General features: G+C 39.6%; 1 protein-coding gene across 6 annotated transcripts; it reads left to right on the top strand.

Annotated features, from left to right (window-relative positions):
• Positions 1-122370: 122370 nt before the first annotated feature.
• CNTNAP4 (contactin associated protein family member 4) lies at positions 122371-401011 on the top strand. 6 transcript variants are annotated; one of them, XM_047790391.1, is made up of 25 exons: positions 122780-122864; positions 158167-158277; positions 212297-212490; positions 271151-271298; positions 288658-288861; positions 289430-289614; positions 290339-290482; positions 293860-294121; positions 301423-301572; positions 307360-307531; positions 314366-314472; positions 317739-317858; positions 328677-328874; positions 334354-334510; positions 338711-338838; positions 363569-363739; positions 364524-364742; positions 377900-378139; positions 380476-380700; positions 382351-382484; positions 383301-383388; positions 393465-393500; positions 393606-393683; positions 394015-394086; positions 400265-400981. In XM_047790391.1, exons 1-25 carry the CDS (start codon positions 122780-122782, stop codon positions 400456-400458), a joined length of 3822 nt encoding a protein of 1273 aa, XP_047646347.1. In that variant the 3' UTR covers positions 400459-400981. The 6 variants fall into 6 exon arrangements, with proteins under 6 accessions (XP_047646346.1, XP_047646347.1, XP_047646348.1 ...); XM_047790390.1 differs by having other exon boundaries at positions 122371-122864; positions 393465-393683; positions 400265-401011; XM_047790392.1 differs by lacking the exon at positions 290339-290482 and having other exon boundaries at positions 393465-393683.
• Positions 401012-576716: the final 175705 nt, after the last annotated feature.

Raw genomic sequence — 576716 nt, 5'->3', positions numbered from 1 at the left:
GGGATCCGAGCCGCGTCTGCAACCTACACCACAGCTCACAGCAACGCCGGATCTTTAACCCACTGAGCAAGGGCAGGGACCGAACCCGCAACCTCATGGTTCCTAGTCAGATTCGTTAACCACTGCGCCACAACGGGAACTCCTGGTTCCGTTCTTGAATGTGATTCACATTGCTACATATTTGTATAAAGTGGCCTGAAACACAAGCACATTTACTAAAATTGTTGACGTAAATAGGATTACTTTGCCTAAATTTCCATGCTAGATTAATTTTTTTTTCATTTTTTTCAGTGATAAAACCAAACTCTGAAAATCACCCTTCTTTTTCTAAGAAGACCTAAACTGCCACTGCAGTCTATGTTGGTGGAATCTGTTATCTAGCTGAGTAGAAATTGATGTTGCCCTTAATTTGGATCCATTATTCCAGCCCCGATAATATTTTATAATGCTGCCTCTGAGAGCACGATGATTTATCAAACCCTCTCAGAGAAAGGATGTGTGACCTTGTTCACAGGCTCTTTCTTGAGATTCTGTGCATAAAATGACATGATGTGTGTGGTAAGCTATGCCATAAGAATATCAGTGTGTAAAGTTGATTCATTAGCAATAAAGGTGAAAACAGTAGTATACATGCATAAGAGCACGGTAAACAATTTGTGAAGTTCAAAAAAATGTATTTTGTGTTTACCAGACTTCATCTCATTGATGACACGTTTCAAGACAGTATCATCTGGATCTTTAAATTCAGTATGTGTTCATTTGTTCATCTATTTGATTCAGATATTTACTGAACATTTATTATATGTCAGATGTTCTGTTCAGTCCTATGGACACAAAGATACACAGGAGCCTGCAAACTGCTCTTAGGAGTTCACAACACTGGGACGAGGCAGTGTGAAATCTTTGGGTTTTAATACGTCTGGCCAAGCACACCTATAGAAATGCATATGGGGTATTAATATAGCATGAAGAAGACACATGAACCAACCTGGGGCTGGTCTGGGAAGTTTCGCAGAAGAAGCCACAGATAATCTGAAAATTACAAGCTCTGTAAGAGAGTCAGCAGAAAGGACAAGGAGACTTCTTAGCAAATTGGGGGTCACAGGGGAGAAATAACCTGGGGCTAGGATGAGCAAAGAGGAAAGCAGGTGAGCAGTCCAGCCGCCTGTGATAGGAGATGGGAGATGGGGAAGAAGATAGTGGTAGGGGAAGAGGAGCACGGACTTCCGAGCGTGAAATCCTCCTTTGAGCGTGTTACTGGTGCGTATAAAAATAACCTTGGTCCTGGGGAGTTCCTGTCATGGCGCAGTGGTTAACAAACCTGACTAGGAACCATGAGGTTGCAGGTTCGATCCCTGACCTTGCTCAGTGGGTTAAGGATCTGGCGTTGCTGTGAGCTGTGGTGTAGGCCTGCAGCTGCAGCACCGATGAGACCCCTAGCCTGGGAACCTCTCTATGCCACGGGTACGTCCCTAGAAAACAAAGATAAATAAATAAATAAATAAATATATAAATAAATAGAAAAAGAAAATAATAAACAACAACAAAAACAAAACTTGGTCCTAATAGGATATATTACTCTTGAGAAGTCCTCTTGGCTATACAAAATAATATTTTTGACACCGATATTCTCGTTATTTCTTTTTGAAAAATACTTCTTTTTCTGGAGAATCTTCAACCTGTTGAAGGTCTAAGCTCAGTTGATCCAGACTTCAGGTTCTCTGTCCTGCTCGGGACCACGACACTCCCACGGGGTTACTTAGTTATCGGGGAAGCACTAACAAGTAGCTTGAGCAAGCGACCTCCCAAGAATTGTAAAGAGGGTTTTGCGTGAGGGCCATTGTAAGAAGGGCAGTGGGTGAAAGAGGGTTGAGAAAGCGGGGAGCTGGGGATCCCAAGGGAGAAGCAGCCACCTACAATATGTTTCTGCTGGGGGGACACATAGAATGAAGGGGAAGAAGAGGAAGAGCGGGGGAGGGCACTGCTTTCTCTGAGCAAAATTGCCGCGGAAGGGCGAGAATCACACAGAGATCGGTAAACATTCACTTGGCAGGAATGTAGAGGAATCAGTGTTGGTAAAATAGAGATGTTGCATCCTATTGAGGGCATTTGATGTGGAAGTGAAGCACTGAGGTGGCTTGAGGCACGGTGATGGGGGTGTGTGTGTGTGGGGGGTCTATTTCTTTTTTGCTCTCCATAGGGCAGCATGTGTGATTCTCATTGTAGTTGAAAGGATTCTTTTGGGGGGGGGTTATTTTTTTCTGTTTAGGATCAGAGATAAATGCAAGCTCTAAGATACTGTTTGTACTTTGTACCCACAAAACATTCGTGTTCAGGGTTCTTCAGAGGGTTAACGTCCTCTGTGTACCTTGGTAAAGCTGTTCAGCTGCCTAGCTGGTGTTTTAAAGAGGAGCTAGCTAGCTAGTTCACGTCCCCTGGTTCTTGGTGGGGTGGTTTCCTGCAGGTACAAAGTCTCCCTCGCATGGGGCTCACCCATTTAGAAATAAACCTTAGGAAGGTGTTCTTGGATGTTTATAAAAGAATTCTGAAAATGTTCTATTGCAGACGTATTTAGGTAAGCACATGTCCAATTCTCTGATAGTCAATGTAAATATCCATTTTCTCCTCTTGTATAGGAGGGATAAGAAGTGGATAAAGTGGAAATAAAACTGGTCCACTTTTTGCTTTCGGTATATTAACTTTACTTCCCAGTCTTTTCTGGTAAAATCATGATCGCTTTATTACCTGTCCAACACAAAGATCACTGGGTAAATAAGATCTGAACATTCAAGTCACAGAAGAAAGCCTGAGGAAAAAAAATGACACAATTGTGTCTTCTTGTTCTTTGTGGCCGTGAAGATCCCACAATTTAATATCCCTCCAAGTGCATGTGGGCTTATTGTGTATCAAGCCAAATAAAATTGTCTGCCAATTATTACATTAAAAAGGAACTTTGTATTAACTTAGAAATGAAGTAATTTCTTTCTTTGAGTGAGGAGAATTAAGTTGGAGGTGATTTTGACATTATTGAGGAGGACTTAATCACACCGTCTAGCTAAGTTGTTTATCCAAACCTTTTCCTGAAACCGCCTAAGGGTTGTTCTCCCAACCCCCCCACTGCTACACAACTGGAAAGATATTCGATCTTAATAGCAAGCCAGACTGGTACATTTTCTACAAGGATCTTTTTAAAATCTGGGATTTAATTTAAGGATTTAATCTAATTTCCTCCTGAATCGTTCATTTCTTTTCACAGTGCTGAAGTGTGGGCTTTCATGTAAGGACTCTTAATGCTTCTGTACTGGGCGAATACCTAAGCCGACATTCAAATAAAAATTAAAAGGAAATTTCAGGTAACTGAGGATTTCTCTTCCCACATCACTTTTAGTGAAGATAAAATTTAAGCCTGCATATAGAAGAAAACATAGCGCCTTTGCAAAGCTGTTTAGAAAAGGTAATAAGGAAAGATAACAATAAGCGCTGGGACTAACTGAGCACATACCATCTGCCAGGCATTGTTCAATTGATTTGCATTCATTGTGTTTCTCCCAGGAATCAGATAAGATAGCTCCTGGTATTATTATCCACAGCACAGAGAGGTTAAGTAACTTAAATAAAGTCACATACCTGGCGAGCCTGGAATCTAGAATCTAGACTTAAGCGGTCTGACTTCAGGACTATAGATGATTTTCAAAACATACCCCTTGAGTAACATATTTCATTGCTCAACAGTTGTTAGTAATAAGAGCTGATCTTTAAATGTAATATAGAATTGTGTAAATCAACAAAAATAGAGAAATAGCTAATAGCCTACTAGTTATAATATTTTACATAAACTTATCTAAAAAACTTATTTTTTATTATTTTTATTTTATTTTTTGTCTTTTTGCCTTTTCTAGGGCCGCCCCTGTAGCATATGGAGGTTCCCAGGCTAGGGGTCTGATTGGAGCTGTAGCCGCCGGCTTCTGCCAGAGCCACAGCAACTTGGGATCCGAGCTGCATCTGCAACCTCCGCCACAGCTCACAGCAATGTCAGATCCTTAACCCATGGAGCAAGGCCAGGGTTCGAACCTGCAACCTCATGGTTCCTAGTCAGATTCGTTAACCACTGAGCCACGACGGGAACTCCCTAAAAAACTTATTTTAATAGGTTCAGTTCTCTAAGATTTTTTTCCCCTGTGTTTTCTTGAACACTTTAAGTATTTTTTTCTGTCTTCCATCTAATTCAAATCATTAATCCAAGTGCTGGTCATGTCAGCACTGGCCAGAGTCCCCTGTCATAAAACCTAAGTGTGCCTCATGGTGAAAACGATGCAGCAGCTTTGATAAATGGTAAAATTAAAATGCAAACTTTAAGAAGAGTACTGACTCCCCATTTCACTGTTTTGTCCGTCTGAATGAAAAGTTGAGTCCGATGGCTTGGTGAAATCGATATATCCACAGGTTTCAGGAGGTGAACCTTTAAAAGGGCCAAGGGCCATGTTGCCAGGCCACTATCATCTCTGATATCCCACTTTAGCCCCGAAAAAGATGTTTATAAGTGTAGAAAAAGGAAGGTGCACGAGAAGCCAGATTTTCTTGGGAGGTTATTTATTTTTTTTCCTTTGAGAGTAGGAGTCACCGTCCTTAAGACTTTGTGCTATGAACTGTAAAATCCTGAAGGAAATGTTCTCTTCTTATCAGTCAGGGACAAAGTGCACATGACCGAGCTTTCAAGAAGTATACAGACTGTACTGTGGATGCTATCAGAAAAAAAATGGTGAATTTTTTGGAGAGACCTCCACAAAGAAAACCAGTGGGTGCCTGCCGCATCCTTTACCCACGTGATTCACAATAGATTCTAGGAGCTGGGCAAAGAAGCAAAGCCATGGGACATCTGCAGGGGAGGAGGCAGCAGGTGTAGGAAAGGAGAGATGCAGAAAAGGGGCAGTTCCCAGTAGGGGGACACTACAGCACACACGCAAGTGTTTGTGACGATGGCAGATGGCATCGGCCAAGATGCCAGCAGAGGACGAATGTGGACCCAGCTAGCCGGAGTAAGGGGTGTGTCCAGCTCCTAAATGATTTCCCATCAGAATCATACGTCTGTACGTTGTTGGACTCTTCATTTAATTATTCCGTGCCCTTCTTTAGAAGTTTACCTAGAGGGTCATTAAGGAAGTCTTTAAAACAATGATCTTTGCTTAGAGGTCTGGCTGGATTATGTGGTGGAAGCAGAATTCCCTGCCTGGTAGAAAACTCTGTGGGCGATGTCTCCAGACCCTAAACTGATGTCTAACCCCAGAGGATTGTCAAGCACTGACTCCGAGCCCAAGCTCATGCTCGTGGTGGGGTTAAATAACGACAGGGCAGAAAATCTTGTGTTCATAAAAGAGATTGTCCTATGAGATGATTCCACTTTAAATTAGGAAAATTTCTCATACACATTTTCCTGTTCTTGAATCAACCTGGCGTCTCAGGTTGTAACCAGATTTTGTACACATAGGCCCACACACAGATACACGCACACACCCACATTTATTATTGCATTTTCAAAATAAGTATAATTTATTTTTATTATTTATTAGTTAATTAATTTAGCTTTTTAGGGTCACACCTGCGGCATATGGAGGTTCCCAGGCTAGGGGTTGAATTAGAGCTGTAGCCGCCGGCCTACGCCAGAGCCCCAGTGACGCCATATTCACACTGCTTCTGTGACCTACACCACAGCTCATGGCAATGCCAGATCCTTCACCCACTGAGTGAGGTCAGGGATCAAACCTGCATCCTCAGAGATGCTAGTCAGATTCGTTTCTGCTGAGCCACGACTGGGACTCCTCAAAATAAATATAATTTCAAAGGTAGGATTGCGAATATTTCACTGCCTGACGAAAATGTCATTAATATTTTGTAAAAAATATTTCCAGATGTCATTTAAAAGGTGATTTTTCAAATGACATGCTTTATTTCCTTTTGCTATCAACATAAATCTCTCACATCCACTAGGCGAGTGGTGGAAAGGCATGGAGCTTAATAATCTCATTCATGACTTCAGAGGTAAGCATTTAAATTGGAGGTGTCCATTTGGGGATATTTTAATGACTACAAATTTCAAAAGAGATTGAAGTCTGATAAATCCCAGAATCTGTCATGATAATAACAATCTTCATGCATTCTCTATCAATTTCTTTTTAAACATAACAATAATTGAATGTAGAAACTCTATGTTGGTACATTTCAGTAGCTCACCCTCTGAACTTTCAACATGGATTAAATGTGCATTTCCAAGGCTAACTCCAGCTGCATCTTGCCGCACTTCTGTCTCTAAGGTTGGTCTGATTTGATCGTTTGAATCTTGCAGATCAGGTGGGTGGGCCAACCAAATGCTATGAACAAACCATGAGTAGATGGGTCTCTGGAATTATGTGGGGTTTTTCCTTTTGGGAAATTCATATTCAACATCATTTTGAAATTTTTATTTTAAATTCATAGAGGTAAGGTGATATATAAGACTGAGGAAGACATTTGCCAATTTATAGCTTTCTTGTACATTTTTTGGTATATTTTGTGCTAAAATTACCTGTTAGATCACCTAAAGGGGTACATTGGTTTTAGCTCTTTCTTAAAACATCAACTCCATATTTTAACCTATTCTCGTGGCAGACAGTATTATAACCAGAGAGTGGTTCTTCCATCACACCTTGGGAGGAAGTGCTGTTTCTGTGGCAGGTACATTTCTGGGCACCTTGGTGGGCTCTGTGACCCTGCTCCAGGAAGATGTCTTGTTGAAGAGAAATGGGGTCTCCATCAGGGCTGTTTGACCACACAACGCTGCAGGAGCTCACCTAAACTGTCGAAATGGCATGGCATGGAAGAACACCTAACTTGAGAAGTATGAAATAAAATCAATCAGGAAATCATAAGGCATATATTCTGGGCTGTGAAGCAGAACGTTTTCCCTCAGTTGTAGAGAAATTGCCAGTAAAGAATAATTTCTTATTGCCACTGAAGAATAAGGTCCAGATGAAGAATAAGGCAAACAAGAGATAGCAGTTCACACACATGTTGTGAAAAATGGCTTGGAATTCCTTCTCAGTATTCAACCACTTTACAATGGATCTTGGAACTAATGTACTAAGGAGAAAAATAGGAAATGCACATTTATCGAGCACTTAGGAAGAGTTGGTTTTGTATAAGACACTTTATGTAAGCTCCACGGCTACTCTCTGAATGATAATTTTTACATGTCTTGTTAAAGTAAATGGGGCTTAGAGACATGGAGTTATTGTGATGGCGTCAGAGTCAGAGGCAGAATTCACAGCCAGGGCTCTTTAATTTACCGTTCTGTGCCCATCCCGAAACACTGTGGAATCCACGAATTCAACTGCATTATGGTAGAAGCTGCCCTTTTATTTAAAAAAAAAGTTCCTTGTTGTAAGTCTCCAGTATTTTGGACCTTGTCTCCTTTCTCAGCTCCTCCTCTTGATACATCTCTTTTGCGTGGTGTTCTTTGGTTTCCGTCCTAGCCCTTTTGAGCGTAGCCTCCCCGCTGTGCCCAGGTGCTCTTGTGCCCTTCCATGGACGCAATTATAGTAAATCTCTGAACCAGACTCTCCTTAATGGTGGCTTCACTGATGCCCACCATTCTCAGCGACATACGTCTGTTGGTCGTCATGGAGACGTTGAGCCCTTCTGCCTGGTAGACTGCCTTTGCCACTTCTCCTCCTCCCATTGGAGCTGGAGGCTGATCTCGGTCAGTGGTTTTTGTTCCCAAACGTGTTTAGGCAAATTGGACATTATATTATTTTGTGTATTTTAGTTGGCGATTGTGCCAGTTAAAAATAGATGCATACAAATAGAGAGTTTCTATTAAAATCACATTAAATGCCCTGGCAAGACTTGATACAGGAACCCATTTAAAGTTTTTTTTTTTTTTTCTGTTGATGTAAAGGTTAAAAAAGGTAAGAAAGAATAAAAAAAATCTAGAATTCTGTACTCAGCTATTTTTCACAAGGGAAGCTAAAGAGACTCTTTACAAAGGGTTCAGGGAAGTCAACAAAGAATAATTCAGTGCCTCAGACCTAAGACCGGTGAGGGGACTTTTTACCTCCTGATACTTGAGGAGACCCAGGGATAGTAGCCATTCTATGCGAATAAAATGGAGTTTGGCTTTTGGTGGAGGGTCAGCTGAAGATGATCCAGCAGGAAGGAAGCCACAGAAAAAAGCCGCCAACCTCTTCCCCTTCTGCTTCTGATACCCAGTTAGTGCCCACTATTGGAGAGATTAACAGAAGATAGGTAACATAGTCCATCCCTGTTGTCTTTTGCATCCACTCTTGACTTTTGTATGGTGGGAAATTCGTGAACTCAACACAAACTCACAAGCCTGATTCCATAATGTGACATCTTGAGGAAAGACCAGTTAGAACATAGTCCTTTCATTCAATCTAAAATGCTAGCCGTACCACTGTTCATATAAGATTGCAGGGGGAAAGGGGCGGGACGCAATTAACAATAGCAAAAACAGACAGGGTCAATACAGTTGTCATTAATGCAGCTTTTCACAAAGCCAAAGTCGAATATCACAGCTTCATTCCTCTACTATTCTCTCTGTGTTTCACTTAGTGTCCTGCACTGTCTTGATCTAATGTTCTTTTCCTGAAGGGGTGAGTCAAAACTTAGTTTCTAAAGAAACACCTAATAGTGGGTGTTCCTGTTTTTCAGGGAGTTACCTCAATTTCTCACTGACTGGGGTTCTTGGACTATGGGGTACTAAGTGGCACCCCATTGAGTCCCCTAGATTCCACATATGATTTTACTCGTACATACCCTTTCTCACCATTATGTAGCATCAGCTCAATGTGCTCCTAATAAAACCAGTCTTCTTGGCCCCATTCATCCTATTCGTCCGGCACATGAGGACCTCAAAATGGCCAGAGACTTGCCTCATCTTCAATTCCACCAATCTGTGATTGTATTCATTGGTGCAAAATTGCTCTCTTGGACACTAGGATTTTCAAACTCCTTCAGCCACAGTGTTGCCAGACAAAGAAATAAAGAATTCATCAAATATATTTCTTGGCTTGACAAAGACACTCCTACCTCCACCTCTTGGTTTTTGGATCCGTAGATTCCTGAACAGTCCTCGTCAGGAAACACCATGTTCTGTTGTAATGCACTTGACCTTGCAAGGCATGGTCTCTCAACTGGCTTCAGAGACCAGAAGGTGTGATTTATATGGAATGAGCCGATTGTTGAACTTCCTTTGCTATAAAAGGTGTCCTCCCAGTCTGAGGCAATGTTGTATCATGGATAAGTGATCATGGATAAGTGATTCCATAAGTCAGGGATGATGGGGGGTGGATGCCACTCTTTCACACTTAAAGTCATATCCTTGGCTGTTCTTGGTGTTCAACCATATCTAACCCAAGACTATAAGGAGTTCCTCCAAAACTGCCTTCAAGACTTTCTGATTTTCAGCTTGCTTTCTAAGTTGGTTTTCATTTTATATTTTTATCCATGTACATTCTTTACAGCTCTCAGAAGCAGCCAGGTGACCCTGTTTTCATTGTTGTTATAATCCCACGATAGCAGCTACATGGTCTCTCATGTCTTGCCTTTCACTTGCATCTCATTCCATGTCATCACCTAGAAACATCTGTGTCATCGTGCCATCTCGTCCTGTGGCCTAACATTGTACCACTGTCCCACAACAAAGTGGATTTCTGTGTATCCCTCAAAAATATGAGCAACACATTTCAGGGTCTCATTTGAAAGTTTGTTTCCCGGGCCATTTCTTATATCACTCACTGTATCTGCCAAGGTTCTCACAAGGAACAGAGGGCACGCAAATGGGCTGCTTGAGGAGGACTTGTTAAAGGGACAATTTGTAGGCATGTGGACTGGCTTTAATGACACCCAGAAAGGAGAGCCTATGTTATAAAGGCAAGAAGTCATAGGAATATTTTACTCTTTTTAGGTCTCTAGCCTTACTCTTTTTTTTTTTTTTTCCTCTTTTTCTTTTTGGCTATGTTACTGGCATGGGGAAGTTCCTGGGCTGGGATGGAATCTGCGCCATAGCAATGACCTGAATCACTGCAGTGACAGCAGCAGATCCCTAACCCACTGTGCCACAAGGGAACCCTTGCCATACTCTTTTAAAGGAACCAGCGAAGGAGCAAATTCCGACAGTGTAGTATAGAGAAAGAGCTACTTCCTTTCTTAGCTCCCAGCCTTCTGTGTGACAATGGGCTCTCTTTTTTAAAATTTTATTTTTATTAGAGTATAGTTGATTTTACAGTGTTGTGTCAAGTTCTACTCTACGGCATGGTGACCCAATCTTTTAATTGGAAGGGACATGAAGAGGGAGAATAATCATTCTCCTTTTATTCTTACTCATAGAAATAAACTCTGTGTATATTCATATGTACATCCATTTTCAAAAACTAGTATTTTCAGCTCAGTAAAAATTTATTTTTTAGTAAAAATACTGAAAAAGAAATAATGTGTGTTCTTCAAGATACATTGAGACATGGTGAAGAGGCTAAAATCACTGAAACTTTCATTCAGACATAGAAAATAATATGGGTTGATTATTGATATATGCTTAGAAATCTGTAAGAAAATATTTCATAGACTATCTGGACTACTATGAAGAATGTTATAATTTTCTCACAAATAGTTATAATCAATTCATAAATCCCTCTATATTTCTATAGAAAGACTTATATTTGGATTGCGTTCTATATGTACCCAGAAAAAAATCCTCTCTCTGTATTTCATAGTTTATAGTGATTTAACCGTAATATTTTAAGTAGACTAGCATGACTAATTTGTCATCAGCAAAAGCATGAGTTTCTGGGATATGAAGACTATTTCGCAATACAAATCGTGCTATGAGATGGCTTTAATGAGAATCAGTCTCATAAAGCCTTACACACATACGCACACACAGACATACACACACATAGGCTTACAAACATTTTTAAACTGTATGGATTACTTAAATCAAGTTGACTTTGAAGATTTAAACCGTGAGTTTGCTAACTGAAGACAGTGTTTGAAATAGCAAGCTCACTAAGTCATTGACTACAATTTGACCAAACCAGGCTGTTTCAAACTGTGAGATCAATCAGTTCCTTGGAAATCGTTGCTAAATCTGATGTATAGAATTGCATTTTTAATTGTACAGAATTTAATTTCTTGGTTTAATTACTCTGCATTGCTCAGGTTGTAAAAGCAACCTGATGAGTTATTTTTATTTATAGAGCTTCCATTCAAGGTGCTCCTAATTATATTTCAGTGCCATGGAAATATGCAATCATCTATTTCAGTGCCTTTAAGTTTTTTGAAATTAAACTTTTACGAGAGGTTAAAAAACTATTTTTAAAGATAAAATATTACTTGCTAAGATGATAAATAAGGACATTTGCACATACATGCATTGCAAAATCATTACAAATTGATAGAGTTATAATTTCTCTTTGGCAAAGCCATTGAGTTTCAGAATCATTAAACATTTATTGAGTGACTTCTGTGTGCCCTGCATTTTCACACGATGCCTTCATTTAGTTCTCAGAAATGTATAGCAAATCTACTCTTACTGAGTAGGCGCCTTGTGAGTATTGTCACCATCAGGCTACAAAAAGATCCATTTCAGCTTCTATGACTTGGCTTGGAGCACCTCTCATGGCCTCCCTCTCCAGCCCCACTCTAATCACTCCCCCAGGCACATCTCCCATGAGAACTGTCCTGAGCTGCTTTTGGTTCCTAAAATGCCTCGCCCTCTTTGGTTTCTGGTCTTCTCCCTTGCTTGTCCTCCTGCCTGTCTTGATTTCCATTCCTATTTTGTCACATTTCCACTGAACCAAGTCCAAAGCATCTTTCAGGCAGCAGCCTAAATTCATCTTAGTCATTGAATGATGCCCCCAGATATTTATCAAATGAATGATCTGTTCCCACTTGACTAGGTGAGGTGATGGTGCTACATATTCTTACAGACCTTTCAAATCCTATCACAGTACTTATCAACTGTTACCATGATTTCTTGTTTAATGTACCCGACTCCCTCGCAGGACTCTTAATTCAGTGACCAGGCAATGACTATGTTGTTTTCCCTTTAAATTCTGCCACCTGTCACCAGTTCATCTCTGTAATAAATGCACATAAACATTGGAGCAAATCAATCATTGAACACAGACTCTTCATGGGTCCCTAAATACTTTAATAAGTAGTATAGAAGAGGCACAGAATCCAGGTGGGGCAGAGTCCTCAACTTGTTGCAAATAACACAGTGTTCTGTCTTTCAAGCTGGAGGATCAGCTTGGGCTGTAGAGAGAGTCAGAGCTTGTGAAGGAGGTGTGTCTTTTATAATGGGAGCCTGGTGTGGCCATTGGGCTCTTCAGAGGGAAAGACCTTAGCATTCCACCCTTCTGCGTGAGCATATGCCACACTGCTTCAAAGCTGATGCATCAGATGGTTTTCATGTTGAAAGAGCTCCCAACAAAGCATTAGCGTCTGCACAGTCAGTTCATAGCATAGCAGCTCAGGGGCACCTGAAGATACTCTGCTTGGTTCCCACCGTTGCCCTTTCTGCCTGGAAGTCATGCCAGTCGATGCTCTGTGGGTGTATTTTTTTTTTTTTTTTTTACTGAAGAAATCAAGAATTGTAAAGAGCCCTCAGGTCAGAAGTGACCCATGCAATGATGGAAACACAGCAGTGGAAGATATATATGCCCGAGAAGAAAAATTGTGAATTTGGTGACTCTAATGTTCCACCTGGTTTATAGGAGATTTTCCTCATTGGTTGAATCAGCAGGTGAACCAGCACCCCAGTGGCAGGCACCCCTGGGTTGATCTGCGCTGTCTGCATTTTAAACATTCGTTTTCATTCCTGCCTTCCTCCCGCACCCGCATTCCCAAAACTTCATCTTTATATCCAGTTGTTTTTGTCAATATCCTACGACTGACAAATCAGATCCTGTAGGCTGTCACATTTATTGATTTACAACAGACGTTGCAAAAGGTCTCTCAAGTTGGGGGAGGAGCAGTAAAGGGAGAGACTGCTAACCACTTGTTGAGAATAGTCAGTCAAATTAAATTGCGTTTCGTAAGCCTTAATGTAGGAGTCCCATCAAGTGATGCTGAGCACGGCATCCCTTCCCAGCGGAGGTGGTGGGGGCCGTGACCATGTAATAAGGCTTGTCTACCTGTGAGGAGCGCAGGCAGAGAAGCCCACCTACATTTTCATTTTCTTATAAAAATCAAACTGCTGATACTGGGAGGGACAGAATACCAAGTAGGATGTTTGGGGCATGAAGGTAATTTAGTGGGTGAAGAAACAAAAATACCATCATCACTCTGTTGCTTACAGCAAATTAGCAGGTGGCCCAGAGAATGAGGGAGCTGGTGAACATTGTGCATTCACGAGCCCAGGTCCCCAAGGTGCAGCAAAAGAACACGTTCATCACGGAAAGCAGGTGTCGCTTCTGGACATGGCAGCCCTTATTTTTAAAAGTGTGGAAATAAGTTTTGCTTTAATATGAATCAGAGCTGAAGCTGGGTAATAATTTTCTTCTTCCCCCTTTGGGTTGCCTTCAACTCTCAACTCAAAACTGTATTGCCTTGACTAGAAACAGACAGACACCACACAATTATTCACACACATTTTATGATAAAAACACTTTATGCTTTACCTTTATGAATGGCAGTTCCAAGAGGCTTACAGGTGATTTGATCACTGTAGCTAATTTACATAAATGCAAGATGAGGAGGGATTAGTATCGTCAAATTGGACAACATATATATATATATACTTCTTTTTCAGCTGCACCTGTGGGACATGGAAGTTTCTGGGCCAGGGATCGAATCCCAGCTGGATTTGCAACCTATGCCATAGCTGCAGCAATGCTGCCAGATCCTTAACCCACTGCATGGGGCCAGGGATCTAACAGGCACCTCCACAGACACAAGCTGGATCATTAACCCACTGCTTCACAGCAGGAACTCCTGGACAAGGTATATTTTTGAGTTTGCATAACGTGTTGCGAAAATTATTCCATTTCCTTATTCTGCACCCTGGATTTCTCAACACAAGATCTCTATTGGATTTATAATCTCTGAGTGGGAAATGACTGATGGAACAGAATGAAGAAGTCTGTGTAAAAGATGAGCATCTTTGAGCTGACACAGGCTTCAAAGTGACTTTCCTTATCAGAATCCCCAAACGATTAATCTACGGTCATTAAAACAGTGTGATGCTGGCATAAATAGATCAATGCAATAATTTGCATTGCTTTTAGGGGACTCCGATGTGATGATACATGTCATAAAATGAAAAGGGTATGGGATTTGATTATATCGTGGAAGTACCCCTCCTACCATCTTGTTGTGGCTTCTTCGTTGTCTTTGGGTGTAGGAACATCTTTTTTGGTCCGTTCCGGTTGTGTTTTGTCAATGGCTGTTGAGCAGTTAGCTGTGATTTTGGTGTTTTGTGAGAGGAGGCGACGTAAGCCCTTCTGCTCCACCCACTTGTCTCCTCTCCCTCACCTGTCACTTTCTGTTTCGCAGGTTCCTCAGGTTTCTGACAACCACCCAGCCCTTGGCCCCTATAGAGAGGTGGCTGGCCTTTGTTGGTTGCCCTTAACATTTTCCCACATCTTTGTAAAGGGTTCCTCAATTACCCTACTGAGTTTGGCATCAGCTTACTGTTAGAGTATATCAAAATAAGTGAGAAAACACCTCTTTTGCAGTTATAAAATCTTGATATTATCTTAAGAAAATTATGTTTCAGTGCAAATTCCCATTTGAGTTCTTTCACAGGCTCTATGCACTTATCTAATAAAAATTTTAAATGGATATTAATTTCAACTTTAAATGATCAAAGACTTATTTCCTATTACATCAGTTTCTTTTGAATACAAACAAGAGAAAAGGAGCTTTTACTCTTCATTACTTACAGTTGGTATTAATTTACAGTCATTAAAATTATAATCGAATAGCCTTGCGAACTCAGAAGAAATATTTCAACTTTGGAGGGCATTGAAATGAAGTAAAACTGAGCATTATGAATATGTATTTTGGAAAGTAACTTTTTAATATAAGTTGTTAATTGTCTTCATTAAAACCACCAAACAAAGATAAATATCCACGAAGTAATTGGATGCTGCAAAGATGACAGAGCTCCATTAAGCTGGGAATTTTGTGTAAATACTTCAATAGAGCAAAAATAGCAAGAAAAATATGAAGTCAACTTACACTAATTGAGGAGAATTCTCCCTGAAAAAAATAATCAGAGATCACAGGTAAACTGTATAATAGCAGTTAAAATGGAATTAAATGTACTCATAAGAGCATTTAACAATGTTTAACGCCTTGATTCATAAATTCAGAAAATAAGAATAGAAATGAACAGTAACAAACAAACCCCAAAAGAATAAAAAGGAGATTTCAAAAAAGGAGTAAAAGGGAAAAATGGAAAGCAGTGGAATACGGGAAGAAAGGGATGACATTCATATCATTTCCATTCCTGAAGAATAAAACAAAACAATGGAATAGAAATAATATCTAAAACTCTAAGAAAATTTTCTGTGTTTTTACTCCCAATACGTGTGTACACTAATGTTTTATGTACATCTGTGTGTACACACTCTGTTTTACATGTGCATATAACGGGTTATATGTACATATGCATTTTGTGTGTAGATACACACGTACAGAGACATGCCTACCTTCTAAAGTCAATGTCATCTTATTTAATAAGGAACAGTAGGGATATTTCCAAAAAGAACAGGGCAAGTATGCCTACAATCTCTGCTGCTAAGCAGCACTGTGATGCAGATATTAACCAATGTCACTGGTCATGAGAAGTGACTTAGAGGTGTAAGGATAGATAAAACAGACAAAGAAAGAAAGTCAAACTGTAATTTTTTTAGTTTTTAATTTTTTTTTTGCTGCTGACCTGAATGTATACCTGGAAAACTCTAAACAATCTAAACAATCAGTTAGGAAAGTAACAAAAAATGTTTGTAATTTATGGGGATATGTAACATATGAAAATTAATAAAAGCGGGTAGAGAACCAGTTGAGAAAAAGTATGAAATATTTCTGAAGGACCACAAAGTAGACTCAAACAAATGGAAAAATATCACCTGTTCTTAGTAACTCAGAATTATAAAGACATGAGTGCTGTTTTAAGTTACTTTCTAAAGTTTAACTCACTACCTATCAAAAAGAAAAAATATCGGCAATCATTTTTTATGGGGTTAGACATGGGCACTAAACTTTATGAGAAAAGGGAAACTGTAAGAGTAGCAATGAAAATAATGAAAACCTATGAGGGGGATAAGCCCTACCAGATATTACTAAAACTTTGCTAAAACTTTAGTGGGGGTGGCCCTAAAAAAGACAAAAAAAAAAGTTATAATGATCTGGGTTCTTACATTTCTAATTCCTGTGAACTAATTTATATATGTTTCAGAGGATAAGGGAAAAAAATGAACTAGGCAACATTTTTAAGGCTTCCCTATAATAAGATATATCTGCATAGTTCCTTACCAATTAATCATATTATGTAATAATTGTTATATATGTTATCCTGAATTTCTCTAAGATATTACACCTTAGCGAGATCCTAATAGTATATTGCCAAAAGTAATCTTATCGATATAATAAATCAAATATAAAAGATATTTCCACGAGTTGATTTTCTCACCCATTCTTCCATCCATCAGTATAATCTACAATTATTAAAATCTTTTAATATTAGGAAGCATGTCAATTAATAATATTAAAGCCCTCCTTCAGTAAACAATTGAGTTTCTGAATCTGTAACTATAATAATTAAGAAACTTTTCCATCTAAATTCATTGGAGTAAGATTCATAAACTAGCAATTGCATAGAGATTAAGCAAAATTATCAAAGAAAAATTTTCAGAGGTACATCTCATCATGTTAGGTAATATTAAATAAAATTTTAATAAAATGGAATATGAAAAATTTATTTAAATAATCTAGATTTCTGTAGGAATTAATATGGATATCTTACTCTTTATATAATTATGTTAAATAATCATTTGGTTCTCAGAGACTATACTGCCTACTGCTTCAATCCCTAAATGCTCATTTGTAACTCTAAAAGTCAGACATTTGCCTGTGGTGAGAAACCCAATCTGCTAATTACTGCTATTAATTTGGATGGTGACTTTGCATCTGTAAATATGAAATATTAGCAGATGTGATAAACAATGCATTTGAAATCTTAAAAACACAACAAACACACAAGTGCTTTTTTACTTTTTTACTTAAATATGCCTATATATCAAAATCGCTATTTATATAAATTTGTGTGCAAGTAAAACTTTCTCCATGTCTCCTTTTTAATTATAGAGATATTCACTCTCCCACAGGGTAATTTAGTAACTTTCTTTCAAAATATCTTCAAAGGTTTAAAAATAGATATGTTTAGAGTTCCTGCTGTGGCACAGTGGGTTCAGAATCCTACTGCATGGGCTCCGGTTGCTGTGAGGGTATGGGTTTGATCCCCCGCCTGGTTCAGGGGGTTAAAGGATCCAGTGTTGCCACAGTTGTGGTTTATGTCACAGCTGCATCTCAGATTCAATCCCTGGCCCAGGAACTTCCATGTGCTGCGGGTGCAGCCATGAAAAAAATAAGCAGAAATAAAAATAGCTATCTTTACATTAATTTTCTTTTAAAAATGCAGTTACACGTCACATTTAAAAGTAAGAATTAACGGTTCTTAACTGGGGAAAGTCAGCCACCACGTGATGAAGTTCTGTGGGCAGTCTGAGACCTGGGGGTGCCTCAAGGACCTGGAGGCAGCTTCTAGGAGATGAGGGCAGGCTCTGGCTGACAGCCAGGAAGAAGTCCAAGCCTTCAGTTCTACGCACAGAAGGAGATTCCTTCTGCCTCTAACCCGAGTGAGGATGCACGTGGATTCTTGACCATTCCAGCTTCCGGGTGAGAATGCAGCCGGAGCTACACCTTGATTTCAGCCTCGTGAAACCCTAAACGGCAGAGTTCCTAGCTAAGCTTACCCACAGATACTGTGACGGGATAAATGTGAGTGTGTATGCAGGCACGTAACGACGGTATTTAACTACTGATTTTGTGGTAGTTTGTTACCTAGCAATAACTCGCTAATACGGATAACTTTCTTTCCTTTTCTGTACGGTGCCCCCGAGAGTTTTGAAATTAAAGAATATTGGTCTGGTTAAAAAAGCAGCAGCTTAGAGGAGTTCCCCTCGTGGTGCAGTGGAAACAAATCTGACTAGGAACCATGAGGTTGCGGGTTTGATCCCTGGCCTCGCTCAGTGGGTTAAGGGTCTGGTGTTGCCGTGAGCTGTGGTGTAGGTAGCTCGGATCCTGCGTGGCTGTGGTGTAGGCCAGCAGCTATAGCTCCGATTTGACCCCTAGCCTGGGAACCTCCATATGCTGCAGGTGTAAAAAGCCAAAAAAAAAAAAAAAAAAAAGCAGCTTTGAGCTATAAACTATTGATCTGAAAACTTCTTGGAGTTTAAAAATATTAAATACAATTAAAGAGGTTTTTGTTAATTAGGTTTCTGCTAAAGATTAGGCAAAACAAAGAAGAGATAAGTTGTTCTAAAATAAGTCCAAAGAAGTTTTAAACTCTTAATGATAATTTTGGGAAAATTGTAAAATTAATTTTCAAACACTTAATAGTATATCAGACAATCTCTGATATGATTTCATGTGGGAAGAACATGAATAAATGAACTGCAGATAGTGATAGATACTATTCGATATTATTCAAAAGTATAATGGTTATGTGTTAGTAAGAAATATGTATATCTCAACTTCCCACTAAAATAATGAGAAAACGCCTCAGGATCTTAATTCTTAAAATATTTTTTTAGTCCGATTCTTTACAATATTAAATAAAGGTTTAATTTAACTACTCTTGAAAAAATTAAGAAGAGGAAGAGAAGTTAAAATTTAGAGGAAACTTACCTGATACATTTGCAATGATGTCTTTGTAAAATAATTTCCTGTTCTACTTTGGAAAATAAGAATTTGAACTGGGTCTGTTTATGAGATGGCAGGCTCATCTGAACCAATACAGTTCTTAAATATTCTGTCTTACTCTGTCTATAGAATAGCAACTATTCGAAAAAATTCAAATTCTTTGGACATTAGTCACTTAAAAAATAATGTTTACAAGTATCGTAATAAATTGCCCAAATGAATGAAAATATAAACTACATATTCTTTCATTCATCAGTTCATTTGTTAAAAACACATATTGAGTTTCTAGGAATTCATCAGATTGTGTACAACATTTAGGAGTCATATCATACTTCCTTTGTCCAATTCTGAGGTTAGGCCACTAAAACATGAGTTTTTCCATTTTATTTATTTTTTAATTTATTATTTATTTATTTATTTTTGTCTTTTTGCCATTTTTTGGGCTGCTCCCATGGCATATGGGAGGTTCCCAGGCTAGGGGTCTAATTGGAGCTGCAGCTGCCAGCCTACGCCAGAGCCACAGCAACGCGGGATCCGAGCCGCGTCTGTGACCTACACCACAGCTCACAGCAACGCAGCTCACAGCAACGCCGGATCGTTAACCCACTGAGCAAGGGCAGGGACCGAACCCGCAACCTCATGGCTCCTAGTCGGATTCGTTAACCACTGCGCCACGACGGGAACGCCTAGTTTTTCCATTTTAAACCCCCTCTAGCCAGACCAATGAAAACCTCGTTTGCAAATGTATTTCATTTGTGTTCAGTCTCATTCACTAGCTGGCCTTCCTACTGGCTTCTTGGCATTTTAATTCTTTTTCTACTCTTTCCTCAGCTAAGGTCAGTTTCAAATTTCTAAAAGTATTTTATTGTAATTAAAAAAAATAAATATTTGAATACTCTACAGAAAGCATATGCTTCCAGGCAATGGTTGGTTCTACGAAACCAAGTAATCAGTGGATATTTAGCTCAGACCAACAGACAATCTTCCTGGCTCTGAAGTTCCGTTTAGCATTTTTCCTGGGTACTCTTTCTGTGTACAGAACCCATCAACATCATCGTCGCCATCATGTCTCTGTACATGTCCATTCTTGCGTCTTGAGCGATATTCAAGCTGCACTTTGATAGAAGAATGAGTTTCCCATTTTCCCTGCTCTGTCAACCCCACGAGGGTCCCCAGTTAGAGCCCGGATGATGGAGATCACATTTCTCAGATGTGCTCCTGATATTTCAGGAGATCGTTCTTGGAGTAATGCGATGTTTGCAGCGACAGGAATCCTTATACGTGGTCTGTTTAGATAACACTTACCATAACAGCTCTCCTGTGCCACCTGTGCCCACCAACTTCCTGTGCACAGTGGGGCAGGCCGAAAGTGAGAAGTCACAGATGTCGTAGAAGTCAGCTCTGTGTACAAAGGTGAACTTTTCTCATCTACACAAGCTTCTCCAAATCAATGGCTCTATTCTGTTCTCACACTTTATGCTAAATACACACATTTATTTATAATTTTGCCTCATGAAACTTGTATAAAGACATATTCATTGCCAAATGGAAATCATTTTGAAACCCAAAACACTTGGAGAAACAGAAGTTTCTCCTTCTGCCCTATGTTGCCCTCCCCCCTTTATGTTTTCCATTAATATTCTATATTATAGTACATAAACATTAGTATGGATCAGAATTTCTCAGTTAACATACATTTCAAAGCCATTAGAAAAAGCACAGACTGTGGTTTCTCTTTTTATGAGAATGGAGATGGAAGGCAGCTGTTTTCAAAAGCACTAATGTACTTCAAACCGTGATGTAATATCTAATGTACATAACCTTTTTAAGCCTGGTAATATAGAAGACATTTAGATTTACTGTGGAAATATGTCTCAATTTTATGTCCTGCAAAAAAAAAAAAAATACAGAGAGGCATGTGGAGTTTTGTTTTTCCATTTGGTATCTAAATGCCACGGCCCGTAAATAAACCTGCATAGTACCCAGAATTGGGATAAATTTGGCCATTATTTCAGCCTAACAAAAAGTGTAAGAAACTCTCGAGGATCATAAATCTTGTCCCTCTAGTCTGATCGAATTGACGATAAATATCCTGCTCAAGTGGGAACTGATGAAATTGTTTGTTTTGCTCGGAAAGCGTCATCCCTTCTATGAATATTAATTGAGCATCTAATTATTTTCAAAGAAGTCCTTAGGAAACAAAACAGACTCAGCCGCAGTCTGTCATGGGGGGGGGGGTGGTTTGCATGCGGAGGGGAAGACTTTAATCGCATCAGTACAAGATGTATCAGTTTCCTGTTTCTGCTGTAACAAATTGCCACAAACGTAGCCATTTACAGATGCCCAAATTTATTGTCTTAAAGTTCTAGAACTTGGAGGTACAAAGTGGGTTGGTAGGGCTGCGTTCCCTCCTGAGGCTCTAGGGGAAGATGGCTGCCTGGCCATTTCTAGATTTTAGAGTTCTCTTGTCCTCCCTGGCCTCTGGTCCCTCTCTCCAGCGTCAAAGTCAGCAGCATCACGTCGTCACCTCTTCTGTCTCTGTGTCATCACATCTCATTCTCTGATTCGGACCCTCTGCCTCCCTCTTACAATTAGCCTTACGATTACATCAAGCCCCCAGATAGTCCAGGATGATCTCCCATCTCAAGATTCCTAATGTAATGATATCCGGAAAGTCCTGTTTGCTCTGCAAGGTGATACATTCACAGAGGGGTGTATTTGGGGGAGTGGGGGAAGGAGGCATCTTCTGCCAGTGACACGGGGTAAGCTCTGTAAAGTGCAGGAGCCCTGATAGAAAATGATAAAGAAAAATCTAAAGGTGGGAGATGGTTTGGAACAGGGGATGAGAGAAACAAGTGCGAAAGAGGTGGTACTCTGGGTGTTGCTTGAATGTTTAGAATTGATCAGATTATGCCTCTTGTCAGAGTGTATTTGTGAAGATGTCGAGCAGGAGAACAAGTTCATCAGATCCCTCTCGGGGTAATTAATGTTGGCAGAACTATATAGTTTTGTATTATGTGCTTATCTTGGTGGGTCATAGGGGATGCTAGACAATCAACTGGAGTTAAAGGAAGAAATTTATTAATTTTAATTTTTATTCATTGTTACAGTCATTTTAGTGTCAAATTATGTTTTATCTATAAGGTACAAAGAGTTAAGTACAAGCAAAACATGAATAACATTATAAATACTTAATATACATATATTTAGAGGGCATGTAATTTTTTTTTAATCTTAAACTTCCTTCTCAATGGCTCAAACCCAACAACAACAACAACAATAATAGTAGTGATACTCAGCCCTAATGAGGTTGGAGACGACTGGTTCCGGATACACCTCAGATTGGAGAGAAATTGACTCCAACTTCAGTCAGAAACTTCAGCAGCAGAAGGGCCAGAAGTTAGCCTGTTATTTCATACCTTCCACCTTGTAGAGGTAAAAGCTATAGAATTTTGTGAATCATTGTATGTGATTTTTACAATTATAAATCTGGGGAATGTGGACCCTGAGACAATGTCAGTAGCCTACACTTCAACGAGTGTTGGTATAAACTGAATTAAGGCACAGAATACGAATTAAGAGAAATCAGGTGAGAAAATAATGAACCATAAAGTCAGAACCTCAAAGAATAAAAGTGCTCAGTGCCATCCATGAAGTTTTAATGAATAAAAGGATGAATTAGCTCTAAGTTTCTTTTCTTTTTTTTTTTTTTTGTCCTTTTTATGGCAACACTGGATCTGAGCCACATCTACAACCTGCTGGATCCTCAACCCACTGAGCAAGGCCAGGCATCCAACTTGCATCCTCATGGACACTATATCAGTTTCTTAACCCATTGAGCCACAGTGGGAGCTCCTGTACTAAGTTTATTTAGTCAAGAGATGAAGGTGATTGAAGATTGGTAATTCTCAGGGCAGGTTGCATGTTCCAAAGCTTTGACATTTACTTTGTGACTGGGGTCACTAAACGGAGTTTATTGGTAGTAGTTAACTCTTTCCCATTCTTTATTGCTGTTTTTAGAAACCAATGAATTAATAATCATACATAATATTTAATTAGTACTCAATAAATACTAGCCATTATAAAAGAACACTCTATAAAATGTTAACAAATAACTCACACAGATATGTCACATGTAAACATTTATTCTATTAGAAAAAAACACCCAATTTTAAAACTGTTTAAAAAAATTCATCCAAGACATAATGCATATGTCAACACAGAAACAAAATTTGTTGACATAAGATCACCAGTAATAGTACAAAACTGATTTCATGTCCTGCAAGGCCACACAACGTTAAGTTTGGGGACTAAACAAAAATCATGCACCACTTTAATAGACAAAAGTGTACAAGTTAACGTGAAACTCCCTAGAATCTGGACTCAAATACTAAATACATAGTAAAACAGAAGCAGATTCCCCTTGAGAATTAATAGTCATTGTTTTGCGGAGATCCAGTCAACAGTGCTCCAGGATGGCAATACAGTGACACAAAGTCATCCTTTTGCCTTATTTCCACGTTTTCAGTAATAATACTTTTATGTCCATCGTGCAGTACAGAACTGAGCTTTAGAAAAAAGTCAGTGTATCCAAGATAAAAAAAATATTATGAATGGAGAAAGCAGGATTTCAACATATGTAGGTTGGATGTAAATAATGAGTGATAACAGTTGCTCATCTGTATGGATTCTTAATGATATTTTATTCTGTGGGTTCATGTGGGTTTTACATGAATAACATTTAATTCTCACAGTAAACTTGGGATAGGTTCTGATTCCATCGCCATTTCTGTAGTGACAGAAAACAGCTGTTTGCCAGCCGTCTGTACTAACTGGAAAGAGGAAACATTAAAGCCATTGGCAGTACATGTTGCGCTGAGAATCATCTATCTTCATCCAGCTGTGTTGCTTGAGAAGATGAACCTGAGCCTTGGATACAAAATAATACTGGTCACAGAGCTAATTAAATGTGGTGTGTTCTGCAAATCTCATGATGAAGAAACTGAAGAATTTATAGATTATTTGTTTTTTTGAGAGTCTGGGTGTAGTGACTCCTATTTTCTCCCTCGATTTCCTTTCTTTTTTGAATTTTGTTTATTGATTCATTTCATACCAGTTTGATTCATGTTGAAGCCTCGAAGTCATCTCAGGGACTCTAGTTCTCCACCTATTTAATTATATATAGTTATCGACCGTAGCTTATAGTTCCACGTCTCCAAAGCAGTGAAAGCTCAAGATTAATAGTAGCATTTCTCTAATTCAGCCTGATCCGTCTATCCCTTCCAAGCTGTCTCCTACATCAATTATCTCTGATCTCAACGAAGGCAAAGACAGGGCTGTTGTCAGTCCTGGTCATGTTAATATTATTTTTAGTTTAAGGATTGAGGTGTTTGGGGGAAATCAAAGAGTCAAAGGAAGGTGTAGATGCCATACAAAACCATACATGTTTATAATTCATGGCCATGTTCTACTATACTGAAACAGTGCGTGCCTCATAACACTGAAACACATTTGAAATCACAGATAGGAAGTAAAAATAAATCAATGCTATTTGATTGTCTTGCACTTTCGCCCTCTTCATCCAGAGTGTACATGTTTCACTTAGGAGATCATAACTCCCAATCGATGCCAACTTTACCTTTCCAAAAGAGGTAGCTGTTGGTCCCACTTTCCTACCTAACCTCATTAAACACATGCCAGGAATCAAAATCCCCTGCCCCTAATTCTGCCCTACTTGTTATAACATAGTTCTCTCTGTTTCCAATGTCTTTTTTTTCTTACTCACCATTTTCCGTAGCCGTCTATCAACACTAATTAAGTACTCCCAAGGTAGCACATGTTTCTTTATGGTCTTTTTCCATCCTTCCGGTCTATGGCTCGCTCGTCCCTATTTCTATACAAAGGACTACTTCTGTCATGACAGTATGCAGTTGACACTGTGGCGTCCCTATCAAAGTCTGTCTCACCAAGAGAAACTCAAAGACCGAAGCTAAGTCTTTGTTTTCTCAGGAGTCCTTTGCAAACAGTGGCCACCTAATAATGGGATGTCAAATAATTACTTTCTTGGAAAGCAAGAGTCAGACTTGAATTAGTTCTCACTTGAACAGGTATTTTTATATTCACTTCTGATTAAATCCCAGAGATCACCTTTTCTGTGTATTTGATGATCCTGATTGCTTTGTCGTATTTTTGCTCGAGTGAGATGGTGACTTGCAGAGAGATTTCTACCGTTCTCTCAGTCAGGTGTCTCTAAATGGGTCAAGATATTCTTGAAGGAAAAGTTCACATAGCTCTCAATTATTTTCTTCAGGAGGCAGAATTGAAACATGGTTTCAGGAGTTCCCGTCGTGGCGCAGTGGTTAACGAATCCAACTAGGAACCATGAGGTTGCGGGTTCGGTCCCTGCCCTTGCTCAGTGGGTTGATGGTCCGGCGTTGCCGTGAGCTGTGGTGTAGGTTGCAGACGCGGCTCGGATCCCGCGTTGCTGTGGCTCTGGCGTAGGCCGGTGGCTACAGCTCCGATTAGACCCCTAGCCTGGGAACCTCCATATGCTGCGGAAGTGGCCCAAAGAAATAGCAAAAAGACAAAAAAAAAAGAAACATGGTTTCATACAACTCTATCACTGCATTTGAAAACATGATGTTTGAAGCAGTTTAGTAATTTCTAAAGAGCTTTCTTCTGCCTCTGCTTACATAAAAAGAGCAACCACAACCTTTTTGCTTTTTGTAATGGTTTTAAAATTTAGCTTAGACGTTCTAATACACTGCCATGTTTTCATATCATGATAAATATTTAATGTTAATGGAAAAGAGGCATATATTTTGAACATAAATGGGGGAGAAATCTTTAAAAAATAGAGAAAGGAGAAATTTAAGTTTCTAAAGGTATTTTATTTCTCAAAACGCTTTCCTACTGCCAATGAATCTGCTTTTAAAAACCTTTATGTTATAAAATTACTAATGAATGTGTGTTTAGCATAGAAAGTAAGGAGAAAGTACCTGCTTTAGAGAGATATCTTGGCAGGTCTAGAGGCAAACAATTTTCAGTTCCATCTGTGTCTGGAACTGATCTGCTACCTTAAGAATTCACAGATGCGATGGCTCTAGTGCACAGAGAATGAACATAGGGGACGTGGGTCTTCCATTATAGGGTTACTTAAATATATTGGGATGTAAGGACTCATAGGATGTCAACACAAACTTTCCCCTGACAGCACTTCCCCAAAAGAATGAGCACGCATCTGTTCTTTGAACAGTGTAATGCCATGGTTCTCACAGAACTGAAAAATAATGAGGAAGCCCAGCATTCACCTGGTCTACATAATAGAAGGTATTATTAGACATCACTCAAGATATAAGATTGGATAAATCATTGGGAATTGGGGATTAAGATATACTCATTACTATATAGAAAATAGCTAACCAACAAAGACCTACTGTATAGCACAGGAAACTCTACTCAGTATTTTATAATAACCTATAAGAATCTGGAAAAGAAACTCTCTCTCTCTCTCCATATATATATATATATATACACACACACATACATATATCACAAAGTGATATCTATCTATCTATCTATCTATCTATCTATCTATCTATCTATCTATCTATCCATCCATATATAACTTTGCTATACACCTGAAACTAAACATGGCATTGTAGATCAACTATACTTCAATGAAAAAATAAATTTAAAACAAATTATCAAAATGTAGAATGTAAACTCATTTTCAAAAAATTTCAACTCCTCCTCAAAGACATAAGGATCAAAAGAAATTGGAAAGTTTTTGTCTTTTTTATATAATTTTGCTCACTTAGGGAGAAAAAAAAATACGGAAGAAAAACAGTCCACTTGAAATGAAAGTTTGAACTGGCAAAGTGTAAGACATGGTGTCATAATCTGCGAGAAAATGAAAACTGACATTCTCTAGCTTGTATTACATGTGTCTGCATCAGAAGGTAAGGAGCGTTTTGTCTGTGCATGTGCCTCTCCTAAATTATCGAGGGGAAGAGAGATACAGGTGAACTGGTGAGCTTCATGACTAGGGATGGGGCTGCATTCTGCTCCCAGGTACCGATGCTGCAATAAATTGGGGTAATTAAATGCACAGTATTAGGGAGCTTTGAAAGCCTTTCTTGGTCCTTCCTCCTCGTGCAGATCCGAGCATCATTACGTCAGTGTCAGCGTGACCATCAAAAACTGGCCCCGTCTCTCCCTCTGCTCCCCGCACCAGGCACTGACTTCCTGAACTTCACCGTGCACTCCTTGTTCGGGTCCTGACAAATTTATAGCGTGCCTTGGGGTATAAATTTAATGGACTATCCTTTCAGGCTTTGTCATCAGAAAGGTCACTAGAGAAAAATACATAGGGAAATTCTGAAGTATGAAAATTGTCAGTTAATCTGAGCTTTTCATTTAACTAACACTTTATTTTTAGGCTCAATTTCGCTGCGCTGCGCCAAAGGCCACTGTAAAACTTGATGAAGCAATAATTTTCCTTTAAAAGCGATATCATGTTTAATTGTAATTCTAATTATATTCAACTTAATGGTAATATGTAGGTATATTTTGAATGGAGGCTGAGTTCTCTGCTTTACTCCTTGGCAACGGTGGAATTGTGAAGCTAGTGAAGTTGAATGGCTTTTAGAATTACCTGCCGACTGCTTACTATGCATTGGATGCTAAATTCACTTCCCTGGCTGATGTGACAAAATGTTCAAATATATGTATATGTATTTTAAAGATTGCTTGCATTTCAAATCATAGGAAAGAAAGATACACAATTGGAAATGTGGCTATCTTGGATTTCCTTTTTATTTTTACTCGTGTATCGTTTCCGTTTAGTCTATGGATGGCATTTTACTTCATAATCATTTCCTAAAACATATGCAGAATTGTTGTCTGTATTTATTCTTCCTCTTTCCTGCTATAATTGCTTTACTTACATTCTTCAAAAATTCTTCTTTCCTGGGTGACTAAATAGAAGTAAATATTAATTTGCTGTCTCCAAAGAAAAGTCAACATAACAGTCTCAACTTACATTGGCTCATTTGCATGTTCATTGTTTTCCATGCGTATTGAGTGCTTCTTGCATACATATAATTTACTGGTTGCAAGGAAGATTGAAAGTAAGATCTGTGGCACATACCATCTTTAAAGAATGTTGTAGGAATGTAAATATTCTGGGATCTTAGTACACACCAAATCGCTAGAACAGAAAAGAGGTAAATAGTGTTTTTTTAAAACCACTGGGGAAGACTTCGCCATAGACTAATGGAAAAGATTCATGAAAGACAGGAAACTGCTATAGAGGTGAAGAACAAGGAGAATTTGGATGAGTCAGAAATGAAATGGGAGGAATTACGGGGAATGAGATCAGCAAGAGCCGAGGCAGAGTTAGGAATAGAATGGGCAGCAGGTAAGTAGGGGCAAAAAAGAGGGTTTGTGTGAGAAGGAGGAGCAGTTACTCAAGGGGAAAAGTATGTCAGATGGGAGAAAAAATTATGTATATGTGTATGTATAACTGGGTCGCCATGCTGTACAGTGGGGAAAAAAAAAGTGTGTTGGGGGAAATAATAATCAAAAATAAATTAAAAAAAAATGTCAGAACTGATTTTACCAGGCTTTGATTTCCAACTCTTTCGTTTGTATGGGAAAGCGATACAATTATCCCTGGATTTCTGTGAGGGACTGGGTCTGGTAACCCCGAGGATGCCAACATCCTGTAAAGCCTGACTCCTGGGTGTGAAATGGGCCAGTACAGTTGGCTGTCAGTATCCCTGAATGTGAAACCCCCAGATGTAAAACCCCAGATGGGAAGCCTGTGGATACAGGGCCACTGTAGTGCTAAGGGTTGGCGGTTCCAGTCCCTAAAATTTGCTATTGTAGCAAAACCAACAACACCCTTGATACTTTTGTAGCAGATTAATGACCACTTGATAAATTTTGAGAAAGTATTCTGTTTTCTTAGCTCATTTAACACTGGAACTAATGGAGGATGAGGAGCCTCCTACTTGCTCAGATAAACTTTCCTATCAATGTTTTAACAGTTTTTAAAAAATTAGTAAGTGTTGCCTCAATCACAGACTTGATGGAGCAGGGTTATGTCACACCTAGCTGTTCTTCCCCCTCTCTTGTCTATTCTCATTTGATAACAATGATTTTAAAAACTTACTTTTTCATTGTAAAAATGAGTCATTTCATATTTCTCATCTTCACAAATGAAACTCAAACGTGTTATTCTGAGATGCTCTCGCTTCTGAAAAGAGTTAAAATAATACTTGCTTTCTAAAATTCAGCAAAGTTGATATTTATGGGCCCTGGATATTTTCCGAATTATGTTACCTCCTGCTGGCTGCCTTAAGTGATTGTTGCATCAGGCAGATATTAGAAGTTTACAAACACATGCGTTTTGCTTACAGTCTTCCAATCAGATATCGTCTGCCAATGGGCAGCCCAATTCTCTGATGTGTTTAAATCCTTCTGGTGCTTTCCATGTTTCTCTGATATATTTATTCATGGCCGTAATTTGGGTGTCAGCAACATAGTCCTCTGTCTTCAGTTATCCACTTTTGTCATTCAAATTATTAGTTTGTTCATTAAATGAGCTTTCATTTACATGCAACAGTGCTTTTGTTACTACTTTTAAATCTCTTTGAGAATTTGAGATCTATTTTTAGAACCTGACTGTGGATTATGATCCAAATGGCTGTTCATTTCTTCCTACAAAAAAGACATGTCATTGCTTCATATTTCTGAGACCAAGTAGTTGCACACCAGGAAGAGCAGCCAGGGGAATAAATACAAGCCAATGGCGAGAGATCATTTAAGTAGGATATTGCTAATGTAACTCAAGAGAATAATTTATGTGTACATGCAGACATAAAAACCAAACTTTAGGGAATTCAGGAAGGATTACGGGTTGAAGGAGTTAAAAACGACAAATAAAACCCACCCATTCTTAATGATCGGCAGTTATCTAAAATGAGAAATAGAAAGGAATTCTCCTTTTGCGCAGAGAGTTAAAGATCTAGCATGGTCCCTGCAGTGGCTTGCGTTGTGGCTGTGGCGTGGGTACGATCCTTGGCCCAGGAATGTATACATACCATGGGCATGGCCAAGAAAAAAAAAGATTAAAAAAATGTGTGTATAAAACAAGAAATAGGTGAGTAAATGAGATAGAAATAGGATCAAGTGAATGTCTCATTGACTTTTCAAGAAAGAGGAACATCTGTGTGCCTCTACTAGGATGAGGGAAAGAACCAATAAGGGTCCAAGAATGCAGAAAGAATGTCGTTATTATTATAGCGAAAGTCCATGGAATGGTGGACGGTGATTTTGAATCAATGGTGTAAGAAGAAAAGAATTACAGTTTATCGAGAAAGTGGAGGCTGATGGAGGGAAAGATTGCAGTGTATGTCTCTGCATTTTAAAGTAAAGAGTGCCGCCCTCTTGCTGACTGAAACTCTGTATCTGTTAAACAGCAGCTCCCCATTGTCTCCTCTCCTACCACATTATTCTCTGCTTCTAGGAGTCTGATTAATTCAGAGACCTTTTGTAAGTGGAATCATGCAGCATTTGTTTTCCTGTGACTGATTTATTTCACTTAGTATAAGGTCCCCCAGGCTCTTCCATGTTGGAGCATGAGATGGGATTTCCTTCTTTTTGTAGTGGCTGCATAATATTCCATTATTCGTAGACAGCACATTTTCTCTATCCAGTCATCGTTGACATTTAGGTTGTTTTGGCCTTTTGACTACAGTAGATAATGAGCATGAGAGTGGACATATCTCTTAGAGATCCTGATTTTAGGGAGTTCCCATTGTGGCACAGCAGAAATGTATCCCGCCAGTAACCATGAGGGCATGGGTTCAATCCCTGGCCTCTCTCAGTGGGTTAGGATCTGGTGTTGCTGTGAGCTGTGGTGTAGGTCTCAGATACGGCTTGGATCCCACATTGCTGTGGCTGTGGAGTAGGCCAGCAGTTGTAGCTCCAATTTGACCCCTGACCTGGGAACGTCCATATGCTGTAGGGATAGCCCTTTAAAAGCCCCTCCCCCCCCAAAAAAAAGGAAGATGCTGATTGTAATTCTTTTTTTTTTCTTTCTTTTTTGTCTTTTCATGGGTCACACCTGTGGCACATGGAGGTTTCCAGGCTAGGGGTCTAATCGGAGTTGTAGCTGCTGGCCTACACCACAACCACAACAATGCCAGATCCTTAACTGCTGAGCAAGGCCAGGGATCAAACCTTTAACCCTGTGGTTCCTAGTTAGATTCGTTTCTGCTGTGCCATAATGGGAACTCCTGATTGTAATTCTTTTGGATAATGTCAAATATGTGGCATCTGCTGCCTATTATCAGGAGTAGAAGTCTGAGCATCTCTGACCACTGTGTCCTGATATTGGGGTCACCAAAGAAAACAATGCCATCAAGCACTTGATGGAATAATGCTTTACTCACGTAGAGAAGAGACAGAGCAAGATCAGCTTCAGTAGTGGATGTCAGACCCCAGTGGCCAGCAGGTCCCTCCCCACAGCTGACGGAGGTCAGTTGTTCCGTGTGTTCACTCTTTCGATCCAGCAGAAGAACCCTTTCCCCTCCTCTTACAGAGGGCAGAGATAATCATGGGGTTGGCAAGGTACCATCTGAGGTACATGCTCATGCAGAATGATCTAAGGCGCACACAGTGAGTCTGAAATAGGAAAAGATTTTCCCACAGAAGGTGACAAGTCCAACACAGGCTCTGAAGACTCTGTCTCCTGGTAAAGGAGTGTGTTAGGCCCAAACACATTCTCTTTTTGCTTTTTAGGGCTGCACCTGTGGCATATGGAGGTTCCCAGGCTAGGGGTCAAATTGGAGCTACAGCTGCTGGCCTATGCCACAGTCACAGCAACAGCAACGTAGGATCCAAGCTGCGTCTGCAACCTACACCACAGCTCACGGCAACGCCAGATCCTTAACCCACTGAGCGAGGCCGGGGACCGAACCCACAACCTCATGGTTCCTAGTCGGATTTGTTTCTGCTGCACCACAACAGGAGCTCCCTCAAAAGTGTTCTTAGGTAGTTAAGTAGGGGTTGAAAAACTGATTCATGGGAGCACCCTTCCCAACAGATCGATGCCCAGCATTGAGGTTGTCGTATCACATAGTAGTTCTATTTTTGATTTTTTAAGGAAGCTCCATACTATTCTCCATAGTAGCCGCCCCATTTTACATTCCCATCAACACACACAGGGGTTTCCACTACTGTCTTCACATCCTCAGTGACACTTGTTTTTTCCTGTTTTTCTGATAAGGCTATTCTCACAGATTTGAGGTGATAGCTCATCGTGGTTTTGATTTGCATTTTTCCGGTGATGACTGATGCTAAACATTTTTTCATGTACCTGTTGCCCATTCGTTTGTCTTCTTTGGAGAAGTGTCTTTTCAAGCCCTTTGCCCCTTTTAATATTGAGTAGTTTATTTGTTTTGTTTTGTTTTGCCTTTGAGAAGGAGCTCCTTATTTACTTTGGAAATGATCCCTTATCAGATACATGGATTACAAATAATTTCTCCCATTCTGTACATTACTTTTTCACTGCATTCATTGTTTCCTTTGCTGGGGAGAAGCTGCGTGTTTTGATGGTGGTATAGCTTGTCTAATCCCTGTAGGTAACCTTTTCACTCCATTGATTGTTTCCTTTGCTATGGAGAAGCTGTTTGTTTTGATGTGGTATATAGCTTGTCTAATTTCAGGTCTTATGTTTCACTTTTTAATCCATTTTGAGTTGATCTTTTTGTATGGTGTAAGATAAGGTTCCTGTTTCATTCTTTTGCATGTGGATATCCAATTTTCCCAGTATAATTTGTTGAAGAGAATTTCCTGTCCCAACTGTGTGTTCCTGACAGCCTTGACAAAGAAGTTGACTGTATAGGTGTGAGTTTGTTTCTAGTATCTTTATTCTATACTGTTGGTCTATACACCTTTGTACCAGTACTATATTGTTTTGACTGTAGTTTTGTAATGTGTTTTGAAATCAGACAGTATGAAACCTTCAGTTTTTTTTTTTTCTTTTTTTCTCAAGATTGTTTTGGGTATTCAAGGTCCTTTGTGGTTCCATATGAATTTTAGGATTTTTTTTCTATTTATGTAAAAAATATGCCATTGAGGTTTTAAGATGCATTGCATTGAATCTGTAGATTGCTTTGGTTTTATGGACACTTTAACAATATTGTCTTCTAATCCATGAACACAGGATGTCTTTCCATTTTTATGTGTCTTCTTTCATCCCTTTAGGCAATGTTTTGTATTTTTCAGTGTAATAATGCTCCTCTTTTGTTAATTTTATTCTTAAGCATTTTATTCTTTTTTGATGGTATTGTAATTGAGATGGTTTTCTTAACTTCCTTTTCAGATTGGTCATTGTTAATGTATAGATACACAACTGACTTTTCTATGTCTATACATGTTCTCACTTTAAGCATGTTTTGAAACATAGACTATGGAGAAGAACACCAGAAAATTCTAAAGACCAGGTTGGGGAGGTGGGAGGAGATGAGTTATGACAGAAAATTAGTAGAGCTTTGGGAGTCAAACAGGGTAATATAAGCTCGAGTGTCATGGATAATGAGACTCAGGTTCTCAACAGTGGGTTCATCCATCTTCCCGGCATACCTGCCGTTACCTTGTGACAGGTTCAGTGATGTGCAGTGGAAACACAGTGGTAAGAGTCCAAGGGCAGGAAGTAAAACTGAATATCTGACTCTTTCAGAGACCGGAGAGAACTTCCATAGAGCTCAAATACAGAGTGTTAGGTCAAGGCAATAGAAGATTTCAAGAAGAGGGGGTCAACACTGCTGCATTCTGAAGAGATGTTGTTAACTTAAGGGAGCATGGCCCCTGCGTTAGTTACAAGGCAGGCAATGGTGAAATTGACAAAAGCAGTTTCAGTAGATTTATTTTGGGTTAGAAGCCTGTATGAAGGGATGTGACAGGTCAATGAAAGGAGAGGAAATGAGTGGAAAACTGAGCCCCAAACAGATTGAGACCCTTAGTGCCTGGAAGCATAAAGACAATACAGCCCACTGCCTTAAAGGTTATTTTCAAGACAATTATATTTTTAAACATGACCCAAATTTATATGAAATCTGGAGTTGCACAGACATCATCTAATTGCGTAGCTCTGCATGAATATGCTATACTGGACTCCTTGGTATTTTGTGCCTTTGCTTTGCTGATGCCACAGAGCTCAATGGTCAGCATGTATGTGCTGGTCCAGCACTGAAGGGGACTCATTTTAGGGAACCGGACTTTAAAGGAGAGGAATTAGATGGATTTAAAAATGAGTTGGAAAATCAGGGCTGAGGAGTTTGGGGGAAGGAAGGTATTATGGTGTTTTTCACTTGGGGACTGCACTAGAATATTTGAATGTTGAAGCAATGCAATCCATGAAAAGAAAACATTTGGATATGCATATGAGAAGGCGTGACTGATGAAGCAAGTTTGCTAAAAAGTTGGCACGTGTAAAGTAGTGAGAAGACATGAAAAGATGAGGTAGTGGTTTCAAGGCAAATCAACAGAATGCAGCAAAAAGTTGGCACGTGTAAAGTAGTGAGAAGAAATGAAAAGATGAGGTAGTGGTTTCAAGGCAAATCAACAGAAGGCAGCAGTGTAGAGCATCCAGTGGATTAACATGTACGTGTTCCTCTTCAGTTCACACAGGTGTGGTTCATGTAAACTGTGAAACATATGCTTGTGTATTCGTTTATTTTTCCTGAAGCGCATTATGTTTTGAGGATCTTAATCAGAGGAATCTGTTGAATTAGACCTTATGTAGTGTTACCTTAGAAAATTTTAAATAATAGCTAGCAATTTCTAAATGATTCCATGTACTAGGCATTCTGCCAAGTAGTTTACAAGCATGTAAATTTCATTTTCATCGCAGACCTATGGGTTAGCAATTACTATTATTATTGCCAGGGGTCGTGCAGACAGAATATAATCTAGGATTCGATTGTAAAGCTCCTGGTCTTATCCATAATGATGTACTGTTTTCGATCATTTACCCTGTTTGAAGTAAGATTGGACATGCAGAAGCAGTTTCTGTGACTGGTTGTGTTTATCATAGACCCCAGTGCAGCTAGATGGGGCCACAAAGGTAGAGGGTCAATTGGAATTCAAGAAAGGTTTGATCACACATCATCAAAACTCAGTAACTAAGCTGCAGCATTTACTTAAAGGGATGCTTTATAAGCAATGGCTATAGATCAGTTTAAAAGGTGAATTTTTCATGGTAAGTGACAGATATGTAAAATAACAAAGTGATGCCTACCACACACACACACACAAATCTACCGAAACTTGTGAAGAAGTTTCTTTGATATGGGATATGCAAAAAATTCAAAGGCATATATATTCTTTATTTTATTTTTATTGTAGTTGATTTACTGCGTTGGGTCAATTTCTGCTATACAGAATAGTGACCCAATCTCATATATATATATATATATTCTTTTTCTCATACTATCTTGCATCATGTTCTATCTGGAGAGGTTATATATAGTCCCACATGCTATATATAGTAAGACCTCATTAATGGTGTCATATACCTATGACTCAGTGAGTCCTGAGACTGTCTCTGCAGGACCAGTTCTTCTTCTCTTCTGCTTCCCTCTGGTCCACATATCTGATGCTCCCTGCTGTCTTCTCTGTCCACCCCAAAGCCATGTATTCTTGACTCGTATCCCATTGTCGCTTCCAGTCTGTCTGCCACAGGCCCCATACACTCTTCCACAGACATGCCTGCATTTCAATTCAACTTCCAGCCAGGAGGCCTACTCCATATGGTTTTATTTAGACACATAACACTTACGGGAAGGATGGCCTACTGTTTTCATTTTCCAGTTGAGAAAACTGAACCTAGGAGTGGTTTTTTTCCCCAAGGTCCAACTCAGAATAATTAGTGTCGAGGAGGCTTACATTCTTGCGTCCTAATGCCAAATATCATAGCCTTCTATAGTGTAGTATTATGTGGATATAGAATTCTCCCAAGACAATTTGGTAGCACAGTGTAAACTGCCTTGTGGATCTCACTCATTCAGATCATAATTCTTGGGTTTGACAGGTAAAGATGCTGAACTGTGAAGAGTGACAGAAACAGTGTGTGAATATAGGTAAGGGCACAGATGGTTGCTGAAAATTATAAAGTCAAGGTGTCAGGGGTTATGAAGAATCATATACAAGGTGTACACGTCCTGGGTGTTCTCAGGATGATAGAAGCTTATCATAAATATATGGACGTATGACATCCTTGATGTTATTTTTTCCTATCACATTATTATCAAATATTCTTAGTGCTGGTTTATCACTATAATACATGTAGAAAAGTACTACTAATGCAGAACTACTACGACACAATGAAAAATCACCACTATAATAGCAAATTTCTTTAAGAATGAAAAAGGGCCTATTAGAAGCATTTGATTATGTTTTTCTGTTGCTATGTTTTCTATTTCTTACTTTACTTTCTCTATAATTACAAAGAAGAAGCAACTACTCTTGCCGCTTATTTCAGAGGCTAGAAAGGAAAATAAGTGAGCATTTTTTCCTTCTTGCCTCCCATGATTTATTTCATTGTTGTTAAAAGTTTTTTCAAAATTATAGACAATGCAAAAAATGCCAGTTCAAAAGAAACTAACGCACTAATGTTATATAATCTACAAATTTCCTAGTTGATCTCTTTATATTTCTTTAACAAAATCAAATATTTTCTCCTCCCTTCTTATTAGGCATACTACTAATTAGTCACATAGCTCTGCAAAGGTTCAAAGAAAAATATCCCTTCCTGTTGAAGATGCACTCATTATATGGACTACTTGCCTTCTATCTGATGTAGCTATGTAGATAACAAATTTAGAGTCTAAGGCTTCATTTTAAATGTTCAATATTTAGGAATTCTCTTGTGGCACATAGGTTAAGGGGTCTGGCATTGTCAGTGCAGTGTGACCTGGGCTTGAGCTCTGGCCCAGGAATGTCCACATGCTGTGGGCATGACCAAAATTTTAAAACCACTTAAAAATGTTCAATAATTTAATATGTATTTTTTAAAGCAAATGTAAGGCAAGAGAGCCTATTAATATCTTTCTAAAAATGAAAGAGCATAAAATAACAACTCAGTTATTAATTTGTAAACCCTAAGGAAGTTAGTGAACTCTGTGAGATTCAATTTTCCAACAAGGATGGTATAATAATTTTTCCCCCATAAAGCCAAGCTTTTACATAATCTTTGTGATCTTGTTTTAGGCAAAGAGTTCTCAGACATGACACCCAAAGCACAATCCATAAAGAAATAAATGGCAAACTCTTGACTTCAAAATTAAAAGAGTTTGGTAATCCAAAAGACTTCTTTAAGAAATAAGAAAGATAAACAGTAGACTGTGATAAAATATTTGCAAATAATATATCTGACAAATGATTTATATCAGGAGTATCTAAAGAACTCTTACAATTCAACAACCAAAACCCCAAATAAATAACCCAATTTAAAAATTGGAAGAGGCGGGAAATGGGGAATTATTGTTAATGGGTACACGCTTACTTTTGGAGATAATGAAATGCTCTGAAATTAGCTTCTAGTGATGGTTGCACAGATCTATAAATATACTAAAAGCAGAGCTGTACGCTTTTGATGGATGAACTGTACCTCACGTACATAACGTTTCAGAACACCGTTAACAATGGGCAAAATATATGAACAGGCAGTCCCCCAAAGAAGACATGTGGATGACTAATACGCACATAAAAGGACGTTCACCATCAGCAGTCACGAGGACATCGCAGGCAGAAATCGTGGTGAAACAGCACGCCACGTTCACTAAAATGGTCGTCATAAGAAAGATAACACAAGCACTGGCAACCGTGTGGAGAGACTAGAACCCTCAAAGATGACTGGCGAAATGTACAACTGTTCAGCTACTTTGACAAACAGTAGGACATTTTGCAAGAAACTTAAGGATGAATATATCATACAGCCCAGCAACTCCTTTCTAGGTATCCTCCCAAGAGAAATGAAACTGTATGTTAAGATTTGTATGGGAATGCTCATAGCAGCGTTGCTCATAATAGACAGAAAGTGGGAAGACTCAAAATCTCCATGAACTGGTGAATGGATCCGCAGAATGGGTATATACCCATATAGGAGGATATTACCCTGTCATAAAAATGAATCATCACTGATACCTTCTAGAACATGAATGAAACTCCAAGTATTATGATAACTGATTAAGAAAATATGCATAAAAGACTATTTGTTGTATGATTCCATTTATATGAATTGTCTAGAAAAGGCAAATTTATATGAATAGATGATTAGTGGCTGCCTGGGGTTGGAGTGGAAAGAAAGGATGAAGGTAAATGGGCCTGAGGAACCTTTTTTGGGATGATAGAAATATTCAGTGATAGCTGCACAACTGTATAAATTTTGAAAAATAATTGAATTGTACACTGAACATGGGTGACATTTAATGGCATGTAAATGACAACTTCAAAAAGATTTCAAAAAAACAAACAAAGGTAAAAATAAACGAGTTATTTATAGCATTAAGATGTACCAAGAAAATTGCTGTTTCTCTTTCCATATATCCACATTGAATTACGAATCAGATATGTACGTGATAATGTATGTACATAATTATTTACACATAAGATTAAGAGTCTAATATATATATGCCATTACTCTTACATTTCTGTAGGGGTACTGCTGGTTAAGCAATGGGAAATCTCAAGAATAATTGTAAACGAGAGTAGGTTCTTTTTAAGGTAGTGAAATCAGGAGCTCTTGCGATGTAGTTGAGACTGCTTACCAACTTTGCCGTGACTTAATCACTGTTGGTGGAATGATCAATTAACTCCTGGGGGTCCCTTCAGGGTACGAGTTAAGTAGTTACTATGATGAAGAAAAGTCTGTTTATTGAAATGGTTTGGATTATGCTCATTTTTCTTTTATTGTTCATTGCTAATGGTAAGAGGCATACGACATTTGAAAGATATTGCTACTCACAACTGATTTCCTTTTCCTTGAGTTGTGTTTTACTTATGGAAGTAATTCCTGTGAGAGGTTGAGAACAATAGCTAACAGTTGATTTTCTGAGACCTAAGAGACAGTTTAGATCTTTGGGAAGCTTTAGAAGTTATTTGCAAGGTGGGGAAGAAGGATCTGATGATGGGAGAGCCCATCGCGGTAGTCACAGGGAAAATTCAGAGCTACGGGACATGTGCTTTGTGGGTTGGAAGACAGGAGAGGAGGCATATGGTTTAAGATCTCTCACATGAATCCAAAGATACACCGTGGAAGTTCATGGTCCATTGGCGTGCTTCCAGGGTTGAGTACTCCAGATGGTACAGCCCATGCCTCTGCGTATCAGTGCTTCCCTTGATGTCATTTTCCTGGGCTGATGAATTTGCATATCAAGTACATTTGCACTGGTGACTGCTAACATCAAAAATACATATTCCTCCCAAAAGTGGTGTAAAAAGGTGCCTTAACTTCTTAGTCAAAGGGTACTTCATCAAAATGAGGTAGGACATGTATTTTATGATGTTTGCTAGAATTCTGTGAGAATGGAAGAACATTTCCTGAGCTGAAACTATTTGGTATACACTTTTTTTGCCAATGTACGGACATGCTGTATAGTATAAGTAGGAATCGCAGATTCAGCTCAATTGCTGGGATCACCTAACAGGACCCATCAGTCACTATGCTTTAATTGCAGAAGGTAACAGCCACCTAAGGCAGGCATAAATTATGCCCAATTGTTAAGGACAATTATGTCCCTTATCAACTGGTCAGCAGCAAGAGACTGGAATATATGGACCATTAATCTGTGCGTGAGCATCTGTTCCATTGTCCCTTCCAGAGAGAAAGTAAGAGACCTTTTGACCTCCCTTGTCAATCATCAGCCAATTAAAAACAACTTAACTGGCATCTTCTACATTGCAGGTCATTTTTAAAAGGCGATTATTAGCCTAGATAATAGATTTGTATTACTTTTAAAACCAGTCAAGCTTTCAGAGCCTTTTCCCTTCATACATTCTCATATTCTTTAACTGAAGCATTTCAGGGAGAAAGAGGCTCAAAACCACGAGAGTCTTATGTCATCATGACCTTAATTCTTCATTGTCCTGTATTTGCTTCCTTACTTTTGTATTCTGGCCTTGATCATAAGAAAAGAAACTGATCAAATACACAACTAAACAAATCCGTATTTTAAAAATAAGGAACAGTGGAGCAATAGAAGTAGGGGGAAAAAAAAAGGATGAACCAAGGAGATTAATTCATCCTCTGAAGCTCTGTGTTTCTAAGTCTGGTTTTAAAAATTGCTTTTTAGAAAGTTTACCACAAACTTACCTGACTTTAGAGTAGCGAAGGCAAGGATAGAAATGATTCATACTGTCTTTCTGACAAAAACAATCAGATGATAAGAAAAACCACAATTCTTAGTACTGCCACTGGAAAGAAATTCATCATGAAAAGACTGTTGTGTAGGGACGTATGTCATCAGTAGCATTCTTATCCATGATTATGAGAGCAGTATGGTCTTCTTTTTCTTTCTTTTTTAATTTTATTTTTAGTGCTGCATTCATGGCATACGGAGGTTCCCAGGCTAGGGGTTGAATCAGAGGTACAGCTGCCAGCCTACGCCACAGCCATAGCAATGCCAGATCCGAGCCGTGTCTGCAACCTACATCACAGCCCATGGCAACGCCGGATCCTTAACCCACTGAGAGAGGCCAGGGATCGAGCCTGCAACCTCATGGTTCCTAGTTGGATTCATTTCTGCTGCGCCACGATGGGAGCTCCCATCTTTTCATTCCTTTTAACATTACCAGTCAGGGGATGGCATAGTACCAAAAAGGTGCTAGGTAAAATCATTGGTTCTGGGCAACCCTTGGAAGGCAGACTCTGTTTCTCATGAGCTCCAGGGGAAGGGATTGGCAAAAAGAACCTTAGTGTAATGCATGTTGGCTAAGTATTACAAGGAAAATATGAGCTCAGGGAGGGATTGGCTGTTTTATAAGCAGGAGAAGACTAGGTGTCACCTGGACGGGAGCTGAATCCGTGGACTGAATGGCCATTATGCTGACACCCTTGGCGAGAACATGAGTGTTTTTCACTGTTCGTGAGGAAGAGTCAAGTGAGTATTTGGCTAGGACAAATGCAGACTGTGGCAGAAACTGGCAAGACACTCTGCCATCACATTTCCCATTTCTAGACATGTGGAAAGAGTGGCCAATTCCAGTCCCATTGCTGGTAGGTGGGGGCCAGGGGACTAGATCTGGACAGTGGAATGTGACAGGGGGCGATGGACCCTTTTCCTAGGCCTTGGTCTTGAAGTCATTTGTGTGGTCCCATGCAAGCTCTCTTCTTCTCTCCTCTCTCTGGCCCAGGCCCTTAAAGGTGGGCACCCCGTGGAACTTCTGACCGGATATCTGGGAAACCATATGGGAGAGGGTGGCTAGCCAGCCACTGCAAGTCAAGTTGTGATGTGCTCTAGAGGGCATTACCCTGCACAATCCAGTTTCTTGAGAAAATAGCTGTATTATTCATGAAGAAATAAGTGAGGGTCAGAATTTCCCTATCATATTTTATTTTTATTACCAATATTTAGTCTAAGAGTATTTATCACACTTATGTCAGGATAGTGTCATTTCAGACTGACTGAAATTTTTCTTACTTCTATCATCAGAATTTTCTTTCCGTGTTTGAAAGACGGAGTTAAGTGACCTCTGTAAGTCAGAGTTCATGAACTTTTCTGTTGGAATTTTTGCCTTTTAATTTATTATTATTTTTTAATAATTTCTTTTTTTGGAGTTCCCGTCGTGGCGCAGTGGTTAACGAATCCGACTAGGAACCATGAGGTTGCGGGTTCGGTCCCTGCCCTTGCTCAGTGGGTTAACCATCCGGCATTGCCGTGAGCTGTTGTGTAGGTTGCAGACGCGGTTGGGATCTGGCGTTGCTGTGGCTCTGGCGTAGGCTGGCAGCTGTACCTCTGATTCAACCCCTAGCCTGGGAACCTCCATATGCCACAGGAGCAGCCCAAGAAATGGCAAAAAGACACACAAAAAAAAATTTTTTTGGCCATACCTATGTCATGGGAAAGTTCCAGGGCCAGGGATCCAACCTGCACCATAGCTGCGACCCAAGTCACAGCAGTGAAAATGCTGGATCCTTAACCCACTGCTCCCCAGGGAATGCCCTCTTTTATTTTTATTTTTTAGTAGGGAGTGCTTTGGTAGGTTTTTCCATTTATTGTTTGTTTATATGTTTCTGATGGGGTCAACTCTAGTTTTATTATATTATTAAATATTATATTTGTACTTATATTTTCCTAGATAACCCTCCATTGCATTAAAAATTTTAGGTTTATTGGGATTGAAAGTAAGTGTTATGTCATCATATGGCATAAGAATAAATACCTGGCCCTGACTGGGCCTATCTCTACCATTCAGTACTTGTCTCAAGTCGATAGGCTGATAGAAATGACGGAAAAGTTCCGTGTTCTTCATTTTCCTTACTTTTTGTCCAAAGGGCAAACGTATCTATTATGTGTTTGTTATGAGAATTAAGTACATCTACACAACTCAGTAGGAGCTCAATGTGTGTTAAGGAACTACTGTTTCTCAGCATCCCTGGCAGTTTATCTACGTGCAGGATACGTTGTATTCATTGTTCTTTCTCCACTAGACCATTAATAAACAGATGGACTAAAGTTTGAGTCATGTCCCTAGGCCCACATCCCCACCTGTCTCTTCGCTGCCTGTGGCAAGTCGTGGACAGGCGGGAGCGGGGTGTAGAGCACTGGGCTTGCCTGACAGTCCCTGCAAGGGAGTCTGTATTGGTCACCCCTGATCTTTTTATCCTTAAATGGGGAAGGAATGTTCTTTTTGTACAGCAGACCAAAAGAGAAACAGGAGAAGCAAAGATGAACTAAATGTAAGTTGTGAAATCTTTTTTTTTTTTTGCTTTTAGGGCTGCACCTGCGGCATGTGGAAGTTCCCAAGCTAGGGGTTGAATCAGAGCTACAGCTGCCTGCCTCCACCACAGCCAGAGCAACACCAGATCCGAGCCACATCTGTGACCTACCCAACAGCTCACGGCAACACTGGATCCTTAGCCCACTGAACAGAACCAGGGATTGAACCCACATCCTTACAGGTAACTAGCTGGATTCATTACTGCTGAGCCACGATGGGAATTCTAAATTTTGGAATCTTAATAACATAAATTTTTAAGGTACATTGTAGAGAATGGATTATTAGAAGGAAAAGAGCATAAATAGTAAGGTCTAGGGTGAAAGGTTTAGGTTATTTACATTAAAAAGTAGCATTTAGGAGTTCTTGCTATGGCGCAGTGGGTTAAGGGCCCCGCATTGCTGCAGCCGTGGTGTATGTCATGGCTGCAGCTTGGATTTGATCCCTGGCCTGGGAACTTCCATATGCCATGGGTATGGCTGAAAAAGAAAGAAAGAAAAAAAACACAAAAACAAACATAGTGCATTAACAGTCTTTGCTGTAAAACTTAAAAATGAAGATCACTGACTTGTCTTAGTTGGTCAGGATACACAAAACAAAGACAGGATTTTAAGAGGCAAGAGGTTTTTTTTATAAAGATTAGGAAAACCAACTCTCTGTATGGGTAAAACAAAAAAATAAGCATTAATTGAACATTTCCAGCCCTGCCATTTGTTAACTATATAACCTTAAGCAAATTCTCTCATACCTCTGAGCCTCCATCTCGTCGTTAGTAAAACTGGACAAATAATCACTTTTAATGGGATTTTGAGTCACTGTATAAAAAGTACTACAAGTAGCACTGAGATGAGTCTAGGAACTTAATACATGTCAGTCCTCTTTCTCTTTCTTTATTATTCCTATCGTTTATAGATAGACTCAAGGCGAGGGTAATAAAGAAATCTTAGCTGTGCTGTGTATTGTAGTAATGGGTAAGGAGTAATATAAATAGTAAGCTATTAATGGAATTTTGATGCAAACTGAAATGGAGGTCATGCCATAAACACTGAGCAGGAGATACTATAAAAAATTACTGTAGAGTTACAGGCAGGATTTTAGTTTACATTTTTTAGATTCAGAATATATGATTATGCACAAGACTATCAGTGTCTGAAAGTAAAAAAATATATATATATATCAGTTGAGGTATCTTTTCCATAAAGAAGCAAAATGTACTGATAGAATATATAGAATTTTTTCTTTAGGGAGCACTCTGTTCTTTTGTTGTTCTGTGAACAGAAAAAAAATTGTGTTATTTTGGAATGGAATCTTCCAAATCACAGCTCTTTTTAATATATAATTTCTAGAACTATGGTATAGAAAATATATGCATATTTATAAGATTACGAGTAAACATCTAAATGAAAGGAAAATAATTATCAAATCTATTTTATGACATCTCAGGAAGAGCCTATGTACTCATTCTCATGGTTGTTTTTTTTTTTTTGAGTGAAACTCTTTAAGCTTTTCCATTCATTAATAATAAATGGAACATCTTAGAATTAATTTTGTGTGACCACAACGTTCACCAACAAAACAGTACAAAAAAAGCACACATGTTAAGAGCTCTCTTATTTCAGATTGATGATTCTCCAGTAGTAATATTTTATCCATCAATTATTTAATTCCTCAGCAAAGAATTAAAACGAGACTTATGATCCATAGGGCAATATCATGTTTTGTGTGATGCACTAAAGGAGTGTTTACGGGTCTTACATATATAGTATGTACTTACATATATAGTAAGTCATTATATAATTATGATCGCTTAGATCCTTGTATGCCAAATCCAACATGTGGTTTGTCACAGGATCTATCTTCATTAAATGCCTTTCATCTTAAATATGGGTCCAGTTTCTTTGTGGGTGTAATAATTATAGTTTGTATCTTGTACCATGTGAATATTAAATTTTAGAGATTCTGGATTGTTTTATTCCTCTATAAATTGTAGCAGATTGTAATAAATATAAGAAATTGTTCATGTTAAGGGGGTATGTTAGGCATTTTCTTTTACTATGTCTTTGAAATCTAGCACGTATATTACACCTGCAGCACATATGAATTTGGACCAGCCACATTTCAAGTCCTCAGTAGCCACATGTGGCTACCATATTGATGCACAAAAGTATCTGTAGTGATCTCCGTTAAACTTGTCACAAGCAAGTAAATTTGAACTTTTTGCCAAAATTAAAGAGCAGATAAGACCGATTAACCTATGATTTTGAAGGATTTATCTTTGTCCATCAGACTTTGTGAACTGTTGCTTTTGCAATCAGATTTGCAGATTAATTTGTTAGCCTACAAAGAGAGGTAGGTTTTACAGGCTGGTGTTTCATTGGGATTGACCAGTAGGCAACTAAAAGAAAATTGGCAAAGTTAATGAGATAGGAACCTCAAACCACATGGAGGCAATTGTTGCTGCAGGTTAGAGCAATAGCAGTTCCAGTAGTTCCAATAGCAGTTTTAGCAACTGAAACAGAAAATAACTGGACAGAAAGAGTAGCTAGTGTTTCACCACAGCGTTGAGAATATTATCTAGAAGGATTCAGTATTGGTGAGCAAATCATACGTGTCTTTTCTTTTTTCATATGCCTAAATGCTCCTTTTCTCATTCTTTGGTTTTCAGAGGGAAAAAATATTTTAATTGGAGATAAACAGAAAATACAATTAAGTAGAGTCTTTAAAATGATGATCATTTAAACTGTCTTTTGGGATTAGAATTTTGAGTCTTACTCTTACATTTTTAATAGAACTATTTTCCTCTTAAGACTGTTGTCTATGCTATCTCTTGTTTGTCTCTTATTATTTGAGATGCGATCACAGTAAGTGCTATTAGCCATATTTCTATTCCCATGTACTAATCAAGGTATACAACTCAGGATAATTGACTTGGATTTTGTTCTATTCCTCCTCCTAGTTAATTAAATATATAGTTATCACAGCTAGGTAAAAGAAGTAAAATGCCCTCATTAAAGGAATTATTTTGAATATTAAGACTCGGTACTTGAGTTTCAGAATCAGGATTTGGAGAACTCAAAGTTATGATAAATTTCCTTAAAATCAACTTACATTCTTATAATTAAAATATGCTGGTTCCCTAGTCTCACAGTATTGAAGGTCAGTATGTGAGATAAATCATGGGCATAGAATGGCTTATCTCTCCCATGTTATTTTCTGAAAACACAGAAAAGTGCATGTTTCTAGGTAGTGTCAGGAGGGAACAGAGATAATTGCCTTGAGAATTTGAATGAAAGGTCAGTTTCATAGGGCAGAGAAAGACCAGCACTTTTCTATATGGCATTGTAAGTCCCAACAAGGATAATAGGTGAAAATAAATGCTATCATGATTCTCATGGTAAAATCATGAAAGTGATGTTATTTAACGCATTTCAAATAAAATAAAAACATGGAAGCAGTTTGGAGATCAGCGTTGTAGACTAGGTGAAAGGTTTTTAAAAATGCTAATCCTCTCTCTTTCAGAAGATTCATAAACATGTAAAATATACTATGCAACCGAAAAGGAGCTTTATCTACAAAACTGGAGGTACTGTTTCTTTCACTGTTGCAAATCTCTTACTATGGTTACAAAATTATACCTGATCATGGTATGGACTGGCCTGATGAGAAAAAAAATGTATGTTTAATTTTTCCTCCTTTTAATATCAACCTTTTTACTTTGAGGTAATTTTAGATTTGTATGTAGTTGCAAGAAAGAGATTAAGTAAACCAGCTATAATGGAAAAAAAAATCATTATAAAAAAAATAGCATTATGTGACCCTGTCTAGTCTTTGCCCTGTTTTGCCAGTGGCACTATCTTGCAAGATGGTAGTACAATATTATAACCAGAATAATTACATTGAGACAATCCACTGTTATTCAGATTTTCCCATTTTTACATGTTCAGTTGTCCTTGTCTGTAGGGTATTGGTTCCAGGGCGCACTATGGTTACCAAAATCTGGGATTTTTTCAAGTCCTATAGTCAGCCCTCTGTATCTGAGGAAGTTTTGCCTCTTCTGATTCAACCCATTGCTGATCGTGTAATACATACTGTATTTATTGAAAATAATCAAAGTATAAGTGGACCATGCAGTTCAAACCCATGTTGTTCACGGGTCAACAGTATTTCGGTATGTGTGTGTGTGTGTGTGTGTGTGTTTTAAGCAATTTTATCACATGTCCAGGTTGATGTATCCACCACTGCATTCACAATACAGAACAGTCTTGTTACCACAAAGATCGCTCGTATTACCTTTTGTTACTATGTCTGCTTGCCTTGCTCCCACCCCCTGCTCCCATCCCTAACCCCAGACAATCCCTAATCTCTTCTCCAGCTCTATGCTTTTGTTATTTCCAGATTATATAAATGGAATTACACAATATGTAACCTTTTGGACTGACTTCTTTTCACTCAGCTCATTTCCCTTGACAACATTTCCAAGTGGTTCTGAGTATCAAATGTTCGTTCTTTTTTGTGGCTGGGTGGTATTCCACAGTGTGACTGTGCAGACAATGTGTTTAACCATTCATCCGTCAAAATACAGGTGGTTTGTTTTCACTCTTTGTCTTTTGAAAACAAAGATGCCAAGAACATTCATCTACATGGCTTTATGTGTTCTTTATCTTTTCCAGAAATGTATGTGTGAATTCTATAGACTTTGCGATACAGACTTTCAAGAGTTTACTTTGTTTAAAATTGTCAATGAAACAAGATAGACAAACACGATAATTTTTTTTCAAAGATACTTTACAAAGCGTGTTTTGGAACTGTCATCTAAAAGTAGTTTTTAGACTTGTCTATAAAATGAATGCGAGCATATTTGAGATCAGAACTTTCTTGAAAGAGAAGAGGAGGGATTGTGGCACATCGTTCTCCTTGAATCAGCTTCAAGTGAAATTCCAGTGAGCTCTCACAGAGCACCCTGGGCGCTCTCTCTGAGCATCTGCACCCGGGAGGATGAAGGCAGCAGGGGTCGAGCCTCTGGCACCCTTACAGTGTTTAATCCTTCCTTTTTCCTAAGAGAAAGTGAAAGAAGACTTGGCGTAGGGCTGAATATTAAATGGATCCATGTCTCTCTACCTTCCCTGTGGCAGGAAACAGCAAGTGTTGGAGAGGATGGTCCCTACTTTTCGGTGATCTCATAACACCAGATATTTCAGTGCGGGATGAATGCCAGTTTGGATTCCTTTAGAATTGCTTCACAGTGGTCTTGAATCCTAGGCATCTTCTGAGGAGCCTGTTGCTGTTTGTTCAGCTGAGGGCAAAGACCTTGCCGAGGCAAAAGCTTTAGTGCTCTTTACCAGAGACTCACAGTAGCAGGGACCTTTTTAGAACTTGGAGTAAAAAGAGTGAGAGGTTTTCACAGTACACTTTGTCTCCTTAAGAAAGTGAGGGACTCTGCAAACTCCCTGTTTAAGATAAAAGTATATTGCTTTCCTCAAAAAAATAATACCCTGAAAACACAACAAAACAAAAGCCCAGAGGTGGGGCATGTTTTGAAAAGAGAGCAAAGTTTAAAAAACCCCCACAAATTCTGTACAATACCCACTTGCCTTCTAGTATAGCTCTCTTTCTACAGATCCGTCAAAGGTTTAAGTATCTCACTGAACTATAAAGCAGAACTCATGATAATAAATCTCATCGCCAACAGTGGGATTAGTCATCATCCTTGGCTCATTCAGTTTTTCAAGAGGAAGCAATTCCTTGGCTCATGACCCGTCTGTGTGTTCAGAGAGGAGGCTGCACGGCGCCCTTCAGAAGTAGGGACTGTTGGGTTTTTGTGTTAAGGTCATTTAAGTCACAAAAAACAGCTATTTCTCTCTTTCTGCAAATTAAACACACTCCCCGTCGTGTTGTAATGGATTTCAGTCCTTTGTAATTAAAGATCCAACTGTTCACCTCCTGAAACCACGAGCTTTTTACCACATTGTTGCTTCATTTATCTCTGGGGAAAGACACCGATCCACCCATTTGCTGCTGGAGTGACGCAGCATTCTCAGGACTGCTGGCAGTAACACAGCAATAAAAGGGAACAGTCGACATTTTGGAGGAGAACCATTACCTTAAGTCTCTAATGAGTTTTGTTTTTCAAGAGCTTTTCAGTAAAAAAAGATTTACAGCAGAGGAAATCTCAGAGTAAGATGACTGGCTTTTCAGAGTCTAAGCACTGCTCTGCGATTAAAATACTTCCTCTCAAGTTCTTCAGCTAGACTTTAGGTCTCATTTTCCTCATATTTCCTTTCATCTTTCAGAGCAGCATTTCATTTCTTGCTTATTTTCCTCTCTTTCACTTCTAACTCATTCCGTGTTTCCGCATCATCCATGACAAATTCTTCTTTGACGGAGTCCTATTCTGGGTTCCTCTGAAAGCCGAGCCTGGGGCAGAGGGTGGGTGAGCTCTTTCCCAGGGAAGCCTGGATGAGTGAGAGGGAGGGAGGCAAAAAGGAGAAGGATGTGTTTTCATACTGATGTTACTAAGTTTGTTGAGTGTGGCTGGTTGCCAGATCCCTGGGAACAAGCCTCCAAGAAGCTGAAGATATTGCCTTATAGTCAACTTTAAGCGGAAGGGACTGCATCCCGTTTCCATTGGAAGGTTCACCCTCCTCTGGGGTCCTGCATCTCTGGAGATGCATGTATGGACACCTGTATCCTCTTGCTTCTCCTGGAGAACAGGAGTAGAGGTGCTGTCAAGGGGGATGTTTGTGGGTCAGGGCACAGGCAGAGCTGGTAGTGACAGCAGCTGTTGGAACAGAAGACGATTGAAGCCTATCCTGCATGTCCTGCACATGGCTATTACTTCCTGTGGGTCCATTCAGAAGCACAGGTGAAACTAGTCCCTGGAATTGAGGGGGATTCAAAATCATCTTGGAATTATGTTCTTATTATTTCAAGGGTTGATTCATTCGGTCCTCTTGTAGCAACTAGAGAACAGGGATCATGCATGATTCATTCTGCATGTTCAAAATGAACCCTAACATTGGCCACAAAGCAGATGCTCAATACACTTTTTACTAATAATGAATATTTATGGATAAGTTGCATTTTGGAACCCTCTGATTTGCAAATTTCGTCATGAGAAGAATAACTTCAGTGTACTTTCACGGCACCGATGGATAAGATATGACCAATCAGACGTGGAAGTTCAGTCTCTGACACAGCAGGGTCATTGAAGAGATCTGCTCTTAATAATTGTCAGCACAGCTCAGGAGTCTCTGGAGACTCTCGTGTATCCATTTTCCTTTCTGTTAAAGTAGTTGATTTCCAATGTTGTACCAGTTTCTGCTGTACAGCGAAGTGACCCAGTCCATGTGTCCATTTTCATTTGACAGGTCTGGTCTTTTCAAGTCTCAAAGTCCTGGACACACAGAGATGTTAGTCAGTACACATGAGCCTGAGGGCATTTCTTATGGCTCAGGTAGTAGCCACTCATTTGTATTAATGCTAGCTCAGGAAATTTTAGCTAAATTGTTTTGTTGGGAACACTAAACTAGACAAACAGGTTAAAACATACCCAAATAAGTTTGTAAAAGCAATATTACATTGGATCGTGTTTATGTGGCTTTCTTTTGGTTTTTGCTGAGAACTTTTTTTAAGGTGAGGTGAACTAAGGATAGACTGAATCTTAGGACATATTAAGCCATTAGATTTTTAAGAATAATCAAAATGTTATTGTTACAGGAATATTAATTTACATTCTAGACTAAGGGGCAACCGAATGGTTTGCATCGTCTTTCAATAAAATTCAAGCAGCTGTTATTTTCAAAGCTGTTAATAGGCTCTTCAGTTAGATATTTTATGTCCCATAAAATTTTTCTTTTGCAAAACACATCTCACGCTCATCAAAAGAGATACAAGGATTTTGAAGTCATATTCTTTGAATAAGGTTTAAGATGGATGACTACTTGATTTGTCTAGTAGCAGATATGAAAACAAACAAAATTATACTCCCACATTTTTATTTAAAAACTTAATTGTCCATAAAATCTGCTGAATCCACTCAGTTTGATAGGAGGATTTCCTTCCTTCCTTCCTTCCTTCCTTCCTTCCTTCCTTCCTTCCTTCCTTCCTTCCTTCCTTCCTTCCTTCCCTTCTTTCTTTTCTTTGTTTCTCTCTTTCCCTTTCTTTCTTTGTTTCTTTGTTTCTTTCTTTCTCTCTCAATTTACTGTTTATAAAATAATGAAAGTGTGCCATGCATTTTGATGCAACATTAGCACCCAGAATGAGAAACGTTAGGAATTAAAGTGTCCATTTCCTTGTCCCAGTATCCACACATCCTTAGTCAAGAGATGGCAGTTTCTCTTGCATGCTCTATTGATCTATAGGTCTATAGATATACATTTTTCTTGACTTGGATTTTGCTGTGTACCTTTTAAATTTGCTTTCTCCTGGATTTTCTTCATGAACATGTCTTCCCCTGAAGTCAGCCTATTTCAATACCCAAGCAAATGTTCAGCTTACTGTAGAGTCTCAAAAATAATTTCCCATATAAATCATTCAATATCGTATTATTTATGGGTTACCCACATTTGATCATAGACAAGTCAATGTTCTGAAAGAAATCTTCCAGACCTCCAAGGTGAAAAACACATGTTATAAGAAACTGTGCCCAAATTCCAGAGAGTGAAATCAACACCCCTTATTTATATATTTATCACTGTTTCTTGCTATCAGAAGTGGCATCAGATAATTCCTCTAGAATCTTCCTGGTTTTTGTGTGATCTGCTGCTCTGCCTGGCACATTAGTTGGAACATGGACATAGGAAAACCTTTCTTCCTAAGTCTACCTAAATCACCTGGAGATAAAAGGAGCTCTCGATGTCTCAAGTCATGCTAGCAGTCTGATGCCATCTCTTGTATTACAGAAGTAGAGGAAAGTATAGATGTTGTTAAAAAAAAATCCAAATGGGTAAATTTGAAAATCAAATTCATTTTTCTCAGTGATTCACAAATCAGATGGCATCCCATCCAGCGAAGAGAAGGGTGCTCCGAGGAGTTGGTGGTTATAGGAAAAGGTTGGAGCAAGGAAGTTCCTAGCAAAAGAAAGGAAAGAATTGTTTCAGGCCAGGGAAAGTTAAGGGTCTCTCCACTGGATCACCTCGTGTGTGTGTGTGTGTGTGTGTGTGTGTGTGTGTGTAATGGTGTGTAATGGTTTGGGAGGCCCGTGACTCAGATTACCTCATTGGTGCTGACTAGAAGATTCCAGACTGGCTGGTTACGATTGCCGACTGGAGGAAGGTCAAACTGCAGTTGGGTCAGGTATTCAGTCTAGCTTTGGTACCACGGGCTTTGGCATGAGTGATGCTATTTGGGGCCTGTGGTTTCTCTATAACAAGGTTAAAATTTGGGGCTCCAGATATAGGTTGCCACCAGTCAGATCTGTCCTCCACCATTCACTAGCTGTGTGACCTCAGGCAGGTGACATAACACTCCATAACTCAGTTTTCTCACCTATATAATGGTCGTTAAAAAAAAAAATTCTAAGCCCATAGGCTGTCATGAGGCTTAAGTGATATAACACCTACAGGGTGCCCAGGACATTGTGGTGCATAAAGGCCTCAAGGGCAAGCTATGATATTTTCTCTTCGGCTCTGCCCTGCTTGGGGTTCCCAACATCTCCTTTCATGCTTGAGTTTCCTCCTTTGTAAAAATGCCCTGCTTTACAAAACCACCCTGTCTCCACGGCTTTGGGTGTGTACAGTAGTTCCTCCCTTACCTGGGATTTCACTTTTTACGGTTTCAGTTACCTGTGCTCAGCTACAGTCTGGAACTCTTAAATGGAAAATTCCAGGAGAATGGAAAATTCCAATTAAAAAACTTGTAATTTTTAAATTGTGAATATTCTGAGTCCTGTGATGCAATTTTGTGCCACCTGGGATGGGAATCCTCCTTTTGTCCAGCGCTTTCCTTAGCCTTAGTTACTACTTGGTTATCAGGTTGACTGTCAAGGTATCACAGTGCTTGTGTTTGAATAACTCGTATTCTACTTCGTAATGGCCCCACTGTGCAGGCAGAATGATCCTGGCTATCTGGATATGCCAGAGAAGAAGCTGTGAAGTGCTTCTTTGAGCGAAAAGTTGAAAGTTCTTGACTTAATAAGGAAAGAAAAAAGAAAAAAATCCTATGCTGAGGTTGATAAGATGTATGGTGAGAATATATCTATCTGTGAAATTGTCACAAAGGGAAAAGAAATTCATGCCAGTTTTGCTGTCACGCCTCAAACTGCAAAAGTTAAGCCACAGTCTGTGGTAAGTGCTTAGTTAAGACGGAAAAGGTATTACATCTGTACAATAAGATATTTTGAGAGAGCATGCTAGAGAGAGACCAATTTTTATGATTTTTATTATTGTGTGTGGTTATAACTATTCTGTTATTAGTTAATGTTGTTAATCTCTTGCTGTGCCTTATTTATAAATCAGACTGTATCTGAGATGTGTGTGGATAGGAAAAAATCTAGCATAAGTGGGAGTTGGTATTGTCTTTGGATTTAGGCATCCTACGAGGGTCTAGGAGCACTATTCTCTGCAGATAAGAGGGGCTGGCATATTTTCTTTTTGTTCTTCTCTATCAACTCTCCCTTTCATATGTTAACAGCCTACAGAGCACCTTTTTCTTGTGTAAAGGCTGATAGAAATGTAAATAGTTCAGCTTTCTGAGGCGGGAAGGAGGCCACAAATGGGAAGAGGAAATAGGTTGCCTTCTGTGCTCCTTCCCTGCAGATAACCTCACCATCTTGAACCCTCAGAGAGCTCAGCAAGAGAATCTATGGCCTGGGGAAGTGGCCAGAGCATTTTGTACCATTATGCAGCAGAGAGTCTTGGAAACAATGCACTATTTCTAGTAAATGCTGCCTTCTTCGTGTGTAGGGGGCAGGCTCTGTAGAGTCCTGTGAAAACAAAGCATCATTTGCCTGGATGCAGAATGCTTCAGTCTGTTCTTTCAACACATCCCCTTTGCAATTCCCTTTTCAGTTTATTACACCAGGGATAAAACACACTTGTGTGTTAGGGCGGCTCCAGTGCATAGGTTCTTGCTCCGCTGTCTTTGTTCCTGGGCCAGGGAACCTCTGTGTCAATGACAGGAGCACAGGGACTCATGAGAATCCTTCAGGGGGCAAATGGTAAAATTCCCAAGATCCACATCCTGAAAGCAATGAAACAGTGAATGGTTTTTGTGTCCTAGGTTGACACACACAATACATTCACAGCCCATGTCTGTTCTCGAATGGCGATGCTTTTCCCCTGAGAAATCCCCCCTTTCCTCTGAATCGCACATCAAGGATGGTGACAGGCGCAGACACTGAGGATGAGGGATGTATCCTATGGTGCTGTCACAGGTAGCATTCTGGTCCAAAATATGTTTTCTGGGTCAGTGTTGAGGCCGTGAGGACCTCAGTACTATCAGATTTTTAGCACAGGGCACACGAGAATCATATTTTCATGACCTTTCTGGATTTAATGCAATCATTTATTTTAGTCCCCCCAAAGGAAGCAACAAGCAATACATTATCATCTTCAGTTGGGATTCAAAAGATTAACTGTTTGAAATCCAGAAACCAGCACTTGCTGCTGCTAGTTGGAGGCATTATACCAGGTTGGTGGTCAGAGCATCTATTACCTTTTGTTACAGATCATAAAACGGGCCTGAGTGCCTTACATCCACAACATACAGTGGCTGGAATGCGTGGAGGAAATAAAAATAGCACCTGACAATTCCATACTTCAGCGATAACCTCTGATTTAAACGCTTGGCTCAGATGTTTGTCAGAACTAAGACGTGTGTTTTCTGATTGCTCAGTGTATGCATGGGAACACGTGAGGACACACACACACACACACACACACACATACACACTCTTTCTCTCCAAAATTTCTCTTTCATTTTATTATAGTTACTGCTTTGTTTTCATTGTATTGTCTTCCAATCAAAACTATGCAGAATAAATAAGACTAAAGAAGTATTGTGATAAATAAGGAAGCTAAGTGTTGATGTCATTTGCACAAATTCCTTTTTTTAATTAAAGTATAGTTGATTTACAATGTTGTGCCAATTTCTGCTATACAGCAGTGACCTGGTCATATATATATATGACTGATATAAAAATATACACACACACATTCTTTTTCTCGTGCTGTCATCTACAGTTTGTATCTACCAACCCCAAACTCCCCATCCATCCCACTCCCTCCCCCTCCCCCTCTGCAACCACTAGTCTGTTCTCCAAGTCTGTGAATCTGTTTCTGTTCTGTAGATAGATTCATTTTGCACAGTTTTTTTCTTTTTTTAAGTTTTACTGACGTTAATTTACAAGTTTGTGGTAATTTCTGCCATACAACCAAGTGACCCAGTCCTACATATACATCATATCCATTCTCTCGCAGATTCTTTTCCCACAGAGATTATCAGAGGATACTGGGTAGAGTTCTCTATGCTCTACAGCAGGTTCCCATTGGCCAATCATTCCACATACCTCGATGTGCATATGCCAATCCCAAACCCCCAGTTCATCCCTCCTACCATCCCACCTGACCCTTTGGTAACCATAGGTATTTCAAAGTCAGTGAGTCTGTTTCTTTTATGCAAATAAATTCATTTTTATCCTTTTTTTTTCTTTTAGATTCCACATGTATGTGAGATTGTATGATGTTTGTCTTTCACTCTCTTTCTAATTTCACTTGGTATGATGGTTTCTAGGTCCATCCATGTTGCTGCAAATGACAATATTTCATCCTTTTTTATGGCTCAGTAATATTCCATTGTATACATGGAATCTTCTTTATCCATTCTTCTGTTGATAGACATTTAGGTTGTTTCCACGTCTTGGCTATTGTAATTAGTGCTGCAGTGGACGTTGGAGTGCATGTATCTTTTCAAATTATGGTTTTCTCTGGATAGATGCCCAAGAGTGGGATTGCTGGATCGTATGGTAGTTCTATTTTTTAGGTTTTTGAGGCACCTCCATACTGTTTTCCATAGTGGCTGCACCAATGTACATTCCCACCAACAGTGTAAGAAGATTCCCTTTTCTCTACACTGTTTCCAGCATTTATTATTTGTAGGCTTTTTGATGATAGCCATTCCGGTGGATATAAGGTGGTACCTCATAGTAGTTTTAATTTGCATTTTGCTGATAATTAGTGATATTGAGGAGCTTTTCTTGTGTTTTTTGGCCAGCTGTATATCTTCTTTGGAGAAAAGTCTATTTAGATCTTCTGCCCATTTTTTTTTTTATTGGGTTGTTTGTTATTTTTGATATTGAGCTGTGGGCAGGTGGTGTTTGTATATTTTGAAGACTAATCCCTTGTCGGTTTCTTCATTTGTAAATATTTTCTTCCATTCTGTGGGTTGTCTTTTTGTTTTGTTTATGGTTTCCTTTGCTGCATAAAAACTTTTAAGTTTAATTAGGTCCCAGTTGTTTATGTTTTATTGTTATTACTCTAGGAGGTGGATCTGAGAAAATATGGCTGCAGTTTATGTTAGAGAGTGCTGGCCTATGCTTTCTTCTGAAAGTCTTACAGTATCTGGTCTTACATTTTGGCTTTGTATATGGTGTTAAAAGAATGGTCTAACTTCATTCTTCTGCATGTAGCTGTCCAGTTTTCCCAGCACCACTATTGAAGAGACTGTCTTTTCTCCATTATATATGCTTGCCTCCTTTGTCATAGATTAATTAACCATAGGTGTTTGGGTTTATTTTTAGGTTTTCTGTTGTGTTACATCGATCTATATTTCTGTTTTTTTGCCAGTGCCATATTGTTTTGATGACTGTAGCTTTGTAGTATAGTTTGAAGTCAGGGAGTCTGATTCCTCCAGCTCTGCTTTTCTTTCTCAGGATTGCTTTGGCTAGTCAGGTCTTTTGTGTTTCCATACAAATTTAAACATGTTTTTATCTAGTTCTGTGAAAAATGCCATTGGTAATTTGATAGGGATTGCACTGAATCTGTAGATTGTCTTGGGTAGGATACTCATTTTGATGAGATTGATTCTTCCAGTCCAAAAGCATGGTATATCTTTCCATCTGTTTGTATCATCTTTGATTTCTTTCATTAGCATCGTATAGTTTTCACAATATGGGTCTTTTGTCTCTTTAGGTAGGTTTATTCCTAGGTATTTTATTCTTTTTGATGCTACTGTAAATGAATTGTTTCCTTAATCTCTCTGTCTGATCTTTCATTGTTAGTATATAGAAATGCAATCGATTTTGTGTATTAATTCTGTATCCTGAAACTTTACCAAATTCATTGATGAGCTCTAACAGTTTTCTGGTAATGTCTTTAGGATTTTCTAGGTACAGTATTGTGTCATCTCTAAACAATGATAGTTTTACTTCTTCCTTTCCAATTTGGATTCCATTTATTTCTTTTCCTTCTCTGATTGCTGTGGCTAGGAATTCCAAAACTATGTTTAATAGAAGTGGAGAGAGTGGACATCCTTGTCTTGCTCCTGATTTTAGTGGAAGTGCTTTCAGCTTTTTACTGTTGAGAATGATGTTAGCTGTGGTTTTGTCATATATGGCCTTTATGGCCTTTATTATGTTGAGGTAGGTTTCCACCATGCCCACTTTCTGGGCTTTTCCTTTTTTTTCAGAAATGGATGTTGGATTTTGTCAAAACTTTTTCTGAATCTATTGAGAGGATCATATGGTTTTTATTCTTCAGTTTGTTAATGTGGTCTATTACACTGATTGATTTGCAGATATTGAAAAATCCTTGCATCCCTGGGATAAATCCCACTTGATCATAGTATATGATCCTTTTAATGTATTGCTGGATTTAGTTTGCTAGTGTTTTGTTGAGGATTTTTGCATCTATGTTCACCAGTGATATTGATCTGTGATTTTCTCGTTTTTTTTCGTGGTATCTTTATCTGGTTTTGGTTTCAGGGTAATGGTGGCCTCATAATAAGTTTGGGAGTGTTCCTTCCCCTGCAATTTTTTGGAATAGTTTCAGAAGGAGAGGTAACTCTTCTCTAAAATTTTGGTATAATTCACCTGTGAAGCCATCTGGTCCTGGACTTTGTCTGTTGAAAGTTTTTAAATCACAGTTTCAATTTCAGTACTTGTGATTGGTCCTTTCATCTTTTCTATTTCTTCCTGGTTTAGTCTTGGAAGATTGTATCTTTCTAAGAATTTGTCCATTTCTTCAAGATTGTCCATTTTATTAGCATAGAGTTGCTTTTAGTTGTCTCTTATGATCCTTTGTACTTCCATGATGTCTGTTGTAACTTCTCTGTTTTCCTTTCTAATTTTATTGATTTGAGTCCTTTCATTTTTTTCTTGATGAGTCTGGCTAAGGGTTTATCAATTTTGTTGATCTTTTCAAAGAACCAACTTTTAGTTTCATTGATCTTTTGTTTTCTTCATTTCTATTTCATTGATTTCTGCTCTGATCTTTATGATTTCTTTCCTTCTGCTAAATTTGGGTTTTGTTTATTCTTCTTTCTGTAGTTGCTTTAGGTGTAAAGTTAAGTTGTTTATTTGAGATTTTTTTTGTTTCCTGAGGTAGACTTGTATTGTATTCTTCCCTCTTAGAACTGCTTTTGCTGCATCCCATAGGTTTTGGATTGTTGTGCCTTTATTGTCATTTATTTCTAGGTATTTTTAAATTTCCTGTTTAATTTCTTCTGTGATCCATTGGTTGCTTAGTAGCATGTCATTTAAAAACATGTTCATTTCAAAAACACGTGTTTGTGTTTTTTGCAGTTTTTTTCCTTATTGTTGATTTCTAGTCTTATAGCATTGTGGTTGGAAAAGATGCTCGAAATGATTTGTCTTCTTAAATTTACTGCAGCTTGATTTGTGGCCCAGAATGTGATCTATCCTAGAGAATATTCCATGTGTACTTGAGAAGGATGTGTATTCTGCTACTTTTGGATGGAATTTTCTATAACTATCTATTAAGTCTATCTGATCTAATGCATCATTTAAAGCTTGTGTTTCCTTGTTGATTTTCTGTCTGGATGATCTGTCCATTGCTGTAAGTGGGATGTTAAAGTCTCCCATTATTATTGTATTATTGTCAGTTCTCCTTTTGAGGCTGTCAGCAGTTTCCTTATATATTGAGGTGCTCCTATATTGGGTGCATATATATTTATAATTGTCATATCTTCTTCTTGGATGGATCCTTTGATTATTTTGTAATGACTTTCTTTGTCACTCTCTTTTTTTTAATGATTTTTATTTTTCCAATTATAGTTGGTTTACAGTGTTCTGTCAGTTTTCTACCATACAGCAAAGTGACCCAGACACACACACTCTTTTTCTTGTATTATCTTCCATCATGTTTCATCACAAGTGACTAGAGGTAGTTCCCTGTGCTCTTTTGTCTCTTGTAACATTCTTTATTTCAGGATCTGTTTTGCTCTCTTTTGATTTTCATTTACATGGGATATTTTTTTTCTACCCTCTCATTTTCAGTTTCTATGTGGTCTTAGAACTGAAGTGGGTCTCTTGTAGACAGCATTTGTTTTGTATCCATTCAGCCAGTCTGTGTCTTTTGGCTGGAACATTTAATCCATATATATTTGAGGTTATTATTGATATGTAATTTCTAATTGCCATTTTGTTAATTGTTTTGGATTTGTTTTTGTTTGTCTTTTTTATTCCTTTCTTCTTGTGTTCTCTTCTTTTGTGGTTTGATGACTATCTTTAGAGTTGTGTATGGATTGCTTTTTCCTATGTGTGTGATATCTATTGCAGGTTTTTGGTTTGTGGTTACCATGAGGTTTTGATATGGGAGTCTATATATATACAATACTGTTTTAAGATTATGATCTCTTAATTGCAAATGCATCTCCAGCATCATGCATTTGTACCCACCTCTTCTCACAATTGCTGGTTTTGATATCATATCTGTGTGGATGATTTCCTGCCTTTACTCTATGTTTGCCTTTACTGGTGAGATTTCTCATTTGAATTTTCTTGCTTCTGGTTATGGCCTTTTCTTTTCCATTTAGAGAAGTTGCTTTAGTATTTGTTCTAAAGCTAGTCTAGTGGTGCTCAATTCTCTTAACTTTTGCTTGTCTATAAAGCTTTTGATTTCTCTTTCACATCTGAATTACAGCCTTGCTGGGTAGAGTATTCATGGTTGGAGGTTTTTTCCCTTCATCACTTTAAGTATGTCTTGCCACTCCCTTCTGGTCTTCAGGGTTTCTGCTGAAATATCAGCTAAGCCTTATTGGGGTTCCCTTATATATAATTTGTTGTTCTTCTCTAGCTGCTTTCACTAATTTCTTTGTCTTTGATTTTGGTCAATTTGATTAATATGTGTCTCAGGATGTTCCTCCTTTGGTTTATCTTATATGGTATTTTTTGTGTGTACTGGATTTGAATGAGTGATTCCTCTCCCATATTAGGGAAGTTTTCAGCTATTATCTCTTCAAATATTTTCTCTGGCCCTTTCTTTCTATATTCTCCTTCTGCACCTCTGTATTTTGAATGTTGGTGCATTTAAAGTTGTCTTAGAGTTCTCTTAGTCTCCCTCATTTATTTTCATTCTTTTTTCTTTATTATTTTCTGCATCAGTGATTTCCACCAGTATATCTTCCATCTTGCTTATTTGTTCTTTCACCTCCTGTAATCTGCTATTGGTTCCTTCTAGAGAATTTCTTATTTTGATTATTGAATATTGGAGATCTGCTTGTTTAATCTTTAAATCTTTGATTTCTTTGTTCAAGTTTCTTCTGATTAATCAATCCTTGCCCCAGTTTTTTGTTGTCATTGTTGTTTTTAACAAGATCTTGGATCATCTTTACTCACATTATTCTAAACTCTTTTTCATGGAGGCTGCTAATCTCCAGCTCACTTAGCTGTTTTTCTGGAGTTTTGTCTAGTTCTCTCACCTGGGTTTTATTCCTCTGGCTTTGCATTTTGTATAGCTTTTCATCTGATTTTCTTTTTGCAGGCTAGAGGGTTGTAGACTCCCTTCTTCTGGTGTCTGCCCCCTTGTGGAGAAAGTTGATACAGGAGCTTGTTACAGGCTTCCTGATGAGAGGGACTGATGCCTGCCCCCTGGTAGGTGGAGCTGAGATTTGCCCCTCTTGTTGGTGGTGTTTTGTCTCTGAGTGTGATTAGAGGCAGCTATGTGCCTAGGAGGACTTTAGGGAGCCTGTTTGCTGCTGGGTGGGGCTTTGTTCCCATTCCCTTTGTGGTTTGGCCTGGGGCTTCTCAGTGCTGATGGGTGGTGCCAGATTTTTCCAAAATGGCACTCTCTAGGGGGGCTAACCCCAATGAATATTCCCAAGACGTCTGCCTCCAATGTTCTACCCCCACAATGAGCCACAGCTGGCCCTTGCTTTCCCAGGATACCCTCCAAGTTCCGCAGATAGGTCTGATATGGTGTTCAGAACTCTCACTCCTGTGATTTATTTTCCAGTCCTTGGGTTTCCCACCTGGCATGTGTGGAATTGCTTATATTTGCAAAAGCACCCCTCCTACAATCTCAATGTGGCTTCTTCTTTGTCTTTGGGTATAGGAAATCTTTTATTGGTGGTTTCCAAGTCTATTTTATCAATGGTTCTTCCATGTTTAGTTGTAATTTTGTTTTTTTCGTGAGAGAAGGTGAGCTTAAGTCCTTCTACTCTGCCATCTTGTCCCAGTCTTTCTGCACAGATTCTTAATGACTACAAAATAATTTCATCTTCCTTTCTTTAAAGGATCTGTGGAGTTCCTGTTATGGCTCAGCAGAAATGAATCTGACTCATATCCATGAGGACACAGGTTCAATCCTTGGGCTCACTCAGTGGGTTAAGGATCGGGCAGTGCTGTGAGCTATGGTGTAGGTGGCAGATGTGGCTAGGATCCTGCATTGCTGTGGCTGTGGTGTAGGCTGACAGTTGCAGCTCTGATTTGACCCCTAGTCTGGGAATCTCCATATGCCTCGGGTGTGGCCCTAAAAAGACAAACAAACAAACAAAAAGATCTGGAATTGATCCCCACATATAATGCAAGAAAAAGAGAGATGAACCTAAACTAGAACAACCAAATGTGCAGTAACTCAAAGAAACCCCACCAATTTTAATGGAGTTTTGAGTTTTAAAATGTGAGCCTAACATAATCAATATAAATAGCATGTCTCTCTAACATTATAGAACTTGCCAGTCACCATGAAATTTTATTATAGTCACTTGCAGAAAATTTTAATATAAACAGCCAAATTAAGATAGATAAGATATTTAACTATATGTGCTGATATATGAAGAGCAAGTCCAAAATGTTAGGTCTGTTACAATTTATCTTATGAAGTTACCATCATTTGCCAGAACATTTTCTCATTTTTTTCCAAATATTTTTTAATGGATGGGCTCACTAGTATTGCTTGAAAGAGCAGAAAAAGCCCTTGTGAACTTATCCAGTTTCCTCTAAATAAGTTACCTTTTGTTATGCTCCATCCTGTCATACTTGCAAATTCTCCTAATAGATTCATCTTTGAAGTCATTTGATAAAAACAGACAGAAATAAGGTTGCTATGATGTTGGCTGCGAAGGAGCCGTGTGTGTGTGGTTATAAACATACCTATCTATCCTTAATGGCATTGCTTTATCACAGATCCAAGAAAGGGAAAAAAAATACCTATATTACAGCAGAGTAGTGGCTAGTAAAATTTGATGATCAGCCTGGGAATTGAATAGCAAGTTCTTATTATTATTTTTATGTAAATTAATAAGAGAAGGTAATATAGTTTTAGAAATGGTTTTAGTGTTTAATTCAGAGAACATGTGTAGAATTTGGTAATTTAATTTTTTTTTTTTCCAGAATCACATGCTCATTAGTGAGAACAAATTCAGGGGAGAGAAACTCACCTAATCAAAAGAAATAAGATTACACACGGCTCTTACCATAGGGCAAATTTTTAACAAAGCTGGATTCCCTGAGCTCCTCTGACATACCCCCTGATGTAGCCTCATTATCTGACAAGAGTAACAGTTGCATTTTGCAAAGGCCAGCTACTAGGTGCAACTTGCAGATAAGAGTGTCTGGCATCAAAACAGCCTATCATTCTGAGGTGCTAGGGAACAGGCACAGCTAAGAAAGAAAAACCTGTATCCAGATTCTAGGTTTTGGCTTACAGACCCGGGATATGAAGACTCAACTAAAGGAAATTTTATGATTTGAATAACTCAATTTGGGAAAATGGTGATCTGGGATTACTCTCATCCTTATGCTCTCCCCTGACTCTTGTGCTGTTTTAATAAGACGTTCAAGGCCAAAATGATGCAGCTCAGTTCCTCACATGTATGATCAGTTGGAACAAGGGCCAAAAGCCATCTTTCCTGCAAGCAGGGCCAGAGCAACACTGACTGTTGCATAGACGCACTGTCCCCAGAAGGTGTGATAAGCACTGCATCAGTTGGACACTTCGCAGTTTCCTTCTTGTTACAAATGTGTAACAAGTGCTTGTGGTGATTACCTAGTTATCTCATCAGGAGTGTGTATTAGACATGTTAGGGTTCAATAAGATGATCATTTGACCATAGGTAACCAAACAATGAAGAGCACTTCTGCATTGAAAGCAATGCACATGACCCAGAGATCCTGGACTGAGAGCTGGAGAGGTCAGCGGGCCAGACCTTGGCAGGATCTGCATAGTTTTAGAGGCATGTGGGAAAGTGACATGATTTTATTCAGGATTATTTTTTCCAAAATACTTACATGTGTGGATGCTAAGGAGGCAAGGAATAACATGCAGTTACATTTTTGTCTGCTTCATAATTATTTTCCTTTTGGGAAACTTTATGTGAGCTGGGGGCAGCTGTCCATCAGATGGGCGGGGCCTTATGGGTACCTGCTCTCAGGTGGGCAAATCAGGGCATGCCACCCTGGACACCTTGATTAATGTGTGGGTGGAAATAAGAAGAGTCATCAGTAGTTGCATGGAAACTGAAATGAGAATGTGGAAGCCTGAGGTGCCAGGAGCATCTCCCAGCTGCACAGAGATGGCCATAAGGAGGAGGTGAAATAGAGATTGGGTACCCAAGAAATCCAGCGATGCCCCAGGCCTTTTCTGGGCCCTGGGCTTTCCAGGAGTGTGAATATTTATGTTTTGTGTTAGTTTCCTATTTCTGATATGACAAATGATCACAAATATGGTTTAAAACAGTACACATTTATTATCTTATAGTTCTGGAGGTCAAAAACTGAAATTGGCCTAACATGACTAAAATTAACGGGTCAGCTGAGCTGCGTTCATTCTGGAGTCTAAGGAAGAATGTGTTTCCTTGCCTTTTCCAGCTTCTGCATGCTGCCTGCCTACCTGGCTTATGGCCCCTTCTTCCACATTTAGTGTTAGTTATTCTCTCTCTGCTTCCAGTGTCATGTCACCTTCTCTGACTCTAACCCTTCAGTGTGTTCTTATAAGGACACTTGTGATATTGTAGGATCACCCATGTCAAGATCCATAACCTGAGAGTTCCCATTGTGGCTCCGTGGGTTAAAAACCCAACATAGTCTCCGGGAAGATGTGGGTTCCATCCCTGCCTCTCTCACTGGGTTGAGGATCCAGCGTTGCTGCAAGCTGTGTGTCGTTTGCAGGTATGGCTTGGATCTGAGGTGGCTGTGGCATAGGCCAGCAGCTGCAGCTCCACTTCAACCCCTGGCCTGGGAACTTCCATTTGCCACAGGTGTGGCCGTAAAAGGAATAAAAAATACAGTAAAATGATCTTTAAAAAAAAAGATCTGGAGTGTTCTTGTTGTGGCCCGTGGGTTATGAAGCTGACTAGTATCCATGAAGATATGGGTTTGATCCCTGGCCTCACTCAGTGGGTTAAGGATCCAGCATTGCTGCCAGTTGCGGTGTAGGTTGCAGATGTGGCTCGGATCTGGTGTTGCTGTGGCTGTGATGTAGGTCGGCATTCAACCCCTAGCCTGGGAACTCCCATATGCCACAGGTGCACCCCCCCCCAAAAAAAATTCCCTAGCTTGATCACATTTTCAAAGTGCCTTTTGCCCTGTATGATAACATTCGGACAGGTTCTAGGATGTGGACACAGACATCTTGGGAGGGCGGTATTCAGTCCCCACACCTATTTTCAGCTGGCGTGAATTGGGATTTGTCCCTTTCATCCAGGAGAATCCTAATTAAGACACAATGATTCTGCTTTTGTATTTCCCTTGGACGTCGACTACCTGTTATTAATATATCCTCCTGCATTTAGTGCGTATTGTGAATTCTAAGAAGCAGAGATATTTAGAAGAAATGACAGTAGAATGTGAATTATTAGTATATTAATCCTCACTAGAGAAAATTACATATTTGCTTTCAGGCTTAGTTTATTCATTTATAGTATGCAGATAATAACTCCTGATTTGCCTGATTCACAAGGTTATTGTGAAAATCAAATGAGACTTAAAAAGATCCACTAAATCCGTGCTGCATGCCTATAGAAATGACTTCTGTTATTTTATCTCATGTATGTGTCCACTTTTAGGGTAAGTCATTCACTCAACAATATCAACTGTCCTTTTTGACCATGGATCTTGCTATAATTGCTTTTGCATATTCCTCCAACCTAATGGAAAAAAAAAAAGGATATACAGGTCCCCTCTAACTTAAGAAGGCAGCGAACAATCAGTTTTCTTTTTTCCTCTGCTTCAAAACCCCTGGGAGGAAAAAGAAAACAAGAGAAAAGGAAGGATACAGCAGAAATGACCATAATGCTGTCAATCAACTATACTTCAACAAAACTTTGAAAAATGAAAAAAAAAAAAGAAAGAAAGAAAAAGAAAAAAAAGGGAGGGGAAAACCTAACTTTTATGGATGCAGGGAAATATTCACATCCCAACACACCACAATGGGAAGAAGATGTGTTAAATATTGTGAATTAATGCTTAGAGACAAGTGAGGATAGGAGAAACCAAAACGTAGCTTTTCCCGTATCAGGGGTGTTAAGGATTCTCCTGACAGCCTGTGACTGAGTCCAAGATAACTCTTCTCTGGTTCAGAGAGACAGGATACAGGCATGAGAATAGGTAACACCTCAGAATGGCAGAGGAAATGCTAATGAAGGGAAAATGTGCTACAGCACATTTAAAAAAATCTGCAATTTAGCTTACAACCTAAGGGGGTGTCAATACTTAACCTAAAGAAGGTGAGAAGGTAAATAATGGTTGCCAGGTCAAAAATTAATATGCTCATGTTTGCTGTGGGCACACTGACATTGTGGATACTAGAACGGAAGGGCGAAGTACAGAAAGAGAAGAAATCACACCTTTGTTTGAAGTAGCATGCCCAGATCTGCTATGGATGCCTCTGTGAGGTTCACGGATGAATAATGCCTGTGGAGGACCCGTCAGAGAAGAACCAGTATGAGACCTGAGCACAGTCACCCACCACTCATCAAAAGGGAAAATGTGTTAAAATATGGGGGCACAAAGATTATAGATCATAAAGAAAAGTTGCCTAGAGGAGGAGAGGTCAGCAAGATAATTTATATAATCAAAATCTCCCTAAACATATTCCTTAAAAAAAGATGAAACTATTTTAAATTGCATGACACAAAAATAGAGTGAGGGGAAAGAAAAACAAGATATTGCAGAGGTGAAATCGTTATCTATGTATCTATCTAGCTGGTCAGAAAGAGGTAAACTGAGGCAAGCTGGAATTACCAGATACTGAGTTTATTCGGAAATAGCAGAGGAATTGCATGTTAGGAAATGCAAACTGTAGCATGCTACAGGCAATTCTGCTGAAGCTTCAGGGTGGACCTTATTGGGGTGGGTGTGGATTGCTAGGAGGGGGAAGCCCAGTCAGAGTCTAAGCAGTACGTTCATTGGCTTGAGGCTGGGGAGAGATCCTTGGTGGGTGTGTATTGGTCACGAGATAAGTTTTGGTCTTCTGTAAAGCAAGCATTTATGGGAAATCAGTTTCTCAGCTCTCCTATTTTGTTTTCCTAAGGGCCCCTGCATGAGATTTTCCATTTCATACCCCCCCAGTTCCTTTTTAAATTGAAATCCTTTTCCAGTAGTATATACACACAAAATGTATTCCAAGTTAATTTTAAAACATAAAATTGATCAGCGTTTTTTTTTTTTTTCTTTTCTTTTCTTTTTTTTTTTTCTTTTTTCTTTCCTTGAACTAAGATCTTAAATTTGTGTGGTGAAAAGCTACACTGTGTCTCAGGAAAAAAGTTAATGCCAACTGTCATTGGTATTTCTAAAAAATGTAGGTTTTATTATTATACAGGTAAGAAAGACGAGGCAAACAGATCAGGAGACAATTGGCATTAAGTGAGTAGTTCATTTCTCACAGTTCCCAAGAGGAGGGCACATCTTGCCAGGCAGGGCCACATGGGGAAGCGCCAGGGTCTATCAGGAGACAGAGGCAGTGAAGACAAAGTGTGGGCAAGAGCCTTGATTGTGGTTCTGTGGGAAGGAGTGGGTGAGGCAGGATAAGCCAGTTTAGGACTGGTTAGTTTGGGTAACTTCAGCAGGCTCTGGGGTGGAAGGCTGCCCCTAGTTGTCTGTACCTTGGAGTTGTCTATAACCCAGTCTTGGGGTAACTAGGGTAGGGAATACTGGCTTGAGTGTGATTGCCCTGTGATTGCCAGATAAAGGAGGAGGATGGGCTTTGGAATGGCCGGTTTGCATATGAAAGGCATACTTTAGTGAGGTGTTGCTGTCTCTAGCAATTACTTCATCCTGCAGAAAAGTCTCTGCCAGGGTCAGCAAAGCCTCACAGGTCATAGTATCAGGAAATACAGAAAATCAAACACATAATTTGCAATAGGAGGGCTCTTATTAGGCGGTGAATGGCAATTCTGAAGAACGGTTTGCCATCTTTATGCCAAACATTGCCATTTATTGTGCATGTGATGTAATGTTTATTTAATTAATTAAGGCCTAACAAACTTACATTATCTATTAGATCACTGAGTTACAGGGAGATATACTTTGGACAATTTCATGTGGTAGTGTTCAAAACGAAGTTTGTTTTTCTTTCATATTAGGTATTCTATGAATGCTTTACTGAAAATTTTATACTTTCAAGGCAGAAAGTTGGTAATGCCTCCTCTGAATTTGTATTTCATGCTATGTAAATTAACACCTGAACAAAGAAGTAAGACTAATACATTTTAATAACAAAAAGATACTCAAAGAATTGCATAGATGGATATATTTCATGCACATGCCCATAGAAACTCCAGGCTCATGAGAGTTTGCATGTAATTGAAAACTTGGATGTGTGAAAATCTGGGTCGAAAGGAATTTAGGATTCCAGGAAAAAAACAAAAAGGGACAAACACAAGTACTATTTATTAAATTAGTAGGAGAACTTTTCATCCAGACTCATCAGCATAACAATTAAGCTCACTCTGAAACAGGTTTTTTTCTTTTGTTAAAATAATTGCTGCCCTTGGTATCACTGATCATATGTGGTGGTGGAGAAGGAATGAGAAATAAAACAAATTTATTCTGCAGAAATGATTGGTCAGTGTATAGCACTTTGTAGGGCCTATAAGTATGAGGTAAATATTCAACAAGCTCTCATTCAGATGCTTGTCAACAGAGTAAAAAAAAAAAAAATTCCTGGGGCAGCAGGGGGCACGTATTATTTTAAAATAATAGGAAGGCATTGAGAATATGTCTCATTAAAATTACAAATGGCATCGTGTTGGATGCGAGGACCTACAGTCTGTAACACAGAAATAAGAAACAAAATTCCCTTTTTAAATTGGAGGATGAAATGAACTGTCAAAACAGAATGAAACTGAAGAGGGACATGGTTGGCTCATTGACTGTGCACGTCCGTCATGAAAGTTCCCATCTGAAAAACAGACATAAAAGCGGTAAACAGGCAAAGGACAAAATCCTGGTCACAACCTGGCTACTAGAAGCCTGCAAATTTTTGATATAACGTCTGTACATGCTTGGCTTACTTCTAAATGCCATGTGTATGAAATGCTTTTAAAACTTCTTAGAGTTAAGTTTCAATCATTTAATTTTTGTGGAGGGTTAAAAAGTATTTTCCACAACGTTACAAAACTTTTGGGATAATTTACACTTCTTCCTTCGGGGTCTGTGCATTTGTTTTGGAGAGGAAAAGAAAAAGATACTTCAAATGTCTAAAATAGCTGCTAGCAAACACTTGCTTTTCCATGTATCCTAGTGCACTCAGTATTTCCTTTGATGAGATCTCACTTCCAGCTCTAGGCAGACCTCGAAGATCTTGCAGGTTTGGTTCTAGACCACTGCAAGAAAGCAAGAAAGCAAGTCACATGAATTATTTTGGTTTCCCAGGGCCTATAGAATTTATATTTATACTACATTATAATCTATTAGGTGTATGGTTGCATTATGTCTAAAAATGTTCAGTGTTCATATCTTAATGAAAAAAATACTTTACTCCTAAAAACTGCTAACCATTATTTGAACCTGCAGAAAGTCCTAATCTTTTTGCAGGTGGAAGATCTCGCCTTGACGTTGATGGCTGCTGACTGACTAGGGTGATGACTACTGAAGGTTGGGGGTGGCCTTGGGAATTTCTTCAGTAAAACAGCAATGAAGTTTCCTGCCTTGGTTGATTCTTCCTTTAATGAATGATTTCTCTGCAGCACACAGTGTTGTTTGATAGCATTTTATCCACAGTAGAACCTTTTTTCAAAACTGGAGTCAGTCCTCTCAAACTCTGCTGCCGTTTTATCAACTATGTTCATGACATGTTCAAAATCCTTTGTGGTCATTTCAAAAATCTTCACAGCATCTTCATCAGCAGCAGATTCCATCTCAAGACACTGCTTTCGTTGCTCATCCTTGAGAAGCAACGCATCCTCTATTAAGGTTGTATCATGCGTTTGCAGCAATTTGGTTGATCTTCAGGCTCCACTTCTAATTCTAGTTCTCTTTTGTTACCACGCCTGCAGTTACTTCCTGTAGTGAAGTCTCATACACCTGAAAGTCGTCCTTGAGGGCTGGACTTCTTCCAAACTCTCGCTAATGTTGATGTTTTGATCCCTTCCTATGAATCACAAATGTTCTTAATGGCATCTAGAATGATGAATCTTTTTAAATTGACTTTGCCGAGATCCATTAGAGGAATCACTTTTCTGTGGCAGCTATAGCCTTGCAAAATGTGTTTCTTAAATAGTGAGACTTGAAAGTCAAAATTACCCTGTGATCCATGGGCTATAGAATGGATGTAGTGTTAGCAGCCAGGAAACTAACATTAATCTCATTGTCCATGTCCATGAGAGCTTTTGAGTGACCAGGTTCATTGTCAATGAGCAGTAATCTTTTTCCCTGAGTAGTGGGTCTCAACAGTGGGTTTAAGATAGTCAATTAAAAAAAAAATTTAGTAAACCATATTGTAAACAGATGTGTTGCCATCCAGGCTTTGTTTTTCCATTTACACAGCATAGAGTAGATTTAGCCTAAATCTTAAGGGCTTCAGGCTTGTTAGAAAGGTAAATGAGCCGTGGTTTCAACTTCAAGTCACTGGCTGCATTAGCCTCTAAGAAAGTCAGCCCTGTCCTTTGAAGCTTTGAAGACAAGCATTGACTTCTCTAGCCATGAAAATCCTAGATGGTGTCTTCTTCCAGTAGACAGCTGTTTCTCCTACATTGAAAATCTGTTGTCTAGTTTAGCCACCTTCATTGATGATTTTAGCCCGATCTTCTGGGTGACTTGCTGCAGCTTCTACATCAGCACTTGTTGCTTCACCTGGCCCATGGAAATGGCTTCTTTCCTTAAACCTCATGAACAGAACTATGCTAGCTTCAGATTTTTCTTCTTCAGCTTCCTCACCACTCTCAGACTTCATGAAACTGAAGAGCGTTAGGACCTACTTTGCTGTGGATTAGGCTTTGGCTTAAAATGTTATAGCTGGTTTGATTTTCTATCTGGACCACTGAAACTGTCTATGTATCAGCAATAAGGCTGTTTTGATTTCTTATCATTCATGTGTTCACAGGTGTAGCACTTTTAATTTCCTTCAGCAACATTTCCGTTGCATTCTTCACAAGTTGGTTACCTGTTCGGCACAGAGGCCCAACTTCTGGCCTGTATTGATTTTTGACATGTCTTCCTCACTAAGCTTATTCATTTATTCTTTTCTATGTGGTACTCGTTGCACTTCCTGGATTTGAGTGAGTGATTCCTTTCCCATGTTAGGGAAGTTTTCGGCTATTATCTCTTCGAATATTTTTTTCTGTCCCTTTCTCTCTCTCTTCTCCTTCTGGCGCCCCTATAATATGGATGTTGGTGCATTTAACGTTGTTCCAGAGTTCTCCGAGACTCTCTTCATTTCTTTTCAATCTTTTTTTCTCTTTTCTGTTCTGCATCAGTGATTTCCACTAGTCTGTCCTCCACCTCACTTATTCATTGTTCTGCCTCCTGTATTCTGCTGTTGGCTGCTTCTAATGAATTTTTATTTCAGTTATTATATTTTGCATCTCTCCTCGCTTAAGTTTTAAATCTTATATTTCTTTGTTCAGTGTTTGCTGTAAATTATCCAACTTTGCCTCCAGTTTATTTCCAGTGTCTTGCATCATCTTCAGCATCAATAGTCCAAAGCCTTTTCCTGGAGGCTGAGAATCTCCTGACCACTTAGCTCTTTTTCTGGGGTTTTTTCTTTCTCCCTCATCTGAGTTATAGTTCTCTGCTTTTTCATTTTTGTAGGTTTTTGGTGTGGTGACCTTTTTGCAGACAATAGAGTTGTAGCCTCTCTTACTTCTGGTATCTGCCCCCTCTATGGCTGAAGTTGGTGCAGCGTGTAGGCTTCCTGATGGGAGGACTGATGCCTGCCCACTGGTAGGTGGAGCTGATTCCTATTCCTCTGATGGGTGGGGCTTTGTCTCTGGATGAGATTAGAGGTGGCTGTGTGCCTGGGGGGTCTTTAGGCAGCCGGTTTACTGATGCGTGGGGCTGTGATCCCACCTGGATTGTTGTTTGGCCTGGGGTTTCTCAGCAGTGAGGGTGGGGCTGGATTTTCCCAAAATATTCACAAGAGCTTTGCCTCCAATGCCCTTCCCCCATGACAAGCCACATTTACCCCTTTTTTCCAGGAGATCCTTTAAGAAGTGCTGTCAGGTCTGACCCAGATTCCTCTGGAGCCTTTGCTTTGCCCTGGTACCCAGTGCACATGAAAGTCTGTGTGCCTTTCAAGAATGGGGTCTCCATTTCTCCCAGTCCCGTGCAGCTCCTGTACATAAGCCCCTTTGGCCTTCAATGCCAGATGCTCCAGGGGCTCTTTCTCCCAGTGCCAGATCTGCACGCATGGGGATTTGACGTGGGGACTAGAACTCTCACTCCTGCAGGTGATACAGTTATGTTCCAGTCTGTGGGGCTTCCCATCCAGGAGGTAGGGGGTTGCTTATATCATGAATCACCCCTCCTACCTCTTGATGTGGCTTCCTCTTTGTCTTCTGGAGTAGGATATTTTTTTGAATGTTTCCAGTCTGTTTGGTTGAAGGTTGTTCAGCATTTGGTTGTAATTTTTGTTGTTTTTATGAGAGAAGTTGAGCTCCAGTCCTTCTATTCTGCCATCTTAATCCTGTCTCCCACCTTATTCATTTCTAGATTTCGATTGAAAGTGAGATGCATGTGATTCTTCTTTTCACTTGGACACTTAGAGGAGCTTCCATAAGCCATGGACATGGCCAAAAAAGAAAAGAAAAAAAATATTTGTTGACCATGTATGATAATTCTGCTCGGTGTCATATTTGAAAAGGGGAAAACAGGTAATACATACGAGATTTGTCTTTGTAGATCTTGTACTCTATGGGGATACAAAATGGATCTATTCAAAATCCAATCCTCCCATATGCTACAACAGCTGCATTTTTTTTAATAAGGTAAACTCTCTGTTTCTGACACATCCCCCAGTCTCGTGATCTTATGTTTCCTTCCAACTTAAGCCTTACTTATTGACATTTGCTGCCTTTTATCTTACAGCTTTCAAAGCACTCATGTTTCATCATCCCATTGTCCTGTCTGCAAATCAATCATGCAGAAGCCCCTGTGTGCCTTTGTGTGTGATAGTCCCTTATTTAGAATTTTCTGGAAACAACACTGGCTCATCAATGCATATTCTTTAAGATTTGGCTCAAATTCCACCTTTTCTATGTAGCTTCCTCTGATCTATCCTCATCTTCCAACCTTGGGATGGTGTTATTTCTGAATCTGACACCTTGCAGTATATCCGTAGTTCTTAGTTGAGAGCCGTCTTTCTCCATATGGGCATTTGGCAATGTCTGGAAACATTTTAGTGGCCACAACTAGGGTGATGCTACTGGCATCCAGTGGGTACAGGCCAAGGATACTGATAAAAGTGCTATGATGCTCACAGCAGCTTCCCACAACAAAGAATTGTCTGGTCCCACATGTTAGGAGTAGTGAGGTTGGGGGAGCTAATGCTGGTGATTCTGCCCCAACCACTAGGTTATGACCTTCCCATGGCTAGTAGCTCTGTCTTATTTTTCTTTGTGTTCTCAACTCCATGTCCAAAACCTGCAACATATTGAATAGATATTTCCTGACTAGATGAAAGAAGGGAGTAAAGTGTGCATGACTATGTAAATAATTAGAAAGTGCCTGTTTAACAGTAAATACAGTGACAGTATTTTGGCCAAAAAAGAGTGCTTCCCAATATTAGTAATTAAACTTTTGAAATGGGGTGGGAAGTGGCAGAAGGAACAGGGATGTGAAACAGAGAAATCATAGGAATTTAGCTTTAAAGTTCTAATGACAGAAAAGGAAAATTAAGAGAAAATATCAGAGATTCATATGTACAGTGACTTTTCAACCGTTTAAACCTTTTATGAGATGGATAAGTGTTTGAATAATGTGTATTATTCAGCCAATCAAGATTAATGGTATGTGTAGTTTCCATAAACAAAGTTATTTATTGATTTATTAAAATAAGAGTTGATGTAATCTATCTGAATATTAACACAGCATTGATTATTTAAGATATGCTGTCTCAGTCTTTCTTGCTCTTTATTCCAGGGGTAAAATTCTGTGTAAGCAAATGCTTCCTTTTTATGATATTAGTTGATGGTAGGTGAAAGAATTCTTATAAAATAAGAGCTACTTTAAACTGTCAAACTGAAATCAAATGGAAACAGTTTTGAAGTTTAAAATAGTTCTTTAAATTTTTATGCTTTTTGGAATATATTATTTCAATCAGCCTCAGCCAAGAAAGCACTAAATTACTACCAAAACCAGTTTTGAATTACTTCCAAGTTGTGTAGGGAAAATCCTCCCAAACTGAACGGGCTGAAAATCTCATAAGAAACTAGTAGGAAACGATAGTTGGAAAAGAGGGTTAAAAAGTCATCAGAAAACAGAGAATCTGAGAGCCTGATATAAATGGTATAAACACAACTTTTAATAATACCATATTTTCTCAAAAGAGATTAACATACAGTGTAACTAGAATTCCCATTCCTGCCCATAGAAGAAAATATCATTTCCTAATGTATTTTCATGATATCCCATCCCAGAATTGAAGATATTTCTCCTCCCTGCCTTTCAGGTTCTTATAATGTACCTCCCCCCTCCCCCCCCCCCACATTCTTTTTTAACGTTAAATAATAATTTGCAACATTTTTTACATATGAATAGTCTCCACATAGATAGGTACAATGGACATATTAGTTTCAGGTGCACAATGTAATTCAATGTTTGCAAAATGACCATTGCAATGTCTCTTTAACACATATCACCATACATAATTACAATTTGTTTCCTGTGTTGAGAACTTTTAAGATCTACTTTCTTAGCATCTTTCAAAAATGTAATGTCAATAATTAACTCTAGTTACCAGGACTGATTTTATAACTGGAATTGTGTCGTTTGACCCTCTTTACCCATTTCTCCCTGTCCTGAGCCTCTGATGACCACTCATGTGTTCTCTGTATCTCACATAGATCCATTTTTTATGTCCTACCCTTTAAGAGTACTTTAACTAAAACTACCTGTCAATGGAGTGCTTTCCACAGAGGATGCCTGTAGTCTTTTTACTTATAAATTTTATTACATTTTAAATCACCATTTTCATCAGCACTAAAATTTTATAAGCAAAATATTTTCTACAAGTCTTTCTCCTCTGGTATAAAAGAACTTGAAAGAGCCTGACTCTTAATACCACCTATTGGTTATTACATAATTGCAGCTATACAGAAATTTCTGACCCGCTACATTAAGAGTCAGGAAATAATGGCTTACAGTAATCTTCTATATGCCTGAAGGAGACTGGTTAATGGCCCCCCAAAGATATCAAACTCTCCCCCCCAGAACCTATAACTGTTACTTTATAGGGGAAGGAGGTCTTTTCAGATGTAATTAAGTTAAGGATCTTGAAATGGGGTGATAATTCCGTGTTATCAATGCGGGCCCTAAATGCCATCCCAAGTGTTCCTACAAGAGAGAGACAGAAGGAGACTTGGTACAGAGAACAGAGCAAAAGACACACACAGGGGAGAAGGTGATGTGACCTCAGAGGCTGGGTTGGAGTGATGGCGCCATGAGCGAAGGAGTGCTGGCTGCCACCAGCAGCTGGAGGGAGCTGACAGCTCGATTTCAATCTAGTGACATTGATGTCAGACTTCTGGGATCCAGAACTCCAAGGAAATAAATTTCTGTGGTTTTAAATCCCTAAATTTGTGGCCATGTGTGACTATAGCCATGGGAAACAAATATATGCCACTTGGCACCAAAATATATCTTAAGAAAAAGACAGAGGAAAAAAGGTAAAAAATACACGTTCCATCCATGAGTCCATGTACGAGGGTGAATGAAGCCATGTAGAGAACCATAGAACAAGGTTTTGAGGTGTGTTAAGAAATCATTTTGTGTTCCATGTAGCTCAGTGTGTTAAGGATCTGGCATTGTCACTGTTGTGACTCTGGTTATTGCTGTGACACAGGTTTGATCCCTGGCCTGGGCACTTCCACATGGTATGGGCAGGGCCAAAATACAAAACAAAAAAAACCCTAAGAAATCCTTTGGGTGAGTTCTTGTTGTGGCTCAGTGGTAATGAACCTGACTGGTACCCATGAGGATGCAGGTTCAATACCTGGACTTGCTCAGTGGGTTAAGATCTGGCATTGCTGTGAGCCGTGGTATAGGTCGCAGGTGTGGCTTGGATCCTCTGTAGCTATGGCTGTGGTGTAGGCCGGCAGCTCTAGCTCTGATTCAACCCCTAGCCTGGGAACTTACATATGCCCCACGTGCGCGGACCTATAAAAGCCCAAAAAAAAGAAAAAATCATTTGGTCCACAATCTAAGACCTCTCTATAATAACCTCTCTCTTGGTTGATAATTAAGCATTTATTTACATGAGTCCCTTTAGAGACACGGAGCTCATCATTTCAAAGGCAGTACATTTAGTGACTGGCCGTCCATAATGCCTTGAAAAATGCATGTATCTTGATAAAAATTAAGATAGGACCTATTTGTATATGAAATGATCAGCCACTGGGGACCTGCTGTATAGCACAGGGAACACTACCCAATATTCTGTGATAATCTCTATGGGAAAAGAATCTGAAAGAGAATGGACATGGGTACATGTATTACTGAATCACTTTGTTGTACAGCAGAAATTATCACAACATTGTAAATCAACTATACTTCCATAAAACTTTAAAAAATGAGAAAAACAAGACAGGACCTATTTATACATTTGGCAAATATTAATTAGCATCTGTAAAACGTCAGGCGATTCCTTTCAGACATTGGGATACAGCACAAATAAAGAAGAAGGAAAAGGGAAGATCATTTCGTCATCCATCGTAGCAGCCACAGGAAACTAATACATGCTTGATGCAAATCGCGTGGAGATAAAGTAGTGCGTGGTGCCTGAAGTAAGAAATCAATAGTGAGAATAAAAGAATTCAAAAACAAAAAAGAAAAAAAAGAGGTTATTGATAACAAAATGATGAACTTTCTATGTATAACAAGCTGTTGGTGGAGAATAAGTTTTTCAAAAATGAAAAATTACTATTAAAGCAATTGCTTTGTCATTTATATTGTAAAGTCATTCATACCCTCTAGACAATGCAGACTAAATGGGTTTTCATGTAAGTACAGTTAGTTTTAAGTGAGGGAATACAAATAACTTATATTAATTAACTATATCATTTTGATTCTTCTAAGAAAAGAAAAAAATCCTGAATACTATTTAATAAATAATATAGTTCGCTTACCTGTTTAATGATGAACAGGTGTGTTATCTTTTTAGTTCAATGCAGTGCTGAATTAAGTTGCTTCTGAACATCATGTTTTGGCTTCTCTTAAAATAAGACAGTTCAATCCCATGAAGGGGAAGGCTGTTGGGGTATTAAGAGGAGAGGCATGACCAACAGAGGGAAGAATTGGATTATCTGTGCCTTCACGGCTGGATGAGGCAGATTATGGAGAGTCTGAATAAAGTTTTGAAAACTAGGAAATAAAACTTTAAAAGTTAAGGAAGCAGAAGGACATGGGAACAGGATCTTAACTGAAATAGCTTAAAGCAGACAAGCAGTAGGAGACAGAGAGATGAAATTAGGAAGGAGGGAATGAGGGTTAATGAGGCAATTACGAAGTGAGCACTAGAATTGTTTTGTCCAATGAGAAACATAAGGAGAGAGAAGTGGGACAATTCAGATGAAGAATCCACAGAACTTACTGACCTTATTGGATAAAGGGGAATGAAGAAAGATAAGCCACTGACCTTATTGGATAAAGGGGAATGAAGAAAGATAAGCCAAACATTTCTCCAGGATTTACATAGTAGGTGATTGCAGAAAACAAGAATGAGGAATAAAAATTACCAAGATAGGATTAAAAAAAAAGTGAATGTGAAGTTCCAAATAGAAATTTTCAACAGGTAGTTAGTCATGCAGAAATGGATTAAAACAAGAAGCCAGAATTCTGATTTTCCCAATAGGGGCACACCCGGGCCCATCAATCAATTCTATATTCTGATTTGCTTAACTGGTGGAAGTAACTCCTCTCTGGCTCCCTTTCTCTGATGCTGACTAATAGTATGAAAGATGAACGTGGAAGATGGAGCACACACTCAAAAGATGACGTGTGGCTTTGGTGGAGTGTTCTGTTGGCCTGTGGATGAGAAAGGATTCTGTCAAGATGAACCTGAGAAATACTATTTTTTTTTTTTAAGTGTATGATTGATGTGAGGAGATATTTGCAACGGGGACACTCATTAGCAGCAGTCTTGGGAAAGGATCTATTGGAATTGGGTTATCTGATCGTGGAAATACAATCCTGATGTCAGGGGTGACCTGGGATGACCGTAAGGCCATGGGGACTCATTGGAATTGGGATTCTAGGTCCTCTTTACAAGATGTGGTGGCTAGTGGGCAGGATACTCACCCTGTCTGGACTTCAGGTTCTTTGTCTGTAAAAATAATATTTTCTGTTGTTCCAGAATCCAACTGCACCCCCTTGGGTGGCTGTGGAGGCACAGATTTGACCCCTGGCCTGGCACAGTCGGTTAAAAGGATCAGGTGTTGCCACAGCTGGGGATTGGCTTCAATCCCTTGCTGAGGAACATCCATCTGCCAAGAATGTGACCATTACAAAAAAGAAAATTCTTGTCTTCACAGGGATGTTGTGAGGACACAGAATCCTTAATGGGAAAACCAATGAGATAATGTCAGTCACGGTGCCTGGCTCTTCGCAGGTACTCAATAGAAATTAATTCCAGTCTTTATACCCTACCCACTTCCCACCCACATAAAGAAAAGAGAATATCTGTTTTTAATCGCCTGGTTAAGGAAAATGATCATATTCGTATTATTTTGTGATCAAAGGCTCTGATCAGTGTATAGGTAGTAAAACTCTACCCTCAAGCTTATATTGTGTCTTTGAATCTTAAGTCATTAAATGAACATTTCTCAGGCTTTCGATTACATGGAAATAAGAAGAACTGGAAAAAAATGTAAATCGGAAGACTTTTATTGGGAAATGTTGAGCTTTGGTGTTCAAATGTTAGCCTTTGAGAATTTATTGGACTGTCAATTGATCAGAAGAGCTATTTTCTGCATGTATAGTTCTGTAAAAAGTTCAAAATCTTAAACTTTCTTAGTTTAAAAATTGAGCAAAAGTAACAATAAATGTCATGTATCAAATAATATGTCAATGATTTTGAATATGTTATTTGCTCTTAATCCTGTGAAAACAAACATTTCACCTTCCATTGATGAAACAGTCTGGCGTTTAGACACACAGTGTGGCATCATTCATATGTTTTGACACTTTAATAAAATAGTTTCACAACATCCACACTTATGCAAGCCTGGGAAGCATAGATGTATTTAAAATTGTTGTGTTGTGTTATGTAAGAGACACTCAAGGAAGCAGGCATATTAGCCCTTTTAGAGCCCAGAAGAGAACTGAGGACCAACATAATGCAGGGTAAATAAAAAGTGCTTAAAATTTGAATAGTTGGGTAGGAATCAATCCGTTGTCACTGTAATTTGTTTAATCCAGAATATCATCTAGCAGTTTACTCCAGGTAGATTTTCGAGCTTCAAAGGCACACTGGATTAGAATTTTTTCATGGTGTACAGCTATGACTAACATCGAGAAGAACGATGAAAACTTTTTTAAAAATGCTGAATGCTGGGTCCACTTAGAGTTCATTTCCATGAAAAATATTATGATCATTGAGAAACTAAGGCAAAGTGTTTTTGTTTGTCTTGTTTTTTGCTATTTTAGGGCTGCACCTGCGGCATGTGGAGGTTCCCAGGCCAGAGGTCAAATTGGAGTTACAGCTGCCGGCCTACACCACAGCCACAGCAACACTACTGGATCTGAGCTGCGTCTGCAACCTACACCACAGCTCAGGGCAATGCGGGATCCTTAACCCACTGAGCAAGGCCAGGGATCGAACCCGCATCCTTATGGGTCCTAGTTGGGTTCGTTAACTATTGAGCCATGAAAGGAACTCCTCGAGTGCAGCTTTAACCAGTACAACATGAGTCACATTTTTCAGTCATAGCTGGAAGTGAAAAATACAGCTGATATTTTTGTGAAACAAATTCTATGGTTTTTTTAAACCTGAGGAAGAGTAGACCACATTGCACCTTTCCTGGCCACCTCTATTTTTTTTATTTAAAGATCATAGAGTAAAAAACATTTTAGACCAGCTTCAAGTTGGGCTTGGAATAGTCCTCTGGGAGATGACAAACAACAGAGATTCAGATTACTCTATGACTTCAATGTTTGGAACATTTAAAGGAGAAAACAATGTGAAATTAGGTAAAACTAGCCGCATTTGTAAGGGAGATTGGTTTACACAGTTCATTAAGACAGACTATGGAGCCAAGAATGCAATGCCTCTCAGCTTTTGTTTGGGCCTCTCTCTAGCTTTTCATAAGCTGATCTCTGCTTTGCAATAATTTAACTATTTTTTTCCCCTACAAACCAATCCAGTAAATCAACAAATGTGCAGATAATGAAAAAATCCATGCGCTCTGTCAAGTGCTCCCACTTCTCTTCAGATAATTCTCACTTTGGAAAGAAAGTAAGGCACTAGGATATTAAATTCTTGAGAAAATAATAGGACAAATATTAGCAAAAACTCACCTAGGATTTGGGGTCAATTCAGAAAGTATATTTTTCTCAGAGCCCAAGTCATGTCTCCTCTCATAGTAAAGTTATTTTTTTTATAGTTCTGATTTGCATTTCTCTTCATAATCTATTTTTTCACATAGATTTATTCTCTACATTTAAAATGATGTAGCTTAAAACTCAAAGAAAGTTATTCATTAACATCATCCAGTTGTAAATACTGGCATGTACTTGTTTTTCTGTCCATTTTTTATGGTTTGCCTGATTTGATGGGTTATTTTAAAACGATAATTTTTTAAGACCATAATAGTTTACTAGGTGAATTATCAATCTGTATTATAACTTTTCATTTAAATCTAGAGGTTTAATCAAAAAAAGAACCTGTTTGGAATAGGAAAAATGGCCATAAGCACATGGAAATATTTTGTTGGGAGTAGTAAAATACAGACATAAAACTCATTTCAATAATATGTAGTATTTATTAAAAAAAAGACATAAAACTCATTTCAATAATATTTAGTATATATATCTCAGAGTTGATATATACTAAAGAAAAGAAAAATCCCATATTCTTTTCTCATCTGTTTCTTCTTTTGTTTTCCAAACAAAAATCTAATGCGTTCCAGAGAAGAAGCATTTGATTTACCACAAAGCTAGCAAATATAGCTCTCCTTTCATAAAAGGCCAGACTGTATCCACTACTCTTGCTACTCATAGAATTCTAGGATATATTTTTCAGACCTAAAAATTTATGACCTCATTTGATGAAAGAAGCTGGAAAGATCTGTAAAAACATTTTAAAGATTCCATCCCACCCATAATTTCTAGAATCCATTAATTACCAATTTGGAGATTCTTGACTCTACAAACTTTAGGGTCTCTTTTAATATGAGAGCATGTAAGAAGCAAGGATCAAACTTTCAGGAAAAGACAGTGAACACCCAGTTGCACCGTTTTCCTTATATATTTTTCAAAATATACATTTTGGGATTGTTGGTTCATAGCATAATCTTAGGTTTCTATGCGGAAGACTTAGAAGATTAGTTTCTAATGATATCCATTTATGCTGTTGCTAGTTCTGACGACTTCATTGTTTGGCTGGGCTAAATATCTTAATTTACATATCTTATATTTCACCTAACAGTGTTTTAAGATCTGTTGTTATATAAAACTCTGATGGCTTTGCTGAATTCATAACTGTGAGGAGCAACATATTTATGATTAATGATGGAAAATATGCTTCCAAGATGTTTTTATTTGCATTTATAGATATAATTTGCCAAAGGATTTATGTGAGCCCTACTCATAAATGTTCTGATCAGATGTTTGACTGTAAAACATTTCTAAATGCCACACTCCGCAGGCTAGTGATCTATTCTTCCAAAATAGTATTCCGACTCCTGTAAGTGGTATATATTTTAGATCTTTTAGAGAGACCCTTTGTATCCTCCTGTTTTAGCACCTACTTAGAACAAGAGCAAACTGCCTGGACTGGGAGGACAATTCAGCAGGTACAGCTGATGATGGGCCCTCCCCTAAGAATCGAGACTTAATGAAGGGCCCAGGAAAAGTCGAGTTTGACTTCAAAAGTCCAGGTGAGGATTCACATGTAGCCAGGAGAGCCAGGAACACACAGAGCATCACAGTAAAAAGGGGTATAATAGGAAGTCACTTACCAGATGACAGAGTGTTGGATATGATGAAGGATCCCCATGAGAAACTGAAAGGCGTCCTAGCTAGACAGATAAACAATGAGAGGTACCGCCTAGGCCATCTCGATTTCGAGGTAAGGTTGTTCTGTACGCATCAAGGGAATATTTGTAAATTCACCTCCCCCCACACAAATACGGTTGCCCCAGATCCACCTATTAAATCCTACCTCATCTTTTCCCCATGAATACCTGGTTGTTATCTTTTTCTCTGGGCCACCTCTTCTAGACATTCCAAGGCAAGTCGGCTTGGCTCTGTTCTAAATCCCCCTATCTTTCTTTTTTTCTCTTTATTCTACCTCTCTTGTTTGTTGTTTAGGTCTACTTTATTTCCTGCATTCTTTTTGAAGCTGGGAAAGTTATACATTGATAAATTGTGAAAGCAAAAATTGCACCAAAAGGAAGGTTTTGTTTAGACTATTGTAATAGAAGAGAGAGACTGAATTCAGCTCCCCTGGAACAAAAGGTGGGAGAGATGTTAAGTGCTGTGGTGAGGTGAGTTTTGGAAAAGTCCTGGAGGACTTCAGTGGGAGGTTGCTCAACAGGATGTGAGGAACACACCAAAATTATTCCTGAGTTTGTAAATGTTTTTCACTGTGATTAGGCTTTTGTGTCTGCTAATTAGTGTCCATCAAAGTTACTCCCTTACTCTTCCATAGAGACTGGGAGATCGGGTGCTGTCCCCTTAGTGTTTACTTTCAAATGTCCCCAGGTCCCTGAGAGAACATTTCCCAGGTTGTAAAACCAGCAAAAGCCTGAGAGAGGATCTACATACCTTCCAGAGGGACAAAGAAGTATGTGTGATTGCAAGTTTTCTAAGTAAACCCTTTAAGAATAAAGAAGTCAGAGCCTATAGACAGGAAGAAATCCGTCTAAAGTCTAATGAAATGGAAGAGGATGTTGGGGCTGTCTCGATCAAATGTTTATTAATTTTAAATATTAATGTTTTTATCTACTCTGCATCAGTTACATATCTTATATTTGAATATAAATCTGTAACACACAAGCAAATGCATGAATGTACATATTTCATCCCAGACGTTCATCTTCTGTGTTCTGAATTCCATTTCCTACTTGGAGATTTCCATCATCGCCTATTGAGACAAAATTTGCTAGCGTGCCTTTAGTGCCAGACACCAAGACAGCTGAGATGCCCTCCCTCCTCCCTGGGGACCTCTCTCCACTGGCTTGGAGGATGCTTAGGTCTTAATTGCCTCAGGGTAACTCCAGGCACAGAAGAGCAGGAGGGTGGAACAGTGTACTATCCAGCAGCCTTCGTGCAAGCTGAAACACTGGGCACATAGTCCGGAAGAATACACAAAGCCGTCGCGCGTCCCTTTGACCATGTGGTCCATTCCAGTGCAGAGAGTGTACCCAGTAGAGAAACACATGCTGTTCTACATTGCTCATAGCCTGGGGGCCTCCCCATAATCTTTGTTCTAAAGCTCCAGAGCTGTACTGTCCTGTATAGTAGCCGCTAGACACGTCATGACTCCTGAGCACTTGAAATGTGTCCAGTACAGTAAGAAGTGCTGCAACTTACACACATACCCTGAATTTCAGAACCTTAACCTAAAAGTAATGTAAAATATCTCTGATAGTTTTTGTATTATTGTTTGTTAAAATGATGCTATTTGGGATATAGTGGGCTAAATGTTAGGATGAGTTTTATCCGTCTTAGTTTTTAGGAATGATTACTAGGAAATAGAAAATTACATTCATGGCATGCATTAAATGTCTGTTGGTCATCAAGTCTCTGGAGAGTCAGACATCCCCCTTCCCAGTTCCTAAAGTATTCCTCTTCTTTGTATTAGTCCCTATTAAAAGGACTATTAGCTTCCTTTCTGCCTGCCTCTCTTGTTTAAATACCCGCTGAAATTGTACCTCTTCCCTATAGCACTGAGCTGCTTAACACTAATTTATCATTCATAATGGTTATATATGTATCATCTTAGACCTCACACCGAAACGTTCCTTTTGGTAGCTAATCCTCCCATGGAGTTTATAATTAAACACATGGTATAGCTCAATAAATACCCATTTAATGTTCTAAATTCTGATCAAACAGCTAGCTGAAACCCACTGTTTTCAATTTACTATCACATTCCTATAATTTCACTTGAGGGAGGAGGAAGATAGAAAATAAAGCCTTTATAAATAAGCTGCTTCTCTGAGTCCAGAGTTTGAGAAAACCCAAACTTCCCTCCTGCCCCAGCCTGATCATTAGGTCTCAGTCAAGTGGCTGGAGCCAGTTAACGGCTGGGCTCTGAATTCTTGCTTCTCTAAAGGAGCGTATGCTGAATTCAAGGATAAGTTGAGAAGAAAATTTTCTACTTGCATCAGAGCAAGGAAATGATGATGAAAAATATGCTTTTTATTGATGTGCCCTTTTTTTTCGTCATAAAAACCTTGCTCAATGTTGTGATTGTTCCTTTCTTGTACAAGTGGTGTTGAACGGCAGGATTCTCTCCACACAAACTGTCAATAAGCATCCTTGATAAACCAGTGAAAGAAATGGGAGGATTCCTTGGAAAGAAGTTCAACCCCATGCTGACTTCAAGCAAGAATAATTTAATGGAAACATCAATGACAAAATATTCCTATGGTCAGTGTGGAGTCCTATAAATTATTAAATTCTCCAAGGCTGTGAAGGAATGGTCAAATTCAGTTTTCGAAGTGTTTTAGGTAAATGTGTTTTAAAAGACTTGCCGCTTGAGGCACCCAGAGAACAGCTTACTTTGTTCCCTTGTAAAAGGCTAATCGAGTAGCTTAGAGCATCATAAAAATGATGGTCTCCCCCTGGGAATGGAAAACACCATTTTATCTTTCACGTTGTCCATTCCGGGCACACGAGGGAATTATACTTGCTGCTCAAGCAGATGAGTGAGCCCTTACATAAACACACTGAGAAGGAGGATTTATAGAGGCGGATTCTAGAGGCAACTTTGGGATGAGGCATTTATTCACATTTAGGGTCTTCCAGCAGCTGACCCTGCAGCTCTTGGCCCCAGGGTCACGCACGCCGTGGAGACCTGCGTGGAACTTAGCAAGATCCCAATGCGAAGCGCCTAGCTCAGTGAGACATGCTGTAAATATAAACTTCCTCCATTCTCCTCTACTTTCAAGGATGACCTTGAGACTCTACTGATGACAGCAGTTTGATGAAGCTAAACATTTCAGTTCCGACAAAAGGAACCAAGGCAGTACATGCTCCAAATAAGTACATGTATCATACATGTTAACTCAAAAAAAAAAAAAGCATTATGCTTTTTCTATATTTAAAATTTAAAGGTCGTGGTTTTTGACAGGATTTCTTAGTCTTGGCGCTGTTACGATTTTGGGCTGAATGGTTCTTTTTTGGGGGGACGATGCTGTCCTCTGCACTGGAGGATACTTAGCAACATTACTGGCTTCTCTACCCACCAGAAGCCTATAGGCTCTGCCCCTGGTTTGTGACAATCAAAAAATGTCTCCAGACACTGCCACATATCCCCCCCCAATTTAACGTAACATTTTTAGTTTATTTACCTTAACACTTTACAGAGTTCACTTACATATGTGTGCATTTGTGCAATTCGCATACTCACATACAATGGATCTTTATCAGCGTGCTTGCAGGGGCATGTGATTGCAGAAAACCCGTAACATATCTAAGTACTTTACAAAATCCATGAAATAAAACTGAGTGTAATCACTGTCAAGGGAAATCAAGAGGGACAATAACGGTCTTCTCAAATTGTATATTTAAGTGCCCTTTTTTTTTTGTCGAACATTTGCTTTGAATATTATTATGTTAATTATAAAAGCACCCATCATTATAATTAAACAAAATACAGTATTCTAAAAATATTTGCTGAGCAAATTCAGTGAGCCAGATGCGATTCCAAGGGTTTGGTCTGAAGTACAGAAGTGAAGCAAATGGATCCCTGCCCTCGTGAAGCTTACAGTAGGGAGAAGTCATGTAATAATTAAATCATCATGCAAGCAAAGAAGAAATTCACCATGGTGACATAAACTCTGAAGACTAGATTTACAGGACAGATACTCCTCCAAGGAAGTGAATTATAATACATATGCTCTGCTGCATAACCATCCATATGGCACGTGTCAACAGTGGTCTTTATCATTTAAACCAGCGGTGGTGCTCGTGGAATTCCAACCCAGTATTAGAATAGCTGGTTGGAATCAAGGGACAGGTGACTGCAGTTATCCATGAAGGCAGATAATCTTGGCTTCACATAAAATGAAAAAAGACTGGGATTCAGATTAACCTTTCTTCTCCATAGGCTGGAAGAAAGAAGGGACTGGGAAGATGAAGAAGAATGATATTATAGAGCAAAACAAAAAAGAAAAAGAATGCATTCTATGGAGTTTCTACTGTAGTGCAGTGGGTGAAGAATCTTGACTGCAGTGGCTTGGGTTGCTACGAAGGTACAGGTTCCATCCCTGGCCTGGTGCTGTGGATTAAAACTTCTACATTGCCTGTCCTGCCTGAGAACTTCCACATGCTATGAGTGCATCCATTATAAAAAAAAGAAAAAAGAAAAAAAAGAAAATCGAATGCATTCTAATAAGAACCACAGGTGAAACACACACACACACACACACACACACGCACGCACATATTTATATATACATAGACATATATAATACAGGATTTTAAATAGCAATTCTATTTGGTAAAAATCTTATAAAGGAAAAGACTTGGGGATTTTAAATTTCTGAGCATCAGTTTTCCTGGTCAGCAAGATAAGAGGAGATAATTTACATGGTGGCTCATAAACACAAGATGTAGGGGTACAGTTGTATTTATAGGCTGTCTACTGAGTGAATAACTAAATCCATGGCGCAAGAGCTGGGACAAAGATGACCACTTTTCTCCATAGCGAATAAGATATTTCTCACTCCTGTTCAGAGTCCGGTGCAGGATAGGATTGGGTGGTTGGGAGAAGATTCTGGTTCACGCGGCAGAGCAGGTAGAAATGCCACTATCTTGCAGCTGAATCTTCTGGCATGCCATGGCAAGGCAGGGGAAACCAGGAAGATCAAATGGTGGCCTTTCCCTGGCCATTTCACTGGCTATAACTGTCACATGGTTTTGCCCAACCATGGAGGGGAGAAAATTAACTGTGTGGAGACTATAAGCATGTCTGCCACAGGCATCAAGATAGGTATTTACAGAAGTTTTGTACACTTTACAACTGTGTTTGTGTTTGGTACTGCTGAGTCTATGACAGAAACAAAAAAGAAGGAACTAAATAATCATTGATGTAGATAAGTTAAATGCCACCACCGGGTGGAATAGGAGGGGGCAGAAAACGATGGCGGAAGTTCTCCTGGGCTTATCTGGAAAGAGCCACAAGAGGTATGGTTCAGGACGAAAAAGAAAATGTAGGGGAACTTTCATAGGGTTACCCTTCTGCTGGCACAATTGGGGGCTGGGGGTCCAAAGAGAGACTTCATTATTATTATTTTTTACTTGCTAGCCTTCCGTACTCTTTGCATTACTTTTTGAGTTTTTCATTTTTACATACGCATTCAATCAAGCGTTATTGAATTAATAGGCTAAGAGAATATAATGGTTGTATTTTGACTACTCAGATGAGAGACATATTATGACTGTAACAATATCACTGGAGCCCATTCAGAAATCACAGTGCATAAAGGAAAGAATCTTTAGACGGAATACAAGCTTAGAGCAATTTTAACGTGTTCTCTTTCTCGAGCCTAAAATTGTTCAATGAGCTCAAACTCCGGCTGGCATTTTGACCATCAATTATCACTGTGTATTTATAGATATGCTCTTTCCCAGCAATTTCAGAAGGTTAAAGCAAATCTATATAATCAGTCTATTATTTGCCAGAAGATAAAGTGCCATTGAGACTTGTGTAATCAAAGGAAAATGGTTCCAAAGATAACTTTAGCACTAGCTGATGTGAAAATGTTGAAAGAGCTTTTCAAATATAAGATAAATGTATATATTTACTTTCAAATATAGTTAGATCGGGGCTTAACACTACAGTCCTTTATGTATGAATATGTTTTTACTGCTGCACCATCACGGGAGTATATTCTTGGAATTAACGTTTAGTAGGAGTGATGGACGTGTCTCGAGTCCGGCTGAGGCAGCCTCGTGCACTCGAAGCTGCTCTAAGCCTTAAGAGGTGCTTCCTCTCGTCACAAGCTTTCCTCTTTCACCCAATCGATATTTACGGTTCAGGTAGAAATTCAGAGTCACTTCTTCAGGGACACCTCCGCTGACCCCAAGACTGGGTCAGGACCTCTGAGTGGATGATTTGAGCATGCTTCACTGTTTTCCTTGGCTCCGCTTCAAGTTTGTGTTTGACCTGACTTGTCTGCCTCACGTGACTGTGAGCTCCAAGCCTGCCTTGCTCGCTGTTGGAGACACATGTCTGATGGCAGGGGCCGAACCTTAGGAAGTTTGAAAAGATAGCCAATGAATGAGTGCCTGCTGGCGAAGCTATGTGTTCATGTTCACGTGCACCTGTGTGTGTCCTGTGCAGAGAAACTTACAAGAGGAGGCTGGGGTCCTTCAGGGAGAATAAAGAGTCAGGCCATCCGTCCCCTCTCCAGTGAGAGGAACTCAAAGAGAGTGATGTATTGTGTCGGAGTCTGCTCTGAACCATCCTGCAGGATGTGGAGAGTCAAGGCAAGCCCTGCATTGTCTGGCCCTAGTCCAGATGGCATGTGATTTTTGAAATCATATTCTGGGCTTTGGAAAACATCGTGACTCCTGGACTGTTAGGTCCCCCAGGCTGTCTTGGTTGGGGTTGGGGGGTGGGAATGGGGAGAGATACTGGGATTATATTGACCCCTGACAGTAGAAGTTGGATGTTCCCATAGAGAAGTGAAGATATAGACTATGGGGCTTGACTATGGCATAGCAGACCATTGAAGATGGAGACAGGACATGGGAACTTGCAGTGAAGGTTATTTCAAGGGATACCTTGAGGAGGGCTTGATCTTTTCTCCTGCTCCTTTAAACAGTCACCTTTCACTTGTGATATTGTAGTTTCTTCTAGATTCTCTAAACCATCAGCAAGTCTATTCCTCAGCACTTTCTCCCAGCAGCAGGCTGAGGCGTTAAGTCAAGATTAAGTGGGGGGGACTCCGCTCACCTAGGAAGGTGTGGGCTCCTGCAGCTCCAGGCTGGCATGTGTCAAGGTCATGAGAGAAGTCAGGCAGCGTGGTAAACAGATGATCTCAGGGCTGATGGTGATGATGGAGCTGATCCCTGGGTTGGACCAAGGAAATATGGGCAAGAGATCACATAGGAACTACAGGGACATGGGAGGATGAGAAAAGGCTCTGTGGAATTTTACAGTGAGAGTAGAGGCTGCCCTGAAAAGTTGCAAAAGGTTGTGTCTCGGCTAGGAGGCAGCCTGCACCCAAAGAGGGGGAGCATCTGTAGTTTCTGAGCAGCTGAAATTTCTCGTCTGTCTAGGTTTCAAAAAGGTAACTCACGTCCAGGTGGAGGGAGGGCAAGCCACGCCGAAGACATTCAAATATCGGCACAAGAAAGAATAGCTTCTCAAAAAGAGAGATTCCGGTTTCTTATTTTCCATTTTTGTAAGTATCAGTTGATTGTTTTCACTATGGACATTTAAAAAATTTATTAAAATTATGGGGAATTATCAAACTTGGAAGACATACTAGGGTTGGGGAAGGGTATCAAGATTTTTCTAAAGGACACCTGTTTCGTGACATTAGAAAACAGGAAAAGAGAAAATCTGTAAAAGCTTAGTATTGATTAAAAAAGATATAACCATGCATGTTATCGTTGGTCAGCTCTTCATGGCATAGTTGAGACAACTGGAATCATAAAAAGAGATATATTTGTATGGTTAAAGAACGAGGTTTGTTATGCCACTGGAGGATGTGTTTGTGTGTGTGTGCATTTGTGTATGTTGAATGCATACACAACACACACACACACACACACACACACACACACACATTTTGTCTGTCTCCATAAAATTTAACTTCTCACCCGAGATTTCTAAAATGTAAATACTGTAGCAGCGTTAATTTTATTTTCTGACAGAACTTTTCCCAATAATTGCTCTGCAAGAATTAAATGCTAAATCATCAAACTTCGAGAGTATTGAGTCGATCTGCTATTATGCAAGATTATGCAATTTCTGTTAAGTGGTTCCCAGAGGCTTCCTAAACAGGTTAACTCTGTCCTCAATGTAGATTAATTTCTTTACCATTTCCCAGCCTCGTTTAACCTCTTTACTGTGAAACATGATTAGTTCATCTCGTATTTTTATTTGATTTGAATATCAAGAAAATTAACTCTTGGAAAATGTTAATTCCTTTGATACATTTTTGGAAGTATAGCAATAGAGATCTTGCTACAGAATTGGATCGTACTTTTTTTTTGGCTCTTTCATCTCTAAATATGTTTTGCTATCTATATGTATATATGTATATTTGTATGCTATCTAATGACATTTAGGAAAGTTCAGTTGCTATAGGAGAGTTTCTCTGGTAAATAAAGGCTATTTGTTCAAGGACATAAACCTTGAACCTGCCAGAACCTTTGTTTCGTGTACCCTGTTAAGTAATATATGTGCTTTATTTGGCTTGTGCTTCCTTGGTATATAATTCCTTAAAAATATGAGAATATAGCAACCTCAGCTGGCCCAGAAGCAATGCTATTAACCTGTGTGATCAGGGCAGTTGGAGCCATGGGGGAGCAGTTAATCAGCTAATGGATGTTTCTGCAGGATTTCTGTAGGGAGAGGTTGTCCACTGCTGATGTATGAGTCACACAGCCTAAGCGGACGGAATCGTGAGTCCACAACCACTAAGCCCTTTCTCCACGTTGTTTTGCTGCCTGTCTATGTGAATCTTTTCTTCTGCTGGGCTGCTTCACCATCGCCCATCATTAATTTATGAAGTACTTGTTTACGAAGTCCCTGAATTGAATGATAGGATAAGGGACGTTTTGAATTCATAAAAGAAACAAGTTTAATTTTAAATTATGTTCGTCCTATGTGTAAGTTGTGCTGAAGTCAGGCTAGTTTTTAAAACATTACAGTGTATTTTTCTCTACATATGTAACATTTTATAGCTTTCTTTTAATATAAGAAACTACAATAATTATACAATAGAATATGATATAAAATGATATTATATAATATGATATAATAATAAGCTATAAACAATAGGTCCAATTATCACCACTAGATAAACCCTGGAATCAATCACCCTTTCATTCATTTCACTTTCAAATTCCACTGACAGCCTTTCTGAAAAGGGGAAAATGGTGTTTCATTGTTGTTTTTAGTTGTATCCAGTGAGTGATATTCTCTTTTCTTATGGGCCATGGCCAAAAGTGTTTATTGCATCTATGTTCAAATGTTTTAAAATATGCTTATTGAAGAGAGCCATATATCACATGCAACCCTTAGGCTTGGAGTCAATGTCAGTGATGTATATACATATAATAAACTTTAATAACTTACTCTTCTGAGTTCCCACTGTGGCACAGCAGAAATGAATCCAACTAGTATCCATGAGGATACGGGTTTGATCCCTGGCCTTGCTCAGTGGGTCAGGGATCTGACGTTGCCATGAGCTGTGGTGTAGGTTGCAGACATGGCTGGGATCCCGTGTTATTGCGGCTGTGGTGTAGGCCAGCAGCTGTAGCTCCAATTCGACCCCAGCCTGGGCGCTTCCATGTGCTGCAGGTGCAGTCCTAAAAGACAAAACAACAATGACAACAACAAAAACTTACTCTTCATGGTAATTGGTAAAATCTGAGAAAACATAAATAGTATCAATCATATATATTGTTCATCAAAACATGTTTTGGATTTTTTATCAAGCAGAAGGACAAAGCCATAGGCTGTCGATTTATTAAAAAGTAGACGGGTGGCTCTCAAAGTGAGTTCCCCAGAGCAGCTGCATTAGCATCACCTGGGGACTTGTTAGAAATGCAAAATTTGGGGCCCCACTAAAATATACTAATTGGAATCTTGGGGTAGGGTCCCCAGTATGTGTTTTAACAAGTCCTTCAGGTGATTATGATGAACCACGTTGAACTTTGAGAATAACTGGCCTAGATCAACAGTGCGGAGCCTCGTTGGAGATGCTGCTCGAAGTACTTTTCTCACCTCCTGCATCATGTCGCTATGCACATTTTCTGATAAAGCCCTGACCCTTCCCCCAAGACACACATGCACACGCATTGCATCTATTTTTATCTTTATTCTTGAATCTTTCCCACGTAACAGCTTTGTTAATGTATTGCTACATGTGGAGAATCTATTAGCTTTTCAGATAAAAAGTTCATTTGCTAAATTTTCCCCATATGTTCACACTCGTAATGTGTTTGCTCTGATTGCTATTTATAAACAAAAACCATATCACTCAATTTGGCATAGTGTTAAGAATACTTTTGTGGACTTGGTTAGAGGAGTTTTGAACATGCTGTATTAAAATCTAAAATCTTCCGTATTAGGGAGTTCCCACTGTGGCTCAGCAGGAATGAATCAGACTAGTATCTATGAGGACTTGGGTTTGATCCCTGGCCTTGCCCAGAGGGTTAAGGATCAGGCATTGCTGGAAGTTGCGGTGTAGGTTAAGATGTGACTAGGATCCAGCATTGCTGTGGCTTTAGCATAGGCTGGCAGTTAGAGCTTATATTGGACTCCTAGCCTGGGAACTTCCATATACCATAGGTGTAGCCCTAAAAAAATAAAATAAAATAAAATAAAATAAAATCTTCCATATTAGACGTCATTGTAGAAGCCATAATGTGTGTCAAGATTTTAGACTGAAAATTTCAAATTTTTTATTCCTAAAGGTAGTGAGTGGAATATAAGTATTATTACTACCACTATTACTATTTATTTCTGATTTAAAATGTGTTGAGGTGACATTGGTTTATAATATTCCATAACTTCATGTGTAAGACATTATATTTAAACTTCTGTATACCACGGTGTGCTCATCGCTGAAAGTCTGGCTTCTGTTGGTTACAATCCCCGTTACCCATTTCACCCCCTGAAAGTTCCCCTCTAATAACCACGACTCTGTTCTCTGTATCTACGTGTTTGCTTTTGTTTATCACTATTATTATTAAAACTATGTGTGTTACTATCTTTACATACCTATTTCCTTCAAACCTTATAAGAACTCTACTATTCTCATTGAATACATACATTTATGGAAATATACATTATAAAAACGAATTGGATAGGAACTCAAAATTTAAAATTTGTTTAATTGGGACTATTTAATTAAATTTCTACTCATCATAGCAAATTCTAAATAGACTTTAGATTAGCCTAGAGGCTTTCAGTGAAGTAAAATTTTATTGAACAGTTTTTATATTTAATATTTATACAATTCTCCTGTTATCTAATATTGTATCATTTCAAGTGGGGTTTAATAGGATTTTTAATGTTTAAAAAGTTTTGACATCCTGATTTTCCCTTCCTTCCTTCCTTCCCTCCCTCCCCCTCTCTCTCTCTCTCTCTCTCTCTCTTTCTTTCTTTTTTTCAGGGCCACACCTGGGGCATATGGAGGCTCCCAGGCTCAGGGTCGAATTGGGGCTGCAGCTGCCGGCTTACACCACGGCTCACGGCAACACCAGATCCTTAACCCACTGAGCGAGGCCTGGGACTGAACCTGCATCCTCATGGATACTAGTCAGATTCGTTTCCACTGAGCCACAACGGGAACTCCCTGATTTTCTTTCTGTTTACTCATTGGAAAGGTATCGTCCTAAGGAACTATAACAATGGTGTTGTGTTGTGAGTTTGGATATCTTCCAGGATGAGGAGTTTCTGGAGGATTCGTAAAAGTTTTTTACAGTGCGTTTCAGTCCAACTTGTCATTTTCTAAATGTTGAGAGTCTATAAATTCATGACTTCAAAGAATGCTACAGTATTGAAAATGCAGGAAAGAATAAGAAAATGGAACCCATTCTTCCATAAACAAATTCACTCTGCTCCCATTACAGCTAATCAGAATTTAAGAATAATGCAAGAGCATAGTGTCTATTTATTGTTACTTCATGAGCTACTCATTTGGAACAAACTTATGAAGAACTGTGTTTACTTTTGCTGTGGAATCTATTCAAAAGACAATGTGAAGAAAATTGGAAGCACTCATTTTCTCATTTGCAAAAAAGTAACAAAATGGATTTTTTACTAAATGACATATTTACCAAAATAGGAGGTGGTACTTTTATCAAATACTGCATTTTTTTGAATTAAACAATGAGATATTTTAAGCACTGATAAAGTAAGAAATCTACCTTCCTGTAGTTATCAAATAGAGAGGAACCCTAGGATATATGAATCACCCTTTATGAAAAATGTCATCACCTTGGGCACTTTGTAACTTTTTTTTTTTTGCTTTTTGCTTTTTTAGGGCCACACCTGTGGCATATGGAGGTTCCCAGGCTAGGGGTCGAATCAGAGCTGTAGCCGCTGGCCTACACCACAGCCGCAGCAATGCCGGATCCGAGCTGCATCTGCGACCTGTGCCACAGCGCATAGCATCATCGGATCCTTAACCTACCAGGTGAGGCCAGGGATTCAACCTGCATTCATGGATCCTAGTCAGATTCATTTCTGCTGCTCGACGACAGGGAACTCCCTTTAGTAGCATTTTAATGATAGAAAAATGGAGATTGCACTTAACACTTTTAGAGGAGAAGTGGACATGTCACAGTGATTCTGCACTGATGAGACTTTGCCTTCCTTGAAGGACAGATATGCACCGTTTGGGCTGTAAAAACTATATTCTATTACATTCAGAGAAACATTCTTGATTGGAAATGTAGTGTGGGATAAGGTATGTGTGAAGTAATTGGGCAGTCCAATTTATAATTTTTTGCCAACTCAAAATTTATCTCCAGACTGGTTTGGGGGAATTTCCCAGTGGGGTTGATTGGTGAGAAGCTGAGGGCTTCCTGCCAATATGGAAGCCATAGGGAGTCACACCTCCTTCTTGATTCAACTGGCAGCCAGTAGATGGGCGTGCATCTTGAGATTGGGCTGGTTACTTGCTTTTCACTCAGGCCAGGTGCAGGTGAGCCCAAGACCATGGCACAGCTGGTCCCTAGCTCTTAGCTCATAGGGCTGCTCTGGTTTCTATGCAATTTCTAACCAAAGTCCTTGAGAAGCATCCTGTGAATCTGCATTTTCTTTCTGCTGTATTTCCTTCTTGCTTATGATGACCAGTGCTAGTTTCTTTGGCTTGAGATCAAGATCTCTTATTTAAGAAATACTTTTGCACATATTTCTTTAGGCATTTTCTTTGCCTCAGTTTTAGTAATGTGCAGATGTAGCTGTTTTATTTACTAGGGAAAATCACGGCGTATGCCTCCCCAAAATTTACAACTTCAAGCAGGAGGTGAATCAGTATGGAAAGAGCTATCTATGTACAGAGTAATAAAATAATCTGAGTGTTAATGTGCATATTAAGAAACCAAAATTTTATACAAAATATGTTTTGAGGCAACTCAATAAAATGCCAAGGACTTTTCGTACATGGTAGCTCTACTTTCATTGGGAAAATTTGCAGAACAACTCATGTGTGTGTGTGTGTCTGTGTGTATTTGTGAGAATGTTTGGGGGAGTTTAAAAACGTATGCATGACTTTCTCAAAGCTACCCAACCCAGAAACTTTTTTTTTTTTTAACATTAACTGCTATCTCCTGGGAATAAATGTGATTTGAAAGGGAACTTTAAGATCCAATGACTGACTTTTCCAATAAAAATAAAATTAATTCGTCTTTTCTCTTACCTTCCTATAACTGAAAACAACTTCTCATTATAAATATGAATAATTCGAGTCTTTTGAAGCTGGTAAAATAATGAAAAGTTTATCTTCCAAATGTGCTGATGACCAAGTGTGTAGGTGATTCTACATAACCTACCTGCTAGCATAACCTCCTATTGGATGTAAAGAAATCTATTTAAGCCATTGCTCCCTTTATAAACTCTGCACTTAACACAGTTCCTCTGTAAAGATAAAAGGGAAACAAACTGTTTGTTTCTGTACACTTTCTTCTAAAATAGATCAAGTTGTACCTACGAACTTTGATTCCAGGTTCAATAGTGAAACCTGGCTATGTGTTTACCAATGTAAAGATTCCTGGCAGCCAAACTTTCATAGTAAAAAACCATTTCATATTCTTCCAGGGAGATAAGTAGGGGGAATGATGGAGGAACTTTTTGAATGTGATAATGTTTAATCTGCAGCTAAATCTGAATATATATATATATATATATATATATATATATATATATATAAATTTTCTTCCCTAGTTTATCATTACATTCCTTAATGGAAAAAAAGGCTTTGTCTTCAAAAATTGCCAAAAATAGACAATAGGCAAAATTATAAAACTGTTTTAGTAGTGCAACAAAATTGGAGATAGATAAAACCCAAATATAAATCTGTCAGCCACTGCAAATTACCTGGATTTAGTATCTGATTTACAACTGAATTTCACACTATATCCATGTAGAAACTTGTCACCAAGAAAGAAGAAAATGGGTATTTGAAATAGGAGGTGCCTGGTTTTAGATAGTGTTCGTGCATCCATTAGGGCAGCATTGGGTGTGGGTGGAAGTGGTGATCAGATGAGTATTAGAACATCCTATAATATTAAGTACCTGGACAGCAAAGAGAGTTTTGTGATGTCCAAAACACGTGGCCTCTCAGAGTCTTTGGTATAGAGGTTGGAGGACCATGCATTATCTCTAATAATAGCACATCCTTCCCCTGGATCTCCCCACTTTTATTACTCATCTTGTCAGCTTGAGTCCTTTTCAGATTCTACCCTAGACGTTTAGTTGAATGTGTTGCATTGACCACGCTCTTTCTTTTTTTCCTTTCTCAAATTCCACTGTGATGATAAGAATGTCTTTGAAAAAGGAATGAACACATGTGGAAAAGAAAGGAGTTATGAGAGTCCACCATTGACTAAAGATATCACTGGCTTTATTGGGAATCCCAGGTGACTGAGGCATGGGAACTAATTTAGGAAGCAATGTAGTTCTGAACCTGGAACCTTGTCTGGATGAAGTCAAAGTGCTAGTCCCAGAGGAGCCCCAAGAAGCTCAGGACTCAGTTTTCCAGCTACCCTGTAGTCAGGGTCAAGCCTTGAGCTGAAAAGAGAGAAAATTACCTGAAATTTTCTTGGCAGAACACAAAGGAAATCCTCCTTCCCTCTACACATACAGGAATTTATTTATTTATTTATTTATTTATTTAGTCTTTTTGCCATTTTCTAGGGCCGCTCCCGTGGCATATGGAGGTTCCCAGGCTAGGGGTCGAATCAGAGCTGTAGCCTCCAGCCTACACCAGAGCCACAGCAACACGGGATCCGAGCCGCGTCTGCAACCTACACCACAGCTCACGGCAACGCTGGATCCTCAACCCACTGAGCAAGGCCAGGAATCGAACCCGCAACCTCATGGTTCCTAGTCGGATTTGTTAACCACTGAGCCATGACAGGAACTCCGGAATTTAGTTTCTTGAGCTAGCTCAAGGTGGTTCTCTCACTTCACCCTGAGTTCTGACCACCTTCTTTCCCAGGATGTCCTATCTTTGTGAAGCAGGATCTTCACTGATTTCTGTGATACACAGAATGGACTGCATGGAAATTAACGTAGAATAGGACTGAGGGTGTTTAATCTGACTTAAAATTGGAGAAGTTGTACAGTGCCTTTATTAAAAACTTTTTTTTTTTTTGCAATTGATATATTGTATTTACTCAGATGGTACTAAGTTATTAGGGATTTAGCTACATAGTACATTGTTTGGTCCCAACAGCTTTAAAAAAGGGGATCATTTGCTCTTTCTTTTGCCTGGGGGCATTGTGAAAATAATCACAGATAAACCCACAGAGCCATGAGCTGAGAAAGTCTGGGACCCTTTGGTCGGAGCCAATTAAATCAATACCATTCTTTTGCGTAAGATACTAACGGCCCCAGTCTGCCTTGGAGTTAGGAATCACCTTAGGATTCAGTGTTGGTTAATGAGATGCAGGAGAAATTGTACTCATAACATTTTAGAAAGTTATTTCTCTTCCTAATAAGAGCAGTCCACAGGAGATGAAAGGTTTTTGCCATCCTGGCCCAACCCCGGCTTCTTGCTTTTGAAGGTGGTCCTGTTGCCTGGAGCTGAGTTAGCCATCAGGCGATGTGATTTGACAACTGTAAGAATACAAAGCAAAATCCTAGGACAGCAGGAAAGAACAGCAACCATCCACCTCCAGAGTTCTTGTGAAATAAAAATAGAACCTCGCTTGGTTTAAATCACTGTGGTCGGCGTTACTATTACTTGTGTCTGAAATTCCTGACTGATGTAATGAAAATGTAAACACGGATGAATCGAGTTAACCAAACGTATGAAACAGCAACTATGTGTGAGGAGTTTGAGAGGCTTTGGGGAATGGCGAGGATGCACAAATTTATTACTTATCAGGGTCAAAAGCAGACACATCATGTGCAAAAGTACATCACTTTTTAAAATGTGGAGATGAAGGGCTAGGGAAAAGATTGAGGGCGGCCGCCATGAGAATTATAACGAGGAAGGTGGGGGAAGGAATAATAACTAACATTTATTTTGCTCTGTGTTTCAGGAAATGTGCACATTGTTTCACACATCTGTGCACAACAATTCTATGAGGCAGAGAATTTTTAACAGCTCCATTTACCAGCTGAAGAAAGTAAAGCAGTGTAGCCAAGTGGAGGTCCATTGTGGCTTAGAGGAAATGAACCCAACCAGTATCCGTTAAGATGCAGGTTCCATCGCTGGCCTCACTCAGTGGGTTAAGGATCTGGTGTTGTTGTGGCTGTGGTGTAGGCCAGCAGCGGCAGCTCCCATTTGAGTCCTAGCCTGGGAACTTCCATATGCTGTGGGTAAGGCTCTAAAAAGCAAAAAAAAAAAAAAAAAAAAGAAAGAAAGAAATTTAGCAAGTAACTTAGCCTAGTGACACAGTTAATATATAGAGGGCATGGATAAAGTAGGAGATTGCTGATGTTTATTGTAAACTTTTGAGTGAACTTTTGCCTTTTCCCTAAATACCTTTATTAATTTAATGAATATAAAAATCATTTAAAGGATTTCTTTTTTTTTTTTTTGTCTTTTTGCTATTTCTTGGGCCGCTCCCTCGGCATATGGAGGTTCCCAGGCTAGGGGTCGAATCGGAGCTGTAGCCACCGGCCTCCGCCAGAGCCACAGCAACGTGGGATCCGAGCTGCGTCTGCAACCTACACCACAGCTCACGGCAACGCCGGATCATTAACCCACTGAGTGAGGCCAGGGATCGAACCCTCAACCTCATGATTCCTAGTCGGATTCGTTAACCACTGCGCCACGACGGGAACTCCCCTAAAGGATTTCAATGACTAAAGATTTATTCACTTTTTTTTTTGGAAGGAATTAAGTATCCCTGAGTTAATATCCCTGAATTGTTATGTAGTACTATTATATTCTTAAATTTTTTTCTTGTTATGGTTGCACCTGCAGCGTAACATCCTAGCCACCTCTGTGACCTACGCCACAGCTTGTGGCAACACCTAATCCTTAACCCACTGCACTGAGCAAGGCCAGGGATTGAACCCACATCCTCACCGACACTCTGTTGAGTTCTTAACCCGCTGAGTCACAACAGGAACTGTATAGTCTTAAAAGATAAGAGTGAGAATATTGGGTTTGAAGAGACCTCATAGTGCTTTAAATTGATGTCTGCTAACACTTCTGAAAGTGGACTCCTGATGAATACTATTCTGAGATGTCAAGCATCCTGAAAGAGACCGTGGGTTGAGTTTGGCAGAGCTTGCATTTACACATAACGTAGGTGATTTTTTTCTATTTCAGTGAGCAATGCACATCCAAATAGACTGAGGTAATTTTAAAGTAAGATCAAGATAAAACTAGGAACAACGTAAATAAATTCACTTCATTTTTGCTTTTATCCTAGAGAAACTACTACTACCTCCTTTAGGATAATTTCCCATCATTTTCTTGGATCTGAACAAGGCTTTAAGAAGTGTTTACTCTTAGATCAGGCATATAAACATCTCCAATAACTTTAAGGGAATGAATTACCAGTACCTGTTCAATAAATCCCATGACAAGGAAAGAAGACCTTTTGAGGTCCTCCACAAGCATTCCAGTTACGTGTGACAGGTTCTTATATTGGAATTACCTTTACGAAGGAATAATATTGATTAATTAAGGTTGAAATAACACATATTTATCAAAGTAATATACATAAATATATTTATATGAAAGGCAATATGGGAGTTTCTCAGATGCTTTCCTTTCCCATTAGAGTTTACCCAAATCAAAGTGGCTTCTAGGTAGAATTAGTTACAAAAGACTTCTCTCTTGGGGAGATGGGAAAAGGGTGCTAAGAATTATTTTCGTTGTTGCTGTTCATGCAGGAAATGAAGTAAATAATTTTGTCTTTATGAAAATCTAAACCTTGATAATTCATTTTATCTATGGCAACAAGTTTTATTTTCATCCATTTGCAAATTATGATCCTTAAGTCATCCTCTACATCCAATAGTATCTTCTCAATCAGCAGTACTTCTTACTCATACTTTCTGTCTGCGGGACCACATAATTCATGGTATTTTAAAATATATATAATATCTTGAAAAATGATAAAGCCATCACTTCGTGACTTTCATCCTTAAATATATTTGATTTAACTGCCAATATAGAACATGGTTACTTAGTTCACACTTCACTAGTCCAAAAGAAGGCAAAAGAAGGGAGAAAAGATGAATTTTATTATATTTATTTTTAATGTTTTTTTAAAGGATAATTGATTTACAATGTGTGCCAATTTCTGCTATACAGCAAAGTGACTCTGTTATACACACACACACACACACACTATATATATATCTATATATCTATATATATATATATGCACTCTTTTTTAAAATATTCTTTTCCATCATGGTCTATCCTAGGAGACTGATTATAGTTCTCTGTGCTATATAGTGGAAACTTGTTGTTTATAAATTCTAAATGTAATAGTTTGCATCTATTAACCCCAAACCTCTAGTCTACCCCACACTCCCTCCACCCTCCCCCTGGGCAACCAGTAGTCTGTTCTCTATGCGAGTCTGTTTCTGTTTTGTAGATAGGTTCATTTGTGACATATTTTTTATTTTATTTTATTTTATTTTTTTGCTTTTTTAGGTCCGCACCCATGGCACATGGAAGTTCCCAGGCGAGGGGTCAAATAGGAGCTCAGCCTACACCACAGCTCACGGCAATGCCTGATCCTTTAATCCATTGAGTGAGATCAGGGATCGAACCTCCATCCTCATGGATCCTAGTGTGACATATTTTAGATTCCACATGTAATTGATAGCATGGGGTATTTGTCTTTCGTTTTCTGACTTACTTCATTTGGTATGATAATCTGTAGTTGCATAGAGAAGATGGAATTTAAAAGTTGTCTGTGGTACAAAAACCACATCCTAAAGTTTTAAAAATAGATGTTTGTACATAGGAAAGTGTTGTCTTTTTATTGATTTTACATGGACATGGATTTTTAAAAAAATCATTGATTTTCATGGTTAGAAAGTTGAAGGAAAGACATTTGGATGTAAATATTGTTTTCTATTTTCACACTGTTTTTTCAAACACTAGATGATTCATACAAGCAGCTTAGCAAACAAAGCTGGATACAGGATCAATATACAAAAGTGAAGAGTTTTTAAATACACTATCAACAGGTAGAGACATACACATTGTGTATATGTATTTAAGATCTATTACTTACAACTAAAATTATAGTGGATGCAGAACAAATCAAACAGAAGAAAATCCCGTGCTTGGGTGTTATTAAAATTGTGTTGAAATAGATTAAATAAAAGTTTAATAAATGGAGGCACAGCCCATGCTCATGATGGAAACAATTATTTACTCTTCAAAATTTTATTAGAGTGTAGTCGACTTGCAGTGTTGTGTCAGCTTGAGGTGTATGGCAAAGTGAATCAGTTATATATATACACACACACATATAACCATTCTTTTTCAGATTATCTTCTCATATAGGTCACCACGGAGTACTGAGTAGATTTCCCTGTGCTATATAGTGGGTCCTTGTTACTTACTGATTTTATATGCCAATCTCAACCTCCCAACTTATCCCTCCCTCTATTTCCCCTTTAGTGAGCAAAAGCTTGGTTTTGAAATCTTCGAGTCCTTTTCTATTTTTTGAATAGGCTTTTTTGGTATCCTTTTTCATTAGATTCCACATATTAGTGATCTCATATGAAATTGTCTTTCTCTGTCTGGCTAATTTCACTTAGTACGATAATTTCTGGATCCGTCCATGTTGCTGCAAGTGGCATTGTTTCATTCTTTCTTAGGGCCAAGTAAGATTCCATTACATTTGTGTTCTTTATTCAGTCCTCTATTGATGGACATTTAGGTTGTTTCCAAGTCTTGGCTGTTGTAAATAGAGCTGCAGTGAACACTGGGGTGCATGTATCTCTTTGAATTAAGGTTTTCTCTGGATATATGCCCACGAGTGGGATTGCTGGATCATATGGTAGTTCTATATTTAGTCTATAAAGGAAACTCCTTACTGTTCTCCATAGCGGTTGCATCAATTTACATTCCACCAGCAGTGTAGGAAGGTTCCCTTTTCTCCACACCCTCTCCAGCATTTATACACTTTTTGATAATGGCCATTCTGACTGGTGTAAGGTGATGCTTCATTTTAGTTTTGATTTGTATTTCTCTAATAATTAGAAAACATTTATTATGTGAGGCTGTTTATTCTTCCTAAACTAATTTATAGACTTGAGACTTCTCCAATAAAAATTGCTAGACGTTTTCCATGAAATATGATAAAATGATTCTAAAGTTTATGCAGAAGTTCAGTGGTTCTAAAATACAAGGCATATATGAACAAGAAGATGGATAATGAGGGGAAATCTTTTCTTATTTAGAGATGAAGTTTTAAATACCATGGTAATTAACATAAGGTATCACTGATACAAGGGTATAGAAATTGATAATAACACACAAAGTCCATACATGATGCCAATAAAATTATGTCTAAAAATCTAAACTTGCATTTCCTAAGAAAGGAAGCCTGTGTGTTCAATAAGTAAACATTTGAGGAAAAATATAAATTCACCATAATCAGAAATATGCAGAATGGCCCACTATGTTGTGCTCACTCAGCTGGTAGAAACTAAGAAGAGGCAAAATACCCAGTATTTGAGAGGATTTAGAGCAATGGAATTTATTCTTCATTGCTGGTAGCAATTTAAATTGGCACAACCATGTTGAAAACTAGTTTTATATCAGCTTATAAATTTGAAAATTTATATACACAAAAATTCCATTCCTAGTGACATATCTAGTAGAAATTTTACACCTTGTACTTGGAGAAATAAAGTAGCTAATTCGGAGCACCAATGTTTGTCATTTAAAAATCCAGAGATGGCCTAATTACTTTTTTTTTAATTGGACTATATTCACACAATAGCTAGCAATGAAAATGAACCACATTATCCAAGGGCAACAGAACAAAATAGATTATTCTTGTAACATCCTATTAAATGAAAACTAAAAAGACCACATGCACAATGGCTCTTTTCATATTGTCAAAAATTAGCAAAACTAGGGTTAGTTCATAGGTATTTCTTTTATCGATTATTTTATATTTATTATTTTTTTCAAAATTAAGACATAGTCTAAATATTGAAATTAAAGAGAGAACTCATGGTGTGAACTCATCGTGATAGGGAATTGTAGACCAAAAATTATGGTTTATCCCATTCCACGTAGCTGGTTAAAAAAAAAATTAGAGGGAATTCCCGTCGTGGCGCAGTGGTTAACGAATCCAATTAGGAACCATGAGGTTGCGGGTTCGATCCCTGGCCTTGCTCAGTGGGTTAACGATTGGGCGTTGCCGTGAGCTGTGATGTAGGTTGCAGACGCGGCTCGGATCCCGAGTTGCTGTGGCTCTGGCGTAGGCCAGTGGCTACAGCTCTGATTGGACCCCTAGCCTGGGAACCTCCATATGCCGCGGGAGCGGCCCAAGAAATCAGGAAAAGACAAAAATAAATAAATAAATAATAAAATTAGAAATCAGTTTATTTGTCAAATGTTATACAAATACAGTGGTACAGAAACTTAAATCATTCAGTGGGATTTGAATCCAATACTTTCCACCATATCACACAGCCACAAAGAACAGGGGAATAGAAAAGAGTAGTTGTTTAAGATAACTTCGCACAAAATTGCAAAATAACAGGTGTACATTCCTGGCAACTCTTTAGCAACATGGTTCTCTAAGATCCCTAAGTGTAATTTATACCAAATTTGTCTCTCCTAATATTTTTCTTGCCTCCTTGGAAAATAATGAAATAAAAAATAGCTATACAAAAATGCAAGAATGGCACTAACTTTTAAAATATTTACATTGAAACCGAAAGCAAATTTTGCAATGCAGTCTCCCATGCACTTTGACTCAAACATCTTTTAAAACATTTTCATAACATTTTGCCTTATCAAAGCTGAAAGGAGCATTTGAGATCATCTATTCCAAATCTTATTCTAAAGATCCCAAAGTGAGAGGATTCACAGCCAAGCCTGGACTCAAGGTCACTTTTCCTAGTATCTAAATCCCATGGAAGTTTCAAGCCCTGATCTAGTGACCTGAGGGATTTCCATCATTCTGGACAGAATAATGCTTTTAGAAGCAATTTGAGAAAGAGAAAGTGAATGCCAAATATCACACAAGAGATGGCTCTACCACAGATTTATTATGCTTCCACAAAGTGCAGTCACAGTGGAATTTTGCAGCTGCTCTCGACCAAGCAAATCCCTCTGCTGCTTCAGGTAAACTTTCTTAAAAGTTAGTGAGGACAGAGAAATAAATTAGTTGACTACTTAAAACATAAAGGAACAAAACTGGTGTGACAACATGGGAAATGTCCTCAGTTATTCTCACCTATCCTTAAATAGGGAAAAGGCTTAAAATACTTCGTTCCTATATTTATGAAGAGATGCCACTTTTGAGGAGACTCAAACTAAATCGAACCTCAACCTCATGTCAAAGTATTTTTTCTGTATTAATAAAAAGTAAGCACTCTGAATGTCTTCCAATCCAAGACACAGCTGTCTTTCAAATTCATATTTTAGGCTCACCAAAAACAAAAAAATTCCCCAAATGCGGAGTTCCTGTCGCGGCTCAGTGGTTAACGAACCCGACTAGCATCCATGAGGATGTGGGTTCAATCCCTGGCCTCGCTCAGTGGGTTAAGGATCTGACACTGCGGTGAGCAGAGGTGTAGGTCACAGACGCAGCTCAGTTCCAGGATTGCTGTGGTGTAGGCTGGCAGATTCAGCTCCAATTTGACCCCCAGCCTGGGAACCTCCATATGCCCCAGGCGTGGCCCTAAAAAGACAACAAAACAAACAAACTCCCCAAATGTCATTGCCTCTGCCTGGAAATTCCCTCTCCTGCCTGGAGAGTGACTTAGATTCCTGTCTATCATTTCAAATACAGTTTATATTTTACCTCCTCTGAAGTCCCAGTGTATTAAGCTTTCGTTTTTATCTTACAGTATTCCTTACAATACGACTTACTTTAGAGTTTCTGACATGCATGTCCACCTCTGCACTGTGACCCTGTGCAGGTAGGTACTATGTCTTGCTGTGCTGGTCCCTTGCCATTTTGGCCCGAGCACCATTCTTGCCTCTCAGTGTTTTTTGCCCATGTTGCAGGAGGCTAGCAACTTGTGGGCTGCATTTCCCACACTCTTATTGTTTCTGAGTTCTCAGTTAGTAGGAGTCACAAAGAGGGGGGAAGCTGTTCCTTTCCTGGACCTTCTTATATGAGCCACAGGGCAGGCACGGTGCCAGGAGGAGCCTAGGCGGCAGCATCAGTGCAAATGCCAGGGAGCGCAGGCACAGTTCTGAACTGTGCCTGCGCTCTGGCAGGGTTCTGAGCATGCGCTCAGGCAGCTCTCCCCCAGCTGTGCAGCCCCAGGTGTCCTGGGTGACATTATCCCCTCCTTTGCTTCTCCAGCTCAGGAGTGGTGGTGTTTTCCTGCAGTTGTTTATCTTTGGGTAACCGTTCCTTCTGTTCTCATATTCCTTTCAATACCCATGTAAGAAAATTCTGTGTTAAACTCCCTGTCTTTGAAATTCATACTCATTCCGTTTATTCATATTTGGTGCTAGTGCAGCGTTTAATACAAAATAAGGAATGAAAGAAACAGTGTCGATAAAAGAAGGTCCTTACTAACTAAATGTGATTCCAGGGCTGCAATTAAAAAGCTTTGGAGGGACGCAAAACTCTTAATATCAAAGCAGTCATTTAAAAAATGATGATAAAGTCAGATACCTTTAAATTATTTTTTCCCTTTAACCCCAGCAGAGCCCCCCCCCCCAACCCCACTCACTGTGTTAGGTCATTTGTAGGTTAGGTCATTGTTGAGTATAAAATGTTGTCAACCTTGTATATACCCAGCAAATTAAATGCAAATTTATTTCAAACTTCAAAAGATGATGATTTGAATATCAAAAGCTGCAGAAAGGCCCTTGGAAAAATTCACTGAAGACCACAAATATTTTTGCAGAATTCACCTTTTGTGTTTATATTGTTGAAGTCAGCCAGATGCAACCGGTGTCTTTTCATGCTGTCACACAGTTTTGTCAGAAAAATAATGCAAAAATAAAGAAAAAGACGACTCAGCATGAATTAGGTTATTTCGTGGCTACAAATTCTAGGAGTTCCCTAGTGGTCTACGGGTGAAGGGTCTGATGTTATCACTGCTGTGGCACAGGCCTGGGAACTTTATGTGTCATGGGCATGGCCCAAAAAAAAAAAAAAAAATTCTTCCTGTCCCATGCACACCTGTTTTTGTCATATGACATGCCGCTTCCCCCCTTACTGAAGTGGAATCTCTGAGCTGGACTTGTGACTTGCTTTGATGAATAGAACATGTTGAAAGTGACATAGTGTGACCTCCAGACTTTAAGCAGTTTATTTCCTCATCCTCTTTGACCACTGCCTGAAACCTCCAAGTGAGGCAGCCGCGTTAGCCTGTGGAGAGCGGAAACGCTCCATTTGGCGTCCAGTAGCCACGCGTGAAAAGAGGCCATCTTGGATTTTCTGGCCCACCAGCCAGTAGAAATAGGAGAAATAATAAATCATTACTGTCTTCAGCCTCTGTGTTTTGGGGTGTTTTTTACACAGTAGAGTTTGTCTAAAAACACATTTGCTTCAGTTTTAGATTATTTTAATATTTAGCAAAGAATTGCAAGATTTTCATAATTGTTACTTTTTAAAAAGACAATGCCCTTATGCATACAAAACAATAAAGAATTCATTATTTTATGCATTGATTGTATTTTTATATCCAATTTTATATTTTCTTCAGGTAATGAGTGAATAAATCTGTATCACTGTCAGAAATCTCTATTTCTGAAAGAAGTTAAATGGACTAGAGGAATGGGCAGGCTTTTATGAGCGATTGACATATTCATCCTAGGAGTTCCTGTGGTGGCGCAGTGGTTAACGAATCTGACTAGGAACCATGAGGTTGAGGGTTCGATCCCTGGCCTTGCTCAGTGGGTTAAGGCTCCGGGGTTCCTATGAGCTGTGGTGTAGGTTGCAGACGTGGCTCGGATCCCCCGTTGCTGTGGCTCTGGCGTAGGCCGGTGGCTACAGCTCCGATTGGATCCCTAGCCTGGGAACCTCCATATGCCGAGGGAGCGGCCCAAGAAATGGCAAAAAGACCAAAAAAAAAAAAAAATTCATCCCAATACTGGCTCATATCTTCAAGAAAAAAAATGACATTTAATAAGCAGGTCTATGCTTTTGATGATGTATGATGTAATGAGGTGTTTTCAAAGGAATCCATGAATTTCTTAAATTTTCCGTTTGTGTTTTTAACAAAATAAGCAGGGTCATTGACTAAAGGTACAGTTTATTTGGGAATGTGCAGCTTTATAATTTGTGTAATTGTTATGTTGTTCAATTTTCTCGAAGTTGACCGTCACTTCACTGCAGCAGCAAAAAGGAGTGTACATTCTGATTGGCTAATAACGTATAAATCTCCCTCCTTTTGAGGGAGATCCTCTGACACTGAAATTTCCTTGAAAATGAGTCTAATGAAGAGATGAATAATGAGCCTAGTAATAATGCACCTTTAAAACTTTCAAAACTGATGTCATCGAAATATTGTGAGATGCTGAGCTGTATATAACTATACATATACACATATATTTATGAGAAACACAAGACAAAGCACAAACATTTTAAAAATTAAGAAGTATAATCTGACAGTGGATCTGTATCCAATGGCATGTAAATGGTGGTTCTCATGCAAGAAAATTCTGACATTCTTAATTCGATTAGCACATTCAATGAAGTAAAAGAATTTCACAAGGACTTTGTAACTTAAAAAGGCTCCTGTCACTTTGGAGGGTTTTTGTTTGTTTGTTGTTTTTTTGTTTTTTGTTTTGCAAATAAAGAGAACATAAATATAATGATTTCAATAATATGATTTTTTTTTTTTTAGTGCAAAATGGATCTGGAGTAGCATCATCTGTGTATACAAGATAGCTACAAGAATTCAAAGGGGTCAAAAGTAGCATCTCCCATACTGCCCCTAGTGAATGTTGTATCTATGATACATATGTTTTAAAATCTAAGAGTACATATGTTAAACCTTTGGTTTGGGCTAAACATGTAGTGACATCAAATACATTTATAATTATTAGGTGTTTTTTGAAAGTTTTATAAACACAGCTTCTTAGGTTTATTTTTTAAAAACTACTTTATTGGGGTATAATCAACATACAGAAAGCTGTATTATATTTAATGTATACAACTTAAACATTTTCTTGGGTTTATATTAATAATGATTTAACCAGATGTTAAACCTTCATTGTGTTATGGGACCTAGAAAATTTGCGTTGTTTTCATATCATGTCCACAACACGTCTAGAAGGCAAGTTCAATATGAAGTGTTAGAGAGATTTGGTGACGTGCTCTCCTGTGTACAAACCACCCTAAAACACAGGGGCTGAAGAAACGGAAATTCAAAACTCTTGTTTTGCTCAGCCCCTTCACCATTTCATTCAACTAAATGTTTACTGCAATCAACTTTATTCTATTTTCAGGTCTTTTAATTTAATTTTTTAGTGATTCTAATGTTTTCCATTATAGTTGGTTTATGATAGTCTATCAATTTTGTAGCGTACAGCAAAGTGACCCAGTCACACACACACACACACACACACACACACACACACACACACACACACACATTTTCTCACATTATCCTCCGTCACATTCCATCACAAGTGACTAGATAGTTCCCTGTACTGTAGAGCAGGATCTCGTTGCTTATCCACTCCAAATGCAATAGTGTGCATTTAAATGTGTTTCTTTTCTTTTCTTTTATCATGTTCAAGCTATGTTATCCTGTTTCTTAAAAATTGCTTATTTATTTATTTAAAAATGTGAACCAGAGTATCATAATTTATATTAGATGACTCTTTACTACTATTACACAGGACTACTGTCTATGAGCCGTCTGGGTGGTTATTTCAGGCAGCAAAGTTCACTTTGTATCCATAAAGAGCATAGAGCCGTTTTTCCCATTTTGAGACTTTACCATCTGAAATGTTAATGCACATAATTTCAGTAAGTTTGGAAGGAAAATTGCTTTTAAACGCTTTTATTGGAAAAATTAGGTACTGAAATATTGACCTGTTATACAAACTTTCCCAGCCTTTGCAAACATCTAGAGCAGCATGGTCTGGAGTAACTGCTTTGATGGGCATGTCCCATATCTGCATTGTCCAACATGGCAGCTGCTACTGAGCCCTTGAAATGCGGGTGGTACCACAGAGCAGCTGACTCTAAAGTTAACATGAGTGGTGGGTACCATGTTGAACAGCAGGTCAAAATGAAATGAATTCATGCATCCATTCACCTCCTAAGCCCAATCTTCCAGACTCTTCAGACACCACACGACACGAGCTAATCTTTTTATGAAACCAAGTGAACCCTGTAACACACTCTTCCTTTTTCTTGCTGCTGTAGAGATGGCACCCTTACCATCTTTGGAAAAGTGGCAGCCAGTTTTACTTGTAGGAGATAACCCTAGCTATCCTCACTCTTCTGTGACAATGGTTTTCTGCGTGAGAGTTGGAGAATTGCTCCCTTAAGGCACTTTAAGGCACATCTGCTGGTTGGCACAAAACTTGGCGTGTGTTGTGGATCTGAAGATCTAGGTGGTGGGTGGATTTGATTTTCTTGGACTTGCCCAAGGCCCAAATTGTTTCTGCTTCATTATTCTGAGAAATGGAAACTTTCCATGAAGCAGTCTAGTGTTCTAAAACATAAATACTAGTGGATATAAAAAATATTCAAAGTCTTTATCTCCAGATTTCTTTGTTTTCTGCAGTGACTGTGTTCCCTTATACTTAAATCAGTTCCCTATAAAGATATCACAAATCTAGGCATGACATTTCTTTACGCTCTGCATTCCTACTGGGATAAGCTTTTTCTATCAGAGAAGTAAAATTCTGAATGCTATAGTCACAAGGTTTTAGTGAGACAAAACTGTACAGGAGGTAAATCCATCTTTGGCATGTAATTATCTTTTTCTGCATCCTCCCTTCTCCCCACCATGTCTACCCTTTATTCTGTTTTTATTTTGATTTTTTCCTTTTCTTTTCTGTCCAGCCCTCTTGAATCTGGTGACCATTGCCCTCTCCTAAATCATGGTCAGTTCCTAGGAAAAGATCTGAAATGTAGATGAGGTTGATCAAAGACAAACTCACCTTTTCAGTATACTTGAATTTTAAGCACAGTGTTATATACGTTTAAGGAATTGAATACTTTGTCTCATGCTGAATATATTTAAAATAATTGGTTGGAATTGAGGATGTATTTTCTAGCTCCTGAAATCTCAAAAATCTAATTTTGTATACCTACTGTTCTTATGTGTAAAGCTAATCCTGATTTATGGTCATCCTAATATTTCTACATCAAAGACGATAAGTCAAGAAAGATCATATAAGGCAAGTCTGTCAGTGAATATTGGTGTTATGATGCCTTATGGTATTAAATCATACATGGGCACATCCACATAATACTCAGCTTAAAGAAAAATTCAAGAAAATTGTTTAGAAAAGAGGTTTTTTTTAAAAAAAGACTTTTTTCCCCCCCTTTCTTTAACCGCTCCATTCTTCATGAAAATTTAACAGACTTTTGGTCACGGACATCATTTACAAGGAAGATTTTTTTTTTTTTTTTTGTATAGCAGAGGTATTTAATGCCATTTTAAAAATACTTCCAAGCAACGTAGAGGAGCAGGGATCATTTATCCTCTTAATTGAAACAACCAAAATAACAGGCAAAATATGAAAAATAGTGTTGGTTTTAAGATACTAGATAGACGGTGACAAAGGACAATGATCGCTGAACGGTGAGAAACAGACACGACGAACTCACGCTTGCCTCAGCTTGTTGCCTCTAGAATGTTCAGGGAGGAGAAACTCAGACACCGAGTCTGGTGGATTCCTCGAGCTGAGGAGTTGGAACTACGGATTTGGGAGGACCAAAGCAGTTCACATTCACAGAGGAGGGTCCCACAGAGGAAAACGTTCACAGAGAGAGAACCTCAGACATCTGTGGAGGGTTCCTCTTGAGCTGAATGTTCAGCAGAATGCGAACCAGCACATGTGTGGGAAGAAATGATCTGAGACCAGGAAAAAACATCCAAACATATTCGAGGGAAGAGGTTTGGGCACTATCACAGCATACGAAAAAATGCCTATGCCTACCAGCCAGACAGGCAAACTTATAACTCATAGGGCATTGGATAGTATACTCAGCAAAGGCGTGCCTTAGTAGTGGGGAATAATTAGTCCTAAGGTAATAACTACTCCAGACCCACCTAAAAATCATAAAAGCAAGAACTGAGTGGATCAAATTATTTAAAAGCAATTTAACTGCATCTCAGAATAAAGCTAAGATGACTGAAAGGAATACAAAAATAACTTGTAATGAACAAGGTAAAATTCGCACAATGTCTGGCTTCCCATCAAAGTTACCATGCATGCAAAGAAGCAGGGAACACAACCCACAATGAGGAACATGATAAATAATAATCTAATAATAATGTTATAACAGATGCTATAATGAGCAGATAAGGATATTACAAGCACTTATTTTATATTTTATATGTTCGAAAGTTGTGTCATTGGAAGAAGAAAAAAGGATGCAATTTGAAGTACTTGACCTAAAAGTGACAGTGCATAAGATGAAAGGCACTCTGGGTGTAACAGCACATTAAATGTGGCAGAACAAGATATTAGTGAACTTGAAGACATAGAAATATGAGCTATCCAAAATAAAACACACAGGCAGTAATTAAAAGTGAAAAGAGATCCTGTGAGTTACCAGACAACTTAGAGTAGCCTAATATCATGTAATTAGAGTCCCTGAGGACAGTGAGGGCCAAAAAAAAAATTAATTAAAAAAAGGAGGAAATAATGGCCAAAGTTGTCCAAGTTTGATGAAAACTACAAAATGTAGTCCAAGATGCTCACATTCATGGATTGGAAGAGTTAATGCACTTAAGATGTCATGTCTTCCATCTTGATCTGTAGATGTAACACAACCCTAAATAAATCTCAGACAGGCTCTTTTGCAGATGTTGGCAAACCGATTCTAAAGTTTATACAGAAAGACAAAAGACCTAGGATCGTCAACACAATACTAAAGAAGAACAAAGTCAGAAACTGGCATTATCCAACTTTAAGACTTCCTGCAAAGCTGCAGCAGGAAGACAGCATGCTCTTGGGTGGAAGGATAGGATCCAGATTAACAGAAGAGGGAGCCCAGAAGTACACCCACACAAGTGGGGTCAACTAATCTTTGAAATGGAGCAAAGGCAATTCAATTGAAAAAGAGTTTCTTTCCCCCCAGACATTCAACTTTCACACAAATGGACTCAATATAGGTTATTAACCTATATGTTGGAAGCAAAACTATAAAACTGAAAAACTTTGGTGAGGAGGACCCATTGTGGCTCTTTGGTGACAAACCTGACTAGTATCCATGAGGACACAGGTGGCCTCGCTCAGTGGTTAAGGATGCAGCATTGCCGTGAGCTGTGATGTAGGCTGCAGGTGCAGCCCTACAAAGACAAAAACAAACAACAACAACAAAAAACCTTTGGTGAAAATCTATGAGCTCTTGATTTTGGTGATAAGTTCATAGATACAATATCAAAAACAAGATCCATATAAGGGAAAATGTATATTTTACTAAAATATAAAAAATCTACTTTGTGAAAGAACCCATTAGACAATGAATAGATAAGCCACAGGTGAGAAGATTTTTTTTTTTTGTCTTTTTGCTATTTCTTGGGCCGCTCCCGCGGCATATGGAGGTTCCCAGGCTAGGGGTCCAATCGGAGATGCAGCCACTGGCCTACGCCAGAGCCACAGCAACGCGGGATCCGAGCCGCGTCTGCAACCTACACCACAGCTCACGGCAACGCCGGACCGTCAACCCACTGAGCAAGGGCAGGGACCGAACCCGCAACCTCATGGTTCCTAGTCGGATTCGTTCACAACTGCGCCACGACGGGAACTCCAGAAGATATTTTTAAAACATAGATCTGATTAATATATTGTATCTGAAATATATAAAGCAAACTCAACAGTGAAGAACTAAAGATACCCAACCAGAAAATGGGCGGAAGAGCTGAACAAACATCTTACCAAAGAATATCTACCGATGGGAAATAGGCATATGAAAAGATGCTCAAGATCATTTGTCCTTAGAGGGTTGTAAACTAGAGCAGCAATGAAATATAGATGCCCACTAATTAGAATGGCTAAAATCCGGAACACTGACAATAAAATCACTGGCAAGGATACGGAGCAACAGGAACTTTTGTTCATTGCTGGTAGGAATGCAAAGTGGAACAGCCACTTTGGAAGACAATTTGGCAATTCCTTACAAAGTTAAGCCTAGTCTTCCTAATGATGTAGCAATCTCACTCTGAGATGTTTACAGATACGAGCTGGAAACTTGTGTCCACATGGAATACTGCACGTGATTGTTTATAGAAGCTTTATTAATAACTGCCCCAAACTGGAAGCAGCCAAGAAGTCCTTCAATCATGAATGGATAAACAAAAAATGGCATACTCAAACAATGGAGTGTTTTAAAGCAATAAAAAGAAAGGAGCTCTTAAGCTATGAAAAGCATAGGGTGAATCTTAAACATGCATTGCTAAGCAAAAGAAGCCAGACTGGAAAGGCTACATACTTTCATTCATGACATGACATGACATTTCTAAAAACGCAATGACATGACATTCTTAAAAAGGCAAGACTATGAGGATTGTAAAAAAGATAGTGGTTTCCATGGGGTTGGGGGAAGCGTAGGAAAGAGTTAAATAGGTAAAAGATAGGGGAATTTTTTTAAGGCCAAGGACCATTTTGTGTTCTACTGTAAGTATGGGTACATGACACTGTGTATTTGTCAGAAAGCACAGAACCCTCAGAACCTCACAGCTCAGAGTCCACCCTGATATGAGAAAATTAGAAAAAAAAATTGTTTAGGAGGGCAGAATTCCCTGGACGGAATGTAGAGTGTGACCAAATGCAACCTTATGCAACGGGATGGGGAAAAAGCTTCTGAACTAATTAACTTTGGAAATGAGTGGAGTCTGTAAGACTAAAGAAATGGTACCCGAGCGCTACACTCACTTGGTAAAGATATGTTCCATGAGAGTACAGATTATAAATTGTGGTACTCTTCTAAAGGCATATTGAATTGATCAGTTAAACAAATGGTGGTAGATAATGGGAGACAAATGTCTGACTGTTGGAATGGAAGTTCACTGATAAGAAAAAGAAGAAGGTGGAATAGTCCTGGTGGTAACAGGTTCGAGTTGAAGATGTCAGCATGAAGTCCTCTTTGGCTTAATATAGGTACCAAGAGATATACATACAAATATGTATAGATATCTGGCTATAAGCACATTAGTATGTATGCATATATTTCTTTGCTCTTTTAGCTGAGAGGACCTAGAATTAAGGATACAACAAGGACACCTAGCATCTAGATCTTGGTGTCTGATACCCTGCTCCAGGAAGAAGAACCAGGGCTCTTGAAAGAAATAACTGAATCTAGGACTGGGACAGGGAGTGTAAAAGATGAGCTAGAACAGTCAGTGCTTTCCAGGGGTTAGGTGGGGAGAAATGAGTAGGTAGAACACAGAGGATTTTTAAGGCAGTGAAAATGCTCTGTATACGGATAAAATGATGGGTCTGTGTCACTATACATTTGTCCAAACCACTGAATGTACAACACAACGAGTGAATTCTAAAGTAAACTATGGACTTCAGGAGTTCCCCGGTGGCCTAGCAGTTAGGGATCTGGTGTTGTCACACTGTGGCTGAAGTTGCTGCTGTGACACGGGTTTGATCCCTGCTCTGGGAACGTCTGCATGCTGCAGATGCAGCCAGAAAACAAACAAACACACCCAACTATGGACTTTAGATGATTAAGATGTGTCAGTGTAGGTTTGTCCTTGGTAATAAATGTACCACTGGTGACTGATGTTGACGAGGGGGGAGGCTTTGCACAGAAGGGGATAGAGAGGATGAGGGAACTCTCTGTGCCTTTCTCTCAACTTTGTCCTAAAAATGAAAAACTAAAAAAAAAAAAAAAAGAGCTTAAAGAATTTTGTGGTGCCAGAAAGTAAGGAAGTAAGCACGCTCAAGTGTGCTTGTATACGTGTGTGTGTGCGTCCTCAGACAGACACACACAATGATGGAGGGACATCAGAAGGATATCGAAAACGGGGTCCTATTGAAAACGTTGGTGATGGAAACCATTTGCTCTAAAGGTGGAACAATTTGAGCAAAAAATAAAGTAATATTGGATTATAAGCTAACATATATGAAAAGGATCCATGACTCCATTTAATTGGTTTAATAAGTAACTTGGAAGAACAGACAGATCTGTCATGTGGAAGAATTGCAAATGATTTATAGAGATACTCTGCCCTCAAGGAGGGGGAGTACGACTCCCCATCCTCACGTATGGCATACGATGGTGACTTGCTCCCAAAAAGGAAGGAAGAAAGGATGAAAAAAAAGAAAAGTAAGCTGACAGGAGGAAACACACACACACCTTCTCCTGCAAGTGATCTAGTCAATATCATCAATGAAAAGTCATGCTAATGATATGTATTCTTGATATGGCGGCTACCTTCGTAACCTCTTAAAAACTCATCATCCTCGTTTGATCATACAGAAAACAACAGACGAATTCCAATACAGGACGTTGTACAAAGTAGAGGACCAGTATGCCTCAAAACTGTTAAAATAATAAAGAATAGGGAAAGTCTGAGAGACAGTTATCTCCAGAAGCACCCTAAGGAGGCACAAATACTACATATAATGTAGTATATCCTGGATGGGATCCTAGAACACAAAAAGTACATTAGGCGAAATGGAGGGTATCTGAGTAAGATATAAACTTTTCATTCATAAAAACATATCAATGTTGATCCATTAATTATAACAAATGTACCAAACTAATATAAGATAATCAGTAATAGGGAAACTGTGCATGTGTTAGGGGGGTGGCAAGTAAGTGGGACATTTCTGTACTATCTTTGTAAATATCTAAAAATGTTTAAAATTAATTTTTTTAAGCAATACTTAATATTAAATATTTAAAATGTTCAAAATAACATTTAAAAATGAAGACTTTCAAAAGGCATTAAAGACATCACACTCACTGCACATTTTAATCAGAATAGCTAGAAAATCCTAAATACTCTCTATGAAAAACTGTATTTCATTTTAAATTTTGTTGAATTATGCAGACTATGTATAGAGATGCATATCTATAGTCTTCTGAACAGAGCACCTCGCATTGCCTGTAACTTTTAATTTGCAAATTGTCTTCATTATGTAAAGATTGTGTCAGGTAAGATGTTAATAGGAAAAGTGCCCTGCTAGAGAGGGGGGCGTTTGCAAAGCTGCAAAACTCAGTATTTATACTATTATCAAAGTCATCACTTAAACTACTTGTAACACAGTAATTAAAAGAGAAAGCAAAATAATAATACTTAGGGCAAAATAAAGATCATTTACAAAAGCGCCTCTACGTTACAGAGGTTTTTTTTTTTGGTTTTGGTTTTTGGGTTTTTTTTGCTGCATCTGCAGGATATGGAAGTTCCTGGGCCAGGGATTGAATCTGAGTTGCAGTTGCAACCTATGCCACAGCGACAGTAACGCCAGATCCTCAACCGACTACACTGGGTGAAGCGCCAACCTGAGCCACTACAGAGCCAATGCTGGATCCATTAATATTTTATTAATGGTATTTGCTTTTATTTTGTAGTACATTTTCAGGACCTGAAACTATTAACTCGATAAAATTTCAATCCTAACAATAACAACTAATGAATATTTTTGTATGTTGACTGTTATGGCAAAGAAAACATTCTTTATATGCAGGGTAAATATATTTGGGAAGGGGCTTTTGGCAAAAATGTTACTGCCTCATAAATATATTTCTGAGGCCAATTTCAATGTGTGTAGGGTGCTAAGTGACAAGCAATTCTCAGACACCAGCAGCGTGTCCAGAGATCATATCAGATTCCATAGGTTAAGGGTTCGGTCCTGGAAGACTGCCACCCTGCCCTCACTTCAGACTTCAGTCACAAGTCTCGTTGTTACCTGCGCTTCTGACTGACCCGCTATTCATCAGAGGTTCCCATGACTCGCTCCGTGGGTTAAATTAATTTGCTAGAGTGGCTCCCAGAACGCAGAGAAACGTTGTACCTACTAGGTGAGTGGTTTATTGTAAAAAGGTGTAACTCAGGTTCAGCCAGATGAAGAGGTGCATAGGACAAGGTCTGGGGAAGGGGCATGGAGCTGCCACACCTCCTCCGGGAGAATCGCTCTCCTCTCCACGTGTTCACCAACCTAGAAGCTCTCAGAATCCTGTCCTTTTGGATTTTTATGGAAGCATTAATTACCTAGGCATGATTGATTCAACTTCTAGCCCCTCTTCCCTCCGTGGAGCTCACGGGTGAGATTGAAAGCTCCAATTCTCAAATCACATGATTGGTTCTCCCAGCCCTCAGCCTCCAGCTTTAGCTGCTTCTGAAAGTCACCTCATTCACATAACACAAGACACTTTTATCACCGGCAACACATAGGAAATTCCAAGGCTTGTGGGGAGCTCTAGAGCCAGGACTCATGGAGGAAGACCAAATATATATATATGAATTCAGATGACCCAAATGTGTTTTTCATAAATCACGAAAAGAATCAATTTTGAGTAGTGCTATCAACAAAACTGTAGAATAGGATGCATAGCCTCTCTTTCCTCCAGGGAGACATCCACAGATCAATTGCCTCTGTAAGAAATCCAGAAACCAGTGAAGAGGTGCAGACACCAGATAAAATAATTCACATGAATCGGGGAAACCAAGGAGTCTCATTTTAAACTCCTTCTAGTCTTCCGATGTGACTTTGTTCCACTCTGACCTAATGGTCCTTTTCCAATCGGAAGCCCAGTCCGGGAGCCTCTGTGTACCCTGTGGTAGGACATCCAGTTCTCTGGCAAGTTGTACTAAGAGGAAATGGAAATCCCTATTTTGCAAATTCTAACATTTCAACTTGATTTATAATGCTTTCTCAGGCAGGGTCTGGCCCATAATATGCATATGCCAAACCTGAAGCACCAGCAGTTGTTTTTATCTTAATCAGTGGAAAATATAACCACAAATGCATACACGGGGAGAAATGATTTGTGACGTCTGAATCAGCAGTACGGTAATGGGCAAAATGAGGTCTCTATGCTTTTCTGATTTTTCCCATTCAGACTCGATTCCCCTCTCCCCCCCCCTCCCCCGCCGCCCCCGACATTAAGCACCGCTCTGGTAGGGATGGACAAAAGCAGCACAAGTCAGGTCTTGGTGGCCAGCTCTCTTCTGCCACCAATGAGTCATGTCCCTCTGGCAAGCCGTAATTCCTGTCCTCATCAGATTTCGAGTCTGTGCAAAGTGAGCTGTAAGATACAATGATTACAAGAACAACATGGATTGTTAACTCTCAGGGGCTTTCATTTTACTGGCATGGTCTCAGTCTTGAGGTGGGTATGCTTGGTTCACAGGTGAGGAAAATAAGAACCAGGGCTGATATGCAGCTTGTTCAGGGCAGGCTGGTTGGAGGAAGCCCTGGAGCAGCCCTTGAACCTGGGCCGCCAGACTCCGATTTTGCCCACCCAAACCATCGCTCACAATGCAGAGATTCAAAGCCAGGGAGTAATTGCAACCTCGCTAGGTGCTAGGCACTCAGTAGGGGGTTGTCACCCATTAGATCCCAATGGTTCTTTAACCATTATTCTCTTATATGTTTTTTTAAAAAAGGGGGAATCAAAGACCAGAATAATTGAGTCACTTAAGCAGAACCACAGTGAAAGCTGAACGCATCTCTAGGTCTCTCTGGTTTGTAATGTCCAGATGCTCTCCACTGTATCACGTGGTCCATGTGGCTCTCTCCCCTCTGTGGCCATCAGGCACAGTCCGGTGGTGGAGTGGCTTGAAATGCTCAGGAGTTCTATTCAGTGCCAGCCTCCAGCTCCTTCTGTTCCCATAGCTCACGGACATGGAAAAATCCATCATTAATAGCTGCTATGAAAACTGACACTTTCTCTTAAAGAAGTTATTATTGCTAGGGGAGGTTCATTTATTTTTCATTTTTGATATAATCCTTTAAAAGACATTCTCTAATTGGTTTTATGGGTTTTCATAGGAAGACACCTTTTCTTTCTTTTTTTTTCCTGTTGTTTTTTCAGGGCCGCACCCGTGGCACATGGAAGTTCACAGGCTAGGGGCCGAATTGGAGCTGTAGCCACCGGCCTACACCGCAGCTCACAGTAACACCAGATCTGAGCTGCATCATGGCAACGCCAGATCCTTAGCCCATGGAGCGAGGCCAGGGATCAAACCTGCATCCTCATGGGTGCTAGTCAGATTCATTCCCATGGAGCCACTATGGGAACTCCAAGACAACTTTTCAAGAAAGCCTGAGACTTCTTCCCTGCTGTAGGGTCATTGAAGGAAATTATTTTAGAGCTTTGCAGACTGAAATACAGACCCCAGTCACTGCGGCGCTGTGGACATCTTGCTTAACTTCACTGAGGTTCCATCTGTTTTTTAAATCGGCATGTTGATATGTCCCTCAAGGATTGCTATAATGATTTCATTAGATAACAAACAGCATATAATATGTGTTCAACAATATTTAATCCTCTTTAAGGGGGAAGAGGAGGGAGTGGGAGGGACTGGGAGCTTGGGGTAAATAGTGGCAGAATGTTGCCTTCGGGATGGCTTAGCAATGGGATCCTGCTGTGTAGCACTGGGAACCCTTGTCTAGTCACTTATGATGAAACATGTAATGTGAGAAAAAAGAATGTAGACATGTAAGTGTAACTGGGTCACCATGCCGTACAGTAGAAAAAATACATATATAAATGATGATTAAAAAAACCCCTCTTCACTAACCACTTAATCAGGAATTGTCAATTTGTATCTGCTTTTGCTTGACATGTTATGTTCAAAAATAACAAAATCAGAATGTAGTCCTAGAAATACAGAGTCAACCCTCAAGCAATGACCTTTCTTTTCCACTGCCTTTTTTTTTTTTTTTTTTTTCCCTTGCCAGGTTTTCACTGCCACAGACAGAGGTCAGGAAGGAGCTGTATTCTTATCTTGCGGCAGCAAGTCCCAGGGAGAGAGCAGTAAAATTGGAGTCAGAAAACCAAAGCTCAAGCCTCAGTGCTTTACTTAGTAACTCTGTGATCTCGAGTTGTTTAAATTCCCTGTTCTTGTTTTCTCATCTGCAAAACAGGCAAAGTAAAATGATCTCCTCTGCTGTGTTTGTAGGCAAGAGTTAGCTCTTACAGTTTTATGGGAAAACACTTCTGTCCGTTCCCTTTTATTTCATTCATTCCATAGCAAAGTTGTTGCTGCCGAAGGCTCGTTTCTTCTGATGTGTAATCATCAGGAAGTGCTTGAGAACCTCAGGATTCCTGGTCTATAAAATTTAGCAGAGCATCACTAAATATCTTGACATTTAATTTCAAGAGATTATTTATCATTCTGTGACATTCTGTGATTCAGTTATTATTATGTGGTATGAACTCCATTATTTTAGTATTCTGTTCGAGAACTGGCCGTATCCATGGATCAGCCATTAGAAGAGTGATTTTTCTGTAGTCTGTGGTCTTCTGAACTCAACTTGACACTTCTCTCCTTTAGACTATTTGAATTACATCTTTATATTGTTTAGGTTTGGGGTGTGTGTGTGGGTGTGTGGGTGTGTGTGTGTGTGTGTGAGCTCCCTTTCTTCAGTATCCTATCCATTTTATTTTTGGGCCTTTTGGGAATTGTTATTAAAGACTTTGATGGTAGAATGCCACTGTGAATTCACAGCCTGATGCATTCAAATAATCTATCCAAAGCATTCAGTTTGTGGATCTGTACTCCTGATGCACTAAAATAAGAAATTTTAATTTCTTGCAGACTATTACTAGATGATTTTAAATATCTGCCAAACAGGAATGTCTGTTTGCTTGTGAGGCATTTCCATAATAAAATCCTGGCACCAGAGCTGAAGAGGATAGTTTTATATAAACAGAGAAAAACAACAGCAAGAATTTTCCCCAAGGACGGTTTTAGCTACAATTTACCAGTGCGGCTTAGTTATTGCTGTCTCATTTGATGCTTTTGTTTTGCAACAAAACACAATTTTACCTGGATGCCCTCCCGGCTGATCAGGAATCAGCTCGGTCGGTTGACTGGCTCTGCCGAAGGCAAGACCTTCGGAAAATCAGGAGGCGCCACCGCCTGGCCCCTCCCCCCACCGACATCTCCGGAGGGGAGAAAAGGGTTAAGGATTATTGAAGAATCGAGCAGAGGGGAGGGAGCCCCGAGGAGGCCGGGGAGCTGCAGGCCGCGCCTCCAGGTCCGGCTTTCATCACAGAGCAGCGCGCTTGGAGCTCTGAGCGCGGCTGTGGATTAGGAGGACGGATGCGGCTGCCAATTTCTGGGACCACGGCTGAGAGGAGTGGGCGTGGCCTCGGCGGTGTGGATGCTCCTTAGAAAAGATGCTGGGCGCTTTTCAGGGAGCAGTCAGGGCTGTGGTGTGTGTGTGTTTGTGTGTGTGAGAGTGAGAGGGAGGGAAGGAGAGAGGGAGAGGGAGAGAGAGAGAGGAAGAGAGAGAGGGAGGGAGGGTTGGGGGGGGAGGAAAAGAGAGAGAGAGAGAGAGAAGCGAAGGAAGGAGAGAGGCTGAGAGACCCAGAGGTGCCGAAGACCCAGACAGAACTGGGAGAGGGACAGAGAACGCGACCCGATCCCTTGGAGAGCCACTCAAGATCTTTTGGGGAGGCCAGATAAATGTGAACATGGGGTCTGTCACCGGAGCTGTCCTCAAGATGCTACTTCTGCTATCTACTCCAAATTGGAACAGGGTTTTAGCTGGGAATTCCTGTAAGTATCCAGCAAATGATTTAAAACTTGCAGGGGGCCTCTCTGCAAAACTTTAATTCTCTTGTTTTTTATGATTATTATTTACAACTGGAATTGCCGCAAAGCATATTGCTATAAATGAAGCATCACTTAAAAATCTTGCACATATGATTGGGTCGACACATGTCATTCCTTTTGGTCTGGTCAGAATATGCAAAGTGTCATTTGTCTTTTTGTCTAGGCGCAGCATCTTATCCTCTGGTCTTTGTGTGTTCCCTGAGAAGGCTCAAGTTCTAGTAAAACACTAAATGAGCGTCTTGACCAGAGAATGGCCTGTGCATGGCTTCCTTTCTTTCCTTTTTTAGGTTTACTAGATTTTATTGGAATTGAGTCTAACAGGAAAACAACTGGCAGACTTTACACTATGCTGCATTAGCTTAGGTTTCTGAAGTTTGCTATTTGGCAGCCTGATGGCTGGCTGCATCTATAAAATGATGCCAGAATAATAGCTGAGATGTACTGCAGAATTCAGGGGCACAGTTGGTGGAGGTAAACTTCAATATTAAAAATTGCGCCCTCGCTGCTCTAAGAATGAGACTTGAACATTTCTGGGAGAAGGGGCTTGCTTCCTACATGCTGTGTCCTGAAAAAAACAAACAAACAAACAAACAAAAAACAAAAAAAAACCCAACAAAAAAATTCAGATGATTTCCTGAACATTCAGATGATTTCTTTGGTGGCCAAATTTTTAACTTTGTACATGTGTGTTTGAATATGCTGGTTCTGAATTAATGGACTCAGGGAAGATTTATTAAGATCGTATTTCTAATTTGAGTATCATCCAAAATAATGTGGCAGAGAGCCCTTCTTCCACTTTGTTTGAGAGATAAGAAAAAGTTGTCAAAGTTCTTTGGCTTAAAATCTCAAAAATGGGAGCATTTTCCCTCTCCTTTGATGAGTGATCAACAAGCTCAGCAAATACAACTTTTTCTCTCTTTCCTGGATTTTAAAGGAAAAGCTCATCTGCTTTTCAAGAAAGAGCTATGAGGCCTCTTCAGGAATTTATGTTACTGCTGTTCAGCCAGGTTTGGGTTTGGGGGACACGAATACGCCAGTGAGCAGGCATTTGTTATGACACATCCCTGGAGTGTACGAAAGTGCTCTGATGTGGGAAGAGCGTTGTAAAGGACCTCACTGGCACCAGTCAAATGATCATTTACCCTGTGTGGCCACGGGGATTTCGTGCTCCCCTTCAGTATCATCGCATGTCCTGGTGTCATCTGTCACTGTGAAAGAACTTCACTCAGGCCCTGCCCTGCGCTGCTGTTTAAATTTTGGGATGTCAGAATCCCGTGAGTCAGTGAACGGTGCATGTTTTCACCTAGTCAAAAATCTTGGCATGCTGGTAGCACTTGACAAACATTACAACAAACAATAACAACACAGAGCCACATGCACACACACTCACACACACACACACACACACAGTTTTGTAGAAAAGTAATTCATCGTACAACTATCGAAGTTCAACAAAAAAGGAAGGCACTAGAGGTCACTCTTACAATGTAAAGTGCATCACTTGAAGCTTCAGTCCCTTTAGAAAAGCAGAGCTTAAATCTGGCCTAGAGGCAGTCTTGTCTTTCCAATAGGCAGCCTGTTTGAGTTGATAATCAATGTGATGGACTGGGCTACTAGTTGTTTCCATTTCTTTGTTTTCTTTAAGGCCGGTCAAAGGCAGATCAGCATTAAATAGCTTTCTTTGTAATAATATCTTCTATAAAGGAAAGATGAGCTCTTCGAGAAGATCCGAGGGGAGCAGAATATTCATGGGTGCTCAGCTGTGGCTGGGCCTCTCCCAACGCTCAAAATTTCAATGCTTGTTCTACACTCTTTTTCAGTGTTGGTTTACTCTTCAGGAAGCAGTTTAATGCTTTTTAAAAACATTTCATAAACTTAGAGAACCTATAACATTTTAGATAATTAGGAGCATTTCAATATTAAAGTTGGAATTCTTGGCTACCGCTCTAAGAGTTGAGTATTCTTTAAATCATAATTGAAGTTGCAATTGAAAAATGCAATTAGATGACTTCAGATCCTTAAAGGTGTATTTAGTAATTTCTTGGTGGTATCACATTGACAGTATGATTTGTAGCAGTAGATGTAAAAGAAAAAATTCATTTCCCAATTTTTATTTCGCTGTTCAATATTTAGTAAGTATTTTTTTGGGGAAAGGAAGCAACATCTACTTACTAACAAGTCATGGTGCTTCATATGTGTATCTTTTTTTTGAAAAGCAAGTCTGTATGTTTACCAGCAAGGTAGGAATTCCCTGTATGGGTAAGTGACCTTCAACCAGAATAAGTATCTTTAAGTATTATAAGAACTCCAGTGGTTCTTTTGGACAAGCCTTTATATTAAAACACGAATCAGTCTTGATCACCAATATTAAAATCAGGGAGAACGGAATAAAAATAAAGGAAATTAAAGGTCTGTCTCTCAGATGAATACAAAGATAGTTTCCCTCTATTTACAGCTGATTCACCAGAAGCAAATCTACTAAGCACTGACTCATCTCAAGACTGCCCAAGGCTGCCACTGTGAAAGCTTTCATGGGACAGGATCTTGTACATTAGGGACAGCTCATGGATTAGCTGCATTTTCATATGAATGTTAGTTGTTCTAAGTAATCAATAAGGTACCTTTAGGAGGATTCTGTGCAAACAGATATACATGTTCATGTGTATGTATTTGTGTGTGTGTGAATATATCCATATATTTATATAAACATATATGAACCACTAGGCACATCTTTAGTGGCTATGATTCCTCCTCTTCTGCCTAAAGATGACATATGTTGAATGGACCACATTCTTTGACTCCTAGCGCCCAGCTTGACATTAAAAAAGCACTGAACCAGCTTCAGGTCTTTCCTCCTTGCTCTGGTCAAGGTGAGTTTGTTATTATGTTGAAGGGTTCCTTCCATGAAAGTTTAGAGTCCGATCCTTCTAGAAGACCTTCCTCTTTGTTAATTGCAGGGGCTGTTGGTTTCTTCACTTGCTCCTAAGAGAGATGCACTGAGAAGGGGGTCATCTCTTTCATCATTGCTCTTGTGAACCCACAGTTTCCTTCTGAGCATTAAGGCATTGCTGAAGGAGGGCTGACATGCTACAAAAGAAGAACAGGTGTAAGTCGTAAGGCAACTAAGAGGTTTGCTTTTGTTTTTGCTCTTGCAGATCATGTGATGGAAACTCTCTGACTTCAGGCATATTGAGAATACTTAATGCTCACCAGGTAGACTTATGAATGACATAATTAGAAGTTAATTTCTCATGGAGTTCTTTCTTTTCCCTAATTGGAATAAAGGCTATGTCTGATATCTACCCTGAAAGAAGCACTAAAGAATATGTTGAAATTAATAGGCGGAAGTAATGACTTGAGTAGATGATGACTCTTGTGGGTTCTGGGATGCCCCCTAAACGCTCCTGGACAGATTCTCTAAGTGTTAAAATTCAACTTTGTACTTCTTTCTAGAAACTTCCTTCTTCTTCTCCTCCTCACACCCGACTTCCTTTCCATAGCAAAAAATGACCAGATGACAGTAGTAGAGCACTGATAAAATACAATTATATGATGCAACACAAAGGGGTTGGCCTTTGGGTATAAAGGTGAATCTGAACTTTGTCTCTCTTGTTTTTAACAGCAATGCTGATGTGTTTCAATCAGTCTGGTGCATTCTCCCCTCTCCTGATTGTACACATCCCAAATCATTTCTGACTGGGAAGCCTCCAGCTATGGGGATAACACAGCTCGTAGCCAACACAGGGACTGAGCACATGACTTTCACATGACACCAAGTGCTTTACTTTAAGTAAAAAAAAAAAATTAATGTCGTCTAAAATTAAATTTCAGAATTTGTACCATATATAGACAATTCCTTTAGGGGAGCTCACCTCTATATCAAGATTGAATTAATTTACCTCTTCAATGAAAACAAATTAATAGAATTGTATAACATCAATTGTAACATAATGTAATATTTTGTTCAGAGGATGGTAAAATATGACCCATGGGCCACATCTGGCCCACTGCCTGTTATGTGTAGCCTGTGAGCTGAGAATGCTTTTTACATTTTTAAATGTTTGAAAAAATTAGACAAATAATTTTGGGGGGCACAAAAGAATTATATGCAACTGAAACTTCAGTTGTTCATTCTTCACATTAGTAGACCTGTATGGCAAAACTTTATACTCGATTATTATATTTTTAGTTTTATCAATAAAATTATCTTAAAATTGACTACCCTTTTGTTATACAGGGACCTATATAGTATTCTTTACTCTCTGGCTCTTTATAGAAAGAGTTCATTGACTTTAGATTTAAATAGTATGCAATGACAGAGTTCCCGTTGTGGCTCAGTGGTTGATGAATCCAACTAGGTACCATGAGGATGTGGGTTCGATCCCTGGCCTCACTCGGTGGGTTAAGGATCCGGTGTTGCCGTGAGCTGTGGTGTAGGTCACAGACGCATCTCAGATCCTGTGTTGCTGTGGCTCTGGTGTAGGCCAGAGGTTACAGCTCCGATTAGACCCCTAGCCTGGGAACCTCCACATGACATGGGTATGGCCCTAGAAAAGACAAAAAGACACACACACACAAAATAGTATGCAATGTAATATAATGATGAGACATGGATAGTGTATAAGTTATATGCCGCGATGATAAAATTTAGTCTTTATTATTCAGAACACAAATTGAGGAATTGTGGTGCTGGAGGTAATGCTTCTACTGCCAGAAACTATCACAGAAAAAGCCTTTGTTAGTATTTTCTTCATATGTGTCTTCCTAAAAACCGTATTCTTCAGAAATACTGCTATTTCCATATGTATGAATTATTTATAACTATTAGCAAAGTTTCAGCAGTTTTGGTTGCTAAAGAGGCACTTTCAATCTCAAGTAATCCCGTTAGTATAAGAAGTTCAATAAAGTGTATAAGTAATTACATCTTAGATATTTTGAATGAAAATTCTGTTGTTATTTTATACTTTCATGGGTGCAAAATATTCCACTTCATACTAATCAGGAACTTGCATTTGAAATTGCTGTTTGTATGAGGGAAACGATCTCACTGCAGAGTGTTCTTGTCCCTGTGACTTTTACAGTATCAGCTTCCTCAAAATTCTGAAATTGGCAAACTTTCTAGAATAAATTGAAAAATAGATTTTCATTTAAGCACTGCCCACTGAGAATTCATAATAATTAAGCAGGTGCCTTTCACCTCCTCATGCCAAGGTAATGAATTTTTATGTAAATGCCTTGTCCATTTGGAATTTATTTGATTTTCATTTCCAAGAACTGATGAGGGGCCTTCAGTGGCCATCAGTGTTTGTTAAAAGTTTAAGGAAGTTAAAAAATATGATAGGGTATATAGAATATTTACAAAGTTCTTTTCATTGAAATTTCACTGTAGCGCTTTTTCCCCAAACAAATGGCCATCTGTTGAAATTAATTTATTTTTCATAATACTGCTGCTGATGATTCAGCTCTGATGCAGATTTCCGTCTTATCAAAAGACCAATTTCCGGATCAAAGACAGCCTAGGACCGTCTCATAGAGCTCACTTCATGTCACTGACTCTGGGTGTCGACAAGAATGATGATGGGGTCCATGACTTTCCACAGCAAACAGATGATAAAGGATACTGACATTCACATTACATGGTTCTGGACTTTTTTACAAGAGAGTAGCAGTCTTGCTTTGCAAACACCTATTTTTCACCATTTGATGCTATATGTAGAGCCTGAATCCCCTTTCTTTAGAAAATCACGTATTGGGGCCTTAATAGTGTCAATGCATGAATCACATGACTGATGAGTTGGGTTATTTAAGATGTTCTTCTCTATCCTTTTAAAAAATCTTTTCCTTTCCTCCTTTGTGACCGACAATTTACAGAGTGGCTTCGCACCTGAAAACGGTAGGAAGAATAGTAAGAATGAATCCAGCATTGTTATATAAATCCCAGATATGCACATTCAGATTGGTAGGTGAATGTTTCTGGTGAAATATGAAATAATGCAGACTTTGACTTTTTCAATGGCCTGGTGTTTCCATTGATGCTTAGCTTAGTTCTTTTTTTCATTTTTATCGATTCAGTAATCTTGGCCTCAATAACTTATTTAGTATTTGCTTAGAATTATTGCAGTTTTTTCAAGTTAACACATATGATAAGGAAGGATTGACCCATCAGACAATATGTGCTTAAAATAGGGGATGTTTTGTGAGTTAACCATGATCATGAGATGAAGCGAGCTGTGTTCTTGGTGGTGGTGGTGGGGGGTGAATTTCCATAGAGTATATGGATCATTTTTTTAATGAGTGTTTCAGTTGACAGCTTTTAGAGGTACTTTTCAACAAACAGATCTTTAAAAATACATCTTGAATTGTAGCCTCAAATGCTAAGGTCAGTTTGATTTTGGTCTCTTCAAAAATAAAAATCGCAGAAAGAGAATTAAATGCCCCAAACTAAATGCAGATCAAAAATTATGGTGCTTTAGAAGGCCTTGTGGCTCTCACTGGAAGTCCTTCAGGGAAGAAGGAATGCATCAAAAATCTCAATTAACTGAATATCCTTAAATGAACAATTTACCCACAAGATTAATATTGTCATTTGAAGGCTTTGAGGGTTTTTTTTCTTTTTTCTTTTTTCTTTTTTTGTCTCTTTAGGGCCACACCCAGGGCACGTGGAGGTTCCCAGGCTGGGGGTCCCGTCGAAGTTGTAGCTGCCAGCCTACGGCCTACACCACAGCCACAGCAACACCAGATCCTAGCCGCGTCTGTGACCTACACCACAACGCATGGCAACGCAGGATCCTTCACCCACTGAGTGAGACCAGGGATCGCACCTACGTCCTCATGGATCCTAGTCAAATTTGTTTCCCCTAAGCCATGATGGAAACTTCAGAGGGTTTTTTCTTTGTTTGTTTGTTTGTTTGTTTGTTTAAAACTTCTTGAGAAATAATGGGTCGTTTACCCATAACACCAAGCTATAATAAATGGTTTTCTAAATAACCCAGATGTCATTGACCATTGGATTATCTTCTTAGTTCCCTTTGGGGAAGAAATGTCATGGCTGAGATTTTAACTTTTAAATTTCTTCAGTGAATTCTAAATCTGTCATTGTCTGGCTGTGTGCTTCAGTTAGGCATCTCTGTATATATGTGTTGATTTATGTGACGTTTATCATTCCCACTTTGTAATCTATGAATTTAGATCTTCCCTGGGATTGGTCACTCTAGGGTCTTCGTGACTCTGTTTTGGTGAAGACTGTGTCTGATGTGTTACTGTGCAAGTAAAGATAGTTTTGCTTCCCAGTTAACTTTGAGAGGATGAAGTTTTTGGCAGAATGTCTTTTGCCAGAGTATTCACATACATGGTACCTGAAATGACAGTATTACTTAATGCTAAAGAATATTACAAATTATCATTATTACTTCAGTTCTTCAGAGGAATTGGTATTTGGAAGAGGAAGAGTATGTGCTTCATTTTTTTTTTCTCCCCAGTGAATTTTCATCATGGTTCATGGGAAAGTGGTACTCTGGTCATAAAACCGGAGAAATAGCATAACAGGAGGTAAAAATGAGCCTGTTTATGTTACAGTTAATGAGTCATTCCAATGTAATAATTGGAAAAGTGAGTGAAGCCTGAAAACATTTGACATTTTAAGTAGTTTAAAATTAGTAACTATAAAATTTTTTATGCCATAAGTATTTAATAGAGCAGTGATGAAATTTACCTCTAAGATTTTTAAATCACAAAGGAAAAAAAATGGCGTGATATGTATCAGTCGGCCTATAGCTCTAACTACCTTTTGATTAAGTACCCCTTATTACTTGGCAGTGCTCTAGAATAAGATGTTATGTGCTTCTAAATTGTAAGAGACATATTTGTTTCTGTAACCATTTTTTCCCCCTCACTGGCAATTATGGTACTTAGACGTGAGGTCACAGGTTGATATTTAGTTTAGAAACGGCGGGTGAATATATAAATTCAACTGCTTTCCCAGAGTGCATTTATTGTATAGTTTTAAGACAAATGACAATCTGTAATATCGTTTTCTTCAGACGTACTCGGAAGTTGTAAGTTAGAGAGAGACCTTTTTTGAATGTCCGTGGAAGGGCATCAATGAACTGCCTTGGCAATTGGTTGCCAGCCTTGGAGCTGGTAGATGCCTGGATGACAATGAACAGACCTTTGCACCTGGCAACCCACGGCTGCTGCGAGCCGGGCAAATGCTCCTGTTACTATAAACCAATCACTCGCTTTCTCCTGTTACTATAAACCAATCCCTTTCGCATATCAGTGAGATTTTTGAGAACATTTGAGGAAGTTCAGTTTCTCTCTGGACTAATAGCTTTGTTCTAAAACATTGCCTAGGTGTTTAGGTCTTTAGTTTTCAGAGATATTGAGACGTGTTTGTCTTTTAAGATACGTTCATGTAGAGAACCAAACAGAAGGCAAGGAACTAAATGGCAAGTGGTCTGTGCGGAAATGCACTGCTGAGATGAAATTATCGTGTGTGTGTGTGCGCGCACACACATGCACATGTTGGAAGATGCTCTGGGTGCGAATTGGGAAAGAGGCCATGTTGGCAGAAAAATGGAAAAACTCCCCTAGGTGGCACATTTGTAATTAACTATTATTGGGATACCTAATACAACTTTTATTTTATTGCTACCATACCAGAATAGGCTCCAGTATAGTGTTAAAATGGCACGTGGGATTGAAGAATAGCAAGAGGTCTTTTTGGATCCAGTTTAAACTCTTCTCAAACAGAGGGACAGTGTTGCCCTTTTGTGAACCCCAAGTGCTTTATTTTCTAGGATATGCCAGGAAGACCCCCAGGGTCCCTAACACTTAGCTTATAGTCCCTCCCAGAGTGCTGGTCTTTGTGAACATGGCAATGAAAGGCAGAAAATGGCAGGAGAGATTTTGGACTTAAAAGATAAATGGACATAGAATTTAACGCTTGAAGACAACATGGTAAAGTGATACTGATACCAGGAGAAGGGCATTCTAAACGAAGTTTTGCATTTTTCGCATCATTCTCGTTTATCTCTCGTTTTGGCTGATTTTAAACAAAAAGAATCTAGCTTCAAGGTAGAAAGCTGCATGAATGCTTAGTGATCCTCATAATTAAGGATTTGTAGTACATATTTACATTTGTCATGTTTTAGATGCTTAGGACCTAATTAAAGGAACATTGCTAAAATAGAAGCTATTCTATCTAAAGTGGTGGTGAGGGAATTCTGAGCAAGGTTATAAAGCTGCTCAATTAAGCTCTTTTGTTCCATCGTGTGTATGATTTCTGTGCTTCTTTGAACTGTTGTACTTGAACATGGAGCCTATATTATAATCCTGTTAAGAAAACACCATATGCCTGTAAAATGACATAACACAACCTCTTAAGTATCATAAGATGTATAGCCCTTCCTAAAACACACGATAGGGACAGAGACTTTGGGAAAAGAACCAGGGTACATTTAAGAAAGCAAAGCACAAACACCGAAGAGAACGTTCGGTCTCTTAAACTCACAGCAACCTCTAGGATCTAATCATAAATGGCATGTGATAAAATACAATATTTCGTAGTTAGAGGTCTGCTAGAGAAATGGAAAAAGGAGGCTACCAAAAGTAAGATGCAGAATTTTAGGTACTAAGAATAAGATTAGAATCATAATAATTTGCTGTGCTTGATGCATAAAACTGAGTCATGTGCTGGTGTGGCGTTGTAAAATGATCTATTCATCTCTTGAAAGCCTGAATATGTACTTGTCTGTGGAATGTTTTTCTCTCTCTATGCGTGTGTGTATACATAGATATTTGTCAATATCGATCTATATACATAATTGAAACGTGAGTTGGATTAGAAGAAAAAGAATGTACGCAGTATCCCTAATCACCGCAACAGTCGCTGGAGAAGATGCCAGCAGTGCTCTTTCTCTGAGTGAGCGAAAGGGAGCCTTCCGTGGTCTTTTTCCTGGAGGTGAGGATGATCTGGCCGTGGCATCTGTCATCGTCGCGACTGCCAGGGCTGGTTTGGCTGCTAGGACTGGCGAGGCAGCTGTCCCCATCCTCCGTCCCCTCACTACTTCCTGTGACTCACGCAGTATTTTTAAATACTACACATACATCGTATTTTTAGGTCAGTCCACCGTAATGCATTGATATATTTAATCAATGTCTAAGGTTTTTCTCAAAAAAGAAAGTCTTGCCTTGTGGCTGTATTTCATTGCTAGCTGTTTTCAATATTAAGTTCAAACTTCTTAACATAGTAAACAAATGTCTTCCTCCTCGTATTTGCTTCGCTTTCCCCCTTTGTCTCTTTTAACTTCTTCTTCCCTCACAGTCCTGACTCTCCCCACCCCACCCATCCAGTGTCCTCTAGTGTCTGTCACCTGCACTTGACGTCTGCTTTTCCCTTTGCCTTCCATCACTTCCTCTCCATGCTCCTGGAAAAACCTGTCCTGAAAACAAGCCTCACCTCTGTCCACTGTGGGGCGTCTCACCTGATTAAACCACCTCAACTCGCTCCATTCTTTTGCAGCAGAATGGGTTCTATTCCTGATCATAGAGTAACCCATGTGATTTTTTTTTTTTTTTTTAGAAAATCTCTCTCTCTCTGCTTCCTTTTTTATTTAGAGCAAATGTCATTTGATAGCCCATGGTATCACCAGATCATTTTTGCATCATTGAGGATGTTCAATGGACAGGCAGACAAAAATTCCATCAAACATATCCAGCTAGAATAGGATCTTCTCTCCTGCACCCCAGGCCATCACTGTGCCTCTCCATCTCTGTGGCGCCTCCCAGGTCATTGCCTTTCATTTGGGAAGTTATGCTACAGAGTTCTCGCACATTTCGGGAAGAAATTTCAACTCCTTCCTCTTTCTTGCACTTCAGCTCCTTTATTTTACATGTTCCCATTTGGAGGCTTTCCTCCTTTATGAAGGGTAAAATAAAAATAAAATCAGTTTTGGAGCTCCCACGGTGACACAGGAAGATTGGCAGAGTCTCTGCAGTGCCAGGACACAGGTTCAATCCTTGGCCTGGTGCAGTGGGTTAAGGACCCAGTTGCCATAGCTATGGTGTAGGTTGCCGCTATGTATTGGTTCTGATCCCTGGCCCGGAAACTCCATATGCTGTGTGGTGCCTAAAAAAAGAAAAGAAAAAAGAAAATCAGTTTTATCTTCTTTCTTTTCATCATTAACTTTGTAAAGAGTGTACCTGGAACTTCTTTGCTCTTCTTTTGTCTGTAAACACATGCAAAACTTTTTTTACATTGCCTTTAGTAATTTTGACAAGTGTTAATGAGTTCTGAACTTTTAATTTTTTCCTTTTACTTGCATGCATTTTAAAAAATTATTTTCTTATAAAACGTCATCACTTTTTTAATGTGCCTCTCATGTTTCTTCCTGCTCGTGGTATTTCATTGCCAGAGTTTTATAGTTCATAGCTTTCCATGCATATCGATTATGTTATTAATATTGACAGATATTCCTTTTACACGGGGCTCTGTGGACTCGAAGGTGGTGGAGTGTACCTCTCAGACCTGGGAGGCAGATGTTATTACCACTATTTTACAAACTAGGGAACTGAAAATTTAGGAGGTAGGTCCAAGGCCCCTGAGTCAGACAGGATCAAGCCGGGACTTGGGCCCACTTTAATGGGTTCGGGAGCAAAGTCCTCTGCTCTTAGAAGTGGAATATCCTCATCTTCTCCGTGAACCTTTGAAGTCACCTCCCCTGAGTATGAGAACCCACACGTGCCTGTTCTCAGGGTTCCCTCCAGGCTGTGATAGGTTATAAGGTCATGTGCTTGTTTTCTTCCAAGGATTCTGTCACTTGCATGTTGCCTACAAACGTTTCTTTACTAGTTGGAGCAACGTGTCAAGCATTGCTCAGTGTCTATGGAAGTGTAGAATTTCCATATTTTAGACTAGAGAATTACCAGTCTCCCCCACCACCCTTGCTCTCTGGTACCCAAGGAGCTATCCACATTCTGTCTAAATTCCTTCTTTGAGTCAGAAGTTCCAAGAACAGGGTCTAAGGGGCTGGAACCGCTTAAATGACAAAGAAAAAGCAGCTCCTTTTTTTGAGATTGCAACACTGCCTGACCAAGGCGCTCCGCCATTTTTTCCCTTTCCTCTGTAAAACCCCTCCCTGTCCCCAGGGACCTGCTCCCTTTGGGTGCTGTGTTAGTCTGCCAGGGCTGTCCTAACAAAATATAGACTTGGTGATGAGGTGGCTTAAATGACAGAAATTTCTTTTCTCAAAATTCTAGATGCTGGAAATGAAAGATCAGGGCGCCAGGGGGAGGTTGTCTGGAGAGGCCTCGCTTCCTGGCTCATAGATGGTCACCTTCTCGCTGTGTCCTCACGTGGCCTTTCCTCTCTGTGTGCGGTCAGTCAGAGAGAGAGCTCGCTGGTGTCTCTTCCTCTTCTTCAAAGGCCACCAGGAGTTCCCGTTGTGGCTCAGTGGGTTCAGAACCGGACTAGTATCCACGAGGACGCAGGTTCGATCCCTGGCCTCACTTGGTGGGTTAACAATCAGGCATTGTCATGAGCTGTGGTGTAGGTCATAGACATGGCTCAAATCCTGGATGGCTGTAGCTGTGGTATAGGTGGGCAGCTGCATCTCCGATTGGACCCCTAGCCTGGGAACGTGCATGTGCTGCAGGTGCAGCCATAAAAAGAAAAAAGAGGAAAAAAAAAAAACCCACATAAGGCCACGGGTCCTATCCCATGAGAGCGCCACCCTTATGTGCTCACATAACCTTAATTATCTCCTTAAATAAAGGTCTTCTTTCCAGATCCAGTCACATGGAGGGTTAAGGGGGAAGGGACATTATTCCGTCCACAGTAAGTGCTCTCCCTGTCTCACCTGCCTGAATGAAATGTACTTTCTCCTGGTATTTGAGAGAGAGAGTGCCCTGACTTATTGAAACCTGTCAAGTCAGTGAGGTCATCTAACAGGTCTTTTTTTTTTTTTTTTTTTTTTTACTTAAGTCGTCTTCCACCTGAACCCCTCCTCAGTGGCGTTGCTGCGGTCACAGGCTGTGTACTTATCCACCAGCTCCCACCTGGTGGCCTCGGGCTGCTACCACCCCCTGCCTCTTCTCACTTTCCTTTCATCTGGACCTGGTGCTCTTTAACTGCCTCCACCCAAGAGTTTCTGATGCCCAGTATGGGAATGCACTGCAATGACGCTCCAAAAAATGCCTTCCAGTCACATGACACCCGTTTTGTACCTTTGAAGCCACACTGTGCCCTTGGAGGGTGTGCTTCTGTTCTAAATACTCCTTCGAGTCAGCCTTAGAGACAGATAAGATGATAATTTACTGCCCTTTGTAAAAGTCACCTCTCTTAGCACCGACCCTTGCACAAGTGTTTTCACCAATGTTCTTTTATCCCCTTCCAAATCTGACTTTCTCCTTTATGTTACTGGGTCCAGGTGTGCTGTGACTGGCTCCCTGTGTTTCTCTGGTCCCCTTCTGGAAAGCTGATTTTGCAGTTGGTTTCCTCTGGCACTTTTCCAGCTGTGATCTGTAAAACCCAGAGCACGCAGTCTCCCTTCTTTCCCTGTGATGCCGTCTGCGTTGGGCCGCACCCACACAAGCCAAAGTGAAACAAACGAACAATCATCATTCTAATAACTTCTTTAGATTCGATTTAAAATTTGCCTGATTTAAAATTTGTAGAATGCCCTCCTAGGACTGGGAACTGGGACAGATGTTTGCCGAACATGGCATCACTCAATCTTCACGCAGCATCTGTTCACACAAGTCTTTTCTCTTGCATATGTTTTTCCCTCCTCTCCAGTGCATTTCTCTTGTGACTAAATAATCTCTGTATTTATCTTTTTAAAAGGTTCTTAGGAACTTATCATGTGGATGCACTCTTTTTTAAACATGCTTCTCTTTTGACCCAACTGGTTGTTCCTTGATTTATTTTTAAACTTTCCCCGTCTACCAGTGTCTGCTTCTAGTAGTGTACAGCACTCTTCAGATTCCTGTAATTCTCTTAAGATCACAGGATCTTAAGCCATTTACAAATGTCACTGTCACGCAATGTTCAATGTCTCTGTCGCACTTGAGTGAAAATCTGAATTTATTTTGGAAGGAGAAATTTAAAGCGATAGCTGTCTTACACCCTTCCCTTTCCTGCTCAAGAATTTATAACACTTAAAGATCTTCCTGTGTCTCTTGCAGCCATATCATTTGTTCAGGCATGAATCAGAGGTGGTACATAGAGACGGCTGCATGTGATAGATCGCAGGGGCACATCTGTCACCCTCCAGGAAACCTGCTCACTCATCAATTGGTCGTGTCAGTTATACACACAGCCGTCTCATCTCCACAGCCCTCAGCGGCACCACCAATCATCCCTACATGTGTCCCTCTCAGAAGCCCAATGCCCATGGCCTTGGATGGGCTGCTGCAAACGCAGGGTGTCGGTTGTAACCAGGAGCCTCGTATCTTCTCCAGGAGGCACGAGTCACTTTATGGGAAGAACGTCTCAACAGCCTCCCACTCCTCCCTTGGTACTGACGTTGATTTCCTGCTGGTGTCTTCCACTTTAGTCTTCCTTTTAAAATAATATGTGATTTCTTCCGTCTTTTTGAGAAGAATTTGAACATCTCGAGAAACCGACTAGTGTTCTTCTGTATTTTTATTTCCTCCTTAACCTGGAAAAGCAGCATATATTTAATGAAGGCTGTAGCGAAAAGTTCTGATTTTTAGTTTTGAATGAGAACTCTGTTCCCCTGGCTAAGCCAGGACCGATACTCCCTGAGCCAGTCTCCCAGGGTGGCTATGAATCTTTGGAATAAATATCTGATATGCCTTTGAATGGCAGTCATTAACTGCAGTCTCTTTCCGAAAAAGGCAAATATCAGAGACATTCAGGCATTTTGCGTTTCCCTCTTTCTTTGACTGTGACCCCTATTCATCTAGTCTCACTCTCTTTGTATCCATGCCTGAGGCTCCTAATAGTTCCCCTTTCCTGTACCCAAGCAGTACAGGACACCTGTCGAACACAGCAATGAGATCATCATTTTGATATTGTCTTTGATATAACGACATAGATGAGCTTTCTCATTCTGGATACAACACTGAATGCTTCTCTTTCTATCTTCCCAGTCACACAAGTAGAAAATAGTAAGGGAAAACAACTTCAAAGGACATGAATTAATTAGTTCTAAAATGGATTTCATCTTAACTTGTACAATCCGTTTTTTAGGTGGACTTCTATGACTCTGGACTTATGGCAAAATCTGTCACAAAGTGTATCTTCATAGTTTTATGGCTTTGTTGCTTGGAACTAATTGGATATTGTTGAGAATAAATGTATTTGATCACATTTGCTTGTATTTCATCTGCTAGGCAAAATGCCAGCTGAAATACCACAAGCAAATGGCTAATCCAAGAGTTGAAATTTATTCCATCTTCTAGAATGAGCCCTTTAAAAAACAATTAAAAGATACAGGTGATGCTCAGAACTGTGGGCAGAGTGGTTTGTATTGAAAGTTGTGATCAGCTTTTATTCCTTATATTCAAAAAGAATTTCTTAAGCCTCACCTTCTTTGAAAAGCAAGAGATGTAAATGAGTAAGTCCCTATTTGGGTACCTGTTGTCATTTCGGGACTTCTGCTTCTTTTCTAAGCAAGCTTCCAGTGTGATGCACAGCAGAGCAAATATCAGAGTTACCCTGGAGTTTCTGGTGTGGCGAGAGTGAGTGGGGGAGGTAAAGAAATTATCCATTCATGCACTGCACCTCTAAAACTACATGTGAGTTTCTTATTCGAGTCAGGGGAGTGGGGTAAAATTATAAATCCCTACCAATCAGGGAACCAGAACTACGTGAGGCAGACAGAAGGATGTGTCTAAAAGTAACTCAAATGAAAGGCAGACTGCGATGCATGCTTCACTGTAATCTAGATTCCTGATGTATTGCCATCCTGATTTATTTAGTCACCTCTGTGTTTCCTCTCATTTCCTTTAAAAAGCAATATATGAACACTAATTTTACTAGAGTTGATATATGGTGAGGTTTTCTATTTTTCACTGACTCTGAATTTGGAAATTTATCCCTGCGAATTACATTCGGTGAATATGTTCCAAAATAAATGAACTCTGTAATTGCACTCTTTGGGACCTTGGCTATTTTTCAGTTGGCACTGACGATTTAGAGAATTACACCTAAGAAAGCAAGAAGTACTAGCTAAAAATACTACCCAAATTCGTAGTAAAATAGTGTTTACATTGCCTGGATGTATTTGGTTTCATACAAACCATTCCTTTTCCTTGGGTTGGGTGTTTGTTTCTTCCGTCAAAACCTTCTTTACCCTTGTAATTTCTGAGGCTTCTCAAGGTTTTTTCCTTACTCTGCTCATTTTATTCATTTATTCACTCAACAAATATTTAGTAAGCCTCCACAGCCGGCTCCCTATCGTTATACGTGTCTTCAGCACCGGTGGTTTTGAAATGTTGTAATAATCAGAATCAGTAATTTCTTGCTAACAACTGAGATGGAAGTTTTGACCCCCGGATACCTAAGGGTTTTGCAATCATATTTGGTGCCTAAGGTTTTGATTTTCTTACAAGCAAATGTGCGGTATTGTTCGGGGTGCTTGCAGGGTGGCCAGTTTTACTATGGGCGGTGTGCTCAGTTGGTGTTTGGCTCACTCTTAGTCAACCCATCCTGGGCTTAAAGCTCAGTGTGGTCACTTTCTGGTTCTGTAGAAAAGCACAGCAGAGAGTGACTGGCATGATCAGAGAGAAGACTACAAGGAATTTAGGCTGGTTATAGGCAGAGCATCAGAGAAAAAGCTATTTCTTAGACAAATAGAATAGCCAGGAGGGTGAAGTAGGGGGGAAGGCACTTTCCAATGAGAATGAGCCTCACAAAGCAGTGGAGCCTTTGAAGCCACCACATGTAATCCAGAAGGACTGGCTGCAAGGGAGAAGTGGCAGCAGATAAAGTTAGAGAGATAGGGAGTTCCCGTCGTGGCTGAGCAGATTAAGAACCCAACATAGTGTCTGTGAGGATGCGGGTTCGATCCCTGGCCTCGCTCAATGAGTTAAGGATCCGGCGTTGCTGTGAGCTGTGGTGTACATCGCAGATGCAGCTCAGATCCCGCGTTGGGGTGGCTGTGGTAGCTCTGATTTGACCCCTAGCCCAGGAACTTCCATATGCTGCTGCTGTGGAAGTAAATAACACAACACAAAACAAAACACACTGAAGAAAGAGTCACGAAGCATCCCTGGTCGTGTCTTGTATGTAAAACAAAGACTAAGTATTCTCCAGAGGAATCACCCTAATGTTAGAAGTGTTATATGTACGCACATGGGTGACCTTGATTAGACTTGCATTGTGTGACGTTAAAATCCTTGGCAATAAGAAGGAAGGACGATGAGGGAAAGGGCACGGGGTTTATCCTGGGAACACGGAAGTGGATCTTCAGCGGGTGAATTAATTCCTGTAAGATGTAATAGGAGCTTTAGGCAAACTGAGACAGTGACCATGGTGACAGACTTGTTCCATGTCCACCTGTAAGAGTGACAGAATGTCATGAGTGATTGAATTCGAGGCCCATGAGAGCGAGGAATGGTCACTTCCGGGTGGTGGTTTTACTTTTGCTTTATGCTGACTGTGTTTATAGCCCAAAAAGTGAAATATGCTTTTTGTATGTTGCTTTGTTTCTGAACAAGGCATTTTAATTCCTTTCTATCATGTTTCCTTTTTTCTTCATTCTCTTCCCCACTCTACCTATGAAGGATCATATTTGAATTTTGTGAGATGGTGAGTGGTCTGTATTTTACAAAGATCCAAGGCCTGGTGATACATTGCGTAACATCTTTCTGAAATAAGGCCCTTACAAAGTACTTTCTGGCATCACGTGTTGTTGCATTTTAGTGACATCTGGTATTTTGGGCAGGAATAGGAATATATCCTGAATTGAGGATTTCATGGATTATTCATTTTTCCCATCACTGAGAACTATGATTTTTTTTTTTTTTTGCCTCCCACTCAAATATCCACCCCTACACTATTAGAGATTCAACACTTGCTTCTTAGGACAAAAGTTTGAATTCCTATAGTCAGTTGTTTAAATGCTTTGGGACAAATACAGTCTGGGTTGAAGCATCTATCACCTGATATGTAAAAAGAGGACCTAGACAAAATGGAAAAGCAAGAGTTGATTCAATTTTACAACATACCCTCCAATTATGTTCAATTTAACTGAACAAACATTTACCAAGTGCCTTCCATGTTGAAACGTGTGCTAGAAAACAGATATATAAAGATGCATAGACTCTTCTCTCAAAACAGAAGAGAGAGAAAGAGAGAAATAGTACTGTTCATTGCAGTGGTCCTAATTGTACCTTTTTGGGAAATGTCCCATCATTTAAACTCCACTTCTTTTACTCTGTCTGAGGGTTTAGAAGTCATAGGTGAATGCTATTGAATTACTGAGGTAGCATCTTTGATACCCAAGGCATTGAGAAGAGCTGTGGTAATTGCCCCTCTAGAGAGCTTTAATTCTCCAGTGTGTTTTACAGGGTTACAGAATCTTGTGAGATTTAAAAATCTGTGGTAGGAGACATTTGAGGCTTACCATTGCTCTCCAATGGCAACTGTTACATTTTTAAAATATGCCCCTGGACATATCTAACTATGAAGAAAAATCCAGAAGGTTTTTACTCAACAAAGTTGTAAAGAAGTAACCTTTACTAATTTGTAAGTGAACTCAGAGAATTTATGAAAAATGAGAAAAACTCTATTTAAAATATTTTGGTATTTTGAACATCAGAATTTCAAGTACAGCAAAATCAGCTTGGTCTTTAACAAGCTGTATGAGTTGATGATAACCATTGCACTAACCCTTCTTGGACACTCAGAGCATCCATAACATACTATTACTTAGTTTAAATTTTGCTTAAAACCAGCAAACATACATTTAAAATTCTATTATATAGGAATGTGCACTACTCATATTAGTGCTCTACATTACAAAGAACTTGAAATATTGAATGAATTATAAAAGAGGATTATTTACATTTATTTTTATTCAACCATGGTGATATATTTCATTTATTATGGTGCAACTTTTGAAAATAAAAAAGGACCTGTTCTCCCAGATGTGCATGTTATGAGATATTTTACAATAGAGATTAAATCCTCAGGACTGAAGAAGGAGATACAGATTTTTATAGGAAAATCTTGCTTCCTTAAACTTCTCTCCAGCTAATTGAAATATATATTCTCAGACTATGAAATAATTGGTTGTTATCCTTTAAATTGTCAACATTTACTAAACAAAAAGAAGCTGAGAATTCATGAGATAGATAGGTAGATGGATGGATAGTTATATTTTCACTCTTCTGATTCTTCTGTGTCATCCTCCAGCATGCTGTCTTCAGTTCCCTTTACCCAAAGATTCCAAAGAACTTGCCCTTTCTGATTTTGTTTGGCATTTGCAACATATAAAAGCTTCTGCTTTAAATATTTCTTTTACAAATATTGTTCATACTGTAAGATCAGATAAATCAGAAACTAACCTAGAAGCCAGAGATCATGTCTGCTCTTATGTCCCCTCCTCTTTATATCAATTACCTTAGTTTTCCTGATAACCTATAGTCAGAAAAGTGACAAAATACTTTTATTTCTCTGCTACCTTCATTCATCTATTCGAGTGGTCACAAATGACTGGTTCTTCCTTCTTCAGTGTCTCTACGTCAACCCCTTTCCTTTCACTTTACTGTCACAGCCTTTTCATCTACACTGTGGAGCTAAGCATTAGGACGAGGACAAGAAATGTGCAAACACAGAATTTCAATATACTATTTTAATTACTGTGCGAGAGCCTTATACAGGACAGGGAGGACACTAGAGCCCAAGGAGGTCAGCCAGTGGCTCCGTGTATAGAGGCCATTTCAAGCTGACGGTCTCAGCAGTGGCATAAAGCAATGAACCTGAATAGAACTGCTACTTTAATCAAAATATAATAGTCGAGTTTAAGCAAAATGTAATCATCAAAATGTAATAGTCTTGGAGCATTCGTATGAAGGGTTGATGGGATGGGGGCAAGTAGAATTAAAAAATGAATTTAGAATGAATACCCCAGGTTTTGCACATGGCAGTTAGATGACTGAGATTACCCCCTTCATGTGTGTGGGGATAGAGGAGGAGCCATTGCTGGGGAGCAGCCAGAGCCTCTGTTCTAGGGTCCAACCAAGTACAGAAATTCATTAAAATCTGAAGTCAATGCAGAAAACCAGTAAGTGGAGTGACTCCATCCTGGAAGTAATGAGGAGGCTATAGTTTTTTGCTCCCTAAGGGCCCAACAGTCTGCAGGGATATTGGCCAACTGGCTTGTAAACCATCTCCAGAACCACACTCCTATCAGTGGGGGCATTTCAGGCTCTCTCTTACTGAGCAAGGAGTATGGGAGGTGGGGTTTTCGTGCTGATTATGGACTGGGGAGAAGTAGGCAGGGCAGAAATGATGTTCAAATGAAGTTTGCAGTGTACTGATTGGTCTTACCTGACTGTGACTCACTGTTCTCTAGAACCTGGGAGAGATTTTTAATTCCATTTTTACAGTGTTTTAGCTTCAAAAAATTAAATTAGTCAGTCCTTTGAAGGTGATGTCTATAATATCAAAGATGCAATTTTAAAAAGCTCACTAGGGAAAATAGGTTCCTTTGTCCTCTCCTATGTAGAACTTGGCCTGTCCACATCGTGTCCACTTAGGGGAATGTACTCAATGTACTTGCTCAGAGGACTCTTTAAAAGTTCAGGTAGTAAAGTGGGAGAGTTGTGCTAGTAGCATAATAGAGTCATTAAAAGTAAAGATGTTGAGTAGAAAAAAAAAATGCCCAAAGTCTTCAGCAAGAAATTAAAATTCTTTGACCTTCAGTTGCCCATCTAGAAAATGGAGATAATATCTCCCTCACAAGGTTGTTGTAAGGATTTAATGTGGCTGAGACAGAGCATGCAATACTAGTAGCTATTATTGTTATTAGCATTTTTCTCTAGAGGGCTCCAGTTAAGATACCATTGGTACTCTGGCATGGATCAGTTCATCCTGTTAATACCTTAGCTGCTACATGTAAAGTCACTTTGCAGTAGATTAGATGTTATGACATAGGGAAGTACCTGAGTGATGGGTCAAGGAGAATATGTCTTTTGTATTAGAGTAGCGATAATGTGAACAGGTAACAGATACTTGGTCAACTCAACAGCATTTTGTAGGAATTAACATGAGCATCATAACTCATACACATGAAAACGAAATAAAAACTGTATACCATTCTTTCTACTTCCAGAAAAGTGAGAGTAGAAATATACAAAAAATTAGCATAAAAAGAAAATTTTGAATGAGACTGTTGAGTTTTGTCTTTTATTATGGGAATAGTCATTTATAAAGCTTGGTAGTCTTGAGAAGAAACATTACCTATTATGGCCACTTGTAATACCGTCATCATATTAAAACCTCTAAAGCTTATTTTAAGGTAATTATGTTAAGTGTTAGAGTCAAATGACAAATATTCAAATCTTTAAAAAAAAAAAAAACCCTGTGTTTCTGAGGCCAAAAGTAAACCATAGTGGGATATGCAAAAATGGAAACATGTGTTTTCTATTTTTAAATCATCTATGATCTAAATCAAGACAGAGTACATAGATCTAAGATAATACTAACAATTTAAAAAGTGGTATTTGCAAATAATATGTGTAGTCATTTACATTAAAAGAGCAAAAAGTAAATGAGTTACCAATATTTGGCTTATTTATAAAGAAATATCATCAGGATGTTGGCAGGGTTACAATAATTTTAAAAAAAGGTGAAGGAGGAGTTCCCTGGTGGCTCAGTGGCTTAAGGATCCAACATTGTCACTATTGTGACACAGGTTTGATCCCTGGCCTGGGAACTTCTGCATGCCTTGGGTGTGGCTAAAAAAAGAAAAAAGAAAAAAGAGAGAGATGACGGACCTAGAAACATTAAAGGTGCCTTAAATGGAGGACTCCATCTAAGGCTTGGAAACAAAGTCTCCAAACTCCCAGGCTTATTGGCAGAGTTACTTTGCAGTTGAGGCCCTTATTGTCATGCTTGTCAGTCTGGAGCTGTTCTCAGCTCTATATAGTAACACATGACCATTTGCTCCTACAAGGACAGTGGGAACAGTTGTACTCACACTTCATGTCCTCTCTGACTTCATTATGTCTTTGACCTTTAAGACTTTTTGAAGGGCTCCCATGATTTTGTCAGGCCAATCCAGGTTAATCTCGCTTTTGAGCATCTTAAAGTTAACGAAATCAGGGATCTTAATTAATTAACCACGTCTGCAGGAGCTCATCTGCTCTATAACAGACCATAAGCACAGGGCATCACATCCACATGTTCTGCCCACAATCAGAGAAGGGGGATACACAACATCCTACAGTGGGGGGCTGGGATCCTGGGGCCGTCCTAACGCCCTGCCTACTGAGAGGCTCACACACTTGACTCTGGATGTCAGGATGGTACCTGTATTTAAGGTGATCTGGGGCTGGAACTGTCCAAATGTTCCTGAAACACTGGTGGTTCTCTGTTGGGAGTGTGGCCTTCTTGAAAATGGGGAGGTTCCAGAACTCAGAACTGGTATCAACCTGTTGTCCTGTTGAGGTAACTCACACTTGCTCAGCCAGCTTTTAACTATGCTGTCAAAACAGTGGAACCCGATCCCAGAGGCCAGCCTAGGCTCGTTCCCTGCTCAATTATGAAATCAAATGCAATAATCTTAGCCGACAAATGGAAATATCCTCCATCTCACTTCATGTTATTACTCAGAGAAGCTTATTGTTCCTAGTTAACTTGGTCCCCCTTCCATCCCTACCTGCTTCCCCTTAGTTAGAAGTAGCTGTTTATTAAAATAGCTTTGTGGACTCACCTATTAAAATGCATTTATCTGCAGAAAAACTTCTTATCACTATGGAAGACGTGCACATTCATCTCAAGTGTGATATTTTGAGATACAAATAACAACTCTCAAAATAATTTGGTAATAAATGGAATATTTGTTCAGCAGTGTCAAAATGTCATCTAATATGACTAGCACAGGAATTGAATTGAGGCTTACTCAATTTTCCCCCCAGGAATCAAAGTCTAAAACATGGCAATTTCAGGTTGAAAATATCAGTTAATGGAAATAGCACATGCTTAGAAGGTCATCATTGCTATGGCTTCACGCACAGGTGAAGTAGCCTGGCACAGCGTGAATGCTCCATACATTCTAATTGCATCATTGAAGGAAGCTAAGCAAAGAGATGCCTGTGTCCTCTGGATCCTCAGCACTTTCCTTATGAATCACGGCCGCTCGACTTCTGCATCACATGTGGTCTTAAATTCTGTTTTTTTCTGGAGCAAGTGAAACAACTCTATAATTCAAGAGCTCTAAAGAAAAATATGGCTTTTTGGAACATTAAAAATTTTTCCTTAATAGAAAAGCAATGCATCCCAAGGACATTTAGCTTCCTTTTTTAGGTTAATCATTCTGTGTCAATTTTTTTTAGAGGGGAGGTAACAATGTGATTAGGCATGTTAAATGCTGTCCCCCTCTCTCTTTCTCCTTCTAAGGGTTAATTCTTTTTTTTTTTTTCATTTTGGGGCCATACCTGCAGCACATGGATGTTTCCAGGCTAGGGGTCGAATAGAGCTACAGCTGCCAGCCCACACCACAGGCACAGCAACGTGGGATTCAAACTGTATCTGCAACCTACACCGCAGCTCATGGCAATGCTGGATCCTTAACCCACTGAGTGAGGCCAGGGATCGAACCCACATCCTCATGGATCCTAGTCGGACTTATTAACTCAGCAGAGCCACAAAGGAACTCCCAGGGTTAATTCTTATAATAAGATTTTTGTAAGAGATATCCAGTTAAATTTTATTCAATTCCAAGTCTTGAAATTTTTGAATTTGTAATAATAATTACTTAAGGTAGCAATCACTGACACTTACACAATACTTACTATACACCGGGTACCAGCACTCTTTATATGCTGCTTCATTTAATTCCCAGAAAGCCCTGCTTGCCTTAGTACTGTCATTATCCCCATTTTGAGATGGGGAAGGCAATTTAAATAAAGTGCCTAAGATCAGTCAGTAATTGGTAGAGGCAGGACTTAAGCCCCTGGAGGGTAGCTCTGAAGCTATATTCATAATCATTGCACTGTGCTATGTTCTGGCTTCTGTGCAAGGTATAGGGTGACTTACGATGCTGACTCTCCACTTTCATCCCAGCAGGTAAAGACCCAGTTTACCTGAGAGATGTTATAATAGAAGTCTGTTCAGGTTAAGGAGGGACCTTCTTGAGGGATGAAAAGGGTGGAGGATGTCAGGAGGGGTTTCATAAAGAATAGGAATTATGCCTGAGACTTGGAGAAGGAGCAGGTGATCAAAATGAAAAGAAGAATGTGTGTCAGCTTTATGCATTGAGAAGAGGATGGGGATAATCTTCTGAGTGACTTGGGGAATGATACAGTGTCGTCTAAAATTATAATCACACATATGGATCCCATTATTAACTGTAATGGCTTACTCACAATAGGAGGTCTCATTATTAAAGCAGTATATAGTCTCATGGTATCAGTCTTTTGAGACCTTTTAACCATCATTGGACAGTGTTTTGAATCTGAAAAAAAAAATTCATTTTTTGACCCTACACCTTCAGTTTGGTAACTGTGATAAGTAGAGTATTGCCTCCCATGGATATACACATGTCCACGTCTTAATCCCTGGAATCTTTGAATATGTTACCTTACAAGGAGACTGGCAAAGGAACTTCACACATGGGACTAGATTAAGGCTCTCGAGATTGGAGAGATTATCCTGGATTATCCAGTTGGGCCCCATGTAATCAAAAAGGCGAAAGAGGGTAGCAGGAGAGTCAGAAAGAAGCTATCATGGTGGGAACAGAAATCAGAGGGCCATGCATAATGCAGTTGGCCTCTATAAACTGGAAAAGGGAAGGAAAGAGATTTCCCCCTAGAGCTCCCAGAAGAAATGCCACTCTGCTGGCACCTTGTTTGAGCCCAGTGAAACTAATTTTAGATCTCTGACATCCAGAACTGTAAGTAATACATTTGTGTTGCTTTAAGACACTAAGTGTGTGGTCATTTGTTACAGCAGCAACAATAAACCAATACAGCAGCCATTCACCTCCGTTTCCATTTCTGGGTGGTGAAAGCAAGCAATTGCCTATAGTAATTCACTCAAGAGTTTTTACATAAACGTATTAAAAAGAAAGAAAACACCAGAAGAAAAATGCTTTATACTTATACATTTAAATCGTATTTACTTCTAAAGACATACCTTCATTACCATTTGACTTTAGTTCCATCAGAGATTTAAAGGCATGTTTATATTGCATGCAATAAATGGAGGAGGACTCACATAAACTCCTGTGCTGTATACATTTCGTTTATGCTGTATACATTCCAGAATCTGTGTCTGAGCACATGTTGGCAGAAATTCCTTGGATTCACTTATACCAGGTACTTTTTATGGCTTTCATATTTCTTCCTGCTTGACTGTATGTTGTGTGTTCAGACTGTAAATAGCATAGACCTCATGTTTGGTGAACATCACTTTTAATTGGATTAACTATCGTTTTTTGTAAATCCATTTTTTTGCGTATTTATTTATGTATGTATTTATTTTTGTCTTTTTTGTCTTTTTTTTTTTTTTTTTTCTGGGCTGCACCTGCAGCATATGGAGGTTCCCAGGCTAGGAGTCTAATCGGAGCTGCAGTTGCCGGCCTACGCCATAGCCACAGCAACACAGGATCCCAGCCACATCTGTGACCTACACCACAGCTCACGGCAACGCTGGATCCTTAACCTACTGAGCGAGGCCAGGGATCGAACCTGCAACCTCATGATTCCTAGTTGGACTTGTTTCCACTGTGCCAAGATAGGAACTCCTGTAACTCCGTTTTTAAATGTTGATGAGAATTTTCTTTAGACCAGGCTTCATCTTCATTAATTTGAAGCATGCTCTGTCTTATCCAAGTTACACACCTATTAATGTTCTAACTCTCTCCTCTCCTCCACTCCACAAAAATCCTAAATTTATGAGAGGGCCCTTTATATCTCTGTTTTAAACATCGTACATTCTACTGTCTATTATTTGAGTGATTTTGAGTTTTATATGTATTGCAGTTTCTCTCTTTAAGCGCTTTTCTAGTCAGAAATTTATATTTGGTCATAAAAGGAATGAATTCAAGATATGCTTAAAAGTCTCACAACTGGTCATCATGGTGTCACATGTGGCCATGTATCTGTCCGTAAAAGCCTGTGTTGTGTGCGGGTTCCTAGAACGTTGACATTCTCTTGACTTTTTAATTATTTCTTGCACCCCTTCTCCTTTGGTTGGTTTTGTTTGGTGAATTTGTAGGTCTCCTTGTCTTAATATCTGGACCTCAAATAGTTGCTATTAAACCTCTAAAATCCATCAGCCCCTGGCTATGTTGTCATTAAAAGTTAACTGCCTTCCCGTTCATCCATTAATTGTGAAGATTAATTGGAAAAGCTCTTCTACCCAAGGCTATCGCTTGGGGCATGGAAGCCAGAGTTGGCCTCCAAGTCGAAGCTTATCCCATTACCATCACAGAGTATTCACATCTGTGTTATCCAACACTGGCTTATGTAGGAGAAAATGCATAGAAACTTATAGGCTGCTGCCAAGATGAATTCTTGACAACTAGAAAAATCATCCTTGTCTTTGACTCAGCTCTAGAAAAAAATACTGATAAATATTTACTTGTTTTGAGTTGCGGCAATATGTCACTTTGTAGATTTAAGCCCCGATTGACAAAGTTAGAATTATGTTTGTCTTTATATCTAAAGCTAGTATTCTCAGTGAATGTTAATTTGCATGTCAAAGTCAAGTCACTGCTCAAGCTAAGAAATTGAGCAGTGATCTATACTCCGTGGTATCTAAGTGAGTTGAAATGTTATTTTAGGTAATGATGAGAGAGAAAAATCAGGATAGGCCCATATTTTGTCATCTCCTCTTCTGAAAAAAATACATTTTATTCAAGCCCAGTCGTATCATCACTATTCCTTAAAATGTATTCTCTTTCTCACCAGAATGTCACAGTGTGGTAGCTGCCTCCACACACTGTCAGTTGACATAGTTACATGGGGAGAAAGGCATGGGGTGTGATACCATAACCATTTCTTCAATCTTTAAATAGCCTCGTGAAACAGTATGAAGAGCAAAAAGAGATTAGCAAAAGGAACAAAACTCTCTATTGGATAGAGGGTAATTTGCAAGTCTATTTTAGTGGTTTCCAAATTAGCATGGTCCTGGCTAAACTACACCCCAGACAAAGTGAGTCAGAGTGACCTGGAATAGGGCACCAACATGGGCAAGTTTTAAACCTCCCTCGTGTGATTCTACTATCGAGCTAGGATACATTACTCAAAGTGCATGCTTTATAGAAGTGACAGCCTGCGGCCGGTCCACATATACATACTGAAAATCAGGAAATTGATGCTACTTTTCATACTTAATCGGGGTCTTCTACACATTCTTAGGATGGACGTTTATGGCTTTTCTTTGACGCGCTGAGTGAATGCTTGGGGTGGTTACAACTGCGAAGATGAGCCTGCAGAGCTGGGATGAAGTCATCGACTGACGTGGAAATCCGTGAAGACCACCCAAATTAGAACAAGCACAGGCTCTCTATTCAGAGTCTGCCGTAGCAAGGGAGTCTGCCACCATCACTTGTGTTCGGCAGAGACTCCAAGGCAGGCAGGGGGCAAGGGAAAGCTGTATGGTAAAAAAAACAGACAAGAGAAAAATCTTCTGGGATGCCCTGAATGAGAGTGATTGGCAGGGGGATGCTGGCGGCAGGCTAACCACAAGCAGGGCAGCCTATGTGATTATCAGGTGTGCATATTTGGCTTCTGTATTTAGCATATTTGGCTTCTGTATTTAGCAGAGATTTAGCCAGTCCTAAACTGAAAGCAGGGGCACAAGTTAGGATGGCTGTGAGATAGTTACCAAATCCTGGCTGGGCCAATTGCTATGGGGATTATTGTTAGGCTTCCTGAGCTGGCTACTGAGGAGGGTAGGTTGGTTCCTGGGGGGATTGCTGCAGATTATGGGTCCAAAGTTCTGTTTTTGTATGGAGTGTGGCCATTGTCCATTTGTGTATTCGGTGCCATTGGGCAGGAGTCTGATAAGTATCAGAGACTGCATTCTGTGTCGGCCAGGGCAGGAAGATGCGACTCTCCTGGAATCCTGAAACTCGGCCTGAATACTCTGTGGCACAAACTTGGCTTTGGCTAATGGTGAGCGAACAATATTGTTTTCTCACTTTGCAGATGAAATCTTGCCTTGTACACAATATTTCTGATGGATGTAGGCATAATTCCACACTTTTCCAAAATTAGTCCATGATTTCCAATTTCAGCTGGTTGGCAATGTCAGTAATATAGATGAGAATAAACCTTTTGTTTAAGGAAAGAGATTTCTTGAAAGGAAGGTCATTCCTTAATCCTGAACCTGTCAATGGAATATTTGGATTAGGTCTAACTAGTAACCACTTTTCTGAAAAGACTGAGATTCCAGCATTTTCCAAAGCTCCTTATCGAAGGTCCCACTCCTGCCCCTAGTGTATGGGCACTTTTGAAGATTTTAAGCATGTTTCCTATTTATCTTATCCTGTCCTCTCCTGTCCTTCTCCAAAGACTAGTCCCATGGGAAATATGATTCATTAGCAGGTATGGAACTCATTTTGGCAGGTCTTCCAAAAAACACAGAAGGTTGTTTTACTCAGTGGCAGCTAAGCTAACTGCAACTGAAAATCAGCCCTATTTTGGGGGGCAAATTTATTTTAGATTTCCAATACTTATTTTAACAATGTACTGACTGGGAATAGCAGCCCTGGGTCTCTGGGTAAATTCTGTAACGTTGTATCCCTCTCTCCTCAGTTGTAAAATGGAGTTAATAGTATCAAATAGTATAAGGTATTTGTCAGAAGTTAATACATGTAAAGCACTGAGCACATAAGCAGCCAATAATATACACCTATTATTTTAGTACAGGTAGTATTGCACAGAGATTAAGAAAATTGAATTACTTTTATTAAAAACTGAACAGCTTTTACTTACCTATGAGAATTATGCACTCAAGACCTTTGCAAAATAAAATCAAATTACTTTCGATCAAGCTATATTAAAATACTTTCAGTATAGCTTGCATCTTTATTTGTAAGATGCTATTGAGTTTTTTCATAAACACAGTTTGCCAGAGATCTAATTTATCATTGTCTTTTTAATGACAATGGTAAGTTCTTCTCTCGCAGTGAGGAATAAATGATGTCTTTTCTGAGAAATTGACTCGAAAGCTGTGGATGTGTGTTGCATGTGTGTGTGTGTGTGTGTGTGTGTGTGTGTGTGTTCACATACATGGACGTGTTTCAACAGAAACTAGGTAGTTTTTCCCCTTAGAATATATATTCTAATGATTCAGTAATACTCTCTACATGTAATCGATGCATGGAAAAGCTTTTTACAAAAAAAGATAAAACTGTAGTTTCACATTTCTGACTGTATTATCAGGTTTAATGTGAAAATTCTAATATGACTATGAAAAGTTGTATAAAAAGTAATATCATTTTGGAAGAGCACAGAGCAGAAACGTGATGTGATGTTCATTTCTTTCTCTGATAGAAAAACAACAACAAAAACAGAAACTAATTAACCAAACATGCCTTGCTACCATTTTGGATTGTGCAAGCCTTCCCCTTTGATGACTGTATTTTTATTTTTATTTTTTTTGGGGGGGAGTCTTTTGTCTTTTAAGGGCCACACCTGTGGCATATGGAGATTCCCAGGCTAGGAGTTGAATAGGAGCTGTAGCTGCTGGCCTGCACCACAGCCAGAGCAACTCGGGATCCAAGCCGGATCTGTGACCTACACCACAGCTCATGGCCACGCGAGATCCTCAACCCGCTGAGCGAGGCCAGGGATCCAGCCTGCGTTCTCATGGATGCCAGTCAGATTTGTTTCTGCTAAGCCACTGGGAAATCCAATGGCTGTATTTTAAAATTTCTCTGGTGTCTGGAGTCTGTCATGCTCTCCCTTGCAGCTTTTACCTAGAAGGTACTTTTATTTTCCTGGTTGAATTCCCATCTTTATTAAAGTTATCAAGCCAAACCTGGTCCTCAGGGACCTCAGCTGTGAGTTTGGCTGCAGAGAAGTTCACCCAAGGAGCCTGAACTGGGTGAGGAGTGGGGGTGAGGGTGGGAGCTGAATCCCAGCATGCAATGGGGCAGCCCAAGGCTGGGGAGAAGCTGTTTTTGCGCTCTTTACCCATCTAGGGGATGGTAGGATGCAGGCCAGAGCTCTCTTGCTGCAAGGTAGACAGCTCTGTACATCTCAGATGCAGCAGGTGGTGGGAGGTATCTGTGGTGGGGGGCCCAGGAAGGCCTCAGTCTCCCAGGGGCCCATCCTGAAAGTTGGAGAGAGCAACAAAGAATTTCCATCTCTCTTCTGCAATTGAGAAACTTGGCTTCTTCGAGTCAAAACATAGCAAGAGGGGAGCAGGGAGTTACAGGCTTCATGGCCAATGCAAAGTGAGAGCTGAACAGAACCAGAGCCAGTGGCACATACCTGCCACTGATGTGCAGAAAGCAAGAGAGGTGAGCAGACTTTAGTGCCAGGAGCGAACTGGGGGTGAGGTGAGGGCCACAGCCTGAGCTGCTCATCTATCTAGGGTGGGGCAAGGGGACTGCAGATATTGAGGGTCCAGGCCCAGATTCCCCACTCCACAGGTAGCCCAGGTTCTCTCTGCTTGGCAGCGTCTGTGGTGAGTGGTCCTCTGGAGGCTTGCAGGAGTGTATGCAAAGGTGCCAGAATTTGTACACCGTATTTTTACATATGTAAATATGTAAATTATATATACATCTAATGTATCTATAATATATGTGATATATTGCAATGGATGACATAATACATATGTACATATATGCAACATATATTGTGGGTATATGCATTTTAGGTGTTATTATACATAGTATGTTTACACATGTAAATACATGTGTATTACTGTATATAGCATGTAAATATGAAATATACACAAATACATATGTATGTGAAATACATTTGTATATGTATATATAACCATATGTGTTATTAATAATACATTTATATATATATAATATGTATATATATATAAAAATATGTTCAGACATATTTATATAAGGATACCAAGAGTGTGCTATCACTTCAATTTCTGATTTGATGGTCAACTTAGCATTACAGAGTTGGCTTATATGCATGCTATATGCATGTACATGCATGCATTATAATATACATGTGTATATTGTAATATATGTATGTTATAACAAACATACACATGCCTATACCTATGTGTATCATAACTTCTATGTAATTACATATGTCTATGTATAATATATGTATAATTGTACTATCTGTATTATACATATATGATTATACACATACATATACAAGTGCAAATATACATATAATGTGTATATATTATAATACATACATGCTACTATATAAACATATGTATAGTTGATATATATGCGTATGTATTATATGTATACCTGGTGAAGGGACCAGAATGGTATGATGACCTGATATAGTACTTAATTTAAAAAATACAGTTTGTTTTGAGCTGAAATAGTACATTATTTCAGATTTGAAAGGCTCCTTCCTTAAATGTCTATATATTTATACACTCTGAATGATGACTATATGCACTCTGAAAAGGTGTAAATTAGAACCAACAGCCACTGAAATTTGAGAGGAAGTTGAGAATTCTAGCTGAGAGGTTAGTCCAGGGGAAGACTAGTTCACTGGGTCGTTTTACCAGAATGTAGGATAAGGTTTCCCAGCCGCTGTGCTGTCGGCATTTGGGACTGGATCATTGTGTGTTGTGGAGGGCTGCCCTGGGCACTGTGAGGTGTTTAGTATCCCTGGCCTCCACCCACCAGATTCCAGGAGTTACTCCAAGTTTTGATGACCAGAGGGTCTCCAGATATTGCTAAATGTCCCCTTGGGGGTGGGGAAATCACTGCCACTTGTAGTTCTCAGCTCTGCAAGACCAAAACTGCATTTTACTGCTTTAACTGGTGCAGTCAGAGAACACTGGTTTTCAGGATACTGATACTTAATCCAAAATTCAATTTCATTCATGTCTAGAGGGAAACATCCCTTTTACTCACTCCAGATTCATTATTGCTCTCTTCCATCCCCTGCCCTGGTGTCAAGATGATTAAATAAAGATCAAGTTGTTAATAAATGAATACCTTGGCAAACTTGGAATTTGAGTGTGCACCTTTCTGAGAGATATTTTATTCATACCATGGTGTCTGATGAAATTCCGGTGCTCCAAATCTAAAAAATTGGTAATTATAGTTATGCTGTTCTTACATACTAGATTTTGGACCCCAGCTCTGCAAATATCAAATATCCCATCACTGTGAGATGAGCAAATTAACCAAACTCTGTGTCTCAATTTTACTTCATCTGTAAAATAGTATTAGTACCTCAAAGAGAGTGGTTAAGATTGGTAACTGTGTGAAATGGCTGTAAATTCTTAGCAGAGAATGCTCACTGAACATGTGTGTTCGTTATTATTAGTTCGATGTAAGAATAACTTTAGAATGTTTTATTGTTAAATATATGTATCATGTATGTACTTACATAAACATCAGTCTGGCTGACAACTGGAACTTTTCCAGACATTTGAAGCCCCCATCTGCACCTCTTCAATCCAGTTCCCATTTCAGATGCTCCACTCCCCACAAATGGATAAACATCCCTTCTCTTAAAGTAATCCTATTTTTAAGCTAAAAATAGAAGAGTATTGATTCTCAGTTTGTAGTGGCAAAAACAAATGCACAATAAATATATGCCCTCTAGAGGCATTACCCTAGAGAGGCATTTTATATATGAGACATTGATTTGAATCTGCATAATTGATTGTGAATTGCAGTTTAACAGCCTTTTTGGGTCATACTTATTCTGAATGCTGATAATGATTCAAAAATGATTGTAGTTTTGATAAGCACACACCCACACATGTCCCCCGCCCCCCCCACATACATAATGTGCTCATTTGTGTGTGCAAACACAAATGTAATAGTTTCTACAGCACTCTGAAGCATTCATTTGTTGCTTGTGGTTGGGTGTAATCAGAATTTCCTTCAACACTCCATGGATTGTTGTATCTTTTTATGTCTGCACTTTTTGAACACTTGAATTACAGCTAGATTGGCAGTGTCAGTATTTAAGCCAATCATTAGACAGGAACTGTGGGCAACAGTATCAAGTCTGTCTTAAGAGTTAGCTAAAGAATTTAAGGTGTGAAAGAAGAAAAAGTAGAGTTTAAATGATGAGCCAATCTAAAAACACCAAAATGCTATCTTTAGCAAATTCTCTTGAAAGGCTTGCAAATGTTAAGTTGGTAAATTTTTACTTACCACTTATGCTTTAAGCCTTTAAAGTGAAGTACATATTTCAAATAGCAGGACTGTAGAAAAATATCATAGTTTGAATATTTAAGCAGTAAAATGGCTATTGACTATTTTTTTTTTTAAAAACCTATCTTCAAGCAGAACAGGCTTCATAAAATTTCAGATGAATCTAGATAACTCCTAGATTTATTTAATTTATATTATTTATTGTTAATTTAAAAATTGGGACAATAACCCTGCATTATTTTTCATTACCAATATATGGGAAGTCCTAAATAAAGAGAAATATTTTCTGATTAGAAAATGGCAAAAACAATAATTGTACAGAGTGAAAAGCTAAAGATTGCATGAAACAAAGAATTAGCTGAATAAAATAAGCCTATGTAGATATCATGGTTAACACGAGACTGTTTTTATACTTTTTCTCACCCTTTGTGTCTTATTTTTTATTTGATATGTGATAATGTATTATATGATCTTCCATAACTTTTGTCATTAAAAATTTTGTTTCTATGATCCAACCTTTTTTTCTTCTTTTTGGTGTGTGTTGATACAGTTCTTTTCACTGCTGTATGTTATCCCATTGTGAAAATATTGTGATTTATTGATCTGTTTTTTGGATAAGTGGATTATAATTACTTTTTGCAATCATGAACATTGTTGCTAGAAAACCACCACGTCTCTGTGTGCAAATATAGGCGTTGCTCTAGGTCAGTGCTTCCCAATTCTCTTCTGAGGGTTCACAGAAATGCTAGTGTTTGTATAACCCCCAAAAGGCAAGGCCTCTTTAGACCAGCAGCTCATCATAGGGAGGCTTTGCCCAGGAGGACATACACATCAATGTAATCCATGGAACATGGCATAAAGAAGTTCAAATATGCAAGCCTATGACAAATTGTTTTTTTTTTTTTTTAAGTATATGCTTGTGTTTATGCTCCCACTAGCAGCAAGTTGGAGCTGTTCTGGGCCCACATTGCCACATTGTCTGGACCATCTGCTCTTGTCAGACATACTAAATCTTGCTGGTCTACTGTCTGTAAAATAGTATCTAATTGTAGTGTTAATTTACACTTGAAGCATCATTTTGTAGTTCTGTACCGCAAACTCTCTGGTCTAGCCTTGTGTCATTTTTTCCTAGTGTGTTTTCTGACGGATTTTCTCCTTATTTTTTTGTTGTGTTTCCCCCAGTTTGTAATACTAATTGTGAACTGTTTTGGGAGTACTTTCTCCATGTTGTGCTATTTCTCAACAAATGACATATTCAAACAGGGTTTAACATGCAAAATGTATAAAGGACTCATACAGCTCAATATCATAAAAATAAACAGTTCAGTTGAAAAATGGGCAGTGGACCTGAAAAGACATCTTTTCCAAGGGATACATATGTCTTTACTTTATATGTCTTTTGGCCGCCTCAGTTCTTAATTTTAATGTAGTTGCATGTATGATTCTTTCCTAACATACATTTATTTTTGTTAATTAGGGATACTGGTGAGGCTCTTCGTTTCTTGTTTAAACCTTTTCTCCCTCAAGATATTATTTTTATAATTTCTGGGAAGTTTTCCTTCTCTATTTCCATATTCTCCTGTCTTTAAATTCTTTTTTTTTTCTTGGTCTTCTCACACCTCCAAGAGAATACTACGTATAAACAGTGGGCATATTGTTAGAGAGTCTAGGTTTCTCATTTCGTTTCGTTTGTTTTTTCTGTATTGAATCCAAGTGAGCTGTCAGCACGTTACTAACCCGAAGTGGGATTTTTCCTTTGACAGATGATTGCGATGCCCCTTTGGTGTCTGCCTTGTCTCAGGCATCATTCAGCAGTTCATCTGAGCTTTCTAGCAGCCATGGTCCTGGATTTGCAAGACTAAACCGAAGAGATGGTAAGTCTGCTTTTTTCTGCTCTGATTGGTTCATGATGAATCTCATTAATTTCCCTGTCTCTTTTAGTAAAATCATTGCAAGTGATATATTGTAAAAGGAAGTATATTTCTACATAAGGAAATGGCAGAAACTCGTGGGAGGTACATGATATTTAGGATTGGTTCTGGAATGGCAAAGGGATGAATCCTGTTTCAAAATCCTGTATCATTGTTTTAGCACCCAAAGAATCGAATTCCCTCAATCTCGTGGGTTTTTTTTTAATGTCTTATAAAATAAACTTTCCTTTAAAATTTATTTTATATTTAAAAATTGAAATATAGTTCATGTACTATACTATTCTAGTTTCAGGCATACCCCATATTGGTTTGATATTTAAATACACTGTAAGTCATCCCCGTGTTAAGTCTAGTAACTGTACAAAGACGTTACAGTGTTATTGACCATATTCCTTATGTTGTATATTATATCCCATGACTTAAATTATTTTATAATTGGAAGTTTGTTTCCCCTAATTCCCTTCATCAATTTTACTCATCCTCTAAATCCCCCTTCTCTGTCAACCACCCCTTTGTTCTCTGTGTCTATGAGTCTGATTTCATTTTGTTTGTTTTTTAAATTTCAGATATAAGTGCGGTTACAGTTTTGTCTCTCTTTGACTTACTTCACTTAGTGTAATACTCTCTAGATCTATGTCGTCACAAATCTCAAGATTTCATTTTTAATGAAGAACAAATATTCCCTTGTATGTGTAGATACTACGTCTTCTTCATCCATTCGTCTACAAAGGACACTTATATTGCTTCCATATCTTGGCTATTGCAAAAAATGCTGCAGTGAACATAGGAGGGTATATATCTTTGTGAATCAGTGTTTTTATTTTCTTCAGGTAAATACCTAGAAGTGAAGTTGCTGGACTTTATGGTCATTGTATTTTTTATCTTTGGATGAACCTCCGTACTGTTTTCCGTAGCAACTGCACTAATCATTTGTCCCTCCAACAGTGCACCAGGGTTCCTTTTGCTGTACATCCTCACCAACACTTGTTTTTTCTTGTCTTTCGGATGACAGCCATTCTGACAGGTGTGAGGTATATCTCACTGTGGTTTTGATTTGCGTGTCCCTGATGCTGAGTGATGTTGCTGATGTTTTCAAGTGACTATTGGACATCTATATGTATCCCTTGGAAAAGATGTCTTTTCAGGTCCACTGCCCATTTTTTAATTGAACTGTTTATTTTTTATGATATTGAGCTGTATGAGTCCTTTATAAATTTCGGATGTTAAACCCTGTTTGAAGATGTCATTTGCAAATATCTTCTCCCATTTAGTAGACTGCCTCTTTATTTTGTTGATGGTTTTCTTCACTGTAGATTTTTAGTTCGATTACGTCTCATTTGTTTTTATTTTATTTTTTATTTTTATGTTTTTGTCTTTTAAGGGAGGCACGTGCAGCGTATGGAAGTTCCCAGGCTAGCAGTTTAATTGGAGCTGCAGCTGACAGCCTATACCACAGCCACAGCAACGCAGGATCCGATCCGTGTCTGCTACTTATACCTCATTTCACAGCAACCCTTGATCCTTAACCCACTGAATAGGGCCAGGGATTGAATCTGCATCCCCATGGGTTCATTACCCATCCCTCAGATGGGTTCATTACCAATGATCGCAATGGGAACTCCTCATTTGTTTATTTATTCTTGCCTGAGAAGATAGATCCAAAAATACATTGCTAAGATCAATGTCAAACATACTGCTCATGTTTTCTTCTAGAAGCTTTATAGTTTCAGATCTTACACTTAAGTCTTTAATCCATTTTGAGTTTATTTTTGCATATGGTATGAGAAGAAGTCCATTTTGATTATTTTGCATGTAGTGACCAGTTTTTCCAGCACCATTCATTGAATAAACTGTGTTTCCTCCCTTGTACATTCTTGTCTCCTTTTTTATAGGTTAATTGACCATGTAAGTGTGGGTTTATTTTTGGGCTCTCTATTCTGTTCCAGATCTCTGTGTCTGTTTTTGTGACAGTACCAAACTCTTTGAATTAGCTTCATAGTATAGTTTGAAACTGGGGAATGTGATACCTCCTGCTTTATTCTTCTTTCTCAGGATTGCTTTGGCTATTTGGGGTCTTTTGTGATTCTGTTCAAATTTTAGGATTATTTGCTCTAGTTCTGGGGAAAATGCCTTTGGTATTTTGATAGGGTTTGCACTGAATCTAGATTGCCTTAGGTAGTTTGGACATTTTAACAGTATTAACTTTTCTAATCCATGAGCATAGTATCCTTCCTTTTGTATCTGTCGTTTTCAGTTTCTTTCATCAACGTCTTATAGTTTTCAGAGTACAGGTCTTTCAACTCCTTGGTTAGATTTATTCCTAGCGGTTTTATTCTTTTTGATGTAATTGTAGAAGGGGTTTTCATAATTTCTCTTTCTGATAGGTCATTATTAGTGTATAGAAAAGCAACCAATTTCTGTTTATTAATTTTGTATCCTACAACTTTACCAAATTCATCTGTTAGCTCTAATAGATTTTTGGTGGACTGTTTAGGATTTTCTGTATAGAGTATCATGTCATCTGCAAACAGTGAGTTTTACCTCTTCCTTTTGAATTCGGATTCTTGTTATTTTTTCCTTATCTAACTATTGTGGCTAGGACTTCCAAAACTATGCTGAATAAAAGTGGGTGAGAGTGGGCATCCTTGATGCCTGATTTTCTGATCTCAGGAAATTCAGTTTTTTATTGTGGAGTATGATGTCAGCTTTGTCATCATGTCATTGTCATGGCTATGATGTCATTTATAGCCTTTATTATGTTGAGGTATGTTCCCTCTATACTCAATGTGTAAAAGTTTTTTTTTAAAATCATAAATGGATATTGAATTTTGTTAAGAGCTTTTTCTGTGTCTACTGAGATGATATGATTTTTATTCCTCATTTTGTTAATGTGGTTTCTCACATTGATCGATTTGCAGATATTGAGCTATCTTTGCATCCCTGGGATAAATCCCACTTGGTCATGATATATGATCCTTTTTAATGAGTTGTTGAATGCTTCCTGCTAATATATTGTGATTTTTACATCCATCTTATCTGATGCTATTAGCCTGCAATTTTGTGTGTGTGTGTGTGTGTGTGTGTGTGTGTGTGTGTGTGTGTGTGTGTGTGTGTGTGTGTGTGTGTGTGTGTGTGGTGTCCTGGTTTTGGTATCAGGGTAATATTAGCTTTTTGGAGTGAGTTTGAAAACATTCCTTCCTATTCAGTTTATTGGGGAATGGTTTGAAAAGGATAGGTGTTAACTCTCCTTAGGCTACACCCATAGCAGGCAGAAATTCCTAGGCCAAGGATTGAACCTGCACCAACCACAGCAGCAACCAGCAACCTGAGCTGCTGCAGTGACAATACCAGATACTTAACCTGCTGAGCCACATGGGAACTTTTGTTGGGGGTTTTTTGATTATTGATTCAATTTCATCACCAGTAATTGGTCTGTTTAGATTTTCTATTTCATCTTAATGCATTCTTAAAGATGGTGTGTTTCTAGAAATTAATCCATTTTTTTCTAGTTTATCCTCTTGTTGGTGTGTAATGGTTTGTGTTAATCTCTTATGATCCTTTGTATTTTTGTGGTGTTGGTTGTAACTTTTCCTCTTTCATTTCTGATTTTATTTGGATCCTCTTTCTTTTTTTCTTAATGAGTCTGGCAAGAGGTTTATCAATTTCGTTTATCTTTTCCAAAAAACAAGTTTTTTTGTTTCATAGATGTTTTCTTTTTGTTTCTTTCTTTTTGCTCTCTATTGTAAATTTTTGTTCTGCTCTTTATTATTTTCTTCTGCTGTCTTTGGGCTTTGGTTTTTCTGCTTCATTTATGTGTGAGTTTAGATTTTTTATTTGATATTTTTTCTTGCATCCTGAGGTAGGCCTATGGATTGCTATAGATTTTGGAATATTGTATTTCCATTTTTGTTTGTCTCAAGGTATTTTTTGATTTCCTCTTTGATTTCTTTAATGAGCCATTGGTTATTTGGTAGATATTATTTCAATTCTGTGTCTATGTTTTTTTCTAGTTTTTTTTTCCTTTTAGTTAATTTCTAGTCCCATACTGATATGATCAGTAAAGACGATTGATATTGCCATTTTTCATAAATTTACTGAGACCTTTTTTTGTGGCCTAACTTGTGAGCTATCAGGGAGAATGTTCTATGTGCACTTGAAAATTATGTGTATTCTGCTACTTTTGGATGAAATGTTCTCTATATATCTCTTAATCCATCTGGTCCAATATGTCATTTAAGGTCAATGTTTTCCTATTGATTTTTTAAAGATTTTTATTTTTTCTATTATAGTTGATTTAAAGTGTTCAATTTCTACTGTCCAGCAAAGTGACCCAGTCATACATACGTGCATATATATATATATGTAGTTTGTCTCCCATTATCCACCATCATGCTCCATCACAAGTGACTAGATATATAGTTCCCTGTGGTCTACAGCAGGATCTCACTGCTTATCCTCTCCAAATGCCATAGTTTGCATCTATTAACCCCAAACTCCCAGTCCATCCCATTCCCTCCCCCTCCCTCTTGGCAACCACACGTCTGTTCTCCAAGTCCATGAATTTCTTTTCTGTGGAAAGGTTAATTTGTGCCGTATTTTAGATTCCATATATAAATAATATCACATGGTATTTGTGTTTTCTCTTTCTGACTTACTTCACTTAGTATGAGAATCTGTAGTTCCATCCATGTTGCTTCAAATGGCATTATTTTGTTCTTTTTAATGGTGGAGTAGTATTCTATTGTGTCTGTATATCACATCTTCTTAATGCATTCATCTGTTGATGGACATTTAGGTTATTGCCATGTCTTGGCTATTGTGAATAGCACTGCAGTGAATATACAGGTGCGTGTATATTTTCAATGAGTTTTGCCTGGATATATGCCTGGGAGTGGGATTGCTGGTTCATTTGGTAGTTCTGTATTTAGTTTTCTGAGGTAACTTCTTATTGTTTTCCGTAGTGGTTTTACCAGTTGACATTCCTACCAACAGGGAGGGTAGGAGGGTTCCCTTTTCTCCACACCCTCTCCAGCACTTATTATTTGTTGACTTGTTAATGATGGCCATTCTGACTGGTGTGAGGTGGTACTTCATGGTAGTTTTGATTTACATTTCTCTAATAATTAGTGATTTTGAGGATTTTTTCATGTGTCTGTTGACCATCTGTATATCTTCTTTGGGGAAATATCTATTTAGGTCTTTTGCCCATTTTTCAATTGAGTTGTTGGTTTTTTTTGTTTTTTTTTTTTGTTTGTTTGTTTGTTTTTTGCTGTTGAGTTGTATAAGTTGTTTGTATATTTTAGAGATTAAATCCTTGTCAGTTGCATTGTTTGAAACTGTTTTCTCCCATTCTGTATGTTGTCTTTTTTTTTATGGTTTTCAACTTGGTTTATTTTTGCTTTTATTTCTGTTGCCTTGGGAGACTGACCTAAGAAAACATTTGTATGGATGATGTCAGAGAATATTTTGCCTGTGTTCTCTTCTCGGAGTTTATGGTGTCTTGTCTTATGTTTAAATCTTTAAGCCATTTTGAGTTTATTTTTGTGCATAGTGTGAGGGTGTGTTCCAGTTTCGTTGATTTACATGCAGCTGTTCAGTTTTCTCAGCACCACTTGCTAAAAAGACTTTTTCCCATTTTATATTCTTGTGTCCTTTGTTGAAGATTAATTGACCGTAGGTGTCTGGGTTTATTTCTGGGTTCTCTCTTCTGTTCCATTAGTCTGTACATCTGTTTTGGTACCAGTACCACACTGTCTTGATTACCATAGCTTTGTAATATTGCTTGAGGTCTGGGAGAGTTATGCCTCCTGCTTGGTTTTTGTTCCTCAGGATTGCTTTGGCAATTTTGGGTCTTTTATGGTTCCATATAAATGTTTGGGTTGTTTGTTCTAGTTCTGTGAAAAATGTCATGGGTAATTTGATAGGGATTGCATTGACTCTGTAGATTGCATAGGGTAGTATGGCTGTTTTTACAATATTAATTCTTCCAATCCAAGAGCATGGAATATCTTTCCATTTTTTTGAATCCTTTTTAATTTCCTTGATTAACGTATTATAGTTCTCAGCTTTTAAGTCTTTTACTTCCTTGCTCAGGTTTATTCCTAGGTATTCAGTTTTTGGGGGTGCAATTTTAAATGGTACTGTGCTTTTATATTCCTTTTCTAATATTTCATTGTTAGTATACAGAAATGCAACCAGTTTCTGAATGTTTGTCTTGTATCCTATTTTGCTGAATTTTTTGATCAGTTCAAGCAGTTTTTGTGTGGAGTCTTTAGAGTTTTCTATTTATAGCATCATGTCATCTGCACAGAATGACAATTTTACCTTTTCTTTTCAATTTGGATATCTTTTATTTCTTTTGTTTGTCTGATTGCTGTGGCTAGGACTTCCAATACTATGTTGAAGGAAAGCGGTGGGAAAGGGCATCCTTGTCTTATTCCAGGTTGTAGCAGGAAGGCTTTCAGTGCTAGCTTTTCTCCATTGAGTGTTATATTTGCTGTGGGTTTGTCATAAACACCTTTTATTATGTTAAGGTATGTTCCCTCTATGCCCTCTTCAGTAAGAGTCTTTTATCGTGAATGGATGTTGGACTTTGTCAGCTACTTTTTCTACATCTGTTGAGATGATTACATGGTTTTTGACTTTTGTTAATGTGGTATATGATGTTGATTGATTTGCATATGTTGAACCATTTTTATGAACTTGGAATGAATCCCACTTGGTCGTGGTGTATGATCTCTTTTATATGTTGTTGGATTCAATTGGCTAAAATTTTGTTGAGGATTTTTGCATCTATATTCATCAAAGATATTAGCCTATAATTTTCTTTTTTGGTAGTATCTTTGTCTGGTTTTGATATTAGGGTGATGGTTGCTTTATAGAATGCCTTTGGGAGTGTTCCTTCTTCAACCTTTTGGAAGAGTTTAGTAAGGATGGGTATAAGTTCTTCTTTGTATGTTTGGTATAATTTGCCTGTGAAGCCATATAATTTGCCTGTGAAGCCATCTGGTTCTGGACTTTTATTTGTAGGCAGTGATTTTATACATATTTTTGTTGGGTTGATCCTTTTACCATTATGTAATGTCCTTTGTCTCATTACAGTCTTTGTTTTAAAGTCTATTATGTCTGATATAATCACTGCTAACGTAGTTTTCTGTTTATTTTCACCTCCTCACTTTTAGTCTATGCATGTCTTTAGATTTGAAAGGAGTCTTTTGTAGGCAGCATATATTATATGGGTCTTTTAAAAAAATTCATTCAGCAATTGTATGTCTTTTGACTGGAATATTTAGTCCATTTACATTTAAATTAATTATTTATAGGAATGTACTTATTGTCATTTTTAAATTATTTTCTGGTTATGTTTGTAGTTCTTTGTTCTTTTCTTGTTCCCTTTCCTTATGATTTGGTGATTATCTTTAATCTTATATTTGGATTACTTTCTCTTTTGGTGTGTATTATAGGTTTTTAGTTTTTTGGTTCTCTGAGGTTCATATATAATGATTTATTATATATAGCTCTCTTTTAATTTGATTATCTCTTAAGCTTGAGCACGTTCTAACAGCCCTACATTTTTACTCCCCCACCACATTTTATGTTTTTGATATCATATTTTATTTTGTGTATCCCTGACCTACTTATTGTAGATATAGATGATTTTACTAGTTTTGTCTTTTAACTTTCCTACTAGCTATTTAAGTGGTTGATTCACTACCCTTACTATATGCTTACCTTTACCAGTGAATTTTTTTTTCTTTTATAATTTTCTTATTTCTAGCTGTGGCCCTTTCTTTTCTCCTGAGAGAAGTCCCTTTAATATTTCTTGTAAGGTCATTTTAGTGGGCTGAACTCTTTTCGCTTTTGCTTGTCTGTAAAACTCTACCTGTCCTTCAAGTCTGAATGATAGCCTTATATTCTTGGTTGTACATTTTTTCCCCTTTCATTTTCTGAATATATCACGCTCTCTCTTCTGGCCTGCAACATTTCTGCTGAAAAGTCAGCCGATAGTCTTACAGGACTTCCCTTCTACATAGTTGCTTTTCTCTTGCTGCTTTTAGGATTCTCATTTTAATTTTTAATTTCCCCATTTTCATTATAATGTGTCTTGGTGAGAACCTCTGGGTTCCTGTTATTTGGGACTCTGCTCTACCTGGGATGTCTATTTCCTTCCTCAGGTTAGGGAAGTTTTTGGCTCTTATTTTTTCAAAAAATTCTGTGTTATATTCTCTCTCTCTCTTCTTCATCTAGGGCCCCTGTAATGAGAATGTTTTTATGCTTGCTGTTGTCTCAGAGGTCCCTTAATTATCTTTGTTTAAGAAAGGTATTTTTCTTCCCATTCAGATTGGTTGATTTCCACTACTCTCTCTTCCAGATCACTGATCCGTTCTTCTGTATCATCTAATTTACTATCGATCCCCTCTAGTATATTTTTTATTTCAGTTATTTTATTCTTTAGCTCTGTTTTTTTAAAAAATTTTGTGGCTCTTTTTTGGTGTTCTTACTCTGTGCATATCCATTCTCCCAAAATTGATGCACATCTTTATGATCATTGTCTGGAATGTCTTTGTGTGCTATTTAGGGCTGCACCCATGGCATATGGAAGTTCCCAGGCTGAGGGTTGAACAGGAGCCACAGCTGCTGGCCACAGCCACAGCCACAGCAACACCAGATCTGAGCCATGTTTGTGACCTACACCGCAGGTCATGGCAATGCCAGATTTTAAACCACTGAGCAAGGCCAGGGATTGAACCTGCATCCTCATGGATATTAGTTGGGTTTGTTACCGCTGAGCCACAATGGGAACTCCATTATCTTGAATTCTTTATTGGTTAGATTACTTATCTCTGTTTCATTTCTTTTTCTGAGGATATTGTCTTGTTCTTTCATTTGGAACAGATTTCTCTCTCCTCATTTTGCCTAATTCTCTGCAATTATTCTTTTATACTACATGAGTGTGTTACATCTCTTGATCTTGTAGAAGTGGGCTTCCATAGGAGATGTCCTGTGGGGCCAATGGCACTCTCCCCTCTAGTATCAGAGCTAGATACTCCAGGGGTGTCCCCTGGGTGGGCTGCAGGCACCCTTCTGTAGTAGCAGGGCCCACTGCTCTGGGTGAGTTGACAGGTAGGGCTGGCCCCAGACCTGGCTACTGCTGTGGCCCCTGTGGTGGGTATTGTCGGCTCCTGATAGGCTAGAGGGAGGATTCCAGAATGGCACTTGACAGGGATGGTGACAGCTCAGTCAAAGGCAATTCCAGAAATGGCCGTGGCCAGTGTCTCAGTGTCCAAGGGAGTTTCAGCTGCCTCCTGCCTCTTCTCAGAGGCTCTCCAAGGGCATTAGGTAGGTCTGACTCAGGTGCCTTTCAAACTACTGCCTCTGCCCTAGGACTTGGAGTATGTGAGATTTTGTACACATCCTTTAAGAGTGGACTGTCTGTTTTCTGTTGCTCTCCAGCTCTTGCAAACATATGCTCTGCTGGTTTTCAAAGCTTGACCTTCTGGACCTCATCTTCCCTGTGCAGGGCCCCCAGTCTGGGACCCAATGTGGGACTTGGACACCTTGTCCTTTGGGAGAACCTGTTTGGCTGTGATTTCTCTCCTGTTTGTGGTCACTGATCCTGGGCCATGGGTCCTGACTAGACTGCATCTTTCTCCCTTCTACCTAACTGTGACTTTTTCTTTATATCTTTAGTTGTGGAAAATATTTTTGCTTGTCCTGAGGTCCTTCTCATAGATCGTTGCTCTGTGAGTCCTTGTAACTGTGGTGTTTGTATGGAAGGAAGTGAGGTCAGGGCCTTCCTACTCTCCCATCTTGATCCTAAAATACGCTTTTCTACAATGCTATCCAGTCGTTGTGTATAAAGTAGTCATGAAAATTTAATTGGCCCTCTATTTCAAGATAAGGGAGCTTGCAAGAAGTGATTTTAACAGTTGGTAGTTACTTAAAAATACTTATCCCTCGGTTTATTTAATTCTCAATGTGGATGTCATGATTTTCTCTCCTATCGAGGAGTGGAAAGTTCATATGCTTTCATGCTCCTTTAGGGATACTCAGTTCATGGTGTTGACTCTCTGTTAGGTAGGTTGTGTTTGATTGTTCGAGTATGTTTAAAGGAAAGTGCAGATAATTAAAGGGCAACTTGCTGTGGAAATAAGAGAATTTCAAAACTCTGTGCACTTGAAGACAGAGTTTTGTTGTTATCCCTTTCTATAATATGCTACAGCAAAACCCATCTGCTCTTGCATCCTATGGAAAGAGGATTGGTGATACGAACAAAGAAAACATTTTTAACAGCCATAAAAAAGGACACCGATGTCATACATTATTAAAACCATGACTCATTCTTTTATCATTCCCTTCTCACACGCCATATGTCAACCTCTTCTTCTAATTTTACTCACTGATCTTATCCTTGGTGCTGTTGTTTAATGTTTGAGTACACTGAGCTTTGGACATAACAGGTAAAGCGTGTGCGTGCGTGTGTGTGTGTGTGCATGTGTGTGCATGTGCGTGTGTTTTGCCCTTGGGCACATGCTGTAATATCTAACCCTGTAGCATGAGTTTAAGTTTATTTAAAATTTTCACCTGATATTATTTGATACCGTTATCTACATGTATTTCTTTTTTGAATTGGGTATAATTGCCATAACTTTGTGAGTTTCTTCGTGTGAGAGTATCACTGGAAAGTAGTAATTGAGATCCTTGTATCAAATGGGGAATTTGGAGGGCTTTGAATATATTTGTGTAGATAATGCTTGTCTGTTGCTTTTATTTGTCTTATAGTGAAAGTTATTGTCATATTGCACTATCTCTTCCTATTTTCAGTTCTGAATCCCTTACCACAGGCAAGTGGGCTTTCCTAGGCCCTTTTGGGGTCAAGTCCAGATCCTGCACCAGGGGTCCTCCCCATAGGAAAGCTGTCATCACAACACTGATCTTAGAAGGAAGTTTCTATCCTGTAGTTCTTTGTAAAGGAGAGCAGAATTCATGGAGTTCTCCTGTACAGCTTTGTCACCAAAGCAGCTTGAGTCACTGCTGTGGTACAGGTTCAGTACCTGGCCTGGAAACTTTTGCATGCCATGAATGTAGCCAAAAAAAAAAAGCAGAATTTAACATTTACCACCATTCCAATTGAGTAATAAAAGCTTTCATAGGATTTGGCCCATGAAAAGAGATACAAAATTTAATGTAACTATTTATCTTTATTTTATTTGTTGAAGTTCAATAAATCACAGACTATCTACATGAAAGTTATTAATTGGATCAAATCGTATTTTTCACTAATTTATATACTCATCAAGAGTCTCCATCAGTAGGATTCATTTTCATTCTTAATTCATTTCTTTGGCTCTTAGCGAAACACAGTATTAAACTTCATGAATCTCATTTGCATGTTAATGAAACAGAGAAACAAAACAGGATCATTTTAATTATCTTTTGCTGGTTGTCAACCTACTTGATTACATTTTTTTTCTTTTTTCTTTGTTTTTTCTTTTTTTTTCCTATTAATTACATGAAGTGTTCCCAAAAGAATGTCAGATTTTGAGTGATTTACCAGAAGCTATATATATTGTACTAGTATAGCAACATTCCTTGTGGTATTTAAATCACAAGGAAGGGTAGTCAGTTAAGTCCCCAGGTCGTGTATAAACTCAATCATCAATTAGAGATCCTAGTATCCTGGAAACATAGATAAGGTGACCTCTTTGCTGTGGAATCTGGAAAACTTAGAACCAAGAACAGACAAGCAAGAAATGAGGAATTAAATTCAACAACCACTGCTTTCCATCTATGATATAACATGCCTCAGGTAACACTGTGATAATGACTAGGCCCTGTACTGGGGAAAGACGATCAGGAAAAAGATGAGTGTTAACGTAATTATTCTATTTCTACCAGTCGGGGAGAAGAAAAATTTACTTTTTTGGTATAGTAAATACATTTTGCCACTTAATTCCACTGTGGGTTGAAATGTGTCCTCTAAAAGGATGTGTTCATGTCTTAACCCTAATACCTATGAATGTGGCCTTATTTAGACCTAAAGTCTGTGCAGATGTGATCATGTCACAATAAGGCCATGTTGGATTCAGGTGGGCTCCAAATAAGGCTGATAAGGAAAATGAGATTAGGAGACAGAGGGACAGAGAAGAGACAGAGCCAGGAAGGCCAGGTGAAGACAGAAGCAGGAATTCAAGTAAAGTAGCTACCATCCATGGACTTCCAAGTTTTGCTGGCAACTACCAGAAGCTGGGAAGAAACAAGGAAGGATTCTTATCCAGATCTTTTAGAGAATGTGCGACTGGTGACTCTTTGATTTTAGACTTTTGGGCTTCAGCATAGTGAGGGAATATGTTTCTGTTATTTTAAGCTACCTAGTGTGGGATACTTTGTTACAGCCAATAGGAAACTAAAACAGATTTTGGTATTAAAAGTGTAGTGCTACTGAAACAAATAGTTTAAAATATGGGAGTGGCTTTGGAATTGGGTAATGGCAGAAGCTGGAAGAATTTTCCTGTACATGATAGAAAATTCTAGATTGCCTTGAAGTGACTGTTGGTGGAAAGGTGCCAGATAAGGTGCCTCCGGAAAGGTCTCTGAAAGAGAAGATTTTTTTTTTTTTTTTTAGTTCAAGGGGGTTTTATTTTCCTATTTCATGTTATAGACTTTTTCCTTAATTGTTATTTCCCCAACACATTTTTTTTCCCTACTGTACAGCATGGTGACCCAGTTACACATCTATGTATACATTCTTTTTTCCCACATTATCAGGCTCCATCATAAGTGACCCTACATAGTTCCCAGTGCTACACAGCAAGATCTCATTCTTAATCCATTTCAAAAGCAATAGTTTGCATCCGTTAACCCCAAGCTCCCAATCCATCCCACTCCCTTCTCCTCACCCCGGGCAACCGCAAGTCTATTCTGCAAGTCCATGATTTTCTTTGCTGTGGAAAGGTTCCTTTGTGCCATATATTAGATTCCAGATATAAGTGATATCATATGGCATTTGTCTTTCTCTTTCTGACTTACTTCACTCCGTATGAGAGTCTCCAGTTCCATCCATGTTGTTGCAAATGGCATTATGTCATTCTTTTTTTGTGGCTTATATACCACATCTTCCTAATCCAGTCATCTGTCGATGGACATTTAGGTTATTTCCATGTCTTGGCTATTGTGAATAGTGCTGCAATGAACATGCGGGTGCATGTGTCTTTTTCAAGGAAAGCTTTGTCTGGATTTATGCCCAGGAGTGGGATTGCTGGGTCATATGGTAGTTCTATGTATAGATTTCTAAGGTACCTCCATACTGTTCTCCATAATGGTTGTACCAGCTTACATTTCTACGAACAGTGCAGGAGGGTTCCCTTTTCTCCACACCCCCTCCAGCATTTGTTATTTGTGGACTTATTAATGATGGCCATTCTGAGTGGTGTGAGGTGGTATCTTGTGGTAGTTTTGATTTGCATTTCTCTAATAATCAGGGATGCTGAACATTTTTTTAAGGAAATTTCCTTCTTTATTTTATTTATTTATTTATTTATTTATTTATTTATTTATTTATTTATTTATTTTTATTTTGCCACTGTACAGCAAGGGGGTCGGGTTATCCTTACATGTATACATTACAATTACATTTTTTCCCCCACCCTTTCTTCTGTTGCAACATGAGTATCTAGACAAAGTTCTCAATGCTATTCAGCAGGATCTCCTCGGGAACTTGGGCTTATCAGACACAACTTAGAATAGATTTACAAGGAGATCCTGAACATTTTTTCATGTGTTTTTTGGCCATCTGTATATCTTCCTTGGAGAAATGTCTATTCAGGTCTTTTGCCCATGTTTCAATTGGGATGTTGGTTATTTTGCTGTTGAGTTGTATGACTTCTTCGTATATTTTAGAGATTAAGCCCTTGTCAGCTGCATCATTTGAAAGTATTTTCTCCCATTCTGTAAGTTGTCTTTTTGTTTTCTTTTTGGTTTCCTTTGCTGTGCAAAAGCTTGTCAGTTTGATTAGGTGCAATTGGTTTATCCAATTTTTTAATTGATGTAAATAGTTAGGAATTTAAACCTTTGCCACATTCGCATTTTACAAATACGTTCTTCCTAACTTCTGTTCCTTTCCTTTGTTATTCATGATAAAAACTCTTACCAAAGTGAGTAGAGGGAACAAAACATACTAAAAGCCATTTATGACAAACCCACAGCAAATGTAATACTCAATGGAGAAAAGCTGAAAGCCTTCCCACTAAAATATGGAACAAGACAGGGATACCCACTCTCACCACTGCTATTCAACATAGTATTGGAAGTCCTAGCCACAGCAATCAGACAAACAAAAGAAATAAAAGACATCCAAATAGGAAGAGAAGAGATAAAACTGTCACTGTATGCAGATGACAGGATACTATACATAGAAAATCCCAAAGACTCAACTCACGAACTACTTGAACTGATCAACAAATTCAGCAAAGTAGCAGGATATAAGATTAACATTCAGAAATCAGTCACATTTCTGTGTACTAACAATGAAACTTTAGAAAAGAAATACAGGGAGTTCCCGTCGTGGCACAGTGGTTAACGAATCCGACTAGGAACCATGAGGTTGCGGGTTCGGTCCCTGCCCTTGCTCAGTGGGTTAACGATCCGGCATTGCCGTGAGCTGTGGTGTAGGTTGCAGACGCGGCTCGGATCCTGCGTTGCTGTGGCTCTGGCGTAGGCCGGTGGCTACAGCTCTGATTCGACCCCTGGCCTGGGAACCTCCATATGCCGTGGGAGCGGCCCAAGAAATAGCAAAAAGACAAAAAAAAAAAAAAAAGAAATAGCAACAACAACAACAACAAAAAAGAAAAAAAAAAGAAATACAAAAACAAAATACCTTTTAAAATTGCACCCCCAAAAAATCAAATATGTGAGAATACACCTGACCAAGGAGGCAAAGGACCTTATGCTAAGAAATATAAAACATTAATCAAGGAATTTAAAAATGTAAAGAAATGGGGGAGTTCCTGTCGTGGCGCAGTGGTTGATGAATCCGACTAGGAACCATGAGGTTGCGGGTTCGGTCCCTGCCCTTGCTCAGTGGGTTAACGATCCGGCGTTGCCGTGAGCTGTGGTGTAGGTCGCAGACGCGGCTCGGATCCTGCGTGGCTGTGGCTCTGGCGTAGGCCGGTGGCTCCAGCTCCGATTCGACCCCTAGCCTGGGAACCTCCATATGCCTCGGAAGCGGCCCAAAGAAATGGCAAAAAGACAAAAAAAAAAAAAAAAAGTAAAGAAATGGAAAGATATTCCATGCTCCTGGATTGGAAAAATTAATATTGTAAAAATGCCCATATTACCCAAAGCAATCTGCAGAGTCATTGCAATCCCTATCAAATTACCCAAGACATTTTTCCCAGAACTAGAGCAAACAATCCAAAAGTTTATATGGAACCACAAAAGACCCAAAATTGCCAAAGCAATCCTGAGGAACAAAAACCAAGCAGGAGGCATAACTCTCCCAGACCTCAAGCAATATTACAGAGCCACAGTCATCAAGACAGTGTGGTACTGGTACCAAAACAAACATACAGACCAAAGAAACAGAATAGAGAATGCAGAAATAACCCCAGACACCTATGGTCAATTAATCTTTGACAAAGGAGGCAAGAACATAACATGTGAAAAAGACAGTCTATTCAGCAAGAATTTCTGGGAAACCTGGACAGCTACATGCAGATCAATGAAACTAGAACACACCCTCACACCATGCACCAAAATAAACTCAAAATGGCTGAAAGACCTAAATATAAGAAGATGCCATCAAACTCCTGGAAAAGAACATGGGCAAACATTCTCTGACATCATCCTTAGGTCAGTATCCCAAAGCAGCAGAAATAAAAGCAAAAATAGACTTTTTTTATATATAATGATTTTTATTTTTTTCCATTATAGCTAGTTTATGGTGTTCTGTCAATTTTCTACTGAGGTACCTTTGAAAACTATACATAGAACTACCATATGACCCAGCAATCCCACTCTTGGGCATTGCAGCACTATTCACAATAGCCAAGACATGGAAACAACCCACATGTCCATGGACAGATGATTGGATTAGGAAGATGTTGTATATATACCCAATGGAATACTACTTAGTCATAAAAAAGAATGTAATAATGCCATTTGCAGCAACATGGATGGAACTAGAGACTCTCATACTGATTGAGGCAAGTCATAAAGAAAAAGAAGATAGTCATATTATGAGACACTAGAGGGAAAGCAATCCTGGTTTTAAAGTAGTGAGAGAGTTGGTGATTTGTATTTTGGTGTTGGGTAGAAAGTAGAATTTGTAGGTGGTGAACTTGATATTTACCTCAAAATGTTTCCAAGCAACATATGGAAGATGGGGCCCTGGTTTCTCCCTGAAGCTTTATCATAAAACACAAGAGCAAAGGAATAAATGGAAGAAGGAGCTGTTTGGTAAAAAAAGGAAACAGAATTTGATGAACTGGAAAATTTTCAGCCTATCCATAGTACAAAAAATGCTCCAGAGAGAACATCAAGGATATGGCTGGGCAAATTTTGCTGAAGAGAGGAGAAGTGTGACTCATGGATCCAGTCAGTCATCTCAGCTGAACCCTGGGATATGGATGGGGTTATCTAGAAAGATCTGCAGAGGGCATGCTTCTGTCAATTGCACAGGAGTTTTTGAGAATTTTATTCTAGCAGAAATGCTGCTCGCCTAGCCTGAAAAAGATGGAAGCTAGGGCCAGCAAGGTCTCCATGGGTCCAGATTCTGGGGCCACTGGGGCCTCTGCAGGCCCAGAGGGCAGAACATAAAGCCACAGAGGATTCTTTCTGGGCTGTGAAACCTAAAGGAATTTACCCTGCTGTGTTTCAGACTTACTTTGGACCCATAGCCCCTTTATTCCTTCCAATTTCTCCCTTTTGGAGCAGGAATGTCTATCCTAGGACTGTCTCATTCGTGTGTTTTGAAAGCAGATAATTTGTTTTCCATGGATGGAGGGGAATGTTTCCTCAGATCATGCACAGACTCTCACCTGTATCTAATTTGGGTGGTTGAGAAGATAAGATTTTTGACTGCTTGTGGGTTGACTGTATTTGGATGAGATTTGAACTTAGTGTTGATGCTAGAATGGGCTAAAACTTTGGGGAATATTGGGATGGGGCGAGTGTATTTTGCGGGTTGGTAAGACATGAATTTTGAGAGAGTAGAGGGTAGACTTCTGTGAGTTGTGTCTCCCTAAATGATATATTTGAGACCCCAAACACAGTACCTGAGACAGTGACCTTGTTTAGATCTAGGGTCTTTGTGGACATAATCAAGATAAAGTCACAACAGACTAAAGTGAGTCCTAAGAGGGGAAAGAGATGCATGAAGACACAGAGCCAGAGGAGCCAGAGGAAGTCCATGTGGAGATGAAGCAGAACTTGGAACAATGCAGCAACAAACCAAGTATTGCCAGCAAACCCCAGGGGAAGGATTCTTCTCTAAAGCCTACAGAGGGAGAATGGCCCTGGCAGCACCTCACTTTTGGACCTGTAACCTCCAAAACTGTGAGGGAGTAAATTCTGTTCTTTCAGGCTGTGCAGTTAGTGATACTTCGTGATAGCAGCCCTGGGAAGCTAGTGCAAGGGCCGTCCAGTCAGTGACTTCTCTTTGGTATTCCTTTTGCACTGGGAAGATGCATCTCAATTTGAACCTGATATTTCATAGCTCAGAGATGTGTGATCCAACTTTAACTGGACACCATGCACACAGGCAAAAACCAGTCGCTGCTAATACTGGCTCTGTAGTGGAATTAAACTTTTCTGCCCTCGTGTGATAGTCCCATTGTTGAGGTTTCAGTGTAGTTTGAATTATAATCGGCACCTTAAGTTTTTGCTGTTATTAATATAGGGATCAAACAGGCTCTGATGTGCCATTTGATGGTCCATGTGTGTTCTTAGGACAGACTGGAAAGAAGCAGGTATGTAGAGCTGTTCCCAAAGTTGCAGTATAGGCCAAATGAGTGTTTTTTTATTTTCATGTACTTGAGAAACCTTGGAAATGGGTTATTGCAAATGATAGGATTATATAAAGCATTAAATACAGTGATTATATGCAGCAAAAAATGAAACATTTGCAAGTATGAATGTAAACTTGTATATGTGCCTATGTTTAATTATGTAGCAGGTTGCTTCCATAAGTAACAAATACTGTTTCCTCTCATGAATTCCATAAGATCAAAAAAAGTGCTAAAAATAGAATATTTGGGGAGTTCCCGCTGTGGCACAGTGGAAATGAAAATAGCTACTATTCATGGGGATGCGGGTTCAATCACTGGCCTGGCTCAGTGGGTCGGGGATCCAGCATTGCCATGAGCTGTGGTGTAGATTGCAAACATGGCTCAGATCTGGCATTGCTGTGAGCTGTGGTGCAGGCTAATAGTTGTAGCTCCGATTCAACCCCTAGCCTGGAACCTCCATATGCCTCCATATGCTTCTCTAAAAAAGTAGAATATTTGTATTTTCCCATTGTCTATTTTATTTACCCACAGCTAAGTATTTCTACTCTGCATTCTTGTAAAGCAATGCTTTCCTCATGCCTATAGAGTTTGCTGTTAAAATCAAGCATCTGTCTGGAGAGATATTAGAATATTTAGTGAATATTTAGACCTCTAAATATTTAGAATATTTAGACCTCTCATTCCTGGACGTACTTCTAGCGAGAAGAGTTAAAATATTTTATGCAGAATTATTTGGCGACTCTTACAGCCCTAAATCATTGTGATTGTTTGCATACAACAATTATGCTTAAATTAAAATCCCAAAGGTAAATCCCTAAGGCGCCTGGTGTACATCAGTGCTTAAGAGGACAGATGAGGTATATGTTTCCTGCTGTTACGCATACTGCATAAAATCATTTATAATTATCCCATTTTAAAATAATAACATTAAGGAATTCCCTGGCAGCTCAGGGGGTTTAGGATCCTGCATTGTCACTGCTGTGGCTCAGGACACTGCTATAGTGTGGCTTTGATCCCTGGCCCAGGAACTTCTGCATGTCGCAGGCCTGGCCAAAAAGTTAAAAAATAAAAATAAAATGATAACATTAATATGTTCAATAACCAATGCTGTACAGCAGAAATTGATAGAACATTGTAAAATCAACTAGAATAATAATAATAATAAAAGTACCATACCTGCTTTATGAGGAAAAGAATAAGGGATGAATTTTGTCTTGAACTGAAACACCTCAAGCCTCAGGAAAGGAGAGCCTCATTGGCAAAGGGGGTGTGGGTCTCCACCGTGCCCCATGGCCCCCAGGGCCAGAAGTGGGGTGGGTGAGGCTCGCAGACTGCGGAGTATGTGGAATTTCCTGCCCTGGGGATGACCCGTTCTTATAGAGGTTGTTGGAGAAAAAAAGATGCTGGCAACTTATCTGCCTCTGTATCGGCTGCTTCCCCAACACACCCGGGATGTGATGTGCCTGCGTAAGCCCTCGACACCCAGGTAATTACCTGCATGACAAGGATCCCACACCCACGGGCTGAGTCAGGCTGTATGTACACGCTTCACATGAGCTCTGCCCGATTTTTCTGTCTTGCTCTAATTCATCTCCCTGATTCGGAGACGTACAGTTCCTAACGCGGGGAAGAGGCGCTCAGACCTGACAAAATCCTTGCGTGAACAAAGCCCTGAGGGATGCCCCTGCAGGCACAGGACGCCAGCCTCCTCAGCACACGTGAACCTCGGCTCACCTCTGCTTCTCCCCTTTCCACTCTCCCCAGAGAATCGTGACGTTTTAGGGGAAGAGCGAGCACTTGCTGTTAGACATATGCGGGACCGAGGCACACCATTCTCGGGTTGAAGATGCTGCAGCTTCTTATTCCATTCGAGACAAAGAGATATTTAACCTGCATGCTTTTATCTCTCGTTTTCTACTGGAAGACGAGGGTGAATACTGAAATGGTCTTGGCTTTATGGAAAAGGATCAAAGCACTGCAGTGTGGCCACAAGAAATACAAGAGCACAGTCCCAAGAGCATGTTACACAGTTTCCGAGTGTGTGCTGCCAATTAACCCCGCTTTAGCAAACCTCCCAGGACCAAATATATACATTCGTTTTTATGCGTAGGTAATCTCAGCAAATTCAGGCTCCCGCTTAACTCTGGTAGAAGAGTTGATTTAATCATGATTAATTATAGAGCAAAGCAGGGTCCAAGAATTATATTTCTTTTTTCTTTTCTTTCTTTCTTTTTTTTTTTTTTTTTTTTTTTTTAGGGCTGCACCTGTGGCATTTGGAGGTTCCCAGGCTACGGATCAAATCGGAGCTGTAGTTGCTGGCCTGTACCCCTGTACCACAGCCACAGCCACGCAGAATCTGAGCCCTTGTCTGCAGCCTACACCACAGCTCACGGCAACCCGGATCCTTAATGCCCTGAGCAAGGCCAGGGATGGAACCTGCGTCCTCATGGATGCTAGTCAGATTTGTTAACCCCTGAGCCATGACAGGAACTCCAAAGTATTATATTTCATATATTCATTACCAGCTTGAAGTAAAAATGAAATGTTTTCTCTCTTAATCAAAGTCTGTGTACTAGGATTATCTGGTGGTTTTACTTACAATATGTTTACGTTTTTAGCGATTTGAAATGGCCTTATGAAGTGAAAAAAAAAAACAAACCAATGTGTATTTTGATAAAGGTTTGGAAAATGCAGTTCCAGATCAGTTTAAGAGTCAGTGGTGTGTCCTGCATGCTTGGAGATTATATGTTGTGTCCTGGCCTTGAGAAGGTGAAATAAGGGGGAGTGAAGACTTGAGTCTTTTTATTAAAGCCTAGAGGAGTTTGCTGTCACTTCTGGGATAATAAAGAATCGCTTTGATTCTTCTGTCCATTCATTTGATTTGACACCAGAGATGACGGTCCATCTGACCGCTTGGAACTTTGGATGCAGCTCTTCCTTCCGGTTCCCCTTCCCAAGGACACGTCCCACCCTCTTCGGATCTCTCACCAGTGTCTTGGCACGCCCTCAATCTTACCCTCCATCTTCCTCATCTTGCTTCCTTCTGCACTAAATCAGTCTGCCGGTGCAATCCCAGTGCATGTGCCACGGAGCCAATCCTGAGTGGTTTAGAGTGATCAGAAATGCTGCTTTCAGAATCACAAAACCTAGCTTATAACACTCAGTTGTGGTGGCCTTGGGGAAATGACATTTCCCCTCCTTTCTGCCTTCCTTATAAAAGTGTGGGGTTGAATCTGAGAAACTCTTAAGTTCTATGACAATGCACTCTTTTGATTTGTAAGAGTCTATAGGCGCTGCCTCTTTTCCTTTTAACTCACGCTAAAAATGGAAATTTTCAAAGCGTGTGAGTGAGTGACGATGATGGCTTTTCAGTAAGAAGGTAAGGAGAGAATCTTGAGGCTGCCTGTCCTTCTAAATCCCCTCTAACGACAAGACACAGAATGCTCCTGTCTTAGCAAATGTCTTCATTTGTTATGAAATATAGGAATTCAGGTTATAAATATGATTCTGTGGGCATTGATCTAGGGACTCCCATGTGGTCATTTAACACATGTTCATAAAATTAAAAATTACATGGTTAATGCATTCATGCAAAAATTACATCATTAATGCAGAACTTTGCATTTCCTTGTGTATATCTGATTTTGTTCACTGTGTCGAGTTGGGCACTTCTGCACGTGGGTACGGTGAGGACAAACAGTGAGTGAGCCATCAGGTGGTGTCTTGGGTGGAGTTCTCCCAAAAGCATACCCTGCACCAGCGATTCAAGTGCCAGTGGTTTATTAGGGGACGACTCCCAGGAGCAAACCATGAGGGGCTGTAGGAAGCAGGATTCAGAAGGGGAGGAAAGCAGTTTCCATTGAAGGCCCCCACACAGCCTGGTCTCCCAGGAAACGCCGTCCCTCCTCATGGCAAAGGAACTCAGTCTGGCAAGGTGGCTGTATGATTAATTTAGAAAAGCTGGTGGCTTAGTCCAGCAGCTCGGGCTGCTCTCGTAAAATACAGCAAACTCAGTGGCTTGAACAACAGAACATTCGCATGGTTCTGGAGGCTGGAAAGTCTGAGATCCGGGTTGTCAGCAGATGTGGTTCCTGATGAAAGCGGGGCGAGCTCACAGCAGCTGCCTCCCCGCCGTGTGCTTGCATGGCCTTTGCTTGGTGCGGGCGTGCGGGGAGGGAAAGAAAACACTCTCTGCCTTCCTCTCAGGATAAGGGCACTAATCCTATCACAGGGTCTCACTCTCAAGATCTCAACTGAACCGCACTACCTCCTAAAGGTCCCAGATGCCATCACATTGGAGATTATGGCTTCGACAGGTAAATTTTGAGGGGCGGAGGGGCCACTCAGCCCATACCAGTTAACTCCATTTCTGTAAACTAGGAAACCAACTAGAAAGTGTTAACAGCTTGAAGATAGCTGAGATAAACCCAGAGAGGCAGGCCTTCAGGGGCGAAGATCCTGGAGAGAAAGGAAATACCATCTAGTGAGCCTGACATTTTCTGTGCCAAGTAACAGTGCTTCAAAATAGACAAAAAAGGACAGAAATCATAGGAGAAATCGACATGACAAAATGAAACACGGAAGAGTAGTGAGGGGTTTTTAATCTCTCTCTCTCTGTAGCTGATTGAAGAAGTAACGGGAAAGAAAAGGTTAGTGGAAATAAAGATTTTAAATAGCATAGTTAACACATTTGACAAAATATATATGTAATTTATATTTGCATGATGGGTAGCCTATATACAACTCTGCCTTTAACAACTGCAGGATATGCATTCTCGTCCAGGAAACCTACACTGTTTGCTTAAACTTAGGCTGGGCCATAAAAATTGTTGCATCGAATCTCAAAGGATTTAGACCTTGCAAAGTAAAGGCCCTGGGTACAGTTGAATTAAGCTAGAGATCAATAAAAAAATACTTGAAAACCCCAAAAAGGTGTGAATTTAATTAATATGCTTGTCAAAAAGGAATCTCAATGGAAATTAGGGGACATTTCACCTCGGTGATAACAAAATACTGTCGGTCAAAATTATGAGATGCAGCTTAGATCAAATTGATACCCTTAATTGAACATATGACAAAAGAAGGGAGGTTATATATTAATGACCCATCCACTGCCTACTCTTTCACTTTCTCAAGAAATTAGAACCCCAAATTCAGGAAAAGGAAAGGGAAGAGAAACCTGTTAATGAATGACATAGAAAACATGCAGTATAGACAGTCAGCAAGACAAAAACTTAAGAAAAGGATCTTTTCACAAACTTCCTGCTAATCATTGAAAAAATATTTGGAAAAAAATATTTGAAAAACACAACCTAAAACAAATGTACCCAAGAAATAAAACAGAAAATTTGACTATTCCTCTGTCAGGTAAAGACAGTGAATGAGTAATTCACAAACCCCAAACCACAGGCTAATGTGAATTCACATGTGAATTCTCCCAAATGCTTATAAGGAAGCTCTAACTCTAATTTCACACATTGTTTTTCAGAGGACAGAAAAAAGTCAAAATGCTCCCCAAATCATTCTATGAGGCCAGCATAACCTTGAAACCACATCCCGTCAAGGACAAACAAGGAAGGAAAATTAGAAACCAGTCTCTCTCCTGAATATAAATGTGCAATACTCTAAACAACGTATTAGCATGCATGTGCGAAGGGACTCAGGCTCGGCTGCAGCATGAAAAGGCGCCGCTCTTGGCTGGGGTGCACATGCGCTCTGAAAGCATGGAGGTTGCAGGACCAGAGAAACAGTGAAAGCAGATCTGGAGCTTTCTTGTCGGATCCATGCATATGTATCTTAAGCATCTTACCTGGGAGAGGATGGAACACAAGTGTGACGATAGCTAGCAACAGAAAACCCTCTGCTTTGTATTCACTCACGCTAGAGAGTGTGAGTGGATTTTTTATGGTATAGATGCGTTGTCCATTCCGTGCCTCCTAGGGGACTCTCACATCTTCTCAGCCCCACCTCTTTCTCCAGCTGAACTTCAAAGACCAAGTTCAACTCCCCACAGGTATAACAGGTCTCATTTGGGGCAGTATCACTTCCCTGTCGCCTCCTGTCCTGTGGTGGCTCCCCTGATGCTGGGGGATGAACTTCTCCCAGGGAATCCACTGGGGACCATATACTCTGATGCTGGGATAAAGGGGCTGTTGCCTGCCTGTGAGGCTAATCCTTGACGGACTGAGGTTGATAAGAAATTTTGCCCCTTTGTCCTCAGGGTGGAAAGTTCTGAGATGCCCAAGGCCGCTTAGAGATGTTAAACTTGTCATTTTATTCCTATGGTGTTTTCCTGGTTTTATCTGCGTTCTCCTGTATCTCCTTGAACTCCCTTGAGATGATTATTTTGAATTCTTTGTTAGGCCACTCATTTCTTTGGGGTCGGTTGGTGGAGGTTAATTGGTGTCCTTTGGTGGTTTCATGTCTGCCTGATCTGTCGTGATCTGTGTAGCCTTGCCTTGTCTGTGCAGTTGAAGGCACATCGTTGGGTAGGTCCCAGGGCAGACAGGATGGATCCCAGACCGTGTCTGTGTGTGTGTGGGGGGGGGGAGGGCGGGGTAGGGAGGGTGGGGACCGATTCCCAGGGCTGCATCAGGGTCCACACCCAGGACAAGGTCAGCTGGCCTGCCTTCAGGGGCTTGGTGGCGTGTGTCTCAGGTCTTGGGGGGAGGGGAGTGTGGACTGCTCAGGGAAGGGGTTGGGAGGGGCTGGAGCCAAGGCACAGGCCCCTTCAGGGTGGAGATGTCTCCTTCCTGTTTCCTGAGTGGGTTGGGCTGCCCCTGGGCCGCAGCAGAGAGGGTGTGGGGCTGGGTTCCAGGACCACTTCTCTAGCCACAGTCAGACTCAGCCTGGGGTTTGAGGGCTGACATCTACCCTGGCATGACTGCTCCCTGATGGCACCTGTGAGGGCCTGGGACTGGGTTGTGGGGCCACGTCAAGATGTTCAGGCACAAGGGCATGTCTCTGTATGACTGGGTCACTTTGCTGTACAGCAGAGATGGGCACCACGTTGCACTTTAATAAAAACTCAGTTAAAGAAACAAGATGTGCAATCACGCCAAGGTCGGCTGGCCTGCCATGGGGGGACCACAGGTGTCTCCTGTGCTGTCCCTGGACTGCAGCTGGGCGTGGGGGTGGGGCTGAGTCACAGGGCTGCTTCAGAATCTTCTTATGGGCCAAAATCATTGAGTGAGTCTACCTGTCTCCTGGTGGGTCCCTGGTGGGGCAGGACTGCTCCCGGCCTGCGACTGGATCCCAAAGCTTCCAGGAAGGCACTTTTGTCCGTGGACGGCTGCAAAATCATTGTTGCTCAGGAGGTATATGAATCGGAGACTTCCTGTTGTGCCATCTGGCTGGTGTCATTCATGTATTATCTGTCTGTCTGTCTCTCTGATAATTCTGTAATTCAAAATCTGTTCCCCTAAATTATCTCATTAGATTTTCGACTGTAGCTCTTTTGAGGGCTGCCTTGCAGATGTAATTCCATGAGAAAAGGCGTAGGAAAATTACATGATTTTAGAAGGATTTCTCTGTGTTTCTTCAAATAGGACTTTATATCAAAAGATTTTCTCCCCCGGTAGGAATTGTTAAGTCCTAAAAGGGTCTCAATTTAAGTAGCAAGCTAGCCTAAAATCACATTTCAGTAATTTGGTGGTTATTTGTTAATTTTCTCTCTGATTTCTCTTTTAAAAATTTTGACGTGTAATGAATATTAATAGTAGAAGTTTAAGTATAAATTGGCCCTCTCAAATATAACCGACTTGATAGACTATATAAAAATAATCTGACTGTATAGAAATGAAAACCAAGAACAGAGACTCTGTGTCAACGTGAACATGTTGCTGTGGGTTTTCCCAAAGTCTCATGTTTGATCTTGACCTTGTGTGTGCCCTCCCTGAATGAGCTGGTCCACGGTCAGGGCCTGGGAGGAGGCCTGGGCAGACACCTCCCACACTTGTGCTGGAGAAGAAACAAGTCTCACAGTCTCCTTTCTAGTATTTTCAACTGCCCGCTGGAATTTTCCAGCTGCCTGCAAGATGTCTTGCCTTCGCAAGAGAAGCTCGACATGTCTTAAGTAAACTATATCACCACTAAACCTGCTTTTGCTTGTAATTATTTTTCTTTTCTGGTTCCTGGTGGTTATCTTAATGGCCGTGGCTTAAATTCTTAGAATCACCTTTTATTTCTCCCTTGATCCCTCCTCTTGAAGATGAGAAAGTCTGTGTATTTGTGGTTTGCACTCTCTTGTACTCTTTTTTTTTTTTTTTTCCCGCTGGGGGATGGGGTGAATTCCATTGCTAGTGCCCTAAAGCAGTTTTTTTGATTTCTAACCAAGGTTATTTTAATAACCTTGCAATGTTGAAGTCATGCAATTTTGAGGCTTTCTTCAATAAAAAGGAATCTAACCATGCAGTTGCGACCTTGTTTTTTGGCCTGCTTTAGACTCTTGACCCCGCTTCCCTTGCATGTATAGGGGTTTCTGAATGTGCTTTCCAAGTCCAGCTAGTATTCTACAGTGATTGAACAGACAATTTGGTAGTTACAAGGAAAAAGGAATAAAAATATTCGTAAACTTTGCACAAACTCAACTGTAAAAATTTATGAATTGTCTACAATTCACCGACAGATTACAAGCATACCTTGCTTTATTGCCCTTTGCAGATATTGTGTGTTTTACAAGTGGAAGGTTTGTGGCAAGTCTGGGTTGAGCAAATCAATTGGCATTGCCAACTTTGTGCCACTTGTCTCACATTTTGGTAGTTCTCACAATATTTATAACATTTTCAGTACTGGAATATTTGTTATCTTGTGATCTGTGACCTTGAGGTGAGTGCTATGATCCACTGAAGGCTCAGATGATGATTAGCATTTTTAAGCAATAAAGCATTTTTTAATTAATGCATGTAAATTGGGTTGTTTTAAGATATAATGGTTTGCACACTTAGTAGACTAAAATATGGTGTTATATGCACTGGGAAACTGGGAAATTGTGAGATTCAGTTTATTGCAACATTGGCTTTATTGTAGTTGTCTTTATTCCATAGTATCTCTGAGGCAAGCCTGTATACTTTCTGTTAACTAACCTTTCTTTGCTTAATTTATGTACTATTACTTATAGTTCTACAAATCTAATAAATATGTAATATCATAAATGTAAGGATTGGCCTCAATTTTAGTACAAAGATGAAACTGTAAAATCTGAAATATGTGAATATTTGAATGTGGTGATTTCATATAAGCATCTAAATAAGAAAAAACTGGATGGACATCAAACTTACTGGACAAAGACTTTAGATTGTCTCTTAAATAGTCTCAGAGAGCCAAAGGAAACCAGGAGAGGATCTCAGCAAATAGAGACCATCAGTAAAGAGTTCCAGATGATAAAAACAGAACAAAACACACATCTTCTGATGTGAATGCTATGATGCTATGAAGTTTTTTGTAATGGAAAAGAATAGAACAAGATATGCATCAAACTTGGATTTCTAAAGCTAAAGAACCCATCTCATGACTAATATTATGCTTGGGGAGCAAAGCAGAATTGATTGCAAAATTCCTCTCCCCAAAGATGCTATACAAACCTATATTTTTTAGTGGTTCTGGATGCGGAGGAGTAAAAGATTCCAAGGAAATATTATTAGACCCCTGCTTTCTTCAGTGTAAGAACAACTTTAATTTCTGAGTTTTAATCCCACTTCTACCCCTGTCTGCACAAAGTACTCATCAGTCTTTAGCTGGCTCGCCTTGGTGACCCAAACTGTGGCAGACACATCTTTCCTTGTGTTTTGGATCACCTGGAGCATGTCTCAGAGTGGAAGGTGCCATGGCACTGGGCTGAGGCAGCACTGGATGGACCACAGAAGCCTCATTCACAGAGGAAAGTGGGCAGATGCCTGCAAGCCTCTGCGTGACAGTCTTAGCAAGCCGCGGTTGCTGTCAAGTGTGGGGTTGGGGGTTCTTTTTGTTGTGTTGTGCAAAGAAGTGGGCAATGGTTTCTGCTTTTTTGCACGAAAGTAAAGGTGAGTGTGCAAAAATTCCTGGAACGAAAGATGAAAGAAGAGCATGTTCAATGACACGGATTGCGTCACAGGCTACTTCCAAGCTTGGGAAGATGTGGGCAGTTGAAATGGACATGATCTCCCCACTGGTCTGTCATCCCCCCCTCCTCCCAGTTCAGAATGGCACTCACCACCCATTGCTTAAGGCAGAAGGGGAGTCATGGCTGGCTTGGGAACAAAGTTAAGTTGGGGTCATGCAGATCTTCAATATCAATGATTTGAAAGGGAAATGACCAGCCTAAAGGAATGCCCTTTGCCTGAACCCCACTGAGGGAAGAGAGAAGGAGAGTTTGAATAGGAAGGAAGGAGGATGGGGGGGGGCCAGGCTGAAGGATCATTTTCCCTGGAGTCCTGTCCTCAGACTACGTTCCTAGTAGGAAACTTGACAGGACCCTAATTCACACTCAGGTGTTTGTGAAAAGTGTGCTTCGTGTGGGTGCTTGGGGAGGAGACTGACCCTCCCGCCCTGAGAGGAGTCACTGAATCACCCTCCTGCAGGGGGACAGACGGTGGTGTGGCTGAATCCCCACTTCAGCCCCAGATGGCAGGCACATAAGGGGACCTGGGAGCTGCCTTGGGCACCAAGAATGGATGCGGAAGTTAGGGCATGAAGTGGTGCGTGTGGGCAAAGCACCACCCCTGGGGTGGGAGGAAGAACCTGAGAATGAGGCATGTCCCCAAACACCTGCCCAGGTCACCAGAGCAGTGTGGAAGCTGCCAAACTGCCTGTGTGAAAGACAGAGCTCCACTGCCCCCAGGGTCTGCAGGAAGGGAGGCTGATCTCTGGAGGTGAAAGCAATAGAAACCTGAATTGACTGAGAAGTCTGTGAACTGGACCAAGTGCCTCTGAAACGATAAGATTGATTTTCTACATTGGGCAGAATAGGAGCTCAGGAGAGAAAATTAGACTGAGTTAGGAAAAAAAAATACATTTTTCATACCTGAGGCTGTAACGGAGAAATTCATAACTTCAGTATGATTCCAGCTGCTTTGCCCACGTAGCTTATCTGCGCTATGGTCAGTCCGCTGCTGGCGTGTGAGAGCAGCTCTTCCCAACTCTGCCTTGCCAGGTGGGGAGCTTGAAATCTGCATGGAGGGAGCATTTACACCATAGGAATTGACAGATGCTATAAAGGAGTCTTTTCCCCTTAGAGAACAAGTTTTTAAACACTTGCTGGCAAACTACTTACCTGGACTTACCTGAGACAAGATGTACTGATGTTTGAGGAAAAGATATGAGAACTTCTTTTAAAAATTGGACTGGGGAGTTCCCGTCGTGGCGCAGTGGTTAACGAATCCGACTAGGAACCATGAGGTTGTGGATTCGGTCCCTGCCCTTGCTCAGTGGGTTAACGATCCGGCGTTGCCGTGAGCTGTGGTGTAGGTTGCAGATGCGGCTCAGATCCCGCGTTGCTGTGGCTCTGGCATAGGCTGGTGGCTACAGCTCCAATTCAACCCCTAGCCTGGGAACCTCCATATGCCGCGGGAGTGGCCCAAGAAATAGCAACAACAACAACAACAACAAAAAAAAAGACAAAAGACAAAAAAAAAAATTGGACTGGATGCCAAAGACAGGAACCAAAAGAGTTTGACATGTTCCCAGTGCTTGACTGTTGCTCCAGAACATAAATCCATAAATCTGTTAATTTGTATATTCACAACATGCATCTGCTTTTCTCAGTGACATTTAAATTAAGATTTTTTTTTTCTTTAGTAAATATCAAGAGCGAGAAGTTAAACCAACTAGCTATCCATCATCCGGCTGGGTATAGCTTGGTAAAAGATGAGCAATACCATCTTATAAAAGAGTATGATGAATCATGCGTATTATGAGTGCTCTTAAAATATTGTTTATTCTGTACACTTAAAATTGTGGATGGTCTTTCGTTATTACGTGAACTCAAGTTGGGGATCCACATGTATGAGAAACACAAAACAAACTCTAGGTAGTTCTCAGGTGCTGCGAGTTTGACAATCGCTTTCTTAGCTTCTAATGGAAGACCCTCTACTCTCTGGTTCCACTCAACTTTCTGGCCGTAATGACTGCTGCCCTCCCTATGCCCCCTCACTCCCTTCAGTCCAATTACTGCCATTCTGAAAAATGTGCCTTGTGTTTGTCTGCCCTCATGTCACTCCTCTGCTCAGAAGGCTTCAACCCTTCATTTTGACCCTTCAAAATCCCACCCTAGAGCCTAAATGAAATACTTCTGTTTCCCTCATTGCTCATCCAGCCCTCCCCCTATGCTCAGCTTCTTCAGTGTGTAGTCTGTTTCACTTCCTATGTAATGGACATCATCCACTGATGGGTCACCTTCTTTCATAAAAGATAAACTCCATGAAGGTAGAAGCCACATCATATGCGACAAAGAACAGGCTCCGAAGTCAGACCGTGTTTAGGATTTACTGCAGCCCTGTGATCTTTCACAAGTGACTTTACCTCCCCTTGCCTCAGTCTCTTTATGTCCAAAATGGGAAAAATAATAGTTCCTATCACTTAAGCTTATGATTAGAATCAAATGAGTTAGGACAGTGAAGAACTTGTACATCAGCGATTTTCAATCATAGTTAACAGATCCAGAGTCATTCCTAGCTTTTCTTTTCTTTTTTTTTTTTGGTCTTTTTTACAGGCGTACCTGTGGCACATGGAAGTGTCCAGACTAGGGGTTGAATAGGAGCTGTAGCCCCTGGCCTACACCACAGCCATGGCAACACCAGACCTGAGCCGTGTCTGCGACCAACACCACAGCTCACAGCAATACTGGATCCTTAACCCGCTGAGCAAGACCAGGGATTGAACCTGCATCCTCATGGATCCTAGTTGGGTTTGTTACTGCTGCACTACCATGGGAACTCTGCATTTCTTTTTTAAAACACTGAAGTTAGTTGATTTACAATATTGCGTTAGTTTCAGGTATATAGCAGAGTAATTCAGTTACATATATATGTGTGTGTGTATATATATATATATGTTGCAGATTCTTTTCCATTATAGATTATTGCAAGACGTTGAATATAATTCCCTGTGCTGTTCAGTAAATCCTTGTTGTTTATCTATTTTTTATGTAGTAGTGTGTATCTGTTAATCCTATACCCCAAATTTGTCCCTGCCTGGTCCCTCTCCTTTGGTAACCGTAAGTTTGTTTTCTCTGTGTCTATTTCTGTTTTTTCAATAAATTCATTTGTATGATTTTTAATTTTAATTTAAATTAAATTAATTAATTAATTTTTTTTGCTTTTTTAGGGCCGTACCCCAGTACGTGGACGTTCCCAGGCTAGGGATTGAATTGGAGCTACAGCTGTCAGCCTACACCACAACCTGGGATCCGAGCCCTGTCTGTGATCTACACCACAGCTCACGGCAGTGCCGGATCCTCAACCCACTGGAGTGAGGCCAGGGATTGAACCCACATCCTCATTGATACGAGTTGGATCCATTTCTGCTGCGCCACAATGGGAACTCCTGTATTATTTATTTAGATTCCACATAAAAGTGATATCTCATATTAGTCTGTCTCTCTCTGGCTTACGTCACTTAGCGTGATGGTCTTTAGGTGCATCTGTGTTGTTCTAAGTGCCCGTATTTCATTCTTTTTATGGCTGAGTGATGTTCCATTGTTTGTAGGCCGTATCATCTTTCTCCATTCGGCTGTGGATGGACACTTAGGTTGCTTCCATATCTTGGCTATTGTGAAGATTGCTGCTGTGAACATTGAGGTGTATGTATCTTTTCAAATTAGAGTTTTTGTCTTTTCCAGATAGATCTAGCATGTCTTTTGATTATGTATGCAGTGTTGGATATATGGATTACATTTTAGTTCAGGTTTTTAGGATGTAAATTGTGGGTATTGTTGATCGTGATTAGAATGATACTGATAATTCCTTGTGTACAATATTTTTCTCTATTTGAAAAGTTTTTGTGTGATCTAGTACTGAGAACTATAATTAGTCTCTGTGTCTTGGGAGATACATGCTATATTCTTTGTTACGAGGGGTGACATCTAGGAATTTTAAAGAATTTTATAACCTCGAATTTCTTGTGCTTAATAATTTTTATTAAGAATTAGAAATATCGGAGTGCCCGTCATGGCTCAGCGGTTAACGAATCCAGCTAGGTTCAGTCCTTGGCCTTGTTCAGTGGGTTATGGATCTGGTGTTGCTGTGAGCTGTGGTGTAGGCCGCAGGTGAGGCTCGGATCCCATGTGGCTGCAGCTGTGGCTGTGGTGTAGGCCGGCAGCTATATCTCCAGTTGGACCCCTAGCCTGGGAGCCTCCATATGCCTTGGTGTGGACCTAAAAATACATTAAAAAAAAAGAAAGAAAAAAAAGAATTAGAAATACTCTAAATTTCATAGCCTCTCCTAATTCAACCTGTAAAATCTCATGCCTTTCTTCTTCCTATGTCGAAAAGGTTTGAGGAGAGTTTGTTAAGTGTTTAGATTGTTTAAAAATATAAAATTTAACCACTTTGTAATCTACACACAAACCACAGTACTTTAAATTTTAAGATATTTAATTATGTTGACACTTTATTAAATTAATATTCAGCCAGTATTCATTTATTCATTGGAATTCAAGACACAATATCAGGTACTCCAAAAAAAAAAAAAAAGATTGGTGAGAATTAATCAGAACTGTGTCTGAGAAAAGAACTGGCATCAAGAGAGTTTAAGATCCTTTGAAACGTCATCTTTGCTCATTTAAAGAATCTGCCATTTTATTTTGTTACTAGAAAGCAAAACTGCCACAACCCTTTGACCTTTTGAAGTCATCTCAGAATCTCTGATTTATTTCATTCGCTCCGAATCTGGCCTTATTAGAACAGTAACAGTTCAGCTAACGGCAAGCCCCACTTTCTTGTCTGAGCAGCCCACAAATGTTTTTACCGAGCGGGTTTCAAATATGACAGTGATATTCTAATAGGGAACTTGATTCTTAGTTATTAATTTAATGGCATTATCTCAGGGTACAACGTTCTTAGAGCTAGACTGTGGGAGAGGTGGGATTTGAGCTGTGGCTGAAAGGTAGAAGAAACAGTCCTGGCGGAGCTGAGGCGTAGGAATAAGTACCACTCACATGATGTTGTGGGGAACGAGAACACATTTTAGAGAAAAATGGACTATTTTCTAAGGCTCCATTGTCAGGTCGAAGTTGCATTAAGCGCTGTGTGAAAAAGGATGCTTTTTGTAACTGGGAGAAAAAATTTTCAACCTGCTTTTACAAAAAACAAACAAACAAACAAACAAACAAAAACCCTCTGGGAATGATGGCAAAAACAGATCAGCTGTCTAAAAGGCATAGAGTGAAGATATTTTTAGGAAGGGTAGGCCCTTGGGCTTGGAACTCAATCTCCTGATTTCCAATCCAAACCCTGTAAACGCATGCACATCCCGCTACTTCTTCTTTTGTTTTCATCACCCTAGAAGACCTGCCCTTCTGTTCTAAAGGGGGTCACTCACTGTATCCTGCATCCTTGCGCTTCCTCGGGACTTCTGGCCCTTCAGTTTTACATCTTTCAGATTTGCCTTCTGCTGATGAGTCTTTATTCTCAGCATCACCATCCAGAAAGTTCGCCAAGCTATCATCCTTGACTCTGTCTGCTTTCTACTCCTTTCCCTCCAACCATCTCATATTAAAGGGTTATCCACAGGTTGTCAAGTCCTGCCAATCCTGCCCCACTAAGATCCCTCAAATGCTTTCATGTCTCTTCATTCTTTCATTTACTCACTTCGAAGTTGTCTCCCCAGTTGCTACAAATACATCCAGAAAATAAGTTTAAATGAGTGCTTGACATAGGGGCTTAAACTAAGGTAGGAATAACGAAAAGCCAAAGGGACGATGAAAATCACCTTGGAGGTAATATTAACCAGATTTGGCAATTTCTAGACCTAGAGAAATTTATATCATCGAAGGGGAATAATTAGAAATGATTTTTACATTTAAGTCTGAGTGACTTGAAGATGGGAATGATGTGGCCATCTGGTTTGGACAGGAGGTGAGGCATCTGTTTTTGGAATGTTGAGTTTGAGATATCTATAGGGCATCCATGAATAGATGTATATATAGGAAGCATTCGGGATTTGGGATACAGATTTCAAAGGAAAGTCAGAGCTAAAAATAAAGATTCAGACTTCATCATCCAAAAACAAAAAAATTAATCATTGCAGCCAGAGGCATGAGAAATGTAGTCCCCTGAGAATGCTAGGGAAAAGAGGAGAGCGGAGTTGTGCTCGCTTTTCAACAAAAGGAGAGAAAGGGAGCTCTGTGAAGGATGCTGAGAAGGGTTTTGCCAGAGGAGGGAGGGACAAAACTGAGAAGTCTCGGTCTCACCTGGAGCCACAGAGGAAGGGGCTTGCTCTAAGCGACAGAATTTTACTCTTGCAGCATTTCTGATGGTTCTATTTGCAGCTCATTTATTGACCTAGATAGAGATTCTAAAGATAGAGGATGTCCGCATAGCGAAAGCGAAAAGCTGCTTTTTGCTTTTTGTTTTTTTTTGAAAGCATCATCCCTTAAGAATCATGTAAATCATGACTTTCTTACTGCAACTTGACGCGGAGCTCATCCGGGTGGTCTTGTTAAACGCCATGCGATCATATTGTCCCTCCGTTTTTATGTAAAGGAGCCGAAAATCCTAGAAAGTTTATACCCAGGCTCGCCCACAGTTTTGACAGAAGAAATTATTTCATGGAGGACATGGTTAACACACAACAATACTCTTCTCTTCAATGACACATCTGTTGAGGGACGAATTAGAGCCTTTAAGTAAAAAGGTCAAATTCTCGCCATTTATGTTTGACAAGCTCCGCTGACTCCGGAAATACTACATTCATATTTCTTACAATTACAAATTGCTAATTTCTAAAACCCGTCTGCGGAGGGATGATTCATCTGCAAAAAGTGTCCACATTAAATGTATACCATTGGATAAGTTTGGAGCTACGTAAATACCTCTGACCCCTCACCACGATCAAGACTATGCACTTGGTCATCACCCCCGAAAGTTCCTTTCCACCCTATCTATGTATCTGTCTTAAAACTTTAAAAAAATTTTGGTGGTAATTAAAAAAATTAGGATGCAGCATTCTAAACTCTGGAGGTACATTCCAAGCAGTATCAACAAGTCGACATTTTTTTTTTTTCCGGGAAAAGAATACAGTAAAAGCAAGAAGAATTGCAACATAATAATCCATGTGGATCATTGACTTTTCCATTTTGCTTATCAAAAATACTTTTTAACAGACGCGATAGCTGTCGTCGTCGTGACCCTGCATTGAGCGGCCTCTGCTAGGATGCTGTTTTCCAGTTGTCACGTTCTCTCACGTGGCGAGAGAGTGTGCGGGAAGGCACAGTGTTTCCAGGAGCAATTTGAAATTGGTTAGGCAGAAGCATGACCTGCTTTTTCGGGGCAGGTGGTGGGGGGAAGTCCATCTTTTCTGATCTAGAAAGTGTGTGCGTGAACTCTCACTCCCAGCTGGAAGCACTACTTTATTGGGAATCGGTGGATCCCTATACCCTGGAGACCATGAACCATGATATGTGGCCCGACAATTGCGTGAAAGGCCTTATTGGTTTGAGTGGAAATGAAGGTGCTTTGTGCGACTCTTTTTTGATTAAAAAGAGCAATTGAGAACTTTCCATTGTGCATTACAAATAGAAATAAGATGGAGATAAACAGGGCAAAATGATGTGTTTTTTCGTCTTCTGCTGCTGCTTCCTCACCTTTTTACATCCTGAAGGACTCAATCATGCGCCCTCAAAATAAGATGATTTTTATCCTGGGGAAGCCAGGGCAATATGTGCCTGTCCTTTCTAACACAGAAATAATTGGTGGTGTATAATTTTAGAAGGTGTTTACCTCTTCATTTAGGTGATTCAGTGACCAAACGACAAGTTTGTAAAATCAGGTTAATTAATAAAAGAGCTTGATGGGAAAAAACCACCCAGCAGTGGGTTTGTTACATTTACCTCAATTTGGACTCTTCACTGTTTTGGCACAGTAAACCATCCCCAAATCAAATATGTTGAAACTCGGTTTGTTTTGTACAAGGAGGTAGAGAAACCATTTGAAACACATGTTATAAGTGAGGATAATTTAAAAAATCTAAATATATAGCAGTCGCTGGCAAAGTAATGGTCATGGATCACCATTTTGACATAAATCTCCTAAGAGCATATTTTTTCTCTTTATTTTTATAAAACTGTAACCCTTGTGTGTTCCTCTATTTATTTGTACGTAGGCCAGGAGCCAGATGGAACTGGCTGGGGTGCTCGGATGTTAGAGGAAGCTATTCATTTGTATAGCAAGAGCATCTGCAATCCAAAGCATTTCTAGAATTGAATCTGGGCAAAGAGAAATATGGTACCTGCTGGCTTCAGACATTCAATCCTATTTGTATCCTCCTCCACCAGGCTGCTGGAGAACAGTATCGCCACTAAAGCCAGTAGACTGGGTGTGTGCATTTGTGTTTCTTTCTTTCTTGTTTGTGCCAAAAGTCATTGTGATGCCCAAGGAGTATTGAGTGATTCTGACGGTATCAGTGCTGTGCAAATGGCAAAATGTGTTTTGGATTGTGTGGATATATCAGTTCTGGTTGATCACTGGTGGACATGTGCAAATGACATTGTTTTGGATCATCCACATACCGTAGTTTTAGGAAGTCATAATTTATGTAAAATGCATAATCAGGGGACGTTAAGCATGCACATGAAATAAAGATACCCTAGTATCTTCCATCTTTCAGATCTGAAATGCGGATTGATTTGGTTTTCTCAAGCCAGTTTCAACCTATGAGTCTGCAGGTTATGTTAGGAGTTGAAAAATAACATGGAAACACCATGTATTTTTCAGTATTATCGGAACATTAGCAGCTGTGAGTATTGTTTTAAGACGGGGGAGATCCTGTTGGCTCTTCAGACACTGTTTCCCTTTTGTGCCCACATATCAGGTCACCTCAAGCCCTCTAGCCTCTGCTGGATAAAGTAGCCTCCTTTGTTTGTGGTGGTCTCTTCCAGGTAAATACTCAGACCTTCTGATTTCCTAACCTTTCCTCTACTTCTCTCCAAAATGGCAGCTGGCATGAGATGATGCCATGGCACAGTTGGTTGGGGGCTCCCCGGGCAAACAGTTGTTGTCATGTTGACCATCACGAAATCATTGATTGGATTCTTACGTCCCAGGTCTGTGACATGTGGTTTGGCTGGTCCTAATCCTGGGTGTTTGTTGACATACACTTAAATTTAGTGGCCACTTGGTCTTTCTGACTGTACACTTGGCAAAGGCCATCACCTTTTCTGGCTAGGCCCCAGGGCACTGCTTGTTGCTATTCAGATTTCCTGAAGCTGATGATGGCATTTCTGTGGTAAATAAGTAGAGCAGGTGTGCAGTAGTCTTTGGGTGCTGTCACTATAGCGATGCATCCTTCTGGTTAGACCCTCATTCACTTCAAGAGTTGTTCTTTATCTTCTCAGACTCAGATTGTATAATGGTTTCTGGAGAACATGACTCATTAGGTAGAAAAATGAAAAACACATCATTGTAATAATAATAATAAAAAAAACCCCAACAACCCAATTATCTGTTGTCAGAGAAAATTGCACCAGATTGAGTTAAAAAGATAAGAAAGACTTTATTCAAGACTATAGCAGTGGGGTGTCAAGATTTCTGCGATAGGGAAAAAGGGTTGAATTTAACTCGGCTGAAATAAAGGTGGGAGAGTTTTTAAGCTCTGAGCTGAGCTGGTGGAAAAGTACTGGAGAACACGGGGGGAGGTTGGTCAATGGGATTAGACCATTTGTGTTTGCTCGTTGGTGCCTATGGAAGTTGGCACAGAGGCTGGGAGATGGGGGCTCTGTCTTTCTTGATGATTACATTTCAGAGGGATGACTCAGGTTCTTGAGAAAAACATTCTTGGATTGTAAAACTGTAAAGAGGCTTGAGGAAGCTTTACCCATCAAGGGACAGAGAAATCATTTACCACTGCAGCTTCCCTAGCCTACAGATCAGGGGGAAAGTTCAGTCTCAAGTTCAGTCATGCTGAGGGCAGTATTAAGACTGCCTCACTCATAACCATCACTGGTAGTTTCCCCCATTGTCTGTGAAAAAAAGTTTCCACAATAAAATAATGCTTAAAAAGGAGTAAATGGTGAAATTAAATAGTGTGTCTTCAAAACTAAATTCAACAAATACCTAAGCCTAGAGGTAAACATAGCTCCTTAACTGGGGCTCATTAGGCTCTGTGACCATGTTGTACCATTTTGGCAGATTAGCAGAATATTACATGATTTAATCAATCAAATGCCTGGAACTGGCTTTGCGCGTTTTACCTTTTTGATGTACTCTGCCTTAGTGTTGCTGGCTTTCCCAATCATTATGTGGAAATGATGTCTGTTGGGTACAAGAGAGTGCCTTTAGTTTCTTGACCCAGGAGTGATATGAGGACATTTGACTCATGACAGCTTATCATCTCCCTCTGGCCGGGGAAGATAAAAAAAAAAAAAAAAGTAGGGAAGCAAAAAATGGCTTTTCAATCTCTGGGATATTGTCAGTAGGCTCTATCTGATGCATGAGGTCATTTACTGAAATGCCTCACTCTAGTAGATCTAAATCGAAACTTTTAGAAAAGTATGATAATGGCCTCAGAAAGCAAAACATGGGCAAATCCTGTCATCTGCATTTCTAGACACCATGTGCTCCAAGCCATTTCCCCAAAACTTCTAATTTGAATGAAATAAAACTGGCCGTGGTGAAAACAATTAAAGCAAGAATGTGGTGTTTTTGTAATTTTCGTCCAGTCTTCTGGAGGAAATTTGGCTGTCCCTAAATTTGCACATCAAATATGCAAATCAAAATGCCTGAGCAGAGAAAGGATGTAAATATTTACTGATCAATCCACTGAATTATTAAAGGCTTCAGAAATGTTTGATCTGGCAATACAAGAAGTAAGACTGAAAGTCCGTCTGCCAATTTGCTGGGAGGAAAAATTGATCAAAAGCAAAGCACTAAAACTGATAAGCATTTAGGTATTATTAATTTAGAACTGCTGGGGAAATGAAGCAGAGAAGCATCTTTTTCATTGTATCGAAAAATCCAGACGCAGAGCAATAAATACATCTAGGAAATGTAGTTTACAAGTGATTAAACTGGTGGACATTGTGTGTGTATGTGTGTGTGTGTGTGTGTGTGTGTGTGTGTGTGTGTGTGTGAACCAAATGCTTAAGCTTTCTCTTCAAGAACCTCATTGAAAATACCATTTTGCAAAGAAAAGTTATCTTCCGCTTTTATTTAGTTTGGCTCAAGTTCCAGCTTTTGCCACTAAGTACGGTGTATTCATATATTGTATGTGAATTTACACAGTCTTATTATATCCATAAGGAAACGGATTTACTTCATTCCTTTACACAGTCAGTATTTATTAAGCACCTACTATGTATCCGCCAGTGTGCTAGACACTTAGGATCTATCAGTGAGCAAAATAAGCAAAGTCTCTAAGCCTCATGGAGCTTAAATTCTAATAGTCTAAGATAAAGGATAAAAATGTAATACATTTTATAAAATATGTATAAAGATGTCACTCTCTGACCCAAAAAATGAGAAAGTGGTTTGGGTGAAGATGAATGGGAGCAGGATTGCTGGGTGGAAGGAGTTCGATAGGGAGGTAAAGACACACAAGCTTGTGTGAGAGCAGTCCTATTCGAGCAAAGACCGGATGGCAATGAACACGTGGACCCAATCTATCTCAGAGAAGAGCACTCTACGCAGAAAGATTATTTAGCTTAAGGAAGCATGGGGTAGGAGATGGGAGAATGGCGTTTGCGCAAAGAACCTCAGGAGACCGTTGTTGTTGGAGGGGAGTGAGCTGGAAGCCAGACCTGGGGTGGGAGCCGTGCCAGTGGGCAGATCATGTAGGAATCCAGAGGGTGTATAGTCATGACTCTCTCTGTCACTCTGTGTGAAAGTGAGAGCTACTGCAGTGTCTGGAGCACAGGAATAATAAACCTGTTGTGTACAGAACAGAGTCTCTTTAAGCAAAGGAAGAAGCCCGGGGACTTCGTAGGCTGCTATGGCAAGAATCCAGGCTGGAATGGAAGGGAGTACTGGTGACAGTGGGGAAATGCTCTCATCGCAGAGAGCTGAGTAGCACAGAACAGTCTCTTGGCTTGGTAGGGAAAGAAGAGAGTCGAGCACGGCTCCGTTTTTCTTTGTTCTTTTTGTCCTGAGAAACTGTGAGAATGGAATTGCCATAAACTGGGTTGGGGAAGCATGTGACTAGAGTAGGGTTTGGGGGAAGAAGGGGCATTGGTTTTGAGAAATGTTCAATTATCAAGCAGAGAATTGAATACCGGGGAAGAGGCGGGGTGGAGATATAAATTAGGGATTTACTGGACATGACTTTTAGAGGGGTCACCAAGGGGTGAATGTCAAGGGAGAAGGGGCAGACAGAGGCCTGAGACCTGGAGTATCACAACCTCAAGAGGGAAGAGATGGGAGGAAGAACCAGTGATGGAGATTGAGAAGGAGCAACTAATAAGCTAAGAAGAAAATGAATGAGCTTCTGTGGAAGCTGCATGAGCAGAGCTACCATGTCATCGGGAGGGGTCCAAAGTGTCACGTGTTGCTGACGGGGGGCGAGGGGGGTTGACGGTGGGGGTGTAGGAAGACTGAAGTCTGACCATTCAACTCAGTAACAGAATTCTCTGGTAACCTTGCCAGGAGCAGTTGTTTGAATTGAGTGGCATGGACTGAAAGTCTACTTGGAATTGGCCTAAGAGAGAATGAGGTGAGAAGCATCAGAAAGAGTGCATGCAGACGTCTTGTTTGCATTAACATTTTACCTTAACATAAAAAGCAGAAAAAAAAATAGAGTGGAGTCAGGGGAAGCTTTTTTTCCCTTCTTTGCAAATAGGAAAACAACAGCCTGCATGTACATAAATGGGAATGATCTATTAAGGAGAAAAAAATAATGCAGGACAGAGTGGAGAGTTGCTGACCCGTGGCTTGAGTAGGTTCTGCCCGAGTGGGAGGGGCTGGCGGATGGCTTAGGTACCTGGAAACCCCGGGAATGAGAGCCCAGCTGACTCAGAGGTGTCTACCGTGCTGTCAGAACTGGGTCTCACTTCACCTCTCAGTTCTCCATGGCACTATGGTGCATCCCTTGGGTTTGCCACAACGATCGCTCCTACAGCCTGATGCTCAATTTCCATCCTTTCTGCATTCGCAGCAGAAAAGAGGATCTTTTTCCAAGAGTCCCAACAAAACCCTGGAGTTGCCCCACTGACCTAGCTCAGCCAACCTGTAACCATCATTGGGACCAGAGGCAGCAATGCCAAGACGCAGGAGCGCACATGAGCAAGGACGAGCCAGGCACGGAGCACTGAGAGAGTCATGTTTCATTTCGGCAAAAACAACTACACGGGTAAAAACACGAAGCTTGATAAGGTTCTAAATGGTGGCCTCAGGACACTGCAGACCATTTAAGAGCGTCAGACCGATCCTGGCTCTATGTTCTTTCTGTTTCTTTACGTTATTGTAATTCAATGTCAAGATCAGAATGATCCAGGCAGACTTAAACTTTGGGGGGAATCTCGATGAAATCACGTGTGAAAAAAGTAATTATCGTAGAGGGAAACTTCCCTATGACAATTTTAATTAAGCCAATTATTTTCTAGAACTGTAGATGCCCGAATGGTGGCTCAGACTGTCATTCAACTGTGTTCACTTGTGTTTTGTGTCCTTGAGCATGCGTCCTTCTGTGCTTTCAATCTTGAGAAGGAAATAGAGCTCCCCTTTTTTCTGTTGTTCCAAGCTTTGCAAAGTTGGAACACCCTATGACATATCACCTTCACTCCTGACCCCTAAGAGTGGCAGTCATGCCACTTTTAATATTAGTCAGGGATAGAAGTGCTTCTTTTCTGTATTTTAAGGCTCCAACCAAGAGTATTTTTTCTTCAATTTTTCTTTCATTGCCATGAAATTATTAGATGTGCCTCCATGTCCAGAACTAAATTTTGGTGCTGCCTGGTGGATGGGATATTGGGGTTTTAAATATAATTCAGCCAGCTAGCTATTTATATTTAAATAACACTGAATATATTATTTGAATACATTCTTGGGATATATCACTCTGGGGCAATGATAGTTGTATAATTATCTCAAGAATACAGAGTGAAAAGGGAGGCAGTTTTAAAAATGAGATCCTGGAGTTCTCTTGTGGCACAGGGTTTTAAGGATCTGGTGTTGTATCACTGCAGTGGCCTGGGTCACTGCTGTGGTGTGGGTTTGACCACTGGCCTGGGAACATCCACATACAGGCCCCCTCTCCCAAATGAGATCCTAACAGATTAAAAGCATTTAAAAATAAGTTCTCATCTGTATTAAAAATAATTTGCATACTATTGAGAAATTTTTCTTAGCTTCTGTAAATCTCTTTTTTTTAAGCTTTATTTGAAAAGAAGAGATGTTAAAATACATTTCATCTCACCAGACAACTTTAATAATTAAGTTTGATAGAGTACATAAAATTTCTGGTAGAGTACTTAGCATACAAGAGGTACTAGATAATTTTTAGTTTACTTTTCTTTCCTAACAGTTCATAGTGACATGTGTTATAGAAACCAGTTCCTTAGAAACCTGATATCTGAGTGGTAGGCAATAGATATGAAACACTGTGTTCTATGGTCCTTCGGTAACTAAATTTTTTAAAAACTCAATTTTACTGTGATTGTAACTCTTTGGAGTCAATAGCAATAGCAGTTGTTTTAGAATTTAAAAAGTAGCAACTACCCTATATACTCACATGCTTGCTGTGTAGGAGAGAAATCAGTATGCACTTATGCTTTTAAAATTTAAATCTCATAGCAATACACAAGGTAAAAGTCTCATCAGTGGGAGAGGGGGTTAAGAGTGAGTTTTCAGGCTGTGATATGAAGATGCAAGAAATGTTTGAATAAATGCATCACATTTTCTTATGCCAAATCTCAGTAGTGAGGCCACAGCAGGAGAAAAAGGAGGGGGAGATACGGGAAGGCTGTGATATGGGCAAAAAAAATGAACAGAGGGACAGGACTCTTATTTTTGTTTTATGGATTAAGTGTCAGGAACCATGGAATAGATGGGGTTATGGAAAGACATTTGTTGGTCTCGCATTGGTCTACCGTGATATCGAATATTTTGGCATACAGAAAGCATCGTTAAGGATAAATAATACTTGACTAGATGCTGAAAGGTTTAATTAATAAATAAAAGAAAGAATTCGTTGTATTTTATAGTAATTCAGAGTTAACCATTTGCTGACTTAGCCAATGTTTTCTGCATTCAAAAAGTAAATATGACAATAGTATGTCTCCAGAAGGCTTGGGGTTTTGGCGGTGGCCATACGCCTGATGTCGCTTAACCACAGCTGCAGTTGTGTTTTCATTTCATATCACTATTGTCCCTACCTGTCATCACAGGCTGGCACTACCAAAGTGTGCCAAGTTCTGTATCCATAGCCATATATCTATATCTTGCATCTTCCATATTACTATTCAACATTTGTTTTAAAATCAGAAGAAGCATAGCACTCCATCACACACTTAGCCTGCGTGTGTCTGCAGAGTCACACACTTAAAAACCCAGTAGGAATCTCTGGACTCCCTGTGGCCGAATTATCCTGCTGAATTAACTTGGTGAAGCCTGGGAGCATCTGAATTTCCATTACTTTATTGGTGTACCTCGTTAATGATGCCGCTTGATTAGCATATCAGTAGTACCATTTCGCCACAGGTGAGAAATTGAAATGTTCAAGGTCAATTAACTGTGAATGTTTCAAGTCGGTTAGTGCAGCTGTAACGGTGAGTGATGCTGGGAAGGGGGAGCGGTCAGTGAAGGTTCCTCTTGCTCCTGATGAGAATTGATGATCCAATTTTGACTCACTAGAATCACACTGATTCTTTTTCTTTTCAAAGTGCTTCTCTCGTGTGTTCACGTTTTAAATATTGGTCTATAAGGGAGTGTCAAAATGCCAGAGAAATAGGCAATTTTGCATTAAAAATATATCTTCATTACTGACTTTAGACCACTGCAAGTAACTAGAGGAGTTCCTGCTGTGGCACAGTGGGTTAAAAATCTGACAGCAGCCGCCTGGGTCACCATGGAGGTTTGGGGTCTGATCCTTATCCCAGCCCCTTGGGTTAAAGGATCCGGTGTTGCCACAGCTGTGGTATAGATCCCAGCTCAGATTCAGTCTCTGGCTCGGGAACTTCCATTTGCAGCGGATGCGGCCATAAAAAAAATCAAAAGTGAAAAAAATAAAAGTAATTAGAAGGTGCAAGAAGCAAAATAATCTGTATTTTCTCGAAGGTATAAATTGATACAGATAAATTCCAAACAGAAATCTCAGGCAAAGATGATGGCTGGCTAGGGGCACTTCATTCATTCTTTCCTAATTTTTCTACGTGAAAAATGAAATGATAAAAACACACAGAGATATGCAGCTGTGGCATATCTGCACCTATACTGCAGATGGACCAAGGAGGCTTGGTTAACAGAGACCCCCAAAGACTTGCAACTCCCAAACTTGTGATGGCCCCTGAGGCAGAATGGTAAAATTAGACTGGACGGTAGAGAGAAGGGTTTATCCATTCACCACTCTCATCAAAGTCATGGTCTTTTGTTAACTCTAGGGAGGAAAGTTGGCCCTACTGCCTGTTAGCCAGATTTTCCAACTCCCATTGCCACTGTCTTCTCTACATCCGTTGGGAACTGCTGATTCCCTTTTATGTATCACAACAAAACGGGAGGCACTTAGTATCCTTGTTAAGAGCACTGTGCCTCTTGCTGCTCTGCACACCGGGGTAAGGTGTTCAGACCCTCTGGGTATGACCCCATATGTTGCTTTGGGGATTAAATACCGGGGTCTTCACAGAGTGCCTGACACAGAATACTCACTTGCTCAGTAGCTATTAAGTCATACCATGGTACAAAAAGTGGAAAAGTTGGATGGAGTTTTATACATTCTGAGAAATGAAATATGGAGGAAGTCTCGGCTTTGATATTCAAATAATGCTGTGGGGGCGGTTCCCACGGAGGGTTCAAGAACTCCCGGCTCTTTCCGGCAGGGTGCTGTTTAAGGTGTTCCTCAGACCATTCAAAGTAAGTTCTCTTCCCTGTGGATACTAGGCTGCACAAGTTTGTCCTTTGTGGACAGCAAAGCCCTGCCAGATTAATGACAGTGCCACCCACAATGCAGCCAGGGCCCACGCCTACCCATCAAGCCCTCTTACTTAAAATGTGGGAATTTTCCATGCTACCCTAAACGTGGTAGCTGGTGTTGGGGACCAAGAGAACACCACTCATCCAGGTTACTGGCCAAAATCACAGGTTCTTCAAGGGCAAATATAGAGAAAATTAAGTCTAAACACATCAGTTAAAATTGCACAGGGTGGAGTTCTTGTTGTGGCGAAGCAGGAACAAATCCAACCAAGAACCATGAGGTTGCGGGTTCAATCTCTGACCTCGCTCAGTGGGTTAAGGATTCGACGTTGCCATGAGCTGTGGGGTAGGTTGCTGATGCGGTTTGGATCTGGCATGCTGTGGCTGTGGTGTGGGCCAGCAGCTATAGCTCTGATTCAACCTCTAGCCTGGGAACCTCCATATACTGTGGGTGCGGCCCTAAAAAGACAAAAAAAAAAAAAAAAATCCTGTCGACTCAGTTTGAGGCCCTGACTAGAAGCTGGTCAATTCTCCTCATTGAACAGCTGCTTATGTCCAAACCTGACCACTTCCCTTATTGGGCTCACACCCCCTGTGACCACTATATGTCCATCCTAATCACCCTAGAGCCAGGTTCAGACCCTTGGGCATTTGCCCTATTCCCTGGAGCCCCTTCAAATTAGCCAGTCTACAAGAAGCGCACAAAACCTTGCTAAAAGCCATACATAAGCTAACTCCTGCAGCTCCAACTTGTTCCCCTTTCTGTAGGTGCATTTCCCTCTATGGCCCTGCCCTGGCAGTTTCTTCTTCTTCTTCTTTTTTTTTTTTTTTTTTTTAGTGTTTCACTAATTACAGCTTTTTTATAACATTTTTTAAATTACTCAATTACATTTATAGTTGTACAATGATCATCACAACCCAATTTTATACCATTTCCACCCCAACCCCCCCCGCACATCCCCCAACCTCCCAACCTGTCTTATTTGGAAATCGTAAGTTTTCCAAAGTCTGTGAGTCAGTATCTGTTCTGTAAAGAAGTTCATTATGTCCTTTCTGGAGAGTCCCTATGTAATTGATAGCATTTGATGTTGGTATCTCACCATCTGACTGACTTCACTTAGCATGATTATTTCTAGGTCTATCCATGTTGCTGCAAATGCCATTGTTTCTTTCCTTTTAATGGCTGAGTAATATTCCATTGTGTATATGCACCACACCTTCTTTATCCACTCCTCTGTCAACTGACATTTAGGTTTCCATGTCTTGGCTATTGTATATAGTGCTGCAATGAACATTGGAGTACACGTATCTTTTCGAGTCATGGTTTTCTTTGGATAGATGCCCAGAAGTGGAATTACTGAATCAGATGGTAATTCTATTTTTAGTTTTCTGAGGAATCTCCATACTGTTTTCCACAATGATTGCACAAATTTACATTCCCACGAACAGTGTATGAAGGTTCTCTTTTCTCCACACCCTCTCTAGCATTTATTGTTTGTAGACTTTTTGATGATGGCCATTCTGGCTGGTGTAAGGTGGTACCTCATAGAGGTTTTGATTTGCATTTCTCTAATAATGAGTGATGTTGAACATCCTTTCATGTGTTTTTTGACCATCCATTTGTCTTCTCTGGAGAATTGTCTGTTTAGATCTTCTGCCCATTTTTTGATGTGGTTGTTTTTTTTTTTTTTTTGGTGTGGAGCTATGGGAAGTGTTTATAAATTTTGGAGATTAATCTCTTGTCAGTCTTCATTTGCAAATATTGTCTCCCCTTCTTTGGGTTGTCTTTTTGTTTTGTTTAGGTTTCCTTTTCTGTGCAGAAACTTTTAAGTTTAATTAAGTCCATTTGTTTGTTTTTGTTTTTATTGTCATAACTCTAGGAGGTAGATCTGAGAAGATATTGCTGTGGTTTATGTTGGAGAGTGTTTGGCCTATGTTTTCCTCTAAGAGTTTTATAGTGTCTGGTCTTATATCTAGGTCTTTAATCCATTTTGAGTTTATTTTTGTGTATGGTGTTAGGAAGTGTTCTAATTTCATTTTTACTTGTGGCCGTCCAGTTTTCCCAGCACCACTGATTAAACAGGCTGTCTTTTTTCCATTGTATATTCTTGTCTCTTTTGTCTTAGATTAGTTGGCTGTAGGTGCATGGGTTTAATTCTGGGCTTTCTATCCTGTTCCACTGATCTATGTTTCTGTCTTTGTGCCAGTACCATATGGTTTTGATGACTGTAGCTTTGTAGTATAGTCTGAAGCCAGGTAGCCTGATCCCTCCAGTTCTATTTCTCTTTTTCAGGGTGTCTTTGGCTATTCTGGGTCTTTTGGGCTTCCAAACTAACTTTAAAATATTTTGTTCGAGTTCTGTGAAAAATGTCCTTGGTAATTTGATAGGGATTGCATTGAATCTGTAGATTGCCTTGGGTAGTATAGTCATTTTGATGATATTGATTCTTCCAAACCAAGAGCATGGTATGTCTTTCCATCTGTTTGTGTCATCTTTGATTTCTTTCATCAGTGTCTTATAGTTTTCAGAGTACAGGTCTTTTGCCTCTTTAGGTTGGTTTATTCCTAAGTATTTTATTCTTTTTGATGCAATGATAAATGGAATTGTTTCCCTAATTTCTCTTTCTGAACTTGCCTTGTTAGTGTATAGAAATGCAGTCAATTTCTGTGAATTCATTTTGTTTCCTGTGACTTAGCCAAATTCATTGATGAGCTCTAACAGTTTTCTGGTGGTGTCTTTAGGATTTTATAGGTATAGTATCATGTCATCTGCAAATAGTGATAGTTTTACTTCTTCCTTTCCAACTTAGATTCCTTTTATCTCTTACTTCTCTGATTGCTGTGGCTAGGACTTTCAGAACTATGTTGAAGAGCAGTGGTGAAAGCGGACATCCTTGTCTTGTTCCTGATCTTAGAGGGAATTCTTTCAGCTTTTCACCATTGAGAATGATGTTAACTCTGGGATTGTCATATATAGCCTTTATTATGTTGAGGTAGCTTCTTTCTATGCCCACTTTCTGAAGTTGTTTTTTTTTTTTTTAATCAGAAATGTGTGTTGGATTTTGTCAAAGGCTTTTCCCGCATCTATTGAGAGTATCATATGGTTTTCATTCTTCAGCTTGTCTGGTGTATCACCCTGATCGATTTGCAGATATTGAAGAATACTTGCATCCCTGGGATAAATCCCACTTGATCATGATGTACAATCCTTTTAATGTATTGTTGGATGTGGTTTGCTACTATTTTGCTGAGAATTTTTGCATCTATGTTCATCAGTGAAATTGGCCTGTAATTTTCTTTTTTTGTGGAATGTTTGTCTGGTATTGGTATCAGGGTGATGGTGGCATCATAGAATAAGTTTGGGAGTGTTCCTTCCTCTGAAATTTTTTGGAATAGTTTCAGAAGGATAGGTATTAGTTTTTCTCTAAAGGTTTGATAGACCATCTCTAAATGTTTGAAGCTATCTTGTCCTGGATTTTTGTTTGATGGAAGTTTTTAAATCACAGTTTCAATTTCAGTACTTATGATTGGTCCATTCATCTGTTATATTTCCTCCTGGTTTAGTCTTGGAAGATTGAACTTTTCTAAGAATTTGTCCATTTCTTCTGGGCTTTCCATTTTATTGGCATACAGTTGCATGTACTAGTCTCATGATCCTTTGTATTTCTGTAATGTCTGTCGTAACTTCTCCTTTTTCATTTCCAATTTTATCGATTTGAGTCCTCTCTCTTTTTTTCTTGATAAGTCTGGCTAAGGGTTTATCAATTTTGTTGATCTTCTCAAAGAACTAGTTTTTCATTTCATTGCTCTTTTGTTTTCTTGATTTCTATTTCATTGATTTCTGCTCTGATCTTTATGATTTCTTTAGGTCTTGTCTGTTCTTCTCTCTCTAGCTGCTTCAGATGTAAAGTTAGCTTGTTTATTTGAGCTTTTTCTTGTTTCCTGAGGTAGGCTTATATTGCTATAAATTTCCCTCTTAGAACTGCTTTTGCTGCATCCCATAGGCTTTGGATTGTTGTATCTTTGCTGTCATTTTCTTCTAGGTATTTTTTTTTAAATTTCTTCTTTGATTTCTTTAGTGATCCATTGGTTGTTTAGTAGCATGTTATTTAGTCTCTACATGTTTGTGGGTTTTTTTGCAGATTTTTTCTTGTTGTTGATTTCCCATCATAGAGACTTGTGGTTGGAACAGATGCTTGATATGATTTCAATTTTCTTAAAGTTACCAAAGCTTGATTTGTGGCCCAGAAAGTGATCAGTCCTAGAGAATGTTCTGTGTGCACTTGAGAAAAATGTGCATCCTGCTGCTTTTGGATGGAATGTCCTATAAATATCTATTAAGTCTGTCTGGTCTAATGCATCATTTAAAGCTTGTGTTTCCTTGTTGATTTTCTGTCTGGATGGTCTGTCTATTGCTGTAGGTGGGGTGTTAAAGTCCCCCACTATTACTTTGTTATTGTCAATTTCTCCTTTTAAGGCTGTCAGCAGTTGCCTCATATATTGAGGTGCTCCTATGTTGGGCGCACATATATTTACAATTGTTATATCTTCTTCTTAGATTGATCCTTTGATCATTATGTAATGTCCTTTTTGTCTCTTATTTTTTTGTTTTAAGGTCTATTTTGTCTTATATGAGTATTGCTACTCCAGCTTTCTTTTGATTCCTGTTTGCATGGAATATTTTCTTCCATCCTCTCACTTTCAATTTGTGTTCCTAGAAATGAAGTGGGTCTCTTGAAGACAACATATATATGGATCTTGTTTTTGTATCCATTCAGCCAGTCTATGTCTTTTGGTTGGGGGGTTTAGTCTATTTACATTTAAGGTAATTATTGATATGTATGTTCTTATAGTCATTTTATTAACTGTTTTGGATTGGTTTTTGTTGCTCTTTTTTCTTCCCTTTTTCTATTATTCTCGCCTCTTGTGGTTTGATGACTATCTTTAGTGTTGTATTTGAGTTGATTTTTCTTCTTTGTGTGTGTATCAATTGTAGATTTTTGGTTTGCAGTTGCCCTGAATTTTTGATATAGGAGTCTATATATATATATATATATATATATATATGTATATACACAAGATTGTTTTAAGTTGTTGGTCTCTTAATTGCAAATGTATCTTCGGTGTCCTGCATTTGTACTCTCGTCTCACAATTTCTGATTTTGGTAGCATATTTTTGTGTGGATGATTTCCTATCTTTACTGTATATATGCCTTTACTAGTGAGCCTTGTCATTTGTGGTATTTTTTTTTTTCTAGTTATGGCCTTTTCTTTTCTGCCTGGAGAGGTTCCTTTATTATTTGTTGTAAAGCTGGTCTAGTGATTCTGAATTCTCTTAGCTTTTGCTTATCTATAAAGCTTTTGCTTTCTCCTTCAAATCTGAATGAGGGCCTTGCTGGATAAAATAATCTTTGTTGGGGGTTTTTTCCTTTCATCATGTTAAGTATATCATGTCACTCCTTCTGACCTGCAGAGTTTCTGCTGAAAAATCTGCTGATAACCTTATTCAGGTTCCCTTGTGTGCCATGTGTTTCTTTTTCCTAGCTGCTTTTAATATTTTCTCTTTGTCTTTAATTTTAGTCAGTTTGATTAATATGTGTCTCGGGGTGTACCTCCTTGGGTTTATTTTATATGGTACTTGTTTTGCTTCCTGAATTTGAGTGAGTGGCTCCTTTCCCATGTTAGGGAAGCTTTCGGCTATTATCTCTTCAAATACTTTTTTCTGTCCCTTTCTCTCTCTCTTCTCCTTTTGGAACCCCTATAATATGAATGTTGGTGCATTTAATGTTGTCCCAGAGTTCTCTGAGACTCTCTTTATTTGTTTTCATTCTCTTTGCTGTTCCGCTTCTGTGATTTCCACTAATCTGTCCTCCACCTTGCTTATTTGTTCTTCTGCCTCCTGTATTCTGCTGTTGGCTTCTTCTAGTGAATTTTTCATTTCAGTTATTGTAGTTTGCATCTCTCCTTGCTTAAGTTGCATATCTCATTTTCCTTGCTCAGTGTTTCCTGTAAATTATCCATATTTGCCTCCAGTTTATTTCCAATGTCTTGCATCATCTTCAGCATCAACAGTCTAAAGTCTGATAATTTCCAGATCACTTAGCTTATTTTTCTGGGTTTTTTTCTTTCTCTCTCTCATCTGACTTATAGTTCTCTGCCTTTTCATTTTTGTAGGTTTTTGGTGTGGTCTCCTTTTTGTAGTCTTTTTGTAGAGTTGTAGCCTCTGTTACTTCTGTTTTCTGCCTCCCTTGTAGCTGAAGTTGGTAAAGGGGCTTGCTGTAGGCTTCCTGATGGAGGAGGGACTGCTCACCGGTAGGTGGGGCTGATTCCTATCCTTTGGAGTGTGGGACTTTGTTTCTGGATGAGATTAGAGGTGGCTGTCTGCCTGGGGGGTCTTTAGGTGCCTGTTTACTGATGGGTGGGGCTGTGATCTCACCTGGATTGTTGTTTGGCCTGGGGCTTCTCAGCACTGATGGGTGGGGCCAGACTTTCCCAAAATGGCCACCTCCAGAGGAACACAATCTGATGAATATTCCTGAGAGCTTTGCTTCCAATGTCCTTCCCCCACAAAAGACACATTCACCCCATGTTTTCCCAGGAGATCTTTCAAGAACTGCAGTCAGGTCTGACCCAGATTCCCACGGATCCTCTGCTTTGCCCTGGGACCCAGCACACACAAAAGCCTGTGTGTGCCTTTCAAGAATGGGTCTCCCTTTCCCCCAGTCCCATGGAGCTCCCACACTCAAGCCCCCTTGGCCTTCAATGCCAGATGCACTGGGGGCTCTTTCTCCCAATGCCAGGTCCTGTAGATGATTCTCACTCCTATAGGTGATTCTCTGTGATACAGTTACTTTCCAGTCTGTGGGCTTCCCATCTGTCAGGTATAGGGTTGCTTAGATCACATAATTGCCCCTCCTACCTCTTGATGTGACCTCCTCTTTGTCTTCTGGAGTGGGATATCTTTTTTAAAGTTTCCAGTCCATTTGGTTGAAGGTTGTCCAGCATTTGGTTGTAATTTTGCTGTTTTCATGAGAGAAGGTGAGCTCCAGTCCTTGTGTTATGCCATCTTAATCCCATCCACTAATTCTCAGTCATCTCTTCTTTGAAGCTCTCAGTAACAGAGTTCCGCTTTTCATCTCTCAGAGTGTCACTGTGTGGTATCTGCCATCAAAAGGATTTTTAAATCTTATTAAAAGCAGTTTTTAACACAGATGTATCTTTTTAGGTCTCACAATGTTGTGTGCTGTATCATAATAGCAAACATTTATTGGTCATCTCTTTGTCTTAGGGCCTGACTCAAGGATTATAACACAGGGCACAGATGTCAAGAATAATGCTTGAATAAAAACTGTGTATGACTTAATGGTGATCTCTGGCTAAAATGTCAGGATTTATTATGAGAGCCTCAAGGTGGATGGCAAAAGAATGGGGAAAGGAAAACAGGCACTTGTGTTCTCTTTTGGTATGTTATTAACAGATATTGCATTTTAATAGATATGGAATACTAATTTACTGGATAATCATGGATTCAAGAATGGTTAAACCCTATTTCACGACTTTTACAGTGATTATGTATTACTTGCTGAGTCAGCACTGTCAATATTACTTAAAATAATAAATTCCCTAAAGAAAGCATTATTCTAGTAAACAGGAAGACTGAAGCACCTTAACAAAACATACAGTAGGTAGTCACATCTATAATTTTCTTGTGTGCATTGGATAAAAGAAAGCATGATAAATTCTGCTCTACCTGAAGTTCCTTGAATATACAGCAGACTTCTATTTTTCACTTCTGAGTGCTCAAACACAACTTACTCTCTGATCTTTTCTGTGACTCTCCCAGCCCCTGTCCTCTGACCCCTCAGCTCCCTTCCCAGGTAGGATGCAACCAGTGATGTGCCGGTGAACTGGCTGTGAACAGACTCCCAAGTGGTTCTGATTTGTAGAGTTTGCCAATTTAAATGTCCCCACTACGGCCAGTTGCAAAGATGGCTATGTTTAACAATCATTTTGCAAAATCCCTGAAAATTTAATCATCTCTTATACACACTTACAAGCCTGGTACCACTGGATAACTCTCTGTCATTTACTGTGTTACTGTCCCTTGCATCTGCCTCACCATTAACATTTTTCATGTCGTGTGTCAAATGTGCTTTTCATGATCTGTTCCTCCTCTAAGACCACAGTGAAGGTGGGAATTATTCCTTGACCATCCTCATATTCCCAGGCTTAATGCTGTACCAGTTTCTCTAAGGAGTCCTAACATAATCAGACATGAGAAGTAGTTTTCTAGTTCTATCGTAGTGTGACAGTAGATCAAGTCCTGGGCACAGGGTTGGAAGGCCAAATCATTATGCAGTCATGCATTTGGGCAGTGAACATGCCACTTCCAAGTGTGGACATGAATGTCTGCCTGTTGAATTAAACACCGTAAACATTCACTGAGTTTAATCTCATTGAATCAACCCTCCCAGTGTCAGAAGGTTGTAACACCTAGAAATGAATATAACTAACATAAGATCCACCCATTTACATTACATTTTTGTTTCTCTGTGTTTTCCTACCGTTATGGGACATTTCGTCTTTTGGAAATTTGACTTTAAGTTCCATAGAGGAATATAGTCTTACTGATGTTTCTAGTTCACGAACAGATTTTTTTTTTTTTAACAAATTCTTCTTTGCCAATTTCTCCTATTTCTCTTCTCATAAAAGGCGCTGGTGGCTGGTCTCCACTTGTGTCCAACAAATACCAGTGGTTGCAGATTGACCTTGGAGAGAGAATGGAGATCACCTCTGTGGCCACCCAAGGGGGATATGGGAGCTCCAACTGGGTGACCAGCTATCTGCTGATGTTCAGTGACAGTGGCAGGAACTGGAAGCAGTATCGGCAAGAGGACAGTATCTGGGTACGTTTCTTTAACAGATACACGGTCTCTCCAAGGAAGCAGGGCAGTCATCCCTGCTTACTCTTGACGAATCTCTTAAACCACGTTTGGAAACAGAATCCTTAGGGTCACGTAGAAAACATTTTTCAAGAGAAATTGTGTGAATATTCATTTTTTAATACATCTTATGGTATCATTTATAAAAATACTAAAGGTAAACTGATTTCGGAGTTCTCAGAAACTGAAAAAAAAAACTTATTAGTGCACTAAATAGTGTGGAAGTATATGAAATTAACCAAACCTGGATGAAATTGGTTTTTTTTTCTTCAGTCAATAACATAGTAGTGTTGTGTTGTCTTTAGTTATAGTTGGTGAAAATAATTTATTCTTTTTGATGAGTCTGAGATTTATGAACTAATCTCTCTCTCTAGTATATGGAGCTATTCTATACAATATTTGGAATATTTATATATGATACACACACACATATATATATTATTTATATCTAAAGCATTCTTTGGTCTTTTCAAGTCTGTAAGTGTGTATTATGCTGTTTTTTTGTGCACAGGGGCACAGCTCCTATAAGGAAGACTGACAAGGAGGCAGTTTGTAATAAAGTAGGTGGACTTTGTAGTTGATGATCAGTTGATGATCCTAAATAAACACCTGAAGGAAGAGGGAAGCTAAAGGAAGTTTTCTGGGTGGTGAAGAAAGTATTCTTTTTTTTTTTTTTTTAGTGTAGAAAAGTATTGGTTTGGATCTTATGTGGGCCAGGAGAAACATACTGTCATCAAAGAACTTTTTTTTTTTTTTTAATTTTCCTCTGACTGAGCTGCTGGAACCAGAGAAAATGAGTAACTTAATGAAGCATCCTTCTTAGCACACAGATAATTTGGAAGCCTATTTGGGCACATAATGATAATTTTCTTTGATCAGTCAGTGGCTTCTCTTTTGAAACTTCCTAGAGCTCCATGATACATTATAAACCCATTGAAGAAATGGACTGTGGTTTACTCACCTTTGCATCTCTAAAGCACTCGGTGGCCATTCAGTGTGTGTGTTTATCGATGTCAATTAAATTGAGAAGACGTGGCCCTGCTCTTTCTCCAGAGAGAACAATAGCCAGGCTGGAAGAAGTTTTCTATATGCATTTTTAGGAAAAGCTGCCTTAAAATCCAAAGCAAGTTGAAGTTCTATATAACAGCAAGAAAAATTGGATGTTGTGGTTGAATTAATTCCATGAAAACTATTCAAACTAGGGATAAAATAAACGCAAGTTAGAAACCCATAGCAGTGAAAGCTTAATGAGGTATTTATTTTAACTAGGTGTTTGGATGATCTTTTACTCTTTTCTCTAAATGAGCGTGAATTTTAAGCTAGAGAGGTAGTGGCCGGTTCATGCTAATATTTAGCTGTGTTGAAGTAAGGTGTATATTTCTGACATTTTTAAAAATGATAGATTATCCACGAAAATGACTTTTTTTAATGAATAAAGGTTGAGTAAAGCCAAACCTAGACAGTGGTAGTTGCCTTTTTTGCTTACTTATTAGAAGGGAGGTGCTCAGGTGCAATAATGACGTGAATGATACCCTTAAATAATCCAAACCAATCAATGCGAAGACAGATCTTCACAGGCATCTGTGACAATTACCTGTCAAGGTAATACTATTTTTTAGGCTATGCTATAATTTGTTGTTTTAATCACTGTTTTCCCCTCTTGAATGTGAGTGAGCACCCTGGAAATAGAGGCTCTGCCTACCAATTATTCATCCCCAATCTTAAGAGTACCATGTATGTTGCAGGTAAACACTAAATGTTTGGTGAATGAATGAATGAGGGAATGAACCCATAAATGAAATGCACTTTCTTGTTGGATACTTTTATGATCACAGCAACTAGAAGTGACCCCTTCCTGCATCCATCAACTCCTTTCAGTACATTTATATCAGTTTATGTACTGAGAAATAGCATGCTCTATTTCTCTCTCTCCTATACAATTTTGAACTTTTTTTTTAATGGGAGATGGTTTATCTTCCTCATCTTTGAATTTCTAGCATCCAGCATCCAGTGTGACACATGACTTGTTGAGTGAATCAGTGAAAAATACATCAAGGAATGAATAGATCTGAATACATTAATCTCGTAATCTGTATCTAATGTATGAAATTTTGTATTGAAAGAGCTCGTGTTAATGTTGTTGAAAAGATAAAGTGCATCAGAACAAACAAAAGATGGATTCAGAGGAGCCCACAAGTGTGTGGTGCAGACTCATAGAGCTTTGGAAATTGACAAAATATGGCAGTCACCATAGGCTAAATTTGTCAAAAAAGCAGGGCTTGTGTGGGTATTGAAAAAAAACATTAAAGCTTAGGTTATGACAGGAAGGAAGTTATTCCATGAAGCTGGAAAATTGTGAACAAAAGCATGGCTATTGGAGAGACCCAGAGATACAGTTTCCCATGTAATTACCGGTGAGACTGTGGTCAGGGTGGACTGAGTAGTTTGGGGAGGACTGGACTATAATTTTGGATGTGGTAAAGAAAGTAGGTGGTTAACTCTGAATATCAAGATCAGAATTGACATCGGTGCCTCTAGTGCCATGACCACAAAAGAAATGGGTAAAGTTATGGTGTATGTAAACTCTTAAAAGCTTAGCGATATATGTGTACACACATACACATGCACACACACACAGTGTCACAATTATTCAGCTTGCCTTCTGAGGGAAGCCCCCTCTCTGTGAATCTACAGTTGCCAATGTGGGAAAAATGAAACATGGTGAATCATGCCTTGGCCCCTGACATTTTTCACCTAGAGTAACAGCTCACTTCAAGTTTGTTTTTCTGTTTTTTTGCCAAAGACCAATTAAAAAAATTTTTTTTTATTTCCACAATACGTTATTTTTTTTTCTACCTTACAGCGTGGTGACCCAGTTACACATACATGTATACATTCTTTTTTCTCACATTATCATGCTCCATCATAAGTGACCAGACATAGTTCCCAGTGCTGCACAGCAGGATCTCATTGCTAATCCATTCCAAAGGTAATAGTCTGCATCTATTAACCCCAAGCACCCAATCCATCCCACTCCCTTCCCCTCACCCCAGGCAACCACACATCTGTTCTTCAAGTCCATGATTTTCTTTTCTGTGGAAAGGTTCCTGTGTGCCATATATTAGATTCCAGATATAAGTGATACCATATGGTATTTGTCTTTCTCTTTCTGACTTACTTCACTCAGGATGAGAGTCTCTAGTTCCATCCATGTTGCTGCAAATGGCATTATTTTGTTCTTTTTTATGGCTGAGTAGTATTCCATTGTGTCTATATGCTGCATCTTCCTAATCCAATCATCTGTCAATGGACATTTAGGTTATTTCCATGTCTTGGCAATTGTGAATAGTGCTGCAGTAATGAACATGTGGATGCATGTGTCTTTTTTAAGGAAAGTTTTGTCCAGGTATATGCCCAAGAGTGGGATTGTTAGGTCATATGGTAGTTCTATGTATAGTTTTCTAAGGTACCTCCATACTGTTCTCCATAATGGTTGTAACCAGCTTACATTTCTATGAACAGTGCATGGTTCCCTTTTCTCCACACCCCCTCCAGCATTTATTATTTGTGGACTTATTAATGATGGCCATTCTGAGTGGTGTGAGGTGGTATCTTGTGGTAGTTTTGATTTGCATTTCTCTAATAATCAGGGATGCTGAACATTTTTTCATGTGCTTGTTGGCCATCTGTATATCTTCCTTGGAGAAATGTCTACTCAGGTCTTTTGCCCATTTTCCCATTGGGTTATTGGCTTTTTTGCTGTGGAGTTGTATAAGTTGCTTGTATATTCTCGAGATTAAGCCCTTGTCAGTTGCATCATTTGAAAGTATTTTCTCCCATTCTATAAGTTGTCTTTTTGTTTTCTTTTTGGTGTCCTTTGCTGTGCAAAAGCTTGTCAGTTTGATTAGGTGCAGTTGGTTTATGCAATTTTTTAATTGATGTAAATAGTTAGGAATTTAAACCCTTGCCGCATGCATTCACATTTTACAAATACGTTCTTCCTAACTTCTGTTCCTTTCCTTTGCTATTTTTTTTTTTGGCCCCAGTTTTTCTAGATATTATGGGATGTATCCAAATTATACAAAACAGGCCAATTTTCTTTAAGATCTTCACAGTCTGCTCCAGATGAGACAAATAAATCTACAAAAGCGAGTTCGGAAACACATAAGGCATTATATGAGTATGTGATGGAAAGAGGAAGAAAAGGCAGTTGTTTCAAGTTTAGAAATGAATAAAATAAAACCCATCAACATGGATGGAATTGCAGCAGTGAGGATACCTCATTCTGCCTTATTTTGTCCTTCCTCAAGCACTAGAAGGCATACTGCCATGTGTGTACCTGAAAGAACTGATCAGATGCCCTGCTGCTTCTTACAAATAATGTTTAAAAAGAAAGGCAAACTATTTTTATTTGTTATCTATGCAGTCACGCATATATTTAATAGAACTGAAAACTTGACAGATATATGATATTTAAAAACATTATTCTTTAGAATAAAATTTATCATCCACTGCTCATAAATGTAATTTATACAAAGTACTCTACTGGATGGCATATAAATATTTTCCAAAAAGATTAGAAAAATGCAAGCTGCTAAAATTGCTCCTCTCAAATTGAAGACAAAATAAACTTCCTGAACATCTACGATCAAAAGACTTTTCAGCCAGTTTATTGTAAATGATTGGAAAAGGAAACGTAAGGTATAATTTTCACTCATCTAAGAACAATTGCCGAAATTTCATGAAACTAACATCTTAGAAATTACTTTAAGAAGATCACCATGTGTAGGAACTTTACAGCCGAATTATGCGAAGTCGCTCAAGCATCTTTTTGCCGTGCAGCAAAGTATAAAAAGGGCAAGGAATGGGATGGTACTAATTTTATGACTTATTTAAGAAAATTTGATTGTTAGGCACAATAGCTTATTTTTCTTTGAATTTCCGTTGTATCTGGTTTTTCAAACGAAAAACCTGTAATTTCATATGAGCATATTTCTAAAGTTAGAATAACTGTTTTTTTGATTAGAAGTGTCAAATGTTCTGGGTTTGGCGGGTGAAAGGCATGGAGCCCCTGTGACACGTGTCATCAATTAGACATGTTCTCTGTTACAAAATAGTCATGGCATTATTAGCACTGTGCGTGATTGAGTTGTCAACTCTCTGAGCCAGACAGCGCAGAAACGCCACCTACAAAGATCTTAACCTGTATCCATCTCCGGTCAAGTAAACAAGTGATGGGGGCATTCCGTAGAAAGTGCAAGGAGGCAGAAATACAAGCGGGAGTGTGCAGTCAGCCTGGTGGACTCCCTGCCTTGTGAGGCACCTCTTTCCTAGACCTTTCCCCACCTTGAGCTCTTATTCTAAGGACCTGAGCCTACGAAAGCCACGTGTGGTGATAGGAAGTATCACAGCGCTGATGATGTGTATCAACATGTCAACCCCTTGAGCTTCACGCCTTGCAGCCCTTGGCTCAGGACTTGGGCAGATGCCTAGAGTGCCTTCAGCTGCTCCTGCCTTTCAACACAGCCTCTGCCTGAGTGCCAAAATGATGTTTTTATTGAAGACCTACATTATTAGTCTGTAACCTCTGGGAATCTCCTATTTCCCTTTCTATTTCCTTGGGAGGTCTCCACCCGTTTGAAAATGATTAATCTGGAGTGCAGGGTTAAAGGTGGCTGCCCTGGGGTTTTTGATATGGCAGCAGCCATGAATCGGAACAGGTGGGTTGCTGGGCACCTTCTCTACCCAGCAGCAGGCTTTATTCCATCTTGTTGCAGCTGTGCCCATTCTCTTGCATGTTATGTCAGTTCCTTCTCAGAAATTTCTTTGTCTGCACATATATTGGAACTTCATCTCAATATGTGCTATACCAAAAATATACATGAGGTCCTATGAACGGTGGTCACTCATGGTGATGTTGCTTCACATTCTTCCAACTGATCTGCCCCTGAGAAAGCCACATGCACATAATTTGAAGAGAGTGGTTAGAGTCAGCAGGAGGTTTGATCGGCTGCCCTCTGTAGTGTGTACACTCACATTCAGATTATTCTCAAATCATCACCCAGGGGAAGGCATGTGTTTTTGTTTTTGTTTTTGTTTTTCTGTCTTTTTAGGGCTGTACCTGTGGCATATGGAGGTTCCCAAGCTAGGGGTCGATTTGGAGCGGTAGCTTCTGGCCTATACCACAGCCCCAGCAATGTCAGATCCAAGCCACGTTTGTGACCTACACCACAGCTCATGGCAACGCCAGATCCTTAACCCACTGAGGGAGGCCAGGGATCGAACCTCTGTCCTCGTGGATGCTAGTCAGATTTGTTTCCACTGTGCCATGATGGGAACGTCTCCTTTTTAAAAGTTTTATGGAAGTGGAGTTGATGTACAATGTTGTGATACTTTCTGCTGTACAACCAAGGGATTCAGTTATCCATGTACACACATCCATTCTCTTTCAGAGTCTTTTCCCACGTAGATGATCACAGAATACGGGGTAGAGTTCTCTATGCTCTACAGCAGAGGATGGCACGTTTTAAAAACATTTTGCAACCTGTATCTCGCAATTTACCATGTGACAGTCAGTGACAAAACATCACCCTTTTTTCTCCTTCCTTTCTTGCTGGTTGTTCTAGATGTCTCCTTCTGGCTTCTCTCATTCCCCTGTCCCAGGAGACTCCATTTGGAGATCTCGTCTCTCGGAAGCAGTTCTGTCCTTTTGAAATATTTTCTTACTGTTCTTAAAGACCCAGATAGCAAGGTCTTCTAAAAGACTAATGGATGAGTCTCTCTGTCCTATTTTGCATTTTTAATTTCCAAACGTATCAAGCAGAATTCAATCAGAGAAGAGGATAGCAAGATATGCAAAGCTAGAAAGGAGATAGGATTTGGCAGTGATAAAATATATCCCTAAAAAATCTTAGTGAATCAACGGACTATTTTTAAAAAAATTAATTCAGTGAATTTTGTGCCTAACAATAAAATTAATTTTTAAACCCAGGAATTTATCTTCCTGCACAAAAACAACTAGGTATACAATGTAAAAAGATTGTCTCCTCCACTGGTAATAGAACCAAAAAGGAGTAAATAGCAAGGAAAAAACTTAAAATAAATGGTAAGAGATACATGAAAATAATATTTAGAGTATTACTAAAGGACATGAAAGAAGACGATTAAATGTGAGGACTTAGCTGTTTGAAAGAGAAAACAATTAGAAAGCTATTCATTCTACCTAAAATAACTCAGAAAAGTTAAATCATTCTGAATTTCATATAGAAACAGTGAATATGAGAAAATAGATAAGTTAGCAAAAATAACAGTAGTAAAGAGAATCTACATGTTAGGAAAAATTTACAAATCTCTTAGTAAATTAAAACACACCGATAACTGGTCCATTGGAACATAGTGGAACACAAAATAGGACATCCATCACTACATCCAAATACATTTAGGGATTTGCCTAAGATAGATATAGCATTGAAAATATGTGAGGAATGTAAATTAGTTAGTATGAAACTTGGTAAGCTATAGCTTCTAGAAGAAAAATAACATTTTTATATCAAAATGGATTCCAGATGAATTGAATATTTTAAAACAATACAGACACAGGGAAAAAGTATTAAAAGGACAGAGTATAGATACACATATAATATTGAAAGGGGGCACATCTTTCTAAGCATAGAACCAAACCCAGATGCTACAGAGGAAATGATTTTAAAAAATAGCTAATATTTTAAAAACCACATGAAAAATAGCATAAAGAAAATGAAAAGAAACTTTATAAATGTTGGAGAGTATTTCTAGCCCTCCAGGGTCGCAGTGCCCACCTTTACTCACCAGCAGCAGAGGCCTTGGGTTAGGATTGATATTCCGACCGGTATGATTGAACATTCATCTGCAGATGTGCTCCACTCACTTGTGCCTGCTGTGCTGTCGCTCGTGGTCCAACTCCTCCGAGACACACGCCAGCCTCGTTTCCTGGTGTACCTGCGTCTCACCAATCCCGGGTTACTCACTGATTACACGTTACGCCTGTGGTGCCCAAATTTACTTCCCATTTGAATTCTGATGCCCGGATAGCATCCATGCCAATTAAATAATGTTTGAGCGCAGGAGCCCAGGCATCGGGGTTTAACAAAAAAAAAACTAGTACCAGGAGATTCCAATATGCTGCAAAGTATGGGAACCATTGGATTACGCAGTACACTTGACAATCAAGTCCATACTCTTTGTTTAGCACAAAACATGATCAGAAGGATGCTGATTCATCTTAGATCCAGTGTACTTCTGTGTATTTCTTGAGTATACGTTTCAATATTAGGTTAAAGAAAAGCTTTAAAGCCGATGTGAACTCAGTCCTTCCAATGAGAAAGAGCCAATTTCTTTAGTACTTAAGGCTATGCTGTTCAGTATGGTAGCCACTAGCTATATAGGGTTATCTAGTTTTAAATTAGTTAAATAAAATAGATTAACAATAAAGCTTTTCAGTCGTACGAGTCATAGTTTAAGTGCTCAATAGCTGTTTTCAGCCAGTGTTTATTAGCGCGGATAGAGAATCTATCCATCATCACAGAAAATTCTGTTAGGACAGGCACAAAACAGTCTTTAAAATGAATAACAAAAGAAGCTTTGTTTTTTTAAAAAAGTAGGCAAAATATAAACATGCAGTTCATAGGAAGGAAAACAGTGTATATGCATACATACCTACCTAAATATATGTAAAAGTGTCTTTAACCTCATTTAATATTGAAGAAATGCAAATTAAAACAGGCGTCAGGTAACACTTCCTAAAAGATCGAAAGAAATGGGAATTTTGGAACAACGGTGGTATTTAAAACATTATTTTCTAAAATGTGGTATATAACAACATAGTATCATTTTTAATTTTAATAGTTGTGCATTTAATGTAATGACCTTTCGTAAACAATTCTAAATTGCTCCATCAAACCCATGGTACTATGGATATTACTGTGTCACACAAGGATAAGTTAAAAATGAATTTTAAAGAAAAGCATTTAAAAAACAAGAACAGAGAAGACTTATTAAATACTTTGTATATTCCAGGGAATTGTTTACATGTCACAATATACTTATGTATATATTTTCACACATACTATATATCAAACACATGTATATTTAATATATTTGTATGTACTATTTATTCAGTTAATCTTAACAACCCAGTGAGTTAGGTACTGTGATAATAGGCCAGTGTGTATGTAAGAAAACTGGGGATGATGAGGTTATTTTCTCAGGCCACCTACCTAGATGGGGCAAGATTTTTCCCCCCAGAATCTGGAATAAGTATCATGTATGCTGTACAAGTATCATGTGTATGAAATCAACATTTTAAAGGAGATCGCAAATGGTTTAAGACACGACAATCAGGAGTTCCCATTGTGGCTCAGTGGGTTAAGAACTTGACATAGAGTCCATAAGCATGTGGGTTGATCCCTGGCCTTGCTCAGTGGGTGAAGGATCCAACATTGCCTCAAGCTACAGTGTAGGCTGCAGATGCTGCTCAGATCTGGTATTGAAGTGGCTGTGGCGTAGGCCTCAGCTGCAGCTCCGATTCGACCCCTATCCTGGGAACTTCCATATGCTGCAGGTGCAGTCGTAAAAAGAAGAAAATAGAAGAAGACACAAGAAGCATCGACTTGGAGTACAGGGAAAGGGTGCTCCCCAACTCTGTTGGTAGGAGAATAAATAGGTACAAACCCTTGAAGGGAATGAATGTTTTTGGTGTATCAAGGAAAGAGTCTCCAAAATAGTGTTGGCTAATGCTTTATATCTATCCAGGTATCTGATAAACTCCCAAATTGCAAGCTTTCCCATCAACCCATAAAGGAAGTAGATCAATAATATTTTGATCTTGAAGAAATTGAGATGAAGATAGCAAGTTCCCACCTGAGTTCATGTTTTATAAAATGTTTTTATAAAACATTCATAAAATGTTTACACGTAGCTGTCTTCCCTTCTGCCAATAAAGATGAATAGTCAAAGCTAGGAAAGACAGTAGCTCAAAACATACTGAAAGAAAGGTATTCATGATGAAGGTTAATCATCATTGGTTTATGTCATCTTCTCCTAACGCCTGAGAACAAAAATAATACATTATGAATTTGATCCTCTGCTGCTTATCAAAATAGGCATCGAAGTTCAGAGTTTAGACTGACTTTCTGTGTGGGAACGTTAGCATTGCTCTGTTTCTCTACAAGCATTTTGCAAATGAGTGCCTAGGTCTCACTGCGGAGTGTATCTATGGATTAATACACATTTGTTGTTGCATCTGGGATGGGGCTGCTACACACATTTGTGGAACTAAAATAGGCACACCCCTATTTTATTGAAATGTTTCTACTTGGCTGGCAGACCTGATGGCCCTGTCCAACTCCAGATCCGACACATTTCATTGGTGGCTTCCTCATGAACCGCAGCTCCAGTCTCAGAGACTTAATTGCTGCTCCTAGGCCGTTCACCAAGGTTTGTTGTACTTTCACTCTTCTCTGTTGGGTCATGTTCTTCACTTATCTAAGATCGGCTTCATCCCTCCCAACTTAGGGGCTTCCAGCCCCTTACTCTCTAGTCCAACCTGCCCCATCCCTTCCCCATCATCTCTGGAGTCTTCCTTGCCATGACATCTTCCATAGTGTTATTTCCAGGGAGACTTTCTGGATTACTTTGGGTGATTTGTCTGACCTTCTCTGGGTGAACTGCAGACTCATTCATATGGTTTTCATTCTCTTCCACTCTCCTTAAATGTTTTGCTTTATTCCAAATGATACACGTAACGTAAATAAATACCCAAATGTGACTGGCTAAAATGCAGACTAAAGCTGCTGTATTTCCTGAAAAGTATAACCATTTCATAATTAAGGCTGTGAATTCCCGGGGGAGGGGAACTATGCCGAGGAGACAGTAAACATGACTGCAGATAGGAACACCATGCTTTTTTGCTGCTGGGGTTTAGAATAGAGATTAATAAAAGCATCGTCGCAAAAGGAAACACTTTTGTGATTACTTACTTCAAATCCAAAATACAATTACTGGGTGATATGCCTTCTGGTTTACCATGCAGAGGTCTGTGTGTGTACTGAGGTGAGGGTGTCTGTTTGCTATTTTGTATAAATATGTAGAAGAAGAACTCTTCCTTTTGAGAACCGGGGATTGAACCAGATGGCTCTATCCATCCATATTTCCAGTTGCCCTTAGGAGTCCTGCCCGAGAGCTGGTCTTGTCTAAAACTTTCCCTTTATAGTATTATTTGCCTCTTGCCCCTTTCAGAAATGTTCACCAAGAACAATCCTTTGGTTGATTTAGAAAAGCTATGCTTTAAAAAAGTGTTAGGTTGTTTGTCCAGAAGTAGTCATGAGGATGAAAGGGGGAAAACAGGATGCAGAAAGACTAGGAAATATTCTGCAGAGCTATGTCTGTAAATCAGAGCGATACAGTTCAAAAGAAATCATATTTGATTTGTATTCTGCAAATGAAAATTTTATTTGGCTTTGAACTCCGATCTTCCCTTCTGTGCTTCTTATTGTTATTATTAATCTCTCACACTGAAAGGTTGTCTTCCTTTTGGAGCCTTGAACATTTTAAGTACTTAATAATAGGGTTCTTTTTCAATAAGAGAGAGAGAGAAGAGAAAAATTGCTGGAGCAGTGAAAAAAGAACCACAGGGAGCAATGGCTTTATTACAATATGTCAGAGTCATCATGAATTGGGGGTGGGCTGGGGAATATCAGTTTCAGGACAAAAAAACTTATATTTATCTTAGCAAGTTTGTGGAAAGTTGCAGAAAATTGTCCCAAGAGCTACAAAGCTATTACGGTTATGGCAGTTCCATTTTTACACTCTGAAGTTTAGAAAAGGTAAAAAAAAATTCTCTTTTAATATGTCACTTTGGAAATAGATTTTTGATCCTTAGAATACATACATGAATTAATTAAGCTCACAGTGATACTTATGCTTTCTTTAAAAATTTGCATGTCAGTGATGGCAAGTAAATATAAAAATTTCTCTACGTTAGAAAGAAATTAGTCTGTTTAATCTCTTTTTTTTTTTTATAAAATCAAACCATTTGGATAATGAGCACACAAACATTGAATTTCCATATGGGCTTCTCTCACTTTCTGAGTTTGTACTTTTAAATTCTTAGCCTTTGGGTGTTTATTCCATCTGAGCTGAATAACATATACATTTGTTTAGAACACACTTTTCTTTTTCCCCCTCTTTTGGCCTCCCTGCATCATGTGGAGTTGCCAGGCCACGGGTGAGATCTGAGCCACAGTTGTGACCTATGCCATAGCTGTGGCAATGCCGGATCTTTTAACCCCAAATTTTTAAAAGACATTTTCACCAACAAGGAACTATAATTTGTGTGATTAGAATTATGCATAGATTCATGAAGTAAATTCCTCCTATTACACTCTACTTAGAATGGTGCATAGGGCTTTTTGCACTGGAATCTTTTGCCATGTGGGACTCTATATGTCTTTTAATATTCACAGAACCATAGAACATTATGGTTTCATTAGGGTTAGGGTTAGGGTTAGGCTTAGGGACTCTTTCTGGGACTCTTCTGGGAAAGTCCCTGTGAATCATCCTTTTCTCTCCTCTCCTCCACTGAAACTCACCATCCCCAGGCTCTGGGGAAACAATAAATATAATTAGATCTGATAATATGGGGCAACGATAGCAAACGCCATCAGCACAGTGACTCAATTTCTATATGCGTGACTAGGGTGGCTTTTTGGAAAAACCATGGCCCTATTTCTCTAGTCTGAGCCAAGAGCTGGACTAGCACATCAAGTCCAATCCAAAGTGCCAGAGGTATAACATGCAAAAGGGAGAAGAGGTGAGAGGCTATGGATGGCGATTAAAAATGCCATCTCTCTTATCAAATTGCATGCCTTCAGATGTGGGCTCCATCTCTTACAAGCTGTGTGATTTTGGACAAGTTGCTTTTACCCCCTATGCAAAAGGGGCACAGCTGCAACACACACCTTAAAGAATTTGTATGAGGGAAGGAGGGAGGGAGGACAGAGGGAAAGAAGAGAGGAAGGAAAAAGGAAGGAAGGAGGGGACTTTTGCAGAATTAAATGAAAAAAAAAAAAAAACAAACAAACTCACACAGAATTAGCAATAGATCTGAGGTAATCACCAGTTCAGCTAAGAGGTGAAAGTAAACGCCTGGCTGAATTCAGTGGTTTCTGGAAAGGAAGCACTTTGGTAAGGAGGAGGGGAGATAAAATGGCAAATGCTATTCCCAGTAGTTTGGCTGTGTAGAAAAGGGAAATGGAACAAGAGTCAAGGGACAGGTAGAGCAATGCATGGAAGATAGAGGATTCGTTAGTGGAGAGACTTGAACTTGGTTAGAACTTGAGCGAAAGCCATTGGAAATCCAGAGGATGAACATGATGGTGATTCCAGAGGGTAATTGATGGAGCAGGGGGATCTAGATCACAGCTGGTTTTGAAGAGAGATGTGTTCTAATCAAGGAAGAAGAGAAAAAGGAAAGATGGGTTGAACTTCAGTCCATTGAGAGGCCCTCAATGGACAGAAAGATCCTGTGTTTACTGAGAATAAGGAAGGAGAAGTGAGAGTGGTGCTGACCAGGGAAAGAATCCCCACATAGCACTGAGAGCCCAGCGTAGCCTGCAGACCATACAGGGGGCACCCATGTGCTCTGTCATATGGTTTTCTCCACCTATGGGCAGCTGCCCATGTGCAGGGGCAGAGGGCAGAGATTCTTTGACCCAGGGTTGGAATCTAGGGGGATGCTTTGGTGGGAGGACGTGTCTAGGACAAAGACATATACGGGCTGGCAGGAGCATCGAGGAAGAAGTGTCACAGAGTTAGCACCAGGTAGGGAAGGAAGTGAAGGCAAGGCAGGGGGAGGTACTGATGGAAGGACTGTGTTAGTCAGTGTTCTCCAGAGAAGTAGAACCATTGAGATGTATGTAGATTTATTTTAAGGAATCAGCTTGTGTGATTGTGGAGGTTGGCTAATCTAAAATCTGCAAGGGAGGCTGGCATGCTGGAGACCCACAGGAAGATTGCAGTTCAAGTCTTAAGCAGTCTGCTGGCAGAATTTCCTCTTCTAGGAAGGTCAGTCTTTTGTCTACTAAGACCTTCAACTGATTGGATGAGGCCCACCCACATTATGGAACATAATCTGCTTTATGCAAAAGTCTCCTGACTTAAGTGTTGACCCCGTTTTAAATATACCTTCGCAGAAACATCTAGAAACATGTTGGACCAAATGTTAGGTTGACACATAAAATTAACTCACAGAGATAGAAGGTGTCAAAGAGACAGTGGCGTTTTGAGGCTGAAAAGCACATCAGTGAGTAAATGGGATTGAGAGAGTTGGAAAGATCTAGTGGTCTGGGATCAAAGAGTAGACTTTAAGCTTTTACAATTTCAAAGATGGTGCAGTCACAGGAAATAGTTAAGGACCAAGATGTGGAAATAGCAAGTGAAGGTCATTTAAGTCCAGGATGTTTTATGTGTCATCCAAAGGGTTTTGAAGTAGAGAATTTTGTGAGAAGATTGCAGCGAAGATGAGGAAGTGACCTGAAGTTTGGGGCAGGAGCCAGGCTGAGGGGGCCAGAATTGGCTATAACCAGCTGACATTCATAAAGAAGGAGAAATGAATTTTCTCTCTCCCTCTCTCTCTTTTTTTCTTTTACTGGCTTCTTTTTATGAGGAAGAAAGAAAAATCATACGGAATTGACAGAAGATGCATAAAATACTTCCTGGCTCCATGAACATGTAGCATTTGGGAAAAATGAGCAAAATTCACTTTCAGTTTCATAAGTGCTAATTTGGATTTCACGGGCTATGCTAATCTCTTTTGGAAGCACCCCCACGGACACACCCAGAAATAATGTTTTACCAGTTATCTGGGCATCCCTCAGCCCAGTCAAGCTAACTCATAAAGTTAGTCATCACAGATGCCTTTCACTCCGCACCGTTCCTTGGCAGTTACAGGATCTCATTAAATCTGAGCCCTAGTTCTGGTCCTTAACAAATTATACCAGTTCACAGAAAGACATGGGAAATGGGAGAAGGGAATGCCAAGGGCTCATGATTTTGGGGCTTGACTGTGGAAGGCATCCCAAGGAATTTCACAGAGCCTGAAAATGAATGAAATTAACAGGAACGCTTGTTTTCTTTGGAGTTGGCCTTGGTTTTACTTTCTCCATTTCTGATTTTAGCTGAGTCAGTTCCAAAATATGTCACTCTTTCTCTTCCTGGTTTTGTCTTATTATTGCCATTCTGCCTTCTGCATGGCAGCCAGAGGTCACACCGTAATTACTCAGATGCTGTTTTATCATTCATGTGAGATGCATCTATTCACCATGCCTTGCCTCTCAGTGGCCCTGGAGATTAACCACGCTGTGACATTCTCTTTTGAGTGACTTCACATATTCTACTTCTGATTGAGTAGTCAGGTGCACACACATCAGTTTCAATCAGTGCTGACTGATCTTAGCTGGTTCTGACCAGGACAATGGTTCTCATCGCTTCTCTAAATTGATTCATAGATGTGTAATAGTCTAGCTTCCTGGACTGTACTTGGGTTAATGATATGTGAAGGATTTCTCTATGCTTAAGTTCAGATTTTAAAAGATACGTTTAACATCTATAAAAGGGTGTATATCTTGATGACCTCAGGGTGTGAAGTCCTTGGCTATCAGTATATATGTGTCTATCTCGCTTAATGACATTTGCACAGGTACTTCATGTGGGAAGCCAGGATTTCATAGTGAACGTTATACATATTTTTTTGAGAAAAGTACTCTATCCGCTGAAACTCAGGTTTGCTGCAGTTTCTCAAGACAGTCTAGGTCCATTATTTTTTGCTGGCAAATGTGTTGAAGATGACCCTATATTTCAGACTAGATGACATACAGTATTATTTCTTTTAATTTGAATAAGATATAATATCTAAAGGGTTTGTGGCACCTGAAATGAAAGCAGTGGGGGTGAGGGTGGTGACAGATACATATAATTGCTATTTCTGGCATGGACATACAGAACTGGGAGTTGCAGCTTCTGACAAACTCTGCCCTTCTCTGTCATCACGTAACTGGTCCCAGTCTCACTGATGAAAAGTACTTTAGAAACTAAGTTTCTTCAGATTGCAAGATTACTTTGAAATTAGTATGGCTATATTTTAAAGGGAAACACTGCTGTGCTTTTTGTCTTCTCTATTTTTTTTTTCTGCTTCTCCCCCATTTTTCAGTGCAAACAATTATGTGAATAGTCTTAAGCAAGGTGTAACAACAGCAGGACTAAGAGATGACTCTGAAAATGAATTAGGGGACCTTTTTTTCCTTAAAAACTTTCATCAATTGCTTATTTGTTATTAGAGATTCTACTTCAATATAGCTGAGGAGCTTTGTTCATTGCACTAGACAATGCTTGGCAGAGAACAATGTGTACTTGAATCACCCATAAATATTTAAAAGTTCTGATGATACAGCAGTTACCGAGGATAGAGCCAGTGTATGCTCAGGAAGACCGATACATAGGATGCTTCTTCAACCCCACAAGCATCAATATGTGCACCTTAGAATGCCCAGAAAAAAATCATGACCCATTGTGAACTCAGTTACTTATGTTTTAGTTAGATGTCTACCACTATAATTTTTACAATACTGTTGTTGGCCATCCCTTGACCTTATCTTCTGTTATTCTCCTCTCTGACTGTGCTGGGGCCAAGCTTTCCCCCATACCTTATAACTGCTTTTCTCTATTACCTGTTGTCATTTACCCATAGTTACTTTTTCCTAAAGCTTTCTCAGGAACTTAGCAATACTTCCACCTTAGCTTCACTAAAATGCATCTCATTGGATGGGCTAAATTTTAAAATCTAATAACTTTAATGAAGGAACCTTTTTTTTTTTTTTTTTTAAGTTGACATTCTCCAAAACTCAGTGATCCCTGGAGAGATTTATTCAGAGGCCACTCACGTGTCTTTGGAGTAATTTCCCCAAGCTGACACATGGGAAAAGATACAATAACTTCCTTGTCCTTCACCCAGGTCTTTTCCCAGCAGTGACTGAGAGATGTATAGCTCTCTCCATAAGAAGTCAGAGTAACCATTCTGACGTCATACGAATGGAAGGAGGATGCAGGTGGTCATTGGTACTTGAGGAGCTGGGCTGGAAAAGGCCCCCAAATTTCCTGTAGCATGGCCTGGATCTACTTAACCCTTCCTTCATGGCAGCATCACCTTCGCCTGGATAACCATTCAAGGGTGAGGACCATTTAAGAAGATGAGCATGTGGTCTACCTTTCTCCCTCATATTTGTTCCATTACCTCGACAAAGACAGGTGAAGAACATGGGGAGATTACTGCCATTTATTTAAATAAAGGAAACGAAAATATACGCTTATAATTACATATTTGCTAATTTTTTTAAGTAAATGGGAGGATGAGCAAGACCAATTTAAAAAAAGTTATCTCTGTGATGACTTATAGGTGGAGGGGTGGAATAGGGATGGAGACTAGACTTTTCTGGGTAGATCTTATTTTTTAGATTTGACTATAATGCGATATATACAGATTAGTAGTTGTACACCAATATTATTAAAATATAGGAAGCTATTTCTAAAGATCAAAAATAACAAAACAAATAAACCTGTGTGTTGTTAAAGGCATACGTGCAGAAAAGAATAATTTTAAGCGACCTAAAAACATTGCACTTACGTATTCTTATTGTTTTAGCATCTATTGACCAAAAAATCTTAAAATGCTTTCAGTAATCACATTTTGTTAATGATAATCATTATATTTTATTTAAAATATTGTATCCTGAAGTGGTCCTATTCATTATCATTAGAAATCATGATTTCATTGTAAGAGAAACAAATATAAAATTGAAGAAGTAAATATCCTGCAATTCTGAATTTGAATTTGCTATATCAGTATGAACTTCAGATATATTTTCTCTTAAGGGAAATAGAACTATTTCCGGTTCTGTCTTCAAGAAGGTGTGACCAACTTAGGGCAGTGATCTCACCTAGCACCTAGATCGTGGGCCTGCATGATCACTTTACTCTAAAAGGACTTAGGACTTTGTGAAAAATAACCAATTCCACATCGGAAGCATGAAATATACAAGATAAATATGGAATATCTTAGAGTAGCAGAAAACTAGGATTTTTACCAAAGACTGCTGGGGTCATGTCAAAAAGACGCGGGAGCCAACGTGGAAAGGATTTCACTGGCCGAATGAAACAACTAGAACATTAATAAGAATAATATCAGAAATGTATTGAAACACCATGTAGATTACATATTCATTAATTCATAAGAATACAAAACTTTCCTTATTCATCATCATTGGAAGATGCTCGAGAATCAGCTCACTATTCTGAACACTTGTTGATAAAGGAATAACCAGAATTGTTGTACTTTCTCTGATTAAACTGCATCTCAGGGTAAGCAAGTATTAATGAGAGGAAGTTGGTCTTTATGGAAGTATTCTAGACTGTTGAGGAAGGGATGATGGAATATTGTCTTTTAGAACCTCTAATGAACTAGTGTGCTCAGAGAATATCATTGATCAGTAGAATCATAAAAACAGCCACAGCCAGGGGTAATGCGTTTCCTAATGGATGAACACCACGTGTTTTTTGAAGGCTTTTGGCTAAAAGCAAACCTAAGTCAAATCAAGCCCCTGTATCTGGGTACCAGTGTATAAACTGGGTAGGAGCAGGGCGTATGACACCGTAGAGAGGCAGTCAGCCAACTGCGAACTCAAAGACAGTTTCTGATAACAAATTGAGAGGAAACAAAAGAGAGGCGATCCATGGGTAAAACGACATTTAAGAGAGACGTCAACCATGTGGAAATTTTTGATACTCTGGTTTGAACAGTATTGTACACACACGCACACACAGGCACAGGCACTTTCAAGAGGTAAGCCGTCATCACAGGATGCTGATGATATTTCAGAATGGCTGTCAGCATTTTAGGTGTTGCAATTAACGGTACCTTTATTTAAAAAGGATAACAATCCTTATCCCTTAAAGACATATTTTGAGATGTGTATGCATGCAGTAATATGCTGTCTGAGACTGAATTTAAAATAATCTAGTAGGCAGGGTCACACAGTGGAAGGGGACATGAGTGGTGGTGAAATAAAACTGGCCACGAGTTAGCCGTCTTTGAAACTGGATGTAGATGACGTTATTGTTTTATTCTCCCTACGTGAGTATATGTTTGAAAATGTCTATAATAAAATTTTTAATATCAGATATATGCTTCTCTCTTAATATTTTTAGTGGTTTAAGTTCCCATTCTTACACAGTATAATTTTACTGCCAATAAGGCTGACAGTAATGGACACCATGGGGACCAAGTGGGATTTGATTGTCTCCACTGGGGATGAAAGGCAGTGGTCCAGACCCAAGGGAGATGGATTCTGGCACAGACGTGGGGAGGGAGGAGTTGAAGACTTGATGCTACCAAAGAATTGAGAAAAGGAATGGAAGGCAGATCTCACAGGGAAGAAAAAGGGGAGAAATGGGGAAAGGGGGAAATAGGAGGGTGGCCACGTCTTCTCTCGTTTCTCTGCCCCAACCGCTCAGGCTAAGTGATGTTGGGGTCCAGGGACCACGTGTCAGCTCTGACTGTGACTGACTCGTCATTCACTTTCCTGGGCCTGTAGTGGGTGGAGCAGTGAGGAGCTGATAAATGGATTAACCTCTTCAGGTTCCCCTCAACAGTGGGATAGATTCCTTCACTCATGGAAGGTGATCGGAAGGGGTCCTGTCAGCCCAAACTTTAGCATAACCTTGAAATCATCTAATCTACATTTGTCTAGGCTTTTAAAAAATAATTTCTAAGGTAGAAAGCACACATGATAACACAGTTTCAAAAAAGATTTTCTTTTACGATGATTCATCAGCATCTGTATTTATAGTTCTGCTGATTTTTTTTCTTCTTAAAATACCTAATATAAAGTAAAATTGGAAAATGGGAACAACAGGGGAAAACATACATTTCCGTACACAAGCTGCATTTGAAGTGTGTATTTAAAATTTTAAAAGTCAGTGATTTCATTTAGAGTCATTACTCAACAAGGTGCAATTTTTTTTTTAAGAAAAACAGTTTAAGACATACATATAGTGAACCTATACATGTGAATTATTTTGACACCTGACAGGTGCAACTTGTAAAGTATGAAACCGCTTTTATGTTAGGAATATAATTATAAGTCTTTCAAGATAATTTTTATGACATATTAATGCATTTTGTTGAATTGCCTTGATGCTTACTACAGAATTTTCCAGCAGTTGGCTGGAAGAGTAAGAGTTTTACAATAAGTGGATTTTCTTCTCATTATCTGTGATAGTTGTATAATAAAATATAACTACCTGTGAACACTGAATTAGCCAAACTAAACTGTTGCTTCTGAGGGAAATACAGGGTTAGGTTCCGGTGAGCCTGTGGTCACATTTTCATAAGCAATCAATGCATGACCTTGTTTTATGTGTGTTTCTGCTTAAAGACACTCATGTGTACAGACAGACTTCAGAGATATTGCAGGCTCCATTCCAGACTACCGCAATAAAGCAAATACTGAAATAAAGCAAGTCATACGAATGTTTTGATTTCTGCCGACATATAAAACTGTTTACACCTTACTATAGCATATTAAATGTGTAATAGCATTACATCTTAAAAAAACATGGACAATTGACACAGCATTGTAAATCGGTTATACTTTAATTTTAAAAATTTTAAAAAGGGAATGGAAGAAAAGCAATGTACGTACTTTAGTTAAAATATACTTTACTGCTAAAAAAGGCTATCCTCTGAGCCTTCCGTAATTAGTATCCCTGATCTCATTCTCTCCATCACAAAGATACTAGTAATGGAAGAAGTTTGAAATATCGAGAGCGGGACCAAAATGTAACACAGAGACAAGACGTGAGCACATGCTGTTGGAGAGTGGCGTGGATGGCTTGCTTGATGCAGGTCTGCCACGACCCTTCCGTTCGTAAAAAACACGCTGTCTGCGGAGTGCAGTGAAATGAGGTATGCATGTATTGTCAATTCGTTAACATCGAACTCATGGCCAACAGCAGTATAACTCATGCCGGAACGAAGTTTATTGATCACACATATTTTCTCCGTGAGGCACATCGCAGCCTTCTTGCCCTTAAGACTAGATGGCACTTCAGCATTAATGCATGGAGGTCATTTTAAACAGCAGAATCACCAGCAAAAGTACAAAACTGTGAACGTGTGACAGTAAATAGAACACAAAAGGGACACTGGCGTAGGGATGAGAACCGAAAACAGAGCATTATCTTGTTTCTGCTCCATTGGAAACAGGTACCATGAGCAACTTAACTTTTTGACACTGCACATGTCCACCAGTGACCACAAAAGCACCAGGGATATTGATTCTGAGGTTACAAATACATTTTAATGAGTAGGAGAGCTTAAAAATGCAGACGCTTTGAATAATAATTGACTGTCGCTTACCATTTGCCTAAAAAAAAAAAATGCAATGTGGGTCACTAGCACAGGTATATTTTCTACAACTTTTATGATATGTTTTCAGAACTGAGCTTAGGCACACTCATGAAGCGAGCCCCTCTTTTTTCTCCTAGAAAAGGTCTTTTGCCTTCTTAGGGGTACACTTTTTAAAAATTCATTCTGTGTTGGCTTACAGGAGTTAATAATACTGAAATCTAAACTGAAAGCTCCCAAAGATATGTCTGTCTGCTTTACATTGATTTTCCAGAGCCTCACTTTGGTTGCTCGAAACATAACAGGTGCTCAGGAAATATTTAGACAAAAATACATGAATATGTGTCATTAATAGAATATATCCTATTATGGTAGGCAGAATGGCCTCCAAAGATGTTCACAATCTAAATCTCAAAACCTGTGAATGTATTATCCTACATTGCAAAGGGAATTTCAGGTTGCAGATGGAATTAAGGTTGCTAATCAGCTGATTTGGGGAAAGGAAAGTTATGCTTTATACAGGTTGGCCCAGTGCAATTACAGGAGTCTTAAAAGTCACAGAACAAAGCAGAGGAGGAGATTCAGAGGGGGAGATGACTGTGGAAGGACCTCAGAATTATGTGATGTGAAAACGACTCGACCTGCTGTTGCTGGCTTCAAAGATGGAGGAAGGGACCCTGAGTCAAGGAATGCAGGGAGCCTCTAGCAGGTGGGAAAGGCAGAGAGGTGGACTGTCCCTTAGAGCTTCTTAAAGGGAACATACTCTGATAAATCTCCATTGGAGCCCAATAAGGACCCATGTCAGATTTCTGCCCTACAGAACCGTAATACAACACATTTGTGTTGTTTTGAGCCACTCACTTGTTGGTAATTTGACGTATAGCCATGCCGTAGAAAATTAATGCACTCACCAAATGCTGTTTGTAGTCTAATAAATGACATCGCCAATTCGAAAAGCCATTAAGACACACAGCAGTAAATATTTAGGTAGAAATATCAGACGTCCTGGTGAGGACTGGAACTGATCTTTGGAGAGAAACTCATCCCCAGTGTTCAGATGTCACTGTATAATTTGGCAGCTATTCATGAACTTGATAGATTCTGTAAATCCTTTGGAACCCATGGTCTATCTGGCTATAGGTCTAAAATAACCAATTTTGTTATCTCCTTGTTTTGCCATTTTTGCATGTGAGATAAATTATTGTTTTATATATTTATAAATCATGTACTAAGCAATGCCCCGTGACGTGTAAGTTTTCTAAAACCAGCTTTGTGATAAACTAGGGTAAGATCTACCTCACAGTACTAAAAAACGTTGCCTTTGAAACTTCAGAAACAATGTTCATGAAATAATCTAGCAAAGAAGTCACGAAGATTAATGCTGTTTTAAAAACCATTGAACATGGACAAAAATCTTGATTGCATGTTGTCCGCCAATGTGATTTAACAGAAGTTTAGATAAGGATGGTTATGTTGTCATGAGAATCAACTAGGATGAGGCACTTTTTCTTAGTGCCGAGTGTATAGGCTGTGCTCAGTCAATGTTAACCCGTTAGTGTTAAGGTGGCCATTGCTGTTGTTACAGTAATATACACAGTAAGGACATATCTCCCTCTTTCCTTCTTTTCTGGGGTAGTGAAAATAGTTCATTAAAAAACGTTCAGGTTTCTGAAACCCCAAACTATGTAAATAGGAGTCATTAGAGGTATTCGCCAGTCTACTTTTCCCCAAAGCGAGAGGCTTTGTATTTCACTGACTTGGGAGCCTACAAATCACGCTCATGTGTAGGTAGGTAGCAATTCCTCTGCACGTTCCTACCTTGTGGATTTCGCTAAGTCAGCATCTTGTGGTGTCAGGAACATTTCTGAGACATTTACCCGGCGAGTTCATTATAGTGTGCTGCTTATCTCATCCATCCTCAGAAAGGCAGCAGCATTGTGTACTGCCAGGAATTCACTCTCCTAGAAAGTCAGCAGTTTTCACACATTGGTATAATAATTAAAATGGGAAAAAATACTTTCCTCTACGCAGCAAAACACCATTCTTTCTTGTTTGGAGCCGTCATGAAGTGGTTCTGAAACATTTCAGCCTTGTACATCCAGTGGACTGTTGATTAAATGGATTTGAAACAAATGAAAGAGGCATGACTACGATTCCAGTGTTTTCATAAACTTGTTAATTCACGCAAGGTAGGGTGACCACAAAATAAAAGGAAAAGCTCAGGACACTAAAATTGTAATATAATGTATTATACTAGGATTCGTAATAATATCTCCGGTGTATTAGTGTCATTTCCTATGATATATAAATATGTATCTATTGATTTATTGCCTGTTGATGCCAGGAAATATTTGAGACTATAGACATATTTTTTCTCTCAAGTCTACCTTAACAGAAATATTTATTGCCATTGTACATGCAAGGAAACTAAAGTCAGAGAAATTAAGTATTGTTTTCCAAGTCATACAACTTGAGTAGTGTATGACTCCAAAGTAAATCTGTCCACAAATGTTCTGCTTCTAGTGTAAAATCATGCATTTTGTGCCTTAGACTATAATATTTAATAAGAAAGTCTGGGCCCTTATAGCAATTCCAGAAGAAAAAAAAAAAAGCAATTCTTAAAAAATTTTACCTGTATCTAATGAGTAATATATAGGTGCATATAAGCCAAGATGCTACATATTGGTATAATATAATGTAGACCACACTGTGTAGTATGTAACAGAATATAAGTATGTACAAGCATATTTTTCACTGATAAAAGAAAGAGAGTAGGTATTGCTAAGTAATAGGGACAGTCAAATGTTAGGTAATGAATGACCAGGATAAAAGCCTTCCGTGTGGGTGGGATCAGGCAATGCCGTGGTACCACATAGACCTATAGAAGTGTGTGTCCTGACACATACACAGGCACACATAACACATCAGCTGGGTCTGTGTTGGGCTTGTATCCACCCTGAAATGTGTCTCAGGTCAGTGTCATGGGATTTCTTTCTGCAGCATTGCTGACAGCAGTGCTTCTCTCCAGGGCTTCAGCGGTTCTATGTGTGGGAACCTCATTACCTGAAAATGGTGACCCAGCCTGTGCTCAGATACTCTGATTCCTCTTTCTAATATGCCTACCCGAACTAATGTGTTTTCGTTTGGGTCCTCCCAGTAGCAGACGCTGAGGCAAGAATTTGAGTGCAAGTTATTTATTTGGAAGGTGATCTCAAGAAACAACAGCAGGAGACAGGGGAAATGAGGCAGAGCAGGGAAAGCAGCTCATAAAAGTGCAATTTGGGGCCGGTGGAGTTTTATCCCAGCACGGGATTCTGGGAGCAAGTGTCCTGCACGGGTCTCAGTGTTGTCACCCACAGAGCAAGTCATCCATCCCTCCAGCTGGTCGGGGGTGGGGGGCTCATCCTTCCACCCCGGAAGACAGGTAGAGCCCTGAGATAAGCTTCACGGTGCTGGAATGTGTGTCTGGAAAGCAGGAAATGTCTGGAAAGGGCAAAGGCCTCAGGTGTACATGGGTTATTGACAGCTGTTGCTACAGCTGTGCGACCTGGTCTGGTCTGGTTGGACCTGGTCTGGTGGAGCAACTTTGTTGACGCCATCAAGTTCTTTCTCATCATTGCACTTGAAGCTTGTTGAGCTGGACCACATCCTGAAGACCAGGGTCTGGACTGTATCCCTTTGTCAGAACTCACCTTCCCCTTCGGTGTGAGACGATTTCCTCTCAGAGAAGCTCGGGATTCCTTTGCTCAGGAAGCTTTCACAGCAGGGGTCTGTTCATGAACAGGAGCTCAACTCTATGTCTTCGGGCCCCGTAAATAATAGGTACCAGAAGACTCTACTTGTTATAGACCTGGTTCCTTCCCCTCAGTGCATGCTCAAGGGCAGTACAAGTCGAAAGCGTGGCATGTGCCCTGAAACCAAAGTTGTCCCTATATTCCCACTCCTGGCCCTAAAATCTGCATTAATCAGGGTTGTCCAGAGGAACAGAACCAATTTTATTTTTTCGGTTTTGTTTTAGTTGTAAGATTTTTTTTTTAGTTTTATTGAAGTATGGTTGGTGTGCCATGTGAGAATTTCTGTTGTACAACAGAGTGCTTCAGTTATACACAAACACACGTCTATTCTTGTTCAGATTCTTTTCCCACATGGATTATCACAGAATGTTGGGTAGCATTCCCTGTGCCATTGTACGATATTGGCGCATTGGGGGGTGGAGGCTGAGAAGTCCCATGATTTGCTGTCTTCAAGCTGGAGATCCAGGAGAGCCAGAGGTGTGTGAGAGCTGGAGGGCCAGTGGTGCAGATTCCAGGCCACATCTCAAGGATCAGGACCACGGAGGGCAGGAGAAGACCCAGGTCCCAGTGTATCAGCCTGGCGGCCATGAACCAACCAACCTTTGCTTGCTGTTCTGTCCCGGATGGTTGATGCCCATCCGCTCTGGGGAGGCCCATCTGCTTTCCTCAGTCCACCAGTTCCCATGCTCATCTTTCAGAAGTAATAATGCTTCCATGCTCATCCTTCAGAAGTAATAATGCTTCCATGCTCATCCTTCAGAAGTAATAATGCTTAGTCAGATACCTGGACATCCAGCAGCCTGGTCAAGTTGACACATAAAATGAACTGTCCTAATCCCACCCTTTGTCACCTTGGATTTCACCCTCTTTCCTCCTTGGCTTTCTTAGATAAATGGAGCTCTTTTGATCACTTCTGGGTTGAACCATGGGCGTTTACCTTCCCAAAGTGTGGCAAGTACAGAGTCTGGTGTTTTCAGTTCCCATTAACAGCTTTGACTATGGATGTGAGCAGTAAGTCACACTGACTTTTGCCAAAGTGTAGATTTCTACTGCCCCTTTGCATATGGGAAAGAATCTGATATGGTAAACATTTCCAACATAAAGGACCTCAAATGTTACTCTACTCCACGTCTCTTAGTATTCTCTACCCAAAACAGCAACCTACCTCTGGTGTCCTTTCCCAACCGTGGTAGTCTTTCCAATTTGCATCTGGCTTATAGAAATTGTTCTTTTATGGGGGAATATACCGTTTGTTTTTCTAAAATGTGCTGCTATGCCAAATGGTGTGCCTGGATTCATAGGGGTCACGCTGGCATTTTATGGCTCCACTAGATTACCTCATATGAGATTCACAATCTGATTTACTAATCAGCAGTTTCAGCATCACCTAGGAACTTGTTAGAAATGCATAATGTGAGACTCCACGTCAGACCTCCCCAAACAGATCCTGGAACTGGGGTCTAGGAATCACGGTTGAACGATGCTTCCATTCTTCTTGTTGTGATGTCAGATGCACCAGGCTCCAGCAGCACAGCGTTACAGCTTTGCTTCTCCCAGTGTGGTTCAGGGACCAGCAGCCTCAGCGCCATCCGAAAGGGGAGCTCGTTAGGAATGCGGAATTTCAGGCACCACTTCAGGCTGAGTCAGAATCTGCATTTCAGCAAGGGCGCCAGGAAATTGGTGTGCACAGTAAAATAACACTGTTCCACAGGATTTAGCTTGTGTGTTCAGTGCCAGTAAGTAATAAGATATGTCAAGTTAGTCAATAAAATTAGCATCAGAAAAGGATCCTAATATATTTTTAATTAATTATTTTTATTTTTGTTTTTTTGGCCTCCCCTGCAGAAGTTCCCAGACCAGCAATTGAACCTGTGCCCCAGCAGTGACCCAAGCCACATCAGTGACAGTGCCAAATCCTTAACCTGCTGAGCCACCAGGAATTCCCCTAGTCTGTTTTAAATGGAGAGTTGTGTTAAGGAAATATTCCTAAATATTACCCACCCTATAGGAGAATCCATATTAACTCTGAAATCAAATTCTCAGTGAAAAGCCATGAGTCAGGATATTAAGTATCTATAATAGGAGTCCTATAAAAAGATAGCAGCTAGAGAAATAAGGGTAGAGAAAGTTTCCCTACAGATCTACTTCCAACTTCATTACTTCTTAAAAAATAACAAGACACTCTAAGTCTACTCAAAATGATTGGAACATATCCTTGAGGAAATGGGGAAAAATGTCTTCTCTCAGTGCTTGGTGCAGAGATATATTTTCTAGCAAACAGTGCCAGCTCTGCTCTGGCACATATTGTCATTCGGGAAATGTGCCTCTGTCAAACACAAAGAAAAAATAATTTTTTTTTTCTGTGTATTGAGTCCTTAGGGAAGAACCCTTATTCGAAATAACAAATGGACATGGAATTTGAATTTTTAAAGCTTACACATGGACACGGGTACCTGGGCACAGATTCATTCCTTTTGCACAGATGTCCCTGAGCCTCTCACTTGGAGATGGCTGTCAACTGTCACAGCAGCAGGGCAGGTGGCTGCAGGTGTGGTGCTGGGAGGAAGGGAGCCAGAGCCTTTAAGCCAATGCCTTGGCTTCATACCTTGCCCTTTGCTTCTTGCCAAGTCTGAGAAATGGAGTCTCAGCCTAAGAGGCTTATCAATTTTATCACCGAGATGTGAATCGCTCTAAGCCTGTGAAATGGCTTTAACAACTGTGATTGTCTAAATCTCATTCTGAAATTGAGCTTTTCATCACCCTTCTGCTCCTGACAGATCACGCTCAAAGCGGCTCTACCCCTGGGAGTTTGGGGTTAGTAGATGCAAACTATTACATTTAGAATGGATAAGCAATGAGGTTCTTCTGGGTAGCACAGGGAACTATATCCAATCTCTTGAGGAGATGGAAGATGATATGAGAAAAAGATTCCATATATATAGATGGGTCACTTTGCTGTACAGCAAAAATTGGCACATTGTAAATCAATTATACTTGAATAAAAAAATAAAAATCAAACAAGTAGGTATGGCAACTCACATGCACGTAAAATTAAACCGAATTCCATCTATTTTATAGACCAGCTGAGAACGTAAATGGTTTAAAAAAAGGGGTAGGGGCTCCACCGAATTCAGTCTCTGCCTTACAACCTTTTCCCGTTAGGGAAAAACCCTTATACACGGATGCTGTACTATTACTCTCGTTCTTCTGTGACAATTGAGGACCGCTTTAGTATCCACTGAGAAGCTCCAGAATATGCCCTTGATGGGACATGTGATGAATTGATCAGTAAAGCTTAGAGGTAGTAACAATCATGTCGCACGATGAGGACAGTGTGTGTCACCAAACCAACCCTCCTTCGGACTCACACTGTTATGTAACCTGGTGACAATGGCAGTAAGCGCTCGGCATTTGGGTCATCACGCAGGAAGTCATCCAACCATTCGGTCCAAGTGTGCTGAGCACTGGGCACCCGTTCTGGGCTCCTGGATATAGGGAGATGGATGAGACAGAGTTCTGGGCCCTGCTGTGATCATGGCTGATACCGCACAGAGCATGTCCTGTCTGGGGGTGGGGGGGGGGGTCAGGCAAGGCTTTAGTACAAGTCTCATGGGGGTTGAATGAGAGCAGGAGGAGGAGGACGTTTGACGCAGAGGAGAAGCATCTGCAAAGTTTTGGTGGTGGTGGCGTGGGGCACCACATGCAAGCAGCAGTGAGAGCTCCAGAGAGGAGGGGAAGGAACCCTGGAAGAGCCTGGGCTGACGCTGCCAACAGGCCATCTTCATGTTGAGCCGCCTCCCCCAGCCAGCCTCCCTAAGAAGGTTCTTCAGGCCTCCAGCAGGACATCTGGCTAAAATATAGAAGTCCTTGATGCCTCTTTAGAGAACTGTTGGATCTATCAAATAGCTATAAAAGAACTTAAACATGAGGGGCTTAAATGGGGTCCCGGGAAAAAGAGAGTCAATGCAAATGACTTATTTCATTTAGACTGTGAACGCTTCGGTGTGTCAACCATTTTCCCTGATTGTTTTTCCTCTGGATATTCTTCTTCATGGGGTTGGACAGAGAAGCTAAAGATAAAGATCCAATGGAGCAGGGAGAAAAGTTACGCCTGTTTGTTATGGCAAGCTCTGGCTTGTACAGCATCTGAAAATTCATGAGGAAATGCATACCTTTAAAAATTCATCTTACAGTTTGACATTCATCATGAGAAGCTCTGATCTCAGTGGCAGAATAGAGTTGGTTTTGCAGGTTGACCTCAAGCGAGCTATTCAAATAGTGTCTATTTAAATGGAGTTTATTCTGTAAATCATAGATGCCATGTCCTTTACTGTCGCTGAAATCGAGAAGGTTGTATTCACAAGTGCACATACATGTACATGCCTTATAGTGTTTGCAAAGTGTGAAAAGAACAAATATGTCTCCCAAATACTGATTAGCTATAATAGAAATTAAAGATGATATATTTATTGGTCTCCAATTACAATTACGAAATGCTTTAATGGATGGACTCTTAACTTTCGGCAAATGACTAGAGGAAGCGACCCAATTTTCCACTCATTTTTAAGGTGCTGAGATGGTGAGGTCAATTTTTTTTCTTCCCTTTGTCTCCCCCCCCCCCAAATTCTATAACAGCATGTTTAAATTACTTTTCTAATGAAAGCTTTCTCTATTTAAAATCAACAGAATACTTTGAAATAAAATAGGTCTGTTGAAATTCCATTTGAACGTTCTTGGTATCTACTTAAATATTGATTTCGTTCAATTAAAATGCTGTCATTATCAAAGAGGCCCTAGGCAGTGTCTGGAAATGAATGTATAAAACCTGGAAGGAGTATAGAGAGAATTCAACCCCTGTGATGCCTGATGCATCGTTCCCATCTTCCTCCCGGGGAAAGTGCCTGGGGTTGAAATCACCCTTTTATATCTTCTGCCCTCATCAGTACTAACAGGTCAGAGACTCTTTTTACTTAGGACTGTAGTTCCCCCACTTTCCCAAAGTGATAACATGATGAATAAATTTCTGCCCATTTCATAGAGCAATTCGCCACATCCCTGTGAGCAGAGACACCAAGGCGGTTGTGTGTTGGAAAGAGTTTACCTCTGATGAAGACACATGATCCTTCCAGGACAATACATGGAAGCTGGTTGGAAGCACTAAGGTTGGACTTTGGGGAGGTCATGATCTCGTGGTTTTTTTTGTTTGTTTTTTGGTTTTTTTTTTTAAGTGCTGCACCCACTGTGTATGGACATTCCCAGGCTAGGGGTTGAATCAGAACTGCAGCTGCCAGCCTACACCCCAGCAACGCAGGATCCAAGCCACATCTGAGACCTACACCACAACTTGTGGCAACGCCAGATCCTTAACCCAATGAGCGAGGCCAAGGATCGAACCTGCATCTTCATGGAGACTGGCCAGGTTCATAACTCACTGAGCCAGAGCGGGAACTCCCGGAGCATGACCTTCTGAAACTGCTCCAGTCAGAGCCTCAGAGGACATCAAAACACTTGACATTATGAAGCTTTTTCCGCTTTCACTATTCCTTTTTCAGGCTGAAGGTTGTTCAAATAGAGTGTGATAAATTATTTCACGTGGAAAGAAATTGTATTTTGAAAGTATCTTCAGTAAAAATAAATGTACGAGGGAAACCTTTCGGCAGTTTCTTCTTGCTCACACAGGCTAGTAAGAGCCACCAGCAACACCGTGGCTCCCCTGCAAAGATCTCTGGCTTTTATTAACCTGAACCATCGGTAAAATAAAGTCAGTTTGAGCCTCAATCAGGAAAGATCTCACCATCACTTGAAAGGAAGGCATTTGAAGTGACTCCATGATGTGGAAATCCTTGACAGATGTTGCTTCCGGAAACTAACTCCTTAGGCATCTGTATGTCTAAAACAGCAAAAGCAATGACTTCGCATTCCTGGAAGCCCACACCATAGCTGGCCATTCACTCCAGCAAAGGATAGCAGAGGTGTGTTTTCAGCAATGGCTGCCCAGCAGCCAGACGCCACCAGAAAGAGACCTGTGGTCAAGCAGAGTCAGCTTCCTGCTTCTTACAGCAAGGGCTGATGGGCACCACATGTGAAGATCCTAGTTTTAACCTAGGAGATGGAGAATGGGTCAGGACTCAAGCCGTAATTGGTAGAAGGGGCAGTCCCTCATGCTGGCCAAAGACATGGGCACCATCCTTTGGTGGCACAGATGTTATTTTAGTTTGGGGGCACCTTGAGGGCTCTAGGATTACAGGATGGTCTTATTTTTGTCTCACTCCATCACAGTCACAGCATGACCTTGTGGCTGTTGGTGTCTTGGGACATTGTTTACGTTCAGTAGTAAAGCTCCAGCCTGGCCCCCAGCTGACAGCAGCCAGGGCTGCATGAATCTTTCTCACTGTCCTTCACCTCGTGTAGATTGTGTATCTGTCAGCACGGCTGGGACTGCACACAACTCACTCTTCAAAACTGCCCTGTTCAGACAGGAGGCATCATTCTGCCCAATTTACACATAAGACTTCCCCGTCGCTCAGAAATCCTGGAGCTTCCCCGTGGACCCTCAGGGAAGGGCTGGGGCTATTTATGATAAAACCATAACCAGGCCAGTAAATAAATATATAAGAAACAATGAGAAGTTTCAAAGGAAGCGGAGACACAAGGGGTTGAGGGGAACCAGAAAGGTTCATGGAACTGGGGCCCTTGGGCATGTGATTTAAATCACGACAGAAATCCTAAGAGAGGTTTCCGGGAGGTAGGGTGTGGGAGTCCCCCCAGGTCCCCAGGAGCAAAGGCGGAGAGGAGAAGGTGGGAGAGTACAGAGAACAGGGCAGCACCCAGAGAGGGAGTGAGGACTGGGGGTGCAAGGCTGTGTGGATTTGAGCCCCTGGTGTGAGAAGGCGTGCCATCGGTTACTGAAAGCTTTTGATGCAAGGCTGAAGAGCATCCTGAGCAGGGCTTGGGGTATGTCATAGGAATGATCATTTACCAAGTTTTGAGCATCAAATATTCTTCCATTGATTCAGCAAATGCTTATTCAGTGCTGTGCCTTCAGCAGTGAGATCCTGGCAGGGAAATCCATCACACATGAGCCCTTCCCTTTTCGTAGAGGATACAACAGCCACACACAATCGGGACTGTGTACGCCAGCTTCAGCTGGAGTAACCAAGTGGATGGGGACCCAGGGCTCTGCAGGTGAAGGAACAGCACACCCTATGTGGGCACGAGCGGAGGATTTACACAGGAGGTGATGTTTGAGCCAGGAGTCTAAAGGGCGGGGAGCAGCTTCCAGGCAGAGCATCCATGGGTGTTGGGGGTGGGGGTGGTGGCAGATGAAGAGAGAGAAGTTGCTAGATGTGACGGTTGGAAGAAAGTGGGTGATTCCTGAGCCTTTCATGTTCGGAAACTTTCAGCGAAGGAGGTTAAATCATAAAGGTGGGATCAGCAGAGGCCATGGCTGTCTGTCCCCTCCCTTTCCAAGGAGAGTCCAGCTGGGTGTGCAGTGGAGGGGAAGGAGGCTTGGGAACGTGCAGACACCAACTCAGATGGGGGTGATGGGGGTGGGTAGCATGGTTTTCATCCTTTTCTATTTCTAGGAACAGAACCTATAGCAACCCTCACATACTTAATCGTGGCAGTAGATAAGCCCCAAATAATAAGTCCTGAACCCTAACATACAAAAAAAGTCCATTCAGAAATTCTGTCATTTTATGAAGAAGATTTTATGGATGTAATCACCGTGTTGTCAGTAAACAACTGAAAAAACAAATGCATATAAGTGACCCACACATACATACACATACACACATACACGCAGAAGGGAAGAGAGAGAGATTTTATGCCACAGGAAACCTGAAATTCATGCAGTGCAGAGGCTCTCAAACTCTGCCTCAGAATCATCCAGAGGGCTTGCTAGCTGCCCTAGACCCTGCTTGCTTGGCATCTGCTTTTCCTTAAAACCCACTCTCCGAGCCTTGGATGCTCAGGTTGCTTTCAACTTACGGTCACCATGCTGCAGAAAACATCGCACACCCCCCCTTTATGCACTTAGGTGGGAATTATGTTTGGCTGTATAACTAGAAAGAGAGTCACTAGGTAACAGGTGTACACCTCTCAGTGAGTGATGGTACTACACAAAAAGCAGGGATACTCTCAGGAGTAGCCAGGTCTGTCTGTGCTCCCACCAGCCATACATGAGGTTCCTGTAGCCCCACATTCCTGCCAGCCCTGCTCTTGTCCAGCTTTCTGAGTAGTGCCAGCCTTTTCAGCACAAAGCCCTGACGTATTTCTTATTGTCTCTTTCAGTAAGAATTTTGAGCCTCTGTTCATACAGCGTATGTATTTTATCTCTTTTAACTTGCTAGCTGGGTGATGGTGGATGTCCCCTCCCTTTTCTAAGGTTGGGTCCTCGCTGTAAATCTCCCTCACAGAAAGGACCCTGGGACGAGAGACGACCTGCAAAGGGGTGTGTGCTGGGTCAGCAGAGTCGTGAAGTCCCCCGAGAAGTTTCCTGTCTTTGTTGTTATTCCTGGATTTGATTTTTAAAATGATTTATCAAAAGGCACATTTATAAAACGTTTAGGGAATTGGGTTACTATGAAAGCTGCCAAGAATTGCAATTCAGTTCCAAAAACCCATGTAAAAGAGCAAGAGAAACTGCAGTTGATAATGTTCAGGAAGTGGATCATGTCCAGGATGAGGGGATTTTTGGAAAAGGTCAGAGACTAATAGTGGATGCAGAAAGAATAACATGTGTTGCCTTTCCTTTTTTTGTTTACCTTTCTATGTATCAGTATTATAATCACATCATTAAAAATGGCCCAAGAGAGGACGTTAAAAAAGAAATCTGTTTATCTCTGAACAAAACACTATTAAAACATTAATGCATCATCTTTATCCTTATTATGCTTAACTTTGAATTAACTTATAAGTATGCTGCTCACACACTCATGTATCATACTTAAGTAATGAAGAGAGCATGCTAATTTTTCAATAGTCTGCAAAAATCACCATTTTAATTGCTTCATAATATTCCCTCAAGTGCATGTGCCAGGGTAATTATAGTTTAGTGCTCTGGACTGGAAAATAATTCAGTGTCTTCAAAAATGTATAGTGTAAATTACAAATTATTTTAATCAAATGGATTTAGACGTGCTAACCTATCTTAGTGGAAGTCAGTGTTCTTAATATCTCGTATTTGCACGGCTGCGTAGAGAGCAGACACTGACTAATTTTATCTTCAAGCAGCACTGTGATCTGGGCAGTCTGGGTATTATTACTGTGTTAGAGTTGAAGGAATCAGCTGAAAGTGTGTATTTAAGAATATGCTTTAGGTTTGATCTTTGAAAGAACCTGTACAGGATTCCATTCTCCAGTGAACTTCCTTAAAACAACATCATTCCACTTCTAAAGCAAAAGAACTCAGAGTAAGGGGAACTAAGGGGAGCAGTTAGAATCTCTCAGTATAGTTGGGATTTGGCAAGATTTTTTTTTTGATTTATATAGTGATTTTTATTTTTTCCATTATAGCTGGTTTACCGTGTTCTGTCACTTTCCCACCTTACAGCATGGTGACCTAGTTACACATACATGTATATGGTTTTTTTCTCCCATTATCATGCTCCATCATAAGTGACCAGACATAGTTCCCAGTGATACACAGCAGGATCTCATTGCTAATCCATTCAAAAGGTAATAGTCTGCATCTATTAACCCCATGCACCCCATCCATCCCCCTCAGCAACCACAAGTCTGTTCTCCAAGTCAATGCGTTTCTTTTCTGTGGAAAGGTTCCTGTGTGCTGTATATTAGATTCCAGATATAAGTGATATCATATGGTATTTGTCTTTCACTTTCTGACTTCACTTGGGATGAGACTTTCTAGTTCCATCCATGTTGCTGCAAATGGCATTATGTCGTTCTTTTTTATGGCTAAGTAGTATTCCATTGTATATATATATATGGTTGGATTAGGAAGATGTAGTATATTTATATATATATATATACACATATATATACATATATACACATATATATACATCTTCCTAATCCAACCATCTATTGATGGACATTTAGGTTATTTCCATGCCTTGGCTATTGTGAATAGAGCTGCAGTGAACATGTGGGTACATGTGTCTTTTTCAAGGAACATTTTGTCCGGGTATATGCCCAAGAGTGGGATTGCTGGGTCATATGGTAGTTCTATGTATAGTTTTTCAAGGTACCTCCATACTGTTCTCCATAGTGGTTGTACCAGCTTACATTCCTACCAACAGTGCAGGAGGGTTCCCTTTTCTCTACGCCCCCTCCAGCATTTCCCTCACACCATGCACAAAAATAAATTCAAAATGGCTGAAAAACAAATATAAGACAAGACACCATCAAACTCCTGAAAAAGGACATAGGCAAAACATTCTCTGACATCAGCCTTACAAATGTTTTCTCAGGTCAGTCTCCCAAAGCAGCAGAAATAAAAGCAAAAATAAACCAATGGGACCTCATCAAACTGACAAGCTTTTACACAGCAAAGGAAACCAAAAAGAAAACAAAAAGACAACTTACAGAATGGGAGAAAATACTTTCAAATGATGCAGCTGACAAGGGCTTAATCTCTAAAATATACGAAGAAGTCATATAACTCAACAGCAAAATAACCAACATCCCAATTGAAACATGGGCAAAAGACCTGAATAGACATTTCTCCAAGAAAGATATACAGATGGCCAACGAGCACATGAAACAATGCTCAACATCCCTGATTATTAGAGAAATGCAAATCAAAACTACCACGAGATACTATCTCACACCAGTCAGAATGGTCATCCTTAGTAAGTCCACAAAGATTGACTGATCGTTCTGAAATAGCTCAGTGGATTGTATCCTTATATAAGGCTCTGTTGAGATTTTTGTAAGCCTTTAATGAATATGTGAAATCAGTTAGCTCAGTGAATAGACGTTAGACATGTAAGATTTAATACAAGAATCGCAGAGCACTCTATGTAAACACGCATGCTTTGAGTACTTCAGAACATGTAGCAGTGGCCTATTGAAGAGTTTATGATACATGTATGATAAAAGCATGTGTTTCGAATGAGGAAAGAATTTCAGTTCTTGCGTTCCAATAGAAAATGGCACCGGATTAGTCAACTGCTCAAAGGCAGTTGTTAATGAGCTTCTCGTCACCAGAATTTTGTTCTTTGGTCTCACCCTCTGTGAGCACTTTTAGGTCCCACTATTCTAGAGACCACTGTAAAGGCACACACGTGTAGCAATGGCTCCTTCCCTGTGGTCAATCGATAAGCAAAATAAAATGGAGCATTGCACCTTTCAATATCCTCAGTGTCGAGATAAACTATTTTGGAGACATGATGTATAACATGCAAATGGTCCCGAATTTCCATTGTTTTTAGCATAACTAAAGAGTATAATATGGAAACTGATAATTTTATCAAACATAACCAGTCTTGATTACTAACTGGTTCATTGAGTGCTTTTAACTTGACTAGATACATTAAAGCAAATAAGTTTCTTTCCTGTTGGTAGCTACCTTTCAAAATATGTACTTATGTTAAGTAGAAGAACATTTTAAAGGGAAGCATCTCTCTGGACCCCATGTTGGCACCCCCCCCCCCATTTTTAAGGGATAAAAACCCCTATAGGACGATAGAGAAGGGAGGGATCTTATCCCTCCTCCCAGTAACCCTGGGAGCTCTCTGCTTTTCTTCAATAAAACCTTTGCTTGCTCGCAAAAAAAAAAAAAAAGGAAATATTAGCTTATAAATATGCTAAGCTTCTTACATACACCAGTTCATTTAATCTTCATAACAATCACTGCCCACATGTCCTCCATACACCCAAGAAAGAGAAGAGCAAAACGAACACCTTTTTACACGTTCCCCAACTCTCAAACCATGGCCAATCCTGTTCTATTCAGCTGCCCAGTGTGTTACCCCTATTATTTTGAAGCAAAACACAAACACCCTAGCCTTTTATCCTTAACTATCTATCTCGGTATGAATCTCCAAAAGGTAAAAGCCTTTCTTAAAGCAGAACCAAAAAAAAGAACAATAATTCATTTATATGATCAAATATCTATCTTCAAATTTCCAACAGTTAACTGGAAGAATGCATTTCATTATTCCCAGTATACAAGTAAAGATCTTAACTTTCCAAAGACCCTCTACCTAAGAAATCAAGTTCGTATTAAGGACTGTTGATGCCAGAGCCTGTTGTCTGCAGGTGCATTCTGTACGGTACTGGTGCTCAGTGAAGATTTTAGGCCCTGATGAGTTGTGAAGGTGTCCGCGTTCAGAGCAGATACTTCTATTTTTATAGAACTGTGATTTTCATACCCGAGCTGAGAACAAGGCCAAAACAGGTCACTGCATCTGTCATTCCTTTATTCATGCTCGTTCCATGTGTAGTCTAAGAATTTGTGATTTTTCTGGAAGAAGGCAAAAGAAAGTTTGAGCATAGGAATAACAGACTCTGCACTATTGTGGTGTTAGGATATATTATTTAAGTGTAAAATAATGAGCCCCAGGACTGTGTCATTGGAATTCTGGTAGGTTTTCCTTCAGCTTAATTTATTTTAGGTTCTTTGTAGAGAGCAAGGAGGCATTTTATCAGGTCCCTTAAGGAAATACTTACGGTTATTCTGTATATTAAAGACAATGTGTTTTCTTAAAATTAAATAAGCAGAGCTTTAATACCTATACAATATCATCAAAATCACATGCAATATGTTTTATAAACAGACCTCCAGGATGTATAGAGCTATCTATAAAAGTTATCTGGTTTAAATGTATTACATACTTTTGAAACATTTTTCAAATGTTCATCAACTAATCTCAGTGGCATTGAAACAGAAATAATATGGGCATTTAGGAAGCTCTTATTGCTGCGTGGTGCTATAATTACACTGACTGAAGTATAATTTCCAGAATTTATATTCAAACGCAAATGAGTTGCAAAAGAAAGAAAACTCTGCATTCAAGACATGAAAACTATTTTTGTTGAAGTAACTTTCTTCAGACGTATTTTCTTGACAGTGTTTGTCTTAAAGTTAAAAATATTCTCAGCTACTTTCAAATGAGGATTTGGCTTTATTTCTTAACTGGGCTTGCCCCTTTGATCAGAGGACCTTGAGAGGAGTTGCCATTTCTCTTTTCACTTTTTGGCTGGGAGACTCAGATATTAAACTCAAATGATGCTCTTCAGTCAGACCAGTTAGCTGTGAGGGACAGTGTGCCATCTGCGAGGACTTCATAACTACAGCAACCACAACTGTGCTTCGTCAAAGCTTATTATGAGCCAGGCAGATATTAATTTATTTTCCTTAACTCAGACTTCAAACTTTGAAAGTAATTACGTCAGAGTTACCACCGTGGCTCAGTGGTAACAAACCTGACTAGTATCCATGGGGAAACAGGTTCGATCCCTGGCCTTGCTCACTGGGTTCAGGATCTGACATCGCTGTGGCTGTGGTGTAGGCCAGCAGCTGCCACTCTGATTTGACCCCTAACCTGGGAACTTCCGTATGTCATGCGTGCAGCCCTAAAAAGACTAAAGAAAGAAATAAATGTAATGATTTCTATTCCTCATTGATTAATGAAAAGACAGATTTAGGACTATATCTCATGGAAATTTCTCTAGCCATTAAATGGTAGGTCCAGGTCTGTTAAAATCCACAATTGTCTTGTTTTCCAAAGGCAAACTAAGGTCTCCAGATAAAAGGTTTAAATGAATGTCTTCAGTTTTTCTCTGTGAAGTTTCTGTTGTTGATGGAATAATGATGATGGGGGCTTTAAAGAGTTGTCTACAAAGATAAAAGAGATATTTGTTTGAATATGAAATAAGTCCATTTTTTATGTCTTTGTCGAGTAGAGGAAATGTTTTCCAAATCTCAGACACTCTGGCATTAAAAAGGGAGCACATGCATTAAGGCATTTAAGTTTTCTGTTAATCAAGTATACTTTAACAAAAAAAGGTATTTAAGTTTTCTGTATTTTTTGTTCCATTTATCTATGTTGAGGTCCTCATGGGCTTGCGAGCCTTTTAGTGGCTTGTTTTCTTATTTTGTTACACCTGTCAGAGTGTCAAAAGGCAATGCAGGTAGGCAGGTGTTATTATCGATTGAAATAAAAACACTTTTGCACTATTCCCTCTAGCCCAGTGGCTACTGCATGCATTTATGTATCCTCTGCTCCCGGAGGGCTGGCAAGTTTGTCTCTTTGGTGAAAAATGGGATAGGAAAGTCTGCAGGTTTTTGCTCTCTGATTCCATTATTGCTAAATAAAGTAGTCTCTCTTTTGACTTTCTGCGTAATGAAACTTTAATTGTGTGACCAAGGTATATAGAATGTGAAGGTCAAACCGCCCAAAATAATACTCCATTATAGTTTCATCTTTGTGTTCTAAAAATATTTGGTTAAATTTCAAGTTGGCACCAACTTTTAAAAGAATACTTTGAAGGCCATTAATCTTTGTACCTTGTTAAGACTCAGTGCTACAATTAGGCACGCCTCAGAGATTACATAGCTTCCCTGAGTGACAAGCTTCTATGAAGGTTTAGATTATAATCATTATGAAGATACAGTGTTCTCCAGTTAAATACAGTGTATAGTTTTTAACTTGTGTTGCAATTTATTATACAATATACATTACCACACATTTAATATACAGTAATAATGTAATATACCTAATATATGTTGAGTAAGGAATGGCTTCAGAATCTGAAATGAGAGCCATTGACTCTAAAACTATAAGGGACAATAAGGGCTGATTGAACTCAATCCAAGTTTTTTAAACCTGTCAGTTTTTCAAATTAAGTGTAACAAATGGGTATTTTATTCTGCTGGAAAGATTGGTTGAATTTTTTAGTCTCTTTCTAAAACTCATATTTAAGTTTCTACTTGGGAGAAGTATTAGCAGTTCGTCAAAGAAAGAAATGGCATTTTGAAGCACTCTGAAGATTAATCAATGTATTAGAAAAACTGTAAAAACATTAACAAACTATAGAGGTAAGTGAGGGCTATTGTACTTTAAATGTTACAATATCTCTAATAAAAACTCAGTAGTTTTTTTTTTTTATCACTGAACAGTAGTTATTTTAACGGTAATGGTCTTAAGAATGCCATTATTCTTTGTAATATTAATGGTAAAGGAAAGATGCTAATGGAGCTTATTATGGTATAATGCATGATAAATTATATGATATCTAAAATCCAAAGTTGAAAGGTACTTCTCATGGTGTTCTTAATGATCTATAGAAAAGCGCAGACGTGAAAAATACAACTTCAATGAGGTATTCTTCAGAATCTTTCTTTTCTTTGCTTTGAGATAAATACATGCAAATTTAAATCTTGATTGTCTTCACTGAACAAGTATTTAAAGCATTAAGGACCTATTTCTTTTGCCAAGTCCCCAAGATGAGTTTCATTTAACTTTTTTTTTTTTTTCTATTTTTCTTTTTAGGGCTACATTTGCTGCATATGGAGGTTCCCAAGCTAGGGGTCTAATTGGAGCCATAGCTGCTGGGTATGCCACAACCAGAGCAACGCAAGCCACATCTGTGTCCTACACCACAGCACACGGCAGTGCCAAATCCTTAACCCACTGAGCAAGACCAAGGATCGAACCCACAACCTCATGATTCCTAGCCGGATTCGTTACTGCTGTGCCATGATGTGAATTCCCCTAACTTTTTATATTGAAGTACAACACATCCCAAAGAAGGTACAAGGTGTGTAGGTATACAGCTCATCAGATTATCAAAAAGTGAACACACTATCTAAATATTTTGTAGGCCAAGAATATCATGGGGTCTCAAACACCTCTTTTCATCCTCTTCCTGATTACTCCTGCCTCCCTCTTCTCCCAAATAATCTCACTGTGATGACTCCTGATGGCCAGTTTTGATCTACGTGTGAAAGGAACCATAGGAAGTGTATGTGTTTTACTCCTGGCTTCTTAGGTTAACATTATGCTTGTTAATCACATCCACGTTGTGGTGTGTAGGTATACCTGATGGATTTTCATTGCTTTACAACGTTCCATTGTATGACTATGTCTGACTGTATTTATCCGTTCTATTTCTTTTTATTACTCAGATGAATTTATCACATCTGTAGTTATATAATGATCATCACAATCCAGTTTCACAGGATTTCCATCCTATAACCCAAGCACATCCCCCCACCCCCCAAAATTGTCTCCTCCGGAGACCCTAAGTTTTTCAATGTCTGTGAGTCAGCATCTGTTCTGCAAAGAAGTTCCGTCTGTCCTTTTTTCAGATTCCACATGTCAGTGAAAACATTTGATGTTGGTGTCTCATTGTATGGCTGACTTCACTTAGCAAGATAGTTTCTAGGTCCATCCATGTTGCTAAAAATGCCGGTATTTCGTTCCTTTTAATGGCTGAGTAATATTCCATTGTGTATATGTACCACATCTTCTTGATCCACTCCTCTGTCAATGGACCTTTAAGTTGTTTCACGTCTTGGCCATTGTAAATAGCGCTGTAATGAACATTGGAGTACATGTGTCTTTGCGAGTCATGGTTTTCTCTGGATAGATGCCCAGGAGTGGGACTGCTGGGTCAAATGGTAGTTCTAGTTTTAGTTTTCTGAGGATTCTCCATGCTGTTTTCCAGAGTGGTTGCACCAATTTACAATCCCACCAACAGTGTCATAGGGTTCCTTTTTCTCCACACCCTCTCCAGCACTTACTGTTTGTAGGCTTTTTGATGATGGCCATTCTGGCTGGTGTAAGGTCAAACGTGTGAGTAGTATTTTAAGACCATCCAGAATAATACTTCAGAAACATGCATGTGTTTCAGTGCACAACATCTGCTTTTCTGGTGGGTGCCTTCTTCAGAGTGGAATTGCTGGCTCATCAATGAAGCATATGTTGAACTCTAGTAGCATATGTGACAGGCTCTTTATGGGGATTATGCTAATTTACACTCTCCACCATGGTGTATGAAAATTCCATTTGCTCAACTTTCTGGACAACGCTTGGTATGGTCAGTTTTATTTTATTTTAGCTTTTTAACTGTTCCCTCAAGTTTTGCCAGCTTGGTGCAGAGCTCTCACACTGTGGTTTTAATGTGCATCACCCCTTGGAGTAATGAGAGCGGACACCATTTTATAGATTTGTTAGTCACTTTGATATTTCTCTTGTCCCTCTTTTTCTTATGGCTTTGTAGTCCTCGATATCTTCTGGTTACTAATATACTGAAAAATAAGGTCTCTTATTCTGTGGCTTCTGTTTCCACCACATCTTTCAATGAAGAGAGATTCTTAAATGTAATAGGTTTGGATTTGTCCATCTTTCCTCTTATGTTGTGCCTTTTGCAATCACTGTTTGAGAAATCTTTGCACGCCTCAAAGTTGTGAAGATGTTCAGCTATGCTGTCTTCTAGTAGCTTTATTGTTTTGTCCTTCACATGTAGACCTGCATTCTCGCTGGAATTCATTTCTGCCTGTGATTTAAGGCAGTATCAATCTCCCATTAACCCCCCCCCCTTTTTTCCAGTGTGGCTGTTCATTTGGCCTAGCACCATGCATTTAAAAGAGGTAGTTATTTGTTTCTTTTTTTCCTTCTCTGCATTGCACACATTGTCACTATTCACTGTCCATACATGTTGAACAGAATCAGTTTCTAGATTCTCTATTCTGTTTCATTGGTCTGTTTGACTAACCCTCTGCCAATATACCATTATCTTATTATTTTAACATTATAAGACTTCATATCCAGTGGAGAAAATTTTCTGACTTTATTTTTCTTCACCAGTAGCTTGATGATTCCTGTCCCTTTAAATTTCTACTACTGATAAATGAGAGTTCCTATTGCTCCATATCCTCACCAGTATTGGTGTTGTCAGTGTCCTGGATTTTGGCCAGTTGAATAGATGGGTGAATTCAGTTCACACTTGTATAGACACTTTCATCTAGCAGATTTGCTAAATGCACTCTGTAGAGTTAAAAACAAAAAAGATTCAACCTACACAATCACACACTCTGTGAATAATAGCAGTTTTATTTCGTCCTTTCCAAGCCTTACTACCTCTTAAACATTTGTGTTACCTTTTTGCACGAGTTGGAATACTCACTACATGTTGAATAAACAGGTCTATAGAGAACATACCTGTTTGGATCCTAAATTCAAAACGGCTCCCCACCTTTCATCCTACCCATCATGCTTACTCTAAGATTTTTTGTAGATACCCTTTTCCGAGTTAGAAATTCCCTATTTGGGTAAAAGTTTTACTCTTGTTTAAATGTTGAAATTAATCAAATTTCTGCATCTGTCTAGAAGACTATTTTCTTCAGTTTGACTGAATACTTTGAAGGGGTTTTAGATGTTAAGCAATCCCTATGTTCCTGGAATATTCCTTGATTGTGTTATGACCTACTATATTTTTATATTCTAGAATAATTTTGTAACTATTTTTTAAGGATTATTGAATCTATATTTTAATAAGAATGGCTTTTACTTTCCTTCTTACAAATTCTTTGTCAGATTTTGATATGAAGATTTTGGCCTCCCAAAACAAGCTGAGAAGCATTCTGTTTTTTTATTTTTTGAAGGTGCTTATGTGACGTCAGTGTTACTTTATCCTTAAATGTTTAGAAGAATTCACTGGAGAGACAGCAGGGCCTGTAATTTTCTGTGTAGGAATGTTTTTAAATTATGTATTCACTTTTGCCTGTGTATAGGCAACTCAGATTTTCCTGTGTCTCATCTGCTTTGGTAAATTACAATTTGGAATTTGTCTACTTCACTTAATTTTCAAAATTATGGGCGTAAGATTATTCCAAACATCCTCTTATCATGTTCGTGTGTGTAGGATCATGGCAAGATGCTCTTTGCCTTCCTGATCAAGGTGGTCTCTCTTTTCCGTGATCAGTCTGGCTAGAGTCTGTTTCATTTAAGTGTCCTTCAAAGGCTTATTTTTATCATCTGCTTCCAATTTCATCCTTGGTTTTAATTTGCTGTATTTTTTCCTAATGTCTTCATTCATCCTTGGCTCATTCATCTCCTTTCTTCCTCAATGTCCATGTGCTTCAAATGAATCTTCTTTCACTCGTGATGTGGATAATTTGGGTCTCTCTCTCTTATTTTTGGACAGCATGACTAGAGACTTATCAATTTTAGCAAACTTTTCAAAGAACCAGCTTGTTCTTTTGTTAATTTTCTCTAACATGTTCCTGTTTTCAATTTTAATTATTTGTGGTCTAAATTTATATTATTTCTTTTCTTCTACTTATTTTAGACTTAAATTGCTCTACATTCTTTAGGTTCCTAAGATGGATATTTAGATATTTAGATCTTTGTGGGGTTTTTTTTGTTTGTTTTTTTATTTGTCTTTTTGTCTTTTCTAGGACCGCTCCCGTGGCATATGGAGGTTCCCAGGCTAGGGGTCCAACTGGAGCTGTAGCCACCGGCCTACACTAGAGCCACAGCAACGCAGGATCCGAGCCGCATCTGCGGCTTACACCACAGCTCACAGCAACACCAGATCCTTAACCCACTGTGCGAGGCCAGGGATCGAACCTGCAACCTCTTGGTTCCTAGTCAGATTTGTTAACCACTGAGCCACGACGGGAACTCCCGATCTTTGTTTTTTTTCTAGTATACCTACTTAATGCTATAAATGCTGCTGCATCCCATAAATTTTGATAAATTGTATTTTCATTTAGATCAATTTTTAAAATATTTCACTTGCGACTTCTGCTTTAACTCTTGGGTTCTGTCCAAACGTTTGGGGACTTTCTAGCCATCTTTCTTTTACTGATTTATAGTTTAATTCTATTGAGCTTTGAGACCATGCTTTATATGATTTCTGTTCTTTTAAGTTTGTGAGGACGTGATTTGGGGCCCATAATGCAGTCTTTCTTGGTGGGTGTTTCCTGAGCTTGAGAAGGCTGCTTCTGCTGTTATCGGATGGAATATTCTCAAATGATGAATAGTAATATAAGGGTCTTCTCCATTCTTACTGTTTTTCTGCCTCCTTAACATATTAATTACTCCGGCTCTAATAATGTCTTTGGTTCTCTTTACACTCCTATCAGGATTTGCCTCTTGTATTTTGACTCTGGTACTAAGTCCATATGCCTGGAGGATTTGTTATTCCATCTTGGAAAACGGATCATTTTGTCATTGTGTGATGATAGGCTTCCTTCTTCTGGAGGCTACTTTGTCTGAAATTAATTTAGTTATTCTAGGTTTCTTTAGACTTAGTGTTAGTGTGAAAAGCAAAATACAAAATGAAAACCAAACTTGAAAATTCCCTGAGCAGACAAAACCGTTAAGCCATGTAAGCAAAACTAAAGCTAGCCTAATTCATGAATCTAAGTGAAATTTAGTTTACTTCTTCATGAATGCCTCTGATAATCATAAAGAAAACTTAAGTCATCTTCCTAAAAATGGCATAAAAGGAGTTCCCTTGTGGCAAAGTGGGTTAAGGATTTGATATTGTCACCTCAGCAGCTTACGTTGCTGCTCTGGTGTGGGTTTGATCCCTGGGCTTGGAAACTTCCACATGCTGTGGCCACAACCACAAAAAAAAAAAAAAAATAGTATAAGATAATCACTTTTGATCAATTGCCTGCTGTCTGGAAACCTCCTTTGCAATAACCAGTGGTTGTAAATGTTAGACCATTGCCTCATTTTCACTTGATAAGCTATTATGTAATGTTAGGTCTCTGAGATGTGTATCAGTTTGGGGGTTGAAAGCTTCCAGTTCTCAAACTGTTCTTAGATGCAGAATAAACTCTTACTGATTACTATTTTATTGATCTGGAGGTTTTCATTTTGCTATTCCTGGATTTTTGACACTAGCATGGAATACTTTTCTCCATCGCTTTACCTTTTATCTTTTGTCCCCCCCTTTTGGACATCCCACAGCATGTGGAGTTCCCAGGCCAGGGATCAGAGCTGAACTGCAACTGACCTACACCTGCACCTGCTGTGGCAACACCAAATCCTTAATCCATGGTGCCAGGCTGGGGATCAAATCTGCATCCCAGAACTCCAGAGATGCTGCTGGTCATGTTGTGCCACAGCAGGAACTCTTTAGTCTGTTTTCAATCTTTTATTTCAAGTTGATCACATGTAGTTGGATCTGGTCTTTTTTTATGCTCTGACAATCTCTGCCTCTTAAGTAGTGTATTTAGATCATTCACTTTTTTTTTTCCTTTTTCCTCTTTTTAGGGCAGTACCCATGGCATATGGAAGTTTCCAGGCTAGGGGTCGAATTGGAGCTGCAGCTGCTGGCTTACACCACAGCCATAGCAATGCCAGATCCAAGCCATGTCTGTGACCTGTCACAGCTCATGGCAACACCAGATCCTTAACCCACTGAGAGGGGCCAGGGATTGAACCTGCATCTTCATGGATACTAGTTGGGTTCTTTACCACTCTGCCACAATGGGAACGCCCATAGATCATTCACTTTTAAAGTGATTGTTGACATATTTGGATTACTGTCTGTCATGTTTATAGCTGTTTTCTGTTTGTTGTATCTGTCTTTTGTCTTTTGCTTCCCCTTTTTAATGCCTTATTTGAATTTAACTGAGCATTTTGTATTAAGTCCATTTTATCTCTATTATTTCTTTAAACAATTATTTTGTAATTAAGAATAAGAAAAAGAAATGATTTTATCTTACCTGTTTTTATTCCTTCTCAAGTCCTCTTCTGCTTTTTACATAGATCCAAGTTTCTAATGCTATATTGTTTTCCTTTTGTCGGAAAAACTTCTTTTAAATGTTTCTTGCAGATCAGATCTGCTAGCCATGAATTCCATCAGTTTTTGTCTGAGATCATCTTGGCTTCTCATTTACTTTTGAAGGGTAACTTCTCCGGATATAGAATTCTAAGATTATTTTCACTTGTTTCAACATTTTAAATATTTCATTTCATTCTCAACGGACTTCCTTGTATGACTTCTGATGAGAAGGCCAATATAATTCTTATCCTTGTCCCTTTAAGGGTAAGGTATTTCTTCTCCTCTGGCTTCTTTCAAGGTGTTCTCTTTACCTTGGGTTGTCTCCCGTTTGAAGTGTGTTATGACTCAGTATAGTTTTAATTTTGATTTCGAACCTGCTTGTTATTTGAGTTTTCTGCATCTAGTCTGGTGTTTGTCATTAATTTTAGGACGATGTTGGCTATTATTCCGTCAAACATGTCTTCTGCTCCATTCGTTCTTCACTTACCTTCCTCTATTCTAGATACGCACAGGTTACCACTTTTGCAGTTATCCCACAATTCTTGGATATTCCCTTCTGCTTTTTTTTCTTTTTGCCTTATGGTTTAGAGAGTTTGTACTTGCTTAGCTTCAGGCTCACTGATTCCTTCCTTGGCTGGGTTGAATGTATCAATGTGCCCATCCAAGCCGTTCTTCATTTCTGTGACAGTGTTTTTGATTTCTAAACAGCTCGGAGTCTTTGGTTCTTTCTGAAGTTTTCCTCTCTCTGCTTACATTACCCATTTGTTCCTGCATGTTGTCCACGTCTCCCATCAGAGCCCTTGGCATATTCATCATGGTTGTTGTTAATTCCTAGCTTGGTGATTCAAGCGTCTATGACATGTGTGAGCCTAGCTCTGACAACTGCTTTGTCTATGCAGACTCTGTTTTTTCTTGCCTGTTGGCATGCATGGCAACATTTTGTTGACATTTGGACATGTCCTATCTAGTAATGAGAATTGAGGAAAATAGGTCTTTAATGTGGGAATTTCTATTAATCTGGCTAGAAATTGGGCTGTAGTTAATATTTGCTGTGGGTGCTATAAATGCCAAAGTCTTCAAATTCATCTAGCACTCTTGTTTGTGCCTCTCCTTTCGACTCTTCAGAACTGGTCTGGGTTTCGCATTTCTTTCATTTGTCATCCAGTGTTCTTAGACTGGAGTCCTGTTGGTGCGGTGGTGTGACGTGAAGGAGTCAGATCGTTCTCTGACAGTGCAGTTAAGTATCAGTGTTTTTTAGTGAGCCTCTGTCTTAAAACTGTGACCTTCACTGGTGTTTCTAGTGGGAAAACGTGATGCTCCCCTGCATCTCCTTTTCCTGGCTTTTCCAAGGTATGTCCTCGAAGCCCTGACTCCAGGTGACTACTTTTTCTCTTGGGTGGGACAGAAAGGCTAGGGAAACTAGAGTGGAAGGAGTGTCAGATAAGGCTCTGGATAAGGCTCTGGCAAAGTCCTTTCCCCTGGGTGGCTTTGTTATGGAGATCCCTCGGGACCTATTCCACCATGATGACCTTCCCGCCTCCCTGCCAAAGCCTAGAGGAAATCTCTTTTCTGATCTGGGCAGAGCACAGAAAGATTCCTGGGGGGTAAGGCCCACAGAAGGGCCCTTAAAACTATCATCCTCAGTTGTTTCTCACTTTCTTACGAGTCCACACTCGTCTCCATTAAGTCCGCAAAACTGCCCCAAGAGTTCCTATCCAATGATGGCACCAGTGGCTTCTGTTCTGGGCAGACAGACAGGTTTCTGCTCTACCTCTTTGGGTGCTCTTTTCTCTCTAGATTCCCCGGGGGTAGTTTCAGGCCACTACAACAAAATGCCATAGGTTGGGTGGCTTCAACCACAGACATTTATTTCTCACAGTTCTGAAGGTTAGGACGTCCAAATATAAGTTGCCCGCTGGTTCCGTTCCAGCCCTTTCCTGGCTTACAGATGTCAGTCGTCTTGCTTTGTCCTCACCTGGTGAAGGAGGGAATGCTCTCGCTGTCATCCTCACCCAGGAGGACGTTAACCCACCCTACGGGTCCGGCCCTCAGGACTTCCTCCAGGCCTAATTATTTCCTAAAGGCCACATCTCCAAACGCTGTCACAATGGGGGTGGTTAGGGCTTCAACCAATGAATTTTGAAGGCACACAGCTCAGTTCTTAGCACCCTGTAACCTCCGTTTTCTGATGGGTCCAAGAAAATGCGTTGGTTTTCAGTTTGTCCTGCTTTCTTGTTGTAGAGGATAATGGTTTCCAAGTTCTTTATTTGTTTGCTTGCTTTTTCTCTTTTGGCCACCCCAAGGTATATGGAGTTCCCATACCAGGGCTCAGATCCCAGCCACAGTTGTGACCTACCCCACAGCTGTGCCCTACCGCACAGATGCGACAATGCTGACTCCCTAACCTGCTGTACCAGGGCCAGGAATCGAACCTGCACCCCAGGGCTCCAGAAATGCCACTGAGCCCATTGCACCACCGTGGGAAACTCCCTGAGTACTTTAAATAACAGAGCTGATGCCTTTCTTATTTACTAATATATGTGTTCAAGACTATAAATTTCTCTTTAAGAACAATTTTTTGCTGAAGTTTTATTACTTTCTCTTGTGTGTAGGACATTACGTATGAAAAATTCAACAGTAATTTGAGAAGTAGGATATTCCTGCAGAATATAATTACAGTTGCTTCTGCAGGCAGCAGGGAGCACGAGGCATCTCTGACCATTGTCATATAATTTCACAGATGGAGAAAATGGGAAGTTGAATTTTCATCTCTGTGGGGAGTTGTCTCTCTCTGACTTATCATTTATTCTGAGTTGTAGACTCTCGAAGCTCTGACATAAAACCCGTGGAAGCTTATGGGATATTTCTTTTTTTGAGGGACCTAGAACTAAAGTTTAGTCTCTGACCCTGTGAGGTTGTCACAAGGTCTGCTCAGTTTCTCCTCTTCAGGAATCAGAGAGTCACCTAAAGAGGAAAAAGTGAGCCTTAACAGTAGGGCTGGTCTCTTCGGCTGTTCTTTTCACAGATCTTGAGCATTTGATATTTTATTGTCTTTTGGAGCTTCAGTCCCTATTTTTCTTTTTGTTCAGATTTTTTAGCAGGAGAGGTGTTCAAAAATCTGCTAGTCTACCATTACCATAGTATCATTTTATCATTTACCATCATATGATAGGGTGTGATAATATTTTATCGTAATACCGTAATATCATTATTTTTAAGGTAAAGCTATTTTGCATCTCAAATTTCATTCTTCCACACATTTATACATATACCAACCTCACTGATGACCTGTCTATATATCATCCAGGTAACAGTTTATTGTTATGTCTCAACAATAGGTATGGACAAAGCAAGGATTGCACCTTTCATGTGGTTTTTTTCCCTTCCCCGTTGGTGTTTCTGTCTTGAGAATTCAAAACCTCCTGTGCTCAAAGGGGCTGGCCAGTATATTTTACAACATTGTGCCTTCACAGATTCTGAGATAAAAGCTGGCTTGTGGTCCCTGCATGAATTAATATTAATAATTTGGTATCCTTTAAAATAAATATTTAAAGGTATTGAATATTTTCTAGGAGGGGTAGTAGAAACTGATTTAATATTAATGAAATTCTATACTTTTATATTGAAAATTGAGAGTTATACCCACAGAACCAAACTTCATGATTTGTCTGCTCTACTCTCCTTTTTCTATTACATTAAATGAATTCTGTTGCATTAAACGATAGAACCAACTTTTGTAGGTAGAGTTACAATGTCTTGTTCAACATATGTTTAAACATGCTCCTCAGTGGGGCTTTTTGTCAGCAAATTTCCTGTTTTTCGGTAGTCCTTATTTTTCTTGGCTTTTCTTTTACATGTTTTGAGACCAGATGATCTCATGGGAGACACACTTAGTAAAGAATTATAACTAATGTCATAAAATCAAGAGCTAATTTCCATTAGACAGCATGTTGCTATGGTATATTTAGGGTGTGCATATTAGCTGACTCTGTCAAAATGACTTGTTCTTAGAAAGAGGTCATGTGTTAAGTCACATGAATAAGAGAGGTCAGAGGACTTTAATGTTTGCCTGTTTGTTGTGTTGAATTTATGCTAGTGCTGCTGTTTATCTTGGTGGGAGCTGAACGAATTAATATGTAAGCACAGATCTGCGATATAACCACTTGTAACTGGTCCCATGTTTCTGATTTATGACAGCAGTGTTTGGGGGCCCCTTATGAACTGCCATATGGCCATCTCTCTTGATGCATCTTGGCTTTCATAGATGACTTGCTCAATTAATATTTGAGAAAGAAATTGAGTGGCTGCTGGTGCTCAGGCTGGCACAGAGGGCCCAGACCCCTGTACCCAACCGGCCCTGTGTGCACAGGCCAGGTTGGGAGAGCCTGGTCCTCCTGAGACCAGGGCAGAGAGGGAGCACAGGAACCTGGAAGAGGTGAGGACGGGGGGGAGCTCCCCCCCAGGGAAGCTGACAACACTTATGACTTGAATCTAGCCAGAACCCAGATTGGGACTTGAGCCCGCGTGCCAGGATTCAAAACCATCCTAAATCCAGATTGGGACTTGAACCCAGGTGCTGGACTCAAATCTAGCCAGAAGTCAGATTGGGACTTGAACCCATGGTTTTTAAATTAGAATCGCTCGCCTGGTATCTGGACTTATGGAAGTTCAGGGTCTCTGTATCTCAGTGCCGACAGGAATTCAGCAAAAGGCCAAGTGATAGGCAAGAAATAGACTTATTAAGATAGTATGCTTAATAAGGATATACAAGATATATAAATGGGAGATATAAATGGGCAGGCAAAGGAGGCTCTGCCCTGAGGACTGGGTGGGCTGCATTTTTATAATCCAAGGAAAGTGGGTAGTGGAAACAGGTCACTTCTTCCTCCTTCTTTGAGTAGACGTCCAGCTTACATCTAATGATGTATCTGGCAAGAGAGTAGTTGACCCTGTGAGGTCAGACCAGGTTCTCATGGTGCTTATTCAAATCAGCAGAAGGGTGGTAACATATGCTACAGTATGTTGATTCATCTCAGGTTTCCACATAATGAGGCTGTCCTCCTTTGGAATGTCATCTTTCCCTTAAACTCCTGTCCTTGGTGGTGAGGGTCATTGCCTTGCTGAACTTGAATGCAGGCCTCATTTTATCTTTCACTCAACGACGTGAGGCATATCTCATGCTTTGATTTGTGGTTTCATAGTTAAGCAAGCCTGCTTTGTTCGGATGGCTTTCTTGAGTGATAATCAACTTAGAGTGGTCTCCCAAAGTCCCCTAGGTTTCCCTCTCTATCTCCGGCCGCCTGTTGGGACTTCTGCAACTACCTGTGTGACGGTCCTAGTCCATCTCTGTCACCAGGGCATGTGGATGAAGTGGATGAATGCAAACGTGAGGCTGGGGAGGTGCTATGGGGTCCACGCTGTGCGGGAGAGCGTTGATGGTCACTTTTACCCCTGCTGGTTCTGGCAACTTACCCTCTCCCAACCTTAATTCCTGAACAGAGGTGAAGATGATTGTCCCTCCTGGTTACCTTGCGGTTGGGAGGCTTGAGTGAGACGGTGCCTGTGAAAGGTGAGGATAGCACAGGGCCTAATGGGCCACACTCTGGCCCTTCTTCCCTACATCAACATACGAGTGAATTCAGCTCAAGGAATTGCCACGTTCAGTGCTCCCTACAGCAGGGATGTAATTTCCACCCAGGACACCAGGAAGAGGAGCAGGAGAGACAGCTGGCCCAGGATGGCACGGCTGTGCCCGGTATGTGGGGACGGGGCTCTAGCAGAAGCAGGGGGGTGGGGCCCCAAGAGAGCCTCCCTCCACTGTGTTAGCCAGCCCTGGCTCCCTGCAAGGTGTGGCTGGGAGGAGCCAATCCCTATACTTTCCCCAGGCTGACTCAGACAGGAGATTCAGCCAGAGAGGGTGGGGGCCCACCTTGGGGTGTGCCTCAGGGTGCATAAGAAACTGATCTGAACCCTGAAGCCTCCCCTGCCCCCGCCACCTCCAGTATAAAAACCAAGCAGTTAATGATGAGGACAGTAGAGTCAGAGACTCTGATGGACTTTGCTAAGTTTTACAGATGCCCTAACTGCCCCAAAGGAAAAAAGCTAACTGCATGGTGGCCAGACTGTAGCCATGACATGAGCTGCTCCATCTTGAGCCGTACCGAATCTATGGCCGGCACGATTCCAAGATCGGGTCTCAAGAGCGTGGGCTTAACATTATGCTCATCACAGTGTGTATCTTTGTAGCATCACAATAATTATAGCTCGCTCTGCCTGTATATGCCAATGGGCAACTGAAATTGTCAGCAAAGAGATGCCACAGACCCATCTTGCCATCTTCTACTCCGAGAATATGACACCTTAGGTCAGCACGAAGAAGTTATAGGAGATAAGACCTTTGCCCCTCATCTCATAGAAAGGGAATGATGTTTGACAGTGGAGAATTGAAAGCAGTTCTTTGGCTCCTTTCCTATTGGCCCATTTCTAGTCCCCTCTAACCATAAAAGGACCTAATTCTAAGAATGGGACCCCTAGGCAATTGAAACTAACGTCCAACTTCGGCTCTCCTGAGTACCCATCATGACTTGTTTAAACTGTTGGTTCATTTTCTAGATAAAGATAAATAAATATAAAGGAATGAAGAATTAAGCAGTTAAAAAATGAGTAGCTTTCTATCCCTAACAGCCCCCTTAGCAAGCCTGCTGGCAGATTACTCAGGCAAGATAACCTCTGAAGAAAGAGTCAGCCAGTCTGCACTCAGTGGAGCAAGATGCAGGACCCAACCTCCTGCCTCCATGATTCATTGAGATTCTTCCCCCCCACTTCCCCCTCCTTTTGGGGGGTTGCACTCTTAGAGGTGTGTGGAGGTTCCCTGGGCAGGGATCGAACCCACACTGTAGTTTCGAATGCGCCTCAGCTTCGGGCATCCTTCACCTGCTGTGCCACACAGAACCCCCCACCCCCACTCCCCACACTTTTCCCTTCAAAAAGTGTCATGGTTGAGCAGAATCTTTTAAATTGTCTCTGGACATGAGCCTATCATTTCTCAGATTGCCAATTTTTCTGATTAAAGCCCCTTTCCTGAAAAAGATAGAAAAAAGAAATCAGTGCTACTACACTTCTTCATAAACTTTAGAATTGCTATGAAAATACTTAAAATCCTGTAAAAATCTTTAATTCATTAACTCCATAAATTATCTTGGTTAGAATACACTTCTAAACCATCTATGAACACCTCACTGAGTTTGAAAATCATCAAATCTCAAAAGAAAAATACAATTAAGCCTTTTTAATTTTTATCACATAAGACACATCACCTTAATTTTACTTGTAGATATTTGATGATCTCATGGCATCTTCTTTTCCATTATCCATCTATTAGGAGGTTATCATTTATATGCAAAAGTCTCATTGATGATTAAACATTTGTCTTTTATTTTCATTCAACTGCAACAATTTTGAGAAAATGCGAAGTTAATAGAATCAATCCTTTTGTCTCTAAAAGTCAACTGGTAGAGCTGTGTCCCAATACGGTAATAATCTAAGTTGCATTTACTTGCAAATGTGGCAACGATTTTAAATATAAATTATGAGAAAAAGGGAAAAAAGTTTCCTCTGGGGTGAGTTGTTTGCTTTCATGTTCTGTTCGAGTGAGGCCTTTAGATGGCTTAGCTAAATTATGGGCTTTTGATTCAGTAAAGCCTGGAATTAAATCCTTAGTCTGTCACTTTCTAGCTGTGTGGTTTTAGGCACATAACCTCTATAATTTTTATTATTCTCAGTTTTACAGTGGGTACAAAAATACTTCCCAGGGTTGTGGCGAATATTAAAACTGCAGAATATATATTTCTGCTGTGTCTGATGCTGAGACACAAGGCTTCGTGTTGGAGACATTCAGACTGAGGGCCCAGGAGGCAGCTGTTACTTATGTTCTCCCTTTGGAAGGTTGTCCTAGTGAACGCATCTCCTAAAATCTTGTCTTTCTCTGAAAAATTTTGAGATAAAATAGGAAGAGGAAAAAGAGCATGATTTATCCACAAAAGCCAGAAGAATGTTCAAAGAGCAAGCCAAAGACCAAAAGCACAGATCAGCTTGGCTTCCCTTGAAATGCAAGGTCACAGCCCCTCCCTCAGTAGTGGCTGAGCTGCAAGATCTAGAAATCTGTTTCTAAATAGCACCTGAGGAGCTCATGGCGCAGTGGGAATGAATCTGACTGGTACCCATGAGGACACAGGTTCAATCCCTGGCCTCGCTCAGTGGGTTAAGGATCTGGCGTTGCCATGAACTGTCGTGTAGGTTGCAAATGCCACTCGGATCCTGCATGGCTATGGCTGTGATGTAGGCCAGCAGCTACACCTCCCATTAGACCCCTAGCCTGGGAACCTCCATATTCTGTGAGTGCAGCCCTAAAAAGACTAAAATAAAATAAAATAAAAATTAAAAAAAATAAATAGCACCTTAGGTAATTCTGACATGTCCTCAAACTCAGAATCTATAATATAAGGCAAGACATCAACATTCTCATAATAAATTTTTTTAAAGAGGATGAGACATTTAAATTCATGCATTCCTTTATGAATTGTGATGGCATGAAAAAAATCTTCTTAGCAAATGGAGCAAAGTTTCCTAGGCAAAAGAATTACATGAAAAACATTAGTTTGCATTGGACTTTTCATTTATAAAGAAACAGAGCATCAATTCCAGGTCTCAATTCACAGACATTCTAAAAGAATTCCTGTTAGATATTGAATTCCACCCAGAATCTTTGTTATCTTCTGTATTAAAAGTTATCAACCAGTGGTGCAAAAAGTACAAATATTATTGTTTAGTTAAATATATTTATTTAGTAGTACTAATGCACATTTTCCCAGTGACACTGAAGTTAGAATGTTCTTTAAGATACCAGAGCATTACCAAGTGATATTTCTGCCTATTCTCTCACTGTACACATCCCATGCTGTGTCTTACTTTATTTTACCAAGTATTATAAAATTAATACATTCTTATTAAAAACAATTCAGATATGGGTAAAATATGCCAGGTAAAAATCCCATATCCTCCACCTGCCATTTCCCTCATCCTTTGTGAGAAATAATCACTTAAATCTTTCAGTGTGCCCAGATATTTATTACTTACACAAACAAAGTAATTTACGTTTCTTCTTTATGTTCTGCAAGTTTAAATAATTCATAAATCTGTCAGGTCACCTATGAAAGGCTTCCATTTACAGACGTCCCCTTTCCATTTACCTGTCTGTTGCCACTGTCGCCTGCATCTTTTCTCACAATCCCATAAAATGCTGAGGTCATTGTCGTGCCATCCATCTCAATCCATGAACTTATATTAATTTGGAAAAAAATGTGAGCTCTTTTGGAGGGTTATCTAATTCATCACCCAGCTGTTCACTGCAAGAAATCATAATTAGGTATTGTATTAACCTGCCAGGGGTACCCAGGAAAATAGAATCGAAGTGGAAGAAGGTCTGCTGAGGATTGAATGTCTATAAGCCAGGTCCTCAACCCTAGAGGGACAATACCCTGATTTGGAGAGCCTATAAAGACGCATGCGGACGCGCACACACACACGCACATGCACGCACACACGCACACATGTAGCTAGCACACCAGTGCTCAGTGTCTGCACACTGGGAGTTTTAACACGTAGCCTGAGTTTGGGAGACACTGCCCTAAGTGAAACTGCGCTATATCAGCCATTCTAAAGAAGAGGTTGATATAAGCAGTCATCCCATTTTCAGGCAAATGTTGATGGTTTTGACAGGAATGGAGACTGTGATGCCCCAGAGGTGAGGTAGGGATAAAGATGAGGTGGCGCAGTGCAGAGTACAGATAACCTTGCTCACCAAATCCTCAGTATGAAATTTCAACTAATGGCATAGCATGGAATGTTCTAGAAGAGTCTGATTATCCCAGTCCAGCCATCTGTGGGATTACACAATGTTCTGTGTGTGTTCTGGGAAATATCATACAAACAAAGTATTAGTAGGGAGTTGACTGATAAGGGGAATCAAAGCAAATGAATTTGACTCTGAAAAACCCAACTTTTTTTTTTTTTACTGTATGAGAAAATATTTTGGTAAATGCTGGTAAAGGGATATTTGTGAAACAGAAGGAGAAGGGGGCAAATGAATAGATTCCCTGGATACTAGTGTTCCTGAAATATTTCCTTTGCCTTGTATGATCTACAGGAGGCTGACCTCATTTGTTGATCCAGCCGCGTTGAGGGGACCTATCAAGAGACTGAATAGGTCATCACTCTTTGTTTGTGTCCTGTATATACTTAGTGTTACAGTTAAGCAAAAGAGAAGGAGGAGGAGGAGAAGGAGAAAAGGAGGGAGGAATGGGAGGAGGAGGGGGAGGAGGAAGGGCAGATGAAATAAAAATGAAATATCCCTTATTGAGAACGACTTCGGCTTCACCCTAACTTTTTCACGTATGAAGCTTTAGCATATGTCATGTAGGGGAAATAAAAGCTGTGTGTGTGGGTTTTGGAGGTGAGCTATGAGTTAGATATTGTGGAAGGAGCATAGCTCCTGGCCACACTGTGTAATAGTCTTGCAAACACCAGAGGGTTTTTTTCTGCATTTAATTTCCTCTTGTACAGTTTTCTGGTGCAGCTCAGCATCGTTCTTATATGTCTTCCTAGCTTTCAAATACTAGAGTCTGTGAGTCTCATTTCAAGTCTTTCCAAATTATTATTGATTCCAGTTTCCCTTAACAATTTTTAAAATATAGGTGCTTTTATTTTATTATTTTTTAACTGATTAAAATTGACATGTAATCACAATTTTTTTTCTTGTTTTTCTTTTTTTTTTTTTTTAGGGCCACACCTGTGGCACATGAAAGTTCCCAAGCTAGGTGTTAAATCGGAGTTGCAGCTGCCGACCTACACCACAGCCACAGCAACCCAGGATCTGAGCCACATCTGTGACCTATGCTGCAGCTCATGCTAACGCTGGATCCTTAACCCAATGAGCGAGGTCAGGGATTGAACCCATATCCTCCTGGATACTAGTTGGTATCCATAACCCGCCGAACCACAACAGGAGCTTGCACCACAGTTTTTAATGTGTGTATTGAGCGGTGTAGTGAATGAAGTTTAACAACCTATTGTCAGAGTGTAGCTCTGACTTGAATGTCTGGTGATACTTTTGCTTATGCTCCTGAGAAAGTGAAGCAATAGACACACATCTTAAACTTAGTCATTCATCAACCATGTGAGCAGCTTCTCCACTGAATCACATCCTGGGTTTTGAATATGAATATTGAATATTGGTTTCCTCAGTATTTCTCATGGTTCACGAAATTGATAGCTTTTATGTTTCACCTGCGCTTTATAGAAACAAACTTTTCACCTGTGTTGAAAGCTGGCTTAATGTAGATGGTGGAACTTAAACTACTATATAGAAAGAAGTTTAGACACTAGTAACTTCTGCAGATAGACGTTACAGCATAACTGTTCATAATATGACTTTCTTAAAAGAAAGCCACCATTTTATAGTAAAAAAGCAAATCAGACATTGCTCATTGACATAATAGGGGACAGAGTGAAATGAATATTCTCCAGATACTGGCTGAGATATCTTTGTCTCTCCTTCTAGGGATTTGCAGGAAATGCAAATGCAGACAGCGTTGTCTACTGTAGACTCCAGCCTTCCATCAAAGCCAGATTTCTACGCTTCATTCCTTTAGAGTGGAACCCCAAGGGCAGAATTGGAATGCGAATCGAGGTGTTTGGATGTGCATATAGTAAGTGTTTGTTTATCCAACACAATGAAATGGATATCAAAAGAGAGGTTTGTTTATTTTGATTGCTTTTTGGCCTTGCCTGTGGCATGTGGAAGTTCCCAGACCAGGGATCGAGCCTGTGCCACAGCTGTGACCCAAGCTGCTGCACGTGACAATGCTGGATCCTTAACCCGCTATGCCACAAGGGAACTCCAAAGGAGATGTTTTAAAAGCCAAGCTGTGCACTGAAATCAACTTTAGAGCTAGGTACAGAGATGTAAAAACCGGAGCTGTTTTTGTGGGAAGCTTTATTTGTGCCCACACATGTTAATATTGACTTATGTTAGTGTTAATAGCTTTTTATACTCAGCTTTTTATATGTTAAATCAGAAATGGAAGGGTTTTATAGACAGAAAAATTGATATGGAGATAGATAGCTGTAGATACATGTTTGCAAACCTATGTGAATCCTTTTATCCAGATCTGATATTATTCACTAGATCTTAACTTTTTGATATTAGAGCCTTCTCCCTGTAGACTGTGTTCCATGGTGTTTAATTTGAGCATCCTAAATTTAGTAAGGGAGACAGTGGTCCATTTAGTATAACCAATCATCTGTTAGGAGACCAAAGAATGTTTTTCTCTCCAGTCTAAAAATAATATGCCATGAAATTCACTTACAAATAGGCTAGGCCCTGAGCATAAATTCATAGAAAAGGTAAAGACCTCTGCCAAAATATAAAATGTGTTTGAAATACTCTCCCATAAAAAAAGCTAGAAACCACAGATTTCACTTAGTCTCCTCTTAATGAAGCATTTTATTATGTCTTTCTGTGGGATGGGGACCTAAGCGTTATTGATAGCCCACCTCAAGCCACACCATCCTGTCAGATGCTCTTTTATTCTCGAACAATGAGTTAGTTAATAGGATCTACAGTTATCAGATGAGCGTCTGAGGTTTGGAGAGAGTCCGTTATTTATTTGCCCAGCGTCTCACAACTTAGTCCACGGAAGAATCCGGAAAAGAATCCAGAACTGTTCACTTCCACTACATCCTTATTCCTCTCGTGAACCTTTATTTACTTATTTAGTTTTAGCCGCTGCAGCTTTTTCACACCTGTTTCATCCCTTTTTCCGGTTCACTCTCTTTACGTAAAAGACGAGGCACGTCACCGAGGGGGAAGGCAGAAACCACGTGACAGAATCGTCGTAATGGTATTTATTACGAGCAATAGTCATCATCACAATAGCATTAGCCCTGATGTCAGTGAGATTAATCTCTGTAATTCTAGAAATAACCAATTTCTCTTGAGTGCTTATCTTCCGCCTGATACCATATTAAGCAGGTAGTTTTTAATTCCAGACAAAGTCCAGATTAACGTTATTAGTTAACTATTTCATCCCCCTGCTTTGCAAATGGGGAAGCCAACGCGTAGAGATTCAACTGTGAGATCGTGGGACTGGGTCCAGCTGCCCAGATAGGAAGCGATGGAGCTGGGTTTGCAGCCAAGCCTGCCAGACTCCAGAACCCCAGCTCATGCTCATGCCTCCTCCAGCTGTTGAGTCAGAGATGAGCCCTGGGCACTTTCTTCTCCTCATCTGCCTGACTTCCAGCTGGCTTTCTTGGCTTCCTTAATTCCGCTTGGCCACTCCTGCTGTGTATCAGCTCCTCCCGTTACAATGATCTCACTTGAATAAAATCATCCTGAAAAAAAAAAAATATCCTGCCCCAGATTGCAATTCTGGGACCCAGAATCTGGACAGTCCGTCTTATTTGTCTTTGGATTGTAGAGTTTTTAGCCAAGCCCATGCCACACAAAGGACAATCAGCAAAACAAACTCCAAAATGACTCATATTTATAGTTATGTTCTCTACCAATGTAGCACATCCACCTTGCAAAATATTCATGTATCACGGTATAATAATAGTGAACCGTTATTGAGTACTTTGTGTCAGATAACAGTTTTTACAGACATTCTAATTTAATCCTAAAAATCACACATCTGATCGAGTCACGGAAATATTAAGCAGTTTTCCCAGCATCACACACTTACTACACATTCAGTCTAGTATGTAAATTCAGCATAGGTTTAACAAGGCTATTGACTCTGTTTTGTCAAAACTAAAGCACCTGCCACCCTGTCCCTATGAAAATGACTGCTGGGGTGCAGGTTCCTTTCAGGTCTCTGCTGCCACGTGTTGGGTGATAACTCAGACTCCTCCCATCCCCTCCTTCTATTGATCTGCAGCCCCATGGAACATTCTTTGGCTGTGACTTTATTTGCTGTCTCTTGGAGTAAACACACTGTCCATACATGTAGTCAGCCTCGTTTTTGCAGGGACCCAAGGTTGAGGGAGCAATATTGGGAGCCAACATTTCTGATTCAAACACAAACACACATGGTCAAATGATATGGCAGGATTCCATGCAAAATGGCTGTTGGATAATTTTGGATAAAAGAGAAAGAGTCATAAATGTAATGGAAAAGTACTGTCACAGATGACCTAAAGTAACCTCGAAATGGCTTGAGGCTGAGTGCCTTATAGGAATGTTTTTGATTAAATTGACTTGAACTCCTCAGTTACACTGTGGTCAACCTTCTTATTCTCCACCAATGGGAGTTCCCATCATGGCTCAGCGGGAACAAATCTGACTGGTATCCATGAGGGTGCAGGTTCGATCCCTGGCTTCACTCAGTGGGTTAAGGATCCAGGGTTGCTTTGAGCTGTGGTGTAGGCAGGCAGCTGCATCTCCCATTCAACACCTAGCCTGGGTACCTCCATAAGCTGTGGGTGAGGCCCTAAAAAGACCAAAAAAAATTTTTTCCCTGCCTGTGCATAACATTAGCTTTGCGGAATATTAATTTATTAAAGTGCGGTCCTGTTTAATCATCATTTATTAAACAGGGAGTGCGAGTCGGTTACTCTTCTTCATAGTTCCAGCAGCACAGTGAAGCAGGTCAGATATTACCGTTTTACGTAGCAGTTGAGGAGGTGACTTGAATGGCCTGCTAAGTGAGGCCTGTGGTCCACCCAGGGCTGCCTGGCACAGAAAGAGCTGGGACCAACTGCCCTCAGAAGGAAAAGCTGCCTGTTAATCCAAGACTCCTGCTCAAGGTTTTGTCCCCCACTTTCCTGAAGAGTCCAGATCCAAGATCAGACTGAATTTTCTCCCAGTAGAGAAGACTGTTCTGCCAGAAACCTTACGAAAATGAAAACTGTGTGTGTGGTGCGGAGAGGGGGTGGAATATGAGCAGAATCACTGCTGGACCACAGTCTCTGGACACCTGTCCATGTGGGCAATGAATGGGCCTCATGTGAGCTTGAAAGTCCAGAAGGATTTCATCCAGCCGGCCAGCCTATGTGTTCCCATTGCCTGCACCAAGCTCATGTGGCTTTTAGATGGGCCTTGCCTGAGCTGCTCACACAGGAGTGGGCTCTACCAGGGTGCTTCAAGTCTTATGACATGGGGGAAAGTGGACTTAGAGAAATTAAGACCTTTTTCTGGGATTACAAAGCCTGTGTTAGATGTAGGATTTGAATTCAGATTTATCAGAGTTCCTGTTGTAGCTCAGCGGGTTAAGAACCCAACTAGTATCCATGAGGAAGTGGGATTGATCCCTGGCCTCTCAGTGGGCTAAGAATCCAGTGTTGCTGTGAGCTGTGGTGTAGGTCGCAGATGTGGCTCGGATGCCACATGGCTGTGGCTGTGGTGTAGGCTGGCGGCTGTAGCTTCAATTCAACCCCTAGCCTGGGAACTTCCATATGCTACAGGTGTGGCCCTAAAAAGACAAAATCCATCCATCAATCAAATCAGATCCATCAGCTTTCAAAGCCAGTGCTTTTGATGACTGCCTGAATCAAACATGTCCATCCTTTGAATATCTATTGACACTCTGCTAGCTATTGGGTGTAGGGAGGAATTTAAAGTAATGTGTATTTTTCTTAACAAAGATGAGAATGTGCAGTGTCATACAAAGCACACCAGCTCAATGCAAAATATGGTAGCATTAGTGTGAAATAAAGTGATTGATAAAGTGAGGTTAATATGAGGAAGTCCATATATAGCGAGAGGTTTTGAAACTAAGATGCAGAGATTTTCACGTGAAAAGCTGGGAGAATGGTCCAGATAGGAGAGTAGATAAGTTCTAGTCCAGCACAGGAATGGGGACTGCTTGGAGGATCCATTTATGTTTGAGGGTGGGTCATTCAGGCTGAAATGAGGAGTCAAGACTGGAGGCAGCAGCTCATGAACTCCTCTGTGTAAGTGACATGTGGAGTCACAAACTAGAGGATCAGCAGAGAAGGGAGAGTGCTCCTGACCTGATTCAGATTCACAGTATGCTGAGTCTGTTGAATCAAGAGAATGTACTGGTTGTATGTGAGGGGTCCCTGAACAGCTCTCTGCAAGGTGGTATCATTTACCGGGAGCGGGTGCTGGAGAACAAACGAGTTCTGGAAGGCGGCAGGAGAAAGAACTCATTCCATTGTTGACTCATTGAGTTCAAGTGACTGTGAAATTTGGAAGATTGGTGCTCTATACCCTCTGGGTTGAAAATTCAGAATCAAAACCTATAACATATCGTTATTGTTATTAAATAATAACGTTTACACTTACTCTTGATAATAAAAGTGCAAAGTGCTCTGTTGGAACAACCGCTCATCTTTGAAAAACAGAAGTGCATTTCTATCATAATGAAAGCAGACCCTTTATACTGGTTTTCAGGTAGTGTATGTTTTTATTCCAACCACCACCACTCCCCCCACCTTGTGCCTACTATGTGTGTGTTGGCTGAAGTGACAGATGCAAGCTGGTCCTGTGAATATTGCTAGGAAAGTAGCTGTTGGGAGAACCACACATACTTTTATTACCTTCTCTCCCAATGAGTTAGAGCAGTAACTTGTTATGAAGGAGCATCAAGTGAATGGAAAATCCATATCAAAGGGCATGTTCTACTTTTATGTCGGTAAACCTGAAGTTGTTTCCTGAGTAATGAGAAAAGCAGAAGCTAAATTTTATGGGTTTAAAGGGAAAGCATAAATTTCAGATGTCTTAGCCATAGCACCTGTGAACATCTTTATAGATCTAGACAAGAGGTGTGTGTAAGGAAATAGCTTGTAGAAGAAAGAAAAAGGAAAGACAGTGTTTGATGATAAAGAAATGCTACGCTGCTCCCTGTGACCCAAAGGGTAAACAATGGTAAACAAAGGCAAGAGAGGAAAATCACTGGGTACAAGTGAATGCGTCTGAGGAGTCCTTAGGAAGTGGCAATTAAGCCACAGGAGATAATGTTTAATTGTGGGTGAATTGCTGAGGCAATTGCCCTGAGTATAAATTCTAAGTTTCTTTTCTCTGATTCTTGTGTAAACACTCTCATTTTGCAAACCGAGATCTCTCCTTCCTCATCCTCAACAGAGTAAGAGCATCCAACTCCCCAGCCATAGCAAACCATTACAGGGTTTTTTTTTTTTGACATGCCACCGTTTCCTGACTTTTCTAGTCTTAGGATCTTTGCGTGATCCGTAGGGCGACCACCACACCTCCAGCCTCTAGATAATTCTTTTCCTGGCTGTCTTTTTCTCAGCATAGCCATCACTGTTTCTGACAGCTTCGCTCTCACCTTGTGTTAAGGTCAGAGCACATCTCCAGCTGCTCCTGAAGGGGCTGTTTTGTTCCCAGTCATGTCCTGCGTGCTTTATACTGTATTGAAATAGGATGTCCCTTTTTTGGTACTAGTCTTCCACATACGTAAATGAAGACTCATGGGGAACTCAGGAGGGCTTTTCCCATCCTCCAAGTTACATATTCAGCCTTAAAGATCAGGCCTAGAGCACAGGGAGAACTGGGTGAGAAGCTGGCAAGGGAAGAAACGTGCAGAAATGTTACACTACTGTGTTTATTTGCTTATATAAATGCAGACCATTGAAGAGAAAACCATGGATTCTATTTAGTGAATGGAAATAAGTCAGTAATTGCAAAACTCATGTTAACTCAAAAAATAAGAATGTACATGTCATAATGTAAAAAGCATTCAAAGTCAGAACTACTTACATCAGTGGTTTTCCTTTTACAAAAGATATTAATAAGAATGCAAGAAAGTAGCATAAGTGCACGTGTTCACGTGGGTGATAAAACACTGAGACAAAACTAGGTAACAGTCTTCTGTCTATTCAGGATGCCCCTCTCTCACACCATGTGTTGGGTCGGGAAGGAGGGGGTGCATGACAAACTGGAAATTTGTAAGATTTACTCTAAAGAATACTTGCGATTGAATCCAGTACCTCCTTCCTAAGCTTCTCCAACCTGTTAACTGCTAGAATCTTGACAGAGTACGTTATGATCCGTCCCTGCTGTCTGATGGTTTCTCAGTTAACACCATAGCTGAGGAGCCTATTTTAGGTCAGAGTTTAAAACGAAGATAGTTTCAAACCAGGGTTGGCCTGAAATCAAAGAGGATAAATTCTAATTCTTTGCAAAGGTTATAGTCTTAAGATTTTAATTTGATGATAAGAAAAGGTATATTAAAATTAAAGTAAGGTCAACTACTAGAATACCAGAAAATAAGGACCCTGAACCCCCACCGGCATTGTGTCAAAAGAACTCAGAGCCAACTGAAGAGACTCTCACTGATGGAAATGTTTTGGCATCCATAAAGGTAGTAACAGCAGTTTTGAAGCATATGAAAAATATCTAAGTGAATGAGTTCATGATAACACTAAAAAAAACAAAAAAAAAAAAAAACAAAAAAAACCCCAAACCCTCATTGATCATTAGGTCACTAGGAGAGCTATTACAGAATTGACTCGGTATTTTGAAAACTAATAAATGACCAGAAAACATCAAGCATTTACCTTACCCTTCCGATGTAATCTGTATCTTCAGTTAATCAAATAGAAGGTTAGAGGGGAATTTCTCTTTGAAGTTATATTTATAGAACTAGAGAAGGAATCATAGAATCAATATATGCCCATTTTGCAATGGTAAATAAATTAGTGGGCCAAGGCAATAATTACAAAAGTTGCCAAAAAGAAAGAGATTTGCTTTTAGGTCCTGGTCGTAACAGAGTAACTTTTTTTGCACTGGCTTGCTGCCCATAGCAATTATACCTGCAGGACAAAATATATTAAACACAAAACTACTTCAGGGTTTTGAAGTTCAACTCAAAACAGGTAGAAAGTGGAGAAGACTTGATTCTGGAAAGATGGAAAGCAAACTCTGGGAAACCCACATTTAACTGACGTTTTCCTAAGAACATTTAATACTCAATCAGAAAGTAGCCAGATTTTCCTAGGCTGAGGAGAAGGCAGAGGTCAGAGTTCAAGGTTGCCAGAGTAGCTAGTGGGTGGAATACTGAAACGGAGGTGTCAGAGAGGGAGAGCCCTGACTCCTGCATACGCGCTCCCCTTAAATCCTTGCCTGATGCCCGACCTGTGCATGCCCACAACCCCCTAGGCAAAAGCAGAAGGTGGGAGATTCAAGTCCTGAGGATTTCATTTAGCATCCGCCTAGTTCTGGGAAGGACCCACCTTTGGAGTTCAAGTCCTGAAAATTTAGAAGCACTTGTTAAAACACATTGGGCTTTTACCTAAACATCCAGAAAGGTGTTGCTTTAGAAATAAAGACCATAACTGAAGACCATTTGTTATGTCCTGGGACCAAGGACAAAACCAAAATAGACCTGTCCCAGCAAACCCTGGACGCGGGCTTTCTACAGGGTCCAGGTGCTTCACCCACACTGCGGCTTCCTTCCTGTGAATCTCTTCTTTTTTTAGTTCCTGCTGCACCATCCGTTCCTCCCAGCCTCTCCCACCCTCCCAGTTCTTCTCACCCTCTCCCCTCCTTCCTCCTACTCCTAGACTTTCTCCTAGGGTCATCGATGCAGCTTTTAAGTATCACTTCCTCGGAGATGTTGTCCCTAATCCACAACTTAATTTGGAGTGTTCTGCCCAAAGCGGTCTTATAACCCTGCCCTTTCCCGTCAAGTTCCACTTACAGTTTGTAAAAACCATCTGTTCACATGGGATGAGTTGTATCAGCTCTTCCTTATCCTTCTGATTGGAAAATCCACGAGGATAGAAAATGTTCACTGCTACACAGGCGCCCGCTGTAGAATTTGGCACAGGAAACGCTCAGTAACTATTTGTTAAATGGGCGTATGGAAAAAACGATCTGATTAGCCATGATATCAACCAAACAATGCAGAAATAGGTAAACATCCACATATATTATTCTCAAGTATTAGCAGGTGACGAAAGGAGACATGTCTCTGAGGTATCACATAGGAGATTTCATAAGTTAGTATTAAGGTGATTAGAATAGCATCCTAAATAATAACTGTCAAGGCATTCTGATATTTTCATTGGATACTAGCAGCTTTTTTGGTGTAGCATGAAAGGATGGAATTATCCTCCACATGTTCCAAGCAAGGAAGTTGAGAATCAGCATTTAAGCGATCTCTGTGATATCACAAAAGTTATAGATACAAATTAGAAACAGAAATCTAACTTATATCCCCCAGCAACACCCTCCAGTGTCCTTGCCGTGGTAGATGTCACCTGTTTCAAGTCTATTTAAAAGGGTAATTTCGATTGATACCTACGTGGCTGGGATTCCGTTTGCCTCCATAACCTCCTGGAATGTCATCACCGACCTTAATTCAGTCTCTTTAAAACCATGATAGTAAAGTCACCTTTTTCCCTGTGGTTTTATGCAGCTCTGGATCCTGTGCCTTCTTCCTTTTTATTGTATTAATTTTAGTTGTTTTAAACCAAAGAGTTCCTAAATCATCCTATGTTCTTTGATGCTACTGTGCAAAAATAGAACAACCCATTTCCTGTTGACTTCCTTGCTCTCCTCTCCATCGCTTTAAAACCCAGTTGTGTAATGCAGCTCTCGAGTGCCTGTACATCATGCTGTAGCTTTAATATTTCACTGTATAAGAGTTTAACGGTGACTCATTCTGATGAATGTTTCTTAGAAGTCAAAATTGGACCTCTGTTTGTGTAATGATTTATAGGGAGTCATTTTCAAATAAAGAGGCAGTATGATTAGTGCTTAGGACTGAATTCAATTTCGCCAAGGAGAGTGTGGTCCCTCGTGCTCTTCTCCCGTGGTGGTACTCTTTTTTTCTATTTACGTTTTTGAGACCATTCCCAGAGAATAATTAGAAGACTCTCTTTTTCAAGATTTCTTTCATAACTTTCAATAAAGTCAATTTTCTAATTTTTAATGATGTTCATGATTCTCTCCCCCCCCCCACTTCACGCATTTTCTATTCCAATTTTTCTCTTTTAAGTTTCTTCGTCAACTGACCTCATCAATAATGAATAATGTGATGATTCACGGTGTAACTCACAGCATCCATTTGTCCCTGAAATATCTTTCAGGAACAAGTCGCTACCACCTCCACAATTTTCTGCAAGTACCACCTCCAGTATAGATAAATAAAACAATTTTGTTTTCTGTGGCATAATTCAGTAGGCGCTGAGGTTGTTCATTTTCAGAAGATAGATTTCGGTAAGCTTCTTGTTCTTCTCATCCAATAACTCGCATGCTGTTGATTCCCTCAGGATCACTCAGGGACCTGTGTTCTTGGGATGACTTTGCGAGATTCTAAACTAGTAGATATCAGGCAGAGCCCGGGATGTTGAATGTTTATGAGGCCACCAGAGATTCTCCTTAGTTGATTCTGACATGGTGGGACCATGGAGCCCAGTTTGAGAAACTATGCTCGTGGATGTGTTTTTCTTAGTAATCCACTTTTTTTAGGGTGGGGAGGAATATGGCTGTTTCAAATGGCAACCCCTCGCTAATGGAGTGGCCTCAAACCTCTGGAGCAGGTGTAGGGTGCCAGGCTGAGGGAAGGACACTGGGTCAGGTGGAAGAAATTACAATGAGAAGTGGGTTGGCGTGTGAAATAGGCAGAGGTAGAAAAACGGTGTGCTGCTCACAGAGGGGATGGATTTCTGCAACTTAGTTAACATCCTTCTTTGAAACTGAGAGGTTCAGCTCCTCCTGAACACGTGAGAAATCACTGGAGACCCAGCTCTGATGCAGAAGCGAAGCTCCGAGCACCGGCATGAATGATCACATCCCGGGACGTGTGTGTTCCCCACTAGACCATAACCTCCTAGAATAAGGTGTACTTCGTTTTATGCATTGCTGTATCGTCCACTGTGTTCACAGAAAGGTCTCCATAAAAATGTGCTGCAGAAGGAGCATGGCATACGTGTGTTTCAGACGTTCCACTTCTGACACAACTCCCTGAAAGAATCTGAATATTTTCTATCAGAAAACCTTTTCTTTTGGGGGAGATTGTATTTCTGAATCATGCAAATCCAGCAGGCTATACCTCTTTCCTGGGGTCACGAGGAGAATTGATATGAGAATAGGGCCTGCAGTCTTTGTAAGTCTCCCCGTTCCTTCGTTCCTGCTGCAAATGAGAAGGTCTGAGATGGAGGTATTCACTGAGGAGGATTCAGGTCACCAGCAATTGCCATGGTGAGTCAGCTCAGGCATTTGCTGACAGACAGAGAAAAAGCCACAGAACCCGCAGATGGCTCAAAATCATTCTTGCTGCATAACCTGGCAATGACATTGGTAATTGAGCACTTCTTGTGCACTTCAGAAAGTCATTATTTTTTAAAGAGTCCACTTAAAAAATAAATACAGCAGATGTATTTATTAAGCAATTTTTGCTATACCTTTCCCTGCCCAGTATTCTAATAATACAATAGCATTAATAGTAGTTAACATCTATTGAATTCTAATTATATGCCAGCAACTTTCAAAAATTATATAGATATGCATTCATACAACAATCTTTTGAATATGCCATTATTGGAGTTCCTGTATTGCACAGCAGATTAAGGATCCAGCATTGGGTCTCCGCTGAGGTACAGGTTCAGTCCCTGGTCTGGGAATGTCTGCATGTCATGGATGCAACCAAAAAGAAAGACAAGAATATACTATTATTAAGCCTATATTATAAATCAGCTGTACTTCAACTTAAAAAATGAATATACAATTATTATTTCCGTGTTGGAAGGAACAGGGACAGAGAGGGGGAGTAATTTGCTGTGATAGAATGATGCCCTGTGAATGTAAATATATTAGATTATATGACAAAGATGCTTAACGGTTTTGATTGTATTAAAGATTTTGAGTTGGGGAGAGCATCCTGGATTATCCAGGTGGACCCAGTGTAATCACAGGGGTCCTTATAAAAGAGAGGTAAGAGGATCAGAGTTAAAGAGGGAGATGTAACTATGAATTCGAAAGTGAGAAATAAAGGGGAAGAGAGAGAGAGATCTGAAGATGCTATGTTGCCAGCTCTCTCTCAGAGATCTGAAGATGCTATGGTACCTGAAGAGAGGGGCCATGAGCCAACGAATGCAAGTGGTCCCTCGAAGCTGGAAAGGCAAGGAAAGACATTATGTTCTAGAGGCTTCAGAAAGAAAGCAGCCCCTGCCAATGCCTTGATTTTAGGACTGCTGAATTCCATAACTGTTAGATAACAACTTTGTGTCATTTCATGGAACCCAGTGTGTGGTCATTTGTCACAGCAGTAATAGAAAACTCCTCCATGTGCCCAAGAGTGAAGGGTCAAACCCACGCTGACTAGGTGTCTTAACTACTAGGCTAACCTAGGATATGTATTATGAAAAAGTGGCTGAAAACGGGGCTAGACTAAGAGGAGGCGAACATGTCAGAACAATTTGCAGGGTTTTTTTTACTAGAAACTTAGATTTCATGCCCTCTCCATAGTGAACCAGGGTGTGATAGAGCCATATTCTTAATACTGATAATAATCCAATCTTTAAAAATATAACCTCAGTAACAGGCCAATCTCATTTGCAAAGAGAAGTAAAAAGTAAAAAATTTAAACAAAATATTAGTGAACCAAATATTATCCCTATTATGGGATGCATTGGGATAATATATCTTGCATGTCTGCATCCAGGAATACAAATTTAATCGGGTAATCAAATCACATACTCGTGTTAACAGAATACAGAATAAGAAGTCATGTGGTTATCTGAATTGATACAGAATAAATATTTGAGAAAATTCAATACCTAATTCATGACCAGAACTCTTGACAAACTAGGAAACAAAAGGAACCACTTAAATCTGGTAAAGTTTATCTACAAAGAGCTTACAGCCAGCATCCTGCTTAATGGTGAATTGTCGAAAGTTTTCCCCTGAGATCAGGAGTGAGACAAAGATGCCTACTATTACCACTTCTGTTCTATACTCTGTTAGAGGGCTATGCAAAAAAGCAATGAAAAAAAAAACCCAGTTATTAAGCAAACTAATGAACAAATTTACAATTAGAAAAATTACTTTTCCTTGCAATCAAGTAACATGTCTCCTTCTACATCTTTGAACTGCAGTTCTTTTACTGTTATAAATCTTATTAACTTCTGATTTCCAGGTTTTTTTTTATAGTCCATTTGCTAATACCTCTTTTTTTTTCCTATTTATACAATTCAACTGTGTACAGAAGACTCTTTTCCCAGAAGTGTTTGACAAAAGATTGAAATGAGTTATTGATTGTTAACTTATTTATTAATATTTTTTGGATGCTTAGTTTTAGTGCTCCTGTCTAAACAAATAAATATTGAGTTGGATTAATTTTATTAATGGTATATACCCATGTTAGTTTCAACATGAAGAAATATTGTTACAAACCATGTGAAATTCTTCTTTTGTGAGAATGTGTTTGCATTATCAGTGCTCTTTCAGGAGTTTAAGAATCAGAAAATCTGTATGAAATAGTGAAAATAAATTCAGACTTGACGAGCAATGGCTAAGACTTAATAGATGTTGCTCCTGCAGTCAATGATGTGAAGCCCAGTTGCACTTTTTCAATTAGTGATGTTAAAAGTAAAAATTTAAACCTAAAAGCATGACTCTCATTCAAATATAGAATAAATACGTACCAAAGATGCAATTATAACTTTGCTGTAAAGCAGAAATTGACCCAATGTTGTAAATCAACTATACTTTAATTAAAAAAAATCTTTAGACATGCATTTGGTTTGTTAAAGAAGGAATCTGAAGGGTAGCAAAGCTAGTTCAAAGGATATTTGAGAGACTGAGTCTATATAGGAATCCAAGAAAGTTGTATTACTGTTACTCAGTTGGGTACACAAATGGTTAATATTCAACAGGGCAATAAAACTATAACCTTGGGGGATATATTTTCTACCAGATGGAAGTTATTTGTGTCTTTACTGGGGAAAAAAAAAAAATCTGTAAAGTAACATATAACTTAGAGTCTGGCTCTAATGTGTAATAAACAGTGAAATTGGACACGTGTGAATTCACCTAGAATTAACTAATTTTTAGTCAGGCCTCTTTAACAAAGCTCCAGCATGTCATTGAAAGGACATGAGGTTATTCCTTTGACCTATTTCCAGTTTTTCCAATTTCTCTTCACAGTGGTAACATCACTTTCAAGGGAGACTATGTACCTCTCTCTCCCACCAGCATCCCCTTGGAGAACTAGATGCTGATATTAAATTCAGATTCCCTCTCTTTTCTCTCTCGCTCTTATTTTTTGTCAGATAGACCCAGATTTTTATGTCATTAACAGTATGTATCATAACACAGTGTTTTGTTAAATAGCTTTTATGAGTGAGTTTTCTATCTAAAGCAATACTGTTAGGAACCCTCCTGAATTTTTGTTTTTATTTCATGGGAATTCTTGTATGCATACTGCCTCTATGTAAGTTGAAGTTCTCCAGTACTGATATTATACTCATGTTCTGAATTATATTTAGCTTCCCAACCTTGCCCCCCAACCCAGAGGGTATTTTTCACATGCACCTGAAGCCTGTGATGTGGTTGTAGTGAGTTTGTTGCATCCTCTACTTCACTACTTTCTTGTTTTCAGCCTCCCCACCCCTGTTCAAGGGGAGCCCCTGCTCCTGCTTCTGAGAGCTGAGTCGCTGACTGCCACTGAGGTTTCTCAGCATCCTCAGAGCTTCCTTTTGTGACAGTGAAGGAGAAAATGTAGGGAGAATGTCTAGGCCTCTTGACATTAAATATAATAAGAGCGATTCTGATGTATGGGGACAAGTTTGGGGCTTGAAGATGGAGAAGAGGAGGAAGATTATTGATTACCACCTGCTTTAGCCTCAGGTTTATAGACCTGAGAACTGAGTTTCGCCAGCTACCTTGCTTAACCAGAGGGACCCCAGGCTTCTTTAGACTTGATCAGAATGCCTGCTACCACCTGTAATGTACGTAGGTCTGTAATGTAATGAACTTACTGTTTGGTCACTTGCCTCATGTCCATCCTCACCAAATATAAGTTGTCGAGGGCAGCAGCATGTTGGTGTTGATCCCCCCCTTTTTTTGAAATTAGAGTATAAATGAACCTTTCCACAGAAAAGAAAATAATGGACATGGAGAACAAGACTTGTGGTTGCCAAGGGGGATGGGGAGGGAATGGGATGGATTGGAATTTGGGGATAATAGATGCAAACTATTGCCTTTGGAATGGATAAGCAATGAGATCCTGCTGTGTAGCACTGGGAGCTGAATCTAGTCACTTATGATGGAGCATGGTAATGTGAAAAAAAGGAATGTATACAGGTATGTGTGACTGGGTCACCTTGCTGTACAGTAGAAAGTTGACAGAACACTATAAACTAGCTATAGTGGAAAAAATAAAAATCATTATAAAAAAGTATACTTGATTTACAATGTAGTACCCATTTGTTCTGTATAGCAAAGTGACTCAGTTATACATATATCTGTATTTATAAAATTTTCCATCATGGTCTAGTCCAAGAGATTGGATAGAGTTCCCTGTGCTATACAGTAGGACCTCATTGCTTATCCATTCTAAGTGTTATAGTTTGCATCTCTTAACCCCAAACTCCCAGTCTAGCTCCCTCCCTCCCCCTCCCCTTGGCAAACACAAGTCTGTTCGCTATGTCTGTGAGTCTGTTTTGTAGATAGGTTCATTTGTGCTATATTTTAGATTCCACATGTAAGTGACATCACACAGTATTTATCTTTCTCTTTCCGACTTCATTCTGCATGAGAATTTCTAGTTATATCCATGTTGCTGTGAATTTCATTATTTCATTATTTTCTATGGCTGAGTAGTATTTCATTGTGTGTGTGTGTGTGTGTGTGTGTGTGTGTGTGTGTATACACAACTTCTTCATCCATTCCTCTGTCAATGAACAATTAAGTTGTTTCCATGTCTTGGCTGCTGTGAATAGTGCTGCTACGAATATAGGGAGTGCGTGTATCTTTTTGAATTATAATTTTGTCTGAATATATACTCAGGAGTGGGATTGCTGGATCATATGGTAGTTCTATACTTAGTTTTCTGAGGAACCTCCATGCTGTTTTCCATAGTGGTTGTACCAATTTACATTCTCACCAACAGTGTGGGAGGGTTCCCTTTTCTCCACACCCTCTCCAGCATTTGTTATTTGTAGATGATCCCTCTTTTTATCTCAGCATCCATCTTTGGGCCTCCAACAGAATGGGCTAAATAAGCATTTGTTGGAAGAATGCATCCAGTTACTTCATGTGATACCTGTGAAGTAAGAAGATAATAGCTAAGAGTGAGAGAAAATGGCAAGTGGCTTCCATTTACAAGAGGAAACAGCCTACCATTGCTTTAGGCATCTATAGTCTAATATGTTTTTCACTTTTCCATTTTGCTGATGGAAATATTCCAGGCACCAAAGCTTTTGGTGCCTGAAAGGCTAATATAACCATTATAATGTAATAACAGTACTGAGAAGGAGGGGGCAAAAAAGAACTAGAAGGCTAAAGTATCACAGGCTAGACCTTCACTGGGGGAAAAAAAAATTCTCTTGGCAGCTAATTCCAAAAATAGACTTTATCTGAAATAAAATCATTATAATGATGGTTGCCTTTAAGCGATGCATTAACTCAGAGATAACTGCATGGCTCCAAATGTGTCAGCATTTAAAGTCTGTCTTATTGGAATTTTTCTTAATTTATTGTAATCTAATAATCATAGAGCACATTATTTGTATTTGACACAGAGTTATGTTTTTGCCATTCACATCCATTCAGCTATATAACAAGGAATAATTGTTCGGTTAACATTATTCTTTCTACAGAATGCAATGTTTATTCATGTGCACTTGGTGAATGAATTCTTTATAAGCACATTAACAAGATGTGGAAAAATCAAACCTCTGAATTTTCAAAAGATAGCTGTGTAAAATAGTTGAAAAAATTTGGGGGTGGTGGTGAATATAAATGGCTCGCATTAAATATGATGGATAATCTGAATGAAATGCATATCTGGGCATACAAGTAGATGTGGTAATTTTGTTAAATGAAACAAGATGAGTAAACTGTAATGTCATTTTGTGTGCTGGGAGAAGTTGCCTAACCAGATGAAAAATAGCTTCCTGCTTTATTGGGTATCCCTAACCCCTTCATTTATTACATAAATGCACTCTCAAGGGTAATTGCCTTAAAAAAAATCTTTGACTTGTGATATGCAGAAAACACTGCTAGGCTTTCTGAGTATTATCAGTTCTTTTTTGTGTCTCTTGCTCAGGGTACAACTGATTTTGACAGATGTACTCTTATGTTACTGGTATAACATGACATCTTTTTTCAGATGAACTGAATAAAAGTGATCTTGACAATGCGTAGATAAGACAGTGTCAGAAAGCTGGAAAAACCTGTCAATGTCACGGTTATGACACAAATGCAGCAGAACAGGCCTTATAATATCATTAAGTGAGTATCTTCCCAACAACGCCCTTGGGAAGACAGAAAATAGAATTGGTCTTAAATACCATCACTTAGCCACAAAAATAATAAAATAAACAAACACGAAGGTCAGTTTAATGGGTGCTGGAGGTGACATTTGATGAGTCTGATGTATCTGTGTGTATGTATATGTGGATCTCCTTTATACGTGACACACGTGAAAGCATTTTGAGATTCCAAAACTACTTTTTCAAGTGGTAAAAAACCGCTAGCTTCAACATTTCAAGAGCACACTTAAACCTATTGATCGTGAAATATGCAAAGTGGCTTTATGGATATTGATTATAACCTTTTCCCTGATTTTTTTTTTTTGTGGAATGAGAAACAGTCTTTAATAATATAAGAGAAAATTAGGAATTCATTTCAAAATGGTTTTGTAAATCCCATGTTTTGTAACTAGGTAAGTAAAGACTAAAATGGAATCAATCCCAGGTGTGAAGAAGGAATTAGACATTTGGTGGTTTTATTTTCCATTATTATGATTGACTTGGAGCTGAACTGCGCATGGTCTCTCTCTTTATATACATTTAAAATGCTTTAAGAGAAAGCATATGTATCTTTCGACTGACTATTACCGTCTTTGTCTCTAGGATCAGAGGTGGTTGATCTTGATGGAAAAAGTTCCCTTCTCTACAGATTTGACCAAAAATCCCTGAGCCCAATAAAGGATATAATTTCTTTGAAATTTAAAACCACGCAGAGTTATGGGGTTCTGCTGCACTGGGAAGGGTTAAATGGAGCTCACATCACACTGGAATTAAGAAGAGGAAAACTCTATTTTCTCATTAATTCAGGTAAAACTGTTGTGTGCAGTGCTTGCAAAGCTGGTCATTTAGATATCACTTTAGCAACTTTATGCTTTTAGAGCCTATCTTTTGAACAATTAAGGTGCCTTACTTCCACATCCAAGGGTTTACATGGTTATGCCAATATTGTCCTTTCAGGAAAAATGGTCCCTAATTTGCAAATTATACAAGACCCTCATGTAGTGTTTCTTACATGGTGCTGCTAGAACCACTTAGCTATTTTCAAACATCATGGCAAAAGGGATGGGTCATTGAAAAATATTGAGGCAGTAAAAATCATGAGGTTGTAGCAAAGGTAAAATTTACATTGAAAATGAGTGTGTGATGATGGGCCATGCTAATAAAAAGAATTAACAGTGGAAGAAATTACACCAAGGTTGAGAGGATATGGTGTTCAAATGAGGTCAGTTCAGACTCGTGTTTTGGATGGAGTGCATGGAAAGAGATCGAAATCATTATGGGAGACTCTGGTCCCCCAAAAAGAAACTTTAAAAAAAAAACCTTTTTTTTTTTTCTTAAACTGGGAATCATGGTACTTTTATTTTTCTCTTCTAAGGTGATGCTAAGCTGGCCTCCTCTCACGCCCCTACCAGCCTCACCCTGGGCAGCCTGCTGGACGACCAGCACTGGCATTCCGTGCTCATCCAGCGCTTGGGCAGACAAGTCAACTTGACAGTGGATGAACACAGGCATCATTTCCACGCCCAGGGAGAATTCAGTTACCTGCATCTTGATTATGAGGTGTGATGGTTGCGTTTTAATTAATTCCGGTTTTGTGAGGTATATGTGGTGTAGCCGCACAAAAGAGAAGAGACTGCAGAAAACCCACCTTCAGAGTCCATCAAAGTCCTAAAGACGTGTTCTTGTAGGTGACCTAACTCGCGGTAGCAGATTTTGTGCCTAGACTCCCAAGGCTTCATTTTTCTCCCAATATGTGAATTTATGATGGTAGAGAAATGTCTTCTTTTTTCACCTGCAATGTGGTGTCACAAATTGTCACATATAGGACATCTCCATAAAGAGAGCTCATTACTGGTAAATATGGAGTGTCGCATGAGTTTAGGAGGGTGGGGTGTAGGGCACTCCTGCAGATTTATGGAGAGGACGTAGCCATAGATAGATTAATTAACTAATTAATAATCAAGTCAGATGCATAAAATATCAATGCCTGCCAGAAATGTACATGAACTAAAATGTCAGTACAGTCAGTTACATTGTTAAAGATGTAAAGATGGAGGTAAAGATGTATTTTTCTTCAGCTCCCAAGAAATACCAAATTCAGGTGTGATTAGCAACTTGTCAGAATCATCAAGGTTTAGTGTAAGTGAAAGCCGAATGCATATAAATTTATTTTAAAAATTGCTCTATCTATGGTGATTAGAGCTATAGTTGCTAATTGTAATTATTTAAGCAGATTTTCAGAAAATCACTAAACAGTATTATTGATGCCATGTTTCTTTCTAAGATCAGCTTTGGAGGGATTCCAGCACCTGGAAAATCAGTGTCTTTTCCCCATAAAAATTTTCATGGGTGTTTAGAAAATCTCTACTATAATGGAGTGGATATTATTGATTTGGCCAAGCAGCAAAACCCACAGATCATCATTATGGTAAGAAAGTCTTCCTGTGAATGAATGAGGAAAACGACATGGCTTTTCCACACACACACACAAAATTGCTCCAGTTTGCATTCCTACTTGATAGGATATTTTAGAATTTATTCTTGTTCTTAAAAAAAAATTCTCTGTTTGGCAATATGCATGTAGGGATTAATTCTGTATATAAAATGTAAAATTCACAGGGCCTGATTATTTTATTTTTATATGAAGTAAAGCAGGTGTTTGTTTTCTGATACAGCTGTTAATTTATTTTGTTGTGATATTTTTACTCCCGAGAGACTAATTTCTTTTGCTCTGTCATTTCCTTCATAAGCTACCCCCTGATAAACTCTCTAAAGAGGCATACTGAGTTTCTAGAATCAGATAACATTCGTGTATGTTGGAGAAGCGTTTGAAAAATTTGTATTTTGCCATGGTCATTCATAACCAATAAAAGAAACTAATAGACTCTTAGAAGATTGCATCTGGCAGTCCATCCCAAGAGCCGTGCTGGTCAGGTTGCATTATGTTCTAATTCTATGGCAATATGGCAGAATTTAAATACAATTGTATGGGTCAGGGTTCAGTCAGGGAAGCAAGCTTATGAAGGAAATTACACTATGAGTTTAGGAACAGGAGCTCTATTTTAGGACCTGGACCTTTGCAATTGTCAGAGGCACTGGAAAGTGGAGACCAGCTGTCTGGAAGAAGAGGTAGAGCAGACTGAAAAAAGGCTGGGGAAGGCTGGAATAAGCCGGCCTTTCTGTGATCATCCTTCGCTGTGCCTTATTATACACAGAAAGCCTTAGGGGGAGATGGCCAGCCTTTCACTTCAGACTCTAATATCATGCAAGCTCCCTTTTTGGCTATCTTCTAACCAGAAACAGACACGAAAGGAAATTCTGGGACACAGAGTTTACAGCTTAACCAGTTTGATGATATAAAGGCAGACACAGCTATCCATTTGAATACATTTCTTTAATTGTTCAAAATTTAAGATGTATACATTGAAGCTCATAGCAAAACCCAAAGCACATCATGGGGATATTTCTTGCTTATAAAATGTTTTATTCCTAATTCGCTGTGGGAATTGATAGTATTTATATGAATACACCATCCAGCAAGATTTTCTTTTTTTGGTAGAGGGGGGAGTCTTTTTTGCCATTTCTAGGCTGCTCCCGTGGCATGTGGAAGTTCCCAGGCTAGGGGTCTAATCGGAGCTGTAGCCACCAGCCAATGCCAGAGCCACAGCAACGCAGAATCCGAGCCACGTCTGCAACCACACCACAACTCACGGCAACGCTGGATCCTTAACCCACTGAGCAAGGCCAGGGATCGAACCCGCAACCTTATGGTTCCTAGTCGGATTTGTTAGCCACTGAGCCACGATGGAAACTCCCAGCAAGATTCTTAAATAGTTATTATTTTGAATAAAAGGAAAAGGGTTGAAAAAGAACATAAAAATATTACAGAGAGATAGATGTGAGTATTATATTGCAAAATGAGTTTCCAGAAACTGCTCATGAAGCTAACACCCACTCTTCATTGCCAAGAGAATTTGCTGCTTGCAGGGTGGCAGACAGCTGTCCAAATGCAGCTGGTAAATGTTTCCATTTTTACCAGGTTTGTTAAGTCTTATAATTGCCTTTACATTATGGGTCAGTGCAGTTCACTCTTCAGCTTTTGTTCCTTTCGTTCGTTGGGACAAAGTATTTGTCTGAAGTGAAAGCTAATTCGCTTTTAACAAAATCACAATATAGCCACATGTTTTTGTTTAGCCAAGACCAGTGGTTTAATTCCAGTGGGCATTCTTCTAAATAAAGTGATTTCTTTGACTTTTCAAATGTATATTTAGAAAATTTGTTAAAGATTTTTTTCGGGAAAAATGAAAACATTTATCTTTATTTCTGAAGCCTGTTAAGGAACATGCTAATTATTTCTCAATAATAAAGGTTAAGTTCAAACCTTAGCTTTCTTTAAATCCTTAAATATGTATTTAATAGCAAAATAATTTTTCATGTACAATATTTAATGAAAATTCATACCATTCAAATGTATCTTGAAGTCTATTTAAAAACTATCAGATGAGAAATAATAGATGTAAAACAGATGACAAGGGCATAGTGATAAGAAAAAGACAAAAATGGTTCAAAAAAAGAGTGTAAGTAGTACATTGTCCATTGTAGTGTACAATGTTAAATCTAAAAAATGAGAAATGTAAAACAGGCAGAGGGCATAAACAGAGCCTTCTGAAGAAGCAACAAAAGAGCAACAAACTCATGAAAAATGCCTAGATTCACTATTAGTCAAGTAAGTGCAAGATAAATAAGAATGCTATATCACTTTGGCATTTGGTCATTAAACGTACACAAATTTAAAATATATCTAATACTTATTGCTGTCAGTGATGTGGGGAAAAGCATCACTTTGTATACTACTGTTGGAAATGTGGAGTATTCTAACTTCTTTGGAAGGGGGGAGAAGAAGCTGGAAGTATTTATTACAACAGGTAGATACAGTAGTTCTGTATTTAGAACCCTCCCCTGCAGAACTGAAAATGCCAGCATATAAAAAAGCATGCAGAATTATTTTTTCCAGCATTGTTGAGAGAGGCAAAACCTGGAAACAAAGTGAATGCATATGAACAAGAAAATAATTGACTAAAAATTGGAACATAGTAGGATATTATGCAATCCATAAAAGTAGGAATTAGTCTTATGTCAGATAATTCAAAGGGGTTTCCATAAGGCATTTGTTAGTGACAAAATCATGATACAGTAACTAGCATAAAACATGGCTCTTGTTTTTATAAAACAAATCATGCCTAGTGTGATATATATCCCTCTCTCTATAGTATTATACGTATAGTATTGATGTATAGAGTATACTATTTATAATATCTATCTACATCTATATTATCAATGGAAACAGAAAATTATGAAAAAATATGGAAGGAAACCTGTAGCTCATTAATATTAGTTGCATTATGGGGTGGGTTAGAGGCCAAAGCCTCTAAATGAGAAAGGAAACCTAGGGTGAAATAAATGGGAAAGGAAAACCTAGCAAAACATAAAGCATTGTTGCAAATAAATTTTTATCAATTTCAGTTACATCGAATTAAATGCTTTTGTGAAACTTGAGAGATGGGGAGAAGATAATTTCACTCAGAAAACCCAGGGAAAGATTGGGTTTCTGACCATGTATCACTGGATTTGAAGAACCAATAAGATATATGGCAAGGATTTGAATATCTGTGTTGATAGCAACGTTTATTGTTATTTTAAAGCAGGGATAATTAAAAACTGATAAACAGCCTTTGTATTTCAGATTCTGTTGTTAATGTGGTATGAGTGTCATTCTTAAAGCTTTCTCTTTTTCTTTATTCTCAGGGAAATGTATCATTTTCTTGTTCACAACCACAGTCTGTGCCTGTGACTTTTCTGAGCCCCAGGAGTTACTTAGCTCTGCCAGGAGCTTCCAGGGAAGATGAGGTTTCTGCCACTTTTCAATTTCGAACGTGGAATAAGGCAGGGCTTCTGCTATTCAGTGAGCTTCAACTGGTTTCAGGGGGTCTCCTCCTCTTTCTTAATGATGGAAAACTTAAGCTGAATCTCTACCGTCCAGGAAAATTACCCAGTGACATCACAGCAGGTAATAAGTGTATTCCTGCAGGCAAGGCATATGGGTTTGAAAGATTTCATTATCTCTCTGTCCCTTCTCCATGATATTTTATGCACAACCCCCAAATTAATATTTGTTTAATAAATGAATACTCGAGTTAATAAGATGATCTCTTCCTTAGAGGAACTCAATTTCAATTTTCTTTTAAAATGTGGCTTCAACACCAGCAGTTCTTATTAACCAAAATGATAGTGGTAGGGGAATGGAAATTTCCTTCCGTGACCCTCTCACCCAGTCCAGATACATCAGCATATCCTGAGAAAGTGTGTTTTGGGAAAACTGTGAAGGACTTTGAAATGAGCCCCAAGTTCTCTGGGTGTCTTCAGTGGAAGATGAGTTTTTATGTAACTGTGATTAGTCTTATCTGTTGTTGGAGAGATGGAGAGGGGTCTTTCTGGGATTTATATCTGTATCTCTATATTAGTGTGAATGTAAGACCTAAACATTTAGTCACATTAACTTTACTTGCTGATGTAGTTTGTATAGATTTGCATATATTTAAGAAGGATGAAAAGATTTGTGTAAAGTACCGCATTTGGGATCCAAGTAGAATTCTCTGCCTTTCTAGGCAATACGGTACTATTTTAATGATTGGAAGTAATATAATTAAGGAAACCATATGAGTATCTGGAAAATTAATGTCTAATTTAGGTCAGTGCTTTGGGTGAGGGATATTTTTGTCTCTTCATTAAAATTATATAGTTCTTGACAAAGCATCTCCGTCACATTTTCATACATATGGAATAATACCCAAGCCAAGCAAGTAGAGGTCACATTGGGGTAAATTGCTGCATCGATTTAATAAATGATCTTTAAAAACAATTTAAAGATGCCATTGCACTGCTCATCTATATTAACTATGACCAAAATTATCTGATGAGGAGATGAAAAAAACGTTAAAATACAGTCAGAAACTAAATATAAGAAAAACAAGTCTACAAAGGAACATGCCTAGTCTTGGTGCTTGCTGTTCATATATCACTGCAGTTTAAATCTGGGACCTGAAACCTCAATAGCAATTATAATTTTTGAGAGGTACCGTGCTATGACTTTTTAATGTCATACTCAAAATGGGGTAGATTGCAGGCTTGACAATAGGAAACAAATTAATCAGTGTCATATTAATCATTGGTAGGCTCCCTAAAACGAGGGCCTAAAAATGTAAGCTTGCCATTCATATGTAGTTTACTGTGATGTATTTGACTCCCTCTGAGGTAATTGTATTCATAGCCTAATTTTCAACATCTTAAAGAAGCTGCTTCAGCGAAACGTTGTTGTAGTGAGCCCCATGAAGCCAGTTCATTTCTAAACACTTTACAGGCCTGTAGATTTAATAAATTGCGAGACGTAAATCTGCCTAGACGCTCCTGAATGATGTTAAAAATCTCCAAGTTCATGTTGCAATCCATAGAGAATATAATCTGTTATGACATCGCATGACTTCGTGCGATTGCATCCATAGCTAATAATGAAGATCCTGGACAGAATATGAGTCAACATAGCAAAAGTGTTACCCTTCAGATAACACAAGTCAGCCAATACTCACCAAGTCCCCCATTCCCATTTTTTCACTTTCTCTTAGAGTACTATCTTTTGCTAGTTTCAGTGAGGCAAGTACATTTAGTGGTTGAGAGCAGGCTCTTTTAAATGGGTGGGTGGTCCATTTGTTTCTCTCCTATGAAGAAGACTTTCACAGGTACCATGTTGGATCATTAAATCAGTTGTTCAGAATGTATCATAATGACTCAGAAGAGAATTGATGACTATTGATGGACTAGTATCACATTACACTCAATCATTCCCTTGTGTATAGGATGGCTCAATTTTTCTTTGCTACTAGAGGTATAAATTATTAATCTTACATGTTTTCATTTTTTTTTTTTTGTCTTTTTGCTATTTCTTGGGCCGCTCCCGCGGCATATGGAGGTTCCCAGGCTAGGGGTCCAATCGGAGCTGTAGCCACCAGCCTATGCCAGAGCCACAGCAATGCGGGATCCGAGCCACGTCTGCAACCTACACCACAGCTCACGGCAACGCCGGATCGTTAACCCACTGAGCAAGGGCAGGGACCGAACCCGCAACCTCATGGTTCCTAGTCGGATCTGTTAACTACTGCACCACAACGGGAACTCCTTACATGTTTTCAGAACTCAATGTTTTTATGTTTCAATTGTGTTGAGGAAGAACAGAATATTGCAGATGTTTGAATTATCAGGCTAAATTTTTAAGGTGGTGTAGAGTTTTGCAAATTGTCATTCGGAATGGTTCAAAAATATTATGTCAACCTACGTCATTTTTGAAATATTAAAGATATTATATTAGTCTAAACCATAAAACATATTAGCAGAACTATAAAAATCCCTCACAGTACACAATGTTTTCCGTCTTTGTCACCTTTCTAGATGACAAAGCAGAAATCAGTCGGATGGTATCTAGAACCTAATGAACAATACAGGGATATTTTCCTATTTAAAACAAATTCTTTGCTGTCACATTTGAGATGTCTGTTCTGAGTTTAACATGTCGGCTGTTGCTCTGGCCATAAGGTGAAAATCAGGCCTGAAAACAAGCTTTGTGCCCCCAGGGGCAGGGCGTGGCAGAGGCAGGCTTGCAGCCTATGAGATGCTTCTGCCCATTTCAATTACTAGGCATTTGTGACTCTCGGGGGCCTTGGCACTGGGATTGCTCTCTTGATTTGCCTCACCCAGGAGAAGCCACTTTTGAAAATTCCCCCTTTTTCACTGTCGGAATATCCCTACATTTCACCTAGAACCCCACCTGCAGTTCCCACTTTCCCCTAAAGTGATGGGCAGCGATGACCTCCATTAGTTTCCTCTTTTTGGATCTTTAATTCTGGTTAGTGGCTATTCAGTGAATATAGGAGTGTCCAGCACGGTTTCAGGGCACTACAAATTATTTGGAACAGGCAAAACCCGTTCGCTGCTCCTTGAGTAATGGCCTTAGTGTAATTGCCTTTTGCTCCTTTGCAAAGAACCTCCCATATACAGCAGGCTTTTGTTCCCCTTTATACAGCCTTCTCCATGGATGCCTAGGGTAGACTCAGGAGAGAAGGGTGGCAACCGGGCTGTCACAATATTTCTGCAGCAATTTTGGACTCCTACCTCAGGATTACATACACCTGTGTTTTGTGTGTCTGTGTTTTGTGCCTGAGAGAGAGAGAAAAAGAGACATAAAAGGAGAAAGAGGGGTAGAGACAGGAAAAGAGGAAGAGAGGGAGAAGGTTGTTGTAAACAATCCCACAGTCTCATGGAAAAAAAACAATCCCACAGTCTCCTACAACCTGCAATTGCAAACTCTTCCATTTACTCGTCTTTCCTCCCAGCTGGAGTAGTCCATGGTTTCCACCCAAAGACCGCAGTGATCACACCTGCAGTCAAACAGACTGGGTTTGTTGCTTATTGCAACAAGGAGAACACTCACCCAGGGGAGTAGAAGAGGCTCATTGCAAAGGTGTCAAGGATGACTTGTCATAGGATTTTGAGTGAATGTTAGCTGATTTGGGAGGGAAATTTCATGAAAATGGAAAGTTGCTCTGGATTAAATGCTGCCAGGAGGTACGGGTGATTGCATGATTAAGGTTTTTGTTTGTTTGTTTTTGTAAATCTTATCTGGAAGGATGGAGGAATGAAATAAGGCTAAATCTGTAATTGATTTAAAAAAATCAGTTGTCATTCATGTCATCCAGAAGAGGATTTGGTGTTTTTGTTTTTTTTTTTTTTTTTGTGATTTGCAGAGCAGTCTTGCTTTTGACTGGGCTTAGGCCAGATTATATATAGTTTGGGTTTTTTTTTTTTTTTGTCATTGTTTTAGTCCCATTTCGTTGTAGTGAAAGAGTGACCTTGTGCGACATGGATGTTCTGTGAGCTTGTTTATGCTCTTGGGGAGAACACTGAGGCCTCACTCTGGGTGCCTGCCAGCGTCCATACCACCAAGGCCTCCCTGCGAGCACCAGGCCCGTTCCCAGCTGGTAGGGGCCTCTTTGCTCTTTCTTCACGTTAACACATGAGCAAAACAATTAGGGAACCACGAGCCCTGCAGACAGAGTAGAGTGGGGGTTTTGGAATCAGCTCACCACCTGCATCCCTCTTTGGGTGACTTGTTTATCCTCGAGCTTTATTTTCTCCATGTTTAAAATGAGAATAGCAATAGAAAGGTCAGGGATTAAATGACACAACGCATATAAAGCCTGAATAATAGTCACGAAACGGCTATTATTTGATGATTGTACCAACAACACGTCCCTTCCCCTGGATTCAAAAGTTGTGAACGGTGGGAGCAGTGTACGGGAATTAGCATTTCGTTACCTAAAACCCTGAATCAGAAAAAATACAAATTCTGCAATTCCTCTGTCTCCTGCCCCTCTTTCACTGTGATGTGGCTTTGAAAGGGGCTCCCTTTTCATGAGACATTAAAGGGGAAGAAGATACAGACTTAAAAGAAAAATAGAATCCAAATTTCAGAGTATCCTTTTTAGTAGGTAGGGTGAGGTGAAATGAATTAAACAGGTCTTTCATTATTTGAGTAATAAATCCCATTGACGGGTAATAAAAGGCTCCTCATTGTAAGCAAGTGATGTCTATTAAAAATGAGGCTCTAGAACAGCTTACTGAAGGTTCCTCCGCAAACACAGTGCAGTAAGCTGCTAGCTGGGCAGATGGGTGCATTTACCTACGTCAGATGACAGAGGAGGGAGGCTGTCCTAGCAGACTTGTGTTCTTAGTCTACACTGGCTTCTGTATAGACAGACGATGTCCCCGAGCCTTTGACTTGATCCTGCTGCAGCCACTTAGCAGCCACCTGGGGCACTGTTACTCAGAAGGTGCCCCCTGGAATACGCTGTTTCAGGGACATACTCATTAAACCCAGATGAGTGCAAAAGCGCTTAGAAACTCCTCTAGCAAGAAGGTATGGCAGCAGCATCTCATCTCAGCATATAGTCGATGGCTTGTACACTTCTTTCTTTACGATTTTAGTAATTCATTTTTACTGAATTTTATTAAAGTACCAAGCTGCAGAAGATCAGAAAAGAAAATGTCCATCACCACAGGTAGTTGGAGAAGCCCTTTCCCACCCAGGGGAAGCCTCAGATGAGACGACAGAGGTAGAGCCCTCTGTGTACATACAGGCACCCCCGAACTTTGAGGAGGAGATGTTTGGACTGGGGAGGGTGGGAAGTGTTCAGCCAAGCGACGCAAAGCTTAGTGCAAGGATTTTCACCCTAAATGTATCTCCTTAAAGGAAGCACAGGATGACGAATTTGGGGCATATGATTTATTTTAGTCCAATCTCATACCGTCAGGGATTATGTAACTCTATTCAGCCGTCAGGCATCTATTTCAGAGTCCACTCTTAGAAAATGTGTCTAAAAGTATCTAGCCTACATTCTTCATTTGTCAGTTTTTAGGTCTTTCTCATTATCTTTTCCCAACCAAATCAGAGTTGGGTCTTTGGAAATCATTTTTGCTTCATGAATATAATGTCCAAATAAGTGTTGGTGCCAGGAGGGGATTGGCGTTCTACCAAATGAGTCCAGGCCAAACAGCTTCATCATCTAAGGGAGCCTCCCTGCGTTTTCTGTGTGAAAGCTTATGGTCAAAAATAGCTGGGGAAGTAAAGAGATTGCATATAATATCAGGGAAGAAACTCATGACCTCTAGATTTAATAGAGTACGTACATTTTTTTTAGTAATTTGATCTGCAGAATCAGAATCATAGAGTTGAATATTTGTTGGATGTAAACATTACTGGTTTATGTACAACAGAGCAACTTAGATTCTACCTGTCTGCTGAGTATTCAAAACAGAACCCCTGTAGGCTTCATTCTAAGAGGGAAAGGCTCGTGGATCCATGACACTGGGACTGCCTCAGGAGGAGCCAGAGATTTTTTTAATAGACAGGAAGAAAATTTTTATTTTTGATTTTAGCAACTTACATATATATACATATATATATATATATATATATAAACTCTGAAAATACAGAAAAATGATTTTAAAAAAACACAATTTTCCTTTAAGTGAAAATTACTCTCTGTATGTAGGGATATTTCCTTTCAGTCCTTTCTCTTATTTAAATACAATTAGGAATATAATTAGAACTGTGTAAAGAGAGTCAATTCTCATTAATTGCAATAGTTATGTTCTGTGAAGTTGCTGCAAACATGGAATTAGCAAATACTGAACTATTGTTCCTGCGAGACTCTAGCTGCAACATTTTTTTGCCAGCCAGTCAACACCACCTTGTCTGTGTGATTGTGATGGAAGACACCTTATTTAGTAGTTATTGTTGATTCACAAACATTGAACTCCTGGCCAACAACACTGTAACTCATGCCTGAATGAAGCTCATCTATCACATGTATTTTCTCCATAAGGCAAATCACAGCCTTCTTGCACCTCAGAACACTGGACAGCGCCTCATCACTGTGTAGGGGGTCTTGTAAGTAGCAAAATCATCAACAGAAAGTACAAGAATGTGAAGACAGGTTTACGTCTGCGAGCTGAAACAAGATTTGCCTTGCTTGACCTCAGCTGGAAGCATGCATGTTTGTCAACTCACATTTTTCTCTGTGCATTTCTGTGCGTGACCACAAAGTGCCCTGAGTATTGATTTGAAGGCTACAAATAAATTCCGGCAAGTGGCTGAATATGCAAATTGCACAATCTGCAAATTGTGATGATCAGCTGTGTAAACAAGGTTTTACACACGGCCTTATTTTTTAACTTTGCATTATACCACTACACTTTTAGCATTCATTACAATGTCTTCAACTATTTTTTCATGATTGACTTGCTATACTTTGCTACAGAACCTCATCTCAGATTATAAAAAAATGACCACTCCAAAGTGCAAAAGAGCAGATAACTCCTTTTATTGGGTATAACCTAGGATTTTGGGAAGTATCTGTCCTCTTCCAAAACCCCTCCTTTTAAAAGGTCAGTTACAGGATGGAAGCTGAAAATTAGTCCATGCCGAATAATTGAAAGATTTTAACCATTCAGGATTGTCCAATGTTGAGAATTAAGAGTTTTGTCCTCTCTACTGAGGCCCAAAGAAGGAAGATAATAACACACCATTTCCACACGGAGGTTGCTCATTTCCCACAACCGCCTGTCCTTCTCGTCCTTCTTAGTTTCTTTCGTTAATGGTTGGGAGTGCTGCACTTGACTGAGTGATGGGTACATTGCTGCTTCTAACCACCTGCCGACACGGCTCACTGTTCTCTCTTTGAATGATTGTATCTCCCCCAGGTGTTGGATTAAATGATGGACAATGGCATTCTGTCTCCTTATTTGCCAAAAGGAATTACCTGAGTGTGACAGTAGATGGCCAGGTGGCTTCTGCTGCTCCTTCCATGGGGCCTGAGCACATTTATTCAGGTGGCAGCTATTATTTTGGAGGTAAGAGAAGCAGTCCCTCCATATGGGCAACTGAACTGTATTTGCAGTTACTTTCCCTGTGTCTTGACGTCATCGTGTTTTAACCAATGTCAGTACTATGGAATGATGTCTCACTTTCTTTCAACATGGGAATTTGAGTGGATCAGGATCATAAATTGTGACCTGAAATGCATTTATTTGAGGTGGACTGACATAGGTTAATGATTTCTATAATGATATTGATTGCCAGTAGACCATCCTCTTCAGTTCTTACTTTCAGATTTTGTTATGTTTTTCTAATGTGAATGGTCCTTACATGTACATCTTTTTCAGATTTTCGCAGGCTTATTTCCTTGCTGTGTTTTTCTGATCATGCCTCTCAGCTTTCTAGAGCATCCTTATTGTTTTCCTACTGCTCAATGCAGAAGGTCAATATTGTACCAATGCACAGATAATCTGACTTAATTAGCCACAGAAGCCTCTTCTCATTGCTGAGTAGTAATGCACTGATACATTTGATAAAATTAGGGCATCAACCATCAATACCAGGCCATCTCTCTTAAAGAACAAAAACAAATGAAGTATTTACTTATCCAGTGATGTTCGATTGAACTAAAACCTTCCAAAAGAAAACTTGGAAATGGAAATGAATCTTTAGCATTGGAAATTTAAAATAAAGCAGTATTCGACATTAATGAGAAAGGCAAAATTGTAAAACTGTTATTAGTCTTATTTTTACTTAGGACTTGAGGTGTTTCTTGTTATTTTGAATTGTAATCATGACTTCTGCCTAGAATAACTTTTTAATTTGTTGGAAAGACCACTCTTCATTATTCACCAATAAATCATTATTCATAGAATTCCTTTCTAAGAATTTCCAGTAAATACACAGACCATGAATCATTCATTTTATATAGAGAGGAAACAAACCAACCCCCTCCCTACATAATCCATTATTGTGAAAGGCAGCATGATGCCAACAATCTTAAAAGATATAATTGCTTCTTTTAGGGAGATTTGTTCATGTATAAACCAAGTTGTTTATGAAACCTTATGGAATATATGCTTGACTTTGATAATCTGCAGGAACACATTCCTTAAGCAGGTGCTAAGACATACAAACAATCCCCGGTTTAGGAACATTTGACTTAGATTTTTTCAGCTTTACGATGGTGCAAAACTATATACAATCAGTAAAAATGACTCTGAGTTTTGATCTTTTCCCAGGATAGTGATGTGTGGTATAATATTCTCTCGTGATGCTGGGCCGTGGCAGTGAGCCACAGCTCCCCGTCAGCCACACAGTCACAAGGGTGAACATTCTGTTCCCATCCAACCCATCTGTTTTTCACTCCCAAGACAGTATTCAACAAATTAGCTGAGATATGCAACATTTTATTATAAACTAGGGTTTGGGTTTGAAGATTTTGCTCATCTGTTGGCCCATGTGGGTGTCCTACGCATGTTTAACATAGGTGAGGCTAAGCTATGATGTTCTGTAGGTTGGATATATTCAATGCATTTCTGACTTAGGATATTTTCAACTTACAGTGGGTTTACTAGGATGTAACCACATCGTAAGTCAAGGAAGATTTATGTTAGAACAGCTTAATTAAGAGCTTTCACTTTAAAGGAAAAGATTTAGAAGCACCAAAAGAGAGAAGAAAAAAAAAAAAAAAACCTAAGAATTTTGTTAAATGATGCAAAAAAGAGATGATAAAAATAATAGACCACGTAAAAGTGTAAGCTGTGAAAATGGAATCATCACTCTTAAATTGCTTTACATCCTGCGTGTTCAGATTTAATGGTGCCTTTTTCATAGAAAATTTTGATTGATTTTATTCATACTATGGTATTATAATGAAACATATCACATGTGCACGCTGTGATTTTGCTTGTGTCTTATGATACATGTTATACACCATTATAATTAAATGAACGTATGGTTTACAAATAGTTTTGATTTACCAAAGAGAAAGACAGAGAGTTGCCATATGCCCCACACCCAGTTACCTCTTATTGCTCCCATCTTACATCATATATATAATTTAAAGAATAATTATTTTTAAAAAATATACATCTACACATGCATTCCCCAGCTTAAGAAAGAAAATATTACCAACATCCATGTATCCCTCTGTGAGCAGACCTATTTATCTCCCCAGGTAACCCCTGTCTTGAATTGGGCTTTCATCCCTCCTGTCATGTTCTTCATGATTTGACATCTATTAAGGTATTCCTGAGTTCCTAAACAATAAACTGTGGAAGCTCCCATAATATATTTCCAACTTCGGGGCTGGAGCTTAAACAACCAATCTTAGGTTTACTTAGTCATCTCTGATTATTTATGTATTTATTTGCTCGTTTGTTTGTTTTTTAGGGCTGCACCTGCGGCATATGGAAGTTCCCGGGCTAGGGGTCAAATCGGAGGTGTAGCTGCTGTCTGTGCCACAGCCACAGCCACAGCAATGCAGGATCCGAGCCACGTCTGTGATCTACACCACAGCTCACGGCAACACCGGATCCCCAACCCACTGAGGGAGGCCAGGGATCGAACCTGCATCCTCAAGGATACGAGTTGGATTCGTTTCCGCTGAGCCACAACAGAAACTCCCCATCTCTGTTTATTCATTCATCTTCTCAGTTGGTATCCTTGAGTACCAGAATATGTTCAATCTTGGCATAAGATTCTCTACTATTAAATACATAGCTTGCAAACCCCAGGGTACCCTAACATTCCCAGAGTTGGGGTCAAGAGTCCAAAGGAAAGCGGGAGCCCTCCTGCTGCCTCACTTCTCCCTCATCCCCCAAACCTTTTGCCTCCAGGACCAGGGAGAGGAGGTCCATCCTTCCTGAATCCCAAGTAGAGCTTTTGGGCTGGGCATTGTGAGTTCTGGGAGCAGACTGGGGGGGGGGTGGCTCCTAGTGGGCACCTCACCTTCCCCTGCGAGGCCTCCTGGGGCCCTGGGCAGAAGCATGGCTGGAGGAGGGTTACGATAGGGTCGCCTAAAGTGCAGGACTGGCCCAGGGACTCTGATTTCCTGAGTGGTACTGGCAATGGGGTGACCAGATCTCCCAGAGCCTGGGAAAGCCCTCTTCACTTCCCACCCCCAGAGCAAACCTGACAGTTGATCACCCATCTCTGCTGTGTGGACGAGAGTCCTTTTTATTCCTAGAATCTATTTTCTCCAGGTGAAAGGCATTCCTTAGGCAGTTAATTCTTCAGCCAGTTTATCTTCAAGTAAATAAATATCCCATGTTCCGAGACACTTCCCATCAGTTCTCATTTGCTTCTCTCTAAATTCAATTGCAAGTTTCCAGTTATCTTATCAGCAGTCCATCTAACCTGGCTGCAGTGCCCCCGTGCAGAGGGGTGGTCTGTCCCACCAGCCTGGGCTGTATCTATTTTCTGTGTCAGCCTGGAGAGTGACTGTCATATTGGGAGGGTGGGCTGCCCCAGAACTCACAGAAATCTGCATATTCTTCACCACATGCCACTCTCTGCCCATTGTTGACTTTTCCTTCCTCCTCAAATGTGTGCTTTTCCAAAAAATCACTGCAGTGGGCTTTTATCACTTGTACACCATAAATTTTAAATCTGGGTTTTCCAGATTGAGGTCCAACTTCTGTGTATCCCCCTGTGCAATCTTTGTGCGATGGAATAACACACCATGCAGGGCTAGCTCTGAGAGACTAGACGGCGTGCAGAATCTTCACTTTCCCGCTTGGGGAAATCAGACATGTTCCATCCATGGTAGTACTGGCTGTACCACCATGAAGTCAAGCCCGACATCTTACTTCTGGTCCAGGGACTTGCAGTGATCATTTATCTGCCATCCTCAGGGGGTGCGTAAGATGCTGCCTGCCTTGAGTAATGGCCCCATCCGTGAATTCCGCATCAAGTAATCCCTGGAAATCTTCATATTGTAACACTTTAATCTCAAAGCGGTTCAGGGCTGAGCTGCTCTCTGCTGTTGTGTTACATTAATCTGTGGATGCCTGTTTCTGTAGACTAATGAGGTTCGCCTGGGTTGAACCCAGAATCTCTTGCTTATTAAACATTGTATCCAGGAGTGTGAAGGGCCTCATCACATGACCCGTGTGCTCCCTGTAAAGTTCTCTGACCTCTCCCTGTGACACTGAGTTTGCTTCCTTGTGCTCCCTAGAGGCATACTGCGCAGTGCATTTTCTTCTGAAATAGTTTGAAATGTGTCAGGAAGCACCACCTGGAGAGAAAAAGATTAGCAGAGCTGTTTATATTCCTGGCATATTGTAGTTGCCCCAAATCGTATTGCACTATTATCCTCAGTTTGTATTTTAACATTCTTAATTGGTTAATAAGTCATCTAGAAAACACATCCACATGAGGGTAACCATATCCTGCACCACAGAAAAAAATTTAAGCACTGAAAAAGTGTGTAGAACCATGTACCATAAATTGATACTCAGAAAGCTTTCATTACCTTTTCTTGATATAGTAAATTTGAAATTTCAGTCTCCATTGCTTAAAATGCAGTATTTCAGTGTGTCTGATAACAGTTCTAAATATGAATCCTGGCCTTGCTGTGTAAATGTGTTTTGTTAGGAAAACAAAGCATGAAGGAGAAATATCCTGTCAGAATATTTAATTATAGCGGAAATTCCCAGGTAGGAAACCAGCATGGATTGTACAGGGATTAGTAAATTGCTGATTCATTTCTTATTCTTTGAAATTGTAATAGTGGTTGACAACCATAACGGCAAAGAAAGATTAATGAAAAATACATAAGTATAATATATGTGTTCATACTCCATAAAATTGTTTATTTCACTTGGATAGAGAAACACTTAGAACATCATTAAACCCTAGACAATAATGGTTAATATTATAGTCCTTTATTATTTAAATAATTAGAAAGAACTTTTAGATAAATGTCAGGAAAAAATCAATATAAATGGAACATTCTTTGATGAGGCAAAGAGTAGTCAAACAGTGAAATGTTTTTGACATTAAGCCATTATGATTTATTGAAATGCATGTATATGTCTTTCATAGGCACATGGAAAGTAATTACTAAAATAGTTTGTAAATTTTTTTTTTTTTTTTGCTTTTTAGGGCTACCTCTGTGGCATATAGAGGCTCCCAGGCTAGGGGTTGAATCAGAGCTGCTGCTGCCAGCGTACACCACAGCCAGAGCAGTGCGGGACCCAAGCCATGTCTGCAACCTACACCACAGCTCACGGCAGTGCCAGATCTTTAACCCACTGAATAAGGCCAGGGATTGAACCGGCATCCTCATGGATACCAGTTGGGTTCATTACCCCTGAGCCACAGCGGGAACTCCCAGTAGTTTGTAATTTTACTCCAAGTCATTGTAAATCCTTTTCTGAATAGCCTTAAACACAGAGGTATCTCAACATTTTTTATTTATCTTTTCTTACCTATGCACATTTCCATCTTTCATGCTCTTTTTGCATTCCGAAAGACTAAGTTCCAGTGTTTAAGTCAAACATTATTTAATGGTACTGGCTGACATGTTTAGGGTTCTGGAGCCTATATGTGTATTTTTAAAATTTGGATCAAGTTAAACCGTCCTTGCACATGATTCTTATAACAGTAGTAATTTCCTGTGAATCCTCTGGTAATAAAGAGAAGTACTTCATATGAATTGCAATGTATGGCTTGGACCAAATGAATGTTGACTGAAATGGGCTTTTTCATCTTTTAATTCAGTGACCAAATGCCTATTTCTTTTATCTTTTTAATGAAGATGCTGCGTGATGATTCATTACCATGTATCCTGATTAATCTTGTTTTGTTTTTATCAGGGTGTCCTGACAACAGTGTCGGATCCAAATGTAAAAGCCCACTCGGTGGGTTTCAGGGATGTATGAGACTCATTTCTATCAGTCACAAGGTGGTAGATCTGATTTCAGTCCAGCAGGGGTCCCTCGGGAACTTCAGTGACCTTCAGATCGACTCCTGTGGAATCATGGACAGGTAAAGGCAAAAACTCACCTTTATTTTGACCTGTCCATTTTCAAACTTTCGGCCACAGATTGAAATTTATGCACAAAATGAACATTTTTCTCTCCTTTTCCCCACCACCATTTGTCTGACAGGAAATAGATAATATTCATGTTAGAAATAAGAAAAATATGCTTTTACTTTTATATTTCATATTTCCAATGGAACATTTAGGAAGAAGTCATGTGACTATTATTTATATGCACACGTAGGTATCAGTTCACAAAAGATGATTTTTTTTGTTTGTTTTTGATGCTGCTGTCATTTTAGAGGGGTAGAAATGTATCAAAACATATCATTGAACTCAATAGGTTGGGATACCCTAACAGTATTATAATTGTCAGGTACCAATAAATCAGAGACCTTTGTGGTGGGGTATAAAACTGGCCTTTGCTTCTCTGGGAGCCGAATAATATTTCAGAAGCATAGCAATTTCCCTGGTTGCAGTGGGACTAATGGGTACCTTTAAGAACCCTTTACTATCTTCTCTGCAGGGAAAATGATGAGAAAATTCCCCTGTGGAAAAGTTTGGAGCCGTAGTATTGATAAAGGGTGAGGTTGATTTTGGAGTTTCGGTAGGAACTCCAGTACAGGACATGGTCATGCAAGATGTGGGAGTCTTTTGCAGGGGACGAGTAGCTTTTAAAATAATAATTAATCGTTAATAATTAAAAAGTATTTTTAGGCATGAGCAACTATAGCCAAATAATCTTGGCAGTCATGCTTTAAAATCAAGTCTATTAATTTTAATTATTGGGTTCAAAGAAATGTCATGGCCATTCCAGATTAAAAAAATAATAATAATGTGACAAACTTAACCCCAGCCATGGAGGGGTGTTCAGTATGTATTTTTGAACAGATATGTAATTTCTGAGTTTTAAAAATAGCATTATTTGTATGAAACATTTTATCCACATAAATACACATCTGTTATATCTGAAGACCATTTAATCTATCAATGTCTGTTGATCCTGTTTTGCACACTAGTAGATATTTTGCTAGGGGTAGAAATAAATTATTATAATCTTGCTTAGCAGTGGATTAGAAGGACTTCATTTCCTCTTTATGAATGTGTTTATTTAACTCAATTTACGGGTAAAATAATTCTTTTATTATAATTAAAGATGTCATAGAAAGGGAGAATAGAGATGATAAACCTCAATTGAATTGGGGATTAAATGATAACGACTCTCTCCATAGTTATGGCCATACCAGCTGGGGAACCTTAGTCCCGATTAAAGCCTGTAACAGGGCTTTCTGAGCCAGCTCCTGGGGGTGGGGGGAGGTTAGGGAACATCACTCACAGAAGTAGGGTCCTCCCCCCACAGGTAATAGCCTCCAGGAACGAGGGAGGAGGTTCAGTCATCCACACTTTGAGTGATGGTCACCAAACATTCTTTTGGTACAAGTAGATCCAGCTGCTGTTTTGTACAAGGAATCCGTGTGGCCTGCCTTCTAGAGGTACACGCGTGTAAACGAGTGGGATACGGCACAGTGGAGGAATACATGGCTTCAGTACCACACTTTCAAAACACTTTTCCGAAATGGCACATTATGGATAGATCTTGACCGTACTTTCTTTTTTAAAGACAAGTTTCAGGCTAATGGTAATCCTTGCAATCTTAAAAATAACAGCTAACACCAACCTAACTTGTTTATTTGTAGACCTTTTAAATTTCCAAAAGTATCTCGACTCATTCTCTTATATTCAGAAGAAAATATATATTCATCTATTTTTGGTTTACCTGTTGACGTCACTTCCAAAACATAGAGACTTAAAAAAAAATAAATCTCCTCACCAGGCAGTATTTATTCTAAGCCCCTAACAGGAATTGATACTGTATTTAAGTGTGTGTGTGTGAGTGACTTGTGTAAGGATGATGTGAGTGTGGGAGGGGTCTGGGAAAGCGTGTCTGGGTGACATTACGAGTGTGTGTGTGTGTGTGTGTGTGTGTGTAGGGATGCCTGGCCGTGTGTGAGTGTGTGCATGTGTGAGTGTGCATATGCATGGGTTACTGTGCAAGGATTTATGTGATTGTGTGGGTTGGTATTTGTGTGAGGGTGAAAGACGATTGTGGATATGTGAGTGGGGTTATGCAGGTGTGTGTGAGAGACTTGTGCAATGATTATGTACTAAAGTTAATTTTAAATAAAATAATTAATATGTATTTAACCTAATCTTCACAAAAACTCTCAGAGCCTGTGCTTAAGAGGGTTTGTTTTTTGTAAATATGGAAACAGATGCACAGAGAGGTTAAGTTGGCTGAGAAGATGTGGCTAAAGGCAGAGCCAGCGTTAGATTTTAGCCCTGGTTCCAGGGACTCCCCGTGCATGTCTGCCTGCCAAGCTGCACAGGCTCTATGTGTAATAAACGCATAATTTTATGCTTTAATCAGTTGTGACTAAAGCAGACAAGGACATTAAAAATACGTTTAAAAATCTTATAGATTCTTAAACAATGTAGTTCTCTTTTTACTGTAACTGACTTTAAGCTGGATCAGACCTACACATAAAGGTGTACAGATATTTACACACATGCTCACACTCACACCTACACAGTCATTCACACTCATTCTTTACATGTAAACTAACAAAATTCTTGCACTGTCTCCCACACACAGATACACCCTCTTATGCACACCCACCTATCCCAAAGCTTCTCACCACATATGGCCCTTACACAACATACACACACTCCTTCCCATTCATTCATCTGTACACAAGTGTGCTCACACACACATTCTCACACTCCCATAGCATCTTCACACACAAGCATGCTCACTCACCCTCACATAAGATCATTTGCACACTCCTTACACACTCACACCTTTCTTACAGTCACTCACACACATTCAGCTGGAAGCCCTCCCCTTGTCCTCTGTGGACCCATGTCCTCATGTGTCCTTGGGTCAGGAGCTGACTGAGGGCTGAGGGCCATCAGTCCCTCAACGGAGGTAAGGACAGAGCTGCAAAGGGAGCTGGGTCCTTGTCCCCATACCTTGGGGCTAAAACCCAAGAGTGATAGTTGTTAAGGGCGTAAATATTTATTAAGGTGCTTGGAGCCAACCACTCATTAAGCAAGAGAATTAAGTACATCTTTTGATATCCACTTTGTGAGAATATTAACTGATTGGGGAAGGTCCATCTCAGCTTTGATATCACTGACCCTTCATGAGAGCAGTAAGGCGGAGGGTATGATGTGTGCCTGGTCTCAAATGATACCAGGCTTCAGAGACTCCTGACAAGACTTAAGAGGCTGCTGTGGGACCATGTTCACCAAGGCAACCTGGGGAGACCCAGCGCCTCCCTCCTGGCTTCCTCAGCCTACAGCCTTTGGACCACCACCATGGCTGGTCGTCATGGACCACCACCATCCAGCCCCTCCCATCACCTGGTCCTTGGGCTTGGACCTCCATTGGACCATCTTCCCTCCCTCTCCTCTCCCAAGGCACCTTTTAAGCCTTCCCTTGTTCTTTCTTCTTTCTGTTCACATGTGGTGTTTTTTCCCCTAGTCGATTCAAGATCACGGTGTTATTCTGTCTCCTGTGATACTGAAAAGATGGCTTGTTTAATTCTTAGGGGGAGGGTTATGTGAGGGGTGAAGGGCTGGTTCTTGTGGATGTCATAGTTTTGAGGAAGGATATGAGGTCTGAATTCAGGCGGTCTCCATGTTCCTAGGACCCATATGTATCTGACTTTGTTTAATTTTCCTAAATGTGATAATGTTATGTAGATTTTTACTTCAGTATCATTACTTTCAACCAAGTTCTCCATTGTGTGGAAGTCTTTTGAAATTTTAGCTGCAACGAACAGGAAATCAGGATAAACCAATATAGTACATATCATTGCAGTCTGGGGCATGTTGATGTATACATTTGCTTAAGTTTACAAGCAATGAAAAGTAAGTCATTATGGAAATGTCTAAGGAAAAGCTTTGAAGGCTGGGAAAACATGGGTTGATGGATTGTTTTACTTTGTATGGGAGTGACCATCGGGGAGAAAAGCATAAAAGATAATTGTTTAGAACATGTAGTGGAATTAGCATATCACTCTGCAATGTAATTTGCCGTAGGTTACTTACTAATACTCAAAGAGAACCAATGTACGACGAATTTAAATAAAATCCACAATCTCGTCTTCCACACTGTAATTTAAAAAAATGTGAAAAATCAAGTCTATCAGAAATAAAGGAAGATGGATTCAATCTCTTTCAGCACTACATCAAGTAGAAATGGCCCATGTATCACAATAATTAAGGACTCATTTTTCAGAATTTTAGGCATTTTTAGTCACTTATGTCTGCTTCCTTTTAAAACATGATTTGAGCTCTGTTAAAGAATAGCCTTCTTGGGAGTTCCCTTCATGGCTCAGTGGTTAAGGAGCCCAACTAGGACCCATGAGGGTGCGGGTTACATCCCTAGCCTTGCTCAGTGGGTTAAGGATCCAGCGTTGTTGTGAGCTGTGGTGCAGGTCACAGATGGAGCTCAGATCCCGAGTTGCTCTGGCTGTGGTGTAGGCCTGCAGCTGTAGCTCTGATTTGACCCCTAGCCTGGGAACTTCCATGTGCCATGGATGCAGCCCTAAAAAGAAAAAAAAAAAAAAAAAAGAGCATAGCTTTCTCTGTCCTTTTCTGATCACCAAATAGGATTATTTTTGTTTTAATTTGTTAAATAATTCCCTCTTTCTTGTAGGTTGTTGTTGATTCGAAATACTTAAAAATTAAATACGTCTTTATTCTTTGAGTGGATTCCTGTGAATCTATAAAAATGCTAGAATTCTTGTAAACCTAATTGGCCTGGAAAGATGCCCATATTTATTTTTGAATCCTTAAAAAGCAGGTTGTAAAGTAGCATGTACTTTATGATTACTTTTATGAATGTAATACATTTTATACACTCACATGATTATTGTAATTTTATATGTATTGAGATTACAGACTACATTTCTTCTCTGTTGTTAACTGGATTGTTCGATTTCTGTACAGCAGATATCTATGTTTCATAATTAGTAAAAATCAAAAAATCAATAACATTATTTTCAGTTAAAATTGGAAAAGTCCTATAAGCAAGACATGATGTTCCCAGCCTTAGCTTTAACAAAGGAGGTGGCAGAAACTTCATCAAGAATATATTTTTGATGGATCTTGTAATTTATTTATTTTCTAATCTGGAGTGAATTAGAACACTTCAAGCCTTAATAGAACTCTCAATTTTATTTTGAAAAAGCGTCTATTATTTGATCACGGCTATTTAGTTGATACCAGAAGCTCCTCAGCTTTTTTGTCCCTGGTACCTTATTGTTTCAGCAATTTGTTCACAGTGTCTCAAGCCAAAGATACAACTAATGCTTTCATTTAAAATTCATTTTCATTTAAAAAGTGGCTTATTTCCAAGCAATTTTGTGTTTACGTCCTAACAATTTAGGAACCTTTTGAAAAAGTAATATATACATATACCACTTATATTTTTAAATTATGTATGTGTGTATATATATATATATATATAATTTAATTTGAAAAATATTTTAACTGTATTTTTAATGTACTGTACAATCTTTTAAAATTTGGAATCAGACCCGATACTAGTCCCCCTCATTTTTGTTCAACATGATTTCACATGGTGCTTTTTTTAAATCAACTACTGAAGATCCAGTTTCTCAAAGTATCTTTGAGGAACTGGATTTTCAGTAGTTCTGTTGTTTTTGGAATGGATTAGCAATGAGATCCTGCTGTGTAGCAGTGAGAACTATGTCTAGTCACTTATGATGGAGCATGATAATGGGAGAAAAAAGAATGTATGCATGTATGTGTAACTGGGTCACCATGCTGTACAGTAGAAAAAAAATTGTATGGGGAAAAATGGTGAAAGAACAATTAAAAAAAAAAAGGAACGGGAGTTCCCGTTGTGGTGCAGTGGTTAACGAATCCGACTAAGAACCATGCAGTTGCGGGTTCAATCCCTGCCCTTGCTCAGTGGGTTAAGGATCCAGCGTTGCCATGAGCTGCGGTGTAGGTCATAGACGCGGCTCAGATCCTGCATTGCTGGGGCTCTGGTGCAGGCCAGCAGCTACAGCTCCGATTGGACCCCTAGCCTGGGAACCTCCATAGGCTGCGGGAGCGGCCCAAGGAATGGCAAAAAGACAAAAAAAAAAAAAAAGGAATGTATTATGATCTAATATTGAAGTTGAAGTCCCACAAGCTAGTAGGTTGCACAGTCTCTGACAGATGTTGAGTATGCCTGTATTTCTCTGAAATTTTAAAAATATCCTGGGAGCACCTGTGATTTTGATTGAGCACCTTGCATAGCTTGACCCACTGCTTGAAATCTGTGATCTGCACTCTACACCTTCAGCATCCCTGGATGTACACGGCAGGTGAAGAGAGATGTTCTTCCCTCCCACTTCTTTCTTTCCTTCCCTCTTCTGTTTTCCTTCTTCCTTTAAATACTCCCTGTAGTAAATCCATATGATTAAGTGTCATTTCATGTAAACGATAGGTATTTCTGGCAACATGTTGAATTAGCGTTATGTCACTTAGGGAAAGGAAAGGGACGTGATATAGTTGGACAGGCTGAAAATGAAGCAGTCGCAGCTACCTGAGAATGGGTTGAAATCTGATGAATTTATTGATCTAAGGTTTCGTTCTGTGATTCAGGTGCCATGATGACAGACTGAATAACAATGAGTCATGGTCTGTTTACTCTTTATGTTCCTCTCAACATTCTTCTTTCACATGATCGTGTGTAAATTATCAATATTTCATGGTGTCTCAAAATGAAGAGTAGTAATTCTTTCTGCACCTTCTTTTAGGTGTTTGCCCAACTACTGTGAACACGGAGGTGAATGCTCCCAGTCCTGGGACACCTTCCACTGCAACTGTGCAAACACTGGTTACAGCGGAGCCACTTGCCACAACTGTAAGCCACACACACCTGCTTGCTCTTTCTTCTGTTCTGATTCCCTCGTTTCGTTTTCCTTCCCTTTGCTGTGCGTATGTACGTCTACTTAGGTACAACCATGTGTTAGAATACACAACCCAGCATCTTAGCATCCAGTTTACTTCTTGTTTATTTTTAATCCACACCTCTCTCCATAAAGTCGTGAAAGTAGCAAATAAAAATACATAAGAGGGAGTTCCCTAGTGGTTTAGTGGTTACGAGTCAATGCTTTCACCGCCGTGGCCTGGGTTCAGTCCCTGGCCTGGGGACTGAGGTCCCACATCAAGCTGCTGTATGCTGCAGGCCAAATAAAATAACGTAAAAAATAATAGGTTTAAGAAAAGAAATACATGAAATAAGACAGGACGGAAAGTAGTAGGAGACCTGGCAAAGAGAAACTACATATAGAAAACAAAGGCAGCCAAGGATAAATACACAGTACACTGCAGAATCTTTAAATCCTTTTGCAACCCCATTAATAAGGATGATGAGGACGAGGGCAGCAGATAATGGTATGAATCACAGTAGTTAATTTTACTGAGTATTTTCTAAATGCCGGGTACTGCTTTAGTATTTTACGTGTCCCAACTCATTTAATTCTGCTGACCACCTTAGTAGGTGCCTATTAACACATTAATCACCGAGCCCAGAGCACCTGAAATAGTGGAGGCGCAGTGAGAATGTGAGCACTTTCTGCCGTTAGACTCCAGAGCCTGGGGTCACCACCTGTCTGCTTTTCCTGTGTTAGAAGCCATGCTTTTTTTCCTTTTTTTTTTTTTTTTTTTTTCCGGTGACCTGTTGGCATGTGTTGTCAGACTGATGTCATTTTCTTTTTTGTGTCCCTTTTTAGTAGTCAATGAGTTTTACGACATGTAGAGCTGTGCAACAATCATCACAACCCCATTTTATAGCATTTCCATCCCAAACCCCCAGCCCATCCCCCACCCCCAACGTGTCTCCTTTGAAAACCCTACGTTTTTCAAAGTCTGTGAGTCAGTATCTGTTCTGCAAAGAAGGTCATTGTGTGCTTTTTTTAGATTCCGCATGGAAGCGATAGCATATGGTGCTGGCGTCTCATGTCATTTTCTTGTCCACTTGTTCAGGACACAGGATGGAGAGACCCCTGAATGTCTGTTTTTTTTTTTTTTTCCACTCCATTTTTTTTCCTATTATTGCTGCCATTGCTGAGCAATTTAATTCCTAGTACTATGGCCTGTCTCCTTGGCATTAGGTACCGTTGTCAGCCTCACCGCACTTGTCTCTTCACGATGTGCAGCTTTGTACTCCTGCCAGAGGTGAGACTGGAGTCCTGGGCTCCCAGCCCCAGAGTCTCCAGGGGCCCTGAGAAGTCCCGACCTGGGGCTGGAGAGGACATGAGCAGGGATACGTCCCGGCTGCCACCACTGCAGCTAATGTCATCCCTGGGACATCCACTTGTGTGGTTTGGAGCCTCCTAAGATCAGGAAGAATGCCCGCTGTTGCCGAAGCCAGGGCCAAGTTCCTCGTCCTGGGTCAGCAGTAGCAGGAGGACCGTGTTTTTAAATTTTTCATGTCCTCCATTATCCCAATTATAGTAACCAACTCAGAATAGAAAGTGAATGGAATATGTTTTAATGGACTAATTGTTTATCTTCAACTTTTATCAATGACGGGATCTAAATAGAAACACAAATAGCTCTGAGCCAGAAAAATTAGATGGTACATAAATATTTTTATCTGTGACCAGCAATTTGGATGCAATCATTGAATTATTTTATTAGGTTCTTCTCAGCAGGTAGTCTAAAGAGAGCAGAAGGTTTTTTGCCAATGACCTGAGAAATGGGGCCAGGATGACAAACCTGACTGTAGTGAAGCCGTGACTTTCATTAGCCTGAGCAGAGGGAGGGTCAGTGGCGGGGTCTTTTAAATGGTTTTATTAGAAAATAACATGTTAAACAGTCATGTTATAAAACAAATCAAGCAATACACGTAAAGCAAACGTACTCTCAGTTATCCACATGCCATCATGTGTCCTTCTAACACCAGCCTTCCTGCAAAGTTATGCGTATATCCTGCCAACTTCCTTCAAGGAATTTATGAACTTGTATGTGTGTGTAGGAATATATAAATAAGCCATTTTCATATGCCCACTTCATTGCACAAAATACAAATGTGACCAGAAAACAATCCATCTTATATTTCTGTCTATGTAATATGCAAAAAGAACCAAGTAAAACCAAGAAAATGTGGAGTGGGGCGGTAAATTTGTATGGGCATCTGAAATTTCTGTGACCCTGAGCAAATTAGTTACATTATTTCATGTTGTCTAAAAACTCATTAACATCATTTTCAAAAATTTAGACTAGATCGAGGAAGGACGTTCAAGGAATGGTTTATTTCTCATTTAACGACATTAAAAGCTTGATGGAAATCACCCTGACACTGGCCAAGCGTTCCGTGAGATGAGCACATCATATGCAATTGTTAATATCAAACCTTGTTCGTGACAAATATATAACTGTACAATTAAAAACATCCAATTATGGATCAGAACACATTGAGACCACTTGAGGGCATATTTAAATAAATATTTCTTGTGCTTTGAATTTTAATTATCTTAAATTCTCATTACAGAGCATTAGAGAAAGTTACTTTTGTAAATTACTTTTTAAATTATTGATGAGGAGCTTTGTAAATCATATTTGTTTTATGAGAAGAAGGACTTTATCTGTGGATAATTTTATGCAAGAAAGGAGAATACTTACAGGCTTATTTAAAACTTTTCTATTGCATAATTGTTGGGTAATAGTAGATTCTTTAAGGAGATTACACTATTGTGTTTCAGATGTTAGGTTATTAAAATTTGAAAATGGTTGTCAAAAGATCCATTTGGATGGATGTCCAAAATGGATATCACGTTGAATTTGTAAGTATCTGAACATTCAAAACATCTACCTTCTCTTTTGTCGTTTTTACCTAATGTAAAAATAAAATAAATTTTTGTTTTGCCTGCATAATCTCATATTCTTTTAGTGATAAAATGTCATGAAATACAATCTCATTCTTCCTTTTTTAAAATCTCACCTCCTTTCATCCCTATTAATTTTAAAAAATGAGTTTTGTTTTAAAGGATATGTTACCTTTTCTCCTGGTCAGTTATGTACATATTAAATTTCAAGACTTGGAGTATTTCGTGTTCAAATTAAAATTTAAGATGTTAATTTTATACTGCTTCATTTATGATGATCCATATTTTTTTTTTACAGCTATCTATGAGCAGTCATGTGAAGCCTATAAGCATAGAGGAAACACTTCAGGGTTTTACTATATAGATTCAGATGGAAGTGGTCCCCTGGAACCATTTCTTCTATATTGCAATATGACTGGTGAGTTAATCAACTTTCATTTAATAGTTAAATTTGCGTGAATGCTTTAAACACAAGATTAAAGTGAAACTAGTAAAAAATTGACCTAATTTGCAACTTGATTAAAATGGGTATTGTTCAGCAGAACTTAAGGTAAATCTTTAAAAATAGTTTAATGGTGGAGCTCCTGTCATGGCTCAACAGAAACGAATCTGACTAGCATCCATGAGGACGCAGGTTTGATCCCTGGCCTTGTTCAGTGGGTTAAGGATCCAGCATTGCTGTGAGCTGTGGTGTAGGTTGCAGACCCAGCTCTGATCCCATGTTGCTCTGGCTCTGGTGTAGGCCAGCAGCTACAGCTCTGATTCCACCCCTAGCCTGGGAACCTCCACATGCCATGGATGAGGCCCTAAAAAGACAAAAGACCAAAAAAAAAAAATTTGTTCAATGGTAATGATTTAAAATGCCATTATTTTCTTTGCATGTGGTATCTGTGTAGAACATCTAATAATAAATGTATCATCTTATTAGTTCCCCAACAAAATGGAGAGACTTTATTCCTCTGAGAAGAGTAATACATACCATGTGTTCTTACTCACATGTTGAATCCAGAAAACAAGACAAATGAACAAATATAACAAAACAGAAACAAACTCATAGATACAGAGAACAAACAGGTGATTGCTAGAGGGGCACAACATGGGGAATGACAAGAAAAAAAAAGTAACTATGTTTGGTAATGAATGCTAATTATCTTGATTATGGTGATCATTTCACAGGGTATATTTATATGAAAGCATCACGCTGTATACCTTAAATGTATATGATTTTTGTCAATAAAACTGAAGTTGAAAAATATTTTAAATAATAGCAAAACTAAAAATATTGATGCATGTGACAGCTTTGAAAAATATTTACTTGTAAATTTGGGTAAACATGAATTTTATTCTGGCATTCTTGACTTACATAAATTTAAATAGGAAATCATAGTCATAGAAAATGTGTTTGATTAAATTCAGTATCTATTCATGATAAAGAAAAAACAAAAACTCAGTAAATTATAAATAGAAGAAAATTTGCTTAATACGTTAAAGAGTGCTCACAAAAGACCCACAGTGTATATCATGGTTTATTGTGAAAATATTGAAAACTTTACACTTTTTACCAACATTAACACAAGGACTTGCTATTATCACTCTGTTCACCATTGTATTAGAAATCCTAGCCAGTGTAATAAAGCAAGAGAAAAGAAATGAAAGACATATTGGAAAGGAAGAACTATGACTGTCATTATTTGTAGGTGACAAGGTTATGTATTGGGAATATTCTCAATAATCTATAGGTTAACTTAAAATTTAGGAACGTCACTAAATATCAAGTTAACATAAGACTTAATTTCATTTCTGTGTGCTCCAATAAGCAATTAAAATGAAATATTGGAAGAGTCTATTTTTATCAGCATCAAAAATCTCAAATACATGGTAATAAACCTAAAGAAAGATGTTCACAGCTTTTACTCAGATCAATGTAAAATAATCTTGAGATAAGTTAAATCCTAATTAAATCGAGAAATATAAAACTTTCATTGATTAGAAAACTCAGTATGGTGGTATAAATTCAGTTCTTCCCAACTACATATTGATTCAGTGCAAACCTTGATTAAAATTTCAGCAGGGTGTTTGTCAGTTGGTGTAACTGTTTTGGGAGAATTGGCAAGAAGATTCTAAAATTTATCAGCCAATTTGAAGGGTCAAGAAGCACCAAGTCAATCTTAAAGAATAAAGTTAGAGGACTCAACTCTACCAGATTATAGACATTATACTGATAGATTAAGTAAAACAGTGTGTGATTGGCACAAGGATAAACAAATAGACCTCTTAAACAAAATAGACAATCTATAAGTAGATTCACTCAAATATGGATAGTTGATTCATCGCAAGGTTGGCATTGATTTACAGTGAAGGAAAGATGATCTTTTCAACCAGTGATGCTGGGGGAAATTTATGGAAATACTGTAAAAGGGAATCTTCATCTCTTCATCATCAAACACAAATGACAGATGAACTGTCATGTCCAATATGGTGCACACTAGCGACAAATTCCCATTTAGAGTCACATAGAATTAAAATTAATTAATATGACTAAATGAATTGAGACAAATTTTACAAATTTAAATTAATTCATTAAGATAAGGTTAATTTAAGTCAGTCCCTCTGTCTCACTAGTCACCTTTTAACTGTCCAATAGCCACATATCCCATCATTGCAGAAAGTTTACACTTGATAGTGCTGTGTTAGAAAGTCAGTGTTTTATGGAGCAAAATCAACAGAAAAAGGAAATATTAAATTGGAGCAGGAGGTGTGGCAGAGAATTCACTACTTAAAATCAGGCAATGAATATCTAAGGAAAGAGCCTTCCAGGCAGAGGAAAGAACAAGTGCCAAGTCCTGAGAGAGGTGATCTTACCAGATCCAGTGTGGCTGGAGCATGATGAGTCAACTGATTGGAGAGCAAGAGGGAATCAGATGGGCTAGGGCAGGACAGGAAGAGTCATGGGACCTTACGACGTGTTCATTCTGGTTTTCCTTCTGAATGAGAGGACATTGGAGAGTTTCAAGCAATGGTGGGTGCAGTCTAACTTCCTTTAATTGGATCATGATTGCACCTGTGTTGGGAAACGCCTATCTGGGAGCAGGGGTAGGAAGGTGTTAGAAGACATGTACATACCTACATATGCATGTATATACCAAATGCATACATACACATGGATAAAATGTATGTGTATAACAGGAGTTAGGAAGCCCATTTGGGGACCAAGTTCAAGTAATGCTGGAATCCAGGCAAGAGCCATTGATGGTGGCTTTCACAGGAGGATGGCCATGTAGACAGCTGGAGATTCAGTTTTCTTTTCTCCTTTTTTTTGTCTCTTTTTAGGGTCACACCCACGGCATATGGAGGTTCCCATGCTAGGGGTCGAATCAGAGCTACAGCTGCTGGCCTATACCACAGCCACAGCAAAACCAGATCTGAGCCTCATCTGCGACCTACACCACAGCTCACGGCAATGCTGGATCCTTAACCCACTGAGCGAGGCCAGGGATCGAACCTGAAACCTCATGGTTCCTAGTTGGATTCGTTTCCACTGCGCCATGACGAAACTCCAAGATTCAGTTTTCTTATTGATTATGTGTATGGGGTGAGAAAAAAGGAAACCAAAACTCCCACCACATTTTTGGCTTGAGCAACTGTCCATTGGTGATTGAGTTGCCGTTATTTGAGATGTGATCAGAAAAGGTCTGTGGGGCAAGATCAGGATCTCAGTTTCACACATTCTGAATTCGAGGTGTCTGTTACACCTTCAAATGAGACACTGAGAAGGCAGCTGAATATGGGAACAACAGTCCCTTTGTATTAATGTGTAATTCTAAAAACTGCTGGGTAGTGGTAAAACCTTGGCAACAGATATTTGGGGAAATTACTATAGATGGATCTTTAGAGGTTTTCCTATAACACAACGTCCTGTGTGCTCTCACCATCCCTGAGGATGCCACCTGACTTCGTCTGTTTGGGCTGCTCTAGCGAAATACCACAGATTGGGTAGCCTGTTAACAATAGAAATGTATTTCCCACAGTTTTAACCCTAACCCTAACCCTAACCCAAGATCACAGCGCCGGCATCTTCAGGGGAGGGCTCTCTTCTGGGTTGCAGACTTCCTGTGATAGAAGGGGCTTCACGTGATAGAAGGGGCTCCGTGGGGTCGCTTTTCTAAGAGTCCTCATCCCCTTCATGAGGGCTCCACCCTGTCGACCTCATGACCTCCCAGAGGTGCCACCTAGTAATACCATTACCTTTGGGGGTTAGTGACTCCACCCATGAATTTTGATGGGGGCACAAACCCTCAGGCCACAGCGCTGCCCCGTGTGCCAGAGCAACCTAAGACAGCTGCCAATTCCTCCAGGTTTATCCCTCAGTGGAACCCCAAGGCTGCATAGTCCAGATTCCCAGGCAGCACCCTGAGGCAGGAGGACCAGGGTAAGACGAGGAAAGCAGTATTTTTTAAAATCTTCCCAAATGATTCTTATGTGCACGTTGGTTTGGGAATTGCTCTTTTAGACCCGTGGTTCTCAAACTTTAGAGAACCCCCTGCTCTGCTATGTGACAATTAAACATAATAAGTGTGCCACGACTTTATGGAGAGAAAGGACCATTTTGAAAATGAAAGACAGGGGTTCTAGCATCAAATAACTTTTTGATTTTTATTTTCCTGTTAGTGTAACTGGACTTGTGAGTGAGGTTTAATCATCTCTCACTGCGTCTCCACAAAAACATCCTAAACTATTCACATACACACGTTTAGGAAGCTTTGATCCTATGAACCAGATACCTCTAAGTTGATAAGTACCTGTACTCTTTAAAGCTTTGAAGCACAAACACATACAGACACACACACATACGCACTGCTTGTTATCCGTGGTAGTCGTGTTCTGTAAAGTAACCACAGGCATTTGAATTGGTAAATACTGGACACCTGCTCCCAGGGGACATACCGTAAGATTAGGGTCCTGCCAGCCTCTGGTCATAATAGTCTCATCAACCCATCCACACGTAACCTTGTTTTACTGGTGTTTCAGGTTAGGGACACCTTATTTAATGCATGCTGTTGATTCATTAACATCGAACTCAGAACCAACAGCACTATCATTCACACCCGAAGGAAGCTTATTTGACATGTTTTTCTTGGAAGGCATATCACAGCCTTTGCCTGCTTGTGAACACGGGACAGCCCTTCAGAACTCTGCGTGGAGGCCACTTTAAATAGTGAAATCACCAAGCACAGAGAACATGGCACTAAAGAGACCCCAAGAAGAATGTGTGTTTCCACTTGGAGGGCTGAAACAGAGTCTGAGCATGGCTGTGTTCGACCTTAGCTGGGCAACTGAAATTCATATTGGGCAATTCAGGTTTTTTTGCTGCTTTGTGTCTGCACACATGCGAGGGTGCCTCAAGTCTTGATGTGGGGGTTAGTAGTAAATTTTGGTGAGTAGGCAAATTCACAGATAATAATTATCTGCAGATAATCAGAACTGACTATGTACACACACATACGTGCCTGAATTATATTACGCATAATATTCAGTAATTTATAGGCCATGTGCATTTGTCATGACCACTTAAATGATAAAGGGATTATCAATTTCATCTTATTGAATGACTTGTTTCTTTTCTATTAAATCAACATCGACCTCGCATTAGCACATTAATGCGCCTTCTTTTAGGCACCTGTGTCTCACCTCAATTCTACAATAATTTGACTAAATTTACATATGTACACACACAGAGAGGTTAAAGGGGCTTTAGCAAAATTCTCAGGAAGTCTTGATGAAAAAGCAGACATTCACAAAACCTAAAGCCATTTGCAAAGCATCAGTGGGGGGCGGAGACACAGATAACCCAGTTAGGAGACAGGAAGTGTCTTCAGAAGCTCTGGAATATTGAAATATACTCAAACAAAAGTGCCACCCCCAGAATGTTAACAACCTAGTGAGAAATAACATGTTACAACTTGAAACTTGCCTTATGGATCTGGTTTTGCAAATGAGGAAACCAAGACTCAGGGAGGTTCAGGGAGGCCAGCTAAGGAATATTATTGGGGATAGATCAAGAGCTAAAACCTTGGTCTCTTCTCCCAGCCCCAAAATAGTCCAGCTGGAGAAGGCTCCATCCTCTCAAAGACTCATTGCTTGTAGCCGATAACATATCCTCAAGATCGGAGGTCCTGTCGTGGTACAGTGGAAACACATCCAACTAGGAGCCATGAGGATGCAGGTTCCATCTCAGGCCTCGCTCAGTGGGTTAAGAATCTGGCGTTGCCGTGAGCTGTGGTGTAGGTCACAGACGTGGGTTGGGATTCCGAGTTGCTGTGGCTGTGGTGTAGGCCGGCAGCTGTAGCTCCAATTCAACCCCTAGCTTGGAACCTCCCTATGCCACAAGTGAAGCCCTAAAAGACAAAAACAAAACCAAAACCAAAAAATAGCCCATATCCTCAAGATAGAGCAGCCAGTTATACCAATTACCAAGATGACAAAATGCTGAATCGTTAGATTACAGATATGTAGCTTAAATAAATTAAAAAAAAAAAAAACAGTTCTGAGTCTAGAATTACTGCCCAACAGATGACTCCATATGAATTTCAACATCTTTAATCATGAACAAGCTAAAAGATCCCGAGAACATGTGGGTTCTCAGTGGGTTAAGGGTCTGGCATTGCCACAGCTGTGGTATGGGTCTAAGATGCTACGGCTCAGAGCCAGTGTTGCCCCGGCTGTGGTGTAAGCCTCAGCTGCAGCTCCAATTCAACTCCTGGCCGGGAACTTCCGGGTGCCACAGGTGCAACCATAAAAAGAAAAACAATTTTTAAAAACAGAACTTTTTTTACTTTAGGGATGGCAATGATAAAAAACCTTCTTAAGAGCTATGAGAATTAATAACTAGCCATCATTATTCAAATGCAGCCTTGTTTAGGTCAAGTTTTGCTCCAGGATGCTAGCTGTCTTTTCATCTCCCAGCTTTCTTGAATGCAGCACTTCCTGCCTACTCTTAGGGTCTTTATCACCTTATCACCCACAGCTATTAATCCTGAAGAAACATGCACTCTGCAACTGTATTGCTTAAACCGCATGTTTTTTCTTTACACTGTTATCACGCTAAAAAAGAGCAGGCAGCCCAAGATAAATCAAGTTCTTAATTACTCAGTTGCTTTGCATACAATCTATATATTAGAAATCACTTCAGGGAGAGGTACTCACTGGTAGACCCAAATTACCTTTCAAGGGTTTAGTGTATTTATGAATTTCATAGATTTTCTGCTATCTCTTCTGACTCATTTCCCTGTGTTCCTTACCTTGACAACTCTCTCTGCATTTGGTAAAGGATAATTCCCCTCCAAAAAATAAAATCATGAATCTTACACGGATATAAAATAAAAGCTATACAACCCATTTTGAAGATCTCGTGTAATGTTTACCTTATTAATGAGAAAAACTGGTAAGATGTTACAACCAGTTCTCGGAGATGCAAAGAACAGACATACCTGCTACATCAATACTCTTGAAATGACTGTGCGAAGGGAGGAGAAACTGGCTTTTTCCAGAGTGGAAGTTGGTCTGCGTAGCAAAGCAGAATTTGCTTTTCTATAGACAAGAATTACTTGTTATAAGGAAACAGTCACGTAACAAAAACAAAAAACTGGAAGTCTGTATTAAAGGATAAGTTAATGTAAATGTGTCTTAGACCTTAGAGATAGTGGATTTCTCTGGAGAGATTTAAAATTTATCTCTCCCAGGTGCATTTGCCTACATTCTAAGAATGATTAAGAACAAAACCAAACCAAACCCTAAAGGCTCGTCTGCCGTCTCCTCAGAGAAGATCTGTTGCATTCCAGAGCCAAAGTTCCTCTCCCTCTTTGGAGAGGAGAAGATGGGCCAGCGCTCCTCCATAAACTCCAGGTCTTGTAATTGGGAGGTCCCTCTCTCATGGTGCCAGTCCAGTGGGCGCAGGTGCATTCGGCACTCACTGTAGGTAGACAGATTGGCAGAGAGAGCTAAACAGATATAATTCGTCTAGGAGGTAAGATAACTTGCTGCCTTGCAAGTGAGACAGCATCTCCTACCCCTCAAAGTTTCAGCCTGAACATTATTTGGCGAATGCATCAGATACCTATTTGCAGAGTTCCCAAACTGCTAAGAGGTGATGAGACTCTCAGAGCCACCATAGCATCACAGCCAGAATACCTGGGCGGCTGTGCTCTATCTGGTCTGGACAGTGCTTTGTTTCTCTTCCTCCCAAAGCTAGTGTCTTTTGCATGTTGTGTCGAGCCCACAGGCCAGAGCTAGTGTCGTTTGCAAGTCAGAACCTATCGCTCTTGTAATAGAGCTCACAGACCAGTGGCAGAGGGGTGGGGAACCAGTAGAATAAATCACAAAATGCTGAATTGGGAATTATGAAGTCCATGACTTTTATAGTTGTAATTGCCAAATAGGTGTTTGTAAAAAACATCAGAGAAAATGATCCTGTCCTAAAAAACAGTACAGAGGCTTTAGGTTAAGTTGGCAGAGATTCTTCTGCTCGTAAAGCCCAGGAGATTTGGACCCTGGATGCTGGGCTTTCACTTCCATTGCTTAGAATCTTTTGTGAGGCTTTCCTTGTCTCTGCCTTGCCCTGGACTCTAGATTGTCTGATAAGCTCAGCATCCATATAACTCCATCCTGGGTAGCACTTTTTATTAGAAAATGAAACCACTTACAGAAACTAGCATAGTATGGAGATGTTAGAATTTCAAAAGGAAGCATTTCTATGAGCTGCCCTTTAACAGTTGTCATGCAGTATGGCCTTGGATTTCTCACACCTTAGAAGATCTTTATAGACTCCTGTGTTCATCCTGACCCAGTGGATACTCACCGCCGGGGAAGGCAAAGAGACAAAGGCCGCAAGTAGGTTTATTGTCCTGCTCTTTTGGCAAAGCCTCAGCCAGAGTTGAGCTGCTTCATGCACGCCATTGATTCACCACCAGAAAAAGAGGAATCATTCTGCTGAATAATGAAAGCAGAGTCCAGAAGAGACTGGGGTTACAGCTCTGCCTGGTTAATAATCTTAAATTTCTTTTTTTTTTGTCTTTTTGTCCTTTTAGGGCCACCCCCACGACATATGGAGGTTCCCAGGCTAGGGATCTAATCGGAGCTATAGCCACGGGCCTACGCCACAGCCACAGCAACACCAGATCCTTAACCCACTGAGTGAGGCCAGGGATCAAACCTGCAACCTCATGGCTCCTAGTTGGATTCGTTTCTGCTGTGCCACGGCGGGCACTCTTAAGCTTAAATTTCTAATAGCCAAGGTTATGTAACTCTAATGATAGAATTTCAGACCTGCTGTGTTGCTTCCTAGATACCACCTATTTTTCTTTCCTTTTTTTTTTTTGAATTCGGAAATAGAGGCTCAGATCTCACCTCACTTCCTTTAGGGCACAGATCCACACCAAGTCTGCAGCCCAGACCTCCCAGTGATCTCTGCCCTGTCCTGCTGTCTGGCCATCCATAATTAATTTCATTAGCTCATAGATCATTTTGAGGGAGCACATTTATTGACCAAGCTCTTTGGTGACCGGAAATGCACAGTGGAAATAAAATAGCAGCCATCGTTACAGAAGAAAATAGTGATCCAGACGTGGAAGGCAGTACAGCTATGACACTCGCCTCCTGTCTCATTTGTTTAGCAGGCCCCTCTATGCAAAATTCTTATGACCAGGAGCGGGGTGGGAGTGAAATGTCTTTTCCAGTATGATTGTTGATCTGGAGGTATTAGTTTAAAAGAGGGGGACATTTTCTACCTGCTGTTTTTCTCCAATTTGGAATACTCCTCTGTAATACAGAAGAGTGATGTGGCTGAACAGCACATTTATAGCAGAGTTTGGACAACCTCCAATCTGTTTCTCACCTATTACATTAGAGGCCTTTTGATTAACTTGTTCTTGGGCCTGCATATATCACAGTAAATATAATATGGAGCCTGTTGCCGGGAGGGTTGAAGGATAGATACATATGCCTATTGTCTGTTACCGACCTTGTAGGATTTTTATTTTCTCTCAATGATTTTGATGATCAGTATGATGGAACAGTTTACAGACACCCAGGTGCCAATAATGACAGCTCTAGAACACACGCAAAGATATTTTATTTTTTGTGTTAGTTGAGTTGCAGACGCTGTGTCACGTGTTCAGAAGAGTAACTTCCTGTTGCACTGCTAACTATGCAGGGTACCAAAATGAATAGTTCAGGTTTGATTTAAAAAGAAATCAATGTGCACTCATATTGAAAAGTTGTCTGATGAGAGATAGATAGGCCGTAAAAATTTGACTTTCTTATTGCTGCCAGCATGAATGATTTCTAAGATTAGAAGTGTTGTTACTGACATTGTGTCATTTAAAATATTTAAAAAATTCAGATAGTTCCCATTGTGGCTCAGCGGGTTAAGAACCTACCTAGTATCCATGAGGGTGTGAGTTCTAGCCCTGGCCTCACTCAGTGGGTTAAGGATCCCGGGTTGCTATGGCTGTGGCGTAGGCCAGCAGCTGCAGCTCTGATTCGGCCCCTAGCCCAGGAACTTCCATATGCTGCAGGTGTGGCCCTAATTTAAAAAAAAAAAAAAATGGGGGAGAAAATTAAAAAAATATATATTAAAAAAATTCAAAGATGCATGTTTTTTCATGTTGTTATGTCTCTGAATTCAGGATGTGTCAACAATGTTTTACAGTTATAATAGGTTGCATTGTTTTTTCTCTCTTGAAGAAAAATAATGATGCATCTTCTCAAAGTAGAATGTCCGTCAGAGTTGGTGAAATGTACCACAGACTTTAATAATCAGTTTTCCTAATGATTCTACATTCATTCTAGGGTCATAGACCTGAGGAAAATCTGTGTATTAGCAGTCATCCTTATCCCCTTATCCCGCCCTAGATGGACCCTAGAATCATGTAGAATGGATTTCGGGTGGGAAAGAGGGAACATGTTTGCAAGTGCGTGAATGTCTTCTGGCTCAATGATGTGGCCAACGTAGGCTAAAATCAGTGCAAATGCACGCCACGTGTGTACATTTCAGGGAAAAGAAGCACTTTACTATGATTTAAACATTTGGAGAGTCCACTTGTGTTGATTCTGCCTCTCAGGTTTGATGACTAGAGAAAGTTGACTCAGATAAAAGGTGATTTTGATTTTCTTTATTTATTTTAACTTTTGCAGACTAGTGATGGTCTCCTCTCTTTCTTCCCCCATTTCTGCCTACAAGAAACGGCGTGGACCATCATACAGCACAATGGCTCTGACATAACGAGAGTCCGAAACACCAATCCCGAGAACCCCTACGCTGGGTCTTTCAAGTACGTGGCCAGCCTGGAGCAGCTCCAGGCCACAATTAACCATGCAGAGTACTGCGAGCAGGAGTTGACCTACTACTGCAGGAAGTCACGGCTTGTGAACGAGAAAGGTATGTAGATGGAGGCCCCCTGTCCCCCCACACAGAGCCCAGCCTGGGCTTTACATAACCAGCTCCTGCAGCGTTTTCTGGCTGCCATGGTGCTGGCATAGAGCTGCCAAGGGTGGGTGCTTAGCAAACATGTCACAGTCGGGGGGGTCACAGAGATGCCATTGCCGGAAGAAAAGAACAAGGTCCGTTAACCCTGAGATTTGTTCAAAGCCTTAATTGTCTTTAGGGTCTTCCCCTGGCTTCACCCGGGAACTGGGCAGAAAAGGGCTTCGTTGTGATACTCGACGAATGCGCGGGGTTGATCCCTTAGCAAGGGCAGGTGACACACACGATTTGTTTCATCACGGCCAAGAGCTAATAAAAATATGACTCTGTTTTCTGAAAGGGACTATTCCCTGTGACTCTTTTTCATGGATTGTTGACAGTTACCCTCTGGGCATAACTGAAAATTAGAACAGGCTGCTGGAAACACAGGGGTTTTTTTTAGTAACCCAAGGAGAAATCAGAAAACTACTTTTAACTCTTTGTTCTGCTTTTAAGAACCACTCTGCTCTTAAACGATGGTTCTGGTGGTGTGTTTTCTCCCGCTGGAACATCTCGTTGTGTGAGACTATCTCGAGACCCAGCAGTTCTGTCTTCGTGGGGCCTTAATGACCTCATTCATGAAGTTATCGCAAGACCTTTCCTGCTGGCCTCTCAGTTGGCCATCTGTCCATATCTCCTAACCACCCAATATACAAGCCCAAAACTCGTCTTTATGAAGAGAATTAACCCCGAGGAAACACTGCTTCCATTAGGACACTTTACTGATTAAGTGCGTTCCTCTCTACTGTCTGACTGCGACCCACTCAGCTGTGTGTTCCTAGACTCACCTGCTTCTGAACCTTCATGCTGCTTCCCCATACTCTCTTTTCTAGCAGCAGTGTTCAGGTGCATTTTCTTTTAGAAATCAGAGAAGATTCTAAGACATCTGTACAAGAAAGCCACTTTGTTAACGTTCACGCTCACCCTCATGGGTTGTCTTACGAGAGGTTGGACTTCCAGGGAGAAGGACAGGACTTCAAAGAGAAATGTGTTTCGTATGTGAATGGCTGTGTTGTGTGGATCATGCAGAAAACGTTTGAATGCTTGGTGTGACCTCCGAACCTTTCCTTTCCACTGAAGCTCCTCTCCTATTTACTTTCCCCACTTAAGAAATCTGATTCCCTTCGCCCTTGTGCCTGAGTTCCACCCCCTCCTCCTCCTTTTCCTCCCTCTTTTCAGAATGTCCTCCCTCGGCCTCTTGCCCCTGCCACCTCTTCACACCTTGCTGTGTCCCCTCATATCTTATCCCCCCTAACCTCAATGCCATCTGCGACTGCCCATCAGATATTTGTCGTGCAAAGACCATGGGATTTGGAGGCGGGGGAGAGATCTAAGTTCAAGTTCCAGGTCTCTTGTTGATTAGGTACAGAACTTGGAGGGGTGAATAATTCTCAGTTTTCTCTTCACTGAATTGGGACCAGTAATACCAAGCCGAGGGGGGTGTGGTCATCGTTGGGTGGCATAACCCCTATAAAGTGCATGAGGCAAGCTCCCCTCTTCCCAGCTCTGTGATGCTTTGTGGTTCTAGGGAATATACCAGGTCCGTATGCAGCGGATTTTTTCATTCTCACTGAATATTGCTCTGGGAATCTAAGAAAAAAATAGATAAGCAGCTATAGAAGTGTATTCTAAGGAGAATGAGACCGATAACTATAGAAGGATAAGGGAATGCAAGGGAGCAGAATGAACCGAGTGGCTTAACTAGAGAAGAAAAACAAAAGGAAAGGTAGTCATCAGAATCACAAGTGAATCAAACTCTCCACGACCCGGAAAGCAACATCCCCAAGAATGTGAGTGAGCCAGCACCACGTCAAGGAAAGGAACACCAGAGAATAGGGAGTCCTTGCCTTCAGGGCCAGAGGTTCCCTGGGCATCTTTCTGTTAAGGCTCCTCAGGTGTTGCAGCCAGGCTTGGGACCCACTAGTAAAGAAAATAGTAAAGTCTAGAAGACTGTAGAAGAGGGGATAAGGATGACTGTTAAATACACAGATTTTCCTCAGGTCCATGACCCTAGAATGAATGTAGAGTCATGTAGTCCCTAGAATGGACCCTAGAATCATGTACAATGGATGTCAGGTGGAAAAGAGGGAACGTGTTTAAATTTTAAGTACATGGGAGTTCTCATTCTGGCTCAGCAGGTTACGAACCTGATTATTATCCATGAGGATGTGGGTTTGATCCCTGGCCTCACTCAGTGGGTTAAGGATCTGGTGTTGCGGTGAGCTGCAGTGTAGGTCACAGATGAGGCTCGGATCTGGTGTTGCTCTGGCTGTGGCATAGGCCAGCAGCTTCTGCTCCAATTCAACCCCTGGACTAGGAACTTCCATGTGCCACAGGTGCAGCCCTAAAAAGCAAAAGAGAAAAAATAAATTAAAAAATAATAATAAAAATAAAATAATTTTTATTAAAAAATTATAAGTATACATGTCAACACAAATATATTTAAATGCACACATACTCATTTACACATATGTACATGTCCACATAAATGTGTATATATGTGCTTATTTAGATGTAAATAGAGCCCTGTTCTTAATAAATAATCTTAAATAAGATAAACAGAACTACAAAAACGAATAACACAGAGGAAGTCTGCACAAAGAAGAGAGAAACGTCAATGTCAATATGAAAGTCGTGGAACAATTTTTAAGGCAAAAATAGTTGTCTTCAATAATAGTTAAAAACACGCGTTAAAATCAGATTTTTAGAAAATTCAATTGAAAACGATGTAAAAATTAGAACATAAAAGTAATGGTGGCAAAAGTGTGTTGAGATTGACCATCTCACATACTTCCATTGGAATAAATTTTCTGAAAAATCAAAAAAAGTAAAGAAAAGATGGAACCAGGAATTCCCGTCGTGGCACAGCGGAAACGAATCCAACAAGGAACCATGAGGTTGCAGGTTCGATCCCTGGCTTTGCTCAGTGGGTTAAGGATCTGGCGTTGCCGTGAGCTGTGGTGTAGGTCGCAGACGCAGCTGGGATCTGGCGTTGCTGTGGCTGTGGCCTAGGCTGGCAGCTATAGCTCTGATTGGACCCCTAGCCTGGGAACCTCCATGTGCTGTAGGTGTGGCGATCAAAAGAAAAGAAAAGAAAAGAGGGAACCATTTAGCTTTTGAGATGACAGCAGGAAATAGATGGGGAAGATCAGGAAGGTAGTGTCACACAAGTTAATTGTACAGTTTTAGATCTTGAAAATGTAGCAGTTCAAGTAGTGTTGGTGCCGTAATTGTGGATGAATGAAATGAAATACGTATGAAAATACATTTTCAGCAAGCCATGGATCTGTAACTCAGCATCCTAGAAGGATGATCAGCCTGAATACACAAGTTTTTTGGGGAGTTCCCATCGTGGCTTAGTGGTTAATGAATCCGACTAGGAACCATGAGGTTGCGGGTTCGATCCCTGGCCTTGCTCAGTGGGTTAAGGATTCGGCGTTGCCGTGAATTGTGGTATAGGTCACAGACATGGCTTGGATCTGGTGTGGCTGTGGCTGTGGCTGTGGTGTTGGCCGGCGGCTACAGCTCAGATTAGACCCCTACCCTGGGAATCTCCATATGCCAGGGGAGCGACCCTAGAAAAGGCAAAAAGACAAAAAAAAAAGTTATTTGGGATTTTAACTATAGGGATTTAACTGATCTCTGCTATTTTATCATTTTAATTTCAACTTTAAAAAATTCCTCATCATTTTCTTCTTACATGAATGTAAATTCTTCAGGACACTTCGAAACATCCTGAAGGAATACCGAAGGTATTCGGTACCTTTCAAATATAAAGTGGTTGCTATTTTGTAGGGAAGATAGCAAATTCAGATGTGAAAATATTATTCAGCATTCAGGAATTATGATTTCTTTTTTAAAATCTATGAACATAACAGTGTTTTAAGCAGTATGTTGAAATAGCTCTATGAAGTGTTTCAAGAAGGATTTCTGCCTTCAGTTGATGAGTTAATCATGCAATTAAAGAAGAAGAAGATTCTTGATATTAATTAATGCACAACACAAGCTTCCAGTAACTTGTTTTCTTAGCACAGTGAGCAGGAACATACAGTGATGCTGGCAGCAAGACTGCCTGTGTTAGCAGAGGTCTGACCTAGTAGAAAGTATTTATGAGCCCTGGCAATATTAAAGGAGAAATTAGTAAAAGTAGGGCCAATAACAATTTAAAAGTTCTGAAGATCAGTGGGAAAATGATCAAGCATCTCTGAGGAGCTGATTCAATGTTACCTTCCGCTCATGCCCTGATTCTCAAGTGACTGATTTTTTCGATCTAACTTGTTTTTCCCTAAGACGGATTGCCTGCATGCTGCATCTAAACACTGTGTCTATTCTTTGCTCTCATTCCTCAGCATCATGTTTAGTCTGAGCTCTGTGAAGGGACTGGTAGCTGAACATTTCATTGGAGAAAGAAATGCATTTGTAAGGGAAATTTGGTTTTTGAGTGTCATATTGGCTTCGGGCATAAAGATTTTTCAGTGTTATTTCTATAGTCTCTAAATATGTGGCCACACCAGTAAATGGAAGAAAAAAATACATGCTTCCCAATATATCTTAAATCATACAAGAGAGTGCTATACCATGCCTAATGTTGAATAAACAGCTGGTTTGTTTTTAGCCAGTACATATATTGAGATAAATCACTGACTTTACAGAGCATTTCATAATGTTTTAATGGGATTTCATGACCTCAAATCAATTTTGTTTCTGAGATGTTAATTACTATGATTTATAATTTGATGGCTTGTTTCAAAAATTATTTTTAAGGAAATTGCATATGTAAACTGCTCTCAACACATTTTTCTTTTTACTCTTATGCGTGACTTAAACAGAAACTGCTGGTTTCTTTTCTACTCCAAGAAAAATATATCAATCATTTAAGCTTAAGTAATGAAATATCAGAAAAAAAAAAGGGTTCTTAAGGAAATGCCATCCGTTACAGTGTAGGGACTATTACTACACCCAGTCAATCTTGCTCTCTCTTTCTCCTTTTATCCTTTTTTTAATATTTTTTTTGTCTTTTGTCTTTTGTCTTGTTGTTGTTGTTGTTGTTGTTGCTATTTCTTGGGCCGCTCCCGCGGCATATGGAGGTTCCCAGGCCAGGGGTTGAATCGGAGCTGTAGCCACCGGCCTACGCCAGAGCCACAGCAACGCGGGATCCGAGCCGCGTCTGCAACCTACACCACAGCTCACGGCAACGCCGGATCGTTAACCCACTGAGCAAGGGCAGGGACCGAACCCGCAACCTCATGGTTCCTAGTCAGATTCGTTAACCACTGCGCCATGACGGGAACTCCCTTTTATCCTTTTTAATGATTGGGGAAGGAAGGGAATTATACTGGCCTGGAAGGCATTGGGGTATAAAGCAACTGTCACATCTCTCCCCTTTGTCTTTCAGATGGAACCCCTCTGAGTTGGTGGGTTGGAAGAACCAATGAAACACAGACTTACTGGGGAGGTTCTCTGCCTGATCTTCAAAAATGTGCTTGTGGACTAGAGGGGAACTGCATTGACTCTCAGTATTCCTGCAACTGTGATGCTGACCTGAATGAATGGTGATTTCCGTATGATTTCCTTATTCAAATCAAGCCTATTTTTTTTTCTTTTGTCAGTCACATGTTTAGCAGATGGACGTTCCCAGACTGGGGGTCGAATGGGAGCTACAGCTGCCAGTGTATGCCACAGCCCCAGCTGCACAGATCCAAGCCATATCCGCGACCTACACCACAGCTCATGGCATTGGTGGATCCCCCCAACCCACTGAGAGAGGCCCTGGATCGATCAAACTTGCATCCTAATTGATACTAGTCAGGTTCTTAATTTGCTGAGCCACAAGGGGAACTATCATATTTTGATAAAGGAAATCTCTAATGTTTAGCGATTTGGAGAGCAAGCTGGAAATATTCTTCTAAGTGGCTGTGGTGTAGGCTGGCAGCTGCAGCTTCAATTTGACCCCTAGCCTGAGAACCTCCATATGCCTCAGGTGGGGACTTAAAAAGTTAAAAAAAAAAAAAAAGGAACACTAAATTTTGTTTGTTTGTTTGTTTGTTTGGCTGGGGTGTCAGAGGAAAGGTCATTTGAAGCTGCCAGAATGACTGGAAATTGACTTCTGAACATGTCAGAAAGGAGAAAACCACTTGTGGGTTTTATCAACTGCCCTTCCCCCTGACCCCTGAGCTGTGCCTGCGCAGGGAAGATACTTAGGAACCCAGCAGAGAGGGGCAGCTAGAAGACTGAAGAGTCCACCCAGAGATTTCACCAGCTCAAATTTGGAGTTTTAGTCTCATGAATCAAGATGAGCTTTGTAGAGCCATCAGCTTTCCAAATGCAAGAAGGTCCATATCTTTATAGCAAAGACTGTGTTTCACAGCTGAGTATGATTGAAAACTGAGAATGGAATTGACTGAGGTCCAGCCCTGTGATGGATAAAACCAAGCCTCCTTCATCACAACCTTGTGTTAGGTCCTTCTCCCATCCTTGTGATGAGGTTGTGATGCAACTGCCTGTGAAACAATCTTCAGAGAAGGATAACAGAATCAACTCTCTCCAGTGGATCACCCATAATATCCAGAACTTTATAACAATTAGTGTTTGTGCCAAAATAGAGCAAACTTTGATCCAAAGTGAGAGAGTAAAAGTAGGAATTCCTGTCCTGGCGCAGTGGAAATGAATCTGACTAGTATCCATGACGATTCAGGTTCTTGGTCAGTTGGTTAAGGATCCTGCGTTGCCGTGAGCTGTGGTGTAGGTTGCAGATGCGGCTTGGATCTGGCGTTGCTGTGGCTGTGGTGTAGGCTGGTGGCTACAGCTCTGATTCGACCCCTAGCCTTGGAACGTCCATATGACTCGGGTGTGGCCCTAAAAATAAATGAATAAATAAATAAATAATAAATAAAAATAAAAAAAGAAAGAAAGTTAAAATAGCCATTAGCAGCAAACCCTGGGATACTGGTGTTTGACTAGCAGGTAGAAACTTTAAAGCAACTGTTAAGAACATGTGAAGAATTAAAGATGAAAATAATCCCAGGTGAACAGAGGGTATTCTCAGCAGATAAATGAGAACTTTATGACAGAAGCACCTACAAATTTCAGAACTGGAAAATACAACATCCGAAGTAAAATGTTCACTGCATAGACTTCAACTCTTACAGGAGACAGCAGAACAAATCTTTGATGAATCTGAAGATGGATCAATAGAAATCATTGAATCTGAAGAACACAGGAAAAGAAAAGATTGAGAGAATAATTAACTGACCCTTTGTGGCTTGTGGGAAAATATCAATGATTTAACAGGCAAGAAATTAGAGTCCCAGAGAGATAGGAAATAAAATGAGGCCAAAACGTTTTTGATGAAACGATGGCTGAAAATTTCTCACATTTGTTTAATCAACATCTCTGGAAGCAAGACTCCAAGGTGGCTGGCTCCCGATTAACCACATTGCCTGTTATTCATGCTGTTGTGTAGTGTCCTTCTCTTATGTGTTGCATGGACCTTGTGACTTGCTTTTAAAGAATTGACTGTGGTAAAGGTTGACGAGGTTACAAAAGACTGACTTCTCACTTGCTCGAAACTCTCTCTGCCTCTTCTAGTCTTCTTGTTTTGATAAAGCAGTCTGCCATGTTGCGAGCTCTTCAGGACAAAGAATGGAACTCTTTAGCCAGTGAGTAACTCAGGGCCTCAGTCAACAACCAGTAAGGAGTAGAGTACTGCCAGCAGGTGCCTGAGTGAGCCTAGAAGCAGATCCTGCCCCACTCAAATGCTGAGTTGACTGGAGTCTTTGCCAACATTTGATTGTAGCCTTGGGAGAGACCCTGAGCCAAAGGATCATAAATCAGAAGAATCATGGATCATAAAAGGTGTTTTTTTTAAGTCACCCCATTTTGGGATAATGTATTATGCTGTATCTCACTAATATGACTTTAATGTACAGATTCCAGAAACTCAGAAGATCTCAAGCAGAATAAAAACTGGAGAAGAGCACACGTTGGCTTATTGTTCAAATTGCTAAAAACCAGTGATAAAGATGAATGTTCGGAAAGTAGCCAGGTTGGGTGAATCTGGAGCAGTCCATTCCATACACAGAATAAGGACACATCTGCCTCTTCAGAAGCATAGATCAGAAGACAATGGAATGATATCTTTAATGTGCTGAAAGAGGAAGCACTGTCAGTCTTGAATTCTATAAAGGATGGAAAGACATTTCACAAGTAAAGATAAAAAGTCCTGATTGGATTAAAGAAATGCTGAGAGAATTTGTTGTCATCAGAACTGTACTATAAGAAATGCTGACGGGGGAGTTCCCATCGTGGCGCAGTGGTTAACGAATCTGACTAGGAACCATGAGGCTGCAGGTTTGATCCCTGGCCTCGCTCAGTGGATTAAGGATCCAGTGTTGCCATGAGCTGTGGTGTAGGTCACAGATGCAGCTCGGATTCAGCATTGCTTCGGCTGTGGCATAGGCCAGTGGCTGTAGCTCCCATTAGACCCCTAGCCTGGAACTTCCATATGCCGCAAGTGTGGCCCTAGAAACGACAAAAAAAAAAAAAAGAAAAAAAGAAAAAAAAAGAAATGCTGATGGCAAAAAAGAAAAAAAGAAGAAAGAGTTCCCCTTGTGGCTCAGTGGAAATGAATCCAACTAGTATCCAGGAGGATGTGGGTTCGATCCCTGGCTTCCCTCAGTGGGTGAATGATCTGGCGATGCCATGGCTGTGGCGAAGGCCAGCAGCTGTAGCTCCCGATTCGACCCCCGGTAGGGAACTTCCACATACCGCAGGTGCAGCCCTAAAAAGCAAAAAGGAAAAAAAGAAAAGAAAAGAAATGCTGATGGAAATTCTTAAGGCTAAAGAGAACTAACACTGGAAGAAAACGCAGATCTTCAGGAAGGAATAACGAGCACTGGAAATCGTGAATGTGCCAGTAAATGTAAAAGCCAGTGTCTAAATTCTTCTCTTGATTAAACAAGTTAAAATTCACTTTTTAATTGTATTATAAACTTGTAACATCTGGATTTAATATACATTACAGCCATGGTACAAAGAACAGGTGTGTGTGTAGGGAAGGGCATTAAAAATTATCCTGTAGGAAGCTTCTGACATTTTATATTAATATAATACAACATAAAATCTAAGTAGACTGTGATGAATTAAGGGTGCATTTTGAAATCCAGAAAGCCAATATTAAAATACAATGCACAGGCATGTAGCTAGAGGGAGGAAAAAAACAAAGTTGAATGCAAAAAAGAAAAAAAAATGGAGTAAACCAAGAGGAAGCAGGAAAGGGGGAACAGAAATAGAAGATACCCTGGGGGGAAAAATAAACAAATACCAAAACGGTAGATCTACAAACACACTGCCAATCATTACACTACATGGCAATGGATTTACCATCTCATCCAAAGGTAGAAAACAGCCAACTGAATTTTAAAATATTCCATCCAGACTTCCCGCTGTGTGGTGTGGCCGCAGCTGTGGCATGGATTGAAACTGTGGCTCATGTTTGATCCCTGGCCCGAGAACTTCCATATGCCCTGAGTGTGGCCATTAGAAAAAAAAAAAAAAAACCCGTTCCCAAGAGATACTAAAATGTTGCCCTATTTTTCCATGCTGGCATGGGCCATTTCATCCCGACTCTTTTGTGTGTGCAGATTTAGCTCAGAGCATCTTGGCTTTGAAACGCAATAAGGACTATTGTTCCCTTTCTAATTATGTTAATCAGAATAATTTTAAGAATCATGTTGTTGTTCCTGTTTTTTTAGGACCAATGACACGGGATTCCTTTCTTATAAAGAACATCTGCCCGTGACTAAGATTGTGATTACAGATACCCGTCGACCTCATTCCGAAGCCGCGTATAAACTCGGGCCTCTGCTCTGCCGGGGAGACAGTAAGTGGTGGTGACATGTATGTGTCTGAGGAAAGCGATGTCACTTAAGAACCGATTTCTAGCATATAACAATGAATCCGACGTCTCTGGGGCAAACTCAAACGCAGTGTGCGGCAGAATTCCTGAAGTCAGTCCACAAACAAAATGCCCCTCTAACGGGCAAAGTTCTGGAGTAGATGCTGTGACAGCAAACCTTGTTAAGATCCGCTAAGCATGTTGCTTCAATCGGTTTATAAAATCATGCCTAAATTTCTACATGCTGTTATCCACATAGAAGAGCCTTGGTTCTGTATAAAATGATTGAGACTGTGGGGTGAGCTTTCCCCCTGTTGGGCCTGGGGTGAAATTAGAACATCAGTAGAATCGAATGCCAGTTTAATCAAACATACTTCAACTTTTAATCTCATTTTTTTTCCAGTGTGTGTGTGTGTTTACTCGAAATCAATGGGACATGCTGTTTTGTATATTTGGTGTATTAGCACTCTAAACTGGAATTTTTAAATTAAAGTATCATTTCACAGGTGATACATATTTTCAACAGGAAATGAAATGAGCATGTGTATCCATTCTGAACCTCTCTGAAGTCAGGCTAGAGACTGATGCATTAATTATTTATGGTTATTTATAGAACTTAAAATGCAAGAAGAAGAAATATTTATTCCTATTAAAAGTAGATCCTAAAATAGGAGTTCCCGTTGTGGCTTAGCAGAAACAAATCAGACTAGTATCCATAGGATGTGGGTTCAATCCCTGGCCTCACTCAGTGGGTCAGGGAACTGGCATGGCCATGAGCTGCGGTGTAGGTCGCAGATGTGGCTCGAATCCCGAGTTATCGCGGATGTGGTGTAGGCCGGCAGCTATAGCTCCTAGCCTGGGAATTTCAATATGCTGTGTGTGTGGCCCTCAAAGGGCAAAAAAAAAAAGTATATCCTAAAATAAAATTTTATTCTAGGAGCTCAATAGTGAAAGAGGTAATTTGAGAATGCATTGGATTTATGGAGATACACAGCAGCAGTTGCTTAGTTAAAAAGCCAAGATGATCCTGGCCTATAAAAGTGTACATATACATTGTAAAAAAAACAGTCTGCTGTGATATCTACCACCCCTAATCTTTATCATTTCTACTTCCTGTTCTGCCAGTGGGCCTATGAAGATGACATAGGATATTTCATGGAGAGAAAAGTTATGTGCAAAGAGATGAGGTTGTAAACGCAGATGCATCCAGAGGCGTGCAGGGATTTTGCTTGACTGCGGAGAAATTGTTCAATGCATCACATGAGCACTGCCCTGCTGGCTCTGCTCTTAACCCTTCGGGGTTCAGGCTGGCTTCCCCCAGGCCCCTTATTCCATTGGCCACAATCTCTGGGGAGTTGTTCTGCATTGACTCTGGTCACTACCAACGCTGTCCCTTAGGGGTTCTTTCTTTCGAACTTTCTATCATGAATTTAAGCACATAGCATCTTTTTAGAGCAGTGAGTCTCCGTCCAAGGTGATTTTGCCCCCTCAGTGGACATTTGGCCCTATATAGAGACATGTTCGGCTGTCACAATGGTGGGGGGTTTGAACGCTACTGGTATCTAGAGGGGAAGGCCCAAAATGCTGTAAGTGTCCTATAGTGCACAAGACAGCTGTCCACCACAGGGAATCTTCTGGTCCAAAAAGTCAACACTGTGAGGCTGAAAAACTGGAGCTTTAAACCTCTGTGACCAGACATAGGGCACGGATTTGTGGTTGCTGAGCTTGGGGGAGAGCAGGACGGACTGGGGAGGTTGGGGTTGATAGATGCAAACTATTCTATTTAGAATGGATAGGCAATGAGGTCCGACTGTACAGCGCAGGGAACTATATCCAGTCTCTTGGGATAGACCATGATGGAAGATAATATAAGGAAGGGGATGGATTATATGTGTGACTGGGTCACTTTGCAGTACAGCAGAAATTGGCTCAATACTGTAAATCAACTATGCTTTTAGAAAAAGAAAAGCAGAACTACAGTGTAGTCTAAACACAAAACAGAAACAAAACAAAAAAACTTCTGCAATGATGGGCATGCAGGGGGGAGGACGATGGCTTTAGGAATAAAGATTTACAAATTGGGTATTTAGAGCCCTGGTAATTAGCCTCTGACTTATTCATGAAACAGTCCCTGAGAGCTTGCCTTGGCCTTCTTGTCCCCTACATCTGCTTTAGGGATGAGACTCATCCTCCCAGGAAATCATAGAACATTTTCTGCATGAAGGGCCCTTGTTAAATGTTCTCAGTCAGAAGAGCAGTGGCTACAGTGTAATGATTGCCCTCTTTTCTCTGTAGGAGCAACTTGCGCCCCTAAAGGGGCAGTGACCTAGGCATGGTTGGTGGTCCTCCTTTTCAAGGCAGAGAGACTGGGCAGATGTGGGGCTTCTAGATACGGGATCATGCACAGTCGGCCTTATTAGCGGAGGAAAGTTATGTGGATGTTATCCTGAAGGCATTAGGGCTGGAGCACTACCTAGGACTGGAATCACTTAAGACTGAGCACAAGCTGAATCCTCAGACTCCCGCTGAAAGCAGGGAGGTCAGTTCGACACGTAAAGACCAGCCACATGACCTTTGACTGGGACAAGGAAAAATGATGAGGGCTTGAGCTAGGCAATGGTTGGCATGGGGCCCAAGTAAAGGGCTGAGATAAGGAGGTAAATTCAGTATGACGTGGAGGGGAGTGGGGGTGCAGAGGTCAGAGGATGACCTCAGCTTTCTGACCGAACTAAAGCCGATCGCACCATTTGTCGAGACCCTAAGAATGTGGGTTCCCTTCATTGAGATATGGAATTGTTAGATTTTCTTTGAGCAGAAAAACGAAAGATGATCCCGCGTTGCTGTGGTTCTGGTGTAGGCCGGTGGCTACAGCTCCGATTCGACCCCTAGCCTGGGAACCTCCATATGCCGTGGGAGCGGCCCAAGAAATAGCAACAACAACAACAACAACAATAACAACAACAAAAGACAAAAAAAAATATATCGATGGGTATAAAAGTTTGTGTTGCTGTTATTATTATTGTTTAATGCCGAAAGTCATAGATCACATCCTTAGGTGTTTACTGAGGGCACAGAACAGAGGAACAATAAAGTTCCCTTTAAAGTTGCACCGTATCTATAGAACATTCTAAACATGGCTAATGTTAAAGACATGATTTATGAATAGGGAAATAAATTTTTTGAAAAATATGTGAAAAGTAAATGGTAGAATTTAGCATCCTATTTATGAGAAAAACTAGGCAAACTGGGAACGAAAGGATAGTTTGAATAGGTATTGTTGCTTCATTTTTAAAGACTGTTTTTTTTGTTTTTTTTTGTCTTTTTTTTTGGGCTGCACCTGCAGCGTATGGAGGTTCCCAGGCTAGGGGTTGAGTCAGAGCTGTACCCACGGGCCTGCACCACAGCCCCAGCAATGCGGGATCTGAGCCGCATCTGCGGCCTACACCACAGCTCACGGCAACCCCCGATCCTTCACCCACTGAGTGAGGCCAGGGACTGAACCTGCGTCCTCATGGATGCTAGTCAGATTTGTTTCTGCTGAGCCGCCATGGGAACTCCTTAAAGACTATTTTTAAATAGTTTTAGGTTTATAATGAAATTGAGCGGAGAGTACAGACATTTCTCGTATATTCCTACCCCCGCACGTGCCAACCTCCCCTGTGATCATCATCCCTTTCCAGGATCGTGTGGTTTTTCATTTGTTCGTTTCTTTTGCCAAGAATGAAGGTTGCTTCCTTTTCAAATTTCGGTCATTTGGAGTTCCCGTCGTGGCTCAGTGGTGACTGCATCCGACTAGGGACCTGAGGTTGCGGGTTCGATCCCTGGCCTTGCTCAGTGGGCTAAGGATCCGGCGTTGCCGTGAGCTGTGGTGTAGGTCGCAGACGCGGCTCGGATCCCACGTCGCTGTGGCTGTGGTGTAAGCCAGCAGCTATACCTCTGATTAGACCCCTAGCCTGGACCCTCCATATGCCGCAAGTGCGGCCCTAGAAAAGACAAAAACATAAAAATAAAATAAAATAATTTCAGTCATTAAAGAAATACCAGAAGTAAACTCATACAATGTAAAAACTAGTGAAGTCTTTAGTAACATGGAAAGTCTCCCAGGCTACTCCTAGGATCCTGCTGAATATTTTTCAGACTTGTATTAACGCTGGAGGCAAAGGGTCGGAGGAAAGAATCCCAGAAGACATCTGGGTTTACAGTTAGTGGAAACGTTATAAGGAAGAGGGCCCATGCATATATTTTCTACTCACTGTCCCGGGAGCAGTGGGAATGGCATTTGTGAGGTACCATCGGAAGTCTTCTAGATCAGTCATTCCTCAACTTCAACATGCAATAAGAATTACCTGAGCTCTGGTCATGGCTCAGTGGTAACGAACCCGACTGGTATCCATGAGGACAAGGGTTCAATCCCTGGCCTTGCTCAGTGGGTTAAGGATCCAGCGTTGCTGTGAGCTGTGGTGTAGGTCACGGACATGGCCCAGATCCTGCATTGCTGTGGCTGTGGCACAGGCTGGCAGCTGCAGCTCCAATTAGACCCCTAACCTGAGAACTTCCATATGCTGTGGGTGTGGCCCTAAAAAGACAAAGAAAAAAAATGATCTGAAGAGTATGCCAGCTATAGTCTGATTATCTTCAGAAGTCTCCCTACACACTAAGAAGAAGGAACAGAAGTCTAGTATTGACCCCAGGGTTAAATATTTTTGACATTAAGCAGGAAGATATAAATGGACCTTCCTCTACTCCTGCAGGTCCTGTAGTTCAAAGAAAATGCATCAACCACCGATGGCATCTGGCTCCATTTCCTATTCACATGCTTGCTTTGCTTCATCTGCAAAATACCCCCGATCCTTTTACTGAAAGCTTTCACACTCATATCACAGCCTTCCTCCATGAAGCCTTCCACGGGTCTCTGGAGGACTTAATCCTAGACTTTCAAAGAATGTTGAGTAAATTACAAAGATAGACCTCTTGTACTGGCTTTTAATTATTTTTGAGCCTCTCAAGAGCAGCGCCATTGCTCATTTATTATTGCGTTTCTGGCACCTAGTCCATTACCTATTACATGAAAGATAATCAATAAGTAACAGTTTATGAAAGAATGAGAATGATCCATCATATACAGCTCGAGAAAACTATAGCTTGTGAATTACTTGTGAGACACTGGAATAAGTTTATGATTGTATAAGCAATTAAATGATATGCAAATATAGTCTTTTAATTAAGGAAGTTTAGATTATATTTTGAAAGACGTATTCTGATTTTTTTTTTTTTTAAATCGCATACTACAGAGGACGTCTCCATCCTGAGCCATTTCTCATGTGTACCTTGGGCTTTTGGGCAGTGAAAATGCCTTCCAATAAGCATGGGATTTTACTTAATACTTTTGATTTTCACTCTTTTAATATTACAGTACCTTTGTACAACTGAAATACTGTCTGCTTCTTGGAGAAAAATATTTCCTGACTTAATTTGCATGGTTTTGTTTTCTGTTGCTTTGAAAAGATTTACATTGTTAACAGTAGCTGATATTCAAGAAACTTCCCAAATGTGGGGGAACAAACATTTCTGATACTTTCAAAAGAGTTCCATGTTTTTGAGACTGGAAATCCTGATAATTCTCAGGATTACAATAATATTCTTTTGTGACAAGATTATAGACGTATTTAACTTCATTCATTGTTTTCAGTATTAAGTATATGGAGTTTCCGGTGTGGCTCAGTAGTAGTGAACCCAACTAGTATCCATGAGGATGCCGGCTTGATTCCTGGCTTTGCTTAGTGGATTAAGGATCTGGCATTGCCAAGAGCTGTGGTGTAGGTTGCCGATGCAGCTCAGATCCCGTGTTGCAGTGGCTGTGCTGCAGCTCTGATTGGACCCTGAGCCAGGGAACTTCCATATGCAGCCGTAAAAGGGCAAAAAGAAACAGAAAGTATTAATGACAATTGATATGAAATTATGAAATCATTGTAAAATTTTAAGATGTACAGAAATGTTGAAGAAAAGACTGTGGTACTCACTAAGCGTCACTCAACTCAGAAATGATTAATCCCGGTGACATTATTCCAGACATTTCTAAATCTCTCTAGTGCAGGGGTTCTCAATTCTGGCGCTTTTGACCCTTGGGCTGGGCAATTCCCTGTGGTGGTCGGGGCTGTCCTGGGCACTGTAGAGCCATGAGCAGTATCCCTGGCCCCTACCTGCCAGGAGGACCCTCCCTGCTTATGACAACCAGAGAGGTCTCCGGAAATTGCCACATGTCCCCTAGGAACAGAATAGCCCCAGGTTACGAAGCGCTGTTCTAGACAGAAGAATAGATTTGAAAATAAAATTGCAAACCGTTATTAACTGGAATTGACAGTGCAAGAAGAAACCAAATTGAAGCCATAGGGATTGCTTTGTATTATTTATAGATCTAATAAATATACAATCAACTTGCATGATTTTGCTCAACCTAAAAAAAAAAGATTGTAAAAATTTAAAAGGTTATAGTCACCAGATTTTAGGTTAAGTCATTTTAAAATTTTAGACAGCATCGACCTATTCTGAAAAATGGGAAAATGAACACACATCTGTCCGTGTCTTTTTTCTCTCCCTGCAACCCAGTTTTTGCTGGTTATGCTGTTATTTGTAGAATTGTTTATTTTTGCTGTTATTTGTATAGTTGCTTATTTTGTAATGCTATTATATGTATAATTTATTTTTACAATTGGTTAGGGTTAGGGTTGTATAGTTGTTTATTTATTTTATTTATTTATTTTTGTCTTTTTGCCTTTTCTAGGGCCACTTCCTTGGCATATGGAGATTCCCAGGCTAGGGGTTGAATCGGAGCTGCAGCCACCAGCTTACGCCAGAGCCACCGCAACGTGGGATCCGAGCCATGTCTGCAACCTACACCACAGCTCACACCAACACTGGATCCTTAACCCACTGCAAGGCCAGGGATTGAACCTGCAACCTCATGGTTCCTAGTCGGATTTGTTAACCACTGCGCCACGACGGGAACTCCTAGTTGTTTATTTCTGAATGCTAACTACTGGTCCTATCACCAGAACCTCTTTCTTCTTGAATTATTTTTATTTTCATTTTTATTTTATTTTTTGCTTTTTAGAGCTGCATCAGTAGTGTATGGAGGTTCCCACACTGGTGGTTGAATCCGAGCTGCAGCTGTTGGCCTGTGCCATAGCCACAGCAATAAGGGATCTGAGCCATGTCTGCGACCTACACCACAGCTCACAGCAACACTGGATTCTTAACCCACTGAGCAAAGCCAGGGATCGAACCCAGATCCTCATGGATACTGGTTGGGTTCATTACTGCTGAGCCATGATGGGAACTGCTGATTTTATTTTTATTTTTATTTTTTTATTCTTGTATTACATTGTCAGGTAATTGATATTTTCTGTAGTTTTCGTTTTCCTCTAGCAAGACTCCTGAGAGTTGAATTTCCTGATTTGGCCCATGCTTGGAAATATTTGTTTTCTCAGAACACTAAGACAAAGTTGGCTGGTTTAACCTTAAACATTATGTTTGGTAACAGCTTTATTAAGATATAATGCATGTGCCCTTCAATTCACATATTTCAAGTGTACAATCTAAGGGTCTTTTAGTGTATTTAATCATTTGATTCAGTCATTTTCATTTATTACACAGAGTTGTACAACCATCACCACAATCACTTTTAGAACATTTTCATGCCCATAAGGAAACCTGCACCCATTAGCAAACACTCCCCATTTTCCTCTCACTCCTACCCCAACCCTTGTCAACCATGGATCTACTTTTTAGCTCTGTAGACTTGCCTATTCTGGACATTTCGTATAGATGAAAACACAGAATATGTGATCTTTGTAACTGGCTTCACTTAGTATGATGTTGCTAAGATTTATCCATGTTGTAGCTTGTATCAAATAGTCACTATTTTTTTTAATAATTTTTTTAATTTTCCCACTGTACAGCAAGGGGGGTCAGGTTATCCTTACATGTATACATTACAATTACATTTTTCCCCCAGCCTTTCTTCTGTTGCAACATGAGTATCTAGACAAAGTTCTCAATGCTATTCAGCAGGATCTCCTTGTAAATCTATTCTAAGTTGTGTCTGATAAGCCCAGGCTCCCAATCCCTCCCACACCCTCCCCCTCCCATCAGGCAGCCACAAGTCTCTTCTCCAAGTCCATGATTTTCTTTTCTGAGGAGATGTTCATTTGTGCTGGATATTAGATTCCAGTTATAAGTGATATCATATGGTATTTGTCTTTGTCTTTCTGGCTCATTTCACTCAGGATGAGATTCTCTAGCTCCATCCATGTTGCTGCAAATGGCATTATGTCATTCTTTTTTATGGCTGAGTAGTATTCCCTTGTGTATATATACCACCTCTTCCGAATCCAATCCTCTGTCGATGGACATTTGGGTTGTTTCCATGTCCTGGCTATTGTGACTAGTGCTGCAATGAACATGCGGGTGCATGTGTCTCTTTTAAGTAGAGATTTGTCCGGATAGATGCCCAAGAGTGGGATTGCGGGGTCATATGGAAGTTCTATGTATAGATTTCTAAGGTATCTCCAGACTGTTCTCCATAGTGGCTGTACCAATTTACATTCCCACCAACAGTACAGGAGGGTTCCCTTTTCTCCACAGCCCCTCCAGCACTTGTTATTTGTGGATTTATGAATGATGGCCATTCTGACTGGTGTGAGGTGATATCTCATGGTAGTTTTGATTTGCATTTCTCTTATAATCAGCGATGTTGAGCATTTTTTCATGTGTTTGTTGGCCATCTGTGTATCTTCTTTGGAGAAATGTCTATTCAGGTCTTTTGCCCATTTTTCCATTGATTGATTGGCTTTTTTGCTGCTGGGTTGTATAAGTTGTTTATATATTCTAGAGATTGAGCACTTGTCGGTTGCATCATTTGAAACTGTTTTCTCTCATTCTGTAAGTTGTCTTTTTGTTTTCTTTTTGCTTTGCTGTGCAGAAGCTTGTCAGTTTGATGAGGTCCCATGGGTTTATTTTTGCTCTGATTTCTATTGCTTTGGGAGACTGACCTGAGAAAATATTCATGATGTTGATGTCAGAGAGTGTTTTGCCTATGTTTTCTTCTAGGAGTTTGATGGTGTCCTGTCGTATATTTAAGCCTTTCAGCCATTTTGAGTGTATTTTTGTGCCTGGTGTGAGGGTGTGTTCTAGTCTCATTGCTTTGCATGCAGCTGTCCAGGTTTCCCAGCAATGCTTGCTGAATAGACTTTCTTTTTCCCATTTGATGTTCTTGCCTCCCTTGTCAAAGATTACTTGACCATAGGTGTCAGGGTTTATTTCCGGGTTCTCTATTCTGTTCCATTGGTCTGTCTGTCTGTTTTGATACCAGTACCACACAGTTTTGATGACTGTGGCTTTGTAGTATTTCTTGAAGTCTGGGAGAGTTATGCCTCCTGCTTGGTTTTTGTTTCTCAGGATTGCTTTGGTGATTCTGGGTCTTTTGTGGTTCCATATAAATGTTTGGATTGTTTGTTCTAGTTCTGTGAAAAATGTCATGGGTCATTTGATAGGGATTGCATTGAATCTGTAGATTGCTTTGGGTAGTATGGCCATTTTTACAATATTGATTTTCCCAATCCAGGAACATGGAATATCTTTCCATTTCTTTACATCTTCTTTGATTTCTTTGATGAAAGTTTTATAGTTCTCGGCATATAGGTCCTTTACCTCCTTGGTCAGGTGTATTCCGAGGTATTTGATTTTGTGAGGTGCAATTTTAAAAGGTATTATATTTTTGTATTCCTTTTCTAATGTTTCATTGCTGGTATACAGAAATGCAACTGACTTCTGAATGTTCATCTTATATCCTGCTACTTTGCTGAATTTATTCATCCGTTCCAGTAGTTTTGGGGTTGAGTCCTTAGGGTTTTCTATGTATAGTATCATGTCATCTGCATACAGGGACAGTTTTATCTCTTCTCTTCCTATATGGATGCCTTTTATTTCTTTTGTTTGTCTGATTGCTGTGGCTAGGACTTCCAAAACTATGTTGAAGAGCAGTGGTGAGAGTGGGCATCCCTGTCTTGTTCCAGATTTGAGTGAGAAGGCTTTCAGTTTTTCCCCATTGAGTATTATATTTGCTGTGGGTTTATCATAAATGGCTTTGATTATATTCAGGAATGTTCCCTCTATACCCAGTTTGGCGAGGGTCTTGATCATGAATGGATGTAGGACTTTGTCAAATGCTTTTTCTGCGTCTATTGAGATGATCATATGATTTTTGACTTTTCTTTTGTTAATGTGGTGTATGATGCTGATTGATTTGCGTATGTTGAACCATCCTTGTGAACCTGGGATGAACCCAACCTGGTCATGGTGTATAATTTTTTTAGTATGTTGTTGGATTCGGTTGGCTAAGATTTTGTTGAGAATTTTTGCATCTATATTCATCAATGATATTGGGCGATAGTTTTCTTTTTTGGTGGTATCTCTGTCTGCTTTTGGAATGAGGATGATGGTGGCATCATAGAATGTCTTTGGGAGTATTCCTTCTTCTTCAACCTTTTGAAAGAGTTTAAGGAGGATGGGTACCAATTCCTCTTTATATGTTTGATAAAATTCACCTGTGAAGCCATCTGGTCCTGGACTTTTATTTGTAGGGAGTGATTTTATGACCTCTTCAATTTCATTTCTAGTGATCGGTCTGTTCAGTTGGTCTGTTTCTACTTGATTCAGTTTTGGCAGGTGGTAAGATTCTAGAAAATTGTCCATTTCTTCCAGATTGTCAAACTTGTTGCCATATAGTTGTTCATAGTATTCTCTTATGGTTTTTTGTATTTCTGCTGTATCTGTTGTGATTTCTCCTTTTTCATTTATAATTTTGGTTATTTGGGTTCTTTCTCTCCTCTTTTTAGTGAGTCTGGCCAGGGGTTTGTCAATTTTGTTTACCTTTTCAAAGAACCAGCTCTTGGTTTTATTAATTTTCTCTATTGTTTTTTGAGTCTCTATTTTATTGATTTCTTCTTTGATCTTTATAATTTCCTTCCTTCTGCTGACTTTAGGTCTTTTTTGTTCTTCTTTTTCGAATTCATTTAGGTGGAGGGTTAAGTTGTCCATTTGGGATCTTTCTTCTTTTTTGAGAAAGGCCTGTATTGCTATAAATTTCCCTCTGAGCACTGCTTTCGCAGCATCCCATAGATTTTGAGTGGTTGTGTCTTCATTATCATTTGTTTCAAGGTAGTTTTTAATTTCCTTCTTGATTCCCTCATTGACCCATTGGTTTTTTTTAGTAGCATGTTGTTTAGTCTCCATGCAGTAGGTTTTTTCTCTTTCCTTTTCCTATGGTTGGTTTCTACTTGCATGGCATTGTGGTCAGAGAAGATACTTCAGATAATTTCTATGCTCCTAAGTTTGTTGAGATTCGCTTTGTGTCCCAATATGTGGTCGATTCTTGAGAATGTTCCATGAGCATTTGAGAAGAATGTGTATTCTGCTTTTTTTGGATGTAGTGTCCTGAAGATATCAATTAAGTCTAACTTTTCTATTGTTTCCTTTAGGATCTCTGTTGCTTTATTGGTTTTCTGTCTAGAGGATCTGTCCATTGATGTGAGGGGGGTATTAAGGTCTCCTACTATGATTGTATTCTCATCAATATCTCCCTTTATGTCTGTTAATATTTGTTGTATGTATCTGGGTGCTCCTATATTTGGGGCATATATGTTGATGACAGTAACATCCTCTCCTTTGATGGATCCCTTAATCATTAAGTAGTGTCCTTCTTTGTCTTTCTTTATGTCTTTTGCTTTAAAGTCTATTTTGTCTGATATGAGCATTGCAACTCCTGCTTTTCTGTCCTGTCTATTGGCATGAAATATTTTTCCCCACCCTTTCACTTTCAATCTATATGTATCTTTTGTCCTAAGGTGAGTTTCTTGTAGGCAGCATATTGAAGGTTTTTGCCTTTTTATCCACTCAGCCACTCTGTGTCTTTTGATTGGGGTGTTCAGTCCATTGACATTTAAGGTGATAATTGATAGATGATTATTTATTGCCATTTGAACCTCGTGTTCCAGTTGATTCTATGGTTCTCCATTCTTCCTTTCTTTTTTTTTTTTTTTTTGGTTGGATGGTCTCCTGTTATTATCTGCTTGAGTGTATTTTTTTTTTTTTCATTTTTGCAAATGCAATATTTGGTTTTGGCTTGCGGTTGCCCTGTTTTTTAAGTATGCTAGCCACTTCCCATAATTGTGTGTTTTAGCCTGATGGTCCTGTAAGTTCAAACACTTCATTACTATATTAAAATTAAGAAGAGAAACATACAAACAAACAAAAAGAGTTATTTACTTCCTAACATCCCTTACCCACATTTTATGATTTTGATGACTCTTTTTTATTTTTTTCTTTTTAATTTTATTTTGTTTGAAGCATGTTCATGATTAAATCTGTATGCTGGCTTATTTGAGTGACTGCTCTCTGATTGCAGTTTCCTCAGTCCTAGTTCTTCCTCTTCTTCTTCTTTTTTTTTTTTCTTTTCTTTTTTCTTCCCTTTCCTTCCTTTCTTTTTGGTTTAGAGAAGCCCTTTCAATATTTCCTTTAACCTGGGTTTTGTGTTGCTGTATTCTTTAAGTTTTTGTTTGTTGGAAAAAATTTTTATTTCCCCTTCTATTTTAAATGATATTCTTGCTGGATAGAGTATTCTAGGTTGCATATTTTTTTCCTTTTAGCACTTTAAATATCTCTTGCCATTCCCTCCTGGCCTGTAGTATTTCTGTAGAGAAATCAGCTGATATTCTTATGGGGGTTCCCTTGTAGGTAACATTCTGCTTTTCTCTTGCTGCCTTTAGGATCCTCTCTTTATCACTAACTTTTGCCATTTTTATTATGATGTGTCTTGGTGTGGGTCTGTTTGGGTTCAGTTTGTTTGGGGCCCTCTGTTCTTCTTGTATCTTGAAGCCAGTATCCTTTAGATTTGGGAAGTTTCCATTGATAATTTCTTCAAATATATTTTCCATTCCCTTATCTTTTTCTACTCCTTCTGGAATTCCTATTATGCATAGATTGGCCCGCTTTATATTATCCCATAGGTCTCTTATATTGCTTTCCAGTTTTTTGATTCGGTTTTCTGTCTGTTGACCGGATTGAGTGATTTCCATTATTCTATCTTCCATATCACTGATTCGTTCTTCTGCATTATTCATTCTGGTTTTTACTGCCCTTAGTTCAGTTTTGCATCTCTGCAAATGAATGTTCTAGTTTTTCTTGGCTCCTCCTTATATTTTCTAGTTCCTTTCTGAGGGTATCTGCATTACTATTCATATCTTCTCTTAATTCCTTCAGTATTTTCACTATTTCTCTTTTGAACTCCAGGTCTGTCAGACTGCAGAGATCTGTTTCATTGTTGACTGTTTTAGGTGAGTTCTCCTGTTGGTTTGACTGGGGGTGGTTTTTCTCAGCTTCTTCATCTTGCTTGTTGTTTTCTTTCTCCTGAGGGAGTTGTACTCTCCGTGACCGGGCAGTGTTTGCCTTGTTACTGCTGTGGAATATTTCCTGAGAGCTGGCGTTGTTGGCCAATCTTTTTTGAGGCAGTGTGGCTTTTCTGGAGTGTTGATGGGGCTAACAGTGTTTCTTTGAAGCAAAGGAGGACTTCCTGAGGGCAGACAGGACTGGGAGGTCCACACCCCGATGGTAGCAGATTTCACTTGGTCATGCAGAGCTTGCTCTGGTGTTTTTAGGGTGTGGGGTTCTTGCAGGGGGTTGGCGGTGTTGGGCAGCTGTTCCTCAGGAGTGCAGCACCCCCTGGGGGCTGGAGCAGCTATCTGGGTCACTGAGAACCTAAGAGGCTCTTCCCTAGGGCAGCCCAACTCAGAAGGACGGCCTGAGAGTGTAGGCAGATCTTTTCACAGTCTAGCCGAGCTTGTTGCAGCTTTTCTGGGCTGCAGGGGGTCCTGCCTGGAGCTGGCAGTCCTATGCAGCTGATCCACTAAGGCACCCCCTGGGGGCTTGGGTGGGTAGCAGGGCCATTGGAAACTGAAGAGGCTCCTCCCCGGGGCAGCCCAACTCAGAAAAACCGTCCGAGAATTAGGCAGATCTATTCATCGCCTGGCTAGGCTTGTTCTAGCTTTTCTGGGCTGCAGGCCTTTTCTCGGGGGCTGGTGGTGTTTGGTGCTGCTCTGTGGAAGTGTAGCCCCACCAAAGGGCAAGCAGGCCTGTGCAGGGACAGCCCCTGCGGTGGTAGGCTTCAGGCAATTGTTGAGGCCAGCCCTCCTGGATGGCAGGCAGCTCCAGGTTCGGCGAGAGCGTAGGGGGTGGCAGGGGCGGGGGGAGGGGATGCACTGGGAAGCACAGCTTTCAGCTAGCTAGCAGGCCTGTAAGCTTGCTGTGGCGTGGGGGGTATTCTATGGGGACCCACCCCTTCTTCTCTCCCCTCCCCAGCATGGGCGCAGACCAGGCTCTTTTCCCAAGTTCCCTCTGATGCAGCTTTCCACTTCCCCACCCCTAGAGTATTGCTCCCTTCCTCTGCGACAGCTTTGTTTTCTAGTCTCCCAGGCAGTCTCTGCCTGGTCAAATGGTTTCTAGACCTCCCAAGCAGTTTCCGCTCTGCCCCACCCCCCCAGCCCGTTCTCAGGGTCTAACCTCTGGAGCCGAGATCTCGGTGCCCAGCCCCCACCCAGGCGCCCCCTGGCCCTCTCTCAGGGACCAACCTTCGGAGGCGAGGTCTCTGTGTCCAGCCCCCACCCAGGCGTCCCCCGGCCCTTTCCCGGGGACTAACCTCTGGAGCCGAGGACTCGGTGCCCAGCCCCCACCCAGGCGTCTCAATTTTTGGTGACTGTGCCTGTAGTTCAGATGGTCCGTTCGGTTCTTGATCGGCTTTTCCGTACTCCAACTTACTGCTACACTCTTCTCTGCATCTGGAGATTCCTCTGGTTCGTTTGATCTTTCCCCCGTGTAGGTGACTTTCCAGGGTACGGGATCCCTTTCTCCTCCGCAGTTCCCTTTCGGGAGCACCCGTCCCGCTCGGATTCACCTTCTCTCACTCTCCTCTTTTCTCCCGTTCTGCCCTGTAATGTCACGAACTTCTTGCCGTTATTGGAGTTTAGGTTCCTCTGCCAGCGATTGGTTGCTGTTCTGTGCGAGTCATTTATTCTGTAGATGTGCTTTTTTTGTTGTGTTTGTGGGAGAGGGCGAGCATGTCCCCCTACTCCTCCGCCATCTTGTCCTCTCAAATAGTCACTATTTTTAAGGACAAAATAATATTCCTTTGTATGGATACACCATATTTTGTTTATCTACTCATCAGTTCTTGGCCATTGGGTTGGCACCACTTTTGACCTATTATCATTAGCGCTGCTCTGAATATCCATGTATGCATGTGTTTTTTTGAACATATATATATGTATATTTATGCTTCTTATGAGTATACATCTAGGAGTGGGACTTCTGGGTTATAATATAACCCTCTGTTTAACCTTTTTAAAAACTGTTGTAGGAGTTCCCATCGTGGTTCAGTGAGTGGTTAGAGAACCTGACTAGCATCCATGAGGATGTGGGTTTGATCCCTGGTCTCGTTCAGTGGGTTAAGGATCCGGCATTGCCGCGAGCTGTGGTGTAGATGGCAGACATGGCTCAGATACCGCGTTGCTGTGGCTGTGGTTGTGGTTGTGGTGTAGACCGGCGGCTACAGCTCTGATTTAACTCCTAGCCTGGGAACCTCCATATGCTGAGAGTGCGGCCCTAAAAAGACCAGAAGACAAAAAAATAAAAAAAAAAAAAACAAAAAAAGCCCCAAACTGGCATAATATTTTTGGGTCACATTTTGTGACTTTTCAGCAGTTTGTGCATAGTATCCTCTTCTGTCTGCCTCTTCTAAGAGGTGCCATCAACCTTACCTGTTATAGCTTTTCCAGATATCCTTTGGTGGACTCTATTTCAATATGAAGTCATAATTTATTTTGATTCCCCCTGAAAAAAAATTATTTATGTGCTTTATTTTCAGAATTCTTTAAAACTTGAGAATGTCTACCTCTTGCCTTCATACTTAATACTTAACCATAGGTAAGCTGGATACCTTTGCTTTCCCTCAGAAACTTGTGGACACTGCTCCTTTATCTTCTAGGGATAATGTTGCTGTGGAAATTGCTGAGGTCAAACCGACTTTTGCAGCTTGAGGTGATTTGCTTTTTTTTTTTTTTTTTGGCCACCTGGCAGCACCTGGAGTTCCTGGGCCAGGGATCAGATCAGAACCACAGTCACGACTTCGGCAATGCCAGATCCTTAACCCACTGTGCTGTGCCGGGGGTGGAACCTGTAACCTAGCACTCACACCCAAGATGCCACCTATCCCGTTGCACCGCAGCAGGAAATCCTGGCTTTTTTTTTTTTTTTTGGTCTTTTTAGGGCTGCCTCTGCGGTATATAGAAGGTCCCAGGCTAGGGGTCGAATCCGAGCTATAGCTCTGGGCTACACCACAGCCACAGCAACACCAGCGCTAAGCCACATCTGTGACCTACACCACAGCTCGACGGCCACCCTTAGCCCACTGAGCGAGACCTGGGATTGAACCTGCATCTTCATGGATACTAGTCAGGTTCTTAACCCACTGAGCCACAACGGGAACTCCCTGATTTTCTTTTTTGACTGAATAATTTAAGGAATAGTTATTCTCACAGGTCAGTAATTTAACAAGGATGCCTCTCCCCGCTGTGCGCTGGTGTCATTTTTCTTGAAATAGAATGCAGTGTGGTGGAATGGCTACCTGCATCTTACAATCCATTTAAAGCATTACAAGCATGAGCTGAATGTCTGCCCTCAGCTTGTTAATCTGACCAAGGAGGTATTTTAAACTCTTCGGCATTTGAATTTTTCAACCAATTTTATGACGTATATTTCTTAGTTAACTTCACTGTGTTGAGATTTTACATCTAGATCAAGGCACCCTCCAAACTTCCGTGGCTGGAAAAGATTGTCTAAGTTTCTTGTTCTCAGATCTTGTCATTGAAAGGAGTTTCTTCATTTTGTCTGCATTGACGTGTTCAGCTGTCTGAGAAATCACAGCTGCCCAGAATGCATTAAACAATCAAAGGTGCATGTAGGCAATAAATAACTTTGCAGAAGTTGTATTCTTAGACTGGAAAAAGATATTGACGAGTGATTTGGCTAATTTCTCTTCCGTTTGACAGGGTTCTGTTCCATTTGGCAGACTACATATAAACCATTAAAAAGAATCGGGATCAATTCCATTTTAACAGATAATCATATAATTCTGCAAGCGCCACTGTTATCTGATCATCCTCCACCATTAGGAAATTCTTTTCATTTTAGGTCTTAGGCTTTCTTTTCTTTCCTTGGGTTCCCTTTATTGAATTTTTTAAAGTCTCTCCGCCTCTTTACCCCAACTTCTTCGTCTTCTTTTTCCTGTCTTCTCTCTCTTTTCTGTCTTCTCTCTTGACCTCCCTTTTTCCCCTTGTTTACCAAAAGATCTGAGTATATTTGTGGGATACATGTGATATCACCACACTGGGAGTGATGACGCTAAGCTTTCTGATTGCTCCCGTGACAAAGCGAATCTTAGCATTGCCTACAGGAAATACTTATTGAGCCCATCCATTGTACTTTCTTCCCCATGTTGAAAGTGACAGGAAGAGAGAGAAAAAGAGAAGCGAGGGTGAGAGAGAGAAGGGAACAAAGTAGACAAAAATAAATAGAAAATACGATCTACTTTCTTGGAGCTCAAGTTCTCTTGGTGGGAGGGGAGAGAGACAACAAATAAGTGAAATACATGGAATAACAGACACTAGTGAGTAGGGTGAAGGCACTATAGCTGAGGCAGGAATGAGGTGGGATCAGATATTTAAAATAGGATGGCTAGGAGGTGCCCACTAAAAAGGTGGCATTTGAATAAAAACCTGAAGGAAATAAGAGAGCAAGGCACGTGGAGAAGTGCGAAGGTGTGCTTTACCCAGCGGGAAAAGCCAGAGTACCTGCACAGAGATGAGACCGTAGCTGATACACTGATGGAGCAGCAACACCGTCCATGTGTTTGGAGCAGAATGTGCACAGAGGAGAATGGCATGCGTGAGCGCGGAAACTGGTGGTCAGATCGTGGAAGGGTTTTGAAAGGTCTTTCTTCTTCTACGTGAGTCAGAATAGAACACAGTAGGGAGTTTTGAGCAGAGGAGCTGTGTGCTCTCACTTAGGCTTGAAGGAGCCGGAACAGGGTCAGGCTGAAGGAAGGAGACTGTTTATGAGACCACATCACCCACGGCGGAGGGATTATGTAGGCCTGAGCCATGGGCACAGTGATGCTCGTGTGTACAGTTCAAAAGGAGAAGCAGTCACATTTGCAGATGGGTTGATGTAGACGGCGAAAAGAATAGTCAAGAATGATACCAAGGCGTTTGGTCCGACCGCCCATTAGAGGCACAGAACTGGGATTCATTGCGATAGAGAAGACGGCCGCTGGGGTGCAGGAGTTGCAGAGGAATATAAAGAATTCCATTGCTGAACATCTGAAAGTTGAGATGCTATTAGACATTCAGATCGAGATGTGGAGTTGTTAGTTTGAGAGTTCCAGGCTTCAGCCGCGCATTTGTTAAGGCATCAACATGTTTAAAGCCACAAAATGGACTGGCAGGAGTTATTATGGGTGGGGTAGTGTAATGACAGGGCCTTGGGGGCATTCCCACGGTGGTAGGATGAGGAGCTGAAGAAGAAGAAAGCAAACTGAGGATTGTACCGAGAATGAGAAAGGCAAAAGAGAGTTGGTATCCTGGACTCCAAATGAAGGAAATGTTTCAAAAGAGAGGGGGACGATGATCAACCATTAATTGCTGCTGACAGGTTAAGATGAGGGCTGAGAATTGACAAAGGACTAGTGTCTAGAATATATGAAGACCTCTCAAAATTCAGCAAGGAAAAAAGCAGCAGCCGTCCAGGTAAAATATGGATGTTATGAACTGAATAGTTTCACCACCCCCAAAACTTGAAGCTCTAATCTTTCAGTGGGGTCTTTCAGGAGATAATTTTAAGTTAGGTGGTATCAGAAGGGTGGGGCCCTAATCTGGTTGGATTCACATCCTTATAAGAAGATGAAGAGACACCAGACAGCCCTGTCTCCACCTGTGCACAGAGGAAAGGCCCTGTGAGGTCACAGTGAGAAGGCAGCCACCTGCAAGCCAGGAACACAGTGGGTAAACAACAGAAAGAGGGATTTCGACAAGTGAAGAATACACTTGGCAATTAAACACACGAAAAAACCCTCAAATCCATTAACCACTGGGCAAATGCATATTAAAATCACCATGAGATAGCACTGCACACCTTTCAGAATGGCTGCCATTAAAAAAAATATTCTAGGAGTTCCCGTCGTGGCGCAGTGGTTAATGAATCAGACTAGGAACCATGAGGTTGCGGGTTCGATCCCTGGCCTTGCTCAGTGGGCAGACGATCCAGCGTTGCCGTGAGCTGTGGTGTGGTTGCAGATGTGGCTCAGATCTGGCGAGAATGTGGCTCTGGTGTAGGTCGGCGGCTACAGCTCCAATTAGACCCCTAGCCTGGGAACCTCCATATGCCGTAGGACTGGCCCTGGAAAAAGAAAAAAAAAAAATTCTAGCACAGAATTCTAGCCAGAATGCAGAAAAACTGCTTGTACATGCTCATGGGAAAGTAAAACGATATGGTTGGCCACTCTGGAAAACATTGCCATTTTGTAAAAAATAAGCGTACAGCTCTCATCCGACCCAGGGACCCAGAGAACTGAGAACTAACACTCATGCCAAAACCTGTACATGGATGTTCACAGCAGCCTTATTGGCTGTCTTGGCATTTCTGTATTTCACTTTATTTTATTCACTTTTAAGAGCGGTAGTGTTGCGAGTCCCATCATGGTGCAGCGGAAAGAAATGTGACTGGCATCCATGAGGATGCAGGTTCTCGCCCTGGACTCGCTCAGGCTCAGTGCGTCAGGGATCCAGCAGTGCTGGGAGCTGTGGTGTAGGTCACAGATGTGGCTCGGATCCCGTCTTGCTGTGGCTGTGGGGTAGGCCAGCAGCTGTAGCTCCAATTCGACTCCTAGCCTGGGAACCTCCATATGCCACAGGTGCGGTCCTAAAAGAAAAGCAAAAAAAAAAAGGGGAGGGGAGAGAGCTAGTGTTACAAACTCATCAGGTTGTATTCACTAAATATGTACAGATTTTTATATGTCAAGCATACCTCATATAAGTGGTTTACAATTAGAAGGAGAGGTAGTGGTAGCCTGTCAGATGCATTTTGATTTTACAAGTAAAAGGTCTTAAAAAAAACCATCTTTTTTGAAAAACTGTTCTTTTTTTAAACATCTTTGTTGAGATAGAATTCGCATACCATGCAGCTCGCCCATGTACAGTGAATTATTCAGTGACTTTTTGTGTCCTCGTAGCATTAGGTAACGACTGCCGTAATCAAGTTTCGAACATTTTCATTGCCCTCAGAACTCCCACCTCTTAGCCCCTGTCATTTTTCAATTGCCCCATCTTCTCAGCCAACGAATCTACTTTCTGTCTATGTAAGTCTGTTGCTTTTAAAAGGAGAATCATCACTAGTTAAGTGATATAAACAATACTTTAGCAACACAGATATTTTAAATGTTACTGATAATCTTAATATGCTATGAAGTTAATTTTCCTATTTGGGCTCTTTTTACTCTGTATATGGAGTTAAATACATCTTTATGTATGGAGTTAAATACATCTTCCTTCCTTTCTTCCTTTTATATGTGAAAAACTCTGTGGAAGTTCCCAGACTAGGGGTCAAATCAGAGCTACAGCTGCTGGCCTGTGCCACAGCCACAGCACCACCAGATCCTTAACCCACTGAGAGAGGCCAGGGATCAAACCCTGGATTCTAGTCGGATTCGTTTCTGCTGCTCCATGAAGGGAACTCGAAAAACGTTTTTACTTTATGTATGGAATTAAATACATAGTATACCTTCCTTTTCTATGTGAAAAACTATGTTATTCATCATAGTTTGCTTTGAGTTCTGGAAAGTTAATAGATGACATCCGAAAAGGAATGTTTCTGAATCTCTAACACCCTATATTGAATTTAATTGAGAATATATTAATTATCGATTACCTTGTACTTATTAACTAATTAATTAGAATAATACATCATGATTTGTTTTTGTTGGGATGATAAAAAAGCATTCGTAGAGCAAGTGATTACATTCAGGTCAGCTCTCGGTGCAGCTTAGGGATTTTTATTATAATTGTTATTATTATTATTATTTTGATTTTTAGGGCCGCACACACAGCAGATGGAAGTTCCTAGGCTAGGGGTCAAATCGGGGCTGCACCTGCCAGCCTATACCACAGCCACGCCAAGGCAGGATCTGAGCCATGTCTGTGATCTACACCACAGCTCCTGGCAATGCCAGATCCTTAACCCACTGAGGGAGGCCAGGGATTGAACCCAAGTCCTCAGGGATACTAGTTGGGTTACCGCTGAGCCACAATGGGAACTTGAGCTTAGGGGTTTTTAAACCCCCTTAGCCGGGAGTTACCGTCGTGGCGCAGTGGTTAACGAATCCGACTAGGAACCATGAGGTTGCGGGTTCGGTCCCTGTCCTTGCTCAGTGGGTGTTAACGATCCGGCGTTGCCGTGAGCTGTGGTGTAGGTCGCAGACGCGGCTCGGATCCCGCGTTGCTGTGGCTCTGGCGTAAGCCAGTGGCTACAGCTCCGACTGGACCCCTAGCCTGGGAACCTCCATATGCTGCAGAAGCGGCCCAAGAAATAGCAAAAAGACCAAAAAAAAAAAAAAAAAACACCTCCTTAGCCATGAAATCCTCTCTTCGAAAGACCTGCCCCTTCTGGCTGGTACCCACCTGCTGGGCTCTGCTCTCCTCTTTCCTGCTCCTCCTTTTCCCACGCAGCCCAGATCCTCCTGGATGCTTCTTAGCACAGTCTGTGAAGGGCTGTGCTGTCGTGTGTCAGCATTATTTGATCATGGAAGCATTGGCCTTCATTTTCTTTATAATTGTTGTGAATTAGCAGCAATTTCTAAATTCAGTAAAATGTTCTTCATGTTAAAAATATTACTTGAGTCTGTAAAATAAGACTTGCTAACTAGACAAACTAGGTACTATAGGTGTGAGGGTGTTAAGCTACCTAAGGTAATCAATCCTTTTAATTACTGTAGAAGCATTCATTGTAAAAATAGCAGCAATTCAAACAATTGTTCCTCTGTTTCACCCAGATCCCTGAAGCCCCGTACGTGATGCTTTATTGGGTTAGTTGTGATATAAAAACGAAACAAATGGAATATTATGTTCTTAGGGTAATATTATCGAATTTAGACCTTGAAGTCATTCTAAGTGTTCCTCTTAGTAATCAGTCCAAATGAGAACGATTTAATAATATTCTATAATTTACAGTTAACAGCTTTAATGTTCATACGTTTTCAACCGAAAGATATGTAATTTCTTCTAAAAAATAGGTCAGGTGAGAACTTTTAAGAATACTAATGCGTTATTGCCCGACTTGGTATTTGCATTTTCGTGCTCTCTTTCCTAGAGATCAAAGTGTCAAGGCATAGAAAGAGCTGTAAAATGGCAATAAGGACAACTTTGGACATACTCAGAAAAAAAAAGTGTTCCTTTTGGCTGTAGGGGGGAAAAAAAAAGCTCTCAGCATATTTCAGCAGAATAAAGTCCGCTCTAAAATTGTGCACATAAGAGCTGAGAATTGATTTTTGAATCAGGTCCGTCGGAAAAATTGAAAAAGTAAAATAGATATAAGCACTGTTTGTTTGGGTCCAGAATTTATAGAAAATAAATGAAAATCTAAGGAACAGATAGAAGCCAGGTCAAGTGTGACTTTTTTTGTTTGTTTGTTTTTTAGGGCTGCCCTTGCAGCATATGGAAGTTCCCAGGCTAGAGGTCGAATCGCAGCTGCAGCTTCTAGCTTAGGCCACAGCAACACAGGAGCCGATCTGTGTCTGCAACTTACACCGCAGCTCATGGCAACACCAGATCCTCAACACACTGGGCGAGGCCAGAGATGGAACCATCATCCTCATGGATACTCCGTGGGTTTGTTATTGCTGAGCCACACCGGAAACTCCAAGTTTGTGACTTTGAACTCTAATTAGGTATCTGTTCTGGGCTAACATAGCAGACTGTTGTTTTGAAATTACTGTGTTCTAACTCCAAAGGATCAATACGCCTTTCTTCCAAGAAGGAGAGTTTTATTCAGTGTTGTGAGTATGTATGAAGACAGTTGCTTAAAACTCAAGATGTATATTTATTTTTGATGTCGAGAACTTGCGGGATGGCAGCTGCAATGCCTAGTTCGTTTCTCTGAGAATGCTTCTCATCAACCACACATATCTGATGGATTTCATTCTTGTCACTTCATGCCGCTGCATTGATATTTTATTTTCCATACTTCCTGCTATCTACACAATTCTCCACAATTCTCTTCAACGAGAAAGTTGTAGATATAACCAAAAAATGAATGGAAAAGTAAAGATAAAGGTTGTATTTGGATAGAACTTATAATTAACATTGTAGTCCACGTAATTTTTGGCAGATATCTCACTTCGTACCCCAATTTTTATCTTATTTTTTTATTTTTATTTTTTATTTTATTTTATTTTTTGTGTGTTTTCAGGGCCGCACCTGACACATATGGAGGTTCCCAGGCTAGGAGTCAAACGGGAGCTGTAGCTGCTGGCCTACACCTCAGCCACAGCAATGCAGGATCCGAGCTGCATCTGCAACCTACACCACAGCTCACGGCAACGCCGGATTCCCCAACCCACTGAGGGAAGGCCAGGGATGGAACCTACATCCTCATGGTTGCTAGTCAGGTTCATTAACCACTGAGCCATGACAGGGAACTCCTACACCCCAATTTTTAAACATTTTATCCTTATCTTGAGCATTTTAAAACTTTTTGAGGACAACTTTCCTTCTGTCCACTGTCATTATTATAAGCAAAACAAAAGATAATTTTGAACAAAAAGAGCATTGTCATGAGAATATCAACATAGCACAGAGGAAGCAGTGTCTTGAGCTTTAATTGGATGAGGATATTTTGACTGCCAGTCTTGGTGTAGAAAATCGCAAAGCCCATCCATGAAAACAGTGCAGGAAGGTGTAACTCTGTGAAGTGTGTGTGTTAGAAGTGCTAGAATAAAAAACACTCTGAGCTTCCTTAGAGTTTCTGTTATTCAAAGTAATGTGCGTGTTTAAAATTTCAAGTTGTTAAAAATTTGTCTATTAACGTTTTGCAGGACTTTATCACAACCTTTGGCATTTAGGCTGAAGGCTTTTTTTTCTTTTTTCTAATGTGAAATATGGCATTCAGATCATTTCTGCAGCAGCTCTTATGGTGGAAGGAATCCAGGATTTCAATCTTTGTGAAATCTCCATCATGTCTTCATGTCTTGTATACTGTATAATTCCCAGAGTAAAAGAAGCGCAGGTTTGTATAAATGAGCAATAATTTAATGTAAAAATGCAACATGAGTGTTCCCTTGTGGAGAAGCAGGTTAAGGATCTGGCATTGTTGCTGCAGCAGCTCGGGTCACAGCTGCAGCGTGGATTTCATCCCTGGCCTGGGAATTTCTGCATGCCATGGGTGTGGCCAAAAAGTAAATAATTAAAATAAAAATGCAAAAAAATAGAAAATGTAATTGTGTCATTTATTTTATGAATTTGTTTTCTTTTTGATTTTTTTTTCCTTAAAAAAAAAAAAACAGGATTATTTTGGAATTCAGCTTCCTTCAATACTGAGGCTTCATACCTTCATTTTCCTACTTTCCACGGAGAACTTAGTGCAGATGTGTCTTTCTTTTTTAAGACAACAGCTTCATCTGGGGTATTTTTAGAGAACCTGGGGATTACCGATTATATCCGGATAGAGCTACGCTGTAAGTTTTCTTTTCCTTAGAAGTCTGTGGGATTCTATTTAGTTGTAAATCCTTTAGATTTGAAAGTACTGTTGTTGCTACTTACTCAGCTGAATCTGTTCATTGTGTCCTTTTGGGAAAAACTGTAATATTAAGGTAACAATTTTGCAAGAAAATTATTTGATACTTAACATGTGGTCATTTGGAAAAAATTATTAGTATCCTCACGAACCTACAAATAAAAATAGATAAATAAAAAGGCTATATTATAAAAAAGAAGTCTTACAAATTCAAAAATTACAAATTTTAAAAAGTTGAACTTGTCCGTTAATTTCAAAATTACATAATTCAACCAGCCAATCGTATTATTTTGATATCCTCTTGGACTGCTGTTTGTATTTTGATATGAAATGTATATTACATGTAAGCTTTTGACATTAAACTTACAATCAGTGTCAAAATTATTTTTATATAAACTACCAGACATGACTTAGTTTTCAGACACAACTTAGTTTTCTTGCCCTGGCTAAATAGCTTTAGTTTTTTATCAATATGAAAAATTAACTCTGGGGGTGAGTTTCTGAGCATCCACTCCCCCCCCCCAAAAAAATGTATTTTACTGTCTTATTCCACATCTGTTCTGTACAACATCCTTGGTTCCTTTCATAAAATCTGCACCAGCATCTTCATATTTGGTGATTTTTTTTTTTTTATACCATGGTGCTTGTTCTTCCCGAGTTTATTAAAGACTTGGCTCTCCATCATGGGGACCAATTTGAACAGTCCTTGGGTCTGATATTTCCAGCTCCTGCAGTCGTGACGTTTTCATTTGATGTGGGAAACGGGCCTTCTGAAATCTCAGTGCAGTCACCCACTCACTTCAACGACAACCAGTGGCACCATGTTTGGGTTGAAAGGAACATGAAGGAGGCGGCTGTGCAAGTGGATCAGCTCTCGCCCAGGAGGCAGCCTGCTCCGGCCGATGGGCATGTCCTCTTACAGCTCAACAGTCAGCTCTTTGTAGGTAGGTGGTCCTTGTTTTGGGTGCTTTGTCATTGATTGTGTGATGTCAGTACAGAGATGGGCCAAAGTCAGATAATACCAGCTATATAAGAATGAAAACACCACCACCCAACCACTGTTTATTGAGAACCTATGTCCCAGGCTGTGCTAGATGTGGTATTACTTCCTCATAACCAACCTGCGAAATGGGTATTTTTCCGATTTTATGGATGCGATTGCGGAGGTTCAGGGGGTTGAAATGACTTGCCTTCAGAAATCCACCTAGTAAATGAAATTCAATTTGTGTTTGACAAATTTCAAAACCTGCATTCTTTTTCTTCCAGTTTTATTGAGATATAATTTACCTATGGCACTGTATAAATGTATCCTAAACATTCTTAATATTACAGATTGTGTGATTTATTCCAGTTCGGTTTTGTTTTTGAACATTAGTGACTTTAGTATGACATCGGAAATGTCTCTCTCTCTTCCCCTGGAAGTTGAATTCCAGCTGATGCCAACCAGTGACCCCTGCCAAAAACAGGCCAATAGCAGGAGAAAGAAAAAAAAAAAAAAAAAGGTGTGAGAGTGTGTAGAATCCATGGTGTGACTAGGTTCACCAGTTTTTCCACTGGTATCCTTATTTTTGCCCATTTTTTTTTAATTACTCAAATGAATTTATCACATCTGTAGTTGTATAATGATCCTAACAATCCAATTTCCCAGGATTTCCATCCCATAGCCCATTTTTATGATATATTCTGATCATCTACTTCATATTTCCATCCAAATGTTGTTCCTTTAATTTCCAAGTACATTAATTTGGTACTTACAGACTTGATATCGGAATCCTTCTGGGTGTGTTTGTTTTACTTTGCATCTTTTCTAATTATTTTGCAGAAGTTATCAACCATGAAGTTCAAGGAATTCTCTCTTACATGATCACTTTTCGTATATCTTGCTGTAAATAAGGACACAGCAGCACTCTGAAGCAGTATAAACTGTAAATTACCAGAAATTATATTTCAAGCATTTGTAAAAGCTATGTTCTAGAGCAAAACCCACCAGATCCCCATGTCAGCTTCAGTTGCTGAACAGCCTTGTTTTATTAATTCTCTCTCACTGCCAAGGATGAAGCTTATTTAGGGTTATGGAAATAATCAGGAAAACATGAGAAGAAATATATAACTTTTCTTCTAATAACATGCTAGGAGCTCAGTCAGGAAATGGACATAGATATTTCTTGAGTTAGAGAAAAATAAGAGATGGCCGTAGCAAAAGGTATGGCAATTTAAAATCTGTTCAGGATCTGGGAAATAGCCTTACTATTCTTAGAAATTGAGAAGGCTGAAACAGTCCTCGAATTTTTCAGTGAAATCTGCTGCAGTTTGCCTGCGCATGACCTTTCATTCTTGGTATGAATTTTAACTTCGTGGAACTAGAGTCACTGTATATTGTGTCTGATACGAATCTTGGCTTTAATTTGATTTCAGGTAGTTGTAACAGATAGAAGGACTATTATGATACAGAAAAACTTGTTAGAACAGACTTGATTCTTTTGCCATTGATCATGCGTTATCATTTTAATAAAGATCTAAGAGATTTCATCTTTATGGAGGCATTTGGTTAGGTTTTGACTCTCCCATGTGTGTTAAATTCAAGGATGATTGTGTTACTTCTAAGTCTGAAAACTGAAGTCTTTATTATGTTCAAGTCAAAGTCATTGAAAATTCAAAAGGAGAGGCAGAGAGAAAGATCTCTGGATAAACCTATTAATAAAAATCACTTTTTACGGTTCCCTCCTTCCCACTCATAGTGTCTGCATAAATTGAAACAATTAGTGTGATAAATTTAAAAGACAGACTCATGGTTAAAAAAAACACCCTTAGTGGAGGCACGTCATTGGCTGTCAAGAGGCCACGTAAGGTTCTGTTTTTATCTTTACCTCTACACAAGGAGACTTTAGCTTTCTTTGGAAAGGGCCCCAACCAAGTTAATAGAGTAGTACATACAAGACAAAATAGTAATTTGTCAAGTCACAACATTACTATCCAACAAAGCAGAATTTTTTTTTTTTGAAATGTGTTTTAATTTCTAGGTGAAAATAAATACCTTTTCCTTGTAGGAAGATTCAGTGGAATTTAAAGTATAATTTTAAAGTTATGCTGAATTAGAACAAAGTGGGTGAAAAACTGTTTTAAAAAAAAAGTAATAATTCCAGCTAGTTTAATGTAGCACGACCTAAGACCAAAAGTAATTCTCTGCCTTCCTGAGAGTACATTTCAGCAGAAGAGACAAGACGCTGCCAATAAAAGTAAAAAATATGAGAAAATAAAAATTTTAAAATTATATACCATATATATATATACACACACATACACACCTACATGCATACATGGATACATACATGGATACATGCATATGTATGTGTGTATATATATTATATATGTATAATATATATATATAATAAAAATAAAAATTTTAAAATTATATACCATATATATATACACACACATACACACATACATACATACATGCATGCATGGATACATGCATATGTATGTGTGTATATATATTATATATGTATAATTTCAGATGATAAATACAATGAAATAAAAAATAGGGTTAGGCCTCTGGCAACAGTTTGGCTTGGTGGGCCTGGGGGTGAGGGGGCTTCTATTTCAAGTAGGGTGTTCACAGAAGCCCGCTCTGAGGACCTTACTTTTGAGCAGAGGCCAAATGAAGCAGAAGAGGGACCCCTGTGGACGTCCCACTGCGGAAAGTTCCAGGCGGTGGGAATGAGCTGCAGGGAGTTAAGGGGCGAGTCGTGGTGGCCGAAGGGCGAATCAGCCAGGACAGCGGCAAGCAAGGGCGAGTTGTGTGCTGGGCCTGGGAAGGCCATGGCGAGGAGTCGGATTTTATTCTCAGGGATCAGATGAGTGTCAGGGTCTCATTTATCTTTTCCACGTTCTCGCTCGCTGCTCCGAGGAAGATGGAGGACAAGGGTGGAAGCAGGCTGCACGTTTGGCCCCGTGAGAGGATGTGGAGGCACCTGCAGAGGGGAGATGATGATGGGACATATTTCAGGTGAAGATGTGCTCAGCCTGCTGCTGCGTTGGCCGTTGCTCTTAGTGTCTTTCTACTCACTCCTGCTAATATCCTTCAGCAAGGTCTCTGGGCTTCTCACATCGTATCGTGGTCTTACTTTCACCTGAAGCCATCTTTTCTTGTTTTCTTCCTTTATCCTAACTTACAGGGCAATTAAAGCTGTACTCTGGCCCCACAATCTAGAGCATATCCTATAATCCATCCTATTCCCGGGCTGGAAAAGGCCCCCAATTATTCTTCATAGTCCAGGGGAAAATATCCCACCCCCATCTTCTCCTTCAAAAAGATTCCACCCACCCCGTCATCACATTCCCACGGGGAAGTCAGGCTGCTTCGTTTATAGGTTCTTAGAAACTGTTTCTCCAAGTTTTGAACCATGGGGGGAAGTCTGCTCTCGGGGCCAGTGACGCCGTGGGTGACGAGGACTCGGTGCTTTAATCCAATAGAATTGATTTTCTGGTTAAAGTTTTAAAGGGCAATTTCATTTCCCTTACTTAGAAGTTCAAGAGTTTAATTTGTAGTTCACCCATCCACATTAAAAATAATTATGACTAATCAGTATTTTCAAGTGTGCGTAACGACTATCATTTGTATTTGGGTTTCAGGACAAATGAATGAGATGAATGTAATTGCAAAGAGTAAGGCTCTAGTTTTCAGTGTCACTTTTTTTCTCCTAATAAAACCATTTAAATTCACACACTAATGAAGATGACGGTGATGATGATTATAATAATATTTCAAATACCAAATAAAATTATTTTACAGTGCTATAAACATGAAACCGTAGAAGTTTTGATAATGTAAAAATTCATTTGAGATACTATCTTTAACACTTTTACCTATGAGCAAACCACTGAAGATGTTTTAACATATGTTCATTTGGGGGGGTTTTGGTTTTTTTTTTAATATCTTTAAGTTTTACTGAAGTATAGTTAATTTACAAGGCTATGATAATTTCTGCCGTACAACAAAGTGATCCAGCCATACATATCCATTCTCTCTCAGATTCTTTTCTCACATAGATTATCCCAGAATATTGGGAAGAGTTTTCTGTGCTGAACAGCAGGTCCCTGTGGGCCAGTCATTCCATAGATTTCAGTGTGCACATGCCAATCCCAAACCCCTGGTTCATCCCTCCCACCCTCCCTCCTGTCCTCTTTGATAACCACAAGTTTTTCAAAGTCTGTGAGTCTGTTTCTGTTCTGCAAAAAAGTTAATGTGTATCTTTTTTTTTTTTTAGATTCCGCATATATGTAATATCACATGATGTTTGTCTTTAACTGTCTGACTTAACAATAAAATAGTTTCTAGGCCCATCCATGTTGCTGAAAATGGCATTATTTCATTACTTTTTATGGCTGAGTAAGGCCGGTGTATCTGTGTACCACATCTCCTTTATCCATTCCTCTGCTGATGGACACTTAGGTTGCTTTCATGTCTTGGCTGTTGTAAATAGTGCTGCAGTGAACTTTCGGGTGTGTGTATCTCTTCCAATTATGGTTTTCTCTGGCCAGATGCCCAGGAGTGGGATTGCTGGATCATATGGTAGTTCTATTTTTAGTTTTTTAAGGAACCTCCATACTGTTTTCCATAGTGGTTGCACCAGTGTACATTCCCACTAATAGTGTTAGAGGCTTCCCTTTTCTCCGTACCTCTCCAGTATTTATTATTTGTAGACTCTTTGATGATGGCCTTTCTGGCTGGTGTAAAGTGGTACCTCATAGTGGTTTTGATTTGCATGTCTCTAATGATGAGTAATGTTGAGCATCTTCTCGTGTGTTTTTTGGCCCTCTGTATGTCTTCTTTGCAGAAATGTCTATTTAGATCTTCTGCCCATTTTTCGATTGGTTTGTTTGATCTTGAGCTGTAGGTGGTATTTGTATTTTTTAGAGATTAATCTCTTGTCACTTGCTTCATTTGAAAAAATTTTCTCCAGTTCTGTAGGTTGTCTTTTTTGTTTTTGTTTATGGTTTCCTTTGCTATGCAAAAACTTTTATTTATAATTAGGTGGCATTTGTTTATTTTTGTCTTTAGTCATTGTTCTAGGAGGTAGATAATGTATGTTCATTTTTATTTAAATTATATTCTCCTGCTCCCTGTGCCACCATAGCCAGACCCACACTGATGCTATTTATTGACGATGCATATTTTTGAGATGAAAGTTTTCAGAGCTCTCTAGGAAGTAACCACTGCATAATATAACATGAAAGAACCCAGTGTGTTTTCTCCATTGCTTGCTTCACTTCTCCCCTAACAATCCATCATAAAATGTGTTCACATCTCAGAATGAAACTCGGAGGCAAGACTAATGCCTTAACTTCTGAGCACCATCAGCAGAAATAAATAGAAAACATGAGAAATAAATAGAAACCATGATTAAAAATGTGATTCAGCTGGGCAACAATTATATATGACAATTGAAATTGGAATAAGGAAATGATAGATAGTTCCAGAGGTTCAACTAGTGTTAGCCTATACCCCAGAATCATAAGACAGAAGAATTTAATATTCTCTTTACTTCCAAATATTAGCACAATTGTAGTCAACTAATCTAAACCATAAGACAGCATGTAAAGCGAAGGCGTAATAAAATAATGAACAAAAATCCTTGTATGGAAAGTGAACATTAATGCAATACCATAGTCAGATGAGAAACAGTAGCGTCAATGCTGTGAATGTCTTCCCATGCCCAGGTTTTCTCAGCCATCACATTGCTTTCCAGTCTAAAAATGATGAGTAGTAGCCCATCTTTCTCCACCCTTATTCTTAATTATGGCACTGTGTCTTCAGCAACCTTTTCGCATTCCTTCACTTTGTCCTTTTTCATATGTGTGTGATTTATGACATATCTCAATTAACTAGTCCTATTCAGAGGGCCTTCTCCTATTCCTTACCTTAAGAAACAGATTTGGTAGCACGATGCTGGTTGGTATATTAAACACATGCCCTTGACCTTGTAAACACTGAGGACTCAATGTCAAGAGTTGCTGCGGTGATTAAACACCCACCGACATTCTCCAACCACGGAAATGATGCAGAGAAAAGAATCAATCTTTTTTTTTTTTTTTAAGCTGAAACGTGACAGTGGTCATTTTCTATTTTGGTTTGTAAACTCAGCATTTTTCTTAGAAGCGTCTTAAATTAGCCTTGCATTGATTTTCATTCAACCAGCTCTGCAATTTTTGTGAGCAGCCTAAATTCTTTCACTGACAGGTTTTTCAAATGGGGCACACTTCATTTCAATAATTTGGGACTGGGACCTGAAGGCGAAGGCAGGACTCTGACACAGACTCACAAGTCATTTGCATTGCATTTGAATTGCAGCACATCTACAAAGATTTCTTGAGTAGCTAGAGCAAACAATTTCTAAATGCCATACACAGAGGTTAATGTTGACGTCTAAGCGTATGGAAGCTCTGAAGTCTTCTTTTCCATCTAGTTACACATTCAACAGATCACCTGGGGAACTTCTAGGACACTGCCAGTACCACTGCAAGTATATATTTATTTCCTGGGAATGGGCATTTGTGTCCTTTCACAGTTTCATGTTACACAGACATCCTTGTGCTCTATTGTTTGGTGAATGTAAGCTTGCATTTCTGTTGGGCGTGTACCTGGGAGTGGAATTCCTGGCTCGTAGGAGATATGCATGCCAAGCATCAGGGGTCAGAGCCACATCTCTGTTGACTATTTGGATACCCTCCTTTATGAAGTGGCTATTTAGATCTGTTGCCCATTTTCTGCACGGTTGTCCTCTTTAAAAAAAAAAAAATTGTAGGAATTCTTTATGTATTTCAGATGAGTCCTTTTTAGATAAATTTGCTACAGGCATCTTTCTTTCTCTGTATGGATTGCATTTTCAAATTGCGTATGATGTCTTTTGATGAGCCAAAGTTCCTGATTATAACCGATTCCAGATGTGTTTTCTTTTTGCTTTCGGGTTTTTGTTTGTTTGTTTGGTTTGGCTGTGCCTTGGCACGTGGAAGTTCCTGGGCCAGGAATCAAGCCCACACTACAGCTGTAAACCTGAGCCTCAGCAGTGACCATGCTGGATCCTTACCCACTGAGCCACTTGGGAACTCCTTAGTTTGTTTTTGATAGGCTAAAGGGTAGTTACAGGAAGAGAATGCCAAAGAACTTTGAATGATTTTCGTTGGAGACTAATTTTCTTTTGAGGTCGTAAGTACGATCCCCCGTTATAAAGGTGCACTGCGACACGAGTTATGTTTCTGTTTAAAGTAGTCATATCATATCTATGTAATGTCATCAGTCATCCTCTTCTCCCCTCCTTGAGGTGTCTCTTTCATGATTAGCCAGTGACGCTCCCAGGATACTTTTCCATGTCCAGCAAGCCAATCAGAGTGACTAAAATCAGAACTCAAGTAGGATCCCTTGAGATCAGAGGATGTAACCAACACCACCCATATTTCATTTCTTGAAAACAGGCCTCTGTATGGTCAAACCAGCCAGCCAGATGGCACCGTGGCCTTAAGTCAGAGTAGACACACCTTACCTGCTGCTACTACCACCAGGACACGTGCTAACCACTGACTGATTCAGAGAAAAGTGACCGGACCTTCTCTCCACGCCACGGGTGCCTACACCAGCTGCCTCTTTCAACTTGATAGTTCTTTGACCATGAAGAAGAACTTTCTCCTCTTTCTGGCCTCCCAGGGCTTTGCTCAGCGAGGGGCATTTCAGGGCAGAATTATAGCTTGTCAGAGTTCCTGCTGTGGTGCAGGTGGTTAAGAGTCCATCTACAGCAACTCAGGTGGCTGCAGAGGCACAGGTTCCGTCCCTGGCCAGCTCAGTGGGTTAAAGGATCCGGTGTTGCCACACCTGCCGCGTAGGTCACAGCTGCAGCTCAGATTCAGTGACATCCATGTGCTGCAAGTGTGGCCATAAGAAAAAAAAAAAATTATAGCTTGTCTCCTAGTCCTGTAGCGCTCAACAGTAATGAATACCATCGTTTCTGCAAGGCCGCATCTTCTCTCGTATCTCGGGGACGGCTGGGAAGGACCGGCCTGACGATGCCGTAGGTGACGCACAGCAGACCCCTTTCCTCATCCCTCCCTTGACTTGGTCCTGGGCCCCCCCGCCCCCCATGCCCACTCACGTCCTACCCCCAGTTGATCACGGCCAGGGCCTCCCCTGCCTTCTTCTGCACAGTGCGCTCCGCGGCCAGTCCCTGTACGCTCCCAGACAGGCTTCTGTAACTTGGAATTGGTGGAAGAAGTGCAGGGATCTTGATTTCTTTTTTCCTCTACGGCCCCTGGGCAAATAACGCCGTTGTTCCCAGCTAATCCTCAATAATATTCAAGCGCAGCACATGAATCATTTGCCATTAAAAAACGAAAGGTCTTCTTGCCACAAGAGGAGTGGAAAATTAGCATAGGAAAGAGCCAGCTTGTATTCTGTGACAGTAGCATCTGTCACGTAGTCTCACTTCCTGGGACTATGAACGCGGTAAAAGCATTGGCCCCGGTCTCTGCTCGGCACCCAGTATCCTGTCCCCGTATACAGTGGTATATGCAGTGTCCCCATTCTGTTGCACAAGGGAACAGATTCAGTTGTATTCATCCCCATAGAAAGGTGGGGCATTTGTTTCACAAACTACTCAGTGTTTGTGAAGTTCCGAAATCCATTATATCTGATATAGTGTGGCAGGTAAATTGATAGAAAATTAATTGGTAGACGGTTCCAAACATAATAACTCAGCAGAAACATCCAGAATCAATTAATCAAACTGCAACTCATTTTAATTGGACATACTCTAACCTGGAAAAGTCATTGGAATCTTTAATTAAGCTTTCAAACCCCATCCTGTTTACACTAGCCTTGTTTTCCTGAACAGTTACATCTTAAAATAAAAAAAAAAAAAAAGCTATTAACTTGAAACCTAATGGTAAGGTAAAAATCCTCCATATATGTGTGCTGCATATGTTTATATTTAATTAGAGATTGCCTTTGGTCGGTAATGTAAAAATGTAGTTTAAAGCTGTTTGATTTGGCAAACATTAACTCTTTCAAAGTATAGAATTAAGAAGGCCTGTTTACAAAGCTGGGTGTTGATTTTCTTCTCACTGTTCCAAAGGCTGTTTAAACATGTGTTGCACATGTGCATACGTGTATTGTTTTCTGTTCATATCCCCATCCTCTGATCTTCTTCTCCCCCTGGTGTCTATTTCCACCGCTAATATCATGGGGTAGGCATGTGTTTTCCTGCCTGAGTCTCTTGCTAGGCTGCAAGATCTCTGAGGCCAACACAGGTTGCATATAACTCTGTACCTCAAGTGTCAGACACAGTATCCAGCCAAAGGCTGCTAAATAAAGCTGGCAGGGCTGCAATGCCATTCCAACCAAAAATGATCTGAGGAGGAGAAGGAAATGGAAATTTTCCCCTTTGACCATGTTTTGGTGTGGCGAGGAGGGGAGCATCCTTGTCACCAAAGGCCAGCTGTAAGCTCTGGTCCTCACTGGGCCTCTGACTAAATGAGTTTATTCAGAAAATTTTCAGCTATGCCTGGGGCTAGTCCCTGGATGTCTCTGTGCCTCTAGTTTCTCAGCATCTGAACCAAAATAACAGAAAACAAACAAGCATGAATGAGTTGGAACTGATGAAAATGGATGTATTCAGTTGTCGGACTCCTGGTTATTTAGTTATTATTATGTCACTGGCAGACCGAGATAAACCCCTAAATCAGAGAGACGGTGGATGTTTCAGAGTGACAAATGCATAACAGACCGTGATTTAGTGGTACAGTGTACTATAAACTCTACACCATGATTTAAAATACTGTAACCCCGAGTAAATGAAATACACCAGGAATACACCTCTAATCCAGGCTTCACAGCATTTGGCTCTCCTCCAAAGAATGCCTGGGCCAAAGCTAAACCCAAGGCTGCAGGCTGCCTTCCTTACCCAGGAGAGAAAACTCCAACAAGGATGCCCAAAGAATCTCTTTCAAAAACTTGGTTCTGGGCCCTGGACTCTCTCACTGAGTTGACTTAACAGCAGCTTTGATGTGGAAAGAAAAGAAGACACGTCTTGAAGGTAAGGAGAGAAGAGAGACTTCAAGGATGGCAGGAGATTGAGTCCATGTAGGAGGAATGAAACTAGAAGGGGGCCAACCATTCTGAAAGCGGGATGAACCCCACTCTTTCCCAGGCTTGCCCAACACAGCTGGCACTGGAAGATGTCTGGTTCCATACCACTCCTCATCAGGATGTATAGACAGAAAACATGACTCCCACCCATAAGACGTTCCTATTCTTCATTGAAAAGGCACCGATTATGTCAAGTGAAGCCATTTGAATACAGACACCAAAACACAGTCATTTGAAGAAGGACCATTATGCCTATGAATCTGAATTGTAAATAGCCTTGGGACCATGAATCCAAAATTCTCAGGAATTCCTTTCATCTCCCCTTCGTGATACTGCATGATCCAAAACCAGAGAATTAATTTATTCAGACAAATTGAGTCTTATGATCATTCTCAGTCTCAGGGACCCAAACATCCCTGTGAGGCAGGGCTGTTCCCTCTCTTCACCTTGGGAGGCACCCAGCCCCCATCTCCTGCTCCTGAGGTGTAACCCTGTTTAATGAACGAGTGTGCTAATTATTTATCAATAGTAAATTCATTGTGTACTCATAATAGTTATGATTGGTGATAATTGATAATTAGTGTGGTAGTAGTTATGGCATCTCTGTCATGTATCAGGCACTGTTCTGTGTGCTGGGGACACAGTGTGATCGAAACAGCTTTCATTGAATGTCTTATTTTGATGGAGAGACATCGATAATACACAAAGTAAATTGTTAAACTGTAAAGCTTGCTGGATGACGACAAAGGCCTATTTATTTAGGGTCTTTAGGGTCAATTTTTGGTCCAGAAAATACAAAAAAAAAAAAAAAAAAGCAAACCCTGTTTAATCTGTGAGCATAAGGAGACCTTAAGCGACTGAGGCTGGATTAGCAACTAGCCAAATGAAGGGGAGAGAATGGAGTGGACACGTTCTGGGAAGAGAGACCAGGTGAGGAGCAGCAGGTACCTGCCCTTGGCGGTGAGGCAGCATTGTCTGCTCAAAGAGGAAGCTCTTTTTTAGAGGCTCCATGACACTCTAACCATCTCCGGGTGAATTGCCCAGATTATTTAGATTAAGTTATTTTCCTACTTGAAGTTCTGAGCATTAATTGATGATATTCCTGGACACACATTTATGTGTGAGCGCACCCAGAGCTTACATTCCCGTTAAGATAGTGCTTTAAATGTGGGAATCGGTTGACTGCCTGAACAAGGTTCACCTGTGCTTGTTGACCATTTAGCCTCACAGCCTTATTTCTGGCCCACACTATCAGTATTTCATGCAGGGAGCCCCTGAGCGTGTATTTTTAAGTCTTTCCATGTGATACTCGTATTCCATAGCAGGGTCTGATTCTCCCCACCAACTTTGTCAATCTCTTCAAGGGTGACATTTGTTGAATAATATATATCGTTATATATTATTCAACAGATGTTACACCACTGTGTTTCTTCATTCACCCCCTTTCCCATTTGTTTGGAGACTCTTTCCAGGCTTAAAATAATGAACACCAGTCCAACACCTAGAAAAAGCTCCCTGGGAAATCTGCCCAACAAAAGCAAACACTCTGGTGCTCAGTGTGATGCTGCAAGTTTATGATGAAAGGATAACAGCCAAAAGACCACGTCCATGCACAGTCAAGTTGGGAAAACTCAAGGATTCTGTCAACGAAAATAATCAATAAACAATCCATAGGAAGACTAGAAAGGAATTTTAGTTGAGCCGAACTGAGAACTAGCCCAAAAGCCCACTTCCGAGATTATTCTGAGAAACTGCCCTGGAGAAGCAGGGTTTTCAGCACAATTTTTTTATCTTGTCAGAACAAAGAACATTAAAGTCAAGGTTACACTGCTTCACGGTTTCAAAAAAAGAGCAGTGCGTACACAGTGCGTACAGCCTGGGCACATGGGAAGGGAGTCTTATCATCAAAGCGGTGCCTCGCAGGAGGAGGGGCATTTAATGTTTCTATTTCACATGGTCGTTCTGTACTTCCGGTCACTGTGCCATTTTCTTTAATAGTTAAAGCAGATGTACAGTGTATGTCTCACAGGCCACGAACAGGCTATTCTCCTTAACACCAAATTCAAGTTAACTCAGGTATAAGCGAGAGTGACTTCCCGGTATCTCCATATGTGAACATTGCTTTTATCATTCCCGGCAAAAGCAGACAGTCTGGTGCTCAATCTGATGCTGCATGTTTTTGAGGAAAGGGTAACCACCAAAGACCACATCAGCACACAGTCAAGTCAGAAAAACTCAAGGGGTCCTTCCTAATTCTCACTCAGTTCAAACTGTGCCACCATCAGGATCAGGTTTCAATACGAAAGACCAACCACACGTAGTCACAAATATATGCTTATTTAAAATTGCAAGAGAAGGAATTCCCATTGTGGCTCAGTGGGTTGCAAACCCAACTAGTATCCATGGGGATTCAGGTTCAGTCCTGACCTTGCTCGGTGGGTTAAGGATCTGGTGTTGCAGTGAGCTGTAGAGAAGGTCCCAGACCTGGCTCAGATCTGGCATTGATGTGGCTGTGGTGTAGGCCGGCAGCCATAGCTTCAATTCGACCCCTAGCCTGGGAACTTCCATATGCCATGGGTGTAGCCCTAAAAAGAAAAAAGTTAAATACATAAAATTGCTTCTGGTCAATTTGTTTTTACATGTGAATATCTATGCCTAATACTGTTATTTTGATTGAAAGCAAGATAGAGCCTTTATGTTGTTTTTCTTTGGAATGAAGAGACTCATTTTAAAACTCTTCTAGAAAACAAATCTGTAACAAATTCAACCTTGGGGAAAAAAGGAAGCCATACTTTGTCTTTTATTCTTTTGAATTGTAATATTTCGCCCCATATCCTACTTCCAAAATGATGTTGCCTCATCAAACTTAGGCCACAATTTTGGCCATCCTCAGTTTGATTCGGCCTTTAAATCCTGAATAAAACACCTAGGAACATGTTTGCATTTGCAGTATTTCCCTTTTAGGTGGGACGGCCACCCGACAGAGGGGCTTTCTGGGTTGCATTCGGTCCCTGCAGTTGAACGGTGTGGCGCTGGACCTGGAGGAAAGAGCCAAGGTCACTCCCGGAGTGGAGCCAGGCTGTGGAGGGCACTGCAGCAGCTATGGGAAATTGTGCCACCATGGAGGGAAGTGCAGGGAGAAGCCCAGTGGCTTCTCTTGTGATTGCACCTCGTCTGCATACACGGGACCATTCTGCTCTGATGGTGAGTACAACAGGAGTGCCCCCACGCCAAAGCCTATCCAGCATGAATAAAACCTCCCACAGTCCTGTCCTCTGTAGCTGTTGGAAACAAAGATATTTCTGGTTCTGGAGTTTCCATCATGGCGCAGCGGAAACAAATCCGACTAGGAACCATGAAGTTGCGGGTTCGATCCCTGGCCTCCCTCGGGTGGTTAAGGATCCAGCATTGCCGTGAGCTGTGGCGTGGGTCGCAGATGCAGCTCAGATCCCGTGTTGCTGTGGCTCTGGTGTAGGCTGGTGGCTAAAGCTCTGATTAGACCCCTAGCCTCGGAACCTCCATATGCCACGGGTGTGGCCCTGAAAAGACAAAAGACAAAAAGAAGGTATTTCTGGTTCTGAAATTTTTTTAGCAAATTTTGCCTGTTTGATGCCAATCACACTTCATTATTTCAATATTTGCCTCAGTTCTTTAAAAACTCGTGTCCATTGATGACAAACCCTCTAACAGTCGCCTCTTGGTGTGGTAAAGTGTTAGCTGCTGGATCTCCTCTTTTCTATCTACAATTAATGCTCTTAAATAATATGAAGATCCCCTAAAATTTTTTTTTAAAAAAGGCAAAAAATAAAAGAGAGTTCCCATTGTGGTGCAGTGAGAAATGAATCTGACTAGTATCCATGAGGATGCGGGTTCCATCCCTGGCCTTGCTCAGTGGATTAAGGATCTGGCATTGCCAAGAGCTGTAGTGTAGGTTGCAGAGGCAGCTCAGATCCCGCGTTGCTGTGACTGTGGCGTAGGCCAGCAGCTGTCATTCCAATTCGATGCCTAGCCTGGGAACCCATATGCCATGGGTGCAGCCCTAAAATAAATTAAAAAAATAAATAAAAATAAATAATACAAATGTCAACAACCTGTCCCGTGGAGCAGCTCTAAAATTTAAAATTCTTCAAAGCACAGTTGTTGTTTCTGATGGAGATGGTCCGCAGGGCAGAGACAGTTAGGAAACTTTCCTGTTTTACTAAGCAGGTGTTGTTTCCGGGAATGTAAATAACTTTTCCACCAAATGTTGATGTGCAACAAAATAGAGATATTCGGGCGTTATGCTCTGTGAGATGTCGACTGTCTGTTGGTGAAGTGAGAGAGTGGACCATTTTTCAGCTGGGCTTGTTCGCTGATCCGTGTCATGGTAGAAGGAAAAGAATTAAGTGCAGTGCTCAGTGTTCTGAACAGACATCTCTGAATATACAAATATTTGCTACGCCTTCATCGTTGCTCATAGAAAACTGTCAGCCAGTTTAATTCAGTTGCTTTATGTAAGTGTTTCTGGACTACTGAAGCTTTTCCTCAAGGAGCCTAACCAAAATTGGCTCTGCACACAAGATTGTAGATCAACTCTGCTTCAATGAAATCAACTCTACTTCAGTAAAAATTGGCTCCAAATTGAAGTAATCCCTGATTTGCGATGGAAGTGTTTGGGATTAATTAACACCAAGTTGGCCACAATGCACTCTTCAAGAAATCTTTGGCTTTTTATCAGGAATAAGTGATCGTTTGAAATCAACCTGTGGTGATCAATCACTGCTGCTACCTTTCTGTACTTCTCACCTTTAAAGTTAGAACTAAGACCATGCCTTTACAAAAGCATGGCTTCACTTTCTGAATCTAAACCATTTCCAGTTCATCATGCTCAGCGCAATCAGGAGTGTTATTCCGCATCCACATATTATGTAGGATATAAAACATATATTATAGGAGTTCCTGCTGTAGCACAACAAGATGGGCTGTGGCTGTGCAGTGCCAGGACCCAGGTTCAAGTCCCGGCCCGAGCACATGGGTGGGTTAAAGGATCTGGCATTGCTGCAACTGCAGTGTAGGTCAAAACTGTGGCTCAGATCTGATCCCTGGTCCTTGAACTCCATAAAAAAGGCGGTTAAAAAAGAAAAAAAAATTTAAATTATTAAAAAATAAAATTATCTAAAAAAAAAAAAGTCTATCACAGACAGGAAGAGTAATAAAACGGACAAAAGGCCTAAAATGCTGAAGAAATGGAGGCGTTGCTACATGACCCGTGAACATTTTCTACAGCTCACGTTGCACAACTGCCCTTTAGAGCAGTGCAAGAAAGCAGAGGTCAGGGGTCCCTCGCTAGTTAGCGCCCCACACGTCTTCATCTTTATACAAAAATATTTGGGGAGGGGTGTGTGTGTATGAGTTTAGGATATGAAAATCTCGTGTAAGTAAAAGGACTTTAAAAAGATTGGATACTTATTTTTTTAATTAAAAAAAGTATTGATTCTTATACTGAGACAAAATCCTTGTTCCTAATTTTTTTTTAACATGAAACGTGCATATCATTTCAGAGATTTCTGCCTATTTTGGATCTGGTGCATCCATCATTTACAATTTTCAAGAAAATTACTCCTTAAGTAAAAATTCCAGCTCCCACGCTGCCTCGTTTCAGGGTGACGTGAAGCTCAGCCGGGAAACCATCAAGTTTAGCTTCCGCACGACACGGACGCCAAGCTTGCTGCTCTACGTGAGCTCCTTTTATAAAGAATACCTTTCAGTTATCATTGCCAGAAATGGTGAGTGCTTTACACATGAGGGAAAATTGAATTAATACGGACCCTTCTCATGTTCTTGCTTTTTCAGCTCCAAACAGGGAACAAAAGCGTGCCTGTGTTGTGCGTTCAGTTTTGCTTTTTTCAGTACTCTCCCGTAACTTTAAAAGGATTATTTAAAATACTTAAGATGTCTTTCTCTCTTCAATGTGAATTTTTAATTTTTGTAGATAAAATATTTTACTATACTTTCCTACTGCTAGAATCTCTTTACTGTTTCATAAGAGTATCAGTATCAGTTTTGCAGTTCATTTTGAAATAAAATGCCTATTTGTACATAGGAAATATTTCCTTTAACTCAAAGTAGAGAAGTTTTGGGGACATATTAACAAACCGGAATAATGTATAAGAAAATATTCACAAAACAATCTTTTGGTTCTGATTTTAGGCAATAAGGTAGTTGTGGAAAATGTTAGTACATCAATGCAGGATAATACTGTGTGGCTTAGGATGTGTGTGTGCTGAAGAGACCTTGTCTCAGCAAACCACTTACTCTTGTTCTTGTCCCTTTATCTGGATTAGAGACAAAATTTTGTCAGTAGAACCTACATACATGTGAATATACCATTTCCACTAAGTCAAAGATGGCCCAAGGGCACCAAACACCAAAATAAAAATAATAATGTTGAATAAGTCTATTTCTTCTCAAGATATACATTTTGAGCTGGAAGCTTATCTCTCTATACGTTAGAAAATTTTTCTTTTCTTTTCTTTTTTTCTTTTTTTCTTTTTAGGGCTGCACCCGTGGCATATGGCAGTTACCAGGCTAGGGGCTGAATTGGAGGTATGGCTGCCAGCCTACACCATAGCCATAGCACCGCTGGATCCGAGCCATGTCTGTGACCTATACCACAGCTCATGGCAACGCCAGTCTTTAACCTGATGAGTGAGGCCAGGGATCGAACATGTGTCCTAATGGATACTAGTCGGATTCACCTCCCCTGAGCCACAGCAGGAACTCCCCATTTTTATTTATTTATTTATTTTTTTTGTCAAACTGGAATATATCCTGTGAAGTGAATTTATTGACATCTTTGCTGGCAACTAAGTGAGTAGTGTTAATTCTAATAATAAGTTTAGGTTAAAATCATTCATTTCATCCTAATTTCATTCCAAATTCCATGACCATGACCACTCGGAACTATTTCTGATCTTTAGCAAAACTGTATTTGCTTATAATAATTCCATTAATTGATTGCATTTCAGGAGTGGCAAAAATTTTTTTTTGGAAAGATGAGATTACAGAAATAGAACATTATTGCAATATTCCACAGTAATGTGACATTTCATAACAGTAATACCAAGTCTTCTTGTTTTAAGTTAGAGGCTAGTACCAAGATTTGCCTATGCTTAATAACAAACTTGACAAATTAAATATTTGCAGAAAAGAGCCTGCTTATTAGCAGCACATGTGCTGATAATTTTGAACATATGCCCTTTCACATGGAAACTGACTTCTAGGAATTATGATGAGAGGGTACATCCAAATAAACTCTTGTGACTTTTTTCCCCCAGAAGTCAATTAATAACAAAAAAGGACTGAGTGCCCTTTTTTAAAACAGTTTTTAAAATACAATTGTAATTGAAATATAACTCCTCCCCCCCCCACTTTAGGAAGTTTGCAGATCAGGTACAAGCTAAATAGATATCAAGAGCCCGATGTTGTTAACTTCGATTTCAAAAACATGGCGGATGGGCAACTTCACCACATAAAGATCAACAGAGAAGAAGCCGTGGTCTTTGTGGAGGTAAGAGAGACAATGCAATAGACCCAAGGAGGGCAATTACAATCCCCAAAAGGAAGGACCTACAGCAGACATTTGATAATGGCTAGATTAGATAAAGGCATCTTTTCAGTACTACTCAGGCACAGATCACAGACCAGCAAATGTGTTCCGTTTTCTAAGCAGTAAGATTCTGTCCAAGATATTATTAATATTTGATACTGAGAAGGCCCAACTTTCCTACTTGATTGACTTTGCTCAGGAGGGAAATGCTTTCTGGTTTATCACGATTGCTACTCTAACGAACCCAGTTTACTTCAGGTGGGTATGAATGCAGGTGTATTTCTAGCACAGACATTAGGGATGGCAGTATCACAATGAAATTTTTAAATGATGTGAGTTACAGCAGAGGAAGTGGAATTATCCACTCTACCAGTGTTTGAAGAAAAGCAGTAATGTTCCGGCCCTCTATCTAGAAGAAAATTCTTAGCTGAATAACTCAAGTAGAAATACTTTGTTAAGTAAAAATACAAAGATGAAAATAACTTGTATCTTTTTTGTTGGTTTTCCCCATTTTGAATTTCTTGTACAGTGGAGAAAAATAAAGTGATATCAGGGCTAGAAGGTGGGGTGCTATGGTATCTGAGGGTAGCATGGAAATAGTTTAGAAAATAATATCTTTATAAGTGGCTGGTGCTTTCAATTTTGCTTTTCTAAATCTCTGGGGCCATATTAACAGTTGCCTGTTTTACTCTTTTCTTCTCTTTTCCACTGCTTTCTGTTGTCTTCTCAACAATGGCATCCATTTGGATGTTTGCATCTCGTGTAACAATGCTGTAGATTGACGAGAATGCCAGGAGACAAGTCCACCTGGCATCAGGTACAGAACTCAGCGCAATCAGATCTCTCGTACTGGGCAGGATTCTAGGTAAGTAAAAGGAATGGCCTTTCCCCCGCAACCCCGAGGCATAAACACAGACCAAAAGAGTCAACTTCCAAACATATAAATACACAGGCGTGCATGTGCGCACCGCATGCAGTTTAATCATGCTGAGAGAGATATCTTCTTTATTTTACTTGTGAAGTGAGTGACAAGACAGAAAATGCGCTTTCTCAGAGGGTTTGTAATTATGAGCAGGGACCTCGTGCAAGATGAGTAGGCATGCTCCTTTGATTTTAATGCCGCCATGGTGTCGGCCAGGCATCAGTCCAGCATCATGAGACACACGATTGCTCTCCCACTTCAAAAATACCCAATAATAAAGGTAGAAATAATGGACTGTGTATCGGTCAGCTGCCAGATATACCACCTGTCATCTAATGATAAAACGAGGGTTAGCTCTAGAAGAAAATGGAGAAAGCTGTGCTTTTCTGCTGGCTAGTGAGTATGTTTCCATTGTGGCGGGAATCCTGTTTTTGCCCTGTTGAGATGCAGTGGCCGCTTTTGCTAGAGCCCAGTGACATCTGACCCAGTGTCTGTCTAAATGCCTTGTAATTTTTATTTCTACCCACCAGTTCCCTCTGATTATAGCACTGAGTTCTGTAGAAGCATATTCTTGCCCTTTTTTTTTTTTTTTGTCTTTTTGCCATCTCTTGGGCCGCTCCCGCAGCATATGGGAGATTTCCAGGCCAGGGGTTGAATCGGAGCTGTAGCTGCCAGCCTACGCCAGAGCCACAGCAACGCTGGATCCGAGCCGCGTCTGCGACCCACACCACAGCCCACGGCAACGCCGGATCATCAACCCACTTAGCAAGGGCAGGGATTGAACCCGCAACCTCATGGTTCCCAGTCGGATTCGTCAACCACTGTGCCACGACGGGAACTCCCATATTCTTGCCCTTTTAACATCAAAATATCTATCCTTTTTTTCTTCCATATTTGCTCACAAGGACTACATGGAAAGAGTGGTGGTAAATTTTAAAAAGGGTTTTCTTTTTAGTGGTTGTAAAAGTGGGGGTGGGAGACTTCCTACAGCCTGGTTTTCATTCCTGGTGTGGTGATGACACTCACCTGGAGTATTTTGTCCAAGACAGTGAAGAGAATCTTTTATTTTTATTTATTTATTTTATTTACTTATTTATTTTGTCTTTTTGCCATTTCTTGGGCCGCTCCCGTGGCATATGGAGGTTCCCAGGCTAGGGGTCCAATCGGAGCTGTAGCCACCAGCCTACACCAGAACCATAGCAACGCGGGATCCGAGCCGCATCTGCAACCTACACCACAGCTCACGGCAACGCCAGATCCTTAACCCACTGAGCGAGGCCAGGGATCGAACCTGCAACCTCGTGGTTCCTAGGCGGATTCATTAACCACTGCGCCACGATGGGAACTCTGAGAATCTTTTAATGTTTGGACCATTCCAGTTTCTTGGTCCTCGAGGTGTCATTTCTCACATTCCCTATACATAATCTCAGAATCTTAAGAATGTTTGCTGAAACCTATGGATGAATGATCAAAACGTGGGCCCTGGAGAAGATCAGCAGTTAAGTGTATAAATATTTGTAGACTTTCAAGTACTATGTATGATAAGCCCCAACACTGTACGCTCTTACTCTTCATACAAACAGGGGAATGCATAAATGGTATTGTTCTCGCAGAATGCTGCAGTGAACATAAAAAATATGTGCCAAGGACTACTTAGATATTTGGAAAGCTTCACTGGAAAATTCCAAGTGAGTTTCATAATGCAAATTACATAAATGCAATCATATTACCATAGTAATAAAAATCAAATAATTATAACAAATCCTCATCTCAAGAGTTCCTCCGTCTAGCAAGGATCTGAGATGAGGCATTACATAAAAATGTAAAATACAAGATAAAAAATTCTAACAATTATGCATCATGTTGATAAAATCATGTTTTTGAAGAAATAACATCTTCAACGGTAATGCCGTACTTACCGAGGAAATCACTTTGTGTGAGTAGAAATATGTTAAATATATTATGAAATAAAGGGAAAACTGATCTGCATTCTTTGAGGAAGATTGTCTTAACCAAACGGTAGAATAATAACATTCATGATACAAATATTTGTTTTCCTTTTTGTAATGAATATGGGAGATTAGTACAGAAATACAGTTGTTAATATATTTATTCAAGGATACATATTATTAAAAGGCATATCATTCATGCTGGAAAATAAGATTAAAGTCAAAATCAGCAATGAACTCTGTAGTCTGAATTCATTCATTCTGCTAGAAGCATAAGTAAGAATTTATTTGGTATATGCTTAAGGTATGGATCTTGTCCAGGAACTAATGCCAGATTTAAATCATTTGCAATTCAAAGGAGACTGGTAACTATGGTCATTTAGTATGGTATATGAATTTAGAACAAAATGTTATGTAGTATATTATTATATTTTAACATGGTGTATTAATTTATACTAAAATAGATGCTAAAATGGAGCTGTTAATTTTCCAGAGAGTTGTTCCGGAGAGAATCTTTTTTTAGTTGAATTTTTTGATTAGAGTATAGTTGATTTATATTGTTGTGCCAATTTCTGCTATGCAGCAAAGTGACCCAGGTGTATGTGTGTGTGTGTGTGTGTGTGTGTGTGTGTGTGTGTGTGTATCTCCACATATACATTCCCTTTCTTTTATTATCTTCTATCATGTTCTATCCTAAGAGACTGGATGTAGTAGCCTGAGCCATATAGCAGGACCTCATTGCTTCTCCATTCTAAATGGAGTAGTTTGCATCTACTAACCCCAAACTCCCAGCTCATCCCGCTCCCTCCTCCCTCCACTTGGCAGCCACAAGTTTGTTTTCTGTGTCCATGAGTTTGTTTCTTTTCTGTGGATAAATTCATTTGGGCTGTATTTTATTTTATTTGTCTTTTTGCTTTTTTAGGGCCACACCCTTGGCTTATAGAGGTTCCCAGGCTAGGGGTCTAATCAGAGCTGTAGCTGCTGGCCTACACCACAGCTCACAGCAACGCTGGATCCTTAAGTCACTGAGTGAGGCCAGGGATCGAACTCACAACCTCATGGTTCTTAGATTCGTTTCTGCTGTGCCACAATGGGAACTCCCTGTGCTATATTTTAGATTCCACATATGAGTTATGTCATATGGTATTTGTCTTTCTCTTTCTGACCTACTTCACTTAATATGAGAATCTCTAGTTGCATCCATGTTGCTGCAAATGGCATTATTTCATACTTTTTTATGGCTGAGTAGTATTCCATTGTGTATATGTACCACATTCTCTTAATCCACTCATCCCTCGATGGACATTTAGATTGTTGCCATGTCTTGGCTATTGTGAATAGTGCTGCTCTGAGCATAGGGGTGCACGTATCTTTTTGAATTATACATTGTCCAGATATATGCCCAGGGGTGGGATTGCCGGATCATAGGATAGTTCTATATTTAGTTTTCTGAGGAACCTCCATACTGTTCTCCATAATGATTGTACCAAATTAAATTCCTACCAACAGTGCAGGAGGGTTCCCTTTTGTCCACACCATCTCTAGCATTTGTTACTTGTAGGCTTATTAATGATGGCCATTCTGACCAGTGTGAAGTGGTACCTCACTGTTGTTTAGATTTGCCTTTCTCTAGTAATTAGTGATGTTGAGCCTTTTTTTCACATGCCTTCTGGCCATCCATATGTCTTCTTTGGAGAAATGTCTCTTTAAGTCTTACGCCCATTTTTTTTTTTTTTATCTTGTTGCTTGTTTTTTTTGTTGTTGAGTTGTATGAGTCGTTTGCATATTTTGGAGATTTAGCAGTTGTCAGATTTAGCTCTCAAATGGGCTAATACTTTGCAGCTGTTTTCTCCTATTCCATAGGTTGTCTTTTTGGGTTTTTTTAATGGTTTCCTTGGCTGTGCAAAAGCTTGTGAGTTTGATAAGGTTCCATTTCTTTATTTTTGTTTTTATTTATATTACCTTGGGAGTCCAATACTCATATATTAAACTTAGGAAGAATCATAGAAATAATTTTGGATTATTGTCACTAGTTTTGTTTGGCCATGCCAGAGGCATGCGGAAGGTCCCAGGCCATGAATCAAAACTGAGCCACAGCAGTGACAGTGCTGAGTCCTGAACCAGTGGGCCACCAGGAAACTTTGGAATTATTGTACTGTTAACCAATGTTACTAGCAGATGTTGAAAAGGAGGGTAAATTTTAGAAATAATATCAAGCTCTATTATGATGACAGGAAAACCACGTTTAACTCCTTATTACACTTGAAATATTTAAGGACGCAATAACTTTAGCAATAATAGTCAATAGTATTAGGGAACTGGGGTGGGAAGATCAAGGATTTAGCCAGGCAGCTCTGTGCAGATACTCCTATAATCAAAAAAGTATATTAAATTTGCCTTTAATATTCATAATTAACTGTCCAACTAAGCTCCACATTCTATATCTGGATATGTTTATATGGTCGAAGAGTTTTATGATTTATTTGAGGAGACGCTGGGAGATTATTTTCACTCATGGGGAGTAGGAGCTTTAGTATAAATATTAGAGGCGACTGGTGACCATTAGTGATCCTTTCTCTCTTCGGAGGCTACAGAGCCGGGAAGTGCACTTGCATTACTGCAGTGGAGATTTAAGCCACATGTAAATAAAGTCTGCCGTCAGCTAGGGAAGCACATCTACTCAATGTCCCAGGAAGACGTTTGAGAACAGTCTCCAGGTGTCAGGAATCCTTTACATAAAACTCACTTCAGCACCCAGAGGTGAAGGAGAAAAAGTGAACCAGGTCACGTAAGAGCTTTGTGGTTTTGTAAATATATTGTCCTATGTCTCTTAGGATAATGGAGGGGTTATTTTAAAAGCACGTTTTGAAAGAGAAGTATAGTTTAGAGCCAGAAAAAGTAAGGGATCTACTTAAAATCATTTTTTGGTATTCATCAGGTTGATTTTAAGGCCATACCCACAACATGGGAGTTCCTAGGCCAGGGACTGAATTTGAGCCACAGCTGCAGCAACGCCAGATCCTTTAACCACTGCACACCTGGCGGGGGATCAAACCCACACCTCTACAGCAACCTGAGCTGCTGTAGTCAAATTCTTAACCCACTGCACCAGAGTGGGAATTCCCTGATTTTAGAATATTTTAGCAATTAAAATATCACAGACGATCTTCAGTGCTTAGCCCGACTCTGATCCTTGTGGGGGCTTTAATCGTTTCCAGTCAGCTATGTCACTTTTGAACTGGCCATACCTAGAAACTTAAAAACACCTTTTCTCCTCGTCATGATACACATGCATAGATTCGAAGTGTCACGTTCCAAACCCAGAGAATACCCATGATGCTGAGACATATTACCTGATTTTAATTATAGAGCAGATGATAAGGTAGACATTGGGATTTGTCAGAGGCAGATATAATCACGAGTACCTGCCCCAGGTGGGATGGGCAGGTGGATGCCTTTGCCAAGGATGCCGCCTCATCACTTTGATGTGGCAGTCAAACATAATGAAACAGAGCTCTACTGACACTTCAAGAAACACCGAGTGATAAAAGCCAGAGTCCCCAATCCCAAATTATGTATTTATCAGCTGCCAAAATCTAGAAACCTTCGTTCAATGATAAAACTCATATTCTAAAATGAGAAGGAGAAAGCCATTGTTTATTTCTTTAATTCCTAAGGTGCTTTAAAATGTATCCGCACCAGGAATAAGTAAAAACATAAAGCTGTGATCAGGGACTTAATGCTATTGTGCAAGTGAATTTATTTTTTTAAAAAATGAAAAAACAAACAGGCATTGATGGGCAAGAGAGAGAGGATGGAATCTGTACGAGGTATGGATACAGCACTTTAGGGTAGAGAGAGGGCACAGCCACAGCAAAAGGTGCTGGAGCAGCCAGACTAATGTGGTCTCTAGGACTAGGCAGAACAAGAACAGTAAAATTTGAATTCTATCCGAGTTGTCTGATAACGTGTAATAGAGGACCAGAGGTTGTTTCCATGTCATCCTAGTACAATCGGATACTGTGCTTATAAATTACCTTCATTGCTGAATAGCTGCTAGTAATGGCTTATTAATGATGATTGGGGCTAAAAATTGTTCCTGCAGTCCATTCTCATTTGTAGAAATGAGTACTGGGGAACAGAGAGAAAGCAATTCCTTTCTTGCTGTTCTTCCTTCTGAAGAGGTGGGTTGTCTGATGTCTCTTCTTTGTTAAGTATGTTCAGAATGTGTGAAGTCCTGAAGCCCAAGTGAAGGATTCCTGAATCAGCTCCTTTAAGGGACGTCTTTACTCGAACATTGTATTAAAAAAAATTAACCTCTCTCTACAACGTAATTAATCAAAAGAAGTATGCAGGTATAAAATTGTTTTGCTAATTCATTAAGCGTTTATGGGGTCACAGTTTCACTACCAGAAAAAAAAAAACTCAATTCAATACTCTTGACCTTGCACTAAACCCCTCATAGCAAAATGTGTCCACATTTTGAATAAGGGTGTAATTTCACCTATTGCAAAATGACTGAAAAATCCTTGTGCAAAGGCTGAGTGACGTTTATCATGACTCTGGCTTTTCTTATGTCAGATATGTAATGATGTAAGCACACTGACAGCAAAACTTGGTTGGTACATCCTGGTGGTGGTGGAAAGAACCAGGCTGCATCCCATAAACAGGCTTCCTTTTCCTCCGCGGTTAATAGGCGGCATTGCATTTGCTTTGCAGCTCCAGAACGCACTGGATTAAGTTCTGAGTTCTGTTTACATGTTGTTTCTTGGGTGAGCAAAGTTTTCTAAAGGCCTGCAGATGTTTCCCTTCACTCTGAGCAGGAGCTTCGGTGTATTTAAAGGCAGTGACCCGGGGGGACCATTGATATCTTCTGAGGCTGCCGGGCTGCAGTGGAGACCTCAGCCAGATGTAAATCAAGGATGCGGTCAGAGGGAAGTCGCCGTCTCCTGCATCTCCTCACTAGAGCTTCAGAAACAGACTTCAGTCTCGGGGATATTTGCTGTAAAACCTGCTTCATAGCCAAAGGGCACGTAAAAGGGTTTAATTCAGTTGCATAAGGACACTGAGATTTTTTGTTAGTCCAGTCAAATGACACTTCGGTTGAGGCAGGTCCTACTGAAAGCAAAAGAGAAGACGGGTCACTCGGAGACGCCTCACTCTAAATAGCTTTTCCATTCATCAGGTCTTCAAGGTCATCTCTCAGAGCAGTAGGCTTGGTGGGCAAATAAATACCTTTTATGAAAAACTGCTCCTTTATCCACGCTGTATTTGCTTCTGCTTCGCCATTTTGCTTTTCCACTAATGTTTGTTATTGGTAAATCCTTAGATGGTAAAAATGTCCTGCTGGGCTTTAGCCCATCCTGTCTTATTTATTGCACCACTTTCTGGCAAGCCTTCTTTGTCTTTAAGGATTAAAGCTCTTGAGATCTTCTTTTAAAGATGGCCGCAGTCACAGCAGCGACAGTGCCTGCTCCTTAACCCACTGAGCCACGAGGGAACTCCAGACAAGAATGATCTTTGTGGATAACTTAACATCATCCCCTGAAGAGCAAGTGAATGAAGCATTGGACCCATACAGAAACAAGTCCTAAACGATAGAAATCAGGAGGGGAAATAAAATCCCAGGTAAAGACTATCCAGACGGGTCCCAGTGTGAATACACAGCCATCCGGAAGAATAAAACAGATGAAAGTGAAACAAACATTGCACGCATAATATATGAAATTTTCCAAGCTTCGTCTACGGCCATTCCACCCTGCATGCGCCTGATCTCGTCTGAAATTTTCCAAGCTAAAGAAAAACCTTATGACCGCAGATCAAAAGGGTCCACATGTTCTAAGCATAATAGATGAGAGAACAATCTGACAAAAGTCACGAAATTTGAGAAAGAAGGAATGGGGCCAGAAGTAGGATGCAGAAGTAGGCTACAGGCACGGAGAGAGCAGGGCTCTGCAGACTCATCCTTAAAATAGACACACACAAAAATCACCTAATCCATCAAGATAAATTTCTGTTGCCGATAGACTCCATCACACTCTCTAATTTATTTCTTCGTAGTGTTATCACTCTTAAAATTTTCATCCATTCCGATTGCACGTTTATCATCTGTCTCCCCTCCTTAGAGTATAAGATGTTCGAGCAGCAGGAAGGTGTTTCCTGGGTATTTAGCTCTTCAAACAAATATTAACAGAGCATTTAAATTTTCGAATTTAAAGTTTGTTCTGCAAACTTTTATAATATATATGTATTTTCATTTTGAAGGTTTTAAAGGGATTTTAAAAGTTGCCTCAAAGCACATTTTTTACCAGAGATGTGAATCTCACCTGTTTACTTTTTGGTTTGTTTGTTTACAAGGTAAGATTTTTTTAAAATGCTATAGAAACGTTATTTACGATTTTAACCTTGCAGAAGACTTATGGAAAGCATTACCTTGATTACGTTGCTAGTAAAGCATATTCCTTTTTATTTATTGTTAAGTAAAAAACAAACAAAAAAAGCCAATGAAAAACCCCAAAGCAAGAGTGCTGTCTTTTTCGAAAAATATGTGTGTTTGAATGTCTGTCCATCCATTCAAATGAGTGAGTGCTCTGAACGGAGTCAGTTCTTTTCGTTTGTACACGTTGATGAAGTGGCTGCTTTGTAACAGTGTGGTGCTGAGTGTTGAGGGTCACGTGTCCGCAGAAGGAGCTTCCGTGTTGCACGTGAGCAGTGGAGTGATAACCCCTCGGGGGCCCTTTGTGCCATGAACCAGGGTCACCTGGTAGTGAGACCGCAGCCTCCAGAGCTGGAGTATCTGGGTCTGAGTATCGTATTCCCCAGCACAAAAGGCAAGTGATGTCAGCGCTCTCCTTTCCAGATTTTTTTTTTTAATGGAGAATGATATTCATGATCCTGAACATCTAATCAGTAGTTTTATGGAAAAGTATAAAATGTGAGTAAAAACGGAGCAAATGACATGTTCTTCAAAAGCCTTCATGTAACCAGACTGATGCGGTCAGCATGGAGTTGCCCAGACTTATTTCAAGACCAGCATTAGTCCAGAAAAAAGGGGAAAAAAAATCGCAGAAGATATAAGCCAAGTAAAGGAAAGAGCGTGTCAGTCATAAACAAAAGAAGCTCGTGATGTGGGGTCCAGCAGACCTGGAGTCCAGCGCACGAGGCCAACAGCTGAGAAACCTCAGGCACGTCGCTAAAATCCTGACGCCGAAAGGCTCTTGTCTGGGACTAGAATAGAATACTCTTGGCTGGCTGCTCTCAAGTTTAAACTCAAACATGCAGGTCCCTTAGAAAAGTGCCTCCCATATCATCAGCATTCAATAAATACAATATTTTCATGTGAGTTTTTAAACAGAGAAACCAAAATGCAAAAGTTGGTGTCCGCAGATGCACGGCTTAGGGGAGTGGTCTTGCTGTTTAAGAGTCACATGGGGTGATGTCTGCAAGGCAGTCTGATCACATTTAAACTTTAAAACTCTGCAATTAATTCCCCTCATTTAGATTTCATGCCTGACAAGCATGAAATATCTTCTGCACTGGAAAATTATGAATTAATATTTTGACATTCAAACCAATCCCTGTCCCACACCAGTCCTGTATTAACTACATGCTCATGAACATGAGGGGGTGCACGCCTGTGTCTGTCTGAGTGGACAGTGAAACAGGGAGAAAAGGCAGTGAGGTAGGAAAGTTTTCACCACTTCCCATGCAAAACGAGAGAGAGTCCCTAAAAAGTTTAAGATACAGCTTCTAACAGGGTAGCATCCACGTGAACTCAGATTAGTTCATTATCTGACCCATGCGTGTATAGACTTTCATCATTTCCAGAGAGCTCTCAGTGTACTTAATTAGCCGTTCTTAAAACTTGTCTTCATTAGCCTGGGATGTCTCATCAAGAGCTGGGGAAAACTTGCTGGCTCTCTTTTAATAAAGACAAAGAGAAAGGAATTTAACAGCTGCATATATATGTATTGCTGCTGCCTTACTAAGATTTGGAAAGGCCCCTTTTTGGCACGGCCCGTTTGCCCTTTGCACTGTCATTAACACGGCTTTGCTTCTTTGGCTTTGCAGAACACAGCGATGTGGACCAGGAAACAGCGCTGGCTGGCGCCCAGGGCTTCTTGGGCTGTCTCTCTGCAGTGCAGCTCAGCCACGTGGCCCCGCTGAAGGCTGCGTTGCACCCCAGCCGCCCAGCCCCCATCACCATCTTAGGGCATGTGACAGAGTCCAGCTGTGTAGCCCAGGCTGGCACTGATGCCACATCAAGAGAGAGGACGCACTCCTTTGCAGGTGGCGTATGGCTCTTTGTTACCCACAAACGCAGGCTGTCCAGTGGACATTCAAGTCTTTTGATATTGCCGTGATGCTGTATTCTGGAGATGATTTCTTAAAATTGGCTTTAACTTTCAGATCTTTCCTATTTCTTTTCTAGATTTTCAATTCCTTATGTATGTGGGCCATTGCATGTGGGCCATAGTTTAAGGTTTAAAATTACATACAGCCCACGTTGACCTCCACGATTCTGTTCTGGTTTAAAATGTTTATGAATTTTTCATAAGTTCTTTTTTTTTTTTAACTTTCCTGTATCACCTCTTACTTTTTTTGTGTCCTTTAATTGCAGATCATTCTGGAACAAGAGATGGTAGAGAACCCCTCACTAATACAATCAAAAGTGACTCTGCAATAATTGGAGGTAAGCAAAAGCATGAATGAGCTCTTCTTTGCTACTTCCTTACTATCCTGACTAATAATGGTGAACCCTTAGCATTATAGAAACTGTCTATGAAGAATCTACACATGTCCCCAAAGTCCCAAGCAGTAATCCTGAGGTCATTGAGACTGTTTATTATTTGTATCAAATTGTCTTATAGAGTCATCTTGAATTCCCAGTCTCCCTGGAGGATTTTTCAGTGTAAAAAATTGATCATTTCACTGAAACACCACACTCAAAGAATAATTAACTGTGTGCTAATGAATATCATTTAGCTTAACAGTGGCCGTCTACATTCCCTAGAGAGTTCTGACTCTATTTGTGTGTCATTTTTTTGTTACCTCTTGGACATAGCCCTGCTTCTGCAAGGGTTTACGCAAGATGTATGAAAACCCTGAGATTTAACCTTTCAAGCCTATATCCCCAGTGTTCATAGCAGCCCTACGTACCGCAGCCAAGACATGGAAGCAACCTAAATGTCCATCGACAGGTCAATGGCTAAAGAAAATGTGGTACATAGATACAGTGGAATATTAGTCATGAAACGAAGGAAATAATGTCATTTGCTGCAGCAGCATGGACGGACCTTGAGATTATCATACTCACGTGAAGTGTGAAGCAAGTCAAAAAGAGAAAGACAAATACCCTATGACCATCTCTCATATGTAGAATCTAAGATATGATGCCGATGAGCTTATTTAGGAAACAAATTAGACTCAGAGACGTGCAAAACAAATTTATGGTTACCTAAGTGGAAAGGTCATGGGGAAGGGGTAAATTAGGAGTCTGAGATTAGCAGATACAAACTACTATACAGATAAACAACACAGCGAATAGGAAAGAATATGACATTTCATGTATACCTGCATATAGCTTTTGCTGGACACCAAAAGCTAACACAACATTATGAATCAATGATACTTCAATAAAAAAAAGCCCAGGACATTAGAACATTAATGTCCCCTTAATGCTTGATAAAGTGGATATTTCCATGGTTGAGATGCTCCTCTCAACGAATATTATGTTTTTATTTGCAGTAGACTAATGGAATAGAAGTGATTCACCTTTATTTTAAATTGCAAAATTAAAGCAAAAATTTTTTCAATAGATCTCTCTGGCAGTGAAATGGCATATTCTCTGAGACATAATTTATTCAAAGCCAACCCTTCCAATGAACCTCTTTCTTCCTGATTAATGGTTTTAAGAATGTTGCTAATCAGATTAATTGAAATGTTAAGTGGCTCACCTTTCCTACGTTCCCTGAATATGATACGGTCATTAAAAAAAAAAAAAAAAAAACAATTATGGAGTTCCCGCTGTGTCTCAGTGGTAGCTAGTCTGACTAGTATCCATGAGGACGCGGGTTTGATCCCTGGCCTCTCTCAATGGTTACAAGATCTGGTGTTGCCCTGAGCTGTCACATAGGCTGCAGATGCAGCTGCGAACTGGTGTTGGCATGGCTGTGGTATAGGTTGGCAGATACAGCTCCTATTCGATCCCTAGCTTGGGACCTTCATATGCCACAGGTGTGCCCCTAAAAAGACAATAATAATAATAATAATAAAATTAACAATTATTTTATCACATTGCCAGGTAATGTAATTACTCATATACCTTAAGCAACATATATGGGTTTTATACCTGTACATTTGGTTCTAATTTTTGCACTCTTACCTATCTGGATACCAACTTTTTTTGATTTTTATTTAGAGAGTAGTATTGGTCAAATCTTATGAAAATATTAACATCCCCTTTGCTTTTTCAGTTGTTTTTCTTTTCATCAAATTCATGTATAAATTAAAGATGCATAAATTAGGTTCTTCAGAGTTGCTTCTGTGGCGCGATGGGTTCAGAATCCAATTGCAGCAGCTAGGGTCACTCTGGAGGTACGGGTTCAATCCCTGGCCTGGGAACTTCCCTATGCCATGGGTATGACCATAGAGAAAAAAAAAAAAGTTTCCTCATTTTGTCACATAACAAGTGAAAAACAAAAACTAAAATCCTGTTAGAAGAGTAGTTAATAACCGCATGTCTAAAGTCAATACATTAATATAGTATAAATACGTTATATGGTAAAAACTTATATAAAGTTATAGCATTTAAATGTGCTCAAAATTTCACTTTTTTTTTGGTCTTCTTTGGGGTTTCACCTGTGGTATATGCAGGTTCCCAGGCTAGGGGTCAAATAGGAGCTATAGCTGCCAGCCTACACCACAGCCATAGCAATGCAGGATTTGAGCAATGTCTGTGACCTACACCACAGCTCCCTGCAATGCTGAATCCTTAACCTACTGAGCAAGGCCAGGGATCAAACCTGTATCCTCATGGATACTAATCAGGTTCATTAACCCACTGAGCCACGACGGGAACTCCTAGTGCCCAGCATTTCAAAGTAGGGTTCCCAGTCAAACAGGTTGTCTCCGTCTCAATGGTGCTTTTTCTGTACATTTAACTAGTATAGATATACAGAGATAGATATAAATAGGAGTTTTATAGTCAAGCCGATGTTAGAACAAGTATTTAATCTTTAGAATATTGTCGCATTGGGCAAAGATGACGGGCAAGACTTGTAGAATTAAGAAAGGGGTATGTTTATAAGTCATTCCGTGTTATTCTGGAATAGAAACATGTTATAGAGTCACCAGTACAAGTCTCAGTTGACTCAAATGCACAGAGCAGAGTGAGACACGAGGGAAGGTTTGCTGCTGGGATTCTCCCCAGGGTCTATGCATCCAGCAGTATCTGCTTTCGATCACTGCAGAGGCTGAGCCTCAGACGCAGAGCAGCCAGTCACGGCCGCCTGAGCTCAGAGAGCCTTGTCTGGGATCACGTGCAGTTCTGTGCTAGATCACAGAATATTACTCTCTAGTGTGTCCCTGCATCTGCTAGTGCTGTGGTCAAATGCCTCACCTGTGGTCTCGTCACTCATAACCCGCACTCACGGTGTCACAGTAATTAATCCAATTTAAGGGTTTTCCATTTGACTAATCCCCTCTGTGTTTTGCATTTTAGGGGATCTTTTTCTTCCGTTAGCAAGCAGTGAATAAGGAAAGAGTGTAGATGGAAAAATCACTTTAATCAGACCTTTAAAACCGGTGACCCGGATACGGTAGAGGGTTTCTAGCGAGATGACACAGATATGGGTGGTCAGATTTAGACAGAAAGAAAGCGACGTGATTTCCTCAGAAAAACACATGCACCCAGAGCTTCAGATGGCAACGTCCTCGTGTGCAGTAGGTGCCCGTGTTTCGTTTAGAATCTTTTTTCTTCCTTGTTTTTGTTTGTTCGTTGGTTGGTACAACAGGTTAGATCAAGGTTTTTCTTGACTGCGGCAAATCCTGACATCACACTTGCCCTGAATTAAAAGAGATAAATCACCTGCATGGAGCAACCTAGTTGCAGAGTCCATCCCTGATTTTGACTGTCAGGATGTCCTCTCTGGGCTGCACTAGCCTGCTCCCCATAACCGCTTGCTCAGCTTTCCACATTGCAATTGTTTCGAGTCTCTTTCTTTAAACTAGAGGGCTACAACCAGACAGTAGAAATATTGGTAGCAACTCAACTGATTCCTTTTTTAGGTGCAAAGCAAAAATATGTAACAACAAATAGATAATCTGATTATGATGATCTTTATTAACCATCTTATTTAAATTTATTAATAATTTAAATTTTGGGGCGTTCTCTGATGGCCTAGCGGGTTGAGGCTCCTGCGTTCTTCCCGCTGTGGCTCTGGTTGCTGCTGTGTGGCGTAGGTTCAATCCCTGGCCCAGGAATTCCCATAGACTGCCTGTGGGGCAAAAAAGAAAAAAAGAAAAACATACAAAAAAATAATAGTAGTCATTTAAATTATTAAATATAATCATTTCTGTTAAACATAATGATTTAACTTTAATAAGTTAAAGTTCTATCCCTTAGTAACGTCTCCAGATTTCAAGGACAGTACAGAGTTTAGTTACCAGGTCTGTGGTGGATCCGTCAGCAAGGAAGGCTGTCCCTCTGAGATGAGTCTGACCTGGTCAACCATCAGGTTAGCTTCAGCCAACAGATATCATGATTGGCCATCAAATCATGCGCTCTGGAATCCACTATGACTGGTGCGGATCTCCGAAGCTTTGGCTACCATTGGATTTATTCGGGTTTTTATACCTAATTTAATCTGGAAGGAAGAGCCTTCATTTTACAATACGAGGCTCCATCCACACCTCTGGTTTCATTGTACCAATGTTTGTCTGAAAACACTACCTGAAACGTCCACTGATTTCTTCAGCAAAGTCCAAGTGTGAGGGAACTCTCAACGTCGTGGTGACAGAGAGCAGTTTTCCAAGTTGTCTTTCTCACTCGAAAGCTTGGCTTTTATCGTTGGCATCATACAGTGTCGGTTGTTTTTCTTGAAGTGACAGATTTACCACAGTTTAGAGACAGTGTCTGCCAGATATCCAAGCGAAAACAACCACAGTTTGTCAGTCGTTCTTTCACATAAAAACCGTGTTCTGTGAAGCACGAAGCAAGTCGTTCAGCTCACACCTCAACGCAGGTGTTCACCTGGGGTTCTGCCTGGTGACCCCCCATCACACTTCAGAGGCGTTATAAGTACTTTGCCAATAATTTCCATTTCATTACACAAAACGTTAAAAAGACGTATGGCCAAAAGTCACAGGTTGATAAAATGCGTAATTTTCAGAGCCTCATCAGGGGCACTCTTCAGTGTATCTGGCAGAGCCATGCCTGCTTCCTACATGAAGTCAGTGGCCACTTTTGAAGTGTGGCGGCCGTGCGTTCATTCACGTAAGGTACCAGGGATTTTACCTAACTTTGCTTTCTACCATCAGTGGCTAGGTCCACACGATGAAAAAGGCACCTCCGAATTATTGTGACTAATGTGGACTCTGTGGACCCCTTCAGAGTGTCCCGGGGACCACTGCGAATTCATAGATCACACTTTGAAGATGACTGACTTGACGTGATGCTGGAATTGATCACCACGTGGCACAGCTAACAATCGTGGCATTTTATTTATTTATTTATTTATTTATTTATTTATTTAGTCTATTTAGGGCCGCACCCACGGCATATGGAGGTTCCCAGGCTAGGGGTTAAATCAGAGCTGTAGCTGCCGGCCTACACCACAGCCACAGCAACACCAGACCCAAGATGCATCTGCGACCTGCATCACAGCTCACGGCAATGCTGGATCCTCAACCCACTGAGCGAGGCCAGGGATCAAACCTGAAACCTCATGATTCCTAGTCAGATTCATTTCTGCTGTGCCATGATGGGAACTCCCACGATACTGGTATTTAAATTTTTTTTTTGTCTTTTTGTCTTTTGTTGTTGTAGTTGGTGTTGTTGTTGCTGTTGCTATTTCTTGGGCCGCTCCCGCGGCATGTGGAGGTTCCCAGGCTAGGGGTTGAATCGGAGCTGTAGCCACCGGCCTACGCCAGAGCCACAGCAATGCTGGATCCGAGCTCACGGCAACGCGGGATCGTTAACCCACTGAGCAAGGGCAGGGACCGAACCCGCAACCTCATGGTTCCTAGTCAGATTCGTTAACCACTGCGCCATGACGGGAACTCCTGGTATTTAAATTTTTAATTTACAATCAGATGTTTCAGATAATCTGTGTTCCTCATGTAGATATAATCTGATCTGTATACCAGATATGTTTCATCGGTCAAGATTATTCATATATATAACCTATTCCTCTCTTTAGCAATATAAAAATCATTGATCATCAACTTCATTGAAATGTTACATCTCTAAGTACCGAAAGCACATTTAATTATTTTATGATGTTACTGCTGCTCTGTAATTTCAAAATAATTAAAACTTTCCTGGTACTCATATGTAGTAACCCCACAGTCTTCGAGACACATAGGAAAAATCTTGTGTTATTAATATAGTGTATCTATAAATGCACTAAATGTATCCAGTATATTATACATTCACGATAGATGAAGGTGAACCCACAAGACTGATAGAACTCGGGAGCAAACTCAACAGATTTTTATACGTCTTGACCAAGAAATACCTGAGGGTTTGATATTTCCATAGAAAATAATTTCCATAGAAAATAATTTCATGATGACTTATTAAGCGGTGAAGTCAGCCCAGTTTCTCTGGGGACAACCATTCTGATGGCGTGTTTCTCTTCTCTGCCCAGGTTTGATCGCCGTTGTGATCTTTATCTTGCTGTGCATCACTGCCATAGCCGTTCGCATTTATCAGCAGAAAAGGTTATACAGAAGAAATGAGGCAAAAAGGTCAGAGAATGTAGACAGTGCTGAGGCTGTTTTGAAAAGTGAGCTTAACATACAACATGCAGTCGGCGAAAATCAGAAAGAGTACTTCTTCTGATTGGCAGCCATGATTTCCCTTATAATTACGACAGTCTGATTTAAAAGCCAGGGCTCTCAACGGACAAAAAAAAAAGAAAAAAAAAAAAGTTCTTATACTGAATGTACAGGCAATGGATTTGCAGCACTGCCACGTTGCCGTGTCCAGACGCGAGCTGGCTCCAGGAGGCCTCATCCAGTGACATATCTCCCATCGCAGTCATTCTGTGCAACAAGGAATTAGCTGTTGCTGCTCATTTCCCACGGTTCCGATATGACCTAAAATAGAAGTGTAACACGCACTCAGTGACTACAGTTTTTCAACGTGAAAACTGTAGCTCCGGTCTCGCACCCATGTGATACCTAAGTTTTGTTAGAGGTAAAGATCAAAATTGCACTGTAATGACCTTGCTTTATTTGAGAACATATGCTGTGTTTGCTTTAGTGTCCCCATGGTGTTCTTCATAGACCTGGAAATGCTTCTAAGATCCTGTTTGGCTGGTGTTTGCATCTTCAGTGGCCAAAAGTATATAAACCCCTTTGCCTTTCTCTGTATTGCATTCAATACAATTTATCGGTAGTCTCGAAAGATGTTTTGTGGTCATTGGTTTGTTTGTATTGCTCTTTTTCTACTTGGCCCTTCTCAATGATTTTGCAAACATTAGGTTTTGAGTGTCAGACTGCAGCCTTGAACATAAAATTCATGGATACCAAGATGGAGAAAGTGCATTGGTCATCAGTATGTGATGTCTTATTTTTTTTCCACTTATTTCTTTAAAAATTTGCTACCGTGGTTCAGCATTGGCAGTAGGGAAGGCCTTGGGTAATGCCAGTTTCCCAAAGAATGTGAAATGTTTGCAAGTAAACTTGATGTGAGAACCGAAGAATTATTTTTATTTACAACTTCAGTATCTCAAATGAAATATACTTCCCAGAATACACCCCCCAAACCTTATGTCAGTTTTCCTTACAGGTTTATACTTGTTTTCCTAAAGTTTGTGGCCGACTTCTCTTTGGTCTCCCCTGACCATATTCCATGGAGCATCTTCGTATATGTTAGACAAAAGAGACAGCGTCGTGTGCTCCGTTCCCCATTCTAAACTCTACCCCCATGTCAGGCATCTATTTTGCTCTGCACTGACCTCTAAGACAAACGTTTTAGAATATAAGCTGCAGCCATGTCCCCTTTTTTTGCAAAACCAGTAGCATCATGAAAGAATGCTTCTTATAGGGGGTGATGGCATATTATGTGTAACTTTCTAAGTTTGTCATTCTAGTCCCTTCTCATTTATGACAACGGCAGAAATTTCTCAACAAGTCCCCCAAATCAATAAAACTTACTAACTAGGACATTCTGATTACGAGATATAGACATAGCAGAAGATCAAATAATTCTCAAGAATTTTAGAAACTGTTACGAAAAAATAATTATCTTTGAGGCCAGGTAAACAAGATGCTGGCCTGTAGCTATCTTTAAATTCCACAAGCCAATGATGTAATAAAGGCACTTCGGCACTGATACTCACAGTTTCCAGGTGTCTGCCAAGGAAAAATGGGCTTCCTTAGTTTGTCCACACTTGAACAATTTGGAATAGTTGTACATTAAGTAATGTGGAAATATGTCAATGAAACACCTCTTTTCCTTATTTTCCCCCTTAATTCTCCCCCTTAATTCTCCTTATAAAACTTGTGTCTTTTGTCGTAGCCCTATATCCATTTTGATGTTTCTGTAAGTGCCTGACTTAATCTTAAAGATATGAATTAACAGTAGTTTAGGAAGGACCTACATGGATAAATGGCTTTTTCTCTTTTTCACTAAAAGCCTTGTGGTAGCTCTCGAAGGATTGACATGGAAATGGTAGTAGTTTTGGTTTGATGCACCACGGAATACAAACATCCTAGTAGCCCTGAATCTTTTACATGGGTTCATGTTACTTAGTAGCTGGAGTATAGACAGGTTGGGAGCTGGAATGTAGACAGGTTTCTAAATGGTGAAGCCTCGCAGTACTCTAGAGTCTGACTGCTAGGAACTGCCACAGTATGGCATCAAAACACACTGATATATGCCATGATTTTCATTTCCTGATTTGTAATCTTAATAAAATGCATTTTTAAAGTAAAATGCAGAATATATTTTCAGATGTTGTATAAAAGTTTCAACTGAGGGAATTACACTGGATTTTTTTTTCTCAAAACAGTAAAAATTGTGTAGATGTAGCATTCTTTACTGACGTGTGGTTTTTTTTTTGGTTTTGTTTTGTTTTTTAACCATTTGGTACACCGCATGATTATTATGAATTGTTAACAGAAGGTGCATTTAAAATGTTTTTTTCCTTTTAACTGGACTTAGAAATGAAAGAAAAAAATAGAAAAGTGTTTACTGATTGTGTCGGGTAAAGGAAGTTAAACTAGATTTGACTCTTAGCAGTTATTTGCTGAAAGGTTATTATTACATATTTAAGTTGGATGATGTCCTTTTACTTTTGCAGAGAACCTGGCCAATGAACACCAAATAGATACACAGGATTATGTGGAAGAATATAGCAAACCCTGCTGTAAGATAAAGTTAAAAAATTCTCTATTGGTGATTTCATATGAAAAAAGTGAAAATAATATAGAGCTAACATTCTTGTTGAGAAGACTGACTTTCCCAAATCTCATTAAATTCAAATATGCAGTATGCAAATGAAGTGGAGTTAATGTGGCATGTGCAATGGGGGTCACGCATGACAAATGATGTCTTAATTTTGTAGAAACCATGCCACTGAAATGGTTCTTGTCCACTTTAGAAAACAGCTCCATTTTTAAAAATCCTTTCCCAAGTGTTACTCTTTAAGGCGCATTTAATAAATTATTCAGTTAAAGACAAGAAGAAGCAGCAGCAACCAGACAGAAGTCAAGCATTCCAAATGATCTTTTATTAGATGGTATTGACCTTCATCTAGACCAGAACCTTGCAACAGAGTCAATCATGCAACTGGCCAATCACTGAAATATGACTTGGTGTGACCCACTCAGTTTTACAGACGAAATGTCCAAGATGCAGGTAAAAGAGGTTATATTCCCAAGGGGACATGTTAATAGTGTGTAAGTGGTGAAGCTGTGACTAGAATTGCATGTTCCCTCAACATTTTGCTCGTCATTAGTGCTTTCAAGACCTGGAGTTGATTTTGCTTGTTTGTTTTATTAGACTTCACTTTGTTGAGCTTCATAGATGTTGAATTTTTTAAAGTGTAGTAGATTTACAACGTTGTGCCAATTTCTGCTGTACAGCAAAGTAACTCAGTTTTACGCATATATACCTTCTTTTTTAAATATAATTTTCCATCATGGTCTATCCCAGGAGATTGGATAGAGCTCCCTGTGCTATACAGTAGGGCCTTGTCTTTTATCCATTCTAAATGTAATAGTTTGCCCCCACAGCCCAAGCCCCCAGGCCCTCATCTCCCTTGGTAACCACAAGGCTGTTCCCTAGAAGACCTAGAGTTTTGACAGTTATTCAGTTGTATAGAAAATCTGAAGGATCTTGGCATCCTCTTTGTCCAGAATGACCTGTAGTTCTAGATCTCTTCCATTTCTTTTAAAAAAATGATCATAAACCTTTCCTGGTAGGTCATTGCCATTGATAGATTTATTTTCTTTAAAAAAATATGCATTAAGCTTATGATTCTTGATTCTAGGAAAGGTCATTTTACTGACACACTTTTGTATAGTCTTTGTCAAATACTCAGTATGAGTTAGATCTGACTGAGTCATCAAATATTTTCCTTATGATAGAAGATGATCCATCTCATATTAAAACATGTTCAATTGATTGTTTGACTTTCCGATCCATGTACCAACTGAATGATGAATCTACCAGATTCCTTCGGTATGTCCTGCATGTCTTCCACTTTTCTGAAGTTGGCATGATGGAGAGTGGTAACAGGGAAGAGAAGCAGAAGCCAACTGTCTGTGTTGACGGAGCGTGTGAGTGAGCACATGCACGTATACAGGACAGAATGCAAAATGAGAAGCAAAGGAATAGGGAAGTTTGCATGTAATGTGGAAATGGACTTGGACTTTTGGTTTATCAGTAGCTTCCCAGGAGCTAGATTTTGAAGATTTGCTACTGAAAATAAAATGGGATGGAAAACAATCTCACCCACAATTATGATGGCTTCTTTGGTGAAATCGTTTTTATTCTTTTCACTATTTATAAAATTATATTGAAATTTTTATTTAAAAATACATGCATGAATTTTAAAATTCAAGTAGTATAAGAAATCTTGCAAGGAAAAATAGTTCTGGTTGCTATATCCCTTCCCCATCACTTCCAGCTCCTTTAGCTGTTTCTTTCTAGTGATCTTCGTGCATGTTGCTCAATTACATTCTTTAACAGACTGGGTTTCCTGGGAAGCAAACTCTGGCGACAGAGGTTATGGTGAAGGAAGTTTATTAGGGGGTATTGTAGAGATCAACATCTGTCGGGGAAAGGAGCATGCAGGATGGGGCAGATGCAGAAGTTGGCCATGGTATAGTCATAACGACTCAGGCAACCCAGTTGATGCGGCCCTTTAAAGATATTCTGAATTGATGTCCAAGGGCTGGGCATTTTTATTCTCCTGTATCAACCAGGCGTCGGTTACTGACTGCTTGGTGACCAGATTGTGAACTCAGACAAACAGCTGTCTGAAACCTGGGCAGGTGCTGAAGAGGGAGGTTAAACCTCCTTAGCATCTGGGGAAAGTAAATGTTAGTCTGAAACAGAGGTCTGGGTAGCACAGTGTACCATCCCTGAAGGTCCCTCCTGTGCTGCTCAGGCCCACCCGATTCCTGTGAGTTCTGGGAGCAGCTCCTTTAGGACTCTGATGGGCCTCATCAGGAAAGAGGATAGAACAGACGTAGACCCTGCCTCTGCAGTTGGTCTCCTGGCTGCATCTGGGCCTCATTTTCTCTCTCTTCTATAATTCATTCCAGCGGACAACTCTGCAAAGAGTTTAAACTCTTGTCTATTATGACCTTTTCAGGCTGTTGTTGCTATCCTTTTTCATTTACCATTAGAACTGGTCAAAGAGGTATCTACATGCCAAAGATATTCTTCCTACCCCCATAGCATAACAAGCAGCTCTGTCATTACTGATCAGAACAATTCCCCCTGACATAGCCTCCCACATAGCCTAAGATCCACATGATGGCAAAGGATGTGTGAAAGTGAGCAAATGCTGTGCTGGTCCTTCCATGGCATACCACCAGAAAGTCTTTGTAGATCCTCAAAAGGTGGTATGGGCTGATGCCTTACAGGCAGGAAAGACAGCTCATACCTGAAAAGTCATGACACTAATCCAAAGTAATATTTGTTCATTTCAGGGTAGAAAAAATCTGATGTAGTCAGCTTGCCACAAAACAGGTGTCCTTGTAGAGAGGGCTCATTTTGGGGAATGAACACTGGTCTCTGTTGCTGACCATGTGATCATTCAGGAGTGGTAGTAGTGACATGAGTCCTGATGGATGGGAACTAATCTTCTTAGGATGCATCGCTCCCATTCCTGCCTCCATGACTACTCTGTTCAGACACCCATTATACTAGCCCTTCAGTCATCAGTGATTAAGTGATACCAGTGGCTAAGTCATTCCATTTACTTGGTTGTTTAGTGATTATTCCACCATGGCATCAGCCTTTGGGTGGGCACACATCTTGACGTTCCATGCTCACTCCCATGAGTCCATCCACAAGTTTCTATTCAGACCTCCTTGTCTCTGATCTTCCACATCTCCTAGGTCCTGACAAACTGGCCAAATTACTGCCTGCAGGTCCGTATGTATTATAACCTTGGACCGTTTCTTTCACATCAAGAATGACTGGGGACACCATCTGAAAGTTCTGTTCACTGGGAGGGTCTCTCCTCACCACTGTCTTTCTGTGCTATCTTGATTGGGACCATAGATGTGCTGTCTTTCCATCTAAGCTTCACTTACTTTCTAAATCAGCCCATCCATGCACCAAGTTCACTTTTGACCTTCTTCAGTGGTTGGTAATAAAGGGCATTCATGCAACCCTAAGTGTGAGCCAAGAGAAGCATGCTGGGGAAGAGAAATAGATGACATGGTGGTCTGGCTTGGTGCCTTGTGCTGATGGCTTGTTCCTGCTGACACTTGATCCCAGATGCGCCACGTCCTCTTTATGGTGGCCATCCAATTAACATTGTGACTTGGTGGTTCTAACAGAATGCAGATCATTATGGACAATGTTGACCATGTGTGCTGTCCCAGCGTAAGGCCCTTCCTTTCTAGCTGGGCTCAGTAGCATGCCAGGAAAATTTTCAGAGAGTTGTATATTTCTCTGCTTCAGATGACATGGTGTTGCCTCCAAACTTTGAATGTCTGCAACGTATTGTTCCCATTGGTGATTATCAGTGAAATCTGCATGACATCTTTTTCCATCAATGATACCGCTAAGAGCATAGGGTCCATGAGGTTATATGGTCCAAGAGGCAGGCCCACTTGTCTGCTATCTAAATCCACTGTAGAACCCTTTCTTGCCTGGGCCCCATTCAAAATTAGAAGCCTTACATGTTGCCCAATATGTAGTCACAGTTCTATTTCCAGGTGTGGAAAGGTCTGCCTCCAGAACCCAAAGAAGCCTGTCCCCCTCTCTCTCCCCCATGGGAACCATTAGTTTATTTCCTCTATCTGTGAGTCTTCCACACCCCATTGGTTCTGTTTATCTTCATCCAACTGGCCAGATATCCTCCAATTTAGATTCTTTTTCTTTGAACCTATATTCATGTGTCTCTTTATGCTTCTTTGTGTAAAATACTTCTAGGGCATTAGTTATATAATATCTGGTCCATTTCTTTGTGCAAATTTGTCTCACTTTCCTTCTATGGAAACAGTGCAAATAATGAATCTAGCCAGAGTAGACCCTTGCTTCTGGCTCCCTGCTCCTCCTCCAGAGAAAAGGTTGAAAATTCTTGTAACTTGGCTTGCCCAGCGTCTTCATGGTTTCTCTCTGAAAATTAGGAGCTCTGTTATTTTTGAAAAATACATTAAATTATTAATATCTATTTTATCAAGACATAAACTATCAAGACCAGTTCTTATTATAATTCCTTGTGTCATACCAGACAAATTTGTGTTTGCTCGTAATAAAATAATGTTCCTGTTCCATGTGCTGATTCTAGACATGGCTTTATGCCCATTGAACTCACACATCTGCTTCCAAGCTGTTCATGTGAGAAACTTTCTGATAAATTATGTTTCTGTGAATGAATTCATGTTTCTCTATATTTTCAACAGGAACAAATTAATTTTTTAATTGAGCAGTCAAATGACCTGTTCTTCCAAAATACATGTTCAAATAAGATGGTTACAAATGGCGACGATGATTAAGAGGCTCTTTGCAGGAATTTTTTTCATTTGCTTAAGATATCTGACAAACTTGTCTTAGTAGAAATATGTGGCACCAAATAAATTATTGTAGAATGACATTATCTGGAAAAGGATTGTAGTTCTTGAAGGAAATTAAACCAAATATAACAAAGCACCACATTTTATCATATCAAAAGACAGAATCAGAAACTAAAACAAACACTGACCAAACTAATTTCAACTTGCATGACTTCTTTCAACTTGTATGATTGTAGTTAAGAACTATAGTGGTGATAATTCTGGTGATAGTTTCTGAATGGTGTCACATGTCCACACATCTTTTTTCTACTTGTAATTTTTAAGAGAAGGAAAATCTCTCATCTTTCCTGATGCCTTTCTTATTGGAATTCAGCATGCTTTGACCTTATCATGTTTGAAATTTCATGATGTATGAAATTGATATGGTGATAAAATGCCTTTAAAATTTTCTTTGAGCAATTTCTACTTTCCCTTCGCTTCTGTCATGAAATTGAAGCTTAGCTATAGAATTTAAGCTATAAAACATAAACGTGGAGTCTGTCTAGTCTTAAAATCTATAATTTGAAGGGAAGTATTTCCTGAGATATAATATTATACAAACAAAATTTGCAACTAAATGACTAAAAAGTCATAGTTATACACATGCAACTATTTTTTGCTTTTCTGCTGAAGAAGTAGGTATGGGGAGAGGTTTAGAATCTCTCATTGATTCCTAGACAGCTCAGGGAAACCAAGCTGGACCTCCAGCTATTTTCTCCAGCCTTCATGTATTATCCTTTTATTACCTGTATAAAAACAGTTTGAGTTCTTAGCTCCAGACTGTAGGAAGTTGAATCTTTTAAGTGTATGCCTCCTCCCCCTAAGACCTTCTGGCGGCCCCGAAGGAATGGTGTCATAGGCTGTAATCCCATCTTGGTCATTACATGTTGCTCGGCCAGCTGGCCATGTTAGACCTTCACTCTAGTGACCAAACTGGGGTCTCGTTTAAGCTAAGTAGATTCACTGTTTGTTTTTTGTTTTGTTTTGTTTTTTATAACCAGCTTCTTCTCGATCCCACTCAGGATTTTTGTTTATTTCATTAAATACAGAGAAGACTTTATGTAATATCTAAGAAAAAAAAATATGGACATCGTGAGAGTAACATAAATATTCACAAAGCAGCAAAAGTGAATTCAATCAGATATTGGTTAATATAGCTCCTAGAGTCCACCAATCATGCCCCTTCAATGAGTTATTCTGCTTAGTCTTCTGTCCCACTGTCCCTCCACCCAAGGTGGGACAATGACCTTCCCACTCCCCAGACATAAAGCCCACAGCCCAAGGGGAAGCACAGTTCCTTGCCAACAATGGGTTTCCTTCTGCCCCAGGATGAATGACACTCATATTATTGAGTCAAATATTTACCTCAGACACAGAATAGAGCCTAGTTTCCAAGTCTTCGCCAGGACAATTAAAAGGTGGACAGTGAATTTCCTAGAGTATAGGGTATCCATCTTTGCTGAGTACCGTGTGGAGAATTTTGACATTCTCTCTGGTACATTCCATAGACTCACCCCTGCATTAACACGAAGATTCGCCTCATCTTTCATGCTCTACTTCATCCCAGCTGTGCCTCGATATGCATCTTCCTCCGGTTGCCCTCTCCCAGTTTTGAAGAATAGCAGCACAATCCACCTAGCTGCCAAAACTTGAAATCAAACCAGGTGCCTTTTCATCACACTCCCTATTTGATTCATCACCAAGACATGTCCATTTGTCCCTTAACTATATCATAGGCCTCTCTACTTCTCTCATTCTCCCAAAGCCTTGCTCAAGTAGTTGTCATCACTTGGATGGTTGGTCCACTGCAGTGTCCCCCTAGTTAGTTTATCCTATGAGAACCACAACCCCCTGACCTCCTAGCCATTCCCTGCCCTGAAAACCTCTCTCTATGTCATCTCACATTCACTGTCCATCTTTAGAAGCTTCTCTTTCTTTGATCTGAAAATGAAGGTCATGGGGACCATATATTCTCTACAGGTTACCTTAGTGTTCAGTAAAATTATAAGTGTATCATATTTCACTATCAAGAATGTTCCATTTTTGGTGTTCTCGCCATAGCACAGTGGGCTAAGATGCAAACTGGAGTGGCTTGGGTTGCTGCAAAGATGTGTGTTCGCTCCCTGGCCCAGGACAGTGCACAGGAGGTTAAGGATCCGGCATTGCTCTAGCTGTGATGTAGGTCACAGCTGTGGCTCAGATTCAATCCCTGGCCCATCTGCTTAATGATAAATTAGGTGGTCAACCTAAGCATAATTGTGATCTGGCTCCAGCCTCATAGCAGACAGATACCTCCCCACAAAGCTTCGTTTTGTTCTCTTCCATTTATTTTCTGTTTCACAGGTTATGCCTGCAGTTCCTTTGTAGTAAATTCTTTCTTCTCAAATTAATTAGTTAGGTCATCCTCATCTTTTTGAGAGTCACTGTTTCGGCAAAGATTCTGTGGTCTCCACTGCTAGATCAGATTCTCCTGCTGAAACACCTGACTCACAGCACCCTGAGGTGTGTCTCTCTGTTTCACATTGTCTCACCACCAACACAGGGTCTGGTTAACAGCCACCCAATAGAGTTATTGAATGTTATAGATTAACTAAATAATGACTGAGCAATGATTGCTTTCTGTGTACATATAATTGATGTAATTGGAGGGTCGATGTCTCACGACCTACCCCATAAGAGAGTAAGGCTGCTTTGAGGAAAAATAATTACCTTTATCTCCAGAACCTGAAGACTATTAGCACCATTTAAATGTGGCCTCTATTATTAGCAAAACATTAACCCATTCCTCACACCACTGTACTAACCAATAAAGCAGCTTTAGTCAGCATCTTGGTTACTATTACATTACTAAAAAAGCCAATCTTTTACTGTCTTACAAACAAGCAAACAAAACAAATGGCCAATGTGTGCACTGAAAATTTTGTTCTCTACTAGTTGTATTTCTTACCTGTCTAGTGCTTGTATCTCGTATTTGCCCTTAGTGAAACATTAGCCTCCAGCCTACTTTTTTACATGTTGTAAAGAGTGCTACCCTGGAGTTCCCATTGTGGTTCAGCGGTAACGAACCCAACTAGCATCCATGATGACGCAGGTTCAATCCCTGGCCTGGCTCAGTGGGTTAAGGATCTAGTGTCACCGTGGACCTGTGGTGTAGGTCATAGAGGTGTCTGGAATCTGGCATTGCTATGGCTGTGCCCAATTGGACCCCTAGTCTGGGAACTTCCATGTGCTGCAGGTGTGGCCCTAGAAAGACCAAAGAAAAGAAAAGAAAAAAGAGTGCTACCACAGTCCAGTCATTTACTTCTGTTCTGTTCAGTATTGTTCATGCCATTATGTCAAATTGCAAGCTAGTGTCTCAACAGTTATCGGATACATAATTTCCTTTGCTGAGTTGATGGAATATGCTTACAGTATGTGCCCACAGTTATACAATATCTGCTTCCTGTTATGAGCATTTGGTTGAGTTGAAAAGAAAAAGGTTACGGTTTGAGCATCATGGGTCAGACCATGTGTTAGAATTGGAGGAAAATGGGATTTTCAATATCGTAACTTGTTGGGTGGATTATCTTCTCTAATATAGTTTGGTTTGATTTGAAAATTGTCTCACTTGAATTGCAAGTGGAATGTGGTTAGGGGAAGAGTGAGCAAGCATGTGCTCTTTAATTGGATTGGATGATCCCAGTTGTTACAGAGCATGGGCCGGACTGCCCCAGCCCTGTTGTGGCTTCCACAGGAGTCAGCATGGCTCCATTTGCCAGTGACTTTGGCATGCGCCATGATTGAGGGTGATTGCTTTCACTTACTTGATTAGAATTGGTAGAAGCATAGACAGTCCTCCCGTTATTTTTTATGCAGCTTGCTGACTATTGTTTTTCTTTTTAAATGGACATTTACTACCGATTTAGAGCAATAAAATACCTCGAAGCAAACATTAAGCAAAACGTAGCTTATCTATCACATGCTCAGCTCCTCCTGATAGCAATAACCATGAATACAATGTCCACGACATGGGAAATTTCACATTTTTACAAGTTGCTTTATAGATTCATTTTGTGATCACTAATAAACCTATTTTGAAAGTATCTAATTAAGAAAACCTTAATGAAAGCCAATTACTCAGTGCTCTAAATTTGCTAAATTTTATTTTTGAGGTCCTGAAATGTGTTTTAAATGCATCATAGTATATACATTAGTGCTAAAAATGGTGCCCTCGTTCAATAGCAATTTACCCACAGTAACACTTATGGGCAATTAACATTTCATTTTGCATGCTACATTCATCAGTAATTTTCTTTTACTTATTGTAATGTTGAAAGAGTGTAACTACATTTAGAGTAAATGCATTTTATTACTAGTCAAGCTGGACTTTCTCGCATCCACAGACCTGGCACTTTGCATGGGGTGGCGGGGGCGGTAAGTGCCCATTCAGACACCGGTAGCAACTTTGAGAAGAATAAACTCAAATGTTTACCAGAAAGGAAAGGAAATGTCTCAGTAGCATTTTAGATTTCCGTTGCAAGCAGCACGGGAAAGGATGGGGGCCACATGAAAATACTCTACCTTTTTAAAAACTTTTTTACTTGAAATGAGTCCAGCAAAGTTGTAAAACTGGGAGAGAATCTACACTTACCCTTCTTTCAGCTTCTCTAATAGTAACAACTTACACAGACATTTTAATTATAAAAACCATGACATTAACATTGGGTATTAACCTACAGGTTCTTACGCAGATTCCTCCTCTTTTCCCTCTAATATCCTATTTTTGTTCCAGGATCTAGCACAGGAGCCCGGATTGCACGCAGCTGCGGTGCCTCTTTTAACGTCTTTCCATCTTTAGTCTGCCTTTGTCTTTCATGACCTTGACACTTCTGATTTCTTCACTGATCATTTTGTGGAATATTGCTCAGTTGGGTGTTTGCCGGATGTTGTCTCAGGATCAGATGGAATGTTTGCATTTTTTGGCAAGAAAACCACAGAAGTGATGTTTCCTCCTTCTCGGTTCATCACATGATGAGGCGCATGATGTCACTGTGTCCCATGACTTGTGACGTGGTTCCTGGATTCTTGGTTAAGGTGGTGTCTGTCGGATTTCTTTGTAAAGTTACTTTTAGCCTCAGCTGATATCCTGTTTCTCCTTAAACATCCACCCACTGATTTCAGCATCCATTCTGCCAGTCTGGCCTCCTGCGGCTGTCCCGGTGCTGTCGGCCTCATGGTGTTTTATGTTTCCCTCATTCATTCCACATTTATCGATTTGAATTGTTCTATCAGGAAGAACTGCCCTTCTCCACCATTTGTTTATTTATTCATTTATGTTAGTGTGGGCGCATGCATATGTATTTTATTCAATGGGTCATAATCCAGTCCTACGATAATTCGCTTTGTCGCTCAGATTGTCGCATATTTGGCCTCCTTGGTGATGCCCCCCAGGTGAGGCATGTGGGTGGTCACCAGAGGATCCTATGATCAAATCAGCTGTGTCTTTGTTAAAGAAATTATTGCTACCAATATTTAATTAATCACAAATACTTTAGCTCTGTATATTTTGAGGAGAAGAAAGCCTAAGGGGTCAAGAATGACCATAATTTTCCATGTGAAACATCATTCTCTTTACACTTCAGGTTTGAGCACGGCTCACTTCAATTTAAGTCTGATTTCCCTTCCCCTCTTTATTTTATCTTAGAGGAAACCTCTGACTTCTCCTTTGACCTGGCTGTTTTAAATTGGCTGTATTGCTATCATCGGAGATAAAGTCAGATACTGGTTAAAATGGTCAGGACCGATTTTAGTTAGTAATAAATCTTGCAATAGGGAAAAGAGTCCAGCAGTAATTAGCTGAACTCAACTTGGATTTGTACACAGGTGACTGGCATATTCAGGGGAGGGAGGGAGGGAGGGTGGTGCCCGGGGCTCAGGAGAGTCAGGGAGGAGAAGCGTGGGCAAGGCTTCATCAGTGTAAGCGCAGTTGGATCCGCTGTGTCTGCTTCTGGCCATTATGGAAGCTAAGCTTCTCCCCTCCTGTCCTCAGCTGTTGCCTGACCAAACAGTAAACTATTTTGAGAGCCTCGACTTCTTCCCGGCAGGCACTTTCAGGGGGTCTGGGTCTCTCCTGGGGATGTTGGAGACTTTGTTGGTGTTGGTTCAGGTCTTTCTAGTAAAAGGATGAGGAAAAGGAGGGGGTGTCTTGGTCACAACACCCTCTGGCTGTTTGTCCTTTAGTTGTTGCTGCTCATTTCCTTGGCTCCAACTGACCCAAGCATGTAATTATGATTCTATATGGCAGACACTAGAGCACCGAAGTTTCTGCATCTGATTTTAAGAACACGGTTTTTTGACACAAAATACGTCTTTTTACCTTTTCACATATTTGTTTATGTATCTGTATACATATATTCACACACATGTATGTATAGGCCTGTGTAGGTGATGTACTCGAGAGTGTGTATGTGCTTGTGTGTTTCATGTACTCTGTGTCTGGTCTTTTACAGTCACTTGCCTGCCTTATAAAAGACATTTTAAAAATCTACTTGGTTGGAAATTCATAAAGGCAGTTAGATGATCTTGCAAGCAAGCCGATCGAAGGATACTGTGTAAAAACTTGGTATTCTCATTAGGTCTGCTAGCTTCTCAAAGTGCCTGCCTCTTCCAAATTAACTCTTGGACCACATATACTCCAGAGCCTTCTTGTCATGGCCTTCTGGAAGATGTCTTATAAATCCTAATAGTGCAAGAAACTGTCAATATTATGTGCATAAGTGCACTCAGGATATGTGTGCTTGGCATATACTAAACGCTCTGGAGGTGTTAATATCTATTATTATGCATTTCACAAACCAAACAACTGACTGGCTCAGTAATACACAGGTAATAACTTTCCATATTTAATGGAACTAGGAAACCATAAATTGCTTTATTTCAATCAAAGCATAAATTCCAAGAAACTTTTCCAAAGCCATTTCCAAATCACTCAGCAAAACCAGTTAGAGGTGTCTGTGACTTTGATTAACATTCCTACGTAACAGATGGAGTAGCTCTCAAATTTGGTGCAAATAAAAGTCATCTCAGCTGCATAGGCCCAGACCCAAGGTCACGTGATTCTGATTAAGTGTGAGCAATAGAAGTTTCCATTTTTAATCAACATCCCCTTGTTGGCAGAAGACTCATTAGAGGTGGTGGTTTAAGAGCTCTTCTTCGTTACGATTGGCTTGTTGTGCAGAGGAAGCTGGTGGGAGGGCTGCCGGAAACAGATCTGGGCTTGTGTATAAGAAGCAGCAGCTTTTAAGCGGAAGCAGATTTGGTGCAGTGGTGACTTCCAGAAGGTGGTAAAGCCGTGTTCTCGTGGGCAAGAGTGGTGAGTAGCTGTGTTCCCGTCTTCAGAAAGCCAGAAACCACCCAACCTCTGTATTTGACCTCATCTGATTCCCTGTTGTAGCTATTGAAAGGAAGTCATCTCACTATTGATTCCAAGAAAAGGAAGTAACTTTAAATGTGTGTTTGCTAAAACAAGTACCCACCCTGCAACATACGCCCTAAAAAAGCTAAAATGCAAACATCTAGATTTTTTAAATCAGTAGAAATTTTTGACTTAATTCTTTTGAATAGCAGTGCCTGGACTGACTTATCTCTGGCTTGTGATGGGGCCAAAACCATGATTCATAGGAAAAGTCTATGATGTACATGGTTTGTTTTTTTGTTTTGTTTTTCCATACCATTTTTATTCTCCTGTTTCTCTTTATTTTCAAACTTGAATAAGAGAGACTGTAGCCTTGTGCTTTCATTTCAAGCATAATGTGACTCCTTTGAAGTTTATGAACGAATGCCTAGTGAGCCGAGTAGGCTGATGTTCAATCCAGTTGAGTGTCCTCTGAGCTGTAAAATGATTCAAGATTCACTCATCTCTGGGAATTAAATACAGGTAGTAATAATGTGAATGTAAACAAAGGTTTTCACCTGGGGATGTGACTATGCTCAGAGTGGTGTAGTAGCAAAATCTGTTTTGTTGTTATAATTAAGAACTTAAATTATTTACCATGGTGTATTTGCATAAGGACTAAGATTTTTTTAAAAGTCATTTTAAAAAAGAAGCTAAAGCCCAATATTTAATTATGGTTTTCAAGTTATTTGGAAAATTGGAATTCTCAATAACATAAATTAGAATTTAAAGGGCCTCTGACTTTTAATTCAGTGGTAAATCTATATCCTCGTGAGGCTGCCAAAACAAGGTGTCCCACTTCCCCCAAGAAAAAAAACACTTCCCCCAAACGGGGAATTTTAAAATGTGTTGCAGAAATCTATTGAGAGGTAACATAAATACATCATGATTTATGTATTTCAACTTGGTTCAAAGAGTTGGCTGCCTATTTCAAAAGGAGAGGAGCAATTCTAATATATTTAGAATTTACCAAAGTGGTCTGATCATGAGAATCACAGGGGAACTTCTTTTATCATTATGCTTCTTTTTTCTTGCAATACTGAAACCAAAGCATTGTAAAGGCAGAAGATAATTATATTTCAGACCAGTTTTTTTTCTAATTGCTATATGTTTGTCAGGATGGAAGTATCCAATAAGTGCCTTTTAAAAATAAACTTGGATGTTGAGAGAGTTGAGAATGTACTAAAAAAAAAAAATTCATGAAAATGATACTTAAACCATACAAGAGTGTGACAGCAGGCTAACCGACAATTAAAGAAATAGAACAGTTGCAAATCATTCACTAGATTGCTTTCGTCTGGTAAAACTTCCGGGGTGCCACTGTTGTTGCTCCATGGACCACATGACGAATAGTGAGGTTTTAAACTGGGTGTGTACACACCCACGAGCGTTTATTGAACAATCAGTTGGAGGTACCACACACACAATCATAATTCTGTCAGCTATCCGCAGACAAGTAAATCCTTAGTGGCAAGCCACATCCATTCTCCCATGAGGCTTTGCGTGAGGCGGCGTGGTCCTAATTAACATCCTAGTCTTGAGACCCAGCTGCTGCTGCTCTGTGGAGGAACGGGCCGTGTGGAAGTAGAATTGGGCGGGTAGAATCTGGGGGAAGAGAAGATGGAAACTAAACGTGTTGAAAATATTTAGACTAAAACTCCTGGGGCTTTTTAGATGTTGGCAGTTCCTGGGTGGAATGAATTTGGGAGGGATAGGTACCATTTCATGTGATGGGAAGTGTCTGCGGTAGCCTCATTTGTTTGTTCTCGCCGAACAGGACATTTTCTTTGCTTCGGAGACTGAACACAGGGAGTTTTAAACAGGTGCAGGAGTCCTGACGTTTTATGATGCTTAATCACTGATGTTTTGGGGGAAAATGTTTAAAAAATTTTCTGCTGCAACTGAAACTCAAGTCTCCGTTGCAGAGGTTCAGATCCCTCAATTATAGTCGTTGTTCATGTTGATGAATCCTGGAATTGGTTAAAAATGTTCATTCGCTCGTGAAATGTGAAAAGTTCATAGTTAAAAATGCAGATTGAAAAAAGGTCTCTAGCGTGAAACAGGTAGAACAGGGCTTTAACATGAAATGACCTTTGTCTTTGTGGTCTGAAACTGTAGCAGAATTTCCTGACATTTGGGTAACATTTCCCATCTGGTTATGATGGATGATTTTTTTCCATGGCTTTCCAAAGGTTGGCTATGTATAAGATACAAGCATATCAGGTGAAACATTTCTAAGAGTTATTGAACTTGGGACTTTACAAGCAAACAGGTTGTAAGCTATATTACATTAACATTAGCTAAGAAATAAGCAGTGACATGTGATCGGTGATATATGGTTATATTTGCTGAGAGACCTCTGCAATTTATACTCCTCAAGTCTGATAAAGTAGTGACCCCTTATTACTACCAATGAGGAACTGGTGCAGTTCCCCAGGGCTCTTCACATTTATCCTTTCTTACACCTCTGACCATTCTTGCTAAGTCTCATTCTGGTCCTTAAGTCCTGGCCACAGGGTCTTGAATTATTTCTGTCTTTTCTCCATGTTTGACCATCATTCTGTATGGTATCTTATCTTTTTTATTTTTTAACTTAATATTTTGCCTTTTTAAAAACAGGAGTATAATTGATGATAAATGTGTAAAGAATATACATATAAGAATATATTTTTTCAGATTCTTCTCCATTATAGATTATTACAATTTAGAGAAAATAGTTATCTGTGCTGAATACTACGTCCTTGTTTATCTGTTTTACATATAATAGTGTGTATAGGTTAATCCCAAATTCCTAATTCATCTCTCCCCCTCTCCCCTTTGGTAATCACAAGTTTGTGTTCTGAGTCTACTTCATTTGTGTCATTTTTGAAAGATTCCACATAGAAGTGACATCATATGATGTTTGTCTTTGTGTATATATGTGGTTTGTGTGTATATGTGTAACAGAATATTACTCAGCCATAAAAAGAATCAGATAATGTCATTTGCGGCAACATGGACGGACTTAAGAAGGTCATAGGAAGTGAAGTAAGTCAGACCGAGAAAGACAAATAACATATGCCCCTCTTATTTAGAGATCTCGGTGATAACAAACCCGATTAGTATCCATGAGGATGCGGGTTTAATCCCTGACCTCACTTACTGGGTTTGGGATCCAGTGTTGCTGTGAGTTACGGTGTAGGCTGGATCTGAAATTGCTGTGGTGTAGGCTGGCAGCTGCAGCTCTGATTCGATCTCTAGCCTGGGAACTTCCATGTGCTGCAGGTGTGGCCCTAAAATAAATAAATAATAAAATTAAGTCCTCTGCAACTTCCATAGGAAGACTTGTGTGCCAACTGTAGATTCTTGCATCTCGGTTTTCCACACAAGCTAAATATCCCCGGATTCCTGATTTGTACTGTATTCTGTATCTATTTCCAGAATTCTTTTGGCTAGTTGTCCCTAATACCATGTTGAATTATTTCACCTCTTATGGCAGTGGTTCTCAAACTTGGGAGGGATCTTGTAAAAATCTCCGAGCTTCTGCTGCACTCTAGGCCAGTCAAATCAGAATCTCTGTGGAGGACCCATGCATGGGTATTTTCAAACTCCTTGAGGGATTCCACACCACCAAGTATGGTAGCCCCTGTTCTGGGGGACTCTGATCCTCACATACATGGACATGGCGTCACTGTTGTCACTGGCCACGCAGCCGGTAAGCCAGTTGGACCCCGCGGTGGCTATGATAATTTCTGACCACTTTTGACTTCTCCTGATGGAGCTGCCTCCCTTCCTCTTCCTCTTTAATCACTTACCTAACCCTAGAGAGAGGCTCCAGGTTTTCTGTTGAAATAATTATGCTTAGGGGACATCTGGAAAGCTGTTCTCCTAAGATCATTACACACATTTTCCACTTCCTTCTAAAACGTCTTCTTTTGGCCAAAAATACTGTGCCAAACTTAGAGCCAGATTTTTCAACCAAAGGGCAGCAGGAACATCTTGGGGAAAAAACAGACTAACTCATTTTTTTCTGCCCAGTAGGTAAATTAAAATAGGACCATTTTGTGAGACTTTATGTATAGGGACTTTTTTTTTTTTTCTATTGTTGGATAAGAGGAAAGAAGCAATTTGTAAATGCACCTTCATTCAGATCATTGATTGGGAAGTTTTGCCATTCCTTCTCCTAATGCTCATAAATCTACTATGCTGATAAAGGATTGCCTTTGGACTTGAATCTTCTGCATCCGACTTGGCTTCGTATCTCCAGTGGTGTCCCCATAGGCAAATCTCAGTAAAGCCTTCTCAGAAGACTTTGTACTAACACTAAATTTGGTTAGAGCTTTGCCTCTTTTTCCCAGTCTTTTGCAGTAACTACTTAATGGCTATCATGGGCTGGACATCTGCTAGAAGATTAGTGTGGCACAGAGACTTTTACATTCCTGATGTGTTACTGTGCACACTCTATGAGGTTTCTGGCAATAACAACGTGGTACGTGATAGATGCTTGATAGGCGTGTTAGGCCAAAGACCAGGAAGAACCTAGAAGGTGGAAGAGATCTGTGATTCCACCTGTGGCTTTAATTTTAGCTGGCACCTGACGGATGGATAGAATTTTGATAGGAAGAAAGTGATAGAAAGGAAGAGAGAGGATAGGGAATGAATGTGATGGTGGCAGGCGGCAGGGGGAGGGCACAGGGTGTTGAGTCAGTTCCCCTTTCATTATGTGCAGATGTGGAGAAATTGGATAAATGGAAAGGAAGATGAAAATTGTACCATTTCAGTCATTTCCTCAGCAGTCATCTCTCTGAAGGTTGGTTCTGTAGCTTCTGGCAGGTGGCCAACGTGCTAAGTCCTCTTCAATTGACAGAGAAGCCAAATAAATATCCAGTCTTGGCAGTGCCTCCGTGACAGATGGTCTGGCATTCATGGTGTAATCCAAGACAACAATGGTCGCGCTAAAACTCTCTAGCCCAGCATCTCCTACTTACTGAGTGCAATATGTAACTAGGATTTCAATGTGCTAGCAGTTACCGTGGTAGGAACGAGAGGTGAAACTGCATACAATTAGCAAAAAATGGTACCCCCATCGAAGGGGGTGAATGTTTTTGATGGGCAAGCATAAAACGCTGCCTTTTGGATGTAAAGTGCAAAACCAGAAGAAAGTATCCATAGTTGTGGTTACTTTTGTTCTCAAATTGAATGCCAACAATACACTTAGGACCCCAGATGAAACGGAAAATAAATGAGCTTCTAAGAAATTGCATTCAGTAGCTTTTTAACTCTTTGGGTCAGCAGGTTGGCTAAGAAAAAAACCAAACATCTTGTTGGTATTCTTGATGACTATAATTACTGCACCATTTTCTGACACTAAATGTGCCATGTACAAGGATAAAGGAAAATGTGGTGGAGTGATGGCAGGGTGAGCCAGGGGAAGTTGACAGTGGCAGAAGATAGAACACCACCCCCTAAATTGGGTCCTTGGAGTTGCTGCTATGGTGCAGTGGCATAGCTGCAACTGTGATGTAGGTTGCAGCCGCAACTCGGATTTGATTCCTGACCTGGAAACTTGCTGAAGGTGGAACCATTAAACAAACAAACTGGGTTCTTTATCATGGCACTACTACTCAGTTTTAGTTGCCATTTCTCTCAATAAAATCTCTCCTTTGCTAGTTCAACTGATGCTGGAGAAAGGACAGTGATTCACCAAAAGCTACTTATTTCAATTTCCTACAGAAGGTTCTAGCAATTTAAAAACAAAGAGATAAGTTTACAAAGAGAACATTTGCTATAATTGTATAGATATTGGTAGAAAGTAAATAAATGCTCGTAAGAGTGAAGATATTAATGAAGACAGTTTGGTTGATGCCCAGGTGAAGATCTGGAGAAGGGAAGTACGGGACTTTATCAGAAACAAAGTAGACTAAGGAAAAAAGGTGTTATTGATGGTTGCAAGCCCTTGAGAGTCATGAAGCCATCTATCACCATTGTTGCCAATATTTTCAGTAGAAACAGTTTGCAACTTGTAGCCCCAGAATAATTACAGTCTTGGCGTTCTCGTTTGAAAGGAGGTCATGATCGATGGTAGAAGACATAATTTTATTTCGGTTTTAGCTGGGAAGAAAATTGTACTGTTTTGCCCATAGGTCTAATTATTTGTTTCCAAAAAATGTTTCTTGATATTGATATTTTTGTTTCTACTGTCTATTCAAGAGAAGTTAAAGAAGAGATCAATTTCATTGTGTCCCTACAATAGAGGTGTACTTAAGAAGAAAATCCATTCTAAGTTTTCCATTTCAGAGTTAAATACCTTTAAGTCACTTAGGAAAGGACCTTACCCAAAGGAGATAGGGGGTCTTCCAAACTCTGTTGGTCCCTGATTATTTCACAATCTATGTCTTAGGGGGAGTAGTGCTACTTTCATTGAGTGAACAAAAAGATTGATCATTGAACCCATGCCAGGCTCTGTTTTAGGTAGTGGAGATACTCTTTGTGAAAACATAACAGCAAAAATTCCTGCCTTCTCAGATCTTAAAATGAACCAATAATAAGTAAGTAGCTGTCTTAGACAACATCAGTACACTCCAGCCACAGGCCACCACCAGCACACTGTTAGTTAAATCTGGGTTTACCACTCATTGTAACCAAGAACAACACACACACTCGCTAAGAAAACAGGCTATCTCAATATCTCAATAAATACTGTTAGAAAGGATTTGTTGGAATCCGTGTTGGATAATTTGGAGGAAGTTTGAAGAAAGCAAGGCTTGGCTGTGGCTTGGATGCTGTCAAGAAATGGAGGCGATTCTATCATGGTTAAGTTAACGAATCTTACCTGGGAGAATAGAGTGAGGCCAGTGCTGGGATCCGTGAAGGAAACGGCATCATTCATGTCAGCTCTTCTCCTCGGGAGAGAGGGAAATTTGGATTTTTTTTCTGACTTGGAGTGGTTGTTTCTGTGCTTAGGCCCAATTATAAAATATTGTTTTGGGGGGGGGTCCCATTTTATCATGGCCACAAGGTGGCCTTGTCTGAGGTTGATGTCCTATGAGACCCTTCTGTTGGGCTTGGGAACATCAAGGTCCTGCTGTGGAACAGACCAGCTTCTGGAAGTCGGGAGCCTCTTCTCGTGTTCTCACTAATGAAGGGCACAAACTATGATATAAAAAACCAGGGCACAGATAGTAGAGTGACGGTGCTGTCGTACGAGAATGGACAGAGGGCTTCCCAGAAGCGGTGATACTTAAATCTCAAGTCTGAGTAAAATGAGACAACATACCATGTAGATAAATGCAGGGATAATAAGGTAATTGCAGATGCAACGTCCCTGAGACATGGGTGAGGCTGAGTACTAGGCACAGCCCTTGTAGTAAAGAGGACACCTAGTGGGACCATTGTTACAGTAGCTGTGGCAGGGACAGTGGAGGTAGAACAGAACTGAGGCTAACTACTAAGGAAACAGCAGCTGCCATGTGTTGGATACCTGCTTTGAACACAGGTAAATTTTCTCACTTGTCTCTTATCTCTCCTAAATTGACACGTTACTAAATGAAACACCATAGAGAAGGTACTCAAATTGATGTCAACTCATAGACTTTGGCCCTTCTTAATCTATTGCTGTGTAGTACATCACCCTAAGGCTCCACATTTGCTTGTGATGTTAAGCTGCTGTCTTGTTGGTGTCAGTCAGGAATATGGATACAGGTTCTCTGCTTCGGGGTCTCTTAGCAGTCCACAGTCAAGATGCCCACCAGGGCTGAGGTCTCAACAGAAGGCTGAACTGGGGAGGGCTCTCTTTCCGAGCTCGTCTACATGCCTGTTGTCAGGATGTCTCCTCAAGGATGGTTGGGCTGAGGGCACCACTTGCTCACTGGCTACTGGTTACAGACTGGACTCAGCTATTTGCCACATGGCTTTTCTCTCCTTAACATCAAATCTAGTAGGAGGGAGTCTGTTACAAATACTCAGGTTATAATCGCTTGTAACCTGATCACAGACGTGCAGTGTACTTCAAGTTGATGTGTTCTACTTGTTAGAAGCAAGACAGTCAAGTGGCAGGAATTAGAAAAGGCTTTGGATACCAGAATATGGGACCAGCATGGAGGCTGCCTACCACAGTGTGTGTGTGTGTGTGTATTGCATGTATGTTATTTCCAGAAGGTTAAAAATCTAGTTGCTTGAGTGATAATGAAAAGGTGAGAAGCAGATGATTATTTATTCATGTTTCTTTTGTTCTCTTAGAACATGTAAGTCCAAGTTTGAGATACCATCTGAACATTGAGTTGGAGGTGTCAGAGACTGAGTTGGAAGTCATGGGTCCCGGGAACAGTAGTTGAAGCCAAGATCCTAAGATCCCCTAAGAAGGAGAGTCAGTGGGGAAAAAAAAAGTCTGAGTCTGGAGAGCTTTGTTTTGTTCCTTTTAAGGACTTAGGAACAAAATTGCTTAATAAAAATGAGTTACTTGTGAATAAAAATGTTAAAAAACATAAAATATTCAAAAATGGAAAATGGTAACACATTTCTAAAAATACGTGTAGGGCAATTGTTTTGAAATTAAGGTTTGGTTTACTACTTGAGAATCCACAAGTCAAATACTATCCAGACTGACATTTGAGGGATGAAAAGTAAAGATGGAAGAGTTCAAAAAATAGGGCAGTCCATAGAAAAAAGCAAGAGATTAGAGTCAAAAGAGCTGATATGCTTGATTTAATTTTCTACCTTGAAAACCCAGAGAGCCCTATTTATCTGCAGCCCATGGCTATGTCTTCTGTCTGACATGACCCTCTCAGATCTGGAGTTTATTCCGCTCCTGTTTCTTCCACTTGCTCTGATGGCAGGTTATCTTACTGAGATTTTTCTCTAGGATACAGTTATTTTTATTCCCACAGATGCACAGTCATCAGTGGTACCTGACCAAGACTACACAGAATACAAGTATGGGCTATGCCTGAAGGGCAAAGTTGGAGTCTCGCCTAACATTTCTCTGAACTTGATCGACATCACGGCCAAATTGAGGATTTGAAGTAAATTACCTTAATCCCTTGAACCTTAAATGCTTCATGATTTAAAACAGGAAAGGTGATGCGTGCTGGCACTAGAATAAAGCATGGAAATGGAAGGGGAGGAGTGACGTTGAGCACCAGGCTGAGATGGAGCTGGCAAGCTCTTGAAGCTCTTTGGTACTCACCCTGTCCCACCGTTCTCCTCTGCATTTATCCTGGGAATTCCTCTTCGTGCTGAAGCTAAGGCAGGCTCTGTGTACTACACACACCCATGCAAACACGGCACACCTCGTGACACCACCCCCATCTCTCTCCTTCTCTTCCCCCACACTTTCCTCCCATCACTACCCCAAGTCCCCTCTTGTGTGCCCCCCTCACAAGTGCCTGAATCCCCACACCCATCTCTCACACAAATCCCCCACCTCATGCCTTTCTCCCGTTGGTGTATCCCCTGTAAGTGCCTCCACCACCACACCCCATACAGCGACACCTACACACACCCACTCTGATACCTGCATTCACTTAGACACCCCCGCACACACACTTTCATATACTCCCAATGCATACGTGGACATGTCTGTACATACATGCATACACACGCCTACACAAATACACATGCCTCTTAAGGTTTAATATACAACTTTGGGAAGTTTGCCTAATTCAAAACTACATATTTCATGAAGGTAAAAAGAATTATGAATAATGCAAATTATACAACTAGAGCCCTTTCTTTGCTTTTACCCATTTTAAAAGGCTAAAGTAGAATGTACTATATATCACACATATTCAATAAAACTGAGCTTCTCCAGTATGCATTTAAATGAGCTTTTCAGCTTCACATAAAAATAAGAGCTGTGAAACTACCTTGTCAGCGATGGGTTTTATAGAATCCTCTGTCCATGGGACAGTTAATGCTCCTTGAGTTGACATACGGAGCTAATTTGATGGATGTGTGTTCAAATGAAATATGTCTCAATGATTCACAGGCTCAGTAACACTGATATACTAGCTGGTTGGATGGTAATTCTTTTATATAAATCAAATTATTATTATGATGTTAAGTACTTAGGGACCACCTCTGGGAAAACTTGGAAATTGAGACGGTAAAGATAATGTTTATTTTAAAAGACAAATAGCACTGCCAGTTCTATTTGTATTTATTAAAGTTTACGGGATAATATTAGATAAACCTATAATTTTGTGGTTTCACCTATGTTAAGTTAATAGAGAAGGATGCATTTATTTTGTCATAGAAGTCTTGTGTTTATGTGTTTCATGAACACTGTTTAGCCTGTTCTGAGTACGATGTTGCTACAATTTGCATAAAGCAGAAGTAATCTTAACCACACATTCTTCCTCAAGACTTTACAACTTGAAAATGGGAATTTTTTGGAGTTCTCATTGTGGCTTAGCAGAAATGAACCCAACTAGTATCAGTAAGGACGCAGGTTTGACCCCTGGCCTCGCTCAATGTTTTAAGGATCTGGTGGTATTGTGAGCTGTGGTGTAGGTCACAGACAAGGCTTGGATCCCACACTGCTGTGGCTGTGGTATAGGCTGGCAGCTGTAGCTTTGATTTGATCCCTAGCCTGGGAATTTTCATGTGCTGCAGGTGAGGCCATAAAAAGCCAAAAAAAAAAAAAAGGCAAATTGAATTTTTCAAAAGATAGCAACTCCTCCATAGAACACAGGCACACACACAAAAAAGATGGAATGATTTTTCTTTAGAATTTCTTGTGGATTTTGAGATATCAAATTCCACTTAGAGATGTAATTTCAGGAGACATTTTACTAAATTTTCAAAAGTAGATTAGTGGATCCGATGAAGACAAACTGGATTTAACCGAGTTAAGTGAAATTATGCTTCTCCTTTATTTGGATTGTTGGCCACTAGCCAAAGAAGTATCCATAGTACCTGTGATGAGCACCAATAGAAATCAGACTGTTTTCATGTCATATAGTTGTTACAGATCTCAAACTGCAGTTTATATTCATATCTAAAAGTTGTGGTAATCATCATCCTGCCATGAACACTTGTTATGTAATGTAATAAACATAGATTTTTACACAATATTTTAAAATCCATATGTCAATATTATTCTCTGATGGAACCCACAAACTTTACTGGGCTGCCTAAGGGGTCTGCTGACCCAGCATAAGAAAGAGCCCCCACTTGGATGAATTTGCTAGAAGGCTTTGTCAGTAGTTCCATTATTTGCAACAACACAAAGTTTGACTAAAATGTAGAAATTAGATTTCTCAAAACAATGTGGGAGAGTTACTAATCAGTATTCAAAAATTTTTGCTGCAGAGAACAGAAAATGAATGGAGATAGAAATAAATATCCTGTAGATAAAAACCCATAAAGATTTACATGTAAATGTAAGGCTTAAAAGCATCTCAGAGAAGATGCAGGGGTTTCCATTAACCAAATTTTCCCCAAATAGTCCTTAAATCTTTTCTTGCACAGGGTGGCAGAAGTCAGAACGACAACTGTTAGAAAGTCAATCGAGGGAAAAGAGAGAGCTTAACTGTTGAGAGTGGAATCTTGAATAATACAATGTATCATGTGTATTACCTGTTTTAGCTTAGTTGGCATGTAGTCATTCGGTAGAAAACAAAGAAATGTAATTTTGGGGGGCATATTATTTCATTCATGTAGTGTTAAATTGATATGTGACTGCTTCTATTGATATTAACTGGCTTTACAGAAAGAAGAGGAATTAACTCATCCAAAAAAATCGTATCCCACAACCAGGTCGGCATGATTAAACCTAGCCAAGAAGGATGATTTAAGACATGGAAATCTATAGAGGGCTGGTATGGGTTTTGTGTGTAGAATAGTCATATAAAATTGAAGCACAATAATTTGCTATTCAAAATAAGTTTAAATTGTTACACTTGGGTTCATAATAGTATATTCCATTAGTGTATGCTTTTCATCTGGGTATGACATATTGTAGCTTTCGAATATTGCACATGCAAAACATGAACAAAGTGCATTTTGTTGAGAAAATGTACAAGAAACAATGTAGACAAGAATCTTTGTATGACCCATTATGTGTCTGCTTTAGGGAAGTAATCATCTTTATGCACTTAATGCTTTAGGGAACCAATTTGTCTATTAATAGCATTATGATATTTTAATATAAATTCAGTTTATATAAATTGTGTTCAGAGTCAATGTTATGAATTATAAGTGTGATATGAATGGGAATTAAGTATTTCACAGTTATGTAAATTGTGAAGGTAATGTTTTCCCTGGCATGATCATTTCTGTCCATTGCCTAAATTTTTTTCTTCATGTTTTCAGTTGTATTAAAAACATATAAATAACTGCCTTCATTGATACCTTTGACTATCATAAAACTGTTAGAATGGTCAGTGTTAAGTAGGTTACCAAAAAAAAAACCAAAAACAAAATGAGAGGAGTTCCCGTCGTGGCTCAGCAGCAACAAACCCAACTAGTATCCGTGAGGACATGAGTTCAATCCCTGGCCCCACTCCGTGAGTTAAAGGATCTGGCTTTACCTTGAGCTATGGTGTTGGTTGCAGACATAGCTTGGATCTTGTGCTGTTGTGGCTCAGATGGAGGCTGGCAGCTACAGCTCTGATTCAACCCCTAGCCTGGGAACTTTGATATTCCATGGGTGTGGCCCTATTTAAAAAAAAGCCAATTATAGCTGTATCAACCCATAAATAACATGAACATGCGTAGTCATGTGTTAACTGCTGAATGAACTAACTGGACTATGATGGGTCATACTGATATTGTATGAGAGAGAACTGGGTCGTACACATGGCGGGATGAGAAGGGACCCAGATGTACAAAAGGCTGAGACCATAACTGTTAAGTTTTACATTTAAAAAATGTAGACCCAAATAAGTCCAGTCTTCCTTCAGAAGGTTTTCCTTACAACGCCTCACTTCTATCTCTGTCTATACTAGGTTCTGTATACCATCTAAAACTACAGACCTTATGAATTTTTTTATTCCCTTCAACGGAGTTTTAAAGTCCCATGGCATGAATTCATTATCTCTGTTTTTGCATCTGTTTTTCTCATGGATGAAGTGGAGCTCCAATACTGCATGGCGAGGCCCATTGATGGTAGGAGGACTTTGGTAGATTGATGAATAAGCAGTAACTGTTGACGCATTGGGGACCAAAGCTTCATCTACATTCTCAGATGACCCCCAATGCCGCCTTCTTCCTTTCTCACTTGGTTGTGGTCCCACCTGTTCCAGACTCATAAAATTGGGTGAATCATCACCCTTCCAGGTATGTGACTTGGTCTCTGCATGGCTATTGAGGGCCTAATGGGCCTTGGGTCTCCAGAACAGGCAACAGTGAACAGGAAGTGGGAAACAGGAGGGAAGCAGGTAGATACAGTCCCCTTGGTTATCTTCCCCCAGATGAGCTTCCTCCTTCCAGTGTTTTGGGAAAGTTTCTAAGTGCTGAGCAGACATTGCTATGATTTGCTCTGTCATTCGGTGCATCTGCTGTGCGTCAATCTGCTTATCAGTGTGAGGCAGTAGGCATCTTGGCACAAAGCATCTGGCCTGGCCTCCCTTCCATTCTCCGTTCTTTGCTCTGCTCTGGGCTTGTACCACCCAAATGTTTTATCACTTGAATCCTTTGCTTGGGCTTTATTTTCTACTAAGGTTCCTAGATGGACAATTTCTACTAGAAGTATCTTAAAAATAGATGTTCAAGATGGGTTTAGGATTCAGATTGCTCACCTGTATGAAAGAAATAGTAACCATATTGCTGGCTGTTGAGTAGGGTAGCAGTTACCCCTAGTTGGCAGTGGCTGGGTTGCTGGAAAGGCAGTACTAGCTCATGGCACTGCCCTGGAAGATGAAGGAGTTCTTGCTGTACATCAGGATATGGAGTAGAATGGCTTGTCATGGAACTTAGAGAAAGAGGTGACAATATCTGGTCAGTCAGCTGCCACCTTAAGGCCGGTTCTGAAAGCAAGATGGCCTTGAATGTAGCTTTGAGGGCTACATCTTGCAACCTCAAAAGACAACCTGCTGGAAGTCAGGCTTTGATGATAACATCACAAAGCTGCAAACAAAATGAAATGTACAATCCATCTGGATGTCCCATGTCAAAATCAGGGCCCTGATAGAATAGGGGGAAAAAGGAATAGTTCCTCAGGCTTGCCTGGGAAGAAATGGGTGCTGCTAATACAAGATCATTTTGTCTTCAGAGTTGCCCGAGTAACTCTGCCAAAGGAGATGAGCTTCCCCTTACACAGAGACCAAGTGAAGGCATTATGGAAGGAGGTGCCTTACAGGGATTTTCTGCCCCTCATTGCCTCCAAGTCAGTCACCAGGGTCAATTCTCAGTGACAAAGTGTTCTGAGTGACAAAGTATGATCCCTGCTCCTGGGGAGTAGGGAGGGAAGAGCTAACACAGCAATGCAGACATAGGACGTTACTAATAGGTTAGGCAGAACTAGGGGAGCATGGATGGAGTAGATTTTTAATGGTTTTGGAATGATTGTATGTGTGCAGTATAAGATAACCCATATGAAAGAATCCGTAATGTAAATTCTCCCATAATTCAACAGTTAACATTTTAATAAAAATGTTTGGAGTGGATCCTAATAGTTTGCTTTGATGGCACCATGGAGCCAGACCGCAGGATAGCTGACCAAACAAGTGAAGTGAAAATCCCTTGACATCGTGAAGAAGCTAAGAGATGTGGGGAGGTGAGAGTGTTAAGCTGATGATGCCCGGACTGATAGAATTGACCTGATTGACTCTGAGAAGTTCTCTTTCTCAGACTGAGTTGGAAAAAAAGGGAAACAAGCCAAAGAAAATCTGACCCAGTTTCTTCCAAAGTACAAATGGTAATGGTATAATAGATACATTCCTCTCTTGATGATGTATCTCTTGCTCAAGATGTATTTTGCACTTGGAAGTTTATACTCAACTCTGAATGCTGGAGGCGACCTCTGAAAGAAGATTGAGTTTCACCTCTAAGTCAATGAACCATTATAGGCAAATGTAATAACAATCGAAAAACAAATAATAAAACTAGAATTTGTGAATAATTCATCTTCTTGAAGTGAGTTTATGACTGAGTCTCACTGTGTCTGAATTCCAGTATTGGTTCTATCATTTAAAAAATTAAAGAATTTGAGGCAAATTGCTTCACTTGTAGAATCAGGTTAAATTATTTCAAAATTTTGCTGATAAATGTTACCTAGCATTACATGTGTGAAATATTCACGTTGACGTTACTGGTGTGGGTAGCAGTGATGTCCTGCTTCCTGGTTCATAGCTGTCTCCTTGCTGTGCCCTCATATTATGGAAGACTCACGTGAAAGTTCTCTCATGGTTACTGGGATGGGGTTCCATCAAAGACCCCTAGCAAGGGACACGCAAAACAGGAAGATCAACTCCTATGAGCTGTGTGGGTGGGGTCCCCATGCTGGAGTTTGTGCCCTTACAACAAAAGACACCAGAGACAACTTTGCTCTTTCTCCAAACAAGAGGACACACAAAGAAGAGGACATGTGACCACACAGCAAGGTGATGGTCACCTACAAGCCAAGAGAATAGATCTCAGAGTGAAACCTAATTTGCCAGTACTTGGATCTCCACCTTTCCAACCTCTAGAACTGTGAGAAAATGAATTTGTTGTTGAAGCCACCAAAAAGAGGTGACTAGTAAATTAGGTGTTAAGGAGCAGGTCACAGAACCAAATGGCTTCTAAGATTCCCCACGGAAAGCTAAGACCATGTGAATTTGTAAACTCCACTTTTACATTGTATTCTGAAATACTAGATCTCTGGGTTGAGTCATTGAGTGCTTACTCTTTGATCAACAAATTTGAATTATGCCTCATGGGAAACTTGTTAGCTTTATATTGTCATTAATCTACCAAACATAGATGCTATATCAAAATCTACTACTTGAACTAAAGTGAAAAAAGTCCACATGGAAAAGTCCACATGTGTTATTAAACCATCTTTTGGAAAAGTAATTGGCACTAAATTTAAACAACTACCCCATAAGTTACATAATATACAAGGGCACTGTACCCCATAATACTTTCAGATAGCCCAGTACATACGGCTAAGTACCAAGTATGTACATCTACTTAACAAGCTACAGATGAGACCAGTTAAGAATATTACTGTCATGAGTTAAAATGAAAGATGAAGTTCATGTTGCTTCTTTGAAATACAGTTGTTCATTTGTGTGAAGTGATCACTTTGTTTCTAAGGCTTGAATATATATATTTCTAAATAAAGCCATACTAATAAAAATACAAAAACATGTTATTTCATGAAAAACATTTTCTAGGGCTACTTTTGTTAATACCATTTATTGCATTGATAGTCCATAGAGTTATGTGAAATTGCTTGGTATTTTTTTTCCTTTCAATTAATATCTTACTGAAAGTATGTTCATTCAGACCTTTGCTGAGCAGTTACACAACACAGTTGATTCATAATAGAACATTTTTGAGTTTTACTGTTAGTCATTACTGGCTTCGTGAGTTTCATTGTGATGGCCATGTGATCCAATTTAAATTAGCCAGAGCCAGATTTGAGAGATGACGACGAATTTTTCCTTATTTCCAACTTGATTTGGGCTGTTACGCTCTTTGCCTTTTTTGTACCTTTAGTCGATGATGTGAGTTTCCATTTTGTTGTTGTTGTTTAAATCTTCGGACGTGAGGTCCAATCTGTTTGCAATGAGACCTTATTCAATTAGTGGGATTTTTAACATCCTGTTTTTTTTTTTTTTGCTTGATTTGTATAACTAAAAGGTGATCAGTATCATTGATTATTTTCACACCCCATAATTGTGCTGCTTTTCTGTGGAAGTAATAATTTCAGCAGTTAGGTAACAGAACAATACCTCCTGAAGTGTTGGAGGTCACACAGCTGTGGTGAGGTCATGTGTTGGGCGAGAAAGAATAAAATGAAATTAGGAGAAATTCTCTCTAAAACCACTCACTACTTGCTGATACTTGATGTGTTTTTAACCTGGTGAAATTGTACTGAGGATCTGTATATAATTTATACCATTATTTCCCCCAAAATATGTTACGGCAACAATGGCCAGGATTAAATTAACTTATTTTAACAAATAGTTTAACTGTTAAACTATTTGTTAAACTGTTAACAGCAAGTTAAACTGTTTGTTAAAATAAGTACACATATATCTTCGTCTTTTTAGGGCTGCACCAGTGGCAAATGGAGGTTCCCAGGCTAGGGGTCTAATTGGAGCTGTAGCCGCTGGCCTACACCACAACCACATCTGTGACCTACACCACAGCTCACGGCAACACTGGATCTTTAACCCACTGAGCGAGGCCAGGGATCAAACCTGCAACCTCACGGTTCCTAGTTGGATTCGTTTCTGCTGTGCCACGATGGGAACTCCAGTTTAACTTACTGTATTTATAAGTTTAACTTACTGTAACAAGCTACTTGTTATTTAAACGTGCTTCTAACAAAATGTGATTAGTATTAGGTGGTATTGAAATTAAGAGAATAGGAGTTTCCGTCATGGCTCAGTGGAAATGAATCTGAGTAGTATACATGAGGACGCAGGTGTGATTCCTGACCTCGCTCAGTGGCTTAAGGATCCAGTGTTGTGGTGAGCTGTGGTTGCAGACACAGCTTGGATCTGGCATGGCTGTGGCTGTGGCGCAGGCTGGCAGCCGCAGCTCTGACTCAACCCTTAGCCTGGGAACCTGCATATACCACAAATGTGGCCCTAAAAAAGACACACACACCAAAAAAATAAAAGTATAAAGCGATCTATGTGGGACCAACCAAACTGAGTTTTGCCACAGAAGGAGAGATAACAGTGTGGTCACTAGGATCCTTATTCATTCATTCACCCACTTACTCCCAATTGGTTCATTGATGGACCATATTGGGTGCCAGGATAGAGTCATGGACAAGACAGATACCCCTCTTGTCTCTGTGAGTCTAATAATTTAAGGGAGACCAGCACTTGTATAACCAGTAGGACCCAGGAGGTCCAAATACCCGAGAATATTTAATCCAGGCTTAGGAAGTTGGCCCCTGGAGAATGTGATCCCAAATGAGCCAGGAAGGGAAAACACAGAAGAATGTAGATCCTGGTTTAGAGCTTTCTCACCTCAGACAATTCCAGCAGAGCTCTGTTGAGTCCTCATTCTCTTGGGTATCACCAACAATCCCTGGCAGACAGGTATCCTATATGTGAACAAAAATCCAAATAGAGAATTTATCATGAGGATCCAAACTTGTAAATAAGCTGTGTACTCGCAGGGGCCTCGTTTTCCTGCCATAAACTCAATGCTAAACTCAGTATTTAGACTGGCCATTGAACAGTTCTGTTGAAAACTCAAGAGGAGCTTCCATCATGGCTCACTGGTAATGAACCCGACTAGGATCCATAAGGATGTGGGTTCAATCCCTGGCCTCTCTCAGTGGGTTAAGGATCCGGTGTTGCCATGAGCTGTGGTGTAGGTTCTACATGCGGCTCAGATCTGGCGTTGGTGTAGCTGTGGTGTAGGTCAGCAGCTGTAGCTCAGATTCGACCCCTACCCTGGGATCTTCCACATGCCAGGGGTGTGGTCTTAAAAAAAAAAAAAAAGACGAAAAGCTCAGCAAAGTCTGAAATAGCATCTAGGACTAAGAAAGTGTGTACATCTGTAGAAATGCATGTACCTCTTGCATCTTTTTTCCTCTCCTCTAGTTAGTTCAGGATATATTTGTCTTAGCTTCCCTTAAGAAGTCTACCATCCCTTCTGTGTGGATAGGTCCTTTCTTCTCATGTTTTAACATGCGCAATGATGCCCTTGAGCCACACTCAATTTGAGCAATAACACATCTCCTCAATTGTATCATTAGATCATGAACCCTGGGGGAAGTATAAATAAATGCTGGATTCAAATCTTTGTCCTTGAGTTCCCTTGTGGCACAGTGGGTTAAAGACTCGGCATTGTCACCACTATGGCTCAGGTCACTGCTGTGGCACAGGTTCAGTTTCTGGCCCAGGAACTTGGACATGCCACAGCCAAAAAAAAAAAAATCTTTCTTCTGCCATACATCACGCCCCCTCCGCATTTCAGTGCTGAATATTTGAAACCATGCTAGGTGCTGAGAAGGTTGAAAAAGTAAATGGAAAGCTTGAAGATCAATGTCTGGCATAGGATAAGTCATGCAGCATGTGCTACCTGCCACTCCTATTACTTCTATTCCTCAATATCTGCTATTCCTTTTTCTAACAGCACTACTCGCTTTTTCACTCATAATGTGCTATATTATTACACATTAGATTCTTAAAGATAAATGTTTCCAACTTCTAGGGGACCCTTTCTTACATCTGATGTATGTATTGATTATGGATAACTGTTAATAAGAGCAAGAGGTAAATATGAGTAAAAGCAAATGAAATACTTTGAAAAAGAATAATAAATATATATGATGCAGGAATTCTCCTCATGGCTTAGCATGTTACAATCCCAACTAGTATCCGTGAGAGTGTGGGTTTGATCCCTAGCCTCCATCATAGGGTTAAGGATTGGCATTGTCATGAGCTGTGGTATAGGTCACAGATGTGACTTGGATCTTGCTTTGCTGTGGCATGGGCCAGCAGCTATAGCTTCAATTCGACCCCTAGCTTGGAAAATACCATATGCTGCAGGTGCGGCCCTAAAGAACAAAACAAAAAATAAAAACACGTAAGATGCAGTAGACAACAGGAAATAGACATGAAATGGAGAGAAAATATAATTTTTAGAAAATGTTTTTCAGTGATAAAATAATACAGTGTGAAATAAATTAGGGAATAAGAAACAGTGTTTTTATTCAGGTATTTATTGCATTTATCTAGTCAATCTTTTATCCCAAAATAACTTCTTGGGAGTAACTCTGCTCTAAGTTCATTGAAAATTTTCTGTTTTAAGTAAAGGTGTGTTGGGACAGAGAGAAGTAGAAAGAGCACCCAGCCTGATTTGTAGCTTTTGCCAGTTTCCATGGGGTAAATACTCCCACTGTGGTCCATTTGAAGCTACCCATTTGACATTGCTGAATGAAGAGTTGAAAAGAAATTTGCAGAAGTGGCTTTTTCTGTGACCTGGTACAAGCTGGCTGTCTCCAGCACACCTCTGCCTTAAATCCTACTTAAAAGTGAAGGCCTGTAGCATTGTATTTTTAATGGTGACCACAAAATGGGCCTTAATCTGCCTTCTCAGAGTCTAAGTGAATTCAATATGTATTGTGTTACTGGCTCTTTATGGGCTTTAAGGCTGCCTTTTGGGGATTTCTCATTTCCTCCTGAGTTCCATGGCTTCAGTACCAGTTAATTGTGACCATAAAAACTATTAATCATTTGGCAAAGACTACTTCTGTGTGTGGGCAAATCAAGAGAATAGATTAACACACTGGGTAGGTAATAATGGCTTTTCTATTATAAAAATTTTATTAGGACTAGCAAAACATAGCATGTAACTATGAATTCTTATTATTTACATTATTATGAAGCAAATTTTAAAAGAATGTAAGCATAGAGGTCCAATTCAGTGCTTACAAAGAATCCATCTGATTCAGCTATAAATGTTACTCTTATTTCTCCTAAATCTAACATTGATGGCTCTTTGGGTGTCAGAAAACCAAGGCCTTGACATTTATGTGTATTTCACTGAGCTGGCAGCTCATGGGTTGCTTTTTTTCCTGTTGTAAATTTCCTGGTGCCTATTGTAAACATGGGTTTGGGAAGATTTAAGGATGTGGGAATGTGGGAGCCAGCCTAAGGGGAAAGAGGTGGTCTTACAGGCAGGTACAAAAGATCTACTTACATAGTGCTGATCAGACAAATAAAATTGTCCCTTTTTCATTGGTCATCAAGGCAATGGTAAAGGGGTGAGCCTGCCTGGCTTGCTCAGTGAGCCTGCATCTTGCCTAAGGCACCAGAGGATAGCAGTGTTATTGTCTGTGCATCTGGGTGGAGAAAGAATTTTCCAGCAAAGCAAGGTAAAGAGAAAGGAGCGGGAAAAGAAAATGAGAATTAATTGACATAAGAGACAGATGCTGCTAGTGCAGCAGGTGGACTTCCTGACAACCAGGGTGAGTTGACCCCAAGCCTGTGGTTGTGTCTGATTTTATAGCCCGAGGAGAGGTCTCAGGATACACCGGCTGACCTGCTGATTGGTTGGGGAACGAGTGCGTCTTGAGATACACTTGTTGGTTGATTGGGGGCATATAAGGCCCTATAGGGTCAGGGTGAAGAGCAGCCACACAGCTTTCCTAGTCGGGTCAGGAAAGAGTAGGCCAGGCCAGGTTGCTCAAGGTGGGGGAGGGGACATTACAATGAGACAGGTGGGGTAATGATAAGGGTTGGGTAATTCTTGTCTTAGCCAGAGACCTTCTATCTCCTTGAAGGGGCTTTGAAGTCCCACAGGGAGTAAGGACAGTTATGTATGGGACTCCACCAATGCAGCACTTTCCTAAAGACACTCCAAGAATCATTGACAGCTCCTCTGGGAAGCTGCTTTATTTTATTTATTTATTTTGAGCAAAGTCTAGTACAGAAGACTTCCTTCACTCATGGAAGTACTAGTTATCTTGCCCTGGGGAGGTGGTATGACAGACCATTAACCAGACACTTTTGGGGTCCACATGTGTCTTCCAGAAAACTCGTGTCTTGAGAGGCACTGAACCCTGTCACAGCAGGGCCCAACTGGAAGTCCCTTGCAGGCAGCCACCGTAAGGGACCAAAAGTGTCACAGACAGTCCTCTGGGAGGAGCTTTGGCCTTGACATCTCAAGGGACAATCTTAGTGTTACTGTCCTTGTAACACCAGCTTCTGTTTGATCTTTCACATCCAAAGGGAACATGGGGAATAATGACTTTTTTTCCGCCTTTTATCATGTTCTTCAAGCTAAGACAAAAACTACTGAAAGGTCAGAATTCTAGTGCCCAAGAACTTAGTGCAGAGGCTCAGCTCAATCTGTCCACTGAAGGGGATGACTAAGGTGCTTGGACACTGGGTGGAGGAATTTTCACTTAAATACAATAATTAGCTTTTCAGCCTTCTCTAGGGGTCAAGTTTAGACATTAAAGAGCCCTTTAAAAAAGAATGCTTGTGGAATGCCCATTGTGGCTCAGTGGGTTAGGACCCCATGTTGTCTCTATAAGAATTGGATTCAATCCCTGGCCTCACTCAGTGGGTTAAAGATCCAGTGTTGTCACAAGCTGTGGCGAAGATGGCAGATGCCGCTCCAATTCAACCCCTGGCCCCGGGAACTTCCCATGTCACTGATGGGATGCAGCCATAAAAACAAAACACTTCCATTAAACCTATTTGAAATGAATATCACATCTGTCACAGGCTTATTTCCAGGTGCTTTGTTTAGAAATTAACCTGCATTATCCTATTCAAGCCTCATCATCAGAGTGAGATTGGTACCATTGTTATTATAACTACCTCTTATTACTATGATCATATTGAAGTTGGGAAAACTCAGTTTTAGAGGGAATGTATGTTGTGCCCAGGGACTTAGCATTAGGAAGTGACTTGAACTCATTTCTTGGAGACACCCAAAGAGGTTACTATTTTACTGCCTCTGGCACTGAACAGTGTATATATGTGTTAGACATTTAAAGAAATTACCAAGTAGATTACTTAGAGCATTGAAAATTCATTAGATGTCTCTGGTTTGCTTTTCTTGTGCTTTTTAGAGTCGTACCTGTGGCATAGGGAAGTTCCCAGGCTAGGGGTTGAATCTCCAATCCAAGCTTTAGCTGCTGGCCTCCGCCACAGCCATAGCAATGCAGGATCCAAGCCACATCAGTAAACTGAACCCCAGCACACTGCAATGCCGGATCCTTAGACCGCTGAAGGAGGCCAGGGATTGAACCTGCATCCTCATAGATACTAGCTGGGTTCCTTTCTGGCTGAGCCACATATTCACAGCATGTGGAAGTTCTCCGGCTAAGGGTTGAATCCAAGCCACAGCTGTGACAACCCCGGATCCTTTAGCCCAATGCTGCTGGACTGGGGATCAAATACACAGCTCTACAGCAACCTGAGTCACTGCAGTTGGTTTCTTGACCCACTGCATCATGGCAGGAACTCTGCTCTATTTTACTTTTGCTTTCATTTCTCTATGGTGGTTATCAGACAATTTAGGCTTCGTATTGACCCATTTATGATAAAGTTAGGAATTCTCTGGGTAAATCAGACCCACGATGTGGTTTGCCTATAAATAGTTGAATATTAGAAAATGCTTCTTGTTCTTTTTTTCTTTGTTTTAAGCTTTGCTTTGGCTCTTTTTGTTTGGTTGATTATTTATTGAATGAGAAGTGAAAACCCAGTCTGTGTGTTCTGTGATGGGTGGGGTGAACAGATGCTTGCTGAAGTTTGCTTAGTCCTCTGGGGAAGAAAGGGAGAAAAGGCAGAGAAGCCTTAGGAAAGGGCTTGAAATGAAGACCAGCTGCCACCAAGTAGATATTTATGGTTTAATATCTTGGGAAACCAGTTCTGAGCAGCCAGTTAAGCATTCCAGTATCATACGGAAGATCAATCCTCTGCCCTTGCCTAAAGTCAGATGTCGTTAGATGAGATGAAGCTGATTTTTTTTTTTTTTGGTCTGCTACCTCACATGAGGCAAATGTTAACCAGCTATTAAAAGCTAAAATAGCATTATCACTTCCCTATTCCTGAAATGAAAGCCAGAGCAGAGCCATTCACTATCACCCCAATATTCTCAGCCTCTGGAGTGTTAATTGGCTTTATTCTTCAAAATGTATTTTCTACTGTAAGCACCTATAAAAAGGATTATCATAATTGTTTTTGCCTATGGCAAAGTGTGAAGAATGCCCAGGATTATGTAGTAGCTTTTTTTTTTAGACATGCAAATACAGCAATTCCTTTGACATCTGACTACCCAGCAATTTCCATAATATCTTCACAATTACGTATTATATAAATGCTTTCACTACATGATGAATATTTTTATTTCTTGACTCAATTTTATGGTGGAGAGACCTTAATGGCATTAAAAATGTGGGAAATTCCTCTTCCTTCTAATGCCATCTGGGTTTCTGTAATATATGCCAAATGGATATATGCATCCTAAAAATAATAGAAAGTTGCTTCAATCTCATGATCTTTAGAAGAAATTGATGTGTAATTAGCAGACCCATTCTATTTTACCATATTGTTGGTTTTTATAAATCTATTTCTCCCTCAAATATGATAAAAGCAAAAATAATAATACTTAGGGAATATTGTCTATCATTATTTTTAATGATAAATGTATTCAATTCAAGCTGACCATCCAAAAATAATCATAGTTGACATTGGGTGAAACTCACTCTGTTTGCTTCTAAAAGCACATATACAAGTAGAAGGGTAGAAAGACGAAAGATTTATTTTTAAAGTACATTTTAAAATTCCCTATTTTTAAATGAAGTTATAAGAAACTAACAGATACAGGGACAGAACATATAAATTGTACAAATTGGTGTATTCTGTCACTGAAAGTTTTTTTTCCCAACATAAATCTTTATTCTCAAGTCTCAGAAATAAGAAAGCAAATAATGTTACTTAGGTTCAGTAACTTTTTAAGTTAAAGTTATATATACATTAATATATAAAAAAGTCATATATACATATGTTTAATACAAAGCTTAACATTCATTTTTATTTTCAGTGAAAAATTATCAGGAGAAACAAATGTCAGTTATTTACAAACAGTAAATATAAGAAATACTGCTTTAGGGAGTTCCCGTCGTGGCACAGTGGTTAACGAATCCGACTAGGAACCATGAGGTTGCGGGTTCGGTCCCTGCCCTTGCTCAGTGGGTTAACGATCCGGCGTTGCCGTGAGCTGTGGTGTAGGTTGCAGACGCGGCTCGGATCCCGTGTTGCTGTGGCTCTGGCGTAGGCCGGTGGCTACAGCTCCGATTCAACCCCTAGCCTGGGAACCTCCATATGCCGCGGGAGTGACCCAAGAAATAGCAACAACAACAACAACAACAAAAAGACAAAAAGACAAAAAAAAAAAGAAATACTGCTTTAAAAATAAACAGTCTTAAGAAAAAATAAAAACATCGTTTCAGTCCTTTCAAAAAATCACGCTACTTACGACTAGGAGTTAGCATTGCGCATCAGTGGGTTAAGAACCCAACTAGTATCTATGAGGATGCAGGTTCCATCCCTGGCCTACTCAGTGGGTTAAGGATCCGGTGTTGGCCCAAGCTGCAGTATAGGTTACAGATCTGGCCCAGATCTGGTGCTGTGGTTGTGATGTAGGCCTCAGCTATAGTGCATTCTTGACCCCTCACCCCTAGCCTGGGAACTTACATTAAAAAGAAAATGTAGGAGTTCCGATCGTGGCTCAGCAGAAACGAATCCGACTAGGAACCATGAGGTTTCAGGTTCGATCCCTGGCCTCACTCAGTGGGTTAGGGATCCGGCGTTGCCCATGAGCTGTGATGTAGGTCGCAGACACGGCTTGGAACCCATGTTGCTATGGCTGTGGTTGTAGGCCGGCAGCTGTAGCTCCGATTAGACCCCTAGCCTGAGAACCTCCATATGCCGCAGGTGCGGCCCTAGAAAAGAGACAAAGACAAAAAAAAAAAAAGTAAAGAACTGTGAGGGTTATGATAGAACAAAATTCAGGTATCATAAGTTGTGTTTATGCTGCTTTTTCTCTCTAGAAATTTACTGATCTTTTTTCGTTTTTGAATATCAGGTATGTTACCATTTTTTATGCACAAATGGTTATTCCATTATTTTAACAGTGATTGTTGTTAATGTTTATTAAATGTTAGATATTAACATAATAAACTTAACTTTTATCATGGAAAACAGGAATGAGTTAGGAATAAAATGACTTTATGCTTATTTCAAAATTTTCAATATAGAAATTTAAATGCCCAGGAACTTAGCAGGCTTAATTTTAGTTTTAATTTGTTTTATTCCTGTCTATATATGCTACCCAATAATTTAAAAATACTTAATAGCTGACACTAATCAAATAATTACTCAATGCCCAAAACTATTCTAAGCCTTTAAATTTATCCCTCAAAATAATTCTTTTGAGTCAGATAGTGATAAACTGGGCTTGGAAAATTGTTTCAAGTTACATGGTAGGGGGAATAAATTGTAATTCACACAGTCTGGCTGCAGATTCCTCATGTTTAGCTGCTGTGGTCTCTTCACTCTAAGTTTGGGTCTGCATTAGACCAGAGGAACAGAGCAAAAGACAGAGTCTGTAGTTTAAGGTCTCACACATGGAGGAGACAGGGAGGTAAGCCAGACAGTTCCATCCAGGGTAACGCATACAAATGACAGAGCAGGAGCAGTAAGCAGAAAAAGAGGAGATATTTCAAAGAAGGGGAAACATTTGAGCTGGGAATTAAAAAATGAGGAATTTCAGATAAACAAGTGTGTGTGTTTGTGTGTGTGTGTGTATGTGTAAGTGTGGGTGGTAGCATTGCCAGGTATTCAGAACATCAGGGATGCTTAAAAGGATGCTGCAAAGCCACGTGAAATCATTGGGCGAATCCCAGGTAGTGCCGTAGACAAGGTATAAGATGCAAGCAGTTGAACCCAGTGAGTTGGATGAGAAAATAAATGCTCCTGTAATAGCATTTTTGCTTTGGATGCTTTGGAAAGACACCTCATTCTGTAGGTGATGCTTTAATCAGTGAAAGAAATATGGATGTTGTAGAAAGATGACTGCCCATGTGTTCAGATTATGAGAAGGAAGGGGGAAGGACAAATGTGATAAGGCCATCATAATTCTTAGAGAGGACATAAGTGATTGGACCAACAACCTTAGTGTTGCTTAGAAAACACACAATATAAACAATTGAGAAAGTTCCTGTCGTGGCTTAGCGGAAACTAATCTGACTAGTATCCATGAGGACGCAGGTTCGATCCCTGGCCTCACTCAGTGGGTTAAGGAGCTGGCATTGCCATGAGCTGTGGTGTAGGTCACAGGTGAGGCTTGGATAGCTAGCCTGGCAACCTCCATATGCCCTGGGTGCAGCCCCCAAAACACTAAAGAGAGAAATAAAACAATTGAGAGAAAAATAGTTAACTCTTAACATGAAGAAAGAATCGCCTACCATGGAGAGAAATGTGCTTCTGTTGTAAGTTAGTACAGAAGGGGTGCCTTTTTTTCAGTATGCAAAGTAAATAGAAGAATACAGCATGAGAGCCAACAGGCAGTCCAACTAAAGAAGATAATAGGGCTTGGCCCAGAATTTATAGATCATTGGCTATAGTGCTTTGGATCAGGGAACATTTCAGATCTTGACAAGGTATGCAACCACTGTAGGGCATTTTTGGCCCAGGCAAGAGGGGAAGCATATTACCAAGATCATTGTCAGAACTGCAGAACGGAATTTATCCCTAACGGTGAATCATTTGGACTCTAGGCGTGAAGGTAACTTGGCAGTCACATGACGATCGTGTCACTGATGGTACCATGTGGCATGCAGATAACTCTCGACAGTGTGTTCAGTGTACTTAGTGTTTGATCTGCAGTGAGACTCAACATATTCTCCATCATTATCATCACCGTGGATTGACTTCGAATCACTTAAATTCATTTACTGTACACAATTGATCTTCCTCCGTCTCCGTCTCTCTAGAACCACTAGAAAAAAAAGGCTACAGTGTTGAGGTTACTAGCCACAGTAAATTCCCGAGTCCCTACCCAATCTATTCGACTTCGGAGCCCATTATGAATTCAAATACTTGAAGATGAGCTTAAGCCACTTGCTGCTTGACTCCAAGAGGTGGGATTAAGACAATGAAAAATTCCAAGGAGAATTGTTGGGTCCAACACAAGAAAGACAGCATCAACATTCTGTCTTGGTCCCAAACAACAACCTCCTTGGACGTCACCCAACTCAGAGCAGATACTCAATCTGGAAAGCGAGAGTGTGAGTGGATACTAAACACAGTAACTCATCTAAAACTTAGAGTGATGCCGTAGAGAGGTTCTACTACTTTTTCTGGTTTTCTACATGAGGAGAATGAAGCGCTCACAGGTTGAATAACTGGCTTCATGCCACAAGCTAGTACAGGGATAAGCTATGCTTAAACCCCACACAGTCAAACTCAGAGCTGCCCTCCCACTGGAGATGCTTCCACATCAGAACATATTGTTGAACTAAGTAGGTCTTGCCTTCCCTTGTAACCTTGAAACTTGATCATACGCACTTAGCTGGCTGACACATTCCTAGAAAATGCACATGCACAGCTTCTCCTTGATGTTGCATTGCCTGTCATATTTGGAAATTTTTGAGAAAAAAGAAAAAAAAAACCCTCTATCTCTGAAGGTCATGCATGGGCAAGTGCTATAATGTGAAAGGAACTGAAATCCTAATTTGAAGAAATGCTCCATTTGCATCTACAAGCAGCCTTATGATTTATGACTGGGAGACTTTTCAGCTAAAATCATAAGTTTTACAGTGTGAGTGATTTTTCATTTTCCCATTTTAGCAGGAGTTTGGAAGTCAAAATTAAAAAAATTAATCAAAACGTATTTTGATTTATATTAGAGTAATTGAAGAGAATACCTCCAAAGTTTGCTCATTTGACACACTAGTTTTATTGTAATCACATTATAACAGGTAAATGAATTGTATAAAATGACAATGCAGAAAAAAAGGAATCCCACAAAATTCTGGTTATTTTTATGCAAAGTAGTTTGCTATCATGAGAATACGCATAAGGACTAGTAGACTGCTTAGTAACTTGGAGAATCTCATCAGTACAAAAGGTGGTTGTTTTGAAACTTTGTCCACTTTCATGGCTATTGGATCCCCTTCTATAACTTTCAAAATCCTCTTTTTCTATGTTTCCCCTCGATTACTGTGTCTGGAAATGCCTCTAATATAAAGGAATCATCAATAAATTGTTACCTTCACCTCTATATATTGCAACAAAATACATAATAATTCAGGAGTAGAATTATTATTTGTATTTTGAACTTTTCTTCAAGCAGATTTTTATCTAAATATAATAGATTTTGCCATTTTCATGGAATAACTTTTTTTATCTTCTTTTCCTTACAGTAAGCGGAGAATAGCAGGAATAGTTATTGAAATGAAGGCAATGAGATATCAGTATGAAAGATAATGCACAACCTGGTGCATCTAAATAGGTTAGGAAATTTCATTTCCACTATATAATAACTCCTAGAGAGTCAACTTTCTATTTCAGATGAAACTTCTCACTATCATCAATCATTAAGCTGCATGCTGATATAAATGGAGCATTTCTTCAAATTAGGGTTTCACTTCCTTTCATAGGAGATGGAAGTTTTATGGTTTTATTTCCATAGGTCAGCATAACTTGTCAGACTTAATTATAATCAGTGTTAATATATCCACATATGTTCTTCCAAACTACACAGTTTTACACAAATAAAATAGAACTTTAATGAACAACTGACAGATAACTGCTTTCAATCAGATCACTTCAATAGAAAGATGATTAAATAGCAACCTGTAAAGAAGCCTAAATATGAGATTATACCTATATACATAGGTGTTTGGGTTTTTCTATTGGAAATTTAAAAATCTGGGTTCCCTGGTGGCAAAGTGGTTTAAGGTTACCATGTTGTCATTGCTGTGGCTGGAGTCGCTGCTACGGCACAGGTTTGAGCCCTGGCCCAGGAACTTCTGCATGGTGTGGGTGCAACCAAAAAAAAAATCAATTAAAATAAACATATTTTTTTTAATTTAAAAATCCTGATCCTTTTATACTTAGAAAGATTTTGCCCAATTGCTCTTCTTCTTGGTAATTTCACAGAATTTATCAACAGTGTTACCCACACAGTGGAATTTCAGGAGCTGGATCTCACTACAGCGCAAGTAACTACTTGAAATGGACATTCCAAAGAAGTTATAGGAGTCTAAGACACAAGCTTTCCTTGTGAGGGATATTGCTGTGTAGTTACTAGAGCATTTGAAAATTAATAAGCCATTTCACAAGATTTTAGCCATCTGAAGATACCTACTGGTGTGGAATTTGCGACATTTGCGCGCTTTTCCAAACTTCAGGTCAATTGATGTTAGAGTAGGAAGAGACAAGAAATTCCAAATGGTACTTATTTCAGAGAAAAATCTGTGCCGAATACCAAAAATCATAGTTGAGTAGTGAGAGCCTGAAAATTGCTGATCAGTTGACATTTTTTTTGTGTGTGAATATGACTAAAATTTACTGTTTGAATTGCATCAATCCAATCTCAAGCTTCATTTTCAATAGCAAATTTCCTGTGTTTATAAATATCTTTGAAACTAACAAATAACATAATACAAGTGATCAGGAATATTATGATTGTGTAATTTCATAAAGGAGACTATTCATTGTGGGTTTTCAAGTTTTTGATACCTTTGATATATATACACATATACACACACACACAAGCACATACATATGTCTGTTACATGCATATAACACAACTATATAATTTCTCCATTTAAAGAATTCTGTTAGATAAAAGCAAATTTCTACTAGCTCGACTGAAACAATTTCGACAAAAGGTGATTAACAGCCATATACCAATATCCATATTAATCCAAAATTCCTACTCTAGCAGTTGTATATTTGTGTCTCTCTCAGGTTCCAGATGGATAGCAAGTAAGAGGACATTGTATTTTACCATGGCAGTTGGCTTTTGTTTTAGGATAGTTTTTCTATAGTAAGTATGTATGTTTAGCAAGAAATTGATTTTATTTTCCCCATGTGATGGAGGAATTGCATTTCTTTGGTTCTCTGGTAGTTGGCCACTTGGGTGAAAGCACCAGCTGGCAAACAAGTCAAGATAATTTGTTCCTTTTCTTGGCGTGTTGCCTACATGTTGAATGCAAAGGAGATGCTTTTGAAATTATATGACTAAATAGAATCTTGGGTCCTAGCCTGGAAACTTATTAATGGTTATTGAGATATCAGATCACAGCATGGTGTGTGGGTAAAAGTTCCCAAGAAATTAGGCGTCTACTTTTTCTTTCCAAGGGTGTTGATTTTTTTTTTTACTTTTATTTATTTATTTTTTGGTCTTTTTTGTCTTATTAGGGCTGCACGCACAGCATATGGAGATCTCAGGCTAGGGGTCTAATTGGAGCTGTAGCTGCTGGCCTATGCCAGAGCCACAGTAGCACTGAATCTGAGCTGTGTCTGCAATCTACACCGCAGCTCGCAACAATGCTGGATCTTTAACCCACTGAGCAAGGCCAGGGATTGAACCCATGTCCCCATGGGTGCTAGTCAGGTTCATTAACTGTTGAGCCTCGACAGAAACTCTGATTTTTTTTTTTAATCAATCTATATGTTCTTAGATTATTTAACTGGAAAGTAAGAGTTTATGTATGATTTATGATCATACAATATGGATTTTAGCAAAAAGTATCACAAAAGAGATTTAATGTCTTAAAATGTCTCCTGTGAAACTGGATTGTTATCATTATACAACTACAGATGTGATAAATTCATGAGTAATAAAAAATAAAATGTCTATTAATGCTTCGAGAAAATAGACATTTTAATAATGAGGTTAATTTTAAAGACTGAGCTATTGAAATAAACAGACTTGTAGTCCCTGAGTTAGAACTTGGTGTGGCTTAAGTGGAAATTAGTTTACTGTATGTGTGGTGGTATTTTAGACAAAAGCTGCAGCTGTTACTATCTTTAGATGTTGATCAGGCCTTTGCATCCCTTCAATGGTTGTGCCCTCACCTGTAACCCAGGTATCGGTTGTACCCACCTTCCATGGTAAATGTGAGAGTGTGGTGCTTATGCTTGAGAAGCAACCGGCCCATCTCCTGGCACATGGTATGGGATATTGCACTTGTATGCACACATGGAAAATGTTTTTGAAACTTGAAAAAAAGCATCTTAACTTCGATGCATCAGGCATGGTGATAAGTAAGCATTTATAAACATTAGTTTATTTAATCCACACAAAAATCATATATATACATGTGTACACAGTATGTGTGTATGTGTATGTATGTATGTATTTAAAGTCTACAAAATATAACAAGGCCAAATAGCTACTAGGCTGGAGATCTGGGATTCAAATATTCATTGATTTCTAAACTCCACCCTCTCTATCCATATATTCTTTTAACTAATTGTTATAAGTATTGGCTGTGGGAATATATCTAAATGTATAAATGTGTTATACAGAAGAAATATAAAGTTATTTCATATATATGTAAATTGATTTGATTGTAATTTTCTATTAGTACATAGAACTGTAGATAGGTATCCCATATGAGAGCATAATAGCAGTTTCATGTGTGTGCATGTATTGGTATGTACAAATATATTGCTTTACTTTCTCTTGATTGTTTCTATAGCAGGGTTTATAATTACTCACTGTGTTCCCTAGACGGTGATGCTCACTGTTGGAGAAACCATATTGGAATGTTGGGAAGGTCCCTGGGCTGAGAGAGGACAGAGGCCTGTTTCAGATTGTAGCTCTATTTCCATTGTATGTGAAACGAGGGACTCAAATCTCAGAGCCACTCAAGTTCTAAGATGGACCAATCCATTGAAGGTACTAAAGATTTTCTAGTACAATGCTGGGAGAGGAAAGGCAATGAGTGTCAGAGACATTTCAAGAAATACTACCATCTGCCGTGACTTCTACAACAATTCAAAGAGAACAATAACAACCACGAAATTCCTGACCAAAGCCGTGGCTGAATTTATGAATTTGATTTTCATGCAAATTCAGTTCTGAACAGGAAGTGAGTCGTGAAATGGAATTTGAAGGGGTCGTGCTCCTGTCATGACTGACTTCAACATCCATCTGCCCAACTCCCTCTCCAGACCCCCCCCCACCATCCTCACACAAAAGAGATCATTCAGCCTGATGTTTATCAGCTGCTATAAAATGGAGTTAATCATTTGAGAATAGAAAAATGAAGTTGTTTCTAGACTGGTAATGAAATTTCTGTTTGTTTAAGAGATGTTTCCCCCTACTGCTAACAGTAAAATAGGACAAAATCTTAGCTATAAAAAGGTGTATGTAAATATATCTTAAGAATAAGTTTGAGAGTTCTCTGGTGGCCTAGTGGTTAAGGTTCCAGTGTTGTCATGGTGGTGGTGCAGACTCATTCCCTGTCCCAGTAACTTCCACATGCCTTGGGGGCATGGCCAAAAATAAATATATTTGAATTCCTGTAGAGAAGTCTGTAGAAAGAACGGAAATATTCTCATTTCCTACTAAAATCACCATGTCTACGAAAAATAATTAAACAAGGACAAGAAGGAAGCTACATTAATTTTAACCCCTTTTATTCCAATAAAAAGATGACCAAGCAGAAAACGCCTATAGTATGTATAGTTGTAATATCATCCCTAATTTTAACATACGGAACTTTTTTCACTGAGTTTTCAAGGGGAGTGAGTGATTTATAAATTTTAAATGAACCACTTAACCATATTAATAATTTTCACATCATATATGCAAAGGATTAGTCTTGAGCGTCGTCTTCTCGCCTAGGTAAACATAGCTCTCAACTTGAAAGAACATAATTAATGCTATAATTTACATTACTTGTTAAGCTGTTATTTCTGATTTATACTGTTGCTGAACTTGGACTTGGATGCTCGCTGCTTGAAAGCAGTCCTTGAGAGACAAGTGATGGTAGGAAAGGAAATAACACGTTGCTGAAGAGGCTGCCAACTTGGGGAAAAGGTGGACTCATGTCCCAAAAACAATTCCAAAGATTCTGCTCCACATTCAAGTTTTTTAAGAGGAGAAAGGTCATGTTAATCACAGTTGACCATTTAGGGAAGGAATCAGAGTCTTCTTTATCTTTGACTGTGCGCAGGCTTCTTCTGATGGGTTGGTGATGAGGTAACAGGGTGGTGCTCCAGAAATCTTAAGCTCAGCTTGAAGTTATCATCCTCCACCTTAGTGGGGGCCTTGGTTCTGCAGAAGAACTGAAAGGAATCATTACAGATATCCTGAGGGGGAACCAGGACCCTGTTCCAAGGTTGCACCATTCTTTGTTTTTCTTTTTTTTTTTTTTTGTCTTTTTGCTATTTCTTTGGGCTGCTCTCACGGCATATGGAGGTTCCCAGGCTAGGGGTCGAATCGGAGCTGTAGCCACTGGCCTACGTCAGAGCCACAGCAACTCGGGATCCAAGCCGCGTCTGCAACCTACACCACAGCTCACGGCAACGCCGGATACTTAACCCACTGAGCAAGGGCAGGGACCGAACCCACAACCTCATGGTTCCTAGTCGGATTCGTTAACCTCTGCGCCAGAAGGGAACTCCACCATTCTTTCTTGATGGCTCCTTCCTTATCTCTGTGTTCCCTCCCTTCCCTGATTAGCAACCATTTGCATATGCCCTTTGGAACTCACCATAGGTCAAGGAGGCTGAATAAGGCCCATGTCCTACAAATGAGAAATGGGGGACAAGGAAAGGATTTGTACCTGGGAGGGCCCCACAGGGTCCTACTTGGTTTCCCTGTTTTACCTTCTATTTTGTGATGGAGCAGTTTCAAGTGGTAGCTTTTGTTCTGAAGTTGATTTTGAATTTACAAGCCAAGACGGTAATATCAATTTATCACTATGTGGTATTACCAACATACTCGGTCTTATATACTGGCTTTGGTAGTTTTTTAACCCATGAATGCATGTTACTGCATTTCTCAAAAAATACATGTACAGCGTTCTAGCTCTCTCCTCTAGACACCTGAGATAAAAATACCAACTCTGAGCATTTGTAATCTTATAATTACAAAGGGAGAATTCATACTGTAAATATGATTTGTAAAGCATGGATTCTTAGAGTTCCTCTGTGTAATTTTTCCCACTCAGACAGAATTGTGTTGCTATTCTTGTCAACCTAGCAACAAAAATAGAACTTGTAACGTTGCATTTCTAGACTTTGTTTATGTTTTTGAATTTCCTGCTTTACCATAGTTGTATTAACATTATTTAATCATAGGCCTGGATGTTTACTTCTCTAACAACAGGATATTATTTATTCAGAACACATATTTTTCGTATTAGCCAAGCCTTTCTGAAATCATTCCAGTGTGTCCGTTGAATGTATAATTAGGCATTTTTTTTCTAAATACACAACAATTACCCAGCAGAAAAATTTTACCATTTCTATTTCTTAGTTTTTACATAGCCAGAATGGTTAGTAATTCAAATATATATGTATTTGAAAGACCCACACACTCTTGGTTTCTAAGGTGAGATTTATATTAAGGTATCATGTTCATAAAGAAAAATGCACAAGTTAGAACTGTACCATTCGGTGGATTTTTGCAAAGTGAAGACATGCAGGTGGCTGCCATAGAATATAAGCCGTCCACCTCTTCACAGACATGACTCATCCACAGGTGTCCTCTATTCTGACTTTGGCCAGAGGTCAGCTAGACTTATTTTACTGACATTAAATGAATGAAATCTTCAGTGTTCACGTAGGGGCTCAGCAGAAATGAATCTGACTCGTATCCATGAGTTTGTGGGTTTGATCCCTGGTCTTCCTCATTGGGTCAGGAATCCAGCATTGTCATGAGCTGCGGTGTAGGTCATAGACATGGCTCAGATCCTGCATGGCTGTGGCATTGGCCAGCAATGGTAGCTCTGATTTGACCCCTAACCTGGGAACTTCCATATGCTGTGGGTGCAGCCCTTTTAAAAAAAAAAAAAAAAAGGCAAGAAATTTTCAACTAAGGGCTCTTTGGTTTTTGGTTTATTTCACTTAACGTATTTCTGAGATACATGCATGTTGTTACATATAGCATGAATTAATTTTCTGTCATTGCTCTGAAAGATAGAGCCGTTTTATCATCAGTGGAATAGGATGTTTCTACGAGGTTTAAGCAGCTGAATGACATACCCGATTCGCATATTAAACTGGATCTATGTGATGTGTGGGAAATGGAATGGCATGCAGCATCGTACGGCTGGCCAAAACGGTTGTGAGAGGTGAGGTCCTCTTCGGTGAGGAATGTGGTAGGAGAGAATAAGGTGATTTAAAAAAGACTTTTAATGTCACTTATAAGGGTTTTCAGATTAGCTGGGTGCAGAACTTGAGAGTAAGGAATTGTTAAGACTATGTTTTTTTCCTCTTATCTTTAAAAGATTTTATTTAGGTATGATGGACATAAAACAAACTGGACATGTTTAATGTATACAACTTGAGTTTGGAGACTGTCATATATTTATGAAAGCATCACCACAGTAGCTCCAAAAAAATCACGAATGAACGTCTATGTTTAAAAATTTTTTTAGTAAAATATAGTTGATTTATAATGTTGGGCCAATGTCTGCTGCACAGCAGAGGGACCCAGTTAAATATATACATACATATAAAATACTTATTTCCATCATGCTCTGTCCCAGGAGATGGGATACAGTTCCCTGTGCTTGACAGTAGGACCTCATTGTTGATCCATTCTACATGTAATGGTTTGCACCTACTAACCTCACACTCCCCAGTCCATCCCACTCTGTTCCCCCCCCACACTTGACAATCACCAGTCTGCTCTTCATGCCTGTGAGTCTGTTTCTGTTTTGTAGATAGGTTCGTTAGTCCCATATCTTAGATTCCACATGTAAGTGATATCATATGGTATTTGTCATTCTCTCTCTGGCTTAGTTAACTCAGTGTGAGAATCTCTAATTGCATCCATGTTGGTATAAATGCTACCGTATTGGTCTTTTTCTGGCTAAGTAGTATTCCATTGTGTGTATGTACCACATCTTCTTAATCCATTCATCTGTCAGCAGCCATTTAGGTTGACTCCATGCCTTGGCTGTTGGGAATAGTGCAGTCATAAATATAGGGGTGCATGTATACTTTTGAATTACAGTTTTGTCTGCATATATGCCCAGGAGAGGAAATTCTGGATCATACGATAACTCTATTTTCAGGTTCTTAAGGAATCTCAAAGAGAACTAGGAGTTTCTTGTGGCTCAGCGGATTAAGGATCCAGTGTTAGCACTGTGATAGAGGTTTGATCCCTGGCTTGGGAACTTGCACATGCTGTGGGTGCAGCAAAACAACAATAACAACACCAAAGAGAACTATGGATAATTCAAGTTTTTTTACCAACCACAGAGAAGATGTCATTGCCACTAAGAGGGGAGATACTGCAAGAAACCAGGTTTTTTGTTGAAGTATAGAAATGTGACTATTATCCAAGCTTTATCACCTAGGTAACTGACTAGATAGTTCAATGTGTGGAAGTCATAATCATTTGTGTATTTTTCCAAAATACTATAAAATCTATTTAATGAGAAAACTCTCCACCAACAATACCTCTGTGTGCATGCCGACAAAGCACAAAGGTGCCCACACAAACACCCCCTCCCCAAAACAAAAAGCAATTAGAATTAGAGAAGTACTAGTTTTCATTTCAAATACTATATGTCTACTCCCCTGCTCTGATTTTTGACATCTGCACCATGGTACTTTCTGTGTCCTGATGTTCGGCATTTCTGACTTAGACATTAAAGCCCTGAATAGATAAGCAAGTGCCAAAAATAAATATTCTGCTTCCTTAACATTTTTCTCTTGGCTGGAGTTTTCTAAGAGACAACAACAGAGCTGCAAATAGCAGCTCCATTGTGGCTGCTGAGCTGTCAACAGACCTCATCAACGGATGATGGCCAGCTTGAGGAGCTAGTTGGTCTGGCTCTAGTGGTTGAGTCAGGAGAGAGCCTGATGGCCCCTGGACACCCAAGTTCAGGCCTTCTCACTGCAGGCCTGAGAGGAAGGTCAGGGCCCTCTGCCTTCTCTGAAGGCTCACAGACTGAAGACCCAGGTAACTTGGACAGTTTACCCCACATTTTCTCCTTGTGTTAAAGAGACAGAGTGAAGCCAAATCAGCCCCAAATAGGGCCACCGGAAACCTCTGATGTAGTCTATTTTATTCTTCCTCTAATGCCTTTTTCTGTCTTCATCAATTACCATGGTTTTCGATGATGTGGAATCGATAGTCTGTGAAAGGCAAAGTGGGAACGTTGTCACTCAGTGCCTTGGGTCTAGATAAGAGATTTTTAAAATTACAGTGTGGGGTGTTCCTGTCATGGCTCAGTGGTAAAGAAGCCGACCAGTCTCCATGAGAATGCAGGTTCCATACCTGGCCTCACTCCATGGGTGAAGGATCCAGCATTGCAGGAACTGTGCTGCAGGTCACAGACGTGGCTCGGATCCCGTGTGGCTGTGGCTGTGGTATAGGCAGGCAGCTGCAGCTCAGATGCAACCCCCAGCCTGGGAACTGCCATAGGCCTCAGTTGTGGCCCTAAAACAAACAGAAAACTATGGTATGAATACTTTAAAGTTGTGTGTATAACATCCAGAAAGATGGAAACAAAAATAGTTAAAATCAGCAGCACTAGGGCAAGAAATGACAAGTTAGGACTTACCGTGTAAAGAAAAACTCTATTTATTTTGAGGTGCGTGGATTACGTTAATGGGTATAAATTTTTAAGTAAATTAAAGAGGATTTTTTAGTTTGGTAATTTCAATTAAATGAGTCCCTTAAGCAATGAACAGCTAATTGTAGCCTAGATCTATATAAAACCAGGAATTTAAAGAGTTACTCTGATAGTGTCAACAGGCCATTAACAACTGCAAAAAGACCTACCTCGTCCTCTTCAATGGAAATGTCTATATGCAATTATATGCTGCTCCTTGATCTTCGATTCTTAGAGGCTGAACTAAGACTAATAGGTCGATAAATGTCTGTAGATTGGAAAAAACTGAAAGGTTCTGAAAGCAAGATTTAGTCCTCATTAGAGAGGTGTTGAGAGGGCCAATTTAATTTTGGGAAGCACAGGAAGGCTTTGTTACATTTAAATCACAAAGTTTATACTCTGATGCATTTAGAACCATGTTGTATGTCATACACAAGCATCTTTTCACTAAAAATACAAATTTCAAATTTTTGTGTCAACCCTGCAGCCAGACTTAATGTCCACTGTGATAGGCTGCAGAAGAGTTCATTCTGCAAGGATTTGTAGGGATAGTTGTCACTTTTTTTTTTTTTTGAAAGTTACACACCTCTCTCAAATTTGTTACATGTTGTGTTGTATAAGTCTTTTTTTGTTTGTTTTTTGGTCACATATGTGGAAGTTTCCAGGCCAGGAATCAAATCTGAGCTGTAGCTATGACCCAAGCTACCGCTGCAGCAACACCAGATCCTTGAACCCACTGCATAGGCTGAGGATCGAACCTGCACCTCTGCAGCAACCCGAGGCGCTGCAGTTGGACCCTTAAACTACTGCACCAGGGCAGGAGCTCCCCCACTGTGTGAGTCTGGATGATGTGGTAGGGACCTGCCTCCCAACACGGAAGAGATCAGCTTAAACTTCTTGCGTTGGGAAGGGCTTGGGCATTGATTACTGGGCTGCAACAATCAAGTGCTCCAGCCTGGGATTTGAGGGAAAGACATAAGTACAGGGAGAGTGGAAACAGTGACACCAGGAATTATTTAGGGGAAGGGGAATAAGAACATGAGTGGTCTTGATGGTTTCCCACTGCCTGTCCATTCTCACTTGCTGCTAGTTTACTAAGTCTGACTCTCCTGCCTTCTCGGCATGGCTTGCATATGTCCTTCCAATGCATTCTTTGTCTACTTAAGCTCTCCAGAGTTGATTGCTGTTGCTTACAAGCAAGGAGTTTTACTGATGAGCGACTGTAGCCACAATGGATGTAGGCACATGTAAGTTAATGATCAGAAAATGGACCCAGCAATTATTGGCTACAACTTGTGTGCTTTGCAGGATAAGGAATAGGACTGTTACAGCAAAAAGAAGAGCTAAAGGGATGTACTACTTCTTTTTTAAGGAACTAGGAAGCAATTAAAAACTCACAGTCCACTCCATAGCCTTGTACCCAATGAATGAGAATTTATGATGTCCAGAGGAGGCGGACTCTCTGACCATGAGAAATGTAAGAAAGAGTTTAGAGAAGCACCCTTCACGTCTCCCTTTTCACCAGAGAAGATACTACTCCACACAGCGGCCTGACCAATGGAGATAGTGTGTGAGCCACATAGATAATTTAGTTTTCTGGTAACCATATTTAAAATAACAGGAACAGGTGAGATTGACTTTTAAAATGTATAGTCATCACTAGTAGCTGTGGGGTGTTGGTTCTAGGGACCCCCCCATACTTAAATCCACAGATGCTCAAGTGCCTTATATAAAAGGGCATAGTACAGTCTGTCCTCTGTATTCACAGGTTCCACATCCACAAATAACGGGAGTCAACTGGATTTTATTTCATCCAAGACATCTACAATGTTACTTCAATATATACTATAATTACTAGCACATCTAACTTATCAATGAGATAGTTTACACTGTTTTAAACTCATGAAGTGTTCAAAGTCCACTGTATATTTTCCATTTATAGCATATCCTAACTCGGATTAACCAGATTTTGTATCTTCAGTGGATACATGCAGCTAGTGGCTACCATACTGGAGAGCACAAAGAGTCACCAAAGGAAATAACAACACTACCTTCTTTCAGATAATCCTAATTTTCATGCTTTGAGACTAATAGTTGTCTTAAGGAGAGAATCACTCAATGGCTCTTGAGGTTTCCTCACACTCCCCTCCCACACAAAAAGTTGTACAGAGCCTGTTACTTTAAGTGAAAAGCAGCTAGGAGGAATGTGGATTCACCACTCTGCCAACGTTCTCTTTGTCTCAGTTCTATCTGGTTGGCAAAATAGCCCCCCCCCCTTTTATATTTGCCAGAAATTCTATCACTTGCATGCAGACCAGTGAGTTTTGTTAACTTCATTTTCATTTCTTTGCGCATCATAGTGATGGAAAGATGGGGAAATAGCTCAACAAAAAGGTTTGGATAAAATTCTTTGGAGCCATTTAGTCATTCATTATATGGAAATGGCCAAAGAGATGAATGCTCATATATAAATATTTGAGTATCAGCATGTGTAAACACAAATAACGTTTGGGATGTTGCAAAAAAATTAATAATGACCAAATACCAATTTGGGGAAATAGACAAAAATACATTCGGGATAAATTTTTCCAAAGTACCTTTTATTTTTAAAAAGTGAATCCTTAAAATTTTTTCAGTTTTATTGAAGTATGCTTAATATACAGACTCTGAACATGTTAATGTATAAATTTTGACAAGTTTGGATATGAACACACACCCATTATAACATCACTACCATCACGGTAGTAAACAAAACCATCAACTCCAAAAGATTTTTTGGGTCACTTTGCTTTTGTGTGTGTGCGTCTGTGGTGAAAACACTTAACAGGAGACCTTATCTTTTACAAATACATTATTGGTTTCTCCGTGTATTCTTCAACAAATATTACCTGCCAGATTTGTTTCAGGCTTGAACCAAACATGCAGGATGCTGAGAATACAATAATGGGACACACAGAGTCCCTCCATGGAGGAGGAGCAGAATGTGCTCTATTGGTGAGGTATGTAAAATAAATAAAATCTAGGTCATGATGAAAATTACACTGAAGCATTTCACTTTTGTTCAAAGGCTTTGGGAAGGATTTAAAGAATCTAGTTGGTGGAACCATATGTTTGCATAGGAAATATCAGTCTGCAGGTGAAAACGAAGGGAGGGAAATGCGCTGAGTGATGATAAGGGGACAGGCAGGAAGTTGATACATTCCAGAGATGGGAGATGGTGGTGCCTGAACCAGAACCTGGGAACAGGAATAAAAAGAACCAGAAGGGTTTTAGAAATAAGGGGGACGTGAACTGGCCTGATGTGGGGATTAGATAACAGGGGAGATAAGAATTACATATACAGGGTTACAGCAAATTAAATAAAATGGGTATCTGGGTTGAATACATAGTGAACTTTTGAGATACTGTCTTGAAACCTCCTAGAGCAGCAAGTTTGCTCTTGTCAGCCAGGTTGCACCATGTAGTATCATACTGTGTCAACAGATAAGACTATGTCCTGGTTTCACATTTAATGAAGAAATAGACATTATAGTGGGCAACTTTTCTCAGCCTTCACAGGTGAAAGATATAAACCTAGTATATTAGTTAGCTGTTGCTTAAAATAACATACATTTATTATCTCACATTTTCTGTGTTGAGTTCAGAAGTGGCTTAGGTGGACCCTCCATTGAAGTAGATGAAGAAACTGCCATCAATCTCTGAGTCAGGGTGTTGGTCTCAGCTGAAACTCAGCTGGGTAAGCTTTCCATTTCTAGCTCATGTGAATGGTGGCAGAATTTATTCCCTTGGGTAAGCGAGCAAACCGAGGGTTGCCATTTTTTCTGTCTAGTGAACAGAGGATCTTCTGAGATTCTCATCACCGGTCCTCCCCATCAGCTAGTTCCCAAGAGGGCAGCTGGCTTCTTCAAAGACCGCAAAGAAGGAAATGTCTTCTAGCAAAGTGTTCGAGCAAGACAACTGTAACAAGCTCATGTACTGTAATCACATAGCCTGTCACTTCCATTGATTCTAAAGTTGAGAAGGAAGTCACAGGTCTGGTCCACTCTCAAGCAGAAGAGATTAGGCATGAGTACCAGGAGATGGGGCTCAGGTGGTCACATAATGATGAAGACATTTTCCCCAAGATTATGTTTTTCCAGTTTTTCCTACCTACACTCAAGCATTTAAGAACATAGTGATAACGAACGTGAAACAACGGTATCTTCTCTCTCTCGCCTTTGCTTGTCTTGTGTTTCATTATATCAACAGCTTTGTTTGTAAATTTGAACGAAATAATTATCCAAAACTAGTTGACTCATAGAAAATACAACATTTTCCAAAGCAGGGAGAATTGTGCCATGAAAGCCCTGGGGATGTCATCGTGAGCAGGGAAAATAGAAGCTTAAGAGGAAAAAAAAAAATCTGTCTTAGAGTTTCTCATAATTAAATTCAACTTCCTGAAGCCTCTTTCTATTCTAATATCCTTTGGTATAATCCCTATTGAGTATTCTGAATATGCATGAACACAAACAAGCATCAATTTGCAACAATTTGAATACTGACTGGCCAGAAATTTAGAGAGGAGATCATAGAGCTGTTCTTACTGTTGGTGATTCATCTTTTCTCCTAAGCCTTATTGAGCAGAATCTGAGGGAAATAATAACTCCTAATATTTCTAATACCACAATAATATCAGCAATGAATGCAGGCAGGTATATGTTTTGGTTCTATACATGTTTTGACATTTATAAAATTCACCTCTCACAACAACCATGTCAAAACCCAGCCAAAAGAGGGGCAGCATATTTAGTCTGGTGTGCCTTTTCCATTCCTCAGTCATTACCGGCTGTGTCCTAGCCTATTTAAGACTCAGTTACAACAGATAAGTTGACTTTTTTTTAAATTCCAAAGAGCTTGAAAGGCAATCTAACACTTTATATTGTTTTTTTTTTTTTTTAAATCACACACAGACTATAAGTACCCACCACCGTGTAGCATCTTGCTGGAGTTGAGTGTTCCAAGATAAATTAGAATGACTGTTGTCATCAGGAGACATAAATCTGTTTTAAAAACATAACCATAAAAAATTCATCGATTGTCATAAGTGCTGTAATTATAATGGTAACGAAAATAGTGATGCTAAAACTATTAACTAAGTGACAGGCTCTATACTAGCTTGCTTTTTTATATAGATTATCTAATTTTAAGTTGATCACAACTCTATAAAGATGAGTCTATTAGTTTTCTGCCATCACAAACTAACACAAATTTAACATCTTAATACCAATTTGTTTTTTAGCTCCATCATTCAGGGGTCCAGTGCAGGTTTTCCTGGGCTAAAATCAAGGTTTTGGAAGGGCTGTGTTCCTCTGAGTAGATTCTAGGGTGGAAGGTATTTTTGCACATTTATATTGTTGGTAGAATTCAGTTGATAGAGATATGGGGCTGAAGTCCTGTTGCCTTGCTGGCTATTGACTGAGGGTCATTCTGTTTCTAGAGGTTGCCCATACTCATTGGCTCATGGCCTCTGCTAGAGAAGTTCAAGTTCTTCTCATCTTGTGTCTTTTTGACACACTCATCAGCTTATTCTTTTACTTCGAGGAACCCATGTGATTATGTTGGATCATTTTAATAATCCGAGATCATCTTCCCATCTCAGATTTCTTAACTTTACTCTCAATCTGCAGAATCCCTTCTGCAAGGTGAGCAACGATGTTAATAGAAGATGGGGTGTTGGCCTCTTTAACAACCACTGTTCTACCACATGGTTACAGACATCAGAAAGCTGAAGAAGGCCATTTCCCAAGCTAGAAAGTCAAGAGGACAGGATTTGAACGCAGTCCCTGTAACCTTCTCCAAGTCAGTAATTAAAAATCCATATGGAGCAAAGACATAGGTGGGAGTCTAATAGGAGAGGGTGCTTATATTCATTGCCTTATACTAACCACCATCTTTTTGTAGAAAATATACTGAAAAATAGATGGAAAAATACCCTTAACCAAGGGTAGAGATGCATGCATGGATATATAAATCCTAGTGAGATTTCTTCATTGATGTTCGCAAAAATCTATCCTATTGTCCTTCCTATCCTGTGTGTGTGTGTGTGTGTGTGTGTGTGTGTGTGTGCGTGCAGTGACCTCCCTTATATTGGAAATAGCACGTTTCTGTAGAATAGAAATTATTACAGCCAGTTTGCACTTACTGGTATCCTGGAACAAACTGGAATCTCCATTGTTGGTGTTGGTGCTACTTGTTGACTGGTGCCCATGGCACTTGGGCTTTTTTGCCTGTCTTCACTCCTTTCTGCTTATACCAACTGAAGGACATGCTTGTCGAGAATCAGTTATGTTCCTTTGAAAACCACTTTTGTCACTTGCAATTGTTACTCCCTTTATATGTTATATTGAAACACCGAAAAAAACTGCTGAAATATAAATTGAAATGTAGAGAAAGTTGGTGGTTCAATTTAAGCTAAATTAAGGCTTTCGAAAGACTCAATAAAGAAGAGTTGCTTTAAAATAGCTGTCAAATTAGGTGTTGATGAGGTAACTGTAAAAGATTGCAAAAATATTTAGACAGATTTTGCCCTCAGCATGGTCCAAAAAAAAAAACTTTAATTCGTCACTCAATTTGAAATAACGTAAAACTAAGATTCTAAAAAGAAGCATTATGAATATGGGATTGTAAGAAAATGACACACAAAGGACAATCACTGGATTACATTGACTTATTTCTCTTCCCAAACATAGGAATCAATACAGAATTATTTGTTTCAGTTAAAAACATTGTTACTTTTGTTGTTGTTGTTGTTCTTTTTGTCTTTTAAGAGCCACACCCAAGGTGTCCAGGCTAGGGGTTGACATATGAAGATTTCCAGGCTAGGGGTTGAATCTGAGCTGTAGTTGCTGATCCTATGCCACAGCAGTGAGGGACCTGAGCTGCATCTGTGATGATCTGATCTGCCTCATAGCAACAGCGGATCCTTAACCCACTGAGCAAGACCAGGGATCAAACCTGCATCCTCATGGATGCTAGTCAGATTCATTTCCTCCACTGAGTCACAACAGGCACTCCATTTTTTTTTTCCTTTTTGCAGTATTTGGAAGTTCCCAGGCTAAGGGGAGGGGTTGAATCTGACCTCTGAACTACAGCTGTCTGCCTATAGCAATGCAGGATCCTAGCCAAGTCTACAACCTACATCACAGCTCATGGCAACACCGGATCCTCAACCCACTGAGTGAGGCCAGGGATCTAATCTGCAACCTCGTGATTACTAGTTGGATTCACTTCCACTGTGCCACAACAGCAACTCCAAGTTATCATTGTTTTCATTCAGTTTTTAGTTACCTTTATTTTTTGTTGGCATCTATAATTCACATTGCCCTTGAAGTCATGCTTTAAGGTATACAATTCAGTGATTTTAAGTTACTTATAAATCTGTCAACTATCCTGACTAAGGACTATTCTCATCACCCCCAAAAGAAGCCCTGTAATATTAGTAGTTACTCCTATTATTCCCTTCCCTCAGATACTGGCAGCTATAAATTTATTTTTTATCCTAATGGATTGGTATATTCTGGGCCTTCCATATACACAGAATCATATAATATGTGGCCTTTTGTGGGTGGATGGTCATCCCTGTGTTTTGATAAATCCATGCTTCCCTCCTATTGGTGACAAATATTTTATGGATATACCAAATTTTATTTATCCATTCATCACCAAAGACCTTTGGGATTTTCCAGTTTTGACTATTACAAACATTGCTGGTGTGATCACTTATGGACATATGTTTTGAATTCTCTTGGAAATATACCCACAGATAGAATTGCTGTGTCATAAGGCAATTCTGAATTTTCTCAAGAAATAGCAAGTGGTTTTTCTATGCAGGAATGAAGCATATTACATTCTTACCAGCAACATATCAAGATTCTAACTTGTCCACATTCTTGCCCACACTTGTTACTTGACATCATTGTGGTTTTGATTTGACTAGTTATCCTATTCACCTCGGGATGTGGATTTCTTCAACTGTTACTGTTGATACATCCCTCTGTTCAAATATGTAAGTTTTTCTTCACATATATTGCCCTCTTTGGTTGTTCAAATAAAATGTCTTGTTTTCTTATTCTCCAAAGATAACCGATTTTTGTTGTTTTATTTTTGTTATTTTGCTGCTGCTCTTAATTTCTCCCCCAGAACTCTTTGAGAAATAAATAGAAAGTTGGATAAAATTAGAGTCATGCCTTCAAAATGCTCCCAGTTTACTTCTAGATTAAGCCCTATTATCAAGTGATTTAGAAAAAAAATAGACATTAAAAAAAAAAAAAACAACAGTATCTTCTCTTGGTATGAAAACCTTGTCTCATATCATCCCTAGGATCTGAAAGCACTGAATAGTTCCACTGATCTGTGTACTAGAAAGAAACGGGGTCATCAAACCTAGCATTTAGGGAGAACAGCTAGTAAACAAAAACATCTCATTTATAAATTCATAAGAGCCACATGTTTTGAAAGAGTAGAATGTGGTGCAATGAGTCAGTGTGAAACAGAACATCTCACTGAAACAGGATGGTGATTCTAAGAAGCAATTTTTGTATTGTGTTTGGAAGAATGAGTGTGAGCCAACCAAGCAGAGAGGAGGGAACAGAATTCCAGGCCCGGAAAACAACATGAGTGCAGAGAACCGAGGCATGAAATAACTTGGCATAACTGAGGAAACGGCAGGAAGCTTCACCTCAGAATGCCAATTAACTTGACCTAGGAAACACCAGGTACAAATGGAAAAGGCAATAATAGCATTCCTTCTTCCAGTTCACAAAACATGTTTCCTATGAATAAACATACTACTAATAAATGACAAGAAAGAAAAAACAACTATGATATTAAGGAATTCTTCATGTAATAAGTGTTGGTGAAGCTGTTCCTTCTGATAATAGATTTATAACAAGTTTCCAAATCTCTAAGCATAAAGATACACATGCCTGATGATCAGAAAGTCAAAGATGTCTGCAGCTTCTTACTCTCAAATAGGTCCAGTGACTGACAGGTGTGAACCAGTTGGTGCACTACAGGTAGGGGGTCTCCTTTCCTTCCAGGATGGAGGAAGGAGGGATTTTCTCTATCCAATCCTTTCGATGCAAACTTTCCAACATTTTCCATCCATATCTTTAAGTTGATGGATTCATAGTCTACAAAAAATGAAATGCGCTGACTTAAAATACACAGATAAGTTTTGACCAAGTATATCCCCATATAATCACCATCAAAAATGAAAATATAGGACATTTCTATCACCTTAGAATGTTCTTTATCCATTTTAAAATCATCCCCCTTAACTCTGGCTACCAGCAAGCACTGATGTTCTTACAACTACTATAGTTAATCTATCTTTCTCTGTTTTTAAATAAAAAGAATAGTAAAATAAGGACTTTTTTGTGTGCCTACTTTTTGCAGCATAATGTTTTTGAGATTAACCCATGCTATTGTGTTTATCAGTAGCCTATTCCTTTGTATTTCTAAGTAGCATTCTCTATATGGATATACCAGAACTCGTTTATCCATTTACCGGTTGGAGGACATTTGGAATCTTTCTGGTTTTGCTCTATCATGAATAAAGTTGCTTAACAATTATTCAGAAGTTTTTGTGTGGACATAAATTTTTATTGGCATAAATTTCTTGAAATAAAAGTGCTGAGGCACATAGTAGGCATGTGTATAAGGAACTGCCAAACTGTTTTCCAAAGTAGTTAGCCAATTTCATATCCTCAGAGGAAATACATAAGATTTCCAACTGCTCTACATATGACAAATGCTTTCTGTTGCCAGTCTTCTAAATTTTGGCTATCTTTGATTTCATTCATTTCTTGATGATTAATGATACAGATAACTTTTCATGTGTTTATTATTTATAAGTTTTGTGAATGTTCAAATATTTTGCACATTTTGAAGTTAGGATATTTGCCTTGATGATGAGTTTTTAGGGTTATTTATTCTTGAAGTGAGTCCAATTATATAATTTTTAAATTATGGAAGACTTTAAACTGATGAAATCTAATTTTAAAAATTTTGTGATTCGTTTGTTTATTCATATCTATCAATATCACATTTTAATAATGTGTGATTGTTGTCACATATAAAAATTTATTGGAATTCTCTCGTGGCTCAGTGGGTTAAGGATCTGGCATTTTTCACTGTTGGGCTCTGGCTATAGATTTGGTGCAGGTTCAATTCCTGGCCCAGGAATTTTGTACTCCAAGGGTGCAGACAAAAAAAAATTTCTTGTATGCATGAAGAAATTTTTCATGCATACAAGAAACTTTTAAAATTTTTGTAATTTCACCATGTAAATATTCAACTATATTCATTTGATTTAATTTTGTGCATATCAAGAAAGGGGTACCAAGTTTTTTATTCTTTATTATGGATATCCATTTATTCTAACATTGTTTATTGAAAAAAATCTTTAACTCAGTGACTGACTTGGGCAACTTTGTGGAAAATTTATTCTTGTTAGACTCATGAGTCTACCTCTAGATACTGTTTTCTTCACTTACCTACTTTTCTATCTTCATATGAATACCACACCATCTTAACTGGCATAGCTTCAGAAGAAATTTTTTCTTTGTCTTTTTAGGCCTGAACCCATGGCATATGGAAGTTCCCAGACTAGGGGTCAAATTGGAGCTACAGCTGCCAGACTATGCCACAGCAACACAGGATCCAAGCCACATCTGCAACCTATACCACAACTCAAGGTGATGTTGGATCCTTAACCCACTGAGTGAGGTCAGGGATCAAACCTGCATCCTCATGGATGGGTTGAGTTCTTTACCACTGAGCCACAACAGGAACTCCAGAAGAAATACTGAAATTAGATAGTATGAGTCTTTTTTGGCTTTTGAAATCTTTTAACTAAATTGAAATTTTAGAATTGGCTCATCAATTTCTATTAAAAAGCCTTCTGGCTCTTTGAATGGGATTGTATTAAATATAAGATCAATTTACAGAGAAATAAGTTCCTAACAATACTTAGCTTTCTGATTCATGAGAATATTATAATTTTCCATTTATTTTCATCTCCTTTGATTTCTTTGTGCTTTGCTCTCTTTCTAGTTTTCAAAGTACATTATTTTTTTTACCAATTTTAAATCCATTCCTAATTATTTTGTGGCTTTGGATGCTACAATAAACTGTATTATTCTTACTTTAAAGAGTAATTCTTGGTTGTTTATAGATGTATATTGACGTTGCATTATTTTATCTCATTAATTGCCTATTAACTTCACATATTCTAGCATCTTTTAAAATGGCTTCCTTAGAGTTTTTTTTCTACAAAAAATCATGTGTTCAACTCTGTCTTAATTTCTAATAATGAAAAACCATAACCTCTCATCATAAAATTTTTATTAGGGACTAAGTCTGTTGAGAAGAAGCAGTCTGAATAGAGGCAATAATCTAGAGTTTCTTTTTTTGATTTTTTGTGTTCTCTTTCTTGTTCTTGTCTTATTGCATTGGCTAGAACTTCCTATATAATGTTCTATAGAAGTATTCTTGACTCGTTACGATCTTAAGGAAAGTTTATTTAGTCTTAAGTTGCTGAGAATAATGTCATTTGTAGACTTTTTGCAGATGCCTTTTAGAAGCTTGAAGAAATTTTCTTATATTCCTAGCTGGTTGAGATTTTTGTCATGAGTATTAACAGACCTTAGACCTTGAGATAAAGCTCTGTTGTCATGATGTATTATAATTTTATATACTTTTATATACTTTTAGATTATTTTATAAAATTATATCTAGGAAGTTGTATTTCTAGTACATGAGGGATATTGGTCTGTAGTCTGTTAGTATAAGTAGACCAATTAATGTTGAGTGCGTAGGATAAATTCAAAATAGAAAGCCACTGGGTGTAGGGAAGATAAAGCACAAAACATATTTTAATAGTACAGGCAAAGAAGTTTCTTCAATTAAATAATGGTAGAAATTACATAAATAAAGATACTTTTATAGATAATTAGGAATATGTATAGTTAATGGAACAAGGAATTGAGAATAATACTCAAAGTACTGAAGTAATTATTGCAGAATGAGTTAATCTGGAGGCTTTTTTCCTTCCTTCCTTCCTTTCTCTTTTTCTTCCTTCCTCCCTCTCTTTTTTCCTTTTGTCTTTTTGTAGTGTACCTGCGACATATGGAAGTTTCAGGCTAGGGGTCAAAATTGGAACTGCAGCTGAGGTCTACACCACAGCAACAATGAATCCAAGCCATATCTTTGACCTGTGCTGCAGCTTGTGGCAATGCTGGATCTTTAACCCACTGAGCGAGGCCAGGGATCAAATCGGCATCCTCATGGAGACATCTGCAGGGCCTTAACCTGCTGAGCCATGATGGGAACAATCTGGAGGCATTCTAAACAGAATTCTGAGGATGAGCCCTGAAATAGATAGGGTTTGCAATACTTCTCTCCATTCAAATATTCTTGACCCTCTTTGCTCAACTTGAAGGATAAAACAAACAAACAAAACCCCTTAAGCTGTGCTCAGACTTGTTCCTGGTCAGGGATGTGGACAGTCATATCTACCATTGTTTACTTTTCTGGTCATGAGTTCCGAGACTCTCTTGCCATCAAGATGTTACTGTAAATTAAAAATCTCTTGAACAGGTCACCCCCAAAAATACACCTTTATCTTTTAGCTTATCTATTCAGTAATTCCTTGAGTTTTGTTTTCATTATCTGGGAAAATGCAGATATTTCAAAAGGATCTTATATACTATCTTATGGTCAAAGGCAGGACTGTTAGGGATATAATTATGTTAATTAAAAAAAGCCAAGTTTTATCTCTGCATCTGTTATCTTAAAATTTTTCTTCACATTAAGATTTTTCCATAAGTCATTTCTTAAAACATTTCTCCCTTTTGTTGTCTCTCTCAATTTGTGTGTCTCATCTGTAAAGACTGACTTAACATTTTTTTAAATTGGTGCTATATGACAGATTTTTTCCTTAGGATACTATCTCACTTGACAACACAGTATCTTATATTTTTTCCTTTTCTTGACTGAATTTCTTCCTTTCACTGGGAAACTATTGATTTTTCTCACCACAAATGGATTCACTGATTTAATTCTGAAGCCTTGGATTCTACCATGTGTTTTGCTGAAATGAATGTCTCTTCAAGACAAATGGATATGTATTTTTCTGATTCTTTGAGTCTCTTAAGATAACTTGATGTTTATTACATGATTATGTAACTGACATCATTGTAAAAAATGCAAAAATTCAAAGTCTTCTTTGACATTCTTCCTAATTCCCCTGGTCAGAAACAGCAGGTAGTAAATGTGCATTAAATTCAGTCACATATCAATTAATAATTTATTTTAGCTATCCATTATGATTTGACATTGAAATTACACACATCGAGAATTTTACCATGTCCTCCCCTCTGATATTACTGTCAATATTATTCCACAATCTACTGTTTCAGTGAGGAAATTAAAGCTATTCTAACTTGCATTCAATTAACATAACCTAGTTTTCATGATTGGAAATTTGCAAATTTTCTTCTTGTTTTTTTCCCCTTGTGGCTTGAAAGTTTTTCATATCTTGGTGTTTCATCTCCTTATTTTTTAAATAGTTTTTGCACATTTTTCTAATTATCCACCTCAGTGTGTGTATTTTTATTTTTATTTTTTTGCTTTTTAGGGCCACACCTGCAGCATATGGAAGTTCCCAGGCTAAGGGTGAAATTGGAGCTGGAGCTGCCAGCCTCCACCACTGCAACATGGGATCCAAGCCGCGTCTGTGACCTACACCACAGCTCATGGCACTGACAGATCCCTAACTCATTGAGTGGGGCCAGGGATTGCGTGTGTCTTAATTCATGAAATATCATTAATATGTTCTAACTTACATGGTGTTTACTTTTTATTGAAGGGAATGCCTCTTTTTATGGATTACAATTACACAGGCACAGCCTAGCTTGTTGTTTGTGGTCGAGGAGTCTTGTTTTCTTAGCGCTTACTCTTAATGTAAAATCAAAATTAGTTTCCTTCTAACTGGCTGCAAAATTGTTTGAATATTACCCTGGCTGGATCACTTTCTTTGTCTCCCTCTCTCCCTCCATCCTTCTTCCTCTCCTTTCTCCCTCCCTCCCTTCCTCCTTTCCTTCTTGCCTTCTTTTTTCTCTTCAAGAACATTCTCTAGAAGGCTGTTGTGGTCTAACAATTCAACCTATGTTCCGATTTTGCTCTTTCTAGTAGTAAATATTACATATAGTAAATACTACATAAAGTTCTAATAATGTTTGCTGGGACTCAGTTCCTTTCTTTACTTTCTTTGCTTTCTGGACCAGAGTTTTCAGTGACCTTTTCTTTGGGATGAAGTCTCAATAGTGTTATGACATTTTAAAATTCCAGTGCTACTAAATAAGCTTTTAAAATTCACATAAAGTCTCATAAATCTTGACCATCTTCATCCTTTCGATATAAATAATGCCATCCAAGCAATGTCCTATTAGATCAGCATCAACACACCTCTTGACTGGGTCTATAATTGTTTGGGTTGACACCCTATAAATGCCACATTTTTGCTGTTTTTTTCTCTCAAAATCCTAATTTATAAATTGTTGAGCATATTTGGGAACAAGTAATCTCAAATTAGAAAAAATACATTGCCCTAACCTGACCCAATTCCTGTAATCACGTGTTAAAATCTAATACTTGGAGATTCTCAATAGAGTGAAGAGATCTCCTTTCAGTGGCTTCTCAGGTTCTGGTCCTTGATTGATTTTTGAGACAGACTCCCTTTCTCTGTTAGATTTCAGTTGCGTCCACAGTAATGTTTTTAAACTTTAGAAACAATAGGACACCCTCTACTTTTATGATACATTTTTATGAGGATATGGACCTAATTGCATTTTTTTTCCCATTTCTACCTATCTTTGTTTTTAAGATCTAAAGTTTCTATGTTACACCATTCTTCATCTAGTTTATTCCGTCTTCTTAAAAACTATTTTTTTTTTTTGGTATTTTATTTCTGTTCAAAGTCTACTTCTTCTATTATGAAAGTGAGACTAGGAGTTCCCATCGTGGCTCAGTGGTTAACGAATCCAACTAGGAACCATGAGGTTGCGGGTTCCATCCCTGGCCTTGCTCAATGGGTTAAGGATCCAGCGTTGCCGTGAGCTGTGGTGTAGGTTGCAGACGCAGCTCGGATCCCGCGTTGCTGTGGCTCTGGCGTAGGCCGGTGGCTACAGCTCCGATTGAACCCCTAGCCTGGGAACCTCCATATGCCGAGGGAGCAGCTCAAGAAAAGGCAAAAAGACAAAAAAGAAAGAAAAGAAAGAGATTAAAGTCTGTTTTCTACGTAGGCTGGGTCCTTGCCTTTCTGAAGAAACCCATTTAGAAATCTTGCAGGGTTTTTTGTTTTAGAAATACTTCTCTTAAAAAAAGAAAAAAGAAATATCTGGGAGTTCCCATTGCAGCTCAGTGGTAATGAACCCGACTAGTATCCATGAGGATGCAGGTTCAATCCATGGCCTTTCTCTGTGGGTTATGGATCCAGCCTTGCCATGAGCTGTGGTGTAGGTCACAGACGTGATTCAGATCCTGAGTTGCTGTGGTGTGGGCCAGCTGCTGCAGCTCTGATTTTATCCCCATCCTGGGAACTTATGTATGCTGCACGTGCAGCCCTAAAAAGCAAAAAACAAAAAACCCTATTTTTACCTTTTTTTTCCTCCAGATTTATCAAAACATAGTTGATATAAGCAATGTATATATTTAAGGTGTGTGGCATAATGATTCGACCTATATACATCCGGAAATGATTATCACAATGAGTTTAGTGAACATCCATCATGTCATATAGCTACAAAATTCAAGAAATAGAAAATTTTTTGTAGTTCCCATTGTGGCACAGTGGAAACGAATCCAACTAGTACCCATGAGAATGCAGTTTTGATCCCTGGCCTCACTCAGTGGGTCGGGGATCCAGCGTGACCATGAGCTGTGGTGTAGGTCACAGACACGGCTGGGATCCAGAGTTGCTGTGGCTGTGGTGTAGGCTGGCAGCTGCAGCTCCTACTGGACCCCCCAGTCTGGGAATTTCCATATGCCACAGGTTTGGCCCTAAAAAACCAAAAAAAAAAAAAATTGTTTTCCTTGCGATAAGAACTCTTAGAATTGACTCTCTTAACAGCTTTCATCTATAATGTACAGCAGTGTTCATGGTATGTATCCTGTTGTACATTGTATCTCTAGTAGTTATTTATCTTATCTTTGGAAGTGTGTACCTTTCACCTGACTTGATGCAACTCCCCCACCCTCACTGTTGCCTCTAGTACTTGTAAATCTGATTTCCTTTTGCTCTGAGTTTGTTTCTGAAGTATAATTGACCTGCAGTCCTATGTTGATAATACCCAACATTGCATATAGACATCCTTCAGTTTTTACAGAAATTTCATCAACTTTCTACTTTACTTAAAAAAATCTTATTTCACTAAAGTTTAATAAATGATTTCATTTTTTTATGTTTGTTTAATAAACTGTCCTCCTTTTATATAGGAAACAGTGCCTTTATATAGAAACAGTTCCCTACTTTGCTAAATCCAAGAGCTGTACAGATCAGAGGTCATGTTGGCCATTTGAGGTCGTGTCCTGGGAGGTGACTGCAGACAAGCCATGTGCGTTGAAGGTTGGTCTTTTCACAGACCTATTTCATGGTTCTGTAGACAGTCTGAATACTGCAGACGAGATGATTTCAGGTGGCCTAATATTGCTGTGCTCTAAGACTAGCATTAGTGCAGTGTCTTGCAGACCTTGCAGAAAAAAATGTTAAAGACAACAATACGGTTTCAACCTGCATGCAGATACAAAACCTCGAATGATCAGTTGGATCCTCTGGAAACAATCTTACTTAGTGTGACTGTTGCCAGAATTTACCCTCTGTGTGCCGGTGCCCCATTTAAATACAGAGACAGAGTTTTGGGTAAAGCAGAAAAAAAAAATAGCTTTAGTGCTTTCCTAGGCAAAGGTGGAAAGTTTTATAGTGAAAAGGAGAAAAAGAGGCTTCTGGATAAGAATCAGGGGTGGAGGTGAATATACATTCTTCTTTCTTTGGGGGAATCTTCGTCCTCGAGGCTAGAGTCGGGAGATCTGGGTGTGATCGTGACGGTGGGCTTTGGGGTTATTGCCTAAATTAACAGTACTTGTGAATATTGATCAGAGAGCGGAACAAACTAGGAAAGGCCCTGAAAAACACCATGTGCTAATAATCTCTAACCCTCAAGCAATTGTGCCCGGGGCGCCTGATCTTCAGCTTTCCCGGGATTGTGTTTAGGGTGCACTTAAGCCAGGGAGAAGGACCAGGAAGGACTCCAAGCTGTCCTGGACTGTTGCCCCTGGTCTCTGCATCCCCTCCCTTCCCTGATCAGCAACTGTCTGAACCTGCCCCTGGGAACTGAGGGAAGGTCATGGTGGCTGAAGGAGGCCGATTTCCTAAGAACAAGAAATGGGGGACACAGGCTCTTGTGCGCAGGAGCCCCACAGGGCTGTGTCCGGTTTGATGAAGATTTACCATAATTCACACAGGACACAAGGTAGACACAATGCATATTCTAAGTCACTATCCAGAGGCCATGGATCCAACAGACAGACCTCTCCATGTCCCCTTTTCCAAATCGGGAAATATTTTGGCTTTGTAATGACGAGAGCTGGGCATGCATAGAACCAGTTAGCACAGGGAAGTAGGCAAATCTGGGGGATGATATATCTTGATTTTCTTATATCCCCATCCAAGCTCAATACGTATCATCAAATATTCAGCCCAGCTGAAGGCCATAAATTACAGGGTTATTTACCACAAGCCAACTACAAGAATAATGTTTGGGAGAAATACAATGTACATCATATATGTAATCTGTAAATTTTCTGGAAGCACACAAAAAAAGTAAAAAAAAAAAAAAGGAATATTTTAACAATATATTTATCCAAATAGGTCCAAAATAATGACTCAGCATGCAGTCAAAATAAAATTAATAATGAGGTATTTTACATTCTTTTTGGGCCATCTTTGAAATCCCATAGGTATCTATGCCTAAGACGCCTCTTGGTTGGACTAGACACTGGAATAACCCTAAGCCTAATAAGCCAATCGTAGCTTGCAGCTGCTTTACTGGACAGCTCAGTCCTAGTGACATTTTTCCGCAAGCACCACTGTCTCTTAAGTACATATGATTTCATTATTATTAAAATGTCCCCTGAGTAAGAGCAGATACTCTTTCCCAGAATCGCTGGCAAGATTGATGTTCGATTCTAGCGATGCAGACTGTTCTCAGATTGCTTTGCTGTGTCTCTGAATTCATTGCCAGCCTTGGCCAGTGTCCTGAGGGAGAGCTCCCTCTAGCGTCTCTACCTGGGTTAGCAAATCTTTGTCAGCCTTACCGAAAGCTGCTCAACTTGCCATTTCGGCTGGCTCCCCTTCTTCCACGGAGGCTTCACCATGGGTAGACCATGTTAAGAACTGATTTTGAAACAGCTTCATGACGTTCAGTTTAGGAAACCTGATCAAGCAACAGCAGCCCTTTCGTATGGCAAGGGGAGAATTTGAGAGTTCAGATGTTCCAGCCATCACAGCAGAAAGGTCTTGGAGGACCTTTATGCAAACCAGATCCCATCTTGTGTTTTCCGTTTTTTTTCTTTCTTTCTTTTTTTTTTTTTTTTAGTCTTTTTAGGGCAGCACCTATGGCATATGGAATTTCCCAGGCTAGGTGTTACATTGGAGTTCTCCAAATGCAGTGAAAACACCTGTGCATAAAAGCAGTGAGTTTCTTTGGAGCCCCCAAGTGCACTCATAAATATTCCCATTTCCATGTGTCAGTGAGTTTCAAGATCCCTCCTCAATTGGAATGTGTGTCTGACTGCTGTCACCCAAGTCACGGTGGGTGTTTCTGGTTTCAGGATTGTCTGAAGAATTCACATGGCAAGAGCGATTTCTACCATTGCCCAACAATGAGCTGACAATTAGCTTTCTGAAGGGCTGTATCGAGCAGCTGCATCAGACCACTTTCAAGTCCAAAATCCCCGCTGTCTCCACTCAGGAGCTATATTGATTTCTGCCAAAGGCTCTTGTCTGTGTGTGGTCTCGTTGCTGACACTTCTACAGTCATTTGTGCCTTGGGGTCAAAAGGCTCAAGAGGCACTGCCTGATTGACAGCCCTTTATAAATCTTTTATTTGCTTGTTTCTGTCAAGGCCCCATTCAATCTCTGATTTCTTTCTGGTGACTCTGTGAGCAGGACCAACAATATCCCCAAATGGGAGGGATTTTGCCTTACATAACTCAGTTGGTTTCTCCTGTCTCTGGGCTCTTGAGCAGCGAGGTCAGGATTAGATCATCAATTATTTCTTTTGCTATGAGGTCAGCCTCTCACAGCTCATGCCATTCCCCCAATTTCCAGACTCCGGCAAGTCTTGAATTTTAATAGGCTTTATCTGCCATGCGCTGTTGGTAAGACTGTAAATCCCCTGTGCTGTTTCCTCGGAGGGGGCAATTATATATCACTGATGTTCTCAACTTACCCTTAAGACTCATTAAGACCAAAGGAAGCCACACTAGATTGTGACCGTGGACTGGTGAATTTAAGTGTCCTTGTGTTAACAGTTACAGTAGCCTGGAGGTAGTTCCGTGTGAACACAAACTCTTCTTGACCGGTTTCTGAGACAGGAATAGAAGAGAAGGCAGGAGCTAACCCTGGACTGCTTACCAATGCCTTTTGGTACAGGGTTTTGTTTTGTTTAAATACTATCTACAGCACATCTAAGGAGATGGGTGGATCTACCTAGATAAATTCCCAATCGGCCACTACCAGTATCTGCAAATCATCTGCTTTGCCTTTTGGCTTGAAAGGGCTGTTAAAAAGAGAATTAATGGAGATCAATATGCCTACTGCAACCACTAATGCTAACTAAAGCATTAATCTCTTACACTCCTGGAATTCCATATTGTTGAATATTTTCGACAGAGGTGGGCTTGGGTATTGGCAAAGATTCTGAGTCTCAGTTAGCCTTTCAGTTGAAATCAGGTGGAGGGTCGACATGTAACAGAAGAACGTAGAGGAGTTCCCTGGTGGCGTAGTGGTTAAGGATCTGGTGTTGTCACTGCTGTGGGCGGGTTGCTGTGCTGTTGAGGGTTTGATCCTTGGCCCGGGAACTTCCACAGGGGCCATGGGCATGCCCCCCTCGGAACAAAAATAAAGCAGGGCCATCATTCCTCTATCCACACGTGGCATCCATCCCAGTCATGCATTTCAGTACAGGCAGTGCCACCAGAGAACAATTTGTCTCATCATGTTTTCTAGCTGAAGGTTTAATCTTTCTATTGGTGTTACCTATCAGAGCATCTTGCAGCCTCTGAGTTTCCCCTTTGGGCTCTCTTAGTGCTGCTTCTGACTGCCGTGGGGATGATGGTGCCCTGGGTGCCAAGAGCTATCATTCCAAGCATTTTAGGTATTACCCAGAGGCCACTCCACCCACACCATTTTCTGGTCCCTGGGATTCCCCTTCTGAGGGCTGGAGCAGCAGATCCCAAACCCTTAATTTATTTTTCAAATGTTACAATGAGGAGTTCCCTGGTGGTGCAGCAGGTTAAAGTTCTGATGGTCACTGCAGCAGCTGCTGTGGCACAGGTTCGATCCCTGGCCTGGGACCTTTCACATGCCGTGGGCATGGCCAAAAAAGTAAATAAAATTGAATGTTAGGGTTTTAACTGAGGGAATGACTTTGGCCCCTCTTGCATGTTTTTGCTCCACATCGTCATCTTTAGCATTGTATTAGTGCTCATCCGTGTTAGGTGACAGGCAGCAAAGGCGAAGGGGCTTCAGAAGGCTTGTGGTCGTCACCGCCAGAGGTGGTTCACCTCTCAAGCCACAAGACGATGCCCCCAACCCCCTACTCATGATCCTGTCTCTTTCTTTCTTAATCAGATTTGCAGCAGCAGTGAACCAGTTCCAGTAGCCTAAGTCAACAACTACTTACTCTTCCTTCTTTATAATGTTCTCCCCTAGTATCTATCACCTTCTCTTTGAGTAGCAAGAACATTTTTGCTACCATTTAATTCCCTGACTAATAACTGAGCTTACTGGATCCTAAGCGTTTTCTGGACCTCTGGAAGTAATGAAACACACGGAGCCCCACTTTGAGGAGCGGCCCCTCCCCCCATCACAGCATCTATTGTGGTTTGGGTGGGCAGTATCAAATTCGATGTTTGCCTTATCTTGATTGTCGTGGTAGTTTCTGGAGAGGGTACATCTGCCAAAATTTTAAATATGTGCCTTTTTTGTATGCCAGCTTTATCTCAGGACAGCTGTTAGGTAGAGAGATTGCTCAAATGCCATCACCCTTCATTTCTACTGCCCCAGAAAGAGAGTACTGACCCCACGCCAGGCTTATGCACAATGATCAATGGATACGAGAAATAACCAACAACATACATAATCTCTGGGAGACTCCAAACTGTTAGAGGCAGCTTCCTGAGTGTCCTTTCCCACGTCGGGACACATCTTGGAGTTTGTCAAGAATGGACGACATGGGAGTTCCCATCGTGGCTCAGCGGTTATGAACCAGACTAGTATCCATGAGGATGTAGGCTTGATCCTTGGCCCCGCTCAGTGGGTTAAGGATCCAGTGTTGCCATGAGCTGTTGTGTAGGTCACAAGATGCAGTATAGACTGTATTGCTGTGGCTGTGGTGTAGGCCGGCAGCTGCAGCTCTGATTTGACCCCTAGCCTAGGAATCTCCATATGCAGCAGGTGCAGCCTTCAAACAAACAAAAACAGAAAGGGTGACACATGTGACAAGTCAGCCCGGGAGCCTGGTGAGTTCCGGGCTCTCAGTAGACCCATGGCTTTGCTCATTTCTGTGTATAACGTCCATGCTTCAGCACAGCTTCAGCCCATGATCTGCAGAAAAATTTGATAGAAACAAACCGGATGGACCCGGATGTAATACTAAAATCATTTCAAAATCAGTAATCAGTGCATAGCAACCCCTTTCAGGATGCTCATTTATCTTTTAGCTAGTATATTCGATCAGTCGATATTTACAAAGAATTCTGGTCAGGGTCAAGCTTCTTCATGGATCCCGGAGGAGGGAAGAATGAATTACAGGCCTATGGTTACCCTTTCACATAATAGCTAAAAAGCCATTATGTGGCAAGATTCCCCTTGAAATCTAATTTAGGCCTTAGCCAGGTCAATTTAGGAAGACTGGACTACCAGCAGCCAGCTCTCTAATGTTGCCCAAACAGATAAAAGAGTATCATTTTAAGAAATGTCCAGACTGTGTTTGTGGCCTCTATAGAAACGTGTTATTCTCTGTGAAAATGGTCACTTGCCCATGGATAAAGCTTCCATAACTGTTAGTGGGCATGGAAGTCTTTAGCATTTCTTTTCCTTTGCTGATGCTTCAATAGGTAGCTTCTAAACTGACACCCCCCGCCCCCCCACCCCGCAAGCCTTTGTGCAGTCCCCTCCTTGTGAGTATGGACTGGCCTGGAAATTGTCTACCCAATAGGATATGGCCCACGTGATGGCTTATCTCTTCTCAAGTACATTATGCAATTGATTAGATGATGCAATAATGTTGCTTGCATCCCAGTAGCAGGTGCTTTCTCAGGCTGACTTTGATGAAGCAAGGTCAACCTCTTGCTAGCAGCTAGCCAGAAACTGAAGCCCTAAACCAACAGCCCAAAAAGAATGGAATCCTGCCAGTGACCACATATGACAGTTCAGAACCCAATTCTTCCCTCGTTGAGCCTTCAGAAGAGACCACAATTCTGGCTGACAACTTGACTGCCAGTTTTCTGAGAAACACTGAAGCAGAAGATCCAGTGGAGCGGTGCCCAGATTTCTGACCCACAAAAACTGGAAGATAAAAGAATGAGGGTTTGTTTAGCCATATCTTTGTGGCAAGTTGTTAGGCAGTGATGAATAACTAATACTGAGTGTCCAATAAAAGTATAAGGGCAAACTGCAAGAATTCTGACTTTTCTCCTGTGCTCATTTTATGGGTATTTTCCATTTAACTTTGAGGATGGGCTAATTCACTGAGCAGATCATAGCTTGAGGTTAATAGTGTGAAAAGTAAAACTGCTTTCTAGGTCAAAAAGGAAGCAGTCAAAACAGGAAGGGAGATCATGTAGGGACACAAGGGTCAAGATTGTTACTTAAGATGGTCCCAAATGATGAGGCTATTACATATGACCTGGATCTACCCATTAGATTAAACCTTCCAGGTCCGTAGTGACCAAGTTATAGCAGGCTCTTCCCAAGAAGAGTGGCTTTAGGCTGGAAGGCTGCGTAGAGAGGCCACACTGCGACAAAATGGAGAAGACCATTTCACCGTGGCAGGAAGTACGTGGAAGATGGGGAGGAAGGGATAGCCTTTGGGTGTAAGTCCAGTTTAAGCTGAATCCTGAAGAGAACTTGGGCTCATAGGAGGGATGCGAAGTGTGTCAACAAAAGCATCGATGTCGTAGGTGTGGCAATGGAAAAATACGAGATGTGGCGCTGCGAGCAGACATGAACCAAGAAACACTCCTAATGATTTAGAAGAAAACATATCCAAGAGACAAAGATAGCTGGGAAAAAGAAACCATAGTTTCGCATACTAAATATTCTTTATTTGACCATTTAATCAGTTTTAGAAGGAACAGCACAAGGACAGCAGAGTCCCATAAAACAAATCCCTCAAAAACAAAACATCGGGTTTTGTTGGTCAATCTACCATCTTCTTTGTTGAGAAAGAGAGAGACAGGAGAGAGAACTCATTAAATTGATCTCCCAAATCTGGATGATGTCTATGGTTGAACTTCCATAAATTCCCCTGAGCTTTTAAATTTTAAAAATGTTAAAATCATGCACTAATTATAAATCTCAAATGTGAACATTCTGGTTTCCACAACTGTATTTTTTTGTGGAATTTTTTTTTTTTTTGGAGAATGTCAGGCTAACATGGGGATCTGACTTCCCTTCTTATTTTTATTACTTCTCAAATCCTGACGATATTACTGAAAAAGATTCATACTGTGGTCAGAACACAGATACACTTGCATCAAGGCTAGTAGGAAGTAAAATAACATAATTTTGAGGCTTTTCTGCTAGATATTATAGAGGCAAGATCATTGTGAACTAAGAATGAAAGGGTAACCTAGCAACTCTCTTTTTTAGTGAATCCATCCATGTCATTTCTGTTGGATAGAACTGCAGAATGTTCTCTATGACATTTAATGAGAGGGAAAAAAGGGAAATTCACAGCCTCGAGATTAGGGAATGCTGAGCCAAATAATAAACGTGCCATTTGCTAAATTGTTCATCTCTGAATATCAAAATCATTTGAAACACCCACGGAAAAAACCTCAGGAATGTACTAGGTCCTCAAGAAATAGGTTGACGAGTGTCTGATCAAGATCAAACAGCAACAGCAGAGAGAAAGCAGAACTCCCCTGTGCTGTTGTGCAGCTAGTCTGCAATGTGGAGGGAAGGGGCCAAGCAGATGGCAAGTTCCCGCCATGAATTCTCATCACACTTGGAAATTTGCATTCACAGAACCTGATGGGAGTGAAGGTTTCAAATCATTCGTGGGATTATCTGTTTAATGTCGACACCTCTGGATAGAGAAGAAGGCTTATTTGTTGTTGACTAGACAGTGCTTTGTGTCTAACATGGGATCCCTCTCACAGCTGGAGCTTGAAAATGATTCACTGAATCCCATCCAGCGAATTCAGTCATTCAGTGACCTAAGACAGCCCTTCCTTAATGTTGGCCCAAACACTTGTATTAGTCTGTGATGAATAATTGAATCTCAGAAAAATAGGAAAACTTTGTTTTATGAAATCTTGCCCCAAACTGACTTCCTTTGGTATTCATTTGGCTCTTTAGATTCATTTAAATAACTTTCATATTTTTAAATGATAGAGCCAGGGCAAGGTGTGTGTGTGTGTATGCATTGTACACATGTATGTTCAGATGCTTAGATGCTTAATCACCTTCCCCGCCTTGAATTTGCAATGTGACTAGCATGTTTATTTGCATGTAAGCATACATACACGGCGTGTGTTTTTTTGTGTGTGCATGTATGTATGTGTGTACACTCCTAATAATCTTCGAAATCCAGAATCACAAGAGCTATAGGCCTAGGATATCGTTTCCATGCAGTGAATCTTTGATACATAGGGTATTTATTTTGCTTGGGTCTTTATCCAGAGATTCATGGCCTTTGTGCATTGCTCCAAACTTTTCCAAGGTTATGCGTTATAACATTGAGTTCTGAGGTTGTAATCGTGTGTGTGTGTGAGAGAGCGAACACTTGTGAGAGCAAGTGTTTTCAACACTAGTAGGCTCTGCCTATTAGTCTCCATGGGCAGGTAGAAGGCTGACTTACATGTAACTTGTGGCTTTGTCAAAATCTTGTCCTGAAAAGAATGAAATTCTCCTCGTGCTTGGCTCGTCTTATCTCCTTTACCAAAGGTAGAATAGAACACCTACCCTCCAGTAATTATCAGTGAATATAACTTGGTTCATTGAAATTTACCAAAGATTCTAATTGAGCGAAATGGTACTTTTAGACCTGAAGTGTTTTAATTTTTCTATCAACTTAGATGATCAAATTCTATTCTTAATCTAAAGGAGGAAAGAGCCAGGAACCTAGCCTTCTGACAAGATCATGGAACGCTTTTGATAAAACCTAATTCTCCATCATTGTCATTTTTGAGATGTGACATTCAACAAGATGAAACCTATGTGATTTAGGATAGAACGTTGCTTAAAAAGTAAAGTGCTGTATATTAGATACCAGATATGAGTGATATCATGTGGTATTTGTCTCTCTTTCTGACTTACTTCACTCAGGATGAGAGTCTCTAGTTCCATCCATGCTGCTGCAAATGGCATTATTTCATTCTTTTTTATGGATGAGTAGTATTCCATTGTATATATATACCACATCTTCCTAATCCAATCATCTGTTGGTGGAGCTTTGGGTTGTTTCCATGTCTTGGCTATTGCGAATAGAGCTGCAATGAACATGCAGGTGCATGTGTGTCTTTTTTAAGGAAAGTTTTGTCTGTATATATGCCCAAGCTTGGGATTGCTGGATCATATGGTAGTTTTATGTATTGATTTCTAAGGTACATCCATACTGTTCTCCATAGTGGCTGTACCAACTTACATTCCCATTAACAGTGCAGGAGGGTTCCCTTTTCTCCACACCCCCTCGAGCACTTTTTATTTGTGGACTTACTCATGATGGCCATTCTGATTCGTGTGAGGTAACTGGGTCCCCATGCTGTACAGTGGGGAAAAAAAATTGTGTTGGGGAAATAACAATGAAAAATAAATTAAAAATAATTAATTAAAAAAGAAAAGTGCTTTCCATAGGGTCTTGGACACCTCTGGGGAAAGTCTTTCTCAGCAGAAGTGGAGAGAATTGTTTCCTCTGAGCCCGGACTTGGACAGCATCCTTAAGCCACCAGCAGGAGGGGGAGCATGCTGCTCACGGCACTGACTGATGGGGAAGGAAAGAAAGGCAGCTGTACCTTCTACAAATGCAAACCAGATCCCATCTTGTGTTTTCTGTTTGTTTTCTTTCTTTTTTTTTTTTTTTTTTTTGGTCTTTTTAGGGCAGCACCTACGCCATATGGAATTTCCCAGGCTAGGATTACATTGGAGCTGTAGCCTCTAGCCTACACCACAGCCATGCCAGATCCAAGGCATGTCTGAGACCTACACCACAGCTCACAGCCACACTGGATCCTGAACCCACTGAACAAGACCAGGGATCAAACCTGCGTTCTCATGGATACTAGTCAGATTTGTTTCTTCTAAGCCATGATGGGAACTCCATTTACTTTTTTTTTTAAAAATAAATTTTATTGGAATATCGATGACTTACAGTGTTGTGTTAGTTTCAGGTGTACAGCAAAGTGAATCAGTTGTACATATACATACATATAATCCAATCTTTTCCAGATTCTGTCCCCATATAGGCTATCACAGAGTATTGACTAGATTTCCTCAAGCTGTATATAAGTAGATCCTCGTTCCTGATTGATTTTTCTATATAGCAGTGTGTATATGCCAATCCCAACCTCCTAATGTATCCTTCCCCCAGTGTTTCCCCTTTGGTAACCAGAAGTTCGGTTTCAGATTCTTTGAGGCTTTTTCTGTTTTGTGGATACGTTCTTTTGCATCATTTTTATTAGATGCCACGTATCAGTGATCTCCTATGATATCTGTCTTTCTCTTTCTCATTTCACTTACAATGATAATCTCTAGGTCCATCTGTATGGCTGCAAATGGCATTATTTCATTCTTTCTATGTTTGTTTTCTTTTCCCAATTTTCCCTACTTAAATTTATTATTACTCAAATTTCATTACACTCCATATTATGAAAGTTGCCCTATTTTGGGAAGGAACTCAAATCATTAACTTTTAAACTATCAGGGAAGAAATAAATGGATACACAAATTACATCCAATGCTTTTAAAATACGTACATTTACAATATAAATATAGATTTAGCTTTCTAAATTAAGATGTATAAACATGTTTAAAATAAACTATAGATACATATTTAAGATACATATTTTTTAAGCACTGGATACCACAGTATTTATGAAGTGGTCATGGAGACAGTTAGAAAGGCTTATGAATGAGATATTTACACGTCTCTTTGTTTCTACTCCTGTGCTTTCCAGGTAACTGTGAATACACGGAGGATAAATATTATTAAAGATAATTATTTGCTTTGGGAAATAGCATGGTGTTTTCTCCCCCTCAAACGCAAACAATAGCCTGTTCGATTCATCGCTCGCTTCCTAAATCAATCTTGAGACAGGACATCATGTCTTCAGCAGCAAGTTAAAAATGCAGGATGGTGATTTTAAATTGGGCATCAAGATACATGAAAGAATAGGACTCCAGGGAGTGGAAACCTAGGTCAGTAATCCTCTGCATATGCATGAAACAGAAAACTTGCTCCCCAAAACAAACAGAAAAAGATTTATTTCAACAACAAAGTAGATCAAATTTAAAGATAAATCTTTTCCTCCCTGATAAGTGTATCTCTTGTAATTATCATTGTTTCTATGACAACTTCGATCACCCTTCAGAATAAGATACTCCCTAAATGGAAATTTTAAAACGTGAAGCTGCTGCACTTTCTTATGGCAGAGAAAAACCAAATGTTTGTCAGTACTGTAATGCACAGGTAAATTATTTTTTTCACCGTGATGTTGCAGAATTATCTTTGTCCTTGTCAAGATAGTTCATATATAAACTGATTGATCTGTGGTTTGCCTTTTCTCAAAGGGAGGACATGGGGAGTCCAGTAATTTGAGTTATAATCTGTCGATGTTAGAGTTTTTATAGAGTTGTGAAAATAAATGCCGTTGTAGGATCCACCTAGAGAGTATTATGGTAAGTGAAGAAAGTCAGAAAGACAAATATCATATGATACCACCTACTTGTGGAATCTAAAATACCACACAAATGAACCTATCTGGGAAACAGAGGTGGACTCAAAAGGCAGAACAGATCTGTGGTGGCCAAGGGGAAGGGGTTTGGGTAGGATGGAGTGGGAGGTTGGGGTTAGCAGATGTAAACGATTACACTGGGAGAGGATAATCAACAAGCTCCTACTGTATAGAACAGAGAACTATAATCGATGTCCCAGGAGAAACCATAATGGAAGAGCAAAAAAGAGTGTGTGTGTGTCTATGTGTGTGTGCATTTATAGATATACATACATATCTGAATTTACAATGTATAAATTTATGTATGCCATAAATTTATACATTGTAAATCAACTATACGTCAACAAAATATATACACACACACACACACACACACACATGCACATCTATTAGCCCCAAGCTCCCAATCCATCCCCCTCCCCCCACCTTGGCAACCACAAACCTATTTTCCAAGTCCATGATTTTCTTTTCTGTGGAAAGCCTTTGTGCTGTATATTAGATTCCAAATATAAGTGATATCATATGGTATTTGTCTTTCTCTTCCTGACTTACTCAGTATGAGAGTGCCTAATTCCATCCATGTTGCTGCAAATGGCATTATTGTGTTCTTTTTTACATGATAATGGGAGAAAAAAGAATATATACATGTATGGGTAACTGGGTCACCATGCTGTACAGTAGAAAGTTGACAGATCACTTTAAACCAGCTGTAATGGAAAAAAAAAATCACTGTATATGTAAAAAAAATATACTTGAAATTACAGAAAAAAATACAAATGTAATATATATTTCTTCAAAGTGGTATGAATTTTTAAAAATACCTGCCAAACCAACAGTACAGAATTTTTGATACTATAGATCCTTATGTTTTTCAGTTCATTAGTTTGTTTTGTAGAATATCTTTGAGACACATGAAGGCATGAGGGTATTGATTGGATTGTCCTTCATGCCAGGATTAGAGCAAAGTATCCCATGGCACTTAGTTTGGGTATTATTGTAGTTTTGGAGGGGAGGGACTGGAGGACAAGATCTGCAATAGAATTTTTTTTTTTTTTTAAGGGCTGCAGGTGTGGCATATGTAAGTTCCCAGGCTGGGGGTCGAATTGGTGTAACAGCTGATGGCCACAGCCATACCAGCACAGGATACGAGCTGAGTCTGTGACCTACACCACAGCTCATGGCAATGCCAGATCCTTGACCCACTGAGTGAGGCCAGGGATTGAACTTGCATGCTCATGGATACCAGTCAGATTTGTTTCTGCTGAGCCACAATAGGAACTCCCTGGAAATAGTTCTCTTAGGGATAGCGAGATAACCTGAACCCCTTAATCACGATGGTACTCATGACTCAGACTTGCATTGGTGCTGGCCTGTGCCCATGCATGCCTTGGGATAAAAGCTTGAAGAGCTACGTATCCATCCCATACCGTACTAACTTGTGAAGAGGCTTATTCCTTCTCTACGTCAATGTCTCCTGTAAATAGTTCAGGGACAGACAGCCAAGGGACTTACCCATCAGAATCATTTTAAGCAGCACACCCTGGGAAGTGGAGGAATGTTGAAGTCATCTTGTGTGGTGCAGAGTCTCCAAAGATAGCGTTTCTTCCCTCCCTGTGCCCACATACTGCTTCTTAGTAAAGAGATGACATCCAATCCATCCCTAACCCCTGCCCTTGAGTTTGGGCTGTCCTTAGTGACTTCCTTAATAAGTAGAAAGCAATGGAATTGATATTTGGGGATTTGGGAGGCTAGTCACAAGAAGCTGGCAGATGCCATCTTAATTTTGTTCTGGAGGAAGTCTGGCCACGTAAGGATTCTCGGCCATCTCTCAGATTTTCCAACCATCCTTATTGAGACACCTGAGAGGTGAAGCACCAGTTCTGGCCACCATCTGATGGCCATTATAGATAAGATCCCAAGTGCGTATTGTCTAGCTGAGCCTTGTCAATCCACATAACTATTGCAAATAATAAATTATTGGGTTAAGCCCCCATGTTTGGAGGTTGTAAGTTGTGCAGCCATACGTAACCAAGCTTCTTAACTTCAAATGAGAATATTTAACATTTAATTCTATCCATTCAGCATTTTTTTTTTAATTTCCAGAAGTGTCTCCTTGGTATGTTTCTTGTTGCTGTTCATCTAATTAGCACCCTGTTAAATTATATGCCAAGAGTGTCTTTACTTCAGGCTACATTTCTTGTGTAGGTGTGTGTTTTCTGCAGAGCTGTCAGCTCAATGATGCTACAAGCTTCTCAATTCCTTTAAGACGGCTGCACACATGATTTTCTGGCATGCTTTGATTATATCCCCTTTGCTGTCTGTCCCTGAACTATTTATAGGAGAAATTGATGTAGGGAAGGAAGCCAAAAAAAGAGCCTACAAATAATATCAAAGCAGAATATGTATTTATTGCTTTTCTTGTCATAATAGCCATTAATAACACAATATGGTGATTCTCTCCTAAAATCAATTTCCTCCAAATATACTACAGTTTCTCCTGTGTAAGGCTGAAATATTGGCTTCAATTTGCATTTTTCCTGATTACCAGTGAGGTTGAACATTTTCTTTCAATATGTTTATTGCTTTTCAGGTGAATTGTGCATACATATTTTGTACATTATTGATTTTTAGGATTTCTTTCTACAGGCTGCTTGAATAAGCTATAAAGACACTCCTTGTCCGTGTCTTGTGTTTGGAATCTGTTTGTAATTTATTTTATGGCACAGATGTGGCAGGATTTCCTTTATGATTATGCTGCCTTAAAGAATCTTCCTTACTCTCATATCCTAAGGATAATTATCTATATATTTTCTAGACATTTTAGATTAGATGTACTCATTGAGGTGTTTAGAATATTTGGACTTGAGTATGTGATGGGAACAAGGAACTATATATATATATGTGTGTGTGTGTGTATAATCCATAGGGAAATATATGTATTTTATATATATATATATACACACAGTCTTCAATTTTCCCATTAGCATGTAATAAAAAGCCACTATCTCCCAGTGATTTTACTATCCCTTCTTTCATAAACCAGGTCTCTGCACACACAGAGAGTTAGGTGTCTGAGCTTAGCAATCTCTTATTCTGTCTCTTTGACCATCCAGTAATAAGGTAATAACTTAAAGTTGTGTTTCTAGGTATCTCACAGCATGTTTTCTTTTGCTGCTGTATATGGAAATCTTTGTTTTTTTATTACATTTTGATTAGTAATGATTAATTAATCATTACTCTTAACTTCAATGCATCAAAACAAAGGGCGTATAAAACCAAGAGCAATGATTCTGATGCTGGCCAGCCTGACTTTGAGCCCCAGCACCACCACCAGGTATTGAGGGACTTAGAAATCTGCCAGTTTGGGCGTTAATGTGGGCTGAGGCTACATTAATAAAAGCACTAAGTTTATGATTATACTGCTAAATGACTTTAAAATCCCCTCTATCATTTGCTAATTCTCTGTGTGGCAGACATTGCAAATTGGAGGTAGCAAGTATTTCAGTGAATTGAAAGGAAAATGTTATGATTAATCTTGATAGGTGAACGGGAGTTCGGCTAAATGACATAAGGTCTTATTATATTGTGATTGCTCCAGCAGAGGGACTAGGAAAAATAATGTACTTAAATTGAAAGTGAAATATATTTTCCACTGTATTACATCAAGTTTCCCTTCGGTTTCGGAACAGGGAGTGTCACATTTTTCTCATGCTGTGTCCATCCACACACATTGTTGCCTGATACTTTGCTTGAATACCAAATAAAAAGCTTTTCTAATGTAACCATTATGTCTGAAATCCTTTTGACTTTTGAGGGGGCTTACCCCCCATAAATGAACACATTCTCCTTTATTACTGGGTTTTTGTCTTCAGAGGACAGGTAAGGATTGCATTTCTGAAAACCCTTGTGGTTGACTCGGTCATGCGAATTGAGATGTCCTAGAAGCAGAAGTAACTGAGTCAGAGAGTTAAATTGTTGGTTTGAGACCCTCCAGAGATTTTGGTAATTACTTTCCCCGCCTTTGGTAATATTTGAAAAGATGGCTGTCCCATTGGCCTGTATCTCTGAATGGCTATAATATGCAGAGCCCCCCACTCCCCCCTGCTACCTGTGATGGCTGAAAATTTAAGCCACTGAGATTCTGGGTTATTGATGACCACGCCTGGCCCGTTCTGACTATTATAAATAGTAGCTAGAAGAAGGGTCTGACTTAACTAAGAACTAGTATACACGGTGTTAATGTAGTAGCTGGTAGGCAGACCAGAAGTAAACTGACACTGAAGCCTCCAATCAGGGCTGTCCATCTTGCTCTATGATGAAAATGTTGGTAAAACTGTGGCTGTGATGAATTTGTGAGGCAGAAGAGCATAGAGATCTTTCAGAACACGGCGAGTTGGAAGAGGCAACTGCTTTTTATCACAAAGTGGTGAAAGATAAATTTCAGAAGGTCTTTGTTCAATAAAGGAAGATTGAGCTTAGGCAGCAAGGATCACATCAGGGGTAGGGCTCTTACCCATTGTTAAAACTTCTAAATGGATTAAAAGACACTTTGAGAATTTTTTAGGTTGAGAGAAAGAATGTGTGTGAGCATATTAGTACAACCAAATGTCTTTTGACGATTTCTTTTGATAAGGTCGTGCTTTTTAGATGAGTTATTTCTGGTAGATCCCAAAGCGATTTTGGCCATGTCTACAACACATTCCTTTAACAAAATTTCTCTGATTTAATAGATTCTGAGGAAAACTCAAACAGTTCTTTACATGCTTGATTTATTGAGAGTTGTTATAACTCTTAAAGATTATTTTTGTTTGTAAATGTATCTCTGTTAATTTTCCTTCCAAACGGTGTGATTTTGGCAACAAAATGACTTCATTCGGTGGTTACCCAGCACTTCTCACATAGGGGACAGTGATTTTCAGAGACATTTGTATCATCTTGATAACAAAATCCATATTTAAACAAGTATTTTGCTACCTCTTAAGCTTAGGGGCTACTCAAATTGGCTCTTGGAATTTCCTGTAGTATTTGGTGAGTGTATTTTTGTTTCTAATAATTTCATTTTTTGAATTGTCCATTGCTGGTGTAGATAAATACAATTGACTTTAAAATATTGTCTTCGTATCCTGCTTCCTTGTTGAACTAGTTTAATATGGTTTAGTCCTTACAAATTGATGTGTAAAAAATCATGCCATCTTTGAACAGAGCTGTCTTGACCTCTTTCTTTCAATCTGTATGAGTTTTGTTGTTCTTGCCTCATTGTCCTGACTAGTTTCTCCAGTAAACATTAATTTTTTGCTTTCTGGAGCAGTTTTTGGTTCATGTCAACAATGAGAGGAAGGTAGAGAACTGTTCCATATGCCCCATCTCTATACTTGCATAGCTTCCCCAGGATGAACATGAGTGGTCTACTGCTTACAACCGATGAGCCTGCAACACATCATTATCACCTGCATGGACTGATAGTTGGCATTCAAGTTCACGCTCAGTGTGCACTTATGGATTTGGACAATGTATAATGACGTGTATCCATCACTGTAATTTTATACAGAGTACTTTTTCTGGCCTACAGATACTCTGGACTCTTCCTGTTCATCCTTCCCTCCCTACGTCCCTGGAAATCACTGTTCTTTTGGCCGCCCTCAGGGTGTTGCCTTTTCTAGGATGTCCTGTAGTTGGAATCATACAGTAGGCCGTGTTTTCAAATAGGCTGCTTTCATTTAGTCATGTGCATTTACGTTTCGTCGATGTCTTTTCATGGCTTGATGGCTCTCTTGTTTTTCGCATTGGATAATATTTCATGGTCTGGATGTAACAGTTTATTTATCCACTCACTTATCAAAGAGCATCTTGGTTGCTTTCAAGTTTGGGGAGTTAAGGCTAAGGGAGCTATACATATCCACATACTGGTTTTTGTGTGGACATAAGTTTTCAACCCTTTTGGTAAATACCAAGGGAGTACAAATGCTGAATCGTCTAGTAAGAGAATGTCCAGTTTTGTAAGAAGCTGCCCAAACTGTCTTCCAACGTGACTGCACCGTTTTGCATTCAGCAGTGAGGGAGAGGACTGGGGGTTGTCAGTGTTCTGAATGTGGGGCATTTTAGTAGGTTTGTTTGCATTTCCCTCATGACATCTGATGTGGAACCTCTTTTGATATGCTTATTCACCATCTGTATATATCTTCTTTGGTGTGATGTCTGTTAATGACTTTGGCCTATTTTTTAAACAGATTTTGTTTGTTTTACTATTGAGTTTTAAGTGTTCTGTGCATATTGGGGGTAACAACCCTTTATCAGATGCATCTTCTGCAAAGCCGGATGAGGCTTTTCCCTTTCTCTTGATGTTGTCTTGTCTCTAGCAATTTTTTAACTTCACTTGTTAATACTTTAAAACTCTGGAGTTTCCATTTCCTTTTTAAAAGTATGTTCCATCTTCTTACTATTTTGTATTTGATGAGACATTGTCTTTTTTTAAACGGCCCCACCTGTAGCACATGGAAGTTTCTAGGCTAGGGGCTGAGTTGGGAGATGTAACTGCAGGCTTATGCCACAGCTATGCCATATTGGAGCTGCATTTTTGACGTACACCAAAGCTTGGGGCAACGCCAGATCATTAACCAATTAAGCTAGGCTAGGAATTGAAACCACATCCTCATGACACGATGTCAAATTCTTCATCTGCTGAGCCATAAAGGAACTCCCACATCTCTCTTTTTTAAACATGACTTTTTGGGGATTTTTTTTTTAAGTCATAATGTCTAATATCATATCTATGTCTGATGTCTGTGTTCACATTTTAAAAAAATAGTATTTTAATTTTGAAAGGTATTGGGTTTTGTCAAACATTGCCTAAGTATTACCCAAGTCAGCCAAATCCCCATTTTGCTCAGAGGTTGCCCTTAAGCCCCTGTGGCCAGCCAGGTTGTAGCCTCTACTATGTTAGGTGTGTAAGGCTTACAGGCTACAATTACAGTTCAAGTTTAGGTTTTTTCCCCTCTAAGCAGTCAGGGCCCAGGAGCTTGGAAACACCTCTCTAATCACTCCTGGAAGGGCAGCAGTGGTTGGCATGCATGCAATGTTGCAGGCGGCTGGGATGACGGTGATTTTCTTTTGAAGCCCAGCTTCCTCGGGGTTGCCCTGGGTCAGAGTTGCTAATTGCTTAGCTAGTGTTGGCTTAGAGAATGTGCTTAATCCCTTGTGACAGTGTGGCTCCTGTCCTTTGTTGATGGATCTGTGTGTGACTTGGGGCATGTTTTGAGTCTGTGTCACAATGAGTTCTAATTGATCCTGAAGGGGTGCAGCCTGGCAGGTGGACACAGCCTTCTCAACCCCCAGAGCTGACTGTGAGACCTGGATGGCTCCTGCTGGCTGGCTCTTTGTTGATTCTCTCTGTTAAACATCAAAGTGCTTGAACGTTCTGCTTTTTGCCCCCATGTCAAGGATCCCCATGCTCCTTCTTCAACATTCTCCACCAAGATCTCCACTGCTCTGTCAAGCTCTTTGGGTAGAAATCTTGCCACATTCTTTCCCAGGGACAGTTACTCCCCCCAAGGCAGAATGGCAGGGCACTTCTATACAGCCTATCTTTGCCCCTGGCAGAACTCCTGGGCCATGGTACCTGAGGTAAGGACAGTGGTCCCCTTCTCCCTTGTGTGACATCACTAAAAGCAAGTGCTGGGTGGCTCACTTCACCTAATGGGCTTGGCTTCACCCTCCAGCATGAAAATTCCACCTTCAGAGCAAGAAGGGGCAGAGGCAATTCGGGCCTAGCATTCTTGGCCAGGGATGCTTGGAGAAGAGTGCACATCATACGTGAGACAAGGCGAGCCTAGTCCTTTTCAGCCATGCCTTCTAGGGGGCTTGATCCCTGCCCTGGTTCACTGGGTCGGGGATCTGGCATTGCTGTGAGCTGTGGTGTAGGTCGCAGATGCAGCTCGGATGCTGTGTTGCTGTGGCCATGGCATGGGCTGGCCACTGTAGCTGATTGGACTCCTAGCCTGGAATTCCATATGCTGCAGGTGCAGCCCTAAAAAAAAAAGAAAAAAAATAATAAAATAAAATTACCTTTCTGCCACCATCATACTAATGATTGATTCAGGCAAGATCATTAATAGATGCTAAAAATAGCAGGTGAAATTTTAATGAAGAGTAGAATATATAATCTCAGTGTATCTCCTTTGAATTACTAATTAAATCACAAAAGGAGGGGGGAAGAGTAACTTTTAGGGGAGGAAAGTGAAAGACACATCATCTAAAGAGGTGATTAACTTAGAACCACCCGTGAATGGACAAACTGACATCCTGTGCCTTCCAGCATCCTGTGCCACCTGTGAGGAACACAGCATCACATCTGTGGTGCTCCTGCCAAGAACACACGGCCTAGATACAGTCACTGGGGATATGTAAGTTAAAGGATGGTCCATAGAATTGGCCTGTGTTCTTCAAGAATTGTAAGGTCATGAAAGAAAAGAAAGGTTGAAAATTGTTTCATACTAAAGGAAAATACAGGTACATATCAAGTCAATATGATTCTGGGTTGAACTTGAACCAAGAAAATTATTGTAAAGGACATGATTAGGACAGCTGGTATAATTTGAATATGAACTGTGGAATACATAATAGTATTGGGTCAGTATTAAGTACGTTGATTTTGATAAATACACTGTGATTGCATAAGAGAAAACCAATATTTTAGGAAATAATCACTGAGTTCAGTTGTGGAAAAAAAGGTGATATGTGTCAGATATATGCAAATCATTCAGAAATATATACATAACCAGAATATGTTCATAACAAGAGAAATGAGAAAAGCACATGGTATTTGACCCAGAAATGCCACCATATGAAATTTATTTGTCCAAAAAGAGAGACAAATCAATTTATATCACTAGTCACCTACAGGTTGATGTTAATGCTTTAAACAGGAACAACCTAAATTTCCACTATCCGGAATGGAAGAATGGTTAGGAAACGCTGCTCCGTCGGCTTGGTATAATATTATGAATCCACTCAATATTATTATAGGATAACAGCTAAAATGCTTATCTTAACATGATCATATAAAAACACTGATGACAGCTGTATAAAATTAGCATGTGAGCTGGGTGTTGAAAGAAACTTGAAAATAGTTTGTGATGAGATTGTGAACATTTTTCCTTACCTTCTTCCATCATGCGTTAATGTTCTTCAATAAAATAAGAATAAAAAGAGTGAAGAGAGCTTACACGCCATCCCAAATATACTGCAAATGTTCTGAGCCCACAGCCATTGGACTCCAGCGAGTTCATTTTTATGGGCGTGAAATGACATGGAAACCACGATGGTTGTAGGGTTCACCCAATTCTGATGGAGGACGGAGTACCAGTGTGTTAAGAAAATACAACCACATTCCCACAGAGCCCACAGTGAATCCAGGAAAAGAATATGCCAGTTTATTTCCTTTCTTGGAGAGGCAGGTGTAGATTAAAAAAGCACTTCCTAAGTTCTCTTTGCTTTGTCCGACATAACGGAGCTCAGCTGGATACATCCGTGATGTGTGTTCTGTGCAGCAGAGGATGAAACCAAGGTTTTGGCAAGGAATTTTTCAAGAAGCTCAAACAACCACAACAAACAGGTAAACAAACCTCATCTGCAAACCACTAGTATTTTAGACATGAAAAAAGAAAATAAAAGGAGGGAAAAGAAAGGGAAAAAATGCACTTTCTGCCTTTGTATTGATATAAAAATCCCAGAGATAGGACAGTCGTTTTAAGAAACTGAAAAAACATAAGATTATCACAAGAGTTAATAGCAGATAAAATACAAACCAATATATAACTTCAGCTTCATTCTTATAAGCATATTTTCAGATTTAAATAAACAATAAATTAAATCAATATCTACTGGAGCCAGCACAAAAGACTTTTTTTTTTTTTTAAGTTGGGTTTGTCAGCTTCCAAAACATACCAGTGAAGAATTTTCCCTAAGTAGTTAGATGAGGGGAAAATCCTGGGTTTTGAGCGTTTGGAAAAGATTTCACAGTGGGTATTCTGATTAAGGATTGAAAACTATCCTTCCAGATTCATCCATAGGTCTGTTCATGATTAGTTAAAACAAATGGCATTGCCTCTCATTGGTCAGGTGAGAGCCTCCAGTCAGGAAAATGCCAGGCTACATGGGGTCACTCACAGTTTCTGATTCCTTAACAATGCTAATTGGTTAGAATTTTAGTGAAACAGTTTTCATTTTGTTTTTGTTTTTTTTTTTCCCACTGTACCACAAGGGGGTCAGGTTATCCTTACATGTATACATTACAATTACATTTTTCCCCCACCCTTTCTTCTGCTGCAACATGAGTATCTAGACAAAGTTCTCAATGCTATTCAGCAGGATCTCCTTGTACATCTATTCTAAGTTGTGTCTGATAAGCCCAAGCTCCCGATCCCTCCCACTCCCTCCCCTTCCCATCAGGCAACCACAAGTCTCTTCTCCAAGTCCATGATTTTCTTTTCTGAGGAGATGTTCATTTGTGCTGGATATTAGATTCCAGTTATAAGTGATATCATATGGTATTTGTCTTTGTCTTTCTGGCTCATTTCACTCAGGATGAGATTCTGTAGCTCCATCCATGTTGCTGCAAATGGCATTATGTCATTCTTTTTTATGGCTGAGTAGCATTCCATTGTGTATATATACCACCTCTTCCGAATCCAATCCTCTGTCGATGGACATTTGGGTTGTTTCCATGTCCTGGCTATTGTGAATAGTGCTGCAATGAACATGCGGGTGCACGTGTCTCTTTTAAGTAGAGATATGTCCAGATAGATGCCCAAGAGTGGGATTGCAGGGTCATATGGAAGTTCTATGTATAGATTTCTAGGGTATCTCCAGACTGTTCTCCATAGTGGCTGTACCAGTTTACATTCCCACCAACAGTGCAGGAGGGTTCCCTTTTCTCCACAGCCCCTCCAGCACTTGTTATTTGTGGATTTATGAATGATGGCCATTCTGACTGGTGTGAGGTGATATCTCATGGTAGTTTTGATTTGCATTTCTCTTATAACCAGCGATGTTGAGCATTTTCTCATGTGTTTGCTGGCCATCTGTATATCTTCTTTGGAGAAATGTCTATTCAGGTCTTTTGCCCATTTTTCCATTGATTGATTGGCTTTTTTGCTGCTGGGTTGTATAAGTTGTTTATATATTCTAGAGATTAAGCCCTTGTCGGTTGCATCATTTGAAACTGTTTTCTCCCATTCTGTAAGTTGTCTTTTTGTTTTCTTTTTGGTTTCCTTTGCTGTGCAAAAGCTTTTCACTTTGATGAGGTCCCATGGGTTTAGTTTTGCTCTAATTTCTATTGCTTTGGGAGACTGACCTGAGAAAATATTCATGAGGTTGATGTCAGAGAGTGTTTTGCCTATGTTTTCTTCTAGGAGTTTGATGGTGTCCTGTCGTATATTTAAGTCTTTCAGCCATTTGGAGTTTATTTTTGTGGATGGTGTGAGGGTGTGTTCTAGTTTCCTTGCTTTGCATGCAGCTGTCCAGGTTTCCCAGCAATGCTTGCTGAATAGACTTTCTTTTTCCCATTTGATGTTCTTGCCTCCCTTGTCAAAGATGAATTGACCATAGGTGTCAGGGTTTATTTCCGGATTCTCTATTCTGTTCCATTGGTCTGTCTGTCTGTTTTGATACCAGTACCACACTGTTTTGATGACTGTGGCTTTGTAGTATTTCTTGAAGTCTGGGAGAGTTATGCCTCCTGCTTGGTTTTTGTTTCTCAGGATTGCTTTGGCGATTCTGGGTCTTTTGTGGTTCCATATAAATGTTTGGATTGTTTGTTCTAGTTCTGTGAAAAATGTCCTGGGTAATTTGACAGGGATTGCATTGAATCTGTAGATTGCTTTGGGTAGTATGGCCATTTTTACAATATTGATTTTCCCAATCCAGGAACATGGAACATCTTTCCATTTCTTTACATCTTCTTTGATTTCTTTGATGAAAGTTTTATAGTTCTCGGCATATAGGTCCTTTACCTCCTTGGTCAGGTGTGTTCCGAGGTATTTGATTTTGTGAGGTGCAATTTTAAAAGGTATTATATTTTTGTATTCCTTTTCTAATGTTTCATTGCTGGTATACAGAAATGCAACTGACTTCTGAATGTTCATCTTATATCCTGCTACTTTGCTGAATTTATTAATCAGTTCCAGTAGTTTTGGGGTTGAGTCCTTAGGGTTTTCTATGTATAGTATCATGTCATCTGCATACAGGGACAGTTTTATCTCTTCTCTTCCTATATGGATGCCTTTGATTTCTTTTGTTTGTCTAATTGCTGTGGCTAGGACTTCCAAAACTATGTTGAAGTTTTCATTTTGATACCTCCTAGATAAGTGCTGCTGTAAGGGAAATTTTTCCTTTTACACAATTATAAGTTAAAGGTTTCTAGTAGATTGATCTTAGAGAAGTAATATGACATCATATTGTGACAAGTGTTTATTTCCAACTAAATTAAGTCGGAAGGAGTCCATTTCAAAAGCAATTCAATCCATGAGTTACATAAACAATGTCTAAAAATGACTAAAGAAGATAATCTCAAAGGAGAGTAATAGCCCATGCTCAATCTAAATCAGAATTCAGCCACCACAAGTTGAAGTCTTAACAAATTACACAGACATAGATACCCTATGTGCATACATACATATGTATAAACTTATAAAATGTTTTATAGGTGTATATATAATCAGTTATATTTGAAGTATAAGAGCAATAATAAAAGAAAAACCTAGGTACCTTTAATTCAGTTCAAGAAATCACATAGTACTTTTAAAGTCCACTCTTTGCGTTGACCCTGACTTTGTTTTTATCATTAAATTATTATACTTCAGTTTTACGTATTTGCACAGATATATACATTAAATGTCTTTTAGTTTTAAGACACAAAATAAGGTTTGATCCTACCATGTACTTTTTCTGAAAAAGTAGTTATAAAACTACAAAGAATTGTACCATTCAGAAGGTTTTATAATTTAGGAAATAGGCATCTTTGTGAACTCAAAGAATCAACTATTTAGCATTCTATATGGGTAGGGGGAAAAAGAAAAATATTTCAGGTGAAGAGAAATATAATATTTACAACAGCAAGCTTTATTATTGTGGGAAAGGAAAAAAAAAAAAAAACTTTTCATCTCTACCCTCCTAGGTTCTCTGGCTGAGGCCCTGCCAAAACAAATCAACAGGAGAAAAAGATAAGTGTATGAACATGTGTGCCTCCCATATGCATGGACACACTCTGTGATGAGCAACTCAAAGGGGTGGTTAGAACTCAGGCTTACATGGCATCTTAACAAAAGGACAACGCATTTTGAGACAAGAAAAAGGAAAAAGACTTTGAGTCTCGAAGGCAACAAATTGTGAGCAGGTAAATATATGGGGGAAATAAGGGTGATTCATCATGTTTGTTGTGTAGATTCCTCTGGCATTATCTCTGGGCTGATGAAGGTCTAGGGTTGTCCTAGGTGATTTACTTCTGCCCTTCCTGGTAGAGGGGCAACAGGATACCTTTACAAATTTATGTCTTGCTTTCTGGCAAATAAGAGGAACACAGTTTTTCTTGTATCTGCTGCTTCTCAGTTGCCTTCAGCTCAAAATGATCCTTAGGCAAAAGTGCCATTTTCGGGTGGCATGCTCTGCTCCTCTTTGATATTAAAGAATTAAAAACGAGGAAGGATGCGGAATAGGAAAAATAGGGTGCAGCCTCTGAACAGTAGAGTAATAATTGATATCATGCACATTCTCGATCGCTGACAAGTGATTAAATACCAAGTATGTTTCCATGAATCTGTCGCAGATTGTTAGGAGGCATCGTTCATTTGTGGACTCCTCAGAACTGCAGAGTGAATGATAATAAAGGCTCTAAGAGAAGGAGAAACCTGTGGGAGTAGATTAAAATAACTTTACATAGGAATTTGGAATTTGAAAAACAGGGCCTTGGGTAGAAAACCAAAATTATCTTGAGTCCTCTGAAGAGAGAAAAAATTGTCAGTATCTAGAAAGGAGTGCTTTGCATTTTAAGGTGTTTCCAGTGATCTGAGAGATAGCAACACATCAGGTGAATAATAACTTCATCTGCTACAAGCTTTTCTTAACATCTCTATTTAGTGCTTGAATGCATCTTTCTATTTCATTCTCCTATCTCCTAGTCTCCCAAAGTACTGAGCCCTACACAATATCTACACTTATCATTTCTAAGGCCAACTGCATATAATTCTTATCATGGGTTGTAGGTGTGTAGACTAATTGTAAGAAAAGTATATTCCCACATGTCTTTTTTTTTTTTTTGCAATATTACAGTGAAAATGTAAATTCCAAATCTCCTTACCTCTCAGATTGTGTGCTGGGTCCCCCTGCAGTTACAGAAATAATACACTCTTATCATCAGAATGTCAGAGTCTTCTTACCTATCCGGCCATGGAGAGCATGGTTCTTGCTTCTCAAATTGAAGCCTTTTCTTAAAAAGCCGTATCTTCTTTGCCTCAGGGCACTCTTCTGATATTCATATATGGTTTTTTTTTTTTGTCTTTTTGCTATTTCTTGGGCCGCTCCTGCGGCATATGGAGGTTCCCAGGCCAGGGGTTGAATCGGAGCTGTAGCCACCGGCCTACGCCAGAGCCACAGCAACGCGGGATCCGAGCCACGTCTGCGACCTACACCACAGCTCATGGCAACGCCGGATCGTTAACCCACTGAGCAAGGGCAGGGACCGAACCTGCAACCTCATGGTTCCTAGTCGGATTCGCTAACCACTGCGCCACGACGGGAACTCCGCGATACTTATATATTTCAAAGTCAACTTCATTATCCAGAAAAGAAAAGTTAGGATTGTTTCTGCTTCTTTGAAACTATAAAAGTTCACAAGAACCTACCTGATGTCAAGTTACTGGAATTTTCCCCCATTAGGTAACTGATTTATTCAATAAAAGTAGTGGAGGAATGTTTCTCAGACTCTTCAGAAACATAGTGTCCAAATTCCATATGGCCCTGGCAAGGGTTTTTCCATATACCAGGCTCACTGCCTGTGAGGATTAATTTGATGTGTCAACTTGGCTAGGTCATGGTACTCAGATATTTGGTTAAGCATTAGTCTAGATGCTGCTATGAAGATAATGTTCAGGTGAGATTAAAATTTAAATCAGTAGAATTTGAGTAAAGTAGATTGTCCTCCATGATGTGAGTGGGCCGCCTCTTTCAGTTGAAAACCTTAAGAGCAAAAGCCTGAGGTCCCCTGAAGGAGAAGGGGTTCGGCCAGCAGATAGCCTGCTTGAGCTCAACATCAACTCCTCTCTGGGTCTCCAGTTTGCACAGCAAATTTTAGACTTGCCACCTCCCACAGTTCCATAAGCTATTCCTTTAAATCAGTCACACACACACACACACACACCTTAGTGATTCTATTTTTCCCTACAATTCTCATATGCCACTCCTCTCTGACTGCTTTCGTACTTTAGAAGAAACTTAAATATATTTACAAAGAAACAAATAATGGTCTTAACGCTACCCTGAGCTTGCCCAAACTTTACTCTTGGCTCTAGGCACCTGGCCTCTCTTTTCTAGAGTATGTAGGTTAAAAAAACTTGTAACTGTACAATTATTTCCTGCCCCTTTTCAAGAGAAATCTATTAAGTCTCTTGGTGGAGTTCGTACTGTGGCACAATCGGATTGGTGGAGTCTCTGCCATGCCAGGACACAGGTTCAATCCCCAGACAGGCATAGTGGGTTCAGCATCCAGTGTTAACACAGGTGTGATGTAGGTTGTAACTGTGGCTCAGATCTGATCCCTGGCCCAGGAGCTCCACATGCTGTGGGGCAGCATCCCCAGTAAATAAATAAATAAATAAATAAATAAATAAATAAATAAATAAATAAAGTCTCTTGGCAGTTCTACAACCTCTCTTAGAATGAAAACATTAAGGGAAACAGACGGCATCCCTACATTCCACAGTTGCTATGAGATGGTAAGAGCCTAATTTCGATATGTGCTTTGTTCCTAGTTATAAAACAACCTCCTGTCCCAAAGATAAGCGTTTACTTTTCCTTCGGGTAAATCCGACTGAGAAACACAGATGACTTGAATGTTCCCTCCAACTCTAGCCCTTAACAATCCTCCTGCTCTGTGTTTTAGTGGAGTTGAACTCAGACTTCGTTCTGGTCTCTCTCTCATATTTGTAATAGCCTAGAATAAAGTCTTCCCTGACTGTTCAATGTTGCTGCGAATTTTACTCTGGTGATATAAAGAGGCTCCTCTTTCTTAAATGTGATACTGAAGTTATTAATAATGGACCAGATTCTCAAACGAGGAGGTTTCCTTGATCATTTCAGATCTCTGCAGTAATTCAAAAATTGTATACCTGCCTAAAAATGAACATGGCTTTTTTCATTTAAAAAAAATTGAAAGCACATTTTGCATGGAAGAACTAAATAGTAAATATAATCCTAAGCATTTAAATACCAAAGTTTTCAGTAAAAGGATAAACTAAGGGCAAGTCTGAGAGCTAAATACAGTGAATGTCAATTGTTACTCTGACTACTATCAAATTCATTGCTCTCTGGCACCACTTTCTTCTCACTCCACTGATCAAAACTTCTTGACTCAACACTGTGAACAAAGATTACAACCACAAAATCTTAGATATCCAAAGTCCACCATAGTCTTAATGATTCTTTCCCCCCAAATTATAACATTCCAGGAAATGAAAGTGTCATTCTATTACTGTGTTGTTTGTGAATGTTTATTAGTGAATGCCTAGTACCAGTCTTAGATATTTTTTTTTTCCTCTTGGGTTAATCCAATTCCCCAGATAAATATTTAAATATTTTCTGTGTTGTGTTTAAACTTCAAAAATTATGTATTTATGAATGACAGATTAGAATTGCCCCCATATTGTTAGATAATGAAACACAAATTGCATTTCAAGTTGGTGCTCTACTCACCTCCTATTACTCCTACTGGAGAGGTCAATGCCGACTGTTTGGGCCACAAGTGGAATGTCCATTTGTCTTGCTTTGAACTGGAAATTACTGTGCTAAAGAATGTCATTTTCTATGGCAATGCATTGCTACACATAGTAATGTTCCCACTGTTTAGTTATAACTTTCTGGAATCTGTCTACATGGACAGAAACGTTGAGCTCCACCATGAGAGGCCCATGTTCATAAAATTTATACTTGCAGAACAATTCACTCAAGAGCTGGATGTAAGACGCAGGCTAGAATCAGTGCACTTCCTTCCCCAACACATGAGTTATACTTGGAGTTCCCATTGTTGCTTAGCAGGTTAAGAACCTGACTGTCTCTGTGAGAATGGCCTTGCTCAGTGGGTTAAGGATCCAGCACAGCCACAAGCTGTGGCACAGGTTGCAGATGCAGCTTGGATCTGGAGTTGCTGTGGCTATGGCACAGGCCTGCAGCGGCAGGCAGCTCTGATTCAACCCCTAGCCTGGGATTGTCCATATGCCATAGGTGTGGCCATAAAAAGAAAAAAAAAATAAGTTACACGGACTTAGTATATGTCAACTTCAGACACCAGCTACAAGAGGGGTCAAGGTATCCACAAACCCTAGAAAGTTTCACTGAGTTCAGTATCCAGAGTTTTTACTGGGGCTTTATGATATAAGCATGATTTATTAAATCATTAGACACATAATTGATCTCATCTTCCCAGAGGTCAGGCTGGCCCAAAGTTCTAACCTTCTATTTAGGTGGTTGCTCTTTCTGGGACTAGCCCCCATCCTGAGGCTAACTTGGGGTCCACCATGAGTCACCTCACTAGCATAATAAGGACTTTCCTGTCACACAAGAAATTCTAAGTGTTGTGAAATTCTGTGCCTGGTATCAGAGACAAAGAACAGATACATTCTTTATTACACTGTTGATAACAGCTCTAAAAAATTGGGGATGTGTGAGAACTACAAAGGAGACCATTTAAGAATACATTCTGTGCAGATATGAATTCAAGTTCAGAACTTACTAATTTTCAAGAGGACGTAAAGAATTTTACATGACTGATGAGTGTACGAATTGGTACAATCACTTGAGAAAAAAATATCCGTCAATATCCACCAAACCAGAACATAATATATACCCCTGACTGAGCAAATCCCCTTCTAGGTAAAGACCTCATAAACGTGGCCACTGTCAGGAAAAACTGAAATATTCTGAAATGCACACCCACCTACAAAAACAATTACTGGTTTCTGTATAGTTCACCCCTTCCAGGTTTTCTAATTCAGGGTATTTGAGCTATTTCATAACTTTGCAAGTAGTAGGAAATGTATAGTACTATAAATTACTTTTTTATAGAGATGCTAATGAATTTAATCCTGTGCCATGCAATTGATTATTGTCCTGTAAATGTTGACTACTTTAGCATTTACTTATAAATTCACTTCAGCATTTCTGATTGCCTCTGTATAGGTGTTTGAATTCTCCTTCGACCCAATGGAACATTTTGCTGGCTTGCTAATGAAGTAATGAGTTACATAAAAATCCATGGCCTGTGTTCTTTTCATATTTGTATAAAAGTTAGGATTTCGGTTTCTTTTAAAAATGGCTCATTTACCACTACCCCAAACAAAGGGCAAGATGAGGCACAGAAACATTATTTGCCGTCTGTATGAATAAGAAGGGGTTAAGGTGGGTCTGCAAATGTTTCCTCCTGCTTTTGGGGACGACTCAGGCAGTTCTGTCCTACTTTAAACATACTGCTGGAATTTAGTAGCTGGAAGATAAATGGAGGTCTTCTGGGACTGCTGTATTCTGATTTCTTACCTAGGAAATCTTTTTAGTATGCTACACCTGCTGTGTCTGGATTGTATATTGTAAATAAACCTCCAGTGAGGATGTGCAGGGGATGAGAGTTATTACGGCAACCCTCTGAACCTAGAAGGCATCTTGGTGTAGAAAACAGGTGACCTATGGAGCTGCATCCAGAACAAGACAAACTAATGATGACTATGGCAGAGCATTTTATAAAAATTCTGCTGGGCTCTCACCTGAAACTCTTGGAGGTGTAACTCTGTGGTCACAGTATATTTGATTAACAATCCACAACCGATAAATGTGCAAGTAGTTTACAGCTCAATAAAGTTAGAGGTAAACCACACAATATCGATAATATAATTTATTGGACTTTAGACAGCCAGTCTTATACATAATTTAGCAATCTTATTTAGACATATTTAGACATTTCTTTCTTGACTAACAATCTCCTTGTTCCTCAATTGTTCTTTTTCTTAAAGCACATAATGCTTGTTTCTTGTACCATGTTACACCAAATATAAGAAAACTATATTGTATGATTATTTCATTTACCACTGAAAGAGAAAATATTATCAAATGAACTATAAGGTGTATTTTGATGTCAGAGAAATTAAGTTACATTTATGATAAGTGAAATATATATATCTCTAATTTTTCAAAGTTTTATTATAACTATTATTTCTAGAATGGGATTTTATATGATAATTTCTATAACTCTAAATAGTTGATTTTTTTTTTTTTGTCTTTTTAGGTCCACACCTGCAGCATATGGAGGTTCCCAGGCTAGGGGTTGAATGGGAGCTGCAGCTGCCAGCCTCCATCACAGCCACAGCAATGCCAAATCTGAGCCATGTCTGCGACCTACACCACAGGTCACGGCAACACCAGATCCTTAACCCACTGAGTGAGGCCAGGGATCGAACTCATGTCCTCATGGCTACTAGTCAGGTTGGTTAACCATGGAGCCATGATGGGAACTCCTAAATAGTTGATTTTTTAATTTTAGTTTCAGGTGCATAAAACAGATTCAAAACTCTTATAGAATACACTCCATTTAAAGTTATTATAAAGTAACTATAATCTCAGTGCTATACAATATATCCTTGTGGCTAAGCCCCTACTTAAACTCCCGCCTCTACCTTGCCCCTTCCTCCTCCTCTCTCCCACTGGAAACTACTAGCTTGTTCTCATTACCTGGAAGTCTGTTTCTGTTTTGTTAGTCACATGTTTACTTTTCAGATGCTACATGTAACTGGTAACATACAGTATTTGTCTTTCTCTGACTTATTTCACTAAGCATAATACTCTCCAGGTCAATCTACATTGTTGTAAATGGTAGAATCCTCTCCTTGTTCTAGGCTAATATTCCATTGTATGTATGTATGCATGTATGTATGTGTTAGTACACACACCCCACATCTTTGTTATCCTTTAAATTGTTAAGTGATACGAAGTTTGCTTCCATATCTTGGTAATTGTAAATAATATTCCCATAAACTTCAGGGTGCATGTGGAGTTGTCCTGGCTCAGCGGTTAACGAACCCAGCTAGGATCCATGAGGATGCGGGTTTGATCCCTGGCCTCATTCAGTGGGTTAAGGATCTGCCATTGCCATGAGCTGTGGCGTAGGTCACAGATGCAGCTCGGATCCCTTGTTGCTGTGGCCGTGGAGTAGGCTGGTGGCTAGAGCTCCCATTGGACCCCTAGCCTGGGAACTTCCATATGCCACAGGTGCGGCCCTAAAAACAAACAAAAACTTTAGGGTGCATGTATCTTTTTCTATTACTATTTTCACTTTTTTTTCTGGATATATATCCAGGAGTGGAATTGCTGGATTATATAGTAGTTCTTTTAGTTTGCTGGGGAACCTCCATATTGTTTTTCGTATTGGCAGCAATAAATTTACATTACCACCAACAGTAGGAGGGTTCCCTTTTCTCCACATCCTCACCAAGTTTTATTATTTGCAGACTTGACGATAGCCATTCTGACAGGTGAGGTGATACATCATTGTGGTTTTGATTTTGCATTTTTTTAATAACTAGCAATTTTATCGTATTTTCATTTTGGAAAAACAATGTCTATTCAGGTCTTCCACCTATTTTTTAACTGAATTTTTTTTTTATATTGAGGTATTTACCAATTTAAAATATTAACTCCTTGCTATTAATGATCACACAATTTCCAAATATTTCCTCCCATCTCATAATTTACCTTTTTGTTGATGGTTTCCTCTGCTATGCAAAAGCTTTTAAGTTTAATGAGGTCCCATTTGTTTATTTTGTCTTTTCTTTGCCTGGAGAGATATATTCAAGAAAATATTGCTACAATTTATGTCAAAAGAGTGTTCTGCCTATGTTATCTTGAAGGAGTTTTATGGTTTCTGGTTTTACAGATACATTTTGAGTTTACTTTTGTATGTGGTATTAGAGAATGTTCTAATTTCATTCTTGTACATGTAGCTGTCCAGTTTTCCCAGCATGACTTATTGAGGAGACTGTCTTTTCTCCATTGTATATTCTTGCCTCTTATGTCATACAATAATTGACCATAAAGGTATGGGTTTATTTCTGGGTTTTCTATCCTGTTCTATTTATCTATATGTCTGTTTCTGGGTCACTACCATACTGTTTTGATGACTGTAGCTTTGTAGTATATTCTGAAGTCAGGGAGCCTGATAGCTCCAGCTCTGTTGTTCTTTCTCAGGATTTCTTTGGCTAATCAGGTTTGTGTTTGCATACAAATTTTAGAATTATTTGTTCTAGTTCTGTGAAAAATGTCATTGGTATTTTGATAGAGTGTGCATGGAGTCTGTAGATTGCCTTGGATAGTATGGCCATCTTAACTATATTAATTCTTCCAACCCAGGAACATGGTATATCTTTCCATCTGTTTGTGTCATCTTCAATTTATTTCATCAGTGTCTTAGGGTTTTCTGAATATAGGTCTTTTACTACCTTAGTTAGATTTATTCCTAGGTATTTTACTCTTTTTCATTTAATGGTAAATGAGAGCATCTTTTAATCTTCCTCCTAGCTTCATATATGGTTGATTTACTATCTTCACTATACATTTACCTTACCAGTGAGTTTTTCCCTGTCAGAATTTTCATGTTTCTTGCTGTGGTCTTTTCCTTTTCATATAGATAAGTCCCTTTAACCTTTTTTTTTTCTTTTCTTTTTTCTTTTTAGGGCTGCATCTGTGGCACATGGAAGTTACCAGGCTAGGGGTTGAATCAGATATAGCTGCTAGCCTATGCCACAGCAACACAGGATCAACCTACACCATAGATCACGGCAATTCTTAACCCACTAAGCAAGGCCAGGGATTTAGCCTGCATCCTTATGAATAACAGTTGGGTTTGTAACTTGCTGAGCCACTATAGGAACCCACCCCCCCGCAACATTTCTTATAAAGCTGGTTTGATGGTTCTGAACTCTTTTAGCTTTTGCTTGTGTGTACAACTTTTGATTTCTCCATCAACTCTAAGTGAAAGCTGTGTCAGGTAGAGTGTTCTTGGTTGCTGGTTTTCCCTTTTGTCTCTTTAAATATATCATGCTACTCCCTTCTGGTCTGCAGAGTTTCTGGGAAAAGTCAGCTGATAGCTAGCCCTAGGGGAGATGTCTCGTATGCAACCTGTTGCTTTTCTCTTGCTACTTTTAATATCCTCTTTAATTTTTGCCATTTTAATTACAATGTATCTTGGTATGAACCTCTTTGAGTTAATCCTGTTTGGAACTCAGTGATTCCTGAACCTGGATATCTGTTTCCTTTCTCAGGGAAGTTTTCAGCTGCTGTGTCTTCAAATATGTTCTCTGCCCCTTTTTCTTATTCTTCTCCTTCTGGTATTCCAATAACATGAATTTTATTATGCTTAATGTTATTCCAGAGGTCTCTTCAACTGTCCTCATTTCTCTTTATTCTTTTTTTCTGTTCAGCTTCAGTGATTTTCACTATTCTGTCTCCCAGCTCACTGACTCATTCCTCTGCATTATTTAATCTCCTTTTGATTCCTTATGGTGTATTTTTTATTTCAGTTATTGTATTCTTCAACTGTATTTTCTACCTCTTTGTTAAGTTTTGCACTGTGACCATTCCTTCTTCTCCTGAGTTCTTTGAGCATCTTTATAATCACTGCCCTGAACTCTTCACCAGATAGATTGCTTATCTCTACCTCCCTTTGTTCTTCTTAGGGGTTTTTTTATCTTGTTACTTTGTTTGGAACACATTCCTCTGTCACCTCATTTTGCCTAATTTTCTGTTTTTATTTAAATGTATTAGGTAGGCCAGTTTTGTTTCATGATCTTGGAGGAGTGGACTAGGTAGGAAATGTCCTATGTGGCTCAGAAGGACGCTCCCCTCTGATTATGAGAGCTTTATGCTTTAGGGGTGTCTCCTACATGGCAGGTGCCTCTGTCGTGGCAGACTGACTACTGTAGGTGGTCTGGTAGGCACAGCTGGTCCTAGGTCTTGATTAGTGTGGAGGCCACTAGCTGCTGGTTGGCAGGACTGGGTCACAAAGCACCTGGTTCATAGGTGGGTGGACTCAAGTCCCATGATCTAGGGCTGCACAGCCCTGGAGCTGGTGCTGTCCTGTTGGTGATCAGGGCTGGTTCCTGACACAGCTGGCTGTGGGGTCTGTGGTGAGTGGAACTGGGTCCCAGGGTAGCTCTCTCAGGAGTTCAAGTTACCAGAGTTGGTGTTGGGCTTCTAGTCAGCTGGGCTGGGGTCCTCTGGTGGATAGGACTCTGTCCCAGGGTGGCTGTGAGCTCAGAGGTTCTTAAGGCAGCATGCCTGCTGGTGGGTGAGACTGTGACCTGGCCTGGCTAGTTACTTGGCATGAGGTGTCATGGTACTGGAGCTGATAGGCTGGTGTATGGGGCTGAGTCTCAGTGCTTGGGAGTTAGTTAGAAGGAGGATTTTAAAACAGCACTTGCCAGCTCCAGTGTCCACATGGTTGAACAAAGTCCCCCAAATGGTTGCTGCCAGAGTCTGTGTCCACAGGGTAAGCTCTGGTTACCTCTTTCCTTTCCAGGAAACGCTCCAAGATCAGCAGGTGGGGTCTGTCCCAGGCTCCTTTCTAATTACTGCTTCTGCCCTGGCTCCCAGAGTCTGTGAGATTTTGTGTGTGCCCTCTGGGAATGGGCTATTTCCCACTGCCCTCTGGCTCTCCTAAAAATGAGCCCTAATGGCCTTCAAAGTCAAATGTTCTAGGGCTCATCTTCCTGGTGCAGGACCCTGGGGCTGGGGAGCTCAATGTGGGGCTTGGACTGTTGCTCTTTGGGGAGAACCCCTGCAGTAGCAATTATCCTCCCATTTCTGCATTGCCCATCCAGGCATGTGGGTCTTGACTATACTGTGACTCCACCCCTCCTACCTGCCTTTGTATCTTTAGTTGAAGAAGATCTTTACTGCTCAGTTCCTCCATAAATAGTTCTAATTTCACTGTGCCTGTAGCAGGAGGTGAGCTCATGGTGTTCTTACTCCACCATTTCTTTCTTGACTAACCAATCTCCTTGTTTCTCAATTATTCTTTAAGTGAGCTCTCTTGTAGTCTCAATGGTTCCTTCACTGATGACTTTAATAGAATTTTGAGAAGCATGTGTTATACAGTGTTATCAGGAAAAAGGAAAAATTCTAATTTTAATTTGAATCTAATTTCAATCACTAAATGCAATAGTTCAATTGAAAAGTTGAACAAGTCAAGATACATTCAAGTTCAATATTTATTCCAGTAACGCCCATAAAATAGGAATGTTCATGATTAAGGCCACTGTTGACTTTTTGTTGTTATTTATGGTCATAGCGAAAAGGAACATCTTTTTAATGCACCCACAGGATGTGGAAATTGCTGGGCTAGGGACTGAATCCAGGCTGCAACTGCAAACTACACCACAGCTACAGCAACACTGGATCCTTGAATCAACTGCACTGGGGCAGAGATCAAATTGGTGCCACTGCAGTCTGGCTCTTAAAAGACTGTGTCATAGTAGGAACTCCAAGAAACATTTGTAGCTTAAAAAGGCTATACATATCCATTCTCTAGGTCCAACAGCAATTTCACTCTATGCCTTTGTGGGGGTAAACATATTAATGAATTTTTGTTTAGGAGGGATGGGAGAGTTAAATGTTGAACTAAATGTTGAACTAAACTGCTCTTGAAAAATGATATAAAATCATTGATTTTTTTTTTAAATCTCAGATTTTAGAAAAATTTCCTTGTTAGAGTATGGCCTCTGAATTATTTTTTAATACCTTGTAATAAAGAGTTCAATTTCCAGTCCTACTTGTTAGGAGCTTGGAAGTCTTTACTTTGTTTTAACAGTAAGTTAATAAAAATGAACAAACCAAAAAAAAATCAATAACTCACCTTAGATCTGTCTGAGAGGTGAAGTCACAGAGCAAAATGCTGCACCAAAATTGAAGATACATGTAAATAGAAAATCACAACTTAACAGAATAGAAATTCCCAAGCATAAACCTATGCTGGAACCAGCTCTGGATACGTTTCACCTAGTACCTTATGCCCGGATATGAAGAAAAAATTTCAAGGAATATTAAAAGGTAAAAAACACTGTTTGAAGAAACAGAGCAAGCAATAGAACCAGACCAGGTGTATCAGAGATGTTAGATTCATCAGATGGGGAACTCCAAAGAACAGTGATTCATATGCTAAGCATGTTAATGGATAGAAGAGAAAGCATGCAAGAACAGGTGGACGATGTAAGCAGAGAGATGGAAATTCAAAGAAAGAATCAGAAAGATGCGGAAGACCAGTAACTACTAGAAATGAAGAATGTCTTCTATGGGATCATTATCAGACTGGACAAAACTGAGTAAAGAGCCTCTGAACTTGAACAGACGCTTTCAAAACTTAAAAGCCAAGAGGGAAAATAAACAACAAGGAAAATGAAGCGATACACAAAAACTTTGATAGAAATGCAAAAGTTTTAACATATGTATAATGGGAACACTAGAAGACGTAAGATAGGAACAGAGGAAGTTTTTGAATCAATAATGCCTGAAATTTTCCATAAATTATTGTCATACACCAAACCACAGATTCAGGAAGTTCAGGGGACACCAAGAAGGATACATGTAAAAAAAAAATTTTTACACCAAGGCAGAACACCTACAAACTTCACATAATCAAATATAAAGAAAAATCTTGAAAAAAAAAGGCCATCTGGAGAAGACGAAAAAGAAAAAAAATTATATCAAGCTTCTTAGAAACTACAAGTAAGAGAGGGAGTGAAATAGTAACATGCTGAAAGAAAAAGTAATCAACACCCTAGAATTCTATTCCCTATGAAATTATCCTTCAAAAGAGAGTAAGAAATACTTTCCCAGACAAACAGAAACGGAGTGAATTCGTTGCCAGTATACCTGCTTTGTAAGAAATGGTAAAGGATGCTCTACAGAGAAAAGTAAAAAATCAGATCAGAAAGGAAAAGCATCAGAGGAGGAATCCTTGATGGCAAAACAAAAACTTGATTTTCCTAGATCAATTTACGATAACAGGTAATGTGTTCAAAATAATGCCAACAATGTATTTGATGATATATGCTTATATGCATATGTTGTGTATAGTTATATATAAATGAAATGAACGATATCACTAAGACAAAGGAAAGGGAGGAAGAATTAAGGTTATTTTGTCATTATAAGGTAAACTACTTGTGAAGTGCATAGAGTTATCTGAAAGTGGAAATGGGTTTTGTAAATGTATATTGGAAACTCGAAGACACCCTCTAAAGTTAAAAAAAGAAGTAGTATAACTGAAAAGATGAAATGATATAAAATTCTCAGTTGAAACCACAGAAGAAAGAGAAAGAATGGAAGCCCCAAACAGGAACACAGTATAGGATAACACATAGAAGAGAGTAACAAATACGGTACATGTTATCCAACTATCTCATAATGACTTTAAATGTCAATGGTCTAAATACATTCTTCAAAAGACAAACTGTCAGACTGGGTCAAAAAACAAGATTTGACTATATGTTGTCTGTAAGAAACCCATTTTAAATATAAATTAGATTACATGCAGGTGAAAAGTAAGTGGATAGAGAAAGTTATACTAATCAAAAGAAGGCAGGAGTAGCTATATTAATTTCAGGCAGAGCATACTTCAAAGCGAGGGAAGTGATGGGGACGAAGTGACATCACATGATGAAGATAGCAATTTTCAATGTGTATGCACCCACAACAGAACACCAAACTACGTGAGGCAAAAATGGATAGAGCTGCAAGGAAAGAGAGATGAATCTACGGTTAGAGTTGGAGACTTCAGCACTCCTGTATCAGACACGGACAGATCCAGCAGGCGGAAGATCAGTAAGGACATCGTAAACTCAACACACCATCCATCAAATGGTTGGAATGTAGTCTACAGAGGACTTCATCCAACACTAGATTGCACATTCTTCTCAAGCTCACAGGGAACGTGCACCAAGACTGACCTCATTCTGGGCCAGAACACACCTTCACAAATGTGCAAGATCAGAAGCCATACCATATCTGCTCTCTGCACAAGATGGAATTAAATGAGAAATCAGTAACAGATAGCTGGAAAACTCCCAAATACTTGGAGATTAAAAAAGAAACTTCTCAAATGGTCAAAGAAGAAATCACAGGAGCAAGTAAAACAATGAAATGAAAATGAAACACACTTTATCCAAATGTGTGGGATATGTGAAAGCTAGAGGGAATTTGAGTCTTTCTGTGAATGGGACACCAACCAGACCTGTAGTTGTTCTCCTTCCACTGGATCCTCTTTCATTTTCTTTGACTCTGGGGCCAGATGTCTGTTTAGCTCGGTAACAGAGGGCACCAGCTGCTTCTGCAAGACACATACAGCCCTGAAGTTGAGAACAAGGCTAATGCACATGACCTAGTCCCACAGGTTCCAGCTCATGTCTATGGGTTCCATCTTGTCCACAGTCACCCCATCTTATATCTATCTTCCTTCTTGAACTTCCTGCCCTGTTGACTTAAAATCTAGAATCAGATACAAAGACTTAAAGGCACTGCTTATCTAGCTCCCACAACTGGGTAAGGTCAGATTCCTATGATCCATTGATGGATACTCTAGAGAAATAACCTCATGCATATGCTGAAAGACTAGATACTTCCTTCTGACATAAGGAACAATCCAAGACGTTCAGTCTTAAAATTTCTATTCAGCATTATTCTGGAGCTTCCAGCTAAAGAAATAATGTCTAGATAGAGGTAAAAGGCATTCTGTTAGAAGTAAAGTAGTAAAATTGTCTTTACAAATGGTATGATCATCTATGTAGAAATTTCTAAAGAATTTTGATAAAAAGCTACTGGGAAAAAAGTGACTTGAGCAAGTGTCTAGGAGGCAAACCAAACAGAAAAGAATACATTAAATATACATGACTCCTTTGAACTCCAGAAAATAATGATCTAACCTCTCCTGACAGCAGCCTCGTGGTTGCCTGAAGCTGGACCTTGGTATAGTTTTGACTGGAAAGGGTCTCAAGGGAACTCTTTGAGATGATGAAATGTTCTGTATCTTGAGAGGTTTGTACTTAAATTAGTGCATTTTTTCTTTTGGCCTTTTTTAGGGCCACACCTGTGGCATGTGGAAGTTCCAAGACTAGGGGTCAAATCAGAGCTGCAGCTTCTGGCCTACCCCATAGACAAAGCAACACCAGATCTGAGCTGCGTCTGTGACCTACACCACAGTTCATGGCAATGCCGGATCCTTAACCCACTGAGTGAGGCCAAGGATCAAACCCACATCCTCATGGATACTAATTGGGTTCATTATTGCTGAATCACCACAGGAACTCCCAAGCGTATCCATTTTTCCATTCGTGAACATCTATTCTTAAAAATGGATGCATGTACTTATTTAAATTATATTCAAATGCACCTCAGAAGATTTTAAAAAGTCAACACATGTCAAAATCCAATTTTAAGACTTTCGACAAACCCCAACCACTTTATAACCACGTTCAAGACCATCCAGTCACAATTACACAGATTCCTTGCAAATTTAGTGATTGGAGTGATGATAATTAATTAAATCATTTGTTTGGGGGCAAAGAACAATATTTGGAAAATGACGGTTTAACTATATGATCTCCATATACCTTAGGATGTCATCGAGAAATAATATGTGTAGGACTATGAATGGAATGTTCTGTGATGATATAAATATTCTTTATCTACACTGCCAATCTAACAGCCACAAGCTACATGCACCTTGAAAGGTGGCTGCTGTACTGAAAAACTGAATATTTAGTAGTATTTAATTTTAAATTAATAGAAATTTAAATAGCTATATCTATGCTGCTAGGGGCTACTCTATTTGACAGCCTGAAATAAAGCCTTTTTCACCTGAATCTACTATTCTATGAGTCTACAGCTATACCAGTAATAAAAAAAAAAAAGTCATCTCTTAAAATAAGTAACCCCAAAGTTTCATTATAGGCAGCTCGAGGTAAAAGTATGTAATGCACTGTGACTTACAGAAGATATATTGTAACTGCAGAGAGAGACTGAAAATATACCTAAAATAAGGTTTTTAATTGGTATACAACCTGCTGGTTGGATCAATTTCACCAAGGGTAGCCTGTGAAAGAAGAAAAAACTACTTGGATGCATTTGAAATGGTATCACTGCAAGTAAACAAGAACAATGGTATGGGCTTATTCTCAAAAATATATATACAAAGTAACTTGATGTATACATTCTTTTTTCTCACATTATCATGTTCCCTAATGTGAGAAAAAAGAATGTACACATGTATGTGTGACTGGGTCATCAAGCTGTATAGTAGGAAAAAAATAATGTATTGGGGAAATTAAATATATATATATATATATATATATAATTTAAAAATTAAAACAACAAAAAAAATAATTTGAATTCAGAGGATACCAGGCATTGAGCCTAGTGGCATTTTGGACAGTTCCCCTGAACCTGCTCATTCCTAGAAGACTGCTCATGAAGATCCTCCACCACCACCACCCCAACACACAAATTTGCTCCTTTTATAAAATGTTTCAAGATGTGGACAGTGTTCTTAAAAGTAATTGCTGTCTTTGTCTGACTTACGCAGTATGATAATCTCTTCAGTCTACCTATGCTGCTGCAAGTGTCATTATTTCATTCTTTTTTTATGGCTAAGTAATATTCCAGTAATATTTTTTTAAATTAGTTTTCATCTTTTACAGATACATATCCAGGAGTGGGATTGCTGGATCATAGGGTAGCTCTTTTTGTTCAGTTAAGGAAACTTGACACTGTTTTCCATTGTGGCTGTATCACTTTACACTACAACCAAGAGTGTAATAGGGTTCCCTTTTCTCCACACCTCTCCAGCATTTATTATTTGTAGACTTTTTGTTGATGCTATTTGAATTGGTGTGAAGTGATACCTCATGGTGATTTTTACTTGCATTCTCCAATAATTTGTCATGTTGAGCATTTTTTTTTTTTTTTCATGTGCTTGGTGGCCATCCATGTATCTTCTTTGGAGAAATGTCTATTTATGTCTTCTGCCTATTTTTTGATTGGATTGTTTGCTTTTTTTGATACTGAGTTGTATGAGCTATTACTATATTTGAGAAATTAACTCCTTGTAGGTCACATCATTTGCAAATATTTTTCTCCCATGCCTTAGGTTATTGGTTTGGTTTTGTTGATGGTTTCCTTTGCTGTGCAGAAGTTTTTGCTTAGGTCTCATGTATTTTGCTTTTATTTCTTTTATGTGGAATCTAAAAAATTTAGAGTTACCAAAGGGAGTTGGGGGAGGGGCAAATTAGGATATGGAATTAACAAATACATACTAATACATATACAATAAATAAGTAACAAGGATTTCCTGTATAACAAGGGAACAATGTTCAATATCTTATAATAACGTATAATGGAAAATATTCTGCAAAAAATATGTGACTGAATTACTTTGCTGTATACCTGAAACTAATACAGCAGTGAAAATCTACTATACTTCTATTTTTAAAAAAGTAATTGCTAATTTTCAAATAGCCCCATCCTGGGAAACAGTATTCTGCCTTTTTTTTTTTCCTGAATGTGTGAAATCAAGACCTCATTAATACAAATAATCAACTGACCTACCTTTAATACATCTATAAATCTTCACTGTGTAGAGAAAACAGTGATAACACAGGAGTCTGTGCAATAACCTGCAGTGTTTCGCTACCATTTCTGATCTGATTCAATCCTGATCTGATCAAAACATGTCTGTCATAGATCACAGGGTAAGTTGCAATTCAGTTCTTAGCACTAACCTAAGTCTGAACTGAAAGGATTTGTTCCTCTGGAGGAAAAGAGAGGTTCTGTGAATACAACTGTGGTTAAGTATATATGTTAAGATGGTCCAAGGAACACAATTTTGGGGAAAAAAATCATAGCACGTGCCATCTGTTTTCAGTGCGGATTACAATAGCCATCGTAGTAGTCATTCAAATGTGACGGCTACGATTGATGGTGCTCACCCCATTTTCCTAAGTTTTAGAAGGCTTACAGAAGATGTTTCTTCATAGATATTTCATCAGAATTGACTCCAATATAATAATCTTGTTAAGCATTGTGTCACTGAAAATTGTACCTTATTCTTTGTATGCATATGAGCTTTTGTGTATAACATAATACATCCTGCATTAAAACAGCAGATTAGGTATTATTTGTGATTTTATTGATGAGAAGATTCTATGCATAGTTAATTGATTGAAGTTTCCTCTTGAGAGAAAATATCCAAGGAAAGAGAGAAACTAAACAAGTACCCTTATCCCTCAGGGGCTTCTCCTAATTTCTGATTGACTGACTAGATGCTTGGCTGAGTCCGTTGATCTTTCTAAGTCTCATTTTAATATCAAAAGAGGGAAAGAAGACAAATTATTTATATAATTTCATTTAAAAAAAAAAAACCTCAGGTGATTTCTAGAAATACGTATTCTTATATATCCTCAAAAGAATACATATAAATATATATTACATATTATAATATGTATCTCTTACATTTAAGATAAAAAAATAAATGATTAGAAGAAAATATTCATACATATGGAAACTAAAGGCAAGGCTGAGGAAGACTGGGTAGGTTAGTTTTTAAAAAGCTTTTTAGTTCTAGTATTCTGGGATTCAATATTTGAAAATGAGTATATAATTTATTTTACTTGAGTTTTTACAGGCTCTCTTTCTATGCTTTACCAATATAATGCCACCAGATAAATGGGATGTAAAAATGCATGTTTAGAAGAAATTATAATCTGAATTTATTTAAATTAGAATATATTTTACAAGAATTGTTTTCAGGACTTGAGGAAAATTAATAAAACCACAATATTTAGGAATTTACTTCGTATCTCTGAATATTAAATAAATTCACTCTGTACTGGTAATAAATGTATATGCACCTTTCAGTTCTGTATTTGATTAATATGTATTTTAATGAGTCTATGCTGCTTCATAATTATTCTGTTTTGGTAAAAAATTACTCTTTTAAATCAGATTTAAAAAGTAAGGTCGGAATCACTGTCCAGGCTTCTTCCTTCATTATATTAACTATTCATTTTGGAAATAGTTTTCTAAGTATACTTAAGTTACATAAACATTTAAAAGTTTACTGCTTAATTATTTTTATTTGGAGGAAATAAACTCATTGACATTCTTTACGTATTTTTGAGCCCCTCTTCATGACATTACATTAGAATGGGAGTGATAAAAATAGGAGTCATCCCTTTTGCATTTCTGGTGGTTAAGATGGTGGCTGCCTGGAGCGTGTGCTGAGAATAATAAGATCATCCCCCATATCTAGACAGAGGGACATGAGCGATTTTGCCATGTTTACTCTGGGTGCTGGATAGTGAAATTTTAGCTTCTAGATGACTCTCAATTTTCTTCCCCCTGCTTTACTGGTCCCCAAGTACCATATTAGCTGCTCCATGGTTTTCTTTGTATTGATATTTTGTTAGAATTAGATATTCCATGACTAAACAATGAGATCAACCATGCACTTCCATGAATTTTTTTAAAATTTTCATTAAAAAAAAGAGGATAAATTTGGAACAACTTAGGTTTTTCTACATCCTATTTCAGTAATGATTATAAAATGTATAATGTGTATATTTATGTATGTAAATATATATACACATATATAGTAGATATGTATTTGTAAAATATACTCTAATTTGACACTGGATAGTAAGGATTTACTTTCTTAGGCTGACACAGAGAAAGCATGCAATTCAGTGTTAGCAGCTCACTGCAGTTTCCTATATGCTAGGCACTGCACCAAGTGATTCACATATAAAACCTATAACATTTAACTCTCATAAAGGCATTTTAGAGATTCTGAAAAAAAAATACACAGAAATTACTCTACTGCAGCAAGGCAAGAAACACATCAGCGCGCACACACACACACAGAGCCACAAGATCCAGCTACTTGTACTCTGGGTAATTATCCTATGATTTTCCCCTACCACCTCCAGTGTAGCACAACTAAAAGTAATTAGAAAATAGATTTAGAAATTTAGCCTTGGGAATTTTGAGCAGGTAGATTTCCATGACTGGAAGAAATCAATCTTATTTGAAAAAGCAGAGTCGGTTGAAAAATAGTTGTTAGAAAAAACATATAGAATGTCCAAAAGAGGTATGAATTTATTTCATGTACATGTGCTTTTGATAATACAGATATCAGACTAATGGCAGTTAAATCTACTGAAACACAGGATCATGTAATTTTTTGGAGGTTTCCATATTTAATTTTTTTTTTAAATTTTATTGACGTACAGCTGATTTCCAAGGTTGCGATAATTTCTGCTGTACATGGTTTTTGTTTTGTCTTTTACTAAGGAAACTAAATTGGTATGTGGTTTTAGGAAATTTAGCTATTTTAAGTCTTGTTCACAAAATAGGAGATTCTATAGGGTCTTCCCAGACCTGTTGGTGTAGAGATTATTTAGTGAGTTTTGATAGTTTATTTATGGATCAAATCCTCAATTAGGTAAAGGACAAAGTGAAACTCTACTATCATCAGTAAAATAGAAGTAAACTGAAGTAGGCAAGCTTCCTTTATCTCCAATCTATCCTCTATTCCAGGGCTGCCCCACAGAACCTTAGAGTTCCCAATATGGTTTGAAATGCCCCCACCCCCACCACTGGCCATCTTGATTGATAAGTAGTCACCCAAAGAGGTTACTTCTAGAACTAGAATTCATGCAGTGTCCCTACTAGGGATGACCCTGTGGTACATGTAGGGAAAATGGTAGGAATGCCACAAATTGCTAAAGGAAACACCAGCAGTTGACTTCTGGAAACCTGCTCCATCATGGGCATAACAGGAGAACTTTACCCCAAGTACAGGAAAAGCTATGGAGAACATGAGCAAGACGGAGGCCAGAAGTTATCAATGACTGTATCCTTGAAGCAGGACAAGGAGCCATTGTCTTCTAGGATGCTGCAAAGAACGTTTCCAAGAGGAAGGGATGGGTAGGTAACAGAAACAAAAAGAGGAAGAAGAATTAAAATACACTAAGTTAAAAAAAAAAAGTCTGGTTCTTTTATGGAAAGGCTTACAACTACTAGATAACTATGGTACATAGAAGAGATTCAAATATAGTAGAAGGACAGTGCTTCTTCCTGGAAAGGCACATTAAATACCAAAAAGACATAAATGTTTCCTACTGAAATTATGTCATTCCAGCCAGACCATGCTTCAGAACAAACTATATTTTCATCCTGATCAGTTAATGGGTACATGGGTATGCCTTAAAAAAAAGCTTGGAAAGCTGCATACCAAATATTAAGGGCAATTTATATTTAAGACTGGAATTGAGGATTGTGGAAGACTCATGAACTAGTATTTAACACACTCCAGGTCCTGCTTGATTTTTTAAAAACTATAAAGCAAAATCAAGAGTAGGAGAAGCTTGAATATAACCAATACCACCTTCTTCTTGGTTAGATTGACTTCATTGGTGACGTGGCAGCTGATTTTTTTTATAAGAATGATGGACAGTAAACAAACAAAACCCACGAGGCTTGCAAATTCCCACTGACAGAATGTAAACAAAATGTATGCAGAGCAAAGATGAAATCATGCCTCAATTCCCCCCATTTATTTTGCAAACTATCAGATGATCAGATGCTTTCATTACACTCTGGTTCTCTCAAAGAGGAACAAGGATGCATTCCACTAACACTAACTTACCGGAGAAAATTTAAGCCGCTCATCTTGCTATGTAGAGTTTCCTCCATGTGTTTGAGTATGATAGGTGGGAGGGTATTTTTTTCCCTTTGTATCACCATATATTAAACATCGTCAGTCCTCGGTGTTGCATTTCTTTCTTTCCCATTTTGTTATTAACAGCCTGCAGGGGCAAAATCTCCCGAAGATGACCTTATAATGTGGATTATCCTGGTGGCCACAACAGAGTATCAAGGGGTGTCTTTACACCGGAAGATGGAGGCTGACAGTAGGTAAAAGGGATGCAGTGTGATGGAAGAAGGACTCTACTTACAGTTGCTGGCTGTGAAGATGAAGGAAGCGGCTAGGAACCAAGGACTGCGGGTGGTGTCTAGCCTGGAAAAGGCAAGAGGATGCATTCTCCCCTAGAGCCTCAAGAAGGAAAGAACACAACCCTGCCAACACAGTGACTATGTTTACGGAGACCCATTTTAGATTTCTGACTTCCGCAAATTTAAAACAATACATTTACATTGCTTTAAGCCCCAAATTGTGTCGTAATTTGTGATGCCAGTGATAGAAAACTAACCTACCAACTGAGAAAACATAGCCTGCCAGTTGCCTCCTAATTTAATCTTCCCTGGAACCTCCCAGCCAGCCAGGCTGGTTTAGGTCCCTCCTCTGAACTCTCAAACCTTCACCTTCACCCTGTGTTGGTTTGTTTTAATGCAGTGGTTAGAGGAGTTTGAGGACAAATCCTCCCTAGTCAGGGGCTCCATCCTTGAACTTGAACCTCTGAGAAGACTGTACACCTAGTTCAGAGATGGTGAAAAATGCATTGAATAGGAATATTTGTTACTGTGTGCAAATACTCATTTTTTATCATATCTGATTGACAAAGTTGTCCCAATTTCTGCTGTAAAGTAACTTTCAGTCATACCACATAATCCTTTTTAATAACATAATTTTACTACAGGGCACATCCAGAGATCTCCCCGTAGAGTATTCTAGTAGCTAATGTGTGTTGATCAAGTTTTAGATTTTGCCGTGTTATCTAGATTAATTTCATGTATTTCAAACAACCTTGTGATGTAGGTACTACTATTAGTATCATCTTCATGCCTGATTTATTTATTAGGAAACATAAGCACTGAGAACTGGCTGACAAACTCCAGGAGGCTTCTGCCATCTTGCTTTCAATTTTGGAGGTCTGCCTCTTGGGCTGTAGTTCTTAATCAACACAACGTGACAGCTCCTTCAATATGTCCATATGAAGAAAGTCTACCCCCATTAATCACCTGTGAGGCTAGAAGATGAGATTTCAGGTTATCATGCCCAGAATGGTGGGTCCAGCCAGGGGTGTAGATAAAAGATGAAATCACGTTACTGCCAGGTAGGGAGACTTCAGGATGTGTAGAGCCCAGGATTTTATGATAGTTTTCTTCCTGCAAGAGATAACTGGATTCATTTTGTAGGACTCCAAACTCACAGTCTTAGGCAGATACTTAGATAACCTCTGAGAGATGGTGACTTGTTCCTGGTTCTCATACTGCCTTCAGAGTCACAAAAACATGAGGATTCACACAGAGGTTACAGTGGATTTTGGAATGTTCCACCTACTGGCTTTAGGGGCTGGGGTTGGGGGAGACACCCTTCACCTGGTGAGAATACTGGCTGCAGGCAGATCACAGAACATGCTTCATGGGAGATGGACTCTCAAGCCCAGATCCCATTTTACTTTTTACTTGTATGAGAATACTTTGCCCCAATAAAAGTGTGTTAATTGACAATTGGCTTCTCTTTTGCTCACTTCATACTTAGCAGTCGACCAAGGGACAAGAGGGGCGAAAAGATTTCTCTAAGCCTGAGGAAAATTCTTACCTTTCTTGACCCTAGACTTAGCCATACGTTCTACCATCTTCATACTCATTGATCTACAGTTTCTAAATTCAGTGTTTAATGATAACATTTTTTTATTCAATAGTTGGAAAGAGAGCCTTCTAATATTTTCTAGATAAAATATCTGAACTAGTCAGAAGGCAAAGAGACTATTTTATCTATTTTCTGGATAAAATATCTGAACTACTCCAAGGAAAATTAAGCGGTAATGCTACACTGAATAGGCTGTTAGGCAAAGAACATGATTATTAGGTATGTCATATGCCAAAATAAAACTTACCTGGTGAGAACAACAATGCTATCCATGCTGTGACATCTACTTAATTTCCCTTAGAAAAGTGAACCTTTGAAAAAATTTGCCTGATAGATGGTGAAAAATAAAAACAAAGCCCAAAGTAGCCACAAAGGTTATAAACTTCCCACATTGCTTTTCCTTCAGAGATATTCCACCACTGACTATACATTCTCCTGAGACAAACTCATAGATGACGAAGCAAAAACTGGAGTGAAGCTTGTCATAGTTCACTCAGCGTGGACAGAAAAGAACTCTTCGAATATCATAAGCCAAAGTTACACAGAAAAGGAAATTTTTTTTTCCCCAAAAAGCAGAGTACAGCATCTTATAATGCATCAAACTACAGAATGTATTCATATTCAATAAGCCTGGTTGTGTTTTTTATGATTAAAGATAATATAAGGCTTTGTGTGAACGGCACTCTGGATGTACTTGAAGAAAATTAATGTTTCATGGCTTGAAAGCATATAATTTTAGGACATGTTTTTCAAAAGTTTTTCTTAGAGAATTCAAATTTTATGTTACAAAAAATACTATTTATGCAGGTAAAAAAAGTTCCAAGTTTTGCTTTGAATTTGGCAATTTAATGTCAATTGTCTTTTTGCTCTCATCTCCCCACTTCTCTCAAGAGGGAAAAGAAGACTTATCTATAATTGCATCATAATCATTTAAAACATACTGAAAGGAATAAAGGAGCATGTTCTGAGTCCTAGAGTCCTGACGTTTTCAGCCCCTAGAGAGAGGAATAACTGTGACAAAAAAGGCAAGTTTGAAAGTTTAGCTAACATTCTGTAAGTTAACTTTTTGTTTTCTTTTTGGGTTCCTTTGCTGTGCAAAAGCTTGTCAGTTTGATTGGGTCTCATTGCTTTATTTTTGCTTTTATTTCTGTTGCTTTGAGAGACTGACCTTAGAAAACATTTTTAAGGTTGATGTCAGAGAATGTTTTGCCTATGTTCTCTTCCAGGAGTTTAATGGTGTCTTGTCTTATGTTTAAGTCTTTAAGCCATTTTGAGTTTATTTTTGTGCCTGTTTCAAATGATGCAACTGACAAGGGCATAATCTCTAAAATATACAAACAACTTATACAACTCAACAGCAAAAAAGCCAACAACCCAATTGAAACATGGGCAAAAGACCTGAATAGACATTTCTCCAAGGAAGATATACAGATGGCCAACAAGTACATGGCAAAATGCTCAACATCCCTGATTACTAGAGAAATGCAAATCAAAACTGCCATGAGATACCACCTCACACCAGTCACAATGGCCATCATTAATAAGTCCACAAATAACAAGTGCTCGAGGGGGTGTGGAGAAAAGGGAACCCTCCTGCACTGTTGGTGGGAATTTAAAGTGGTACAACCACTATGGAGAACAGTACGGATGTACCTTAGAAATCAATACATAAAACTACCATATGATCCAGCAATCCCAAGCTTGGGCATATATCCAGACAAAGCTTTCCTTAAAAAAGACACATGCACCCGCATGTTCACTGCAGCTCTATTCGCAATAACCAAGACATGGAAACAACCCAAATGTCCATTGACAGATGATTGCATTAGGAAAATGTGGTGTATATATACACAACGGAATAGTACTCAGCCTTAGAAAAGAATGAAATAATGCCATTTGCAGCAACATGGATGAACCTAGAGACTCTCATCCTGAGTGAAGTAAGTCAGAAAGACAAATGCCATATGGTATCACCTATATCTGGAATCTAATATATGGCACAAATGAACCTTTCCACAGAAAAGAAATGCACGGACTTAGAGAACAGACTTGTGGTTGCCAAGGGGGAGGGAGTGGGATGGATGGGGAGCTTGTGGTTAATAGATGCAGACTATTGCCTTTGGAATGGATCAGCAATGAGATCCTGCTGTGCAGCACTGGGAACTATGTCTGGTCACTTATGATGGAGCATGATAATGTGAGAAAAAAGAATGTATACATGTATGTGTAACTGGGTCACCATGCTGTACAGTAGAAAAAAAATAATGTATTGGGGACATAAAAAATAAAAAGTTTACCTAACAGCTAGAGAAACTTAAATGTTTAATTCAAGCTAAATAAAAGGACTCAACTACATCTACTACGCTGAAGGTATGTACATGAAAGCCTATGCATATCTAGATCTATGGCTAGTTCTTTTTTTTATTTTTTTTATTTTTATTTTTTATTTTTTTTTTATTTTCCCACTGTACAGCAAGGGGGTCAGGTTATCCTTACATGTATACATTACACTTACATTTTTCCCCCAGCCTTTCTTCTGTTGCAACATGAGTATCTAGACAAAGTTCTCAATGCTATTCAGCAGGATCTCCTTGTAAATCTATTCTAAGTTGTGTCTGATAAGCCCAACCTCCTGATCCCTCCCACTCCCTATGGCTAATTCTTATGGCTAGTTCTATGGCTATGTCTTAGCTAAGACATTAATTTTTTGCCATATAAAGAGAAACTGATTCTTTACATTCTTCATATTTAATTTGACATTCGGGCCTCATAATGGAAAAAAAATGTTTACTAAAATAGTGAAAATATTAAGCAAGAGAGATAGAAAACTCTTAGATTTGCTTACACCAATGTTCTCTGAATATGCAGAATTTATTGATTTATATAAAAAACCCAGAAAATTTAAACATCAAGGACCTAGGTAAATATTAACATTATAGTCAGATTCCATGTTCATTCAGAACTAAAAGTTTTTTCAGAATAGCATAAAAGATGGTTTCTTACTATCCACGGTAATTGAAAATACAGACTAATGGACAAGTAATTCCTGACACTAACAGAGCTAGTGGCTTGTTTACTGTCTCTTGAACTTTCACAGAGGTGAAGCCAAAGCACCAAATGGTCTTGGGTAACTGCTGCCTGCCCTTTTCCTCCTCATATTTGGGTTTGAGAACCAAAGTGCAGTGTCATGGCTTCTAAGAAAAGCATGAATAAGCAAATACTCTGCATAATAACACTAAGGAAAACATCAGTCTCTGGCTAAGCCAAAGACGGTGTGATACTGTCCATAATTACTGCGGAATACGTTGTCAGGCAGAGATGACCCACTGAACGTTCTTCTTAGTTACAAGCTGATTAGTAACATTTTCGACTTGAAGCAAAAGGTAAGCAGTGATTTGTAAACTGCCATCCACAGATGAGACACCGTAAATCATCATTTGGGTTGCTGTTCATGGTGATCCATGAAATTGCAGTGGCAACACTTTTGAAAGGCTGCACATTTCTTTTCATCCAAAGGGGACATGGGGCCTGATGGTCTATGGCATTTTCTACGAACTCTGGATCTCCAACAAGTGAGTCCGAGGGTACTCAGTTTCCCAGAGCCAACAATGAAATGCCAACCATCCACGTCTCAAGTGTAAGAGTTTAAACGGGGCACATGGTGTATGCTCAAGCGCATTGTCTATATGCACATTATGGAGGTACCTTGTAGATCTCAGTAAGTAATGGATACAAGTGTGGCTATATTCCAAGAAGTTTACACATAGTTCCTCTCAGAGATAGCACAATTTTGCGTTTGTCCACTGGAAAGCAATAATACTGATTCGATTCTTTTTGCTCCTTTTGTAAGGCCAGCTAGCAAAGGTTTAGCCCCACCCGCAACCGGGGTAATATTTCTAGATGAGCTGAAACGCCTGGTAATTTCTTTCAGCAAATTGGCAAAGCTGAATTCATCCCTCTGATTCATGGTAACTGCTTCAGAACACCATGTGAGAATTTAAAAAAGGAATAAAAACTCAGAAGGAAAGCTCCAAGCACAACATTTGTGAGAACCAATTTTTTGTTTGTTTTTTTTGCAAGCATAGCACTTCATTCTCAATAGTGTCCAAAGCCTCCAAAACTTAGAAGGATGGCGATACACACATTTCCCTCTTGAAAGAAGCAGGCCAAGAGATAATGAAACCATCATTTCAAAACACTGCAACGGATATAAAATGGCCACTGGCGTGGTCTGGAAACACTTTACATGCATACTTTGCTATAAAAGAATCATGTATTAAACTCCACAAGGGACACGAATTTTGAAAAAGTGAAGGAGCAGCAAGGAAATACTCAACATCATGGGCTAACACTCTATTCAAATCAGTGTTCCATTAATCCAACATGAATACACTTAATTCCTTCCTACATCTTCATCAAGGCAGCCTTGAAATGACAGAAATGTAGAGATGGAGTTTAGAAGTCAGTGAATCCAGCAAACCAATCTGTTTCTTATTATAAATAATTATGCCACTAGCGAAAGCCTGTTCTATCACACAGGTGTGCGATTTAGAACATTTTTAATAGTCGCTAGATGTTTATGGAAATGCTATCAATTTGCACATGCATCCACACAGGCCCATTTCGCAGAATATTTACTTGGAGTTGGCTGACACAGGGTGGAAAGAGGAAATGTCACACTTTGAAGTTTTTAGTTTTTCAGCCATCAGAATCACCTGAGATTCTAGTGATAGATAAGGTTGAATACAAAGCTTATTTTGGTGAACTAAAACCTACTGTATAGCAGAGAAAAATCTAATCAATAGTTTAACGTATGTGGGAAATATATGCGGTACACCTGAAATTAATACAACATTGTAAATCAACTATATGCCAATACAATTAAATTTTTTTAAAAAAAGCTGGTTTTTGGCTTCACAAACCCTTCTAGTGTTTTTCTAAGTTCTAGAGAGTCTTCCAAAAATTGCTGGGAAACCAGTCAGATAGTCCTACTGTCCCTGTTTCATTACTGGGAAAACGAAGAACCAATGAGGTTGTGGCTGACTTAGTACCATGTTACTAGTAGATAAGCGTCTGGGGTCCAGCAGCACAATCCTCCCACTTTGACTGACACACACACACCACATTCTGACCTTTATTCTTGTAGCATTTCACTATTTCTATTTCTCCCCTTTTAGAATACTTATCTAAGTTTTTAAGATCCGTCCTTAAAAGTGTGAGTCTACTTCCAATAGGCTTGAATTGTGATAGACTGATACGAAACAAAAAATGAGAATCTGCAATTAAAAAAATTATTCTCAGCGTTCCCATTGTGGCACAGCAGAAACAAATCTGACTAGGAACCATGAGGTTGTGGGTTTGATCCCTGGCACACTGCTCAGTGGGTTGAGGATCCGGTGTTGCCATGAGCTGTGGTGTAGGCCGGAGGCTACAGCTCCAATTAGACCCCTAGCCTGGGAATCTCCACATGTCATGGGTGCAGCCCTAAAAAAAAAGAAAAGATTATTTTCACTTTTGTGGAGCTGAGGCTTTGTCTGTCTTTATTTTTTAATTTAATTTTACTTTTTTATGGCCACACCCACAACCTATGGAAGTTCCCAGGCCAGGGATCAAATCCGAGCTGCAGATGTGACCTGTGTCAAACCGCTGCAGCTGGATTCTTAACTCCGTGCACCATAGCACAAACGTGTTTCCTCTTTAATGTCTATCCAGAGTCGTTTCAGAGTAGGACCTTTCAAAAAAACTACATATTTAGTTTACAAACTTAGACTTGTTTAATCGCATAAAATTTAAGAGAATGTATTAAAAGTCATCTGTGGAAGAAAAATCAATAAACTTACACAAAATAACTTAAAAATCCAAATTGATGTATAGTTTGTTTTCTATACACACATTCAATGTCAAATGACTAAGTACTAAGTAACAGAGCAGGAGAAATTCTACAACACATACAGCAAAAGATTTCATTATTTGCAAATAACTTAAAGCAGTAAAAAAAAAAACACTACAGTTATACATATGCGGGAAAATAAACACTAACAGCACTGTCATAATGAGAAGATGTGCTCTCACAGATTCCCTAATTTAACCGGGCCTCCATCGTGGATGAAACAGCCACTTTACACCCCTTGGCTTCAACGTGTCCATCATCCCTACTACAAAATGAAAAATAGAAAAAAAAAATACATCGCTTGGCTAGTAAATCAGGATTGGAAACGATCCAGCAGGCTGAACGGAGAGACAGTTACTGGGAGGTCTGGAAACGCTAGATGTACACATAAGAAAGACTCGCCATCAAAATGGCTTTTCATAGGTGGGTGAAGATATGCACTGGCTCTTCCTAGAAACCGCTCTAAGAGGCAGAAGCCATTCAAAAGGAAAACGGAGATGTCTAAAGATCACGTGTATTTAGAGAAATAATTTTAGTTGATGCTAAAAACAGAGTGCTTTTACCAGTGTGCGGATTACTCTCGCCCAGAAAGTATCACCTTTGCGGTAAGTTCTACTGGATCCAAAATATTGAGAATTTGAATACAAGTCCATCCCCTACTCCATAATCTGTCCCTAAACACCCCATCTGGATTTACTCTGCTCATTATTCACATATTTATCAATGTCTAATGTCCCACATGATATATTCATTTGCTACTGTTTTATCGTCTGGCTTGCTCTTTAATAATATATATTATCATAGGAATCACCCATATATCCTAAGCACTTAAACAGTGACAGGCATATGCTATGTACTCAATAGAGGCTTGAATAAATGCATTTCAATGACTTCATCTTACTTAATATTTATAGGAAATTCTATTAGTAATAACATGGTAGAGTTCATCATGATAAGACTCAGTAAAGCCAAAGGACTCTGAGTGTTAAACGGGAAATCTTTTTTTTTCCCCCACAGCAGCAACTGGAGGCACGGCAGGGACAATGCTAGAACCTTAACCTGCTGAGCTATCAGGGAACGCCTAAAGAGAAAATCTTAGCCTATCTCCAGTGAACACTGATAGAGTAACTGTTAAGTAACAACTGCAATATTAAGGGCATTTTACAATGATAGGTCCTTTTTATATACTGCAGGGGCTTGTGCACCAATAAAAGAGATGGAAAGACTCACCAAATTGAAATACAAACAGTATCATGAGGTTCCCACTAAGACATGGACATGGCCACAGGAAAAGTTTTAGAGCTTTGGGTTTTAAGCTAACTTCGAGATCTGTGTGTTTAACATTTGCATAAAGATGGGAGTTTGTAAAGCAACAACTGGGATTCTTTGCGACAGGGGTTAGATGTTATGGAAAGGTACAAAATGATAACCCTAGGAATCTTCGTAAATTGGTGAGGAATAAAATATGTGTGCTCAGAAAGGAAATAGTTTTTGGTACAGTTTTTCTGCCACATCGAGCAGATTTTCCTCTAAGTGTCTGAAAACCTAAAATACCACAATGTTAGCACATGGTTACTAACAAGGTAACTGAAAAAAAAAATACTAATTCTTAGGTATAATTATACTATAATTTTTTTGGCAAACATTTCTGAACAGAATTGATATTAAGGAGTGAAAATGTCACAACTGTAGGAGTAATTTTACAGACTGGATATTTTGATATGCCTTTCAGAATAAGAATTCCATTAGCATAACATTTATATCAATAAAGGTAATATGTCTGTTGATTAATAAACAGGTATTGGAGCTTTATTTGAATTAGTCATATGTCATTTTATATTACATACAAATCTTATCCCTAAATAATTTTAGATGAAACCAAAGTTATTACTCTGCCTGCAATTCTAAATATTAGTTAAATTTAGGGGAAAACAGATATCATTGTGAATTGGTTTGGGGTACACTAGCATTTACTCATTGCTCATGGGGAAACTGTCAATCAGTGTATTGGCTGTGCATATGGCCTGCATGGCATGACAACAGTCTTTTCCTTTAGATATTAGAAAAATAAAGCACTACAGCTCCTTTTATGCATAAAGTAGGAATCGCTCCATTGCGTAGCACTACTAATTCTATTGAGAACAAAATTCCCAAAGACAAAACCTTTCACTGTTAAAAACTGGTCTATTTCTAGAGAGGTTATCAAACGTAACGGAGAACTGGATGAAGCTTCCTTAAAAAACTAAAAAGAGAGAGTTATCATATGACCTAGCAACCCCAGTCCCAGGCATGCATATCCAGAGAGAACTCTAATTTGAAAAGATACATGCACCCCAGTGTTCATGCCAGCACTGTTTACAATAGCCAAGACACAGAATCAACTGCCAAGACATGGAAACAACCTAAGTGTCTGCCAAAGGAGGAATGAATAAAGATGTACATATATGTAATGGAATATTACCCATAGAAAAGAATCAAAGAATGCCATGAGCAGTAACATGGACGGACCTAGAGATTACCATGCGAAGAACGTCAAAGACAAATATCATGTAATATCACTGATATGTGCAATTTAATTTAAAAATGATACAAATGAACTTATTTACAAAACAGAAATAGACTGAGAGACACAGAAAACAAACTTGTAGTTACCAAAGGGGATACTGGGTTGGGGAAAGTAAACTAGGATTTGGGATTAATATACACACACTATTATACATGAGATAAACGACGAGGCCCTACTGCACAGCACAAGGGACAGTACTCAGTATCTTGTAATAACTGTAACAGAAAAGAACCTGAAAAAGCATATATATACATATGTATGTATATATACACATGTGTGTGTGCATAGCTGAATCACTTGAAACTAACATTGTAAATTAACCATACTTCCATTTTAAAAAGAAATTAAAACTGGCATTAAAAAAAGTAGACAAATTGCCTAACGGAAATCTGACTATAGCTCTGGGTGTTATCTCTTTATTTTGTAGTTCATTCTGGTTCATTTCCTCTCTTGGTTTACAGGGAATTAAAAGGCATTTCCAATTTACCCATCAAAACAATCTGGAAGGACGCGGGATAGCACTGTTCATCTATTGATAGATGAAAGTTCTGTTTGTTTGTTTCCTGCCTCCAGGCATAAGATCAGCATATTTGGAATGGAGGGAAAAGTGAGGCTAAACAATACTCCAGGCATTTTTCTCAAATGAATACATGGTCTTGAGTTTTTCTAGGTAGGTTCTGATAGCAATGCTATTATAAAGTAATGGCTAGGCTTGCTCTTTGTGAATAAGGTTTGGCTTGGATTTCTGAACTTCATTCAATAGTAATACAGTTGCTTAAAAATAAGCTAAATTTCAGCCCTGGGACATAGTACTTGTGCAATTTTTTTTTTAATTTACTTCCCTCCTAAAACTTATTTGGGAAAAACAAAACTTTGTGATGCCTTATTATCTTCCTACAAACCTCTCATCCAACAGTGTTCCTATATACATGATTAAAAACCATATGAAAATTTATTATAATGACTCATTCTTCCGCAATTACCAAGGAGGAGTTTCAATTACACGTGATTCCCCCCAAATCGGTGCAGTTTAAGGAAGGGGCATAGGAAATAAGAGAAAGGGGAGTAACGCACTAAAAGTCCACTCCATTATTCTTGCCATCTGTTTATTTCAGGCTATGCTACAGCTGTCTGCTTCTTTTCCTTAGATGTAAAGATTACTCTTAATAGAACATTAATTATGTATTTATAATTTGTTAAGAATCTTTTGTGTCTCCATGGTTTTGCCCTGTCAATTTTTTTTTTTTTTAATTTCAAAGTAATGTGCCTCCTATACACCACCACTTCACATTTCTGTCCTTTCAAGTTTGGATTTCTTTTATAGCCTCCTAATTATATGTAATGACAATATAATGTGTCAACAAGTAATCCTCACTCACAAAACTGATTTTAGTCCTCAAATCATCCTTTTTGATTAAGCACTATATGTATATATTTTTTGTTTGTTTGGTTGTTTAGGGCTGCACCCGCAGCATATGAAGGTTTGAATCAGAGCTACAGCCACCAGCCTACACCATAGCCACAGCAACTTACACCATAGCTCATGGCAACACTGGATCCTTAACCCACTGAGCAGGGACAGGGATCGAACCCTCATGGCTCCTAGTCAGATTTGTTTCCACTGAGCCATGATGGGAACTCCCTAAGCACTATATTTTGATATGATTATTGCATATCTTTCCTTCTTGGGATATGTGCTGAGAACAACTGTCTGGGGGAATCCTGCTGAGTCTTCCAGTGAGGACCTGCTATAGGCAACACATGCTGAGTTGGGTCAGGAAAAGGTGCAGGTTACATTGTTAATATTGGACAGAAAAGCAACTCAGTGTTTCCCAATAGGGGCCAGTTATCACTTTTAAGACCTTATCAATTACTCTTCTCCAATGTGAAAATTAGTAAAGGGAAGAAGCTTCACTGAAAGGAGTGAGGAGACCACAAAGGGGAGTTCAGACAAGGTACCACTGAGCTCAGTCAGTTGCAGGAAGAGTCTGTCAATTATAGGCCCCAACAAGGAAAGATGTACATTGTATCTCCTACCCGCCCCAGCCACTGGGCCAATGGGAAACTCATCACCTGAACTCTTTTCTCCAGGGGGCTTTTATTCACAGACATCCCTTAGAAAAAGAATGGATACATGTATTATGTATCACTGTTTCACTTGGCTATACACCTGAAACTAATACAATGTTGTAAGTCAACTATATTCCAAAAAAAAAATTTTTAAATAAATATTAAAAAAGCAACCTTCCCAACTTCCTTTTTCTCTATAAAATAACATTCCTCTCTGTTTTCTGGACTTGCTTATAGTTTTTGCTATAGCATGCTTGTCCCCAAATGCAATTTTCTGCTATTCCACAATAAACTCATTTTTGCTGGTAAAATAACTATTATTTTTAAGGTCAATACCAGTTTAGATAAACTTTATTGCCCCTCATGGAGAATGGTGATAAAAATTATATTAGCTTGTGTTACATGGCATTTACTTCGTACTCACAAAACTTCCATAAAGCCTAAAATTATTAAATATTTTCCATGTGCTTCTCAGGAGAGTGATTTAGATATGTATTCAGATAAAAAAGCAAACCCAAACACATGCTTCAAGTTTCTCCTTAGATATGCACTTCTAAAAAAAAAAAAAGAAATGCACTTCTAAAAATCCAACAGCTATGCTCAATGATGCTTAGAAAACGATGTGTCCATTTCATTACACTGATGTACCTTAAAATTCAAAGAAACTTCAAAGATAAGATGGATCCAAGTAAGAAAATTCAGAACCAGACCTCCCATTGTGGCTTAGCTGCTTAAGAATCTGGCATTAGTGTCTGTGAGGATGCAGGTTTGATCCCTGGCCCCGCTCAGTGGGTTAAGGATCCGGTGTTGCTGCAGGCTGTGGTGTAGGTCACAGATGCAGCTGGGATCTGGTGTGGTTGTGGCTACGGCTGTGGCTGTGGCACAGGTCTGGTAGCTGCAGCCCCGATTCGACCCCTGGCCTGGGAACTTCCATGTGCCATGGGTGGGGCAGTAAAAAAAAAAAAAATACAATCACTTTTTATGGTCAATGTTGGAATGGATTCATGATTGTACTTTCAATATTGAGCATTAATGAGTTTTGGTAAAGATTCTGTATTAAGAGATACATTAGGTTAACTTCATCATTTAATTAATGATGTTGACACACAATCATGAGATTTTGCTGGTTGTATCAACTCAGTTTTTGAAACAGTATGCCTTGAGATCTAAAAGAAGCTCAGTGTAGTAACATGATGTTGGAAAGCAAAACTAATGAATCCCACTGGATAAGTGGATAAAAAATCTGATCATTCTTAGAAATTATAAAATTTAACCATTTTACCTTATTGTACATATAACATAAGGACATATGAAATCCTGCATAGGGTGAAAATGGTTAGTGAAGGATGTATAATGGCTACCATGAGAATTGACTTCTCTTTAGTGTCCTTTAAATAATGACAATAATAATACTGATTTGACAAGGTTAAGGAAAAGAGTAAACAATATAATACATATAAAGCAACTAAACACGTGCCCAGCAAAGCGCATGCTCAGTAAAGATCCTCATCCTTATTAAACTCTCTGAAGAACTGCCTGCTTTTAGAGACATTTTCCAAGACACATTTTATTTAGACATTTAGTACCAATATTGATTTGAATATGTTAATGTTAACAAAGCATTTTCCTTTTCTTCCCCCTTGCTTATGAAGCATTTATGAATTTTCTTTATAAGACATGGCTCATTTTCAAACCCACAGGGTGTATTACTAGTTATACTAGGAATACGTACAGGGGTGCCCCTAAGTACATGTAGAAGAATTCATCTATAATGCTGATTGTTATATATGAGACCCCCTCTCATACTTTGAGGTCATAATCTGTCTCACAGATGTCTCTCTGGACATTTTTTTTTTTTTTTTTTGCTTTTTAGGGCTGCACCTGCAGCATATGGAGGTTCCTAGGCTAGGGACTGAATCAGCCCTACAGCTGCCAGCCTTTGCCACAGCCACAGCAACGTGAGAACCGAGCCACATCTACAACCCACACCACAGCTCATGGCAACGCCAGATCCTTAACCCACTGAGTGAGGCCAGGGATCGAACCTGCAACCTCACGGTTCCTAGTCAGATTCGTTTCCACTGTGCCACAATGGGAACTACCTGGACTTTTTTTTAAATAGCTGCTGATCCTCCATCTCGTCGTAACCTACTAGGTAGATATTTATGATGAATCTACAATATCCCTGTGACTATCTGATCAGAAAGAACCATACAGCTCAGAGAAGCTGGGACCACAATGATACAGAACAAAAATCAGGTCTGATTGCCAATGTAATTAGAAACTATGAGATGACAATTAATGTGAATTATCATATATGATTAAGAATATATATTTACAAATATTTTAAAAAAACACTATCCTTCTACCTTATTTCTTCTAATCAGAGGAAGAGACATCAATGTTCAGTTTTCACACATACTTTTGCTCATGGTTGACACTACACCTGCTCATGGTAAAGATGCTGCACCAGAGGAAGGTTAGCTTCCTGGGGACCGGGGGTGGGGTGGGGTGTGTCTTCTCTCTTGCTGGGAGCCCCCATTATGTGCACAGACCACAGGGCAAGCTCACCAGCTCCTGGACAACGTCCTTCTCTGTGGTCAGTGACCACTATTTCTCTGTTGTTGTTGTTTTCTCTGACTGTTCAAACAAACAATAAAACCCTTTATGAAACTGAAGAAAAATAAAATACACGAAAGTGAGCCTGGAAGATACCCTCTAGGCAGATTGTGTTTACAATAAAAGCCTGCCACCTAAGCCATGATAATGAACTAAGACCTGTTAACAAACAGAGACCCAAGGTTGCCCAGTGACCAGAGCCCATCAGCCCTCTCTTTAGGATGCTGTCAATTACTGGATCTGGGTGCTACACCTTGACTTCTTTATAAAGTAATAATTCCCACCCCAACTCCCTTGGCTCCCATGTCACTGAAGCTGTAGAAAAGTTATAACTTCTACCCCATTTTCCTACCCAAACTTCTCATCTCTCAACTCTGAATTGGCGCAGTTATCCACCTTTTCCGCTCCATACCCAGACTCCTGCAGACTGTTAGATTAAATCACACCTTTGCGTAGAATGGTGTCATCACGCTTTCTGGGCACCCAGTGGCAGCTGGACTCCAGCTCTGCTCAGCAATATTGTTATGCTCACTGGCCAGCTAGCTGGTACTGCTCATCAGAGCAATGGTTTTAATTCTTCATGATTCCCCTCACAAAACCGACCCTGCCACCAGCCACTTCTCTCGGTTGATAATCTCCCCTCCTTTTTCACAGAGAAAATTGAGACTTTTAACCTTTTAAACCTCAAAACGTTTGCTTTTCCACCGACTCCCATTCAGCCCCTAAGAATCTTCTTGTATCTCCTATTAAATATATAGATATAACCTTTTTTCTAACCTAATATTCCTCTTCAGCTCCTGCTTTATCTTGTTCCTTCCTTTCACAGCTAAGCTGTTTCAGAATAGGGTTTAACATCACCAACACACCAGGCTTCCCATTTAAAATTTTAATCTACAGCAGACTGACTTCTACCCCCATCAACTTCACTGAAAAGCTTCTGGCTAAGTTCTTCAACTGCCTTCTAAATGCCAAAGCCAAGGAAATCTCCCCAAATCACATTTTACTTGAAATCTCTATAGCACTTGCATTTATCCTTAGAAATACAAGTGTATTTCTACCATAGAGATTATACTTCTCCGTTACGGAAATTTTCAACTTTATAAAAAAAAGAGGGAGGTGTCCCCATGGTGGCACAGTGGGATTGGTGGCATCTTGGGAGTGCTGGGATTCAGGTTCCAGTCCTGGCCTGGCACAGTGGGTTAAGGATCTGCTGTTGCTGCGGCTGTGGCTTAGGTCACAGTGGCAGCTTGGATCTGATCCCTAGCCTGGGGACACCATATGCTGTGGGGCAGCCATAAAAGAAAAAAAATAATAATAATGGGAGGGGAGAAAAGTATGCATATCCTTCCCACTTATGTTAATGTGGTATTTAATATTTTCATATATTTATTTTCATAATTAGTTCTATGTGCATATAGGCATTTTGTACAAGTTATACTTTTTTTTTTCTCTTGGCTGAACTCACAGCATATGGAAGTTCCTGGGCCAGGGATCAGATCTCAGCTGCAACTGCGACCTATGCCACCCCTGGAGCAATGCTGGATCCTCCACCACTGCACTGGGCTGGGATCAAACTCATGCTGCCATGGGGGTAATGCTGGCTCCTTAACCTGCTGCACCACAACGGGAACTCCACCTTTTTTGTTTAACATAGTATTCTAAACATTCCCCCATGCTATTAACGAATCTTAAAAAACAATAAATTTTAAGACTGTATAATTTCCATTACATGGGAAAATAGTTTATTCTTTCACAGAAGGTAAACAATAAGATATATCCCTATATTATTAAGTGTCCCCGAAAAACCTGATATGCATGTAGCAGAGGATTTTGTACTATGGTTGTACAATAATTAGGGTAATCTCCTCTGCTAGATCTTTCAGCTGCTATCACCATTCTGTTTTAAGTAGCACTGCAATGTATGGCACAGTATCCAAAAATCATCTTGAATCTATTTAGGTATTTGCTCCCACTTATAATACAGACTTTCCCCATTTAAAATATTTGATTTTTGGAATTATCACACAGAGTTTCTCTTTCCATTTTGGAAAGAACATCTTATTGGAGATTGTCCCTGGCTGACAAGACAGCAGGGAAAAGCATTAGGGGCAAGGGGAACAGCTAAATATTGGGATCTATTATTAAGGACAAAGAAGATTAATGTTGGGAGGAAATAATCACTGCACATAGATCCCAAATGTGAGATTATGAAGTAACTTATTTAAAAAAAAAAAAACAACTAGTAAGGAAAGTTGTTCTGGGAATGAGAAAAGTTGGAGGACTAGACAATGAGAGATTCCTAGGTGAGTTTTATCTAGGAGACATCTTTTCTTTGTCTAGGTTTTTTTTTAGTTTATAGGCATTTAATTATGTCAAACAGAGCTTCCACATTTGAATTATTGTATTTACCTTATGCAGAAGTGGGCATTTGTGACAGTACCTTAAGATCAATTAGCTTAGATTGAGGAGAAAAATAGGAAAATGTTGAATAAATAACAAAGCCTTTCCAGGCTTACGTTATCAGAGACAAGACTGGCTTTTTAAACTTAATCTTTTAAAGACTATTTTGTACAGTGTTATTCATGACTTTCACTAATTATGTCTGCCTTTCCTACTAAGAAGGAAGGTAGAGTGGAGAAAGCTGACTGTCAAGGGTAAATAGAGACTGCAGATTATTTAGTTTCACTCTTGTTCTGAATCTTTCCCAAATAATTAGCAGTCTCCTTAGCTGGAACAGAGCACCAAGAGAAAGAACAGTCTCTGTGGGTGTGTGTGGAAAAATGAGATGGGAGTGAGAGAAATGCAAGGAGAAGATCCTGGTTGAACAGGAGTAAAAACTGATACATAATTTAGCCTCTGAAATCCTACTCGCTCAAATGGTGAAAAATCTATGTCAAAGAACAAGTTTTAATTTTATACGTATGTATATAAAGATCTAGTCTAGGAATACAGAGTCTTTGATTAATAGATTGACTGTTTGACCTTAGCGTCATAACTGTGTTTTCAACTTCTATACATGATGCATGCCCAGTTTTGATCTGCCAGAGCCTATATTCTAAGATCTTTTCCAACTCTTAAAATATAACTAAGATAGAATCTGTTGTACTTGGAATCTGTTTTTTAAGCCCCCCCCCAAAGTAAATGTTATCTTGCAAGCTTTGATTGAAACACCAAAACATAAAAGACAGTGTAGAATAAAGCATGCCATGAGTCAGAACAAGATGTAGATAGCAAAGCAAATGCTAAGGGCTGATACTCGCTATATGAGGGAGAAGGTAATTAGGATTCTAGTTACATAGAAAGGGGTTTTATGAAGATAATTTCCTCCGAGAAATCTGTGCTATATGTCCCACCACCAACACACAAGAAGAAGGGTGTGTGATGTGATGAAAGTTTGTGAGTGGGGAGGTGGGAAGGATATCCTCACGTCTTGGGGTACAAGGGGAAGCTTTAAGAAAAGCTTGATTCATGCTTCTGGGAAGAGAGGGGAATGGTGGCATGGCACCTAATTCCTGCCATGCAAGCTAGAGATCTAAAAAAGACAAAAACAAAAAAGAAACTCCAAAACAAACAAAAAATCAGAAGAAGAAAGAGAGAGAGAGAGAAACAGAGATCATTGTAAAGGCAGAGGGGGAAAAAAAAAAAGAAGGTGGCCACATAGGAATAAGCCTGCATCCTGGCTGAGTAGGAACAAGGACAGGTGCCTGCTTTTTATGAACCCACTGTTGTCCTTGAGGTAGAGTCAGTCTGGATCTGTGTGGACACCTGGGCCAGTGAACTACTTGGGAAGAAGATGGCATTCCACCAGAGAGTCTGTGTGGCTTGAAGTTCCTAAAAACTAGGGCTGGAGAGAGGAATGGCAATGGGTGACATTGCAAACATCACCCAGATTACAGGTCGATGCAACCAGCAGAAAGACAGGTGGGAGAGCTCTGAAGAAGTTATGAAAACATCCATCCAAGAGAGAGAGAGAGAGAGAGACAGAGAGACAGAGAGACAGAGAGACAGAGAGACAGAGAGAGACAGAGACAGACAGAGACAGACAGACTGCTCTAATTGTTTCCCAGGTCTAGCGGGAATACAGCCAACTTACAATAGTGCCAGGTAAGTAAGTAAGAACTTTCCTATGCCCCTTCTCTCCTTCTCTTTCATCAGATACGGCGGAGGGAATCAGCCGCTTGGGTGGGGGTGGGGGTGGAGGAGCAGGTGAGTAACAGAAAGAGAAGCCGCTTCTCTTCCTTCCTCTTGTCAGACTCTCCATTGCGATCAGCCCACCTGGAGAAAGCAGTCACCAACACTGGAAGTGTTGATTCATCTATCTGACTGGACACTTTTAATTACTAGTTGGAGGCTACCCTTTACACCTTAAGTGAACCGCAGGAATTTCTATTATCTCAGAGTGAGAAGAAAAGTCTGGAGTCCAGATTCAAATACACCTAAGCTTCTGGATGCCTCAGTTGTTCAGGCAGCTTTTAAGGCTCTGGAAAAAAGTCTGTAAAATTTATAAAAGTCAGGCTTTTTAATTACAACTTAAGACCGGTTTCTCTCTGGTTTAATTTCTCTCTTCTACTCTTCCTGTCAGGACACTTTGAAGAGGCTACAGGCATTCTGGGGCATTCTTAACTTTCAGATGAATACTGATATTTTCCCAACACTATCAATCATACCAAAATTCAAAAAGGACCAGAAAGGTAAACCACAGAGAAAAATAAGATTGACATAACGCCATTATATGAAAAACAGTTTTTACCCCAAATCATGTTCCCAGTAATAGTTATAGAATATCAAAGGGAATATATGATGGATAAAAGAGATATTCTCAGATGATTTGTGGAAAACATTTTTGAAAAGTCACAGTTATGAGATGCTGAATAGCCTATTTCATGGAGAACAGTTTCAAATAATATTCTGTTAGTAAGCTCTTTTCCCAAAGACAGAAATCATTTACATCAATTGGGTTCAAAGACCAGATGCAAATGATAAGAATATTCAAAAGTCACGAGGATTCCACAAACTAAACAAGGCTGGCTTTACCTGGTTTGCACAGCGATAAACAAATAGGCATAGGTTGGGCCAATGGTTGGAAGTAAAAAGAGAACACTGAGCATTATTTTGAGACACTGAAGGGTTCTTTGCAGTCACTCCATTCTCAGAGAAAGAGGTTTTTCCTTCAGAGGTCATGATAATGAAAGGCATTCTTGAGAAATGTCACAAACATCATGGCACTAATTGCAGAATTCGATTCATTTTCGCACTGGCACTTGAAGGATAAGTTAAAGTGAGAAAGATCAGTGAGATTTATTTATCAAACACATCTTATAATAATTATTGAAAAAAGAGAAAACCTGGAAACATCAAGTTATGTTCACTTCAAAAATATGGAAGCTCAGTCCTGCTGTGTTTCTGCAGACTCTTCATGAAATGTGGCAAATATTGAGCAGCTGGGGATTATCATATGCTACTGCTAAAAGGCAAACACTATGAATATATTTTAAGGGTTTTTTTTTCCCCCACAAACAATACCATCTGCTACTTTATTTAAAAAAGTGGATTAGTATGGACAGGTGTAACCTCTGGACGAACAGCAAAAAAATGGTTAGCAACTTGGAGAACAGGGACTACCATCAGGCTTTTAAGAGTATCATTACAGGACCCTAGGTGATGATACCAGCAGAAATAATGCACCAAAGTTCATCCCACAATCCTCTACTCCATAAAAGAATGAGAACACTGGCAATACCTGGGAACGTCAAGCTTTTCAAACCTTTGCAAATTCACCTACAGGGTAATGATGGGACGTTTATTCCAGAAAAACTGCTGGATTTTAGTAAGCACATCGGCTTAGTCCCATCTTAACCTTCCTAATTCCTATCCTCAGAGGAGGTGAGAGGATCACCACAGGAGGGTGGGAGGCCTCCTCCCTTGGTAAGAGAAGACTTATCAGAATGCAGAGGCCCAATGTCCCCAGCTTCCTCAGCGTCTCTCCAGGGTCCCCATCCTCACTGACAGGGTCTCATTCTTTCCTAGTCAGTATTGTCACGTGGGAGCTCAGTGTGCATTGTAATCCAGCCAATTGCAGGATGGGGTTCTGGGTTTGATTTTCAGCAACGCCAGCCCTGAGTACAGAATCTCCCTTAGGGTATACATGAAAGTTTTTTTCTGCCATTTACGTGGTGCTTATGCTGGGAGTTCAGAGCCCCATGCTCACCTTTCTTTACTACTTTGTCCAGCGACATTAGGGGCAGCCCCCCAACATCCTTATTGTCCTTAGTCTCCCAGTAATGTTCAAAAGCATACCTGCTCGAGTTGGAGTGTCCAGTGCAGATATTTCACATGTTGGTAAAAAGGATTCATATCATGGGCTATCAGGGCTCTCTTTACTGCTGGAAATAACTAGCATCTTTAAATCTAATCAGATTAGCAAGCCAATTCCAGGAACTCCTGAACCAATTCAGAAAATGCCTCCTCAAGTTTTCGTGCCTCTAGAACCACTGGTGGTACCAAAATCTGTATTCTTCAGGGTTTTGCAGAGAAACCAAACTAACCAGACATAGATAGAAAGATAGAAAGATCGATAGATCGATAGATCGATAGATCGATAGATGGATGGAGACAGACAGATAGATATTTACTGTGAGGTATTTGCTCCCATGATTTTGAAGTCTGAGAAGTCCCATGATCTGCTCTCTGCAAGCCGAAGGCCCAGGAAAGCCAGTGGCATAGTTCTAGTCCAAACCTGAAGGCCTTGAGGACCAGGTGATCCAATGGTCTGCGTCTGAAGACCTAAGAACCAGGGACTCCAGTGCCTGAGGGAGGAGAATGAGGGTACCCCAGCTCAAGCACAGAAAGCCAATATCCCCCTTCCTCCATCTTTTTGTTTTATTGGGGCCCACAATAGATTAGATGCCACTCATCCACAGTTATGAGGGCAAAGTTCTTAGTCCATGGATTCCAAAGCTAATCTTCTGCAGAGACATTCTCATAGGTGCACCCAGAAATCATGTTCTACCAGCTCACTGGTCACCCCTTAGCCCAGTCAAGTTGGTGCATACAATTAACCATCACAATGTCTGTTGTGAACAACGATTAATCTTTCATATACAAAGGGTTATGTTTTCAAGTAGGAAACAGTCACCTTGTGATATGGTTGCTGTTAACGATAATCACACATGAAAGTTTTCCATCCTGAGAGAAGGATGGACTTAGGCGGGGGACAGGAAGAAGCCAAAGCAGCAGGACCCCAGATTCCTCCATCGAAGTCCCCAGGGAACATCAAGCTTTTCAAAACTCTGCAAATTCACCAACGGGGTTAATGCTGGGGACATTTATTCCGGAAAAACAGCAGGATCTTAAGTTGGCACAGTCAGCTTTGTCCCATCTTAACCTTCCCAAGGGGCAATGGTTCATGAGGACACCATGTGGACAGTGCCTCTGGAAGGTCACCGTGGTGAGTGAACCGTGGAAGGGGCAGTGCCAGGAGGATTCCACACCCACTGAGTCAGAGGGACCTGCAGGAGCACTGGGGGGTGAAAGTTGGACCTTTCCCAGGCACGTGAGTAGAGAATCTGGCCCTGGTTCTCAGACCTCACTCGATGGGCCCAAATAAACCTCTGCTGGAATTAGGGATGCAAAGCCCCGACCCTTGACCCCAAGAAAAGCAGAACTCCAGCCCCTTGCTCTTACCTCCCCACCCCCCACAACCTTGCTGTGTGGCCCTAGGCGTGCCATGTGGTTTCCAGGACCTATAAGTCACCATTTTCTCCCCCCAAAGCTCCCTGACAGTCATGGATGAAGAAGTCTTGCAATCATAAGAAGAAGCACAAGGGCTGGTCTAGCCACAAGGCTGGTTACTGATAGGCTGCGACCAGAACAAAACATCACCTCAAAGCATAAAGCATCGTCTGCGAGCTAGATGCAGTCTGCCAACATGTGCCACAGGGACTTCCGTTAACACAACTGTGAAGGTATAGACAGCGCTTAAGAGCCACGGTGCCCTACAGCTATGGTGATATGCTATGTGAAGGGCAACGAGAGCAATCTGAAAGAGATGTGCTTCGAGGTAGAATACATGTCAATTTATGTGTTACTTACCCTCCTACTTATTATTCATTTGTGTCTTACACCAATATGGGTATACACTTGCTTAGGAATAAAGAAAAATGTTTCCTAAAGAATCTTGTTACCCCTGCTGTGCATTTCCTATTTGAAAACACAACCCTCTGGATATAAGAGAGTAACCATTTTTTTCAGTGAATGTTGGAAATATCACTCTCCCACAAATAAGGATATTAAAGATGATACGAGAATAAGAGTAATGGTGGCTGCGTGGATCAGGCTCCAAGCATTGCTATGTGGGTTCACAAGGAGAGCTGCCATTCCTCACACGGCTTTTAGCATTTTGATGCTGGCAAGGGCATTGCCATCACTTGACGTCCCGTGTCTCTTAGGTAAACTGTCTTGGGCTCACCAAGTAACATTCCATCATTTCCCCCATCTAACAAATTGAAAAGGCTGGCATAGTGGAATGTGCTCAGGGTTAGAAATAGGTATAAATAGCATGGTTGGGGATAGAATCCCCCGGTCTCATTCTTCCAGGTGTTGTGGCTAAAGATCATGACTCACGGCAGGAAGTGAAGGAGGGAAATGGAATTATCACTCATCAACCCAAAGAAATGAACCACTGATGCACATCACAATTTGGATGATTCTCAGAAACACCAGCCTGCACCAAACAAGCCTGACAATGCAGTTTCTGTAAAATTCCAGGAAAGGTGAAACTATAGTGACAGAAAGCTGATCAGTTTTTGCCTATTTCCAGGGTCTGGAGAAACGGACCACAAATGGGCTGATGGAACTTCTTGGGATGATAAAAACATTTAGTGTCTCAGAAGTCACATGGTGTATGCCTTTGTCAAAACTCATTGAACTGGATATTTGAAATAAATACATTTAACTAGAATGTAAGTATACCTTAAGAAAATTGATTTTTTTTAAAATCACTTTTGAGGTAGCACAGTATTGCCTGTCACACATAGAATATGACTGCATGAGAATAATAAAATCTTGGCGAAAAAAAACCACAGGAAGCAAATAAACAAGATACTTGAATGGATGCCCTCATTCACACTGTAAGAGGAAACTAATTAGAATCAATTTAATTTGTCATATAAATAGCACATATATCATCTAGGTGCAAATAGAAAAATGTACCATTGAGTCATACTACTTTGGGTGGGTGGGGGTCTTTATTATTTACCAAACACATGGCAAACTTAAAATGAACTTAATTGTTAAAGTCTTGCTCCAACTTGATAATGTCTGATCATCCCAGCAGTTTCAACTTAACAGTAATATCTGAAATGATGTTTATGATTTTTTTTAAGTTATGAGTCAATATTTTTCTTGGAGAGTTTGCTCATGGGCATACACACCATGAGATTATCACAACAATAAAACATTAGCAAAATGAAAAAGATGCACTTATCTTAAACAATTGCTGCTTTACAGACCACCCAAAAACGTGTGAACACATTTTCCCCAGAAGCAAAATTAAGAGCAAATCCATCCATCAAGTGCAAGCACATAACACATTTGCTAAAAGAAAAGGGTTCCTGACATATCTTTTACAAATCAATTAGTGAAGCCTCAGTCATAGTCCTTTTCAATCCATTCTGTGGTCTTAACTCGCCCCTTTGCATGATGTGAATAGCCGGGGAGGTCCTGTTTTTCCCAGTCACTCTTAGAAAATAAAAATCCTTCCTAATGCTAATCAGTCTCATTTTAGTAATGGGAATGTCTAGTCCTAGGTGAGGGTCAACCTTGAAGCTGTTGTGAAGGTCACAGCCACTTCCTCCCCTCAGCTCCAGCCTATGGCAGACTAGACACCTACATGGAGAATGGAGGGTCACCATCAGCATCTTGTTCATTCCCCTCCAGAGGCTTGTCCTCCTCTCCTCCATTACGACCTCCCTAGGCTACAAGTGGCTCTTCTGGTTTTCGAGGAAAGGCAGGGACTGAATACAGGGACAGAAGAGGTCCCTGTTGACTGATATGGTTGGATAACTGCACTGGTTAGCTGACGATACTGACTCTTTCTCATGGGGGCCAAGGGTCTTTCTGATAGAACTAACATTAACCCTTCCTCTTTGGCTCTCAATATAAAAGATGCCCCTTGATGTTTGCCTCCTGTGGCACGCTCATAACAGACAGGAGTGTGAGTCATCCCTGGATAAGAGATTTAAAATACTGTTTCCAGAAAATTGAAAGTGGATATAAAATTTTGATGGAAGAAACAGAGTAGAAGATGTCAACCCATGGGGAGGGCTGGGCTTGAGAGTCAACCCGCCCTGCCAGATCGGGTCCCAGCTATATCCAGAAGGTGGGCTGGCAGGTAAGATGGAGGGTGGGAACAGGAGGTAGAAGAGGTAGAACTGAAAAATAAAAAGAATAATTGAAGAAATCATTAAAAACTTCATCCTTCAGTTCTCACCATTGCTTCTCCAACCTCATGCACTAAAAAGTAAGATAATGGGGCCAGCAACTAAAGACGTCATGAATACAGGTGCTAAAAGACATGTTCAGAGGGAACAGGAGTACCACGGTGGGTAATACCTTGCAGAATAAGCCTCCTCACCCTGGCAATGAGGCACCTCAGTATACAGAATGGCTCTGCACAGGTTCAGCCTAAAAGAAAACCCTAGAAAACACAGCAGGCAGAGCTTTCCCTGAGATTCTACCTCATGAAACATGAAAGGCCAACAAGGGACCACGAAGCTTTTGAAGAAAACCAAGAGCCTAAGTCAATGAGGAAGAATTAAATAAGTAATGTTCATTCATATTTTAGCATTTAGTGAGTTACAAGGGACTGAAAAACTGCCTCGAATTGGCTGATGCAACAAACAAGCATACAGACAAACAAACTTGTGTATTAATTTGCTAGGGCTTCCATAACAAAGTACCAGAGTCTGAATGACTTAAGAGAAATTTGTTTTCTCACAGTTCTGGAGGCTAGAAGTCTGAGCTCAGGGTGTCAGAGGGCTGGTTCCTTGTGAGGCCTCCCTTCTTAGCCTGAAGATGGTGTCATGGCTGACGCCGCCCTGTGTCATCATTTGGTCCCTCTGTGTGTGTCTATGTCCTCATCTCCTTTTCTTATATGGACATCAGTCATAGTGGATTAGGGTCCTCCCTTGTGACCCCGTTTTAACCTAATCATCTCTTTAAAGACCCTGTCTCCAAATATAGTCATATTCTGAGTTACTGGAGGCTAAGAGGTCAACATATAAATTTCGCAGAGACAGAGTTCAGCCCATAGCAGACGTCTGCTCAGTTACCTGCAAATACTAGGTCAGCCTTAGCACAATGCACAGCTTTTCATGACTCCAGTAATGGCCTCAGGAGCAGCCCTTCCTGTTGTCTACTGAGTGTATCATATCCTAAACTTAGACTACACATACAGGTTATTTTAAAAGGAACCCATCTCTTAAAAAAAAAAATCAAATGAGGTGTTCTCTGGTGGCCTAGTGGTTAAGGATCTAGCATTGCCACTGCTGTGACTCTGGTTACTGCTGTGGTGCAGGTTCAATCCCTGGCCTGGAAATTTCCTCCTGCTGTGTACAGTCCCCCCCAAATCAACTGATAAGTATATCAAAACTGTTATAAAATTAAACACTTTTTGTTTGTTCTCCTTTTTGGCCACACACCCAGCCTAAGGAAGTTCCTGGGCCAGGGATCAAATCTGAGCTGTACCTGTGACCTATACCACAGCTGCATCAATGCCCGATGCTTAACCCCACTGTGCTGGGCCAGGGATTGAACCCTCACCACCACACAGAGACAATGCAGGATCCTTAAACCTGCTGAGCCATAGTGGAAGTTTTTAAAAATCTATCTCATTTGGCCATCATTTCTCATGGTGCAGCTTCACCTAAGTAATTTTACCATTCTTCTCAAATGCACTCACTCTTCCTTGTGTTGCAGACACAGTGGTTCTTATTCATAAATCTGGCTGCCATCACAGTGGGGCAGATACAGCCGTGATCATATGACCACCTGGTGGAATATGACTTGTTTCTGTTTCCACGAGGGAGTAGGGAGTGTGAAGTGTGGAGAGATGGACAAGGATGGCTGTGTCAGGACCTTTTGAGTCCCAAGTCTCGAGAGTAGAAACAAAGCAAAATTAAAGGAGTGAGCCTTCTCAGAACTCTTGACCTTGGGAGCAGCCTATGTTTACATACCACCTTTGGCTGGAAATCACTTCTGGTTTTTCTCAATTTGTTTCATACCACCCTATAAAAGAAATCCATGCTTGCAAATTAAGAAGATCGTATTTGTAAAGCAAATAAAAAAAATCAATTATAATGATTGGTACTGACCCAGGAGATGGAGACACTTAAGAAACCATGATATTCCTTAGAAACAGCACCTGAGGACACATCTTAATATGTTTCAAGACTACCTTGCTCTCTAAATTTGCTGTCTCTGCTTAATTGCTTTCATAATGACTGGCTTAAGCAGTCTATACACCAGTGAATTCCAAAGTGTTTCAGGGAAATGGGCAATCAAAATTGACCAATTTAAAAGATGTGAAGGGGCACTACTGATTCTTTTAAATGCTATTTTCAAGGGTTTTCTGACAGTTTTAGTGGTAGTTAGAAGAATGCCAAATTTATCCTTTAGTAGAAGAATGGATTATATGCAAGAGAGCATAGTAATGATGTTTTCTTGATTCCCAAACTCATCCTGAACTATTTTATTCTCCATTCTTCTTTTAATTAAAGGAGCTTAATTACTGAAGAAGGAAAACGTGAAAATGCATCCCCACATTTCCTGTATATTCTCCTTGCTTTAAATGGCATACAAAATAATATAATTCATACTGTTCAAAATCAAGTCATTTCTGTAATAATTCATAGACTAGGTTAAATAATTAAGAAACTCTGATTTTTGCTATGGAGATCTCTTGATTCAACACTCCAGATGTTCTACTTTCATCTGTTAATGAGATACACTTTATTCCAAATATTATAGCACTTATTTAAGAAAAAATCAAAATATAAACTCTTATTTCCTATACAGAATGTTACAGTTATTAGCATTTTATATTTTATTCTAAATAGCATATTATAATTTATGACCTTTAAGAAATTCATGTGATCATCTTATTTCATCACAGATGATAGTAAATAGTATTAGTAAGCTCAAAATTATACACACTATTATCTAGTTGTCCAAACTACGTATTATTTATCAGATTATAAAAATACAAAGAATGTACTTGTCATTTCCTTTTAACAGTATATAGTTCATTATACTATCTTTTGGCTTCTATGCATCTACGTGGACATGATGCATTTGGCTACATGATATTTGGCTGGTGTTAATATGTTGTATTATGTGTCTAAGAATAAAATGGGAGATTGGGTGTTATGTGATTATTGCAGTGGCTGTACTATCTCAGTGAGTGGCTCTTAAATGGCAACATATTCTGTAGCTTTCTTGAACTATATTTATTTTCAATTTTAATGTCTTCAGAGTAAGCCCCCTACCATAGTAAAAACATCTCTTTTCATATTCCACGCAGTGAAAATGGGGGAATTGCCAACATTTAATGTTGGGCTTAGAACTCTCTAAGCCTTTTTTTTTTTCTTCCCTCAATTAAATTCAAGAATGGCCCTGCTGGAAACATTCAGAATTTCGGGAAAGAAATATGAAATACCATCTGCTCTAAATAAAAGAAATTCTACTTGATCACTTGGTTCATGTAAAGATAGTGGAATCTTACATTCTTTTATGGTGTCTTTAGATTTGAAGGTCAGAAATATTTCTGCCACCTGTAACTTACACTGTATATTAACAGAAATATAAGAAGTCATTGCAATTAGTCCATATTTATCACATAGTGAATATATATCTTCAAGTGATGACTTATTCTATTTTAAATTTAGAAATATTAGTTTTTTTCTTAAAAAACTCATAGTGGAATACTATTAGACATATAGAACAGGTACAGAGATTGTGCAGAATGTTCTCATATACTCTTAGGGTCCCCCCACTATTATTAATAGTTTACATTACTGTGGCATTTTGGTGCATGCTAAGAAACTGATATTGGAATATTACTTTAACTGAAGTTCTGACTTCAATCAGATCCTACAGTTTTTCCTTCAATGTCCATTTTCTGTTCCAGGATTCAATGCAGGATATTAAAATAGATTTAGCTGTCCTGTCTCCCCTGTTTCCTCCGATCTGTGATAGTTTCTCAGTCATTCTGTTTTTTTACGACCTTCAGAGTCTTGAGGAGTGCTCCCAGGTATCCTATAGAATGCTCCCCAGGATAGCATGATATTTATTCATGATTACATTGGGGTCAAGGGCTTTGGGAAGACCACACAGGTGAATGCCTCCCTAATCACTTCATAACAGGGGGGTCCCTGATGTCAGTAGGACTTGATTAACATTGGCCTCCATCACTTGGTTAAGATAGGGTTGCCAGGTTTATCCAGTCTAAAACTACTAATTTTTTTTGTTTTGTTTTTTTTTAGGGCTGCACCCGTGGCATATGGAGGTTCCCAGGCTAGGGGTTGAATCAGAGCTGTAGCTGCTGGCCTACGCCACAGCCATAGCCACGTCAGATCTGAGCTGAGTCTGTGACTTACACCACAGCTCATGGCAATGCCGGATCCTTAACTCACTGAGCGAGGCCAGGGATCGAACCTGCGTCCTCATGGATGCTAGTCGGGTTGGTTAACAGCTGAGCCACAATGAGAACTCCTAAAATTATTGCTTCTCCCTTGTTCTATTCTATTCTTTAGAAGCAAGTCACTAACTCTAACCCACGTTCAGTGGGGTTGGAAGTGAGGAGGACAAGGTCTACCTCCTATAAGGAATATTATCTACATAACCTATTTAGATATTTAGGTAAGAAGAAACTTCATTACATTTGTTTACTCAATTTTTATGTCTATTAGTATGACAAACATATTTATTTTTATACTTGGGGTTATAATCTAATACAATGTTATTTATTTTGTCGTTGAAATTGTTACAGGTTGTTGAAAGACATGGGAATGTCTTTCTGGTTGACTCCTGAATCCCTTTGACATAACTCCATCCTTTTGTTTTCTGAACTCTTCCTTAGTTTCTCCTACTGTAAGATCCCCTATGTTCATCTTGCATTTCCTCTGCCCCATCACTAGACTCTATTATTTCTCCAAAGACCCCTGTTTCCTTGTAGCAGAAAACAGTCTGTGCATAGAGACCTCTGCCCAAAGAAGAGAAGAATAACTTTGATAAGGCTTATGAAGCACATTCTCAGCTAAGTGATCAATGTCACCATCAGTAAATTAAGTCATATTTCTAGTATTCACCTTAATACTCATCAAAGTGGGATGAAAATAGCATCTCACCTCTGGGATCTTCCTCCCCAAACATATAATCTCCATCTAATCCTAAGAAAAACATCAGATAAATCCCAACTGAAGGGCATTCTACAAAATACCTGACTTGTATCCCTAAATTCTAAAAAATGTCACCCAAAACAAGAAAAGTCTAAGAAACTGTCACAGCCAAGAGCAGCCTAAGGGTATGTGACTATTAAATGAATACAATACCCTGGATGGGATCCTAGAACAGAAAAAGTATATTAAATAAAACCTAAGGGCATCTGAAGAAAATATGGACTTTAGATAATAAAAATGTATCAATATGGGTTCTTTAATTGTAACAAATGTACTCCACTAACATAATATGTTACCAAGAGGGAAACTGAATACTGGCTATATGCAGACTCTGTACTCTCTTCACAATTTTCCTGTATATCTAAAATCGTCAATGAATTTGGTTAAGGTGCAGGATACAAAATTAATACACAGGAATTTCTTGAATTCCTGTACAATGACAATGAAAGATCAGAAAGAGAAATTAAGAAAATAAATAAATAAGAAAGAGAAATTAAGGAAACAATCCCATTTACCATCACATCAAAAATAATAAAATACCTAGGAGTAAACCTACCTAAGGAGGCAAATCGCCTGTACTCTGAAAATTACAGGCTGCTGATAAAATCAATCAAAGATGACACAAAAAGATGGAAAGATATAGCATATTCTTGGATTATAAGGATCGATATGGTCAAAATGACTATACCACCCAAAGCAATCTACAGATTCAAAGCAATTCGTATCAAGATACCAATAGCATTCTTCACAGAACTAGAAAAAAAAGTTTTTTTTTTAATTTTATGGAAATACAAAAGACACCAAATAGCCAAAGCAATCCTGAGAAAGAAAAACAGAATTGGAGGAATCAGGCTCCTGTCTGTGGACTATACTACAAAGCTACACTCATCAAAACAGTATGGTACTGGCCCAAAAAAGAGAAATATAGATCAGTGGAACAGGAAAAATGGCCCAGAGATAAACCCACGTACCTACGGTCAACTAACAAAGAGGAAAAAATATACTAGAGAAAAGACAGTCTCTTCAATAAATGGTGCTGGCAAAACTGGAAAGCTACATGTCAAAGAATGAAATGAGAATATTCTCTAACACTATACACAAAAATAAACTCAAAATGAATTAGAGGCCTAAATGGAAGGCTGGATAATATAAAACTCCTAGAGGAAAACACAGGCAGAAAACTCTTTGACATAAATCACAGCAATATCATTTTTGATCCACCTTCTAGAGTAATAAAAATAAAAATAAATAAATGCAACCTAATTAAACTTAAAAGCTTTGCACAGCAAAGAAAACCATTTAAAAAAATGAAAAGACAACCTGTAGAATGGGAGAAAATATTTGAAAATGATGTAACTGACAAGACTTTAATTTCCAAAATATACAAACAACTCAAACAGTTCAATTACCAACCCCCCCCCAAACAACCCAATCAAAAAATGGGCAGAAGACCTAAATAGACATTCCTCCAAAGAAGACATACAGATTGCCAATATGCATGTGAAAAGACATTCAACATCACTAATTACTTGAGATAGCAAATCAAAACTACAATGCAATATCACCTCATGGTGGTCAGAATGGCCATCATTAAAAAACCTATAAATAATAAATGCTGGAGAGGGTGTGGAGAAAAGGGAACCCTCCTACACTGTCGGTGGGAATGTAAATCCGTGCAACCACTATGAGGAACAGTATGGATGTTCCTTAAAAACCTAAATACAGAACTACCAGATGATCTAGCAATCCCACCCCTGGGCATCTATTGGGAGAAAACCATAATTTGAAAAGATACATGTACCCCCAAGGTCCACTGCAGCATTATCTATAATAACTAAAACACAGAAGCAACCTAAATGCTCATCAACAGAGTTCCCTTCATGGCTCAGCAGAAACCAATCTGACTAGTATACATGAGGATGCAGGTGTGATCCCTGGCATCGTTTGGTGGGTTAAGGATCTGACATTGCCATGAGCTGTAATGTAGGTCACAAATGTGACTCAGATATGGCATTGCTGTTGCTGTGGTGTAGGCCAGCAGCTACAGCTCTGATTTGACCCCTAGCCTTGGAACCTCCACATGCTACAGGTGTGGCCCTAAAAAGACCAAAAAAAAAAAAAAAAGAGGAATGGATAAAGAAGGAGTAGTACATATATAATGGAATACTATTCAGTCATAAAAAATGAAATAATGCAATTTGCAGCAACATGGATGGACCTAGAGTTTATTATACTAAGTGAAGTTAGAGACAGACAAATATAATATTGCTTATATGTGGCATCTAATAAAATGATACAAACTACTTATTTATAAAATAGAAACAATTTCACAGATTTTAAAATCAAATTTATGGCTACCCAAGGGCAAGCCATTGTGTGGGGGTGTTATGTATATACTGATTCACTTTACTATATACCTGAAGATAATACAATCTCGTAAGTCAGATAATCTCCAATAAATTTTTTTTAAAAATACTCCAATGTAAAAAAAAGGTATACAGCAAATATGACAGACTTGAGAAGAAAAAGAGAAGAACTCTCACATTTTATCCACTGAATCAATCAACTCCACACTTATCCACAGATAAACAGATCTGAGTTTAAGGGGATGCCTTACATATAAATAGGCTACTAAAGGTTTCTCTCCATATTTGAATTTATCTAAAAGTTTATCCACATAACCTTTATAATTCTCTTATTTAGAGTAGAATTCTATTCCCTTATTTATTTTTCAAATTTTAGAAAAGAGTCATATTCTGTCATATAGGAGCAGGCATTTCTAGGTAAGAGTAAAATCCAACAGCAGTCCCTCACCCCCAAGAAAAACTTCCTAAAGAGGAAGGGACAAAAGTTTACAGGAGTCAAGTAAGCAGCAGACATAAGAGACTGTCCCCTAGCCAAGAAATGTTTAGGAGCAGAAGTAAGATCTTTTCATTAAGAAAAGGCTGCATAATGGAATACTACACAATGGAATACTACTCAGCCATAAAAAAGAATGAAATAATGCCATTTGCAGCAACATGGATGACTATAAGACTCATACTGAGTGAAGTCAGTCAGAAAGAGAAAGACAAACACTATATGATATCACTTATATCTGGAATCTAATACACGGTACAAACGAACCTTTCCACAGAAGAGAAAATCATGGACTCGGAGAACAGACTTGTGGTTGCCAAGGGGGAGGGGGAGGGAGTGGGGGTGGATGAGGAGCTTGGGGTTAATAGATGTAAACTATTGCCTTTGGAGTGGATTAGCAATGAGATCCTGCTGTGTAGCACTGGGAACTATGTCTAGTCACTTATGATGGAGCATGATAATATAAGAAAAAAGAATGTATACATGTATGTGTAACTGGGTCACCATGTTGTACAGTAGGAAAAAAAAAAAACCTGTGTTGGGGAAATAATTAAAAAATCAATAAATAAATAAAATAAAAAACAGGGAAAAAATTATTCAAAGAACATCCATTCTACTTTTTTCCTGAAGTGAAATCCGATTGTCCTTTCAGTGGGCCTTCTCGCCTTCAGTTTGCTGAATTTGGAGTGCACTGCTTGATTATATTTCTTGGCAGCTTGAGAGTGATTTACCCTTTCTCCAACTGTATTTATTTTTTTACAGTTTTGACCAAAACATGACAAAATCATTTTTTATTATGCTAATACCACCTGTTGCTCAATAAAAGTTTGAGGTGTTAACCAAAAAAAAAAAAAAAAAAGAAAGAAAAAGAAAAGGCTGCTAAGTAAAATTGTATTTCTAGGAAGAGCAGGAGTAATTGCACTATTATTATTATTATTAAATGTTTCACCCAACTGTGGCTAGGAAGCTTTATGCTGGATATTACATAGGAACGAGAGGCTATTTCCATGAAGCAAGGTTGGCTAAAACCCAGCCCAGAATTCTGAAGAAGCAGCATGGTATGTACATCAATATATTTAAATCTGTTGAAAATTGCAAGAAACAGAGTATCTTTCAATGTGTCCCATGTTTTAACCATCAGCCCATTTGAAAAGGTGCTCATTCTCATTTTGTCACCGCAATCTGAAACTAAGGTACCAGGCCCACTGCCCAGGCTGGAAGCATTGGGTGGAGAAGGGGATGGGGCAGCCCAGGAAGCCTTAGCTTCCCCAGCCAGCACCTTCTGCATGCTTTATTGGTGTTGCCTGTGGCCTGAGGATGTCCGAGACAGGCTCCAAGGCAGGGATAACCCTAATTCCCTGTGCCAGATGACAGGTGGATGGACCAGGCTTTTGACGCCCAGAGTAGAGGAGAAAGCCCTGGAATTGGCAGAACATCAGTAGGTCCAACATTCAGAGTACAATCCTAGAAGAAGGATGGCAGGACCACAGGCTTCACTACCCCTTGGGTTCAGGAGCCACTTCAAATGTTCTCTAACTCCTACCTACCTCACACCTCCTAGGCAAATGAAGAGAGCCTTTAGACCCCAGGAGAGAGAAGGGGCTGCCCTGATGCAGGGAAGGGGCACTGGTGACCTCATGCCCAGAGACCCAGTCCCATCTCTCACCGCACAAGCCACACTCCCTTCAAGGATGGTGGAGATAGGGATGGGAAGGCTTCTGGAAGGGGCTTGAGAGGAGCCTGAGGACAGAAGGTGTGGACAGGTGACCTGTAAAGCACTCTGAAGGATGGCCTGTGAGGGGAGGGGCAATGCACAGAGCTACTTGAGCAACCCTCCCCCTCTCCCATCCTGTCCTCTCCTCAAGCCCCAGTGGTCTCCTACTCCCTTCCACAACAGAATTGGCTGAGGTACCAGCATCTTCAAAAGATGCCTCAGTTAGCCACTGCTTCTTGGCTGCCAGTGCCCAGAACAGGCTTCTATTCAACTTCCTCGTATTCTATGATCTGAGTTGCCTGCAGCCACAGAGACTCTCCTCTATATTTTGATGGTTTCATTTGATCATGTAAACCACCCTTCTGTGAACCATCTCCTCCCAAACCTACATGCCAGCTGGTGCATTCCTGCCAGAAAAACTGGTTTAGAGTATCAAACCCAATCTTCATGAATATTTAAATGCTTCCCCAAATGTGTGCTACTTCCTGAGTGGCAAGGACTGTCCTGGACCCCTCTGGCTCTCTGGTTATGCTTTACATATTGAGATAATCTCAGTGTCCTGGGTATGATAGCTTCCTTTTCATACAGCCAACAGTTCAGAAAAAATTTCTCTATCTCCACACAATTACCAAAACACAGCAGAAGCTTACATCCAATACTTGTGTACTTAATGGTCTTAACTGAAGAATGAGAATTTTGGAGGAACAGAGAATGGGGCACTTATACAACAGCAAACACAACTTCAAATTGAACTCCAGGCACCCACATTCTTAAAATATGGTTAAGTGACGTAAAAAATTAGTAAATAGAAACCACCATTAAATAGACCAGAAGGGGGCATTCTCATGCCCTGCACTGATAGCAGAGCCCAATAGGAAGAAGAAAGTCTGCTCTTCTTTCCTGGCAAAGACTCAGCCAATGAAAAGCCAGCAACTCTTTGTTTCCTCTGCCCCCCCTCCAACTTCCTATTCCCCTCTATAAAAGCACTTCCTTCCCTCGTCATGTGGGGACTTGCCTGTGGCTTGCCAAATTGCAATTCGTTGCTGATCCTGGATAAACCCATCTTTGCTGGAAAATATCTGGCAGGCTGTTTGTTTTAGATCAACAATGACTTTTACTAGGGGTTTTCCTTGTCTCACCATCATCTAGCTCCTCAGACTTTAGGCACCCACGTGGCTTTTCTCAGTTCATTTATCCTTCTGTACATGTCACTTCTTCATGGCCTCTAATAATTCTAAGTTATTGGTAGTAGCTGAAGGGCTTCCATTTTGGGTTCACCAAAGACTGCAGCCAAAGTGTGATGCAAACGGGTGTAGCTGGGCCCAGAGCCCTCTGGGCAAGCCGTTAAGAAGAATGGTTGCTGTCATAGGCATTCTCTCCATCCTTTATACTCTGATTACTGCTTTTACGAGCCACATCTCTCAGGACTATGATACAAAGAGACATTTGAAAGCTTTGGCAACTCTATCTTCCTTCCATAGTTGTCCAGGGAAAGGCTATTTCCCTTCCTGCATTTCCAGTAGAACCACTGTCCTTTCAGCATTAGTACCCACTTAAATATGTCTTTGACTAGGAGATACAAAGAGAATGCCAAGCTTTGCCAAACACCCTCCCTCCATCACCTTTGTAAAATGTAATTGGGATAGTGGTATAAGGTGATGAGAATTTCTTAAAAAAAAAAAAAAGAGGGGCATAGTCCCTTTTATGTATTACATGGCTAAATCATGTTTCACTCTTATTAAGAAAGAATTAAGAAAAATAAGTAGATAATAAATACATAGAGCACATATTGACTTACAATTGACTGTTAGAGCAACATGAAAATCAAACCAACAATTATGGCATTTAAATTTAAATGTAAGAATAGTCTCTCTGAAAATTATGTCTGGTTATACTGTGACTTTTCAGGTGTGTTAACATGAAACTATTTGTGTTTCTACTTAGCTTTTTAAATGAAGTAGACCATTTGCAAAGACATTAGAAAATATTTCAACAAGGTATACAAATGCAGTGGAAAGATCACCCATTTATCTATTTTAAAATGTATCTGGCATATTTTCTAACACAGACAAACAAGTGTCTGCCAAATATCCATCTATTTGTGGTAGAAGATTTATTTGACCTCTTCCTGGAATTCTACATAAAGGATTTTAGAATACATGTTGCATCTGCAGAAAACCACAGAACTGGCTCCCGATTTTTTTCTTACTGCCTGTCAGCAGCACCTAGGTTTGTGACATCAGTTGTGTTTGATGGTTTGGGGCCCAAATCCATTGGAATGACTCTATTTTGAAACTAAATGATTTTATTTTATGGCACAAAAAGGTTGTTTACTTTCCTTTTTCTGATTCTAGCTCACTGTTCACATTCTCCATAAGACCTACCATCTTTATTGGAAGGAATTCAAAAAATTCCTAATGAAAATGTTCACCACATAAAGAATGGGTATAAACAGCTGACTTGTAAGGGACAGTCTCTAGCATGTGGGAAGAACTTACGTCTTTTGTTACTATAACTTTGGCACTTTATAAAAATGCTCTTTTTAGTACTGTGAATAAACTTTTCAGTAGCTCATTCAGGAAAAATTTAAGAGTCGATTTTGTTTGGATTTACAAACAATATACACACTTTTTTCATTTTTATAAGTATATTTCTATACGTCTGTCTTTTGACTTATTCTGTATTTTTCTCTGTCTTCTGTTTTGTAATCTACACCTTACTTTTCTATCAATACCTATGTAGAATCAAGTTTAAAAGGAAGTCGAAGAGGAGGACCTAGTTTTGAATATATTCATAAAAATGTCAAGGTCAGTGGGTCAATGTTATTTTAAATTATCGAGTAATACTGAATACTGCTCTTTTTTACCTTTATATCTAAAAATATATGATCCATGTAGTAACCACCAACTGAGAGTTTTGAAAAGCAGGTGAAGAGGCCAAAGGTGGGCCTGGCTGATAAATTACCTGATTTATCAAGGGACTATATTTTGCTACCAAAGGATAGCAAAGCTACATATTCACATTTGCAATGGGAAGTTCCCAGCTAGCTATGGAAGGGCGCGAGCTTGAAATACGTGTCTGAAGAATGAACAACATTGTTCATTCACAGGATATTTTGATTTCTTAAGCAAAATCTCAACACTCTCCTTTCCTTACACATCCTTTCCAACTTTGTGGCCTTATATGAACGAGAGCAGTGGAACTAACCGGAGTCTTAATGAGAAAAAGAAATTCAAGAGAGTGGTTGCAGCTATAGGCACAGGACAAGTAAAATACCCCTGAACAGAGCTTGCAATGCATGCAGGCATCCACGGATAGTTAAGAGGATGAAATGTGTTAAATACAAAGACACTATTAATGGCATACAATTCTAACAAAACAGAGCATACAAATAACACTTTAGATGTGAATATCCAAATATCACAGCTTTTCGCATTATTCGGCTAACCCTTTTTCCAGACTGAGCCCTGCATCTACATTCACAGGACCATAGAGGGGCGCCTAAGAACCCACTGACAAAATTCACCCTCGCAGTGACTCACTCCTCCGGGGGTGACTCAAAGAAACCACTCCCATTGTAAAAGTGAAACACACAGATTCTCCCTGGGCACAAGCTGCAATATCCAGACTTGGATGGTTTCACATTTTCCTCTCTTTTGTGAAGGTGAAGGTCCCCACTGACTGTCAGAGAACCTCCCTACTTGAAGGCAGTATTATTGCAGTTCCTTACAACTTCACACGTCACTTGAAGTGACGTTTAAACGATAAATGGATATGTAAAAAATCTATAAACAAAAGCCTTCTTGTCTTGGGACACCAGATGGGGAAGCTCTCATGCCCTGTGCAGACAGCAGAGCCCAACAGGAAGAAGAAAGGCTGCTCTTCTTTCCTGGCAAGGACTCAGCCAATGAAAAGCCATGGACTCATTGTATACTCTGCCCTGCTCCATACTTCCTATTCTCCTCTGTGAAAACATTCCCCTTCCCTTCCCAGCAGGGGCTCTTATGTGGCTCCCCCTGGGTGCAGACCTGGAATTGCAATTCTTTGCTGATCCCAAATAAACCTGTCTTTGTTGGAGAATGATCTGATGGTTTATTTGTTCCAGGCCAACAGATGATTTTTAAAAGCAGGACCATAGATTAGAGGTGGAGGAAACAGTTGTGATGAAGCCTGGAGGGAAGGGAAGAGCTTGCTGTTTCCAAAGGTGGCCAGGATAGATGGAGAGTACTAACTGCTAAGGAAAGTGGAAGAATTCCTGTTGGACACTTAAGAAAGCTTCTAGTCATAGAGGTCGCAAATTCATAATTTATAACCAAGATAAAAATAAATAATATTTCCTCTTTTGTTTAAGGTGCAATTTTTGAAATGAAAATTAAAAAAAATAAAAATAAAAATGAGTACGGGAGTTTGGTAATTCCAACAAAAAAACCTTAGAGTAAAACCTTAGAGTCACTGAATTAACCAATTCTTAGTTTGGAAATGACCAGCCCAGACTATGTATACTACACATTTCTGATTGGGGTGGTTGATGCTAGACTTAATTAGGAAGCATACTTTGATTCTATGCTAGTCATTCTCAACATGTGTTCTGGAGAATACTGATTTTAAAAGCTGTTAACTGGAAATTTTAGAAAGAATTCCAAGGCCAAATTTTGATCAGTATATACTGAGTATAAACCAAAAAATTCTCAGATCTTTCAACATGGAAATAAACATTATATACAAATAATTTTACAATTTGTGTAACCACTCTCTTTTTCTTGAACTACCTTGGAGTTCAGCTTCAGAGGATAAAATTTGGTCATTGCTACTCCTGGAGACTCTAGACTCCACAATAATAAATCTCCCTTGGTTCTTGTTAACCTATTATAAAATACTGTTACTTTTTATGTATTTTCCTTTAAAATAATTATGAAAGTCTTAATGTTAAAGAACATAAAACGGGCTATTTATTCCCTTAGGCAAAGGAGATTAATTTGATGGCTTAATTTTGGATTTTATGGCCAGCTGAGCTTTTATACCTAGGATGTTGAAAGTGCATAATCTGGCCAAAAACAAATAAGGAATATAAACCATTAGGAAAATCTTTTCCAAAAACTTTTAGATATGCTCTGTGATCTGAAGTCTTCTGAGTTCTGGATCAACCAAACCGATATTTACTTGAACTATATCAAATGCCTTATTAATTTGGCCTTAGTTCATGAAATCTGATTGTCCAAAATAATCATGCAACCTCAAAAGAGAAAGTAGAAGATTTAAATATTCTTATAATTCTGAGAGATATGGGTGCATTTTTTTCATCTTTTAAAGTTTTGTGTAAGTGTAGTTGACATGGGCGCATTTTTAATAACTTTTTATTTTGAAATTGTGTAACACGCACAAGAAATTGCAAAAGTAGTTACAGGGATTTCCTGGGTACCCTTCATCCAGCTTCCCCTAATGATAGTATAACATATTGTCAAAACCAGGTATCTGATAGTATAATAATACTATTTGCTCAGGTATAGACTTTATTTGGATTTCAATAGCTTTTACAGACATGGTGTGTGTGTGTCTGTATGTTTGGTGGGGGTGGTGGTGCCTATCTTTTAAGGAAGGATTTTTCCAGGGAGTTTTCAGAAAAGACAGCTGCCTAAGCAAGCTAATTAGATATCTAGTGCTAACAATCTTGACCTCAATTAGGTGAAGGATTCCTAATTAAATCATTACAGACTTTTGTGTTAAATGGTAATTGAATGCCTAAAAGTTCTTCACAATTATATTATATTAAACAAGAATGTATTTGCATTTTTAATGCTGTATTGATTTCCAATTCACGACAAGGCTGTCAGTTCTATCTTACGTTGCCACGGAAGGCTTTACACATAGTTCTCGAGGGCTGACAAGCTTACAGAACGGGTTAAAAAACCAACCAACTGTGGGACCCAATCAGGGTTTTGTCGACAGCCGACAGCCGCATCTGAGTTACTTGTTTCCACAATTACCACTGTGTCTTTATGTTAAGTTTGTGAATAGGAACACAAAAAAACATCGCAAAACTGGAGATACTCTTTTTCTCTTAAAATGTTTACATCATGGAGCAAAGTTTCTTTTGATTCAGGCCTATTTTTCAGAGGCCAAGGTCAGTTGGCTTGACTAATCTGGTTGCATACATGAAACCTTTAGGTTTCAATTATGCTTCATACTTATCCATTTAACATGAATTTTCGGTCAATAGTGATTATCTGTGTTTATAGGGATATATAGCACATAACCCTTAATATTAATTTATCCGATAATTTCTCTTAAAGTATCTAACCAGAGCCATTGACAATATCCGTTTTCACTTTTTGGTTCATCTCTCATTCTGGCTTTTCCCAAGCCACTGGAAAAAAAAATTGTATCATGTGGTAAAACCAAGGTTATTTTTTCTTCTTTCTTTTTTTTTTTTTTCTTTTTGGGGCCGCACCTGGGGCATATGGAAGTTCCCAGGCGAGGGGTCGAATTGGAGATACAACTGCTGGCCTACACCACAGCCACAGAAATGCTGGGTCTGAGCTGCATCTGCGACCTATACCACAGTTCACCACAACACCAGATCCTTAACCCACTGAACGAGGCCAGGGATTGAACCCACATCCTCATGGATACTAGCTGGGTTCATTACCACTGAGCCTCAACAGGAACTCGCTAGATATATTTTAAAAGGGATGTCTTTGCAAATGTATCATGAAGAAAATATCTGTCTGAAATTGGCAGCCGGTCATTCTTACCTAATGGTTCACTTAGTTGAATAGATAATTTAATAATCAAGCACAAAGGTAATGCTCACTTTTCTGCTGTCATACAATACCAAAGATAGAAACAATGTAATAGCTAAATAAAAAGTTTACTCCAGGTTATCTATTTCAAATCTCTGGTATTATTTAAGCGAATATAATTTTTTTACTGAAGTATTCAGATATGATTAAAACTGATCAATTATTCAGATTGAATTCTAAGTGAAAAATAATAAAAGCAAATGAACCAGAGAATATATTCCTCCCGAAGTATGCCATGGCAAAAGGTCCAGAGATTTCAGCTAATGCATAGAATTGTCTTACCTCTTCCCTCCCACCGAAGAATAGAACAGATTGTCTGGCTAGAAAGATGTTTATATATTCACACAGTGCTCAATTTACCTCTTTCACAATATTAGATGCATTGACTCCCATACAAATTCATATCCTTGGAAAGTACTTCAAAATACCTAATGGTAATAAAGCATTGATCTATAAAAAAGAATCAACATTCCTATTGACCTGTTTTTCTGGTCTCCTCTTTCCGATAATTTATGTAGTCTTCATATATATATATATTTTCCAGTGATATGCATTCATCTGTATGAGGAATGGTTCATTTAAATAATCTTATGTTTCTGGTTATAAAATAGGAGGATTGAAATACTTTAGACGTAATATAACTGCAAAATGGTGTCATAATGCAGATGTTATTTTTCCAAGTTCTATGATAATAACATGGGCTTGTATATATTTTGGAAACGATTTGCACTTCAATACTTTTATCAAATGTATGATTGAGCAGTTGTTACCAGAAGTATTATGATGTAATTTTCAGTGGGGTGGTTTTATCCCAGGTCCATCCAAATTGGGGCATCATCAAAGTATTCCAGGCTATGTTACAAGCCTCAGATCTGCTCAGTGCACCTGGCCTTGTCTTTTTGCCTTGTTTTGCAGCCCAAAGGGCCCCAGGAATGACTTGTACCATCCTTGCGGTCTTAAATATCATCGCATTCTAAACCTTTCCTCAGAAATAGAGCCTGGACTATATACCATAGCCTGCATTCTGCCTATCTTTCATATTTTCTAACTCTAAACTTCTGTACCACACCTGCATAATTTCTTCAGATTTCTTATACATAATATACATCTATTTTCATCTAATTTTCTCAACTTGATCCATTTTGTTTTTAATTTCACTTATACGTTTTTTCAATATGTTTTTTCCTTTTCTATGAACTTTTTTTCCAAGTGTGCTTTATCTTAAAAAAAAAAAAAACAGTGGTTGCGCTAGAGATTATAATACACATTTACAACTAATTTAAGAATGCTTTCAAATAACACTATACTGTCTAAGGGGTAGTGCGGATACCTTACAAAAGATGATTCCCAATTCCTTCCTCCCATCCCCTATAACACTGCTGTCATTCATTTTGCTGGACACAGAATCCTAGGTTGGCATGTTTTGTTTTGTTTTAACACTTCAAATATTTCACTCTACTCTCTTTTGGTTTCTGGCCAAAAATCCACTGTAATTTTTAACCTTGTTCCTCTAGAGCTAAGGTGGTATCCTGTTGCCCTTAGCTACTTCTTTTTTTCTTTTTTTTTTTTTCATGGTTGCACCTGCAGCACATGGAAGTTCTTGGGCCAAGGACTGAATCCAAGCCACAGCTGCAGCAGTGCCAGATCTTTTAGCCCACAAATGCTGGGGCTGGGGACTGAACCTGTGCCTCCACAGCAACCTGAGCCACTGCAGTCGGATTTTTAACCCACTGTACCACACAGCGAGAACTCCCTGCCTTTAAGCTACTTTTAAGGTATAATCTCTATCTTAGTTTTTCTGCAGTTTGAATATGACTTACTTAAGTGTAAATTTTACCTCAGTGAGCTTCCTGGAAGTGTGGTTTGCTGTCTAATTAATTGTGGAAATGCCTTTGCTCTTATTACATGAAATATTGGTTTTCCTTTTCTCTTTCTGTATTTTGATTAACATATTATCTTTTTAAAAGTGTCTTGCAGTTCTTTGATATCTTTCTGTGAATTTTTTTTATTCTTTTTTTTCCTCTTGCTTTTAAGTTTGGGAAGTTTCTATTTACGTATCTTCGAGCTGAGTCTTTCCTTGGCAATGTTCAATCAACTGATGAGCCCATCAACATTCTTCATTTCTCTTAGAGAATTTTCACTTTCTAGCTTTTCTCTTTGATCCTTTCTAACCTTCAGTCTCTCTGTTTCCATTACTCATCTTCCATTCTTGAATGTTGCCTGTTTTTTCTACCAGAGCCTAGTTTATAGCTGCAGAGGATTCTGCTCCAGGTAACCTGATTGGTGCTGTGTAGTTGCCTAGATCTCAAGACTCTCAAGACAGGATGCTTCATGTCACCTCAATTCTGTCATGTGTCCAACTCATTTTTTTCCAGATCTTTTACTTGCTATAAGCACAGAAGTGAAAACTTTTAAGTTCTTTACAAGTTAGAACAGTAATCATAAATCCAAACATACTCTGCTTTATCTTTTAAGATATTTATAAATTTTTGTTCCTTTTTCCATGTTGTGATCAGCTCTTAAACATATATAAATATTGTTGATAATAATTCCATAAATTCCAATTCTTTCAATTGTGTGTGGTGTTTTTGTTTTTTTTGTTGTTGTTGTTGTTCATGACAGCTCTTGCTGATATGAATTTTCCCCTCATAGGTCTTCTAATTCTGAATTGCAAGCTCATCCTTGGTGGATCTATCTAGGTAATCCAACCCTGTAGCTTGATGGAATGTCTTCTTATCTCAATGCTATTAATGTTCACAAGGTAGCAGATGCCACAACAACTGTGGACTACTTTAAATGTATTTGTCAGCCTGAGGTTTTCCCAATTAAAAGAGTTATTGCCAATTCAAACCCCAAAGATGTATAAGGGCTTATCTGTATCTACAAGTCTTTAGGTAATTTAAAAATATTTACAGCCCAGGCTGAAACAGGCTAAGTCCCTTGATTATTCCCCTATTAAGTGGGTGATAAGTGGAAATATCTGTTAGGATGTCTTCTAGCATTTCAAATTCAACCTGTCTAAATGTGAACTCTTTATCTTGTCCCCAATAGATTATCAGTGTTACAACAGAATTATCATAATAATGAAGAAGGTACAACGTGGTGATACCCTCAACGAACATCATCCAGTTATAATAAATCTACATAGTCAAGAGTTAATAGCAGAAATGGACACAACACTGAAAATCTACTGTACTCTAATTTTAAAAACAAAACAAAAACAACAAAAAACACTACCCAAAGCAATCTACAGAGTGGATGCAATCCCTATCAAATTTCCCATGACATTTTTCACAGAACTACAGCAAACAGTCCAAAAATTTATATGGAACCATGAAAGACCCAGAATTGCCAAAGCAATGCTGAGGAACAAAAACCAGGTAGAAGGCAAAACTCTCCCAAATTTCAGACAATATTACAAAGCTACAGTAAATCAAGATAGTGTGGTACTGGTACCAAAACAGACATACAGACCAATAGAACAGAACAGAGAACCCAGAAATAAACCCAGACACCTATGGTCAATTAATTTTCGACAAAGGAGGCAAGAATATAAAATGGGAAAAAGTCTTTTCAGAAGGTGGCACTGGGAAAACTGGACAGCTGCATGTAAATCAGTGAAACCAGAACACACCCTCACACCATGCACAAAAATAAACTCAAAATGGCTTAAAGACTTAAATGTAAGACAACTTACCATCAAACTCCTAGAAGAGACCAGAGGCAAAACATTCTCTGACATCTACCTTAAAAATGTTTTCTTAGGTCAGTCTCCCAAGGCAACAGAAATAAAAGCAAAATTAAACCAATGGGACCTAATCAAATTGACAGACTTTTGCACAGCAAAAGAAACCATAAAAAAAGACAACCTATGGAATGGGAGAAAATAGTTTCAAATGATGCAACTGACAAGGGCTTAAGCTGTAAAATATACAACTTATACAATTGAACAACCAAAAAACCAACAACCCAATTGAAAAATCAGCAGAAGACCTGAATAGACATTTCTCCAAAGAAGATATACAGATGGCCAACAGGCACATGAAAAAATGCTCAGTATCACTAGTTATTAGAGAAATGCAAATCAAAACTACAATGAAGTAACACCCACATTGGTCAGAATGGCTATTGTTAACAAGTCAACAAATAACAAATGCTGGAGAGGGTGTGGAGAAAAGGGTATCCTCCTTCAGTGTTGGGAGGAATATGAACTGGTACAACCACTATGGAAAACAATATGGAAGTACCTCAGAAAACTAAATATAGAACTACCATATGCCTTAGCAATCCCACTCCTGGGCGTTTTATCTGGACAAAACTTTCATTCAAAAAGATACACACATCCCTATGTTCACTGCAGCACTATTCACAATAGGCAAGACATGGAAACAACCTAAATGTCCATTGACAGATGAATGAATTAAGGAAATTTGGTTATATATACACTATGGAATACTAATCAGCTATAAAAAACTACAAAATAATGCCATTTGCAGCAACACGGATGGAACTAGAGACTCTCATACTAAGTGAACTCAGAAAGACAAACACCATATGATATCATTTATATGTGGAACCTAAAACATGGGACAAATGAACCTATCTATAGAACAAAAACAAATTCATGGACAAGGAGAACAGACTTACGGATGCCAAGGGGGAGTGAGGAGTGAGTGGGATAGACTGGGAGTTGGGGGTTAGTAGATGCAAACTATTATATTTAGGATGGATAAGCAATGAGGTCCTGCTGTATAGCACAGGGAGCTATACCCAGTCTCTTGGGATAGACCATGATGGAAGATAATATAAGAAAAGGAATGTGTATGTAGATAGAGAGAGAGAGAGAGAGAGAGATGGATGACTGAGTCACTTTCCTGTAAAGCAGAAATTGGCACAACATTGTAAATCAGCTATACTTTAATAAAAAGATAATAATTTAAAAAATAATTACTAATTCTTGATTCTTCCTCCAGATCCATCTGCCCCAAACGTGCACTGCACACACCCATCCTTAGCTCTTTTCTCCCAGATTATGGTGAATCTGTAGGGGTCACCTGGTTACCCCTCATTTACTCACCCCATCTCTTCCAACAAATCCTGCAAGTTCTACCTTCCAGACACACCCGGAAGCCAAACATCTCTCTCCTACAGGTTTGTAGTAACCTGATCACTCACCTACGTGTTTCTTCCTTTTCCATGATAAAGCCTGTACTCCCCAGAGTTACTGGAGGGAGCCTTTATTATTTATTCAGAACACATCACTTTATTTACTGAGTCAGACCACAGCACACCCTGCTCATAACTCTCCGATGACTTCTCATCTCACTCAGAATAAATTTCAAAGTTTGAAAGCAACATGCCTGCAAGACCCTGCGTGATGTGACCGGAAATCACAATGTCTCAGGTCATTTAACTCCTCCAAAGTCGGTCAGCTCATCAGAGAGACTGTCTTGAACCAGGCAATACAAAACTACACCCTGTCCCCCTGTCATCCTCTATTCGGTTTTAATGTGTTTTCTTTCTTATCCACAGAACTAATAACATAGCATTTCTACACATTTCCTAACATTTATTATCTACTAATGATTTATCCCCAAGGAACTTGCTGTTAGTTCTGTAGGAGCCAGATTACTGCCAGGAACAAAGGAGGTGATTTATCACTATTTCTTCATTCATCAAAAAATAATTGTGACACTCTATTTAGTATCCAGAATAAGATGTTGAGCCAAATGTCCATGTGTTTGGTAGATTATTAAACATCGCTCAAATAAAAGATGTGCATTGATATTGTAAAGAAAGGGTGTGTGAACAGGGCCTCTCATTTACCCTGAGGAACCATGAGTCACTTCTCTGAAGAACTGACAGGCATGCAAAAGGTCTTTTGAGTGACAAGGGCATTTGAGGCTGAGGATCAGCTTGTGCAAAGGCCCTGTGGCAGGAGAGAGCGAAGCCCAGCCATGTAAATAGGAAGCCCTATGTGTCTGTTGAACACAGAAAAGGAAGAGACAGAAAGGAAGAGACAGAGGCTGAAATGATGGGCAAACCATGAAAGTCTGTACAGACCTTGATGAAAAGTGTTCTTTATCCCTGAGCAATTGAGCAGTTAGAATAGTTTTGAGCAGATGATCAGGTTTTCATTGTAAGAAGATAATTATGCCTCCACTGCAGGAAATTCAGAGGCTTTGGCAATAATCTAGGGACCAGAAAGTGATAATATGAACTAGGAGACTGATGACAGTCTAACTACCTGTGATTAGTTTTCTAGAGATATGTGGAGGTTAAGAATGGGCATGGTTGGTGACCAATTAGACTAAGAAAAGGGGGAGATACTGAAAATATATCCTAGATTTTAAAAAAAAAATTTAAATTTAATTTTTATTGCTATTTTGTTTTTATTAGAGTTGCTTTAGAGTGTTATAAATGGAAACCATCCAAGCAAAAAAAAAAAAAAAAGAATAGAAGAGAAACATAGACTCAACCAGAAAAAAAGGTTTAAAATGGCAATAAATACGTATCTATCAATAATTGCCTTAAATATCAATGGACTGAATGCTCCAGAGTGGCAGATTGGATAAAAAAGCAAAAACATCCTAGATTAATGGTTTGCTCAGGTGTAGAGAAATGTCATTCCCAGATGTGGGAGGGAAAGGAAGGTGTGAATGAATGAATCTAGGCTCACACATTCTTCTCTTGCTTTGGAGCTGCTATTTAGAGACTGCATTACCGTTCTTAATGAAACTCTGCCCTCCAACTTATGCGAAATCCCCTGGTAAGGAACCAGCTCATTTTAAGACTATCCTCATATGTGCCAATGCATCTTAACTTTGGCATAGTCCAGAACTGTCCTTGCACATAACCTCAGTATGTCCCTATGACTTTCATTTTCTCTTTGCTTTGCTGCTGGGGAGTGATTTACTCATGCTGTTTGCAGGACAGGGTGGAGCATTTGAACTTAAAGAATATTTTTAAAAGTAATTCTTGGCTCCCAACAATTTAAAGTTTGAAATATGCAATAAATAACATCTAAATAACAAAGTAATACATCTTCTAGAACAATTCTCTGTAGCAGCAGGTTTCATGGATTATCTTCATGGCCAATAACCAGAATCTTAAATTAGAGGCAAAATATGAGCCATCAAATTATTAGTGTCAGTAAAGATATATGGAGATGCCTCACCATTTTAGTATAGGCTACCTGAGTGCTTTTAAATAAATGACAAAAAATAAACAGAAAAAATAACAGAATATGTTATTAAATTAAAAACTGGTAGTATGTGGATTTGAAATAATAATTGTATTTTCTGAAACATTTATGAAAATATCTGTCTTTAAGGCAACAATTTGAATTATTAAATATTTGTCACCTCGATGCTCTGATTTAATAAAATCAGAATACCCAATTATGTATTTTTACTTTTTATATATATGGCTGCTAATCTATAAAACAATCACAATTATAAATATCATATCATTATTAAAAAACAAAATGCAATACATTAATTCTGCATTTTAGTTCAGAGTATAATTTTTTTTTTTCTTTTTAGGGTCACACCCATGGCATGTAGAAGTTCTCAGGTTAGGGGTTAAATTGGGGCTGCAGTTGCTGGCCTATGCCATAACAAGGGATCCCAGCCAACACCACAGCCCATGACAAGGCCAGATCCCGACCCACTAAGCAAAGGCAGGGATGGAACTCAAATCTTCATGGATGCTAGTCAGATTCGTTTCCGCTATACCACAACAGGAACTCCCACAGTTCAGAGTATAATACTGAAGGAAACGAAAACATTCAATCCAATTCTAGAGGGGATAAATAAAAATAATACACAATGATGCATCTAGCCATTTTTCATTAGCTCAAAGAATTTCATGATTTAGAAAGTCTGTCAAACATCCCACAGACAAGAAAATCACAAGCAGCTTCCTTTGAAGTAGGTCTCACTACCTAGAACTTAAAAAAGCATACTGAAAAGGAATCTTACTTTTACTGAGTTGGAGGAAGTCATCTCTCTATTATTAAGCATGGCTGAATAATTAGGATTGGAGTGGAAAGCCACAAAGGGAGATTATTTTAAAATAGATTGGTTATCCTTGATCAGATATGAATAAATGATAATAAGCCTAACATGAAACATGGGATTATCATCTTTGCATTTATATAACATTTGTCATGATATTCTGGAGACAATATATAGAAAAATTACTGGAAAAATAAAATATAATCATCATTTTATTATTGAACACAATCTGTTTATAGGAAACTTCTTCCTAATTTATAGGGTTATGAGCTCATGAATAAATGGTTAGGAATACTCGTGCTCATGTCTGTAGATACATGTTTTCGTTTCTTTTGAGTAAATATCTAAGAGCTTAATTGCTGGGTCATGGAGAAAGTATATGTTTGAATTTTTAAGAAATCCTCAAACTGTTTTCTTCAATAGTTTTATAATTTTGCACCTTGTCCAGCAATCTAAGGGAGTTCCAGCTGCAACAAATGATCACCATTCCTTGGTGTTGTCAGGTACAGTGGTATCAATCTGCACAACAAGGATGGCTAATGAAGTTGAACATCTTTTCATGTGCTTAACAGCAATTAGTATATTTAATTTGGTAATTTTGTGTTCAAACATTTTGCCAAATTATTTATTTTACATCCACTTTTTATTTTAAAAAAGTTTTGGTTCTACTCTAGAGCATTGGGAACTGTATCCAATATATTGTAATAGAACATGATGGAAGATAATATAAGAATGTCTATACATGTGACTGGGCCACTCTGACATACAGCAGAAGTTGACATTGTAAATCAGCTATACTTAAAAAAAGAAAAAGAAAGTTTTGGAGTAATAGAAAAACTGTGACCACAGTACAGAATGTCCCCATAAACCTACACCCACGTCTGCTCTGATTAACATTTTACATTAGCATGGTGCATGTGTTAATTTTATCGCATGGATATTGATCTATTACTATTAACTCAAGTCCATGCTTTATTCAGATTTTCTCATTTTTCGCCTTATGTGCTTTTTCTGTCCTTGGATCCCATGCATGATAACACGGTACAATGAGTCTTCCCGTCTCCTTAGGCTGCTCTCACCTGTGATGGTCTCTCAGACTTTCCCTGTTTTGGACACCCTTGTCAGTTTTGAATCATGGTCATGGATTTTGTAAAATGTCCCTCTACTGAGGATGTTCTGAAATTTTTCTCATGATTAGCCTCGGGCTATGGGTTTTGGCAGGAAGAACAGAGGGGTCACGTTTATTAATGTACATTTGGTATGATGAGATAAAAATGACACTTTGTTTATATCTGGAACATCCCAGAGATGCAGAGAAGAGAGTATTACAGATGAAACTATCTATGAAATAGAGTTTTCTTATTTTCCACTGGTGGGAATTACAGTTTTGCTTTTTTTTTTTTGGTTTTTTTCACTTGAATAAAAATTAAGTTGTGGGGAAAATACACACACACACACACACACACACACATATACATATATATTTGGAATGTTCCAAATATAAACAAAGTGTCATTTTTATCACATCATATCAAGGGTACATGAATGAATGAATGACTCAGCACTAGTGAGTTAACCCTGATCACTGGGCTCAGGTCATGTTTGTTTGTTTGGTTTCTCCTCCATCAAATGACTCTACTTTTCTCCCTTCCCAACTGCATCTGTCAACAGGCAGTCACCAAGTGCAGCCCACTCTTAAGGAAGGGGGTTTAGGCTTCACGTCCGTGGGAGCACAATATCGACATAAAATATTTGGGATTCTTCTCCAAGGCAGATCTGCCTCTTCTCCATTAATTTACATCCTTCATTATTTGTCAATATCCATATGGACCCTTTGGATATTTATTTTATCTTTTGTGTTATTGTCCAGTCCCACTTTATTTATTTTGTTGCTCAGATCATCCCATCTGAGCCACTGGTAACTCTTTCATTTGGATCCTGTGTCCCTTTGACAGCCTCTCTCAAAATAGTTCGTTTATTTGTTTTTAGCACTTCCTTACTTTGGGGCACAGAAAAAATACACCAGGTCAGTTCTGCCTCGTATATTTTCCTGGCCCAATCCTATAACTAGCATTTCTCCAAAGACTCCTGAATCCTTTGGAAATGTGGATGCCTAGGAGAAGCAATTTTCCTTGTAAAATTTTAAGTGAACCGAAAGAGGTTTCTCATGATCAGTTGGTGAATAATTGGGTAAAGCAGGCTAATTCAAATAATCCCCTGTATCAAATTACTACTTTATATTTGAATATAGATCTTGGAGTCTATGTGGTGACTCATGTTAAAACTTATAAAAAGCAATCACACTTTCTAAAGGTTTTAAATATTTTTTAAAAACCTGTCTGTCACAACAGGGTTTCATGACAAGTGAAAATTTTCCTGAAGTGGCCTTTTCCAGCTGTTGTTTCTAACTCTAACATTACTCCAGGGCATAAGAGAATTATTCTAAAGCACCTATTATAAACCTGCTTTATATACAGTCTTTTTCCAGGGACCTTCCAATTTGGTTGTGGAGATACAAGTACTACATTTTAAAGATGACAAATTCCTTAGTTAGACATCAATAAGTTTGAAGTCTAGCTCCAAGTTCTGCTTTAATTAGGGGCATAATATAGACATTGTAAAAGTTATGATGGGGGGGGCACTTTCTGTTGGATAGGAGGTTGGATTAGAGGATTAGCAAGATGCTTTCAAGTGCTGGCATTCTGTTCTGCAAAGGCAGCACGGCCCATAATTAAGAGCTGCAGTACCGAGTGTAATTACTATACTAGTTCAGAGAACAGAATGATGTCGGCTAAAACAGTGGGGTGGGGGAATGATGAAAGATGTGTGACCGAGGATTTCAGGTGACCACAAAATATTTAGTGCTTGGATTTATAACCAAAGTGGAATGTTTATGACCCAGTCATCACGCTTATATTTTATTTCATGTGACAGTGGTGACACTGATCCACCTTCAATCAAACTGATCAGTAGCTTTATTAAATGATTTACAGCTTACTATTGGACTAAGTTTTAATAGAAATGTAGGACATGTGTTTCATGTGAGAATGAAACACAGTGCTGTGGCTCTAGCATAGGCCACAGCTGCAGCTCTGGCTGGATGCCTAACCTGGGAACTTCCACATGTCCACAGGTGCGGCCATAAAAAAATTTTAAAAATTAAAAAATAACAGAAACAAAAACAAAGAAGTTCTTTTAAGCCAAACTTATTTTCAAGAGTAAAATTCCTAGCACTTTAGTTGTCTCTTAAAGTGAACTGTTCTCCTACTGCCAACCAACAGTATCTGTTTCCGCTGGTGAGAGGGCTTTATGCCTTTTCTTTAACATTTTTTTTTCATTTTCCTTTTTCCTTTATATTGGAGTATAGCTGAGATACAATGCTGAGTTTGTTTCAAGTGTCCAGCAAAGTGATTCAGTTATACATAGAAACTAAATGCTGGAGAGGGTGGGGAGAAAACGGAACCCTCCCATGCTCCGGTTACAGCAGCTAAAATGGCTTTTTCCGTGGGTCCCAGGTGTTGAACACTGGTTAGGTGTTCTCCTTGAGCGACTGTTTCTGGCCCCGTGGATTGTGTAAATCCCCACTCGGAATCCGAGAGCAGCCTGTGTCAAGATCTACCAAGTGCCGCACACAACGTTTGCTACCACCTGTGGCGCATCACTTTCTCTGACAGTCTCAGCTCAGGATGAGGGATGAAAGTAACATTTCCCCACGGTGTTGAGAGGCAAACGCATGAAAATAGCTGCCACTGCCATTGGTAAACATTTTACGTGCTGAAACAGCCACCTACTTCCAATCCCGGGGTGGTGGTGGGGAATATATGCCATGTATAGTGATACTAATAAAAAGAATAGATGTGTTTTCTGGATTTAAATCTATAGCACAGGGGGGGTCCATGTGATTGGAGAGAAAGACAAAGAGAAATTTTTCTTTTTTTGTCCCTTTGATTCAGCTATAAGTAAAACGCCCTAAATTAAAGACTGAGGAGTCTTGTGGTGGTTATGTTAAAAGACATTTCAAAATCACATGATGGTATTTAAAGTTCAGACGGGAAACCCACCCCCTCCCCCTTTTTTTAAACTCAATGAGAATCTGCTTTTGGTGATTGTGGCAATATTTTTTTAAAAAATAAGCTTTCACCAATTATAACTGTATTAAGCGTCTCTGATGAGTTTTACTCTTTCTGCTAGGTTGGTGATTGTTATTTAAAGGGTAATCTATCTGCTCAGATAGTGAAAAACAAAAGCAAGATGTGAATTAAGTCCTAAATAATAAACTTGGCTCTGTTGTGTAGGTGCAGTGGAAGAGCAGAAAGAACTCCCGTTTTGCAACAAAACAGAAAACAAAGAATTTTGGCTTTACCAGCAATTTGTTGTAGAAATTTAACTCACGTGACAGGTCAGACTCTCAGCTCTTATGTAAAAACGAGTAAATAAGAAAGGATCATCTGTGAGGGTTCTTCCCAAGGGAAATAGCAGATATTTATGTCAGCAGTGGCAGAATCTTCAGGGAAAACAAAGATTCCATGCTTAGTAAAGCAAAGAAATAGAAAAGGGAAATAAAAGCAAGGAGACAGCTAGACGTGCACACAAAACCCTGACAAGAATCACATGTGTAAGGAGGTATATTATACGAAAAACGACAGGATATTTGCACGTCAAAGTTGGACCTGTTAAAGTTTGATTTGATAACATGAAACCAAGGCCCAGACGAATGGAGTGACTTCAAAGTCAGTGAATGTCAAGAACGCATGAGTGGAATTCAGGGTTCCCAAGGCCAGGAGGACGTTTCTACCGCATCGGCTGCCTAGACGCCCAAGCACCATGCGTTTAGTGTCATCACACCTTTAAGGATATTAGATGTTCTTCCTCTTTCACCTGCTATGGGAGATCAGGTGTTCCTCTCTAATCATTCATTTACTGAACACATCCTATGTGTCCGGGACTATCCTAAGTAAGGGCTATGGTTGTAGATGATGGGGAATATTTTGTCATTAGAAGCACCCCAAGAAACATTGTACAAAAATGTTTACCAATAACAAGGACTTATTGTATAGCATAGGGAACTAACTATATTCAATACCTTGTAATAACCTATAGTGGAAAAGAATCTGAAAAAAAAAAATCTATCTCTGTAATAGATATAGATAATATACACCCGAATCACTTTGCTGCATCCTTGAAACACTGTAAATCAACCATAAACTTCAATTAAAAAAATAAAATATTAAAAAATACCTACAGGTAAAAGTTCAAGCTTCTCTTACACTTCTGTGGTATAGGTAAAATATCTTACCAGGAGTTCCCACTTTGGTGCAAGGAGATCACAGGACTGGCAGTGTCTTGGGAGCACAGGGATACAGCTTCCATCCCTGGCCTGGCACAGTGGGTTAAGGACTTGGTGTTGCTGCAGCTGCAGTTTAGGTTGTAGCTGCAGCTCGTATCGGATCCCTGGCCCAGGAATTCCATAAGCCGCGGAGCAGCCAAAACAGAAACAAAACAAAACTTAGCAGCTCAAGGATTATCTGCTTTACATGGTCAAACACACACTGAATGTGGACAACATGACATGATTTAAACATATCCCTTCTAACAGATATGCTTCAAATGGAAATCATCGTCAAGGCAAATCTTGTTTCTTAAAAATATTCAGAAAACTATATATATTTATAACATATATAAACTATATTTAACACATTTTTTTTTTTATGGCTGCACCTGTGGCCCATGGAAGTTCCCGGGCCAGGGATGGAATCCAAGCTGCAGATGCGACCTACACTGCAGCTGTGGCAATACCTGATCCTATAACCCACTGTGCCTGGCCAGGAACTGACCAGAGCCACTGCCGTCAGATTCTTAACCAACTGTGCCATGGTGGCAACTCCCAGAAGTGCTACTGATTTTAAGTAAATGTAGTGAGTGTGGACAGAATGAAATCCATCTACTTAATCCTAAATCCTTCATTCTCAGAAGCGCTAACTTGCTCTTAGGGAAATAAAAAACAAAAGCATTTTTCAGGCTGGATTTTGAAACAGACTCAGGTTATCTATAAATATTTCCTTATAATTATAGGTATTTAATTTTTAATTTGAAAGACTATTAATTATAGAGTAACTATAGAGATCATAATGCCCGAAGATATTAGGCCAGTCAGTTCTCTAATACACTGCTGTGTAACATAGAGATTATATACACATATAGACACACAAATAAAAATACTAAAAAGGATGGTTTTGAAGATTCACATTGTGTATTCCTCCCATCCTTAACCTAAGTTGATTTTTAAATTTTTTTTTTAATTTTTTTTTGTCTTTTTGGGGCCACACCAGCGGCATATGGACGTTCCCAGGCTAAGGGTCAAATCAGAGCTGCCGCTGCTGACCTACAGCACAGCCACAGCAACTCAGGATCTGAGCCAAAACCACGTCTGTGGCCTACACCGCAGCACAGAGCAACACTGGATCCTTAACCCACTGAGGGAAGCTAGGGATTGAACCCGTGTCCCCAAGGATACTAGTTGGGTTTGCTACTGCTGAGCCACAAGAAGAACTCCTAAGTTGATACTTTTAGCCAACTTTGGCAGATGTTAACTTGACTTCTGTAATACTTATGTAAAAGTGCTGACTGTACATGAAATAAAAATCGAGTCTGCATTTTCTTTAAAATTCCTCTAGCACTAAACAATATTATGGGTAATTCTGGTGTTACTTAGGATAATTTTACACAGAAGCAAATGAAAGATTTCTTGGAAAGATGCATTTAGATGCCCAAACAATTTAAATCAGGTAGTGTTATAGGCAAAAAACAAATAAGCAAGCAAACTACAACAAAAACACTTTGTGAGGAACTTTGCAAAACAAGTGTGCAAACCAACCTTGTAAATAAACTGATATAATTCTCAAAATAAGTCCACAGGCTAAAGCTTAAAGAGTGGCAAATGTCCATAAAATTTTAAAAACATTGCAAATGAATGTGGCCATTTTCATGGAAACATATCAAAAGATTAGAGTGAAAAACGAAAGATTTCTTACAAGCACGGTGGGCAGCCATAACTGATGAGATGATGAAATTAAACCAATGCAGCCAATTTGATCATTCAGAGCTCTCTCAACAAAGCATGTCAGCTGTGCTTGGCAATATCAGAATCTATAACTGTGATTGGTTTTCACTCAGATGGGCTCCTCTCACCTTTGCCGTGCCTTAACACATTCAGCAAAAAGAAATCCAGGGACATTTTCATTTCCACCTGGAAAATATCTCACCAAGACCTAAAATCCATCATGCACATTGTTTCTATTTTCTATGAATCACAACTGGCAATTAGGTTGATAAACCACAGGTCATCATTTTTCTTAGCATCCCATACATTTTTTCTCACCACTTCCCAAGCCTTTGCCAGCTAAGTTTCTTGTCATTTTTTGGTCAACTCTGGCTAACAGGTTCCTTCTTTCCAATGCCACATGTTTTACTTTTTTGCTATGGCAGCATCCCACTTCTAGGATACGTTCTACACTGTTTCCCCTCCTGCACAGCAAACCACCTCAAAATGTAGTGATTTAAAATAAAAATGCGTTGTTGTTGCTTCCTCAGTCTATGGGCCAGCTGAGTCCTCTGGCCTCAGCTGGACTGGCTCACCTGTTTGCAGTGGTGCAGGTCAGCGAGGCATCTCTCTTTCTAGGGGCTGTCTGGTTCTAAGCTATCATCCACCTTCATGGAGCTGCTCAAATCCTCCAGAAGACTAGCTCGGGCACTTTCTCAAGGGGATCAGAGGGGTCTGAAAAACAAGATAAGACAGCAAGACTTCTTGAGTCCTAGGCTTAGAAAGGGTACACCGATATTTCCTTTGACTTTCTTCTACTGGCCAACACAAACATAAGACCATGCCAGACTCAAGAAACGGGGGCAATACCTCTCTCTCTCAAGAAGAGGCTGGACCATAGGGGACGACGACAGAAGAAAATCAGGTCAGGTCAAGTCAACATTTTCCCCCAGGGTTCCTATGTTCTGAGTTAGTGAACTAATTAACTAATTAAGCATAGGAGCACATATGCCACAAAGAGCCAGTACTGACCCTGTGTGGTAAGAGAGAAAGACCCCTCCATCAGAATGATCGAAAGCAGTATATGTTTGTAAGTATTTGTTATTATCCGTCTACTAAGGGTGTATCATATGGAATACATCAAGCTTACTTTATATAGCATGGCTCTAGAAAATGTAGATAATGGTTCCTATCTTCCTTTACATACTTTCTACAAAATAGTGTGTGTGAAATAAATACCATGACGAGAACTTGAATGCCTTGTATACAAGGTGATCAGCTTCTGCTCTTACTCATTTTTTTTTTTTAGCATTTCATAAAATATATAGGCATGCATATTATTTAAATTCTCTTGTCCTCAAATCATAAAATAAAATTAGTCTCCCATGGCAAGCTTTGGATCTACGGTTTATTATAATGAAATCAGTGACAGGAGAAAAAAGCTAACTTCCTAATAGTTTTAAAGCAAGAGTTAAGCAAACCAGCATCCATGTATCTTAAGCCTCATGGGTCCCATATGGTTCCCCTTAATAGATCTGCGGCCCCTGTTACATAATTCTCATTTTTCACTTCCTCAGGTTCCCTCACTAACCTCGTGCAGTCTGCTTTCTGAGCTGAAATCACACCACTGACAGGGAGTTAATGCTCCCCTTTTGATTTCCCATGAAGAACCATATTATCAGACCATTATGGGCTAGTTGCTAATTATATTTTAAGTATCAGACATGTGGTATTCCTTAGCCTGTGTTTCTGTAAAAACTACTGAGTAGCAAAGACATGAAGGATTATCACAAAATTCTCTAATTATACTATTTTCTTGGGAAACTTTGAGTTCATCTCTTCCAAGAGTTGACACAAGTTTCAAAACCAAAGTTGACTCCTCCTGCTTGCAAAGATTAGACAAGCCATCATGCCAGCAAACAGGGGTCTAGTTTGCCTCTCCCACTACCGGAATCCATGAGTAGAAGCACCTTTAGTACAGAGACTAGGGCATTTTATATATACATTTGGTGCTTCTTTACCATATCTCTGCAAGCACTATTCCTGACTTATTTCATTGGTTCTCAACCCTGGCTTCATAGTGAAATCACTCAGGCAGCTTTTAGAGGACATCACTATGCACAGATATTCCCTCAGAAATTCTGATTTGATTGCTCTAAGACAAAGCCATTGCTACTGTTTCGAAATAATCACTGGGTGATTCTATTGTTCAGCCCAACTTGAGAACTATGAACAGCCACTCAATGAATATTTAAGTTGTATTTAATTTTTTTAAACAGTCATTTTGTTTCAGAATTCACTGACACATTTTGAGCCAACATTTCATCCCTTTCTTCTCACATGTGTACAGATCATCTTTCTTGATAATGGACTATTGTTAGATTCTATGAGCCGAAGAGCCACGTGACTGAAGACATAAAGGCACGGGAGGATAGAATGTGCTTTGCATTCTAATTGCCTCAACTAATCATATTTTGAGAACATAATTAGCAGCCTTGGGAAAAATAAACAAAGAGAACTGTAGGTTCTAATGCAGCATCTTCAGGCCT

This window comes from Phacochoerus africanus, chromosome 8, assembly GCF_016906955.1.
Source record: "Phacochoerus africanus isolate WHEZ1 chromosome 8, ROS_Pafr_v1, whole genome shotgun sequence".
Lineage (NCBI taxonomy): Eukaryota > Metazoa > Chordata > Mammalia > Artiodactyla > Suidae > Phacochoerus > Phacochoerus africanus.
This window is presented reverse-complemented; position numbering and strand designations above follow the sequence as displayed.

Bases quoted from the DNA above. Each gene is read 5' to 3' on its own strand.
- CNTNAP4 (XM_047790390.1), top strand. From the start codon at position 122,780: ATGGGGTCTGTCACCGGAGCTGTCCTCAAGATGCTACTTCTGCTATCT. The intron at 317,859-328,676 runs GTGAGTTAATCA...TCTGCCTACAAG, and splicing joins TCTATATTGCAATATGACTG to AAACGGCGTGGACCATCATA. The intron at 363,740-364,523 runs GTAAGTTTTCTT...TGATATTTCCAG, and splicing joins TATCCGGATAGAGCTACGCT to CTCCTGCAGTCGTGACGTTT.